Here is a 576,716-nt window from a genome sequence, read left to right as displayed (position 1 = left end):
AAGACATTGCAGGGCAGGTGTGGTTCAGCCAAGTAATACACAGTGTAACTTCTAGAAAGACTAAATGCAAGAGCATCCCGGAAGTGCCAGAACAAGGTCATCCTGTGGAAGGGCAAAGGGCTGGGGTCAGTACCCAAAACCAAAGTCACGAGTGGTTAAGTGAAGAGCTGGCACACGGGGCCAAGCGCCCAAAGATGGTCCCAAACTCGCAAATGTCTTTGGTCAAAGCTACATACTTGCTTTCCACTAAAGATCTGGACCCCAGTCTACCCAAAGGTCTACCTTAGGCAAGAAGAGGTGATCCCAGGGAGTTCAAGTACACCTGCAGATGAGGAGAAAGGAGACAACGCGGGAAGGCGATGTCGCTCGGCTGGAGACGTCGCGCGGGCGCAGACGTCGCCCATCCGGAGACACCGCGCGGCCAGAGACACCGCGCCAATGGAGACGCGAAGCCGCGCGGAAGGAGATGGCGCGAGAAAACCGCACGAGAAGAAGACCGCGCGAGAAGACGACCGCGCGAGAAGACCGCGCGAGAAGAAGACCACGCGAGAAAACGACCCCGCGAGAAAACGACCGCGCGAGAAGACGACCGCGCGAGCACGCGTAAGGAGACAGCGCAGGTGGAGACGGCGCAGAGCTGCGGGGTGCGAGACTGGCAGAGCCGGCTGAGAGGCTTGAGGTGCTGGGGACGAGAACCTGGGCGCCGAGGCAGGCACCGGGTGTTGGTTATCAGGCACAAGGCCGTAGTTAGAGAACCAGGGACAGAGCCAGACCAGGTCTTCTCAGAGCCTCCCGCCCACGAAAGGACTCCTTCAGAGCTGAAGGCCAAGGCGAAGCTGCAGCTTCCGCGTTCCGCGCCTTGGAGCTGAGCCAGGCGCCAGGCAGCGCCCCGCGTCCAGGTCAGGCCTGGCGTCTGCAGCTCGCGCGGTCTTCCCTGAACGGCTCTCTCTTATGCGCCAGCGTCTGCCCGTCGGATGAAGCAAAAGATGGGGCAAGGTGAGTAAACGAGGCCCCAAGGCCTGGGAGCCCTGGGATTTCGGCCAGAGCAGGTGAGGAGAGGGTGGGGAGGACTGGTGGAGAAAATCCAGGGAGCGTGCATGGGCCACCGCTGTCGGGGCGGCGGGCAGGCAGGTCTGTGTGGACCACACGACCTCAGGGCGGGCCGCTCCAGCCTTTCCAGGCCTCTCGCAGGGGTCTGGACTGGCCAGAAACACCTTGGCAGCCTGGTCAGACACAAAACATGATCAGAGGTGGCGGGGGAAGTGGATCAGCCCCGAGCTCGCCAGGCTTGATGGTAGTGGAGACCATAAAGCTCACTTAGGGGACTTGTTCTTGTTTTCCCCCCTAAAGCCGTCCACACCCGGCGAGAATGGTGCCAAATAATGTGTTTTCAGGTGCCCGTTCTTGGGGCAGATCGTAATAGCTGTGTGACCATTGCTGGCCCACACTTGGTCACTACGTGTTCGCCACCCGCCTCAGGGGGTGCACAGCTCAGTGCGCGGTTCTTACTTGACTCTTTATTCTTACCTGTTCTTGAATCAGTGATCATCTGCTGCTCGATTTTCCACCGAGATGGGTGATGGCCACTGTTTGTTCAGTTACCCCCATCTCCTGGGCTTTGACAGTACAAAACTTGCATCTAGCCTTTTAACTGAAGTTAGATTCAGCTTGTGTCTTGGCTCTTTTAAGATTTTGACAAGTTGGCCGCCCTTGCTTGAACTTCTATCTCGGCAAACACAAGGTCTATGGGAAGTCTGGAGTTGTCACTTTTTTCCCCTGGGCAATCAACTCTACAATCACAAGGAATGCTTCCTATTGCCATTACTGTAACTCTGGGGACACAGACACTATATAACTCTGCCAAGTAAAAAAAAAAGAAAAACTCATAAGTTAAGCTGCCAGGGTTTCAAGTGTGGCCTTCAGGAGCCCAGGACTGCTGAGCCACTAACATCTGAAATGCTTGGGTCTGAAAAGAGACGTAAGGTGTATTGGCATTATCAGCAAAAGCGCTTGAGCCAACTCTCTTTTCATATTCCTCAACCCAAATTCCTTTGAAAGTGAAAGTAAAAATAAAGCGATACTCCTCCTCATTTCCTCCAGACCTTGGAGTCTGGATTAAAGAAAATCTGCTGATTTTGCTGACCTCCACAAAGGTGCAGTTGGGTTGAGGAGAGGGAGTTGTTGCATCTGGGGCTGGTGTGGGTCCTAATAGCTGAGCTTAGCTTGTGCTTTAGATATTTCCTTTCAAACTTGCTTTTTGCTGTTGCAGCTGGGCTTGTCAGTTTTCAGTACTAATGGGTTGTGATGGTGTGTCAGGGGAAGTCAACAATCAATGCTTGGGAAAAAAATGGTAGGGGGAGTGTGGGCGGGGGGTATCACTGCTGACATGGCCAGGAACAGAAGTACAGTAGCATCTTTTGTAGAAAAATAGACAAGAAGTCCTGTGCTCTGTTTTGCTTTTAAGATTAGTATAGATTTTTGTCCTTTGATGACTGGGCTGTCTGCTTTTCCCCGCTTTAAACTTGCCTATCAAAAACATATATTCTGGTTTTTAAATAACCACTTTACAATATAGTTAAAATTTTAATTCATGTTGTGGGTTGTAGTTATTTCTTGCAGGGAGATAAAACAAGATAGGGGAATGTCTGTTGAAACAGAAGCATGAGAGAAATGGTGTGAAATGGCTGGGGCTACCTCGTGAAGGAGGCCTCTTTTAGGAAAAACTCATTTTGGCCCCAATGTTGTGTGACATGAGAATGCCATTACAGTAATACTCAGTGTGATGATGCTAATGTGAAAATATTGATGCCTCACTGCAGTTTGCATCCAGGGCCAGACATCTCATTGAAAGTGTTTTTTTTTTTTTTTTTACTAATAATTCAGTAGAACCCTATTATGACATTGGTGTCAGAATGCAAGAATAATATTTGCTTCATGGGTTGTTTTATTCAAGTCATACATCAGGGAGTATGTATGGGAAGTGATTTGATCAACAGTCAAGTGTAATATAATCTACGATAGCCAAGCACTTTCTAAACAAAGGTTTACTATAATTATTTATATGAATTATATTTATGCCAAGACTCCCAACGTGGTTACCAAGTGAAAATATTCCAAGTTGACCTTATATAACACATGAGTTCCTGCAAAGTTTCGTGTGATTCAGAGTAAAACCCAGAGTCACATCCTGATTTATTTACTTTGTAAATCCAATTCTACATGTCTCAGGTTTTCTTAAATTTCCTTTAAGTCCATCTATATTCATCTTTCTTTTTAAAATTGAAAAATTTAGTTACAGGGAAAAATGTGGACAGAAAGTGTCTAAAGTTGTACTGAAATGAAAAGAACTTTTGCTAGTCTCATATCCCTACCCTGTGCTATGTTTTCTTCCTTCACCGTCACAATCTTACACAGTCCAATTATTACTTTCAACTTCAGCCCTTCTGTATCATCAGGAATTTAATAAGCATATAGTATTTTAATAATCAGAGAAAAATAACACACCCAGTTTAATCTTTAAAAAATTATATTATCCACCAGGAAGGAGTAGATGTACTTTTCTTATTTCTCCTGCTAATTACAACTGAAAAGTCTGAACAGCAATATATATATATATATAACATTAGTAAATATATGTTTACTATTAATGTATTCATTATATATTATTTATTAACTTATGTAAATATTAAATTTACATATCATATATACATATATAAATCAAAATCAAAGACTCTGAAAAGGAGAGGGAAGGAGCCAGACTGACTAGGGACCTTGGGACATGAGGATCCAAACAGTGGTGAGTTCCCTGGGTTCTCCTTTTGTTTTATATATCACAGACCTGGAACTGGAGAAGCTGGCAACCCTGAAATGCCAACAGATGCTGACCAAAAAAGTCCCAACAAAAGCCTGCCCTCTCTAACCAAAGGACCAGGAAGGAGGCAGCTTGACAAGACAGAAAACATTTGGACAATGACCTCTTCACTCTAGCCAAACACCACAGATAAAAAACTGTAGCCCCATTTACACCAGCAGATGTTGAGTGGGAGCGTACACCTCTACCCTCATGAGGCTGTAAGGAGGAACCCAGCATTCCCATCAGGGAGCAATCAGAGAAAACCAAATAAGGAGCCAGGACATGAATCCCCATCAGCTGATAGTCAGACCCACCTGCCCCATCGCCCATGGAGTGGTGTCAGTGGAGATCATGTGGGGAGCCAGAACTCCCACCTCTGCCCAGCAGCATTGTGGCAGTGCCTCCACTTCCCTTGCCACAGCAGTGACAAAGCCAGCAAATGCAGAAGGTTTAAATGAGATCCAGAGTCTCATAGCATAATATGAATATGCCCAGCTTTCAATTGGAAATAACCCATCATCCCAAAACATCAGGATGATCTCAAACTAAATGAAGAAGGACAATCAGTAGATGCCAACAGCAAGATGATAAGAGATGTTGAATTATCTGACAACGATTTTAGACCAGCTGTGACAGAAGTGCTTCAACAAGCAATTATAATCATGCTTGAAACAAATGAAAAAATAGAAAACCTCAAAAAAGATAACAAAGGAATACAACTCTATATTCATAAACTTAAAAACTTAAGTGAAATGGACCACTTCCTCAAAATAAAAAAAACACACTATCAGAATTCACCCAAAATTAAGTGATAATTTGAATAGCTGTATAACTATTCAGAGAATTGAATTCATAATTATTTAATTCCCAAAAAAGATATCTCTAGGCCCAGATGGTTTCATTGGAGAATTGTACTAAACATTTAAATGATAACTAACACCAATTTTATATAATCTCTTCCAGAAAATAGAAGAGGAGGGAACACTTCTCAGTTTATCTTATGAAACTATTGTTACCCTAATACCAGAATGAGAAAAAGACAGTACAAATAAAGAGAAAACTACAGACCAGTATCCTTCATGAATAGAGATCTAAAAATCCTTAATAATATAATAGCAAATAGAATTCTGCAATATATTAAAAATTTTCATATACCATGACCAAGTGGGGTTTAACCTTGGAATGCAAGACTAGTTCATTGTTCAAAAATCAATCAGTGTAATCCACCATATTAAACTAAGAAAAGACACATGATCATATCAATCAATGCAGAAAAATCTTTTGAAAAAATTCCACACCCATTGATGATAAAATATCTTAGGGAAAAAAACATCCCACTCATTCTTCTATGACCCAAATAAACTCCTCCACTTACTGGTATAATCTTGGGCAAATTATTTACTCTTTCTAATTATTTAATCTCTCACCTAAAGAAAACTGGGAATAATGATGATATCTAACTCATGGGGTTGCTGTGTGAATTATTCTTATATATACTAATTATTAGTAATTAGACAGAAGCAAGCTTGGTGAACAATGTTCTGTGAAATGGCTTCTTTCCTGGTTTTGTACCCTCTGAGCATCAGAACTTAGCTTTCGAAGTTGGATAGACCCTCTGAGTTCAAGTGTCTACCTACTACAATACCTAAAAGTGCTCTTTAATTCAGAACATTACCAGCATAAGTTGGAGATATTACAGGTGCAGTTCCAGACTACAGCAATAAAGCAAATATCACAATAAAGCAATCACATGAATTTTTTGGTTTCCCGGTGTATATAATAATGTTTATACTACACTGTAGTCTATAAAGTGTGCAATACCATTATGTCCAAAAAAAAACCAATGTGCATACCTTAATTAAAAATACTTTATTGCTAAAAAAAAAAATGCTAACCGTCATCTAACAATGCAGGGTTGCCACAAACCTTCAATTTGTAAAAAACACAGTATCTGTGAAACACAGTAAAGCAAAACGTGACAAAACAGGGTATGCCTGTATACACAGCACAGAAATGTAAATGTGGGTAAAGTGAAAATAAAATGAGTATCATGCATATTTTACTATTCGGCTAATTTAGGCAACATTATATACAATAAAGTAGAAATGCTTTATAATGATGCTCTAGTATAAACTTCTAATCACTCCTCAATAAAGAATTGTTGAAAACTTTTAACCAATATAGGTAATATTAATAATAATAATAACAATGACAGTAATAAAAGGATCTCTCCTGGTCCACATTTCCCTTTTCCTCGTATTTTTTTCCAAATTCTGCTAATCCTCTGCTGTGTATCCAATGCAGTTCCTTTCCAAGTCAAGTTGTTCAGGGGTAGACTCTTCTTTTTCTCATTGCCCTTATTCCTATTTGCAGAAAATTCTTAGTCTTTGCAGGTTAGCTATTACACGTGTTTTTTTTTTAATTTATCTGTTTTATTTATTTATTATTTTTGGCTGTGTTGGTCTCTGTTGCTGCACGCAAGCTTTCTCTAGTTGCGGTGAGCAGGGGCTACTCTTCGTTGCAGTGCACGGGCTTCTCATTGCGGTGGCTTCTCTTGTTGCGGAGCACAGGCTCTAGGTGCACAGTCTTCAGTAGTTGTGGCGCATGGGCTTCAGTAGTTGTGGCGCACGGGCTTACTTGCTCCGCCGCATGTGGGATCTTCCCGGACCAGAGCTCGAACCTGTGTCCCCTGCATTCGCAGGTGGATTCTTAAACCACTGCGCCACCAGGGAAGCCCTACATGTGTATTTAAATACTGATTAACAATGCCGCCTCTCCACAGCCTGGGCTGTTCTTCAATACACATCACAAATGCCTGTCTGTTATTACTTAATGATGGAATATGGCTTCCCTCCTGTCCAGTTTGTGGTGCTCTGGGCCTGCTCTGAAACCTCAGTGCTCAGAATTCTGTTCTACCGTCTCTGTGCTCTAGCCCTAGCTGCTCCACAGCAGTGCAGCCTTAGGAGAAGCTGATTCTCCAGCCTTGGCAGAAAGAGAACCTTGTCATTTGGGGTCCAAGCTAAAAATGGAGTCCATTGCCCTAGCTGAACAGCAACATCTATATCTTGCATAATGTATATTATGATTAAATGCCTTCCCCTAGTTGCAGGAGTTCAGAAGATTTACTATTTAGTCATTTTGGGCTTATCATTGTGCAGACCGTGAATGCTCAAAAAATACTGAATGAATAAATAAATCTCTCTTGGCACCGCAGGCCAAGCTGACCTGAAAGAACACACACACACTCCAAACACATGAAAACGCTGGATAAACTATTTTTCTAATACATAGCCCAACTCAAAACCAAGAAAAGGAAATCCCCAGATGTCAGATATGAAGAACAACTCAAAGAAAAAGGAGTGAGTGGGAGCTGAAGCCAAACACGTGACAGGAATATGGTAAACAGATACAGCCTTGTAGGCTGGGGACTCCCATTTTAATGCCTGAATTGGGACAGGAGACAAAACCTTTGGCCCAGGCAAGGCAGAGAGGAGAAACTAAGCTCCTGTATAAAACTGCGGGTCATGAGGCTTTGCCTGAACTGTGACAGTGAATTTACAAACTCAGTGCATCGGTTTAGGGATTCAGCAAAGAAGATTGCCATCAGCTTAGGACAGTCACTGGGAAAAGGTACCCTTAGCAAGTTGGAATGAGGTACCTTCTATGCAAATCTGCACTGTTTTCGTGGTGAGAGAATCCCAACTGAGAAATTCATTCAATCACTAGTACAGCAATTCCATTTCTTGGTACTTACCCTAAAGAATTGTAAACAGGGTCTTGAAGAGATAATTGTATGCCCATGCTCATGGCAGCATTATCCACAATAGCCAAAATGTGGAAGCAATCCAAATGTCCATCAGCAGATGAACAGATAAACAAAATGTGGTATGTACATAAAAAGAATATTAGTCCACCTCAAAAAGGAAGGAAATTTTTCCATATGCTATAACAGAGATGAAACTGGAGGACATTATGCTAAGTGAAATAAGCCAATCACAAAAAGACATATACTGTATGATTCCACTTAACCTGAGGTACCTAGAGTAGTCAAATTCATAATGACAGAAAGTAGAAATGGGGGATGGAGGATGGGGGGAGAAGGATATGGGGAGTCATTGGTTAATGAGCATAGAATTTTAGTTTTGCAAGATGAAAAAGTTCTGGATATTATTTGCACAGTACTGTGAATATACCTAACATTACTGAACGATACACTTAAAAATGGTTAGGATGGTAAATTTTATGTTATGTGTATCTTACCACAATTTAAAAGTTTTTATGAAAACCTGGTACATAACCACTGAAACCCTTTGGGCCCCAGCAGGGCGGTGGATAACAAGACTGTCTAGATGAGAGCACAGTCAGGCACCTGTGTCACCCCAGAAATGAGCTCACACTCAAAGATGACAGACAACATGGGGAAACGAGTCACCATGGAATTGTGAGCAGAGGCAACAAATGGAAATTTTTTTTCTCCAAGAGATGTAGACTACAGAATCTGCGAGAATATAGAACAAATATTTCTACCAAAGATATAAAAAATTATAAGCCATAATGAAAGAACAGAAAAGGGGATTGTGGGAGAGGGGAAGGAAGAGGTAGCATTAAAAAATAAACTAAATAGGAATTCTGGAAATAAACAAGTATACTGTCATTATAATTTTCTTTAAAAAATCATTGGGTTGATTAAATACTGGTCTAATTGATACTGCTACTGAATCCAGAGCAAGGGAAAAAAGCAACATGTTTTATTCAGACCTGAACCTTTAACAAGCCAATTGCATGATTTAAGAGCCATGATCCAATACCTATTCTACATCCAGAACCAAACATCAGGCATCCCTCCTGTTCATTTTCAGGTAGTCAGACTTCAGGTCAGGCACTGTTCTAAGGCCTGGAGACACTATTATGAATAAGACAGACAAGGTTCTTCCTCTTCTGGTTCTTGCAGTCTCATAGTTTGCTGTCTGGAAGACAATAATTAGGCAGAAATATAATAATTTCAGATATTTTGATAAGTATAATGAAAAATTAGTACAGAACAATAACATAGGGGGTAATGGGGAGTGTCAGTGGGGCCACTTAAGATGGGGTGTTCAGAGAAGGCCTTTGTAAAGAGGTGGCATTTAACCTGAGCTTGGACAAGAAGGCACCAACCACACCAAGATCTGAGAAAAGAGTAATCTAAGGACAAAAAGGCTCTGAGACAAGGAAGAAGCAAAAGCCTCTGATGTCGTTTAGGATAGACCTAAGTAGAAAGAAAGGCCAGTGATGTTTCCTGTCAAACACAGTAAATAAGATACCATGGTAGACACACCTGGTCATTTGCACTGCCAGAGCACCACTGGTCCCCTTAAAGTTCAAATTGTAACTGAGTTCTAGGATACAGTCTGTTTGGGAGAATCAAAGTCAGGCCCTGAGCTTCAGCCAGAATTATACTGCCAGGGACAGACATAGAGATATATTCTCTCAGAAGTCCATCGATGTCTTTTATACTTCATATTGCCCCCGTCTAAGTGATCAAATGAATTGAGTGCATATTGTATGCTAAACATCTGGTACCCCTCAAGCTCCATCCATTTTCTAAAGCAAAGATGGCCACCTTTTTCTGTAAAGGGCCAGACTGTACATAGTTTAGGCTTTGAAAATCATACCATCTCTGTTGCAGCTGCACAACTCTGCCATTGCAGTACAAAAGCAGCCAAAGACAAGACATAGACGAACCAGGTAGCTGTGTTTAATAACACTGCATTTATAAAAACAGGCAGTATTTTGCTAACCACGGTTCTAAAACAATGATCCCCAAAGTGAACTGAATCCAAGATGAGCCGTAGGGTGTGGAAAAAAGTATCACAACTTTTGTTTTTTATCAAAAAAGCCAGTAAGAAATTAATCTATTAATATTTAATATCAGGTTGATATTGGTGCCCTCATTCAGCCCAGTATCAGAGCATAAGAGATCACATACAGAATGGAAGGAACTGCAGGGGAAGAAGGGGTGTCCCAAATGCAGCAGTGTTGGCAATGGGTCCTCACTCTTGCATTTGCCTTCAGTGTATTGTAATATATCACAGTTTGTATGTGACACCCACGATACAGGCAAGCAGCTTAAAAGAGTTCTACAAAGAAACCTCAAAATGAAAACATTACCTATAACCCAAACACAAATTAATAACATGAAAATGGCAGAACCAACGCTTCCCCATCTCCTAGTGTGAACATTTGCTAGTCACATACAAGACAAAAATAATGAAGAGTTAATCATATCTGGAAAGCAGTCTGGAAAAATATTCAAATCTGTATTAGTTATCCATTGCTGTGTAACAGATCACCCCAAAACTTAGTGACATGAGACAGTAATAAACATTTAACATTTCATACAGTTTCCTTTGTTCAGAAATTTGGGAGCAGTACCTGGGTGATTTTGGCTTAGGGTCTTACATGAGATGTTGGCCAGGGCTACAGTCATCTGAAGTCTTGACTGGCGCTGAGGACCTTCTTCCTCAATGGCTCACTCTTGGCTGGCTACTGAGTGCTGGCTGTTGGGAAGGTCTCACTTCCTCCCCATATGGACCTCTGTTATGTTTGAGTCTCCTCACAACTTAGCAGCTGACTCCCTGAACACTTGAGTGGTCTCAGAGAGCAAGGAAAAAGTGGCAAAATCTCTTATGGCATAGCGTCTGAAGTCACTCACCATCACTTGCACCATATTCTACTGGTCTCGTAAACCAACCCTAGTGTGCTGTAAGAGGGGACTGAACAGGTTTGAATACCAGGAGGCAGAGATCATTGGGGGCCACTTTGGAGGCTGGCTACTATAGTCCACCCTCTGACTCCTAATAATTGTTATCCCTCCTACATGCAAAATATGCTCACTCCCTCTTAAGTGCCCCCAAAGTCTCATCATATCACAGCCTGAACTCAAAATCTAGAATCTCACCATTTATATCAGGTCCAGGTGCAAATAAGACTCCTCAAGGCCAATGAACTTTACCCCAGTGATATTTTGAGATATTTTAATGAGAGCAAAAATGACATACCATTATGTTAAAATGTTAGACCAGGTTCTCCAGAGAAATAGAAGCAATACGAGATGTATATATAGGTATACATATGGAATTTGTTGTTTGCTTTATTATAAGGAATTTGCTAATGTAATTATAGAAGCTTAGAAGTCCCACGACCTGCCATCTGCAAGCTAGAGACCCAGGAAAACCAGTGTATAAGTTTCAGCCCAAGTCTAAAGACCTGAGAACCAGGAGAGTCACTGGTATAACTCCCAGTCTCAGGGCAGGAGAAGACCAATGTCCTAGCTCAATCAGTCAGGCAGAGAGAGCAAATTCTCCTTTACTTGGCCTTTTGCTCTATTCCAGCCTCAATAATTTTGATGCAGCCTACACATTCATCTTATAATTGAAAGTTGGTACCATTTAACCAACCTCTCCCTATTTCTTCCACCCAATTCAAATGTTTATCTCATCCAGAAACACCTTCACAGACACACCCAAAATAATGTTTAACCAGGTATCTGGGTATTCCATGTCTCAGTCAAGTTGATATACAAAATTAATCATCACAACCATTAAAATAAAATAAATTTATGTTTAAGTATTATTTAATATTTTTCATCCCATTTGGTTTGTATTTTTGCTTATGTTATTGATATGCATAATGTAATTACATACAAGTGTGTGTATATATATGTCTATATATCACATACATGTACATCATGTGCTCACAACATTCTTTTTAATAAACAGAGGCACAGAATCAAAAAAAGAGTTTGGAGACAAAGGGTCTAAAGAGCCTGAACCTGAAATAAAATTCTTGCCCATTGTTAGTTTCTATTTTCAGTAATCATTTGTCAGGGCATCTATCTGGTGGTTGGTAAATAGTATCAAAATATAGTTACCAGTTTGCCTTAAGAGAAGTGGCAAAAAAGGATGTGGTTTTGAGGGGAAGTAAATGTAAATATCACACTGGGCAAGATGAGGTGGTAGCTGTCTCAAACATTTGGCCTGTTCTTGAAGACAAACAGAATATTTAGAATCAAGGACAAATTTCAAATTTAAACGCCAATGAGTACCCGATCCATGTAAAGGTTAAAGCAATGAATACCTAAGAAAAGTACCTAGAGAAGATTTTAAGGGGGGGGGAAAGTTTATCCTTTGCTGTAAAAAAAAAAAAATTGTCTTATTTTTAAAAGGGAGAGGGAATGTAGAGATTTGGTAGGAAGAAGGAAGGGAGGGAGGGAGGGAGGGAGGGACATTATCAGCATCTACCCCCATGAGCTACCAGCTCCTTACCCAAAATATTTTACTGTCTTCTCCCTTTGCTGCTGCCTTTCATTGAAACTGTCTGTTTACAGAATCAAACACCACAAGAACAAATACACTGCAATCCTTTGTCAGTAGGACCCTCCACTGTGGGAGCTCAACCAACACCTAGATACAGTCATCATAGACCACCGAGAGCCCTGTTCTCATGAACCTGTTTATACCCAGTTAGCCACTGTGGACCAGTGCAGAATGTCCCAATCAAATGTTCCTCCAGAGGCCGTCTTACCATAGCCTGGACACCTTGACACACAGCTAAGAATATGTGTATGTATAGCGCACATTGTGCAGCTACATGTTAGCACCAAAATATCTGCATAACTGAAAGAGGTCTTAGTTAAGTCAGTATTACTAAGAATTACAGTCTAGGCCATAAATAACATTAATTAAGTCCTTGTTCTGAGCTAAACACTCTGCATAAATGATTTAATACATTATGTCATTTCATCCTCACAACAATCCTAGGAGGTAGATATTCCTACTATTCCTCATTTTACAGAAGAGGAAACCAAGGCTCAAGTAATTACCACAGGCCAAATAAATGACAGAGGCAAAGTTTGACTCCAGAGACTGCCCTCTCAAATACTATACCAGTAGTTCTCAAATGTTTATGTAAGAATCACATGAAATACTGCTTAAAGTGCAGATTCCTGGACCTCACCCCAAAGATTCTGACTCAGCAACCCTGATGTTTGCCCTGGGAATCTGCTTTTTTCCTAAAATACCCCAGGTGATGCTAATTTGAGAAGTTAGTGGCTTTCTGGGATACACATTGTATTATGTCTCTTAAATTGGTATTCTGCTATAACTAAATAAATTGAACTATATCTCAGAGGTTAGTGGTTCCTTTGTAAGTATCTTCTCTGATGTTATGAATTAAGGGAGAAGCATACACACACACACATATACATACCCACACACACACGCATACATATACACACATACATTCAAATTTACAAAACTGAAAAACCAGAGGTTACGGTTTGCATTACAAAATTAATTTTCAGTTTACAAAAAGATTATTTGCAGTGAGAAATTTCCAAATCAAGGTGCTACGTAGCACTGCCTATAAGTTGAACTGTTTGGCCACTAAAACTGAAAAAAAAATTAATGGCATAATTCCCAATGCATAGAAAAACACACTAGTGAATATAATTTTAACTTTTAATTTTGTCTACCCTATATTTTTCTTAAACATCTAATGTTTGTACTACTAGTCTGCTCTTGAGGGAGAGTTGACAACAAAGCAAATAAACATGTACCAAAAATCGTTAAAGAATCAGAAAGAGCTAATGTGTCACATTTGACAGCCTGCTCTTCTTTGAGGATTTTATGCTTGTGATTTTATATTGTACTTATATGGCATAGCCATACCTCCTGCTGGTAAAATTGTGCCTGGATCATATGATATTGCTCAATATGTCTCCTTATCATGGGTTTGTGCTGGAAAGAGTATCAAGACCTCCAGGTACACTGCCATCTGAATGAGGCTGTGAACAACTGGCCTAACTCCCTGTCAACATGATTCTGTTTATACCATTTCAGTTATATACTTTTCAGGATCACATTTATTATGTAATACAGTATGTGAAAGAAAGCCTTTTCTTATTGTTAAAATCGTCGTTCTCTTAGTTATTTTCCCATTGCAAAGCAGTAGTGATGCAACTCAGGAAGGCCACATCCCTAAGAGATGTGGAGAGGAGTCATGCAAGAGGACTCCTGCCCTGGGCTGCTGTGTGTCACCACCTCTGCTCTGCAGAGGAAGGACATCTCTCAGAAACAGAGGGCAGTTAGTGGGAGGAGCCCGGGCAGGTGGGGAGGGTGCTTGCTGGAAACAAAGCCAGACCTCTGCTCCTGGCTGTTGGCGGAGTGAATGGAATGTAAAGAGGATCCAGTGATGACTAAATGCAGCTTCTAGTTGGAAGTTAAGAAACGGAGCTTCACTTCTGTAGAGAGTCGACTTCAACCACCAATTGTGCATCAAGGACAATAGTCTAAGGAAATGGCTCAGGAGTGAAGAGTGGACCTTTAGTGAAAGGAGCAGACACCTCCAAGAGGTCAAAGGCAGCACATGGCAGGTGAATGCAGGGCTGGATAAAGCCCATCGTGATCTCCATCATGTGGATGGAGATGGGCTGTCCCTAGGAGCCATAGTGCCCACTCCTCTTCCACTCCCATGGAGCCCTGTGCATGTTAGGCTCTGCCTCCCCTCCCACATGGGTGGATTACAAATCTGTCCTCATCTTTCATTCTATGCATCCCAGACCATTATGTCCAGAAAGATGCTGGGTGGTTTGGATGGGCTTTGAGATGCCTTGACTTGATTAAGCCCATGGGTCCAAGCCCACATTCACCTGTAAGAACACCTGACAAAGCAGCCAGCCTACAAATGGAAATTGCCACAGGACAAACAGCACATGAAGCTGAGAGGATGCTAATAATGCAGGTTGGGTCAAAAGAGAAAGAAAGCTTTCCTAAGGAACATCAGCTTGAATTGACAAAAGATAAATGGACAAGTGTTTGGGGCAAGGTTCTGAAAGGAGAAGGGAGAGAGGCTGCCCCACTGTCATGCTTCCATGGATTTATACCCTCCCCTGATCAGTTAGGACAGCACTGCCAGGTCATGAGTAAACTATATTAGATTTGTGTTGGAGAAAATATTTGTCAGTCTTTAAAGTGTTCTATGCACATGTGCCAATTTCATCTCTGTTGCACCATTGTTGTGGTTATGACTGCTGTAATTCCTCACTTAGAATAAGGATGGCTCACATTTATTGAACACTTTCTATGTGCCACACACCATGCTAACATCACGTACATTATTTCATCTAATTCTCACATCAGCCAACAAGGGAGACACTGCGATCTCTCCTTTACAGATAAGGAAGCGAAAAGGTAAAGTAATTTGCACTAACTCAGAATGAGCAGTCCTGGGGAGCACAGTGGCCTGTAAGGGCCTTAGGGGCACCCTATTTTATAGCACAGCATAAGCGGTGCATATATAAATGCCCCCCAAATCACTGATATAAGCTTACATCGTGCTCGTGGAAGCTATTCACGAAAACAGGTGTTTAACACATTTTAGAAAGATTGCTATTCAAAATGATAAAAACAAACTAAGTTTGGGTGCTCAAAGAAGTGAAGTTCAGTCAGCTGGAAAATAGAGTGGGGAACAGCTCATCCCTGATGATGCTGGATAAATGAAGTGTTACCATATTAGTAATAGGAGGGAGAGCAGCACGAAGGCGATTAATAATATTAGTCAAGCCGCAATGGTTGGACGGACTGGGGCAGGAGAGAAAGGAGAATTAGGGGAACATGTGGGAAATTATCTGTCTATGAAATGGCCTCAGAGCTCCCACGCTTTCCCACCAGGCTGCTACTTGGTTCTATCCGGTGCTGGAAATGGACCCCAGCCACAGAGATTCATGCCAACTCAGATTCTTATCACTCACATTAAAGGCACCATATTTCTGCCTGTATTCCTGTCTTACCACTTGACTATATTAGACTTGTGGGTGTATGGTTGGACAGAAAAATAATAAGATGCTACAGGTCAATAACTGCTTTCAAACCAAAGTTATAACTAAGAAAGCACAGGTTTGATTTTCCTGCTCCTACATAAGTTATCTTTGGGATTGTGCAAAGTTGAGACTGATTGATGACACAGCACACCATGAATAAAGCTTTCAAAGTAGAAGTGTAGCCACAAGTGTTGTGTTCAATTCACATATATATTAATAGGTACTTAGCATACATGTGATTGTCCCTAAGGACTACATAGGATCTAGCATCTCAACATTCTTCATTCTATACGTCCCAGACACCTACTATGTTCCGGGTGCCGAGCATTCAAAGATGAATAATAAAAAAGAAAAAAAAAAACCTGCAACCAAAGGGGCAGTGCCACGCAGTAAGGATTCATGAACACCATTTTAAAAACTGTTTCCACACTGTTCTAAGTTTCAAACTGAAAACTATCCCTTTCTCCCTCTACCCATGAATCAGTCAAGAACAAAAGGAAATATTTCTGAATTTTTTTTCTTTCTTTCCAAGCACCTTGGGAAGAGCCAGGCATGGAGCCAAAAAGGAGGGAGATGTTACCAAGGAAAAAAAACCCACCCTGTTTGGCTTTGATGGGGGAAAAAAGGAAAGAAGCAACTGCATCATGTATGGAGGCTTGAATGATGTATATAGGAAAAGAGTATTTTTATGGATAACTGCCATGGGCAAAACAGCAGATCTAATCAAAAGCACTACACACGTGGATGTTCCCCGCCTCTGGCAGAAGGGAACTCTACAACAGCTTGGTTTCTAAGATTTTTTTCAATTCAGCACAGGGTAGACAGCCTTACAATGCATAAAATATTCCTCACAACCTCCCTGTCCTCCAGGAAAAAAAAAGAGGACTCATCACTAAGACAAACCATTAATTCCAAATTAATTCCGAACTAATAAAATTCTCTTATCTCCATCATACAGGTGAGCTGTGGTGTGAATACCCATGCGGTTCCATACATATGAGCAGCCACAAATTGTCACTGCTATCCTCTCTCCCGTCCGAGGAGCACAGGAACGGAGTATTGGCTTTGGGAAACAAAAATTCCAAGATAAATTATCCCCTCATCTTCTCTCTACCCTCGCCGCCATTCCCCCTTTTTGTTTTCCATCAGAGGCTGATTATGCCTGGATAAACCCACCCAAAGAATAAGCGGTAGCTAGGAGGCCCCCGCAGTTCTCGCCCTCTAGAGGGCGCTGTACACTCCAGACTCAGGAAGCCTAAGGAAGGTTACCTGCGCGGTGTCGTTCTTCATATCCAGTTTTTGGAAAGTCTAATAAGCAGTGAACAAGGCTGAACAGGCAGGAGTGGGAGAGGGAGCTGTGAGAGGAGGCAGGGCCTGGGCAGTGCGGAGGCCGAGGGAGGAGCGGTGCTCTCCTAGGGAGAGCTTCCGGTGGCAGAAGATGATTGTGCTAATTGGCTCCATGTTCTGCAGGGTACCTGGCATGCAGCAAGTGCACCATCACTATTAGCCATTGTTGTCAGATTATTTGGTCAAGGGAGAATTGGAAAATAGTTGAGTATGGATCTGTCTTAAAACATCCATTTGTGCGTCTAGTAAAGAGTTTCCTGGTGGATTTGGTATCTTTTATCTGACCTTCCAATACCCGTAATTCTTCTCAGGCAGGGCTGTGTTTAATCGTACAGATTCTCCCGCTTTCTGTTTTTGTCTTGGTTTCTTTTCTATTGTTTTCTGTCACATAGGGCAGAACTGCAGCAGCCTCCTAGCTACTGCTTATTTCTTGGTAGAAATAAGGTTTGTGTGAAAAGTTAGTGAACCCCGCTTGGAAAAATAAAATATAAGTTAAGGCTAGGAAATCAATTTCCAAAAATTGTGCTAAGACCCAACAGCCAGGATATTCCATAGATTTTTGCTCCAGTTTGAGCCCACTGCAGACTATGAGAACCAGCCCGGGCTGGTTCCACCTCCCCTTACAAAGGCGCTCTCAGCTTCCTGCTGCTTCATCTTCACCAATCCCTTAAGACTCCAGTCCTATCCCTCTGGTCTGAATCTAGTTCCCTCAGACTCATTTGCTCCCCACTTTACTGAGACGCTCAAGGCCCTCCTACATGACTCTCCTTCAGTTCTTCTCTCTTCATCTTGACAGTATGCTATATGTCCCCTCTTTGGGTGTTTTCCTTCTCTTTTAGCAAAAGATGTTATTCCTCCTTTCCAAAGCTAACATCTCCTGCCTACTCAAACACCTTGAATCAACAATTATCCCCCCTTGCACTTTCTTCTGTTCTACTCTGCTTACAAACCTGTGATATTCTCTCATCCTAATAAATGAAATAAATTATGAGTAAAAAAAAATTTTTTTGTTAGTTTCTGTTTTATAACAAAGTGAATCAGTTATACATATACATATGTTCCCATATCTCTTCCGTCTTGCGTCTCCCTCCCTCCCATCCTCCCTATCCCATCCCTCCCGGTGGTCCCAAAAACTGAGCTGATCTGATCTCCCTGTGCTATGCGGCTGCTTCCCACTAGCTATCTAACTTACGTGTGGTAGTGTATATATGTCCATGCCTCTCTCTCGCTTATGAGTAAAAAATTTTAACCCTTCCAGGGACTTCCCTGGTGGTGCAGTGGTTAAGAATTTGCCTGCCAATGCAAGGGACACGGGTTCCAGCCCTGGTACTGGAAGATCCCACATGCCGCGGAGCACCTAAGCCCGTGCACCACAACTACTGAAGCCCGCACGCGTAGAGCCCGTGCTACGCAACAAGAGAAGCCACTGCAGTGAGAAGCCCACGCACCACAAGGAAGAGTAGCTCCCGCTCGCTGCAACTAGAGAAAGACAGTGCGCAGCAGCGAAGACACAATGTAGCCAAAAATAGATATAAATAGATTTTTTTTTTAATCCTTTTACCCATGCACCTGTCTGTAACAAGGTTTACACAACTTGCAGCCAGAAGAGCCGCCTGGACCCTTGTTAATTATGCAGATTCCCAGGCACTTACCCCTAGATATCAACCCAGCAGGTCTGAGACAGACATGGGAAGCTGTGTGATTGGGCAGGTTTGGGAAACACCTTCTGGCTCTCCCTTCTGTGTCCGCAGGCACTGAAACGTGCGACTACAGCTGTTACCTGCTTCCTCACCTCCTGCTCACTCTTAAGCATATTGTAAAGCTCCCACCCTAACAGTAGCTTTCCTGTGGGAATTTTGTAATGTGACAACATAGCCAAGTTGAACCACAAGTCCCCAAATTTCCTAACCTTCATGGTGCCAGGTGACGGCCGCTCGGAGAGATCTGGATGAAATTTGTGAGTTGGGAGTGAAGCCACAGGCTGATGTGCTGATGGAGGTCTGCGGGGGCCCAGAGCCTGCTGGCTCAATGTGTTGGCACGAGGTGCGCTTGGGCCCAGAGCTTCTCCTCCTGTGGGATCCGCTTCAGCTTTTCTGAGTCCTGGGTGTACAGGTCCATGGCAAAGGACAGTAGTTTCTGCAGGTCACCTGTATCATTCTTCAGGGTTGGAGGTAGTAAGAGACAGATGCAGGTTGCAGTTTGTCCTTGTGGATTTAGTTTGTCCTCACTTCCCCCTGCTCATATCCAATTTTTCTTCTCAACTTCTGGCCCCCACCAATAATGGCCCTGTCGCCAGTGGCAAAAAGGAGTCTGGTAGCCTGTGATGTGCCATGGCAAAATAGTCACTAATTTTTCGCCTGTAACAATTGTCTAATCGGGTGTCTAGAAAATAAGACTGCGTGATCAAGTAGGTACTGCTATAATTTTGGTGCAAATAAAGAGTATAATGGAGTTGGTTGCTTTAAGACTACTGGAGAACTTAGCAAAAGAAAATGGTAAATTTGGGGACTCTAATTCCAAGTTTTAGGCCTGTGGAAGGGACGACAAAGCTTCTAGGACTGCCCGAAAGGAGCTCTTGTCTCCTGTAGCCAAGATTTCTGCAAAAAACAAACAAACAGAAAAACCCCGAAGTCCAGTCCTAAGAATTGCTGAATGATAAAGAAAATGGAATTCACAAAACTTGCAGGATCTCTTATGTGAAAATCATAAAATCTCTTAATTTTAATTATGTTAAATTTAAAGTTAATTATGTTAAATTTAAATTATGTGTGTGTTACCACAATAAAAATTTTTTGTAAAAAGAACTACTTAATCAAATGGGTCCCTCTTCAAACTGTGATTCTCAGACTTTTTGAATTGGAGGAACCTTTTTAACTTTATGAATTTCACCCCTCATTTTCCTGCCAGCACACACATAGAAACACATGATGGTGATTGTACTTTTAGTGTCTTTTGAAGGGGAAAATAAATAGGAAAGGTAATATAAAAAAGAAAAGAAAATACTATCAGGGCATTTATTGGGACCCTGAAAAGTTGAGACAGTTTCTGCCAAACCTTATTTGTCAGTGGAAGCAGCCCTTCCTTCTTGTCTGAGTTTTCTCTTTCTGAGCTCTTGCTGTGCCTGAGGAGCCTGCGATGGTCTCCACTGAGGCAGTGGCCTCACAGCGGATTGCTCATTCTCCCCAGGACCTACCCACATGCCTTTCATTGCTTCTTGACCAGACTCAAGTCCTGACCAGCCTCCACAGCTAAGTACCAAGTGTGACCCATTAGGAGGTGCCATACACACCAAAAGAACTGAAAGAGTTTGTAAACTTATATCAATATTCCTGGGAAATGTGTTTAGGAATGAATCCTACAGGTACTGGATCAGGGTAGAAGGAAACCACTGGATTGGGCCAAATCTGTTAATATGTGTGCACTGAGCAGAGATTCTGGATTCAGTGTGTTAATTCAAGCAGCTGGAAGTGGCTCTAAAAGTTTGTGTCATTGGTTTCCTGAAATGTAGAAACGAATGCCTGAATGGAGTTGAAATGCCTGAACTAGTAAACTTTAAAAGAAGACATCAGGAGACTGCAGGGGATCAGAATTGTAGAGGAGATGTATTTCGTAAGACCTGTTCTCCCACTCCCTAACTGTGCTTGCTGGGAAGGTTCTGGGCCCACCCTTCACCAAGGCTGTGAGAAATGAATTTCTGAGGAACGCCCAGGCAGCCTTGAAGAGCTCTGTGGTGGTCCTCTGCAGGCCAGGAATGACAATGGGAACTGCTGCCATCAAACTACCGAATTCATTGGGGTTAAGGGGTCCCAGGTGACAAAAGGGCCTTAATCACAGAGACAAGATTGGACAGGTTGCCATAATGGGCAAGAGAGCCAAAGCAGTAATCAGAATAGTTGAATCATCAAAATCTTTGGTGTTGACTAATTGATCTTGGTATCCCTGGAACTGAAGTAGATGTATGACCTACTGGATCTCATGACAAGTCTAACTTGTATCATCATTTGAGCAGGTTCACCAGCCCAGAGCCCCTTGAATGAGGGTCAGCTGGTTTCCCCTTGAGAAATATCCCAGCTACAGTAGCTAATGATTAACTGATACATCTCCCAAAAGTCTGCCGTGACTCCTAATTGTCAAAATTCTTGACTATGGACTACGGCCCTTAACACCATGGACCACCTACCCTTGAAACTTCCAATTCTTGATATCCCTGGCACCATACGTTTCTGCTCCTTCTGCTGAAACTCTATCCCAGGTTGTCCTTTCTAGTCTCTAAATATGAGCATCCCTATGTTTCTATCCTGGTCCCTCTTTTCATTTTCCTAAAACACTTACTTCATTAGTTCCAAATATTTGTATCTCCTCTACATAGAGACTCCAAACTTGCCTTTCTGGTCCCAATTTTTTCTTCTGTGCATCACCCCTGCTTTTCAGTTAGCTAAACACCAAACATCTGGATATACCATTGCCACCTCAAAATCATTCTGTATCTGCTATGGACTGAATGTTTTTGTCCCCCCAAAGTTCATGTGTTGAAGTCCTGACCCCCAATGTGGTGATTTTAGGAGGTAGGGCCTCGGGAGGTAATTAGCTCATTTGGGCAGAGCCTTCATGAATGGGATTAGTGCCCTTCTAACAAGGGCCCCAAAGAGCTCTGCTGCCTTCTTTCCACCATGTGAGGCTACAACAAGGAGCTGGCATTCAGCAATGGGGAAGGGGGCTTTCACCAGATCGTGACCACGCTGGCACCCTAATCTTGGACTTCCAGATTCCAGAACTATGAGAATTAAATCTCTGTTGTTTATAAACCACCTAGTCCATGGTATTTTGTTATAGCAGCCCAAAGTGACCAAGGCAATATCATTTTTCCTCCTGTTGCCCTATCAGTAATACCATGATCTTCCCAGTCAGTCAGACTTGGAACATTAGGCACCCTTGGTCCCACCTTCTTCTTCCCTTCCCACATCTAATCAGTGACAAAACACTAGAAATTTTATTTCAGTCTCAACTTTCTATTACTAGAAACACAACCCAAGCTCAAATCCATGTTATCACTGGAGAAAATATAACAGCCTTCCACTTCTATTCTCTCTCCCAACCATCCAGCCTACTCTTCTCAATGTATGTGCTGTTTCAGTGTGTGCAGTTTCACTGTTCGAACACCCCCCATGATTCCTACTTGCCTACAAAATAAAGTGCAAGCTTAAGAATTTAATATTTTTGCCTTTTATTAACAGGCCCTCAGCCTACATTTTTCACATGACATTTGCAGGGCTTCTACATAACCAATATTCCAACCAAACACTACCACTCCCTGAATAGGACCTGCACGTTCCCACCTGTACATCTTCATTCACAGCGTTCCCTCTGTCTGCCATGCCTGCCTCATCTCCACCTGTTCACTTATTCCACAGATATTGCTGAACATCTCTCATGTGTAAGGCCTTGTGCATATCAGGGCATTACACTTCCCTTGTGTTGCTTAGAATCTAGCCTGTTGAAATCCTGTGAATCCTACAAGCCTAGTCCATATTGCCACCACCTCCATCAACTCCTCCTTGGTCTCCTAGCCAGAGGTGACCACCCGACCATTGCACTGTTCACCTCACGCATGGTATTTATCAACGCCAGATGCTAACTATTCATTCCTTACGGCCTTTGTAATTGCTGTTCTTTCTTCCCCTTGTGCTCTTCCCAGACTCCTTATAGTCATATCCTGTACTTCCTTCAGTCTCTGCTCAAATTTCACACCCTCAGAAAGTGTTCTCTAGCCACCCTACCCAAAATATCCTCCCTACTTCAGTTTTCCTTCTTGAAATTATCAGTACTTTAAGAGATAGAGAGCATGTGTGTGTGTGTAATTTGTTTGTGTATTGTACATGTATGTCTCCCCCAGTGAGCTATACGTTCTATAAAAACAGGGATACTGTATCCTACAATTGTCTTTTCAAAACAGCGATTACCTTTCCCTAATCATCCCTCTTAACTTCACAAAGAACACACAACTACAGAATTGTAGTTTATATGTTCTTTGGGCTGGATCAAATTCTTAGATGAGACTTCCTTTCCCCAATAATTATATCCACAATCAGAAAGGGAGACATTCATGAATTTATTCTCTCCTGTCCAACTCATTACTTTTGGGTTTTTTCCTGGCTATATCTAAAACAACCACTGCCTTCTCCCTAAGCTTAGCAGAGTATAAAGTAAGAACTTGATAAACGTCTCTTGCATGAATCCCCCTCCCCAAGAAACAACCTCTTGTATATCTTCTCCACTGCTCAGTATCCTCCGGATGGTCTGAAATATTGATGGGGCTAACCACTGACCACAGTTCTGTCTTGGGGCAGCTGCCTTCAACGGGGACTCCCACAGTCCCTTCCCACAGCACAGCCAAGGGACCCGGGAGCTGCAAAAGCAGAGAACCCTAGAAGCAGGAACAAAGATGCTCAGCGCCACATCTGCCTGGCTTCAAGTCAGAGCCATCCCTTGGTGTCTCATTAGCTCTGGAAGGAAAAAACATTGGAAAGGGGCCTCTGCCACCTCCTTGGGTTCTCCAGGGCCTTTATCCTTTAATTTTGTGTGCCACTTGGAGTCAGTATTTTTTTAACCATCACTGACTGGGTAAGGGGTCTCTGTAGGAGCTTCAGTTGTCCTAGGGAGCAGTGATAGCTCTTCTTCCACGATGCATCTGTCAGAGAACAGTGGATTGATAACAAAGGTGTTTTGTCCATTCCTTTTCCCTGGTGTGATTGTGAGCACCAGCAGAAAGAGGAAGCCTTGACTTTTTAATGCAATGGTATGGCCCCTACTGAAAGACCAAACTCAGAAAAGCCCCGCATGCAGAGGAAGAAGCACCCCCAGCCTGACACTATTGGGACACCCAGAGCAGAGCATGTCAAGACAATGGGCTCTGCCACTCAGGCTTTCCACGAAACAGCAAAGACAGGACAGTTCCTTTCCGTGACCCTGCAACGTCAATCATTTTCAACCCCTTTATTCGTGGTTCAGCAGAAAGCCCTTTGTTACGTATTTGTGGTCTCCATGGAGTGTGGGTTTCCAAGGTACACACCTCTGTAGCCTTCATCACCAGTCTTCATCATCCAGATAAGTTCCCTCCACTTCTCTAAGATTTGGGTCATATCTATGACTTAATTACCTAACCTCAATTCATTTAATTCACTACAGAATCAGGCCAACTGAAAACTGTCAACCCAGAGAAATTTTCTGCAGCTCCTCTGATGAATTTCTAAAGGGAATAACAGCCTGTCACTTTTAGACAAGTTGCCTGATTTCCTTGGGCCTGTATTCCCTCATGAATAAAATGAGGCAGGTGACTCTGATGCTGGCTGCATATTAGAATCATCTGGGGAACTTGCAAACCAACCATGGGGCCTAGGCCTCTCCTTCCCAGACCAATTAAGTTAGAATCTGCAGGGAGGGATGGAGGCCTAAGCCCCAGTATTTTTAAAAAGCTCCCCAGGGGAGCTTTTAACATGCAGTCAACATTGGGGAACATGCAGTCAACATTGGGGAACAACCACCAGATTGGATGATCCCTCGGAATGCTTCAGCGCCAACCTCACTTCACTCTGCGAGGCCCCATGATGTGGCATGAGCAGCTGTTTGGGTGACTGGGTGTGAGAACCACGTCTAACAATGGCTCGCTCTGGAGTGAAAGGAAACCACAAGATTACTTACCCATACAGTGATGTCTGATAGTCCAAAGTAAAATGCTCAGTTATGATTGAAACAGCCACAGAAGCTTAACGTGTCCGTGGGGAAGAAGGGCCCTAAGTCTTTAGGATTTTCCCTGGACCTTCATCTTGCCAAGCAATGCCCAGAAGAGACAGTCATGGACCCACCATGTAAGGCAGCCCTGCCTCTCATAGGTCAGCTCACACCCTCACTGCAAAGCCACCCTAAGTCCCACCTCTCCTTATCTGCTCCCTCACTGGTCTGTCTTATTCACTCATCCAACAAATATCTACTCTGTGCCAACTCACAAATCAGGCACTGTTCTGGGCCCTAGGGATATATTCGTAAATAGAGCAGACAAGAAATAAAGGAGGGCTGGGTGAGGGTGAGGAGACGTGCCAGGGAAAGCAGGAGGGAGTTAGGGTGAAATAAAAGGTGGTCAGGCTAGGCGTCATTGACAAGGTGAAATCTGCGGAAAAATGTGAAAGATGTAAACTACCCAATCAAAAAATGGGCAGAAGACCTAAATAGACATTTCTCCAAAGAAGATACAGAGACGGCCAATAGGCACATGAAAAGATGCTCAATATTGCTAATTATTAGAGAAATGCAAATCAAACTACAATGAGGTATCACCGCACACCAGTTAGAATGACCATCATTAAAAAGTCTACAGATAACAAATGCTGAGAGGGTGTGGAGAAAAGAGAACCCTCCTACACTGTTGGTGGAAATGTAAACTGGTGCAGCCACTATGGAAAACAGTATGGATGTTCCTTAAACACTAAAAATAGAGTTGCTATATGATCCAGCAATCCCACTCCTGGGCATGTATCCAGAGAAAATTCTAATTCAAAAAGAAACATGCACCCCAGTGTTCATAGCAACACTATTTACAATAGCCAAAATGTGGAAGCAACCTCAATGTCCATCAACAGATAAACGGATAAAGAAGATATCATATATATATACACAATGGAATAATAGCCATAAAAAAAATGCCATTTTCAGCAACATGGATGGACCTAGAGATTATCATATTAAGTAAGTCAGAGAAAGATAAATCTAATATGATATCACTTATATGTGGAATTTTTTAAATGATACAAATGAACTTATTTACAGAACAGAAATAGAGTCACACATATAGAAAACAAACTTATGGTTACCAAAGGGGATAGTGGGGCATGGTGGGGGGAGAGATAAGTTAGTAGTTTGGGATTAACATAGACACAGTACTATATATAAAATAGATAAACAACAAGGACCTACTGTGTAGCACAGGGAACTCTATTCAATATCTTGTAATAACCTATGATGGAGAAAAATCTGAAAAAGAATATATATATATAAACTGAATCACTTTGCTGTATACCTGAAACTAGCACAACATTGTAAATTAATTATACTTCAATTTTTTTATTGGTTATACATAAAACTAAAAAAAAACTCAAAAGATGTCACCTTTCCTCTTGACTCTGTTCTACAGCTCTGTTCCACACAGAATTATATATGGCGTCATAATGTGGTTATTCCATATGTTAGTCGTTTCCTCCACTAAATTTTCTGTATTTTCCTTCTCAGGACAGACCATGTAGTAGGCACTGTGGAAAAAAGCAGAGATAAGGTAAAAGGAGTGTCTTCTCTTATTATCTGTAATACAGTCCACTTCTCTCTCATGCACACACCCTAAAGTTTCTCAGTTCCACTTTTAGGTCAAATGGGCTTAAGTGTATAAAATCATAGTATTTTAGAATAGAAAGAGCCCTTACAAATCATCCAATCCAAATCTCCTATTTTACAGGCAATAAGTCTGTGGCCTCAAAGTCAGGGGTTCTCCCAAGTGAGCGAGTAGCAAACATTCCCCCAAAGGTCACACTGCAGCTGAATGAGCTGTCACTGCCACTTAGGAGCACCAGGCAGGCCACCTGTGCCCCTTCAGTGACTACTTAAACACCTACCTACAGGGCCACTCGGATCCAGGGGCAACACAAATGGTCTCCCATACTCCCCTGTGCTCTCCACAGCACCACAGCTCCCTCCAATTCCCTTTGATTCCAGAAATTTGTCCAAATCAATTTATAGAGCAGAGTTTTTCAATGTGCTGTGTAATGAACCTCCCTGCCCCTTGGCTTCTCTCTCAAAGAAGACATGGAGTACCAGTCACCTTAAATGAGCAGTGAATTTATGATAAAACTGAAACCTGTCATAGTCTTTCCAACCTTCGTTAACCCATGCTCTCTCTGATAAGCACAAAGTCACATACTCCTTCAGTGGTCATTAAAGTTGCAAAATAAACCATGGCTAAACACAAAACAGTAATTTTGTAAATGAGTTTTTTATCTTGAAAGATGCTTTAACTTAAAAATCATGTAAATATTAATGACACTGACTCTGCTTGCCTACTTGTTCCCTAGCTTGTGTAGGAGGAAAAAGTCAGATTTTTTTTTCATTTTCCAAATATAAAATACCATAATATTGACAGTGCTTTTCCAAAACTACATAGAGTCGTCTTATTCTGTGTTAACAGGAGACGGCAAAGCTGTACTTTAAACTATGATGACCTAAGAGTTAAATGATGCCAGAAAACATATCGGTTTTTGGAATGAGCACACAGCTTGGAACCAGGCACCATGCTTTTTAATTCAGACAATAGGATTGCTCGGCAGGAACAGCTTTGCCAAATCTACCTGATTTGACTCTACAGTCACAAGCTCTGAAACCTCAACCTAATTCCCAAAATTAGCGAGATCTTAAGGTCTGTCCTCAGCATCATCTGTGACCTGAGTGGAATAAAGATGAATGGAAACTGAGGACCATGTGTGTAACCTCAAAAAAGAAAAGGTTTATGTGCCTGCACTCTGCCAGAGGCTTATAATAGAACCTCAAATAATAGCCAAGCAGGGAAATAGGCAGAGGCCTGCAGTTTCATCCCCTGGAGGAAGAAATCATAATATTGTCAAGTAGTGAGAAAAATAAAAAATTGAACATGTTAACCAACAAGAATGTTGTGCTGAACAGCAGACTGTATTACACTTGGTTGTCCTTTGTATTCAAAGATAATGTGCCTGACAGTGATTGTTCTCTGAGTCTTAGAATGTGGCTAAATACCAATGGGAAACTCAGGAGTCTTTTCCATGCTCCATAAATTTTTCCATGATTTGCTGCTGCCTTGTCACTGTTTGTTGCTTTGCCACTGTTTGTCCAAGGGGAAGGAGCTCTTGCCTTCCTGCCCACAGTAGGATGAGGGGCTCGTGGCTGTGGTTTAGTAGAAGTTGATGCTACAAAGACTAGCTTGGGGAGCAACTCTTGCTGTAGGAGGAACATAACTCCCCACCCCGCCCCCATAACCCAGGAAACAGTGGACTATGATAATGATGGTAAAACGGATTGAGTAGAAAGCATGGGCCAAGCATCCAGTCCCACAGCCCTGCCCAAATGAAATGCCTGTGCTTCAGAGAAGAGAGCCACCTCTAGCACAGCTGCCATTGTCAAGCACCTATACTAGATTTACATACTTTACCTGATTTAATTCTCACAACAACCATGTCACATGAGGATTATAATCTTCATTTACAAAGGAGACTGAGGTCCAGAACAATTAAGGTATTTGTCAAAGATCAAAAGTTAGTAAGGAAGAATTCCAGTTTCCAGTCCAGCAATATAAGTAACTTAAAGTCACCACTCTGTTCTGACAATTAAAAAGCTAAAATGAAAAATCAACACCTCTTCTAAGAAATGAGGTTACACAGCAAACTGTTGCCCCCCAACTTGGTGAGACAGACAAGCAAATACCAAGACTCACAACTTACAGCAGCAAACACCCGTGAGCAAAAACCTCCATGAAAACCAGAGCCAGGACAGGAAAATCTGAGCTGTAATTGAGGAAATGCTGGAAACTCAGTGTGGACAAATCTCAAAGTTAAAAACTCCAGTAGGACCCAGTCATAAGAGTGAACATTTCTGAGTTTTACTTCCAGGAGCTGAACTAGATCCTCGTGATGAATATCAAAGACAAATCCCCTTGTGCTTCCAGCAGCAAGAAGAGAAAGAACCATTTTGAAATACACCAGAGCATTCTATTCTTAACAAGACCTGCTCTCAGGAGACTCTATTTTACCAGCACCGAAACCACTTGGGGGAAGGGAAATAGCCAACTCCAGCCTCCTATAGACATCCTGTCCCACTTAAGGGGGAAGAAAAAAACCTGAGGTGTACTGGTGAAGTTCATGGACCAGGGACAAAGATTCACCAAAAAACTGAGACCTAATCATAGGACTATAGAATTCTTCTGTCCCCACCACATTACTAAGTGCCTATTTACCACAGTCCTTTATTCCAGTACATCATGTCCACCTTTCAACAAAAAACTACAAGGCACACTGAAAGGCAAAAGCACAGACTGAAGAGATTGAACAAGCATCAGACCCAGAGTCTGATATTATAAGAATGTTGGAATTATCAGACCAGGAGTTTTTTACAACTGTGATTAATATGCTAAGGGATTAAACATAAAATGTAGACAACATGAAAGGACAGATAGATAATGTAAGCAGAGAAATGGAAATTCTAAGAAAGAATCAAAAAGAAATGCTAGAGATCAAAAACAGTGTAACAGAAATGAAGAATGCCGTTGATGGGCTCATTACTGGACTGCACACAGCTGAGCTTGAGGGTATGACAAGAGAAACTGAAAAGCAAAGAGAAAGAAATGAATAAAAACAGAACAGAATATCGAAAAACCATGGGACAACTACAAAAGGTATAATATATGCATAATGGGAACATCAGAAGGAGAAAGAGAAAGAAACAGAAGCAATATTTGAAGCAATAATGACTGAAAATTTACCCAAACTAACGTCAGACACCAAAACACAGATCCAAGAATCTCAACGACACGTAGCAGAATAAATGGAAACACACACACACCCCAAAACAAAAAACCTACACCTAGGTATATCATATTCAAATTTGGGAAAAATCAAAGAAAAAGAAAAACTTAGAATGAAGCCCAAGGAAGAAAACACCAGAGGAGTAAAGATAAGAATTACATCTGACTTCTCAGAAACGAGGCAAGCAAGAAGGAAGTGAAGTGAAATATTTAAAGTGTTAAGAAAAAAATCCTACCACCTAGATTCTATTATCTGTGAATTTTTTCTTTAAAAGTGAAGGAGAAATACTTTCTCAAATAAAAATTGAGGAAATTTGTTGTCAGTAGACCCACCTTGTGAGAAATGTTTTTAAAAGTTTGTCAAAGAGAAGGAAAATGATGTAGGTCAGAAATTCAGATCTATATAAAGAAAGGAAGAGCACTGGAGAATGAATGAGTAAAGGTAAAACGAAAACTTTTCTTGTTATTATTTGTTCAAAATAACAGAAACAGTGTGCTAGATTACGTGTGCTTATGAATAAATGAAATGAGTGACAGCAATGATATAAGAGATGGGAGGGAGGATTTAGGAATATTTTGTTATTATGAGGTACTTGCACTACTCATGAAACAGTATAGTTAGTGTTATTTGAAAGTGACTTGGATTAGTGGTAACTGTAACAAGCTTTAGAGAAACCACTAAAAAAAGTTTTTTATAAAAGAACTATAATTGCTATGCTTAGGAAGAAGCAAAAATGGGACCATATAAAATGCTCAATTAAAACCACAGAAGACAAAAATTGTGGAAGTCAAATAAAGAAACAAAAGAACAAGGGGAAAAAATAGATGATAGTAACAAATATGGCAGATAAAAAACCAACTATATCAATAATCACTTTAAATGTCAATGGTATGTATACCAATTAAAAGACAGAGATTGTCAGAATGGGTCAAAAAACAAGACCCAAATATATCTTGTGTACAAAAAACCCACTTTAAATATAAAGACACATGTAGTATAAGAGTAAATGAATGGGGAAAGGTATACCATGCCAACACCAATAGAAAGAAAATAGAAGCTACATTAATTTCAAACAGAGCAGACTTCAGAGCAAGGAAAGTTATCAGGGATAAAGAAGAGCATCACATGCAAATCAAAACTACAATGAGGTATCACCTCACACCAGTCAAAATGGCCATCATCAAAAAGTCTACAAATAATAAATGCTGGAGAGGGTGTGGAGAAAAGGGAACCATCCTACACTGTTGGTGGGAATGTAAATTGGTGCAGCCACTATGGAAAACAGTATGGAGATTCCTTAAACACTAAAAATAGAGTTGCCATATGATCCAGCAATCCCACTCCTGGGGATATATCCAGAGAAAACTCTAATTCGAAAAGAAACATGCACCCCAAAGTTTATAGGAGCACTATTTGCAATAGCCAAGACATAGAAACAGCCTAAATGTCCATCGACAGATGAATAGATAAAGATGTGATGTATATATATACAATGGAATATTACTCGGCCATAAAAAATAATGAAACATTGACATTTGCAACAACATAGATGAACCTAGAGATGATCATACTAAGTGAAGTAAGTCAGGCAAAGAAAGACAAATATTATATCACTTACATGTGGAATCTAAAAAAAAAAAAAAAGTCAACGTATTTTCAAAACAGAAACAGACTCACAGATGTAGAAAACCAACTTATAGTTACCAAGGGGAACGGGGAGAAGGAGGGATAAATTAGAAGTATGGGAGTAATAGATACACACCACTATATATAACATAGGATTTACTGTAGAGCACATGGAACTATATTCAAAATCTTGTAATAACCTATAATGGAAAGGAATCTGAAGATGTACACATGAAACTAACACAATATTATAAATCAACTATAGTTAAATAAAGAAAAAGAAGAGCATCACATGATGATAAAGGAGTCAATTTTCCAAGAAGACATAACAATCCTTAATGTGTATGTATCTAACAACAGAGCATCAAAATACATGAGGCAGGACTTCCTTGGTGGTGCAGTGGTTAAGAACCTGCCTGCCAATTTAGGGGACACAGATTCCAGCTCTGGTCCGGGAAGATCCCACATGCTACGGAGCAACTAAGCCCATGCGCCACAACTACTGAGCCTGTGCTCTAGAGCCCACGAGCCACAAATACTGAGCCCGCGTGCCACACTACTGAAGCCTGCGTGCCTAGAGCCCATGCTCCACAACAAGAGAAGCCACCACAATGAGAAGCCCATGCACTGTAACGAAGAGTAGCCCCCACTCACCACAACTAGAGAAAGCCCACGCACGGCAACAAAGACCTAATGCAGCCAAAAATAAATAAAAAATAAAAATAACTTAAAAAAAATATGTGAGGCAAAAACTGATAGAATTGCAAAGAGAAATAGATGAATTCACTATTATATCTGGAGACATTACCACCTCTTTATCAGAAATACACCGATCCAGCAGGCAGAAAATAAGGACATAGTTGAACTCCACAGCACCTTCAATCAACTGGGTATAATTGACACTATAGACTACTTAATCATTCAACAGCAGATTGCATGTTCTGCTCAAGCTTACGTGTAACATTTACCAGATAGACCACATACTGGGCCATAAAACACACCCTAGCAAATTTAGAAGAAGAAAAACCATACAGTGTATGCTCTGAGACCACATGCAATTAAACTAGAAGTCAATTTTTTAAAAGATAGGTGGAAAAATCCAAAATGCATGAAGATTAATTAAGCAACATGACGAAACAACACATGCATCAAAAAATGTCAAGAGAAATTTTAAAATATTCTGAACTAAGTGAAAATGAAAATCTAACATCAAAATGTGTGGGATGCAGTGAAAGCAGAGCTTAGAGGGAAATTTATAGCACTGATTGAACTCATTAGACACTAAGATCTAAAATCAACAATCCGAGACTTCCCTGGTGGCGCAGTGCTTAAGAATCCACCTGCCAATGCAGGGGACACGGGTTTGAGCCCTGGTCCGGGAAGATCCCACATGCTGCGGAGCACCTATGTCCATGTGCCACAACTACTGAGCCTGCACGCTAGAGCCCATGAGCCACAACTGCTGAGCCCACATGCCACAACTACCGAAGCCCACATGCCTAGAGCCCATGCTCCGCAACAAGAGAAGCCACCACAGTGAGAAGCCTGCACACCACAACGAAGAGTAGCCCCCGCTTGCCACAACTAGAGAAAGCCTGTGCACAGCAATGAAGACCCAATGCAACCAAAAATTAATTAAAATCAATAATCTAAGCTTCACCCTTAGTAAACTAGAAAAAAAAAACTAAATCCGAAGTAAACAGGAGGAAAAAAAATAAGAATTAGAGCAGAAATCAATGAAACTGAAAACAGGAAATCAATAGAAAAAATCAACAAAGCAAAGGTCGTTCTTGGAAAAGATTAAAAAATTGATAATCTTCTAGCCAGGCTAACTAAGAAGAGAAACAGGAAACACAAATTACTAAATGAAAGGAAACATCACTACAGATTCCATGGACATTAAAAGGATAATGAAGGATTATTATGAACAACTCTATGCCCACAAGTTTGATAACCTAGATGAAATGACCAACTCCTTGAAAGACACAATCTGCGAAAATTCACATAAGAAGAAATAAACAATCTGTACAGACCTATATCTATTAAAGAAATTAAATCAATAATTAAGAACCTTCCAAAACAGAAAGCACCAGGCTGGAATGGGTTCATCAGTGAATTCTACCAAACATTGAATATACCAATTCTCAAAGTCTCAAAGCATAGATAATACATCCTAATTCGTCCTATGAATCCAGCATTACCCTAATACCAAAACCAGGCAAGGACATTACAAGAAAACTACAGACCAGTATCTTTCATAAACATAGATGCAAAAATCGTCAACAAAGTATTAGCAAATCTAATCTAACTGTATAAAAAGCACAACTGGGCTTCCCTGGTGGCACAGTGGTTGAGAGTCCGCCTGCCGGTGCAGGGGACACGGGTTCATGCCCCAGTCCGGGAAGATCCCACATGCCGTGGAGCGGCTGGGCCCGTGAGCCATAGGCGCTGAGCCTGCGCGTCCAGAGCCTGTGCTCCACAACGGAAGAGGCCACAACAGTGAGAGGCCCGCGTACCGCAAAAAAAAAAAAAGCACAACCAAGTGGAATTAATCCTAAGTATGCAGTCAATTGAAAATCAATTAATATAATTCACATCAACTGGCTAAAAAAGAAAAACCACATGATCATATTAATAAGTGTAGGAAAAGCACTTGACAAAATCCAACACCTATTTATGAAAAAAACTCTCCGTAAGCCAAGAATAGAGGGGAACTTCCTCACCTTGATAAAAATACCTACCAAAAAAATATATACAGCTAACATCATACTTAATGGTGAGAAAGTCAAAGATTTACAAGAAATACCAAAATAAGGTTAGGATGTCCCCTCTCACCACTGCTTATCAACATCATACTGGAAATACTAGCTAATGCAATGAGGCAAGGAAAGAAATAAAAGGTATACAAACAGAGAATGAAGAATTAAAGCCGACCTTGTTCATAGATGACATGATCATCTATGTAGAAAATCCTAAAGAATCAACAAAAAAATTCCTTGGACTAATAAGCGATTATAGCAATGTTGCAAAATATAAGGTCAGTACACAAAAACCAATCACTTTCGTATATACCAATAATGAACAAGTGAAATTTAAAATTAAAAACATAATATCACTTATATTAGCACCCCTCAAAACTGAAATACTTAGGTATAAGTCTAACAAAATATGTATAAGATTTATATGAGGAAAACTGCAAAAACTGATGAATTAAAGAGGAGCTAAATAAATGGAGAGATATTCATGTTCATGAGGAAGACCATATTGTCAAGACAGTTCTTCCCAACTTGATCTATAGATTCAAGGCAATCTAGAATCTGGCAGTTTATCTTGTGACAAATTCATTCTAAAATTTATATATAGAGGTAAAAGATCCAAAATAGCCAACAAAATATTGAAAGAGAAGAACAAAGTTAAAGGACTGACACTATCTGACTTCAATACTTACAGTAATCAAGACTGTGATATTGGCCAAAGAAGAGACAAATAGATTGATGGAACAGAAGGGAGAGTGCAGAAATTAACCAACATAAATATAGTCAACTGATCTTTGACAAAAAAGCAAAGACAATGCAACGGAGCAAAGATAGTTATTTCAACAAATGGTGCTGGAAAAACTCGGTATCCACATGCAAAAAAAAAAAAACGAATCTAGACACAAACTTTACACCCTTCACAAAAGTTAACTCAAAATGGAGCACAGATCTAAATGAAAAATTAGAAAACTATTAGAAGCCAACAGAAGAGAAGACCTTGGGCATGGCAATAATTTTTTGGATGTAACACCGAAGGCAGGATCCAGGAAAGAAATAATTGATAAGCTGAACTTCGTTAAATTAAAAATTTCCACTCTGTAACAGACAATGTCAAGAGAATGAAAAGACAGGCCAAAGTCTGGGAGAAAATGTTTGCAAAAGACACATATGATAGAAGGACTGATTCAAAATAAAGAACTCTTGAAATTCAACAAGAAGAAAATGAACAACCCAATTTAAAAATGGGCAAAAGACCTGAACAGATACCTCACCAAATAAGATATACAGATGCCAAGGAAGGATATGAAAGATGGTCCGCATCATGTGTCATCAGGAAAATGTAAATTAAATATGAGATACTGCTACACACCTATTAGAATGGCTAAAATCCAAAACACTGACAACACCAAATTCTGGCAAGAATGTAGAGCCCATGTTGGTGGGAATGCAAGATGGTACAGTCACTTTGGAAGACAGTTTGTCAGTTTCTAACAAAACTAAACATAGTCTTACCCTGTCTTCTAATAATAATCTAATAATAATGCTCCTTGCTGTTTACCCAAATGAACTGAACACTTATATTCTCACAAAAACCTACATACAGATAGTTATAGCAGCTTTATACACATTGCCAAAACTTGGAAATAACCAAGATGTCCTTTAGTAAGTGAATGGGTAAATAAACTGTGGTACATCTGACAATGGAATATTATTCAGCACTAAAAAGAAATAAGCCATCTAGCTATGAAAAGAAATGCACATTAATAAATTAAGAAACAATCTGAAGAATTTATATAACTGTGTGATTCCAACTATATAACATTCTGGAAAAACAAAACTGTGGAGAGAGTAAAAAGATTAGTGGTTGCCAGAGGAGTGGTAATGGGGAGGAAAAGTTGAACAGGTGGTATGGAACACAAAAGATTTTTAGGGCAGCGAAACTATATCATACTGGTGGATATGTATCATTATTCATTCGTCAAAACCCATAGAATGTAAAATACCAAGAGTGAACCCTAACGTAAACTATGGACTTGGAGTGATAATGATGTGTCAATATAGGTTCATTGATTGGGTCAAATGTACCACTGTGGTGTGAAGTGTGGATAGTAGGGGAAGCTGTGGATAGTGGGGACAAGGATATATGGGAAATCTCTGTACTTTCCACTCAGTTGTCTTGAAAACCTAAAATAAAGTTTATTAATTTATTTTTTAAAAAAACATCTTTATTGGAGTATAATTGCTTTACAATGGTACGTTAGTTTCTGCTTGTAACAAAGTGAATCAGCTATACATATACATATATCCCCATATCTCCTCCCTCTTGCGTCTCCCTCCCACCCTCCCTATCCCACCCCTCTAGGTGGTCACAAAGCACCGAGCTGATCTCCCTGTGCTATGCGGCTGCTTCCCACTAGCTATCTATTTTACATTTGGTAGTATATATTAGTCCATGCCACTCTCTCACTTCGTCCCAGCTTACCCTTCCCCCTCCCCATGTCCTCAAGCCCATTCTCTACATCTGCATCTTTATTCCTGTCCTGCCCCTAGGTTCTTCATAACCTTTTTTAAGATTCCATATATATGTGTTAGCATACAGTATTCGTTTTTCTCTTTCTGACCTACTTCACTCTGTATGACAGATTCTAGGTCCATCCACCTCACTACAAATAACTCAATTTCGTTTCTTTTTGTGGCTGAGTAATATTCCATTGTATATATGTGCCACATCTTCTTTATCCATTCATCTGTCAATGGACACTTAGATTGTTTCCATGTCCTGGCTATTGTAAATAGTGCTGCAGTGAACATTGTGGTACATGACACTTTTTGAATTATGGTTTTCTTAGGGTATATGCCCAGTAGTGGGATTGCTGGGTTCTATTTTTAGTTTTTTGAGGAACCTCCATACTGTTCTCCATAGTGGCTGTATCAATTTACATTCCCACCAATAGTGCAAGAGGGTTCCCTTTTCGCCACACCCTCTCCAGCATTTATTGTTTGTAGGGTTTTTGATGATGGCCGTTCTGACTGGTGTGAGGTAATACCTCATTGTAGTTTTGATTTGCATTTCTCTAATGATTAGTGATGTTGAGCATTCTTTCATGTGTTTGTTGGCAATCTGTATATCTTCTTTGGAGAAATGTCTAGTTAGGTCTTCTGCGCATTTTTGGGTTGGGTTGTTTGTTTTTTTTGGTATTGAGCTGCATGAGCTGCTTGTAAATTTTGGAGATTAATCCTTTGTCAGTTGCTTCATTTGCAAATATTTTCTCCCATTTTGAGGGTTGTCTTTTTGTCTTGTTTATGGTTTCCTTTGCTGTGCAAAAGCTTTTAAGTTTCATTACGTCCCGTTTTTTAATTTTTGCTTTTATTTCCATTTCTCTAGGAGGTGGGTCAAAAAGGATCTTGCTGTGATTTATGTCATAGAGTGTTCTTCCTATGTTTTCCTCTAAGAGTTTTATAGTGTCTGGCCTTACATTTAGGTCTTTAATCCATTTTGAGTTTATTTTTATGTATGGTGTTAAGGAGTGTTCTAATTTCATTGTTTTACATGTAGCTATCTAGTTTTTCCAGCACCACTTATTGAAGAAGCTGTCTTTTCTCCATTGTATATTCTTGCCTCTTTTATCAAAAATAAGGTGACAATATGTGTGTGGATTTATCTCTGGGCTTTCTATCCTGTTCCATTGATCTATATTTCTGTTTTTGTGCCAGTACCATACTGTCTTGATGACTGTAGCTTTGGAGTGTAGTCCAAAGTCAGGGAGCCTGATTCCTCCAGCTTTGTTTTTCTTTCTCAAGATTGCTTTGGCTATTCGGGGTCTTTTGTGTTTCCATACAAATTGTGCAATTTTTTGTTCTAGTTCTGTGAAAAATTTATTAATTTAAAAAATTAATAAGTGCTGGAGCTAGAATTTGATCTCAAGTAAATTTAACTGTAAATGCTTTGCTTAATTTGGCGATGTAACAGGTCTCTAAGATTAAAGTAGCAGTTCCCAAGCAGCTGAATTGGGCCCTGTAACACTCTGTATTTCTTTGGCCCTTTCTTCTTAAGTTTTCCCAGTTTTAACTTTAAACAGCCATGGGAATTTTACTGTCACCCAAGACATACAGTGAGTAGTATACTACTACTACAAGGAAATCCTTTAGTCACACCAATCAGTACTAAATTCTAATTTATCAGTTATATACTGCTATCCAACAAACCAACCCAAAGCCTAGTTGTTCAAAACAACAGTTTATTATTCTACATGATTCTGTGGGTTGGCCAGGCAGATCTTCTCCTGCTCCCCTTTATGCCAACTCATACAACCGTATTAGTTGATGGACCAGCTGTGCTCAGCCAAGATGGCTGAGATAGCTGAGCCTCTCTCATAGTCATTTATGCTGGGCTTATTCATAGCATGGTAGTCTCAGGATTACAAGAGAGCAAAAGTGGAGACTACAAAGCCTCTAGAAGCCTAGGCTCAGAAGGCACTCAGTGTAAATTCTGCCTTATTCTATTGGTCAAATCAAGTCATAAGGCAAGCCCAAAGTCGAAGGATGGAGAAATGTACTCCACGTCTTGATGGAAGGAGTAGCAAAAGGGCACAAATACAGGGAAGTGTAGTTCAGTAGGGGCTATTATTATAACAGTCTACCACATAATATATATTTTTATATATGGAAATATGTGAATATATGCACAAAATGATTTTTTTACATCTGAATTTGAAATCATGATATCTGCATTACTAGTTTATGTGTATAAATGTAGTTGAGTCATAATACTTTATGATAGTCAGCTAGTGAATGGCCTGTAGTATATTTGGCAAAAGTAATGAATTCTTAGTGATTTGAGATTTGCCTAGAGCTCCCGGCTATAAAATGTTTCCTGTGAAGTAAAATGATATTGCTGAGGAATTTTTGTGGAAATTATAGGGTTTATGGACTAGCAAAGTGAGAATTAATGAGGTTCCTCTGTCTTTACTGCAGCTTAAGAACTGGAATTCCTATAAAGAAATTAGTTCTAAGAGTAAAGGACTTTTTTAAATCATCCTGGCCAAGATGACATCATATTGAAAGCAAAAAGCTGTAAACGCTTAAATTTTGCTATTATAGAGATTATTTTTATTGCAATGTATAATTTTTATCAATTAAATTTTCATATGGATAACTTGGCAATAAGATTATTTATAACCTAAGAGTATGTCTCTAATCTTACTATGTAATATATTTTTTACAAAGGTTTGAGTTGATGTAAGCTATAGTTTCCTATCTTTATTTCTCAGAGTCAATTTTACTATTTAAATTGACATTTTTATACATTAGAATATAAAGTGTTATTTCTTAGATATTTGTGAGTGAAATAAAATGTTATTTTTACTCTATTCAGAAATGTGTAAAATAAGTGATTATAAAAATACATCATACTATCAGTCATCTTCTTTCATATATTAAGGGAGTTAATAACAAAGCTGTTCTGAGGAATAGTGAATAAGATTGTTTTAGCTGGAGGACACTTAATTTTACATACAGAAGCAATATCCAATCAAATTAGATGAGATACGATCTCATGACTTAATTTATAGTACTATCCTAATTGTTCAATAGTCTTTATCAGGCTAAAAGATTCGACCCCATGGATGGTGACATGAGACACAATGATATAGTCAGTTTCAGAATAAATTACACATACACAGAAAATTAAAAATCGTGTGCAGAACACTTAAATGTATTAAAAATTTCAGTAATTCATCTTGTAAAATCTTTCTCCATCATCATTTCAAGTCTGACAGCCATTCTGCCAAAAAGCTTAAAATGTAAAGTGATTATATGGGGTACCTAGAGTAGTCAAATTCACAGAGACGAAATAGTTTCCAGAGGAGGGAGGAAGGGGAGAAAAGGGAGTTACTGGAGATGGATGGTGTGATCATTGCCCAACCATGTGAATGTACTTAATGCCACTGAACTGTACACTTAAAAATGGTTAAAATGGTAAATTTTATGTTATATAGAGATTTCACCATAATAAAAAGAAAATGTAAAATGAAGTTAAAATACTATAACTACAAAATAAGTACAAACACCTCAGAATATCTGTAGGTACAAAAGTAAGCAACTAGAATTACAGAATATAATCAACATCAACAAGATATTAAGGTAAAATAATCATAAAAGTAAAAGAAAAAAATCACTTTTCAAAAATGGCAGCTACTACCACTATTTCAGATGAAACTCTTTAAAAGGGTCAGTCACATTCAAGAGAAGCCTTTGCTGAAAGATGTAAGGAAACGTGAGTTCACTTAGTCTGAAAAACAGCTCTCGTAGCTTGAAAGGTGAGTACGTGATAATGTTTTACATTTATCACTGTTTAAATTTTTTTTAATGTCAGGACTAGCTTAAACATTTCTGTGTCTAGGTGTCTTTACAGAGCTCAGCGCAAAATTAGTAACCTCCACCCAACATTTCAAAGACTTACAATTCCAATCTCCCTTCTTTTTTTAAATTCATTTTATTGAAGTATAGTTGGTTTACAATGTTATGTTCATTTTTGCTGTACAGCAAAGTGTCCAGTCTCCCTTCTTACTACATTTTCACATGCCCTGGCCTTCACCTGGCTGATCCCCAGACATTTTTCTAGGTCAGACTCTCTGAGGCTTCCCCCTTCCTTCTCCATTCCCTGACTACTGTTCTTGGAGTTTTCATAATCACTCCAGTCTCCCCATCAACATTTATCTGATTACCTGCAGGTCTTTCCAACAAACCTGGAAGCTGTCAAACGGCTCATCTCTGTATCCCCAGGCCCTAGACAGTGTGTGGCCCACAGATAATAGGCAGATAATACTTGTTTATTGAATGAATAAATGAGGAAGGAAGAATTGAAGAAGAAAGGAAGAATTGAAGAAGAAAGGAAGGATTGAAGGAAGAATTAAATGGATGGTACACCCTTTTCAAGCTTATGAAAAGGGCCCCATTTCAAGAGCCAGCCTCAGCCCCAAGAACACTCATCTTGGGACCCAACCATCTGATGAGAATGAAGCATGAAAAGCTACCATGGAGATGATGCAAACCAAGCCAGAGATAGCAGCAAGGGATGGGATGCAACTTTGGCCAGCACCTTATGAGATGATATTACACTTTCCAACTTTGCATTTCAGAAAGCAGTTTCCACTCCAGCAGGTTGTTGTTAACTCTTGCATTCAGAGTAAAACATCTGAAGGAACTGTGAAGAGCTGTGAAGAGTAGTGGCTGACCTGTTTGCTCCTGAAAAATGTTTTTCACCAGACTCATTATGTGTATGTATACATACGTATATCAGCCAGATCAAAAAAATTTTTTTTAATTTTTAATCTATTTAAACAGTTTATAGTAAGTTAAGAAAAAACACAGAAACATTATAAGTACAAATTAAGTTGTACTTTTCTGATTTGTGAGCCTGAATTGACTTCTTGCCCACACCTCTCCTTCCCTCATACCCTTCTTGGGTGGAATTAACTGTGATAGAAGAGAAGCGTCTGGTGACCACTGCAGCCCTGGGAAATGAAGCCCATGGTAGGTGTGGCAAGTTTCAGAGAAAAGGGGGCCATGCCCAAGCTCTATTCCTTCCACACGAAAGCCATTGCTTACTCAACCAACAGCCAAGGGCACTGACTGTATCACACATGGGAGGGTGTATATTCCCAAGTGAACATTCAGTATTATAAATACTAAAATAAAATAGGACCCCAGATCTGCTCATTTTGGTGCCTCCTAAATTGGAAAATATTTGTCCTCCTGAACTCTTAGCATTTTGAAAATCCCAGGAAAGGTAGAACTGCACCAGAAAGAAGCTGAAGGAAAAAAAAAAAAATCCCTACGAGCAAAGGCCAGCTCAGCTCAAACCCTAGATAGCTTCCCCCCTCCTAAATGCATGTTATAGAAAATAAACAATATTTTCATTTAACAACAGATGGTTCAACACTCATTGCTATGCCAGGACCTAGCACTGCATAAGTGGCTTCTCCTTCTTGGAAACAGCATCTTCTCTTCCCAATTGGACTCTAAGCCTCCAGAAAGGGCTTACAAAATTCTGTGTCTTTATGTTGCCAGTACCCAGCTTAATAGCCTTGAGGAATAAGGGCTAACATGATATTGTGGGTGGTGAAAAGTAACCCAGGGACAGAAGGAAGGGGGCAAGGAAGAGACTGTCAAGCTGCTAGCTTCTTTCATTTATGTTTATTATAACAACAGGCAGATTTAGTACCTACTATAAAATTAAGATATTAATAAAAACTATCATTTGCTCATTTTATACACTTATTTATTATCTCTCATGGTTCTGTGGGTGACTGGGCTCAGCTGGGTACTCTTTGCTTCAGGTCTTTCATGCAATTACAGTGAGAAAGCAGCTGGGGCTGAAGTCGTCAGAAGGTTCAGCAGGGCTGGACTTCCAAGATGGCTAACTCACTTGGCAGGCAGTTGATGTTACCTGTTGTCTGGGAACTCATTGCTGGGAGCAATTCCATGTTATCAAGCTGAGCACTACAGGTGACCTGGCCTCCACATACTTCTTGAATACAGCTGGGTTCTGAGAGAGTGTCCCAGGAAGGAGCATTCCAAGAGACCCAGGTATAGAAGCAGCAAGATTCTTATGATCTAGCCTTGGAAGTCATAGAGTGTCACTTCAGCTCAGAGACTACACAAGAGTTTGAATAAAGGAGGCATGGCTCCTGGGTGGGGGTATCTTTGGAGAAGGAAAACATTTATATAAATATGTATATAAATATCTCACAGCATGCTTTACATATATTATTTCATTCACAAAAGCCCTGATGGGTAGATACAAGCATCCCTCATCTTACAGATGAGGAACTGGAAGCTCAGAGAAGCTAAGTGACTTGTCTGGACTTAACCCAGCAATAATCTTCCTTTTTAATGGATTTCAGAGCGTGATCAGTGTGTGATCTGCTACTATTAAGTCTCACTCAGCTCTCTCTACTGGTTCCTAGGTGCGAGGTTTTTTCTCAGGGACACTGTTGGGAATATGAATGAGAAAGGAGATAAACCCTCTTCCTCAGACGATTTTATAATTTCGTGGAGCTAGAAATCATTGAGGTAAGAGGAGCTGTTGCTGAACAAAGAAGTCTCAATTTTGACAGATCCTGCTCTATCCAAACTGCTGCAATTAAATATTGGGAATACTCGAGGGAAATTGCCCTGAAAACCCTCCTTGCTCCTTTTTATGCTCTTTAGAGAGACTAAAAGAAAAGGTGAGAACAAGGAAGACAGGGGAAAGGGGCAAAGACTGGAATGCCCAGCCGGTTGAGGAGCCTTCAAGAGACCATGGAAAGGAAGGGTCCACTGCCAGCTAAATTCCCTCACAATAATGAAGGAACTTTGCGTGTTAAATGTGTCTACATTTAAACGCTATTGGTTCCTCTCCAAGACGCCATGCAGACAGGGTGTATACTTGTGTTTTTTGTGTTAAAGAGTGGGTTTAAAAGGCCTTTCTCCCTTTCCCAATGTAGTAGGTAAATAGCCATATAACCCTCAACCGTTTTTATCACATTGTTGATCACTTTCTCTACCTACAGGGCAATAATTTTCCACTCTGCAACCCAATCAATATGCTATCTACCACTGTTCACTCCCCACCCTACCCTTCTCTTCACATTCACAGATATCAGAAATTTTTTATATTACAACTTTTTTTTAAGTTTCAGACAATTTAAGTCCGTGGTAACTTCCAAAGCTATTTAGTTTCAGCTGAAGAAAGAAAAAAAAAAGTGTATATGCTCTAGCTCTCAACTGTTAAAAGCCCAAGAGTTTAGTTTTAAGAACTTGAGTCACAGCACACCTTATTTGTCCCCTTGTGTCTCGCTACTGCAGCCCTAGGTGTTTTGTATAATGCATGAGTGAACCCCGCTTAGAAATAGAAATGCATTTGCAGTAAGCATTTATTATGTTGTTCTGCGCATACAGCTTTAAATTTGCCTGCTGCAGCTTGAAGCATTACACAAACTGTTGGTCCGCTGACTGCCTCTCTGGCAGCAGCACACACAGAAAATAGATTGCTAAGGGTTTTTCCCCTCCTCCCCCTCTCCTCTCTCTCTCTCTTCCTCTTTCTCTCTTTTTTTAAACCAGTCGTGAACATTTTTTAATCTTGTGGCATTTTTAATCAACACGTATTTCCTTCCAGGACCTATGATCCTCTATTGATTCCCATTAAAATGCTTTTCTTTTCTGTGCCCCCTCTGCTGATCGAATTTCAGATCAGCCACAGGATATGCAACTAACCTTCCGGCACTACTGAACCCAACCAAGCGAGGGTGATCAAAAGGCTTGATGCATTCATTAAACATTCCCTTCGCCCGGGCTGGAGCTCTAATGGAAGCTATCTCTTTGCCTTGCAATTTTTTCTCCTTTTGTCTCTCCCCCCACCTCCAAAAAATGTTTTTTGCCTTTGATCGCAGGGGAGGGGGGAGAACATGAGAACAAAAGAGACCTATCTTTTTCCCCGGGGCTGACGTCAGTTCGATTTTACTGACAACTATTCGAGCGTGTGTAGCAGTTGGAAGCGGCCCCTTGCCCGCCCCTGCCCCCCACACCTTCCACTTTGGGGAGAAAACAAGACTTTCAGCGGCTCCGGAGACGCGCCCTGAAAATGGCCCGCTCGGGCCCAGCGCTCGATGCCCTCCCGCCCGCTCGGCAAAGGGCATTCGAGGCTTATTTGTGTGGCACGATCTTTACTGGGGCGGAAAACACGCGGCGGGGGAGGAGCGGGAACGGGCGCGGGCCGGGCGGGGAGAGCAGGAATGTTCCCTCCCAGCCGCGGCAGGAGGATTCGTGCGGGGAACTGCGTCCCCGCCGGCGCGGCCACGCGGGCTCAGGTTATCGGGCGGCTCCCGGCGGCTGCGGGTGGGGGGGCGGCCCGAGGGCCCCGGGCGTGCGGAGCCAGGGCGCAGGGACCCGCCACCCCCGCGTGCGCGCGTGCGCGGCGCTGCCCCCACGCCCGGGCCGCCGCGGCCTCGGCGGCGCCAGCTCCCCGCTCGGCTAGCGCGGCGGCGGCGGCCGCGGCGGCGGGCGGCCGGCAAGACCCGGGCCGGAGCCGGCGCGGACGGGATCGGGCGGCGCGGCCGCCGCTGAGGTGGGGGCGGCGCGGGGTGGCAGGAAGAGCCGGAGAAGAGGCGCCGGCTCCCAGGCGCGCGGCGCGAGGAGTCTCTTCTCCGGGATAGCGCACGTGGCCTGCGGGCCGAGGTGCGGGGCGAGCGGGGTCCCGGAGAAATTCCCGGTCGGATCTCGGAGCAAACACACCCAGCGAGGGCGCAGCCCGTCCTTACAGTTGCCAGGAGCCAAAGATCTATAACCGACCCAAACCATTTCTGGAAAAATCATATTTTCCAGGCTTTCGTGGAAGAGCCATTACTTCTATTCTAAATCCGGAGGGGAATGTGCGTTCATTTCAGGGAGAAAAAAAGATGTGAAAAGTACACTGATTCCGGGGAGTATGGGTAATGGGCTTGGACCTGCGCCCGGTGACCACCTACACTGGCCCCTTCGCCTGAGCACATCTGTGACACTGGTTCATTAAGGTCACGCACCTCAAGCTCTTACTATCAACAAATTTGGCCGGACCAAAGGCGAATTTGAAAATGGGTCCCTTTCCTCAGGATCTTGACTTTTATTAAGGCAGAACATGCAGCAAATAAAAGTCCACCAGTGCCGGCAGGGCCCTGTTATTCCCGTGGCGCCTCGCACCTACCCCTACTTTTGCATTCACCGCAAGGGGCTGAGACGATGTGTTTACCCATCCACCTCCCCAGGGGCGGAAGACTCCTAGAGTGGATGCCAAGGCTAGTTCTGTGTATCAGCCCCAGCACTCCAGAGCATACCACCGCCGCTGAGTAAATGTTTTCCTGAATAAGTGCATAGTGGAGGTAACGGTAAAGCGCTACGACGCACAGAGGAAAGAACAACTAATTTTGACTCAGGACAGGGGCCAGAGAAGGCTTCCTGAAAGAGAGGCGTTTGAGCTGGACTCTGAAGACCAACCACAGATGACAGTAGAGACCATTCCAGGACGAGAGAGCTCCACCAGCACAGGACGGCCGTGCAGTGGGTGGAGATGTGGTGGATCTGAACGGGGGAACTTGGAGGCATAGAAAAGGGAGCACCACGGCTAGAGCTGGAAAGCGTGGAATGCCTCACTGTAGAGGGAACAGCGGGCACAGACATTTTATTTAAGGGATCTAGACTAGGGACATGCAAATGTAAAATAAAATAAGGAGTATGGATATACAGGAAGGAAGGAGGGAGGGAGAGAGGGAGAAAAAGAAGGAAGGAGGGGGGAGGGTGGGAGGAAGATAGGGAAAGCAGTTTATGTGGGCATTTCAGAAAAATTATATGAAAACAAAAAGAAATGCCAAGGAAAACCCCTGGCTTGAGACTCTAGGGGGAAAAAAAATTTTTTTTTAAATAGCATTTGAGGGGAGTCCCTATGGAAGAGGGAGAGAAAAGTTTTGATTAATGGTCTTTGACCATTACAGTGTTTCTCATCGGTGAAGGCATGAATTGGTTAAGAAAAAATGGAAAAGCTATTAGACATCACTACTCAGAAAGAAATGGAACTGAAAACAAGATAAATGTTGTTTATCATTTGTATTGTAAATCATTAGGGAATTTTAACTAAATTGTGGTACAGTCAATAGAATATTATGCAGCCATTAAAAATGAAGTATATTTATTGGAAAGATGTTCGCAATACATTGTTATGTGAAGAAGCAAATTATAAGTCAGCACCTCTGGAAGGGCATATCTAAAATGTTAGCAGGGTTCCCTCTAATGATTGATTATTAGTCATTTTTCACTTTCTTCAAAACTGTAAGCATTGTCTGAATCTTAACAATGAGCAATTATTACCTTTTTAATTAGAAAATAAACACATGATTAACTAAAGTTTTAATCTTTTAAAAATGTATATGGCTTTTTTCTTGTGAAACTAAAGTGACATCCATGGTATTGGGAATCCTCATGGATGTCTTTGGAATCAGGCTGACCTGAATGCTGCACAAGGCGCCTTTTTTTCCCTGTGCCATCTGACTCAAGCTATTTCAAGACTTTTTTGGGCCTTGAACTATGAAGTGAAGCTAATATCTCCCTAATAGTGTTGTGGTGAGGACTGAAAATAATATCTGTAATGCCTGGCCCCCAGGAGGTGCTCAGTGAGTGGAAGCGTTCATGAAAGGGTAAAGGGCACAGGCTTAAGAAAATATTTTTCTTCACAGGTGCTCCCTCTGCCCACAAATATTCCTCCTTTCCCTCCCAGATGGTAAGACTGTACTTCCTCGTCTATTTGCAGTTAGGAGTGGCCATGTGACAGACTCTGGCCAACAAAGTGAACAGAAGGAACATGTGTCACCAATGAGCACTTTGCCATGTTCTCTTCTTCTATCTGCCATGATAACCAGCAACTCCCAAGGAGGGGCTTCTCTGTCTGCCCCGATTCCAGAGTGAGGAGAAGCAGAGCCCCTCCCGCCCCTCCGTAGACTTGGAGCATGAGTGAGGATAAACCTTTGTTGTTGTCAGCCACTAAGATTTGGGGGCTATTTGTCACAAAGCCTAGTTTATCTCATGCTGACTGACACAACCACTGACTTGTTTTGTGACCTTGGGAAAGTTAGTTAACCTCTCTAGGTTTCCATTTCTTCCTCTGTAAAATGTGGATGTTAATATTCCCACACCATAGGTTGATGGAGAGAACGAGTTAATGTGTAAAGCACTTGGCCCCTGTACCTGGCACCTGGGAAGTACACATGAAATGACAGGGGCTCTTGTAATCTCACCAGGAGGGCTTATCATCCCCATCTATGAAATGGGAGCAGGCGTCTATGCCGAGGGGATCAGTTGACGCTTGCATGTTGTCTTTCTACCATTGGATATGCTCTTACTGAAGCCATTCAAATAAAGATACGCATAACTAAGAGATAGAGCCGATGTAGGTAAGAAAACTCACTCAAATATTATTGATAATCTCCTTTCCACCCTTGGAAGAAATGCCAAATGGTAAGTCCTAGTAGAGTCAGCAGCCACATGGCCGCTAGGTCATGTCTCTCCCATGATAGCCAAGAGAGTCCTCTGGGGATTAAGAACATCGAAAGTTTCCAGTGACTCTGGGTCACAGATAGAGTCACTCATTTGAATGTGATTTAGAGAAATGACTATAAAGATAGTGACGAGCCCCCCACTCCCACCCCCCCAGTTTCTTATCTTCTCAGAGTCTTAAAAACACAATGGTCTCCAATGCAAGAGAGAAAAAGAGAAAGTTGTGTGTCTGGATTGTCCTGATGCCCTGCGTGCTTCCCAGCTTAGACCAGGGAGTGAGGAGAGCATGTGGCCATAAAAAATACTTGCTTTTCAGAGCATAGAAAAGCTTTGTTTCCATTGCTACACAATCAGGAAGCCTCACGATTCTGACAGAAAATGAACAGTCCTCTGAGGGTTTTTGGGCACGAGGCCAGACACCTCAGAGGATCCAGAAGGAATGTGAAGAGTGGCTCTTCTCCCTGGGGGAGCTCAGCAGGGGGTCTTGTAGCACCTTCCCAGTTTGGAAAGGGATGTAAGCCTAGTGAAATTCTCAGGCAACATACAATGGAGCTTTTATTACCTGGATTTCAGTTACTCAAGGCTAACGTTGAATGAGGCACTCAGAAAACCTCTTCACTTGCTCTAAGAAAGAGTAGTGTGCCACAGTAGAGTAATGAGTAATGAAGAGTCCTGTCTTTCCGTTTGCAGAGTGCTTTATATTAAACCAAGTGGTTCCCCATACATTTACTCATTCCATCCTTACAATGAAAGGATCAGCCCAACAATAGGGAAATGTTGCCCCTATTGTACCTCTACTTGACCAACTTGAAAAGCACGGTGTCTTTCTGGACTTTAAGTATTCCACCAACATAGAAGGCATGGCAGGAGTGGAGCCAAGGCAGGGAGTTAGTTCTGGGACTGGGCGGCCTACCTGAAAAGATCATCGAGCAGATGGCACAGGTTTAACTATAATACAGGCCTGTGATTTCTGTGTCCATCACAACCAGCAAACAGCCGCCTCTCCATTTCCAAAGCCGTTACACTGATCCACTCATTATTGACCACACCCTTGGATTGCTTCCTACCTCCTAGTTCTGCAGACATCCTCCCATCCTCCGTATTGATGCCCAACTAATCTTCCTAAGCATCACTTTCATCATGTCACTCGCTCACGCAAAAGTCTCCAGTGCCTAAGTACAAGCTCCTAGACCCATAAGTGCAGGTCCTCTGTAGGCCCACCCTACTGAGTCGTTAGTTTAGTCAGAAGTCCATTCCCAAGTTGCTTCCACTCTGGCTAGTATGCCTTCCTTCTCCTTGCCACAAACCAAAATCCTACACACAAGGCCAGCAGATGTCATAACCTCCATGAAAATGTCATCAGCACCTCCAGCTGACAAAAGTTTTTCCACATCCCTGAATTTCAGTAAGCTTTCTACAGTTCAGCACAGTCATCTTCAAAGTAGGTACCCTTACTCCTCTGGGGCTGAGTAAGGCTTTCCAAAGGAGCATGTGGACAAGAGTATTTTGAAGGAAAGCAACATACAGATCTTGAATTCAGTATCCGCTCTTTATTAAATATCCCTGCCCCCCTTTTGCAATGGCCCTCCCCTCACTTTACAAAAGAAAGGTGCCCCTCTCAGTCTTCCCAATCTTTGTAGGGTTCATTGCTCTGGAGTTTAACACAGCCCACCTGGCACCAAATAAAGGAAAAAATGAAAATGTTGGTGTTAGTGTAAGTGTGGGGGAGGTGAATGGCTCTAGGAACTGTGTACCAGTTTGTTAGCATTGCTGTAACTACCACAAACCGGTGGCATGAACCGCAGAAATGTATTGCCTCGCAGTTCTGGACACTAGAAGTCCAAAATCTAGGTGTGGGCAGGGTTCCTTCCTTCTGAGGGCTGTGAGGGAAGGTTCTGTTCCAGTTCTCTACTTGGCTGGTGGATGGCCGGCTTCTCCCGTGCCTTTACATCCTCCTGCCTCTGTGAGTGTCTGTCTCTCTGTCCAAATTTCCCCTTTTTATAAGGACACCAGTCATAGTAGATTAGGGTCCACTCTAATAACCTCTTCTTAACTAATTATATCTGCAACAACATTATTTCCAAACACGACCACATTTGGAGGTACCAGTGGTTAGGATTTCATATGAACTTTGGTGGGCACACAACTCGACCCATAAGAGACTGGATAACAAATCCCTTGCAAGTCAGTCAGTTTTGCTTTCAAAACTGAGGGAAAAAATGGTGAAGTCGTCAGGTCATTAGAACTATCATTTGATAATGGATTACCATGTGATTGGGGGCAGATAAGTCAGGAGTTTCAAAAATTGAAGGACACTTTTATAACAAAACTCCATTCCCATCTCTTTATTTTTAAGAACATGGGCTTCCCTGGTGGCGCAGTGGTTGAGAGTCCGCCTGCCGATGCAGGGGACACGGGTTCGTGCCCCGGTCCAGGAAGATCCACATGCCGCAGAGCGGCTGGGCCTGTGAGCCATGGCCGCTGAGCCTGCGCGTCCGGAGCCTGTGCTCCGCAACGGGAGAGGCCACAACAGTGAGAGGCCCGCGTACTGCAAAAAAAAAAAAAAAACAAGGACTCTTCATCTCTAAAAAATGAAAAATAGAATGGTTGCTAAACACTTTGTTATTCTAACAATAAGTAAAATTTATCCATACTACATAGAACGTTTGAAAAAAGGACAGCATCACCTATCTTATTAAGAAGTGCAAACTTCCAGTAAAACTTTTACTTTTCATGTTAGCATTTATCAGAATGTTCTATTCATTTAGGTTGTTTTGATCAATTGTTTAATACTAGTAATTGTAATCATAACTCAATCCAGAAATCACGTAGACCCTATGGTTACAGGAATTTTAAAGTGCATAAATTTTAACTTTTATACAAATGTTTGATAGATAAAAGTATGATAGGATACTCAGTAAAAGATGTTCAATCATAAACATATTACATTAGCATAAAATTTTGAAGGGGAAGTAGAATGGAAATAAAATTTCAAACATAGAAGGCATGGCAGAAGTGGAGGCAAGGCAGGGAGTTATATTTAATTTTTGCTTGCTAAAGACGAGCTTACTTGTGTATTTCTTAAATGGATGATGGTGGATAACAAACTATTACAGGATTTAGATTCCATTTGGATACATTTAAAACAATGATGTAACCATTTTATTCTAAAATGTCAATATTTATGATATGCTACAAATTATATTCTTTGCACCTGTTTAAATTTATAATAAAATTATAAATACCAATTTTTAAATATGTAAAGAAGAGCAAAGTTTTCTAAACCATTTTAGGGTCCTTGAGCAAAACCTTTAAAGATTAACTCTTATACAGTGCCAAATTTTGTATCGTTCTTTAGGTGTCTTAGGGGATATTCAGAATGTGGTCTGCTGTAGCTCAGTGTTAATCCAGGGAAATTAACTGAGTTTGAGTCTTAACCTAGTGTTGCCACCATTTCCACCCACAGATGGAATGGTGGGATTGGATGCATGCTGGCAATCTTGGATTCCTTTCTGAGAGACAGCATGATGGCATGCAAAGTGCATGGTCTTCAACCACAATGAGATACCACTTTACACCCATTAGGATGGCTATTATCAGAGAGAAAGAAAGAGAGGGAGGGAGGGAGGGAGGAAAAGGAAAGGGAAAGAAAGGAAAGAAAAAAACGAAAGGAAAGTGTTGACGAGGATGTGGAGAAATTAGAAGTCTTGCGCAGTGCTGTTGGGAGTGTAAAATGGTGCAATCGCTGTGGAAAACAGTATGACAATTCCTCAGAAAATTAAAAATAGGACTACCGTATGATCTAGCAATTCCACCTCTGGGTATATACCCAAAAGATTTGAAAGCAGGGATTCAAACAGATATTTGTATACAAATGTTCCTAGCATTCTTCACAATAGCCAGGAAGTGGAAGCAACACATATGCCTATCAACAGAAGAACAGATAGACAAAATGTAGTAGATACATAGAAAGGAGTGCTTTCAGACTGAAAGAAAAATAAGGAAATTCTGACACATTACAACATGGATGAACTTTGAAGTCATTATGCTATGTAAAATAAGCCAGCCACAAAATGACAAATATTGTGTGATTCCACTTATATGAAGTACTTAGAACAGTCAAATTCACAGAGACAGAAAGTAGAAGGATGGTTTCCAGGGGCTGGAGAGTGAGAAAAATGGGGAGTAATTGTTTAATATTAGTATTTTTATAGTATGTTATTGTTTAATGGGTACAGAGGTTCAGTTTTGCAAGATGGAAAGAGTTCTAGAGATGGATGGTGGTGATGGTTATATAATATTAATGTACTTAATGCCACTGAACTGTACACTTAAAAATGGCTAAAATGATCAGTTTTATGTCATGTATATTTTACCACATTTTTTTAAATTATGTTCTTTAGACTCAGAGGACCCTAAGTTCAAATCCAGCATCTTCTAGGTGTGTGACCTTGAACAAGTTTCTTAAACTCCCTGAGTCTCAGAAAGGATATAAAAATGCCTAAGTTGGAGGATTGTTATGACAATTAAAACATAAACAGATCTGTAGTGACCCTGAGGTGTGCCACCGAGATCCCCTCTTCAGGACTGAGGTGTCATTGCCCCAGATGCTGGGGTGGTAACTGCTGTGGCCCACAGATGCAAACGTCTTCAAGCATCACCCCCAAAGGGAGCTGCCTCACCCAAAGTTTGTAACCCTTCTCGGGAGACAGCAACTGATGCCCGCTTACAAGGTCTAGCCCTTCACCTCAATCTGGGAACACTCTGGAGGGTCATCCCAACCCCTCAGCTTCCAGCAGGATCCAGTGAGGTTTCTGCTGAGTGAACACACGTTCTGCCTCTACCCAGTCCTGCTTCTGTCACCTTCTTACAGTCGTGGGACAGTAAGTCTCCTGCCTGCAGAGCTCCATCTCAGAGTCTGTTTCCAGGTAGCACTCTTCTGCCCAAAATTTCCTGAGAGCTTCCCATGTCCTCAGAATGAAACCTGAAATATGTATCATTTGCCTGTCTCTCCTGCTGCTTCTCCCTCAGCCCATCCCAGCCACGCTGGGCCTCAAGTGTACATGCCACGCTCATCTCTCCCAGGCGCCTGTACACTTGCTGTTCTCTCTGCCTGGGACACCTGTCCTCCTGGCTGGCATAGCTCAGTCCACCCCTCCAGGTGATATCCTCAGAGAGGCCTGCCCTACAATATCCCCTGCATACACCTGAATCCTTCTCTGTTCCTTTACCCTGATTTGCTGTTCTTCATAGCATTTACCGTAATGTGAAATGATATTATATACTCACTTGCTTATAAGCACTAGAAAGTAGGTTCCCCAAAGGCAGAGCCCTCCTCCTCCTTCAGGCCTGAGGTGTTCCCAGCAACCAGAATGCCTGGCACATAACAGGCACTTTGTGGAAAGCATTCATGGATTAGAGATAATGTACACTGAACGTATCACTCGGCATAGCGCAAGTCAGGGGCTCAACAGATGGTGCCTATTATTTTATTATATTTCTTGTCTGTCCAACTCAGACAGTGAATGTCAGATAGGGTCCTTCTTTTTTTTTTTTTTTTTTTAAATATTATTTATTTATTTATTTTATTTTTGGCTGTGTTGGGTCTTTGTTTCTGTGCGAGGGCTTTCTCTAGTTGTGGCAAGCAGGGGCCACTCTTCATCGCGGTGCGCGGGCCTCTCACTATCACGGCCTCTCTTGTTGCGGAGCACAGGCTCCAGACGCGCAGGCTCAGTAGTTGTGGCTCACGGGCCTAGTTGCTCCGCGGCATGTGGGATCTTCCCAGACCAGGGCTCGAACCCGTGTCCCCTCCATTAGCAGGCAGATTCTCAACCACTGCGCCACCAGGGAAGCCCTAGGGTCCTTCTTTTGTACACCTTTTTATAGTGCTAGGCACAAAAATCACTCAATAAATAAATTCTTTTTAACGGGACTTGACTTGTTCTAAAGCCAATAGTGAGGGGGAACTGAGATGATTTTTGTCCAAGCTGGCTGGCTGGCTCTACTTCGTTTGAATGGCCAGGATTCTAGCACGTCATGTCAGGTCTTTATTAAAATTAATTATAATCAGACTCCATCCGTCTCTTCCAAGGGAGAGAAGAAAGCAGCTTCCCACAAAAGTCGTCCTGGCCACTCGGAGGCAGAGGGTTACTATGAGGCCCTATGTGACATCTCTTCACTCTAATCACCAAATGTCATAAATATCCAATAATCTTCTAGAAACTACCAAAAAATGAGGTAATAGATATGATCTCTGCCCCCAAATCACTTAAAATCTAAACTTGTCAGAGCAGAAGAGAGAGGCCCTGTTATTTTTCCCAGGTTCCCTATCCAGTCTCAGCAATGTCCCCTCCCCCCTGCTCTCCGCTTACCTCAAGGTCTGACAGGAACGTACTGCCTGGCATTCCTACCTGTTTGACATCCCATGTTCTTGGCCGCATAATGAGAGTGCATTTTATGGGTTATATGACACACAGTGTCTCCTGCTTTACCATATTCAGGGAGCAGCAAATACATATGTACAGTTTAAGTGCCCTGTTTCCTTACTATACAGTTATCATATATCTCTGTACAGTGAAACCAGCCTTCAGAATGCTGTGTAGAAGGTGGTGATAATTCTTGGCTCTTCTCCTTTTTGCAGATGCAAAAAAGTCTAAGAAAGGGAAGCCATTCCTCACCACCAGGAGTGCATGTAAAGGAGGGCTGCCTGCCAGCCACGGTATTCGGGAAATTCAATTCACTTGTAATTGAATCCCCAGCGCAACACTCCAAGGTAGGTGGTGTTATCCTCCATTTACAGATGAAGAAAGAGGCTAGACAGATTAAGTAATGTATATTAGGTCACCCAGATGTTTTTTTTTATTTTTTATTTTTTTAAACATCTTTATTGGAGTATAATTGCTTTACAATGGTATGTTAGTTTCAGATGTTAAGTAATAAACCAGGATTTGAACTAAGCTTTCTCTGATTCCAAAGTCTCTTCTAAGACTATGCTATGCACCCTTGGGCTGTTTACTTACTTCTTTGGGCCCAAGCTTGGTTATCCTCCTTAATAGCTCCCACTCTACCCTGGATACTATTTTTAAAAAACTATAAAAAGTTGCCCAACCGAATTAAAAATATTACAAAGCTACAACAATTATAAAGTTAAAACAGAATAGTAAGCAGAGAAACAGTAGAGTTCAGAAATAAACTTAGGTATATGATAAAGGAAACATTTCAAGTCATTTCAAATGGAAGAAAAATGGATTATTCTACAAATGGTATTGGGAAACCTGGTTAGCAAAACAATTAGTAGGTGCCCGATAAGTGACTGTAATTTGTACATGGTGCAACTATGATATAACATGTTGTCCAGCTCCCGCATGACTTCTGAGACAAGAGATTAGGGATAACTTTTTGAGTTCTGGACTTTTTAAGTCTCTGGTCTATACAGTACTCTGATCTTCTGAATGCCTCACACAATCTCCCACGACACTTTCAATTTACAGAGTGTTTTCACTACCCTATCAGTGCAGGGCAGGTGCTATTATTCCCACTTTCTATATAAAAGCACTGAGGCTCGGAGAGGTTAAGTTCACAGCTGGCATGGCATGTGAAACTTAAACACCCACTTACTGATTCTTTGTGTTACTGTCTTACTATCAGACTCAATACACAGGCTCTCCATCACATTCACACCCACACAATTTAAACAATGAAAAACAATGTCACTACATTAACACAATAACTATGTTAATTTCTCTGCATTCCTGATCAGTCTTTGTCCATAATACACATATTTAACATAAGTGCAATCATAGTTTAATTACAAGTTAGTGGCCCATTTTTCCACTTCACATTGTATCCTAATTCGCCAATACTGTTCACAGTTTTGCAGCAAATGACTGATGTACATCTTGTCTCTTACACGCTCCTCTTCTTTAAACCCATCTATGTAAATCTCCATTTCTTTTTTTAAATTTATTTATTTTTATTTATTTTTGGCTTCGTTGGGTCTTTGTTGCTGCGCGACAGCTTTCTCTAGTTGTGATGAGCAGGGGCTACTGTTCGTTGAGGTGCGCAGGCTTCTCATTGCTGTGACTTCTCTTGTTGCAGAGCACGGGCTCTAGGTGCACAGGCTCAGTAGTTGTGGTGCACGGGCTTAGGCACTCCACGGCATGTGGGATCTTCCCGGACCAGGGCTTGAACCTGAGTCCCCTGCCTTGGCAGGCAGATTCTTAACCACTGCGCCACCAGGGAAGCCCTAAATCTCCATTTCTAATCCAATTGCTCTTAAATGAATTTCTTTCACAGGAGTGAATGCATGCAGTTGTGTTCCTCAAACAGGCAGCCATTTATCTCCCTTCCCTCAAGGAGAAGTCCTGTGTCTTTTCCCAGTCCATGGGTAACTCTACATGTACAGTGTGTTTGGTTTCCTCTGCTTTCAGAGTTTCTCTCCAGGAACTCTTCTTCTGAAGATTCTTGCCTGGGTGTAAGCAGCGGAAGGGGGCGTCAGTTGCCTTCTCGGATTAAGGATTCCCTCCCCACTCCTTTTTTAACCTGTGGCTTCCCAATTTAGCTTCCTCAGGACAGTCATCACTAAAACCATGATTCACCCCCATGGTTTCCTCCCTGGCCAGGGAGAAATTTCAAACTGAACATTTTCATCACCATTATGTATACAGTGTGATTCATGGAGAACAGACTCTGCTTAGAGAATTAAATAAGTCATTGTTTTCAATCATCCACGGTGGTTGTTTAAAGAGAGACACATCTCCCATACTTACTGTTCTATTCTCCCTATTTCAGGAGATGAAAATGACCTCATGGAAACACACCCTGACCTGACTGGTCTCTGTTTAAAAACAAGTATATAAAGAGAGACATGGAAAAAGAAATATATTTTTTGGTCAGTGCCTGTCCTAAATATTCCATAAGGTCAAGTTCAGTCTACTTAAAATGAGGAGTTATGAGGTCTTAACAAGGCACTACTCAAATAGGCTGTCAACAAACACCTATGGAATGTCTGTGCATGAGTCTGTTAGATCTCAGAAGGACATACACAGTCTCTGCCCTCAAGAGGTTGATTCTCTACACCCAGTTGTCTGGCAGACACACACATTGACAAAATCTGCCAAAAAAGGGTGATAATAAGAGGGTTGTAATATTTCTGATAATAAGAGGGTTGTAATATTTCTGCAAAGGGTTGATTTAGATCAGGGTTATAACTATGAAGTGCTTTTACTTAATTAAAATGTAGATTATTAAGCTACAGAATAATAACAAGAATAATAACTGGGAAAGATGCTATTATGATTTGGTTTTGCTTTCAGACAGCTAATTGCAAAACATTTGTGCAAGAGGAAGAGTAAGATTTTTTTTTCCCCTAAGAATGTATGCTATCTATCAACAAAGGCAACTATTTTCTTTTTCACCATTAAGGAGCCTTTCCTGGGGAAAGAAGCTCTAATTCCATTCTGGGAGCAAAGAAAGAAAATTTATGATTTAGTACATTCCAGATTGATTGTAACTTTTCATGACTCAGCAAAGATGGGTTAGGAATGTCCAAACATATTTGAATGTTATGCCTTTGTGAGGCATGGGCATTGCCAGTAGTTGAAGGTTATGGTAGCTGTGATTCAACAGGGGAACAGCAACCTCTATCTGAGAAAAATATAATACTATAGTAACAAGCCAAATTGCTGGCATTGTCGGTAGCTGTGATTTCACTTTATTGATTGTCTCCTGTGAAACATGAGGCTCTTTATTTGAATCATTTGTATAGGTGTCATATCAGGTTAATTGCAAAGCAATTGGATTTAATAATAATATAACTGTGTATCCATGTCCATCGATTCCTAGAATCGTGAGATGTGAATTGCACTTGACTGTGAGGTCGTGCGATCCTATGCGATGGGATGAGCCAGTCCCAGGCTGATCATGTAAATTTAAGCTGCCCAGAGTGAGCTTTAACTTATATGCCAGTTTGGATTGTTACTGAAATATTTTATAGGTCTGGAACATGATTGGTTATAAATTGGATGCCCTTGAATTGTTTTAAAAAGCATAGCTTTATGTTGAGTTAACAGCATGACGTTAAGATTGGTACCAATGTAAATACAGAGGATGAAGGCTTTCTGTTCGCCACACTTTCTTGCAAATTTGCACAGTTGCTTAAATTATTTCACTCTTAGTTGGGCTGCTTTGTCTTTGTTAGTCCATTGAGTAAGGAATGTAAGGTGGTTCTCAACGTGGACAGAAGTCCCCTGAAAAGCAAGGACACATACCAGATAAATATATCAATGACCAAGTCCATCATTCCATAACAGCTAAAGAAACAACATCATTATATATTTGCATAATTTATATTTATGTTTAAAATTCGTGGATATTTTCCACTTTTTCAGTCAAAGGACATTTGTTTCCAAGAGGTTTGAAACAGGGGAAAAAACAAGTTTTGTGGGAAAATATCACATCCATATGGTGAAGAAAAACTAAAGAAAACATTCAAGACAAATCTAAGGAAAATTTAAGAGGTCTCAGAGACAGAAGGAAAAGGAGGAAGAGAAGAAAGAGGAGAATGAGGAAAGGAAAAGTTATAAAACGAGAAGATGGAGTAGCACAGTAAATACGGGCTGGCACGATAACAGCACTCAATAAAGGTTTTTGAATCAGTGACTCATTTAACCAAATTTTTAAAAAGTTGTGAAGAAAGTTAGTAATGAATCAAAATATATTGCCTAGATTGCTGTCTTTGATGAATCTAAAAAGGAGCAATGGACATTTTGTTTAGGCCAAATGTTGCTATGTGAATTTATACTAAAATATTGTCTTCACCAGTTATATTTATATCGTCTATCATTTTAACTAGCACAATTGCCATAACATTTTCTCCATATCATTTGGCTTCACGGTCATTTTGGAGAGATCACTGGGAGAATCACTGACTTCTACAATTCATCCAAACCCAGAATGTAAAATCATTCCCCTAAACCTAAATGCTTCTCATCTCCCTCTGCTTTGGTTAAGCTGGCTTTCTCACCAACTTAAAGACAACTTTTTTTTGGAGGGGGGTACCAAATCCAAAATAAAACTAAATACACTTAATAAGCATATTTATCTAGTAAGATATAAGCTATGTTTATTAGTGCCCCACAGGTTGATCTTTCTATGAGCACAAACCCTACAAGGTGGTTTTTAACCATTTTTTAGAAACATGTTTGAATGTGTTAATGGCTGAGATGCAGGCCCTGTCTAAATGCTAATGAATTATGTGACCATGTGTTCAGAGCTGCTCTGGCCCACAGTTGACAGCTGAGTCAACTGAAGGGAACAGCAGTGACAGGAGACAAGAAAAGAAGCTACTTTTATCTTTTACAGATCTTTATTTGGTATGAATATAGTGATAATATTTCAGACTTAGGAGGACTATAGGAACCTGGACAATTTTAAAGGGAGGTGTAAGTGAGATTACACACACTATCAAGAAGAAAACTTCATATTTATGAATAAAGTTAAGTGCATAGCGTTTTCTAGTGTGGTGAGGATAACAGGAATCAGTATCCTTCTGTTATGCCCCACAGTTCCATCTCTTTGGCCGTGTGATTTCACCATGTAGTCGCCAGACGCTGGATTTTCTTAATTAAAGCGAGACTCTTGTTAAGTGAAAACAGTAAAATGAAGAGATTCAAGTAAGAATCAACAGAAGAAAAATGACACTAAAACAATGAACCTTGCCTTACTATTCATATTTTTATGTAGCTCCTCATAAACACTCCTATTGTATAAAAAGTACAGCAATTTTCAACGATTAGGATGAATTTTGGACCCAAGACCGAAGAAAAGTTAAAAACGATAAAATGTTCTTCTCATTCTAAGGAGATGCTTCCTCTGAATGGATTCATGTTTTTATATTTCATGTATTTCATAGGCACCTTTCTCTTTGTTCATAAACATTTTATTCATAGCCTGGAAAGACAAAAAACAAAAAGCAACAAAACCCTGACAATTCAATTTGCTTTTAGTTCTACCTACTCTTGAGTCCTACCCTCCATTTTTCTACCTTATTTCTAGTGCCTTGTCATTATAATAGTGAAGGAAAACAAAAAGCCTACAGTGTTTGAGCAAAACCTCACCAAACTGCTTTGCCCTCCAAAACCTGTGTCCTGTGCCCCAGGGGCAGACACCAGCTGGAAAATGGGGCTGGGGAGGTGGCGCCGGGGAGAGGAGAATGGCAAAATGTGACCTGGCAGCACACTGCTGGGAAATGGTGCTCAGGGTCTCTCTTAGGCTACAGTTTCTATCTTATAAAAGATTTGAAATTTTTATACTGTCACAGAACAAATAAAACCAAGACCATTGCTTCACAATCTATGCAGCCAATTGCACGTACTGATTGCATGTTTCTTGTTCTATCACATTTCCAACAGTTGCAAATGTTTCTTCCCCTGGGACTGTCAGGATGTCATATTGGTTTACTAGGGGGGGTGGGGGATAGGGGAGGACCTTAGAGCATGGAGAGATAGCTGTCAGTTGGATGATGGAAGATGACACATACTTGCTGTTCCACCCACCCCCATTCCGTGCTCTGATCAGGCACTGATTCACTTGACTCATCGCTTAGGCATCCCCTATTTCATTTCCATGCACTTGTTCATGCCCACACTGACCATATTTCAAACCCCAAAGTGGGGCACCAGCTCTAGCAATTATGACCATACTTGCAGGACCATGGTCAGGTTTGAAATAAAAAACTGTCTCAGAAGATCTAGACCATGAGATGGTCATATCCACTGCATTTCTTCCAGTTCATCCATCTATAAAAATCTACCCCATTTATTAGGGACTCATTTAAGTGCTCCTCATTCAAAAACACTTTTTTTTTAACTATTCTAATGTAATGTGACTCCTTCTGAATTAATAGTTTGTAAAATGTTGCCTTATATTTATTACAATGGTGATTTACATCTATAGAATATATTATAACATTATAACTTCATCCATACTTTTTTAAAACATGTAATATAAGCCATGCATCTGTTATTCTGATAAAAATGTAAAAGAGGGGAGTTTTTTTTTAAAGTATGCTACATGTGGGCTTCCCTGGTGGCACAGTGGTTAAGAATCCACCTGCCAACACAGGGTACGCGGGCTTGAGCCCTGGTCCGGGAAGATCTCACACGCCACGGAGCAACTAAGCCCATGCACCACAACTACTGAGCCTGCGCTCTAGAGCCCACAAGCCACAACTACTGAGCCCGTGTGCCACAACTACTGAAGACCACGTACCTAGAGCCTGTGCTCCGCAGCAAGAGAAGTCACCACAATGAGAAGCCCGCACACTGCAAGGAAGAGTAGCCCCTGCTCACCACAACTAGAGAAAGCTCTTGCACAGCAACAAAGACCCAACGCAGCCAAAAATAAATAAATAATTTTTAAAAATAAAGTATGCTACATGTATGTTATATATATAATATCATTAGAAAAGGCAATTAACACATAGCTTTCATGTTATGTATAAATGTTAACCATTTTTTAAGCACTATTCAAGCATGGCATGCTATATAGTGTTGGAATTTTTTGTTTTCTAAGGCTGTTTCTGTTTATAAACTACTTTGCCTACTCCCTTGGCCCTCCAAAAGAGACACATTTATAATCAATTTATTTAAGCAATTATAGATGAAGGCATAGATTGGGGAGGACCTACCTAAAGATCCTCTGTGACAAGTCTTAGAAATCTCAAGCCAAGATAGGAACATTAGTACTGCACCTATTGCCTGTGCCACTCTAGAGGCACAGTTATATTAGCTTATAATTGATGCCTTGTATTTTATTTTCTTGCCTCCTTGTTTACTAACTCTATGTTTTCTAATAGAACTATGCAACTTTGGAGTTTGGGGATCAAATATCTGCCTGTCTTCCATTACCGCTGCTATCTAGATTGTTGACATTTTCTACATCTGGTCATCTGGTGTTTACTTGAATGAATACAATGAACATACCATTTCTAATACTGATACTCACTTTATCAGAAAGGTTATTCTTACAGTGAACTGAAATCTGATTCGTTGCCTTTCACTTCCTTTTTTTATTGAAGTATAGTTGATTTACAATGTTGTGTTAGTTTCAGATGTACAGCAAAGTGATTCAGAGTTTTTTCCATTATAAGTTATTATAAAATATTAACTATAGCTCCCTATGCTATATAGTGGGTCCTTGTTGTTTATCTCTTTTATATATAGTAGTGTGTATATGTTAATCCCAAACTCCTAATTTATCTCTCCCCCAAACCTGCCCCACTATCCCCTTTGGTAACCATAAGTTTGTTTTCTATGTCTATGACTCTATATCTGTTTTGTAAATGTGTCTCTTTTGGAGAAGGTTCAAAGAATGAAAGAATAATGTGGTTAAAGTACAGGCAATGAGGGGTAGGGAAGTAAGAGGTAAAGTTGGAGAGTTCAAACACCACCAGAAGCCTTGGAGGCCTGATAAGTTTTCTCCTCAAAACAATAGGAAGTCACTGAAGAGTGTGGTAAATTGCATTCTTGATCACCAAATATTCTGGCTTCACTTCCTCCAGTGTTTCTCCCTGTGAGAAGATCATGCATCCCTCCATACTGAACTCAGAAGAGACTCTGTGACCTGCTTTGGCCAATGAAGTAGGGGCAGCAATGACATGCGTCCCTTCCAGGCAGAAGCTTTAAGAGCCAGCATGCAGATCACACTTTCTCTTTGGTCATGGTTATTGCTACCGTGGCCGGCAATGTTCCACATAGAGGCTGCTCCATCAGCTTAAATCCCAAAGTGGAATTTCCATGGAGCAAAGCCACAGACATGCTATGAATGAGCAGTAAACTGTTGTTGTCGAAAACTAAAGAGATTTCTGGGGTTGTTTGTTACTACAGGTATTATCTAACTTATTCTGACACATACAAAGGATTTGATGAGTCCTGAAGGAACATGACCAAATTTGTGTTTGGAAAAGATAAGCAACTACTATTCAGAAAGTAGATAACTGAAAAGAAACCAAAGTAGGTTCTGGAAAACAAATTAGGCAGTTATTACATTAATCCAAGTAATTGCACAATGGTGAACACAGAGATACAAAGATGTAGATATAGCCAAAAGCTATTTAGGAGGTTAAATTTTCAGGGTTTTGGGATAGATTTGGATCCTTGGTGGAAGAGGGGAATGGAGAAATGGGGGTTTGGGGGAGGATGCCTAAGTTTCTGGCTATAGGCTTCAGATGAACACTGGTGACTTAAGATGAAATGGGTAAAACTAAAAGAGGACAATACTTGAGAGAAAAGATCACGAAGTTTAGAACATGCTGAATCTGAAGCGCCTTTGAGACAGCCAAAGATGTTGAGTGGGCAGTTGGCTATAGGTCTGGGACCCAAAGGAAAGGTCAGGTTAGAGAGAGAAATTTAGGAATCACTGGTATATAGATGGTAACATGGGTAGCAGTGAGTTTGCTAGGTAGAGAGTAAATAGTAAAAACCATAAGTGCAAGAGAACGAAAGAGAAAAAGATTTTAGGACTAAATGTTGAGAAGCTCCAAAACTTAACATCTGGGTGACAAACTTACGCTTATTAAGAAGGATTAACCAGAGAGGAGGGAAGAGAATCAGGAGGATATGGTGCCTCAGAAGCCAAAAGGAAAGAGTGTTTTTCAAAAAGGAGAGAGTGATTCAGTGTCAAGGCTGCTCAGAACTCAAGAAAGATGAGACCAAGAAATCTCCACCGGGTTGAGCAGCATGAAGGTCACCAGGGGCCTTTGCCACAGCCAGTTGTTACCAAAATGGTGAGATGCCACACAGTGTCCCTGCTGGCTGTCGCACAAGGACATGAGTGAGGCCAGCATCCCTACAGGAGGATCAGTCTCTATGTATCAGTCCTGCTGACAGGGTCTCACGAACATTCACTAACACGCCCCCTGTGCTACCCAGTAGTGTGTGCTGCCCCCTTTCTCCACCCTCTGCAGAGGTTAAGAAAAAAAGTATAGCTCCAAACCATGATAAAACCATTATTTAACATCATTTTGTGGGTATTTTGGAAAACAGGATTAACTACACATGCCATGATATTCAGTTACAAAATTAAACATACTCTTAAAAAGTTTATTCACATTAATTTAAGTAATTAAAAAAATACCAAAACCCACATGCAGTGTTAAAACAAAAAACTTTCTGCTGATTAAAAAATACATATGTTCTTTTGAATTAGAGTAGTTTTTCTTTTTTGGCAGGGGGAGGGTGTAGGAGGTGGGGATAAAGAAAGAATCCTCCCTTCTTATTTTCTTTTATTTAAATTTATTTTTTATTGAAGTATAGTTAATTTACAGTGTTGTGTTAGTTTCAGGTATGCAGCAAAGCGATTCAGTTATACATATATATCTATTCTTTGTCAGATTCTTTTCCATTATAGGTTATTACAAGGTATTACATACAGTTCCCTATGCTAATCAGTAGGACCTTGTTGATTATCTATTTTATATATATATAGTAGTGTATATCTGTTAATCCCAAACTCCTAATTTATCCTTCCCCCCAACCCTCTTCCCCTTTGGTAACCATTTCTTATTTTTCTTAATTTCTGGTCCAGATTGCTCCTACAAATATTGTGACTACATACTTCTAGCTTATTCATTTATACAATAATCTTATTTTTTTTGTCTTTTGAACTGTCCCTCAAGCCCGGCCTTTTCTTTTCTCTCCCATTTCTGCCACTTCTTGCTTCTGTCTTTGCCCCCCTCCCAATTCATTTTGCATAAGTGCCTACCTGTCAGAATCCTATTCTTAAAATCCCATTTTAATCATTTCTCTGCCATCAGAGAAATGTAAAGTCTCTGAAACTTTACATCACATGAAATGTAAAGTTCTCCACTTAGAACACAATCTGTCCTCATCTGACTACCCCCCCACCCCCACCCCAGGTACAAATTCTGCTCCGCTAAGGCTCATCAGAACCAGGCCTCACACTCCTATTTGCCTTTTCTCTGTACTTTGGGACCGACCTCCCCTTTGGCTGAAATGCCCTCTGCTCGTCCCTTCACATAACCAGATCTGACCCATCTTTCGAGGCCCTGTAGGAAAAATCTGCAAGTAGAAATTGCTTACCTTCTACAAGAAATTTGGTAGTAAAAAAATGAATTTGATGGAGATTTTACTATGCTCTTTACATGAATTATGTCATGGAGTACTCAGAATAGCCCCTTGAGATAGACAACATTTTGCATATGATGAAAGTAGGGATTAAGTTCATCCGTGGAAAAGCACTTAGCACAGTGTCTCCCCATGATAAGGATTCGGTAAATGCTGACTGTCATTATGCTTACTAGAGAGATTTAGTAATTCTTCCAGGTCACACAGCAGTAAGTGAAAGAGCTAGAACTCAAACTCTGGCTTCACAGCCCACTCTTACTTTGACAAGAGCAGCAATACTCTGCACTGCTGCTACCTTGCCAACCTTCTTCAACTGTTAGAGCCAACAGTGATTTCTGCTGCCTGAATTCCCTAGCAGTTGGAGTATCTGTACTAGGCTGGTTTGCACTTGATGGCTGTCTTACTTGGACTTTTACTTTTTCTTCAGTATATGTCTTATCTCAAGACATGAAGATGTGTCTTATGTTTACTAGAGTAAAGACTAGTGGTGTGCGGACAAATGTCTACCAATCAGCTCTCAAGGAGGGGAAGGAGCTGATTCATACTATTTGCTGATTTCAGTGGTATAAATACTGCTACAATGGTCAACTTAAAGATGCCAAAGTGAAGTTAACCAAGTCATAAATTTCTTGCAAGTTTAACAACTGGCTCCTGCAAATTGGTGAAAGCTGGCTATGGCATACCACTGGTACAAAGGATTAGATATTGTACTGTATTCTCTTGTTTTGCTTAGTGCCAAGCTTGGTGCTGAGCAAATAGGATGCATGACCGCATATTTGGAGCTTCTGGTTCAAGGCTGGAAATTGCATATAAACATTTACTCGGCCCACTTCCCAAAATCCCATTGAAATGATGATACACAAAAACTAATACTTCCATAATAGTGCTTAAACAAGAAAAGGTGCCAATAGTCAATTAGAAAATTTGACAAATTTATGAAAGACAAGAAAGCAGATGGATTCCTACTGATGGATAAGCCAAAGGAAACCACAGATTGAAACCAGCACCAGTGAGGCTGCTATGGAGGAACCATTCTTCCCAGGAGGACTCTAAGCTCAGCAGGTACGGATAGCTTAAGTAGACAGTGGAGCAAATAATCAGGGCAATTCATTTAAAGGCTAAGGAATACCTGAGTCAGTCTGCCCACTGCCTCTTGTACATATTGTGAGCATTTTGTCCCCAGCTACAGGTCTCAGAATTGCTTTTAAAACCAAGTACAACGTTTCTCTGGGAAGGACCCACCCCCCTCCCCGCCCCGCCACTCCACAATGTGGATATTTGAGGCTGAAGAAATAAGAGCAGAGCCTCTGAGATCTCTGACCTTCAGAAAGACTCAGAGGGAAAAACTGGGTATAATAAATAAAAATGTGTTTTAATGGCCAAGCTGTAGAGGAAGGGGAAGGAAATCTCCAAGTGGCACAAATGAAGAGAAACATCAAAGGCAAGGCGCTAAGTACAAGCTGTGCGGCCCGCCTCCCTTGCAGCTGGGGGTGACCATGTGATACAGATCCAGCCAACAAGATGTAAGCAGAACTGGGCTAGGGATTTCAGGGAAAGTTTGGTTTTCCTGATCTGGGAACCATTCCTTCCTCCTTGTTGCTTTCTTCTCCCTTCTCCTACCTGAACTGTGGTCATGAGGCCAGGAGTGGAATAGCCAGCTTGCCACCATAAAACAAGCAGAAGGATAAAAGCTACTCTTTAAGGATGGAGGGGCAGGAAGATACAAGGAGCTTGAGGAAAAGGACATGGATGACAGTATTGCTTCCCTGCTCTGCCTATTTCCAACCTTCTTATTATGTTAGAAAAATAAAGCCCTTCCGAGTTAGGCCGCTACAGTAAAGTTTGGTTGCATCCCTAAACGGTGTCTTGTATGTCTGGGATCTTGGATGGGAGAAAAACACCTTTGAGACATGGAAACCCCAGGCCTGAGCTATGTGTGTGCATGGGAGCTGAATTTATACTACTTGCTTGACTCAGGAATCCCAAATTGAGAAATTAAACTTAAAAATCAAGCCAGGACATCTGAAACCTCTAGAGCCCTAGCAGTAAAAATGTACATTCAGGGCTCCCCTGGTGGCGCAGTGGTTGAGAGTCCGCCTGCCGATGCAGGGGACATGGGTTCGCGCCCCGGTCCAGGAGGATCCCACATGCCACAGAGCGGCTGGGCCCGTGAGCCATGGTTGCTGAGCCTGCACGTCTGGAGCCTGTGTTCCGCAACGGGAGAGGCCACAGCAGTGAGAGGCCCGCGTACCGCAAAAAAAAAAAAAAAAAAAAAAAAAAAAAAATGTACATTCACTCCATGGGAACACTTTCACATCTCCTGGGAAGGAAAAAAAAATTAGATATAAGTTCACAGTCAAAAATTACAAGGTCTATGAAAGAATAAACTACCATGGGTGAGTCAACAAATATAGCAAAGGGAAGAATCAGCATTCAGAGAACTGCATCTAAAAGAACACTCTGAAAGAGACTATGAAATGCCTACAACATGACCAAAGATGTAAACAAAGGCACAGGAACCATAATGAGAAAAAGAAGACAACATGAAAACAGAATAAACAACTCTGAAAAAGAACCAAATTGAGTCTCTATAAATGAAAAACATAGTCACTACAATTAAAAACTCAATGAAAAGGGTAATGAATATTTGAGACAAAAATGAAGAAAGAATCCATAAACAAGAAGATAGATTTGAGGAAATTTCTCAGAATGTGGGACAGAAAAACTATGAAATTGTGGCTAAGAGCCGCGAGAAGTTTCAATGTATATCAAGTAGACATTCCAGACAGAAGAAAGAATAGAGAAAGGGGGGAAGAGATAATATTTAAGAAAATAACACCTGAGAATTTTCTGGAAAGAAACTAAAACATAAATGAGTCTTCAGATTTCAGAAGCATGCAAACATCCCAGCAGTATAATTTTTAAAATTCACAATTTGATATACAATACTATGGTGAAACTTCAGAATGTCAATGATGAGGAGAAAAATCTTAAAAGCAACCAAAGCAGATATCCTAAAAACAAAAAGCAAAAAAAAGTCCAATTAGACCTTCATCAAAGTTGTCATCAGTCATCATAGATGTCTATGGGAAATAAATGGCATCTTTATGCCGCTAAGAGAAGTAATCCTCATCCTAGAATTCTATACCCAGGTAAATTTTTATTTCAGACTGAGAGTGAAACAGACATTTCAAACCAACAAATATTGGGAGTTTACCACTCAATGACTCTTCCTAAAAGATCTACTGTGGGGTTTACTTCAGTAAGATAAACAGCTGAATCCAGAAGGAAGAAGTGGAGAGCAAAACATAAGGATGAATAAAGAATTTGGTAAACACATTGTCAAAATTAAGTAATGATTTACTGTAAATAATAAAACTGAGGGCTAATGTGAGAGGACTTTAAAAATAAGGTAATACTAAGATACCAGTCAACAATTACACAAGACATTGTAAAGGAAGATCTGAGTTAAATGGTCATAAAGCCCTGTATGCGTTTGAAGAAGAACAGACATATTGATTAACTTTATACTCGGTTAAGAATTTCTAAGAATAAACAGTAAAGAAATAGAAATACAACTTTTAAACCGAAGAGGACAAAGAAGGAAATTAAAAGAAAAAGAGAACTTGAGATATTGACAGTCCAATAAAAGGCAAGAAATGAAGGGGATGGGGAAAAAACCAGAAATACAAAATCTAAATGAATTCTAAATAGAAAATCTAAAAACATAATGCTGAGTGATACATACATTATATGAATATAAATGTATATTTTAAAACGTGAATCAATATAAAATATTGCTAACGGACAGATACATGAAGAAAAAATATAAAAACAAGGCTAGGAAAGACAGTCACCAATTTCAGAATAGTGGCTACCTTTGGAGGGGAAGGGAGGAAACTGGGACTGAAAATGGGTACAAAGGCTTAAATATATGTTCACATTTTTTCCCTATACTGTAAAGGAAGGAAGGAAGGAGGGAGGGAGGGAGTGGGGAGGAAAAATGATGAGCCATTCAATCCAAGGGTAATTCTACACAAATAAGCAACACATGAAAACTGACCCCTTAACAAATTAAAAAGTAGAACAGATATAGCATGAATAAATAGGAAATAAAACCTATGGAGGTTGATTGGATAACAGCTTGTCTTCGGTTACTGGTATTGGCATTAGTGTTCTATCTGCAAAGGTTTCTGGGAGAGAAAATGAATTTAATTTGCAAAAGAAAAGATTGATATTAGAGTGAAGGAAGGATTATGTGACTCTAAGACTGGTTCAACCTTTAATAGATGTTACTATATCCATTTTAGAAGAGTCTTGTTTCCTTAAAATATGTACAAGTAAGAATGATTTGACTTATAAAAATCTCTTTCTGAAGGCAAAATGTTACACTAGATAACTGTTCTCCAACGTGTTGATGTGCAAACATCTGGGTAAAAGAACTGCAAATGGTAAAAGACCTCCTTGGGATGCTTCCAATTCATAAAGTGTCAAACTAAGGAAGTTCCTGCACCCACTGCTGTTTGCCACAGTTCTGAAGAGGAGAAGAAGAGAGGGACAGGGAAGGGGAAGGGGAGGAGGGGGTGGGGAGATCAGAGGTAAAACTGCATAAACGACTCACCTACTTTTACCTACTTGTTCCCTGTTTCTCACTCAGGCAAAGGGTTAGATGCAAAGAGAACTGGAATAAACTCCGAATGTGATCACTTTCTACATTTCCTCTTCCTACAGTTTTCCAGACAGCTGGCCTCCCTTACCTCAGCCAGAGTAGAGAGAAAGTGGGGTCTAATTACATCTCTTCCAATTCAAGCTGGCCATGGGGACAGTATCAGTGGGAACATTTGTTCATGAGTTTTATTGTTAAGTTTATGGCAGCTAAAAATACAGGCCCTGCCCTTTTGTCTTTTCTCACAGTGATGGCAGAGATTTTCACCCAGACACCAAGACCACCAGACATGACATCCTGGGTCAGTCCTGCAGATCCTTCACTGCTTCTTGGAGGGTCCCATGAATACTCTGAGGACTACCAGGTGATATAATCTCTGCCACCCCAGCCAGAAGGATGACTCTGAAATGTCATTTCCCCAACAATTCTCTTTTTTTCATTGAGGTATAATTCATATATTATGAAATGCACGTATTTTAAATTAATTCTATTAATTCTGATAAAATTATGCTCCCATCCCAATCAAGGTACAGCATAAAATCACTTTTAAAGGAAAATTATTTTCTGGATGAAGCCAGTAGCAATGAAACACAATAGCTTCTATTTCCAAATCTTACATTTGCAATTTTAGAAATAGTACCCAAGACTTGAAGATAATGAGATACAGTGTAGTAAATAGTACATTTTACCCCATCTATAAGAATAGTTCGATTTTCCATAGTCATTTAGATAAGAAACAGAAAATGCTATAAATCACTGTAAAGTGATTTGTACTTTAAAGTACAAATCTTAACATTCATATGCTGAAAAATGATTAATCATACTTTATATTCTTTTCATATTTTATTATACTGCCACATGAATAAGCTGATATACCTTATCTTATTTCCTATTGGGAACAATCTGGATTAACAGTCTAGGCTGAATTCCATGCTAGAAACGAGGATACAGAGCTACAAATGGTTCTCTTTAAGTCAAAGGAAAATAAGAACAAGTACAGGAACACCTTACTCTGGAGTTTCTTTATTTGGGTTTAAACCTCTCTTCACAGGCTTTTTTCAAGTCTTTGAAGCATTATTAAATGATCCTACTATTGATTTTCCGTGCCTCAGTCCTGGTGAAAATGGAGTGACTTGGACCACTAATGACTGAAGTCCACTCATCATCTGAAGGACAATCACAAAGGCTGGAGCTCATTCCTGCAAGCATCCTCATAACTTAGATTTCAACGCCTGGAAATAGGACAGGTGGGAAATAGGACACAGAATTCAACTCATCTCTCTTACTTAAATATAGCACTGCTGCTATTTCTGTTACTTATCTTGGGAAATTTTATAAGTATTGGTATATTTTGCTATTCAGCATGAAGCTGTATGCCTCATTTCTACCTTTGAGATCCAAATTTCCAAGTAATCACTTTTAGGAAAGCATTCCTCTATTTCCAGCTTCATTCTCCATGGGCCATTTATTTGTGATGCTGAGCCACTGAGTAACTTGAACTTACAGTAAGAATTTGTGATGCCAGTTTCCATCGTAAAAAGAAAAGCTTTTCAGACAAACCAATTTTTTAAAAAATGCGTAAAAGAAATGAACAGGCATTTTCACATAAGAGAGGGGAAAATGAATGGTCTCATAAGTTCAACCTCATAAATAATCAGGAAAATGCAAATTAAAACCACAGTGAGACACCATTTCAACACCCCTTCAGAGCAGCAAAAATCTGTAGTCTGACAATACCAAGTGTTGATGAGGATGTAAAACTACATCCTAAGCACATTATATTTATATTATGTGGATGTTATATGACTGTATGTCATGTGACTGTATGTTAGATGATATTAAATAAGTGTTACTTTTCTTAGGTATGGTAATTCTGAAGTATTTGGGAGTGAAATGTCAAGATGTCTACAACTGTAAAATGGTTCAGCATAAAGGATGAGCAGAGAGAAAGCAAGTAGGGGGCAGGCTCTGGGGGCAGAGTCTGTAAGTCTGAATTGTGTCTTGCCCACTTACTGATTATAGTTTGGGTAATTAATCTCTCTCTACCTCAGCTTAATTATCTGTGAAATGGAAGTAATGGTGGTATATATTCAATAGAGATGTTGTGAGCATTAAATGAGGTAATTCACGTAAAGTACTTACAGCGGTCACTGCTTTGTCATAAGCCTTCAATAAATGTTATTACCTCTGTTGGCTCCATTTTGTAGTTGATGTAAGTTGAGACTCAGAAAGGTGATATAACTTGTTCAGTCACATAACTGGCTATTGGTGGTTGGAGCTAAAAGAGCTGGAGCTGTCAGGAAGCTCTCCTACTAGTAAACAGCAACACACACACAGCAGCCCTGTTTACAAGAGCATATATTTGAGACAATCCAAGTGCCCATCTACTGTAGAATGGATTGCTAAATTGTGTTACATTTCCCTACTAGAACCCTATACAGCCAGGGAAAGGAATAAGACAAATTAACATGAAGAGTATCAAAAAATTGAAATAAGTTAAAACCTTTTATTTTATCCTTAAAGATTTTAGCTGCTCTAGCAACAAAAGGACTGATTAACTCACTAAAACTACCATGAAGGGCTTCCCTGGTGGTGCAGTGGTTGAGAGTCCGCCTGCCGATGCAGGAGACACGGGTTCGTGCCCCGGTCCTGGAAGATCCCACATGCCGCGGAGCAGCTAGGCCCGTGAGCCATGGCCACTGAGCCTGCACGTCCGGAGCCTGTGCTCCACAACGGGAGAGGCCACAACAGTGAGAAGCCCACGTACCGCAAAAAAAAAAAAAAAAAAAAAAAAACCTACCATGAAGAAAATAAATCAAAAAATGCTTTGGTTTAGAAACACTTTGTACTTCATCACAGCATTTTCTGTAAGAGCAAGAAATTGTTATCTAAATGTTTAACAGGTGAGTAGTTATATAAACCAAAGAATTACTCCTACAATGAACTAATTTGCAGCCATTAAAGTTGTGTCTTTAAATGAATATTTAGTGATATGGTGGAATGCTCACTATATAATGTTGAATTAAAAAATATAGAATTGCAAAGGGCAGACAGCAAGAAGAACTACAATCCTGCAGCCTGTGGAACAAAAAACACAATCACAGAAAGACAGACAAGATGAAAAGGCAGAGGGCTATGTACCAGATGAAGGAACAAGATAAAACACCAGAAAAACAACTAAATAAAGTGGAGATAGAAAACCTTCCAGAAAAAGAATTCAGAAGAATGACAGTGAAGATGATCCAGGACCTCAGAAAAAGAATGGAAGCAAAGATCGAGAAGATGCAAGAAATGTTTAACAAAGACTTAGAAGAATTAAAGAACAAACACCTAGAAGAATTAAATAACAAACAGAGATGAACAATACAATAACTGAAATGAAAAATACACTAGAAGGAATCAATAGCAGAATAATTGAGGCAGAAAAACGGATAAGTGACCTGGAAGACAGAATGGTGGAATTCACTGCCGTGGAACAGAATAAAGAAAAAAGAATGAAAATAAATGAAGACAGCCTAAGAGACCTCTGGGACAACATTAAATGCAACAACATTCGCATTATAGGGGTCCCAGAAGGAGAAGAGAGAGAGAAAGGACCCGAGAAAATAATTGAAGAAATTATAGTCGAAAACTTCCCTAACATGGGAAACAAAATAGCCACCCAAGTCCAGGAAGCACAGAGAGTCCCAGGCAGGATAAACCCAAGGAGAAACATGCCAAGACACATAGTAATCAAATTGACAAAAATTAAAGACAAAGAAAAATTAATGAAAGCAACAAGGGAAAAACAACAAATAACATAAAAGGGAACTCCCATAACGTTAACAGCTGATTTCTCAGCAGAAACTCTACCAGCCAGAAGGGAGTGGCACGATATATTTAAAGTGATGAAAGGGAAGAACCTACAGCCAAGATTACTCCTGGCAAAAATCTCATTCAGATTCGATGGAGAAATCAAAAGCTTTACAGACAAGCAAAAGCTAAGAGAATTCAGCACCACCAAACCAGCTCTACAACAAATGCTAAAGTAACTTCTCTAAGTGGGAAACACAAGAGAAGAAAAGGACCTACAAAAACAAACCCAAAACAATTAAGAAAATGGTAATAGGAACATACATATTGATAATTACCTTAAATGTGAATGGATTAAATGCTCCAACCAAAAGACGCAGGTTTGCTGAATGGATACAAAAACAAGACCCATCTATATACTGTCTACAAGAGACCCACTTCAGACCTAGAGACACATACAGACTGAAAGTGAGGGAATGGAAAAAGATATTCCATGCAAATGGAAATCAAAAGAAAGCTGGAGTAGCAATACTCATATCAGATAAAATAGACTTTAAAATAAAGAATGTTACAAGAGACAAGGAAGGACATTACATAATGATCAAGGGATCAATCCAAGAAGAAGATATAACAATTATAAATACTATATGCACCCAACATAGGAGCACCTCAATACATAAGGCAACTGCTAACAGCTATCAAAGAGGAAATCGACAGTAACACAATAATAGTGGGGGACTTTAACACCTCACTTTCACCAATGGACAGATCATCCAAACAGAAAATTAATAAGGAAACACAAGCTTTAAATGACACAACAGACCAGATAGATTTAATTGATATTTATAGGACATTCCATCCAAAAACAGCAGATTACACTTTCTTCTCAACTGCACATGAAACATTCTCCAGGATAGATCACATCTTGGGTCACAAATCAAGCCTCAGTAAATTTAAGAAAACTGAAATCATATCAGGCATCTTTTCTGACCACAACGCTATGGGATTAGAAATCAATTAAAGGGAAAAAACCGTAAAAAACACAAACACATGGAGGCTAAACAATACGTTACTAAATAACCAAGAGATCACTGAAGAAATCAAAGAGGAAATCAAAAAACACCTAGAGAGAAATGACAATGAAAACAGGACGATCCCAAACCTATGGGATACAGCAAAAGCAGTTCTAAGAAGGAATTTTATAGCAATACAAGCCTACCTCAAGAAAAAAAAAAATCTCAAATAAACAATCTAACGTACACCTAAAGGAACTGGAGAAAGAACAACAAACAAACCCAAAGTTAGGAGAATCAAAGAAATCATAAAGATCAGAGCAGAAATAAATGAAATAGAAACAAAGAAAACAATAGCAATGATCAATAAAACTAATTGCTGGGTCTTTGAGAAGATAAACAAAATTGATAAACCAGACTCATCAAGAAAAAGAGGGAGAGGACTCAAATCAATAAAATTAGAAATGAAAAAGGAGATGTTACAACAGACAACGCAGAAATACAAAGCATCATAAGAGACTACTACAAGCAACTCTATGCCAATAAAATGGACAAACTGGAAGAAATGGACAAACTCTTAGACAGGTATAACCTTCCAAGACTGAACCAGGAAGAAATAGAAAATATAAACAGATCAATTACAAGTAATGAAATTGAAACTGTGATTTAAAATCTTCCAGCAAACAAAAGTCCAGAACCAGATGGCTTCACAGGTGAATTCTGTCAAACATTTAGAGAAGTACTAACACCCATCCTTCTCAAACTCTTCCAAAATATTGCAGAGGAAGGAACACTCGCAAACTCATTCTATGAGGCCACCATCACCCTGATACCAAAACCAGACAAAGATACTACAAAAAAAGGAAATTACAGACCAATATCACTGCTGAATATAGATGCAAAAATCCTCAGCCAAATAATACCAAACAGAATACAATAACACATTAAAAGGATCGTACACCGTGATCAAGTGGGATTTATCTCAGGGATGCAAGGATTCTTCAATATACGCAAATCGATCAATGTGATACACCATATTCACAAATTGAGGAATAAAAATCATATGATCATCTCAATAGATGCAGAAAAAGCTTTTGACAAAATTCAACACGCATTTATGATAAATACTCTCCAGAAAGTGGGCATAGAGGAAACCTACCTCAACATAATAAAGGCCATATACAACAAACCCAGAGCAACATCATTCTCAATGGTGAAAAACTGAAAGCATTTCCTCTAAGATCAGGAACACGACAAGGATGTCCACTCTCACCACTGTTGTTCAACATAGTTTTGGAACTCCTAGTCATGGCAATCAGAGTAGAAAAAGAAATAAAAGGAATATGAATTGGAGAAGAAGAAGTAAAACTGTCACTGTTTGCAGATGACATGATACTATACATAGAGAATCCTAAAGATGCCACCAGAAAACTACTAGAGCTAATCAATGAATTCGGTAAAGTTGCAGGATACAAAATTAATGCACAGAAATCTCTTGCATTCCTATACACTAATGATGAAAAATCTGAAAGAGAAATTAAGGAAACACTCCCATTTACCACTGCAACAAAAAGAATAAAATACCTAGGAATAAACCTAAGTAGGGAGACAAAAGACCTGTATGCAGAAGACTATAAGACACTGATGAAAGAAATTAAAGATGATACAAACAGATGGAGAGATATACCATGTTCTTGGATTAGGAGAATCAATATTGTGAAAATGACTACCCAAAGCAATCTACAGATTCAATGCAATCCCTATCAAATTACCAATGGCATTTTTTATGGAACTAGAACAAAAAAAACCTTAAAATTTGTATGGAGACAAAAAAGACCCCAAATAGTCAAAGCAGTCTTGAGGGAAAAAAACGGAGCTGGAGGAATCAGACTCCCTGACTTCAGACTACACTACAAGCTACAGTAATCAAGACAATGTGGTACTGGCACAAAAATAGAAATACAGAAAAATGGAACAGGATAGAAAGCCCAGAGATAAACTCATGCACCTATGGTCAACTAATCTATGACAAAAGAGGCAAGGATATACAATGGAGAAAAGACAAACTCTTCAATAAGTGGTGCTGGGGAAACTGGACAGCTACATGTAAAAGAATGAAATCAGAACACTCCCTAACACCATACACAAAAAGAAACTCAAAATGGATTAGAGACCTAAACGTAAGGCCAGACACTATAAAACTCTTAGAGGAAAACATAGGAAGAACACTCTTTGACATAAATCACAGCAAGATCTTTTTTGACACTTCCTAGAGTAATGGAAATAAAAACAAAAACAAATGGGACCTAATGAAACTTAAAACCTTTTGCAAAGCAAAGGAAACTACAAACAAGACGAAAAGACAACCCTCAGAATGGGATAAAATATTTGCAAATGAATCAACAGACAAAGGATTAATCTCCAAAGTATATAAACAGCTCATGCACCTCAATATTAAAAAAACAAACAACCCAATCAAGAAATGGGCAGAAGACCTAAATAGACATTTCTCCAAAGAAGACATACAAATGGCCAAGAAGCACATGAAAAGCTGCTCAACATCGCTAATTATTACAGAAATGCAAATCAAAGCTACAATGAGGTATCACCTCACACCAGTTAGAATGGGCATCATCAGAAAATCTACAAACAACAAATGCTGGAGAGTGTGTGGAGAAAAGGGAACCCTCTTGCACTGTTGGTGGGAATGTAAATTGATACAGCCACTATGGAGAACAGTATGGAGGTTCCTTAAAAAACTAAAAATAGAATTACCATATGACCCAGCAATCCCACTACTGGGCATATACCCAGAGAAAACCATAATTCAAAAAGACACATGCGGGGTTTCCCTGGTGACGCAGTGGTTGAGAGTCCGCCTGCCGATGCAGGGGACCTGGGTTCGTGCCCCGGTCCGGGAGGATCCCGCATGCCACAGAGCGGCTGGGCCCGTGAGCCATGGTTGCTGAGCCTGCACGTCCAGAGCCTGTGGTCCGCAGCAGGAGAGGCCACAGCAGTGAGAGGCCCATGTACCGCAAAAAAAAAAAAAAAAAAGACACATGCGCCCCAATGTTCATTGCAGCACTATTTACAATAGCCAGGTCATGGAAGCATGCTAAATGCCCATCGACAGACGAATGGATAAAGAAGATGTAGTACATATATACAATGGAATATTACTCAGCCATAAAAAGGAATGAAATTGGGTCATTTGTAGAGACGTGGATGGATCTAGAGACTGTCATACAGAGTGAAGTAAGTCAGAAAGAGAAAAACAAATATCGTATATTAACGCATATATGTGGAACCTAGAAAAATGGTAAAGATAACCAGTTTGCAGGGCACAAATTGAGGCACAGATGTAGAAAACAAACATATGGACACCAAGGGGGAAAGTGGAGGGGCTGGGGGGATAGGGGTGGTGTGATGAGCTGGGAGATTGGGATTGACATATATACACTAATATGTATAAAGTGGATAACTAATAACCTGCTGTATAAAAATAAAATGAAATAAAATTCATAAAAATAAAGTTACATTTCACGTGGGTCTTAAAAAAATATATATATGTAGAATCTCAAACATTAAATATAAATATACAGTTGACCCTTGAACAACTCTGGGGTTAGGGAGACGACCTGACCATCAACCCCCTGCAGTCAAAAATCCATATAACTTTATAGTTGGCCCTCTGTATCCTCAGTTCCACATCCATGGATTCCACCAACTACAGATTGCCTAGCACTGTAGTATTTATTGAAAAAAATCTGCATATAAGTGGACACATGCAGTTCAAACTCATATTATTCAAGGGTCAAATATATATACGTATATATTTGTATGTATATGTATATAATAGTGTATATGTATACCATATATTTATATATATTCACATATGACATATAAAAATACATGTATCTCACAGAAGAATAAACCTGGAGGTTTATGCACCAAAACAAAGTTTTTTAAGTTAAAAGTGGGTTTCTTTGGATGGAGAGATGGGAATGGTTTTCCTTTTTGTTCTCATCTGTAATCTTGATTTTCTTTTATTTCTACAGTGACAATATAAAAGTGGTGAGTCAAGAGAGTAATTAGGCAGCATCTAATAAAGTCATGGACTTTGTCCCTAGAATCCTGAAACATTTCCCCTCCCGGGTGAAATTCTTCACATGTGCACAAGGAGACATATATAAGAAGGTCCATAGCAACATTGTTTACGACAGAGAAAAAGTAGAAACAACGGACATCAATCAGCAGAAGCACAGGTATCTAGACGTGGATATCTAGGCAGCAGTTAAAAGGAAGGAAGCAGAGGTACTGTACTCAAGCTGGGTATATCACAAAAATACAATGTGGAGTGCTTATCTGCAAATTGCAGAAATGTAGGTGCAGTATGATACCGTGTATATAAAGATTAAGAACATGCAAGATCACACTATATAATGTCTTATTTATGTGTATATACCTTATGTGGCAAAAAAGATTTTTAATGCATGGTTATGATAAATAGTTTATATGAGGAATGTAAGGGTACTGAGATTAAGAAGGGGGACACGTGGTATGAGGGGGCTTCAATTACACCTGAAATGCTTTATCTCTTGGGCTGAGTAGTAGAATACAGATGTTTGTTATATAATTCTCTTTGGGTTTGTTGTATGCCTGAAGCGTATAATGAAGTAAAAATTTAAAGTCGAGTGTATCTCTAGAAACGAAATTAATTTCATTTCTGGAAGGTGCAATCATGGACTTTTGCACTAATTTCTTAAAATATTTTTACATCTGTATTTTTGGCAAAACCGACATTTCCAAACCAGAATATTTATTTTCCTGCTAAAATAGAAATGGCTTTTAATGAGCATATTTGATTATAATCATACCCAATTTTGTTCAAAACGCAAACTATCTTCACTGGGGTAAAAATTAAAACATACGACTCCCTCCCTTAAAAATACGTATTTAAAAGAGGGGGTTTAGAGACAGGCATTGAATCTGAAAAAAGTAGCAGTCCTTCGATTCTTTCTGCATATTCTAAAGTTAGGGGGAACTCTATGCTCAGAGTAGCCCCTCAGTGTCTAAGCCGGGCTTCCAGCCTTGGCATGGCCGGTGATCCCAATCCTGGCCAATTTTGTCAGGAGGCAGAATTACACATTTGCACATGGTTACACAGTTTTGTCAGCGAAACAGATTTAAACTAGCTTTAAGAGAAGGAAAAGAAAACATTCGGTGCATTCCACGTTTTCCCTTAAGTATACTGTACCTTCCAGTCATGCTGCATTTTGCATTCCTCAGAGCCCCAAAAAGCTATTTAAACTTTGCACATAAATCACTCCATCCCTTGTGAAATATAGCTGTCTCCTGCAAGAGAACTCCGGGGCGACCGGTCCCAAGTGGCTACACTCGGGGGGGCGGGGGGGGCGGGGGGGGAGGAGCCCAGCTCAAAGAGAATCAAAGGCAGGTGACTTGAAGGGACGCGCTGCCTGCCTGGAAGGCTGGAGAGCCTCGGGGAAGTTCTCATTTTTTCTGTTCCGCATCCACCACAGTCTTTGGATTAAAAGCTCATGTGTTTAAAGCTGGTAAATTCTACCTCCTGACGACACGCTCTCAGCAGTTCCAGCAGGTGGGAAATGGAGGGTTACAAGGGCGGAAAGGATCATCAAAAGAGAGGACGGAAGAAGCAGAGCCAATCTGGAAAAGGTGACGACCACCAAAAATTAACAGTGATATAAATGGGGGGAGGAGGGAGTATGCTCCCAGCAAAGAGGCTTTCCTTGTACCAAAGAATCCACCGCGCGGTGCCTCTAACTCACAGACGCGACTTGATTGACAACAGTTCTGTTTACACACCACACGGCCTCGGGAAGTCGTCGTCCAGCGTTCGCAAGCCGGTGCCTGCGTTCTGTTCTAGATGCTTCCTCTGGAAGGATCTAGAAGCGCTGGGAAGGCGGGGCTCTCCCCACCCGGTCCCCACTCGCTGCGGAGGAGGAAAACCGGTTCCCGCGCCAGCCTACCCAGGATCTGGCGGAGGAGGGCCGGGCGGTGCTCGGGACGAGTCTATGAAAACACCGGGCATCTGCCTGGCACGTCCCAGGGCCTCCCTCCCAGCGCACCGACTCATTCTGCACTGCTGATGAGGGCTTCTGAGAACAGAGGCAATCTCCGACCCAAACCCTGCCCAAAGCCCGGCTCGGGCGCGCGGACACACACACGTGCGTGCACACTCACACCCACGTACTCACCTGCGCAAGCGCACTCACACACGCACCCACTGCACAGGTAGGTATTGCCAATAGGGGCCCCTTCTTTCTATGAAAGGTGCTTCGTAGCCGAATTCAGCGGGAAGGAATCATCCCAAGGCAGCCCTTGCTCCAGGACCTCCCTAAAGAAGTGCGAGAAGTCGCCTCTAGAAAACCCTGGAAGCTTCCACTTCCCAGGGCGAGGGAGAAAAGTCCACTTCACCTTTAGCTGGCCAAAAATCGTTCCTTCCTTTTTGGGCCTGGCTTCTCCTGTAACTAAAAGGGCTACATCTAACGTGAACTATCACTCAGTTGCCTTGTTTTCTTGTGGAATAGTGGGATCTTAGGTTCAGAGTTAAATTCATCCCCTGTCGTGACATGGCACCACGCTAGGCACCTGCACGGAAGTCAACTCACCTTGTCCTTATGCAAGGGTATGGGGCTGCTATTAATATCTGTCTAGTAACATAAGGAAAAAGGGTTTAGTAGGTCGTGCGATTTGTATAGTCATACAGACTAGTTCAGACTTGCAGGCCTAGCTTTTTAAACTCCAAGTTTCAATACTACGTAACTTAGAAGTGACTTCATCCTTGACCTATTATTTTTCTCTACAACCATCTCTCACGAGCTATCTTTATTTCCTCCTTTCCTCCTTTTCTCATCCTTGTCTTTCTTCTCCCGTCCCCACCATGGTCACTTTTTTCTAGACTCTGGATGGCTGGCGAGGAGGAGGATTAAAGGGCTGTAAGCAGAGGAAATCCTATCCATCAGAAGAGGATGGAGGCAGAGCCGGGGACTTCTGCTCCTGCTGCCAAGTTAATATGGTACGAGAACCAGCTGGGTCGGGTCTGGACACGCTTTTCTGTTCTGCAGCTCACAGAATTTTTTTTTGTGACTTCAACTTCAGTGATCTTTGGTGCCCCTGAAGGCAAGTAGCACACCTGAATCATAAAGCTTCAGATGAGTTCAAAGTTTTATTTTCTCCTTTTAAAGCCCTCAATAAATTAGGGCAAAGGTAGTTTGGAATCCACCCTCCTGCCTTGGCGTTCCTCTGGGATTATTAAGGTTGGCTAAGCAATACGCTCTTGAGAAACCAGGTGTAACGAGACCTGGGCGGAGGGATCTGGGGGTTGTTTGTGGAACTTTCTCCTCTTCTGTGGCATATGCCAGAGTCTTTCCGGAGCGATCCTGCGAGCTGGCCGCCATCGCTACGTGGTGCAGTCGTGGCGGACACAAGAGAGAGGAAAGGGGTCACTGAATTCTGGGCTGCAGGCTCAGTACATCTCTTCACGCCCTCCACCCCCTTTACCTTCTCCCCCATCATCTTTAGAAGCCTAGTTTGCTAATATTCAAAGAGAAGTAATGCTTCAGAGCTCTGCCACCAACTTGACTCGAGTTCTGAGGGTTAAAATGATATAATACAGTCAAAATGAACATTCTGTACAAATCTAAGTTGATCCTAAAGGAAGCAATTAATTGTCACTGTTCTGTTTCCCTTATCTTTATGTGGAATCATATTTTGTCCTCGCTGTCTAATGTTTTTACATTTCCAGCAAAATAGTTGATTCTAAGGCTCTTTTAAAAATTATAGTGTCGGGATAGTCAGCAATTCCTGTTTCTTCTCTGAGCATGTGTACCTGCAAATCTCCTCCTGCTGCAGCGACTAACGTGCTTTTTGAATCCAAGCCTGCAGAGATGCCATTTGCTATAATTTTCCAGGTTGTGCTGTTTCCTCAGGGAAAACTCAGAGAGCCTGCGACATGTATGTATGTATGTTGAGACAGGATGGAAACTTAGAGCAGCAGAAGGAATGTGGCATAAGATGGCTCCATTCCAAGCCCCTAGGATGCCCCCTCAATCACGCCAAAACCCTGTTCTGGAAGATCTGCCCCGCTCAAATCCGGTTCCCAACAAAAACAACTGACAAAAGTAGGTGGGAGTGGGAACTGTGGGAGGATCAGCCCCCCATGGAATGAGCTTGCTGATCTTACAAACGCCTTCCTTTCGAATAGAGTGGAACTTAGAAAAACAGAGGCTCTCTTGCAGGAAGAAAACAAAAAGAGAAAATGAACTCCTTATCAAAGATAAAGGAAATCTTTTTCACTCTGCTTTGTACTGTGATCTAAACCTACTGGAAGTCAGACCCAAAAGAGCTACAACCCCAAATTGGCAAGAATATCATGCTGTCAGCTCCATGGGGTTTGAAAAAAGCTGAGAAGTGATTCCATTCCTCAGGGTCCTCCAGGACATTCTCCAGTGATCTTCACAGTGATACCAGCTGCTTCTCTACCTCTGGTTATTTACTAGAGGGTGTTCTGCATGGAGAAAAAGGACCCCTTTCTACTTTATTCCAATGTAGTGGTCATTTTTATAGCCCTTTATCTCCGTGGTCCCCAAAGTATTTTACAGAGGAATCTAAATCTATTATTATGGGGAAAATACAGACTTTTGAGGAACTGAAATGAGAAAACCCTTTGGCTAGAATAACTTTTCCTTTATTTCATACAGGCTCTCAGTAACATAGAACCTAACTATGCAGTAAATAGATTCAAAGTCATAGAGAAAATGACCCAAAGATTATTTTTTTGTTTTTACTCTTTTGTTATGTTCTTTGAATCAATTTAGAAAGTTAATGATTTTCAAAGTGGGGTAGTCTTTTACTTACACATTTACAAATCAACATTGACACATGTCCTTAAATAAAATTAAAAACCAACTACTAATCATTTAAATCATGGTGCAAAAAAGAGCTTGTTATAACCAGCAGACCAAAGGACCATTTATAGAGTAAAAGGTAGATGAATTAGACTGAAGGGGAAGTATGGAGGATTAACCTAAGTTACTGATTGTTCCTTTTCTCAAAATTCTTTTTGGCAAAGATTAAATTATACCAGGGCTTCCCTGGTGGTGCAGTGGTTGAGAGTCCGCCTGCAAAAAAAAAAAAAAAAAGTTAAATTATACCAAATATCAATCAGGTTTTTTTTTGTTTTTTGTTTTTTGTTTTTATGGCGGTACGCGGGCCTCTCACTGTTGTGGCCTCTCCCGTTGCGGAGCACAGGCTCCGGACGCGCAAGCTCAGCGGCCATGGCTCACGGGCCCAGCCGCTCCGTGGCTTGTGGGATCTTCCCGGACCGGGGCACGAACCCGTGTCCCTGCATCGGCAGGTGGGCTCTCAACCACTGCGCCACCAGGGAAGCCCATCAATCAGTTTTTTGATGGTAAGACTATCAAACTTGTTTCATTAAACACTTTGCCTTCTCTTACAACTGTCTAAACAGGCTTTGCCCATTTAGCTCCCTATCAATCCAGAGTTATGATTATGCTGTAACTTGGGAGATCCCTCATATCAAATATTAATATTTGTATAGTTATTAAAGTACTTGATGACTTGTACAGGGACTCTCAAATTAAATATAACATGTCATTTATAGTCTTTCCTTAGGAAATTATTTTCTAACCTTTGTCTCTGCTGGAACAACTTGTAGGATGATTTATACTTTAAGTAGTATATATAATAATGAAACACTTTTAAAAAGTACAGCATTTAAGCAAAATCTTTTACATTATGTAATGCAGTGGTTTTTCAGACTGCATTTACCCAAGGACTCTTTGAAAAAATATATATATATATGTATATATTAAATAGAAGCCAAATAAATAAAACAGATAAAAACAGAGTGTTGGGGGGCAGGCAGTGGAGAAACAGGTTTTAATAATTTTAACCTTTTCAAGGGCCATAGAAGCACCTTTGAGGAACACTGGAGCTCTAGGGAAGTGCGAACGCCAGTGCAATATAAGTAGACTTATAAAAAAGAAAAAAATAAAGGGCACTGTTGGAGATGACATACCTCTTCCTTGCAGCTGTATGTATGTGTGTCTGTGTCTGTATATGTGTTTGTGAAATCTCACTCAATTAATATCTGGCTCCTGTATTTATCATTCTTGCTCTCAGGCTGCAACTTTTGTGACATTTTATGATAGTGCAATTGGATTCTGTGTCTATGATTTTCAAATTCTTACTTTTTTTTTTTTATCCTAGCAGTACAGAAAAGGTCAGAGGATATGTTAGGGCAAAATATATATGACCTCCATGAAATTATTTAGATAAATATTTCTATTTTATAGAATAACAGTAACATCTCAAGAAATGATTGTCAAATTATGATTAGGACTTTAGAGACTATTTCACCCCAAGATTCTATTTTTTTTTTTTTTTCAGTTGAGAGGACTGAGGTCCTCGAAGTTGAGAGACCTCACCATGGTTACAAGGGTAAATTCCAGATCCAGACACGATCTTCTTGCCCTTGAGCCACATGGTTTTTTAACTACTCTATGAGCTGCATTATATAAATTAATGTGGAACTTTTACAATTTGAAAATATCAGAATTAACTGTTGACTGAAATCAGTTGAATATTTCTACATTTGTTTAGACTAATCCAGTCTGGTTCACATTCAGTCACAGTCAAGAAACACAGCTTGTGTTAGATCGAAGATTGTGGAAATATCCTTAAGCAACACACGTCTCCTGCAAAAGGATTTCAGGAGGTCGTACAGGGAGACAAAGCATACTAACATACACAAAGCATTCATGCCTTCCTTGGAAAGCAGAGGTTGCATAAGCATGTTACGGAGACAGATTAGCAAATCTGAGGCTGAGGGTGGAAGGCTGAAACATTGGTTTGGAAGAGTCTGGTCCTTTTCTGCCATTGAGAGCTCCTTTCACACCTAACTCCTTGAGCAGGAAGTGGGGAAAGATTGATCCAGAGGCTGACCTTCTCATAAACCCAGAGCATGAAATTTGGGGCTAGATGAGAAAGTCTGTGATTTTTGACCTGCCTTGTGTACGTACTATCAAAATAAGTGAGGTTCGTGTGGTTTTTAACTAGTCTAGGGGTATTTGTGCATATGCCACCTACATTTTCAAATTACATAATTGGACACTTTATTTAGAAGTCACATTTCTTTAAACATGCCATTCTCTGCTTCAGGCTAAGTTGGAATTGTTTAAGTTCCTTTTGAGCTTTCAAGAGAAATAGTAGAGACAGATTTGCTATGAACCAAATAAATACACTAGGTTCCATTCTTGTTTTTTGGCAGCTTTGTTTCTGCCAGTGAATATTAGCTGCTGTAATGTTAGCTATTGTGTGCCTAATTGTATATACAATTATATTACATGCATTTCGGTATTTATAAATGCAAATGCTTTAGAGTGAACAACTACCATAGGCTTCAGTGGGGCAGCCGGACAAGGGGTCAGGTCTGTAGGTGAGGTTGTTCAGCCAGGTCTATCGAAGGCGATCCATAATGAGTCTCCAGCTGGGGGCTTACTTGTTGTTTAGAATAGTTTGGTAAATGGAAGATTCTTGTCTTTTCAAAAGCATCTGGGGTACTTGAGGCAATGATAATGTGTGTTATCTAGTTTATTCAGATTACATTATCCAGGTCGGCCTTGATTTCTAAATCATATGCTCTATTCAGTATTTAAAGTTTCCTCAGAGCAAAGCTAAAAGGAAAAAGAAAAGTGCGTGTTGTCTATGATTCAATACTTACGCACCCTCCCTCACAGGATTAGTGTGAAAAGCAAATAAATTTGAAAACTGCAAGGGACGTTGCAAACTTTGAAGAATTATTCACATCTGTTGATATAGATACATATTTGAATTACATCTCAGCACTGAAGTAAAGATAAAAAGTTCAGATGACCACTTCGACCCACTCCTATAAAAACATATGACACTTACTGGGTTTTCCTTTAACAGCTTTACTGAAGTATAATTTACATACTGTAGAACCCACTCACTGTAAGTATACAGCTTACTGAATTTTAGTCAATGGATGCAGTTGTGCAGCCATCACTAGAACCCAGTTTTAGAACATTTCCATGACCCCAAAACGTTCCCTCCTGCCCATTAGCAGTTAATCCCTTTTCTAACTCCCAGCCCCAAGAAATCATTGGTGTGCTTACTGTCTCTGTAAATTTGCCTTTTCTGGATATTTTATATAAATAGAGTCATACAAATATAGTCTTTTCCAACTGGCTTCTTTCATTTAGCATATGTTTTTGAGATTCATCCATGTTGTAATATGTATCAGTACTTGGCTCCTTTTAATTGCTGAGTAGAATTCCATTGTATGGGTATACCACATTTTATTTATCCATTCATCAGCTGACAGACATTTGGGTTGTCTCAAGTTTGGGGCTATTATGGAAAATACCACTATGAACATTCACATATATACCTTTGGACATATGTTTTCATTTCTCCTGAGTGGATTTATACGAGTGAATTGTTGTATTTCCTGGTAAGTTTGTACTTAACTTGTTAGGAAAATGCCAATCTGTTATCCAAAGTGGCTATATCATTTTATTTTTCCATCAGCAATGTATGAGGGTTTCAGGTTCTCCACATCCTTGTCAGCACTTTATATTGTCTTCTTTTTTATTATAATCATCCTAGTGGGTGTGTAGTGATATCTCATTGCAGTTTGGATTTGCATTTCCCTAATTACTAATGATGTTGATCATCTTTCTGTGTGCTTATTAGACATTAGTACATCTTCCTTGTTGAAATGTCTATTCAGATCTTTTGCCCATTTTTAAAAACTAGGTTGATTGGCTTACTATTGAGTTGGATACCACTTGTTTTGTTACCATTAATTACCACCTCATCTTACACTCACTTGTGGCTCTTGTATTCTGCTGTCTTCCACTGTTACTAAACTTCTATACTGCTATTTAACTTTTCGTGTGAATGCATTTTTTTCTCCAAACTTGTTTATTTTTCAATTTTTCAAATTTTTTTTTTTTTTTTTTTTTTTGCGGTACGCGGGCCTCTCACTGCGTGGCCTCTCCCGTTGCAGAGCACAGGCTCCGGACGCGCGGGCTCAGCGGCCATGGCTCACGGGCCCAGCCGCTCCGCGGCATGTGGGATCCTCCCAGACCGGGGCACGAACCCGTGTCCCCCGCATTGGCAGGCGGACTCTCAACCACTGTGCCACCAGGGAAGCCCTTTCAATTTTTAAATTGAGGCGTAATTGACATGTAACATCATTTTAGTTTCAGATGTACAACATAATGATTCGATATTTGTATATATTGCAAAACGGTCACCACTGTAAGTCTAGTTAACACCTGTTGCCATACATAGTTAGAAAAATCTTTTTTCTTGTGATGAGAACTTTTAAGATTTACTCTTTTAGCAACTTTGAAATATGCACTACAGTATTATTAACTATAGCCTCCATACTGTACATTACATCCCCAGGACTTACTTATAAGTGAAAGTTTGTATTTTTTGACCTCCTTCATTTTACTGCCTCCCACCCCCAGCCTCTGGCAACCACCAACCTGTTGTTCATATGAATGAGCTTTTTTTTTTTTTTTTTTAGATTCCACATATAAGTGAGATCGTATGGTATTTGTCTTTCTCTGACTTATTTCACTTAGCATAATGCCCTCAAGGTCCATCCGTGTTGTCACAAATGGCAAGATTTCCTTTATATGGCTGAATAATATTCTTTTGTATGTATACATACACACTTTCTTTATCTATTCATCCATCAATGGACAGTTTCTCCAAACTTGATTTTTAAACTCTCTCAAGAAGATGAGCACTTTCACCTTCTGTACTTTTTTTTTTCCCCACAAACCAGGCCTAGCAAAATACTCTGAAAATAATATATCCTTAATAAGTATTTCTAACATATATGATAAAAAGCTCATCATCTTTATAGAAATAGCATCAGCATACCTGGTATCATAATTTAGTAGTAAGTCGAATTGAATTTTATTTCTTTATTACTTGTTTTGCACATCAGAGGTTTCAGTTTTAAAACCATTTTTGAAAGGAAGGAGTGCTTCAGAGTATAAACTTAGACAAACAAATTTAATTATCAGAGAAAAATTAAAAGGGATTCTGAGGAAACATTAAAATTTTACGGTAATTAGTATGTTTAAATAAAATAAACCCAAAATTTTAGGTATTTTTTTCTGCAAATGTCCCTAAGTACCTTAACAAAAGTAGCAAAAACATAATTAATCACAAATAGTCAATGCTCTCAAGTGTACCCACAAGTAAGTAGAAAGCCACCAAATACCTCAACTATTGCCAGTACTGTGGACCCAAAATAAAAGATTTCAAGTTATAAATATAAATTTACTTATGTGTAAGCCTGAATGTAAAACAAAAACAACTTCCCCTATAACTGGTAAATAACAGGGGAAAAAAAAAAAACTTTTGAGCCTTGCCTGGAAGGATGCCAAAGATATACACTTGAGAATATTTTAAGGTAATTAGCATTTTTGTCTCTGTGTCAGTAAAAATAGGCTTTTGCCTGCTACTAATTTTCTTTGGGTTAGTGAGACCATTGTATGAATGAAGGGCTGTTAAAGGCCATTTATATTGTGCAAACAGAGGCACAAATTAGAGAGGGCATGTTAATAAGGAAAGGGGGCTTATGAGTGCTCAATTATGAGCCCAGAACCTGTTTCTATTTTAGGGGGATAGAAAACACATCAATCTTGCTTTTAGAATATTTTCAATTAAAATGAACAGCACATGGCACACTAAGAAGCAGAAAAGGCTGTGGCCATGTGGATTTTGAATAATTCTTACGTACCATCTCAGTATCAAAACTGAATACATATAATGGGCTGAAATATAATTTGAGATCCCAGAAGACGGAAGTCCTTGAGCTGCATAAGAAATTCTAAAGGAAAAGAAGTATAAAACTGGACCATCTGTTTCACTTTTTAGCATGCAACCTTTAGAGTAGAATACTTGGAGGAAGATGCTGTTTAAAACCTGAATAGGGATGAAATATCGTGCGTACACTCGCAACATATCATTAACCTCTCTCCTAAGTATAATCAATAGCGTCTGCAAGCCTAGTTCTGCACATTAAAAGCAAAGTACAGTGTTAGCTGCACAGAGGTTCACTTCTCCCCACACCAAGACTATAGTGAGTAGGTTACTCTCCATCCCTACTCAGCACCTCCTGCCTAATTGGGGTGTGCAGAGGGAGACATCCACTCTGCACAGTCAAGTGTTTGGGGAACCTAATTACAGTTTGCGTATGCAACTATATGCATGAGGGGCGTATCAGTTTTGCCCCTGTTTTAGCCACTACTTCCGATTGCCCAATAACATGTTTTTTTATATGTATTTATGAAAACATTTCAAGATGCCCCTAAAGCTACCTTTTCCCCTATATAGAATACCTATTTTGGAATTACAGTTAACAGGTCACCAGGGTTCACATAGTGGTCATGGAGTGGAAAACACTAAATAACACAGCAAAGGGTGACAAGAATGAACGCCTTTGGTCTCAAAGTAGAGAAACCATTACCCCCCAAGGCTATTCAGTAAGTCCAATGCTGAACCTCTGCAAACCATGATTTTATTGGATTTTTGGCCTTTCTTTTTCAGGTGGCTCTAGTCCTGTCTCTTGAAACCTTTGTTAACTATTAAGGCTAAAGTGCCATTTAAAGAGAAAGAAAGGCAAAGAAATGAGCTAAACGAAGCCATGGTGAGTTGTTTGTCAATGTATCCTTTCTTGAGCTCATTGGGGAAGCAGACTTCACGGTGGCGGGATCATAGGCTTTATTTTGAATTTGTCTGTTATAACCTTAAAGCTTTCTTCAAGGGAGATACGTAGGGTTCATGCCTGATACACAATGTCTGTTGCTATGGAAAGGTTTGTACTTAATCATATTACAGTGTTCTGTTAGGAGCAGGGAAACTGGGATATCAGTTCATCTCTTTTTAAAAACCTTATGTTTTATGGGATAAAACAAAACAAAACAAAAACGTGCACAGCACATACTTCTGACATTAGAGAACAATTTTAAAGGCTTTCTTTACATTGTGTGTATCAAGAAGTTATTCTGCATCCTAAGATCCAGAGTAGCCTCTTGCTAAGGAAGTTAGTAATAAACAATGTTATACATGGCAATTGCTCACAGTATATTATCTAATCTCCTCTGATGTTTCCATCTCTAAATTCATTTCCTTGTGGCATTTCTCATTTCTACCTGAATATCTGCTGTTGGGTCCACAAGACAGCTCTCCTTTTGGCAGGTTATCTAGTGCTCCGTTCTTGGTGAACAGTTTCAACATGGTAAGATTGTACCATGAACACTCACTGTCCGTGAGTCTCCTGTTCAAAATGGAAAGGTGGAGGCTGCTCTAGTATTAAAATCTTGGCTTTTCTAGAAAAAAAGCAACATTGCTTAAGCAATACAAAAATGTTCAGCTTTCACATTTTTCTTTGTATCAAAGATTGCAAAGTATTGTTTCATGTTTTAAAAGTAATATATTGTATGATGCTAACTCCTACACTTGTAGGAAAACATGTTGGTTCCCAGTATGGATTCTAGAGCCAGACTGCTAGGGTGGGCATCCAGGTATGCCATTTGTAGCCTGTGTGATCTTGGGCAGGCTTCTGAACCTCTCTTTGCCTGTTTCCACATCTGTGTCACTGGGTTAATAATAGTGTCTATTTCATGGGGTTGAAGATAGTTCTGGTAAAGCACTTAAAATAGTGCCTGGCATGTAGTAAGTATGAAGTAAGTGTTCATTTATTATATTGGTGAATGTCTTCATCATCCTACAATTTTTAATCTCACCTTTTTCCATGAATATGCAACCACTTCCCTTAACTCAGAAGAATTTTAAATGGTAGAATCTGGAGCAGTGTGCCAGGATGTTTGAAAAATATGTGGGATTGGGGGACTTTCCTGGGTCCCAAAAATAATACTAAGAATATAATTGACAGCTTCCCCATACCCGTAAGGACAACTTTGCCTTTCAGTCTGCAATGACTATGATTCCCTCTTTGCCCATTGTCCTGGTGAAAGCTCCTTTTTGGTTCTAGATAATAAAAATTTAAAAACAGTTTCTCTAGAGGTATATGGGTTACATATATCCTTAAAATTTGTTCACATCACGGCTTTATTAACAATCTTTATATGTTATTAAATGTGGAAAGGGGTTTAAAATAACTTTGATAATTTAACCCAACGTATGCAAGGCTTTACCACTATTCCAAGTAGAATAAATGTAGACATATAGAAAAAGACAAAGAGCTCATTTTGTGCATATTCAAACTGATGCCTGAGGTTTCAGCCCAGACCTGGAATTCATTGTCAGTACTTGGCATTTATCCACAACCAGCGGAACCACTGTTAGTAGGCCTGTTTTCTTTACTCAGAACATAATTTGGTACTGTCAAGTCAGTCTAGCCACAAATGAATGGAATTTTTTATCTTTAAAGTTTTTTTTTTCACATTTCATTTATATACTATCTCTAGTGAGGTCAAATCCCCCTGTAAATATTATCTAATTTATTCTCATAACATGTCTAAGAGATCAGGTTCATTTGTCTTTATTGTTAGCATCTGGTTTTAAGAGATTCACATTTACTTTGTTGGGAATCACCAGGAATAAATCTTATGTAGACGCTAATGAAAAATATAATAGGAGATAAATACAGGTATGTCTGCAAACGAAGATATTTTCCCACCTTTGATATCTGTTGACTAAAAGGATAAAAAGTGGATCAACTTACGATGATTAAATAGTAATAAAAAGCAGCATTTAATCTAAATCTCTCCTTCCCATGATTACAGCATGCTAAATATTACTCAATACTAGAGAGTCTGCTGATGAGCTCTGTAAATGTTTTCCAATAAAATTAAATAGATTAGATTTGGAAAGCAAATGTTAATGTTTCTAAGCCTTTAAAAGTCTTCTTTTAAAACTTTCCTGAAAAATACAAGTTAAGACTATGTCACAGTGTCATCAGTCCGAGCAGGGTGAACATCATTGTTTCCACAAGGACAGACTAGGCAGAGGCAACCATCATGTTCAAGAAGTTCTTGTCATCTATGATCCTTTATTGTTAATTCTCTTCACGTATTTTGCCTGCTGCTTTGTTTTGCTTGTCAAAATTTGTTGCTGAGACAAGACTAAGATCATCCTACTCTGAGAGCCGCAGATTGAGTCAGCATGACGCACCATGAGGTAAGTCTAATTGCTGTTAATATTGGAAGGATGAATAATCCTATTAAAAAGAAAAACAGTTATAAAAAAATAAATAAGTGGAGGCAAGTCTAGATTACATGAAAGAAGGACAGCTTGATGAGGGGAAACCCATTAACCTGAAAGGAAACTGTTCTTTGCTTCCAATTTAGCAGTTGTGAACAAGACCACATTCATACTAAATCAAAATAAAAACAATTTTTCTGATTCATTCATAGACTTAAATGCTAGGTTTCCTTATATGTGGAAAAAGAGACCCTACTGTGATTCTGAATTGTTAATAGAATATCAAAATGCTACATTAGGTAGGTTTATGGGAAAACCTTCACCTTGTTCCTTAGTTACTAATGAGTTAGAAGAGTTAACTGTTAGGTGGAGAGCGCAGTACTCTAAACCATTGCTTCCCAGACACGAGTGTGCATTTGCATCATCTGGGATCTTGATAAAGTGCAGATTCTGATTCAGCAGCTCCGTGTCCAAGATGCTACATTGGAGAAGCTCCCAGGAGACTCCCATGGAGCGGAATCAGGACCACTCTTGCAGAAGTCAGGCTCCAGAAAACTATTTTAAAAAGAAGTACAGTTTAACTTGCTTTGTCATCATTTCAGGAAATTAAAGGCATTGAGATGACAAGCCCCAAACCACTTGCTTTGTAAATGGAAATGGAGAGAAAGGGCCAATGCAAAGCATCAAGGACTCTTTTAAGGACAATCTGAATTACTGGTAAAGTTGAAGCTATAATGGAACAGTCTGGAAAGGCAGAACGTCTCCTGGTTCCTACTGGAGCATCATTCGTTGCCTCCTTCAATCCCTCCTTTCCCATGGTCATAGTCATTAGACGGCTACAGGAAATGCAGAAGTATTCCCGCTAAGGTATAGACTTCACTGCTTGAATTCATGATGCCTTACTAAGAGAGAGCATTATGCATTTCTTCCTTTCATCCTCCTGCAAACCAAGGTGTTAAGAGAACACCACGAGGGTCTCACATCATGCACATTTCACCCCTGCAGTCTGTGCCGAGGATATGCAGTTTACTGCTGGTTACGTTCTGGTAAGATCATATGACACCCCCCAGCTCGAAGTCTAGTGTTGTAGGCTCTTGAATGCATTAATCTTAATCAAACCTCAGATAGCTGAATAAGAGGGAGAGCACAGAATTATTTTGAATAACTAAGAGTGCATTTGAGTCAGGAGAGCTTTAAATGGGGAAAATGAGTTTCAGAAACTTGACTAGCTGTTAAATACACTTAATTTTGGGTGATCACAAACTTTCATTTATTACTTATCTAGTAGGGACAGCACAAATCTAAAAAACAGATGGTAGGAAAGCAGATTACAGCTATCTGAACAGTGTGTGCATGTATTAGTCTGCTCAGGCTGTTATAAAAATATACCATAAACAACAGACATTTAGTCTAAGATCAAGGTGCTACCAACTCAGATCCTAGTATGCAGACAGCTACTAATCCCATCATGAGTACCCCACCCTCATGACTTCATCTAATCTCAATTATCTCCGGAAGGCCTCATCTCTAAATACCGTCACAATAGAATAGAGCTTCAACATATAAGTTTGGTCCACAGCAGTGCATGAAAGGCCAATGAAGATAGTCACTTGGCAATTATAATACAAGCACAAAGATGAAGACTTTTATTCTTGCTTTTCACCTTATAATTATATATATATTCTTTACAATTGTCTCAAAAACCTTAAGTTTATATGTATATCATACTGATATCAAGTGTGGAAATAAGGTTCCTGATGATAGTTTCATCACAGTATTGAAGCTTATTTGTTCTAAAATTAATTTATTCTCCTACCCGCATAGAACCTTTTAAAAATATAGTTGTGACAAATTTACTGACTACTAACTCACATAATCCTACCCTACAAGGACAAATTTGATACAACTCTATGAGGGCAAATATACTTCTAGCGTGTTAGAAAAAATATCTTATACTTTCTAGTATATGCAGTTAGAAAGTGAGCGTGGTGGACAAATGGGACACGGAAAGACTCCCTTCCTAGTACAGATTCATGGAAATGATGGATAGAATGAAGCAACAAAACTCCCCGGATGTCAGAAATAAACAAGAAACAAAAACCAAAGCAATAAGTACAAGCTGATGCTACAGGGACCTATGGGGATTTAGTCCTGGATAAAGACTCTTAGAGATGAGGATGGGACAGGAAATAAGGCCTTAGATTTACTGGGTTGGAAGGCTGAAGCCAGTGCCCTGCAGAAAGTCCAGAGCCTCAGAAAGAGAGCTAGCAAAACATACCACTTGGCCTGTAGAAGGAGCAAGGAAGTTTGCTGTTATTGATCCCTAGAGTGAGCACAGGTCAAGGAAGGGACATCTTTTGAAAGAAACTAACACCAGCCTGGGTCACATATTGAGAGGTCTGAATTTATACTATTTGCTTAGAATCCTAGCCCTAAGTCCATTATCTTGGAATGGACTCTCTAAGCCAGTAAATTAACATAAAAATAGGGCCAGAACCTTGAACACCTAGGAATCTGATAGAATCAAGTGCAAAAGCACTCTGTGAGGTTACATTCACAACCTAGAGTTCACAAACTGTCTTAGTCTGTTCAGGCTGCCGTAACAAAATACCACAGACTGGATGGTTTAAATAACAGAATATATATATATTTTTTCTCACAGTTCTGGAGGCTGGAAGTCCAAGATCAAGGTGTTGGCAGGTTTGGTTTTTCCTGAGGCCTTTCACCTTGGCTTGCAGACAGCTGCCTTCTTGCTGCATCTTCACATGGCCTTTACTCCGTGTATGACATCCTTGGTGTCTCTTCCAATTCCTATAAGGAAACTAGTCATATTGGATTAGGAACCCATCCTTATGACCTTATTTAATGTTAATTAGCTCTTTAAAGGTCCTATGTCCAAATATAGTCCCACTGGGGTTAGGGCTATAATGTATGCTTTTAAGGGTGGGTACAGAATTCATTTCATAACAGAAGCCTCTCTGAAAAACAACTGAACCCACTGGAGATGAATTCACAACAACAACAAAACGTTATAAAGTACACAAGGAATACTACTCTAAAGGAGAGCCATCAGAGGCAAAAATCAAGAGAAGCACCAAAACAACTACAGATGGCAGAACGAAATCAAAGACACTCTAAAATAAATAAAAGAGCAAAGAAATATTAAAAAAAGAATTGAAAACATCATGAAACAATAGGACACCGTGAAAATAAAGAATAGGCAAATTTGAAATGAAACAAACAGAATGTCTAGAAATGGAAATTATAGTCATTAAAATCTCACCAGATAAGTTAAACAGCATGTTAGACACATCCAAAGAGAAAATTAACCAAACTGGAAGATATATTTGAGGAAACCACTTAGAATGAAGTACAGAGAGAAAGAGATGAATGGTTCAGAGATGTGGAAGATAAAATGAGAAGGTCCAATGAAAATGTCTCATGAGACATAGGGAGAGAGTAAGAAATGGGAGACAGGTAACATTCAGAAAGAAAGACAATAAAATTTTCTATAATGGAATGCAAGGGTCTAAAAATGGAAGTACACTGATTCCCAAGGAGGAAAAACAAAAGCAAGTATATATCTAGTTGGAGAAAAATCCAACAATTCTGAAGTTTCCCATGAAGGAAATCTCAATAAATAACAAAAAATTGGTTTCATATAGAACATATTCTCTGATCATGATGCAGTAAAATTAGAAATTAGTAGCAAAATAATAGCTGCTAGGAAAATGAAAATGACCCTAGTATCAATAAAAAGGGTCTGGATAACACGAACTATATTAAAACATGAATCTTTTAAACGATTTATTACCTCAATACATAGAAGAAAACAAGTTTTTAAGGTATTTGGTATATACTTGTGCCTGATTATTTACAATTCTGGTTTCATGAGCAAGTAATTTTCCTTTGCCTCATGGCTATTCCTGAGACTATTTTGTTAGCCTCTGTTTGACCCTGATATTAGAGGACTATATTTTGTTGGAACTTTACAAAGTACTTTCACATACATCCTATCAGCATCTAATCTCTCCTTCTTGGTCATACAAGTCAGAGATGTATTTGCAACATCCTTAACTAGCATGCAAATCACTTACCAATATGCAAATGAACAAATACTACTGCAGTCAGAAATTTCTTGCCAAGTGATTTTACTTCCTTTCACAGCACATAGAGACCTCATGAAGTATGCCCAGTGAGTAGAGCTTTACAGAGGAAAATTACTGACATTAAGGACTGAGGAGCTTGAAGACAGTACTCTCCCACCAATAGTAAATATTAGATACAAGTTATAATAGGTTTGTTATTTAATTGATCTAATTCAAAATAGCCTTAAAATATTTTATAATGGAGCAGAGACAGTGTAAATAGAAAAACTTATTTTTCATTTAAAACCTGACTATGAAAATTAAATAGATCATTTTTGGAAAAAAAATTTTTGACTGACTTTTAAAACATGACCGCTTTGACTTTAGGCCCTTAAGACCTAAAATTCTGTTGAAGATTATGTTCATGTAATTTCTTTAATAAATCACCCATAGAGGCCTGCTTTGGGAGGTTCTTGTCTCTGAATGTGTTGCTAGTGAATTTTGATTGGTATTCCAGAGGGGCAGGGCACTGAGTCTTGAGCAACGTTGCATAGGCCCAGTAGCATTCAGAACCCCAGACACAACCAAATGGCAAAGCATTTGACGTAAAACTCTCTCGGTGCTTATTTATTTATTTTTGGTATATGTTACTAAGACCTCCTTTTCAGCTATGTTGTGCTGACCGTTCACTTTGACATGAACTCTTTCTATTCACTGGCTTCCACATGAAATCCTATCAGTCCAATAGTCTAAAAGATTTACTGAAGATTTGTGGTGGCATAGTGAGGAGTTACATCCCACACTGTGCTCACCTTCACCCCACAACCCCATGACCATGTCCTGCCCCATCCCTGACCCTGGGTCCCCAACCATCAGAAGTCCCGTTTCCTCACACACTCTCCAGCACAGCCTCCACTGGAGCCTCGCTCTTTCCTCCAGGATTTTCTCAATGTAAACTCATTTGCCACCTGCCCACCCCACCCCACCACTGCTGCCTAGTAAGCAGGGTAATTCAGTCATCAAGCCCAAGTCCCCTAGCTTATCCAGAACCTAGTAAACTGACAGCTACAAGAATTTATCCTCAGAGAGAAATGAGGGCTGCAACCAACAAGAATTCCGTTACGTATAAACGTAAATGCTTTATTAAACTAGCGGTACTGACATTTTTTCCCCAAAAACACGTTTGTCTTATGAATAAATTAAAATTCAATATAAAGTCATTTTTAAAGAAATGCAATCATCTAACAACAGGTTGGTTATATTTCCACATTATTACTAATATACCATAACTAAAATTTGAGTTTATTTTGGGGTAGACAGACACGTCTGGATTAAAACCACATGGACTCGGCTTTTACAAAGGCTTTTACAAAGTCTAGATAGCCCTTGACTCAGACTTCAAATGCTTTTAATTCAGTTCTCATCCAAATTAGTCTCAACAGGTGCTCAGTAAATATTGGTTTAATGAATGGAAGGGACTGTAAATACTACAACTTCCAGATTCCTTGGGTCAAAACTCTGCCTGTCTTCTGATATGTCTTCTCTTTTTTCCCTTACTGAATCAAAAACAAAAACAAAATACACTAGTCTCTCTTGCCCAAACCAAAAAAGAAACAAAAAAAGGAAAAATAAATATTAATAAATTAGAATAAAATAAATTAAATGTTATAACAAATATTCTTAAGATAGTAAATAAAATAATTTTTAAATAACCCTTACTTCATCCATATTTAAAAGTAAAAATGCTTACCTACCAACATATTTTAATTATATCAGATTTTAATTTAGTCACTTCATTACAATGCCTGCAATTTTATAGGCTCTTTAGTACAAGGGATAATTCATTTCTTAACATTAGTTGATTAAAAAATAAACCATTGAGCATCAAAAACAATCTGGAACCTGAAACAACGGTTTGCAAACATAGGTAAACAGTTACTTCCACATAAAATCCTAGAATCGTGAGTTCATAGAATTTTAGAGGTTAAACTGTAGAATAATATGATTCTCAGAGATTTAGAAATATTAAAGAATTTCATTTACCTAAACCTGCCTTTAGCATTTAGGTTACTTCATCTAGCATCGATGTTCTAATTTTCCAGCGATAACACTCTGAGGAGCATTAGTTAAATCAAGCAGGTTGAAACACTGCTACTGATAAACCATAAGCCCAGTGATCTGAGATTTAGACAGTGATCTTTCTATAAAACTGTGTATGGAATCTAACAGTGATTAACTTTTAGATCAATCCTATTTCCCTCAAAATATATAAAATTTCAGAAGATATGTGAGATAATTTGGGAAAGAGAGTACGGATAAAAAGAAGGAGTTTGAAATATGTTCCCCAAAGAGGGAATTGCAATAGAAATGATAAAGAAAAAATTTGGCAAAGTAATTAAGGAGAAAGTTCTGAGCCAGGCTTGAAATCCTCATGAATGTTCTGTGCTTTATATTCTTAATTTATTTTATTCTAAAGATTTTATGAAAATGAAGATGGTCATCATTATTCTTTGGCTTTTCATTGTTCTTTCCTAATGTGTTCCTTCTTTCTGAAACATAAATCTATCTTTGAGGTAATGATTATGTATTAAAGTTACATCAAACAACTATCTTAAGATTAAATCAAATAGAAGAATGCATTTTCTTTGGAAAATTGATTAAATCAAGGCTCCCTAGTGAGAGATATAAATAGAAATGATTTTAAATCAAATTCACTCTGTATAAGGCATCTACTGGTAAAATTAGGAATATCCTTTTAAAGCAGAATGTTTATTACACATTCTTGGAAAAACATTTTTAATACATATGACAATGTGTTAATTTCCTAAATATCCAAATATTCTTACATATTAATAAAAAGTAAACAAGTTAACTTTAAAACAATAGATAAACAGTTTGTTTGCAGGGAAAAAACTGATTGATAAACATATACAAAGTTCAAGTTCAGTTATAGTTGAAGAAATGAAAATTTCTAAAATTGAAAAATGAATTTTCTTTTTTCATATTGCCGGGAATGAAAATATTCGTTGTGAGTGTGGGAAACTGCAGTCTCAGATCCATCAGTAGGAGTGTAAATTGATACAAACTTTTTAGAGAGCAATTTGGCAGGATGTGTTAAATTTTAACACATGAGTTTTACTTTTAAATTTAAATAACACATCCTTTGATCTTACAATTCCATTTAGAAATTTACCCTATAGTTTTTTACACAGATGTACAACAATAATCATTGTCATGTTATTTGTAAATAGCCAAAAAAACCCAAAAAAACAAAAAGCTGAAGATCCATCAATAAGGATCTAGTTCTCTTAAAAATGATGGCACATCTGTGCTTGCATGCAGATGTTTAAAGGAAGGAAATAGAGCTATATATGCTACTAGAAAGAAGTCCAAGATAAATTGTTTCATGTAGGAAAAAAAAGGCAAGTTGGAGAACATATATTGTAATCCCATTTGTCTGAAGTAAATATATGTATATATTTTTTAATAAATTTATTTATTATTCATTTTCGGCTGCGTTGGGTCTTCGCTGCTGCGCGCAGGCTCTCTCCGGTTGCGACGAGCGGCGGCCCCTCCTCACTGCGGTGCGTGGGCTTCTCATTGCAGTGGCTTCTCCTGTTGTGGAGCACGGGCTCTAGGCGCACCGGCCTCAGCAGTTGCGTCACTGAGGCTCAGGAGTTGTGGCACATGGGCTTAGCTGTTCCGTGGCATGTGGGATCTTCCCAGACGAGGGCCCGAACCCGTGTCCCCTACATTGGCAGGCAGACTCCCAGCCACTGTGCCACCAGGGAAGTCCCTGAAGTAAATATTTTATGTATATGCTCTGGAAAAAACACTGGGAAGTAGGAGTGTGAAAAGTACTTTTTCTTTGTACGTTATTCTGTACTGTACCATGTCTTTTACTTTCTTTCTTTTTTGTTTTCTTGTTGTTCTATTTATTTGTTTGCTTGTTTGTTGCCATGAGCATGTACGATTTTTATAAAAACATATAGCTAATGGTGAAAGTCATTTTTACCTATATTAAATATTTTGTTTAATGTCCCTAAATTGGCTGGGAGCCACAATATCTGGATTTTTTCCAAGAACAGGAACAAGATTAAGAATGTTATCAGCCCCTTTTCCTCTTGTCTCCCTCATAGCATCCCTGGTGGAGAGACTCTTCTTTAATTGTTGACTACAGAGAAAAAGGTGCCTCTGAGGCCAGAAGATGCTTAGGACATGTGCACACCAGGTCGAAGGGGAAAGTGGGCTTTAAAAACAAGAGTTAAATGTGCTTTTGTAAAGAACCTATATTTATGTGTGGCCCTTCTTCACCTCCTCTCATACTGTATCACTTAGCAGCTATTAATTACAAGTAAGGGAAAGTGGAGAGGAATTAAAGGCACGAAATGAAGCAAATATTTTGAAGCTCTCTTTGGTAGGAGATATTCCAATTCCAAATAACTCTTCCAATTCTAAATAGCAGCACCAACAAGAACCAGGATTGCTTCACATCATGTAGACATCAGTTATGTGTGGAGAAAAAAAATAAAATATTCGTGCTACAGGAGAGTGACTTTTGCAGACTGAAAAGCAACTGTGATACACTTACAAATGCTTATTTCAGTGAGATTTTCTGCCATTGGACTCAATGCACTGGGGGAAAAAAAAATGGAAGGAGAGAAATAGGCTGTCCTAATAGCTGTTTTATTTATTTCTCTTATTTTCTCAAATTTTCTTGCAAACTCCTTTGCAGGTAGTTTATTTTAGTAGGCAGTACCTTGGTTGAAGCTGCTTTTCAAAGGAGGAGGATGGATGAATCTGTCCTCTTCCTAATTGCTTTGTGAAGCCTTCCCTTCTCCCTAACCTCACTGTATTTTCTCAAGAAATGAGGCACTTACATATCCCAAGGGGTTAAATGGAGATTTCTGCTGCAGAGGGTAAAGTAGGGAGTTTGCTGCATTAATCATTGAATAACATCAATCAAGCATCCGCTTGGGCAGTTAAATTTCTGTTGAACAAAGTACAGAAGTACCTGGGGAATGTCTTCCTCTTTGTAAATGGTATCATTAGACATCTGTCATGAAGGCCTTGTGAAAATAGATTTTGGTATGCAAACAAAGTCATTTCAATGCTGACACAATTATAGGCACATAATGAGTAATATTCTATAAAAATTATTGAATTAATAAATAAAATTGTAAAATAAATTATTGCACCAATTTCCTAAACAAACTATTAGTTACTTTCTTACTCCAAATTTGTGTGTTCATTGCAGCAAGAAGTATCTTCCTTAAGCGCCATTTTGATTTTTAAGACTCATTTTCAGAAACTATAACAGGTCCAAATTTTTGCTCTCATAAAATCCATTTTGCTGACCCATGTTGAAATGTTTTTAACAATTAGTTATCTTCTCCCTAATTTCCCTTTTTAAAAATTATTGTATATTTATATTATCTTTGCTAGCCTAGAACACACGTGAATCTGCCTCATAATTTGCTTTCTCCAGCCCAAATGCTACTTTTGTCATCTGCAATGCCTTTCACCCTCTCCTTTACCATTACAGATCAATTCTATTCTGCTCTTATTGCCATTTGTCATTGCAGCCAGATTTGCAGGGTATAAGTACAGAGCAGTGTATTTACAATAATAAAGTTATGGAGCATTTTATTTCTGTTTTATACAGCTTCGTGTCAACTCAATGCAGTCTTATTTATCTTTAGTGGAATATGAGCACATTGGAGGCAAAGTCCGCTTTCATGACTTTCTTACTCTTATCAAAATGTCTAACATATACGAGAGGCTTTATAGCCTAATGTGAAGCATCTGATAGCATCTCAGAAAAAGGTCATAGTGACTTCATTTGAAAATAAAAGGAAATATCATATTGATGAGTCAGTAGTAAAAAAAAAAGTGTCAAATATTTGCAAATCGATCTCAAACTATAATGAAATTCCAAACAAAGTCCCAGCTGTGGTAGATCTATGGATTTTTTGTTTTGTTTTGTTGGAATACATTTTTTAAAGCATTCTAAAATTCATCATGAGAAATTTTTAAAAATTTATTAGGGAGAATATACCACATCAGTTATTTGCAAATATTTAAAAGCTAGAATGATTAAAGCTATGGCACTGGTAGAGAAATAGATATATAGATCAATAGAACGTAACTGAGGGATCAAAATGATCCATGTACATAAGGGGAATTTAGTTTTCCCTGGAGATAATATTTTGTATCAGGGGATAAAGAATGACTTATTCAACAACTGTTGAAATATTTGGTTATCCTCTTGGAAAAGTAAAAGCTTAGATCTCTATCATATAGCAAAATAAGTACCAGATGGATTAACAGTTTCAAAGTAAGTTTAATAAAAACAAAATAACACATAAAAGTATTAGTGGATATTGTAGGCAAATATTTCTATAATATGTAAGAAGAGAGAATTTTCTGAAAAATGATACCAAAGAGAAAATAAAAAGAGAAATCCTGATAAAGTTTTAAAATCCTGCATAAAAATACCATAAACAATGTGTAACAGCAATGAACTGTCTGGAAAAAAATTAATGCTATGTAAGACAAAGGGTTAAATACTTTATATATAAAGAGTCTTTTAAAATCAATATGAAAAAGAATGCCTTAATAGAAAAATGATCAAGGAACTTCAAAAAGCAACATATAAAAGAATAAACACTTCCTACTGTATAGCATAGGAAACTATACTCAATATCCTGAGATAAACCATAATGGGAAAGAATATAAAAAAGAATTATATATATATACATATATATATATATATACATATATATATGTATGTGTATATATATATGTATATATATATACAACTGAATCACTATGCTGTATAGCAGAAATTAACACAACATTTTAAATCAACTATACTTCAATTAAAAAAAACACAAATAGCAAACAAATTTTTAAAAATGTTTAACCATCCCAGTAATCAAAAAATGCAATCATATTCTTAGCCTATCTGATTGTCAAAGATTGGCAAGAATGATACCTGCTGTTGGAATGGGTATGGGATAATGGAGCACTTTTATTCACTGCTGGTGGAAGAGTAAAGTTGTACAATCTTATGGAGTGAAATCTGGCAATACATCTCAAAAGCCTTTAAAAGGATATATCACATGACTTATACATTCCATTAGAAGTGGGGAAATGTATGCATAAAGGAATGCTTACTGCAGCCTATCATTGCAGCAAAATACTTGGGAAAACATGCGTTATTCAGGAAAATCCCAAATAATAATAGTTTAAAGAAGGTAGAAATTAGTTTTCCTGCCATGTAAATAAAGTCCTAAGATAAGCAATCTGCAAACAACAGTGACCCAGGTTCCTTCTATCTTGTGTCTACAATCTTTTCTCTATGAGCGTTCTACCTTGTGATCCAGGATAGTTATTTGATCTCCAAGCATCTCATCCATACACATCAGAAGTCATATATGAAGATACACAAGGAAGAAATGAGGGCAGAAAAGACACAGTTCTTCTCTTTAAGGATACTTCCTGGAAGTTGAACATGACACTTCCATTTGGTCACATGGCCACAACAAACTGGAAAGGAAACTGGGAAATAAGTTTTTATTCCAAACAACACCTTCCAGCTAAAAACTAGGAGTCTTGTTACTAAGGAAGAAGGGAAGAAGGGATATTAGGAGATAACCTGCAGTGTCTAACACATAACCAAAATGTTGACTCATAAATGGCTCAACAGCAAATAAAGTATGGTACATTGAGACAATGAATTATTTATCTACTTATCTCTTATTGATCTATCTAGTTGCCCTTTCATATATGTTTTCTATCTATGTTGAAGTACCTTTTAGTTTCTAAAATAATAGAATCTTTAAATTGTCTTGTTCGTTTTTTAACTTCTGACTACATTGCATTGTGATATGTAATGTGCTCTGTATGAAATGAATACTTTGGTATTTGTGTGACTGGATTGTGGTCACTCTCTGATAATTATCTGTTTTCTTTAATTATTGGGAGCAGGATTCTGTATATGTCCATTATACCAAGCTTATTGTGTTGTTCAAGACATTTTATACTTCCTAATTATTTGTGGGCTTTCTATATCAGTTTCTGAGAGATGTGTGTTAAAAATACCCACCATGGGGCTTCCCTGGTGGTGCAGTGGTTGAGAGTTTGCCTGCCGATGCAGGCGACACGGGTTCGTGCCCCGGTCCGGGAAGATCCCACATGCCGCGGAGCGGCTGGGCCCGTGAGCCATGGCCGCTGGGCCTGCGCGTCCGGACCCTGTGCTCCGCAACGGGAGAGGCCACAACAGTGAGAGGCCCGCGTACCGCAAAAAAAAAAAAAAAACCACCATGACTGGGGAATTTAACAATTATTTTAGTATATATCACTATGTGTCTTTACATATTTTGAGGCTAGGGTTTGGGGTGCATGCAAGTTCAGGATTATTATATTTTCTTGGTAATTTTTTTTATCATTAAATAACGGTCCTTTTTAGCTAATATTATTGCCTTAAATTCTGTTTCATCTAATATTGCTTTTCTACTTTTATTTTCGTATTTACGTGGACTATTTTTCCCATAATTTTACTTCAGATTTTGAGGTTCATTGTCTTTTATGCTTGCAAAGGGCATACATGTAGTATTTGTATTTCAATTCAGATGATTTCTGCTTTGTAACAGGTGAATTTAATATTTACATTTCTTAGGATTCCTGATAGTTGGATTTATTTATACATCTCATTTTGTGTTTTCTATTTACCATATCTTTCTTCACTATTTTGGGGTTTTTTCTTTCTATTGGACTGATTTGAGTTTGTTCCCTTTTTCCCCCTCCAGTGTTTTGGAAGATATATATTCTATTTCTTTCAGAGGTTATTACCCTTGAATTTTGAATATGTTGCACTTGACTTAAGAAAGACTGAAGTTCATCAATAGCTCTGATCTCTCTTCTCTGTTATCGTTGTCTAGTTTATTAGTTTCACCTGTTTTTAAAGATCTCTCCAAATTAGCATTTATTATTAGGGCCGTGGGGTATCCCACACATAGCACTTCTCTGGAATTCAGAACCAATATGGAGAAAGAAGGAAGGAGAGAGGCAGGAATAAGAGATTGAAAATCAAAATACAATATTAGCTTTATTTCAGATAAAGCTGATTGGAGAAAGTTATTTAAGATCTGTGGCCAGATGGGCTTGCTGATACTGTACTTCATTCCTGAATTAGATGGACTGAGGCCCCAATGGCACAGTGAAGCACCAGCAGGTTTCCCTAATAAGGCTGGTCATTCACCACCTGGACACAGGCAGGTTTCCTTCAGTGGGGCAGGCAATTCTGAAGGAGAGAGAACAGCAGGGGCTGAGCCAAGCATCTTGCTTGGGTCTTCCTCCTAAACTCTCCAAACCTCCTGCTTTTGGGGAGGAATGGTTAAGGGAGCAGAGAGAAGTTGAGAGTGTTCTTATACTACTCCTTATGAAGATTGGAGCAGAATTTCTTCTCTATGGATGTATGAGTGGGAAGTAATTGTTCTTGTCAATAGTGTTTTCTATAGTCCCTGCTTAAGGCTGATTTCCCATGAAGCTAATGGTTCCGCTTCAGGGCCCTTAACTTGATAGATGCTCCCGAGGCCCTGATCCCAGGAGATAGCAGCAGCTCCAAGAAAGTTGAAGAAATGAAGTCCTGCTAGCCTGGAGGTTATTCTACTTGCCCTGGTGGTGGTCTTGGAGCTGCAGGAGGGGGGCGGGCATTGGGCACCATTCCCGGTGACAACCTACACTCTGTGGACCCCATGCAGCATCAGCATCTTCCCCAAGGAGAAGAATCTGACTGAGACACTGTTCCACTCTCAGCCTGAGGGCCATGTGACTTGGCTTTGTGGTCACCTTGGCACACGCCACTGCTGAGAACTGCCCTGGCACAGTAGGGGGTGGGAGGGTTGATGGGCGTGGTGAAACCCAGCCGACCTTGGTCAGCCTGCTGTGACAGTGGGATCAAAGGACTGGACTTATCTGACGACTCTCCGACCACTACTAATGAATGTGAAGCTAAAATAAACTTTTCTAAACGATGACTGATTTTTTTTTTAAAGAACAAATTTTGACCAACTGTGTTAGAAGACTGGTTTATCTTTCTACTTCTTTGTATAGGTGATATTTAAAGGTAATTATCACATTAAGAGGTGAGCAAAGAGTATGCAGCCAAAAAACAGAAACCAAATTTCACTTCCACAGAGGAAATGAAATTATAATAAAAATAATTAAAATTATTTTTTGAGGTTTTGCAACATTTAGCTAAAATTTAAATTTTTTGTGTGATTTATATTTTTATTCGAAGGAAATACAAACCTTAGTACCTAATTTTCTATTAATACTTTTTTTTTTTTTTTTTTTTTTTGCGGTACGCGGGCCTCTCACTGTTGTGGCCTCTCCCGTTGCGGAGCACAGGGTCCGGACGCGCAGGCCCAGCGGCCATGGCTCACGGGCCCAGCCGCCCCGCGGCACGTGGGATCTTCCCGGACCGGGGCACGAACCCGTGTCCCCTGCATCGGCAGGCGGACTCTCAACCACTGCGCCACTAGGGAAGTCCTCTGTTAATACTTTGGTATTCTTTTCTTAAAAAAAGTGTTCCTTGAATTATGGAAACTTTAAGTCCCAGGAAACATGGATCCACCCCTGTTTTTTTTCAATTTTGCAAAAATGTTTGCCAATTTTTTTTCTCCTTGTTTCCCACATCTTTTTTTCTGGGTAATTTTCCTTCTTAACTAAGTACATCTTTTAGTAGTTCTTCTAGTGAAGGTCTGTTATGGCCAAACTTTTTGATAAAGTCATTATTTAGCCTTCAGTCATGAATTAAACTTAGCTGGGTAAAGAATTCTATTCAAGATTTTTTTCCCCTTTCAGTACTTAGAGTTGTTATTTCATTTCTGGAGTTTGTCATTGTTGCAGAGAAATGTACTTTTTCCTCTGAGAAAAGACAATCTGTCTTTTCTCCTTGAGTTTTCTTTCTGTCTTTTGTGCTCTTCAGTGTCACTCTCATCCATCATCTAGGTTTGAATTTGTTTTTATTTAACTTACAAGGGCTGGGGAGTACTGATGTCCTTTTTCAATCCTGGAAAAGTATGACTCTTTAGCATTCTATTTTTAAATTGTTTTTAACAAATACTGAGCAGATCCAAAATAATATCTTAAGATATGTGTAAAGTATAAAGAATATGGGAAAAATTTAAAAGAATAAGAGTACAACACTTAGGTGCACACCATCCAATGTGCGAAACGAACAAAAAGAGCATCACCATTATTCTTCAGTTCCCCTGTGCTCCCTCCCCCTGCCACACCACCTTTCCCCTCTCCCTTCAGAGGCTATTATCCTAAACTTAGTATTTATCATTTCTTTCTTTTCTTTGTAGTTCCACAATGAAAATATATTGTGATGCATGTTTTTAAACATTACATCAAGGGACTGATGCTATATATGTTATTCAATTTGTTTTTTCCACTCAAAATTGTGTTCCTGAGATTCTACTATGTCGTTGAGTATAACTGTAGTTTATTCCTAGTCATTACTCTATATCTCCCATGTTCTATCCATTCTACTGTTAATGGATATTGGCTTGTTTCTAGTTTTTTACTAGTAGGCATAATGCTACTTTAAGCATTTCATAAATGCCTCTTGGAAAAGGATAGTTTCTCTAGAGTTTACACCTAGGAGAGGAATTGCTAGGTCATAACGTATGGGCATCTTCATAAAGCAAAATTGCTTTCCAAAGTGATTGTACTAATTTACACTCCCATCAGTGCTATATAAGAGATTGCCTTGTTCCACATCCCTGCCAATGCATGATAGTTTCAGACTTTCATATTTGCCAATTTTGTGAATATGTAATGGTACTTCATGGTAGAATTAACTTGTATTTTCCTGACTGGTGATGAGACTGAGTGACACTTTATATGGTTATTGGCCATTTATGCTTTCTTTTCCAAAAAATGCTTGTGTAATTCTTTAGAGCCTTTAAAAGTTGCTTTGCCTTTTTCGTATTGATTTGTAATAACTCTTTACATATTCAGGATACTAATACCTTGACAGTTATATATTTAGCAACTATTTCCTCCCAGTCTGTGGCTGGTCACTTCATTCTCATTATGGTATCTTTTGATAAACTGATATTATTATTTTTAGTGTAGCTAATTTGTCAATTTTTCCTCTGTGGTTTTCATTTTTATTACTTGCTCAAGAAAATTAGATCATAAAAGTATTCTCCTATATTGAATTCTAAAATTTTTATAGTTTTATATTTCACATGTAGCTCATTAATTCACCTGGAGCTGATTTTTTTATATGATGTGATAAAGGGATGTAAATCCTAATTATCTTATGTATCTTATCAGTGTTTGTTTTTATTTGTATATGTTATTATCTCTCATCTCATTTGTTATGCAGAAGATACATTGTGGGATGCAGGAAAATGTTATTCTGAGAGAAATTCATAGGCTTAATACTTAAAGTTTAAAAATTAGGTATCTGGGCTTCCCTGGTGGCGCAGTGGTTGAGAGTCCGCCTGCCGATGCAGGGCACACGGGTTCATGCCCCGGTCTGGGAAGATCCCACATGCCGCGGAGCGGGTGGGCCTGAGAGCCATGGCTGCTGAGCCTGCGCATCCGGAGCCTGTGCTCTGCAACGGGAGAGGCCAAAACAGTGAGAGGCCCAGGTACCGCAAAAAAAAAAAAAATTAGGTATCTGTGCTTCCAAATTTGAAAGTCAAGAAAGTATAACAGAAAAAAACACAAAGGAAGTGGAATAAAAAACACTATAAAGAGCAGAAACAAATTAAATAACTATCATATAAACAATATCAATTAAACAGAAATCATATTAAGTAACAGAGAGGCGCAACAAAGCCAAAATATTGTTTTTTGAAAAGACTAACAAAATAAACTAAGGTGTGACTACTCAAAAAAAGAAAAGGCACAGATAAATCATTAGATTCTACAATGAGATATCACCTCACCTTATGCCTGTCAGAATGGTTATCATCAAAAAGATCACAAATAACAAATATCGGTGAGGTTGTGAAGAAAAGGGAATCCTAATGCACTGTTGGTGGGAATGTAAATGTGTGTAGCCGCTATGGAAAACAGTATGGAGGTTCCTCAAAAAAGCTAAAAATAGAACTACCGTATGATCCAGCAATTCCACTCCTGGGTACATATCCAAAGAAAAAGAAAACACTAATTTGAAAAGATACATGCACCCCAGTATTCATAGCAGCATTATTTACGATAGTAAAGAGTTATGGAAGCAACCTAAGTGTCCATCAATAGATGAATGGGTAAAGACGACACGATATATGTATACAATGGACTACTCAGTCATAAAAGAGAATAAAATTCTTCCATTTGCAACAATGTGGATGGACCTAGAGAGTATTATGCTTAGTGAAATAAGTCAGAGAAAGACAAATACTGTGTGTTATCACTTACATGTGAAATCTAAAAAATAAAATGAATGTATATAACAAAACAGAAACAGACTCACAGATATAGAGAACAAGCTAGTGGTTACCAGTGGAGAGAGGGATGGGAGGAGAGGCAAGTTAGGGGTATGACATCAAGAAGTACAAACTATTATGCAGAAAATAGATAAGCAACAAGGATATATCATACAGCACAGAGAAATATAGCCGTTATTTTGTAATTATTTTAAATGGAGTATAATCTATAAAAATATTGAATCTCTATATTGTACACCTGAAAATAATATATTTTAAATGAACTGTACTTCATTAAATTGATAACATCATAAATTCAGATGTAACAAATTTAAAAGATAAGGAAATGCTTTTAATTAACTTTATGCTAATAAAATTGAAAATTTAGAAGAAAACATGCAAATTTCCAGGAAAAAATGTATATTAATTTTGCATCTATCTTGCTAAACTCTCTTAGTAATTTTAATAATTTCTGTGTGGATAATTCTGGGTTTTTTACATAAAACAATCATACAACATGTAAATTGTAACAGTATTTTTCTTCTCCCACTATCTCTTTGAATGTCTCTACAACTTTTTCTCTGGAATGCCTCTTAGAAGTATATTGAAACTTCTCATTCTATCTTCCATGTCTCATAACCTCTCTTTATATTTCCATCTTGTTATCTCTGTGTTGCATTATGGGTGACTTATTCAGATCTATTTTTCAGTTGACTATTTTACATGATTATTCATTGAGTTTTTAATTTGAATGAACTAATCTTTTATTTCCAGGAGTCCAATTTTGTTCTGTTTCAAATCTGCTTATTCTCTGCTCATATTGTTCCTTTGTTTCATTATTTCAATTCCTTCTTTTACTTGTTTAATCATTTTAAACATAGCAATGTTTATAGTCCCTTTCAGAGTGTTCAATTTTCTGTGGTTCTTTGGGTACTAATTTTGTTAATTATTGAGACTTTTGATTGATCCTCATTTCCTCATATGGTTTATAATTTTATATTGTGAGCTCATCTTAAGCAGTGATGGTTCTTCTGTGTGAGTCCTACGTATCCCAAATTATGGATTTGCCCCCTGTAATGAGGATTTGCATTTGGTTCCTGGAGTTTTCGTGGACCAAATTTGTGGGGGTTTTCCCAACTTTTTCATTAATCAGCTGAGAATTTTCATGCTGTAAGACCAGAATAAAATTAGATCCTACACTCAGGCTTGGGGTTTTAATTTCTTAGATGTTTCTTTTTCATTCATACTCACACTTGAATAGTACAAGATTCCTTGCTCTTTTTCCTTGCTGGAGTTCTTTTTAGTGCCATTTTAATGGACTAAGCAACTTTGCAAGAGCCTGTCCTTAATTCAGACTTTTAATTCCAGATATTCATCTTAAGTGGACCCAAGGCCACGTCTCTTGTCTCCATGTGAGGTTTATACTCCAATTCCATTCTCTAGGTGCTGGTTCTATCAGTCCAACCTTACAGCTTGAGCTACTAGAGGATTTTCCTTTCTTCCTTCCTGGCCCAATTATCTACTTTTAGAAACACAATTTATTTGTTTATCAGTAATTTATTGTATTGATTATATTTACCCCAAATATCTATGTGTTTATTACAGGAGTGTGTCTGCATCAGTCCCTCAGGTTGCTGAACCAGAAGTAGAAAAAAAGGCTTGATTTACACCCAAATTTACATCATATTTAAATAAATAGTCTCTGTTGAATGGGATTACAGGTGATTTTGATCTTCTATTAAAGTCTTTTATTGTCTAGACTTTATACAATGACTATGCAATAGTTTTATTAGTTGAAAATATTATTAAATGATTTCAATTTTGAAAAGAAAGTTTAATGAAAGCTAGATTAGGGTATCATATTACTGTATAGTTCATAAATTATTTTGCTCTTTATGTGAAGCAGGGAGAGAAGTCACACAAAATTCTAAAATTATATTATGTTTGACTTCAGAATACATTACAAATGAAACATCACTATTTCAGGCTAAATGAGGAAAATGAATCTAAGTCTAAAGCCTGAATATTTTTAATGCTTTTTAAATTTATTCAAGTAAATGCAATAAATGGAACAAGAAATGGTGTTATTAGGAAAGGTTCTATGTTTTATGACAAACAAATATTACTTGTTTTATGCTTTTAAGTAGAAAAATATTTCCCATTCCCATCTCTACTCCTCAATCCTTGTATTTACTAGTTTCCATTAAAGTCATGTATCCTTGAGGTTGTTAGACTGATAACTTTTTAAATGCCTATAGTTTCAATTTCCTAATGATATTTTTGTATGTTTGTTTCTGGGTATATCTGGGGATGTGGGATGTGTCCCAGGGTGTGAGAGCATGTACATATGTTTGAGGGAGACTGTTGGGGGTGTCTGTGCCTGATGATTTTTTAGTTCCCTTACTCTTTCAATGAATACACTTACTTTTAACCTTGTCCCTATTCAAGTGATCTCTAATTCTAAGTTATTGAGGCTCAAATAATGTTTTTCTCTAAATTATTTTCCAATATGTATGTACAGAAATTGTCTTAATTCAAGGGTTTTTAAAAACCTAAATCCTAAAGGAGTGGAAAATATAAAATATCCTCCACAAATGGCTTATCACACAGTATAATATCTGAACATTTTGTTCACGGCCCCTGCTTCCTTCAGAAAGCCTTTACAAAGAATTTTATTAAAACAAATTCTGTATAGAACAAAAGATTGCCAGTATAACAAAATGTGTTAGACAGTTTCTCACAACAGACTTTCAATGGAATATAAACCTCTAGATGTTATAGCTTTCCTAAGACCTTAGAAAAATTTTTAAGTTTTCTTAGTGAAGGAAAGAAAAAAGAAGGAAGAGAGGAAGCAAGGAAGGAATGAAGAGGGGGGAGGAAGAGAACGATAAAAACCTAATAAAGTTTTACCAAATATAAATATATTTGTTTATAAATGTAGCATTTCCCATTCCAAATTATTGGTGGTCCTGAGCTAGAAGAAGTAAGGAAAATGGTTCCTCTGTTGCGGGTTAGGTGTGCATGGAAGGGCTAACTACGGGAGACTAGAACAGCTAGGCAATGTCTATTGTGACCCATCTGTCAAGTTGGATAGAAACTACAGAACCAAATTCAGCCCAGGAAACTGGGAGAGGTGCAGCAGTTCAGGCTTCCCCTAGGTCCGGAGAGCATGGCCACTGGCCATAGGACTTCCCTAACTAGCTAAACTAGCTGAAGACTCCTCCAGTTTAGCGTCAGACATACCTGTGTCCAATCCCAGATTCTCCCTTTACTGGTTTCATGAGTTTAAGCAAGTTATTTTACTTCACCTTTTTTTTCAGGATCCTTATCCATGTACCTACGTCCTAGGATCTTCATGAAGATCAAAGGAGATGATGCCTGTGGAGCCCTTTGTACCATGCCCTGTCACACAGCAAGCACTCATTGTCACTGTTTGTACAGTTACTCTAGTACTTCTGGTAAGCAGTAGGTGTCAGGGAGTGTTCAGTAAGAAGGAAGCTGATATTTCGCAATCCAGGCAGTCAGACAGCATCAGATACAGTTGTCGACGGATACCAAGCCCACAGCCATGAGCCAAGAGTGAAGGGATCAGACTTCAGTGCCAAGGGAGGATGGAAGGATAAAACTGCCATAGTGGTAGGAGCAAAGCAGAGCTCCCAGCTCAGGATAGAATAACAGGCAGGATTCAATGGCTGGGACCCAATCCCAGGAAACAAGACAAGGATGTGGTTAGCAAAACTGATGGACGAAATGAAGACTGATCTCAGCTACAAAGCACAGCACAGCCCTGGAGGACCAGGATTAAAGGGGAATGGATGTCCAGTCTAAAAGTTCTGTCCATAGCTTTTGAAACCTGCCATACCCATCACCCTGCCCCAATTAGCTAATGACTGGTCCTTGAGCCAGAGGGGGCTATACCTGCTGGAGAAGATTAATGGAATTTTTTCAGCTTTATTAATTATTTTTTATTGGCTTGCTTTTATTTGTTTTTATTGGAGTATAGCTGCTTTACAATGTTGTGTTTCTACTGTACAGCAAAGTGAATCAGCTATACATATACATATAATCCCCTCTTTTTTGGATTTCTTTCCCATTTAGGTCACCACATAGCACTTTTTCAGCTTTAGTTTTACTTATTTGTGAACATATATTTATGATTTGGAAGTCAAAACTGTATAGAAAGGTACACACAGGAAGTCTCACTTCCACTGTCTTCTCCATTCCATTCTCTTCCACCCCCTACAGATAACCACCCCCTACAGATAACCAACCCCTACAGATAGTTATCCTTTCAGTGTTTCTTTTTATAAATATAAACAAATATGTGTACATATTCTTACTCCCCTTGCCTGTTACACAAAAGGTAGCACACTGTATAACCTTGGGTTTTTTTTTGTTTTTTTGTTTTTTGTTTTTTGCAGTACGTGAGCCTCTCACTGCTGTGGCCTCTCCCATTGTGGAGCACAGGTTCCGGACCTGCAGGCTCAGCAGCCATTGCTCACGGGCCCAGCCGCTCCACGGCATGTGGAATCTTCCCGGACCTTGGCACGAACCCGCGACCCCTGCATCGGCAGGCGGACTCTCAACCACTGCGCCACCAGGGAAGCCCGACCTTGGGTTTTTTTACTTAACAAAATACCTTGTAGACTTCTCCACACTGGAAGATGGAAAACTTTGTTCTATTTTATGGCTGCATAGTACTCCACTGTGTGGATGCACCATAGTTATTTTGAACAAATTTCCTATCATTGCTGAGTACTTGGGTTGTTTCTAATCTTTTGCTGTTAGAAACAATGTCACAAGGCATGATCCTGGCTATATGTTATTTTGTACTTTTACAAGGTATCAATAGGATAGCTGCTTAGAAGTGCAGTGGCTGCTCAAAGGTAAGTTCATTGATAATTTTGCTCATTATTACCAAGTCTTTCCAAAAGAACTGTTCCATTTTTCACTAATACTGGCAATATATGAGAATTCCTGTTCCTCCACAGCCTCATCAACACATTATGTTGTCAAACTTTTAGACTGTTGCCAAGCTGGTGGGAAGATTGTAATTTTGGAGTCTAATGAAAGGTGAATTGTACTTTCATAAAAGCCACAGTAAGTAATGGTTTATTATTTGGAGTGGTCCTTCTTCCTTCCTTCTTCTCCTTTTTCCTTTAAATGCCATAGACCCAAATATTTTGTGTTTAGTTATGTGGGCTTAGTTATGTATTCCAAAACCTGAAGTGTTCTGTGTATGATGAATTAGACTGGCTGGCATAGGTGAGAAAGATGAAGAATTTAAAATCCTGACTGGGGAATTCCCTGGTGGTCCAGTGGTTGGGACTCTGTGCTTTCACTGCTGAGGGCATGGGTTCAATCCCTGCTCAGGGAACTAAGATCCTGAAAGCTGCACAGCACGGAAAAACAGAACAAAACTCCTGACTGACGTCTGGGTCCTGAACAGCGCGTGAACTTCTCCCTCCCCTTGGGTCATCCTAGCTCCTGGCCACCCTCCCGCCGCTGCACACCAATATGAGCTAGGTCCCCCCAACACTGGGCTGACCTCCCAGCCTTGGCGGAGTGCCATCTCTGCGTGCATTCTCTCACAGCCTGCAGCCCTCTGGCTACCGCCTCACACATACTAGTACCTGTGGCACGTAGGAGGCAGTGGGAAGAATCCTGGAAGCCTTGCATGCAGTACAATTAGCGGACTAAGAACAAGAATAACCTTGAGAGTTGTGACACAGAGGCCTCAGCCAGGGTGACAGGTTTGTGGAGAAGCACATGTTATTTCCAATACGTTTTATTTTCAGTGAGTGTGGGTCTGGAAAGATACATCTTTTTCTACCTTGTATTTTTCTAATTTGGACTCTAGGCATTAAAAATGGCTTTGAGTAAACTTCTGGAGCAGGCCTAAGGGATTTTATGGACAAAGGGGACACTCTTGGTGCCCAGGGCTGGAAGAACAGATGCCAACAGAGGGTCCTGGGTGTGCTGGCACACCTGCCTCTCCGTCCTGGAGGAGATGCTCCCGCTTCTGCAAGGCCCCTGCTGCCAAATGCGGGGCCACCTTCACTGGGCAATTTTCATACGGAGGCTACCAGAAGCCAAATTAACACTCTTCTGAGACTGCGAAACAGATCAATGTATTTCCCCCCAAACTCTGGAACGTAAAACTATTCAAAACAAAGAAATAAAATCAGATTCTGCCAGAATAATACAAGGCCAAGACTGCACATCATATCATAGCTAGCATCTTATACTGGGACGAAAAAAAATTAGAAGTTAAACCACAGTATCCGGAAAAAACATCTCCACTCAGCTATGATTAGCCTAGTTTTAGATCAGTCATGCTAATAATTTTATTTTTTGTAGTACAAAGAAATATCTAGTATCTGTATCTAATAATTGTAATAATCTTGAGCTCTTTGGAATTATACTGACAAAGATTTTGCAACAGTATATTTTAGTTATAGCACCTTTAAAAAAAATGCTACGTCTATAGGTGGCCAAAAAGTCTTTTTTCATGCTAGTTAGAAGTTATATGTATGGTCCTCTCCACGAAAATCTTTTTTCCCCCATGTTCTTCCAGATATCTCCTCCGATACTGCCGAATGAAAATTATTGAAACATCCATGATAGCTGTTCCTCAGTCTTTGACTCTTGTTACATGAAGTGGGGAATTTTTCTTTCATATTGTCCCAAGGCAAAACTCCCCATTTGTTAAGTAACTTCCCCATGCTGTGGGAAGTTCTCCAGCTCCAGGAGAGAATGCTGATGCTGTGTCTTGTTGCAGGAGGGAGGTTGTCTCACTTTCTCTTTCCTGCACCAACCACCATGAAGTGCATCTGGATGAGCAGAGTGGCTGGCACTTGTCTTGCCATAATATGGTTCTACTGGGTGATCTTCTGAAATTGCTGCCCATATCCTGACATGGGAAGGATTCTGCTTAATTTCCTTAGAATAATGAATTGATTACTAAGGATACATTCTCATGCGTAGGGACTTTGTGACTGTTCAGGAAGTGTCAGAGGAGCTCAGGTATATCAGTCACACTGGTACCATGCTGAGGGAGGAGGTGATGTTGCCCTCTTATCACACTGACAGGTTGCAGAGGTCATTCATTCATTCAACAAACACTAATGGAAGACCAGGTCCTACATTAGGCCCTGGATATTAAAAAAAACATATGGGGTGCCTTCCTGGAGTACTCAGTCTAGGGGTGGAGATGTAAAAATTCACAAAAATTTACAGTATAATATAATAAGGGCCAAAACAGTGATGTCCACAGCTGGTTTCATAGCTCACAGGTGACTATTCCACTAGGTGTGTGGGAACTGTGATCAGGAAGACTTCACAACGGGAGTGACATTTGGGCTGAACTTTGGAAGACCAAAGCTCTTGACCAAGCAATGGGAAAGAGAATAGAAAGTAGCAAATGTAAAGGCATAGAGGTGTGAGAGAGTCTGGTGGGGCAAGTGATTAGAAATGTAATCCATCAGGGACAACATCTCAGAGCAGGTGAGCAGTGAGCCAGACTCTGGAGGAAGTGGCTGGACATCCAGAGGAATTAAGTGCACAGAGAGAGGAATCAGCAAAAGTGTATCAGGGCAGACAGGGTGCCATCTTGGCCAGGGCAGGGCTGTCCCCGGGTCACCGTTCCCTGAGCTTCTCCCTTCCCTCTGGCTTTGATACCAGTGTTCTTCTGTAGTGGAGCTGGTTCACTGTGCTTCATTATCTCCTCCAAAGTAAAAGTGTTCCACATCACCCGCTGTCCTCTCTAGCCACAGAATCATGGAATGATCTTTGGCCTGGAAACACACCCCCATTCTGCCTCTCCCCATCAGTGCCCACCTTGATCTGCCAAAGGTCAACCGTAACACAGCAATGACAAATCCTGGGATTCCAGCCTTAGGAAATGCTTGACGATCCGCAAGCCTGAGCTCTTAGGACGGAAAGCAAAACTTCTTCAATATTTAGATATGCTTTCCTTTTCATACTTTCAGCCCATTAATATGTTACACTGTTTCTGAGGGTAACGGAATTCTCCAGTAAACAGAATTTGTCCCTCTGCCATTTCAGCCTCCCATTTGCCGCAGTCACTCTTCTTCCTCTCACCTTCTCTCTTGTACCCACATCCTGCTTCTCATCCCGTCTTCTGTATCAAAGCAGGCCTTCAGGCATAGATCCGGAGTATATTCACCATAAGGTGTAAATGACTGATAGATGCTTAAGGTATTCCTCGTTATAAGCATAGTTGTATTTTGACAGGGCTCAAAGCCTTTAGAGAAAGGAACAAATCCATAAAGATTTAATGGAGAAATTTTAATTAGGCAACAGGAGGAATGTTTGGGGTTGCGTGGAGTATACCTGGTTTTCCTGAAATCACATGCCAGACAACTATTCTATTTAGAAATTAAAATACATATACACACACATACCCTACTTACCTGTTTAATTCCAGGTAATATGTTAAATGCTTTACAAATACTCTCTCATTTAATTCTTGCACCCCAAATCCTGCAAAGAAGACATTTAGTGTTTCACATACATTCTGCTGCACAACAAGGTTAAGTAAATTGCCAAACATGCACAGCCCATAAATGAGGAACTGGGATGTGAATCCAGCTTCTTTCTACAGATCAGGAAGCCCCTCGAGGTAACACTCTTTTCATGTGGTGGGAAGCAGTCTTCCTGCTTGCCTCCTGGGGGTTGCTGAGTTAATGAACATATAGAGCTTTAAAAATCTTTTCCAATAAGTCATCTTAAAAAGCACCCTTAATCATCTTTGTTTTTCTCTGAACTCCCCAGACTTTGTGTATGTCATCCTCATAATGATGTGCCCCGAATAAAACATAGTGGCCTGTTCTATTTTCATTTTTCAGCCTGTGCAGGATATAAAAAATAAACAGCATATGGTGAAAAGTTCATGTGATTAAAAAAAAATAACTTCACTTAAAATAATCCACAGGCTTTTCTACATGGGTTCTTGGTTTGGTTTCAAAAACCACAGGAGTTTTACTATGCTTTAGAAAAGGGTGAATATTTGCATTGTTTCTATTGGGGTCAGTGGAAAACCAATCTCATAGAATCGGCACTAATAATCATGTTGTTTATAAACAAGTGCCATGCTAAACTAGTACAGACCAAGACTACTGTGATGTGCTCCAGCATTAAACACACTCAAAGCAACACTGTAACTCTCTCTCCAGTTATAAATCTCATGCCAACACAATGCTTCTTTAGCCAACAAGAATAATGAAGTCTTACCTAGAGAATAAGATGGGACATCAGACAAATAGGTAGACCTGACCTTTTAAGAAGAACTTCCTATACCTTGAGGCAAATAAAAAATGACTTTAAGAATCCTGTCTTTATTTTAAAAGTGTAACTACATAAAAAGTCATTGTTGCTTAAACTACATCAGTTCTCAGCACTGAAAGAAACAAGTAACTTGAAAATGCAGGTAAATAATTTTATTGGCACATTTGTGTTCAGCCACAAAGTTCTCTCAGCAATTAAGTGCAGAGCCCACTGTGGGTCCAGGATTGTCCTAAGCATTGTGGAAAATGGAAGAGATCCTGAAGAAAGGGACGTTATCCTTCAGGAATTGATGATCCAGCTACAGAGATGTTAGGTCCTTAATAAAATAGAGTATCAAACACTTCCCTTGTGCCAGGCACTGTGCTCAGAGATCTGCAGGGATTATTTCGTCTAATCCTCAGAAGCCCAGAGAAGTAGATACTGTTATTTTACACAGGAGGAAATCAAGGCTTAAGAGGTTAACTGAACTCTCAAAGAGTTGTAAGAATTATATGAGAAACCATAATGCACTATATCAGTTCGGTGTAGATTTTGTTTCCTACTGAAAAAAAAAAGAAAAGAAAAAAACCCCAAACAAAAGCAAAATAAATCAGTAGCTTAAACAGAGGTTTATTTTTCTCTCTCATAAACCAAGTCCAGAGGTAGACAGTAACTAAACCAGCACCACAGCTCTCCTTCAACACAGGGACACACCTACCTCCAAGGCATCTGGGAAATGTGCAGACATTTTTTTCTTACAAGTGGTCATGTGCCCTGTTAAAAAGTGGGGCTTCTCTTACTACAGGTGAGGAGAACAGTTATTAGGTTAGGCAACTTGCATCTCTGCCACATGTTTGCAGAGTGCTGGGCACAGGACAGACACAACAAAGGTTAAGTGATAATAATTATAAAACTCAAAGCAGCCCGGAAGTGGCTTGGTTTATTGATTAAGTACAACTGTGTCTGCCCGAGGTTTTCCCTTTTCCAGACTCCTGCCCTATCCCTAAATAGGCATGTGAGTGAGAGGAAGGGAGTACGTGCTGGGTGCTCCAAACGCTGCCTCCTGGGAGCACTGACTCCCAGGCCTGGCCTCTCCATTTCCTCCTCCAGACATTAGAGGTGGTTTGCCCCAACGTTTGCACCTGTGGAAAGGTGGCAGAAAGCCAGGTCATGACACAAAATAAGGACAATGCCCACGTCTGGGCATTTCCCAACCTGGGCTCCTGCTTTCTTCCCATGCCCACTTTCAGGGACTGCAAATGACAGCTCTGGCCTCTCGCAAATGCAGAAGGAGCAGGGCAGTCACACTGCATTAACTCCAGGGGACAAGCAGCCACACTGGACACAGATGTCCTTTAGATCAGTGACAACAAGCATGGCATTCCTTGGTGCTGTGCAAACAGGAGGCTCTGAGAAGGGGGCAAATTGTAACTTATGGGTTGAGTGTCAACTCATTTGGTTTATTGGTTTCAAAGAGTTTTCCATGGATCATCTCAATCTCACAGATTCCTAGGTTAGAGAGAAGGCTCTCACATCGCAAAATATTTGCACCGTGTGGATCTGAGGAGTTTCCCTCAGTCTCTTAAAACTTCTAAGTTGTTTTTAGGTTTAAGATTCTATGACGGACAGAGCTGGCTTATCATAACGGTTGGGGTGTGGTACAGAGAAAACTGGGTAGGATCGATGGATAGGGTGAAGTGGACAGGATGGTAGGGATAAAAGCTGGAGTTTCCAGCTGTTTCATCATTGGTTTGGACCAGGAAGGGGGGTATGGAAAAGGAAGTGAGAGGTAGGAACTTGATCCTTCTATTTGCTCACCCCCATATCCAATCTATTACCAAGTTCTATGTTATTTCCTTGCCCTCCCTGCCATGGAGGGCCACTGCAAGCATGCACGATGATTTGTGCAAATTAGAAAAAGACACCCCATCCTCCAGCAGACTCAATCCTGTGCCAGGACTCAATGGGCAGCAAGTAAGGCTCTGGCTGAACTGCAACCCCCATTCACATCCTTGGTTGGAAGCCCTTGCTCAGTGAAGAATCCGCAGATTCTTAAGTGGTGGACTCAAGTGGTGGACTCTTTAGTGGTGGAATCAGTTCACTTACCTCCATCCCCGTGGTCCCTCCTGCCTCCTTCCTGGCTCCATCATCTCTCATCTCTCACGTGGACGATGCTCTGTCATGACAGGTAACTGGGAGAGGGTGTACAGAGGGTCGCAAATTCAGGCTTGGTGTGGTTGCCAAGTAAGGTTATTCATACAAGGACTAAACGAAAAGGTGTTCATCCTATTACTTGTTTTTAGACTTGTGATCGATTTAACAGACCACCCAGCCTGTGGGGCACGGCACTGTAACTTAATCAAACATAAATGAATCTTAGTTATTCTGTGAAAAACACACTTGTATCACCTTCTATTTTTGAGGCCGAGTATGTTTTAAAGAAACCCGTGAACATTCAAATAGACTCATCTTACGATGCTTTTATTATCCCTTAGTATCGCAGAGTACCGGGAGGCTCCCCGCACAAGCGCGCCCGGCCGGGGCCGAGCCGCGGGAGCCTGAACTCCCGGGGCCGGCCCCACGCTCACGCCCAGCCGCCCTGGCCCCGCCTCTCTTCCCAGCAGCCCGTGGGTCCCGTGACCACCCAGGGCCCCGGCTCGGCCCCCGGCTCGGACGCTGCAGCTTCCTCGCGTGGCTCTCGAAGCGCGAGCCCAGCGCGGGGGACCCTCCTCCGCGGCCGCGGCGGCGCTCCTGCCCCTCTCCGCCCCCAGCCCCGCTGGCCTCCTGCTGTCTGCGACGCTCTTTTCCTTCCTTCCCGGGTTCATTTCTCCTCACTTTTCGGTTGTCAGTCCCAGCCACGTTTCCTCCGGGAAGGCTTCCCTCGGGCCCCAGTCTACGTCAGCTTCTTCGTTTATTTCCCTCATAGAACCCTGGCATCTTTCCTTCCGAGCACGTTATCTCTGTGCAATTTGACACTTATTAGTGGGATCATTTGATTAATGTCGAGCTGGTAGACGGTGCAGGAAGTTCCTTACACACACCCCCCGCCCCCCTCAGTGTAGTGCCGCAGAGCCTAGCACAGGGCTGGTGCAGAGTTAGGCAGGGCTCGGCAATGATTTGCTGGCTGGCTGGATGAATGAATGAATGAATGGGGTTGAGCCAAGAAGCTACCTTCTCAGCAGCTCCTTGTGGGTTATGCTTTGGGAGGGAAACCTATATCCCACATGGTCCCTGAGAAAGCAGGTCACAGCACCACAGAGAGATGTACAGCTTGAGAGGAGACGTCTGAGGGTCAGAGAAGGGGCCAGGTATAGGCCCCTGAATTTTAAGTCCTATAGTAACATACTACAATGTGGACATTTCCTTTAAGTAAGGGAGAGAAGAAAATATTTATGCTTAACCACTTGGGCATTTCTAGAGGAATGCATTGATAAGCAAATTCCCCAATGAAATTATATCATTTGGTATAACAGCAGCATATCACCAAGCCCTTTGGCCCTTAGAACAATCAGATGACTGTCAGTAATTTGCCCTTAAAGATGCTTACTGATTCCCTTAATGAATTAGGGATAAAGCAATCAAAGATAAGGAGGGTGAAATAAATATCTCGAATGCACTACATTAATGCACATGAGGTATTGTTTGGAATTTATTGTGCTTGATAAGTAGTTTTATTTTAGAAGGTTATATGTACTATGAAGCAATTAATCACATATGACAAAGACGCAGAAGGCCTTCAGCTAGGTCGCTAAAATCTTTCCATAAAATTGAGGTATTAACTCTCCGAATGATTTCCCTTATATTCTTGATTATTACAAAATTACCTCAAATATGTTTACTTCCCAAGTATTTATTTATGAGGAACTAGAGTGGTGTTATCAATAAAGTGCCTTTATGCAAGCAGCAGGTTATCAGTGACAGAAGCCATATAGATGAGTATATGTCACGATGTAATCATAGGTGCTCAATAAGTGATTCTGACGATGGCAAAATGAGGACAATCTTGGGAATAAAGTGAAAGAAATGCCATTGAACACACATTTGTCTAAAAGTTATAGAACATTTCTAAACTAGGCTGTAATAAAAAATTTTATTACACATCATTCAAAATGTGGACAGTCCAGTATAAGATACATAGTACAGTGTTCCAAAATGTATTAAGGAAATAAATGTAATTTATTTCACTGCTGTTACTATGTTTCTAGGGACTTTGGAAAGAAACTGTAGTAGCCTAATGGTAAACCTGACTTAGGGTTCTGGAAGTCTAGCTCCAACATTGGTGGGTTCCCAGCATCATGTCAAAGCCGTGCCAGACTGAGTATTAGGGTGAGGTGCCCGGCTGATGGCAGCCAACAGGGCAGACCTGCAGGGAAGGTTGTTAGGTGGGGAAGCCTGAACTTACTTCTTTCCTGGCCAGATCCTCCATGATGTTTCAGGGCAGCCCTAAGTATGTTTTAGGTAATAGTTTCTCTCTCCTGTTGAAGACAGGACGAAGGTAATATTTATCTTTTTATTCTCAGGGAATGTCACAAAGTAGATTCTAGATAAGTTTGTTGGAAAAAAAAAAAGTGTAGTTTATCCCTATCCCCATCGAGGTTTATTATCCCCACTATAATATTCTTAGTAAATATAGTAGCGCTATTGTTAGTCAGAGTCCCCAGATTTATTTAAATTTTTTCTTGCCTAGATTTTTTTCAAATCCTAATTGTTTTGTGTCCTAAACTTATGGGCCACTATTAAATTTGCATAGTTGTTTCAAGCCAAATGCTACATCCCGTATCTTGCGTTTACTTAGTTATTCACTGCCAACGTCTAAATCAGAGACGTGAAAAGGACAATTGTTTAGTGCTCTTTAAAGTCGCTGACCAAGATTAGTAGGGAAATCCCATTAGCTCCATTCATTGCATTTCTCATAAATCTAAAAGGAAAGCAAGTATCCAAAGCCTTATTCTTTAATAGTTCTTACTTGTAAAACCTTGACAGGGCTTTATTCTAAATTGCTTCCAAATGATGCAAAGAATACTGAGAAATATGATGGGTAGTGAATTGTGATAGTTTCAGTTGTCGAATAAATAACCAGAACACTAAAAGGGGACTAATCTTAAAGCAAACAGGATGATGGGCTACGATGAGGCAAAAAGAACAGAACCGTGGCATTCTTAAACTACCATCTGGCTCAATCCTCTTTAAGTGGGCAAGTTTGAAGAGCCTTTTATTCACTGCCCTAAAACTTATTCAAAGGAAATTGTATTTGAATATTAATTTTTCATATAGTTAAAAAAACCTCACCAAACCCAACCCCATTTTTGTAGCCAAAAAGTAATGTTTAACAAAGTAATGGGTGACCCTCTGGCTAAACATGAAGGCGTGGGGCAACCTTGGCTGCAGGCGTGGAGAGGCCACTCTGCAGCTTTTGGGCCTTCACTTCCTGGGCTCCTTCATGGCTGGAGTAACTTATTAAAGTTGTCACCATGGTTTGAAATTTAGGCAAGAGGTGTAAAAATAAAAAATTCGTTAGGAAAAGAGTACGCGGTGATTGCTAGTATTTTATTTTACATTAAAAAATACTGTAGAATTGCCATATAGGATAATTGAGGCAACTGACACAGTAGAAACCATAATTTATAGTTCAAGTTGTGCTTTTGTGAAATTGTGAACCTATTTCATCACTTTCTCACAGACCCCTGACAACTGATTTCATTTAAGTCCTGGATTTTTAAATGAAACTGTTAAGAGGCTTTTGTTTTCCCGAGAAGGTGTGTTTGAGAAGCCTAAGTTGAATAAATAGGAGCCCACTACTTATCTTCAGCAAGACGCTTTTAAAAAAGGTATTTTAGCATGCTCTGTGGTTTAAGAGACAAAACCAAGTCCTGCTGGCTTTGTGTGTTGTGCTTCTCTTACAGACTGCAGTGCCTTCTGTCTGCTTTAGGGTGTGGCATCTGCCATTGGGGAGGAGAAACTGGCATGTGTCGCCTTTTATAGCAGACTGATTTCATTGTGCTGGGGGCCTCTATTTCATAGCCTCTTGGCTCCAATCTTCTAGTTGACTTGCTGAAGCAAAAGGAATTAAAAGAGATTTCGACCTACATACCTAATTTTTTTTTAAGTTTCATGATTTTTCTATATGAAAAAAATTTTTTAAAAGGGCCAGAGGTGAACTTGGTGACTCATTTTCCCTTTTTAGGATTAGTTGTGAAAATAAGCCACAAAATACGGCTACACTTGTACAAACTGACTTTGATGTATTTTATCAGTTTGAAAAAATGCATTTTTATGATTATATGTATATATTTAGTTTGACTATAAATGTTTAAAAGCATACATATGTAATGGATTTTAGAATATATGTATAAACACATATACACAAAACAGACATATTTATATTTGCATATGAAAAACTTTAAAAATTCAACTTATGTGGTATAATCATATAATTAGTATGTATTTGAATATATAGAGGGAGAAAATCCAGGACAAAGTGTCAAAGAGGCACACTAACAAAGATGTAGTGTTCTCTTGGCAAAAACTGATGAATGATTTGGCATGAATTTACCTTACGGTTCTGTTATTCTCTCTTACACATGATGATATAACTCCTGTTTTCCAGTTGTTTGCAATTTGTTGAATGCAAATTTGTGGTTTCTACACTCTGTAATGACCCTTGGGTGTGCACCTGATTCCCCTTCCCCCAATCAGTCACCAGTTTTTCACATCTATCATTTTCTATTTAGTCACGTAACATATTTACACTCGGTCAAGCAAACAAAAATAACCACTGCAGTTGAAATAAACTAAAATAGCCTTTATGGAAAGCTAAAGAATGAGATGATTTTAGAAAGCTACATTCTACCAAAATCATATGTATCATTTCAGCTAGCAGGACTTCTTGAAAGCTCTGGTTTCAAGTGCTTTCTCTCCATGAAAACTGAGTCCACACTAGTACACTAGTACAACTGAGCTATTGTTCAGGTTAAGAAGTCCTGCTTTTGAAGATATTCAAGATGTTACCAGGTGACAAATTCACAATAATAAAAACATTTAAAGCATCAAAAAGTGATAGAATAATGGATAGTATTTTTTTTTTAAAAAAAAAACAAAGCGTGAAACGTTTTTGCTCTAGGATTAGATTTGACGGATTTATATCATTACTGATCTTATGTTTATTAAATATAACATGTATTTCTTTTAGTTTTGTTTCACATCACTTAGAAATGAACCCATATCAAGAGGGTTAATTGTGCACATAACCTCTGAAATAGGGGGAAAGGCATCATACAGATTTATGAAGACAAGAGATAAACCTTAGCTATTATGCTGCCAATAGTTAAATTTCCACGTGCAAGCTGTTGGGAGCATAAGGCACCACTCTACATATTTGAGGACGTTCCCTTCAGAGAGAAGACAGACAAGTGCATTGCAGGAAAAATGCTCCTTTGGGACTACTTCGTGTTTTCGTTGATAAGCCTACGTACACACATAAGATGCCTTAAAAAAAAGTTATATCAACGTTATCTTTGGGCAGGTGCAGTCAATAATAAGCATATATTGAGTACCTGCTGTGTACAGGGTACAGCGCTCAGGGAATGTGCTAACCTTCACTTAAACTCTTTCCTAATTTTGCAGTTTGAAGAAGTTGTGGGAAATACGCTGATGGCCCGAAATCAAGGGAGAGAGGCTAACATTCTGAAAAATTACATAACTCTTGGGAGAGGCAGTACTTTTGCACAGATTGCCCAAATATTTTCTTTCTCCGCCGGCTCGTCGTAACCTTTGGGGCCAGCGGACAACTTTGTTCCTCAGCCCTTCTCCCTCTTTTGTCTGCTCGTCAGACTCGTTTTCCACCTTTGTATCGGGCCTTTTAGACGTGAAAACAAACACGCGAACGCCCGGTTGGCAAGGAGACGGAGGCACGAGGGGAAAGTGCAGGCTCCAGTTGCCCCACGCCGCCGCCGCGCTCCGGGCGCCTGCGGCGCCTCCCGCGCCTCCCGAGCCCCCGGCCCGGGGCCGCCGGTGCCCGCGAGGGTGCGCCCGGGCGGGCGCAGGGCCCGGCGGGCGGGCGGCGGCGGCGGCGGCGGCGGCCGCGGCCCGGGCCGAGTCCAGTCCGCGTTTTGCGAGTGCGCGCGAGTAATCAGAGAGAAGTGGATAATAGTTGCTCGGGCTCGCTCGGCTCCCTCTCATGCCATGCTGGGCCCGATAGGCTCAGTCAGTCGTGTATTTACCCATATCCGGGTTAGAGAGGAAAAGAGAAAAGTTTCATTTAAACCTGAACTAAAAACTTTCACCATGAAATCACACAGCGAGAACAGGCCCAGACCGTAAGGCGTGACTCCCGGTTCGGCTCCGGTGGGGCCTGTGGAGGGGGAGGGGGCTCGCTCGATTCCCGTCGGGGCGTGCGGATGCGCACAGGAGGGGCTGCTGACTAAAAAGTGGGTTTTATTGTCTCCCCCCACGCCCCCCGCCCGGCCTCGCCACGCCGCGGCGATCATGGCCGCGCGGGCAGCAGCGGCGGCGGCGGCGCGGGCGCGGGCTGGCAGCGGCGAGCGGCGGGCGCCTCCCGGGCCGCGGCCGGCGCCCGGGGCCCGGGACCTAGAGGCGGGGGCGCGCGGCGCGGCGGCGGCGGCGGCGGCACCGGGACCCATGCCGGGGGGCGGCGGCGACGGCAGCGGCCTGAATAACGTGCACCACCACCCCCCGCACCCCCGTCACGAACTGAACATGGCCCATAACGCGAGCGCGGCGGCCGCCGCCGCCAGCGCTAACAGCGCCAAGAGCGGCGGCTCCGAGGCGGCTCTCAAGGAGGGTGGAAGCGCCGCCGCGCTGTCCTCCTCCTCCTCCTCCTCCGCGGCGGCGTCCTCCTCTTCCTCCTCGGCGGGCCCGGGCTCGGCCATGGAGACGGGGCTGCTCCCCAACCACAAACTGAAAACCGTTGGCGAAGCCCCCGCCGCACCGCCCCACCAGCAGCACCACCACCACCACCACCATGCCCACCACCTGCACCACCATGCCCACCACCTCCACCGCCACCACCACGCACTACAACAGCAGCTAAGCCAGTTCCAGCAGCAGCAGCAGCAGCGGCAGCAGCATCCCATTTCCAACAACAGTCTCAGCGGCGCGGGCAGTGGCACGGCTCAGCCCGGTCCCGACATGGAGCAGCCGCAACATGGAGGGGCCAAGGACAGTGCCGGGGGCAGCCAGGCCGAGCCCCCGGGCCAGCCTCTGCTGAGCAAGCCGGGCGACGAGGACGACGCGCCGCCCAAGATGGGGGAGCCGGCGGGCGGCCGCTACGAGCAGCCGGGCCTGGGCGCCCTGGGCGCGCAGCAGCAGCCGGTCGCCGTGCCCGGGGGCGGCGGCGGCGGCGGCGGCGGCGGCGTCGGCGGCGGCGGCCCGGCGGCCGTCTCGGAGTTTAATAATTACTATGGCAGCGCTGCCCCAGCTAGCGGCGGCCCCGGCGGCCGCGCTGGGCCTTGCTTTGATCAACATGGCGGACAACAAAGCCCCGGGATGGGGATGATGCACTCCGCCTCAGCTGCCGCCGGAGCCCCCAACAGCATGGACCCCCTGCAGAACTCCCACGAAGGGTACCCCAACAGCCAGTACAACCATTATCCGGGCTACAGCCGGCCCAGCGCGGGCGGCGGCGGCGGCGGCGGCGGAGGAGGAGGCAGCGGAGGAGGAGGAGGAGGAGGAGGAGGAGGAGGAGGAGCAGGAGCGGGAGCTGTGGCGGCGGCGGCCGCGGCGGCGGCGGCAGCAGCAGCAGGAGGCGGCGGCGGCGGCGGCGGCTATGGGGGCTCGTCCTCGGGGTACGGGGTGTTGAGCTCCCCCCGGCAGCAGGGCGGCGGCATGATGATGGGCCCCGGGGGCGGCGGGGCCGCAAGCCTCAGCAAGGCGGCCGCCGGCGCGGCGGCGGGGGGCTTCCAGCGCTTCGCCGGGCAGAACCAGCACCCGTCGGGGGCCACTCCGACCCTCAACCAGCTGCTCACCTCGCCCAGCCCCATGATGAGGAGCTACGGCGGCAGCTACCCGGACTACAGCAGCCCCAGCGCGCCGCCGCCGCCGCCGCCGTCGCAGCCCCAGTCCCAGGCGGCGGCGGCGGGGGCGGCGGCGGGCGGCCAGCAGGCGGCCGCGGGCATGGGCTTGGGCAAGGACATGGGCGCCCAGTACGCCGCTGCCAGCCCGGCCTGGGCGGCCGCGCAACAAAGGAGCCACCCGGCGATGAGCCCCGGCACCCCCGGCCCGACCATGGGCAGATCCCAGGTAACCCCCGCGCCGGCCGGGCCTGCTTCCGCCGCGGCGGCCTCACCGCGCGCCGCGAGCCCTAGTTTCTTTCTTTCCGCGTACTTTTTCTGCGTCTTCTGCCGGGGGAGGCGGGGGCGAGGCGCCCAAAGCCATTTTAACTCGCGGCTGCCTCCCTCCGAGGCCGGGCGGTGCACAGGGTCGGACTGCGCGTCGCGGGGGCCGGGGCCTGGGGAGGGGGTCTCTCCAAGGCCCGGGACGCGCGCCGCGATTGCCGGTCGCCGGGCACCCGCCTCGCCACCCCACCCCGGTCGCCGAGCCGCGCGTGCGGGAGTCGGGGCCCGCGCCGCGGGGAAGCCGCGTGGGCGCTGGGGACCGTTCGGGCAGCTCTTTCAACAAAATAGGCGCTCCCGGCCAGTAGGGTCTGGGGAGGAATATTGACTCCCTCGTCTCGGTTAGCGCCAACAATGAGCGAGAACTGGGAAAAGAATGAGGAACTTTGTCCTCCCTCCGGCCACATTGCGTTGCCTCTTAGCTCACAAGGTGAAGGCAGGAAAAATAGGTTAGCTTTGTGGCAGCCTGGTGTGTGTTTCGTAGTTGTGCCTAGCCATTCGGGGATATTCGATGCGGGCTTTGAGTTTAAGCGTTTAGTAGCAGCAGTCGTACCCACATTTACAACGATGTGGAGCTCAAAAAATCCAAAAATATATCGATCCATTCCTAAGAATAGCCGGGAAATCCATTATTTGGCTTGCAGGCTCCTTGAAAGGAGTCACCTTCAACAGATAGGCTGTGTTAAAGGAACACATTCCGGTTGAATTGAACTTATTTTGATCGTGGATTAGGCGTACATTTTATTCAGCGAACCCAGGGAAGTAGCAGACCAGTGCAAATTGATCTTTTTGGATCGGATTTATTTGGATTTTTAATTTCCTGTCACCCAAGTCTTGCAGCGTTGTTAGGAAGTGTCCTGCACTCTTGCTGTTTCTTGCTCGTAGGCTGAGCCTAAAGACTTGACTTGATCTCCTTTGCAAGGTTTGGAATTTGAATTGTGGAGGTAAACTGGCTGTAATAGTCTCCAGACAGCTGCCTCTGAGTTGACATCTAATCTGCCATCTGATTGGCTCCCCTCTCACCATTGGGCATTTAGCACTGCTGATGTAAATAGAAGTGCTGAGCAGTACAGTCACAAAAATTCTTGCCACAAATAATAACTGAGCTCTATTACAAGCAGATGTAAGGTTGAATATTATTTAAAGCTTAAATTATTCTACATCATAGTTACTAATAAGAGGATTAAATACATAGAAACATTATGCTGCTGTCCAGGATTGGGCATTTACAAAATTCAGCTCTTTGACAGTCTCAGCAGGGCCATTCACTTCAATTGTAGGGTGAGGATATGGCAATTGAAAAATAATTAAACCAAGAATTTTACTAATTTTTGGATTTGTAAAGCTTTTATAAAAGTACCCTTTATGGATTAAACCATGGAAAAAATTTGAATTATGTCATCACATGTGGTTTAATGTAAAATTAAAATTTATATCATTAAAAATGTCAAGATTCTGATATCCAACAATATCTTTTAGTCGTATTTAATTAGCTTTATAACAAGATTAAATCTATGTTTCTAGTAAGTTGTGTTTTAACAGTTCTGATTGTTTTAAGCTGTTGGTGGATGAGAAGTTTTAGTTAGAATTGACATTATGTTTAAGAAAACATGAAGTGAGGAAGCTATATAATAATTTTTGCAGACAACAGTTAGTTAAAAGGGAAGAAATGGATGTTCTTGCAAAATTTAAAAAATCATTTTACATTTGCTTCTGCTTTGGAAGCAAATGCCCCAGGAATCTTTTTTTTCCCCTTTGATTATTTTGCTAGGTTAGGTAATGTGAACCTTATTTGAACTGCTCACACAATGTTTTAGGGAAACTATATTACATGCAAGTTGTGCTGGGTATGTTTCTTCCAAATAATTTTACTTTCATGGACATTACAATTTTTTAAACTTTCAGAGCATTAAAATATGTTAGAAAGGAATAATGGCGGTTGTAATATATATTTTTACTCAGCTCATTTATTTTAGAAAGGTGTATTTTAATAATAACCATATCTTAGATGAGAGACCTGTCAGAGTGAATGCAGTACTGAATTTAACAGATAATCATGCGAATCCCAGGCTGAGGACGTTGGTGTCCACTCCTTTCTAATCTTTAGTTAGTGGAATTTTACTTTTAATAATAATGTGTTTTCCTATTCTTCATAGAAAACTTGGAATTTCAATTTTTATGATTTGTACAGGTAAAAACATAGAAAAACCTTGTGTAAATAAACCCATGTAATTTTAAAAAGATTTGCTTTGTCAACTTCCTTTTAAAGGGACAGTTTAGAATTCACATCTCTGTAAACTAGAAACCAGGATGATAGAGGCAGATGTAGGTCGGGGTTGCTTTACGCTATTTTTTCGTAATGGAACCAATTATTTTAAGTATTTTGTTTTCTTGGAATGAGAGTGAATTCATTATGTCCCCAGTATGACCCTTGGGAATAGCTTTTTTATTTTTGAGGGGGAAGAAAAATGATGGGCATGTGACCTAAATTCACAGATTTCTTTTAGGTACCACCGTTTAACATGTGGAATGTGTCTCTTTTTTATATTTTTTCTTTTTGGAAGGCTGGTATCATTTAATATTTGTTGTGACAGTTATCCTAAGAAACAGTCGTTTGTCCAGAATATTAAATTACTGCATAACTATAGGTCATGAAGTACTATTAAATTTTCTTGTGGCTTTTAACACATTTAGTTTCATTTTTGATTTTAGGAATGGTTTACATTGGGTGGCAAATGTTTTTGTAATTGAGAACAAAACATGTGCGTATATTGTAACGGGAGGGTCTTTTTAAAAAGTGAAATAAGGCATTTTACGATACAGTTTGTTAGTAGGTTTCTGTGAGATAAAGTATTCAGATAAAGCAATCTCAAAAGACATACTGAGGTCTGCTCACGTAACTAAGATTTTATGATGTCCACATTTGTGCTGAATTTCATTAATGCTATTTTAAATTTAGTTTTATATAATATAATACAATGTAATTTAAAAAAAGCTTTATCTACCATTAAAAGAAAAGTGATTAGCTGACTTACAAAGCAGGAAGTTACAGGCTGGTTCCTGATTACCTTAAAATTTGTATAAGGTACATTATAGCACTTCCCACTTTGCCCACTCAGTGCAGTGTTACCCTATGTGATATGTTAAATCTTGTAAACAAATATTTGTGGCCTAAATTGATATATTTGCCAAAGTATGACTGGCCAGCTGCTCCATCGTCAAGAAGAGGTGGAATTGACAACTGTGTTTCATAGAAAAGGTTTACCATTTAAAAAACAAAGAAAATATAACAAAAATGTCTATAGTTGTCTGATTTTCTGTATTACTTGGAATGAAATCATGCATAGCTTAAAATTGTTTTCATTGGTGATCTTGATTTCTGTGTACTTTTGGCAGTTTGTTGTTTTTTAATGGCAACTACTCTGTAAGACAGCTATCACTTAAATTTACGTTTATATTAACACAAAATTGATAAGTATGTTCCAGGGAGCAACATATTCTTACCTTGCATCTATGAAGAGAAACCCTATTCCCTCGTTTTTCTTTGGTTTTGTTTTTTATCTATATTTAGGAATGAATTTTTGGCAAAGCTTTTTAGACTTGTTCCATTTTTCCCATGCCATGTTGTATCAGAAGTATTAGAATTGTGTTGTGGATATGGAAATATTCCAAATCACACTTAGACACTTGTAGTAATGAACAAGTCTCTAAATATCGTTTTCTTTCATTAGAACTAAGAGAGTAACATCTTCACTCTGGTATAAAAACAGTATTAATTCTGGCTTGAGAACCGATTTAAAAAATGTAAGACAATGTAGAGGAAGTCTCTTAATATAAAACTCGGTAGTTTTATTAGACAGACACATTTTAAAGAAAACAGGTGTAACAGAATGTGGTTGAATTTTCAGTTCTATTTCTTATTAATGGACTTTATTACTTTATAATTTGGAGCAGGGTGTATCTAAAACAATGACTTCTGATGTAATAGGAACTTACTTATTTCCCTAGGATAAATACCAGTGTGACAGGCAAACCAAAAAGATGATCATTTCATTTATTTAACCCTGTCCTCTCCTAGGGAGAAAGTAGTTTCGTTTAAAGGTTTTGGGGGTTCTATGAAATTTTGCTACTTCTGTTGAAAACTGACTTGGAAATGTATATTTTGGATGTATTGGCATAGGAAAATATATTAGCTTTTTGCCTAGTGTCCTCAATTGAGAGGTTTTTCTTCCTACTCTCCGGGACACTGATACTGCTCAGTTAATGGATCTGTGTGCTTTGATCGTATTTGAGGAAAAGGAACTAGAATTTCACTTGTGTCACTTTCATTTTGGGCTGTGTGTAGATGTATAAATTTGAGTCTTATATTTGTGTTTGAAAGAACTCGTGTGTGTTACTTAAAACAACAGATTTATGGAGGCTCAAAACGAGTATTAAAAAAACTCAAGTTCCATGAATATTTTTGCAATATTTAGATTTTCAAAATGGATATTACAAAAATTTATGACATTTTACAATCTTCTTTATACTTAAGGACCACATCCACATCCTAGGCCTTGTTGGAATTGGGTAGATTTTGATCACATGCCTTTTCAGAGGTGTCCTTTCTTTATCAGGATATTGGTGCAGATTCTCTGTGGCTGTGTAAAGGAGAGTTGCACAGTTGCTGTGTATGCATGCTTGAGGCAGAGGAATCCCAGGTCCTAGTTCCCTGTAGTGTTGGGGAAAACTACCAGGCAAAACTGCTCATGCACCAAGGGTACATTTATGTAGATGTAGAACTATTACACAGTATTGCTTTTTCCAGTTTGGAGGCTGTTTATGTAAGACTTAAGTGGCCCTTTTTGGTTTAATTCAGTGGTTGAGTGAATTAATTTTGATCTAAAATCTTGGTATATGTTAGTGACTTTTTCTCTTAGAAATCTGATGAAAAGAAAATGACTTAGGTATAATTACCTAAGTATCATTTATTGTCCAGTTATTTTGCTTTATGCCATTGGAATGAATGGAATTGTTGATATATGTATATAATAGTTTTAACAATTCATGTTAATTGAATGACTGAGTGAGTTTATCAAAGTAAAATATGTGTTTCTACAGTAAATTTTCAACAAATATGTTCTATTTTCAAAGTCTTTAACTTGGAGTAATTCTAAGAAAACTGTTTCCTTAGATTTACTTAATTGAATAGGAAGGATCCAGTGGCTGGTTTTTTTTAAACCACTTCTGAATGGGTCAATGCCAAGGATATTAGAAGGCTACTGAGTTTGACAGGTGAACTAATGATGAAATTGATTTGTTTCTTGAGTGATAGTTATTGCTAGGAAAGAGACGAAAACCTTAAAATCTTAAGCATATCTGATTTACCCATAGACTCTTATTTTTGGTAGATGGCAGCAGAATCTGGAGTACATCTGTCACAGCAAGGCAGTCCTTTTGAATTGAACTAGATTTGGCCTCTTTAACTACATTCTGTAGGATGCACTTCTCAGTGTCTCCTTGGGCCTCGATGAAAGATGAAACTTGAGAATCAGACGAGAAGTCATTCCTTATTAGGTGACTCTGGAAGGGAAGCCATATTTGATGAAATCCAGGAGAAAATTCTAGGCCATGTTTTTTTTTTTCTTCTGTATGGGATGCTAAAAAAGTTATATATATGTGTATTTTTTTGATTGTGGCAAAATATACATAACATAAAATTTACCAGTTTAGGTGTAAAGTTCAGTGGCGTTAAATACATTCACATTGTTGTGCACCCCATCCTTTCCAGGACGTTTTCATCCTCCCAAATTGAAATAAAAAAGTTTTTCTTCCCTTTCTTCATGTCAGAATTTAAAATCGTTAGTTATTAACATGTAAGTAAAATAAGCTTATTTTTATAACCATTAATCTTGCCACTTCATAGTTTATGAGTAAATCCTTCCTCAGAGGAACACTAATGGTGTTTTTGGTTTGTTTGTTTTTAGTTCATTACTTCCAATTCTAACTTTAGGTTTGTCTTCCCAGGTTTTGTCAATTTGGAAATGTGCATTGTGTAGGTTAGTTGTTTCATTGTCAGTTATGTCATTAACAGCTGAAAAGCAGCTTTTTGAAGGCTTTCTGTTTAAAGGTTTGAGGTACTTTGTTGCGAGAAGTCTGGGACTTTGTTAAATAATAGGATATGGAAATGAACTGTTAGCATGATCATTTTCCCCTTATTTCTCATCGTTTGCATTTTTAGCCTCTTTAAAAACTTATTGGTTTTATCTTTCTACTATTAGCGGAAATCAATTGTAATGATAATTTTTTAAAAAAGGGTATTTTAAGTTTTGGGGCATCTCACCCTCCCAACCTAGAGCAAACAACCAATCCACGTGATGCTGTGTCCTTTTTCATAGTGTTCTGTGCCCCAAATTTATGCTTCCCCCCCCCTCATGTTTTTAATTTGTAGTCCTCCGCAAAACTGCAGAAATTCTTTGCAGGTGGAAAAATTCCTAAATTAAGATGATTGGTCTCTTAATTAAATTTTCGAGGCAGCTGCAAAGGGATACTTCTTGGAATCTGGTTAGTCTTTCCTGTGAACAGGCTTTTTGTGTGTAAAATATTGGGATCGCATTTTACTTACTATTGATGCTGATATGCAGTCACATCTTTATATGACCAGTTATGTACTTTAACACCAGATTCCATAGAGGGCACAGAGAAAATGAACTGTGATTAAAGAGCTTGTGCCGGGAAGCAACAATTACTTCTTAAGGTGTAAGCATTTACCATTTGTGTATGCCGTGAGGTGTATGTTAGGTAAATACCTACTACAGACTATCAATTGGCAAATATTTATTGAGCAGCCATTTTCTTACTCAGCCGTGTGCCAGACCCAGATGATAGCCAGGGTGTGGGGATCATTGCTGCTCCTGTGTGCAGTTCAGGCCAGAGACATCCTGCCAAAGCCTGCTCTCCCTGTACCTGGGCTTGGTATTTTTGGCATGGTCGTTGACTTAGAACTGGCTCATTTAAACAAAGTGCAAACAGCAACCATGTGGGTCAGCCGTCTTCTTGGGTAGGGGAGTAGATTTTGGCAAAACAAATAATTGTAGATTGTTGTGATACAGTTGAGGTGAGCTGATGACTCTTCTGTTGCTACCAATCAATTGCTGGCTTGGTGCCAGAGCACGATAGCGATCTACTACGGAAAATGATAACTAAAAGAAGGAAAATATGATGTCTTTGAAATTTATGTAGAGTGGTTCTTTTTCTTTTTCTCAGTTTTCTACATTATACAGGCTCTTGGGAAAAAAGTTAAAACAGTCTGCTCAGATTTAGGAAGATACTTAGATTGCTAGAGTATTTTTGGTAACTGTTTAAATAATGTATGCTGGCTGAGGAGTAAATTCAGCTACTGCTTCTGGGTCCTGAAATAAACCTTTCAGAAAGCAAGGCATTGGTGATTAGTGGAGGATGTTCCAGAATCCTTAGTATCTCCTGTTTCTTTTTGTGATGAGTATCTGAGAAATGAAACCACTCACCATACTTCATAGTCTAATTTTGAAATGCTTGGTAATTCTAGAATGTGTCTAGAATTTGGCATATAATTTCTGAAATTTTAAGAAGCAGATTTTAAGATTCAGTGATCATGTATTTATATATACAAGCTGTAAACCCATTTTACTATCCTTTAACGTATCTGCTACTTGTTTGTATTTTTAATAATAAGTTTACTTTACCCAATGAATTATAACTGACCTTGGAAACGGAAATGTAAAACATTGCTACTGCTGAGTAAGTATCTTTCTGAAGGAGCAGACAAATTCCTAAGGGAGCTGACATGCTTGTTGTGTATTAGTTTATTTCTGTGATTATGAGGATTTATGAGAGAATATGAATATATTGCCTGGTTTCCTGATGTAAGGGAAAGATTGTGGGCTTGGAGTTGGGCAGACCCTTTGATTGATTTGTAGGCTTCAGTGCTCATTTTCTCTGAGACCTGGCAGGGGCTCAGCTTTCTTATCTGGACTGTGGCCTGCTGGGCGGGGTTGTCACTGAGGTCATCTCTGCAAATCCTGTAGCATCCTTACGTGGCACCTCTTCTCTCCCCACCTGTCTGTCCACTGGTGTAGTGAGGCGGGCCTGGGTTCTTGTTCTCTGCCTGGCCCTGCTGCGCTTCAGGGTGTGGTTGAGGACAAGTCCCTGCCTCCATCAGATAGTGACCCCTGGTCCCTCCCAGCTGCAGAGTTCTGTGCAGCTTTGAATTTAAAAGAAAATATTACTGCCTAATCAGTTATGCACCACTGGATATCTTATTAAACTACACTAGATCCCAGACACGTTCAGAGAATATCAACTGAGACCTGTGCAGATGTATAGATTTTATGAATTCCACTGTAATTTCCCTCAGAAATGTAGTTATGTACTGATTGGGACTCTTGTAAACAGTTACATGAATTGGTTTTGGTTTACCAATAGAGCCTATGGGGGACTGATGCCATAGGAGCTAAGCCACTGACCCATTCAAGATTCCATGCTATGTATTAGTAAGTTCTGTTCTCGGGCCAAGAGTCATTCCTTTCTTCGGCCTCTTAGACCTTTCCACTTTCATGATCTGCAAAAACGACTGGCTTTTTAGGGGAAGTATTTTTTGCAAAGGAATGAAGTTTAAAAACTTTAAAAATAGGCTTCTTTGAGCTTCTGGGTGGTAGACTTTGGTCTCTGATTAGTTAAGTAACTTGCTTCTGTATCTGCTTCAACTTCACCGAATATATGGTTCAGATTTGGTCCATAGCAAGATTATAATTTACATATCATGGAAGTTTAGGTCTGCTCTCAAACCGGCAAAACAGGGAATGTAAAACCTGAGAATGCCAAGGGCTTGTCTCACATATGTAGAGAAGAACAGTTTTTCTTTTTTATGCTAAGATATTTAAAAGTATCAGGGACAAAATTTAATTCTGTTATGAACAAATACTTACTGAGCGCCACTTGGTGCTAAGATACAAAGAGTAAATATAACATATGATCCGTAATTTTCCCTGTTGAATTATCATAGACTCCTGGTGTTTTTACAAAGTGGAAATTAAAATGAATGGCTACATTATTTCTTCTGCAGTTCTATGCAGAAAGACTATATCCATCAAAGTGCATCATCTAACAACCTGAAGAGTAGATGATGATACCTTGCAGTTCTATGCAGAAAGACTGTATCCATCAAAGTGCATCATCTAACAATCTGAAGAGTAGATGATAATACCTGCAGTTCTATGCAGAAAGACTATATCCATCAAAGTGCATCATCTAACAATTTGAAGAGTAGATGATAACGTATGTAAACTGAAAATTTCCTGATGAGTGTTATTATACATTTCACTAATTTACGTGGAAGGTCAGTGTACTTGAAGGTTGTTCTTAGGTGCTGTGACATTGATGAGAAAATGATCTTAATTTGGATTTTATTTTGGGTATCATACAGTGATTTTTCTCCTAAAGAAATGACTTTATAATATCAGTATCATGAAGGATTTAAAATTCAGTTTATTTACCTTCACTGTATTGAACAGCCTTCGCAATGTCAGGGCTTTGGGACTGTAGGCTTATGTCAGTGTAGCGAGACCTGGGGCATCAGGCAGATGTTTGTGGAGAGCCTACTGTGTGCTTGGCCATTTGTTGGATGATGGATCCCTTGATGAGAAGTCCTGCCCTTTGACTAATTGACGGTGCAGAGACTAAGGACAGGGAGGCATGCTGCACAATACAGTGTAAACAGCTTAGGTGGGACAAGTTTAGATGTTAGAGGGACACCTCACAGAGACCAGGGTGGGGTAGGAGTAGGAAGACTGTGTAGTACAGCAGGTCGAATAAGCTAAGACCTGGCTGAGGAGCAGAAGTTGACCACGTGAAGAGGCTTGGGGATTAAAGCAAGGGCAAAGGCAAGAGCTGAAGGTGTGGAGGTTAGAGAACCTGAAGGCTGGGCATTTACTACCTGTGTGACCCTGGGCAAGTCGCTTCCCCTCTCCTACGTTTGTAGCTTCCTCATTTCAAAGGGATGGGAAAGAATACATAACTCATGGAATTCTTGTGAGAAGTAGATTTGATAAGTACTGGTATACTACCTGGCAAGGAAAGGGATGTGTGATAAGGAATTGAAACTAGTTAGGTGTGATTCTGTATTAGTTAATTTAACAAGTTAATTTAACAGCCTATTAGTCTTTCCTCTCAGAACAAATAGGTTAATATTCAAAGCTTATTTCGAATCCAGACAGTGTCAGTTTTTATTGCCCGGTATGTCTTTATCTTGCCAGGTGTTTAGGAAAAGTTATGGAGCAGTTTATCACATTTCTAAAATGTCTCCTGTGTTTTCCAATTTTTTTTTAACAGTCATGTTTTTTAACTGGTAAGGAAAAATAAATTCAGAAGATCGATAATTAGAACATTTAATTTCACCACCATCAACAAACATTTAGTGACCTTGGTGTGTAGTGACCTTGGTGTAGTGACCTACAGGGACACGGTATTAGATAAAAAGATATCCAGAGAATATTGGAAAATGGTTAAACATCGTGATGTTCATTGTTTAGCATAGAGGAATATTCTTAGATTGCTAAGTGAACATTGGCAATTAAAATAAATATAGACAGTTTGTGGTATATTTTTATTTTACTTACCGCTCCATTTAATTAGAAATATGGATTGAATAACTCTGACCTCATACGCAATCTAAAATTTGAGTTGAAGGAAATTGGTGGTAGGCAGACAGTTTGCAGGTTGATGAAATGGCTCTTTTGCTTCCCATTAATTTTTGCCGTATACTAAACAAGTAGTTTATTATTGTTAACTGCTGAAAGTTTTTAAAATTGTAGTAATGTTTGTAACGATGTTGCTGGGTCTGAAACCCACCCTTTTCCCCACTCTTGGTGCCAACTCCCTTTCACTTCATTTGTCTGGATAGAGACAACTCAGGAAACGCCGTGCCCCCAGCAGGCAGGGGCGTGCTTCATGAACGGCTTGGTTTCTCCCCTGGTATCCATTATGTGTGGCAAGACTGTCCTTTCTCCTCCATTGAGATGTTTGTCAGAAGTATGAGCACTTTAAAGCAGGAGTGTTTTACTTTTATTCAACCATTCATTAGTGAAAATAGGATGTGAAAAGCAGTTTAGTGTTTTGTCTTTTACAATGCATTAAGTTCCTGTAATTTTCCACATTGCTATATTATTAGTGAAGAGAGAGAGGAGAATGGAGGGAGAAGATGAATTTTATTTAAGGCAGTTAGATAACTTGAAGGAATGTGCTTTTTTTAGTGTAAATACCCTTTTCTTGGTGTTTCACGGTTCTTTGAAAAACTAATGCAAAAAACTTGTAATCAGCTATTAAGATATTTGAGGCAACTGGTTGTCAATATGTTGAAGTTTTATTCTCGGTGGATCTAGAAATTTCATATAAGCGCACTTTGTGAAGAGGGAGATGTGCCAGCCTGGCTAAACTGGTAAAGCTGAAATCTGAATTTGATTTGCATATGTGGTATTTTTTAGGGACTCGCAAAGTTTCGCACATGAAATAAACTAGGTAGTGTGTATGGCATCACATGATCAAAATATTTTTCCCCTTGCTGCTGCCAGAAGCTATCTATTGCTTTTCAACAATCTTACTTGTTGGGCATCATGCCAAGATGTTTAAGACAACCCCTTACGTGAGCTGTTCCATTCTTAACTTCTTTGACTGAAGAGCCGTGACCTTCACATATGTAGATTAGCCATGTGCTCTGTGAATTGAAACTTGCTGCCTCAGGAAGAAAGGGTTTTTCTTTTTATTCCACTGGGAATTTGACAGCCATTCATCCCTGACCTGGGCAGAGGTAATGCAAGGAAATTGGATTCAAATGGAACGTGGACAGATAACGCAGAGAGGCAGGCAAGCTTACCTCCTTGTCCAGGATGAAACTATCTGTGGTGTGGATAATGTGTTGTTGTGAAGGATCTGAGAAGCAATAGGTACACGGGGCGGGGGCGACGGGGTAGGGAGAGAGAAATCAGTGTAGGAGTTCCGGAGCAATGTCCTTTTAAAATGGGAAAGCGTCATTATGGGCATTTCTAATTAGTTTTGACTCCACTCTTTTCCTCCTAACCTAAATTTTTGAAATCTTTTTCAATTTTTGTTTATTCCTTAATACTACTCGAGAATTAAATAATTTTAATATTGTGGGCAATCATGGGCTTAAATACATTTAATTTAGACGAGTCTTTCAAAAGTAGAAGTCACGAAAAGGTTGGGGAGATGAATGTATATCACCCGTGTCTGGAGGAATCAGCGTGTTTGTCTTTGCGTTACAGAATCTTGAAATGAATTGATAGTCATGGACATAGCTTTACTCATGTGAGAGTCCTTACTCAGTTTTGTAATGATTAGTAAAAGTAATGAACAGTGAATTAGGGGATTTTTATGAGACAAAACTAGATTTAAAGAATGTTTACCTTTGCTCTGTTAGTAAACATTCTTGAAATTAAAGTAGAATTCAGTCTAAATAATAGTTGTGACACTTGATTAGGTTGCTGTGATAGAGCATTGAGAAGGAAAGTTCTTATAAGAATCCTGCAACTGAAGTGGCACTCCAGCCAGTTTCTTAGAAGGAGGGGATGATGAGGGCAGTCTGAAATTTATGAGCACTTTTGTGTGGCTTTCAGAGCCCAGCCTTTCCTGTGTACATTAGGGCTTGTGAAATATTATGGGTCAGAGCATCCGTTACGGGCTCTGTGGGAGGCCTTGTTGGTGCCCAGCTCTCTCTGTGGGGTGCAGAAGAGGACGTCTGTGTGGGGAACATGCTTAATGGATACAGTAGACTAAGGGAAGGAAAATTACCCTTAACTTGAGGAAGACTTGTTTCTTTACCATATGAGGATTAACAAAAAAATAGGAAAAAGTACCTGGTCATGATCATGCAGAACATGGGGCCTTTCCTGGATTTCTGGTTACGTAGCAGACGTTACGAGTGATGGTCCATAGGTGGCAGGACTGATGTCTGACCGACATCTTCACGTGCAGTTGGGAAGATGGAGCAGCAGGTGCACCCGCAAAATTACATTAATTCAAGGGCGGAGGTGAGGAGGAATGGCCCGCCCCCCGAAGACAGGGTCATTCTGCCATTGGAGGAGGAGCAGGGCAGGCACGTGACTGAGGTCAGAGCGGCCAAGTGTGAGCGGCCTTCCTGGGGAGCGGCCAGCTGGGTGCAGACGAGGCAGGAAAAACGGCAAGGTGGTAGTGAGTCGGCAACCAAATCTTGAGTGATTTTTTTCCTTTTTTTTTTTTTTTGCGGTACGCGGGCCTCTCACTGTTGTGGCCTCTCCCGTTGCGGAGCACAGGCTCCGGACGCGCAGGCTCAGCGGCCGTGGCTCACGGGCCCATACGCTCCGCGGCACGAACCCGCATCCGCCTCATCGGCAGGCGGACTCTCAATCGCTGCGCCACCAGGGAAGCCCGATTTCTCCATTTTTTAAAGGGCGTCCTGTGTAAGACTGTAGCGTGGCGACACATGAAGCTCTTACAAATAAACTGCTTTCCATTCTCCGCCTCCCGAGTAGAGAAGTGCAGATTCAGAGAAAAAATTTTAGAAGAGTCCTAAATAATAGTGAGCTACTAAGATCACTCCTTTTACTGAACACGGACTCCGTGTGCCAGGCCAGGCACACTGCACGGAGTAACTGCAGCCCTCGCAGCAGTCTTGCCAGACAAGTGTCCCTGTTTCCTAGACAAGTAAACTGGTAGAACTAAGAAAGTTCTTCAATACCCAGGTCTGTCTGATGCTAAAGCCTACATCCTCTCCGCTAAAGGAGTGGTTCTCAAACCTGGTTGCCTGTCAGATTCACCCAGGGAGGTGGGCAGGATCCCCAGGCCCCTCCCCCAGGATTCAGATGCTCAGGCTGTGGAATGGCCTGTATGCCCACCTTTCTGCCCCCCACAGAGGTCGTGGACAAGCCAGAGGTAAAGTTTAAATAAATAGACTTCGTGTAACCATTAAGACATGTAGAATTACGTTCTTGTAATTGAGCTTTGGTGTATTTTAGCCGCATAGTCATACCAGACAAAGGAGAGGAAAAATCTGCTCCAAGGGCATGAAGGTGGCTATTGGATTTTTCTGATAGTGTCACTGAGCATTAATTTACATCCGCCTGTTGGGGGAAACTGTCCCATGATCTGGGTCACTGCTTTAAGTTGAGTTGTCAGGGGAGGCTGTGAAACAGTCTGTTGACGTTTCAAGAGGAGCACAGGTTCTCTTCTGTTTGGGGTTATTATTTGCATGTGGCTGTAACTGAAGTTTCTGGGATGGGGAGGCGATGGACCAGCACGTAGAACAGTGTCTACTAATATGTGCTTAATAAATATTTTCGGATGAGAGAATAGATGAATGTACCGGACGGCATCTCAAGGTCACTTGGTGTTAGGAGTCCAGAAACCTGTAAGTCCAAGAACGTAGAGGAGAGGACAAGTGGCAGTCAGGGACCAGAAGATTGGAGAGAAGGGAGGATACGGGCAACTGGAAGAGAGAATTTCAGAGTGAAATATCAGCAAAATAAAAGTGAATGTCATTATGTGCCCAGAGCGAACTCCTGTGGTGGTAAAAGTTGTAAGACAACCCCCCGAATTAGCATATCTTAATCAGGGTGTTAATGTACAGTTAAAAGAACAAATGTAAGGCAGAAAAATCCTCCAGTTCTTTGGTGAGGTCATTTCATGACATTGTAGTCATGATTATTTCCTTTTTTGCTGTTGCCACATGGCCCTCCTGGAGTTGTCAATGGTGTTGGGAAGATGTGAAGAGCACTCCATCTCTGGAACTAGTCAAACTCCTCATTTTCATTTGCTGCCTACTCAGCTGAGGAACTTCTAGGCTGGCCGGGGCCAAAGGATGTCAGGATGGGTCCTGAGACCCCTTTAGTCTTTTCTCTTGCTAATTATGTCTAGTGGTAAGGTACAGTACTGGGAAGTTTCCCTTTTATGTCCCCACCTATTTTTCTCTTCTAAAATTTGTCAGTTAAACCAAATCTCACCGCTTTGAAAAAGAAATCAATTTGGCTCATAACCTTGTTTTAGACAAGTGATGCAAGTTAAATTCCACGTAACCAATGCTGCAGAAGTGTTTGAGCGTTAGGAAAGTTCACAGTACGGGCTCTGTTCATGTCTATTTCCTGGGTTTTGAGCTTGTGTTTTCCTCACCTCCTGCTTGATCCTAAATTTGAGGCTGAGAATATTTACAAATGACCTACCTCCACAGTGCTGTTTATAGCTTAGAATTAAATGAAGGCTTTCCTGTGTCTTGTTTCCTATTTTCTAATGATATTTGATTTCATTTTACTCTTTATAATAATATATCACTACCAGAGTAATCATGGATTTACAGTTTTTGAAGTTAATGCTGACTGTACCTAATCCATCTCAAGTAAATGAATCAACAGCCTATTTGTAGGAACCCACAGAAGGAAAAAAAACAAAGCAAAACCGGTAGCCTGTTGTTTAGGCCTGTTGCCATGTGTTACAGGCACGTCCTTTTCTCTAAGACCCGACCTTTAATTTTGTTTGGTTCTTCAAACTTCTGAAGGGATGGGTGCAGCCACATTTTAATGTTGTTTGTTATGATATAAGGTATGTCTTGCCTAGAAAGCTAACACCTGTCTACCTGTGCTAGTCCTTTCAGAGAATTTCTGCAGGAATGTTATCATTCACCTAGTGCTATGGTTTTCAACAGTGCAGCCTTAACATTCTGAAACAGCTGAGAAAGCCCTAAGAAAATACCTGTCAGAATGCTCATGAACTTAACTCTGTCAGAGAAGAATAAAGCCGTTGCCTCCTTTTTCAGGCTTAGATGATAGTTACTTTGTTCCCCATGGTAACTTTCCTTTTGGCCATATTATAAGTACAAAGTGGAGAAGTTAGTTGAGCAGCTCTGGGGAGCAGGTTCGAAGTGAGGCACCCGTGGAAGCAGACAGGTGAGATGCCATAAGTTCTGCCAAAACACAGGGAGGAAACAAGCTGTGCTGGCTGGTCCCTTGTGACCTTCTGAGGGCATCGGGGGAGAAGCAGGTCAAGCCTTACATGCCTTGCATCTTTGAGAGCCTCGGACACCTCCTGTCTGCAGGAGAGGCAGTGAGTCAGTGATATGGGGACATTTTGAGGGGTACTTTGTGTACCCCAGAAGACCCTGCGAAAAAAGAGTGGGAAGCCAGCGTTGGAGCAGGTGGAAGACCTGTTGATCGCCAGCTACTGTGCTACCTTATGTGCATACTTGACTCATTCTGCAAATAGCTATTGCTATCTATCTGGATACTGGTATCTGTTTAGCACCTACTGTGTGACAATAGTGTTAGGTGCTAGGGATAAAACAATGAATAAAACCCAGGCCCTGCTTTCATAGGGTCTACCTTCCAGTGAAATTTAATCCTAGAGATAGCGGAACCACGCATCTACAGGGCGGTGGTAGCTTTTATGGTAGGAAGACCAGCAGCACAGGGGAGTGCAGAAGAATCGAACATTTTCATAGGAATGAGGCTATATAAGAATATACATAAAAATCAGTTTGTAGAGGAGCCATCGTGGTTGCTTCTGTAGTCTCTTACAAACGCTTGGCACGCACCACTTGTGTCACAGGGCAGTGATCAGACGTAGCACTTTCACTGTCAGTGGTTGAAATGGCCCAGGGCAGCCCCAGTGCTGTCTTCATTCCCTCCAAGCTGGGAGGAAGAGGTGGTGCAAACCCAGAGTTCTGGATCTGACTCCACAGGGAGAAATCCCATGGGATGGTAACCTTTTGAAGGTGTTCAGTTGCTTTTGAATCATCCTGTATATTTAGTATCAGGCTGTGGTTTTGAACATGTTGGGTTTGAGATGTGTTCCAAACAGCTAAGTGGAGATGCCTGTAGGCAGATGGAAAGTAGGGATCTGGAGTAGAGGAGGGTGATCTGGGCCCAGAATATAAATGTGGGTTCTCAGCATGGGGTGTCAGTTGAGAGTGGGGTTCATGAGATTGCCCTTGGGAGCACGTGTGTGAAGAGAGGGGTGCTAAGGACTTTCAGGGGGCATCAGCATTGAAGGAGTGAAAGGAGCCAGCCAAAGAGTTGTAAAAGGAGGTGGAAAATGTGGGGCAAGCTCCACAGAAGCCACGGAGGACAGAGGTTTCTGGAAGAAAGACCTGCACAGCTGTGGTAAGCACTGAGGAATGGTTAGGTGAGAGTGGGAGTAGGCATCTGGGTCATTTGGTCATTGGTGGCCTTTGGAAGAGCAGTGAGGAAGGGGGCAAGCAGGGGGCTGAGGAATGAATAGGAAATGAGAGAGAGGCTTCGAGATGGTTGGGAGACGGCTGGGGTTGTTTTGTTTGTTTAAAAATTGGAAAACCAATTAACCGGAAGAGAGGTAGAGAAGTCGCATTTGCTGTGCTGCCTTCTTTGTGCCCAGGAGCTGTGCTGGGTGATCCCGAAATGTCAGTTGACCTTTTGCCTCTCCCAGTGGACCGGGCACTGCTCTGCTGGGGACAGGAGGGCTGTCCTCTTCCTTGTATCCCCAGTGCCCGACGCATCCCCACTGGCGGGACTCAGTGTTTGCTTATTGAGGGCCACACATGTTGCACAAGGCCTCGGATTTAATCCTTGCAACATGACTACGTGACAGGTTTTGCCATCCTCATTTTATAGATTCTAAGGAAACGGAGGATCAGAGGGGCACGTGTACTTTGACCAAGGGCATCAAGTGTTGGCCCTGGAGTTGAACCTGAGTCAGGTTCACGCAAAGCCCATGCTGCCCTGGTCTTTGTTAAGGGTGGAGGGTATTTCATTAGAGTTGTAGCTGAAGGGAAGGAGCCACATTTTTATAACGATTATTTACAGACATTTTCAGAAAATAAGTTTTGTGATATATTGAGCTGCCAGTGTATTTGGGGTGCTTTTGCTACCTTTGGTAAGCCGGACTGTGAACATGAAGTAGTGAGTCAGCTGGTGTGATGGAGACATCTTTGATGTGTGGAGAGACCTCTTAAAACAGAGGTGATTGCATTTGGGAAATTAGCTGTGGCTTTGGCAGTCATCTTAGGCTAAGGCAGTGGTCAGAAGGAGTATAAGTTGTTCATCGTTTTCTCGTTATTCCCTCTGAAAACTTGTGTTTGAGAGCTGGCATTCGGGATTGGCCACTAAAAATTCTGAAACAGTTTGCTCTGTGTGTGTAAGTTATTCTCTGATGTTAAAATTGTTACTGTAAGACAGGTATATGTTTTCTACCACCTACTTGTGACACCGTTCTTTAAATTACAACTTACATACACATCCCCTTTTTGAGTATTACAGATTATAGGTCAGAGTCCCACCTGGTGCCTAAAACCTCAAAGGGAACCTCATTTGTTTTTCCATTGTACTGAAATATTACGTATTGAATAATTAGTAACATATGCTTTGTTGAAGAGTTACTAGGTATCAAGCACTGTGCTAAGAACCATATATGCATTATCTATGAATTTGGTAGTATTATTGTATACATTTTACAAATGCGTAAACGAAGGCACAATCTAGATAAGCTTAAGGCACATATCCAGGAAGTGGCGGAGGCTCAGCGCGAACCCGTACATCTGTCTCTATTGCCTTCTCAGATACTGTGCTGTCTGTATTTGCGCTCAGCAGTTACTGGCATGCGTAGATTTAGGTGAGTGACCTGAATTTATATTTTGGAAGCTGTCATTATAGTAGCAATTTTTTTCTTGCTTTTTGCATTCACATCATTTGATATTCTATGAGGATATTGAAAAAGTTGATGAAGAAAGATACCTCCTTTCCATAGATGGATATTATTTTGTTAGAGAGATAGCGAAAATAGAATCTTCCAAGAAGCTGCACAGTAAGTGGTAGGAGTCCCAGCCACCGGGTAAGACAGGAGGAGTTGTGTCCTTGGTGTCCGAGACTGGGACTCTCCCTCCTTTCCCTGTGGCAGACATTTTTCTTATGCATGTCCCTTCTGCCCCATCAGTAAGGAAGCAGATTTGAACTCAAGTGTATTTCTTTTTTGATGAGAATGTGAAGGGGATCTTTATACTTGGTTTAGCTTTCATTACCATTCCCCCTTCCAAAAGAGAAAACTCAGCATCAGGATACATAACATGACTGAAGGATCTTTTTTCCCAGCAGACAGCCTGTTTAGCATTAAAAGTACTCTCTAGAACTGCTCTGTCCAGTTTTGTAGCCAGTAGCCACATGTGGCTATTAAAATTAGTTAAAATTAAATAAAATAAAAAATTTAGTTCCGCAGCTGGACTAGTCACAATTTAAGTGCTTAAAAGCAAATACAGCACAGAATAGAACATTGCAGAAAGTTTTATTGGCCACTGCTGCTCTAGAGCCTGGTTGCATCTTGTAATTTTTAAAACAATTTAAACATATGATCACTGTGCACTGCTCTTAGTAAGTACAAAACGTGAGCTATTTGAATTTTGGATGGCTATAAATGGGAAAGGGTCTGTATAATCATTTTCGAAACTCTTTGTCATCAACGGTACAGATGTATTGTGATGATCCAAAATTAGAAGGAATAATGAAAAATCCGATGAGACAATATTATAAGAAAGAATTTCTTTCTCTGTTTCGGAGTGTTCTGCCCAGGCTTCTACCAAGTTTCCTGAGGACCATAGACACAGGGAGGGCATCTGTGTCATCCACTGTTTTTAACAGGAGAGAAGATGTGGCTGCTGTTTGTACCCAAGCATGCGGGAGGCCTTTTAACTTGATTTTGTTTTATATCCACTGCAAATAAATGTAAGACTAGTTAGTGTTTTTTTCTTCTGCAACATTTGAAGGGAAGTACTTGATTTCTGTCTGTGTCGCAGTTTGAACTTTAACCAGTGGCCTGGTAGTTGGAATAGGTTATGCATTTTGCGGTGGAAAAAAATCAAATTGCTTTCTCAAGGTTGACTGAAATGTTTTAACTCTTCATAGCAAATGAGGCGTGAAACAAATTGTCAAAAGGATGGAGACGAAATTATCGCAGTACCGAGTGTTTAACTGGCTGGTGACGCTCCACTGAAGGTGTGAGCTGGGCAGATAAATGTGTAAACGGCACCTTTCTCTTTTTCTCCTACCCGATTTCTCGCAGCTTGTCTTCACTAAAGGACCTAAATCTGTGTCAGAAAAATCACAGCCCTTCTGGAAGTGTTAGATTAGTGTTGCTAGGAGGAATAATTAAGAAGTACTGTAGGCTGTGGATTAGAAGAAATACACTTCCTGTTTGCAAACATTTGACTTCACATCATCATTAGATGAAGCAAAAATAAGTTTTTAGTGTCTCTGAGAGCTTGATTATGTGTAGAGTGCGTCAGTGGCTCTCTATGGCCGCCTACCTCGCTCTTCATTTGCTGTGCACTGCTGTACTCAGAATAACACCCTTTCGAGGATTTAGGATTTTACGATTTAGTTGTTTGAATAATAATGCTTGAACGGAAAGATAATGAAGTGTTTAAATCGTGGACTTTTTACTTTTAGAATATCAAATGTTAATTTAAGGAATGGCTGGAGGTTTAGTTTACTAGGGGGCATTTTATAGTTTTGGCTGTGCTACTCCTTCACTTTTCATTTTGGAGCTCCTCTTTAGGTTCTTAGAATTTATTAAGAGATAGCAAATAGAAGGTTACAGCTCTCCTAGCCTGCTGGGGCTTTTCATTTTGAGCACAGATCATAGAATGGCTACAATAGATGTTTCATACAAAGTGAGGGGAGAAGTATTAAATTAAGAGAAAGGTCATGCATTGGCCTTGTTTTTCTGTGGCTAAGTATAAGTTATTTTTATATTTTTAAGTATTTTTAGCATCTTATAAGCAAAGGGGTACATGAACATGTGTACATATATGTTCATGAGTACGTGTCTTAGGTACATTTATGTATGTGTGTATGTATTTGATATTGGGTTGGCCCAAAAGTTCGTTCGGTTAAGGAATATGTTGTTCAATAAAGTTCTTGGTGAAAATGAAAAAGGTCTCTTATTTTTTACTTGAAACCGAATGAACTTTTTGGCCAACCCAGTATAACTACAAATACGGACAACAGTGAAAAGTATAATCCTCTCACACTGGCACAGCTGATGGTACTTTGGCATCTTTCCCTCTGCTTGTTCCTTCTGATGGATGTATATTTGAGTACGACCACTATTTTCATCCTCTTTTTTACTTACTGCCGTAGTAGTACGTATATGTAAGGGGTATGATCAATTGATTATGCAGCTTCCAAGCAACCGTGTTTCCTTTTTATCAGGCTAACTCCAATATGCAGAGATGATTGAGTTTTTTTGCATGTGATTTTGTCCGTTTATTAAAAGTCTTTCAGTGAAGATGTAAGAGCCAGCATTTTATGTATGGAATGTAGTCCACCTTTATAAATTTATGTAATAGAAATGCATGTATATTTCCTGTGGGTTTTCACATGTAAAGGAGTAGTAGGTCTTCAAAGATTGTAGTGGATGCAACTTACCTAAGAGGGAACCAAAATATTTTCCTTTCCCTTCCCTTTGATTGACTTTCATCTTTGAGCTAACTAGCCATCTGTCTGTCTGTCTGTCTACCTGTTTATCTATATCTACTGTCATCTGTCATCTTCATCCCTCTGTGTCATATCTGTCTCGTATTTACCTAGACTTATCTTTGCTTTTGTTTTTGCATTTCTTTATGACCTGTCCTCCTCCCACATCAAGTGAATTCTCCGGTTGCTTTCACAGCGTGCTCTTTCTTGCTTTCATTTTGTCTTTTTCTTTTTTTTTCCTTTTCCTTTTCTTGATCCAGTTCTTCCTGTCCCCTCCTCAGCTCCTCACGTTATAAGCTTCAAATTCCATATCCTGCCTTGAGTGGGCATTCATGTAAAATTTTTCCTGTGTCTGTTGTTACTTTTTGCCAATGCGTATTAAAAATCTGGCCCTTTTTATTTCTTAATGTCCCTGGTCTTTTTCCTCCTAAAACTGTAAATTTAAGATTAGGCAATATTACTAATTGCCAATATTTATAAAGAGGCATGCAGTTAGAACAAGAGTTTAACAAATGCAAACATCTTGCTGAAGTTCTCTACTCGCTGACCTTTTGACTGTTTAACCAATAATTGCATATTATGACTGTATTTGTTTGCTTTTGGAACCAACATCCCTCAACTTACCCTGAGTCTGGCTACGTCTTAGATGCTTTTTCTGGGGTGTGGTGTTGGCTCCTTGGATTTGAATCTGAAGGCAGATTTAGCATAAACACTTGACTCTCTCCTGTCTCTTGCTGGGCAGTATGCTTAGCGAGGAAGGGAGTGAATAGAATAGTCCAGCAAGTAAGGGATTCTGTTTGAGCTCTGCCGCATATTAGGTGATAAAGTACCTGAGTGCTGGGTGGTTAAATGAGGTAGTATACATAAAGCATGTAGAAAGTGTCCTTAAGTGTTCCTTATTACCGTTGCCATTATGGAGGAAGCAGGTCTACACTTAATCGAAGGTCGAGCGTTGATTTGCCTGTAGGAATACTCTCTGCTCTTAGGGCTCTTACCAGAAAACTTTTTATCTATCCAGTGGACACCTTTGCGTAGAAAAAGTTTTTTTCTATCCACAGGCCACCTTTGGTTTTATTTTCTTTCTTTTCCACACCTGGATGGAAGAATAAAGTAGGAAAAAGTTACATACATTTTGCTACTTTGAAACCTTGTGATGCGATTGTTTTCCAGTTGGAAAGCTTCATTCCTAATTTATATAATGGCTACTTGGCCTCTGTCACATTCACTAAATTAAGTTTGATGCTGCACCCCAAAGTCTTAACCATAAACCTTCTGTGTCCTTATCAGTAAAATGGGGATTATGTGAACTGCTGTGAGGTCCTTGGTAAATGATAAACGCATGTACAGTGTATCTAAATAAACCTTTAAAGTGTTTTTTTCTTGTTTAAAAGATTATGGTCTTCAAAAAGTGCTTTTAAGGGCTTCCCTGGTGGTGCAGTAGTTGAGAGTCCGCCTGCCGATGCAGGGGACACGGGTTCGTGCCCCGGTCCGGGAGGATCCCACATGCCGCGGAGCGGTGGGGCCCGTGAGCCATGGCCGCTGAGCTTGCGCGTCCGGAGCCTGTGCTCTGCAACGGCAGAGGCCACGGCAGTGAGAGGCCCGCGTACCACAAAAAAAATAAATAAGTAAATAAAAGTGCTTTTAGTTTCTCAAGTTGAGACACTGTGCCTTAGTATGCCACTCAGCTGATGAACGGGTCCCGTCTATGGCTTTCATGATTTCACCAGAGCTGGCTTAGAGGTGTTCCTGCTCTCCATTTGTCCTTTGTTCTAAAAACACATTTCCCATAAAAATATATTTCACAAGTTTTTCTGCATCACATTTTCAACCCAAGTTTAAATGTGGATTGCTTGATTTTACTTCGTAATAACAACTTTGCGGATCACTTAATTTCCAAAGTGCTTTTCTTAACCTAGTTCTCACAGTAATCTTGTGGGGTTTGGTTAATATCCCTCCCTGAAGCACAGTGACTTGGTTAAGGACGCACTTGGATCTCAGCTAGATTTTGTGCCCCACACCTAGCTTTGGCACTGCACACCCTCTCTGTGGTGTGTACAGTATCCGTTCGACTTATGGACACACTCAGCGTTTAGAGCAGGGGTGGGCAAACTTTTCCTGTAAAGCGCCAGGTAGTAGCTATTTTTGGCTCTATGGGCATGGCCTTTGACTTTCTGCTGAGGTCCCTCTAAAGTAGGCACAGACAGTCTGTGAATGAAGGGGGAGGTTGCGTGTCCATAACAGTATGGACACAGACATTTGAATTCACGTAATTTTACATGTTGTAAAATATACTTCTTTTGATTTTTTTTCCAACTGTTTAAAAATGTAAAAAGCATTCTTAGCACACTGGTCCTGCAAAAACAGGTGGTGGACCAGATTTGGCCCACGGGCTGTAGTTTGCCAACCTCCGGTTTAGATCATGATAAGGACAGGATACACTTTTCCATTTCAGATTCCATCCAGATCCGTCACCTTCCCCCCAGTTAGCCGTCTTTATTTACACAACTCTCTACTCCCTGGGATTTTGGCTCAGGCAGCAGCGCTTAGCTGGCATGGAGCTAGGAAGATTTTCTGTCTTTCAGATGAGACTGAGGTCTAGAGGGAGTAAAGAGATCACCCAGGGCTGGAAATCCCATTAGCAGTAGAGCCTGCGCATGTTAATCCAGGGTTCTTGATTCTCCATGCAGCGGTTTATTTTGTTTTATTTTTTACTGGCTGTGATTTAATTGTGTTTCTTCATGTTCTAGGCAGTCTGTCCATTCCTTAATTTTCCCCCCCAACATTTTGAGTTTTAGTCTGAAGTTTTTTTGTTAAATTACTGAAGTGTAGTGCATGAATACATTCTTACGTAGAAGATTCAGACACTGGCAACAAGTACATTGAATATTTAAATTTCCTTTTACTGCTTCTACTTCCCCAAAGTATACACTCGTAAGTTCAATGTATTTTTTCTGATCTATTTTTTCTTTAAAAATACTGCATATGACCATATACAATTAAATAAACATAAACATCCATGTATAAATCATACTATACATATTCTTGGACTGGCCTTTTGCCCCATTGAAGCCTCTTTCAGACACATCACAGCATGTCTGGGTAATTTTGTGTGTGTGTGTGTGTGTGTGTGTGTGTGTGTGTATGTGTGTGTAGAGGTTCTCTTATTATTGTCTAATGAGTCACTGAAAAAAACACAATATCGTTTCTCCTGTGGGCCACTGAGCCGTTTTGGACTGTCGCTGTCTGCTGAGGGAGTTGGCCAGGAGGATTTGCCTGGAAGGACCACGAAGGGTCTTTAGGCAGCAGCCCCGCGTCACTTTCTCTTCTGATACCCTCAGATGCTGTCCTAAGCCGCCTGTGTCGCTGTGTGCTGTCCATAACAAAAGTTTCGTACAAAGACTGTGTTATAAAAATGCAACTTCTTCATCGCTGTGTTAACCCTTGACGCTTTAACTCTATTGTATTCCAAAGCTGAGGCAGAGGGAGACATTTCAAAGTAATAGAATTTAGTAATTGAAATTTCAAAAGTAATTGAGAGAAGATGAGAGCATTTCCTATTTGGAAGGCATCAGCTGGATTTTTTTCCTTAAGTTATTTTCATTGTATCTAGTTAGCTTCAGAAATACGAGTGGGGAGAACAGAAAGCAGAACGTGGAGTGGTGTGTACCGTGGATCTCGGAATACCTCGAAGTTCTCATTCCTTTTCAGGTACAATACCAAATAGATATCCTACTCAGATGTAGGTCATAACTTTGTAATTAAAATCTCTAGAAAAAAAAGGGAGCCTTCATTGTGTGCTTGGCAGGCTATCACGTGGTGTTCTTGTGAGTGTGGGCTCTGGCCAAAATTGACTGTGACCCAGAGCAGCCCTGGTGCTGAAGTAAATACTTGTAATTCTCTGTAGTCCCCGTACCACAGATTGCCGTGGAGTCATACCTTTTCCCCTTTCATTCTCTTTCATACTTGATTTTTTTTCAGTTTAGCTGAAATTAAAAAATAACACTGAAGTACGCTGAATCTCCGTAGTTAATGAAAATTGAAAATAGAAACATCTGTGTTGTTTATTAATAAGGATTTATTCATTAGTTGTGCCAATTCTTTATTTGTTGATCTGGTTTTAAAATATAAATGAATATCCCTCTTGTTTTTGCTTGATAAAAGAAACTTGAAAAAAAAATTTAGAGCTACTAAAATCTCTGATTAAAAAAAGTGTGAATGATTTTAATTTCTTTGGACTTTGGGGAGACTATTTTAAAGTTTGTACACAGAAGTTTGTTTTATCTGTGTGACTCTAATTAAAGTTAATCAAAGTCACATGGCTGAGCAGATCTCTGCACTATTACTTTTTGGAGATTTTTATTCATTGTAGCTGATTTACTCAGTTGATTTGCTGTTATTCTGTTAAAAGTAGAACCCCAGTAACCTAATGTAAGAAAGCATTGGCCATCTTATTTTTGGGCTCCTTTACGTTGTTTATTCTGTGCACCAAGCTGGTGCATAAAGGCTCAGTGTGTTTTGGCTCTGGACTGCTGAATAGCGTCATGTCATGACTGACCTCCTGACTGTAGAGAAATCAGCACGAGACCCACAGTGAGTCTTTTGGTCTTTGCTTCATATGCTTTGTGAAAGATGTGGTCGTTTTGTACGCAAGATGTTATAATGGGGTATTGACATTTTATTGACCCAGAAACCTGGGTATAAATTCAGCTGCCTTTCTTTTTAAAAAGAAATTTTACAGTTGTAAAATTTTAGCCCTATTTTAATTTTGGAATCTAGATGAAACATAATCCTTGGAGTGCTCTTTCACTGTTGCAGTGTAATCTTTTCATATGATACCTGATTTAGTTGGAAACAAATTAGTAACTATGCATGCTTAAAGGAAGCAATTTAATAAACAGGATTTTAGGGAAACCTAATCAGAATTGTAAAATGATACTAGCGAATCAATTGCATTATACAGAATTACTGGGTTAGATGCAGCTTTTAGATAAGTGTGGGCAAATCTGAGGCTTCTGTACCACCATTGTCAAGAGCATTTAAAATTTTGCCTCTCACTTAAAAAAAGAGGGAGGAGGAGAACTTCCCTTTCCCCTAAATTTATTGGTTCATTCAAAAATGATTCACAAATAACCATCTCAGATCACTTGGGCTGAGGCCAACCAGACAATACATCTGGCTACAGCTGTGACACGGTCTCTAAAATTAAGTTCAGCGTGCTGGGCAAGGCTTGCCGTTTGGAGTTGGGCAGGGTGTATTATGTGGTAAGGTAACATGAAAAAGATAAAGGGATACAATCCTGAACCTGAGGATTTAAGTAATCAGCTGGGAAACCTCTATGGCTCAAAGCCAAGGAACCAGCTTTAGGAGTGAGGTGAAGGCTGGCAGGTGCCACAGGCTCTAACCCAGAGACATTTGGCTAACCTTACACATGAGGTATAGGCAATGAGGAGTAAACAACTCCCATTTTAGATCATTTACGTCCCTTGTCAGCATATATGTATATACTATTAATAGTTGCCATTAGTTTTAACCACTTATTTTTTTTTTTATTTTTTATTTTTTCTGTACGCAGGCCTCTCACTGCTGTGGCCTCTCCCGCTGCGGAGCACAGGCTCCGGACGCGCAGGCCCAGCGGCCATGGCTCACGGGCCCAGCTGCTCCGCGGCACGCGGGATCCTCCCAGATCGGTGCACGAACCCGTGTCCCTTGCATTGGCAGGCGGACTCACAACCACTGCGCCACCAGGGAAGCCCTAACAACTTATTTTTAATTCACAATTTTGTCCACATTTTCTTACATTGGTATCACTGCTAGTACTTGTTTTTTGAGTTAGACTTTACGTTGACCTTTCAATCATATTTTAATTGTCTCATTCAGTCTATAGACATGTATTGTGCTGGGCTCTGGGCATAAAAATTTAGTACCTACTTGCAAACTATTCTGTTTTATAGATGAGGAAATTGAGGCCTAGAGAAATTGAGTGACTTGCCTCATTTCAGGTCCTCTCGCTGGTGAACGAGAATTGGATTCCTGTTCCAGTTCTGTCTAGATTACAATGTGAGGGGCGTTTTCTTTTATCTTTGTAAACTCAAAGTTCTCTTAGACTACAGAAGAGACTAGGGCTTCCCTGGTGGCGCCGTTGGTTGAGAGTCTGCCTGCCAGTGCAGGGGACGCGGGTTCGAGCCCTGGTCTGGGAAGATCCCACATGCCGCGGAGCAACTGGGCCCGTGAGTCACACCTGCTGAGCCTGCGCGTCTGGAGCCTGTGCTCCGCAACAAGGGAGGCCGCGGCAGTGAGAGGCCCGTGCACCGCGATGAAGAGTGGCCCCCGCTCGCCGTGACTAGAGAAAGCCCTCGCACAGAAACGAAGACCCAACACAGCCAATCAATCAATCAATAGAAATGCTGTAGAATTATAAAAAAAAAAAAAAAAAGGAGAGACTTTTAATTGTTTCTGATGATTTCATAACAAACTCGATGGGGAAGTTGATCCTTGAATCCAGGTTTGAAGGATGAGTAGGAGTTTGCCCAGAAATCGGGAAAGTAAAGAGCCCCCAATAACTTCTGGGACTGTATGTTTTAGGGCTTCCTGTCAGTGAAATCATAGAGCGCCAACACAAATATTTTGAGCAGTAGCAGGTCCTGCCTGGGCGTAGGTTAGGAGCAGCAGTCTGCTTGAACATGGAAGTGAGGAGGAGATATGTGGAAAACATTCTTTTCCCTAAGCTGTGGATTAGTTTTCTTTTTCTGCATAACAAATTGAATGGCTTAAAACAACACATTGATTATCTCAGAGTTTCTGTGGGTAGGGAGTCCAGGCATGACTTAGCTGTGTCCTCTATTCAGGGTCTCCGGTAGTCAGCTGGGCTGCATTCTCATCTGGAGGCTTGGCTGGGGAAGGCTCCTTCAGACTGTTGGCAGAATTCATTTCCTCGTGGCTGTGGGATTCAGAGCAGCTTGCCTCCCAGTGCCACCACAGAGAGAGTCTCTGCTCCTGGGAGTCTCTCACTTCTGGGGAGGCCTGGACCTTCTTTTAAAGGGCCCATATGATCATCACGTCAGGCCCATGGGGATATTCTCAATTTTGATTAACTCAAAGTCAACTGATTAGGGATTTTAATTACCTCTGCAAAATCCCTTCACCTTTGCTATAATCTCTGGCCTAGATGCAGGTCACAGGTCTTGCCCGTACTCCAGAGGAGGGGATTGCACAGGAGTATGGATATTGGGGGGGGGGCAGGAATCCCAGGGAGCCCTCTCAGAATTCAGGTTGTATGCTAAAAATCAATAAAAGTAGCAGTGGTGCGTCTTAGTCTGCGGTACTAAACTACTGTAGGGTGAGTGGCTTAAACAACAGAAACTTACTTCTCACGGTTCTGGAGTTGTGATGTCTAAGATCAAGGTGCCAGCAACATAGGTTCCATTCTGAGGTGTCTCCTCTTTGCTTGTACACCTTGCTGTGTGCTCTCACGACCTCTTTGTGTGTGCCTGGGGACAGAGACAGAATGCCCTGGGCTTTCATCTTGTTACGAGGACACCAATTCTGTGAGATTGGGACCTACCCATATGACCTCATTTAACCTTTGTTACCTGCTTAAAGGCCCCATCTCCAGATAGTTACACTAGGGGGTTAGAGCTTCAGCATAATTTGGGGGGACACAATTCAGGTTAAAAGAGTTTTCTATTCACAGTTCTTTCATATCAAGAAATATTAATCGGAGTAGCTTGGAGGGGAATCTAATGGCTGTTCTAGTCTTCTTCCCCAAAGAGCACCGGTCAGACCTGGGGAAATCCTGGCTTCATCATTATTGTAGGGTGATCTTGGGCAAGTTCCCTAATCTAGGAGTTGGTTTCCTTCAACTAAAATTGGTTTGTAGTATTAACTACTTTGCAGGATTTTCGTTAGGATTGGTCATGTCGTTTGTAAAGCACCTAGCACAGTGCTCAGCTCATAGTAGGCACTCATTAAATGGTGGCTGTTATTATCACATTTGTGCCTTGATATTTCTGTATATCTTCTTCATCTTTTATTATCTACCTTAAATGATAAATTTCCCATGAATCCTTCCATTTCTTGCAACTGGAGGTTAGAACCCTCAGCTGAACTCCCATAGGACTTTCTTTTTCTCTGTCTTGTGGCATTTACAAGTGTATTTATACCTTGTATTATTTATATACATCTCTTATCTCTATTCTGATGTATGTTTCTTAAAGTCAAGGACTATCTTACACATCTACTTATCTTTTATGGTGCCTTACACATTAGTGTTCTTTCAGTTTAAATAATGTTAAATGAATGAGTGGCTATGGTCTCTGACTAACTTCTTGCCTCTTTTATCTAAATCTTTGTTTCTTAACCGTTTCTAACTCATGCCTCCTTTTGATAAGCATAAATTTCCTGACACCTCTTCCAGCATTCAGATATATCCTCTCAAAAGACCAAGTCCCTACTCCCTACCTCCCTTGGAAAGACAGCTAGATTTTTCCTGCAAATCTTCAACGATTAATTTTTTTAAAAATTAAATAATTTATTTTTGGCTGCGTTGGGTCTTCGTTTCTGTGCGAGGGCTTTCTCTAGTTGTGGCAAGTGGGGGCCACTCTTCATTGCGGTGCATGGGCCTCTCACTGTCGCGGCCTCTCTTGTTGTGGAGCACAGGCTCCAGACGCGCAGGCTCAGTAGTTGTGGCTCACGGGCCCAGTTGCTCCACGGCATGTGGGATCTTCCCAGACGAGGGCTCGAACCCGTGTCCCCTGCATTGGCAGGCAGATTCTCAACCACTGCGCCACCAGGGAAGCCCCAACGATTAATAATATTATTTTTATCAACCTTTACTTTTGCATAGTATGTTATATAGGTAATACTTCCCTCCCTTTCCAAATGGAACATTATAATCCTGAATATACATTTTCAACTGCACCTTCCTGTCAGCTTCATTCTTGTTTATATAGCATTCATCCATTTTCACTTCTGTGAGTTACTGCTCTAAACCGTTTCTGACATACTGTAGAATCCTGTCATAGGTAGTAGTGATGCTAGCATTAAATGTTTAGGTGAAGTCTCCACCCTCCTTGCACAGGCTTAAGAGATTCTCTGTGTCGTCCCCCATCTCCCACCCCATTCAGTTCTTTTGTAATGAAGGGTGTTGAACTGATATGTATTTGAATTTGTGAATTGTATTTTCCAGAACAGTTACATTGTGTGCAGCTTAAGGAGTGATCCTAGGCATGCATTATGCTTTCACAATGCCTTTCTTTCCAGAATTAAAGCACATTGTAGACATGACCTGGGCAACACTTAGGGCGTCCCTAAGAGCTAAGTAAAAATTAGAGACCGTTGCTCTTATTCTGCCAGGGAGTAAAATGTGGCCGAGAGGTCAAGGAGGGGCCTGCCCTTCTAAGGCCCCCTGCCCCTCCCCTGGTATGTGTGCTGGAAAGACTTTGCCTTTACGTTCTCCAACCATGAATTTGTTCTTTCAGCCGGCAGTGGGGGAGCGGGTACAGTGTGCCAATTAGCTCTCTTTACCAAGCCAGCAAATAAAACACGTCGGTCACAAGATAATAGAGCAAATTTATGAGGTGATCTTCCTTTTGAAAGGAAATCTGTGGCTGTACATAGGAATCAAAATTCACTGTACTGAAAGGAAAGTAAATTACCTCTGGTCTCCTGAGGAGGCCTCCTTTAAATTCAAAGTGACCCTTTTAAAGAGGCCTTATTTGGAATTGGATTGCATTGAATGGGGATTGTTTTAAATGAGTCCCCATCTATACTATGGAAATTATTTTATGCCTTTGAAAACAACTTGGTGCCACGCGGTCCACCTTGCTTTTATGGAATGTTGAGGATGTGGGAGACGTACCTGTGAGCTTGGAGGGTGCACTACTTAGGGTGCTTTTGCAGAATTGAGCATTCTTTCTGAAGAGGAAAGTTAGTGGTAAAGAAAAATAGAATCTTTGGCAGGTTTCATGCTCACATGGGTTCGTTTGAAAATATGACAAAGGTAATGTGGTCTCACTTTTAATGATACTCAGTAACTTAAAAATTCCCTCTTTCCTCCCTTGTTCTGTACTTGTCTTTTCCTTTTCTTTTACAGGGGAAGTATTTTTTAGCCTAATTTTTATTAATTAATTGTGATGACAGGTTTTTAGGTGAAGACCCATCAATTACCAATAGACTACTAAATATTAAATAGTGAGCAAGAAATTAAATGTAAAAAGTGTGTAACAATACTAGATACTGTTTTTGAAAGACCGATGAATGTATGCTTTTGTGTGTTTTGCATATGCTTAAAATATATTTTGGTATTAGTCATAAACTCCTAAAATTTCTGGTCATGCCTTTTTTGTTTTGTTTTGTTTTGTTTTTTGGTTTTTCTTTTTCTTTTTTTTTTTTTTGCAGTACGCGGGCCTCTCACTGCTGTGGCCTCTCCCATTGTGGAGCGCAGGCTCAGTGGCCATGGCTCACGGGCCCAGCCGCTCCGCGGCACGTGGGGTCTTCCCGGACCGGGGCACGAACCCGTGTCCCCTGCATCAGCAGGCGGACTCTCAACCACTGCGCCACCAGGGAAGCACCCTGGTCATGCCTTTTTTTATTAGAAAGTGTGAGAAAGGCAGAGTATGGGAAATTGAAATGGTGAGCAGTAGACCAGTAGTCTGCCAGACTAATTAGTGCTGCCCTTTATCTGTCTATCTATATCAAGATACATATTTTATAACATAGGTTACAATTTAACTCTAGTGGTGAATCTGTGCTTTTACATTCTAGTTATTATTTTAAGATAGTAAAAATCCTTCATGCCCTGAACCCTAGATTTGTATGTTAATTAATTTAGCGGAAGGGTATTGATATAGTGTAATTAGCATGAAAATCACTTTCAACTTTCTTTCAGGCTGAAGGGGGTAATGTAACTTCTTTGGTTTTCCTCTTTTATCCCTTTTTCCCCTCACCCATTTTTAAAATAGCAGTGCTTTTCATACTGTCAGAATTTCATGTTGTGACACCCTACTCAGGAGTTATGACAGCAGGGTAATGGCAGCAACTGCCTCCTGAGGATCAATCAGGCAATTAATTTTGTAAATGAAATGCTGATTATACAAAGCTTCACACGAGAGGCCCAGTGATTAAAATCAATTTAACAAATTGTTTCAGGTGGGGCTTGATTAATAATTTGCCGTAAATGCTAAGGATATATGACCAGCATACCTTGTTGTTACTCTTACTATCCAGCTATATATAAAAATATCTTGTAGTTGCTCTGACTGCCCGACTGTATATAAATATCTACAGGTAAGCTAAGCACTGTGTTGTCCTCTCACACTTCCTAGGATGGAAGGCTTGCATGCACACACACGCTCACGCACGCTCTTTGGTTGTCTACCTACATAGACCCAGCTAACAACGAAAATGGAATGCATTCTTACATTTTTTATATCATGCTAGTTTATGTTTTCCTGTGTTCTACTTAACAAAACGAAACAAAACAAAACAGAAAACTTGCCCAGACAGCTTTGGGTACGACCAAATTAAATAGGTTTTTTTCTGTGTAGGATGCTTTAGACTTTTCTTATGCTGACATATATTATGTATCTTAAAGAGTGGTATGTACTTTATAGACATCTTTCACTCTTAGTTACAGTAACAGCTATAAACATAGTTTGGGAAATGATGTTCTAGGGATGTTAAGAATGGTGACAGTGTAGCCTGGAAATAAAAATGCCTGTTGGGAGCATTATAATCTGAATCCAGGAGAAGTCGCACTTGGAATAGGAGATACAGTTGGATGTCTTTCTCACATGCGTGTACCAAACATTTATTAAGTGCCTGTTACAAGCCAGACTCGGGATCGGGTTTCATAGGTTTTTTTTTTTATTTTTTGCGGTCCGTGGGCCTCTCACCGTTGTGGCCTCTCCCGCTGCGGAGCACAGGTTCCGGACGTGCAGGCTCAGCGGCCATGGCTCACGGGCCCAGCCGCTCCGCGGCATGTGGGATCTTCCCGGACCGGGGCACAAACCCGTGTCCCCTGCATCGGCAGGTGGACTCTCAACCACTGCGCCACCAGGGAAGCCCGGGTTTCATGGTTTTTATTACTTGTCATTGACACATCTAGGAAGGCAGTACAATATTATTTAGGAGAGGATAGCTCGGAGAGGTAAGGGTTAAGGTGCACTTGAATTCTTTTATTTTGGTTTTTTATTAATAAAATAACAGCAGCAGTAATTGTTCACCGTGTATAAGTTGGGTCTATGAGGAGAATTAGGATGAGGAAGACACCATTTCTGCCCTTAAGGAGTCTGTTGAGGAGGGAGACTGACATAAGCAAAGAGTTGCCGTTGGTTGTAATAAATGTGGACCGTCTGTTAAGTAGGCGAGTCTCAATAGATGGCCGGAGCCCTGAGGAGGCAGAATGCTTTATCTGATGGCACTTTGCGGAGTCGGAAGAGTTTCTCCAGTTCACAGGTGGCCACGGCACGTGCGGCGCAAGGGCTTTCCACATGGGGGTGTTCCTTAGTGCACGGGCCCGGAGGTGTGCAAGAGGGCTGTCCAGGTTTAGTGTGGTGAAGACTTGACAGGTGGCAGGCGTGTCACCTTAAGGCGAGTGTTGGTTGCTTGGATGTTGAACTTCTGGGGTTTGAATTCTTTAGAGCCCTTTTATAGCCCTCTCTCTTTGACCTTCAGGGCAGTTTATTGATAAGATTTCTGGTCAAAGAATGAGACAGAAAGGAGAAGTATCCCTAACGGTTCACATCCCTTTTGACATTTTACCATGACATTGGACATTCTGGTGGATGATTCTAGAATTAGAGCATGCTAGTACGGGAAGAGACTTACGGTAAGAGTTCATTTCTCAATCCCTCACTTTACATGTGAGGAGTCATGAGGCTCAGAGGAGTGAAGTTATCCAGTAGTAATCATCTCTGACGTTATAATTGAGCACTTACTATGTGCCAGCCACTGTTCTGTGTGTTTTGTATCTACTATGTTATTTAAGACCTAACAACCATGCTCTGAGGTGGGTACTCCTATTATCCCAACTTTTCAGAGGAGGAAGCTGAAGTTCAGAGAATTTATGAGATCTGCCTAAGGTCACACAGTAAGTGGTGAGCCAGGCGGCCTTAACTCCAGAGTCTGTGTACTTGACCTCGCTCCACTATACCAAAGCTTCTTAAGGTCCTAAGGCTGGACAGTTGGAGAGTTAGGCTCCCTCTGCAGAGTGAGCACTTAAACTGTTCATTAGTTGGCAGTCTCTGAACCCTGTTTCCTGCAACTGAAACCTTTGTCAACCACAGTTTTGGGATGTTTCTCTTTTTTATTTATACTAAGATTTAAAAATCCCAGATATGTTTTCATTTGGGTAGTTGCTTCCCTTATTTTAAACCTGAGAACTTGACGGAGGCGCTGCTAGGGGAGCTGGTCTGCTTATACCCTTTGTAGAGAAGAGGCAGGAGCAGGTCACATGTGAAAAGTGGTGGTTATAAAAGCACTTTTTGAAACTTACAAAAACAAACAAGGAAGGGTTCTGGGTTAAAAGGTGGCACATCTCGCATCTTTCAGGGTTGGGTTGAGCTCTTTGAAAAAGCCTTGTAAGAAACCTGAGGGGGCAGAAGCCTCATTACATCTTGAGGATTGAGGCTGATGACCTGCAAAGGCGATTTGTGAGAAAGGGTCTCTACCAGAGCAGGGTTTTAACCTGGGGGATCCTTTTTTTTTTTCTTTAGATTAAGTTTTTGTGGAACGGAAGCTTCCTAAGAATTTTTAGAAAAAAGTATTTCAAAGTTTGCATTCATTATGTGTTTTGCCAACTTGAGTACTTTTAGGAATAGTGCAGCAACCTCTACCCCTTCCCAGCGCCACCTTATCACGCCCACTTCTTTCTTCCATCCGTCGTGCTCTCTCTCCTAGTTTTTTGACGTTTCCTTTGCCCTGTAGTCCTCCCCACACCGCCTGCCCCTCAGCCTGCCAGAGACCCCTGACATTGCGCATTCATTGGTGTCTCTTGGTTCTGAGCAGCTGCAGACCTCCTTGCAGACCCCTTGTGAAGGGCAGTGATTATTTTGTTTGGTTTTCAGTTATCCTTTCCTTTTTGCCCCCTCTCCTGTTTTAGCTTTTATTTTGAAGGAATTTCAAATTTATAGGAAAGTTACAAGAATAGTACAGAGAAATCCCATATACCTTTTATACATCAAATTTCAACATTTTGCTATTTATTTTATCTGTTAATCCACCCACCTCCCTATCTGCAGTGTCTTTTCCCAGAATCATTTGAGAGTAGGTTGCATACATAGTGCCCCTTTACTCCTCAGTGTCTCTGCGCCCTGTGTATTTCCTAGGAACAAGGTTTTTCTTTTATATACCCCAGTGCAATCATCACCGTCCAGATGCTTAACTTTGAAGCAGTGCTTTAACCTACAGTCCATATTTTAATTTTGTCTCCTCTCCTGATAGCATCTGTATAGTAATCTTCTTTCCGTTGTTATAGTACCCTGTCTAGGCCTTATATGTTGTGTTTAGCTGCCTTGTCTTTTTCAGTATATAAGATTTGACTATATATGAGTCATGTTACCTTTCTTCCTTTGAATAATCACATTACAGTAAGAGTCAGTATATGCTTTCACTTCATTATGGTTCTGATAAAGTAGATCTTAAATAGGGCCACGTCTCTGAAAAGCACATTTACACCAGGGGGCTGTAGCCTGTGTATCTGCACAGCAGGCATTCTTTGTCCAGCGGTAGGTAAGTCAATTGCTAACATTCATCATATTTTAATGCATTTTCTTTAATGCCAGTTTAAAGTTGTTACTTTACAAAAATTAATAAAATACTTTGAAAGAGGCATTATGGCAACCACGGAGATTGCTGGAGAAATCAGTACCTTGTCTGTCTGTCTTTAGGTTCGGCTCTGACATGTCTGGAATTGTTTACCCATGCAAACCACACATCAGATAGCTTTAGAATGATTGTCTTTTTCAGGGCAGTATTATCTTCACTTGATTGGGCACTGGCTAATTCACCCAGCATATTTCATGGCCAGTCAGAAGCCAGAGAGGGATATGAATTCAGGTCTACCCAATGTCAGACTTTATGTATTTCCATTGTACTGCAGAGAGCAAATTGGATTCTGATTGCAAAATCTGATAATCCGTAGTGGCTGCATGCCACTCCACAGGGTGAAAGATGCTGAGGCTTACTGGACTTTGGGAAAATGAATGCTAGGATTGATAAGCAGTGCCTGTCTTATGCACATTAGTGGAGGAGTAGAGGGTATCCATGCCTCATAGTGACTATTCTGGAGTTATACCTCCATATAATGATGATGATGATAAAATCTATCCCTATTAAAAGGTTGTCGTATCGAAACTTGACTATTATCTCTAATTCTCTAACAACTCTATAGTGATAGTGGTAGTATTCTTGGTATGTAGCTGAGTTAACTGAGATGCAGAGAAGTTAAGAGGTGAATTTTTTTTTTTTTTTTTTTTTTATGGTATGCGGGCCTCTCACTGCTGTGGCCTCTCCCGTTGCGGAGCACAGGCTCCGGACGCGCAGGCTCAGCGGCCATGGCTCACGGGCCCAGCCTCTCCGCGGCATGTGGAATCTTCCCAGACCGGGGCACGAACCTGTGTCCCCTGCATTGGCCGGCGGACTCTCAACCACTGTGCCACCAGGGAAGCCCTAAGAGGTGAATTTTTTTAGCATCACACAGCTTTAAAAGTGGTAGGGTTGAAATTTGACTTATTCTCACAAAAGCTTCCTTTGCTGATTTAAATCTGTATTTATATGGGAAATATACCATATTATTTCCATTTCTTAAATAAGAGCCTGCTACTAGGTTGTCAGTAGTGATACATGGATATGAACAATATTGCGTACTTAGAGATATAAATTTTAGAAATTGTCAACACCATGATAATAGTTTTACAGTTGTTTTGGATGGTGAGAATAACAAATCTGAGGAAAACAAATATATTCAATTACTATTTTGATATTCCTTTTAGATCTAATTTACTCTTGAAACAAAAAAAATACATATACACTTTGATTTGTTCATAAAATTACTATGTTTGCTAAATTACATTTAAAAGTATAGTTTAGGGCTTCCCTGGTGGCACAGTGGTTGAGAGTTGCCTGCCAATGCAGGGGACACGGGTTCGAGCCCTGGTCCGGGAAGATTCCACATGCCGCAGAGCAACTAAGTCTGTGCGCCACAACTACTGAGCCTGCACGCTAGAGCCCGCGAGCCACAACTACTGAGCCTGTGAGCCACAACTACTCAAGCCCATGCGCCTAGAGCCCATGCTCCGCAACAAGAGAAGCCACCGCAATGAGAAGCCCGCACACCTCAACGAAGAGTAGCCCTCGCTCACCGCAACTAGAGAAAGCCTGCGTGCAGCAACGAAGAACCAACAGCCCCCCCCCCCCGCCAAAAAAAAAGTGTAGTTTAGTCAGACAGTAATTTACTCATTGAATTGACTTACAAGTTGCTGAGCTTGGGGGATTAGGCAAATAATAGGTTTTGCCAATTTATAAAAATCAGGTAAAAACCAGGAAACCAAAACAGCCTTATATTCTGTTGTACCTAGACGATAGCTACAAATGGGTTTAATATTTGTCTTCTTCACTTCCTGTTCCTTTTCCTGCGGGACAATCTAGTTGGGGATATTTATCAAGTAGTCACAAATATTCTTACAGACTCTGATGACTGCTATGAAGGAAAAGCACAGTGGTTTTGGAGAGGATCCTGCCTCAGTCTGGAGCTCATGGAGGGTTTCTCTGAGGACAGGGCTGTAGCGCTGAGTTCTGCAGGAGAGCAGAGCTCCTTCTTTGTGGCGGGAACAGTGTCGTTGAAGGCCCAGTGGTGGGAAAGTGTGTGGATTTTCTAGAGGCCCACAGAGGCCAGTATGGTTGGAGGGGGAGATTTCCTGTTGGCCTCAATGACGTGTCCAGCTGACCAGACTTGGTGAGTGGTTGGCTGTGGTGGAGAGGAGAGAGGGGAGTCCGGAGCACCCCTGGACCCTGTTTTGTACATCTGGATGGGGGTGTCTTTCACTGAGATCACAAACAGAAGGGGAGGATCCTGGGTATCCAGGCAGGAATGTTGGGTGGCAGTTGGAAATAGAACTCTGAAGCTGAGAGAAACCAGCCAAGGGTGACCCCTTTGGGGGGCACAGACATGAGGAGGTAATGGAAGCTGTGGCTTACGTGAACTTGGGAAAAGTGAAGCTTTGTCTCCAGTGATGCATGGTTCTTTGCCTCTTGTACCCCTTGGCCATCAGAGGCCTCCAGTCTGATAGAGCCCTGCTGTTTAACCAGCATTGCGGTGTTGAGGAAGTCATTGCTCTTTCTGTTCAGCAAATGTTAATCATGCCAGGCATTCTGCTGAGTGCTAGGTGTGCAAAGATGAATAAGGCAAAATGTCCACCTTTAATTAACAGTATGCGGGTGAGACAAGAAAGTAAATGGATTAAATTATTGAGTGATTGTTTGCCCTGACTTCAACTTGCTGATTTGTTGAGAGGAAAAGAAAAAAGATTTAGGAACCTCCCACTGTGTGATAAATCCTGTGGTACCTCATTTCATCAGTCCCCCAGCAACACCAGAGGTGAGCACAACTGTGCTGTATTCAATGTGAGCCGCATTTTACGTAGCTAATAAGTAGTATAGGCAGGATTCACACCCAGGCTTGTCTGAGTCTAAGCCACCTCCCTTTCCATTGTACCTTTTTGTCTCAAGTTCTAAGTGTTTTCCTAAACTTTGGACTATCTATTTTGTATATTAGGAAAGATGGAGGAATTTGAAGTGGGCAGGAGGTTGTCATCCAAAGGTAGGTACGGACTTGGGCGTGCGTCATGAGCGTAATGAGTGAATCGGAAGAGTGCTGTGGGTGAGTGGAGTGGAGAGGATTTTCCTAAGGTTTCTGATGAAGACCTTCCTCCAAGAGCTCTGATGCCTGGATTTATGTCAGGCCTTATGAATGGCACTAGTAGTTAGCCAAGGCTCTGTCCTCTCCCTTGACCTCTTCAGTATTTTTATCAGTGCCGTGGAGGGAGGTATGAATGAAATGGCATGCTGATTTAATTGGTGGTTGACGTCAAGATAGGAAATGCAGTTAGTATGTTAGATGTCAGGCCAGAATAGTGACCAGAAACAAGCAAAATGAAAATAAGCAGAGATAAAAATTTTTGCCACTTGAGTCAGCTAACCAGCTGTATAATAGGAGATGGGGGAGGTAGGGTTCCGTCACAGCTGATGGGACGGATCAAGGGCGTGATGAGTCTGTCAGATAATACAGGTACCTGAGGCCAGATTTGTACTAATGTAGGATTTGTACTAATGTAGGAGGAGAAGCAAAGTCCTCCCCATGATATGTTTTGTGTTAAGAGGACTAAGAACTGGCATATTTTGCTCAGAAAAGGGAAATAGATATAGCTATCTTCAAATATTCTACGAAAGGATCAAAGTAACAAAACCAATGGGTGTAAATTACAAGGAACAGATTTTCGTTATATAGAAGGAAGAAATTCATAACATTCATGGTTGCAGACACTTTTAGGGGATTCATACGTACATCATGTATGGACCAATGTGGTTCTTTTCAGTTCTCAGATTCTGTGTTTCATTGATAAATCCTTTATCAGGGTGCCTTAAGAATTGTGTGATCAAATGGTAATGTATTAAAGTGCTTTGGAAATGCATGGTAGATGTTGGTCATTATATGATTATGCAGGTCAGGAGGGTCTTTGGATCGGTTTCTAGAGGATATTATACGAACCTCCGACACTATCTGCTAAATTTGAGATGTATATACATCCTGGATGTATTTTTTTTTAAAAAAGAGTGTCCCTAAGAGTTAAGAATCACAGCTTCTGATTGTTACTTTTTATGGGTAGTTGATGGGAGTTAGTTTATATACATAGGTAACAACCTATTAATATTTTATTTCTAATCTTAATAATTCTGAAAAGTAAAAATCCAGTGATATTTTAGATTTTTAGATTAGAGATAAAATTTAAAATGTGGTTAGGAAAAAATACTGTGCCTTCTACTCCTGTTTTGTTTCATGATATATATATGTTTTGTTTCATGATATATATGTGAAAAACAAACTTCTTTATTTAAAACTGTAAATCAAAACATGTTTATTTCAGAGAAAAACTGCTCAAATAAAAGTTGTCTATAATCCCACCTTCACAAAGAAAATTTTTATCATCCCCTTGCCCCCTTCCTTCAGATTTCATTTTGTGGCTCCACAAGTATGTATGTTCCCTGTAACTTGCCTTAAGGAAACCAAACGAAAAACAAAAATATTGACAATGGTCCTCTTTCCAAGTCAGTATATGAGTATTTCGGTTCCTCCCTGCCCCTCCTCTCACGTTGTGAATGGCATCATGGTTAGGGGGCATCAGTAATTTGATGGCTCTTAGAGCCAAGAACAAAACAGCCTTTCCTGCCTTGTCTGATGTCTTAGAATTCCAGTTCTTGATCCTTCCTGTACCGTTGTAGAATGTGGCAAATATTCCTGACTGACCAGAGGAGAACCTACAGTGTATTGATAACCAAAGTTGAAGTTTCAGTGTTTTAGTTCGAGTCTTAATTAAACAGGCACTATTTTGCCATTAATAGAAGTAAAAAAAAAAAAAGTGGTTTTAGATGCTGGGTTGCATTTTTTTTCTACCTGATTCTCATGATTGTACACAGAGGTGTGATACAGCAGAAGGAAATGTGGACCTGAGTCAGGAGACCTGCACTAGTACTGCAGCCCTGGACCAGTCCCCGCAGCTCCAAGCCTCCATTACGTCATCTTCGGTAATTGGATTCTGTGGTAGTAGTGACAGTGGTAACTGAGAATCTTGGTATTTTCTGGCTTGAAGGGAATATGAATGAAGTGAGGGGAGAATATTTAGTGCCCCGTGCCTGTTTTTGACTTAAACTGATTTTTTTTTTTTTTTTTTTTTTTTGCGGTACGCGGGCCTCTCACTGTTGTGGTCTCTCCCGTTGCGGAGCACAGGCTCCGGACGCGCAGGCTCAGCGGCCATGGCTCACGGGCGCAGCCGCTCCGCGGCATGTGGGATCTTCCCGGACCGGGGCACGAACCCGTGTCGCCTCCATCGTCAGGCGGACTCTCAACCACTGCGCCACCAGGGAAGCCCACTTAAACTGATTTTAATGCCATTAGGAGAAGAATTTGACTTCTAATGTTGCATTATATATTATCATTGACTTTACGTGCATCTTCTGCATGTGTGTACAGAAATTGCTTAGTGAGTTTTACTTTTTATTTTCGAGAACACTTTATGTGATCAGTCCTCATTCCCAGGCAGTTATGAGGCACCATGATCCTCCTAAGTCATTTGTGCTGTATGCTGAGTGAGACATAAAAAAGTACAAAGCATGGACATTGCCATTTTAGTCTTCTTGGGAGTTCAGAAGTAACACATAAAAATGAAAAAAACGGTACATGAGTTAAATATCAATAGAAGGCAACCCAGAAGTCGGTTACAGCCTGCATAGGAGAGATTCTAGCAGGTCCCACAGATAGTGTTACTGGGGTGTGGTCCTTGATCCGGGGCTTGAGTGAGCTTGGGTTTAGACAGGCAAAGAGCAGAGCAGCAGCATCCTCCTGCTTGTGTGTGCTGTGAGTGAGGGTGTAGGTGCGGGGACGGAGGCGGCCGAATGTGGGGCAGCTGTGTCCCGCCCACCCCCATCCCCCAGCAAGCCATGGTAGTGTTCGCAGGATGCCTGGGAAAAAACAGGCATTTTATAGTTATATTTAGACATCATCACAGAAAAGTCAACATAGATTGCCTCACGATATGACAGCCGCTACTTACAGGTCACTCTGGCTGGCCCTGATCGTTATCAACTGAGTTTTCACACAGCTGTAATTCATGGACATCACTCTTAAACATTTGACATTGTTTTAGATGTACTTTTCCATGTCCCTGTCCATTCCACTATGCTGATATATTATGGCTCATTCTCATATTCTATAATCGTTGAATAGTTGGGTTGTTTCAGTTTTCTTCTTTGAACAACTAGTCGCTCTGAGATCCTTTTAGTTCTCACTAATTCAATTTTCATTATAATTATGAGGCAGGTATTTCTCGCATTTAGTGAGTGAGAAAACTAAGAAATAGGCACCAATATTCAGAGTCACACAGTGGTATTAAGTGTTGGGATAAGGGTGTGGACCCTCTCTGAGTCCAAAGTCCATGCTTTCCCCACAGGACAGACCATGCTTTCTCCCTTCAGTATTAGAAATCATGTAGCTGCAGACAAATTTGGATAAACAGCACCCCTGCCCCATTCGAGAGGGTATTATAGTTGGAACAAGATAATAATTTTTGAAGCTTTTGTTTAAAGCTTCTTGTCATAATGGGCTTCCCTGGCGGCGCAGTGGTTAAGAATCCGCCCGCCAATGCAGGGGACACGGGTTCAATCCCTAGTCTGGGAAGATCCCACGTGCCACGGAGCAACTAAGCCCGTGTGCCACAACTACTGAGCCTGTGCTCTAGAACCTGTGAGCCACAGCCACTGAGCCCACGTGTCACAACTGCTGAAGCCCACGCGCCTAGAGCCCGTGCTCTGCAACAAGAGAAGCCACCGCAATGAGAAGCCTGCACACCGCAACGAAGAGTAGCCCCCGCTCGCCACAACTAGAGAAAGCCCGCGTGCAGCAATGAAGACCCAACAGAGCCAAAAAATAAATAAATAAAATAATAATAATAAAAAAAGCTTCTTGTCATATTATCCTTCAGAAAGAGTTTACCACTGCTTTATACGTACTAGTTCAAATACTCGTTTACTCACATTGGGTTTTATTATTTTTGTCATTTCATACGTAATGGAATATTACTTCAAAAGTTTTCTTTGGTTGCTGGTAAGACAGAACATTTTCCCAAATAATGATTCAAAAGGGGGAGAGTTTTTCTTTCCTTGAGCTCTTGTTTAATCCAGGTATATAGATATGATTATAGATCAAGAAGATGTGATAGTTCTTCTTTCTGTGGGTTTTTCAATGCCTTTCTTCAATTTGTGGTTTAAGGAATTTGGCTGAAAAAATTGTGAAATATTATATTCATAAAGAAACTACTAATAAGATATCCCCTTAACTTGATATTTAGGAGTGAATACGGTTACGTAGATATCTTTATTATAAATACTTGTGTACGTATACTCTGAAAGAGGGATAATGAGGGAATATCTAAGTATAAAAAGCATCTGAAGGATGCTATAATATCTGAATATATATCTAAAGGATGCTAAAAATATATAGGGACTTGTTCTTTAACTTGGATAATCTTTAAAGGGTAGGTGGATTTCCAGGCCAGCCTCTGAAACCCTATTTAACCTATAATACAGCCTAACTGTGCTACCTAATATGTCTAGAATCTATATTCAAATATATATTTAAAAAATATACTTCGTACTCCTTCTTATTTAGTAGTCCCAGGGATGGGAAACCTTCTGAGACTTTGGAGGATGTAGGCAGCGGTGGCAGCTTGCCAGAAGGAGATCCAGGAAACGGGGTGTGTGTGTGTGTGAGAGAGAGAGAGAGAGAGAGAGAGAGAGAGAGAGAGGGAGAGAGAGAGAGAGGGAGGGAGGGAGAGGGGGAGGGAGAGGGGGGGGAGAGAGAGTTATAACTCATACATACATAACTACATTTTTTTTTTTTTTTTTTTTTTTGCGGTACGCGGCCCTCACACTGTTGTGGCCTCTCCTGTTGCGGAGCACAGGCTCCGGACGCGCAGGCTCAGTGGCCATGGCTCACAGGCCCAGCCGCTCCGCGGCATGTGGTATCTTCCTGGACCGGGGCACGAACCCGTGTCCCCTGCATCGGCAGGCGGACTCTCAACCACTGTGCCACCAGGGAACCCCCATAACTACATACTTAAATACATACATATCTAAAAACTTACTTGAATAAGGAAGAGTTACAAGAAAGTCTTATCAAGTAATAAAATTCATTAGAAGCTGAGTAACTAAACATAGACTAGTTATGTTAAGACTTCTTTGAAAATGGGCTGGACACACTGTGACTCTAAAAGCTCTTGTCTTATTTTATGGAATTGAAGTCCAAATTGCAGCAGTTGTGGAATGGTAACTAGAAAGGAAAAATGTGCTTGGAATAACATATTTAGAGAAATATTTGAGGACTATTCTTAATGTGGTGGTCTCTGATATAACATAAATTATATGTGAGAATTGAAAATGGTGATACTGTAGAATCAGTAGAAGGGTAGATGATAAAAATACAAAGTTGTTTTGGGTTAGATGTGACTATGAGAAGTGAATTGATTTTTGGGAAAGTCTTAGATTTGATCTGGGTTTTGTTTTCTTTAAGGAGAGAGTTGTAAAAAGCAGGGGTTGAGATCCTGCAGTGGTACATATTTAGTGTTAAAAATAGCAAGAGTACACAGTGGGATGAATTTGGATTGTGGTTGATTATTTAATAATAGGCCATAAGGAGAGAAGGTTAAAATTAAATAATTTGCACTGTGTAAGTATCTTGTTTTCATATCTGAATCTCACTGAAAGGCATTTGATGCATTTTGAGAGGTAGAGATAATCTGTGTATTTCATGCTTTCGATTTTCAGAAATCTCAGGGTTAAGCTAACATTTTGACATGGGTGCAAATTAACTGAATTTTAAGTAGGGCTGTGAGAGTTTATGGCAGTGATGAGAAAGATATTACAAAACAGTTTCAGTCACTGATAAGGTGAATTTGCTGCACTGTTATCTATAGCATTAAAATATAGACATTCCAATCATTCTCCCATTTTAAATTTCTGCTTTAATTAAGCCAGTTTGGGTCGTGCACTATTTAAAGTCAAGTAAGCAGACCTTTCCTATGCCCCAGCTAATTCAGATTGAATGTGAAGATAGGGCTGCCTCAGGCCCCATATTGGAAATTTAGCCTGAAATCTGATTTACTCTCTGTGGGCCATTCATTCACTCTGCGGATTCTAGCATCACCAGCTCAGCCTTGATTTTCACACTTTCATAGAAAGTTTTATTTTATCTTTTGAAAGAAAGTGTGGAAAATCATTACATTTTGCTTTTCTTAGGCATAAATTCTAATTTAAATCATTCTGAGAAAACTTAATTCTTAGTTTTCAATTCTAGTTTCATTACATGAGGTCACCATGTATGTTTGTATGTTGATTGTGAAGTCAGCACAGTTTGTGTAACATCAGTATATTGTTTGAGCAATTTCTGTCACAGTAAGTAAACATTTTTCTTGGCTGGTGAAGGTGGCACAGTTGAAATTCCATGAAATTGTGAATTTTGAGCAGAGCTGTTTGGCCTACACATATCTTCATTCAGGTGAGATCAGTTCCTGGCAAATTCCTATGAACCCCTCAGGACTAAGCTCAGGTATTTCTATAGGTGGGCTTTGTGAGAACTCAGACCCACTGGCGTGCTCTCTCCTCACGGCCCCTTCAGGATGTCTGCTGGGCTGCACTGTCATCTTTGTTCAGCCTGTTCACCTCTCCAGGACAGCCACCGACACTTGTCCACTTTTTGCTTCCAGTGTCCTGCGTAGTGCACATGGTAGATGCTTAGTAAATGTGTGATGAGTGGGTTACTCAAGTCATTGAAATGAGCACCAGGGTACCCCTAAGAAGGAGGGAGGGCAGAGACTGTGGGCAGCCTTGGGGGATGTGTAGGACTGGGGCTTCTTTTTTTTTTTTTTTACATCTTTATTGGAGTATAATTGCTTGATTGGGGCTTCTTGTAGCTTTCCCGCCTTGGGTTTGGGGTCTACACTCCTGGCTCCCCCTCACCTCCTATTCATGCCCAGCTCCCGGTCTTCCAGGAGCTGCCCTCACCTCTGCAACGAGACTGCCCTCGCCCAGCTCAGCAGTGACCTCCCAGTCACGAGGCGTAGCCAGAGCTTCAGCCCTCACCTGTCGGACTCCTGGGCTGCAGTTGGCATGTTGCGACACCTGCTCCCTTCTCCTCCATAGCACCGTGCTCTCCACAACCTCTAACTACATTTTCTGACCATTCTTTTGCCTCCTTTTCCCTTCTACCTACTGTTCTCTTTTCATATATTCTTCCTGGGTAGAGTCCTTGGGTTTTATGTTCTTCATATTAATGAATTCATCCAGTATTTACTGAGGAGTTACTGTGTGCCAGGTGCACTGTTTGACTTGTGTCCTGGAGATATAATGTGAGTGAGTAAAACAGGAGTCGCCGCCCTCCAGGAGCATGTATTCTCTGTATGCTGACTTCCCTATTTATGATTCTGGGTCAGACCTTCCTCCCCAAGTTGGAAACTCATGGTGGCTCTTCCTTCTGGATATTTTCACCTGGATTTCCTTACAGGAACCTCAGTTTTAATATGCAGAATACTAAAGGCTCCCGCCCTCTGGGGAGGGTTGATCTGCTTCTGCTACTGCATGCTGTCTCACCTGGCGTCTTATCATCTGTTAAGCCACCCTTGACACCTGTCCTCCGTCACTCACAAGTCGTGCTGTGTTGCCGTTCTCTTACTTGAGTCTGGGCTTGCTTTTGCCCAGCGCTGCTGCCAGCCCAGGACCTCAGCTCCCCTGCCTCTGTGGCAGCCCACCCTGGCTCCGGGCAGCTGCCAAGAGAGTGGTCCTTGCGGAAGGCGGATCTGACTCTATAGTTCTCTGTTAAAAGCACCCGGTGGTTTATCCCCAAGGTACAATCTGAAGCCTTTAAAATGGCACGTAAGGCTCACCCATCTACTGGCTTCTGCCTGCTCCAGCTGCCGCTTGGCTTCTTGGATCGAAACTGCTTATGTTTCCTCACACACGCCAGGCAGCTCAGCTCCCTTGAGCCTGTGCTTTATGCCGTTTCTTCTGCTCCGTGGTACTCTGTGCCCTGGCCCTCCCCACCTTGAACGTGGCTTCTTCCATTTACCCTGCTAATCTTCAAGCCTTCCTGAGAGTCCCCGTGTACTCAGTGTGAACATAGAGTCTGGCACACAGTAGGCATCAGTATATGGTTTGGGAAGGAAGGAAGGAGGGATCTGTAGGCCTTTGTAGCACCGCGGTGAGGGACTTCCGCCACCACCGCCTTGCTCCTTTGAAGCACCCAGGGCATGAAAGCGCAGACTGAGGCTCCAGTTCGGCTCTCCTGAATGGCCTTGGCCCTGAGGCCCATGGGCTGACTCACCAAGCCAAAAATAAAACTCAAAGTCTAGTTTTGAACTGGTTATGTTTGGTAAGACGCTTACTTGCATGGAGAAGGTGGCTTGTGACTCACAGTCTGGGCGCTTATTCATGTGCACTAGTGATCTTTGAAAATTTTTACCCTAGACATTCTGTGTTATCTGAAATCTATCCTTTCACTTTCTAATGAGCACTCAGATGCATTAATGTTTGATCAGGACTTGCAGACTCAGGTCTAAAATAAAGTAATTGTTCTAAGACTACTTTGAAGTCAGAAAGGGTTCCTAACCACTCGCTGTGCTTTGCCTTTGTTACTAGTAAGCTAAAAGGAGCTGGGTGAGATTAACTCATGCCCGTTTCCCGTATGCATAGTAGAATTTTAGATGAACGCGAAATCTTTCCTTATATTGTTTGCTCCAGATCCCTCTTAATTATTAAAGCCTTACTAAAAGTAAAAAATTAAATGTCTTATATCCACCTAGGTTTTTTTCTTAATGTTTTTCTGGGTTTTATTTGTCAGGTCATCGTTTTTAATATTTTCAAAAGAAAGGATAGTTGCGTTTATAATGTATACGTTAGCATAGCAAACTTTCTGCCTTTGTAATACTGACGTAATAAGCCTACTTCTTCGTGTATTTCTTCACAGGGCAGCCCAATGGATCCCATGGTGATGAAGAGACCTCAGCTGTATGGGATGGGCAGTAACCCTCATTCTCAGCCACAGCAGAGCAGCCCTTACCCGGCAGGTTCCTACGGCCCCCCAGGCCCACAGCGGTATCCGATTGGCATTCAAGGTCGGACCCCAGGGGCCATGGGAGGAATGCAGTACCCACAGCAGCAGGTTTGTGCTAGTTTTTACTCCACTTCCCCGCACAGTTGGTCCTAGTTTTGTCTTTGTCTTTTACTGTCTACCGAAGATTAGTTTTGAGAGTATTGGGGGGGCATTTCATTGATTTTTCTCTACTTTTTAAAAGATTTCATAGTTTCTTGAAATAATCACAGGTACAATGTTTCCCACCCTCTCTTTTAAAGAAAGAAAAGTGACCTTCTTAGAGCAAAGTGGACAGAATTCCTGTTTGGTAGAAAGCCTGTGTTACCAGCTATATTTGAAAGATTGACTGTGTCCTCATTTTGCAGCAAATTATATAGATCTAAGCCCCAAAATGAACTTGGCTTTCTAATATTTCTGATGTCAGACAGTGTCAAATTTTGAGCTGTGAATAAACTTCTTAGGGTGAAGTTTTAAGTTATTCAAAGGTCTTTCTCATAAAGATGGCATCAGCTTAAAATTTTTTTTAGTCTCCCCAGAAGTTATTTTGCTTTTATTTCTTGACGTATTTCTTCTGTATATTTTGAAAAAAGATTTCTGTATTTCTTTTGAGAGAATTTGATGTGTATCAGTTTTCGTAGGTTTGATGGGTTTTGTGTTTTTACATAAACAAAAAAGAGTTTTTCTTCTTTTAAAAAAAAATATTCTTCTCCTTTTTCTCTAGAATCAAATAGTTGGAGTTACCTTAAATGACCATCTACCTTCTGGCAGTAGTAAGCCTCCAGTCTCTTGGATACTGGAGAGTATATCCTTGTAATGTTGCCATGAGGAGAGTCAGACTTGTTTTAGGGTATTTCGTTTCTAGGAGCACCAGAAAGGCTGATTTATAAATTCCCGCACCATGCCTTTAACCTGGTGGTGCATCGGGTTGATGCCCTACTTGTTTTCCTGCCTCCAGATAGGTTATTCCACAGTGTTGCCAAGCAACCCGTTCCAGAGTTTCACAGTACTTCCTCTCAGGAAATTCTTCCCCATGTTTGACCAAAAATCACTGTGGAAAAAAGGTTGGATAGAACTTTTGTTCTCTCTGAAGTGAATGTGGAGAATGATACACTTTATATGCTCCATAGCTGTGTCCTAAAAGTTCACAGATAAATGACACTTCAGCCCTGTCTTTTTAGAGACTGAAAATTGTCTTTCCTCTTTATCTTAGTTTGTCCTTTGGCGATATTTTTATGTTAAGGCAGTTGTAAGGAAAGATAGAAGCAGCTCAGCCTTTGAATCCCAGCTATTGATTCTTTAAATGGCCTTCGTTATTGTCAGAAGTTCTCACCCCTTGTTTATTAAAGATTGGCCACTCAGAATTTTAGCAGTCAGTTGCATTTAATTGTATTGTAATTTGATTCAACATTACTCCTTTCTTCCAGTAATACTTTGCTGCCTAGAGTAAAATTCTTTAGTTGAGGCTGCTAGTTATGAGAGGGAGTTAATTTGTAAATGATTGAAAAGTAAGATGAGAGTTGTGATTTTTTTTTTTCCTCTCTCTTTCTCTCTTCCTTTTATTTTATTTTTTTTTTTTACATTTTAAAGCTAATTTTCCCTTAGTTGAGGGGAAGAAGGCCCAGGCAGCCAGCCGAATAGAGTCCTGATTCTGCTCTACAGCTGATTTCTTTTGGGCTCTGACAGTTCTGTATGATACTCTGGCCACAGGAAGAGAGTAGAGACAGAAGGGCAGTGAGAAATAGCAGGACGGGTGGAGGGAAGTAGATGCCGCCACTCCCTGTTCCTGCACCTTCCTCTCCACCATGTTTTCCTGAAGGGAAATTCGAGAGTCATTTCAAAAGGAGCTGTTCATGGCAAGCTACTGGATGACCCTTTACCTTTTTCTCTGAATGAGTTGAAGTCTTATTCGAAGTTTAAGACGTTGGTTTATTTTGCAGTCCCAAAGTGGGAATCTAACAAATGGAGAGGTGTGAAGAATGATCACCTAGGAATATTTTTTTCATTATTTTCTTCCCACATATGTAAGGCTAAAAGTAGAGGACATACACAGTTACATAGAATAACCTTAGTTTTCTTAGCTTTTCTGTTTTATTTCATCCTGGTGGATTTACATACTTTCAAAATCCAGTAACTCTCAGATTTATTTGAAGGGACAAATTGATAAAGGTTACCCACCAAGTATTTTAGCAAATTTTTAATTAAGATTTTAGATTAGGTATTTTACTACTAACCCCCCAAAATGCCTAATTCTGATTAAGCACAGATCTTTCTGATAATGAAAGAAAAGTAGGGTATCTGGTAAGAAATGGAATGCCCTGGCTGTCACACTTCCATATTGAGTTAATCATAATCGGACGTTCTAAATAATCTTTATTGCTTTTTTACTTTTTCATTTAGTTATAATACGACCTTGAAGTATTGTTTTTTTGTTTTGAAACCTAAAAGGCTAAAAAAAACTGCTAATGCATTTTTGAATGTGTGTAACATTTTAAAGGGGACACACAGCATAGTACCAAGTTCATGTGATCAGTTAGGTGTAGGCTAATTAATAGCTTTGGAAAGGAAAAGAAATAATGTGGGTTTTGGTAAAGGTTATTAGAACACATTTATTTTTTTAGCTTTAGTCTGTGTCCTTTGGTGAGGAATTTTCGGTGAGTTGCTTTATTTGCGAATTTTGGATAATTATAAACCTGGTCCACAAACAAGGTCCTGGCACAGTGATTGGCTGCCAGTCCTATCCATCTTCTCTTAGTGCTGATGTAATTGGCTATGCATTGTTGTGGTCACGGCTGGTAATGTTCTTCAGGGAAAAAACTGGAAGATAATGATGACATTGAGTTTTTATTGAGTGGACATCACCACCTAGGCATGACTTTACTTTGGACGGCCTCCAAAGCTTTCTGTGCTTGGTTTGTGAACCTCTAATGAGCTGAATCCAGTTCATTTAATATTGCTCATATATTTCTGCAAAGGATTAAAATGTAGGAATTCAAGTTTGTATGTTGAGTTGCCCACTTACTAGCTGAGTGGTAAGTTGTCTTTGGCTCAGGGGTCACAGTTTGATTCCTGGCTGGCGTTCTACTCCTGTGACAGGAATTTTAAATGAGTATTCTGTTAGAAAGAACCACAGTGCTTATATGAAATTTAACATGAATAGTATCACTGCTTACTTTTTGTCTCGGAGAGTTAGGGGGAACTGGCCACTGAGTGTTGGATTTTAGTATTAACCTGGGGATTCTTGATTTGTATGGTGATAATTTTATTTTTGAACTATACTCATGACGGGGTCTTCGAAGCATGATGTGATAATAGTACATCGTTTTGGTATTTATTAACTGGAACTAGACTTGTGGTCTTTCACTTGCTGATTGTCTCACATCATCAGACAAATACATGGTAAACAGATTAGTTTTGCACCGTGTCCTAAAAACTAGTCTCCTTGGGTTTTTATTGAGCTGAGAGGGGAAATGAATTTTCTGTGCCTCTGTGGAGAATGTTCTGCCTCTAGGCTCCTGGAATTCAAATCTGGGGATGGTTAACAGAAGTACACTGGTTGATTTCATCTAATACGGAGCTACACAGAGGATGTATAATCTTTAAGGTTACTAGAATCTGACTCTGAGTTTTTTAGATTTTGTTTTTTTAAACTTAGACACCAATGTATCCTTTGCTTGATCGGGGATGTGGGTGAGCAAATGTTTTATTTCATTTTTCTTGTCCTTTGTGATCATAAATGTATACATAGGCCTATGCTGACTTGCTTTAAAAAAGATTTGTCATATAAAAGAAATAACACCGAGAAGAAATAGGTTACAGAAGCGAAGTTATATTTATTTGTGTCAAGCTGATTTCAATTATGTGGTCTGAGATTTTTCTCGAGTTATCAAGTGTTATTGGACTGGTATTTTAACTCTCCATATCTTTTTTTTTTTTTTTTTTTTTTGCGGTATGCGGGCCTCTCACTGTCGTGGCCTCTCCCGTTGCGGAGCACAGGCTCCAGACGGGCAGGTTCAGCGGCCACGGCTCACGGGCCTAGCCGCTCCATGGCATATGGGATCTTTCCAGACCGGGGCACGAACCCATGTCCCCTGCATCAGCAGGCGGACTCTCAACCACTGCGCCACCAGGGAAGCCCTAACTCTCCATATCTTGTTGCAGATGTTTGTATAACCTGATACCTGTTGGAATTATAAAACCAGGGAAGGAGAAAAAGGGCAAAGTGAGAGATGTATAAGTTCATGAGTGCTTCTGCAATGGGAAAACATGACTTTTTAGTTTTTAAACACATCTGTATTGCGAAGACCTTTACAACAACAAGAATATGGAATATAATTATTGCTTTGAAAGATATCGTGGCAAAATTAAATAGAACTTGTTATTTTTGTTAAGGTGACCCATCTGAACTTATCACTTTCAATCTGAATAACAACTGAATTAAACACCAAGGTTGTTTTGAAAAAGGCTTTAAAAATGAATAGGTGTTTTAATTTGTGCCTTTATCCTCTACACCCTTTGGATGTGTCTATTTTGCTGTGTGTTTTTTGAGTAGAATATTTATTTCAGAACATAAGCATTTTCTTTGGTACCATCTTAACAGCCAAAACACTTCTTCCAACGCACATATTTATTTTGGCAGCAGATGTTTCTAAAAGGAGACAAACATTACAATTGTTTGGCTAAAATAAATGTTTTTCTTGGGGTTATTAAGGAGCCAGGTGAATTCTAGGATTCCCACCTGTGTTACTTTATATTGTTAATCTATTCTGGAAAAAAAATTGCTTTTTAAAATACAGTTAAAATTATGTTTCGATATAGTTTTAACAATGTTTCTGAAAAGTAAGGAAGAATGGAGTGAGAAGGACTGGTTAAAAGAGTTTTTTTTTTTTTTTTTTGCGGTACGCGGGCCTCTCACTGTTGTGGCCCCTCCCGTTGCGGAGCACAGGCTCCGGACGCGCAGGCTCAGCAGCCATGGCTCACGGGCCCAGCCGCTCCGCGGCATGTGGGATCTTCCCAGACCGGGGCACGAACCCGTGTCGCCTCCATCGGCGGGCGGACTCTCAACCACTGCGCCACCAGGGAAGCCCTAAAAGAGTTTTTTGACATGAAATGTTTATTTAGACTTACTCTCTGAATCCTAAGTGTGAATTCAATAGTCAGGGCTTAATTTTAGTTTTCTCTAAAACAGAGCTGAGACTTCCTATTTAAGGAGCATAATAGGGTGTGATAGGATGAGAAAGGAAGGCTTGACGTAGTGAAATAAAGGAAGGCTTGACGTAGTGAAATAAAGGAAGGCTTAACATAATGGAGAGGAATGGGTGCCTAGTGTCTGTTTTACCTTCAGAGTCTTAATTTTTTGATAGTTTGTATTCACTCAGAGACATCTACCTGTACTAAATAATATATTAAACATGTATTTTACATGTATATAGATATATACACATATAAACAAACAAATCAATAAGATGAAGGTAAACTTTTTGGCCAGTAAAATAGTGAATGCTTTGAGATTTCTTCTGCTGTGTTATTCACAGCATTTTTATATACGCATGTTCTGTTCTAAGAGAGTTGGAGCCAAGCTGCTTTGCTTGTATACCTGAAATGTTTGGAGTTTTTTTTAGCGGGTTGCAGATTGTATAAATAATGGCCTTTTGTTGGCCACATTTTGTCTTGATTTCCTCACTTGTTCTTCATCAGTGAATATGAAGGTATATAAGCTTTACACCTCACATTTCTGCTTCCAAGTAGATAGCAGATGCTACTGTCTTTGATGCCAAAGTTCCCTGTAGATGGAGTTTTGTACCAAGAAAATATTTTTGAAAAGATCTCTAGATATGGTAATTTTTAGTTGTGCTTTAAAATTTAAATTTCTGGACTATTTAACTGGTTTTATTTACTTCTTATATTGTAGTTGAATTTCAACATATTTTGAAGCATTCAGTGTGACATTCTTAACAGAGGTGTGTTAGAAGAGGTTAAAGTTTAGGTTAAATACAAAGTTTTAAATCTTTAGCCTTTTTTCTTAAAAATGAGGGAAGACCAGGTTTTATACTTGAAAGTTGAATGAGAAAATGTGAAATGATTTCTCTTGTAGTTTGGAAAACTACTTTTTTAAAATAATTAATTAATTTAATTTTTGGCTGCATTGGGTCTTTGTTGCTGAGTGCGGGCTTTCTCTAGTTGTGGCAAGCGGGGGCTACTCTTTGTTGTGGTGTGCGGGCTTCTCATTGCAGTGGCTTCTCTTGTTGCGGAGCATGGGCTCTAGGCATGTGGGCTTCAGTAGTTGTGGCACACGGGCTTCAGTAGCTGTGGCACGTGGGCTCTAGAGCGCAGGCTCAGTAATTGAGGCGCAGGGACTTACTTGCTCCGCGGCATGTGGGACCTTCCCAGACCAGGGCTCGAACCCGCATCCCCTGCATTGGCAGGCAGATTCTTAACCACTGCGCCACCAGGGAAGTCCTGGAAAGCTACTTTTATATTAGGAAGTTTATACTGATGTGTGTGTGTGTATATTTTTTATTATTATTTTTTAACCTGGACATTTACATTGTCCTAGAAATTTTAAAGGTTACATACAGTGTACAGTGCCTATTCTCTGCTGGTAGCTTATTCTGTTTTTTCATTTACATATGAGTTCTGTGTATTTTACATATCTAGACATTCAACCTAAAATATCTGTTAAGCTTTTCTATTATATTTTTATTTTTGAAATGTAAAACTCAAGTATACGTTTTAGGCAGCGTTATAATCACCTGGATATTTAAATACATTTGGTTTATTTGCTTTCATCAAAGAAACATTTAGTGTGATATTTATGTTAAAATTCAGTTAAAGCTAACAGTTGATAACAGTAAAATCAACCAACCACATTCCTTCACAGCTCCCTGAAAAGCAAACGGTAAAAACAAAAATACCAGAAGATAAATCGAAAGTTAAACTAAGTGGCTTAGCTTAGGCCAGTGGTTCTCCAACTTTGCCGAAGGTTAGACTCTCCTACAGAGCTTTGATACCTCCCAGATGGATGCCCATATCAATGGCATCTGAATGTAAAAGCTTCCCTCTTTCTAAGCCCCACAGGTGACTCCTGTGCAGCTAGGGTTAACAAGCAGGTGTCAGAGAGAGACACAGAAGCAGCTTCCTGACCTGCAGGTGTACGCCCTGGGTGCTTGCTCTCCAGCCCTCCTCCAGTGAGTCAGAAACGCACCACTGCTTAAAGGGAAGAAATGTGGCCAGAACCAGGAGTTGGGACAGTTCAGTCCTTGTCGGTTAATGCTTAATCTATGTGCAATACTGGAAAAATCTGTATCTCACTCTGCTCATCTGCTAAATGAGTTTGACTGTAAGATCTCCCAGCTTGGATTTTCCCTTTAAGATAATAGTAAGTTAATGTCTTTTTATTTTAGTTTTAGAGTTTAGAGTCTTGTCATTTCAAATACAGTCTGGTGAAATTTAAGGGTTAACGCTTGACAAGTTGTATTAGTACAGCTACTAACCCAAATTCTTTAAAATTCTTTCTAAAGGGGAAAGAGATTAGCTCAAAGATTTAGCAAATTGTTGTAATCAGTACAATAAATTATCTTCTAACTTTTTTTTTCAATACATTCATTTATTTATTTTTGGCTGCGTTGGGTCTTCGTTGCTGAGCATGGGTTTTCTCTAGTTGCGGCAAGTGGGGGCTACTCTTCATGGTGGTGTGCGGGCTTCTCATTGTGGTGGCTTCTCTTGTTGCAGAGCACGGGCTCTAGGTGCGCGGGCTCAGTAGTTGTGGCACGTGGCTCAGTAGTTGTGGCTCATGGGCTCTAGAGCACAGGCTCAGTAGTTGTGGTGCACGGGCTTAGTTGCTCTGCGTCATGTGGGATCTTCCTGGCCCAGGGCTCGAACCTGTGTCCCCTGCGTTGGCAGGCGATTCTTAACCACTGGGCCACCAGGGAAGTCCCCTAATTTATTATTTTTAAAGTGAAAATTTTCTCAGAGAAACTCTTCCTTCTGAATACCTGGTGTGTATTAGATATGTAGAATGTTATTTTTTTTAATATGTAGAAAATCTTAAGTTTGAGGTGCTAACTTTACTTGGAGTCACAAAAAGAATCAAAGAGAGCCAGTAATTACTTACACATTTTACACACTATTACTTTCTAAGTAGTTCTGAAAATAGTGTATACTGTACAACATTGGGATAAACTGTGTACAGTGAATTCTTAATGGAAATAATAAGTTTTAAAAGATTTGTCCTGTGCCGTTACTTCAACTCCTCTTTCACCTCCACAAAGAAGAGCTGGATGGCTTTGTTTTTGTATTTTAAAACAGGTTTTTTCCTAAGGGTAAAGGAAGTCTCTTCTTTTATATTAGTGGAAGAAAGTTAAATTCTTTCTGGTAAAATGTTGTTTATGGCAGTTTGATTATTTTTATATGCAACAAATCTATTAAGGCCATTTGCCCTTACAGTTTTGAAAATAGCTATAAAAGTTAAAACTATAGTTGTGAATGGAATTAGAAGAACACTTTAGTAGAGAGGGAGAAGAGAAAGAAGGTGGGTGGAAGCATGAAGGGAAGAGGGGATTACAAGGAGAAAAAGCAGGAAGCCACAGCAGCCTTGCTTTTCTCAGTGGGACTGTGTGGACGCCTCACTAGCACTGGGGACCTTGCTCAGTCCAGGTTTCTCTGACCTCAAGAGGAACTCCCTACGTGGAGCCAGGTGTTAGAAAGTTCCTGGAAATGCTGGAGCTGAGACTTGAGTGTGGTTAGTGTGTGTATATAACATGAACATCCCTTGCCTACTAACAAAGTCCGAAACCCAAGATTGGTAACTGTCTACAGCAGCAGGCATTACGCAGCTTCCCATTTCCTACAAAAAAGTGTGTTTAATCTAGAAAACAGATTGTTCCAAAGATTTAAGCAAATTGGTCTCCCTTTATTGGTATTAAATCATTAAGAGTATACGCTTTTTTTTTAATTAACTACCAAACAGACCAATGGAATTGGCTCTTCAGGGTTAGTCAAAGGCACTGCCTTTGTTCTAGACAACATCAAACATTCAGAAACAAAAAGTAAGATGAATAGCAAAAAAAAAAAAAAAACCCAAAAAACAAACCCAGAAAGTACTGGAATAAAAATGCAAAAAAATCTATCATTGCTGAGGTAATTAAGTTTTACTTAATGGTCCTGAGACTGAAAAAATCGAGTTCTACCTGGATGGTTGTAGGAGCTGGTCCCAAGGAGGGCTGGAGAGATGTCTGCTGGGAAGGGAACACCAATTTGAGATGTTTCCACAGAAAAGACAGCCAAGCAGGGACGGTTTCCCAACACTAAAAGTAAAAAGTTCCTTTTTAATCAATATCATCATCATCATTGCTGCCAGAGAGAACTGCGGAAGAGCTGAGGGTCAGAATAATTGTTGGTCTGTGGGCTTCAGGATATTCCTTAAAACAGTCAGCCATGGGGCTTCCCTGGTGGCGCAGTGGTTGGGAGTCTGCCTGCCGATGCAGGGGACACGGGTTCGTGCCCCGGTCCGGGAAGATCCCACATGCCGCGGAGCGGCTGGGCCCGTGAGCCATGGCCACTGAGCCTGCGCGTCCGGAGCCTGTGCTCCGCAACGGGAGAGGCCACAACAGTGAGAGGCCCGCGTACCGCAAAACAGTCAGCCAGAAAAGAGACTTCCCTTTCCTTTAGTTACTATGTTACCTTGAAATTTCCAATAAGATTTTGAGATAGCCCAGTAATCTAGGTATCTAGATTATCTAGATATCTGAGTATCTACGCCTAGGTATGTAGGCGTTTCACATCTTTGGAGGGTCTCCTCAGTGTTGTGGGCTTCATACAGAAATACGACTTTCCTTCTGTACTTCCTACCTGTATGTCCCTTGCCACTTGTCAGGGTCTCAGAGATGAGAGGATCTTATTCCCCGGTAGTTGGCCAAATTCTCATAGTTGGAGAGAAGAGGAGAGACCAGAGTTCCCTTCCAAGTGCACTGGGCTGCCGGAGGGAGAGCTCTCTCCCTTGTCCACTGTTGTCCCCCATTCTTCTTCCTCGTTGGCTTAAAAAATAAAGGGTGGAAGGAGTGATAACGTATGACATCACTGGCCCTGTCTTCACGACATCAGGTGTATCACAGCACATGTAGAGAACGTCCCAGAATGACAGTTAAAGGACATTTTACTCCACACATGCAGCAGGTCACAAGAGTAATAAAGTACAGAGTGCACAGTGAAGCAGAGGGATACGGGGGGATTCCAGTTCTGACCACAGCTGCTAAAAGCTGCAGAAATGGGGCAACGAGCAACATGCAGCGTGTGTAGTTCCAAGTCAGATTCGGCTATGGTCAGTCTAACTGGAAGAATTTAAGTCATCTGCATGCATCCTAGCTGCAAGGGAGGCTATGAATTTGAGTTCTGAATTCATAACTGGCGTGGGGCAGGGCGGGGCGGGGTGCTTTTGGTTACTAAATCTTTGTAGAGAACATTTGATGGTTCCCAAGTTTCTCCTGTGTAAAAAGCACCTGCTCCATTTCCTCCTACAGTTTTCCTCACTCCATAAATGGCAGCTTTGTGCTTCTGCTTTGCTTGCCCAGGCCCAAACCTCACAGTCATCCTCTCTTTCTCAGCCTTTCAATCTGTTAAATAATCCCATTGCCCCTTTTTTCAAGATAGATCCCGAAACTGAGTACTTCTCGCCACCTTGACAGCTGCCACCCTGTGGCCAAGCCCCCATCTCCCATGTGGATTATCACAGCGGACTCCAGAATGGTCCTTTTAGAGGGCGTCCGTCGGGCCCTGGCCTTGCCTCTGGGAGTCCCCCCTTCACTCAGGGTCCCCGAGCCTCCACCACTGACCCTCACCCCTCAGAATACCGTCTTTCTTCCTCTGTGCCTTCGTGTTTGTCCTTCCTGTGCCTCTGAGGCTTTGGCCGGGTCTTTGTGAGTCTTGCTGTCTTATTACTTCTAGCTTTCTCTTCGAAGGAATGTTAACTTGAGGTGCCGTCTGCGACTCGCTGGAGTAGAAGCGCACACTCCTCCCGCCCGGGCATTCGTGCTTCCTCCGCCGCGCTTACCACCTGCGTGTGCTTTGCTCCTGTTCGGGCAGAAGCTCTGGGCAGCAGGCACTTGGTTTTGACCCGCTGTAGCCCATCCTCTAGAGCAGTACGTGACACTTCACGAACATTTTCAAACAAGCGAAGGAAAGAATTTGCAGAATTGTAGCCTCTGGCCAATGAGATCCGCGGACCCCGGTGCAGAGAGGTCTGAGTGTGGTAGCGGCACGTCTGGCACCTGTGCTCAGCTGCGGGCAGGCTCTTTCCCCGTTGCCTCCTTAGATTCCAGTTGAACTCAGTGACCATCTCCTTTGCTGACCTGTAGGAAGCCTGCTGACGTCTCTGAGCTGTACTTTTAACCCTGTTTTTAGACCCCTGAGGAGTTTCTGATGCCTGAGCTAGTTATAGCAGCTGGTTTTCTGTCGTCGCTTATTTCAGTGTGTGCAGTGCAGGACCCTGTATTCCTTCTGGCTGGGACTAACCCCATTGACTGGGCTGGAGACAGCTGCTCCATGACTGCCTGGCCGGTGATGTTCCTCTGCGTTTGCCTGTGTTTAGTGTAGCGCTCTCAGGAGGGAGAGGAGCTAAGATTCTAGCTCAGAGCTGACTCAGATTTGGTGCCGGTGCGCTGCGAGCTCAGCTCTTCGTCCGAACACCGGCCATCTGACGTTGCTTGCTGTGGACCACCCCTGCCCTCCACCCCCAAACAGTTAGGAGGCCGTTTATAGAAAGACAGTTTTCTGGTGGGGATTTACTGCCGGAGGGTAGAGAATTCCTTCCCAGTGGAGGCAGAGCTCTGTCCTGTGTGGTGGAAGTATGGGGGCTGTGAAATGATGGGGGAACATTTTACATCCATGCTCATACTGGAATTGTGTAAAAGTCAGTGTTTATTTATGGAGAAAACCGTGAAGTTTGACATTTTAGTTCTCCGTAAGTGGAATTGATAAGTTGAGCTCACTATTCTGAGTAGACATGCTTTATGGGGCCAGAGCACTTCGCAGACGCTTAGCTTTTAGAAAGGGTATATTGCGGACAGAGATTTGGAGCTGTAGCCTTTACACCCACACTGCACTGTAGCTTGTTTCCGGAAGTGGAGGTTGCGGCTACACCTAGGAGTAGAGAAAGGTGATTTAGCCTGAATCTTTAAAAATTACTGCCATGTGGTTTATTCCCGTTGAGGATGTATGGTAGGTAAGTAATTCTCACTTTCCAGGAAGGACAGGAATTACCGGCCCCCTCCTCCCCCCACAGTGTCCTTGTCTTCTTCCTGGGCCCGTTTTCCTAGTACTCTTGAGAGGCGGTCACTAGATGACAAAGTACAGTCGTGGTGCCAGGAATTATACTAATAAGTACTTTTACATTACACTCATTTAATTCTTGCCACGTGATTTATCTCCATTTTAAATTATTATTAATAATAATAGCTAGCGTTTGTTAGGGCTTATTCTCTGTCAGGCACTGTTTTTCTTGCTTTACGTCAATTAACTCAGTCCTCACGATGGCCTTCTGGGGTAGGTGTTAGGATCCTCAGTTTACAGATGAGGAAAGTGAGGCGAGAGAGGTTGATCAGGTTGTTCCAATTTACATGCTTACTAAGTGGCGGAGCAAGGACTTCAGATTCCTGGCACTTTAAGTCTGGGCCCGTGCTAGCGCTACATTTTATGATTCTGGTAAAACTGGAACGCTTCTCATCACTGAGACTAGGATTCATTTGAGTTCTTAAATAATAAGACTGATTGTAATTAAGGTAGCCTCATTTTGACATTGCATATTAGTTTCATGGAAAGTCCTTTGTGACTTTCACCAAGTTGAAAACCAAATGTTACCGTGTCTATCACACTTAGGGTTTTTTTTTAATTGAGGTGAAATTCACATAACGTAAAATTAACCACTTTAAAGTGTACAATTCAGTGACATTTAGTACATTCACAGTATTGCATAACTATCACCTCTGTCTAGTTCCAAAATGTTTTTGTCACCACCAAATGAGACCCCTGTGTCCATTAAGCACTCACTTCCTGGTTCCTCCTCTCCCTAGGTCCCCTCCCCCTGGCAACCACTCATCCGCTTTCTGTCTCTATAGATTTGCCTATTCTGGACACTTCGTATAAATGGAATCATATAATATGGGACCTTTTGTGTCTGGCTGCTTTCAGGGTTCACCTCTGTGGTAGCATGTATCAGTGCTTCATTCCTTCTTGTGTTTGAACATTATTCCATTATGTGGATAATACCACATTTTATTTATCCATTCATCTGTTGATGGACGTTGGGTCATTTCCACTTTTTAGCTATTGTGATATGGAAATACATAAAGAAGCTAAGTTTTGAATAAAAACGTAAACATTGTTCATTTCCCCCTTAAACGAGTTTACTAGTTGACTTTTATGTTCATCTCTGACCTCTGCTTTTATAAATAGGAATGTAAAAAACTGCACCTCTCATCACTTTTTCTGATTATTGCCAGTTTTACCTGTTATTATTGCCCCTGATAACATATTTTAGGGCATCTTTTCTTGGTTTTTTTTTTTATTAGTATTCATTACATTGTTTTTAATATTATGACAAGATGTAAGCCTGGCATTATATGATTATTAAACATTAGTTACATGGAAATCCAGAGCCACACACGAATTAAGTCAAATGATTTCTTTTCAAGGTAAAGATGTAAGGGATGACTTATCTTGTTTTAAGTTGATTACCTTATTCTTATAATTCGAATATGAGTAAGGAAGGTCGCAAATCCTTCGTTACTAGTGGCTCATTTGGAAACCTGCATTTGAACTTACGTTTTGATTGCTTTGCCGAATATGCACACTTGAATCATTCCTACAGATAACATATGGTTGCAATATCCAGCAAGTTAATTATAAAGATTAGGTTAAAAAGGACGCCAGTGTCAGTGTCAGTATTCGCAGATTTTCCCTTGTTGCCATTACTGTTACACTTGGCTTAGTTTGCTTCTGGCGCATGGACCACAGGGTCAGTCTGATTGGCTGGGCAATGCAGCTGAGCCCAACAGTCTCTTCTTTTTTTTTTTTTTTTTTTTGCGGTACGCGGGCCTCTCACTGTTGTGGCCTCTCCCATTGCAGAGCACAGGCTCCGGACGCGCAGGCTCAGCGGCCATGGCTCACAGGCCCAGCCGCTCCACGGCATGTGGGATCTTCCCGGACCGGGGCACGAACCCGCGTCCCCTGCATCGGCAGGCGGACTCTCAACCACTGCGCCACCGGGGAAGCCCCACAACAGTCTCTTCTTAATGAATTATCATATTCATTCTGAGGGATCTTTCCTATTTGTATTTGAAAAAGAGAGCGTACCTTAAAAAATATCACAGCTGTTTAATGTTGGTTGGACATCTGGCTACAGATGACCAGTGTTAAAGAGGGTCTGCGGTATGCTCCTCACTCGGTAGAAAGGACTTGCCATCGAGAGGCTCACAGTCTAGTGGAGGAGACATGTAAATTGAAAAGTTAAAAAAGAGTTTCCTCAGTGTGTGTACGCAGTTTAAAAAATAGTATTACAAGGCTTCTTGAGAAAAATACCAATTCCTACTCCATCTTTCCCTGCCCGTGAGTTCCATTTCCTGGAGGCAGCCATTTTCAACTCATAATAATTTATTCTGGTACTTAAATCCATTTCTAAATGACATGATTATGTTGCTATTTTTTTTTTTTCAAATTTAGATTTTATCTATTCTACTATGTAAAAGTTAACTCTTTTTACACTGTCCTGCCTTACAGTTCCTTTTCCCTTTCTCATCCCATTAAGGCTAAATCAACATTCAGTGTTTACATTAATAGGGCTGTATAAAGTAACTGTCTTTAGTTGAGACATGAACTATGAATATATTTCTTTAATATACAACTTTCTGTTACCTTGGTGTTGGTAATTGCCTCACTGTTTCACTTTTGAAAAATGTAAATATCACCGATTCATCTTCATCCTCTGATAGAACTGTACAGGGCCTTTCAGTAAGGTGGGACCCATCAATTAATCAGCTGTATTCAATGCTTTTCATGTTCTTGGATGCCCACCCTCTGATGAATAGCTGTTTGGAGAAATGCCCACATTTAAGAGCTCTGCCTCTACAGTTCAGAACTCAAATTCATAGGCTCCCTTGCAGCTAGGATGCATTCAGATGACTTAAATTCTTTCAGTTAGACTGATCACAGCAGATTTTGATCTGGAATGAAGCGTGTTGCGTGTTTCCAGATTTCTGTGGCTTTCAGCAGTCAGTGGTTGAGTCCCCAGTCAGAACTGGAATCCCTCTTCCTCTTTTTCTGCATTCTGAACTCCGTTCCTCTCATGTCTTGCTGCATATGTGTAGTAAAATTTCCCTTAACCATCATTCTTAGAATTACTTTGGCTTCAAACTCAATTTTCTGAACCCATGTCTTCATGTATTCCCTCATTTTAGTGGGGTATATTCTCCAGTAGCTCCTTAAGAAGGGTGCGGGAGAGGAAAGTTTCCCTGCATGTCAGAAAGATGTCATTTCTACCATCACACTTGATTAGTTGTTTGGTTGAGTATAGAATTCTAGATTGGAAATAATTTTCCTTCAGAAGTTACTGTTCGATTGTTCTCTAAGCTTCTGTTGAGAAATCCAGTGCCTCATCTTTTTTATGCCACCTATTTTTTCCCTCTCTGGTGACTTTAGAAGCTTTTTATTTCTCTGATTCTAAAATATTGATGAACCTTGCAGGTGGTATTTTTATGTTCATTTTGCTGGGCCAATCCAGTGTGAAACTCTTCAATTCAGGGAATTTTTTGGAAGGGAGGGCTGTCATTTCTTTGATAATTTCCTCACCTTGATTTTTCTCCTCTCTTACTACCTGGAACTATTATTAGTCAGATGTTAGAAATTCTGGACTTGTTTATTGTTTATTTATTTATTTTTGCGGTACGTGGGCCTCTCACTGTTGCGGCCTCTCCCGTTGCGGAGCACAGGCTCCGGATGCGCAGGCTCAGCGGCCATGGCTCACGGGCCCAGCCGCTCCGTGGCACGTGGGATCTTCCCGGACGGGGGCACGAACCTGTGTCCCCTGCATCGTCAGGCGGACTCTCAACCACTGCGCCACCAGGGAAGCCCTAATTCTTTATTTTTTAAACCTTTTGTTCTATCTTTTTTTCATCCCTTTGTCTTTTTTATTCTGTTTCCTGGTAGATAGTCTTAGTTTGTTTTCCAGCTCTTCTGGTGAATTTTTGGTTTCTGCTTTCATAGTTTCACTTTCCATGAACTTGTTTTTGTCTAAATTGCCTTTTTAAAAATGCCATCTTACTCTTTTTCTGATGGATGCAGTAGTTTATCTCGCCGATGATCATCTTAGGATCTTTGTTTTTGGAGATTTGCTCCACAGTGTTCTCTTGAAGTCTTTCTTGAAACGTCTGTTGTAACAGTTTGGTGCACATGGACAGAAAGCTAAACACTGATAGAAAGCTCTGTGTACTCCGAGAGGCATGCCCACTGCTGGGCCTGGTTAATGGGGAGGGGATCAGACCATCTTGTCTGAGACCCCTCAGATGTTATCTGTGTTCTCCCTTCCCCACAGTTACTCATCCAGAGAGGAAGTCAGGGCATCTGGAAGCTGAATATGTATGTGTACGTGTATGTGCATATGTGTGTGTGCGTGTGTGTGTGTGTGTTTCCATTTAATGCTCTCTTTTCCAGCCCCTCTCTACTGCCAACCCCTCCAGATGGGAATCCTCTTGACTTCTGACAGGACTGGGGTGGGGATTAGGGAGGGGGGCTCTGAATAACTACTAACACATTTCACCCAGCCCCCTGCCACCCTCTGATTCCTGAGTCTTTGGGGTTCTGCGCTTTAATTAGTTTGCTTCTTATCCTCTCACCTAGAACAAATTAAAACTTTAATTATCACTTGTCTGTCTGCTTTACTCCTTCCAAAAATTTTTGACCTCTCTTATCTGCTGTCATCTCATCTTCGGTTTTCTTTGTCCTTGTGGGTTTATAGTTTAAAACAGTTCCTTTACTTTTATTTTAATGGGGTTCTATGAGGGAGTAGAGATAAACATGATTATTTAATCTGACATGTTTACTGGAAATCTCTACAAAGACATCTTTAATAAAGCAGTTTTTTTTTTTTTCTTACCAATCTGTTGGGAACTCAAGAGGTTTGCACAGTGTGCTACCTGGTAATACCCTAGACTTTCCAGTGGCTCAAGGAATTTGAAGACCCAGAGTCAGCCTATGAATAAATGAACTGAACAGCACAACTGGAGTGTCCTCTGGTTGGCAGGGCGCCTGGCCTGAGGAGGCTGTGTGAGGCGGGGGTGGCCTTTGTTTAGAGTAGCCAGGAAAAGCCTCCTGGAATTCAGGAAGTGGTGCTCAGGGGAAAATGACCTCCCCAGCTGTGTTTAGGAAGGAGCCAAGGGGAGGTCGGAAGTAGGAAGGCCAGTAAGGCTCTCCTACCAGCCAGAGGAGAGATCAGTGCCGTCAGGATAAAAGTTCCCCACTGAAGGGGAACCGGGAGGCAGAGTCTAGTTGAGAGAGGTGATACAACGGGGAAAAAAAAAGCTGGAGGTTAATGGCATATGAGAGCAGACATTTTAATGACATTTAGGTCGAAGATGATCCTAGTGTTTTCAGTTTTAAGGAAACACTGAATGTGGCTACATTCTGTGATAAAATTATTTAATGCAAATCTACAAGTAGATAACATTTTTCTGGTTGCCTTTTGCTTTTAAGAGGAAAAAAAAAGGGCAGGTTACATAAAATTTTGTAAGCTTACCTTTAAATAGAAAGGAGTTCCTGACTATAGCTCTGGGCCTGCTGTCCCCCACCTGCACGCACCCTGGGAGCCTCTGGAGGACCCAGTCCATCCAGCAGTCAGAGAGCAGCGGCTGTGCTTCCGGCCACACTTACCCGCCTCCGCCTCGTCCTGTCACCGCACACCTCTGCTTTCAAGGTTGAGAGTAAGAATCATGACAGAGACGTCTGAAAACCTTCAGTTCTCCAAGAAAGAGGAAATGATATTCATTCACGGCAGAAAATTTTTACTAATGTCGATGTTCACATGGAATTTTTAACAATAAAGGCTGAAACTAAAAGAAAGTTCTGATTAATACTTATTTATCCAGAAAATTACGTTAACCATAGTAGCGTATTCCTCTAGGCCTTCAGCACTCAGCTTTGTGTGATCTTGCCGCGTTGGCATTCTGTCTGAGGGGGCAGCTTCATGGTATCTGTATGTGTGGCCCAGTGCCAAGACCAGTGGGAAACTAAGAACAACGACAGCAAACTGTTAGAGTAATTACAACAAAAGTCAAGATTGTAGTCTTACGTGTCAGGAATAAAAAATAAGAGTCCAATTTATTTGGCCAGTGTTTGATGTTCACATTGCCGTTTACGTAACTGTACATATGGTCTTTCAAAGTGATTGTGCTTTTTCACAATGAAGTATCTGCCCACTTTTATCAGCTTTCACAAATGTTATCTTTTTATGTCTCCATCACCATTAAAACACTGATTGGTAATCAGAATACTTCAGGAAGAAAATCTGATGTATCGACCACCGTCCTGGCTGGAGGTGGTGGTTATTCTTCCCTGAACATTTTGGTGCACTGGTGTTGGCCTCATCCTCAGGCCCCCTTAAGTTAAAAATACCTGGTGTGTGGTCTTGCCAGCTGGCCAGGGGCCAGGCTTTTTATAGCCTTGTCTGGCCTGGGAATGGAACTTAGCACTCAGGGGAGGCGCAAGAGTGGCCCTGTGGGTAGTGTCTTCTCTGGCCTGGGGGGCCCTGCTGCCACCCTGTCCTAACTCTGTCATCCTAAATAAAATACAAGAGTAATCTGATGCCAATCCCCACTCCCCCATAGCTTTTGGTAAGATGTTTGTGAAACTAACCAAGGAGACAACTTGAAGTAAGTTTTCCCCTTATTTTTGAAGCCTGTTGTACCATCTGCTAGGGAGAAACTTTGCTGCCTAAGTACATATACTTGTACTAATTAATTGAGCACCAGGTTCCTAGCGAAACATGTTTATTAAATGTCAACAACTTGGGGACATTTAGTCTTCATTTTTGGTCTTCTGTGTCCACAAGCGTTTTTCCTGAATTACGTCCAGAATTTCCTTGGGATTATGCATGCTGCTTTTTATTCCAAATTGTTGCTTTGTTTTTTTTTGAAGTTTTCATTGGTTTCCGTGGTTCTTCCCCTTCCTCCCAACAATACCTAGAAAATTATTTTTATCTTCTTTTCCCCCTCCCATCTTTCCTGGGTCCTGTTTCATACACGAAAACCATAGGATTAAAGTAAAAAAATGCCATTCACACTGTTTTGTTACTAAATTTGGTGAAGTGAGGTGTGACGATACAGAATTTTCATTAGAAATAATTTTCAAGCCATGCACTTCAGTCAGGCATTACCTGTGACCCACTGCTAAGACTTCAGTTAACATTCTGCTATTTCAAATTTTTAATTCATAGAACCTTCTGCATTTACATAGTTCGGAAGAGTCAAATTTAAACTCCTCTTTGCGTAAACTCTTACTTTCTTTGTATGCTCTTCTGTCCTGAAGAGCGGACAGTCACATTGATTCTCTCCCTCCTCTCTTACCACTTGATGGAAGGGGGAAAAGAAGAAGACAAATATTTGTGTGGGTGTGGGGAGGGACGAGGTTTTTTGTCTTTTTTTTTTTTTTAAGCTCTTAAGGAGCGTGATTGGTAAGCCAATTGTAACAGTTTGTGTGGACCCCGAGGAAGGGAAACCGTGTCATTGGCCCTGACGCTGATGATTGAAGGACAGTTGTTCACTTTCTCTTGCGGATTAAAAATGCATTAGAGTACTTTTTGACGCTGAGTTTGCTAAAATATCACTGCTGTCTTTTTTTTTTTTTTTTTTTTTTTTGCGGTACGCGGGCCTCTCACTGTTGTGGCCTCTCCTGTTGCGGAGCACAGGCTCCGGACGCGCAGGCTCAGCGGCCATGGCTCACGGGCCCAGCCGCTCCGCGACATGTGGGATCTTCCCGGACCAGGGCACGAACCCGTGTCCCCTGTATCGGCAGGCGGACTCTCAACCACTGCGCCACCAGGGAAGCCCACTGCTGTCTTTTTTGTAATACTCCTGTGGATGTTTTTGTACGAAGTGGCGTCTGTCAGAACTTGAAGTATCCTTGCAGAGCTGTTTTTGAACAGGTAGCACAGAACAGGTTTTATTTTAGCACTTACCTAGTTCCTCGACACAGGGCTGCCTATGACTGGGAGAGAATTCTTGCTTGCATGTCTCTGAGTTGAGGGACAGAGAACTCTGCCAGTTTACATACTCACTGTACGTAACTGCCACGTTCCCATTTCGAATCATTTCTTTTTTTGAAAATAGAAAAACATGGGACACAGTGGTGGAAAACCTTCAGAATGCTGGAACGATTTATGATTAGATTGGAGAGGCTTGTTTTTGCTGGTCAATATGAACTTAGGTATTTTGATTGTGACAGTTTTGGTGATTTTGAACTCCAACATTCTTATTCAGGATTGAATTTTCACCACAAGACACTGCATAAATATTTTTCTTTTGGAGGAACTGTTTCTAAAGTACAAGTGGCTTTTGTAAATTCATATCGTGAATTCTTAATTTTGTAGGATGGGAGATCCATAAAAGCAATCCTATTTTAATGCCCTTTATATTCATAATTTCAAGAGGTTTAGTAGGCTGAATGAATTAAGACCATTTCCAGTCTTGTTGCTGCATGTGGTATTAGTTTTCAGTAAATGAAGTACATATAGCTGCAAATGGATATGTTTTATTTCCGGGGAAACGACGGACTTCAAATTTGGGGTGAATGGGGCACTAGTTTTAATTTCCTGACTACAAATTACTTTTGTAGAAGATTAAAACAGTTTTTGAAATGCTTACTGCAGAAAATAAATGGCTAAAAATCCTCTGAAATCTCACTTCTCGGAGATCAGTCTGGTATATGTACTTCTATTTTTTTTTTTTTTAATTTTTTAGTTTATTTATTTTTGGCTGCGTTGAGTCTTCGTTGCTGCGCAAGGGCTTTTCTCTAGTTGCAGCGAGCGGGGGGCTATTCTTCATTGAGGTGCACGGACTTCTCACTGTGGTGGCTCCTCTTGTTGTGAAGCATGGGCTCTAGGCGCGCGGGCTCAGTAGCTGTGGCGCGCGGGCTCTAGAGCGCAGGCTCAGTCATTCTGGCACATGGGCTTAGTTGCTCCGCGCCACGTGGGATGTTCCCGGACCAGGGCTCGAACCCGTGTTCCCTGCATTGGCAGGTAGATTCTTAACCACTGCACCACCAGGGAAGTCCCTGGTATATGTACTTCTAAATAAAGTTTTAAAATGGTAGAATATTATACATATTCTTCTACCGCTTGCTTGCCTTGCTTAATATATCTTAGACATTTTTCTACCTGTTTCTGTTATCCATATTTAGATAATGCTGCACCGTATTCCTTAGAATAGATATATCTTTATTTATTTAACCAAATTTCTGATTGAGGAATATTTGGGTTGATTCCGATATTTAGCCATGACAAATGATGTTGCAAAGAATGCTATCTTACAGTTGTACGCTTGTGAGGTTATTTCTTTAAGATAAATTTCTAGAAGTAAAATTGGAGGGTCAGAGAGTCAGGGTTACTTTTCTTGTAATAGGATAACAGTCAAAACACAATAATTCAACTTTGGCTGGCCGTCTGCTTTTTAAAAAAGTATTCTTTTACTATATCATCAAAAATTAGGACTCTAGGTAAACTGCATTTTGAAGGGGAAAATCTCTCAGGATTAATTTTTGTTTGGAAATGGAATTTTTGTTATTTAACTTTCTCAGATAGTTTTTGATCTGCAATTCAACAGCCTTTCTTTACAGGAAATGAGTTTTAGAATATTTAAATTTTGCTTGCATTTTATAACAGATGATTCGTAAAATGATACGTATAGTCTGTTTGGTGTGAACATTGTTTCCTCCTGTTTTATGATCTGCACCAAATACTGTAATGTTAGGAAACTTCTTTGAGCTTATTTGTTGCCTTTGAGTTCTTTTTTTGATTTTGTAGTCAAAATGATAGCTAAAGTCTAGAAAGTGGGTAATGTTTATTGGTCAGTAATTTATTGAACACTGTTCTGTGCAAAGTGTTCAACCAAGTGTGAGAAAGTTTCTGTCCTCAGGCAGGTGGGGATTTGATTGGAGTTACAAGACATAAAAGCCTAAAAGGATGAAAAGTAATGTGAGGCAGAATAGGCTAGATGGAAACACTATAATAAACCCTTAGACTAAGCGTATAGCATTTTTAATAATCACAAAGTGGCTCCCCATTCTAATTAGTATAATTCCACAGATAAATACTTAACATACAAGAAGTTTAAGTGATATTTTTTCTCTCTGAAAATTAAAGTTAGACCTAGTATTTCACAATTCTTCTGTGTAGAAAGAATTGTGTAGTTCAATTACCCCTTAAGGCACATGACAGATAAGTAGTTTTGCTGGTCGTTGCAACTGTTCTTCCTTTTTTTTTTTTTTCAAATGATCTGGGGCTGAATAGACATGTTTGAAAGCCACTGACCTGGTTGAAGATGTTAAACTTGCTTATCATCCCTTCTTTGAAGCCATACTGAATTAAAAATTAAAAAAGGAAAATGGTTATTTATTTTTTTTCTGACAGGAGAAATGATAGGTGTCTTCTGTAATATGTCCAGGTAATGTGAAAAATATAAAGACATAACAATTCTGCAGTAATCCTTCCACCCACAGATAATGGGTTAACAAGGCGTTGTATGAATCTCTACAGCTTTGCATATTTGTTTAACAAATATTTATTAACAGCAGTGGGCACTATTTTGTACACATTCTGTGTGGTCATATAGTTTATTAGCATGTTGGAGTTGGAATGGACAGGCCCTGGTGTTTGAGTTCTCCTGTTACACACGGAAAGAGTCAGTTGCTTTGGGCTCTGTGTTTGCTAGAGCCCAGCAGGTAGGGGCTGTTCCCAGGTCTTCAGAACCTGGAATGGGGATACAGAACTTTTGCCTCTGAGGAGGAGGAGTTGTCCCCTCTTTGTTAATAAGGGTTCAGCTTGTTCTTTTGTTATTTTGCAGCTTCTGTTTTCTGGTTTGCTTTTGGCACTCCCATATTTCAATAGTATATATAAGAAATAACAATAAAGAGTCTATTTTTTAAAGAAGAATATATTTTGGAAGGGATTTTTCTTCTTCTTCTTCTTCTTTTTTTTTTTTTGCAGTACGTGGGCCTCTCACTGTTGCGGCCTCTCCCGTTGCGGGGCGCAGGCTCAGCGGCCATGGCTCACGGGCCCAGCCGCTCCGCGGCATGTGGGATCTTCCCAGACTGGGGCACGAACCCACGCCCCCTGCATCGGCAGGCGGAACCCCCAACCACTGCGCCACCAGGGAAGCCCCTGGATTTTTCTTCTTTTGACAGTGAATTAGACTCCCTCTGAGGCTCTGGATCTAGGTTATTGCAGGGTTTGCCTTCTCTAAGCTAGAACTGTCCAACTGTTAGGCTGTTTCAGACCTGGCCCATCTCTCACTTTCAAGCTCCAGAGATAATTTATAGCTGTAGGGTGTCAGGAGTGCATTTGAATTGGGCCTGCACAGTGTAACATGAAATTTTGCAAAGATTGCTAAAAATTACTATTTCAGCATTCAAATGACCAGGTACAGTAAACTTCTTACACAGTTAATTTATTTGAATATTTATTGATTGAGTGCTTCATGTAGAATACTAAAATAATGAAAATATCCCCAGCACATGTTCAGCGCTGATCTGGCTTTTTAAAAAAGTCTGGGCTTGAATATAGCATCTAAATGATCTTTAGCAAAATTGTCAGTACACGGATCCCTGCGGTCTGGGATCAGCTGCTTATTCTTTAAGGGTATTACAGAGGTATTGTTATCTTTTAGTATTAGGTCGGTCTAGAAAAGGGACATTTTCAGTTGTACAGATACTTGTGATTTACGTATTTCCTTTCTAATTGGGGAAAGTTGTATTTCTGCTCTTTATCTCTGGAATAAGCATATAGGGACTTTGAATCAGAATATTTTGTTTGTTCAGTCCGTAGTAGCTTTCATAAGTTTGTTTCTGTGTTTGTCTCTTTTAACTTAAAAAAAAAAAATTGAGAGCCAGTAATTGGACTTCGTTAATATAATGTTTTCATAAAAATTAGTCTCCTAAGACTGTGACTCTTTTCCACCCAGAAGGATGTAATTTTTCCCTCTCAGAACCAAAAATTTTACCATTAGCAGATGTTTTTCCAAAACTGACCACAAGGAAACTTGTCAAGACTAACTCAGGATTATACAGAAGATTACACTATGATTTAATTACAACAATTGACTCTCTGGCTCTATTAATAGTTAATGACTTATATTTTCCTGTGCCTGTGAGCTATGCTTTACTGTGTTATAGAGCTTTCGGATACAGTCATTAGTGTACCCAGAGACAAGACTTCCCAGAGATGAGATTCTTCCTTTTCATTTATGATTTAGTTTTTATACTTAATGTTTCTTCCTCCCCATTTAATTGGGGAGCAGAGGAAGAGAAGTTTGCCAAACAGAGTTAGGCTTGAAAACCCAAACCTCCTTATGCCGTTGTGAGCTTGCTGTAAAATGCAGGGGATCCTGTTACAATGCTGATAGGAGGGATAGTGTCCAGAAACTTTTAGTGTTACCTTGAGGAATGTACCATGCACATCATTTGCACGTAGGCAATCTGTTTGACAGGTGGACTTACCAGGACCATGGTATAGAGTGGTACTTTATAATCTTATAGAGTTTAAGGACTGGATTAGGAATTAAGAACTTCAGAATTCCAGGCTTAGCTCTGTGCTTTTAAGTCCTAATTAACCCACTGGAATTATAGTCCTTAAATCAGCCTGTGTTGTAATGGTGTTGTGAGACCAGATGAAAGTCTATGTGAAAGTGATGTGAAATACTTTGCTATATTCTTTAAGACAGTCTTGTCATTTTAAAATTCAGAGTCCTGAGAGTGTCTAAGGATGACCTTTATTTCTGCCCTGAGCATAATAATGGGCCCTGATGGTAGATCCCTAAGCTGGTCAATCTGGGGCCCAAGCTTCCTTTCCAGGGAGGCCTTGGTTTACCTCCAGGTCACCCTGTGGGTTGAGGTAGGACACAGCTGGAGCCTGTTGGAAGCCTGCTTCTTTCTTCTTCCACCTGGGCATTTTGTGGTGGAAGGAATGTCTGACTTCTTGTTACTTCTGATTTGCCAGCACAGTTGTGCTTGTTTTATATTGTGTCACTTTTGTGACACATGGACTTCTTCCTGTCTGCTTTTGAGCTCTCAAGCTCACCCTTAACCTCTGGGAGATGGTTTCTGCATTTGTAAAATGGGTCTGATAATATTAATCTGCCTCCATAGGTTTTTACGGTTAAACGAGGTGATAACTTGTGAAGAATTTACCAGTAGAGCTCACTGAAAAACATTTTTTTTCTTTTTTTGGTGAAAAACGCTGTTATGAATGTTTTCACAAAACATATGGTTCTTCATTGAGTTTTGAATTGTGACGTTAACAGTTTTCTTTTATGAACTAAAGCCAGCTTATAACTAGTACCCTATTCTCCCTCTTTCTTCTTTTCTTTCTTTTTTTTTCCGGCTAAGGATTGAACACGATTGCCATAATGAGCTAAAATGAACTTGAAATGGCTGTTTTCTTTGGGTTTGAGTAATTACTGATTTTTATTTGGGGATTTTCCATGGAATTCAGAAAATTAAGAATCCTTACCACCCATACCTGAGGCAGTTTAAGGACCCTTTGAGAGGGTAGGAGGCAGGGGTCGGGGGTGATGGAGCAGCAGAGAGCGCTGAAGATTTGAGTGTCTGGTTCATTTGTCCAGGCTTATTAAATAGCCGCTTCAGACCCAAGGCAGGTGTTGGGAGAGATGTCAGAATTGACCAAATTGTCTCAGGATTGAGAAACTCTAGGCTACGCTGTTCCCCGTGCTTTAGATCTTACAGATGTAAATGACTGAGGAGTTCCCCCCCCCACCCCCGCCCCCACCCCGCCCTCGATCTGGTTAATGTGGAGTGCTTTCAGACTCTGGAAATCAGCTAATGTAATGCAGTGCAGTCTGGTTGTTGTGTTGAGTGTGTTGGGCATGGATGAAATATTGAAAGATTTGGGAAGGTTTTATTATATTGAGAGTTCATTTCTTTTGTGAAAATGTTACAACACACTAACTGCTATAATTACCATAAATAATTAAAACAAAAACAGGATCACTAGAATAAATGAACAAAATGTGTTAGGTGGTAACATGGGCTTCTGTTTCTTACATTGCTTTGTCCTGTTAACTTCCAGTTAACCGCTAGGCAGTTTTTGTCCATTTGGGCCACTGTGATAAGGCTTTTGTGATAAACCACTAGCTCAGGGCGGGAGGGGGTTAGGTGGATGCTTCTCATATCGAATGGAATTATGTGTTAAAGTTGAAATCCATGCTGTAGGGGCTTCCCTGGTGGCGCAGTGGTTAGGAGTCTGCCTGCCAATGCAGGGGACACGGGTTCGAGCCCTGGTCCTGGACGATCCCACATGCTGCAGAGCAGCTAAGCCCGTGCGCCACAACTACTAAGTCAGCGCTCTAGAGCCTGCAAGCCATAACTGCTGAGCCCACGTGCCACAACTACTGAAGCCCGTGTGCCTAGAGCCCGTGCTCTGCAACAAGAGAAGCCACCGCAGTGAGAAGCCCGCGCACTGCAGCGAAGAGTAGCCCCCGCTTGCCACAACTAGAGAAAGCTGCGCACAGCAACAAAGACCCAGTGCAGCCAGAAATAATAATAAATAAATAAATAAATTTATATGAAAAAAATCCATGCTGTAATAACACTACCAGTGTCAGCTTAATTTAACACGAATGGATGAATGAATATAGGTCAGAGAGACTGGGAATAATGTTCAATTTTGGAAGAACAAGTTTATAATATTATCTAAGTTATATTAAGAATTAGCAGTAAGTTTTCAAGTGGAGTGCCTGACACTTTAAAAGCAAGTTAATGAGGAAATTGCTCTTTGATTTTCAAAAGCTGGGGATTCAACAGAATTTACACTGAGAGTGAACTTTAGCTACAAAAACATTAATGTATACAAATGCATCCAAGTTTACCTTCTGCAGAATATAGGCTATTTCTTTTCTTTTTTTTTTTTTTTGCGGTACGCGGGCCTCTCACTGTTGTGGTCTCTCCCATTGCGGAGCACAGGCTCCAGACGTGCAGGCTCAGCGACCATGGCTCACGGGCCCCGCCGCTCCGCGGTATGTGGGATCTTCCCGGACCGGGACACAAACCCGCGTCCCCTGCATCGGCAGGCGGACTCTCAACCACTGCGCCACCAGGGAAGCCCTAGGCTATTTCTTTTGTGGAAGTGTATGTTAAAATAGAAGCATGAGATTGTAGCACGCAAAGTATAGCAGACCTGTATCTTCACTTCTGTGTTTCATTTGTCCTGGTTTAACTGGTATTTATTTCACAAATGAATAATCATTTGATCGAGCTACGAGTTTACGTTTACTTTTAGTTTCTCTGTTTTGACAGATATCACATATTTTAGGCAGTGTTTCTGATAAAAGTTGTAAAATAATCTTTTATAATTCTATTAAGATGAAGTATTAATAATCAAGCCAAGCAATAAGTTAGCTATATGAAAACTGATGAAAACAATGAAGCTTTAAGTTCATCAAAACAGTTCATTGTTTTGAATGGAGCCCTAAATCTGGGGTGTGTGTGTGTGTGTGTGTTTGCGTTTGTGTATTGTTTAAAATACCACAGAGATGGGAGTATGTAATCCACTGATTTATATCAGAGAAATTAAAATTGACTCTATAATATAGGAAGTAGCTGACTGCTCTCTTATTCATGGGATCCTTAGAGATGCCGTAGTACTCTTATGAAAAAGAGTTGTTGAAAATACCAGTATGAAAGTAAAGACTATAGTGGTTTGTTCTCTGTTATCAAATACATAAGGAAAAATTTTGGTTATGTAACCTGCTGTTTTCATGTACTGTGATTATAACTGTGTTCATGTAAACTGGTGGCCAGTAGTGGATAAGATAGTGGGTTCAGGAGTCATTCTGCACCTCAGTTTCCTTGTAGGGTTGTTATGAGGATTAAACATGTTCATATATTATTGAGTTCTTAGAACAGTGCTCGGCATAGGGTAAACACTCAGTATGTGTTAACCTAATGTTAACCCAAATGAACTTTCTGTAGATACCATATGGAAAGATGTGTGTATGCTTAAACAAATCCATTCAAATTCAGTTGACCCTTGAACAATACGGTTTTGAAATCCCAGGTCCACGTACATTCAGACTTTTTTCACTAAATATGTACTGTGGTGCTGCGCGCTTCACGGCTGGTTGAACCCTTGATGCAGAGCTGCGGATCCAGAGGGCTGACTGTAAGTTACACATGGAGTTTTGATACGCCAACCCTCGTGTTGCTCAAAGGTCACCTGTATCTGAACGCATAGAACCATATATACATGTGTATATGATGATCTTATAACCTACGCTTTTCAGGACACATTGAATGATGTTAATATAAACACTTAACATCCCCCAGTATATGCCATATGCTGTTTCTATCATTTTATCAATACATAACTCATTAAACTTCACAGCAGTTCTATGAGGTATATACTATCTCATTTTACAGATGACGAAACTAAGGCACGGAGAGATTAATAAGTAACTTTCCCCGTACTTGTAGTGAAGAAGCTGGAATTCATTCCGGTCAGCGCTACTCTAGACTCTTAACCACTAAGCCATGCTGCCCCCTCAGCATCACACACTGGGTTTTGGGTGTAGATTGGATTCTTATATTTGGCTCACTCTCTTATAGCCATAGGTGTGTGTGTGTATGTGTGTGTGTGTGTACACACACACATCATAGCCCATATGTACATATATATGCACACACACATATCTATATCATAGCTCATTTGTTGCGTTGTGTATATATATATATGTGTGTGTGTGTGTTTCTATGTGTGTGTGTGTATTCTCACACACGAAAAGAAATGTCAGCTCTTCAAAATGCTTAGCTCTAGTAAACCCCACTGCTTAAAAATACACTGCTTTGCTTAAATGTAGAATGTATCAATCGTTTTGTGGAAACTATGGTATAAAATGTAAAGGGAAGACGCTTGGGGGAAAAGCTAGAAAAATGATTGATGCAGTATCTAAACTGAGCAGTTGAGAGACTGAAGTACTGGTGATGTAAGGTTAGGATGGCGTCTGTGACTTCACTAATTCATTCCAAGGTTGTAATGACCCAGAAAGGCCTATGGTTGAATTTACGGGTATCCTGTGGTGACAGCTGTGATTGAGGGAAACTTATATTTCCCACTATGGAAAAGTATTACAACAACTAGAACATCAACTTAGTAAGGTTTGTACAGCTTGTTAAGTGCTTTTAAACCAGTAATCTCACTTGAACCTCATAATAGCCTTGTTAAGTAGTACCTGGAGTATTACTATTCTCCAGATGAGGAAATGGAGGTTTAGGTTAAGTAACATTCCTAAGGTTATACAGTTTTGAAGTGTCAAAAGGTGAACTTAGGGGGCTTCCCTGGTGGCGCAGTGGTTGGGAGTCCGCCTGCTGATGCAGGGGTCGTGGGTTCGTGCCCCGGTCTGGGAAGATCCCACATGCCGTGGAGCGGCTGGGCCCGTGAGCCATGGCCGCTGGGCCTGCGCGTCCGGGGCCTGTGCTCAGCAACGGGAGAGGCCACAACAGTGAGAGGCCCGCGTACCGCAAAAAAAAAAAAAAAAAAAAGTGAACCTAGGTTTTCTGAAGACAAAAGTATGTTGTTTTCCTGCCACCCACATTTTGGAGAATGTCAGAACCCTGTCCTCCCCATGTAGAGGCAGTTTGTAGGCCCTCTGAAGCTTAAGTACCAGGCATAAGCCACTTGAAATTAAAGGACAGGTGGCCCAGTGGATAGAAGGAGAGGCCCTGGTGTGGCCATGGCCTGGGTCCAGATTTCTGGTGTAGGGCTCCGCCAGGCTCTCCTGCTCGCGAGCGCTGTTACTTATTTGCGTCTCTGGGCTTAGTGTTAGGGAGGGCTTTTTTCTGAAATTTCTGTTTAACTGGAAATTGAAGGTGGAGCTGGAGATGAGTGAGGGGCTAGAGAGCCATGACCAAGGTGCTGGTCGCCTGTTCTGGGACTGCTTTCATTTTCAGTTTTTTTAATTTGGCTTGAAGAGGAAAAGAGGCAAATAGCTTTCTAATCCTTAATCATTACTGTAGTCAGTTTTGCATTTGAAATATAAATGAATCAACAATGTCTAATTTATTCCTTCTCTGTTATCCTTTAAACTTTTGGCCGTAAACCTGATGTGATGATGTGCTGGAGATCAGTACTGCTATTGATGCCATTGGCATTGCCACCCATTGCCTGATTTATTTTGGCCGTAATGGGATTCAGAGCAGGGAAGCGCTCTCCTTCCCTTAAGAGTTAGTATTCTTTGGTGACTTAAATAATATTTAGATTTTAGTTTTTCGGTTGTTTTTTCTTAAACATTCCAGTGTTTAACTGGCATGTTGTAGTACAAATGTGAAAAGGAAACTGTTGAAAATGTATTTTATAATTTATACACCAGCGTTTTATATGGAGCCATGCGTATGGCAGCTTTTCTGTTTGTGTTAACTGGGACTAAAGCTTTTCTAGATTAAAAACTGTAGGTTGCAAAACATGTGGTTTTTTCCATGTGCAGTTATTTCTTTATCGCTGAGTCGTCCTTCCAAGCCTGGTCTAAATGTACTTGAAAATTACCATCTGCTCCCTGCAGTTTGGAGAGGGCACAGAAAGACTAAGGTGGAAAGCTGTCACTTCTAATATTTTCATTCAAACTTTCGCACCCTTCTTGTCTAGTTGTGTAATTGCATGCAGCAGGAGTTGTTGTTTCAACCGTTTGGTGCTATTCTACCTTTTAACGGGTGTGTGTGGGGGGCACAGGGAAAGACTGTGCTTTTAACACAGTACTGATGCAGATTTGAGAATCTGATAAGCCGTAAAAGGACTGAGAATTTAACCTCTCTGCTCATCGAGTTAGTGGCTAAGTGCATTGCATAAGTGAGGTGAATGTGAATAAAAACACTTATACTTATGGATACATTTTCTTATGCAGAATTTGCTTTCTTACCAATTTTTAATGCTATATTCTCAAATTTCATTTTCTAAAGTTGGTATAGCATAGATTTAATGACCTAATAGTTCTTTATAATCTTATTTAATGCTCAGAGTTTATTGTAGATAATATTGGAAGGATTTTAGATTGCTTGCATAATTTATTTTTTAATGTCCCTTTTCTTAATCTTCAAAATTGATCGATTTTGGTTTTGATTGGGATGAACAGCCGCAGTAGGATTTGGAAGTGAAACATGACGGAAGCCTGTTAGTGTAAACTGCCAATAATTTCTAATAGTCAGGAACCAGAAGACCATTAAAAAAATGGGATTTATGCCAATAAAAAGGTAGTAAGATAAAATGATAGTATTACTGTAGTCCAGAGCTGTAAATTTTGCTCTTCCTGCAAGTTAATTATCTAACATCTATACCAAGATGAAGACAATAGTTTTACCCATTCATTTTCTTGGGAATTATTGTAAGGGAAAAAAAGAATTTCAGTTGGCAAAATGATAGTTTTAACTTCCATTTAATGGAGTCTTCAGTCACTCCCACAAAACATATTTAGTTAAGATGTCAATAACTGATTTTTGAGGAACAGCATTCTGTATTTCTCATAATTAGAATAGAGAATTTAAAACAGAAATCCTCTTTTTTTCCCCTGCTATTTTGTTTCTAGACTGTGACAGTCTGAGTCTCTTTAGAAAAAAGCCTTGGTTCTATTAAAGCACCCCCTTCATGCCAAGGTAATTTGCCTTTTGTGCAACCAACATTTTATAATTTCTCTAATGTAACAAAAACTTGGTTTTGAAAAAGATATACATTCTAGGCCCTTCGAGAACACTTGAAGAGCCATAGAGCAGGTATGTCAACAACCTCATATAGTGTGGTAATTAGTATCATAGAGGTTTATAAAAAGAGCTATGGGAATCAGAGGTGAGGGAGATATTGATTCTGTGAAAGCTAGAGTGGGAAGGCTTTACAAGAAAGGAAGGTAACATTTGAAGCAGGTTTAATGAGAATAACAGGAGTGTGTGTGTGTATGTGTTTCATATTCTTGACAGTGGAAGTGTTTTATAATCCTAAACTTGATTGGTATGTTGATGAAGAGTAATCTGATTCTCACAGGGCTAAAGATGTTGGAGAATGTGACAGAAGTTTGGATTGGGAAAGCAGATTAGAGAAAGGCTGTGAATATGAGTGGTATTATACACCATTCCAAGGAATTTGAACTTTACCATGTCTAAGTAGGAGAGCTTTCTCTTTTTGTAGGAATTTTTACCTGGGGAGTAACTATAAATCTGTGTCTAGATAGGTGATTGCTGGTGGTGTGGAGGGTAGACTGAACAGGGAGCCTGGAAGAAGGGTGAATGATAAGGAAGTTACCCTACTTAGGGCTTGAGGGGTCGGGGCTGCCTAAGATGTATTTAATAGGTCGAACACATGGATCTTAGTAACTGAGTATCAGGTAAGGCAAGGGAAAGGTTCCCCAGTGTGTAGCTTGGGCGCCCATGTAGGTGTCAGTTTAGAGATAAAGGAATCCAGGAGGAGGAGCAGATCTGAGGGAAGATATCAACTTTGGTTTTATGAAAGGAGTGTGCAGGAAACAGAAGTGTTCAGTGGGCATTTGGAAATATGGGTCAGGGGGTTGTGGATGTTGAAGAAATTTGAGGTTCCATTCTAAAGTTAATGTGTGGCTCAGTGCTTCTGAGCCCTGGCATTCCTTTAGAATCAAGTGGGGAATTTTAACAAGTGTCCATGGTGAATACTTCCCCAGAGAGTTTATTTTACTTGATCTGGAGTGGGTCCTAGACCCTGTGTAACCTGGGTTGGGAATTGCAATGGTAGGTCCATTGTAGAAACCATAAGAAAGGAGGTGCATTGCCAAAGGAATAGAAGAAGGAAGGGGACTGAGGACAAACCAAGGGGAAAACAAGCACTTCAGAGGTGAGTGGCAAAAGAGGAGACCGAAGGTACAGTACAGAAGACAAAGTGGTGAGAGGAGTATCAGTGTTATGAAAGAGATGGGTATCTGTTACAGAGTAGTGCAGAGTGGCCAGCAATACCACATGCTGCGGAAGGGTCAAGAAGAAACAAGGATTATGAAGTGGCTAGGGATTTTTTTCCTGTGATTTAGTAAAAGCTAAATTGCGGTGGTTTGAGGAGTGAATGAAGAAAGGGGCAGTGAGTGTAGACTGTTCTTTGAGTTGGCATCTTTTGTTTTGTAACATTGATGAGTGCTTCTGCATTATTGCAGGCCCACTCTGTGTCTGCCTGGGTGCTGGACCCTGGCAGGGTGAAGTTGTGACTAAATTACTTCCCAACCTTGATGAGCTTGTAGTCTTGTAAGGTGATGGTTTTAATCAGATCATCAGCCAAGTTTTATAAGATGAATAAGAGTCATTAAAAAAAAAGAAAGGCGGGACTTGTGTCTCAGGCAGAAAGAATAGCATACGGGTGGGTGGGAAGTGGTGTGTGGTGCCAGCCGGTCTCGCTTGCTATAGGGACCTTTGCTTAGTTGCTTGTGGGTAGCTTGCTTGGGATGATACTGGAGGGGTGCTGGGTCATGGAGAACTCGTAATGCCAAGTTGGGAAGCTTGACTTGATCCTGTAAAGCAATATGGAGACTTTCTAGTTCCAAGGAGGAGGAGGGGGTGGCCCTTCGAAGTTAGCGTTTTAGGTAGGCCATTTTCTGCCTGCTGCTTGGTAGGGAAGAAGGATTTAAAGGAAAAAACCCTGGAGACAGGGAATGATCTGTTCTGAGTTTTGCCACACAAAGACCAAAATAAAGTAGGGTCCCAGTGGATTAGTATAGTGGTGGTAAGGATAAAAAGGAAAGGCGTGGGACTGAGTGTTTTTGTCTCCCCATAATTCATATGTTGAAACCACTGTGATGTTATTAGGAGGTGGGACCTTTGGGAGGTGATTAGGTCATGAGGGCAGAGCCCTCACGAATGGGGTTAGTGCCCTTATAAAAAAAGACCCCAGAAGGCCAGAGTCAAGATGGCCATGTGGGAAGACACCGAGTTAGCGTCTCCCCACAACTAGGGTACCTGCCAGCCACTGGTAGGAGACACTGACGCCCAAGGAGGTGGGAGGAACCCCCAAGTGAACCGCCACCCCACGCAGCTTGTGGGATCTTGGTTCACGAGCTGGGGATCGGGCCGAAGCTCCTGTGGTGGGAGCTCCAAGTCTGAACCACTGGACTAAGAGAGAACCTCAGACGCCAGGGAACATTCATCGGAGTGAGGTCTCACAGAGGTCCTCATCTCTACCCAACAGCCTACAAACTCCAGCGTTGGAAGCCTGAGGCCAAACAACCAGTAAGACAGAAACACAATCCCACTCATAAAAAGAAAAAAAAAAAATTTGAGACAGCAAAAAATTATGTCACAGATGAAGGAGAAAGGTAAAAGCCTATAAGACCAAATAAATGAAGAGGAAATAGGCAATCTACCTGAAAAAGAATTCGGAGTAATGATAGTAAAGATGATCCAGAATCTTGGGAATAGAATGGAGGCACGGAGTGAGAAAATACAAGAAATGTTTAACAAAGATCTGGAAGAACTAAAGAACAAACAAAGAGAGATGAACAACACAATAACTGAAATGAAAAATACACTAGAAGGAATCAATAACAGAATAACTGAGGCAGAAGAACGAATAAGTGAGCCAGAAGACAAAATGGTGAAAATAACTGCTGAGGAGGAGATAAAGAAAAAAGAATGAAAACAATTGAAGACAATCTCAGAGACCTCTGGGACAACACTAAACGCACCAACATTCGAATTATAGGGGTCCCGGAAGGAAAAGAGAAAAAGAAAGGGTCTGAGAAAATATTTGATGAGATTATAGTCAAAAACTTGCCTAATATGGGAAAGGAAATAGTCACCCAAGTCAAGGAAGCACAGAGAGTCGCATACAGGATAAACCCTAGGAAAAACACACCAAGACACATATTAATCAAATTAACAAAAAAGAAATTCAAAGAAAAAATATTAAAAGCAGCAAGGGAAAAACAAAAAATAGCATACAAGGGAATCCCCATAAGGTTAACAGCTGATTTTTCAACAGAAACTCTGCAGGCCAGAAGGGAGTGGCAGGATATACTTGAAGTGATGAAAGAGAAAAACCTACAACCAAGATTACTCTTCCCAGCAAGGATCTCCTTCATATTTGATGGAGAAATCAAAAGCTTTTCAGACAGGCAAAAGCTAAGAGAATTCAGTACCACCAAACCAGCTTTACAACAAATGCTAAAGAAACTTCTCTAGGCGGGAAGCACAACAAAAGAAAAAGACCCACAAAAACAAACCCCCAAACCATTAAGAAAATGGTAATAGGAACATACATATTGATAATAACCTTGAATGTAAATGGATTAAATGCCCCAACCAAAAGACACAGACTGGATGAATGGATAAAAAAACAAGACCCATATATATGCTGTCTACAAGAGACCCACGTCAGACCTAGGGACACATACAGACTGAAAGTGAAGGGGTGGAAAAAGATACTCCTTGCAAATAGAAATCAAAAGAAAGCTGGAGTAGCAATACTTGTATCGGATAAAATAGACTTTGAAATAAAGACTGTTGCAAGAGATAAGGAGGGACACTACATAACGATCAAAGGATCAATCCAAGAAGAAGATATAACAATTATAAATGTTTATGCACCCAACATAGGATCACCTCAATACATAAGGCAAATACTAACAACCATGAAAGGAGAAATCAACAGTAACACAATAATAGTAGGGGACTTTAATACCCCACTTACACCAATGGACAGATCATCCAAACAGAAAATAAATAAGGAAACACAAGCTTTAAATGACACAATAGACCCAATAGATAGATTTAATTCATATTTGTAGAACATTCCACCCAAAAGTGGTAGAATATACTTCTCAAGTACACATGGAACATCCTCCAGGATAGATCACATCTTGGGTCACAAATCAAGCCTCAGTAAATTTAAGAAAGTTGAAATCATATCAAGCATCTCTTCTGACCACAGCGCTATGAGATTGGAAATCAGTTACAGGAAAAGAATGTAAAAAAACACAAGTATATGGAGGCTAAACAGTGCGCTACTAAATAACCAAGAGATCACTGAAGAAATCAAAGTAGAAATAAAAAAATACATAGAAACAACTGAAGTGAAAACACGAAGACCGAAAACCTATGGGATGCAGCAAAAGCAGTTCTGAGAGGGAAGTTTATAGCAATTCAGTCTCACCTCAAGAAACAAGAAAAATCTCAAATAAACTATCTAACACTACACTTAAAACAACTAGAGAAAGAAGAACAAAGAAAACCCAAAGTCAGTAGAAGGAAAGAAATCATAAAGATCAGAGCAGAAATAAATGAAATAGAAACGAAGAAAACAATAGCAAAGGTCAATAAAACTAAAAGCTGGTTCTTTGAGAAGATAAACAAAATAGATAAACCCTTCACCAGACTCATCAAGAAAAAAAGGGAGAGGTCACAAATCAATAAAATTAGAAATGAAAAAGGAGAAATCACAACTGACATTGCAGAAATACAAAGGATTATAAGAGAGTACTACAAACAACTATATGCCAATAAAATGGACAACCACGAAGAAATGGACAAATTCTTGGAAAAGTACAATTTCCCAAGACTGAACCAGGAAGAATTAGAAAATATAAACAGACCTATCACAAGTAATGAAATTGAAGCCGTAATTAAAAATCTTCCAACAAACAAAAGTCCAGGACCAGATGGCTTCACAGGTGAATTCTATCAAACATTTAGAGAAGAGCTAACACCGATCCTTCTCAAACTCTTCCAAAAAATTGCAGAGGGAGAAACACTCCCAAATTCATTCTACGAAGCCACTATCACCCTGATACCAAAACCAGAAAAAGATATCACAAAAAAAGAAAATTATGGACCTATATCACTGATGAACATAGATGCAAAAATCCTGAACAAAATACTAGCAAACAGCATCCAAAAGCACATTAAAAGGATCATACACCATGATCAAGTGGTATTTATCCCAGGGATGTAAGGATTCTTCAGTATATGCAAATCAATCATTGTGATACACCACATTAACAAATTAAGGAATAAGAACCATATGATCATCTCAATAGATGCAGAAAAAGCTTTGGACAAAATTCAACACCCATTTATCATAAAAACACTCCAGATAAGGGTCATAGAGGGAACCTACCTCAACATAATAAATGCCATATATGACAAACCCACAGCAAGCATCATGCTCAGTGGTGAAAAACTGAAAGCATTTCCACTAAGATCAGGAACAAGACAAGGAGGTCCACTTTCACCACTACTATTCATCATAGTTTTGGAAGTCCTAGCCATGGCAATCAGAGAAGAAAAAGAAATAAAAGTAGTACAAGTTGGAAAAGAAGTAAAACTGTCACTGTTTGCAGATGACATGGTACTATACATAGAAAATCCTAATGTGCCACCAGAAAACTACTAGAGCTAATTAAGAAATTTGGTAGGGTTGCAGGATACAAAATTAATGCACAGAAATATCTTGCATTCCTATACACTAATGATGAAAAATCTGAAAGAGAAATTAAGGAAACAGTCCCATTTACCATTGCAAAAAAAGAATAAAAATACCTAGGAATAAACCTGCCTAAGGAGGCGAAAGACTTGTACTCAGAAAACTATAAAACACTGATGAAAGAAATCAAAGATGACATAAACAGATGGAGAAATATACCATGTTCTTGGATTGGAAGAATCAATATTGTGAAAATAACTATACCACCCAAAGCAATCTACAGATTCAATGCAATCCCTATCAAACTACCAATGGCATTCTTCACAGCATTAGAACAAAAATTTTACAATTCGTATGAAAACGCAAAAGACCCCGAATAGCCAAAGCAATCTTGAGAAAGAAAAATGGAGCTGGAGGAATCAGGCTACCCGACTTCAAACTATACCACAAAGCTACAGTAGTCAGGACAGTATAGTACTGGCGCAAAAACAGAAATATAGACCAGTGGAACAGGATAGAAGGCCCAGAGATAAACTCACACACATATGGTCACCTAATTTACCACAAAGGAGGCAAGAGCATACAGTGGAGAAAAGACAGCGTCTTCAATAAGTGGTGCTGGGAAAACTGGACAGCTGCATTTAAAAGAATGAAATTAGAACACTCTCTAACACCATATGCAAAAATAAACTCCAAATGGATTAAAGACCTAAATGTAAGACCAGACACTATAAAACTCTTAGAGCAAAACATAGGAGAAACACTCTTTGACATAAACTACAGCAAGATCTTTTTGACCCACCTCCTAGGGTAACGGAAATAAAAGCCAAAATAAACAGATGGGACCAGCAAAGGAAACCATAAACCAGACAAAAAGACAACCCTCAGAATGGGAGAAAACATTTGCAAATTAAACAAGACAAAGGATTAATCTCCAAAATATACAAATAGCTTATGCAGCTTAATATCAAAAAAAACAAACAATCCAGTTAAAAAATGGGCAGAAGACCAAAATAGACATTTCACCAGGGAAGACATACAGATGGCCAAGAGGCACATGAAAAGATGCTCAACATCACTAATCATTAGAGAAATGCAAATCAAAACTACAGTGAGGTACCACCTCACACCAGTCAGAATGGCCACTGTCAAAAAATCTAGAAACAATAAATGCTGGCAAGGGTGTGGTGAAAAGGGAAGCCTCCAGCACTGTTGGTGGGAATGTAAATTGATACAGCCACTATGGAGAACAGTATGGAGGTTCCTTAAAAAACTACAAATAGAACTCCCATATGACCCAGCATATGCCACTACTGGGCATATACCCTGAGAAAACCATAATTCAAAAAGAGTCATGTACCACAATGTTCATTGCAGCACTATTTGCAATACCCAGGACATGGAACCAAATTAAATGTCCATCGACATATGAATGGATAAAGAAGATGTGGCACATATATACAATGGAATATTACTCAGCCATAAAAAGCAACGAAATTGAGTTATTTGTAGTGAGGTGGATGGACCTAGAGTCTGTCATACAGACTGAAGTAAGTCAGAAAGAAAAACAAATACCGTATGGCAACACATACACATGGAATAAAAAAAAAAAGTTCTGAAAAACCTAGGGGCAGGACAGGAATAAAGATGCAGACATAGAGAATGGAGTTGACACGGGGATGGGGAAGGGTAAGCTGGGACGAAGTGAGAGAGTGGCATGGACATATATACACTACCAAATGTAAAATAGCTAGTGGGAAGCAGCCACATAGCACAGGGAGATCAGCTCGGTGCTTTGCGATGACCTAGAGGGGTGGGATAGGGAGGGTGGGAGGGAGGCTCAAGAGGGAAGGGATATGGGGACATGTGTATGCATATGGCTGATTCAGTTTGTTGTACAACAGAAACGAACACAGTATTGTGAAGCAATTATACTCCAATAAAGATCTAGTTAAAAAAAAAAAAAAAAAAAAAAGACCCCAGAGAGCTCCTTTTTCCTTTTTACCACGCGAGAACACAGCGAAAATATGGTTGTCTATGAACCAGGAAGTGGGCTCTCACCAGATATCAACTCTACCGGTGCTTTGGCTTGACTGTGAGAAATAACTTACTGTTGTTTATAAGCCACCTGGTTTATGGTATTTCTGTTGTAGCTTGAAGAGGTTAAGACAAAATCTATACGGAAGGGAAACTAGGTAGGGCATGGAGATTGATTACATTGAGGTACAAAGGTGTAGGATGGGAGAGGAGGAGTGTTAGATGATCCAGATTCCCTGGTTTGAGTGGAAGAGAAGATTTTGGGGCCATTAACCCAGAGCCTGAATACAGAAGGAGAGTCAAGTTTTGAGAAGGTGGATGATGAGTCTGATTTTGGATATATTGAGTTTGGGGTGATTGTATTCATTGTATATAGTGAGGATAGTAGAGAGATTATATTGGATTTCTTTTTTCCTTTAAGAATCTTAAATGTATTCATTCCACTTTCATAAACTTTCCTCTGAAATATATTTTACAGATGGGAAAGTTGAAGCAATTAAAATATTAAGTGACTTAACCAAAAGTATAAAATAGGAAGTGGAACCTAGGTTTATGAATACCCCAGTTTTGTGATATAATTACATATAGTAATTACCAAAAATGTGTTTTAAATTGTTAATGGATAAGTGAATCATTTTGACCTCGTGATTCTGCACACAGCCCCGGAGCGTTTTGGTTGGTCACTGAACCTCTCTGAGCCCTGGGCTCCTCATCTGCAGAACTGGATGCATATGGGGCGTGAAGACGGGAGAAGAGATTCTGTGACCTCTTAGATCCTTTCAAGCTCAAACATTCTGTGTTTCTAGACTTTCATTGCCATCATCTTGAATTTTTCTTTGAAGTAACTAAAAAAATAGTGTTCCACCACAACAGACGATTTATTTTCTATCCTCTTTTTCTTCAAGTAGAGAGTGGAAAAATTATGTCTGTAGAACACAGTAGTCTAGAAATGTCTTGTGAGAACTAGTTCCATATTTTCTTAAAATTAACCTTTTCCCTCATAGCAAAGCCTCATGTACTTTAAAGTAATTGAAAGGGCTGCAGGGTATACTGGGAATTGTAGTTTTCCACTTCTTTGTGTTCTGAAGATTAATAATCTTGCAGCCCTCTGAGGGAGATAAGGAGAGGACGCTCTCTGACAAATTGTTATCTTGTCTTTCAGAAGTGTGCTCTGAGCAGTGAGTATACCCTCAACGCCTCCCCTGGGCTTTTAGCTTAATTCTAAGTAACGGTGATATAGAAAGGATGGCTTTTAAATTTGTTTGGCGTATGATACTGTACATCTTTTCCACTGGTGTCTTTAATCTTTTAGCCTAGTTTTTGAAAAGTTTTTATTTGTATCAGGGTTGCAGATGTAAATGGTTTACAAAGTCAGTGGTTCTACAATATTTACCATCAAAAGCAGTAGTAGCTGCCCTCCTTCCCGCATTCCCCTTCCCCAGAGGCAGCTACTTTGAGCTCTGCTAGCTGATTCTTCCAGGATGCCTCCATAGTTTTGAGTAATGTACTTGAATTACTACTTTCAGTTTTAAGCTTTATCTGTTGATTTCTCCTGCAAGATGACCATTTAATTCCCTTTTCTTACCATGTCCTCACCACAAGCATGAATCCTTCATATCAGCTCATCCTGCCAGTATGGATGTGTTATGATTTTGATTTGATCACTGTTCTGTTTACGTTATTGAGACTGGGGAAACTGTTCAGAAGTGAGCTGTATAGTAAACTACTATTTTCCTTTTCTACACAGTTCTTTGTTTTTCTTCGAGTTAATAATCGATTTTTCTTTAATTTTCTACATGTACTTATCACTCCATTTAAAAGTTTTTTATCAGTTACAATTGTCCATTTTTGTTGTAAGATGTTCAGCTCCAACAGGTATATTATCAGTTTTATCTTCTAGAGATACCTCTGCTAGAACCTCTACCTTATACCAATCTCTCAGGGTACCCTCTGTGTCTAATGCACACTTGTTGTCCAGGGTCTCCCTTTACTGTCATCGTGGAGTTTCCCTCCACCTCTTTGGATCTTTGGCTTCCTAGAGTCTGCGTCTTTCTCGTTTTGGAGAAGCCCATCCTCCAGCAGCTTTCTCGAGATGTTTCAGGGAAGTAGAATTTGCGATCTTGCATTCTGAAGACGTCTTCCTTTTACCCTTACATGGCCTAAAGATTGACTGAGAACAGAATTCTGGGAATCACTTTCCTTCAGAATTTTGAAACAGTTGCTCACCTGTCGTTTAGCCCCCAGTGCTGTGGTTCTGAAGTCCGAAGCCATTCCTTTCGCTTCCTGATTCTCTGTAGCTACTCTCTTCACTCCCTAATGTCTGTGGGGCCTTCTTTTCCCGCAGTGTCCTTAAGCTTCATCTGGGTCCCTTTTTATCCACTGCCCTGTGCATTCCTTTCAGTCATGGAAAATTGAATTACTTCTTTGATCTCCCTTCCCCTCCTTTACTCTTCTCCCTTTCTAGAACTTTTTTCATCTGATACTGGACTTATTGGACTTCTTACTTTCTTATCTTTCCTACTTTTTTCTATATCATTTTCTTTTTGTTACCATTTCTGGAAGAGTTCTTCATTCCTTTATATTTTTAATTTCCAAGGCTCTTTCTAGTCCTCTCAGAATGCCTCCCTTCCTCCCTCCCTTTTTCCTCCTGTTTCCTATTTCTTCCTTTTCATTTCCTAATTCTTTTTTGTTTTGTTTTAATAGAATCCTGTTCTTGTTTCATGGTGTTTTCTTTTATCTCTTTGAGATACTAATGATTGTACTCTGTATTGCAGCATTTCATTGTCTTCTAGTTCATCTTTGTTTTTGCTTGTTTTGGTGTCTAGTTCGTGTTGAAGGTTTTCCTCAGCTATCAGTGATCCTTGGTCGTCTGAATGCCTTGGCAGGGCTTGTTGACCATCAGTTCTACTGTGGGGTACCTGGGTAGGCTGTTGAGGGGAATTGGGGACACCCCTTCTCCTACCCCAGTACATAGTTAGATCTTCCCTATTGGTCTGGCCTCAGATTTACCAAGGGAAGGGTACTGTTTGGCAGGGTTGTATGAGGGTATCTCAACGTTCAGTAGATATTGCTGTAGTGCTGCTCCAACAATGGTTCTGGAACCACTCTTTGTCCTCTTCTGGGAGTACTCTGGGCTTCTGTTAGGTTGAGGGAAGTGCTGTGCTTATTGGGAGAGGTGCTGCTTCTTAGTCAACTTTTAACTATTCCTCCTTGTTTTAGGCACCGGCTCACTCCCCCTCTTGCCCTGCCCCCGTCCCCCCCTAGCACACCACCCCTTTGCTCTCAGAGGTATCTGGTACCACCAGTTTCTGAGCCTTTTGAAGATTCTGCCTTGTCAACTGTGTTGGCTAAGTTAGTTACTACTTGTCCATCTGTTTTTGCATTCACAATTTTGTTGCTGTTCCTATTCTTGTGAGTTTGTGTTATAAAAACAAACGAACAAAAAAACAAATGAAAAGCAAACTGTACTGTTGATTTTGTTTTTAGGAGAGGATGACACTAGATGTTAGCATTGAATCTGCCATGTTTATCCAGAATCTCTCTGTAGGTTATAAATATGTACATTTAATTTGTAGGTCTGACCCAAGTGTGCTACTTTATAAATATCTTTGTAATTTATGTGAATATGTACATAACTGTGGGTTACAGTCTGTCCAATACATAAACAGAATTGTCATAGACATTAAAATGTAATTAACAGCTACAAGAACTGTCTACACTCTGTGATCTCTTGTGAGTGGTTTATACTATTTGCAAGTTAAATGCAGTTGATTTTGCAAGCATCATGGAAGTCACTTCATTTAAATGTGGTTTCGTGCATTTTATTTTCTGTACAGACATCTGAAAATGACGTGTGACCATGGTCTTCCCCTGTACGTGAATAGCCCATTCAGTGTGGCCTGGCACAGTGCTCGCTTGCTATAATGATATTTGTTTCTGATGTACCTGGGTGCTACCATTGTATCATTACAACATTAGGATAAATATTTAGGATCTAAACATAATATGATGAAGAATTGACTTTAGAAAGCAGAAATGCTGCAAAGCTTTAAGACAAAACAAAGCGAAATAATAAATATTCACACACCAAACCATTCAGTACTGTAAATGATGTCTCTTTAGAAATAGAATCTAGAGAAAACTTTTCATTTCACTTTTTAAATATGGTATTTTCTGTTTTATCAGTGTGAAATTGAAAGGTTTTTGAAGAGGAATTCAGCAAAATCATTATAAAAGAGATGACAGACTGGTGAAGACCAGTGATTATTGGAATATCAAATTTTACTCAGGGTGTCTAATTTTAACTGGTTGAGGGAGAGACGTATGATGGTTTATAAAACTTTTCTGATTTAAACAATAAATTTAGCCTTTTCTCCTTGATGCATTAAATTATCTGTTATCAATTGATATTTTTAATTTCATTTTAATTGATGTACTTTGTATATACTGTGTATGTATTTTTTTCAAGAAGAATTTGAAGATTTGGAAATCCATATTCAAATTTGTTTCAGAGTGGCCAAATTCTCAGATTGAATAATTTTAGCTTTTTTTCTGAATGATAATTCTTAAAAAGACAAGAGACTAAAAAAAAATCTTTGCGTTTTTCTTATAGGTCATCTTCTTTCTTTGGTATAATTCATTCATCTTCCATTGCTTCAGCATCTGGCTATAAAAAGTGAATAATAGTATTTATTTGAAATTTGTACTACATTTTTGGACGAAAAATCTCTATTATTAGAAGATAAACATTGAGGAGCACAACTGTCCTATAAATATTAATGAAATTTTATACTCAAATTAATTTTTAAGCTGTTACTCTGCACGAATTTGATTTATCTGAAAATAGAAAATTAAAGAAGGAAAGTGATGTATATTAACTACTCCAAGGGGTTGGGGCACATAAAGACCTAATTTTATGCTATTTTTCCTTGCATTAATTTAGTAGGCTTGCAGGCATGCCAAGAGTCAGATAATATGTGAAGAGATGGATTTGTCTAGAGTGAACTATACAGTGAATTTCTTTGTATTAAATTTTATGTGCCCATTGAAATTCTTTAAAAAAAAAAAAAGTGATGCATTCCTATGGGGGAAAATTGGTTCTGAGAACTAGTAGTAAACTCTTACTTAAGAACTTTAGACATCTGTTAAAAATGCATATTTAAATATCTTTTCCAATATTCATTGTACAAGATAGAGCAGTTGATAATTATAGATATTACTGATTTCCCTGGTGAATGTTCCCTACACAGCAGGGACCAAGGGGAGTGGGACAGCGGCGGAGGGCAGCCAGCCTGGTTGTTGTCTGCTTTTTCGTCATCTTGCTGGTCCGGTTGGGTCAGGACTCTGCTTCTCCTGTCATTCCTACTTGCTTTCTTCATTCCAGACAGTTCTAGCTCTGAAACATCCTGGATTACAGTGTCTGAAGAAGTTGAAAAGCCAGCGGCTGAAATGCCTACTCGTGGCCTTGCCTTGTAAATGGAGATGACCATCCTGCATTCTGTTGGGTGATAATGGGAGAGGCTGGAGAGGGCTGTCGGTTTCACTGGGAATTTCAGTAAATCTCCCTTCTTTCTCCCAACTACATGCATTTATCATATGATAGCAAGTCCCCGTTCTGAGCCCCACTCCTGGCTTGCGTTAAGAGACAGGACTATGGCAGGGAGTTCCAGCTGGCATTCTGATGGTTGTTTATAGCTAGACACTGCCTGACCCTGAACGCAGTGCATCCAGCCTGGTGCCAGAGGCCAAGGACACCTGGAAACGTCCTAACTTCAGGGCTTAGGCTAGCATGGAGTAAATATATTTGCCATTAAACAAATTATCTAGGTTAAATTTCATTCATTGTCTTTTCTATATCGGTAGTTTAAAAGGTTTCTTGTGCTTTAGTGGCTACGTATTGAAGAGCTAGCTTTGAACTAAATCCTGTCAAAGACTGTGTGGTAACTTATGATGGGAAAAGTGTGGATTCTGTGTTTTGCCGGGAAAAATAGAAGTACTTTTCAAGCAGTACTTAAAAATGGTAGCGTATATCTTCATAAACTGGGAAAAGAGCTGCTAAGGATATTATATTTGAACACTTTACATATGTTTAAATATTTTAAAAAATTGTGTCACATTGGACTCTAGACCCAGAGTTAGAATATTTTACTAAACCTCACTTTCTTGTGACAATATTTAGTGATGATTCTCTATTCAAAAATTCCCTAATAACATCTCACAAACAACCGTAATAAGTCTGAACCTGTTTTATATTTGTGATTTTCATTCTTGTTTTGTGGTACCTAGGACCTTTGGGTTTCCTAGCATTATATCTGAAAGGGCTTTAGTGCTTATCTCATTAAGTTTTGTAACTCTAATTTAAGTGGTTTTTTCACTTGTCATTAATCTGGAAAAAAGAAAGACACCCCTTGATGAAGAGGTATAAGCAGATTTGCAACGAAGCCCGCTTTCATAGTTTCTTCTGTATTGTGCAGTCTTTGTTTCTTATAGTCTGTGGTGTAGAAAAGTGAAACTTCTGGAGAGCAGGGCTTAGTCATCTCCTGTGTTTATCAGCACCTAGCTGGTATAGTGCCCGACATGTAGGAGATGATAAATGTTTGTTAAGTGAAGCTGTAACAGAATGTCGAGGGAACCCCACTGAATGGTCTTGCTTACTTACGTAATGGACAGTATAAAAAATGGTCCTCGATAGACTAGAAATCAAATTTCTTGCATAATCCTCTTGAACACTGTATAGCGTGTAGTGGAGAAGGCCTGATAGAGATGGGGAACTAAGATTTTCTTAGAGTGGGTAAGTTGCTCAAGGTCACCTGATTACGGGACAGAGCCACCGTTAGAGTCCTGCTCTGACTGACTCCAACCACACTGTTGTCCGTAACTACTTTATCCTACTTTTGTGAATTTGTAAGTGCTGTGTGGAAGGACGTGTTCTGGTTTGAGAGTATCTTTTTCTTCTTACGTGCTCTCTCTCTAGGGAGAGCCAGCATGTCTGCAGTCTTCCCTCTGTGGCGTGAGGTTATGGGAGCCTCACCTCGGGGGTGTAGTGTCCTGTGTATGACGATGCCAGTACCTTCCAGGGCCACTTGAGACTGACTGGACTCAGTAGGGGTTACAGGAGCAGTCACTTCTTTTTTCCACTCTTGAGGAATCACTGTGTGCTTTTTTTCTGATGGCTTCTTGGTGTTTGAATGGTTTATGTATTCTTGAAGGCTTAAGTTTTTCTTTCTGTTTTTATTCATGTTTTTAGATTTGAAAAAATAACGAATGAATAAATGCTTATATAATATGGTATCAAGACATATATGATCCCAGAGTGCTGTATTAGGGGGAGGGTGGAGTGGAGTCTGTGGAATAAAATAAACCTGGATTTAAGCAACAGGTGCGTGATCTAGAGCAAGCTGCTTAAATAGTCAATGCCCTCCTTATTAAAAGAGAGTTGTAATTACTAAATGAGATTTTGTGTGAAAAAGCCGGTAGTCTCGGACCCAGCACTAAGGGCCTAAGAAACGTTCCTTCCTCCATTTCATCCTTTCTTGGAGTCATAGCTGATCTGATTAACCCATCAGTTCTTAGTCTGTCTTGTTTCATGGCTTGATAAACACTCCTTGATCATTTTCATTCAGCAAGATAGAGCCTTCTCAGAGACTGGTAAGGGGAAATAGGTATTTAGGAAATAACAAGACCACTGAATGCTTCCTCCCTAACAGTGACGGTCTCACTGTTGATGTTCCATGAACCTGCTGCTGTGGTTGTCCTTACACATTCTCTTGTTTCTCGGCTCTTTTTCTACATGCTGTTTCTTTTTTTTTTTTTTTTTTTTTTTGCGGTACGCGGGCCTCTCACTGTTGTGGTCTCTCCCGTTGCGGAGCACAGGCTCCGGACGCACAGGCTCAGCGGCCATGGCTCACGGGCCCAGCCGCTCCGCGGCATGTGGGATCCTCCCGGAGCGGGGCTCGAACCTGCGTCCCCTGCATCGGCAGGCGGACTCTCAACCACTGCGCCGCCAGGGAAGCCCTACATGCTGTGTCTTGACTGGAGCTCCCACCCATCTACCCAGTTATACTGTGTGATGGGTGGTTCCTCCTGCTCCAAGACTTCTCTGCTCAGTGAAGCCTTTACTTTCCCTTCTTCTGCCACTCTTTCCATGACCGCAGCCTGAGCTCCAGCGTGACCATGTTCATACTTGGCAGTTAGTGTTTCTTTTTTTTCCTCCTCCCTCTGTGGTACTTTATTTCCCACCCCCAACTTTATTGAGGAATAATTGACACATAGAATTGTATTTATCTAAAGTGTTCAGTATGATGGTTTGGTATACATATACGTTGTGGAATAATTACCAAGATCAAAATAATTAACACATTCATCACCCTCACATAGTTAAATTTTTTTTTCCGTGAGGACATTTAAGATCTATTCTCAGCAGCTTTCAACTCTGCAAAACCATATTATTAACTGTAGTCACCATACTGAACAGTAGCTCCTCAGAATTCTTCCTTATAACTGAAAGTGTGTACACTTTGTATATTTCCTCATTTCTCCCTACCCTAACCCCTGGCAATCACCGTTCTCTTCTGTTTCTGTGAAGTTGGCTTTTTTTGTTTTTTCTTTTTTTTAAGGTTCCACATAAGTGATATCATATAGTATTTGTCTTTGTCTTCCAGGTTCATCCATGTTGTCACAAATGGCAGGATTTCCTTCTTTTTAATGGCTGAATAATATTACTCTGTGTGTATGTGATTTTCTTTATCCATTCATTCATCAAAGGACATTTAGGCTGTTTCCGTATCTCGGCTGTTGTGAATAAAGCTTCAGTGGACGTGGGGGTGCAGATCCTCTTCAAGATCCTGATTTCATTTTCTTCAGATGTGTACCCAGCAGAGGAATTGCTGGATTATATGGTAGTTCTCTTTTTAACTTTTTGAGGAAAACTCCATACCGTTTTCCATAATGGCTGTACTAATTTACATTCCTGCCAGCAGTTACCAGGGTTCCCTTTTCTCAATATCCTTGCCAACATTTGATATCTTTTTTTTTTCTTCAACTAATAGCCATCCTAACAATTGTGAGGTGATATTGTGGTTTTGATTTGCATTTCCCTGATGATTGGGGATGTTGAGCACCTTTTCACCTACTTATTGGCCATTTGTATGTCTTCTTTGGGAAAATGCCTATTCAGGTCCTTTGCACCTTTTAAAAATTGGATTATTTGCTTTTTTGCTGTTGAGTTGAATGAGGCCTTTACATATTTTGGATATTAACCCCTTATCAAATATATGGTTTGCAAATGTTTTCTCTCATTTTGTAGGTTGCCTTTCCAATTTATTGTTTTGTTTTGCTTTTTTGCTCTGCAGAAGCCCTTTAGTTTGATGGAGTCTCACTTATTTATTTTTGACTTTGTTGCCTTTGCTTTTGGTGTCTTAGACAAGAAATCATTGTCAAAACCAGTGTCAAGAAGTTTTTCCCCCTTTGTTTTTCTTCAAGGAGTTTCATGGTATCAGGTTTTACATTTAAGTCTTTAATCCATTTTGAGTTAATTTTTGTGTTTGTTATAAGGTATGGGTCCACTTTCATCTTTTGCACATGGATATCCAGTTTGGCCAACACCATTTACTGAAGAAACTATCCTTTACCCATTGTGTGTTCTTGACATTCTTGTCAAAAATTAATTGACTGTATATGCATGGGTTTACTTCTGGGCTCTATATTCTATTCCGCTGGTCTATGTGCCTGTTTTTATGGCAATACCATGCTGTTTTGATTACTACAGCTTTGCAGCATAGTTTGAAATCAGGAAATATGATGCTTCCAGCTTCGTTTTTCTTTCTCAAGATTGCTTTGGCTGTTTGACGTGTTCTGTGGTTGCATACAAAGTTTAGGTATTTTTTTCTATTTCTGTGGAAAATGACATTGAAATTTTGTTTCCGTCTAACTGCATCAGAAGCCAGGGTGCATGGCTTTTCTTGTTTTTGTTCCTGACACCTCACACAATGCCTTACAAATAGGAGGGCTTCAGGGAAAGTGTTTGAATAAATGGGGCCAGGGCACAAATTTTGGTATTCGTGTAAAATTAACTTGTAGATTAATGATTAGAAAATTCTGGGTTAGGCCACTTGTATAAAATTTTATGTCACTATAATTGTATAATGGTTCAACTCACGATACTGATATATAAGTTCAAGGTAAGTAGTTTCTTTTCTCTTAGAAAACATCCTTCTTGTGAAGAAATTATACTTTGCGGGGAAGGTAACTAATACTAGTCTATTTGTACTGCTTTAAACGTAAATTTAGGCATGTATATTTTTGTGACCTTTGGTGTAAAATTTAGAGACTGATTTTTGAAAGGGGGAAACAGTATTTCCCAGGGTAGGTGAAAATATGAATATATGTCATTGAAGATCCAGAACCATTTATTTGAAATCTATAAACCATCTGCTTTGGTAGAGTCTGTGTCTTTACAGTTGGTTCGTGGATTAGAGCTATAATATACAATGCAAATTATTTAGCAGATGAAGTGGAATCTTGTACAGTGCTTTTACGGTAATACTTCAAGCACTTTGAGGATTTTTCTTTCTTTTCTTTTTTTAAAAATAAATTTATTTATTTAATTTATTTTGGCTCTGTTGGGTCTTCGTTGCTGCACGAGGGTTTTCTCTAGTTGCCGCAAGTGGGGGCTACTCTTTGTTGCGGTGCGCGGGCTTCTCATTGCAGTGGCTTCTCTTGTTGCGGAGCACGGGCTCTAGGCGCGTGGGCTTCAGTAGTTGTGGCTTGTGGGCTCTAGAGCCCAGGCTCAGTAGTTGTGGCTCACGGGCTTAGTTGCTCCCTGGCATGTGGGATCTTCCCGGCCCAGGGCTTGAACCCCAGTCCCCTGCATTGGCAGGCGGATTCTTAACCACCGCGCCACCAGGGAAGCCCGAGGATTTTTCTTAATTTAGATGTGTTTGCCTGATTGTATCCTGAAGGATAAGACTGGTTTTCCATCCTCTTGTCTCTGTACAGCCCCTTTGTTGATAGTCTTAGGCCTCAGTTAGCTTCAGCTATCCCCATGAGGCCATGACTCCTAGCTCTCACCTACTCCCATCTCCAGGCTTGCCTTTTCAACTGCCTGCTAAGAAGTTGTCCAAGTCTCCTCAGAAACAGCTATTCCTCCCCCTGTTTATCTATTTCTCTAACAAAACCATGGTATTCTCAGTCCCATGGGGGCGATACCAAAGAGTCATATTTCATTTTGCCCTGGATTCCTATATTGGTTAACTTCTCAAGTTGAGTTCACTTTAATGTATTACAGTAGGGGCCCTGGCCCCAGGTATTCTAGATTTCTTGTCTGGCTTATTTATTTATTAGGTGTGTGATGTTCAAATCACTCACCTGGGTAGCCTTGGTCTCCTTATCTATAAAGTAAGGATGATGCCCTCTACCTCATCAGGTTGTTGAGAGAGTGAAGCGACATGGCCCAGGGCCTAGCATATAGGTCCAGTGACCAGCATATAGTAGACCTTCAGATTGGAATTCCATCTCCCACTCCTGTCACTTGTTAGATAATTCTTTGAGAGTTATTCCACGCACAGGAACTCTCTGTGCTAGCCCATCCCTTCATCTTCCTCCATCCTGTCTCTCATTCCCCTTCTTACACACACCCTGCCTTCTTGAATATGCCCCACACTTTATTTATTATTTATTTATTTGGCTGCACTGGGTCTTAGTTGTGGCCCGTGGGATGTTTAGTTGCAGCATGCAGGATCTAGTTTCCTGACCAGGGATTGTACCTCGGCCCCCTGCATTGGGAGCCTTAACCACTGGACCAACAGGGAAGTCCCTGCCCCATACCTTTTATTGTGCCATTAGTATTATTTTTTAATTTCTTTATTTATTTTTTACACAGCAGGTTCTTATTAGTGTATACATGTCAATCCCAATCTCCCAGTTCATCCCACGTCCCACCCACCCCATTTTCCCCCCTTGGTGTCCATACGTTTGTTCTCTACATCTGTGTCTCCATTTCTGCCTTGCAGACCGGTTCATCTGTACCATTTTTCTAGATTCCACATATATATATAGGATATTTGTTTTTCTCTTTCTGACTTACTTCACTCTGTATGACAGTCTCTAGGTCCATCCACATCTCTACAAATGACCCAGTTTCGTTCCTTTTTATGGCTGAGTAATATTCCATTGTGTATATGTACCACATCTTTTTTATCCATTCATCTGTCGATGGGCATTTAGGTTGCTTCCATAACCTGGCTATTGTAAATAGAGCTGCAGTGAACATTGGGGTGCATGTGTCTTTCTGAATTATGGTTTTCTCAGGGTATATGCCCAGTAGTGGGATTGTTGGGTCCTATGGTAATTCTGTTCTTAGTTTTTTAAGGAACCTCCATACTGTTCTCCATAGTGGCTGTATCAGTTTACATTCCTACCAGCAGTGCAAGAGGGTTCCCTTTTCTCCACACCCTCTCCAGCATTTGTTGTTTGTAGATTTTCTGAGGAAGTTCATTTTAACCGGTGTGAGGTGATACCTCATTGTAGTTTTGATTTGCATTTCTGTAATAATTAGTGATGTTGAGCAGCTTTTCATGTGCCCCTTGGCCATCTGTATGTCTTCTTTGGAGAAATGTCTGTTTAGGTCTTCTGCCCATTTCTTGCTTGGGTTGTTTGTTTTTGTAATATTGAGCTGCATGAGCTATTTATATATTTTGGAGATTAATCCTTTGTGTGTTGATTCGTTTGTGTATATTTTCTCCCATTCTGAGGGTTGTCTTTTTGTCTTGCTTATAGTTTCCTTTGCTGTGCAAAAGCTTTTGAGTTTCATTAAGTCCCATTTGTTTATTTTTGTTTTTCTTTCCATTACTCTAGGAGGTGGGTCAAAAAAGATCTTGCTGTGATTTATGTCAGAGTGTTCGTCCTATGTTTTCCTCTAAGAGTTTTGTAGTGTCTGGCCTTAATTTAGGTCTTTAATCCATTTTGAGTTTATTTTTGTGTATGGTGTTAGGGAGTGTTCTAATTTCATTCTTTTAAATGTAACTGTCCGGTTTTCCCAGCACCACTTATTGAAGAGGTTGTCTTTTCTCCATTGTATATCCTTGCCTCTTTTGTTATAGATTAGTTGACCATAGGTGCATGAGTTTATCTCTGGGCTTTCTATCCTGTTCCATTTTTCTGTATTTCTGTTTTGGTGCCAGTACCATATTGTCTGTAGCTTTGTAGTGTAGTCTGAAGTCAGGGAGCCTGATTCCTCCAACTCCGTTTCTCTTTCTCAAGATTGCTGTAGCTATTCAGGGTCTTTTGTGTCTCCATACACATTTAAAAATTTTTTGGTTCTAGTTCTGTAAAAAATGCCATTGGTAATTTGATAGGGATTGCATTGAATCTGTAGATTGTTTTGGGTAGTATGGTCATTTGCACAATATTGATTCTTCCAATCCAAGAACATGGGATATCCCTCCATCTGTTTGTGTCATCTTTGATTTCTTTCATCAGTGTCTTATCGTTTTCTGAGTACAGGTCTTTTGCCTCCTTAGGTAGGTTTATTCCTAGGTATTTTATTCTTTGTGTTGCATTGCTGAATGGGATTGTTTCCTTAATTTCTCTTTCTGATCTTTCGTTGTCAGTGTATAGGAATGCAAGAGATTTCTGTGCATTAATTTTGTATCCTGCAACTTAACCAAATTCATCGATTAACTCTAGTAGTTTTCTGGTGGCATCTTTAGGATTCTCTGTATAATATCATGCTATCAGCAAACAGTGACAGTTTTACTTCTTCTTTTCCAATTTGTATTCCTCTTATTTCTTCTCTGATTGCCGTGGCTAGGACTTCCAAAACTATGTTGAATAATAGTGGTGAGAGTGGACATCCTTGTCTTGTTCTTGATCTTAGAGGAGATGCTTTCAGTTTTTCACCATTGAGAATGATGTTTGCTGTGGGTTTGTCGTATATGGCCTTTATTATGTTGAGGTAGGTTCCCTCTGTGCCTACTTTCTGGAGAGTTTTTTATCATAAATGGGTGTTGAATTTTGTCAAAAGCTTTTCTGCATCTATTGAGATGATCATATGGTTTTTATTCTTCAGTTTGTTAATATGGTGTATCACATTGATTGATTTGCGTGTATTGAAGAATCCTTGCATCCCTGGGATAAATCCCACTTGATCATGGTGTATGATCCTTTTGTTTGCTAGTATTTTGTTGAGGATTATTGCATCTATATTCATCAGTGATATTGGTCTGTAATTTTCTTTTTTTGTAGTACGTTTGTCTGGTTTTGGTATCAGGGTGATGGTGGCCTCATAGAATGAGTTTGCGAGTGTTCTTTCCTCTGCAGTTTCTTGGAAGAGTTTGAGCAGGATGGGTGTTAGCTTTTGTCTAAATGTTTGATAGAATTCACCTGTGAAGCCATCTGGTCCTGGACTTTTGCTTTTTGGAAGATTTTTAATCGGAGTTTCAATTTCATTACTTGTGAGTGGTCTGTTCATATTTTCTACTACTTCCCGGTTCAGTCTTAGAAAGTTATACCTTTCTAAGAATTTGTCCATTTCTTCCAGGTTGTCCATTTTATTGGCATATAGTTGCTTGTAGTAGTCTCTTATGCTTTGTATTCCTGCAGTGTCTGTTGTAACTTCTCCTTTTTCATTTCTAATTTTATTGATTTGAGTCCTCTCCCTCTTTTTCTTGATGAGTCTGGCTAAAGGTTTATCAATTTTGTTTATGTTCTCAAAGAGCCAGCTTTTAGTTTTATTGATGTTTGCTGTTGTTTCCTTTGTTTCTATTTCATTTACTTCTGCTCTGATCTTTATTTCTTTCCTTCTACTAACTTTGGGGTATTTTTGCTCTTCTTTCTCTAGTTCCTTTACATGTAAGGTTAGATTGATTATTTGAGATTTTTCTTGTGTCTTGAGGTAGGATTGAATTGCTGTAAACGTCCCTCTTAGAACTGCTTTTGCTGCATCTCATAGGTTTTGGATCATCAAGTTTTCGTTGTCTGTGCCATTATTTTTGATTTGGAAGTCCTGATTTCTTTACCTCTTTATCTCTGTCTGCTGAACCTTGGGCCATTCCTCAAAGTTCAGTTCCATTCTCCTTTGTGGAGCATGTCTTTGTTTCCAGAATATGCCATAAGTGTGCTTCATCATGGTCATAGATACTGAATCTTGACGTACAGTACTTTGAGTACTGGTCCTTTCTCCTTTGGTTCCTTAAGAGCAGGAGCCACATCTTGACTTAATTGCTGTGGCATAAGGTAAAATAGCCTGCGTGTAGTAACTGGTCAATTAAATATTTGAATTTAATTGACATATAATATTTTATTTTACCTGCTAAAATTGACCATGTACTTTGAAAGACCATCTTTAAATTACCTATTTGAGTGTATAAGCATTTATTCATTGTTATTGTTCCCTCATTCCATCATTGCGTTGACATTAAGTACCATTGCGCTTCAGTATGTCATGTAGCAGAAATGATTGTGAGTATGTATGTACTGCATGATCCGATTTCAGAACTTTAGAAATTGTTAATTGAGTGCCATAAACTTTCTTCATATCTGCGTCCATCTTTCAGTCTAGTGACATCTATACTTTATTCCCTAGGAAAGTATAGAACCATTTGCCATTTCTTCAAAATTAATTGTGTTTATAATTCTCCATGATAAAAGCTGAGCAAAGTGTTAAAGAGATATATGACCATTCAGAACTATATTCTGGATTAATGTTTTTGTTATTTCTGTTTCATACCCTGCATTTTAGTGTGAGAATAATGGAACCTTTAAAATTATTATAGTTTTTCTCCTGCCAACTTCTCCTCACAAAGTAGAGATACCAGACTTTGCCCAAATTTTAACAGTATCATGCTTTTGCCAGGAAGCTATTGTTTAAAATGATTTCCTTAGGGGGAAAAAAATCACAAAGAATGCTGTACTTATTGAGAATGTTTTCTCTTTCTTAGTAGAAGGATGGCTTACTGCCACGTTTTGTTGTTGTTTAATATTATAGAGGTTTTACTGCAGCTCTGTTGGTGATTACAAGAGTGCTACATTTTGGCTAACAAATAGAGTAAATGTGATGAAAATCCCCTATTTTGTGTGTTTCTCCGAATAACATGTTTATATAACATGCTAAATACTTCTGTTGAAAAAATTGCTTTTCTGAAAGGAGGCTGCAAATTCCTTTTTTAGAGTTTTGGTGTTACTGAAGTGTATCATTGACTATTCCGAATTGTATGGATATTTTAAAAACATCCTGAAAATTTTTATTTGCATACACTATCCTTTTTGAAGTCACGGCTCTGAAAAAAATGAGAATTGTTATCTCTGCATAATAATGTTGATTTTCTTATTGTACCTACGGGCCACTGAATGGAGTTATTTAAAGGTTTTATATTTTTTTGGAGTAGATAGCACTCATGTGACCATGCAGACAGATCACATGCACAAACTGGTACATTTGTGTTTCTGTTTATAGAATGACATTGTGGTGGCGGTCTGACTCTGAACCGAGGCCCTCCTAGCCTCACGCTTCTGTGGACTTCATGCTGCGTCCTAGGAGCCTTCCCTTTGTGGTCTCTGGCCTGCCTCGTATCCTCCAGACCCAGCCACACCTAGCTGTTTCATGTAGCTTCTGGTGTTCCATGTTGGTCCAATGACTCTACCCTGGACTATAGGCTCCTCAGTTTGAGGCTCTGATTTCTGATTGCCAGGTGGGCATCTCCACCTGGATGTATCCCTGGAAACTCCGTGCTGAGTATCCCATTGGCTTGTCTTCTCCTGAGTCCATTTGTCCCATAAAATCATGGTACAGCTCATTCAATTAAGTCATCCCTCTAGAAGTCATGCTTGGTGTTCCTCCCTCACACCCCACATCCAGCTGATCACTAATTCCTGCAAATTACGTCGGACCTTTTCTGTTCTCTCTGTTCGTGGCCTTCTTCACAGTAATCTCTGAAGTTGAGTTCTTTACCATCACCGGCGTGGGCAGTTGCTCTTGCCTGTCACCCAGCGTCTTTGCCAGTTGTCTCTCTCCTGCTTCTAGGTCATTCTCACTTTGAGGTCCCGGGACCCCTGAGTGTTCACAGATGGACTTCAGAAGGCTGTGGGTTCTTTGAAATTCAATATTAAGATTTCTGTGTATGTGTGTAGGTGCAGTTTCTGGTCATCATATTCTCAAAGGATCTATGAATCCGGAATGGTTAAGAACAGTTTTTGTGTAGTTAGTTCTTCATGTGGCATCTTCACAGTCATCTCGCTCATATGAAATGTAAATCTGATAAGTTGCTCTCCTGCTTACGGTTCTTTAGTGAAATCCTGTTTTATGTAAAATCCAAACTTGTTAGCCTAATGGCATGGCCCTTCTGAACTTTCCCACCTTACCTTCTACCAGCCCTTCCTCCTGTGTCTGTGCGTCGGTCTACTGAAGTATTTTCAGTTTGAGTATATACCATGCTTTGTTTCCCACTATTCCTTCTGTCCGAGACTACCCATTCCACCTTGCCCCTTCCCTGTTTGCTTTATGTGTCACTTTCTCTGTGAGTGAAGTCTTCCTTGCTCACTGACCCCCAACGACATTTAGGCAACTTCTGTTTCAATTAAAACTTCTTTCTGTATATTAAAATTATTGGTTTATATTGAACATGTCCACTACTGAACTTGTGATCTCCATGTAGTACATTAGAACTTCCTGCCGCTGAAATCTCATTACGTGTGACTTGTGAACCTTCTCACATAACCATATTTATTTTTGACTTTTGATTAGTTAGCTAAGATCTTATGAAGGACTTAGTTCTTTTCTTGTTCTTGACTTAAGCGACTGCCCTTCATCATGTGTATCATGACAGCTGTGTATCATGTTGTGTCTCCTCTTTTTGCTCTGCTGTGCTACACACTCTGAAGTTCTCCTTTACCTTCTCTACCTATCTTTTCTACCATTTCCAAAACTGCTTCTATCAGCCAGAATTCTTGGTTGTTAGCAGTGAAAACCAAGTTTGGCATATCCACGCAGAAAAGGAAGTATCGACAGGCTAGTGGGAAGCTGCAGAATTGCCAGGAAGGATGAAGAACTGGGCCAGCAAGAAGGGAAAGCACATGGGCCACCACGCTGTGAGGACGATGCCAAGGCCAGGTCATGAGGACAGAGAAGACACCCACAGTCACTTAGTAGGCGGCACCACAGCGTGTCCTCCACCGTCACCCCCATTGGTATCTTGGAAACATGCACCTGTGACACACACCTGAAATTGAGTATTGCTGTCCTTCTTTGTTTGTGTTCCTGGCTATTGAGTCAAAGAGCAGAGCATGTGCATCTGATTGGCTGATCCTGGGTTACATGCCAATACCCTAGTTGCCAGTGAGTTTGGTAAAGCAAGTGTGGCGTTTTCAGCCTATTAGGAGGCAGAGTCTATCTCTACAATCCTGACTAATTACAGCGTCTGTTGTTTTCCCACACCACTAAGCAATTCTCAGATACCAGTTGGGTGTCGTACAGTTTAACTCAATTCTGACGCTGTCTACCTGGAAATAGCATTAGATCCCACAGATTAAGGGCTCAGTCCTACAGTACAGCCCCCGATCCCCACTTCCGATGGCAGTCACAAATCCAGGTCGTCATCTGTGCTTTAATTGGCTGGCTGTAGATCCAGAAGTTCCACCAGCCCTTTCCTCGGGTTCCATTAATTCGCTAGCGCAGCTCACAGAACTCAGAGAAGCGTTTCACGTACCAGATTACTGGTTTGTTATAAAAAGATGTAACTCAGGAATAGCCGGATGGAAGAGATGAGTAGGGCGAGGGCGGGAGCTTCCCTGCTCTCTGAGTGCACCACTCTCCCAGCACTTCCGTGTGTTCAGCCACCTGGAAGCTCTCTGCACCTGCCCTTTTGAGTTGTAGGGAGGCTTCACATAAGCACGATTGATTAAGTCTTTGCCCCCTGGCGATTGATTCAACCTCCAAACACGGTCCCCTCCCCAGAAATCAAGGGCTAGGACTGAAAGGTTCGACCCTCTAATCACTTGGTTGGTCCTCCTGGCAACCAGCCCCCATCCTTAGGTGAGTTTTGAAAGTGTCATTAACATAACAAAAGACACCTTTTAGGCTCTCAACATTTAGGAAATTCCAAGCGATTTTGGAGCTCAGTGCCACAAATGGGGACAAAGACCAAATATGTATTTCTCACTCTAAATCACCACATCACAGCCTCCTATCACACTCAGTGAGGAATTATCCAAATACCAGAAGTGTTCGTAGCCTGGGCAACCAAACGGACAGACAGATGTTTACCACTCGGGCTAGATGTACTTCGGGGAGTTTTTATTGGTGAGATACGTGTTACTATCTTGTGACTGTTTACAGAGTGGCTGACCATTTAGGAAGCTTTCACGTCAGCATCTCATTCAGTGAGGTGGGGGGAGTGTTGTAGTACTATCTCATAAGGAACCTGGTGGGCAAAGAAGTAATGCAGTCTGACAAAGGATACGTAGCGGTTCAGGGCAGAACTGGAGCTTGACCTTGTGCTTCTGACTTCAGAGTCCGCGCAGCCTGTTCCCACTGCACCAGCCTGCAAGACACAGTGCCCTGGTGCAGTGCCGAGAGGGGCTCAGGAAGGTGTGTTCACACATGCACGCTCACACGGAGCCTCTTCCGAGGACAGCAATGCGCGCTTATCTGGTTCTGCGAGGGCCAGTTTAGCATTTTGTATCCTCGTTCTGTCTACTTGTGTTGTTCAGTGTTGTAACATCTCTCTGGTTGACTGAAGCCATATGTCATCCAAATGGAACCTGGACTGTGGCATTGGCCTGGCAAACCCTTGGCTGTGGAGTACAGCAGTAGAAATTATGAACACTGTATCTGTTCATCAGGCCAGTGGAATTCACAGGCACTTCTGTGGCTGTGCCCCACACCTGTGCACCCTGGCAGATGAGAGTACAGCAGGTTAAGCCTTCACACTCTTTTTCCTCTCTGTGAATCGTGTATTTGCTCCCCTTTTGTGGATTGCTGTAGAAGCCAGGTGGATGAGCACTTTAAAGGATTATAACATTGGCAAATATATTTGGGGAATGACTACCTCAAAACAAGTAGTATGAGAAGTGTTCAAGTTGATTTTTTTTCATATCATATTAAATACTTCTGCTTACATCATATTAAACACTTCTTAAATTCTTAAGAATTTTAAGAATATCAGGTAATTTTTCTGTTATAGGGACAGAGGGTTTGTATTTTACTGTTTCGTATAAAGTAGGACATCGATTCTTGCTGTGAGTTAAGATATTAACTTGACACACGCATGTATACGCATGCGAGGTGGAGGGTATATATGTTAAGCTTAACGTTCCTGTGTTTTAGACTAGGGAATCTCTCATATCTTGCGGGAAAAGCTGAGTCAACTCTTTCACAATGATGGGAGGAAAACAAAGCAAAAACAGCAATAACAAAAATCCCAAACCCTCTCTGCATCAGGAGATGGCAAAGTATCACCAGAGTGGAAGAACCCTTCCAACGTTGGAAGGCCCCCCTTGGTGTATTTGAGGCGTGAGGTGGGGGCCAGGTGGTAAGAGAGTGCAGGTTATTGTCGCCAAGGGGAGAGGAGGCTGCGACGGCAAGTCTGGGAATTAGAAGAAGTATATTTTCTGGGGAGGGGGACATCATAAAGTGAAGAATAACCCTGTCATTAGTCAGGAGAGTCAGAGGGAAAGAGGGATGTGATTGGAGAGAGAAGGGAGGGGGTAGAAACTGGACTGCTGGTAATGAAGGATAATGGGAGAAAACCAGGGAGAATGTCATATGATTGTGTTAGAAGCTTACTCCAGAGCCTTTGCAGGGGAGTTGATAAGTTGGTGTAGTGTTTAAGTTGTCAAACATAATGCTTTATATAGAATAAGAAAATTTTGTAATTATTTAATAAATATCTTGTGTAAAATTTGCATAAGAAAAAATACTGATGGCTTTTGGCGGATGGTAGTTACTAAGCTTTTATAATTTTATTTATTATTTTACTAAGCTTTTATTATTTTAGAAGATACTTGTAAATTTTGTTCAGGAAACAGATTTTACTTTGACAACAGTTTGTGTGGTGGTTTTCTCATATTTCTAATGTAGAGAAAAAGGCCAAAGAGAAGAATTTGGAAGCTTGATAGATAGAGGAGGTCTTGTTGGCTTGGTAGAGGTTAGAAGGGATTTAAAATGCAGGAGCCCGTGTGTCTGTGCAGCTGCACTGTTGCAGTGTGTTGCCCTGGGCCTGCCGGACTTTCCACAGCTCTACCAGGTGACTAACTTGTAACTGGGCCCAAGTGAGCCACCCCTAACGCCCAACTGCTCCCCTCTAGCCTCCCTCCCAACCCTCACCTTGGCTGTGAGGTCTGGAACAGCCTCTCTGTGGGCCCTCCTGTGACCGCCGCAGGCCGATTTCAGTTATTTAGTACCAGGGTAACCCTACAGTTGTTTACCTGGACCCAGATTGAGGTCTGATATATGGTATTTGAAAATTTGGATGTATCGGATTTGAAATTCATGATATGCCAAAAGAAATTGGAAGAAATTAGGTAATTTTTAGTAGTTTTATTTTTCAAATAAACAAATATGTATGTATATAGGTAGCGTCACCTATACCGTCTTCAGGTGCTTTCTCTACTGTGTGCACATGTGATATATTGTCTTCAGCTCTGCATCACTCACTTTTCAGGGAGTCTGAGGATTGCATGGGTTTGTGGACCTCAGTATTTGACTACTTTCATCACCCATTATTGGAATTTTAGTCTAAGTAGTACCCATTGGGGCATGCTCAGTGTTTGTTCATGTTGATTAAAGGGGAACAATTACAGCAATAATTTCCAAATGGTAGGTATTCTTTAAAAATTATTGCATGGTTTTGGAATGCAATATTTGATTTCAGAGAGCAGAAAGTTTACCTCCTTACCAATGGCTTATTTGGGTTGCCATGAAAAAGATGTGTTCTTAGCCAGTAATGTAAGGAGGCGTCCTAAAGGTGTCTGTGTCAAGGCGGAAAGCCTTAATGGGCTTAAAATTTTTCCAAGGACAATTCGCAATTGATATTTGAGAGTTAACTGTAAGTCATTATCTTGGGTGGTAACTCATAAGTTTATGTTTTAAAATGAAATGTACTAATTTATTACAGAGTCAACCATTCATACAGCCAGTGTTGGGTTTTTTTGTTTTTTTTTTTTTGGTTTGTTTGTTTCTTTGTTTAAGCATCTGCAGTGTGCATAATGTGGCCTGGGCATTAATCAAAATTCTTCTCTATCATTACCTCACACTGCACTGAACTGTTTATTCCTCATACCCTTAATGTGTTCCTGTCTTCCCCACCTGGGTTTCTGTTACTCAACAGGGATTCCTCTTTTTTCTCTTCTCTGCCACTTGAGAGTCAAGTCTTCCCTCCAGGCCTAGGGCCAGTACTTCTGGTCTGAGCAGCATTTCCTAACGCTCTAGGACTCGTTTCCGCAACTCTTCAAGTGGAATTTACCTGCTTCCTTCTCTCCTGTCCTTCTGTTACTGCTCAAAATCTTCCTGTTTATTCTGAACTGTAAACATGTATTACCTCTCTTTTCTGCTTGTAAGCTGCTGTGTGCAGGGATTTAGTCTTATTCGTATTTCTGTCTTCTATAGAGACTAGGATGATTCTTTTGGTACTTTATTGCTTATTAAAATGTTGAATCAGTACATGTGATATAATGGAATGTATAGAGAAGTTCAAAATCCATCTGTGAAAACAAAGCACAGATAACGACTTTAAGGGAGCCGTGTCATATCTTTCTCTTTCAACACTGCAGTCTGTTTGAATCAGGAGACCAGCCATCTATCACTGATTCTGTCACCAATTGGCCACATACTCTTAGAACCTTCACAGAGAAGGTTCTCTGTGAAAGGAGACTAACTCTGCCCTTTTTCATAGAATTATCACAGAGTTAAATGAGATCATCTGTGTGAAAGAAGTTTAAAAGCGCTTTGTACATATGAAGTATCGATATTGTCATGAATTGGGGGGGTGGTTAGCTGATAGCAATGAACAATTTTTATGATGACATCTTTCTGGTAGTTACTGTAGTCAGTTGTTTGGAGAAAGGAATCAGAGCTGATTAGTCTTACACTCTAATTTGTGGTATAGGGGATTTCATATTGAGGTCTCGGGGTAGAGAACAAAGTAAGGTTATGATAAAAGAGTACAAGGGAAACGTGACAAGAGGGAGAGTTCCATAGCTTGATTTCTGTATTTTCTAAAGGTGCAAACTCAATGGATACAACTGCCTTCAGTTTCTTCTGTTTTCCAGTGTTGGTTGTCCAGGGAGCATTTGTGAGACACCTTCAGGCTCCCTGTTCTTGTAGCGTCTTACCCAGTGCCTCTCTACCTATAATAGTCTTTCTTGTGAACATTCACTTTTTCGATTATATGTTAACTACCCTTATTCTTCTTAGGAGCATCACTGCAAATTTCAGGTGGTCATAGTCATAATTTTTTTAAAATTTATTTTATTTTTAATTAATTTATTTTTGTCTGTGTTGGGTCTTCATTGCTGTGCTCAGGCTTTCTCTGGTTGGCGGCGAGCAGGGGCTACTCTTCGTTGCAGTGCACGGGCTTCTCATTGCGGTGGCTTCTCTTGTTGCGGAGCAGGGGCTCTAGGCGTGTGGGCTTCAGTAGTTGTGGCTCGTGGGCTCAGTAGTTGTGGCACTCGGGCTCTAGAGTGCAGGCTCAGTAGTTGTGGCTCGTGGGCTGTAGAGCGCAGACTCAGTAGTTGTGGCTGTCGGGCTTAGTTGCTCCATGGCATGTGGGATCTTCCCAGACCAGGGCTCGAACCTGTGTCCCCTGCACTGGCAGGCGGATTCTTAACCACTGCGCCACCAGGGAAGTCCCCTGGTTACAATTTTTTTCCAGGTATTTCTCCCAGAGAGATTATTTGCCTGAATATTCATGTAAACCTGACAAAACACTTATTGCTAGGGAGCCTCAATTGCCCCAGGGACGCAGTGGTCAGGATTTCCACAGTTAAGGTCCTCCCTGCCCTCCCCACCCGTAGACAAATATATTGCCTTGTCCCTATGAGGTTTTACGTTTCTTCTTTTGGGATCTATGTGGAAAATCAAAAGAAGTCATAGCCCTTTCTCTTTACTCTTTATATTTAAAAATTTACTCATTTTCCTTTCTTCGCCTCCTCTGGAATTCAGTCCATTCCATGCTTTTAATCTCATTTCTTTCCTCCAGCGGTAATACGTTTGATATGTACCATCTCTGGCACTGGCCTGTTGTTCAACATGGCACGCCCTCATTCTCCAGATTCTCTGCTCAGCCTCCTGTCTCTCCTTCGCCCGTTCTTGCTGTGACTCCTGATTCCTTCCAGGAGCTGCTGTCTCCTCCTCTCTGAGCAGTAGGCGCCATGGGTGGCTTGTTACCCTGCGCTGTTGGAGTTTGCCTTCTCTCTCTTTGCTGGTTGTCTCCTGTTGAACTGCTCCAGCTGTTCAGCCTACTCAGATCAAATCAGCAGTGGTTTTGTTCTCTGGCAGTGGCGTCGAGTATCGATGGCAGCTGCAGGTCAGGGGAAAGGAACTTTAGGAACCAGTATCCATGGACCCTGATTGATTCTGATACAATATCACTTGGAACAGCTTTCCCTGAGATGCTCTGAAAGAAATCATCCTTGAGTGCAGTGTTTTTTAAACTATTCATTGTAATCTGTTAGTGGGAGCATGAAAGCAGTGTATTAAGCTGCAACCGGAAATTTTTAAAAAGGGAATTTGAATATAAACAAAATATGAATGCATCACATGTAGTAAGGATGTCATGTGTGTTCAAGGTTGTGATAGAAAACGTAATTCTTCTTTTGATTTGGAATCAAAACATTTGAAAGCCGTTGCTCTGCTTACCCTTCAGTATTTTTAGTACCTTTGATTCCTCACCCCTTTTCTTTCTAATGGAAGTTTAAGATTTTTTTTTTATAGTTGAGATAAAGTAGAATTAGAATATGGCCTATTTGCAGGACAACTTGATGGAAAATTGAAAGCACAGTTACTTGATTTACTGGTTGCAGGGCAGGTCACTTACCCTCCACATCAGCTCCACGTCAGGGCGTGGCCAGCTAAGCAGCCTGTGTCCCAGCAGAAGCCCCCTGAAGAAGCCTGCAGTGAAGGCGCCCCAGCTGGAGGCTGTCCTGCAGATGGAGAGTTTCATTCAGGAGCATTAGGACCTGTTCAGGATGGCACGCCCAGACCCTAACAGTTGATTCGTCTGGGACGTGTGGGGTAATCATAGTCTGCTAAGGGGGTGGCGGGGATTCCTAGATTCATTAGGCTCCCACCAGTCTGGGGAGTGGAGGATATTGGAAAGAGATTTTAGGAAACACCAAATGGCTAGATACTAGGGTTGTTACTTCTTTTCTCTGGCAGTAAGAAATAGCTATAGGTTTTAAGTGATTGTGATGATTATTGAATGTAATATCTCTGGTTAGAAAATGACCATTCTTCACTAATTCCTCATACCTGGTCTTGATTCGGGGAGACTTCGTGACCTCAGTGTTAACCTTGCTACTCTGATGGACTTCCACTGGTCTTGTAAGCAACGTTCTTGAAAGGAAACTAAATATGTCAGATGAATAGTTGGAAATCATCCCCCTCCCCCAATCATATGTATAATGCATCTTTTAAATTTAAAGGATTTATTAAAATGAAAATTATTTTGGTATACTGTTTGAAGTCTGGCTTTTTCCTTCTAAAGGTAATGAAGAAATTGGTTTTTTGTAGTTAAAGTAGGATTAGAATATGGTCTAATGAGAAACATTTTGACCCTGTTATCTTTATTTGCCATTGGATTGGAGGACTGTATCTTAGGACAATTATTTTGTACCCCTTCATGTTTTAGGAAAATAGTTAAATGACTTTTGTATTATCCCAAAGTCTACTGACTTCCCTGCAGAGGTGCTTAGAATGGACAGTCTGAGAACACATCTGTGTTCAAGTATAGTTTTGTGAGGGATAATTATAATTTTGATTATTTGTTGTGTTTCAAAATGAATGGGTTATAGAATGTCTAATTTTAATGATTTAAAATAAATTATTAAATATAAATAGAAGAGACGGTAGAGAAAGAAGTGAAACATTTAATTTGTTGATAATTCTACATTAGGTAAAGCTTCCTCTGTCCACCCCCAAGTGTCTTTCTGTTAATGATTTTAAAATATCAACATCCTATATTTTTTTCCTGACCAGTCTTTTGGGACTGTTTGGCACGTGTGTTCCATCTGATGAAATAAAAAAAAATTGCAGATCTCAAGGGAAATAATTAAATGATTTTCTCTTCTTATATAAACATTTGCTTTGAAATATATTTATACTTCAAGGGCTTTGATATTTTTATCTAAAGCATCATTTCCTCATACTGTCTCAACCTCAAAATGAAACTCCTCTTTAAACTATTACCCAATATCACAAGTTTATCATATAGGTTAAATTTATGTGCCAAATGACTAAAAATGAAGGGCCTCCCCGCCTCCTCTCTTTTGCCTTGAGTATATGATATCTGTGTTGGTAGAAATTTTATATCTTAATCCTTTCTAATTTCAGTGTTTAAAACTTAAAAAAATGTGTGTACATTTCTCATTTGTAGCCATTGTGTTTTTACTCACCGAGCTCCCTTTTTTCAACCCCTTCCCACTCCAGCTGCTTCCCTTAGGTTCTTTGAGCTCCCCAATACTCTTGTCTGTTCTTAGACTGCTCTCTGCTAGAACAGAGCAGGGTGTCCAGAGTGTCCTTTGCTCTTCCTTTCCCAGCCTGAGTGTCTTCCATGCTTAGCTTAACATGCTACTCCCCAGTCCTTCCATTCAATGACTGAGCACCCTGGGAGAGTGGAATGAGCCCTGGGTGGGGAGGGGGTGTGCGCAGAGAATTGAATTCCGATTGAGACTCCAGCTGGGTGAAATTGTGCAGGTTTCCTAACCCTTGACCCTACCTTCTTGATCTTAATAAGGACAGGGTTGAACCAGTGATCTCTGAAATCTCTACCAGTTCTAATAGCGCATGATAAAATAATTTACAATAAAGTGTAATTAGGCTTAGCCTTCTGAGGATGGGGGAATGAGTGTGAGTTTAAAACAATAGCTTATTGATCCAAATATGTGATTGTGTGTGTTGCATGTATTTTTGAGCATTCCCACCCGGCCCCCCAACTCAGACTATGATCCAGGGAATAAAATGCAAGGAGTCAGTTTTTCAGCCACTAATGTGCATGTATATTTCCTTTAGTCTTACCTTTGCAGGTGGGGTTCAGGAGAGATATCACTGATTTGTGAGAGAGGGTGGGTTAGTGGTGGTAGGAACACCTCCCAGTGCAAAAGGACTCCTTTATTTTCACTCCTCATTATTTGTTATGAGTTCATTCTGAAAGGGCAAAAAATAAAATGACCAGCTAATTATGGTAATTTGAAGGCTGTTGTGTCCCTGGGTAGCACAGGACAAAGCCTGCAGCTGTCTCCCCACCCTCCGAGCCAGTGTCAGTGCCTCTACTCAGGGGGGATGCCGGTAAAGGTCCCCATACTGGTTCGTCCCCCGGGACTGTCTATTCTTAGATTCTTCCGTCTACTGAATTCTCAAAGTCTCAGAGGAAGCCAGGTCTGGGTTTTGGCCGTGTTACATGGAGAAGTCTGACCCTTTTGCATTACCATCGCTATTACTTTTCTTCATTCATACAGTTTTCACCATATACATTATTTACGTTTAGGGGTGGATAGATAAATGAGTACAAGTTTCTCCTTGAAAAGGTATCTTATAGAATACTTAGACTGTATATTTTTAAAGGATCACATTTTAACACAATATAGTTTTTGAAATATCCATTTTTGAGGGGCTTGGTGGTTTCTTTACTCACATTTTTATAAACTCAGTTACTAAAATCATTCCCTCCCTCCCTCCCTCTCTCTTTTTTTTTGTGAGCAGGAGAGAGAGGATATAGAAGCAACTAGCCCCCTTACCCTCCATGGATGAACTTTACTCTTGGAAAAGTGTAATCACATAGTTCTCCACTTTGACTTTTTAATTAAAAAAAGAAAAAAGAAACAACTTCAAAACTGCATTAACAAATCTCACACACACACTTGCGCGCGTGCGCGCGCACACACACGGAGTTTAAATGCATGGTATAAAATCCCCAAGGTAGAAAGATCCTGCTGTGAACGGTCTCTCTCCTCATGTCCCCCCACCATCAAGTTCCCCTTCATAGAAGATACCAGTTGCTTGTCTCTCCATTGGCTGGTTTAAAATTCTAGTCTGATTCTGGTAAATCCCTGTTTTCTCTGTTTTCCCCCACTCCATAGTTATCTGCAGTAGAACAGTCTTTTCAGTCTAGCATTCACTGCACATGTTCCAGTCATGCGGTTACAGAGTTGACCCTGCAGCCTCAGCAAAGGTTATCTCTTCAAAATTCTCTGAAACGCCCTTTCGGCACGTCCATTTTGGCAGCGGGGTTTATGTGGGAGAGTTGGCAAAGCTCTTGGCCTCCTTTCTGTGCTTTATGAAATCTGGCCAGAAGGGCAGCTAGGCAAGAAGTTCCCATCAGTTGCACTGCTGAGTATTTTCCATTTTTTACCTGTAGTAAACAACAGTGTTCTTACCACGTGTGAGTAGACCAAGTGGGTGGTTTTTAAAAACATGAACGTACTGTAGCCTCACACTTAAAGTCCTGTTAGAAAACTGCTGTTCTAATATGTGTATGAGGTACTGTTGTACTGTTTTGACTTTTGATTTTGTAATCTTTTTATATATATTTTTAAAAATTGAAACAACTCAAAGATTATATTCACCAGTTACAACTACCTGTTGCAGTTTGGCCAGTAATATAACAAGAAAGATGGAAACTCCAAGTTGCTTTTCAGTGAGATGTATTCATTACATACAACATCACGTGCCTGGTTTCTTGGTAAAGTGCTTTCTTGAATGGAGACAACTGAGTCCCTGTGAGGCAGCTCAGGCCTTTTCTTCCTCCCTCCCTCCCTCCCTCCCTCCCTCCCTCCCTCTTTCCTTCCTTCCTTTTTAAAAAAAATGTTTTTATTTTTAAGTCACTTTTTCTAAGAAAATGTTGCTTCTGTAGCAGAGTTGACCTATTTATTTCTATAGATGGCCATCAGAGCCCTTCTTTTCTTTCTGTACATACCGTGAGCTCCACAGAAGTAGGGCTTCATGCAAACCATGTTGATGCCTTTCCATAGTTATGATTCTCTAATTGAAAAATGACTGCGTGTGTTTGGTATGGAAAATACTTATTTTTCATTTTGTTTTAAATGTAAATACTAGTAACCTAGATGTCAAAGCTTCTGCGTTAGAAATGAGCAAGGCTCCTTTTACTATTAAGTTTTTTTCCTGCTTGTATTATTATATTAGTAAGGCTCGCAGACTCATAGGTGAATTTTTCTCCCCATGTTGATTTATGAAAGATTTTAGACCACTTGGCTTTGGTATGCTGGTTCTGGTTGCTTCAAGAACAGGTAGTAAGAATTCATCTTTTACTCTTAGGTAGTAGACCCCTCACCCATTCATACACATTGGAAATATGCTCTTTTTCTAGCTAAAATTTTTAGAATGAGATTTATCATCATGTACGTTGCATGCATACTTTCTTTCCGAAGCTGCAGGTTTTTTTCTTGTTATGCTGCTCTTTTGTCAAAGAAGTGCACTGTAGACCTCATAGATCTGTGATACCAAATGCCTTCGATGGATCCTTGGGAAGAAAGTGTTTTAAAGTGCATAATTAGGGCACTTGAGCATAAAACTACAATTATACACTTGTGTGTTAATTTTGTGTACAGTAAGACTTTCGTTCAACACTGGTTGTAAATGAGAGGAAGCATTTTACTGCCAGTGAATGCCTGCATTTTATGAATACTTAAAATCTCCTCTAATTGGCTGACCTGGAAAAAAAGGTGAAAACATCTGTAGTTAAGAGGTAGAGGAGAATACGAAATGTGTACTAGAGGTTTCTTTTTAAAAGTAAGTAGAAAAGTGATTTTACTTTTGTGAACAGCCACGGTTGCTGTGCCTTTGGAATCACTTATGCAATTTTAGCTGCTATTCCACAATAAAGACTAACAGTGAAAGCAGTTTAGATAAGGCAGTGAAAATAATCAAGGGACTGAGGGGGGCAGAAAGCAGTTGACAAGGAATCTCTGATCTGGTACAATAAAGGCTTTTGCTGGCATTGATTGACCATGCATTTTTTAATCAAGTTCTATGTACTAGCATTAGGGGGCACTCCTTGAAATTTGGAGTTAATTTTATGGAAACTAAAGGATGTACCACTTTACAAAATGGATAGTAATGTTCCAGAACTTGTTACCCTCAAGAGACTAGAAATATAAATTAATTTAAGAAGGGTATAAATAAATTTGTGGGTAATAGAATGACAGTGATTATGAAGAGGAAATAAACGCTGTTCAGGACATATTGCTGACTTTTGGAAATTGAGGTCATGAAAGGCACTACCATTTAGTTCCCACAGCCATGTAGCGTATTCACTGTGCAGAACATTGGTCTGACATAGTATTCGCTTAAGCTGTGATTTGCTAAATATAGAGCAGTTGGACTTAGAATAAGCAGTGAAATTTTGTAGGCAATTAATAATTATAAAGAAATCCAAGAGAGATTATATATATATTATTTTCACATTATTTTTTATGATCTTATAAACGTAAAGTATGTACCTGATAAGGAAGTTTTAGAAAGCAAAATTTGTCATGAGAAAAAATTTATTGCTGATGACAAATGAGAACTTTTTAATTTAGTTTCACAAATCAAAAGTAAAGCTATTTTCTGCTATGAATTAAAAAAAAATTTAAGCTAAGGGAGTGGGCTGAAGTAGCCCAGATATGTTGTTTTTTCTTCACTCTGTTAACCAACAGCAGTGTTTATGGCCCGGAAGTTATCTGTTAGGTACAAGGGCATAGACAAAAATGGAAGCGGGCTCCGTAGCAACGAGAGCTGAGTAACTAGCTTGTTTGCGTGGTTGGTCATCAAGCCTGTTCTGGAGTTTAGACACTGCTTGACCCTTGACTTCTTTGCTGACTCCTCCAAGCCCACGGTGTCTTTTTTCTGTTACTCAAGGGAAGCTGGACAAAATTTGAAGGAACTTATGGCTTTACTGTACAGTGCATACAGTAAGCACTCAGTATACATTCGTTGATTGTTTCTCAGTTTTCAAGCATGAAGGAGTAATTTCAGGAAGTTACGGAGTATTTTTCCCCCCTTAGACAAGCTTAAGGACAAGATTTATTTCTCTTTTTAAAATAAGAAAGTGAATTTAAAAAGCACCTAAATTGTTTAAAAGTCTCAGTTGGGAACTTAGCTTAAGGGACTATAGATTGTGGAGCATTTGTAGGATTTTGACCTTGTAAACTTTATTACCTTCTAACACATTATTTTTGACTGGACATGTTGACTTAATAAAATTTCCTCCTGCAGTTGGTTCAGCCACACATAGACTTAGCATCTGAATTCCTTGCTGTGGGGAATTTTCAGTCTGTCTCTTATGCGTGAAAAATAGCATTTACTCTTTCTGTAAAATCAGAAGCCAGCAGAATATGCCACAGTAGTGACTAAAATGTAGCTGTTGTGAACTCATTTTTCCTATGCTTTTTGCCTTCCCTTTTTTGTAGAATTTATCTGGAAGGACTCACATTTATGATGGAAAACAAACAAATAAAAATTAGGAAGCTTTCTGCTGTGAAATATAAATTGTTATAATATACTTTTTGATAATTCTTAGAAAGACAGCAATAATTAATCCAAAATAAATTGCATTTAGTTTTAGATTCATGAAAAACTCAGAGTTGGTTTAAGAAATGATACATAACATTTGATGTATATTCTTCTGGGCTATTAATTCTTTACTCACCACACATATACAGATTTTCATATTAAAAAAATATATATATGGTTTTGTAACCTGCTACCCCTTAAGTCCCACCTCAAAAATCCAGGGACAGACTTTCTTGCTATTCAATACATATTATCTACAATTAGAATCATTCATTTTAATGACTCTGTGATATTTTATTGAATAGAATATCATTACCCTCCCCTTTTAAACCAGTCTCTGTGGAGGCACATTTAACCATTTAGGCTGCTTCCCTGTTTTTGAGTGGGGGTGGTATCAGGGGCGTGCAGTGACCTCCTTGCTACACATATCTTCGCACACTTGTTTTATATTTTTCCTTAAGGTAAATTCCCAAAAGCAGAATTCTGGGTTGAAGGGATATTGTTCCTATACATATTGTGACTTGCGTTAAATATTTGAATTTACATACTCATTATGACTGTTTCAGTATTAATTGCTGTGTAATATTTTGGAATTATGTAAATTGAAATTATGAAAACTCCCTGTTAAGCTCCTAGAAACAGTTACTATTTTATTATCAAATAGGAAACTTACATCTAGGTTTAAGTAAGGCCGGAATGGTTTGACATAAATACATTAGAAAAAACGTGAGGTCAAAAGTTTAGATACCTTCTTCGTTATTAAGTGTATATACATACTTTTAAAGTTATAATATACATACAATGAAATGCTCAGACCTTAAGTGTACAGTTCGATGAGTTTTGACAAATAAGGTACACCTATGAACCAACCATCCCAGTTAAGATACAGAATATTTTCATCACCCCAGAAGTTTCCTCACCCCTCTTTCTCACCAGCCCCCATATCCCACAAGCACTGTTTTGATTACTATCACTATAAATCAGTTTTGCTATAGATTTTGTTTTTGAACTTCATATAAACAGATTATACAGTTCGTTGAATGTGTGTTGTATTCGTTTAATATAGTTCTAGAGGGAAGTGTAGATACCAAACCAAACTGTTCTTAGAACAAAAGGATCTGAAGCTGATACGAAAATTATATACTAGAGTAAGAACAACAGGTCTTTCAAAAGAAGGAAGTTGGACCCTTACCTTACACTATGTGCAAAAATTAACTCAAAATGGGTCAAACCTAAAAACATGAGAGCTAAAGCTCTAAAGCTCTTAGAAGAAAACCTAGGGGAAAGCTTGATGACTTTAAATTTGGCGGTGATTTATTGGACATGGAAACCAAATGCGCAGACAGCAAAAGAAAAGATAGATAAATTGGAGTATATCAACATTTAAAACTTTTGTGCATCAAAGGACACTATCACGAGAACAAAAAGGCCACCCACAAAAGAGGAGAAAATATTTGCAAATCATATAAGGGATTAATACACAGAATATATAAAGCATTCCTACAACTCAACAACAAAAACCTAACAACCCAATCAAAAAATGGGCAAAAGACTTTAATACATTTTTCCAAGTAAGATAAACAAATGACTGATAAGCATGCAAAAGCTGCTCAAATCACTAATCATTAGGGAAATGAAAATCAAACCCATAATGAGTGTGACACCACTTCACACCCATTAGGATGGCTATTACAAAAACAAACAGAAAATAGCAGGTGTTGTCAAGGATGTGGAGAAATTAGAACCCTTGTGCACAGCTGGCAGGAATTAAAAAATAGTATTGCTGCTGTGAAAAACAGTATGGCGGTTTCTCAAAAAATTAAACATAGAACTACTGTATGATCCAGCAGTTCCACTTATGGGCTGGGTATATGTCCAAAAGAAGTGAAAGAAAAGGCTTGAGCAGGTATTTGTATGCCTGTTTTCGTAGCAGTATTATTCACAATAACCAAAAGGTAGAAACAACCCACCCATTGCCCACGATGGGACAAAATATTGTATATACTTAAAATGGAAATATTTTTAGCCTTAGAAAGGAATGAAATTCTGATTCATGCTGGAACATGGATGAACCTTGAAGGCATTAGGCTAAGTGAAATAAGCCCGACTCAAAAGGAATAACCAAATTCATGGGGACAGAAAGCAGAATAGTCGTTCCCAGGGACTGGGGTGGGGGATAGGAATGGGGAGTTACTGTTTAATGGAAATGGAATTTCATTTGGGGATGGTGAGGTTCTGAAGGTGGATAGATGTGATGGTCGCACAGCAACGTGACTCTACTTAATGCCACTAAACTGTACCCTTTATGGTTAGAATTCCACGTATGACTCTAGCAAAATCTATTTTTCCCACTTACTTACTGTGTTGGAATTAGATTGCTTCCTCTTTCTGGCTCTTGTAAATAGTGTTGGATGGAATATCCTTCCTGGGACACATGTGAGTGTTTCATGGGTCGTAGGCAGTGCACCTTGAAACTGAGTGGAGAAACTGCTTTCTCAAACTACTTTAGATAGGAAAAGGATGAGAATATAAACCTGATCATTTCTTCAGTGTTGAAGTATGAGCAAAGAGTTCAAGGTAAAGTAAAATGAAAAATGGGGCCTGGAATTCTGCACATTTAACATGACACAGAGATTTGAAAGTTAATACTCATGTCCTTTATCAGAGTAGTTTCATAAAATAAATACTTAAAGTGAATGAATCATTTTTAGCTATACTTTCCCTTTCCGGTAATGTTTGAAAGCATTCACATTTCTTTGAAAATTGGAATAAAACATTTTGTGACTGTGTGTGTGCATGTTCCACTTGAAGATCCTCTTTATTTAGAAATGAGAGAAATTTTTGTTTTTCTTATTTTTACATAACAAATAGAAAATCCCTGATCTTAGGCATTTTCTGGAGATTTCCATTTGGTTTAGTTTAGTGATAAATGTCTAGCGCGTTGGCTGGGCAGTAATGACCTCGAGGGTTAGCCGGTAATAGCCGAGGGTCCTCTGCTGCTGTCAACGTGAGGTTTGGGGTTTTTGTCTATTGGATGAAGCTGAATCAAAGACTTGGATGGTATAAGTCATTTCAGTTTTATAATGTGTTCCATCATTAAAGTTTTATATAATATATGTGCTGCCGAAGCGAGCACTAGAGTTTTATATAATAATAACTTGATTTAATAATCCATTGAACAACATTCATTCTTCATCCGACAAACATTTCAGTGGCAGGCCCCCTTCCAGGAGGCATACCACGGGTGTAGGAGTGTGTAGTCTAGTGATGAGGACAAACGGTAAACACATGAACACATGATTAAAGGGGTAACTGACGAAATCTAATAATCTCCCCTGTGGTAAAATCAAATCAGAAGTGGCACGAAAATGATGGTGGGTTAGGCCGGTTAGGGGACGCGTGGTATCTGAGACAGAAGGGCTTTGTTTCCTCAATTCTCAGCACTTGGTTCCTGAAACTCAGTAACTCTTGGTTAAATTTCAACAGTTTGGTAACTGTTGAACAGTTGAATTCAACAGTTCGGTAATCTTATTTACCCTGTATATGGCTAAGAACTAAGAGATAAGCAAAAAGACTCTTAGTAGCCAAAATTGATTTCACAAAACTTGAGACAATAAAAGCTCATATGCTTCCCTCATGGCTTAGTCCTTTGGGTCTTCATAACAGTGTAGTGGGTTTCTCAGTCCTCAGCAGATGCTGTGAAAGATGGAGGTCTGAGCGAGGAGCGGTGTGGCTGAAGGCCTTGATGCCGTGTGAGAAGCCGGCAGTGCGAGACCACAGTTTCTCTGGGGTTTGTGCAGACAACTTGCGGCAGTAGGCTCTGGGGCAGTCCATGTATTATGGCTCCGCCCTTCCATTTATGTTTCTTAATAATGATTGTTTGGTTTAAGATGTCAGAAAATCATATAATAGAACTTTGAAAGCCCTACATCTAAACTGATGAAAGCAAAAACATTATTGACCATTAAAGAATTGACATTAGTTCCTGACAGCTGAGGTGTATTATATTTAGAAATTGCTTTTTAAAGATAACACTTAGTTAACAATTAATGTTGTAGAGGTAGCACTACAACTTAGTTTAATAAGTAATAATTATTGTGTAGCATTCCAGATAGGATTATAATATTGCTGGTTATAATATTAATAGGAAATAGTAGAGGAGGTAACCCCGTTTTGCAGATGGAGATGTAAGGCATATCATTATGTGATCGATCATATTCACACAACTGAGGTACAGGAGGGCTTGGATTCAGATTTCATATGTTTCTAGTACAGAGATTCTTTAGGTAGACTAGAACTTAGTCATCTCTGTTTTGTCATGGCTCCCACGTAAGGACAGTAAACCAAATGTAGTTGATTGGCTCTAGGCCCTGTCAGTTATCCCAGGGTCTCAGAAGGTTAGTTAGCCAGTTAGTTAGTACCAAATAATTAGACGATGTATTTAAAAGGATAGCAGGTAGGTTTTTAATTGTGGAAGACAGTGATGGAATCTCCCAAGCAGATGCTTTGGGTGGTTCCCCCTCTGACGTTTGCCCTGTTCTGCAGCTTGTCGCTACGGATCCATTGAAGATTTGCTTACACTCCCACCCAGCCTACCTGCCTCCCCTGCATCCGGCTTGCTTCCCCACTTTTCGGAGTTGGAATAGATAGTAAAAGAATCTAGTAAGTTCATGGCTTCTCTAGTGTGAGGAGACTCCTGCAATATGTCCTCTTGTTGTCTTGCTTAGAAAATAGAACCCCCCCCCCCACACACACTTCCATATTGTGTGTAAGGGTTTCTGTAAACCAGAAAGTCAACATATTAAAGTGCAATTCACAGGGGAGTTGCTGGCTGTGTTGACTGAGCTTTACAGTCATTTTAACACTGGCAAAGTGTTACCCTAACTGCTTCAAATCAAACTGCAAAGATGCTTGTGTGAAATGCAGTATTAGATATCAAATCAAACATATGGGTGTTGAACGGAAGGGTATGTGTTGTGGTAGTATATGGTATTCTAGCATGTGGAGTTGTATTTTATGGAAATTCTTTGGCTTGGCTTATGTCAGGGACATACATTCATTATGAGATATCAAGCTGTAAAATAAATAAAAGCAAAGAATTCAACTGTGCTGTTGCATGGTTTTCAATACAAACTTGTCTGTTCTACTAACTTGGGGTCTGCGAAATGAGAGGCATTTGTAAGCCATTGTGGCCAAATGTTTTGTCAGCGTTGCTAGCAGCTTGAAAATAATCTAGATCGGGTCAAAAGGAATATGAACTTTAGCTTTCTGCATTTTTTCCCTTTTACTTCATTGAATATGTTGCCAATTACTGTGCTAATTGGTCTTAGAGGCAGAGTGTTTAATATTTTCCTCCTCACTCTCCTCTTTTCCTCATTCAGTATTCTGTAGTCAATTTGTTTTTTAAGTGTATATCTGGGACTGATGACTGAGTTCTTAAGTATGTGTGCTTATGGGGATCATGTTCTTGCAGTTCTCAAATGGACCCTATTGTGGTGTTCACAGTGACTTCACCATTCTCATTCCAGGAGTGCTTTTTGCCGTCCTGATATCTTGTTTTTCTTTTCCTCTCCTGTTCTTTCTCTCAATTAGGGGGAAAAAAATGTCAATAGATTTCTCATTTGAAAGAACATCAGAAAATATCAGTGGTGTATTTACTGAATGAGGAAGGACTTTTGTTTGAACAATGATTTCAAGATTTTTTAGGCTCATGTAAATTAGAAATGGAGAAGACTGATTTTAGGTCATTCTGTCTGTAACTCGGGTATTTGCAGCACAGTACGCTTTGCTTTATATCAGTAACCGTTTTATCAACTAGGAAAATACTACCCTTGTATAGCTATGAATATCTTTCCATCAAGAACTCATATTGATAGTTATATTGTTTGATATACATAGTATTGTTTTCTAAATGGGTTTCATTTTATTATAAAGCAGTGTTGTTCCTTTTTAGCCAAAATAGTATCGGGTAATGGAATTGCTGCTGTAACTGGTATCTGCTAAAATGTAATTGAGGCATTCTGACCTTAGTTGAAACAAACATGTCCCCAAACCACAAACATCCTACAAAGTATTAGTGAGCTTGGACTGGAGTTCATTTTCATCTGAGTGTTCCATGAGAATGGATTAGCATAATGCTGCTTTGACTTTCTAGCGGAAACATTTTTTTTTTTTTTTTTTTTTTAGCGTTACGCGGGCCTCTCACTGTTGTGGCCTCTCCCATTGAGGAGCGCAGGCTCCAGATGCGCAGGCTCAGCGGCCATGGCTCACAGGCCCAGCCGCTCCGCGGCATGTGGGATCTTCCCGGACCGGGGCACGAACCCGTGTCTCCTGCGTCGGCAGGCGGACTCTCAACCACTGCGCCACCAGGGAAGCCCTAGCAGAAACAATTTTTTGACGTCAGTATTAGGAACTCCCCCCGACCCTGCCACTGGATTTTTGTGAAATTATCAATTTTTGATGTCTGCTAATTTAACTCTGCTTCAAAAAATACTTTGTCTTTTGTCTTCATTGATAGTATGTGAGTAGAAAGCAGTATGCCAATTTATCTAATGGGGAGAATATTAAAAATATCGAATTCAATTGCTTAGCAAAGAACCCACTTCCTGTTGCTGAATTGAAACCATATTTGATTTCGCTGAATGGCACGTCTTGACTTTCTCACTTGCCCCGCTTGACTCCGTAACAGGTGCCGCCTCAGTATGGCCAGCCAGGTGTGAGCGGTTACTGCCAGCAGGGCCAGCAGCCTTACTACAGCCAGCAGCCGCAGGCGCAGTATCTGCCGTCCCAGCCCCAGCAGAGGTACCAGCCGCAGCAGGTGAGCACAGTCCTGGTCCCCAGGCCTCTGTTCTGAGATGTCTTCCCAGCCCATTGAAAACATTTCTGTTCTCAGTGGGAAAAATAGAAGTTTTGAGAAAATGCAGAACTATAACCTAAACTCTTTGTTTACGAATGGATGTTTGAGATTGAAGGGTGGGAAGAATGACTAGTTTAATAGCTTCTTACATTACTGGTTAGTGACAGCAGAAAATGTCAGTCATTTCTTTGTCATTTGTGTTCTGAATCTTTCCAGAAAGTACTCCGTCACTCCGTTGAGGCTCATTCAGGAAAATGGTTTTATTGATCATTTAATCTTTCTAGCTGGCACATACACGGTGTTTTTATGTCGAGCCTTCTTTTGGTTTGTTTTTGTTTTAATGGTAAATGCTACTGGGACAAGACATTGTTGCCTTTGGCAGTGTTATTCTTCCTAAACTAGCTTATAGACAGATAATCACTTCAATTACAATATATTAAAATACTAAAGGGAATCATGTACTTTTAAGTATGTTAAACACTTTCTAGTTTAAATTAGCCTCATTAAATACTCTTTTAGGTTATTGGGCTATGTATTTCAGCTTACATGATTTGTAGAAAAATAGTACATATGCATTTGGTACAGTGATTCAGTTTCATCTTGTTTTAGGGATTGTCACTGAGTGATATTAAAAGGTATCATGAGCTCAGGACCTGTACTCTGAATTCAGATAGAGCTTTCATGGCACTTTCAGTCATAAGCATCAAAATGTAACTTTGCATTTTATATTTTCCTCTCTTCTTTCATTTTTGTGGGTTGGGGGTGGTGAAGAGAGGGGAAGACAGTGACATTGACTATTCAGTTTTTAAAGTGCTACTTACACAGCTTGGAGAGACTGTTGATGCTAAGCAACATATATAAATATATGAAGCTTAATTTTAATAAATTCAGCCGATTTCTTAAGTATTTTCTTGGGTTCTTTGGAGTCTTTTCCCATGTGACTTTTATTTGAGTTCCAAAAAGAGTTTATGACTTCAAAGAAAACATGTTAAAACAACAGCTGAGATTGAAGATCTGTAGAATCTTGTTTTTTGCATATATGTTTTCAAAATTTTGGTTTTATATAAAGCAATTTATAGAGGTAGGAATGTACATTATTTCAAAGTTATTCAGTCTGGTCTTTTATTAAAATGTGGGAAAATTAAATAACCTTTCAATACCGTTTCTTTTTAAGTGAGAGAGACTGGTGTCTGGGTTTATGATATATAAAGTTACAGGCTTTTCCTGGGCTTTCAGAGCCTTATTGAGCTTCTCTGTAGACAGAATGTTTTGTCATGTCATCAGAGTTTAAGGAGGACTCAATAGAGAGATTATATTACTCATTTTCCTTCAGTGAGCTAAAATGAATCTCTGATTGTAAAACCAATTTGATTAAGGATTCTGAGTGCCTGTCATTTCCTTCAAGACCAAGTTCAAAATTTACTTCCTTTATGAAGCATTCACTGATGACTTCTTCCACATGGCAATTAGTTATTTAATATCCTTCATATTTAAATATTTAAAGCATACTACAGGTCAAATCTTATTTTAATGAATACTATTTTAATGTGCTTAGTTTAGGCCTCTTTTATGCTTTGAACGATACTGCTGTTATTTTATTGACTTGAATACAATAAATTATATGTCAGGAAATACTATATAAAAATGATTCCTTAATGTAAATACTGTCATTGTTTTTTGTATATTCTGAGGAAAAACAAATATTTCTCAAAGTATATTGGAAATTTTTTCTTGTTTTCATACTCCCTAACTATAGAATGTCTAAATATTTTTTAAGTTTAAGTTTCAGTAAACTCTTCTGGGACAAAGAAATGGAAATCAGAGAGATTTAGGTAGCCTGAGACATTTAGGTAGCCTAATCAGAGGGTCTGGTTTGACAGGAACAGTTTTACTTTTTAGGGAATTTGATGTTCAGATAGATTTGGAAAGTTTATCTAGGAAATGAGATCTAGCATTTTAGATATAGTTAGCACCTCCAAAACCAGAATAATCCCCCCAAATCTATCCCAAAACAAAGTAAAAATAACCACTAGAATATTTTCAAAATCAAGCCAAATTTTAATAAGAATTTAGAATGCTGAATTCACAAGCATTTAAAAAACAAAGGAGCTCAACTGTATTTAATGTAAGAAGCCAGTGTTTCGTAACAGACAGAACATTCCTTCCTGTAGACTTTCCTTTTGTTCCCAGATATAGCATACACAGTCTGTTGATTTTTGTATTAGGAGATAATCAGCAGGTATGACTGTGTCTTTTGTTAATGTGGTTGATACAAAAGGTAATTTTAGGGTTCCATTAAGATACCTCACTTTGTGTCTTTAACATTTTTGAATGTGTAATGTTTTAGATAATCAATACATTCATATGGTTCAAAAATTAACAAGTACAAGGAAAGGGTACAGATTCCAGTCTCCACCATAGTTCCTCTTGTCTAGCTCACCACCCTCCTCACCCTTTGCTAGATAACCACTTCATTAGTTTATTGTATGTTTCTTTATATAAAGAAGCAAAATACCATATTTTAATTGTTAGCTCTGTTTTTACACAAATGTTGGTACACTGTAACATACTGTAAACATTCTTCTGTTCTTTGTCATTCCCCCTTCCCTACCCACTTAAATAGATTTTCTGTGGTTCTTTCCAGAGGAGTACCTAAAGCAATCCTCCATTCTTTTATAGCTTCATTCCATTTTATGGACATATCATAATGTACTTAACCAGCTCTCTTTTGATGGGCGTTTAGATTATTTTTAGTTATTTGCAATTCAGACAATACTGCCATGATGCTCTGTGTATGTATCATTTCACAAACGTCCGAGTGTATCTGTAGGATAAATTCCTGGCTGTATCAGTGGGTATGTGCAGTTGCAGTTCTGGTAAATATTGCTAGATGGTTCCTCTTAGGGGTTGTGCCAGTTTATACTCCCGCCATCGATGTGTGAGAGTACCTACCATGTGCCAGTAGCATGGTTTTAAGAAGCTTCTGGATTTTTACCAATCTGATAATGTAGTTTTAATTTACATTTTTCTTGTTACGAGTGATTTTGAACATCTTATGTATGTAAAAATGTTTACATTTCCTTTTTTCCTGGACTGTCAGTTCATATCTTTTTATCTTGAATTTTTCTATTCAGTTGTTTGTCTCTTAAAAATTGATTTATATAATAAAAACTAGGTATATTAGGGAGACTAGACCTCTGTCCGTGATATGAATTACTCACTTCCGCATCTTATCATTTGTCTTTTGACATTAATTGTGGTCCATTTTTTTTGTTATGCAGAAGGGTTTTTTGAATTTAAAAAAATGTTTATGTAGTCAGAATTAGCAGTGTTTTCTTTTATGATATCTGGATTTTATTTTATTTTATTTATTTATTTATTTTTTGCGGTACATGGGCCTCTCACCGTTGTGGTCTCCTCCCCGTTGCGGAGCACAGGCTCCGGACGCGCAGGCTCAGCGGCCATGGCTCACGGGCCCAGCCGCTCCGCGGCACGTGGGATCCTCCCGGACCGGGGCACGAACCTGCGTCCCCTGCATCGGCAGGCAGACTCCCAACCACTGCACCACCAGGGAAGCCCTGGATTTTATTTTTAGTGAGATTATGAACCTTCCATACTCTGAAGTTACAAAGGAACTGTCCCCTGTTATTTTGTAGTATTTTCATAGAGTAATTTCTACATTTCACTTATCCTAATCTATGGAGAGAGGTGTGATCCAACGTAATTTTTTTTTTCTCTAGATGACCACTTGGTTAAGTAACTTTTCTTGCATTAGGTCTCACCAGAGAACTAGCCTATTGGTTAGGATGAAGATATTTTATTTTAAGGAATTGACTCAGACAGTTATGGAAGCTGGAAAGTCCAAAATCTAGCGTGGACCAGCAGGCTGAGACCCAGGAGAGCTGATGGTGAAGATGAAGCCTGAAGGCAGTCTGCTGGAGAACTCCCTCTTGCTTGGGGGCCTGGTCTTTTTGTTCTATTTAGGCCTTCAACTGATTGGATGAGGCCCACCCACATTATGGAGGGTAATCTACTTTACTCAAGGTCACTGATTTAAATGCTAATTTCATCCCCAAATACTCTCCAACTTGACACATAAAATTAACCATTACTGTTATCTTTCCTTTTAAACTTCTAAAATTTTCCTTTATGTACAGTGTTTGAGGTTATTCTGGGACTTTTATTCTTTTCCATTGGTCCTTCTGTTAGTGCGCCAGTATTGTAGTGTTTTTATCATGTTTTAATGTCTGGTAGGGTTAGTACATCTTCATTACTCTTTTCAGAGCTCTCTTGGCAATTTGTGTTTGCTTATTTTTCATATAAACTTTTCATTTTTTTACCGTGCTTTTTCCTAAGAATTTTGTCTTTTTTGTTGTTATTATAATGGGATTTTTTTTTCATTGTACCTTTTTTGTTTTATGTGAAATAGGTGATACTTATAAAATAATAAGAGTTAAAAAAAAAGTACCTCATTTGAACAATTAGCAACACACGTAATAGAACGAGCTGGGTTTACCTGGCTTGGGTTACTAGGGGCCAGGGAGGACACGCCCCTGCGGAGCCTCACGGAAGGTGTGGGGTTGGGACGTTTATAGGGTAGGGGTTGGGGTGTGTGCTGGATGGTTCTAAGAGGTATCAGGGGAGTGAGGGTCAGTCTGGACTGGCTACTTCAAAGCAGCTGTGAGCATTTGGTGGTTAGGTGTCTTAATTTTGAGCCATGAGGCAGAACTTAAGTGTGTCCGGGCTTTGTCATTGGTAAAGAAGCACCAGTCACTTAGAGAAGGACAATGTTAGTAAGAAGAGGCAGATGTTTAGTCATTTTTGTTGTCAAAAAGCGGCCTTGTCCAAATCTGCTTTCAGCACTGCTTATGTGCTATGGGTGGTGCTCCGGTCTGCTTGTTCTCAGGGCTGATTTTCCTTTTCTTCTCACATTCCTACCCCACTGTCCCTCCTCTTCCTGAATGACTTCTCTCTCCATTTCTTCATTTGTTTAGATAGTTTTAAATTTCTTTTATAATATTCTTCAAAAAGAACTGTTGTACTTTTTGGTTAGAATTATTCCTATATACGTTTTATTTTTCTTGGTATTGTAAACATAGATTTTATATTTTTATTATATTACATTTTCTCATTGTTTCAGGTATATACAAATATAATGAACTTGGTATATTAAATTTTATTGTACATTGACCCTTTTAAGTTCTTGTGAATTCTACTAACTCTAATCATTTATAGATTCTCTTATGTTTTCCAAATTTTATTTTTTTAATTGCTTAAAAAAAAAAACACTCCCATCTCCCCTTCTTTTGTCCTTCCTCAGACAGCTTCTTCAGTGCATTATTTGAAAGGACTGTCTGTTTTTGTATTATCTCTGATTTAAAAGAAGGCTTTCAGCATTTCATCATTAAATATAATGTTTACTCTCTTTTTCTTTTCTTTTCTTTGTAGCTGCCCATTGTAGCTGCCCATAAGGAAGTTCCCTTCTTTTTCTAGGTTGCTAAGAATTTATCATGAATGGATGCTGAATTTTATCTTATGTTTTTTTTTTGTGTGTGTCTTTTGGGATGATCACTTTGTTTTCCCTCTTATAATCTGTTATTGGGGTATATTACATTTTTTTAAGTATTATGCCAAACACGCATTCTAGAATAAACCTAGCCTCATGACATATTTTTTGCACATCACTGAATTCAGTCTGCTGACATTTATTTAGGTTTCTTGAATCACTGTTCATAAAAGGGATTGGACTGTAATTATCCTCGTGCGGTTTTGTTATCTGTATTATGAAGTTTTGCAGAATGAGTTAGACACTAGTCTCGCCCCCTCTCCCCGCCCCCACCACAGACTTTTTTTAATTTTTGGCCACACTGCTGCGTGACTTGCGGGATCTCAGTTTCCCTACCAGGGATTGAACCCAGACCATGGCAATGAAAGCCCAGAATCCTAACCACTAGGCCACCAGGGAACTCCCAAACTAGTCCCTTTATTTTATTTATTTTTTTTTTTGCGGTACGCGGGCCTCTCACTGTTGTGGCCTCTCCCGTTATGGAGCACAGGCTCCGGACGCGCAGGCTCAGCGGCCATGGCTCACGGGCCCAGCTGCTCCGCGGCATGTGGGATCTTCCCGGACCAGGGCACGAACCCGTGTCCCCTGCATCGGCAGGCGGACTCTCAACCACTGCGCCACCAGGGAAGGCCCCTTTTTAAACTTACTGGAAGACTTTAAAGTCTGGAATTACCTGCTTTTGGAGTTTGGTAGAAGCATCTGTAAAGTCATAAAGGATTGTGTAGCCCTTGATGTTTTAACTTTCGTCCCATTCCTGATTTTTGATCTTATTTCTTTTGTGAATATAGGCATATCAAGTTATCGAATTCTTCTTGAGTCAGCTTTTTACTTATATATATTCCTATATACGTATCCATTTCATCAAGGTTTTCAAGTTTATTAACCTGAAGTTCATAATAGTCTTTATTTCTTTAATTTTTATAACATCCAGAGTTAAGCATTTTAATTAATAATGTTATTCCTTCTTTTATTAATCTTGATTAATCTTGCCAGTGGTTTGTCTTTCCAAAACAAGTTTGGTCACTGTCCTCGTTATTACATGTTCTTTTTTATAAGTTTAATTAAATTCTGTTCTTACTTTGATTATATCTTGCTTTTTGTCTGATAAAGCCAAATAAATATGACTAAAAAATTTCCTCCTAAGTACTACTTTGGCTAAATCTCTCAAATTTTTTTTTTTTTTTTTTTTTTCGGTATGCGAGCCTCTCACTGTTGTGGCCTCTCCTGCTGCGGAGCACAGGCTCCGGACGCGCAGGCTCAGCGGCCATGGCCCACGGGCCCAGCCGCGGTGTGGGATCCTCCCGGACCAGGGCACGAACCCGTGTCCTCTGCATCGGCTGGTGGACTCTCAACCACTGCGCCACCAGGGAAGCCCAAATCTCTCAAATTTTGATGTGCATTATTTTTGTTCTCTTTTAGTTCTAAGAATTTTCTTACTTCCCTTCATTCATTTTTTTAAATAGTTTTATTGAGGCTTGGGTTTGTGTCCTGTTCCCTCAGAAGGATTGTTGTATGCTTTTGCCAGTTGCTTGTGGGCACTAGTCATCAGGAATCAGATTTCATATTTTAGTTTGTAAAGTTTTATTGCTTAGAAAGTTCTTAATAGGCTGACAAACAGGATGATAGAATGAGCCTTCACATGCCACCGTAAGTTCTTTTCATTTACTAACCTAGCCATATTCGGATATCCCCAGTTGTCATCAGAATGCCTTATTTATAGTTAATTTGTTTCAAGCAGAATTCATACAAGGTTACTACATTGATTTGGTCCTTAAGTCTTTTTATCTGGAACAGTTCTCTTTTACCCCACCCCCATTCATGCCTTTGGCATGTTGAAAAAACTGAGTCAGTTGTCCTAGGAAATGGCTTTGTCTGATTGTTTTCCCTTGATGTGGCTTAATTTGTTCATCTAGTCCCTCTGTTTCCTGTAAATTGCAAGTTAGATCCAAAGGCTTGAAGTTAAACATTTTCGTTTGTGATTGTGGTTAGGTCACTGCTTCTGTTTAGTGGGGGGGGTCTGTGACCCTCCCTTTGAGTGAAGAAGCCTCCAAATGGTTCCAGCCCCAGGCCGTCTGGTGGCTATCAGCCGTCTTCCAGCTGAGGCTGTAGAGACATTGTGATGAGGATAGGCTTCCCCTTCTGTACTCTGTCCGAATTCCTCACCCACAGAATCTGTGAGCAGAATACTTGCTGGTGGCTGTAGGCCACTAAGTTTGGGGTGGCTTGTTACACATCCTTACTGACTGACATGGTTTGTATGCTTCCTAGGTGATGCAGTGAGGGTGTTACATCAGGATGTTAACATCCTAATATTTCGTTGTCCTGCCACAACTGGTATTAAGATTGATCAGTGGGTTCAGGTCATATGGCCTCTGGGACCATTTTAAATGCAATTCTCTTCTTGAGGTTTTACAGAGCACACCATTAAGTGTTAATTTTGACCAGAAACTCTGGTGATGGTTAGCCTGTGGTTGCTAATTCTCAAAGGAGTCATTTCTTAATTCCTCCTACCTCTCAGTATGAAGTTCAAGACAGGTATTTTTCCTTTCTCTTCAGTGAGTTTTCATGCTCTTAGATGATGGATGTAGCCCTTCTTAGTCCCTAAGTTATTTGAGAGGTATTGTCTCATATTTTACTCCCTTTTGAGGGGCCCTAGATTCTTCCTTTCCCCTGTTCCCTGTATCATCATCAAATGGAAAGTTAAAACCCATAACAGAAGTCAGTTTCTATTGCTCTCTTACTTTCCATGTTCTTGGTTTACTTTCTGTGTTCTTCGTTTCAGTCACATTCATGCCAAGTTTGTGATCCATTTAAAAAGGCATGTTATCAAGTATTTTAGATATTTCAATTATAGGCACTTAGAGTATCCAATCTGCCGTACTCCTGGAACTGGTACTGTCTTCTGTTTTCTAGTTGTTTATTTGATATCTTGTATACAGTTTAAAACTATATAAACATGTAATATACTAATTTAGAACATACAGACAGTACATTCCTATTTCATAATGAAACTTTTTAAATAAATTTATTTGTTTATATTTTTGGCTGTGCTGGGTCTTCATTGCTGCGTGCGGGCTTTCTCTCGTCGCGGCGAGAGGGGGCTACTCTTCGTTGCAGTGTGTGGGCTTCTCATTGCAGTGGCTTCTCTTTGTTGTGGAGCACGGGCTCTAGGCATGCAGGCTTCAGTAGCTGTGGCACGCGGGCTCAGTAGTTGTGGCTCATGGTCTCTATAACACAGGCTGAGTAGTTGTGGTGCATTGGCTTAGTTGCTGTGCGGCATGTGGGCTCTTCCCGGACCAGGACTCAAACCTGTGTCTCCTGCATTGGCAGGCTGATTCTTAACCACTGCGCCACCAGGGAAGTCCCTATAATGAAACTTTTCTACTGCCTCCTTTATTCTTTTGAAATAAATTCATAGATAATATGTTACCTACACAAAATTCATAGATACTGTATGTTACTACACAAAATTTTAAACAGTTCTCAATAATGCACTAACTGTACATGGAAAAGTGAAAAGAAAGTGGTGTATAATAAAACATTGTATATTTAACTAAATAAATGCTCGGGCATGACTACATTGAAGGTTTGTGAAATGAAAGCTTGCGTGTATATGTGGGATCAGTGTGGGCCTGACAACTACACAATGAGGCTGATGCAGGAGTGTGGTATCAGCCTCTCAGATGTCTTAGGCAGGGTTGTCAGTGGAGATGTCATCTTTTAAGATGATGAGCAGCTCTTGGTCAGAGTCCGACCAAAACAAAATATAATCTTCCCTCAGTATATATGGTAGTTTTATTCCTAGAAAATTCAGTATATCAATAAAGTTGTTTTAACAATAGTTTGTTCTTATATGCAGAATGGAGTTGGGTTCTAGGCTTAGACAAATAGTTAGCTTTTTGTTTGTTTTTAAATCTAAATGAATGCTGGGTCTTGTGAAATGAATGTGTGATGTGGTATGATGATCTGTTGGATCAATCTCTTATACATCATAGGACAATCTAGCATTCCTACCTTACACCCTGAAATTTCATTGCATTTCCTTATCCTTGTGACAACTAACCGCACCCTTGAAATCTTATCAGTATGAATAACTTAGGCTTCCTTATTTTTTTCTGAAATAAAGTTCATACATAATGAGTTACCTATATACAAAGTTTCAAACATCAGTATAATGCCATAAATGTAATGGAAAGGACAGAAAGTTTATAATAAAATATTGCTCAGATGTGTCTACCTTAGAAGACTTGTGAAATAGTCTGGGGCTTGCATCTATGTGTGTAATAACAATGAACTCCACTGGTACAAATGAGAATGATAGAGTTATATTGTATGAACAGCTCAAAATTGTGAACAGGGTTTGAATCCATGCGATTTATTACCATATAACAGCAATTATATACAATGAAAATATTGAACATTTTAAATAACATGCTCACAGAATTGTTTAACAGAAAAAGTAAGGTACCCCAAAGTGTGGAGATATCCTAAGTTCGCAAATAAAGTGTACACACACACACATACACACACACACACAGTAAAAATCAGTAAGTAACAGTAGGCCTGGTTTATTCTTCCTATTGTAGTCCAAGAGATGAACCAATACAACCGGGACATGAACTGTCCAGTCACCAAACATTTTATTTACTCAGCATGCTGACATTTCCTGCTTTTAAAAGGTGTTAATTTTAAAATTCTTTTAAAATTTAGTTCTTGTTTTAAAAAAAAAAGCTATTTGAAGAGGTTGCTTCCACTTGGAAGCATTTTTGTATCCTAGCTTACCTGCTCAAACTCCTTCACCTGAGATTTAATAATTCGGTACAGTAGAGAAAACCTCCCTTAATGCCGTAAGTTTTCATGGTTTTATTTTTTGTTTCAAAGTTTCCATTTTGTCATTCTTGGGTCATAAAGTATTATAGGTAGGTTTGTTTCCTGGTTCACTGTAGCGAGAGCAAACTCTCGTTACCTTCCTCTCTCCCCCTTGTACCTATAGACTCGTCGTCTTTTTCCTTTTGCCTCTCAACTCCTGTCCTACTTCAGTTCCACTCTCGTGAGATGCTGGAGAAGAGATCATGTTTCTCTTGTGGCACACGTTTCTCCCAGACCTTCTACCCACTGCTCCTAACGGAAGCAGCTGCTAGGTGTCAAGGGCAGTGTTCCAAGAATCGAGTAACCTGAAGGGAGTTGCCTGGTATGGAAACCAGACTGTCTGTCAATACCCTTTCCTTTGACATTGGTCTTGTGCTGATTCAGCTTCCTTTCCAGGACTGTGACAGTTGGCAGCCTTGCAGAACACTGTTTTCATGGCTTTAAACTACACTGTTGTTTCCATAGCTAGAAAAAAATCTTTCTTTCCTTAGAGAAAATTTGTAGGAGGTAACTCCATTCAAGTAAGTCTCAGTTTAAAGAGGATATATCAGGATCTTAAAACAGCAACAGCAATAACGAAACTCTAGTTTAAAGCAGTGAGAGTATTTCAAACTTTGCCTTTTTAGGTATAGTTTTTTTCCAACCGATAGAATTATCTCAGATTCTTGAGAGAAATATTGGGTATTATGAATGTGTATACTTCTCAAGGTACAACTTTTATCTTTTTAATATATTTTTTTAACCTCAGGCTTATTGGAAAAGTTGCAGAAGACAGGAAAAGCAAAACATAAACTGTTTATTGACTCCCTTTGTGCTTGGGAATGTTCTCTATGCTGGGAATCCAGTGATTAATAAGACATTGTATCTGAAGTGAAAGAATTCCCAGCTGAATAGAAGGGTCAACATGGGCAGATGACAGTACAGTAGGAGAGGTGTGTTTTCGAGCTGTGTCTAGATACTAGTAAAAGTGTCCCAGAGGAGGTCTTGAAGAATGAGTAAGAGTTTGCTGGTGAGAGAAAAAATGATCTTGGGGTAGGACTCACTCTTTGTTAGTGAGAACAGAGGTAATGCCCAACCCTGAATGATACTGAACTAGACTCTAAGTTTGGTTCAGTAGTCAAGGTCATTTAGAAGGAACATATTAATTATGCTTGGAACTGGTGAATTTCATTGCTTTTCCTCAATGATTAAGAATGAAGTAAAAGGTTATTTTTCAATAATTTTTTTAAAGCAGAAAATAGTTCTAGCTCAGCAGTTCACTTGTAACAGTGGATCATCGCTCAGTAGTTAAGCCAGTTGGAAGTCTAAGTCTGCTTACATGTGCGTCGGTAGAAACGAGTGTTTAAATTATATTTTCTCAAATACCACTTTATTTGGACATCTTTGTGGACAGAATTTTTCAGAAGGAGATGCAGTAAACAAAGTATTTGGAAAATGGGCATCATTTTGAAAAGAAGGTGATAGCATTGGAAATGAGGGTAAAATACTTCAGAATTAATAACTTGCCACTGAAGTCTCTGAAGGAGTTCAGATGTTACATTAAGTGTATTGACGGTGATGCATTGTGGCACAGACCTTTATTGTTAATTATTTATTCTAATCTTTGTTTCTTATTATTTATATAACAGGATGTTAATTTATAAGCCACTTGTATTCTGCAGCTTCTGGAGGAAATTAGGCATAGAAGGCCTGTGTTACATTACCGAAGCGCTCATATCGTTTGCTTTATAAGATTTTGTTGTAAGAGCAAAGACAAGGACATTTATAGTTTGCTGCCATTAATTGCCCAGCATTTAGATGTTAACACAGGAGTCTGTTAATTAACTTGATAATAAAAACTTGTGGGATGTCAGTTGATAAAGGTATTATTTGTTTTAAAGGAGATTGCTAGTGAAGCCTGGGGTTTCCTTTGCATTTGACTCTTTCCTTCTTGCTGACCAGGCTCGCAGTTGTCCTAGGCTTTGAACCAGGGCTGGGGATTTCCTTTTATGTTTAAAGCGCTTGTGAGCATCTGAGGAGAAAACTTTTGAGTTGCTTTCAGGTCGGAGCAAGGCCCGCTCCTAGACTGATTTCTGCTTGTTCGCTTGGGTAACCAACCGCATAACTGCTTCTAGACTCAGGTTGGAGACGTTCCTGGGAGCTCACGTGGTGCTCAGGGCCTGCTTGGCAAGGCTCTTGGCTGGGGGGGAGGGTAGGGGTCAGAGGTTAGGAGGACAGGAATGAGAAAGTGGCAACTTTTCCCCTCTCTCCTACTTTTTTGTCCCGTGGGAGACAGAGCAGTATATTAAAAATGTAGCACTAATTTTGAATATACTATAGATGTAACTTGCTGCCATAAAAGTTTCAGTTTATATAGAATGGTCAGTTCCCTGTGTATATTCGTGTGTGTGTTTTGTTTTGGTTCTTGTTATTCCTGAAAGCTTCTTAAATAAGCAAATAGAAAAAACTACTGGAGAATGAAGAAAAACTTTCTGATAATGTTAAAATTTGCTATGAATGTTTTGGTTTTAATTGCTATAAAAATCAGGGTGGTCCTATGCAACTATGCCTGCCTGGGTCTTTGCTTTTATTTTATTAAAAGTGGAGAAAAGGAAGAGAGAATTCTCACATCTTGCACAGATTGTTTCCAGTAATAAAGCATTTTTGGCTCTCTGATGGAAAACTTTCAATAGTTATTCTTTTTATGTTTCGGATTGTACCTGGGACTCTAACTGCATTGGACTATAATTTGATAATGCTATTCATATTCATGTTCAGAATATTTTTAAAATAATTTTCTTCCTTTCAAGTACCAGAATTAAAGGAAAACAGAGCCAAGAAGTGAGGAATTATAGAGCAGTAACCATATTTTCAGTACTTAATTTACTTCTGGAAAGGTGATGGAAGCTCCCTCCTGAGAAGAGGAAAGCCCCAGGCGGGCCTGGGATGTGTGTGCAGCCTGGCCCCGGGTTAGGCTGTGCTCCGACCTGTCCCGCAGGCTGCTCATCAGAGCGTCGGGCTTCCTTAGAAATGTGCAGAAGATCAAATCAGCTGGCTGTGACTGTCTGCTGTGGTGATAGAAGAGGAAAACCTTACATTGTTTAAGATACGTTTTATGAAAAGCTGAAGAAAAATCTCAAACACGAGAGCAGGATTTGGTCTAAAAATCATTTAAGCTCCACACCATTCCCTGTTTCTAACGTAGCTGTAGTAGTGAGTGAGCTTTTTAAAGTTCTTTTCCTCACTTTTTTCTTTCCCCTCTCCCCCATCTCCATCTCCGTCTCCAATAGAGATGGAGCCATGGGATTGAACTGGATGCCCGGACACTTGGGTACACTCGGGACTTGTTCTCTAGCTCTTTATCCTATTTGCCCAGACTCGGCGAGCAGGTGGGGGAGAAAGCCCCTCCTCTGCAGAGGGGGATATCGCGAGGAACTGGCACTCACACCTGATGTGGTTCTCTTCATACCCCTTCAACTTTCTCTCTCCTCTGACGCCCCATTGGGACTGAGGGATGAAGTTGAAGATAGACTAGATTATGCAGTTAGAAGCATCATCGAGTCTCATTATATTTGTTCATACAATTCTCTTTGTTTGAGATTTAAATTCTGACACTCGGGAGATTGGAGAATTTTTATTTTTCCTGGATTGTTTTTTTGCTACTCTCAGCTGTCTTCATTTGTCTTTAAATGCTCATTTCAATTTGTTGAAGTAGAGAAAATAAAGTAAAACATAACTTACATATATAACAGTAAAATTTTCCTTCATCAATTTCTTTGATTTTTAAAAGTTCTTAGGGTAACAAACTCTATGTATATGTATTCCAGAAGATGATTATCTGCAGATGTTTGAAACATAGGGTTACTTTTAGAACTGCATTGCTAGTGTGGGCAGTGACCACCTCTTTTCCTGGAAGGATAGCAGAGCCAGCTCCAGTCCACTGACTGATTTTCCTTAGAGTGCTAGACTTTGGGGAGAGGAGTGGATGCACATCTCTTTGCATTATTTAGCCTTGGGAGGTGAAGGAAAGATAGAGCTCGAAGTAGGGTCAGGTGGAGCCATTGGATACGTGTACACCTGTGGTTTCCTAAAAAGAGAGAAAGGGACTGTCTGCATCACAGTCACCTGGAGTGTTTGCTCAAGTAAGTTCTCTTGCTCCAAAACTGTTTGGGGGGGTGGGGAGTAGCTGGGGATCTGCATTTAACTCCAGCGGGCAATTCTGATGCCTTCCAAAGTTTGAGAGCCATGGAGAGCAGAAGTACTAACCAGAGCTTTCCAATCTTGTACTCTAGCATGGCAGATGGATGTTACCTCCTATATTATGTTAACAATGACCCTCAGAGGTCCTATAGCAAGTTATGCCTGAATGTGGTGGGGCTTGGTTTTGATCCCAACTCTGTTTTATTTTATTTTATTTTTTTTGAAGTATAGTTGAATTACAGTGTGTTAATTACTGCTGTACAGCAAAGTGACTCAGTTATACAAATATATACATTCTTTTTCATATTCTTTTCCATTATGGCTTATCACAGGAGGTTGAATATAGTTCCCTAGGGTTTACTGTCTTCTTTATTGTTGTTTACAGTAGAGATGCATTTTGTTTCAGAGATAGGTTGAAATTCAGGTCTTAAGGCCACTGTTACGGGCCTTTGCAATTGTTCACCCAGGGTTTTTCCAATTTTAGTGAGCACTAGAATCTCCTGGAAGGCCTGTTAAAACACACATTGTTGAACTGTACACCCAGAGTTTCTGCCTCTGTAGTTTGGACTTTGGGCGAGTTTCTCAACCTCTGTGCCTCAGTTTCTTCATCTGAAAATAGTACTTATTTCGTGGAGTTGATGTCGAGACCATAAGCATTTATTCAGTGAGTAAAGTACTCTCAAGAGTGCCTGGTGAAGAGTAAACGTTACATAATTGTTAGCTGCTGCTGTCAGCAGCATCGTGGTCACAGGATGAAGTTCCAGTGGTTCAGTGAAAATTTTGATTCTTATTCTTAAATGTGGTTTTAGACAAGGTAAATAACAATAGCTGACAGTTATTGAACATTTAAATGTGTCAAGCACAGTGCTCACTGCTTAGTCCCTCCTTTAATCATTAATAGAACTTTTGGAGATAAGTTCCTGTTATCTTGTTTTTATGGATGAGGAAACTCTTTAAGTGATAAGTTACAGAGCTGGGTTTTCTTTTTGCTCTGTGTATTATTATTAATTACATACACTATTTTTCCCTATAAAAAGTACAGCTGAACATTTACCGTGGCTCATTTGCTTTGTGAGTTTAATAAAATTAATTAATCTATTAAAAATTTTAATTACTTTAGTCCTTAGCTCTTGAGTATCTTCATATTTCTCTTTAGTATTTTAGGAGAAGTGAAATTTAGGTAACCACGTGGCTTCCCTTCTCACTCTGGACCCCTTGTTAGTTTAGGAAGAAGTTCTTGCAAAAACCAAAATAAAATAAAGGATTTTCTTAAGTCTTGAATGCCAGAGTAGTGGCCTCCAGGGTCCTAACTTGATTAACGTAAGAGAGGCAGCTGCTCTTGCTGGCTCCTCTCTCTAATCTCCAGTCCTCTCATGGTTTCTCTTTACTGCAGGCGTAGGGGCAGCTGCAGCCTCAGGTATACTGGTAAGTCCTGTGTCATAGTGACATTCTTGTTGATGGCAGGCTACAGTGGTAGCGAGGGATCTATTATCAATATTAATGAGACTCATCAGAAAGAAAATAACAAAGTAGTTTGGATAAGCCTGTTCTTTTTCTAGAATGGTTCTTTTTTAATGGAAATAATTATTCCTTTCAGTTAATAGAAAATTAACAATATTCTGAATGTAGCCTTTGGACTCATCAGTATATCTAGTGTATTACAGATAATAAGGTTTTAATATAAGCTTAGCGTCTGCCTGTGGAATCAGTAGCAGTAAAAAAAAACCATATGAGCTTTGGTCCTGTGATTTTTTTTAATCTGATGTAAAAGATTTTTGGAGCAAGGGTGAGGGAAGATGCAGGGGAAAGTATTGATATGGACTTAGAATTAAAGTGACTTACCATTATCCTAAAAGATAGCGGTCGTGATATATAAGAAACCCCATTCAGCCCCTGTTCTTGAAGTACCATGTGCCTAAGCTGCAGAGGCACTGGGAGGGAAGGAGGTACTGTACCCTGAGCCTTCTCAGCGCCGCTCAATCTGATACAGTTTCCAGAGCAGGAAACAACTCAGGAAAATTTGTTCAGGGTTGCACAGCTAGTGAATAGTCCAGAAGTTGGAATTTGAGCTTGGGTTGGTTTGACTCAAGTGTTTGTGGTCTCTGGCGAGATCTGTGGCTGGAAAAGGCATTTTGGAGTCAGTGAAATTGGACACTGGGCCTTTAAGAGGCTGAGCCAAAGTAAGTGTAAGAGTGTCAGATTTAGGCAAGGAGGGCATCTTGATCAGGAGATGAGGTCCAGAAAGGGTCAGAGTCAATATAAGGAGGTTTTACCTGGGGATCTAGGGGAAAATGAAACTGGGAAGGTTAATTTGGTTAAGATTATGGAGGGATTTTTTTTAATGCTTTTAAGGATTTATTTTTATTTATTTATTAATTTTTTAAAATTTTATTTATTTTTGGCTGTGTTGGGTCTTCATTGCTGCACGCGGGCTTTCTCTAGTTGCGGCGAGCGGGGGCTACTCTTCGTTGCGGTGCATGGTCTTCTCATTGTGGTGGCTTCTCTTGTTGCAGAGCATGGGCTCTAGGCACGCGGGCTTCAGGAGTTGTGGTACATGGGCTCAGTAGTTGTGGCTCGCGGGCTCTAGAGCGCAGGCTCGGTAGTTGTAACGCACGGGCTTAGTTGCTCTGCAGCACATGGGATCTTCCCAGACCAGGGCTCGAGCCCGTGTCCCCTGCATTGGCAGGCCGATTCTTAACCACTGCGCCACCAGCGAAGTCCGATTTTTTTTTTTTTTAAGACAGTTAAGTGTTAGGATTAAATAGTACAGCAAACATGTTAAAGATAAAATGGGGAGAGGTTAAGAAACTGTGAAAGAGTAAATGGTCAACGCATAGTGGGCTTTCTTGGGAGATTGAGGATTGCAGGCAAGGGACCAATTCAGAAGTTTTATGGTCTTGCAGGTGTAAGCTGGAGTCAGTACCATAGCCTCAGTCCCAGTTCTGGATTCCTGAATTCGTCTTTCATACCATTAACTCCATTTTACTTTAAATGGACATTTTCAAACAATGAACAGAAGTAGGCAAAAATATAACGAGCCCCACACACCCGTCGCTCAGCCTTCAACGATTATATGGCCAGTGTTGTTGTGTGTACATTTGCTCTTCCTTCACCCTCCCAGTCCCCTCCCTCAATATTATTTTGAAGTAAATCCCAGCTATTGTATCATGAATCTGTCAATATTTCAGTATATAGCTCTAAAAAATAAAGGGCTTAAAAAAAGAAACACAAACATAATACAGTTATCACATTTAAAGAATATTTTTTCATACCAATTATCCAGTGTTCAAATTTCCAGTAGTTTCATAAATGGATTAAATGTTTCTGTTTAATTTACATTGTGGGGTTTGAGTCAAGGTCCAAATAAAATCCACTCTCATAATTGGTTGATACCTTTTCATCTCTATAGTTTTCCTCTTTCTTCATCTCTTCATCTCTCCCTCTCTTGCTCTCTCCTTTCCTTTTTGCTGTTACAACTTAACTTGTTGAAGAAACTAGGTCATTTTTCTAGTAGAGGTTCCCACAGTTTGAGATTTGCTGATTGATTTGCTATGGTTTAGTGTATTCCTCAGCCCTTTTTAATTTCCTATAAATTGGTAGTTAGATATACAGGCTTTATCAAACTCATTATCAGATTTTTTTTTCCCGCAAGAACATCTCATTGCTGTTCTGGTCATTAGGAGGTAAAGGATGTCTTGATTTTTCTCGTTTTTGATGACACCACTGATGATCACGATAGTCTTTTCCCTGCCTCTTAATTTCCAGTTTTTTTTGCTTGTTTTTTTTTTTACTACATTCTTTTATAGTCATCTTTTTGCCGTAAGACTGCCAGTAACAAACAGCAAAATGTGTTTTGTAGCATATTGCTACCAGGCAGTGTAGCTGTTAACATGATAAATATTCTTGGACATGAGCCCAAGGTTTGTTCAGTTTTATGTTTGTCCTCATACATTTATTTTGTATTGCTGTGTCTAATTCTAAGTGTAAAGCTCTTGGAAGGCATTCAGTCAGTAATTCACCAGGCTTTTGAGTACCTGTCGGTGCTCAGCGCTGGGAACCCAAGAGGAAGTAAGAGTCCAGTTCAGGAGATACACAAACAAATAGTTTAAGAATTTATAATGCTGTATTTTAAGAATACATCTGAAGTTGTGAGGTAGTTGTTTGGGGGAATGGAGGAGTTAATTTCTAGCAGGATCTTGAAGGCAGCGATGCTTCACAGACACAGAAGGAAGGGCACCCACCTGGACTGAGAGAGTTGCACGTGCAGGCAGGTGGCCCTGTGGAAGCCTGTGAGCAGTCAAGTGCGTGAAGCTGAGGACTTGCAGTGGGCCCGGGGGAAGGCCAAGATGAAGCTGGGGTGGCAGCTGGAGGTTGTTTGATGAGCTTTTCTGTGCCGGAGCGAGGACTGTGGGCCTCATTCTGTAGGCACCACGGAGGAGGCCTTACCAGGCAGTAGCGCACCATGGCCATTGGTGTTTTAGCAAGTCTGCTCTGGTGGCGTGGCGGGCAAGAGGCTGTAGCGTAAAGGAGCTGACAGCTGCAGGGAAGATGAAGGGCGTGGACTTGACAGTGATTTTAGGTCTGGTCATGTGTCAGGTCTATATGGATGGTGAGAGAGGTAAGGGGTGTGGAAGGGCTCTGAGAAGTCCATGTGGATGGGGATGCCCTTGACCAGGTGGCCCTTGAAGGAAGGGGATCAGATTTGAGGAGGACAGTTAAGAGAGTCATTTCTTGACATACAAGGGACTCCGAGTACAAGGGACTCCTTCATAATGCACTTAAGATATATGGGACTTGAAGTAGAGAGATTCGGGAATCATCACCATCCAGGAGTCTGCGTGGAGTCCTTGGAGGGAAAGCGAGGAACCAGCAGAGGATCCTTAAGCGAACATAATCTGAGGAGGCAAGATGGGTCTTAAACGACTATTTGATGATAACGAGTAGTAGGTAGAGTGGCCTTGTATTCAGATTTGTGGGAGTTTGAATACTTTTTAATTCATAATATTATAATTGAATGTTTTGGAAGTATCCCACATACAAAATACTTAAGATTCATAATTTTTGAAAAGGGAATTTAGGAGAATAGGTGGAAGCTAGGATAATACGTTAAAAAGTTAAAATTACATCAAATCCTTATGATAGTGCTTAAAGCTTACAGTTGTCTGTAGAGTACAGTTAGGGTGGAAATGAAGATTTGTCCATCACGTAGAGATGCTAACAATGTGCTCAGACACTAGCTATGCACATTGCTTAAGATTCTGTTTCCTCGTGGTAAAAAACAAGGTGATAGATAATAGGGACCGTCTCCTGGGGTTATTATAAAGGTGGAGTGTGCACAGCACCTGTCACGGAGCCCTGCCTGCAGTGTCAGCTGTCCTAGATCGTACTCTTTCCGTTAGGGCGTTCCTGAGGAGGCAGGGGGGTAATTTGGTCCGTTCTCGAAGTGGATACTTTATAGGTTTATATTGTTTTCTTTTTGGAAAGGATATTTTAAATTTATGTATCTACAAACTAAAATAGGTCAGTAGCACGGGAAGTTTCATGGGCAGAGTGATGAGTTCATGTGACTGGCAGCCCTGTGTGGCCAGCAGGCATTTTCTCTGTGGAGTTGATTGCACTCTCCTCTCCACTACAGTGTCTTACGTGCCAGGACCCTATCTGTTTCCCATTAGTATTTGGGATTGATGATAGGAGTTTCCAAAGCAGGAAGAGAAAAGGAGCGAGAAGTTATTCTGACCTAGATATTGTGAGATGCTATGAGGCTACTCAGATCCTCGTCACCCCACTTTAGCTTATTGCAGTAGTAATAAGTACCGTCATCATTCTCTTTCTGGTACATCTGTACTTCATGTGATTATTGGAAAAACCTTTCTTAAATAACGTGAGAATCATCACATTCTAGATCTAGAAGCCACAGTGGCTCCCTGTTGCCCTTGTTTCAGATCTGAAGCTCTCTCTGCAGGACTCTAAAGACAGCCAGTGTTTGCTAGCTTCTTGACTTAGCCTCCCCAGCCTCTTAGTACCACAACTGTTGGTTTGTCTAAATTGTTTTCTTCTGTTACTATCTACCAGTCCTCCCACCTCGCCCCTGGTCTGAGTTTGCTGCCTTTTGTACTGTGGTTGGGCATACCCTGATGCTAAGGTAAACATCTTTAGCCAGGTGATAGACTGTGAGTGTTAATTGACACTCCTTTTGCTGAGAGCACTTTGCCAGCCTCCATCAAAATTTTAAATGTACCAACCCTTTGGCAGAAGTTCCCCTTGTGGAGAGTAACGCTACAGAAGTATTTCAGCTGAAGATGTATGCACAAGGATGTGTATTATAGTGCTGTATGAAGTAGGGAGAGACTGGGAACAACCTGAATGTCCATCAGTGGGGGACTGGTTAAATAAGTCACAGAACTGACTAATACAATACTGCATAGCAAAAAAAAGAGAATAACGTAGATGTTTAGGTGCAGATATAGAAGGAGATATATAATGTATTGTTAAGGGACCACAGAATAGACTGTGTACAGCAAATACGCTCAGTTGTTTTTAAAGGAAAAAGGATTTAAATTCACATTTATACTTGGTTGTGCATTGAATGATTGTGGAAAGATAAATAACCTATTAGCAGTAAGCTTTGTGGAGGGGATCCTGGGAAGTAGGAGACAGTCTTTCTTTTCATTGTTTATCTCTTTGTATCCTTTGAACTCATACCATGGGAATATTTTTCCTTTTCAATTTTTTTTTTTTTTTGCGGTACGCGGGCCTCTCACTGCTGTGGCCTCTCCCGTTGCAGAGCACAGGCTCCGGACGCTCAGGCTCAGCGGCCAGGGCTCACGGGCCCAGCCGCTCCACAGCAGGTGGGATCTTCCCAGACCGGGGCATGAACCCGTGTCCCCTGCATCGGCAGGCGGACTCTCAAACCACTGCGCCACCAGGGAAGCCCCTCAAATATTTTATAAGTGTCCTTGACGTTACTTACTTACTTATTTATTTATTTTGGCTGGGTTGGGTCTTTGTTGCTGCGCGTGGGCTTTCTCTAGTTGAGGCGAGCGGGGGCTACTCTTTGTTGCGGTGCGCGGGTTTCTCATTGCAGTGGCTTCTCTTGTTGCGGAGCACGGGCTCTAGAGCGCAGGCTCAGTAGTTGTGGCGCATGGGCTTAGTTGTTCTGCCACATGTGGCATCTTCCTGGACCAGGGCTCGAACCCGTGTCCCCTGCATTGGCAGGCAGAGTCTTAACCACTGTGCCACCAGGGAAGCCCTGTCCTTGACATTTTATTCTACATTTTCTTCATAGTCCCATGTTGCCATTAGTACTTAATTCATTTCATTATAAAAGAAAGCAGAAGTACTCCTGTTCTTGGCCTCTACACTAGAGCCAGGACATAGTTTTGATCTTATCCTTCCTCACAATAGCACAGTATAACTAGTGTTTCCTTCCTGGTCATCCTTCACACCGTAAGATGTTAAGCACCCAGTGAAGGGACTGGTCCATACAAGGTATTCAATAAATGTTTAGACATATTTTAAAATAAATTGATTTATTTATATTTATTTTTGGCTGCGTTGGGTCTTCGTTGCTGTGTGCAGGCTTTCTCTAGTTGCCGCGAGCGGGGGCTACTCTTTGTTGTGGTGTGCGGGCTTCTCATTGCGGTGGCTTCTCTTGTTGCAGAGCACGGGCTCTAGGCACGCGGGCTTCAGTAGTTGTGGCACACGGGCTCAGTAGTTGTGGCTCATGGGCTCAGTAGTTGTGACTCGCAGGCTCTAGAGTGCAGGCTCAGTACATGTGGCTCACGGACTCAGTAGTTGTGGCACGCGGGCTTAGTTGCTCCGTGGCATGTGCGATCTTCCTGGACCAGGAATCAAACCGGTGTGCCCTGCATTGGCAGGCGGATTCTTAACCACTGTGCCACCAGGGAAGTCCCTAGACATTTGTTAAAAGTAACATCTAAGTGAAAACTTCTGAAACAAATGTGTATATGCCCCTATCTCAAGCTCTTTTCACACTTTTTTTGTTTTGTGAGTCAGTCTCTGTTTTACCTTTGATCTACAACATAAAGATGGTTAAAACCAGAATCAATCAGTGGTGAAAAGCTTGTGAGTGAGATGAAGAAAAATAATACTGATAAAGGACCCTGAAAGGATAAACCACACTTCCCTTGTGTGGCTCCTTTGCGTTGTAGCATTATTACAGTGTGATGCTCTCTTAAATAGTCACAGCTGTGTATTTGTCACAGTGACAATCTGTGTGTGTGAACTAGTGTGCAAACTAGTGCGCACTGGTTTAAACCTTTGAATATCAGAGACTGCTGTGATGTGTTAAACATGAAGGCTGTGCTTAGTTGTTGTTTATAAAATATGGTGCTGAACGTATTTCTTATTTTCTAATAGACATTGGCCCCTTCTTGTCTGTTAAATTACTTATTCCTACTTACTTTTCCTGAGATGAAAATAAGTATCTACCAGAAAATAAGTATAGCTCTGAAGGGGAAAAACCTCAGGTTTGTTATGCTATATAACTTTTATATCTTTATTACAGCTGCCAAATGTAGCCTTTATAGTCCCAGTGTAAGTTATGTAGATGATGGTTGTTTTAGGTTAAAACCTGGTACCTTTTCTGGATGTTCTCTCGGTTAAATTAATCCTTATGTTCAAACATAAATTGAAGCAGAACAAGTTCCATTTTCAGTGATTCTCACTAAATTTTGTTTTGGTTTTATTTCCAGCTGTATTTAATAACGGAAAGCCTCTTGTGGTTAAGAATAGTGTTTGAGATTTTGGTGGGATCTAATTATTTAAAAATTTTAAGCCTTAAAAAATGAAATGTAAAGTCATAGTAAAATTTCATGATGGCTTTCATAGTCTGTTAGTTCAGTGTTGCTTATTTTAGAGGGGACAGTATCCACATTAAAATGTGTATTTACTGTAGTTGTAACGGTCTTTTTCAGCTCGTTTAAAAATCAGTTCATTTAGCCACAAAGAGAAAACAAAAGGAAATGTAAAAGGCTTATAAGCATAGGGCATGTGAGCCTGTTCCTGTTTCTTAACAGTTTACTAAAACAAGTGTCTAAGCACTGCCCGTAAACCTTGTGTGCACATGTGTGTGTTTGAGGCACAGGTGGGGATCTGCTAGTTTGTTTGCCCATTGCGTGGCCGTTCTGCTCCTTCGTGGGGTTTTTTTTGTAACAGGGTGAAGGTCCCTGAACTGTGGCCTTGTTCCTGGCTTGATTTTGAAGTCCTCGCTGTTAATCTAAAGGAACCTGCAGGACTTGCAGCTGGAAGTCTGTGTGACAAGTGAAAGTCTGGGATCCAGAGCAAGTAGTGTGTGTGTGTGTGTGTGTGTGTGTGTGTGAGAGAGAGAGAGAGAGAGAGAGAGATTTTGCCGCCACCCCCCCCCCCCCCAGTCTAATTGTTAACCTCTGCCAGCAGCCAGACTGAGGAGCTACCCTTTTAAATATCCTTGGGCTGCCTGTGCTCGGAGACCTCACCTAAATGTTATCAGATAAAAACCTGGACAACTGAGTGTAGTTCTCTTACTACAGTATAGTACAGACTGGGCATTCTGCGCTGCTGTTAGAGGCTAGATATCTTGCTTGGTTGTTTGGGGGTTTATGTAAAAGGATGAAGAGTTGCTTGGGAAATGCTGGATTGCTGGCGTGCTCTTTGCTTCAGAGCCTGTTTAAAGGCAGGTTGCACCAGCACTTGGCTAGTGAAGTCTAGTTGGTACAGCTTGTGTACTTTCAGTACCAGCTATTGGTCCAAAGTTTCTTGGCTTAAGAAGCTGTGTCATTTTAAGTGTATACTGTATGAGAGAGGGGTGGGGCAGCAGGAGCTTTTTATAGGGTTTCAACTCATTAATTTTTAAAGTAATATTTTCAGAATTTAACAGGGGAAGTAGAATTTGTATATTGTGTTTCTTTAATTCTAACACATACTTAAACTGACAGGGAAGAAGGAGAGAATTTTATTTTTAAGTGATATTTTCCATTCTTTTTTTTTCTTCCCAATCAGAAACTGGTTCTTCAACTTTCAGTGCCAATTAAGACATGCTATAATAAGCATTTTACACTCTGTCCTGCTGTTTGACTTCGGGTGTAAATGGGGGTAGAATGTTTAGTAACTGAGCATGCATAGTTAAACAGCTAGAGATCTGACATACAGTAAGTTTGGTGTGGTATTTGGTTTATATTTCAGCATAATACTGAAACCATGCAGAATTCCTCCTGGAAAAGTGTTCAGCAGGATGCCAGAAAGGCCATGTTACTGATAAGTTTCTCTACTTCAGTAGGTTTTTTAGTGCGTTTTGTTCCCACTGCTGTTTTATTCTTTATTGTGGTTCTTTGGTAACTGTGCCACGTGAACATGAAATTCTATACGTGAGTGTTTATTGGTTTTGTAGAAACCCCAGGATACTGTCAGCTTAATAACTGTGTTGTTTTGTGGGTTGCTGAGAGGGCATATTAAAAGTCAGTTGATAATAAAGTTTTCATTAATTATTTTACATTTTCAAGGTAATATTAAAGACGGTTCAACCAAAATCAGAATTAAACAATAACATGAGCTTTTGGTTTGCTATGGTTTAAGAGAGTTTGGTTATAGCTGGTTTTCTTTCCCTTCTATTACTGACTGTCACCTTCCTGCAGAACTCAAATATGGTCTTTAGGTTGTATGGTTGCATAATAAATTTAATCGTTAATTATATGTATTTTTGCTCTTGATGATTCACTGTCTTTTTGTATTTTATTTTTGCTTTTGAGAAAGTGTTACAGAAATGATAATTATAACATAGATGTCTGCTTAAATGTAAGATGAATTGATACTTTGTGATAAGCCTTTGCTTCATCTTGATTACCAAAGAAGCTTGTAACTCACTGAGATATTTCTTTATATTTGTGTTTGTTTAGGATATGTCTCAGGAAGGCTATGGAACTAGGTCTCAACCTCCTCTGGCTCCTGGAAAATCCAACCATGAAGACTTGAACTTAATACAACAAGAAAGACCATCAAGTTTACCAGTAAGACTATTAATGTACTGATTTGGAAATTCAGTGAGTTACAGATTTCTAAAAAGAGCATTGGTTTTTGTTTATTCTACTTTATATTGAGACTTGGGGGAGAAGCTTATGGATTTCAGGTATATTTGTGATTTATTAATTTTTATTTTACAGTTTCCTTCTCAAAGGAGCTGTGTAGTCTTTGTAGGTGTCTCCGAGTCCAGTGTTGTAGGTATCTCTAAGTCCAATTGGAAGCTTATATTTGGCTGATAGGTTTTGTGGCAGAAAGGTGTTTCTTTTGTACAGTTGTGCTTTGCATAGCCTGTTGCTTTCTGGTAGTGATTCAGAACAGGGGTATCTATATAGGAGTTATATGTAAAGGAAATTCCCATTTGGCAAAGAATGAGATAAGGCATCCAGTGGTAGTTTGAATTTCTTCTGGAACTTCATGTAACGAGAAGTCACCCAATCTTTTTTCACCCAAAAGAAAGTATTTTAGTTTAAAATTGGAAAATACAGCTTATAAGTATTTCCATTAGCAAATTATTGGGTATATATTGACTAGAGTAGTAGCTAAATTATAGGTTACATGTTAATGCCCTTAAATAGTTCACCTGTGCTTAATTTTCTTTTTTTATCCCCCCATGGGCAACCTCATTTAAATGAGATATTCCTTAAAAATTCAAAGAATATACTTGTGCAAACAAATTTTTATATATATTTTCTTGTTAAAATATTTTGATGTGAAGACATTGTTATTGCTTAATCTCTATTAAGAAGTCATATTTAAGACAGGAACTCAGACTAGCCGTGATTTTAATTTGAATCTTAAACATGTTTACATTAAGTAAGGTTTATTATGTTACTTCTAAACATTTGAGAGCCAGCATTTGTAAAGGATGTTATACATGACATTTGGCACATATCATACCCATTTTTAAGTTATATGTAGCCGTAGAGTAGAAGGTAAGTGATGGCTACAGGATGTGTAATATCTTTGAATCTGATGCACATGTATTTGAAACCCTAATTTTTACAGCTTTTATTTCTATGGTGGGAAGTGGGTGAAATTTACTGTGGTCATTTTTTAGTCACATTGGAATATTTATTATCTAGTTATTTGGTTTTTGAAGGAATGAAAAAGGTAATGGACTCTTGTGTTCTAAGCTGTAAGCATTTTTATTCAGCAGATAATTCAGAGCTTGGTGAGCATGGGGGGTGTGTGTGTGCGTGTGCGTGTGTGCGCGCGCACCTGCATCCGCAAATGCACGTGAATGCTGTTGATAAATGCAACATTTGCTGCACATTTGGAAATTGGCTTGTGGTTTTAGGAAATTTAAATTGACTCGTGGGAAGGTGAGCAGTGGTGGACAGTGAATTCTACTTTTTTACCACAGGATTTTTCGTGTTTTAGATAAGCCCAACTTTTTAGGTTTGTCATTGGCTGGTGATGTGTACTGTTTTACAGGTTGGAGAATTTGTTAAAGATTGATGCCGGTTTTCTACAGAGCTATAAGAATAGTTTGCAGCGTACTGCTTTCTTCATATCCATTTGAACTTCTGTGTCACCTACTAGGCTATGCTTCTTTTCATTGCTCTGCTTTGGAATCAATGGTTGACTTTCAGCTAACTGTACAGCATAATTGGGGGAGAATGAAGTGTGGTAGTCCCAGAAAAGTGAAGAGTTCTGCTTTGGGATGGTGCAAAGTTGATTACTGGAAAAGGAGCTCAGAGTATTTTAGGAAGTGAACCAATATATTCTTCAACAGTTTAAGTCTTTTGGATGGTTCTATTTGTATACATATAATGGCTAACTTTATTCTTTAATGTTTATCTTACTTCCTTCCCTAGGGGATTTAAGGTTGCTCATAATATAAATTTTCTTAGGAAGCTATTAAAAAAAGAAACGCCCTAATTGGTGGTTTCTTTTTGTAACTCACAGATAAATAGCATGCTGATTTTAATTTTGATTTTAATTTGAATTTCAAACATGTTTACATTAAGTAAGATTTATTATGTTACTTCTAAACATTTGAGAACCGGCATTTGTAAAGAATGTTGTACATGACATTTGGCGCATACCACACCCATATACTCAATAATATTTCAATAATCTTTTTTTAGAGAGGAAAGTTTCCAAGTTTTATGCTGAGTACATAGAAGCATCAGTTACTGAATAAAGGACAAATTGTAGATTGGTTGGTTGTACCTAACTAAACCTCCTGCCCCCAATCTGTTAAGATGAAAATTGGCTTTATTTAAATGAATTTTGGTGTACCACCTTTCTTTCAACAGGTTTTGTTTGTGTAGAAAGTTTTTCTATATAGAGTTTAGAAATATATTTTTATTGATATAGACACTGCATCAATATGTTATATAAAACAAAGGTAATTACAGTTTTGGGGAGAGATTTGTTGGTATTCTATATGGCTCTAATATGTATTTTTACTCTAACTTGGATAAATTGATTCTATAAGTACCATGAAACTGTATGTGTTATCACGTCTGAATTTATTAGGTCTTTTGTAGATTCCTGCTGTGTTTTTTCCTTTTCAAGTGTTAGTGATGCAAATTTTGTCTTTTTACTTAAGGTTAAAGGCCGTCCATCATATTTGTAATCTCTCGTTTTGTAATTTTGAACCAAGGAAATCGTGGGTCTTATCTGTATGTTTAAAAATATGTGGTAAAAATGATTCTAATGTATAATCAAATCTCTATCCATTATGTATGTGACTATAAGAAGCAAGCTTCTTAAGTAGTTGTTTCTTAAATTTTTGCTTAAGTTGAGTTAGATTGATAGAGTTTGTAATGTTTTTCTGCATGTGGGGTATTTTCTGTAGTGTGTTTTTGTTATACAGTTAACTTTCCATTACAAGAAATCAAGGCATTTTCTTACGCTAGATCTAGAATTTGCTTCTCTCAGCAAGTTGTCCTCTCACCATTGTTTAAATTGGTATTTGTCTGTATTTGCATTTCATTAAGTTCTGGGTGATCTTCAGTAGCTAATGCAGTTGTGTTTTCTATCTGACCGAGTTCTTCAGCTCATCCACATGAAGCCAATGACTGATAACTTAATATTTGTCGTCTTGTTGTCTTGGTGCCGTGACCAGTAATATTTGCTTTTCACTTAATGCACTCAGACCTAAGCTCCGAACAAATCTTCGTTAATAATGTCTACTGCTTTCTATACCTCTTAATCATATAGCCTTCTCCCTGTTGAGGTTCATTAGCTTACATATCATTGGTGTTACCATTACTAACAAATTTTAACATATAGCATGTGACAGAAAAATTAGCTTGAAGAACTGACTCTATCTCCTTGGAATATTATCACTTAAAATTTGAGCACATTCTATAGTTTTTTTCTACCTCTAATATTGATACGAAGTGAAGCCATCATTAAGTAAAATATACAGCGGAAGGTCTAAACAAATGCTATAGCTTATCAACTCCTTTATTTTATAAACATTGAGTATATCTCAATTTACACTCTGACCCCCAAACTATGATTTAATACATTTTTTGTTGAGTCTTTTTTTCACTTTTTCATCTCTTATGGCATTTACTAGTCATCCTTTTATTGCAGTTCCTTTTTTTTTTTTTTTTTTTTTTGCGGTATGCGCGCCTCTCACTGTTGTGGGCTCTCCCCTTGTGGAGCGCAGGCTCAGCGGCCACGGCTCACGGGCCCAGCCGCTCCACAGCATGTGGGATCTTCCCGGACCGGGGCACAAACCCGTGTCCCCTGCATCGGCAGGCGGACTCTCAACCACTGCGCCACCAGGGAAGCCCTATTGCAGTTACTTTTATAATTGTCTTGCCTCTCCCTCTCACCCTCAACAGACTAGAATCTTTTCACAGTATTTATTATGTTTTATTCAGTAAGTATTTTCCTAATAGAATTTGTGTAAGAATTTTTCAGTACATTCTTCCCCTAGTTGCAGAATTTTCTTTTAATTGCTTACAGGATCTTTTCCAAGGTATTGAATTGACATCAGGAGAGCCTATGTTCTCCATATGCTACTGATACTAAAGGATTATATGAATGTGGTGTCTGTATTGGCAGGGTGGTTTTATTCTTAAAACTATTTTCTTTTATTATAAAATGACATTTGAGTTTTACTTTGGTAACCTTAACCTTCAAGAGAAGAAAAAGTGGGCACTTTCGTATAATTAATCTAAAAGTAGTGTGAAACATTCTTTTCTTAGTAATGTATATTTTTTAAGAAAAATATTTATTTATTTAGGCTGCGCTGGGTCTTAGTTATGGCACGCAGGCTCTTCGCTATGGCATGCGGGATCTTTTAGTTGCAGCATGCGTGCTCATAGTTGTGGTATGCGTGCGGGATCTAGTTTCGCAACCAGGGGTCGAACCTGGGCCCCCTGTATTGGGAGCACAGAGTCTTATGTGCTGGAACACCATAATGTATATTTTTAATTGTAAAAGTGAATAAATTGACAAACAGTAATCATGAATTCAGTGAATACAGTAAATACATGTTTATACTATTATTATAAAGTATCTGCAGACACAGTTAACCATTTGCATAACTTTGAAACTGAAGGTGCAGACACACTTTGATAACTTGGAGAAGTGTTAAATGAAGCGTACAACATTCCGTTTCTTTCCTAGGATTTACCATAATTTCCTTGTTCTAAGCAAATAGTGCTTTCTCCTCCAGGGATCTGAAGAGTTGCTGATACTCCTCAGTTTAGAAATAACTTATTTGTTTTTTTCTTCAGAGAGACCTGCCACCGGTTTGTATTTCAGATAGCAGGTCCATTATTCTGTTTACCTAAGATACAGAGTATGATCAGTCATATTCTAAAGGCCTTTGCGAAGGCCCATCAGGTCATTGAAAACCTCTTTCTGACCCTTTCTTTCTTAAATAGGAAGCATTTAAAGAGGTTGACATGAAAAGGGTTTGATCTGTCCAAGTTTAGTAAAAACCCTAAATGTCCTGTGGAACCGTGCTTATGGCTCTTTTGTTGAGCTTGCAATTAGAAGGAAGTATTGAGGTTTAGATAAAACGTATTCTTTTTCCCCTTTGTGAAAGGAAGGAGGTGGTATATGCTGGTTGTTCTTTGAAATAGAGGGTGTTAAACAGGATATTGGAAGCCTGAAAGAGAATGGTTGAAAAACTGTTATTACCAAGAATATTCTTTGGGAGTTAGGTATTAGCAACAGAGCATGCAATGATTTCCCTTTATTGAAAAAGAATACTTCTGTGTGTGTGTTTGTTTTATTAATCTTTAATGGCACATGTTGGGTTAGGGGTAAATGGTCATGTACTTTGGAAGCATGTATGAAAAATGATATGTTAATAGGGACATTTTAAGTGTGTGGATTTGATAATATAGTTCCTGTGAACAATTAGCAACTATTGGAAAAGCTAGGCGGAGCAGTTTTTAACTGGGTTTTGCCTTTACCAAGTTCTCAATCCATCTAAGAATACAAATTGTTAAGATGATCTTAACCTGTTAGTTGTCAGGTTTTTGCAAAAGTTAAAATCTACCAGGTAAGAATTAGATGTTTGGCTGCTGAATGAACTTTTTCCAAACTTTTTAAAATTTGTATCTTGAGCTTGAATTAAGTGGTTGTCATTAAAAGGTTAAGAGTGTAACTGTCTTCTGTTGATTGATCGTTCTCAAATCGTCCTGAACATTTAAAAAATTCTAAGTTAATAAAAAGAGAAATTTAAACTGTTGTCCCCCTTCTCTCAGTGTTCAAGCAGTGATAATCCCTGTGTGCAGCTGAAGACATCAGCTGTCTGTTATCAGTGTTTCCTAAATGTTATCAGGGTATGTTGGGTCTTGAAGTCATGGAAGTCTTAAAAAGTGGGCACCTGGTGAATGGAGCAGGAGGTTCTGTGAAGGGTGTGTCTTGTCAGCGAGAGCATCTGCAGACACAGTTAACCATTATGCATAACTTTGAAACTGAAGGTACAGACACATTTTGATATCTTGGAGAAGTGTTAAATGGAGCGTACAACATTCCGTTTCTTACCTAGGATTTACCATAATTTGCAAATGTAATTTTAGTCTCTGGTCTATTCTATATGGAGACGACAGTTCTTTTTGGATTCAGTTTGAGAGAAATATGAAAAGACCTTACTTGAAAGTCCTAATTTAGGAAAAGTGATAGTGACTCTGACAGATGTTTATTTTCCCACATGGATTATTTCTTTAAGATGTGATATTCTGTAATTTTATCCCCCAGAGTATTTTTGTGATATTTTGAAAATAGGGGAAATACTCGAACCTTGAGCAAGGTAAGAAGTCGTAGGAAGTGGGAAGGTATGTTTCTCTCTCTTTCAAAACAATCTTCCACTTAAATATTTGTTCTGTCAATGAATGTTCAATAAAACCGTACCAGTTTGGATTTCTTCCAGGTTACAGCAGGCTAAATATATGGAAATCTTGAATAAATTAATATTTAAAAAGAACTATAGTTTGTTTTTAAATAACTCGAATGTTTGTGTGCAAAGTGTTTCTAATTTGAGATCTTTCAGTCCTTTTGAAATAGATGGATAATTCTAAATTCATTAGAGCTGAGGTATTTGCTTAGTGGGGATGCATTATTTTCAGAAATTCATTTAATTTTTAAAAACACATTTGAACTAAGCATACCTCCTGTAGACCTTTTTACATAATATTCTGAAGCTTTCCATTTAAAATATGGGGGAAATGAATTTTAACCCATTTTATGGGACTGTCAATTCCAAAAAAAAAATAATGAAGGAGTACTGTAAAAAATAGACACTAGACCAAATTGGAGATGAAGAGAGGCTGAAACATAACTGATTTTCAGGATATTGGTTTTGATAATAGAAGGATAACTATGATCTGTAGTTGATAAATGAGGCTCATTAAGTAAGCGATGATAAATGCAGATATTCCTGGCTAATAGGAAAGTCAGCATACAAATTTTGCTGTAACAAATGGGAGACTGGAAGGTTTTGACCAGCCTTTCGGCTCTTCAGATGACCTGTGAGAGGCCATGGAGCCTCCTCTGTGGCCTCACAGGCTGGGGTGCACGTAACTGTCAGGTCTGAATGCAAATAGCCGCAGAACCATACCTGGACATAAGCCTCTTTTACCAGAGGGCTGTCTCTGAGCACAAGGGGGTGAGCAGCAGTGTTGGGCTTTAGTACAAACCACAAAGAGCCGTGTGTGTGAGGGATTCTCACATGTGGGCATGGGGGCTCCAGTAGGACAGTTACCAGCAGCGTAGCTCCTTCGAGTTTTAATTTTAATTTTTTATGCTAGAACGAAAAAACGAGTGATGTTCAAGAGGTACCTTTTCTTATTTTAACCTGCCGTTTCAGTTTCCACAGATGGCAGTTCTTGGCATGTTGAGCCAGAAAGCCGCCTCCTTTTCTTCCTGGTGCTTCCCCTGTTCACTGGCCTCTAGAAGGGGTAGCGGGCTTCCTCCAGATTATACAGGCATGGCCACTGTAAGATGTTGAGTTGAATGCATTTTACTTTACATTATCCAAGTTAGCTAGGAAGTAAATTTTAGTTTGCAGATTTCCACTTTGTTTGTAACTGAAGGCACACATCTGTAGTATGTAACAAGAGATACATAACCAACAGGAGCTCAGAGTAGCATTTGTGGACTGGTTAATTGCTTTTATTTTCCTTTTGAACGGGAAGGAACTGTTTTGAATATTAACTGTCAGTTTAGGAGAGGAAATAAATACATGTAGAGAAGGTTCTTACCTGAGAGCAAAAATTTCTATTTTTCCTTCACAATGTAAAATTTTAGAGGTGTCTCTCTCTTTCTCATCTTTTTTTCTTTGCCTTTGCTAAATTGTAAAATAACTGAATGGTCTCGTTTTCCTTTGTTTGGGTCAAGAAATTTTAGCTGAAAATTGTTACTGTGTGAAAGAAGATTATTGACTCAACAAGCCTTCAATTTTCCGTGAATAACACTCCCACCCCCTAGCTTCAGGAACATGCCGTGCATGCATTCTATTTTAAAATACAGACTGTAATTTAAAACAGGCGGTTTGATGCCCCACTGAACTTTGTTTAAGCCTGGAATAAAAGAGGGGAAAAAAGCTTTAAGCCACAAAAAAGTGACTAAGCTTTCTCAACCACTTTTCTTCATAATGCATTCTATTCAATAAAAAAAAGTTTCCAGGTACTATTGTTGTCTCTTCCCATACGACCTGCATTTTTATCCAATGTTAGATTGTGGTGTGTGCGTTTTTTCCCTTTATTTCATTACCAGGCTGTCATTGACTTTTTAAAGTGTTCAGAGTAGTGTTCGTTTGCAGTGGGATCTGCGTGCTGTGTGCCTCTGTGCATGTTGTCCACATTCAGCGTGTGTGAGAACATTAATTCTAAAATTAAACCCATAGTTTTTAGTATTCATTTATTGATAGCTAATTTTCTAGAGTTCTCTTGTTTTAAACAGTACCTGATTGTTAGACTGGACTGATATAGTTAACTATAACATTTTTTACTATCAGATCATTATAAAAATGATTCATTAGGAGCATTTTATATCACTTGCCTTTTTTTCCCCCTTCTCACAGAAATGAAAGTGAACGGCTTATAATGACTTGTATGGAAGGAATGATGACTTTGTTTTGATAAAATGATATGTATTGACCTGGAGACCTGTTGTAATGATGATGCTGTATGGCAGAGGCAGGATTAAGTCTCAGACAGGGTTCTGGTCTTGAGCAGTTCATGTCACTTCTCAGGACGTGTGTGTCCTTGTCTGAAAAATGAATGTTAGAGCATGTTCCAACTCCTAGATTTTACGTTAAAGGCTTTGTTTGTTAGTATATAAGAAAAGCACTGACAAAATGAACTCTTTGCTTTCAGGGAGAAGTTGAATGAGAGAAGTGCAGCCATCTTGAAATCTTCAGTAACAGCTTGTGTATGCCCTTGGTGGCCCCTCTCCCATATTCTTAGGAGCCATTTGCCTTTGAACATATTTAAGGATTTGGGGTTGCCTAGTTGAGCGCCTAGCCTTATTCTTTAGGTCATGCGGGAGCCCTGGGCCTTCTTGTGGACTCCGTCTCCAACATCTCAGGGATTGCAGAGGTTCCCCTCTCTCCCCATGGGATCAGTTTGGGAGTCTGATGTATATGAGTCGGGGAAGCCTGGGGAGAAGAAAAGTCCATGTGAGAAGTTGAAAAGTACATATTCCAGGTAACTTTATGGCCTCCTGCTAAAGTGGGGGGTAGAAAAGACAAATAAGGAAGCTGCAGGACAATGAAATCTTGTCTTTGTAATGCACAGTCTAATGCCTTTTCCTACTGCACCGGTGGGAATCCAGCAGGGACAGTTTTCTGAACCAAGATGATCAGGTGTGAGTGGATTTTAATTTTATGCTGGTGGAAGGAAGGTCCTGATGGCCTACACCTGAGGTCTCTATTTACTTCTGACACGCCAGGTTTACATTTGTATATTGTAAAGTAATTGCATAATAACTCTTTGCTTTTTAAACTGAAATATGCCACCAGTGGAAATATTAGCAACCCAGGGACATAGAAACCACCATTTCTTTTCAATGAACCCAAACCAGTTTTAATGCCCCCTGCATTTCTATAGTTTGTTTCTGTGTGCCTTTTAAGTCTTTGGAGCTCGCTGTCTTGATTTGGGTAGAATGCTATGTGACAAGTCTTACTTTTACTTGTCATTTTACTTCTCTTTCTTTTTTTTTTTTTAATATTTATTTGGCTGCACTGGATCTTAGTTTCGGCACTCGGGATCTTCATTGTGGTGTGCGGGATTCTTAGTTGCGGCATGTGCAATCCAGCTCCCTGACCAGGGATCGAGCCCAGGCCCCCTGCGTTGGGAGTGGGGAGTCTCAACCACTGGACCGCTAGGGAAGTCCCTACTTCTCTTTCTATCAAAGCACAAAATGGTGTTCATTGAGGCGGTGGCATAGACTATACCTGATCCACAGGTAAAGGTTCTTACCTGAGGTTCTTACTTATCTCAAAGTAGACTAGAAAGGTTCTTACTTCTCTCAAAGTAGACTAGAATGAGTGAACCTGGAGGCCACTGAGTGACAGGACAGTACAGCATTATCCTGCCCCCATCTGAAACCTGCCCTGATACCGATACTCTTTCTTCTTTTTCAAAATTTTCTAATGTAAGTAGGGATCTTCATTAGTCTTTATTTTTCCCCTGGGTTTGGGTGGTTGAGTGCAGTGAGCCACTTAGTACCTTCTGACACTAAAAATATGTGGTTGGTCTTTTGTAAGTATCTGCATCTGGAGAAATTTGGCTTCAAAATAATAATATATTTATTATATATATAATAATTTATTTGGTACCATTATAAAATGTCGTGTTTTATATAAATAAAATTTTCAGTTGTTACTAGAAACTGCTAGTAAAAGAAGAATAAATATGCCCAGAGTACGATTTTTAGTGAATATCCTGGGTAAAGCACATGAACTTTAAAGACAGGACTTCCTGACATCTGTTTTGCCTGCTCAAAGCCACATCCCACCCCATTCTTCTATTTTTGAACGTCTGGGACTTTTAGGTTACCAAGACAAGTGAATTGTACCATGCCTTTTAGTTATGAAAAGCGTTCATTTTTCAAAATGCCTTCATTACTGCTGGAGACAGGGAGACAAGTTTAGAGCTATTGTATTATCTCAATAATGAGGTTGAGTCAGATTATTAAAAAGTGATAGCAGTGAGAACACAGAGGGAGAAAGTTGTGGAAATAAAGGGAGGGATGAATGGTAGTTGCTTTTAAGTTTTTAAACTAAATGACCAGGAGGTATGGTGGTGTTGGTGACAAACACAGGGAAATGGTGGTGGGGAGTTGGTTTGCAGAGAAAAGAATACCCAGAGATTTTATGAGATTAAAAGGCAAGTCCTGAATAACTGTGCTGGAATTCTAAAACTCCTAAAAGGGAGCAATTCATCTTTGCTACCAAAGCCTTATTTTTTGTATAGTTCTTTACATGGGTTAAAATATTGTCATAAATAGGAATTGATGTTAAAAGAATGATGGCATTGGCTATAACTTTACATTTCATTTAAATTCTTGGAGATGATTTGAAGAATATCATAGCAGAGTTTGTATAAACAACTCAGCAGATCATTCCAGAGAGTTTCTAACTCTAATTGGAATAAGACAAGAGTACAGGCTCAAGAAATAGAAGAAACTTTATTATTATTTTTTTTTCAATTGGCATTCGTGGCTGGTCTCATCATCTTTGCTTTTAAGGTAGTGCAGTAAGTTTATATCCTAAAATGTTCCTTTCCTTGGGTAGGGACGGGTTACTTTATATTGTGTTGTTTGGTTTACTTTTGAATGATTTAGACTTTGTTCTTGTTGTACCAATTCGTTTTGGAGGAACATTCCTTAGTTATCTCATAATCTCTTCTTTTCTGAAACTTATTTTGAGTATATGGGTTTGTGAGCCTAGTATACAAATTTATGTCTTGTGTGTGTGTGTGTGTTGTTTTTTTTTTCTTCCTTCTTTTAGGGTGACTGTGGGAGGGGGCAGGGAACCTAGTTTTAACATGCTGTTTCTGAAAGATGTTCTATTTTAGAAATGGTTTACCCCTTTAAGCACCATGAATTTCTGTGATACATTTGAATCCCAGCAGAGGAAATGGGACCTCAGGGAGATAACTGTGCACTCTGAAGGGATACTCTCTTGTTTGTTTGTTTGTTTTTAAATCAAGCCCCTCCCCACTTTTTTCTTCCATTTTTAAAGCGTAGTCATTTCACTTCCTACATGCAGAGCAAAAGTTTAATATAAATGAGTTCTTAAAATGTGTGTATTTTGGGGCTTCCCTGGTGGCGCAGTGGTTGAGAGTCCGCCTGCCGATGCAGGGGACGCGGGTTCGTGCCCCGGTCCGGGAGGATCCCACATGCCGTGGAGCGGCTGGGCCTGTGAGCCATGGCCGCTGAGCCTGCGCGTCCGGAGCCTGTGCTCCGCAGCGGGAGAGGCCACAACAGTGAGGGCCCGCGTACCACAAAAAAAAAAAAAAAAAAAGTGTATTTTTACGTATTTAATTTGATTCCGATTTTTAAAAATTCTGTTTCCCAGATGTGAAAATAGAGACTCAAAAATGGCAGGAAACTTGCCTCAGAGTTCGACAGCAGTGGAGTTACAGTGAGTCTGTAGCTCATTCCATTATAGCAGCTGTCTGCATATACCTGTTCCTGCGTACACCTCAGTGTCCTTGTAAACTTTGGTTGTTAAACCTAAAGTCCTTCTTTTTTTAAAAAATAAAACCGTTCTACCAATTTTGATTAAAATCATGAGTGTCCTTGAATAAACATGAATGTGTGCAAATTTCCCCAAGTGTTCTTACTTTTCATAGTTACTACATTTAGGCTTTTCTGAGCTAGCATGCCTAAATGTTGATATCCACTATAAAGGCACAAGATTTCACTTTATACAGAAAATTTCAATTACATTTAACAATCACTTATTGATTACCTCCTTTGTTTAATGTTGATATCCACTATAAAGGCACAAGATTTCACTTTATACAGAAAATTTCAATTACATTTAACAATCACTTATTGATTACCTCCTTTGTTTAAAATTTTATATTAGCTGTAATGAAATAAAAATAAAATTTTAATTATTTCACTAGCTTATTAGTGTTTGTTCTTTCCTATAACAATTCAGCAATAAGAGATCAACAAGAAAACAGGTCTGTGTTCAGGATGCCTGTTATTTAAAATATTTTAACATATTATCTCATTTTACCTTCAGAGAACCATCTATAGAATCTGCAGAATTCATACATTCAGTATGTGTTATTTCAAGGAAATGATTTGTCATTTTCTGGAAGTCTTAAATATTTGAAAGTGTAAGAGCAGTGATGGCTATATCAAAATTATATTCACCTTTTATACAAGACATTCAAGTGGCTTTTAATCACATATTATCAGCGCTAGTGGTTTTAGAAAAAGGAGAACACTGTTTGCCAGCACTTTTGTGATCACTTGGCTTGATAGAGTAACGATCACGCTGGCTTTCTTGAGTGGCTTCATAAGGAATTTTATTATTTTTACTACTTTTTTCCTGACTTAATTTGCACTTTCTATTTTTATAGGGATGAAGACAAAATAATAAAGTTCTAGTCATCTTTGACTAGACTTTGGCCCTGTTTTGAGATATCAGATTTTGAAAAGTGTACCTAATTATGCATGTTATGGTTGACACAGCATGTTCACACTTGCCATCAATTCAATGTGACTGCCTGGTACTTCCCTTGATCCCTCTGCATCACCAGAGATATAACACATATAAAACCTCTTGTGTAGTACTTGTGACCTGTGTAGGTGCTCAATAAATGTCAATTTCTTAGCCTTTGTTTGCCCTCCTTCTGCTTTGAAATTGCATTTCGCACATCTTTAGTGCATGACTGCGGGTAATTTTTGGTTTAAGTACTGCAGACTGAATTATTGGGGGAGGGCTAGGATGGGGATGAAGAGGCAAAATCCTCTAGGGTTCATCTCATGGCTAGCTACTAAGGAAAAATTACAGATGAATAGTTTAGACAATTGAAATATATTGATAATTCAAAAATATAATGGTGGTCACTGGTTTTATATGGGTTTTTTTTAGTTAACTATAACAATGTAGTTAACTAAACAGTTGCAGTGATTGGAGTTTACTTTTTCCTTGCTCCTTCCAGCTTGTGTACTATCAGTGAGAAATAAAATCACCTAAAAGAAGAGAGAGAAAAGAAAAAGAAGGCATAAGCAAAGGCATGGGTAGAAATCTACTTTGCTAGCAGTGAAGTCTGCTTTTTAGAACTCCTTAGATTTCACAAAGGATTTTCAGATTTCTGAGAGAACTGTGTGAACCCTAGTAGTCATCCAGGAAAAACCAGGTGTGACTGATGACACATCTTTAGTGCGTGACTGCAGGTAAAATAACAAGATATCCTTTTAAGTCAAATACATACACACACCCTATCTATCTATCTATCTATCTATCTAGACATGCCTAAATAATTATATCGATGTAGGAAATAATACCTTTTTTAATTCTGCCTTTTTTCATCTCAACTGATTTCAGTGATGTTAAATAAATATATGTTGTTGTGAGTCAGGTGGTATTTTGTAGGGGAGAAACACCCGGTTTTTTAGTGTTGCTCTTTTAGACAGTTGTATTAATTGATGTTTAAAGTATATATCCTAAATAGGGCACTTCTGCAAATGGTTAATTCATAAGTCAACTATATTTAGTCAGCAATGGAAGCTAGTGAAAAGGTACCTGGACAAATCATAGAGGAAATGAATATGACTTTACAGTTGTAAATAGATTCGATATTTTCCTTTTTCCAACATTTTATTGACTATCTTGTCATATCCTTTGTGTATTATACTGACCATCGCCAGTTTTACTTCTGACTTTACCTATAAACATTACAAACATAGTTTCTTATTAAAATATATAAAGTTTAATGTAATTAATACATTTTTTGGCCTTGGACTGAATGTTTTTATACTGTGGCATTCCGATATAAAATATGACCCAGATACTGTGTAACTTAATGGCCAAATTTAAGAATATGGATTTTTTTCATCTACAAAAGTGTTTAAAAAAAGAGCTTGGATGTCTTTCAACATGTGTCCCTATGAATTATAAATAAATTTGTTTACTTTTAAATATACCAATGGCCACTTTTAACTCAAAGAGTCCTGTTGTGACAGAAGGTTTTCATTTCCTATGATATTTTTATATAGAATTTATAACCTGGCTGCTTCTAAAAAGGGTTTGAGCTGACCTACAGTAAAACATTTGTATAAACTGAGACTACTCAAAGCAGAATACAAAGTTTTAAAAAATGTTTTTAAAAGGTAGACACAAGCAAACCATGATAATGCAGTACCAGAAATAATAATTAAATTTAAGGCTGCATTCCTTACTATCAAGATTGGAGGGAGAAATGAGGTTATGTAATTATTAAATAATGCAAAAAAACATTTATTAAAGAAGGAATATCACTTTTCCCCTATTATTTTGTAAAAGGAAATATTCTATAAAGGAACATATACTCCTGAGAAAATAATGAATAATGATGCCAAAATATGGGTTTTCTGGGTTTTTATAATGTTAAGTTTTTTCATGTTACTTGGGATGATTATCCAGGGCCTAAATTAGGCATCCTGTTACACAAATGAATGATTGGCTATTTTTTTCTATAACTTGCTCAAATGTCACAATTATAAATTCAGCAATTTTGTCCAAATGAGTAGCTTATTGAACCATTTTCATTTCGCAGTAATTTTTAAAAGTAATTATTTTGTAAGCATATTATATATTGTAGGATGAAAGCCATTTAGTAAAGCAAATAGTTCAGTTGTAAAGAGAGTATATTTTATCAATTTATTATTTTTTTTTTGTTTTGAGGAATAAATGACATTTTGTTTTGTAATTTGGCGTTTTCCTGTTGTTGGTTTTTATGGGAGAAGATTGCTAATCTTTGGGTCATGAGATTTGGACTTAAGGTTAATTGGTGAGATTGATGATGGCTTAAATTTTACAGTACAAACATTACAATAAATGACTTAATAATTATAGCCACTCCAATTTATCTCTTGTGGCAAAATTTATACAATTTGTTTTTCTTGTACCTCTTGGCTTGAGTACATTATCAAATTGGAGATGTGTTTTTCAGGAGAAAAAGGATAAATCCATAATCTGTCTGGTTCCTTCAGAGTGTTAGTGGGGAGGAACGCTAAAGCTGGCGTGATATATCTATATATCCCACCCCGAGCTCTCAGGACTAGCCATGGAAAAAACTTAGACTTAAGCTATATTTTGGTGGTTGTACCTTACGCTTTAGAGAGAGTGGGTGTGGGCCTGTGACCCAATAGCAGGTAAGGATCTTGACACCAGCCCTGATTTGAGTCCACAGTTATCTTTCCCTTTTGGCCATCCATCAACCTTTTCAGGGAAGGGGAACAGGGTGTGTCCTTCAGATCTGTTGAAAAGGGGCAGCTGTGTTGTGCTTCTGTTGTTGGTAGGGAATGGGGCTTTTCTGAGCCCTAAACCATACAACGGAATTTAACAAAAAGAAAATTTAACATATATTTATTCTTATAAAACAACAATAGCATTATAATATAACTACCTCTGTTCATCTGTTGGCCAGTCTAGTCATTTACAACTTCCTTCAAGTAAAAGCAAGTCCTAGTAGTTTGGTAGTTCCTCCTTGTAGAGAATCTTCAAAAAGACTTTTAACTCCAGCGTTTGGTATTTCATTACCTGTAGGAAAATTACTCGCTCAGGATTTTGTGGCTCTCTCAACTGTAAGGGCTTGTGCTTTTAAAAACCGTTGGGCTGCAAAATCATGAAACAACACTGTATGTCAGCTTTATTTATGGTATTTTTCTTTTTACGACACAAAAACCTGTAAATTGGCAAATTGTTTTTCAGGATTTTCCCTTCAGAGGGCTTAAAAAAATACCTTGAGTATGCTGGGATTAGATTGGGTGGCTGGAAAACAGCTCCAAGAGTTAGGGTAGCTGTTCTCCAGTAGCTGAAGTGCACAAATCAGTTTTGCTCCCTTAGCTGGCTGCTTGTGCTTAAAACAATTTTTGACAAATGCTGGAGTTTCACAAACGTAGGAGTAGCAGTTATGGAGGTGGTTTTGCAAGTCCCTTGGAACAGCCATGCACATCTTCAGTCACTCTTAATTTGAATGAGAAAGGGGATGGTAGAAGCTATTTTTATTTTCTCATGGGAGCAAGAGAAAAGGAAGGCAGAAGTCTGTACCATGTAATTTTAAAAAAGAAAAAAACCAAATTCCATTGAGATTCTTCCTTGTTTACTTTCTGTTTTACTCTTGCTATCTCCCAGTGTGTTTGACTAATGTAAGTCTTCCCCCGGGAATGTGAGAATATATGGTACAGTCCGCCTCATAACCTTCCTGGATATTTTTATAATTTATCATCAGCTGACACCGCCTGGGTAGAATATTCTTACCACTCCCTCTGGCTGCTGGAAGTCTGAAATTACATCTTTGTCTTTGAAGTCAGGCATACTGTTAGCGTTGCTATGGCGACAGGGTGGGTAATGGCGTCCACAGACAGGAGATTGGTATTTAGCGTTTAAATGCTGCTGTACACAAGGCCTTGATTTTTAGAGTGGTTACTGAACTATCCCCTTTTAGTAAATGTTTAAAAATTACATTTTTACATGGTCTTACTAGATTAATAGTCATGGTTTATTTCATTTTAACTGCAAGGATAAAAGCATTATTCCATTAAATGGGTAGCTTTTTTTCTCTTTTGGTTTATGCATTATTAACACAGGCTTTCCTGTTTTGCTTGTAACATTTTATAGGCTTTTTCAAACATGCAGTCAGATTTGCTCTGTTGCTTCTTTATTTTTTGGACTTAACCCATTGTGGGACTGACCTTGCAAGATTTCAGAGGAGACAAAGTTCTAAGAAGGAACTAAGCTTTTAAAATATTAAAAATGAATGACATATTTTTTAAACTCTGAATATGACAGTGATAATTGGTCAGTCTTTTCCTGTGAATTGCAGCAGTAACTTTATTTTTAAATGTTTCTTTTGTTTCAGGTTTCTGTTTAGTCCCTCTCTTATACTATACCCTCACATAGGGATATTAAAGGAGAGACTCTTCACAGTTGTGGGGAACTGTAGGACATTTTGTAAAGGTTTTAGTGAATGTAACTTTTGAAGTTTTAATAAGTAATATTCTGTCGCTTATTTAATGTGTTTGGTGGGAAGCCAGCTACTTATAGTTACATATGATTTGTTGATTCTTGATTATTTTGTCTTTAGAATAATGGTGAATCTTAAAAGTTCACATAATATATATATATGTCCCTCCCTATCTGATATATGAATTGCTTCTAAAATATAATTTTGAATGCCTTTTTCAGTGGAACTTACCACTTCATAAAGTATTTTATTTGTGGTAATTTAAATTGTTAGGAAATTCTTCCTTATATTAACTTGAAATGTTTTCTTGGATTTGTATTCTACTTCTGCATTCTTAAGTCTAAGTCTGTCTTCTATATCATGGTTATTCAAATATTTGAAGATAGTTTTTACTTTACCTGAGTTTTCACGAGACTAACTAGTTGCTTTAAGTATTTCACCAATTATGTGGTTTCAGGTCCCTCTACTACCATGTTCTTAACACCTTGATAAATTTCATTTTTGTGGAAGTACCTTCAAATACGAATCCACAGCTAAACTGAATACTCCAAAGTTATGGCCGGTATAGCCCCAGCCTGCCACCCACTTTATTCTGGGCCAGGTTTTATAACAGCTGCATCCCATTCTGGCACTCTGATGTGCACGACCTCTAAGGCATATGTCTCATCTATCCTGTACCTGAACCCAAGTACAGTTTTCACATTTACCCTTTCTGAATGTGGTCTTGTTTGGGTCCATTGTTCAAGCCTGCTAATGTGTGTTTGGACCCTGTTATCATCCATTGTATTTAGTGTAATTCCTACTTTTTTTGTCACCTGTAAATTTTATCTCATGACAGCTCGTAATATAAAAAGTTAAATAGACCAAATGCAGAACTTTCTGACATTCTGGTTTTGCCATTCATCCAAGTATAATAAATCTGGAGCTGCTATATGTTCTAGGTCATACTCTACATGTTAACCACAATACTATCCTAAGAGACTTGGTCAGTGGCTACGTGGGTATCCAGAACAATTAGGACTCTACTCCTATTATGTATGCTCTAGGACTATTTTTCAAAATTATTGTGGATTATACATGACTTTTACAATGAAATAAGACATATAAAAGCTTTATAATATTGAAAGTTATACATAATTTGCTATTAAGATAATTTTATTTTCATCAAACCTAAGTTTTCTGTATGAGAGAAGAAAATCTATCTATACTTCGTAAACCAGTTAATATTGCTGCATCCGATTATATGCATTGGCTTCTTCTCTATATCCAGGAGGAATATTCAAGATAAACATGAAGAAAAGGTAGAACAACCTGTGTTCATCCCCAGAAGGGCCTAGAAACAGAGCCCTGAATGTCATGCGTCCAAGGCAGAAGATAGTCCCCCCTGGTCTTGGGATCTTAGAAATGAAGCCGTCCCATTTGAGGGGCCTAAGATTTCAGGTAATGAGACACAGAAGCCATGGCCTATCCCGTCGGGATGGTAACTGGAAAGAGCAGGTAGCGGATGCAAGGACCTCCTCTACTTCTTCATATTTCTTCATATTCAACTGTGTATCTGACGCATGCCTCATGCTTTACGTTTCATCAACAGCTGTCCAGGACCGAGGAGGTTCTGGGTACTCGGGAAGTTAAAACTGGTGTAGTCTTTTCCAAGCATCCAAAACCTTGGGGAAGACATGCACTGAGAGCCTGGTATTGGGGAAGAGACCAGGGCACCCACTTCTGTGGTACAGGGGGCTTTGCCTCCTTGCTCACCACTGCCTGTGCAAGGGGAGAGGGAAGGGTGAGCCTAGTGGGTGATTAACAAAAAAGACGTTTTTTGAATGTGTCCCAGGCCCTTTCATGTACTCGTGGAGGCTAGGTACACAGTTTCTGCGTAGACTTGTAATAAGCCATCTGCTCCCTCCCCAACTCACACCCACACCTTCTGTCTCTGCCGAAGCCAGTGCTCAGATTCTGGAGATAGGCACCTGGGAGGCAGAACGCTTACAAATGAAAAGTCTGACAGTAAGCTTCATAGGCTGGAAAATACAAGTTACTCCAGACCAGTGCTGGTTCACTGGTGGGAAGTGATCCTCTGGAGGTGGTCTCTAGGGACAGCATCTGTCCTTCATCGTTCAGTAGGCACTACGTGACTGGTGACCATTTAAGCTTCTCTAACTGACCGGCAGTTTTGGCTTGAATCTGGGGTGAGGGATGGGCAGATTGTCACTCCACTGAACCTCTTGATGAGATTTTCATTAAATGAATCGCCCCCAAAAGGAAAAGTATGAGTGAGTTTTAGGTCTGAATATTGCCCTCTTTACAGCATTTGTAGCAGAAAGTTATAAGAACTTTTAGGTATTCTAGATCAGCACTGTCCAGTAGAACTTTCTGCAGTGTTGGAAGTATTCCGTATCTCTGCTGTCCAGTAGGTTAGCCACTAGGCATATGTTGCTATGCAGCACTTGAAATACGGCTAGTGTGAGTAATTGAATTTTAAATTTTAATTACATTGAAATAAGCACACGTGGCTAATAGCTGCCATATTAGGCAGGGCAGTTTCAGATTAGGGCTGCTGTGTGGTCATGTTTTTACTACAAAGTGGATTTTGATGAAAATAACAATGTGCTTATTTACATTAAGCCTTTCACGTTCTTGGCGTATAAATCATTGATGTGCAGTGCATTCCGAACTAGCATGTAAACTTAACTCATCCATACGTGTGTATAGGAGATCACAGGTACAAATATATTTTAGATGTACAGTTTATCTGTTGCATGGTTTTGGCATATAGGTTGAAAATCAAGATTTCAGGAGTAAGGACAATCGTGCATTAGTGAATGAATGCTGTGCACTTGAGTACTGTTTTAGAAGTTAGAAAGCTGAGGTGCCTGCCTGTCTTTCGACTTGCCTGTTTCTCTGAGTTTCCAATTATCTATATTTACTGGAAATAGTTATTACAGAGGTGGTTACATTAAGGATGTTTTCTGGGTACCCCCTCCTCCCTCCCACATACACACCAGTATCAATGTTAGCTTCGGCTGTGAGGAGTCTGGGGCCCTGGGCACAGACTTCAGGTCGAGCAGTGGTGTGACCCACGGGGAGCAGAGCATATCACGTGCAGTTCCAGGATTCTGGGTGCCCGCACGCACCATTGTGCAGGTCTAAGCTGGGATGTGGAGTGTAAAATATCTTACGGCCTATCACTTGGCATCTTTCTCATAACTTGGATGTCACGTGTGACAAATAGGTTAGGGTTGAGCCTGTGGTGGTGTACATAATTTCCCTTGAATGTGTACAGATAGCATCTACTGATTCTTAGGATTGTCTACCTTCTGTTTAATTGTAAAGGGCAATGAGGTGTTTTCTTCCATGAGTCTCGGATGATTTTATATATTTAGAGCATGAGAGTAGGTGGCAACTTCAGGGCAGGATAGGAAATTTTCAGACTCTTGACTTTTTAAATCTGATTTCCTCATTTGCCAGGTGATGATGGAGATGATGATGCCAGTGAAACCGGGATGTTGAGCCCATATCGCAGCCACTTCCAAGTCCCCCAAACAACTGGATTTTTTTATTCTGTTAGAGAATTTGTGTGTAACAATGCCTTCGCCTTAGATTTAAAAGCAGCTACTTCCTTCACTTTTTAAGTGGTCTGCATGTTGAGAACTTTCATAAGGACTGTATTTCACATTCAAAATAATGTAGTTGAGTAGTTTGAATAATATGTTCCAGGATTTCCAATTTACTTGTCACCGCCTTCAGAATTCAACTTTTGCTTGTTGTCTACATTCATTTCACTAAACATTGCATTTTAACGGTCATGGCACTGTCAATGTGGTGTGTCTTTTTCCTGATATCAAAGGGTTAAATATCGACTTGTTTTTTTTTTTCATTTCATTTTTTTTCATCATCACCCTGTTATCTGACACCTGGGAGCATCTTTTTATTTTTAAACTGTTTACCTCCCCCCACCCTCCACCAAGAGGAGGAAAACACTAGGAATGAATCATAATAATTTCTCAATATTTGTTTGATTCTGTGGCGTACTGTACACTTCAGCATCAGAAGTCAATGGATGGATTATTATTGCTAGTTGTTCTTATTCATTCAGTCTATAAACCTAATTTGTTTTATTTATGATGGGAGAAGGGGAATTTATGAATTCATTTTACTAAGCAATTCTTGAGTCTTTGTAGTATGCCGTTATGATGGATACATTACTGTTTTGAAGAAAAATGAAGAAATACAGAGTCCCTGAGATTATGAAGCACCTTCGGCAAGCATGTTTTGTTGTGATATACGTGCATTTACCCATCTTGTTGTGGGGTATTTAAATGTTCTCCAGATGTCTTCAGTATTTCTTTGGAATAATCAGTATTTTTTTTATTACAGTTTGGATTTCTCTTTCCTGTTTTGACAAATAATAGTTCTCTCTCCCCCCACTCCCCGCCTTTTGGAAAAGTCAGTAATCTGGGTAATTTCTATTAAGGAAGCTCTGTTAAAACCAAGGAGTGATTGCAGTCCAGTTAATGAAGCAAAGCACGAAAGAAGATGAGGACAGGAGCGATAGGGAGTTAGTTCACTAATGAAGCAAAGTACTTTGAAGGGTAAGGAAATATAAAGAAGCCCCCTTGCCTTTCTTCCAGCCTGGTTGTTATCTGGAATTTTTACTTAGATAAAATCATAAACTACTTATATGTGCCTCAAACTAAACACAAAACCCCAAACACAGTTTAATTATCAAATTTTTGTTAATAAGATTATGGGAAGGTTATTAAACAAGTCTGTGAGACTTGCATAGGAAAGATGCTCTGCAAAAATGGAATTCTTTCTTCTATTAATAAGAATTCTTGGCTTGTATTCTTTTTTCTTTTTTTTTGTGGTACGCGGGCCTCTCACTGTCGTGGCCTCTCCCGTAGCGGAGCACAGGCTCCGGATGCGCAGGCTCAGCGGCCATGGCTCACGGGCGCAGCCGCTCCGCGGCATGTGGGATCTTCCCAGACCGGGGCACGAACCCGTGTCCCCTGCATCGGCAGGCGGACTCTCAACCACTGCGCCACCAGGGAAGCCCGGCTTGTGTTCTTTTTTAATGGTTGAGTGTAATATTCTGCTTTTTTAGTCTAGTCTGTGAAGGGTGAAAGCAAGAAAGTGACCATTACTTCACTCTGCTGGAAAGGTCTTACCTAATTTGAGTTGTTTGTTGTTACAGTGTGTAGGGTTTCATTCTTAAAACCTCTTGAAAGGGTGGATGTATATTGTCTTATTATCAAGACATTTTCACTAAAATTTTAGCAATTTACTGAAATTTTACAAGAAGTCTTTCAAAAGAAACTGTAACAGTTGTAGAGTTGTTGACTACATTGAGTCAGTCCTTTTAAATATATCGTCAGTTTTAAAAATACGGATCCTTCCTCACATTCCCCCAGTAAATAAATAATACTTAAAGCTTTAGATTTCTCCTGCTGTAGTTTTCTTTGTATATAGTTTAGTTGGGTGAAATCTGTAAGAGCACTGCTCAAAGTGAGAAGTGATTCAGCGGGTATCTGTGAGGCCTTTGGCTATTGAGGTTTTGTTTCTGCTGAGGAAGCATCAAGGTATGAGTTTAGAATGGGGTGGGGAGAGTGTGAATAATGCTCTCTGCTTGTGATGGCTCTTTGTTGATCTAAAGGGCATTTAAAGAGAGCTAGGCCACTCTAGTTGGTAGAAGAGCATTTTGTTTTCTCAAATCAGGATGGAAACAGTCTACCTTTTGAATGAGTTGGAACTGCATTGACTTCCTTGCCCCCACCCGGGTCCTCCTTTAATCCGTTACTGGCACGTGAGAAGTCTGCACACCATGCCTCTTTCTCTGGTTTGCTCTGTGGCTGCCCATGTTTCCCGGTTAAATTTTCATTCAGAATTGTCTTTGAAGATCATCGACTTCTTGATTTAACGGAGAACATTATGTTCGTCTTAAACTACCGTTGAGATTTTTTTAAAAGCAGTGTTTCATTTAACTTTACAATTCCTAAATTTCTTTGCTTAAAAATAAAACAGTAATTTTTTGTTTTCTGATGAGGAGTTGGGCCTTCTACATGTGTGATATGGCATCTGTTTGTATGACAGATGTCCGTTATTGACTCGCTGTAAGTTCCCTTGTGCATTGATATAATGGAATTATTGTTCTTAAAATAATTTATCCTAATTTATAGTAAACAAAAATTTTCATTTGGTAATTATATTCAGTCAGCAAGAAATAATATGCATAAACCTTGTTTTATTGACAAAATGTTGCCCTTAAAAGTACTATTTTTGTTTATGAGCAATTGTGTTTAGTTTGTGTGGGTTTGGTGTACATTCCTTTGAGTCGGTGCCCATAGGGTAGCTATTGACTAAAGCCTTAAAAATTAGAGCAACAATTTCACTTCTAGTCTTTGCATTTATTTTTATGTACTTCCAGGGCAGAGAACCCCAAATTACTCTCGGGGGAAAAAAAAAAAAAAAGCCTGGTAAACTAGGATAGCATTTGGATTTAGCAAAGTTACAGGGTTTTAGAATTATAGGCACACAACACTTTCCTGTATTTTTTAAGGCTTGAATTTAGAGAGGTGATTCTGTTCAGTGAAAAAGCAGAATTATTCCCTGAGCATTTTATGAAAAAGCACCAGGAAGTCTAGAGAGCACACCTCACTGTGTTTTCTTGTATGTAGTATGGGGTGCCACTCTGAAAAACCATTGCAAAATGGGCCACCTTTTTACTTTGTTAAAGAGGAACAAAGAGTTGTAAAATGGAACATTGATTTCTAAATTTGAAGTTTTCTGTGTTCTCACAGGAAAGGTAAGAAATCGCCCTCCTAGAAGTCACAGAAAGAAGCCCCAAGCCCCTCAGCTCTTGCAGAGGTGGTGTCTTGGTCTCTAAGAGAGAACAGAGCCCAGCGCAGGAGGCGTGTGGACCTGTGCATGCTCCGTGGCTGGGCACCCCCTGCCCTGGGGCGGCTTCATCGAAACCAAGAACTTTTTACGTTCAGTCAACTTTCTTTCACTGTCAGATTTCAAGCCAAACCACATTTTGAAAACGTGATGCTATTCCATACAACTGAGGTGTGTATTTTGGAGAGTGAAATGGAAGAAGTGACCAGTAAGGACCTTTGGGAGGTGGTGAACGCTGACTTAGAAAACTGTGACTTTGGCTCTTCCATGTGGAGCTGAGGTGACTTCTTCGCGCGGCATCAGGCCCAGCCCTTCAGCTGCTTGCTGGCTGTTGCCAGGTGGCAAGTACTGCACCTCCGAGCCTGTGTCCTCATCTAGGGTAACGGGTTTGGAGCCGTTCCAGGAGCACATGTGCCGGGCCCTTCGCCTGCCGCTGCTCCCTATCTCAGGGTCACCATTGGAGCGGCCTCTTGATAGAAGCCTGGTGATCAGCAGTGTTACTGGGAATACTTGAAATTAGGCGTGAAGGGCAAGGTCACTGTATGCATAGCTCTTATCTCCCGTTGAATGTGAAATCCATACACAGGTAATATTCGCTGGTTGTTTGTTGAACTAGAAATAAATGGGCACACGAGGCTAAAGAACAGCTCCCTGTCTGATCTTACGTGGCTGAGGTTTTGTTTACTGAGGAATACATTTTTGAAAAGAAAATTTATTTTATTTCTATATATTCCAAAGTGAAGTAAGAAACATCATGTGGGGGGAGGCAGCCTGCCAGTTTTTTTCCTTATAAAAAATAAGTCAACTGTTTTTACTGAAGGAATGGATATACTGATTTGTTTCCTAGAGTAATTTTATACACACACACACACACACACACACACACACACACACACACACACACACATATATACTCTTTTCAAAATACTACAAAAGGGTAAATGACAATTCAGCAGTAGATGCAAATTTCCTTTCCCCCACTTAATTAAACAGTTCTTTCTAACATTTCAAAATAAAACCAGGGTAAAATGCACCTCATTGTTTCTTAATTTTGTTTTTATTTTTTAGTTTTAGAAGGTAGTGTTTCAGAAATCTGTGCTTGTGTCAGTTTCTTTAGTTTATAGTTGGCATAACTTATTTTGATAGGTTCTGTTTGTCTTAGTGTGTTTAAAAATCACTCTTTGTTTTACTTACAGTTTATTTAACTGTGTTAAATTCTTGCATGAAAAAAGGAATGTAGAGTTAGATTAGAAAATAAGATAGAAGCCTACAGCTCAGTGATGAAAGTTTTCTTTGTTTAAAAATAGCTTTACTCGTTATTTTAATGATGTAGGTGATATATATATTCATTATAAAGTTGAGATTACTGTTTTCTATATCTTAGACTTGTTTTCTCTGTGTACATTCATGGTAATTCATTTCTTTTAGAAAAACAGGGTCCTATCATCTATGTACTGTCTTATAACCTGCTTAGAAAACTTAACATAATTTCTTGTCAAATATAGTTGTGTACCATCATTTTAAATGATTGCATAGCATCCATATGGAATGATGAATGAGCACATTTAAGAAAATATGAAGCCTAATTCCCATACACTAATGATGAAAAATCTGAAAGTGAAATTAAGAAAACACTCCCATTTACCATTGCAACAAAAAGAATAAAATATCTAGGAATAAACCTACCTAAGGAGACAAAAGACATGTATGCAGAAAATTATAAGACACTGATGAAAGAAATTAAAGATGATACAAATAGATGGAGAGATATGCCATGTTCTTGGATTGGAAGAATCGACATTGTGAAAATGACTCTACTACCCAAAGCAATCTACAGATTCAGTGCAATCCCTATCAAACTACCACTGTCATTTTTCACAGAACTAGAACAAAAAACTTCACAATTTGTAAGGAAACACAAAAGACCCCGAATAGCCAAAGCAATCTTGAGAAAGAAAAACAGAGCTGGAGGAATCAGGCTCCTGGATTTCAGACTATACCACAAAGCTACAGTCATCAAGACAGTATGGTACTGGCACAAAAACAGAAATATAGATCAGTGGAACAGGATGGGAAGCCCAGAGATAAACCCACGCACATATGGTCACCTTATCTTTGATAAAGGAGGCAAGAATATACAGTGGAGAAAAGACAACCTCTTCAATAAGTGGTGCTGGGAAAACTGGACAGCTATATGTAAAAGAATGAAATTAGAACACTCCCAAACACCATACACAAAAATAAATTCAAAATGGATTAAAGACCTAAATGTAAGGCCAGGCATTATCAAACTCTTAGAGAAAAACATAGGCAGAACACTCTATGACATAAATCACAGCAAGATCCTTTTTGACCCACCTCCTAGAGAAATGGAAATAAAAACAAAAATAAACAAATGGGACCTAATGAAACTGAAAAGCTTTTGCACAGCAAAAGAGACCATAAACAAGACGAAAAGACAACCCTCAGAATGGGAGAAAATACTTGCAAACGAAGCAACTGACAAAGGATTAATCTCCAGAATATACAAGCAGCTCATGCAGCTCAATATCAAAAAACAAACAACCCAATCCAAAAATGGGCAGAAGACCTAAATAAACATTTCTCCAAAGAAGATATACAGATTGCCAACAAACACATGAAAGAATGCTCAACATCATTAATCATTAGAGAGATGCAAATCAAAACTACAATGATATATCAACTCACACCGGTCACAATGGCCATCATCAAAAAATCTACAAACAATAAATGCTGGAGAGGGTGTGGAGAAAAGGGAACCTCTTGCACTGTTGGTGGGAAAGTAAATTGATACAGCCACTATGGAGAACAGTATGGAGAGTCCTTAAAAAACTAAAAATAGAACTACCGTATGACCCAGCAATCCCACTGCTGGGCATATACCCTGAGAAAACCATAATTCAAAAAGAGTCATGTACCACAATGTCCATTGCAGATCTATTTACAATAGCCAGGACATGGAAGCAACCTAAGTGTCCATCGACAGATGAATGGGTAAAGAAGATGTGGCACGTATATACAATGGAATATTACTCAACCATAAAAAGAAACGAAATTGAGTTATTTGTAGTGAGGTGGCTGGACCTAGAGTCTGTCATACAGAGTGAAGTAAGTCAGAAAGAGAAAAACAAATACCATATGCTAACACATATATATGGAATCAAAATTTTAAAAAGTCATGAAGAACCTAGGGGCAAGACGGGAATAAAGACACAGACCTACTAGAGAATGGACTTGAGAATACGAGGAGGGGGAAGGGTAAGCTGGGACAAAGCGAGAGAGTAACATGGACATATATGCACTACCAAACGTAAAATAGATAGCTAGTGGGAAGCAGCCACATAGCACAGGGAGATAGATCAGCTCGGTGCTTTGTGACCACCTAGAGGGGTGGGATAGGGAGGGTGGGAGGGAGGGAGGCGCAAGAGGGAAGACATATGGGGACATATGTATATGTATAACTGATTCACTTTGTTATAAAGCAGAAACTAACACACTATTGTAAAGCAATTATACTCCAATAAAGATGTTTAAAAAAATATGAAGCCTAAATATACTGTATAATTAAGCATTGCATATTGGAGTTGTCTTCCTTGTTATATTGATCTTTAGTGTTTAAAATGATACTTAGACTTTTTAAAAAATGCAGGGCTTCCCCGGTGGCGCAGTGGTTGAGAGTCCGCCTGCCGATGCAGGGGACATGGGTTCGTGACCCGGTCCGGGAAGACCCCACATGCCGCGGAGCGGCTGGGCCCGTGAGCCGTGGCCGCTGAGCCTGCGCGTCCGGAGCCTGTGCCCTGCAACGGGAGAGGCCACAACAGTGAGAGGCCCGCGTACCGCACAAAAGTGCTGAGCGGGGCTTCCCTGGTTGCGCAGAGGTTGAGAATCTGCCTGCCAATGCAGGGGACGCGGGTTCGAGCCCTGGTCTGGGAAGATCCCACATGCCGCGGAGCAACTGGGCCCGTGAGCCACAATTACTGAGCCTGCGCGTCTGGAGCCTGTGCTCCGCAACAAGAGAGGCCACCATAGTGAGAAGCCCTTGCACCACGATGAAGAGTGGCCCCCGCTTGCCACAACTAGAGAAAGCCCTCGCACAGAAACGAAGACCCAACACAGCCATAAATAAATAAATAAAGCAAACTGTCAACAAGTAAAAATAAAGAAACACTTAAAAAAAAACATTCTGGGGGCTTCCCTGGTGGCGCAGTGGTTGAGAGTCCGCCTGCCGATGCAGGGGACGCGGGTTCATGCCCCGGTCCGGGAAGATCCCATATGCCGCGGAGCGGCTGGGCCCGTGAGCCATGGCCACTGAGTCTGCGCGTCCGGAGCCTGTGCTCCGCAACGCGAGAGGCCACAACACTGAGAGGCCCGCGTACCGCAAAAAAAAAAAAACACAAAAAACAAACATTCTGAGCGGTATTTACTAACAATGATCAGATGCTACTTTAAATTACATCAAGACCATGGAAGAGTTTGTTGTATAAACAAACAGAATTCCTCGAAACAGACTTTTCCTTTCGACATATTTATTTGAGATTCTCCTTGTTTACAGGAATTGTATCATGTTTATTTTGAAAAGAGAGAAATTTAATGTGCTTATGAGTGTAACAGTCTGAGAGGGATGACAGATAATCTATAGCATGAACTACGCGTGACGTAAGTCTGGGATCTGAGACAGTTTTCTGTTCCCTCTGTCTTCAGAATAAACCGGTGCTTGCCAAGTGGGGAAAGAAGCTCTCGTTGATAACACTTGAATGAGAACTTCTTGCATACCACGGTTTTGTTGCCATTTCAGAATCTCTTCTGTCTTGGGGAGAAGTCATAGCGATTCTGCATTCTGGCTTACTGTTGTGGGAGCCCTGTGTCCCATTGTCTCCCTCCACGCCTGGCCTTGCCTTGGGCCCAGCTGCGTGCCTTGTTACCGCATCGTGTACCCTTTGGCCCCTCAGGGCTAGGAGCTGTCAGGGCTCCCTGTGACATCAGTAGTATGCGACTTGCAGGGATGTACTGCATATGCTGAATCGGCTGTTTTTTTTTTTTTGGTCCCTTCCCAATGAGAAAAGCAGGCGCTAAGTCTCATTTTGAGAATTTATTTCTATCTGTTGGGGACACTTTAGAGACCACTCTGCTTATTTGACTAATAACCAAATGGAAGCTAATAGTCTGTTTTGACCATTGAAGCTTAAAATCCTACTAATTTCTTTCCCTGACAAAAAAAATCTCTTCATGCTTTTATGCTGAGACTGCAGACTGGCTCATTTGATACTTTGTGTAGGGAAAATTAGGATAGGATTATTTGTGTGATTTATGGTTTTAAATTCTTTTTTGATAGCGTAATCATATATGTATACTCAGGTCATAGGAGGTTGTGTGTATGTGTTTGTGTGTTTCTGTGCTTGTAAAAACTGTAAATTTGGAGTTAATGATTTTGCAGGAAAGAAGATATGTTTTTAAACAGCTTAACTTCAGTTGAAGTATGATTCTCTTATTTGAAAAGGTTTATTTTTCATGTTTTAGGAAAACTTACTGAGGTTTATGTGGTCTGTAAATGTTTTGTTTCAGATATTTGGAATCATTCTTTAATTCTTTTTTATTTTAGCTTGTAAGAATTGAAAAATATACGAACAATCAAAATATTAACATGGATGAGGTGCTAAATAGTAATAAGCACCAGAGGACATAAGAATGTATTAATCTCAAAGCTGCATGATGATTTTTGTGTTGTGAAAGGTTAGCTTTTAAATTGCAATACTTAATTACTTTTCAAATGAATATTTCATTACAGTTATTTTGTCATTGAATATACATCTACATATGTATTCTATTCCCCATGTGGTAGACATTGGTTAGCAGCAGTTTGAAATTCAGTTATCCACCACCCCCCGCCTTATTTTTTTCCATGGAGCAGCTGTGATTGAGTTTCTTATTTAAAAAAAAAAAATTATGGTTCAAAGTAATAAAATTCAGCAGTGCTTTCACACGTTGAATGTGACTGTGTGGTTTATTTTCTAAATTTTATCTAGGCTTGTCCCTGTTAAGAATATGACACCCACCGGTGTTTTCCACCTTCACACAGGCACTCCCGTTCATCTCGATGAGGCTATCTTTCTTACTCAGTCTCACTTCTACTTTATCTTAGCCGTGTGGAAAGTGTTTGTCATTTAAGAAAAATTACTGTTGATTATTCCCTGTCTGTTTTTCTAGGAATAAGCTCAATTTGCACTTCTATTCGTGAATATATATTAATAGTTGTAGAAAGCTTAGAATACTTACATTAAGTTTAAAAACTTAGTGGTTTCAATGTAGGCAAAAAGCTTTGTTATATAAATATGGATAACTTTATAGCTTGCTAATTATCTTTGGGGGGAATTTGTGAACAGTAAAAAAAAATTTTTTGTTGTTAGCTTGATTATCCAGAAGTCATATTTAAATGTACATTTGGGGTTTATTGCAGATTATGCAAAAATTCAGTAATCTTTACTAAGGTCTGAGAATTTTCAGATTAGACTTATTTAATTTTGTCTTTAAGATGTAGGTGGTATATAGCTTTTGTGTTTTAATTACTGAGATGTATTCTTTGTATATTTACAAGCTTTGTTTTTATTTTATTTACTGCTTGCTGATGCAGTACTAGCAGAACTAGATGGTACCTCTGATTGGCCTCAGCAGAGAGACCACAACTGCTCATAGTATCTGAGATATTTAGGGTATGCTGCCCATTTTCTGTCCAGTAAAGGGAATGAGTCTCCATTTGTATATACTGTTAATATTCAACAAGGTAGACCTACAGCCAAGCAAATTGTAGTTAACCATTTCTTGCTTAACTGGAAATTCATGTTAAGACTTTAGAGTGGGCAAATAATATTTTGTTATTTATTGGTATTTTGCTGTCCACAATACACCAAGACTCTAAAATCGTGTTAGTCTTCTTATTTTGATAGTGTAAATGCTTAGAAGGAGTAGTTTCAACTTGTGGAAAAAGTTATTAGAGCACAAATATAGGTAACTTTTAATAGCCTCTTTTTCTAGCTCTTTTAATAACTTAGTCCATTTCCTTTTTCTCTGTATTTGCTCTTTGTTAATGGTGATGATGTTGTCCTGCTACTTTTAAATTGCCTTGATTAGAGATTTTATCTCAACCATCATTAGAGATAGATAAACCTATTATTTTGCGGGACTTTGAAAGGGTCATAGTATTCTTCTTTTTTTTTAATTAATTAATTAATTTTTGGCTGCATTAGGTCTTCGATGCTGTGTGCGGGCTTTCTCTAGTTGCGGCAAGCAGGGGCTGCTCTCCGTTGAGGTGCACGGGCTCTAGGCGCGCAGGCTTCAGTAATTGTGACACATGGGCTTAGTAGTTGTGGCTCGCTGGCTCTAGAGCCACAGGCTCAGTAGTTGTGGAGCACGGACTTAGTTGCTCTGTGGCATGTGGGATCTTCCCGGACCAGGGCTCGAACCCGTGTCCCCTGCATTGGCAGGCGGATTCTTAACCACTGCGCCACCAGGGAAGCCCAGGGTCATAGTATTCTTGCTGTTTTTCAAAATATATCTTACATTTGAACATTTGAAGATAAGCATTACTGAATACAAATTAGTTTCGTACATACATATGTACATGTATATACGCATACACTTTTTAGATAAAAACAGTCACAGTATTAAGACAAGAGTCACCATAGGAAATATCATTAAATAGGTATGAAAAAGTCATGAAGATAAGTCAGCTGTCATCAGTGAGGTTAATGATTAATTTGGAAAAATGGGATTTTTCTTTTTCTTCCTCTTGACGCTTCCCTCTTTTGATTGGTTTTCACTGCTCTCTGAATGATGAATAAGAAAAAGAAAGAGAGAGGAGGAGAGAAAGAATGTGTATATTTGTGCAGTTGGTGCATACAATTTATTTTAATGCTTTAAAATATAGTAATATTAATTTACCTTATGTATTCCATTTGAAGTAAAAAGTTCTAATCTGCCAGTATGGGTTAAAGCATATGTTGTATTTGTTATTATTATCATAGTGAAAATCTAAATTTTAGACTTTTCTGAATGTATTTTAATATGATTTGAATTGATCAGTGAGTTGAAATTATCTTTTCTTATAACATCAACTTACAATTGTATCTGAAACATAAATAGTGTATGAACCTCGTTTTGGGGAACTTGCGGTTATTTTGACAATGATGGAGGTAAGATTCAAAAAGAACTTTGATTCATTTAATAGGGAGCTCAGTTACAAAATTTATTTTTCAGTTAAGTAAATCTTTGCAGTAGATACATGCAGACTTCAGATGCGTGTAGATTTTTGCACACTGAATTTGTTTCCTCTTCATTATGTCCTAGGAAAGGATTGTCCTTTCTTTCACCTTAGGTCACCAGTGACCTTTCCCAGTCCCTGTCTGTTCATGCTCTTTGCCCGCTGGGTCAGAGTGCGGGACTGCCCGTGTGCCACAGAGCCCTCTTTCCCGTGTTGTTAGCTAGACACCCTTAAACACCGCATCTGGATGTTGTCCATAACCTGGAAATGATTCTGTTAAACTGTTGATATTGGTAATGCTGCTTGGTAGCCAGTATTTTAATTTTAGTTATTGTGTATTATAAGTTGAAACAAATATTTGAATATTTTGCTCATTTTGCCCTTACAGTACAAACATTTTACAAAAATGAGGGTAAAATGGGAAATTGAGAATGATAATATTAGTGATGAGAAATGTGTCTGAAAAATATAATACAAAGATGTGAAACATTTGGAGAGGATAAATGTAGAGAATATTTTGTCCTAACTGATTATTCATTGCCCCTTAGCAAAAAAGTAAATCCTCCTTGGAGATTATTTTTAGAAGGAAAAGTATAAATTAATCATCTCTTCTCTTCTCCCACGTCATTGTCATGCTTATCCTCATCTTCATCACCATAACTCTGTCTGGTGTAGAAGCCCCACTGGGATTACCTTTGCTCTTGGGTTTTGTACATGTTTTTAGAAATCTCCTGTGTGAGTGTAGGATTACCTCTAATCTCAAAATTCTTGTCACCTCCAGTGGTTATAAGAATAGAGTCTGCTGCGGTTAGTTGGATCTGCATTTGAATCTCACTACCACCACTTCTGGCCCTGTGATCCGAGCAATTTCTTTGACTCTTCACCTGTTTGTTTTGCTGAAAATGGGAATAAAAGTTCTTTTTCACAAGGTTATTGTCAGGATTACTTAAGATCATGTAAGTACAGCACCTCAGTAAATGGTGGCTCATTTTTGTTGTTAATGGTTAATTCTGGCTTGAGGTTCTTTGCTGCCTGCTTGGAGTGAAGGAATGGGAACAGATCTCTTAAAACTTGTGAGTAGAACCCAGACACACAGAGCAGGGCTCTCAGCCTGCAGCCAGCTGACTTTTGCTCCAGAGGGAAGCACTGTTGTAAAGAATGGTTAGCTTCTGGTAACACTGGTTCTGTTTGTGAGTTGAAATTTTTCTTGGGCTGAGAAATTTAACTTCAGTTTAGTGTGCTTCTGGAATGCATTCCAGGTTCCAAACAGCTTGACTTAGAGATGAACTTTAGTGTAACTTATTTGTAAATTATTTCAATAACGGCCACCAAGTAAAAACATACCCTGCTATTAATATCTCAGTTGATTTTATTTGTGTTTGTGTGTGCGTGTGTCAACAAAATTATCCAGAAAATATTCAAGATGAATGTAAATCTCTATTCAAAATAAGTTTGTTGGTCTAGGCTAAAACTGTATCCCCTTCCAGCCCAAGGGTGGGTGGTGGTTAGATTTGTACTGTTTATGTCTTGCTCAAGCTGCCTGCCTGTCATATGTTGGACCTGGTTCTCTCTCAGCCCTGTGTTGACCATCCTACCTATTCCTGGATCTCTAGCGGAGAAAGATAATTTTGCCCCAGTGTGTGTCTTGTGTGGAAGTGTAGATGGTTGATTTTCTCTGGGTGCTGACTTTTCTCTCTGCTGCTGGTTTCCTTAGCTGGGGAAGCTCTGATGCTAGTCATACATACAAACGACAGACTGCTGTGTCCTCATTCATCCTCATGTATCCTAAAATTCACTGTGGATGACATTTGTAGAAATTTATTTCTATTTAAGAATTATCACAGAGTAAAAACAGAAATTTGGGGGGGATTTTTGGGCTTAGGATTCAAATAGTTTGAATTCAGACATTCCTGTTTTTGCTTCTACTTGCCTGTGATCTTGAAAAAATTATGACTTCTCTGAAATTGCAGTGTCTTCGGTAAAATGAGCCTCCTATCCTTATTGATAGTAGATTACATGAGCTGCCTAATGTAAAGAGCTAACAAATTCCTTCCTACATACAGTAGGACTTAGTTTATTCCCATGTCATTTAGCCTCAAGCTCCTTATCTTTATTTTTTTTATTTATTTAAAAATTTTTTTAACATCTTTATTGGAGTATAATTGCTTTACAATGGTGTGTTAGTTTCTGCTTTATAACAAAATGAATCAGTTATACATATACATATGTTCCCATATCTCTTCCCTCTTGCATCTCCCTCCCTCCCACCCTCCCTATCCCACCCCTCTAGGTGGTCACAAAGCACCGAGCTGATCTATCTCCCTGTGCTATGCGGCTGCTTCCCACTAGCTATCTACTTTACGTTTGGTAGTGTATATATGTCCATGCCACTCTCTCACTTTGTCCCAGCTTACCCTTCCCCCTCCTCACATCCTCAAGTCCATTCTCTAGTAAGTCTGTGTCTTTATTCCCGTCTTACCCCTAGGTTCTTCATGACCTTTTTTTTTTTTCTTAGATTCCATATATATATGTGTTAGTATACGGTATTTGTTTTTCTCTTTCTGACTTACTTCACTCTGTATGACAGACTCTAGGTCCATCCACCTCACTACAAATAACTCAATTTCGTTTCTTTTTATGGCTGAGTAATATTCCATTGTATATATATATGCCACATCTTCTTTATCCATTCATCTGTCGATGGACACTTAGGTTGCTTCCATGTCCTGGCTATTGTAAATAGAGAGCTGCAGTGAACATTGTGGTACATGTCTGTTTTTGAATTATGGTTTTCTCAGGGTATATGCCCAGTAGCGGGATTGCTGGGTCATATGGTAGTTCTATTTTTAGTTTTTTAAGGAACCTCCATACTGTTCTCCATAGTGGTTGTATCAATTTACTTTCCCACCAACAGTGCAAGAGGTTCCCTTTTCTCCACACCCTCTCCAGCATTTATTGTTTGTTTTTTTTTTCGGTACGCGGGCCTCTCACTGTTGTGGCCTCTCCCGTTGCGGAGCACAGGCTCCGGACGCGCAGGCTCAGCGGCCATGGCTCACGGGCCCAGCCGCTCCGCGGCATGTGGGATCTTCCCGGACCGGGGCACCAACCCGTGTCCCCTGCGTCGGCAGGCGGACTCTCAACCACTGCGCCACCAGGGAAGCCCTCTAGATTTTTTGATGATGGCCATTCTGACCGGTGTGAGATTATATCTCATTGTGGTTTTGATTTGCATTTCTCTCATGATTAATGATGTTGAGCATTCTTTCATGTGTTTGTTGGAAGCTCCTTATCTTTAAAACGGGAATAATAACATGTAGCACAATTTAACACAGAGTTAATTGAGGAAAGGGGGTGTGTATTCATAGAAAATTTCTGGATGAGATAATGTCAGTCAGTAAACAGTGGAAGAGCTTGGGAATGTGTTAGTTTCCTATTACCATGTAATAAATTACCGCTAATTTAGAGGCCTAAAACAATGTCTTTTGTTACGTCATGGTCTCCATGGGTTGGCAATCTGGGCACCGTGTAGCCAAGTCCTCTGCTCAGGGTGTCAGTTGGGGCCAGGGTATCATCTGAGAGGTGTGGGGTTCTCTTCCAGGCTCATGTGGTTGTTGGCAGAATGTATTTCCTGCAGCTGTAGAACTTAGGGCAGCTTGCTTCTTCAAGGCCAGCTGGAGGGAGTCGCTGACCCTATTAAAGGGGCTCTCCTGATTAGGTCAGGCCCACCCAAGATAATCTCCCTTTTGATTAACCCGAAGTCAGTCAGTTAGTGACCTTAATTTCATCTGCAAAGTCCCTGACCTTTGCCATATAATGTAAGTTAATCATGGGTTTAACATCCCAACATATTCAGAGGCCCTTGCTGTGCTCATGGGTAGAGGATTATACAGGCTATGTACATCAGGGGCCAGGCATCTTGGGAGCCATCTGAGAATCCTGCCTACCACAGAGTGGGAATGGATTGGGAAAGATTTACATTCCTTAGTTCGTAGGGCTCTGAACTTTAAAAATTTTAAAATAGTAACAATTCAAAAGCCCAAGACAATCTTTTAGAGTTCACTTGACAGGAGAGTGCCTCCAGAACTTCTAAGTAAAAATTACGAAATTGAAAGTCTAGAAGGAGTTTTAGCTCATATCTATGAAGTCAACAATAGCAGGTCTCAAATTTTATTGAGCGCTTAACAGTCTCTGAGGGACTGACCACCAGAAATAAGAAGTTAATGGTCCAGGGGAGCCCGGTGGTTTGCTCAGTGTCACAGCACCAGTGAGTGAGGGCTGGCAGTGAGCTGCCCGTTTCACCTGGTGCCTCACCTTTGTCTCTCTGCGTATAAAATTATACAAATCTACATTATTAAGAATTTTTCCTTAGTAACCAGTGGAAGATGAACATTTAGTAAGCAGGTGAACCTAAACTTGAGTACTGTAGTTTGAAATCAGTCCCCTAAGCGGAGAGGCTTACCCACTGTTTGTTAAAATAGGAGGCTGTCTCTGCCACATCTTTTCAGGTAGACCCTTGCTCTCTCCTTAGTAATCCTTTAGGACTCAGGTGAGCAGTTGAATTATAGCAGTCTCTTCATGTTCAACTGGATCTACCCAGAGGAACCTATAGAAATCAGACATGGAATTGGCTGCGGTTCAGAGATACTTCTCTTTAAAGCAATCTTCTATCAAAGCACCCACCAAAGAGGTTATCCTAGGAATTCTGGTAAAAATAATTCTGTTTAAAAGACACTTCAAACTTACAGGAGTTTTCCGGTATTTTGATTCTTTTGAAGGAAATAAATAGAAAAATCATGGAAATAAGTCATAGTTTATGTGGTTGGCATCTCTTCGTATTGCATTGTTGTAGCCTCACATCGTATTATATAAGTGAGAAGCGCCAGTCTGAGGTGTGCTGTGCAGCACAGTAGCCTTTGGGTACATGTGGTTGTTGAGCACTTGAAGTGCGGCTGGTACAATTGAGGAGCTGAATTTGGAATTTTATTTAATTTTAATGAATTTAAAGTTAAATAGATGCATGTGGTTAGTGGTTGTCATAATGACAGCACAGAATATAGAACGTTTCTCTTGTCATAGCAAGTTCATTTGAGCAGCGCTGGTGTAAGTGAATGTAGTTTATAAGTTCATGTAATAAAGAGCCAACTAAACGAGTTTTAATATCCATTCTGGTTCTCAGATTCTGTGCTTTATTGTTTCCTATAAATTACTTTAAAATGCATTTTATTAGGATATGTAGGTTTATTTTATTAGTGAGTGTCTAAGTTGCTCATCTTCCTGCATATATATTTTTACTTTTATGCAGTGAAACCAATTTTTATGTTGTTTTAAAAGGAACTTAGTTTTTTTAAGCATCACAGAATCCCCACTATTAAATAAAGAAGCTAGAGGCACATGAAATTCATAAAGAATATTCCATTTAGTTTATATTTTTAACTGTCCAAAACCATGCGTTGAATGAGCCTGCCCCCTGCCCCCATGAACACATTTATTTTTGATTCAGTTTGATTTACTGACTTATCTCAATAGCCATAACATCAGATTTATTTAAAAATTCCTTCATAACCATTTAGTGACAATTCTTTACTCTGATTATGAATAGAAAACAGGAAAATACTGAGATGTGTATTTGTGGTTATAATGAAAACATGTGTTGTGGTCTGTGTCTTTTTGTTTTATTTCCAATTCCCGAACTTCTTCGCCATTCTGGTTATTTTTTACGTGGCTTAAACAGAGGTTTTCTGTGTATCTCAAAAGTTTTCCTTATGGAACATTTTTCTACAACATTTTGCTCGATTAATTTAGATGTGATTTCCCAAAGGGCACCTAACTTAAAAAAATTACTTCATTCATTCAGGGATTGACAATGCCCAGGTTTTAGGAGAACAAAAAAACCCCAGAGAGTGTGGGGAGGAGTGAAGTAAAACCTGTAGTTTTGAATTTTGAGTTTTCACTGTGGGTATATTTCAAAGCTATCTATGTACATTTTACTTTTAATACTCTGGATAAAGATGTGCAATCTAAACAAGTTCAGATTGACTACAGTTCAGGGTTTTAAAGCATGTAAACTCTTTGGGGAGCTTTAGTTTTATAAACCTTGTAATAACAAAGTCATATGAGTCCTGCAATCATTATTCATACTTCTTAGTTTCTCACAAGGGAAGCATTATTGACTCTTCTTTCTGCAGAGCATACCTCATTTTAAAACACAGTGAATTATGGTTATCAAATAGTGTTGTATAGTAAATACTCTTGTTTGGTTAATGGACATGAAAGGCTAATTGTGTGGAGATAGAGAGCAAAGTGTTGCAATTTTGCCTAAGATTGGAGAGGGTAAAGGTTAAATTGTTCCTTGAAAACGTAAAAACGCAGAACAGAAAACAACCCTGGTACTGTTCTCTGCCATCTTCACACAAGACATATTATGTCAATGAAATTCAGATAACTAAAAAGCCAAGAGAAAGCAAGTATAAAAATCTCCTATCTTTTAGTTTACCTTTTGTTAGATATTGGCAGGTTTGTTACAACTCAGTGGGTAGCATCACCCGGAACGTAGAACGTATTGGCTGTGTTTTGTTGTGTTGTTTTATCTGTAGCGTGAGCATTTCAAATATACATTTTTACTTATCACAGCCTATCTTCAATGTTTATTATACCGCTTCACGGGTAGTGTAAGAACCTTACAGCAATGTACTGTTTTCTCCCCTTGGGCCTTTTTGCTATTATTATGACAGGTTTAATTAACCACTTATACATTTTATTTACCCACCTTTTGATGGATATTTGGGTTGTTTCACTTTTTGGTTATTATGAATACTTCTGCCAGGAACAGTCATGTGTTGAGTCTTTCTGTAGACGTCGTAATGTTTTCATTTCTCTTGAGTAGTTACCTACTAGTGGAATTTTGCTAGGACATGTGGTAAATTTCTGTTTAACAATTTAAGAAAGTGCTAAGCTGCTTTCCACAGTGTCTGTACCATTTTACATTCCTGCCAGCGATGTGCCTCCCCACATCCTCACCAATCCTCATCCTTTCACCTTCTTTCTCTTCTTTGTTAGCCATTCTTGTGGATGTGACTGGGGTTTTAATTTGCATTTCCATAATAGCTAGTGATACTGAACATCTCTTCATGTGGCATTCACCATTTGTATACCTTCTTTAGGGGAAATGTCTATTCAAATCTTTTGTCCCTTTTTTTTTTTTTTTTTTTTTTTGGGCGGTACGCGGGCCTCTCACTGTTGTGGCCTCTCCCGTTGCGGAGCACAGGCTCCGGACGCGCAGGCTCAGCGGCCATGACTCACGGGCCCAGCCGCTCCGCGGCATGTGGGATCTTCCCGGACCGGGGCACGAACCTGTGTCCCCTGCATCGGCAGGCGGACTCTCAACCACTGCGCCACCAGGGAAGCCCCTTTTGTCCATTTTTAAATTGAATTATTTTCTCTTCTTCTTATTGAGTTTTTAAGGGTTCTTTATATATCCTGGCTACAACTTCTTTATCAGATATAATTGACAGATATTTTCTCACAGTCTGTGGCTTATCTTTTCACTTTCTCAAAGGTATCTTTTGAAGGCTCACTCCCCCAAGCCTTTACTGAAGTTCAGTTTATCATTTCTAAAACCACATCCGATTTTTCTGTGAAGTGTATGATTGCTTCATTTTTGAAAGATATTTTCACTGAATATAGAATTTTAGTTTGACCGTATTTTTCTTTCAGTACTTTAAACATATTGCTCCGTTGTCTTCTGGTTTTCTGTTTCTGACAAGAAGTTTGTCTTCTTGTCCTTTGCGCAGTGTGTTATGTGCACCCACCCCCCTTAAAATTATCACTGGTTTTAGGCAGTTTGATCATTATATGCCTGTAGTCATATGTATACCTGTGTGGCTGTAGTTTTCTTTGTCTTTTCCTTGGAGCTCATTGAGTGTTTTGGATCTGTGTATTTACAGATCATCAAATTTGGAAAATTTTCAGCCATTTTTTCCTTCAAAACTGATATTGAGAGAATATTATTTCTTCCATAAATTTTGTTATTGCCTTTGAGTTTTACTGTGTAAACATGTGCTAGACATCATTTTAGTGTTGTTTTGAAAGAAACATGGAAGTCCCAGTATATGGTACAGAATCCATTTCTTCACCATGAAAAATCTTCGTTCTTCTGCAATACAAATGATTAAAGACTGTCGTGTGTCATTACGTAAAAAGTTATTTTCACTGTGCTACTTTATTAGATGGATCTTTACTTAAAAACCTATTTAGTTCCATGGTAGGAGTGTCTTCATTAATATAATCCAAAAAAGAATTTAATTTGAGAGTTTTGTTAGTTTAAAAAAGAACTATTTCCTTTGGAGAATCATAAGTTCTACCTTGCAGTAGGATATATTTAAATGTGATAATATTACTTTTTCCAGCTACATATCTTTTTCCAGACTTCCTTATTATAGCAGAATCAAACTGTTATTCTGTTTGTTCCAAATCTCTTTCCATTTTTTATCCAGATGGCAGCTGACTCAAGTGTACATGATAGTACATTTACATTTTTGAGTTAAAAGTAATAAACCTGTTTTTTTGTTTGTTTTTTGTTTTGTTTTGTTTTGTTGGTGTTTTTTGGTTTGGTTTTGTTTTTAGCTGTTGAATTGCTTGATGAATGAAAGAAGATTTAAATGTCTTCGGTGCTTATGTCTCAGTTTGTAAAATGAATAATCCTGAAAGTACTAGTAGTGTTGATAATGCTACCTGATTGTGATTTAAGAATTTTACTTTCTGTCATTAGTTTGCATATTTTTCTGCTTACAGTATCATTGAAAATTCTCAATTTACAGAGATCCCACCTTTGCGAAGATAAGTATATAGTATATCATGTTATAATAAAGTACCTATCTAAAGTAACTGCTGAAATGCCTAGTTGGAAACTTTTACCCTTTCTAGGTCAAGTTCCCGTGTTTCCCTTATACAGAATAAGGCAAACGGACTCCGCTGTAAACTCTCCATATCCTGCCATGGGGAGAAATTACCCACCCCAGTGACAGGTATGGGAGGCTGGGAGGACAGGACGCTGCTGCTCGTTTTCTTTGCTGCTGAGGGTATTAGAAATTACTACTTGCTCTACCTGAATTTGCACTTGGTAATGGTCCAGGAACATTAGAGATTTGCATGAAATACACACATGAATTATTTTTAGTCAGTTCGTTCTTCCTTTTAAATGCTGAATGCACTGTGGCTTTTCTTTCTTTCTTTCTTTTTTTAAAACCACCCAATTTAAAAGACTCTAAAGAAAGTATCTTTAAAAGTTTAGTATTTCTCATTAAACAATCATCAAAATTTCTAATAAGGCTTAGATCCATAATTATAGTGTTATAATTTGATTAGTATATCTGGAAAAGAATTGAGCTCCTTTCTGTGTGCCAGGCAGTGTGCCGACTACTGGGGATACGGAGTTGAAATTCATGGTGGCTTCCCCTGAGGGGGGTGTGTGGTCGAGTGGCAGAGGCACTCCCTGAAGCGGTGGCATGGAATGAACTCTGTGTTGTCAGCTGAGGCCCTGTAGGAGACCCAGTGAGGGTAACTCTGCAGCTGAGGGAAGACCTTTCAGACTGTGGAGAGGGTCTGTCCTGTGCAGCAGTGTGGAGACTGTACATTGCAGAGGGGGCAGTCGTTTTCCATGTGCCAGGAGCTGAGATTTTAGCTTGAAGCATCGAAGAGCCTTCGACATACAAAGTAGTGCACAGATCTTGGTGGATGTTTTTGGAGATAACCCCTTTCAATCATTTTCATTCACTGCAAGAAACAATTTCATGATAAATCTACTCAGTATTTATTTTGATACTTACATTTTGGTATAGATCTCTGTCATCCTGGCAGTTGTGTGAAACCACTGTTCTTTTTTTTTTTAATACATTTATTTATTTGTTTGTTTTTATTTTTGGCTGCACTGGGTCTTCGTTGCTGCGTGTGGGCTTTCTCTAGTTGCGGTGCACGGGCTACTATTCGTTGCGGTGCGCGGGCTTCTCATTGCGGTGGTTTTTCTTGTTGTGGAGCACGGGCTCTAGGTGCGTGGGCTTCAGTAGTTGTGGCTCGCGGGCTCTAGGTGCGTGGGCTTCAGTAGTTGTGGCACACGGGCTTAGTTGCTCCGCGGCATGTGGGATCTTCCCAGACCAGGGCTCGAACCTGTGAACCCTGCATTAGCAGGCGGATTCTTAACCACTGTGCCACCAGGGAAGCCCCACTGTTCTTGTTTAATTCATGACTTGGCTAGAAAAACAAAAGGTGTCTAATTTCTTGAGACTTCTAGCAAGCATCCTCCCTTATCTACTTCTGTGTGTGATGCCAGAGCTGTCCCGACTGTGAGAAGGCACCGCGAGTCTCTTTTCTCTAAGACTGCCCACACACTCACATTAGCTGTGGATGCGCAGGGCAGATGAGGTTTGGTTTGGTTTTATTGAGGGGTGGTAGTAAAGCAGGGAATGGGAGGTAATTAATGGCCTACTTAACTGAAATTGGGAAATGGAGAGTGTCTGCCTTTCTTCATGTCTAGTGTATAGAATCAAACGTGGGAAAACAAAAATGGCTTAAAGGCACATATGTCCCTTTTTAAGTTTTCAAAACTAGATAAAATTTAGAAAAGTGTAATTCATCGGTGATACAAAAAAATCAAACGAAACTGTCTTTTTTATATAAAATATTGATATGTCTATATATCCTTAAATGCGCATTCATACAATCGTTAATATATGTTATTTTTTAAATTCGGTATTTTTTGATGACTTTTGCGTAGATGAGGATTATAGCTTGCTTTCCACCCTCTCTTTCCCACTCTTCCCCATCCTCCCAATGTAATTACATCTCAACTTTTGGTTAAGCCTGTATTACTTTTTTCATTATTGTATCATTTAAAGTATTGTTCATACTAATGTAAGTAGTATACAGTACTATAATTACACTTCCTTTCTTGGGTAACTTTTAGCTTTGTCTAGAGTTAAAATTTGCCTCGTTTTTTTCTCATGGTTGGTTTTCTTTGAACATCCAGCTAGCTCTTCCCACACCCTTCACCAGCTCATCAATAAGACAGTTTTTCATCCTGTCGTTACCTATCAGATACTTGTTTTCAACGCTATTTTTTTCCTCTTAAGAGACATACTTTCTGAATTTCCAGAGTCTCCTATCCCAATTTGGAGTGGTTGTTATTTTTAGGTGTATACAGCTGTATCCTGGGGTGTCCCTTCATTATTTTTCTGACTCTTAGCCTCTTATTTATGGATCTTCTGTTTCCTAAATCACTTATTTGATTGTGCACAATCTTCAGTAGCTTCATGGGAAAGTGTGCTTGGGAGATAAATTTTTTGACCTTGTATTTTTAAGATACCTTCAGTATACGCTCACATTTAAATAGCTTGGCTAGGCTAGACAGAATAATCTATGATGGAAATAATTTTCTCTAAGAATTAAAAAAATAAAACCTTCTAACTTCTGACATTCTTGCCTTCAAACATCTCGTGTCGCTGTTGAGAAATTAGATGCCGTTTTGCTGAGTGGTCCTTTCTTAGTATGTGACCTACTCCCCCATCCCTTCTAGGAGCTGTTAGGATTTTTCACCCATGTTCTAAAATAATGAAGTGGGTTTCTTTGGATTTTTGTTGTTGTTGTTGTTCTTCAGCAACACAGTTGTTGAATTGTGTGCTGGGCGCTAAGTTTATACTAGTCTTCATTTCTGGGCAATTACGAGATTTATTTGATAATTTCTCTCTCTCCCTTTATCTACTCTAATTCTGAAACTCCTGTTGGTTGGATTTGGAAACTGGATTGATCTTTTCTTTCCCCTACTAATTTTTCCATTCCTTTATTATTTTCTAAGAGATAATGTTGACTTTATCTTACAACCTGATTATTATTTTATTTTTCTTTTTATTTCAAAGTGTTTATACTCTGTTGCTTTTTAATAGCATCCTTTATTTGTTTCTTGCAATAAATGCAATATCTTTTTTTCCCTTTGAAACAGAATGTTATTTTAAAAAAATGTTTCTTCTATTTCTTGCATCGTCTCTGTTTCTTCTGAGTTATTCTTTTTACTTTTTATAATCTCTCTTATGCCAGAGGCTTTGCTCAAGAGTGTTCTTACACGAGTGTGAAGTACTGAACTACTGTTGGGAAGCTCTCCACGTGAACTGGACTTGTGGACTGGCAGGCGTTTCTTTAGGGCCATCATGTTATCAGCCAGCTTTCTCACTGGGGACTTCGTCAGGTTGATGTCTGAAAATCTTTTTCTCTGGAGTTCATCGTTTATTTTTTTCCGGAGGAGGTACCTGTAGTCTTCTGCTTGGAGAGATGGTGAGTGATGTCTACGCTTGGCTGCTGACATCCTGGAGCTGGATTAGGGAAGGGGGTTTCAGGTCTCAGTGCTCAGTACTTATCTCATTACAGCCTGTTGCCATCTCCTGGGCTGTCTCCTCCCTGGGAGCCCTGAACATTTCTGGTTCCATGTCTACAGAGAATCCCCCTTATCTAATAGGGATGGTAGTGGTCTGATGCTTTGGATTTGCAGACTTTCATTTAATTCCCTTGATTTTAGTCTGGAGATCCCCAGCTCTTGAGTTTTCCAGGTTATGCAGGCTATCTTGGTTTGTTCCTTATTGATACCCTATGTCTTGTGCCCCTCAGACATTTAGGATTGGCCTTCCTTCTCTCTGAGTTGTTTCTCATCCTTCCATTTCCTTTTACATCTGCATATATTGTTAGTAATTGTTTCGGTTAACAGATAACCTCAAAACCTCATTTTATGAGAGCAATCATTTGATGATCTCTCCCTGTTTCTTTGGGTCAGGAATTCAGGAAAGGTGAGGTTTTGGCCAGCCATCTCTCACATGGTTGCAGACAAGACATTGGCTGGAGTTGGGAGGAGGGCACAGAGCAGCTCGCAATTGGCTGGTCATCGCTTCATGATGTATCAGAGCAAAAGCTTAGAGACAGAAAACAGTGTAGCACGGTTGTGCTGCAGCGGTAGTGCGGCCTAGCTCCAGAAATAGGAGTAAGCCATGGGAGATGGACCCATTAGCTGAATAATCATTGGAACTAATTCTCTTTTCAGCTTTCCCTTGGGTCTTTTCAAATTTCTACTTAAATCTTTTCTCAAAATACAATTTTCAGATCCTTATTTTTGTCCCACGGGGCTCTTATTCTGCTGTTTTAAAGGAACCTGAACATGACTGTGGAAGAAAAGGACATTCTGGATACATGAGAAATGCGCCAAAGCAGTTATTTTCCAAATTGGGATTTGGATCTCCTTGGACCTGTTTGGTGTCTGCTGGCATTTTAGGAATTTTCGAGGGGTGTGTCATAATGATGTGATGTTACTGGATAGTAAAGTGAGGAAAAGCAGCTCTCTCTGAATGCTTTGGAGAAGGTTCCAGGGAGGGAAGCCGTGGGTGGTGCAGGTGCTAGGTGGAAGCTGCTGTGTGGCTGCATCTCCAGCACAGATCTGGAAAGAAATGAGAAGATTTCGCTCAGCTAAACAGAGTGTATTTCAGAAACTGTTTTTGCGAGTAAAGACCTTCATTTCCAGATAAACACGGTAGATTATTGTTAAACACTGCTTTATTTTTTAAAAAGTTCTTATGGAAAGAAAGCTTCGGTGTATTTTAAACATTTTGAGATGCTTTCAGGTTGTGGCTCTTAAGGGCAGCCCATGACATATTTTATTGGTAGCAGACTTTGAAAGAAAAAAGAGTAAAGAGTAGTGAGAATATTGTGTTCTGTAAAAATTACTAAAATAATTTTAAATCGATAGTAGTCTTTGGATTGTCCCTTTCTAAAATCAATGTAATAATATCCCCAGCTTTGAGAAACTTAGCTGGCAAAGTCTTATTCAGTGTTTGTGTATAGAGCGTAAAGAAAGGTTTTTAATTCAGAGTAAATGTTCACGTTCAAAAGACAGTACATGAATCTGGAAGAAGGAAATCTTTGAATTGTAAGGCTGTCTGCTCATATTTAATTGGCCCATGTTTAAACATGGGTTGCAACGGATCATTTGCTATTTAACGGGCATTAACGACCTCAGCTAACTCCTGTTTTTATATTACATTGGCTGTTTATTTTTTGTTAATTTACTTTAGTATTCAGCTTCCTATAGACAAAGTTTTTCTTTTTATAAGTATAAAAAACTACTGTGTCTTGAATCTTTCTCTTTTTATTAAAACTTTTATACAGATACTGGGTTTAATTGCATATGCGTTTTATATAGTCCGAGAACCATATTGATAATAAAGCTTGAACATCTGCACATTGTTGCAAAACTTAATTCTGCAAGAAAACTCACACCGAAGTGTCATGATACCATCCAGATCATCTTTAGAAAGTCGATTGTGCCCTGCCTTTCACCTTGCATCAGCCTGCAGGAACTGATAGGCTCACTGCAGCAAAGCCAAAACAGAACCTTTACAACTTTCATTTTGAGAGGAGATGTTCCATTGTACGAGGTAATTTTCACTAGTATTCTTACCTCCTGCTATTTTTCTGTCAATTTTTTATCAATTTCTACCAAATTTCCTTTGCTTGGAAGGCTTTTGTCTTTTTTAAAATTAATTAATTAATTAACTTATTTTTAGCTTCATTGGGTCTTCATTGCTGCACGCGGGCTTTCTCTAGTTGAGGCGAGCGGGGGCAACTCTTCGTTGCGATGCGCGGGCTTCTCGTGGCGGTGGCTTCTCTTGTTGCAGACCACGGGCTCCAGTAGTTGTGGTACCTTGCGGGCTCCAGTAGTTGTGGCTCGCGGGCTCTAGAGCGCAGGCTCAGTAGTTGTGGTGCACGGCCTTAGCTGCTCCATGTTGTGTGGGATCTTCCCGGACCAGAGCTCGAACCTGTGTCCCCTGCATTGGCAGGTGAACTCCCAACCACTGTGCCACCAGGGAAGCCCGGAAGGCTTTTGTCTTTGATCTGTCAAGATTCACACTAGTGAGGGAGGAGAGCAGGGAGGCTCTCAGCCCTTCATTTCAGAGTTACTTAATTCCCGTTTGAATTACTCGTCTACCCTCAGGTGTCATGATTTCAGGGTGGATTTTTTTTGTTAGCCACCCTCACCTTCCTCTCATCCCCTTAACTAGTTAAGTGAGCAGCACCTCTCAAACAAGTTCATGACTAATGTTTATTAAAGAGAGAATTTTGTTTCAATTCTAATTTCTGTTTAGTAAAAAGATTTTAAGTTTCCAAGTTTGGTTGACTAATGACTTCTAAGCATTATTCAAAGTATAAACCTTCTGCCGACTAAGCGTTACAGACCAGTTAGCCAGGACTGACGCTTAGACTCTTCGGTTTGAATCTGGCTCTGCCACTCACTTGTGCAAATTGTCTGATTTCTTTATGCTTTAGTTTCCTTGCCTGTCAAATGGGACAATAATACGTTCGTCTTAGCCTAAGATTAACATGTAATGCAATTAGAACACTGCCTGGCACATAGCAATTACTCAGTAATTAACTAGCTGTTGCTATTACTACTATTATTAAAGACCCATAGATCCTTTTACACAGACTACAGTCAACTTTTTTTAAAAGCTAGTGCTACCATTTTTTAAGGAAACAACTCTTAGCATAACAGTAGTAAAAGTGATTAAACAGGGCTTCCCTGGTGGCGCAGTGGTTGGGGGTCCACCTGCCCATGCGGGGGACGCGGGTTCGTGCCCCAGTCCGGGAGGATTCCACATGCCGCGGAGCGGCTGGGCTCATGAGCCATGGCCGCTGAGCCTGCGCATCCGGGGCCTGTGCTCTGCAACGGGAGAGGCCATGGCAGTGAGAGGCCCGCGTACCACAAAAAAAAAAAAAAAAAAAAAAAGTGATTAAACAAGATTAAAACACAAGACTCCTCGCTTTCACTGCTGCGGGCCCAGGTTCAATCCCTGGTCAGGGTACAAAGATCCCACAAGCAGCATGGTCCAGCCAACCCCCCCCCAAAACAAAATATAAAGCAAAACAAAATAAAACCCCACAAACTGTCTACTCATTATAAGTAATTTATAAAACACTAGAAAATATAAAAGCGGTAGTGGATACTTGGCTTTCTTCCATTCCAGAGAGAGAGTTAATTACAGCTAATGTTTTTATCTATTTCCTGAATGTTAATCTTCAGTGACTACAAGTTGTTGGAAGCTCTCATAGCTGTACTACACAAAGCCAGTGCATAAATTGAAGAAATTCTAAATTTTCACTGCTAGTGGATTGTCATTTAGTAAGGACTGTTGGGTCACACACATTTGGGTTTTAATCCCAGTTGGCCCACTTGATGGCTGTGTGACTATGGCCAATTTACTTCACATCTGTCTCTAAACATCTCTAAACCTACGTTACCTTGCCTGTAAAATGGAGATGGTGACCCATTCACAGGGCTGCTGTGAGGAGTTGGTGAGATCATGTTTGCCATTCACTTATTAGTGTGCACACAGATAAGACGCCCAGTCAGGGAGGTGGTGGTCATAGCTGCAGACGTAATAGTATTTCTTGTTATTTCGCATATGTTGAGAACCTTCTCTGCTGCTGCCATGTGGGGTGGTGATAAGAAATAGTGATCTAATATTTAATCAGAGACATCTAAGCTTGTAGTTTATCCCTTTAGTGTAATTCTTGCCAATTAATTTCGTTTTTAACTTTACAGTGAGTAATGTAAAATTTCTTACACAAATAGCATTTACTTAACTTTGATTCAGTGAGCACTTAAGGAGCATGTGCTGTATTGCCAGGCACTGGGCTTACCGTCCTGGGAGTGCAAATGTGAACAGGATGTGGCTTTGGTCCTTCAAGAACTTAAGAGTCTGGTGAATCGTAGAGTCAGTGAACTGGATAGAGAGCCAAGGAGGATTTCCATAACTTTTTGTTTTATTTTATGTTTTTGCTGTATTGTGCTTAATAATTAGGTGTCATAAATGGCTTTTCGTGGCTAATAATAGTCAAGATGATTAATAATTACAACTGTAGTGGTAACAATAAGTAACATTGATTGAGGGTTAGCTTGTGAGCCGGGCACTTTTGCAAGCGTTTTACAAGTATTAACTAATTTAATTTTCACAGCACTCCTACGAGGACTCTTATTTGTCCTGTTTTATCTTCATGCTCTGAGGAGCAGTAACTTGGCCATGATTGCACAGCTGACATAAATGGCAGGGTTAGAATTGGAACCCTGACGGTGAGGCCCCACAGACCCTACTGTGCTGGCCTGTAGTGATATTCATTAGAAAATGGGGGTCCATCTATATATTAATCGAGGATTGCTGACAATATTGCACCAATTTAGAATTGGAAATCTATATTTCTTGTATCTATCTTGAATTTCAGAAATTTAAAGGCATTTTCATGAATACAGTGTCAGGATATTGACTTTCAATTTACTTTAATTAAGAATAATTGGAACTTAATGTGTTCATAAACATAAAAAGTAATTACTCTAAATGTCCTGATTCCCACTCCCACAAACATTTTTGGTACTTCAAAACTTCTATTGAAATTGGATGCAGTAATTGAATTTTTTTGGTAAAAAGTTCAATTGGATGCAAACTAATTTGCATCCAATTGAAATTGGATGCAAAAACTTGTAAAAATTGCTCTTTATTTTTACCTTAATTTGCTCCTCATGTATATGTTTGTTCAAGTATATAGGTTTTTAAATTCTTAATATTGAAAATTGTCCAAACACGGGTAACAAAATTGTAATCCTAACAAAACAATATCTTAAGAATAGTCAACAAAGTTACAAAGATACATCTCTTGTTCTGAACAATAACCAAAACATAGTTGCTTAATTTTAATTTTTTTCACAACAGAAATATTTCATATGTAGTGTTTAGTATGGGATGTAATATTTTAACATATAATAATAACTATACAACATAACATATAAATGTTAATTGCACTAAGCTTACATTTTAGCTTTGGGTTTATGATTTTCAGAGGTAAATAGTTACAGATATAGACACAAGTGTGCTTGTGTGTGTTTGTGCAGGACTTCATTTGGGAAAGCCATTTGGTTGCCCCTTTCTAGGTTTGCAGGTTCAAGGGAAAAAAATCTGACTAAACAAAAATGTTATCTATTAACATCTCATCATGTTTTAAATGCTCCTTCCAACTTGTTCAAAATCTTTAAAAGATCATAATTATAAAAAATGAAAATCCAATGACTTTCGTTTCATTTTCACAGCCGTAGAATATAGAATATGGTTAGTTTGTTTTCAGCGATTCTCCAGCTATGTTCTAAATACGTTTTCCATTTTGGTGTGTGCCTCTTTGTGCTTCCTCTGTTTGTTTTCCGTATCAGAAAACGAGCCCAGTGAACAGAAGGACAGAAGGCCAGCACCAGGGCCTTGCCTTCTGGAGCGGGAGGTTTTCAGCGTGGGCTCCCATCTGTTGGGCCTGTTCACTGATAAAGCTTGCAGGAGCTGTCCTGGCTCCCCAGACGTGTCCTGTTCTGCTCACAGGCCACTGGGCCTTGGAGAGTCGGCTCAGCTGTAGAGAAGTCCCATTAGGCTTCTAGGCACCACACTGATGCAGTGGCACGAAGGTTGGCAAGCAGGTATGGGATTTGAGTGAGCCACCAGCTACAGAAAGGATTGTGGGAGCAGTGATGCAGTGTCTTTCTTCTGGGGGCCAAGTTTATGTTTTGGATTTAAAAAGAAAACTAACCATGATTAAGAAAACAGTATTCAGTGAACTAAAAGACACACCTTATTAATAGGTCTAAAATTCAAATGCCTCCTGTAGAGGATTGAGATTTACTCAGTGGTGGGTATTCTAACTGTTACAAGGGATAAGGGAAATTTCTTTTTATCAGATTTTTAGCAGAAGTATTCTGTTAGACACACAGTGTAGTGACTCTAGCACACAAACACTTCCTATTTTGTGAGATGTTTGTGTTACTCCATTTTATATTAGTTTGTAGATAGGCATGTTGCTTGGATATAAAATATTTTAGACCTTTAAGGTCTTAATATTATATTTTTAAAAATTCTCTAAAATAATTTTTCTTCCAAGTGGCCATCAGGAAGTTGTATATCTAATGACAATACCAAGGCTGCTTTTGTACAACTGTCTTAACTTTCAAAATTTTCTGAGTGCGGTAGAAATAATACTTGTTCTGTTGACAAGCACTGATTGGAACCATTGGTGTTTCATAAAGGGTAGAAACAAAAAGTGTTGTTTTTTTTTTGAAACAGTCTAGTGACTTGTGATGATTAACTTTTGAATTTCTGTTGATAAACATATGGACAATACATTCTAAAATTAATAAAAATCAAATGCAAATTTTGAAAGTTATCTCTTTGTTAAATACTTCCTGTACCAAATCGTTACTGAATAGCTAATGTTATTATTGAATGACACTTATTCAAATTATAAAATCAATATTTATTGAATGTCCCAGGCTGACAAAAGGCCACTGTACCATGATAACAAAGATAACGAAGGAACGTGAAGTTTGTTTTGTAGAAAAAGAGATACACATTTCCACTTTGGGGAAATTTTTGTTCATGGATTTCTGTGTTTGCTTTATCCAGAAGTATTATTTGATAATATTTGACACAGTGACAGTGGAAGTAGTGACTTATTTTTTTCCTTTATGAGTCATTCAACTTAAGGGATTGAACGGCTTCGTGTGTTTAAAGTAACATCAATACCGGCATTCTGCTCATCATGTATGTTGGTCCACGTTCTCTTTTTTTTTTTTTTTTTTTTTTTTTGTGGTACGCGGGCCTCTCACCGCTGCGGCCTCTCCCGTTGCGGAGCACAAGCTCCGGACGCGCAGGCTCAGCGGCCATGGCTCACGGGCCCAGCCGCTCCGCGGCATGTGGGATCTTCCCAGACCGGGGCACGAACCCGTGTCCCCTGCATCGGCAGGCGGACTCTCAACCACTGCGCCACCAGGGAAGCCCCATGTTCTCTTTTATAGCTATTTATTTATGGATGCGTTGGGTCTTCCTTGCTGCACGCGGGCTTTCTCTAGTTGCGGCGAGCGGGCTTCTCATTGCAGTGGCTTCTCTTGTATCGGAGCATGGGCTCTAGGCACGCAGGCTTCAGTAGTTGTGGCACACGGGCTCAGTAGTTGTGGCTCACGGGCTCTAGAGTGCAGGCTCAGTAGTTGTGGCGCACGGGCTTAGTTGCTCTGCGGCATGTGGGATCTTCCTGGACCAGGGCTCGAACCCACGTACCCTGCATTGGCAGCTGGATTCTTAACCATGTTCTCTTTTAATAACAGATCTGACTTACACATAAGTAATAGGTGGGCTTAATGCAGAATGCTCCAGTGGCTTTTATACCTGTGATAATAGCAGTTTGACTCCAAAGAATGCCATTTGATTGCGAGGTACATTTATTGATTTACTCCCTCCAAAGGAGGAAATGATATTTAAACAAACACACAAACAAAAATATATTAATAAAATGCTTTTCCCAAGTAAAAACTCACACTCATACTTGGATAATCAGAAACAGCTTTTGTTGTTGTTGTCCTTTAAAATTGTTCAGAGTCATTAAGTAAAGGTAGCTACACGCCTGTTATTTCTAACAACTACTGTCACTGTTAGCTATTCGGGGTCACCTTACGTGCTCTATCTCTAATCCTCAGACCAGTCCCTCACACTTCAGTGAAGTTTAGTGACCTGACCAAGACCATACAGCTGTTGAGAGACAGAAAATTGCTTCCAGGATTTGTCCTCCACTGTTTCCTCTTGTTACAAGACATTGCTACCCTCTCCTCTCTGTGCCCTGGATTTCTCTCTCCCTGTCTCTGTCTCTGTGTCTCCTTGGCAGGGTTCTTTACCCTGAGCACCAAGCCCCCACCTGGCCAGCCATGTGTGGGTGAACCAAGTGGCAGAGAAGTCAGGGCACACAGACTTTTCAGTGAGTGCTCTCTGAGGCACCCCTCTGCTGCGCAGGATTGTGAACAGGAGGTCGCTGAACTTCTCAGTTGAGTCGCTCTCCAAAGAGAGCCCAGGAAGCACCAGAGGCGGTGGCTGTACCCTGTTCTTCTGGGCTTGGGGCTTCTACGAGCACCCGTTGTCTACTGAGGTAGTAGGAAGCCGGTGCCTCCCAGGATGGGCTGGGATGTTTTTGTTTTTGTTTTTGTGGTACACGGACCTCTCACTGTTGTGGTCTCTCCCGTTGCGGAGCACAGGCTCCGGACACGCAGGCTCAGCGGCCATGGCTCACGGGCCCAGCCACTCTGTGGCATGTGGGATCTTCCTGGACCGGGACACGAACCCGCGTCCCCTGCATCGGCAGGCGGACTCTCAACCACTGTGCCGCCAGGGAAGCCCTGGGCTGAGATGTTTTACAAAAAAGTTCCTGAAAAATTAATTTCATTTTCCTTTCTCCTTTGATTTTTTCTTACCACAAAGAACTCTGGGTGCACCTAAGGTGCAAAAAGGGCCAAGAAAAAGGAAGAGATTGTAAATAGCTAACCTAAACCCTATTCTACCGATGGATTTAGGAACCAGCTGCTGAGGTGCTTTACGGACAGAGATTGTCTTAAATTAAGCAGCAGAGTTTTGGTAACTCTTCACACAGGCTGCATTACAAGGGTTAAGTATTTGTTGCTAAGTAATATATGGTCCTGTAGTGTGGTGCGTCTGCCTGGTGCTGAGCCTAGGGCACTGTACTAGGAACTGAACAGCTTGGGAGTCCCCTTTATAACCTTTCTGAGCCTCAGTTTTCACTTTTGTGGCTAGGGCATAGTTCTTGTGAAAATGTGCTCAGTGACAGAGTGCTGGAGGATGAAATCATAGTTAATGCTGCACTAGCTACTATTAAGCTGTCGCCAGATTAGCTGGACAACCTGCTTGCGATCTAGTAATGTGCTACCGTGTCGTGGATGTGTAAGTAGAGTTGCCAGGTAAAACACAGGACAAATTTGAATTTCAGATAAGCAATGAATAATTTTTTAGCGTAAGTAGGTACTATATATTGCGTGGGACACATTACACAGAACATACTATTAAGTCTGGCAATCCCGTACGGAAGAAGAATTCACTCTGGCAATGAGAAGAGGCCTCTCGATGAGTTCAGCTGCTGAAAACCTCTGGACCACACATCAGTTGGCATTCTTCATTTTAAGCTCCCCTGCATCTTTAAGCTTTTCAGAAGTCAGGACTAAATCCTTTAACCCTGCATCAAACTCAAGTATTGAGTGAATAGGAATACCTTCTATCCACAGAAATCTTAATTTACATTAATTTTGTCCAGAAGCTTGGTTGATGATGAGTAGTCTAACCAGAATCTGGATGCCATGACTGTTCTCTGCTAGTGGTCCAAAACCCATGAGGAACATCTGCACGGCCGAACCGTAACCCAGGTACAGATTTCCTTTTCCTGCAGTGAGAAGTGTCCTGATGAGATTCTGGGACAACCAGAAGGGGCTGAGTGTTCTAAGAATTCCCCAAAGCCTCAGAAAGGTGATCTTACAAACCCATCCCCAACAACCCACCACCTTCATGGTACCTGGTTAGAGACAGGATGATGAAATGAAAGAATGCTGAACTTTAGGAGCCAACGCCCAAGCCTTCACCGTCAGAGCTGGACTTAATTTTTTATTTCTCTGGCCCTCAGTTTGTTCACTATAAAATGGGGTAGTATCTGCCCTCCAAGGATTGTTTGGGGAGTCAAAGTAAATGATAAATCAAAATAAAGTATTGAAAGTGTTTTATAAGTTGTAGTGTGTTTTACAGATAGAGGGTATTAAGGCTATGAGTTTTTTAGCAACTGTGAATTTTAAGCCTTAGCAGTGCTTCATATTGAATTAGTTTTTTTCCTGTTAATAAATTTTGTGAATTGGAATTGTGGCTTCACAGTGGCTTCCTGGTATGTGTGTGTGTGTGTGTGTGTGTGTTTTAATCCACACTTTTACTTGAAGTGGCCATGTTAGTATATAACCCTGATAATTTATTATAATGACTTAAAAATCACAGTGAAAATATGGTGGCATGTGATGCTGGGGGCAGAAAGCAACGTGTCCTTAATAGAGAGCATGCAACATGGTAACGTTGGCCCAGCAGACATGGTCATTAGCATTACTTAAGGGAGATCAATTTTCAATAATCTCAGTCTCCAGGGAATTTTTAAAAATTAATTAATTAATTTATGGCTGAGTTGGGTCTTTGTTGCTGCGCGCAGGCTTTCTCTAGTTGCGGCGAGCGGGGGCTACTCTTTGTTGTGGTGCGCGGGCTTCTCATTGCGGTGGCTTCTCTTGTTGTGGAGCACGGGCTCTAGGCGTGCAGGCTTCAGTAGTTGTGGTATGCGGGCTTAGTAGTTGTGGCTGCGGGCTCTAGAGCGCAGGCTCAGTAGTTGTGGTGCACAGGCTTAGCTGCTCCGTGGCATGTGGGATCTTCCCGGACCAGGGCTCAAACCCGTGTCCCCTGCCTTGGCAGGAGGACTCTAAACCACTGCGCCACCAGGGAAGCCCCCAGGGAATTATTTTTAATCTGTTGTTTTCACAAGCACATGTGAATTGTTGTGTGCTGTGGGAAACATGAAAATAGGTGTAAAATTGATGTTCTTAAGAGATGTGATTTACTATGTATATTATACCAGTCATTTATATAAACATGATTTTTTTCCCTTTTTGACAAAATTTAGGGGTTGAATTTGACATACACCTCAAAATCGTAGAGGTTTATGTTTGTATTACAGCTTCCTCTAATGTTCTGTGTTAAGAATCCTACAATCTGTCTTACAGCACTTTAATCTTTTTCCTGTTCTGTATACGTCTGGGGATTGTAATGATACATTTGGCATGCCTTTTACTTTATTATGAAGATACAGTTCTTTATTGTTGTCATTGTCACTAACTCTTACCTTTGTATAGCCCTTTGTATAGCATTTAGAAGTTTTGCCTTGTTATCTGATTAAATATTCACAATTACCAAGAGGTAAATATGGCAAGCATTTTTATCCTTATTCTATGTAAGAGGTAACGGATGTAGAAAATATTTTATTACAAAGTTCGGGTGGTAACTGGAAGAGCTGAGATTTAAACACATGTATTTTAACTTCTTTTTTTACTGTTATTTTCAATGTACCAACTACTCCCACAAGAACCTCTCCCCCATCATTTCTAGAAATTTACATTTAAGTTTACATTAGCGTAAAGGAATGCATTTTAATATCTAAAGATTCTCTTATTGAAAATTAATATGAAGTTATTTGATTCTAAATATATTATTTCTGAAAGATTTAGAAGACTGAAATTATACAAAATAAACTGTAAGCCTAAAAACATCATTATCCCAGGAAATCATTTATCTGAAAATGAATAAATTTTCAGATTTATTCATTTTATTTATTTAAATGAGTAAAGTCACCATAATTTTAGTATAATGGGTGTGAGTAAATTCATATATGGGAAAACATTTGGGGGTATATTCCTACTTTTTTAGTCTAATGCTTAAAGCAGCCATGTCATCTTGGAAGTTGTTACTTTGGTAATCCTGTTGGTCTCAAAACAGAGAGAGTGTGGATTATAGGTCCATTGTAGTGTAATTGTTACAACTCTTCTTCTCGCTGTGGACAGAAAGCTCTGAATGTGCTTGTGATGTGAGCGTGTAGTTTACTGGACGTAGCTTTTCTCTTTTGACTCCCTCTCCCTGTTTTTTTCTCTTTCGAAAGAAGGTAGGAAAAGTTCAGAGAGGTTGAGGGAGTTTGGAATGATAGGGGTGCAGAGCTGTCCAGCCCCAGAGTCAGTACTTATACCCAGTTTCCCCTCATCCTGAGCATAGTGGGTTGCTTTCCCGTTCTCAGTTGTTGAGTCAGAAAACATGGTAGAAGCAACACTGCATGTGAAAATTTGGTCTGTGTAACACTAAGGTAAAAAAGTAACCACTGCGTTTTCTCTGGTTCTGTGATAAAATGGTTAACTCCAAGCCATATTTAGTCTGCTTGGAAAAGAGAAAAAAGACATTCTTTTCCTTCAACTGTGATTGTCTGTGGCTCTTCAAAGATTTCTGTGCGCTTTCAGCAGGCTTTGAGTGTTGTGAGAATATGTTCTAAGTTATTCAGCAGAGCTGTCGGAAGAAATTTGGAGTGGGAGAAGGAAAAATGTTTATATGTCCGGCCTTCGGTGATGCCCTCAACCTCGTGTGGCACATCCACAATGTTCCTGGGCCAGTAACTTCCAACCCAGGAGGCCCCAGAGGTAGCACAGAGGCCCCAAAGTATGCAGTTGTGTGGAGACCAAATGCATAGTGAACTCTGTGTTTACATGTACCGTGTGCTGTTCGGATGTAGGAAGCCGCTGTCTTCATCAGTGCATTAGGGTTGCCATAAGGAGCTTCATTTTATCCGTTTACCCTTGGGACATGTAATCAGGTAAAGCCCAGCCATGCAGCCAACTAGCTGTGTGACCTTGGAGAGGACTTTTGATTTCTCTAAGTTATAATTTCCTCATCTATAAAGTAAAAGTAACCATACCTGTCTGATAGTGCTTTTGTATCAGAGGAGCCCATGTCTGAGCCTGGCCACCAAGAGCCCAGTAGTTTTTGTTACACTGTGATTCTCATCACTGTCATCACCATCATTCTTGGCTCAGTCATGAATACTACAGACAGTTGCTCCCTTGTGGAGGTGCAGAACGCTGTTACTCTGTCTTTTGTTTCTGCCACTGGTTTCACACGCTGATGCTGGAAAGCAAAACGCCGGAGGAAGCGCACAGGCACCAGGACATCTGGTGGTGATGTTCGTGTGTTGGGTGCTGTGTTGTCTGAGGTTGTGAGCGTACAGGTGCCCCTGAGCCACATCAGAGGCCTGTCTTTTCAGCAAATGTTTATGACCTGCTTTTCAATGCGGTGCTAGGAACAGAGTCAGGCAAAGACCAGCACAGTTGCTGCTCTCAGGGAGCCTGTTTTAGTGGAAGATGGTGATCAGTAAACAAATAGATGTACAGAAAATGGCAGAGAGTGATGACTACTGTGCATAGAATTAGATGTGACCATGTGAAAGTGAATGAGCAGGTGGCTAATTTATGTTGTATGGTCAGGGAAGACCTCTCAGAGGAAATAAGCCTTTAAGCTAAAAATCCAAAGGACAAGGAGCTAGCCGTGCAAAGATCTGAAATGACAGCCTTCCAGGAAGAGGGAGTAAGTAGCTAAGGAGAAGGCTGTGACACTGGAATGGGTGGGACATAACTGGAGACAAGTCATAGGGGAACGGAGGGAGAGGCAGAGCCAGAATCATGTGCTTTAACTAGTTCTTACAGAGTCGGAGTTTGAGATTTTCTATATTATGTTGCTGAATAGGACTCCAGAAAAGTCACTGTGAACCAGAATGTTCGGCTGCTTTGCCCCTGAAAACTTTTCTTAGTTATCACATGGAGATATGTTTGTGTCTCTTTGTGATGGGGATATGAGTATATTAAAGTGCATGAAAACTGTCCTATGTACTGTGAACCAAATACACATTGAAAGTAGAGTGCAACGTCATACTTTAGAGTAGTAAAATAATTTCAGAATTTTTGTCCCAATTTTGCTTTTGTGTATGATTATTTTCTTGGTATTTAGCACTCTATATAGATACGGAATGATGGTCTTAAGTTTTCCCACCATTGTAAACATATTGGGGAGAAGGGTGATTTCTCCAGTAATTATGTTGGATTTGCACTCTTTCCAAACACCTATGTTTAGTAAGGCATGCCCAGGCTAGGGATGAGTGTTACGGCACCATTCCTTGGCATTTTAAATTAGCAAGAACACGTTTTTATAGCCCTCTTTATAGTCCTTCAGAACTTAGTACACATTTAATTTCTAAGGGTATTTTCTTAATGCCATATAATAAGGAAGCAGAGTGTAGGGGTTAAAAACTTGGCTGAGCACCTACTATATTCTAGGTTATTTTAAAAAGATCTCATTGCAGCAGCCTAGCAAAGCAGGTTGAAATTACCTCCTTTTTCAGGTGAAGAAACTGCTGCTCAGAGGCTTAGGGCCCTGTTCATACATCTCACAGTAGCAGAGCCAGGATTTGAAATCAGAGTTCAGGGTCCCTCCCAGTCTACATGGATAAATGATAGGTGCTCCAGGTTTCATGTGAACCATGTTTTAACCAGCTGCAGATGGCTATGAGGTTCTGGATTATTGTGCACATTAAAAAAATTTTTTTTTTTGTAAAGCACTTATACTCCAATAAAGATGGTAAAAAAAATTTTTTTTTTTTAAATTTTGCACATTTTATCTGAGGTTGCTTATGCTTCTCTAGAAAGAACAGGTCTTCTTTCTGGTGTCGAGTAGCCTAAGAGACTGACCATGAGAACCAGCTACCTTATGATCCCTGTTTTAAGTGTTTGAAGGTTATTGAAATTTGTATTCTTGAGTATTTAACAATTCAATAATCTTGAGTATTAAAGCCAGGAAGCCTTGTTTGATATTTTATGCAGTACTACATCTAAAGTATATTTGGATTTTTATTTAGATTGACAAACAAACAGGGAAGGTGGAAGTATTTGTATTTCTGGGTTTATGAGCACCTAAATGCTAGCTGTGAACAGGACTCTGCTACTGTCCTTGGCCGGTTGACTCATCATTACGTTAGCACCTCTATTCTAAGAAGGTGGATCCTGCAAAAGGTAGGGACAATTGGGTGAGATGACCATGGCTCCCGGGGTCCCTCTTGAATTCCTCCTGAAGGGAGAGGAGGTTTGGCGCCAGGTAGCAGTACACCTTACCAACAGAGACCTGTCTCCTGGAGTGTTTGAGGATAGGAAGGGTGTCTCTAAGTATTTACGGGGTGTTCACATGAATGAAACTGTGTCCATAGAATTCCTGCTCTGCTGTATATCAGCTGTGATGGTACAGCAGAAATGTTAGCTTTTATTTATAGCTAGAACTTAGAAAAGCTCCATTTTAGTTTCCTGACTGCCAAGTCAGAATGAGAAATAGATTTCATAACTGTGATACACTTAATACCTTGGGGCAAATGTTTAACTTTGAAAAGTTAGATGTGTAACTTTTTGAAATTTTAGTATTTTATGTTCCTTTTGAAGATCTCTGTACTTCTATTTTTGAAGGAAACTTCAGCCAAAGGCATCTTTACATTTTTTATTCCTTCTACTTACAAAAATTGTTCAGAGGCTTCTCCTTTAAGCTTAGATTCTGAAACCTCCTAATCTCTAGGAGGGCTAAAAAATTCCATACGTTAAGTTTATTATACAAAGTTGGCACTTGTAATGAACAAATCTTTGCATTTATAAGAAGGATACAGATGTACTCTATTAATCCACCATATTGCTGTCTAACCAGAAGCATTTGCTGGCTCCTGAGGTCTCCTCATTCTTGATACTTTTTTTTTTTTTTTTTTTTTTTTGTGGTACGCGGGCCTCTCACTGTTGTGGCCTCTCCCGTTGCGGAGCACAGGCTCCGGACGCGCAGGCTCAGCGGCCGTGGCTCACGGGCCCAGCCGCTCCGCGGCATGTGGGATCTTCCCGGACCGGGGCACAAACCAGTGTCCCCTGCATCGGCAGGTGGACTCTCAACCACTGCACCACCAGGGAAGCCCTTGATACTTTCTATGGTTGTGTTAAATTTGTCTTTTGGAAATACTTTGAAAAATATTAAACTCATTTGTTAGAATTGTGAAATAGTTGTTGGAATATTTTAATTTGGTCTGCGTGAAAATGTTCATTTGATCGTTCATCTAGTCCACCTGCTACAAGTAGAGAAAACAGTAATGAACAGGAAACAAGTCTGTTACTGTATAATTTAGTGGGGCAGAACAATTTGCAGGTAAAATGCAAATTGATAAAATGTTGCATTAGGAAGAAACATGGGATTACCTAGAAACAGGGTGTTAATCTTTTATTAAATCAGAGAAGGCATGTATGTAAACGAAGAACTGAAGGACGAGTAGCCAAGCACCAGAATGAAAAGAGGATTCTAGCAAGAGGGAGCAGGTGAGACCAGGTACGTGGGAGTTTGGGATGATCTAGGAATTCCAAGTAGTACAGTGTCCACTGGGGAAAGAAGCTAGGAAGTGGAAGCCTAGTACTAAATGTCAAGGCTGGGGAGATAAACTAGGACAACCCCACAAGGGGCTTTTAAATTCATGTTAGTTTAGCCTTGATCCAGAGAGCAATGGGAAACTGTTGACAAGGGATTTTATCTTAATCTGGGACATAACCTGAGTACACTTGAATTTCTGACCGCAGTGTAGAGCATGGATTAGAGGGACTGTCTGTGTATGGCCATCATGGCCTTGCAGGTTACGCAGCATTGAATTTTAGGGAGCGTAATGTTGCGGTCCCGTCCTCTGTTTTTAGTGCACAACCCAGGTGATGTTACACAACAGCTCTGGAGAAGTTGTAGACACTCGGAATGGAGACTCTGGTGGTCTGGGTTTAGGCAGTGACCTTGGAGTTGAAGAAAAACAGAATTAGGGGTTCTTGAGGAAGAAGAGCCACAGGTCTTAGAATGGATTGGCTGTAAAGGCGAAGGAGGGGGACAAGCTAGGAAGGTACCTAGTCTTCAGACTTGGCTTATTTGAGTGGATAAGGGAAGGAGCACATCCATTTATTGTTTCTACCCCTTTTCACAAAGGAATCGACCATCCTGCAGTAAAGGGATAAGGGCAGCTTCTTTGGCTCTGCCTTTTATAGTCCAAATTCATCTAAGGGCTGTCGATCAACATTAGGGCACGTCCCATGATGGTCTTCATTGAAATGTCTCAAGCTTGGAAAATTAAATATATACCACCCCTCCAAAAAGAGCTTAAAGTGCTATATTGTTCTGTCAACTATATGTTTGCTAAGTGTTTATTAGGTGTGATCATTTTACAGCTCCTAGAATGTTAAGTGAAGCCATTTTGTTTCTCTTGTGAGCAAATATTAGAAACAGAGATCTAAGTGATAAAATACCACAATTTTGCTTGACTTCATGAAATGTAATTTCTTGACATAAAGGCTCAAAGGAACACTGAGACCAAGTAAGGATTTTGTAATTTTAAAACATAAGTTGTAATTTAAAAGTTAAAAATTGTTTCTTTTATAAACCGACAGATGATAGTTACCTTAAATTTAGAAATGTATTCAGAATAGTTGTAAAGATGAATTTGGCTTTGTTGGCTTTGTGCACTAAGCACCTTTGTATTAATGTTAGAATAATTCTGTGTGGTTGAGTTAGGAGCAGTCTTTGAGAAGACACACACTTTTGTACTATATTGCATACTAATTTTGTTAATCTTCATCAGTGGATACTAAAAAGAAACTAATTGTTTCTCAGAATAGGAAAGAAATATCTTTAGAACAGTAACATTTCTCCTTACCTATTTTTCCTGTATATTTTTAAAATTCAGGGTCATTTTTGACATGATTCATTTTCACCAAAAATGGCATTTGAAAAGTCTTGATTCTCAAGGAAGTCCACTTTACCAGCTTCCAAGAAGAATCAATAATTAGTTAATTTAACCATAAAGATGAAATCCCAACACCCTACGTTTTATGAGCAGATGACTTTAACATAATGTATTTTGAGTTCATAGACTAACAAAATAATTTCAAATATTTTAAATTGCTTTTTAAAAGTGTGGCCAGCATTTCAACCTTTTCCCCAATTCTCTCTCCTGTGCTACTTCCTAACTCTGAGAATTGAGCTCTGGGCTTGTTTTTACGTCGCTAGCTTTGTTTCTTATGCCATGGATCTAAGTGTCATAGCTACACTGCTACTTTAGGAGGCTTACTTACTGAGGTTTCCCCTCTCTGGTCCTCTTGTCTCCCCTTCCTTTTCCTTCTTCTATTCTCCCTTCCCCTTGTGCCCTCCCCCACCACCCCTGCCCCACCCCCAAAAGATCCAAACAAAAGAGAGTCCTTTGCCCTTGGTATTCTATAGAAAGTTCACGGATATATTGTGTTACTATTATAGAAATTCATAGCACATATTAGCTCAAAAAAGGTTCTTACTTCAAAGACCTGATTTGAAGACCATTTGGAACCATCTCTGCGCTCTACCATTGATATGCATTTTTACACCATCACTTCATTAATGTTATGTCAGAAACTCAGTGTATTGCAAGCCATTTTATTAAAACAAATGCTGGTGGGGAGAGTGGCTCCATGTAATGTGGCTGATGTGGAATATTGTCTAACAGTCTCTTCTCCACCCATACCCCACCTCCACCCCTTGGCATTAAAGTTGTCATTCTGAACAGAAAAAAATATATTTAAGGAATTGTAGCATAAGGTCAAATTTATGTTATTTTATAAAAATACTACTGTAGTATAGAGGTAGTATGTCATTGGAAAGAGTACCAGTTTCAGTTCTGATTAAGCAGTCCTTTGGATATGACTAGGAGAGCATTCTTAGAAACTAAGCTCGTTACCAACAAATACACAGTTTTTATTTATTTCAGTTATTAATTGTTAAGAAATGTCTTCAAGTTTTTTTTTTTTTTTTTTTAACGTTGGAAAGATATCAACCAGAAGTATGTAATCAGGGCTTCCCTGGTGGCGCAGTGGTTGAGAGTCTGCCTGCCGATGCAGGGGACACGGGTTTGTGCCCCGGTCCGGGAAGATCCCACATGCCGCGGAGCAGCTGGGCCCGTGAGCCATGGCCGCTGAGCCTGCGCGTCCGGAGCCTGTGCTCCGCGACGGGAGAGGCCAGAACAGTGAGAGGCCCGCGTACCGCAAAAAAAAAAAAAAAAAAAAAAAAAAAGTGCGTAATCAGAATGAAAAATATTTTAATTTGTTCAAAATTCTCAGAGCAGCTATAATGTTTTTAATAGACTAAAGAGGGGCCTGTGCTGTTATCTCTTCCATGAAGAGCCCTTAAAGCACGCAGCCGCAGTTTCTAGATGGAATGTTTTTATTTCAGAAAATGGAAAAGAGATGTTAATATGCGTGTTATCAAAGAATTTGTGTTTTATTACAAGTGAATTTAAATGCATCAGTACCAAAAAGTTTATTGTCTTTCTCTATTGCCCTGTCTTGATCGATAGCTCTGTTGCGTATTTCAAAGGGTATTGTTATTCCTCAAAATTTATGAAAATAAGGAATCCACAGATCCAGGAAGCACAGTGTATTTCCAAGTTTAAATAAGAAATATATGCCTGTCTGAACTGTAGAACACCAAAGACATAGAGAATGCCTTACAAGCAGCTGGAGAAAAGAACAGGTCACCTATAAAGAAATAGAATGGTAGCAAATTTCTGTAGTTCTGTGGAATCCAGAAGAAGTAGGAAAGTGTCTACAAACTGAATTTAGCTAAATTATTTTAAGTACTATTCAAGAATTGCGATAAAAACGAAAATATTTAGAGATAGACAACAACTGAGGGAGTTTATCACTGAACTGAGGGAGTTTCTTACAGTTCCTCTAAGGAACTTCTATAGGATGTAATTCAAAAGAAAGAAAAATTGTCCCAGAAGGAATGCCTGAGGCGCAAGATGGAATAATAAACAGATAGAAGGCACAAATATAGAGCCAAATAATAATTGTCTAATTTATGGAATTAAAAGTAAAAGAACTGAAATGTTGTTCAACAAGAGAATGTAAGCTGGAAAGAGGGAGATGGCAGCTACAGTCCTTTTACTCTCCAGAACATAAAGAGATTTTGTGTAGTTAAATACGTGGTAAAATGTTGAGGGAAACCACTGAAAGAATAAAGAGAGTGAAAAATATTACAAAACAGTGCACTGGGGTGGGGGTGGGGAAGATGGGGTCCTACTAGCCTGATAGTAATCTTACAAAAACAAAATAAACCATTTTCAACTAGAGCGACTCAGGGCTTTTAAAAAGATCATTAGCCTTATTCCTGATTATGCAAATCTATAAACAATGCAGTCTTTTTTTAATCTTAAATTTGTTTACAGTATTGATCAGTTTAGGAAACCCATCCAAGCTCATTCCAGATTAAGAGACTGAAGTTACTGAGGCTTTACTCTTTTATATGATGAGATGTAATTCTGAGTCCTAAAGGGATTGCTGACATTCATGGGATTGCTAGGTGCTTAGCTTATGAAATGAGTATTGTAGATGAAAATAGGCATGCAGGTAGCTTATACGTTATGTCAGTGTTCAGTAATTGTGACTGCAGACGCCACTTATGTCTTTCTGTTTATTCTCTCTGTCTCCTACTTTGAAAATCTAATAATTGCTCTCATTTATTGAGCACCATTTTGGTCTGGGCATCTTGCTACTTGTTTTACTTATTTATCATTTGTAGTCCTTATGGTAGCTCTGCAAAGACAGGTATTATTTTATCCATTTCAGACATTAGAGACTAGATGTTGCAAGCAGTTACCCTGACCAGGGCTCCACAGCTGACCAGCGGCAGAGGCAGAATCCAAACCCAAGTTGGCTTCACTTTAAAGTCTTGATACTCTTTATACAACAGGTCCCCCTAACTCTTCATGTGTTTTTCAATAAATGAAGAGCAGTAATGCTTTCAGCTTGTTGTTTTTGTTAACCTGTGGATTGTCTCTCTTTCTGAGAGGCAGTTGTTTTGTTAAAAAGAACAATAGGGGAAGACTGTACGGAGAGATGTTTTGAGTGCCCTCGTGTATGCTGTGGTAGAGCCAGATTCCTAGATCTTGCATTTTATGGCAGAACAACCAAAGAGCTTTGCCCCAGAGACTTAGAAGCCCTGGCTAGCAGAACTCATAGGAGTTATATTTCCCTGCCATGGAGAAATGTGACCCTAGAATTTGGGGTGAAGGGAAGGTAGTGGCATCTGAAACATCAAAAATTCCGGTAATCCGAACCTACGAAATCTGAGGACACTGTCGTGTAAGGTCCCCACAGCCTTATTAGACCCGTGGTTGCCCTTGGAGCCACAGCCTCACACCCAGAATGAACTGCTTTCTGTGCCCACTTGTTTCTCTTCACTGCTTTGCGTACAAGTGCAAAGGTTTAATTTTGTAAAAGCTCCCAGTAATCATAGGTCTGGTGATACCACATTGGTGTGAAAAAAAGAATACAAGATATCTCATAAATACATGGGCTTCCCTGGTGGCGCAGTGGTTGAGAGTCCGCCTGCAGATGCAGGGGACATGGGTTCATGCCCCGGTCCGAGAAGATCCCACATGCCACGGAGCGGCTGGGCCCGTGAGCCATGGCCGCTGAGCCTGCGCATCCGGAGCCTGTGCTCCACAACGGGTGAGGCCACAGCAGTGAGAGGCCCGCGTACTGCAAAAAAAACAAAAAGACAAATAAATATCTTTATCTTTGGCAGTGATTCTCAAACCTTAGTTGAAAATTAAAATGACCTGGAAGCTTTAAGAACTCATCAAACCCAGGTCACCCTCCAGTCAGTTAACAGTGGAATCTCTGGAAATGAGATCCAGACATCAGTAAAGTATATCGTGTAACTTTTAAAGGTTCCTATAAATCCATGGCTCCTAAAAATCCGATTTTTAACACTTTTAGTTAAATTCATTAATTGAACAGCCCTTGCTGTTTTTCTCATTTTTAACTTATGCTCATTGTGTTACAATTTATCTTTATTTCTTCTTGTTTGTGTGTTCTATGGAGTAAGAAATAATACATTAATATATTTGAAAGAGACAAAGTATTTAATTCTAAGAAGTGAAAGCTGTGAGAGATGCAGGGTTTCAAGTTATTCTGTAGAAAGCAGGTTCTAGGGGAAAGGGTCGTAAGCTAAGGTGGGCTGGAAAGAGGCTAGTTAATTTAGTTTCGAGTTGGCCTCCAGAAAAATGCGTCCAGAAGTAAACTTTTCAAGAAGTAAGCGTTCAAGAATGTGGGGCATTCCACGTTGGGTAGTGGTGTGTACCAGCACCACCTGACAGAGGTTTTCCTGTCAGCAGCTCACGGTCATTTCTTGATTCCCAGAGGGAGTTGGTCCAGGTTGAAAAACTCTAGACAGGCAGTTATGGGAATACGGGAGTGGCATAATAAAGTAGATTAGAAGGGCTCCACTTTCAGCAGACAAGTGGAATAGAAACCAGGAACAAAGTCACTTACATAGAGAATACATGCTAGGGATGCCACCTACATTTTGGTAGATAGAAAGGTATTTGGGAGGCTAAGGGCAACCTGTATGGACAAGCTGCTGACACACAACTGGCCTTGGTGGTCATTGGTTGACTCTAACCTAAAGATTCTTCAGTTTGTAGCTGGCTCTCACCAAATATCGAGGCATTATTGGAATGGCATAGTATAGTATAGTACAAAGAGCGCTGACAGGGTCAAGAGACCTGAGTTTTAGTCTGATTTTCTCAAACGACTATGTTTGTGGCCTTAGACAAGTCATTTAACCTGTTGGGCTTCCACTTTGCCTCATCTATGAAATAAGAAATACTTGCTTAGTATCCAGTATTTCTTTCAGATCTGCGAATATCCCTGCAAAATACCAACGAACGCAATGAATGTGCTCAGATGATATGTACGGTAGAAAGATTGTGTTTTCAAATAGGGTGTGAAGTTTTTGAGCTAGTCATCTCATGGGCCTGACATTGCCTACAGCACACTATACCTTGTAGAGGTAGTCAGTGCCTCCAAAGCTTGATCTCAGCTTAAGTTACTTGTCTTCTGAGATGATCCCAGGCACTAGCAACTCTAGTCCCTAATATTTAGATTCCATACTTTCTGCAGTATATTGACTCAGCATTATTCATTTCGTAGGAATGATGGCAGAAAAAGAATTCAATATCAGAACTATTGCACCCTGAATTGGGGTCTCAGTTGAGCCTAATGATAGAAAATAAATGCTAGGAGTACTATTACTGCTTTATATATGCTTCATATATATGGGCAAAAGGTATTTACCGGATTATGTAACTAACACTGAAGACAGGATCCGTCATGAGCCAAGAACTGCAGTGTGTGTTTTGCTCAAAGTGAGCCTGGTGTCCAACACTCACATTAAATACCATGTGAAGTTTTTAGGTTAGAGTGAATCGAAGGTTGAGGGGCACTTGCATACAATCTCATGAACTTATTTTCTGTGATTCCTGGGAACTGATTGCACCGTAGCAAAATTAGATGTCAGCACAAAGGCAACTCAGAGGCATACCTGAACAGAGTAGAAGTGACAGGCGAAAATCAGTTAAAGGAGCCAGCTACATGGGTATATGGCCAGCACTGTAGGAATCTTATACTCAACACCTTGCTTGAGAGCAGTGCTTTGACCTTGTGCATTGCTGACACACGTACAGAAAACCTATGGGCATCATGATATTTTTGATGATACTGAATATTTGCTGGGTGTTTTGGTTTGTTTTTGAAGGCTACTTTCTTTTGGGGTCATTCCTCCAAGGATGAGACTTAGTAAAAAACAACTTTGTTTTTTTTCACTACTGAATCCAAAGGAGACCAGATCTTACAAGCTGTTGAGAGAACGTGTGACTAAGCCTTGGCCAGTCATAAGCTCCTGCTTGATTAAACGACACAGAAGTTGAGAGTCCAGCAATATTGGAAGCGTTGTGTGTCCATTATTGTAAATGCTGGTGGTGGCGTTCTGGGAAGATAATTTCTGTTGACCTATCTCCCTCGTTTCTTACCTCTTTTCCAATCCTGGTCCTCCACAGTCAATTCTGTTAACTATCCTAATATTATTTCGTGAAATTCCCTCCTGGGATAAATGAGATAAACTCAGTTTCATTTCTTTTTAAGAAGTTTGATTAGTAAGTAAACTAGCTACTGTATAAGTTTTAAACTAAGGGGGGGTATGCTATGAATCACTGGTAACTTGGGTCCTGCTAGATTAAGTGATAAGTGGTGGTCTTTCTATACTTACATGGATTAAAATTTACTTGTAATTGCATTGTTACGGAGTATAAGCTTTTTTTTTCTGTCTTACCAGTTACAGCTACTGGGCTTTGTAGATGCAAAACTTCATATGAGAGCTTCTAGATTTCTAACAATACAGTGTGGGATGATGTTATCAACTCCATTGAAATAAACAGCTTTTTGATAGAAGGGTGATCATCTAGGTTTTAGTTAAATATGAACCTTTAGGTGGTATCACAAGTGTAACTGTTAAGTCTCCTTTGTAAACTAAAGGGTGATAAACCAAATGTTTATTTCATTTATTTTTATTCATTAGAATTTATCAGTTACCTTCTGTATACTAAATACTGTGCTGTTTCCGTATTATTCCAGGAATAAAAAGATGAATAGCAAAGTATGTTATTCTGTATCTTCTAGGGACTTTCTCAGGCTTTAGCCTGCGCAGAAAACAAATAATCAGATACAAACAAATAATTTGTAGAAAACAAATAATCAGATCGTTGTAATTCAGTATTTTGAGAAGGAGTTGGCTAACCTGACTGAGATATAGGACTGGGAAAGAAGAGGTGACATTTGATATCAAGTACCTCTTATATATCCAGCATATTTCACACAGTGCTTGCTACATACATGGGAGGCACTTAGAAAATGTTTGTTGAATTAAGTTTGAACTGTGCCCTGAAGAATAAAGAGCTGGTGAGAGCCTGGATTAAAGAGAAAGATGACAGTATGATTTCCGATTGGAACAGTCTCAGGAGACACGGATGAATTCCAAAGTTTTGAGCTCAGGCAAAGTGGTAGTCATTTGTCATTGAACAAAGAAAATACAGAAGTTGGTTTGAGATCAGTGGTATGATAAGAGAAAATTAGTTTAGCTTTTGACTGGCTAAATTCAAGGTTTTTGAGTGACATTCTCACAAGACTGTTCCGTGTGCAGTTGGAGAGGTCTGGTCAGTCCTGGAGCTCAAGTAGAAAAAATGAAGATTTAGGATTCATCACAATGTTTGATATTGGAAGCCATCGGAGTGAGTGAGATTGCTCAGGGAAAGTGATAAGAATGTCTGTGATAGATGCATGAGGAAGAGGGTATTTTCAAATTGACATTTCTGGAGCTGATTAGATGTATTTTAAAAGGGACCCACCCTTGATGGAACCAAGCACCTCAACAGCCTCTTTCTAATGGAAGCATTTGGTTCTCTGGATTTAGAATTTAGCAAGTGCTGACTATCTAACGCTGCATTTGCTGTCATTCTGTCTTCCCTTCACTCCTTTCATCCCTGGCATGATAGTAAAATTGTAGGAAATGCCCTACTGTCCTTATTGTGCCAGTCACAGCATTACTCCCATCCTACCACTACATACGTCCCACCCCTCAGAAAGAAAGGCAGATTACGACAGGATTCCTGCATCTTCATTGCCCTTAAACACAGCAAAAATGATCTCAGACTGATCCAAGCCCTTGATAGAGCTGTAAGAGACATTCACTGGAGACTTCTCACATTTGGAAACACTTTTGCAGTTTGGTATAGGGAAGGGTCACTAGAAATGGTTTCTTCATTTCTGTCTCTCAGAAGACATTTGACTAATTTATATACTTGAGCACTTGGCTGCTGTTTTTACATTATTAGAAACATTTCAGTGTTAATCTTTATAGATCCTCCTTGAATGTTTTGTCCTATGTTTCCATATCAGTAAAGGAATCACTGATACGCTTTATGCAGTGATGTCTTTAGCTTAAAAAAAGAAGTCCACCTCAGTATAAATTTAAACTACATCATCCAATCCCAAATAGTTTTGTTGTTATTTTTCCAAGATGATTAGACCTATCCAGTATGGCTGTTGAGCCCTTGAACTGGGGCTAGTCCAAAATGATATGTGCCGCAACTGTCAATTATGCATCAGGTTTTGAAGACAATATAAAAAAGGTAAAATATCTCACGTATTTTTATATTGAGCATATGTTGAAATGATAATATTTTGGATTTATTGAGTCAGACAAAATATATTATTAAATTACTTTCACCATTTTTCTCTTCTTAATGTGGCTCCTCAGAAACTTTAAATTACGTATGTGGTTGCGTTATATTTCTACTGGACAGTGTGACTCTAGACTAATCTACACCAAATACAACCTCCACCCCACCCCACCCCTGCGCATACCCCAAAGGAATTGCTCCGGCTTGTGGATTTGTTAGTGATTGATTGCTCTTGTTTCTACTGTCACTGCCCAGTGTGGAAGCCTATGGTAGTCTAACAACAGTTCTGGTGATTTTTAAAACCATGTTTGTTGATTACAGAGAATTTTGCAAAGGGCAAATTGGGGAAATAATTTACATTTATTGAGCCACTGAAAAATAATACTTGCAACCAGAAAAACCGTCTATTGGGGACCACAGGAAGTTGTTTTTTGTTTGTTTGGGCTGTAATTTCTATAACTATTGGATTTTATAAAGTATGTTTTTACTTTCTTTTTTGTTCCAAAAGGGATTTAGTCAATTTTATAAAGTAAGTAATTGGTTAGCACCATTTTAGGAATCCATCAGTAGAAAGATGGTATTTATTTTAGGAATTTCTCATGCTAGCCAAAACTCCAGTAAAATAAAAATTTCCTCTAGGTGATTGCTTCTTACTCCTTTTTTGGTCTCTCTCCTGAAACCAGACCTCATTCATCTGGAAACAAAGCTCTATCAATCTGACAGAGGATGATCCATAGGTAAAGAGCACCTCACCTTCTCAGATTATGCTTTGAAACTGTAGTAAACTGAAAGTAAACATAGCCCCAGCTCCTTCTGTGTGGTGCAAATGTCTATAGCCTAAACTTGTAAAATGGAAACTTCCTTTTTTTTAGTAGGGAAAAAATGGTCAAAAATAAGCTGTAAATTTTAAAAATGACCCCTTTTTATGATGGTAAAGAAAACTGTCTACTTCCTGGACATACTTACCCCAATACAGTTATTTAATGATTGCCTGTCTGCATATGAGAAAGAGAACCTTCAGGTCTCAACCTTACTCCTGTTTACTAATCTGAGGATTTGTATAGCTAGAGTATGAGAACGTCTGATTTCTAGCTTTTATCCCTCTTTTTAAGTTTTTGCTTAATTTAGTTACCTAAATGTGTGTAGCACACTTCCTAGGAGTTTTACGGGTAGCACACTTTCTAGGGGTTTTATGGGTAGTAGAACATAGGTACACAATGGATGGACCTTGCCTTCAGAGATCTAGAGGAAAATAGACTTGTATGATTACGTATAAAATTATACAAATCCAATCCAGTACTGTACAAAGTGCAGTAATTGTAATGAAGGGGATCAATAAGGTCTTATTGGAAGAAAGCATGGCGATTTCAAAAGGGCAAAATTATAGGGAAGGTAAAGGGCTCAGTATGAATACAGGCCTGGAAAAAAAAATATATGGTAGGTTCAGCACGCAAGTTACCAAAGGTGATTAAAGGAATGAGTACAGGGAGATGAAACTGAATGGCAGATAAGAAACAGACTACCCAGGGCCCTTATCCCAAGGTAAGGAGTCTAGACCCAATTCTCTTGATATTCTGAAGGGTTTTGAGCAGAGTGACATAATTCAAATCTATGTTTGCTGAAGACAACACTGGGGCACTGTGCAAGGTGATGGGTGGGAAAGAGCCTGGTGTCAAGGAAACCAGTTTCACAGTATTCTAGGTTTTAAAGGGAGAGATGAGGCACTCAACTAAGGCAGTGGTAACAGGAATAGAGGCTAGGATGGATTTGAAAATCCGGATGTGGGGAGTGATTGGATGATGATCAAAGCGAACTTTTAGTCAGGTGCTATTTAATTCTCATAGCAACTATCTGCTGTCATTATTATACTCACTTTACACAGGAGGAAGCTGAGGCACAGAGATGCTGAGAAACATGCCTAAAGATACAAAGCCAGTGCTTGGAGGAATTAAAATCAGTCCCGGGTAGTCTTGCCTGAGTCCAAACTCTTAATTTCTATTTCTCCCTGGTTGTGGAGGAAAAAGCAACTCTGAAATCCTAACATTTCTACCCTATGGCTGTTATACTTCCATCAGCGGAGGGAGGAACTTGTCTTTTACATGTCGATGCCCGTGAAGGTTCTGTTTAGGCTGCTCTGTTCTCATCTTATTCTGCATGCTTTTCTATATATAATAAGCTCAGTCATCTGCTCCCATGAACTCAGCTATCATCTAATTGCCCATGACTTCAAGTTCTTTAGTCTTCAGTGCAGGTACCCTGACCTGTACTTCCTGCTGCCAGCTGGCTGGCTCTCTCCTCCCGGGGTGTACCACAAGCATGTGAAAATAAACAGCGCCAAACCAGACTCATTAGTCGCTAGTTAATGACATAGCCTTGCTATCATTCAGCCCAGCAAGTTGAAAACTGGGGTGTCATGTTGACTACCGTCACACATAACCATCATATCTCATTAGAACTCTCTGAAAATCTCATTATGTCCCTTTAAGCATTTTTTTTCCTGCCTTTTTCTTCTGATGTGCGTGCAGGCAAGCAGAAATACGTATATACATAAATACCTTCCTACCTACCAACCAACTGACATAATTTGGAAAACTAAAAAGCAGCCAAAGACCAAAAAGCAGCTGTGAAAGGGGGGACAGGAGGAGAGAGAAATTTCAGGAAGAAGGGAATAGTGCATGTATAACTAAGGAAGTGTCAACTATTTATGGTTTTTAAAAACCTTGAAATAAAATTGAAAACCATTTAGCAAAGTATGTTTTAGGAAAGTGAATAATATTCAGAAAATAAATGGAATGAATATAAATGTTTTGAACATTTCCTCTTTGATGAGAAATTTACCTAAAATGGGTTTGAATAGTTCTCTGTATTCTTGTCTTTTATCCTTGTAGATAGCAGTGTTTTATATGTTACTCTTTTACACCCTGCTAAAAGTTCAGCACTTCATAAGGGATATAATTTAAAGTTAAAAAATAAAACGTTCATGGGCACATCTTTTTTATTGGTAAAATGTTGTTATAACCATGTAATTGTAAATTGAGACCTAAAAAATACGGAATCCAAAATAAATTTAATGAGCATCATCTTTTTTTTATTACCCCAAACTTTAAAATTTCAATAAGGGCTTATAAGTGCTTTAAGTCTTAGCTATGTGCCACCATGCGTGTTTTTCTGTTACTGTTTCTAGGTAGGGTTAAATGAGAAATGGTTTCATATAAACAACAATGAAATCTAATTTTAGCCATTTCTCTTACTCAAATTGAAATTCATAATCCTACACAGTAGGGATTTAAAACTCTATTTAAACAGTTTCCTCAAAAGTAATCTTGTTCCTCTAATTTTGTTTTCTTTTTTCCTCAAACCATTGTTACCTCCCGCCACATAACTCTTGTTTATAGCTCAAGACTTTCCTTCCCACTAATGGTATGTGAGTTTATGCTGTATATATTTTCCTTTAATGATCTACGTGATTCCTTTATTTTCTTCCAAAAAGAAATAATACGGCATTTGTGGCTATAAATTATACATAACCTTAATGAGTGACAGAATGCTGCTTACTTGCAGAATTTGATAATTAAATCACATATACATTCGGAAAACTAAAACTTTAAACATTGGCCCTCAAAGGCAAGGATGTTACGGCTGATGTTTCAGACGCGGCGACCACTGGCAACCGCTGAGCGGGAGCCGCTTCCTGCGGGAGCCGCTTCCTGCGCGGCCCTTGCTCCAGCCCGCTCCCTCCGCGGCGCTCCCGGCTCCGGCCCTAGTGTGCCTCCGCCTGCTGCTCCTCCTGCCTTGCCTGTTGGCTTCAGAGTTCATCATTCACCACTCTAATAATCTACCTCTTTTTATTCATTGCCAGAGACTGGCTTTGGAGAGTATCAGATACTTGAAGCAGCGAGAACCCCTTTCTAGCCGCTAGCCCCAGTATTACTGTTTTCATTTTTCTATGCGTTAAAAATTAACAACTCTGCGTTTGTTTCTTTCGCTTTCATAACCAAGATACGTTGAATAGTTGACACATCTAGAGGTTTGCTTCGGCCATCAATTAGGGGAAAAAAAACCAAAACCAGACAAACGTTTAGGAAGAAAGTAAAAAGGAATCCGAAAGGGTGGCGAGGTGGGGGCGGGGGAGATGAGTGATTTAAGCCAGTTCAGAAATTCCCTTGGTGCCTGGAGCCCCAGGAACCCCGAGTCTCCGCTCCGAGGCGCTGCGGCGGAGCCGGTGAGGGAGCGGGCAGGGCGGCTGGGGCGATGGGGCGAGGTTGTGCAACAAAGCTCTCGGAGGCGAGCTCCCAGCAGGCACCGCGCCCCGCCCACCACTCCAGGTTTCCCGGCAGGCAGCCTTCGCCCCGCCCTCCCCGCCACCCCTCCCCCGCACGTAGCCTGTGAGCCTGTGTGTTGGGCGGGGGCGGGGGCGGGGGCGGAGTGGGGGGTGTCTTCCAGCTTGACTAGCCAGGGCCCCTGCCTCTGTGGCCATGTTGCCCAGGACTGCACGGCCCCGGGTCCTTTCTTGGGGGGCGCTGGGAGGGGGAGCCCGTGGCGCCTCCTGTGGAGCTTTCTGCAAGCCGGAAAATTGGCACCTAGGCAGGAGGTGCCTAGTGCCCTGTCCAACGTAGTTCTGTAAAGTTTCTGCTGACACAGCTTAACATTTAAACGAAACGCACCGGCCGGACTGATGCAGGCAGAAGAGCGTTTTTTCTGTGTCAGTTCTAGCCACAGTTCCACACGAAATTGCTTCCTTTTCTCCCTAACCTCCTCTTCCTCCTCCAGTTCGGCTTGCCAAAATCGGTGTGCTTTAATTTTTCCCCTACTTTGGCGCGTCTCTCTTCACTCTTCCCTCCCCCGCCCCAAAAGGAACACCACCACCCAACTTCCAGGACTGGATGAGTTGCAGCTCGTTTTGCATGATTAAAACGAGTGTCTGATGGTGGAAAAGCACTGAAGGCGCTGAGGAGGAAGGTCCGAGCACTGCCCAGGCCTCTAAACGCAGGGTGGGGCCGGTGTTCAAAACCCACTTGACAAAAACAGGGCGGGGCTGGCAGGCGAGGGGCGGGGTCAGAGCTCGGAGCCCAGGCTGCCGAACGTTGGGCGGGGCCCGTGCCAGAGGACAGCCGCGGGGTGGAGCCTGAAGCCCAGGCCTATGAGAACTCAGCTGGGCCGGCGGGTGAGGGGCGGGGCGGCCGCCGCCGTTGGCCGCTCCGCTGCTGCCCGGAGTCAGGCTGACCCAGGCTGGGGCTGCTTAGACTGCGCTTGGTTTCCATTTGTGTAATAACGGCTATTTGGGGCCAAGTACATGCTCGTCCACCTTTGGCGGGAAAACCAACTCAGCATTTATTTAAAAGCCGGGAGAGGGGTGGGGGAGGGATGGACTGGGAGTTTGGGGTTAGTGGATGCAGCCTATTATGTATAGAATGGATAAGCAACAAGGTCCTGCTGTAGAGCGCAAGGAGCTATATTCAATATTCTGAGATAAACCATAATGGAAAACGATATAAAAAAGAATGTATATATGTGTGTAACTGAGTCACTTTGCTGTATAGCAGAAATTAACACAACTTTGTAAATCAAATATACGTCAATAAAATAAAATTTTTTTAAAGCTGAGGAGACTCTTGACATATATATACTAACATGTATAGAATAGATAATAAAAACCTGTTGTATAAAAAATAAATAAAATCAAATTCAAAACAGAAAAGAAAAAGCTGAGAAGACTCTAAGCTTGTAAAGTTTTATCTCCTGCCTGTGTTTTCCCGCTCATAGGCTTTTTGGAATATTCCCTTTCTGCTGTTTAGCCTTTCTCTGTTGTGAAGACTTAGGGATCATTCAGTGTTCTCATTGGTCACCTTCTCTAGGAGTCTTAAGTAGAATGTTGCAATTTAGACATCTTTGACGTTTTCAAGTAAGCTAAACGACACATAAAACTATAGTACAATAGATTATTTAAGATATGCATTTAATCCAACTAGTAGTAATCAACTGTGGCCAATTGGTTTTAAATTTTTTTATTCTACTCCATGGACTATGTAATTTCTAAAGTTTATTTACTTTGATACTGTTTACATAAATAGCTTACTATGTGTGGTAGGTTTCTTCTATCATATTCAAGTCAGCTTAATCTTGGAATTCTGGAAACTTGATGATCTATTATGGGAATGTCGTTTTGAGTTAGTTTATCAATACTGATGTAGAGGCAGAATCTAGGAAGTGTGTCGTGAAGAATATAAGAGAAATGGCCTTGAATAGGAGTTCTGAATATTAACGTTCTTCTATTTGCTTTTATGGGTTATAATGTTATTATGTTTATTGTGGCAGATGAATATGCACAATATTTTCACTTGTGATGTGTATACAAACAAGAGATTTTGTAGAAAATAATAGATTCTAGCAGGGATGTTCCTAACCTTGATCATAGTTGCTTGCGTAGGACACTTGCCAGTTCCCTTTTAAATTAAATCAAATCAAATATTATTTGAGTGTTTTGTTAAAAGGGGAGGGTCATGTACCAGTTTATGGTATTGTACACCTCTTCACATTTTAGTGAGTATGAAGAGCAAATGCAGTGTTAGCATAAGCCTTCATTGGTGATCATCAGTGGGCCAAGATAGCAGCTCTTTTTAGATTTTGAGCTACCGTCTTGTGTAATAGTGGTTAAGTTGGTTCTGGTAAGTGAGTTTTGGGTTGACAAGCTTTTTAACTCTCTAGTTTTCTGAGTACTGAATTAATGGAAAGGCTTAATTTTCTGTGTATCTCAGAAATGATATATAATTGCAAAAGAAAACAAACTTTTCACAGAAGTTGATGGAATTTGAGAAAAGTAGAACATAAATTGAATAAAAAACAATTTCACTTCTTTCACATCCTCCCAGCACCATATTCCATGGTTACATGAATACCCCCTAATCCCATTGGTGAAAAGACATCTGAAATTATAGGTACATCAAACTTTATTTAGGAGTCAGTATTCTCTGGTTGATCATAAAGTCTTAGATTCAGAAACCCTAACCCAAATAAGTGTCAGCACAAAAGACATACCTATTTTGAATAGTCATTTATGCCATTTATGCCCACTGTCTCCAGGAGCCGTTTCTGTTTGCTCCAAGCATTTGCCTGGTTTACAGCAAATTGTGAAATTATACTTTGCCTACCTAATAGTCCTAGTGACTATGCGATTCCTACACTCCCCCAGGTTTTTCAGAGGGAGTCTTGAAGTCAATAATAGATTTCAGTGAGATTTCAATCAAATGTCTGATTTGGGGCTTCCCTGGTGGCGCAGTGGTTGAGAGTCCGCCTGCCAATGCGGGGGACGCGGGTTCGTGCCCCGGTCCGGGAGGATCCCACATGCCGTGCGGAGCGGCTGGGCCCGTGAGCCATGGCCGCTGAGCCTGCGCGTCCGGAGCCTGTGCTCCGCAATGGGAGAGGCCACAGCAGTGAGAGGCCCGCGTACCGCAAAAAAAAAAAAATAAAAAAATAAAAAAAAAAGTCTGATTTGACTAATCTTGCAATTAGGTAATAGATAAGGCTAAGATATACACATATGAACATGCATACACCTGCATCTATATATGTTAACAGGCTTTAGCTATCTCAGGTTATTTTTACTTTTGGCTTTTACCCATTCCCCCGTTTTGTAAAATAAGTGAATTTGTGTTAATTATAATTGGTAACAACTCTCCCTTTTAAAAAATAAAATAAAATATGGCATTGAGCTCACATTTTGTATGAGTAGGTTTATCTCCCTGTGCAGAGTTGTCACTGAGCTTGAGAGCTTCTTTCTGGAAGAAAAATTTGTCTTACAGCATTTTACTTCAACAGTACTAAACCACTGCTTTGTGGAACTTTGGTTCTGTAGCCCTTCCACCATGAACATGATGATAATGCAGTGTAACTGTTTCAGCACCTGAGGCAGCTTTCATTCCAAACACTGTTTTTCTTCCTGTTAATAAAATCAAGATTTGAATCAAGACTTTTCTTCCTGTGCTTAATATCAGTAGCTGGGATTTCCCATGTCTAGACCAGAGTTTCTAACCTTGGTACATTGACAGTTTGGGGCCTGATAAGTCATTGTTGTAAAAAGGCTACTCTGTGCTTTGTAGTACCCACAAGATACCAGGAGCAAACCCCAGCCTAACCCCCAACTGGGATGACTAAAAATGTCACTAGACATTGTCATATATCCCCTGACTTATTGGAGGGGGGAGGGGCACAAAAATTTGTCCTGGTTGAGAATCACTGGTCTAGACAAAAATTAAATCCATTGGAGATCCTTGGCCAGAATTGTTTATAAACTCTTGGTGAAACATGACATGAATGTTACTGCCAAGTAACTAGTTTTTTTAAATTTTATTTTAAGTTTGGTTGTACATTTTTAATTTCAGAAAACTCATTTTTGCTTAAAAAGCTGTAAAGAGGGACTTCCCTGGTGGCGCAGTGGTTAAGAATCCGCCTGCCAATGCAGGGGACGCGGGTTCGATTCCTGGTCCGGGGAGATCCCACATGCCACGGAGCAACTAAGCCCGTGCGCCACAACTACTGAGCCTGCGCTCTAGAGCCCGCAAGCCACAACTACTGAGCCCGCACGCCTAGAGCCCATGCTCCGCAACAAGGGAAGCCACCGCAATGAGAAGCCCGCTCACCTCAACAAAGAATAGCCCCCGCTCGCTGCAACTAGAGAAAGCCCATGGGCAGCAACGAAGACCCAATGTAGCCAAAAATAAATTAAAAAAAAAAAAAAGCTGTAAAGACTTTGTATGAGTCTACTTAATATAACAGTGTTGAAAGGGCCTACTGAGAGTAAATATTTCATACATTAAAAACCAAGTTTTTCAACCTTGAGACTGTATTTCAAGCTTTTTGCTACTTTACATGTAGAAAATAGTTTCACGGTATAAGCTCAGTAACTCTGAATTTTCTCATACGTCTCTTAGAGTTATTACGGCTGGATTACCAAATAAATGTAAATATGTGGTCCTTTAACAGGTTTTTTTTTTTAAGATTTGAATTTTAAAAACTGAACTTCAAAATTTCTGAGCTATAGCTTATGAAGAGGTAAGTGTCATACTTCATATCTGAAGGTTGTATTGTATTTTCTTGTCTGAACTTGTACATACTACTTTAACGTTAGTGTTGGCTGTAGTTTTGATTTTTAAGTTGATTTTGCTGGTTTTCATGTTGAAATTCAATTTTATGTGTATTAAATATCAAAGATTTTCATTAGACACGATCCCTTTTTAGTTTCAAAAAAGACCCTAAAGTTGTTTTCTACCTTACCAAAAAATTTCAGAAACCTCAAATCCCCCCTCCCAGAAGAAAAATCTAGCAATTCCCAAATCATTCAGAAATCTCTAGAAACTATCGTCTGAAAATTTCAGTCCTATGATCTAGAACACGTTATCAAAAAAGAAAAAAGGCGCACTCTACAATAAAAATCAAAGGCGTTTTGAGGATGACAAACTGGAATATTATTTTACTTTAGTTCTTGTCTGTGTATTTGGAAATGGTAATATTCGCTGAGTACCGTGGATTACTGTTTTGTGAAATGCAAAACCCAATGATATGCGAAGAATAGTATTCCAGTAGAACCTTAGAACCTTTTTAATAGAACTTTCCCATCACCCCGTTTCCTTTGCCCCTTTGTAGTCAGCTCCTCCCTCCACAACCAGCTCCTAGCAACCACTGATAATGTTGTCTTTCCTGACAGTTTTGCCTTTTCTGGAATGTCTTAGAAATGGAATCATACAGTCAGTAGCCTTTTGAGTCTGGCTTTAGCTTCTTTTACTTAGCACAATACATTTGAGATGCATTCGTGTTGTTGCTTATATCAGTAATCAATTCCTTTTTTATTGGTGAGTAGTTTTCTGCTGTATGGATGTAGTCCATTGTTTTGTGTCTCCGTTCACCAATTGATAGACATTTGGATTGTTTGCAGTTTTTGACAATTTTGAGTAAAGCCTCTATAAACATTTTCATACAGGTTTTCAGGTGAACATGTTTTCATTTCTCTTGAGTAAGTACATAGAAGTGAGATGTCTGGATCATGTGGTAAGGCGAGTTTTATTTTATTATCTTGTCACAGTAGATTACTTGAAAAAAATCAGTTCTCGTGTTCGAATCCCATGTTTTTAAACAAATTACTCATATTTTCTTTTGCCATATGGTACTGCTGTCTGTGGTGGAACCAGAGGGTTCCTCCTTGATAATTTACTCTTCAGGGGAGCGCTGTAATCATCCATCAGCACTGTTTCAGAAAGTGACTCTATTATTTCAGGTCAAGGTGTGCCCCTTGACATGAAGTAGCGACGTGAGTGTCACTAACAAGTGTGGTGCCTTCCTTCTCCTTTGGGTCAGTCTTTGTTCCGAAGAGGTGCCTTTTCAGGTTTCTGTTAGTTGTTTCCAGTCTGACCTGAGCCTCATGTGTCCCCAGGCATCCAGCTCTTCAGTGAGCAGATGAAGGTTTGTAATTACCTCCCTGACATTTTTCTGTACTGAAATGCCCATGTCCTGAATTACCAGTATTTTTCGAGCATTCACACCTAGAGATTCTTTAGAGACAAGGCCTGTATGGCCCTTTATTATAGAAGATTAATATTGAACAATTTTGAACTCAAAAAGGTATTAAAATAAACTCAGTAGCAAAGCTTTTTCACACAACTAATACCCATTTTTGAAGGCTTCCTCTTTTTCTTGTACGGTTTTTTTTAGACAACATGCTTATTTTGGAGAGAGGAAGACTGGGCAGACTGGAATAGTGGTGTGCTATCAGTTAGTTGCCTTGAAAACTTTAATATATTTACATTAGGTGGAGCATGTTTTAAAATCTTGTTTGATCTACAGCTGTGTCAAATTGTGGTTTATAAACATGTATTCATATTTTCATTGTGTTACAGTCCTCAGCACATTCATTCATACCTACTCATTGATTTGTTCAACAATTATTTATTGGGCTCCTACTCCATGTCAGGCACTTTTCTAGGTAAGAAACACACAACAGTGAATGACACTTGCAAGGTCCCTACTCTTGTGAAGTTTACATTTTAGTAAAGGGATAAATAAGCAAATTTCAGGTGGTAATACCAGCAAGGTAGAGGGGCTCTTTGCGGAGGCGACCCTTAAACTGAGGTGTGAGTGATTTGAAGGGACCAGTAAATAGAAAGATCTGGTAGCAGAGTGTTCCAGGAGGAGAGGACAGCAAGTGCAAAGGCTATGAGGTAAGAGAGGGCCATGTGATGCTTCATTTTGACAGTCTGGCCTGGGTATTTTTCCTGGTTTCTGCCAGGCTCATTCTCCCGTCTTCAGTTAGCTATGCTGATCTGCTAAATGGCTCCGCTTCTTGAAGTTGACGGGCTCTTGGCTAGGATGATGTGGTAACGGAACCATACGTCTCTTATCCTCCAGCAAACTAGTATGGCCTCGTTCACATGGTGGCTGGTTGACTTTCAAGAGTATGGTTAAAAGGGTGCATTGCCTCTTGAGTCTTAGACTTGGAGGTGGTACACTATGCTTCCTCTTGCTGCATTCCGTTGATCCAGGCAAATCATATGTCCAGCCCAGATTAAAGGGTTAGAGAAACAGACTCCACTTGCAGAGTGGGGCTATTTTTGCATACTGTTCTATACTCAAGGTCTGTCTTCTCTGAGCCATATCATGAGTTTGTGATTGCTTTGTGAATCTTAAGTGAAGGTATCCTCACCCAGTGAGAGAACATAATTAGAAAGAGGAGTGTGACCACAATGCTCACAACCTTCGTTTTAAATTTAACAGCCCAGGTTATGAAGATATAGCTAACATTCTAGTATAGAAGATGATGTGAGCATAACACTTGCAGTGAAAAGTGTAATTATAACATATCCATTGTTTGTCTTGAAATTGTATTACACTATATTAAGTATAACAGAAATGGTGTTTGGTGTATAGATAATAATACTTATTAATATTTATCCGTTCCCTATATAGGTACAAGTTTTTAGTTAATTTTAAATACATTCAGAGAATGGATGTTCTACTTAGAGCACTTAATAGTAGAAGGCATCACTGTGTGTTCTATTACCAGCTAACCAAACACCTAGCAGTTTCTGCAAGCTGTGTCCTTGAGCTGTCATGTGGCCCATACATGCTGAGAAGAAGAATGAGGAGAATAATAAGTAGGAGAAGAATGCTGCCAGGGTTTTACATGGTTTTTTTTAAGTGTTTGTTTTTTAAATGGATTACAAAAAAGTAAATAATAATGATAGTAGTGGTAATAATAAACAATAGTAATATTAAAAAGATGAAACAAGTTCCTTGCTTGCTAAAATTAAAACTTTGCAACCCAAGGTGAGCTGTCTGTGTGCTTATGTGAGAGGGAGAGGGAGAGGAAGAGAGGTGGGGGTTGGAGAGCTTTTCTTCCTACAGTCTACATTTCATAAATCCTGTGACATGGTTTTGGAGAACAATTTATTTATTAACGTCTGCTTCTCCTTAATGTATAATAGGTAAAAGTATGCATAATCGTTGTAGTTGGTGTATTGGTCTTTTCGGACCAACCAAAAAAGAGACACAGCAATCTTTGTAAGTAGAATAGTATCTTTATCCCTTGAACATCAATCTAGGCAAAAATCATTTTTTCTAAAAGCGTTGAATTCTTAGTAATTTACTTGTGGACAAATATTGTGATTGCAGATTCCATCAGATTCTTCTCCTCCTCTCACTCCCATCTGCCTTTGGGTTGAACACCTCACAGATAATTTTGCTTTTCCCATCCCTACCTGGAATTGGAGGCAAACTTGATATCATTTTAATGTTTTATTATGGTGAAGGTATGGTATGTATGATCACTGGAGAAAATAATGGATCATTCTGCATCACAGTTATTCAAATGGAAAATTAAAACTGCGTGTCCTCCTCCCCTTGTTATTTCAAAATAAATTATAGATGGATCAAATATTTAAATGTAAAAAATAAAAAGTGAAATGTACTAAAAGAAAACAAGAATGAATATTATAAAATCCAGGAGTGGGCAAGACAATTTCCAGCGTGGCACATATGCTAGAAGGCATGGAGGGAACAAATGGATAGATTTGATTATTTATAATGTCAACTTTCTGTTTTTAATCCAACTTTAAAATTTTAACATGTCAAAAGCATTTCCCTAATTTATAAAATATTTCTTGAAAAGTTGAGTTTTTCATGGTTATGCAATGGTCAATCATATATAATACTTTGTTTAACCAGTCCCTATTTTTATACTTTTTTCTAATTTGTCATCATTTCAAATAATGATGTAGTATTCACACTTAATGTATAAACACTTGATCACAAATCAGATCACAAAGATTTCTCTAGCAAATAGATTGCTGGGTAAATGGGTATGAATATGTTTGAGGCTATTGATGTATAATGCAAAACTGTTTTCTGGGAGGGCTGTTCTTATTTACATACCCATCACAAGTGTTGAAGGGTCTGGTTGTACACACAAGCGCTGACTACTATACTTTTAAGCTTTGCCAACTTGAAAGATAAGACTTTTACTTACATTTCTATGATAATTATTGACATTGAACAATTTATAATGTTATCATTGGCTTATTTTGTTAACTAATTACTTTTAATTGAACAAGAAAAACACATGCATTGGTGAAAAAATTCTTACATTGTGAGACAAAATACAATGAAAAATAAGTCTCTCCCTTGAGGCAATCACTGACGTATTTCTTACATATCTTTACAAAACAGTCTAAGTGTATCAATCATATTAATCGACTCCCACTTTTATTTTTAACACAGATGTTAGCTTACTATGTACACTATTCTGATTCTTTTCACTTCATGTGATATCGTAGAAATTTTTCCTTATCTACACAGATAGACACAGCTCCTTTTTAACAGTATTATAATATTCTACTGCTTAGCTGTATGAGAACTTATTAAACACCCCCTTGTTGATGGACATTTGGTTGGTGGTGGTTTTCAGCTTTTTAGTGTTGCAAACAACTCTAGTAAACAGCTTTGTAAATCTTTATTTTTGCACTTGAATATCAGTGGAATTGTTGGGTTTACACCTAATCGCATGCGTATACATTTTGGTGGACACTGCCAAATTGCATTTTATTCCAATATATGTTCTTATCAGTGCAAGACCATGATTTGAGTGATTTCCCACATCTTTGTCGATATTATAATTATCTAAGTTTTTAATCTTTGGTAATCCATGGTGATAAAAATAGAATAATGTTGGAAGTTTTGACTTGCATTCTTTTAATTATGAGTAAGAATCTGTGCACATAATTATAAATCATCATTATTTGTCACTTTATTTCTTTTTGTGACAGTGTGATCCCGATTTTAGAATCTTTATTAAAATGGGACATAGTTTTGTCAATTTTTTTTTACATATATGTTTTTATTCTTTTTCAAATTCTTTTCCCATTTAGGTTATTACAGAATACTGAGCAGAGTTCCCTGTGCTATATAGTAGGTCCTTGTTGGTTATCTGTTTTAAATATAGCAGTGTGTACATGAAAATGCTGCTGAATATTTGTGTTTTCTGCTTTAGAGATGAAAGTAAAAAAGGCTTTGAAAGTGATTCAAGAAAGGGGAAGGTACAACCACTGTTACTTCCAAATTCATGAATTCACATTTTCCCAATTTTCTTAATAGAATGATTGGAAATTAAAGTGTTTTATTTTAATTTTGGCAGAGGGAGGGCTTGTTAGGGTAATTGGGAGAGAGAGAAGCCAATTGAAGGTTTGTTGCTTGATTAGAATGAAAGAACTGTGAATGGTGTAGCTGCTTCTGAACTTGGCGGATTGAATTTCCACAGTGGTTTTAGAAATTCTCTACAAATGGAATCCTTTTAGGCATGTGAAGTGTTGATTGTAGCATCATTTGAAAGAAGCATGGTTTAACGGTAAGGGCAGGACTTATCCTGGACTTAGGAAGTCTCTGCTTTGTTAGCCCACACAAATCCCTTCACACCTTATACCTCAGGAGCCCTTGACAGGTTCTCTCTCCCAGTGATGTCAGGTATGCTTCTCATCAGTATATTCAGAGTCATCTTTGGCATTTGTTACAGCATCTGTGTGGAGAAGGAGAACATTGGGTATCGTGTCCTAATTTTAATTTAGATAAACCTGTGACCTTTTTTCTGGATGATTTTATAATATTGCTAGTTTTAAATCTCCCTAAACTGAAGATTAAAAAGAAAAATGACACCATGAGTAATCTCGTCTATTCATTTCTGGATTGAATTTATTTTTTAAATGAATGTTTAAATACATTGTACCCAATTAATAATAATTTAGTGAAACTCACCACTTTTTATCTCATACAGTCCTGAGCACATGTCTTACATGTAGTAAATATCCAGGAAGTCTTTGTTAATGAGTCAAGTAGATGCAGACTGTCAGCACTGTATCCTCCCACTACATCATTAAATCTTTACACTTAGAATGTACTGATTTTTTCCGGTTGTAAATTCTTGTTTTAACTTAAAATTGAGACTACATCATAGTAGTCTCAATTTGCTGATGATGGTTGTCTAATAACTAAAATCCCATCAGATAAGCACAAATCTACTTCTAGCTTATTTATAGGAATTATAGATGTTGGGCTTATGAAATAGAAAATACTTATCCTCCTTCTGTTTTCAAAAGATTCAAATTTATGATAAAAGAACAAAAAAGCTTAGCTGGCTTCTGTTGCTAGTTAAGTTTAATGACTACCACCTGAAAATCATGTGTGACAGTTGAAATACTCCCTTACTCCCACTAGAGGGGGATTCCTTCCAACTTAGGTAAAAATGCTATTAGATACAACATGAAAACTTCTGTGTGACATTGATCTTTCTTTTTTATTAAATTGAAGTTAATCTCACGTTTTAAAAATCAGCTGTCCTTCTGTAGGTATTGCAATTAAAATCTTACAGGAATAGAAATTATAAAGGATACTGAACTAGAGTGCACATGTATTTAAACCATAGTGCTTTTGAACAAACCGTAAATTTTTAAAAGTTGCTTTAATTAAACTGGTTAATACTTGGGAATTTCAAAACATCACTTTGAGCCCTCCTGGAGATAAAATCTAGGGTAGAAGATGAGGCTGACCTTTTGAGATCCACCTCCTTACTCCAGTCCCCAAAGTCTGTCTTCGTCTCTGTCTGCTGACATACCACATGGAGAGTTCCTAAATTTCACTTGAAAGTTTTGGTTTGCTATCATCTCAAGTTGTCCAATATATTAAAGCCATATCTTTAAATAGATTTCTATTTGCCATTGAATTTTCTTACTACTTTGACTTTTCGTACTGTGTTAAGCAAATGCAGAACTCACTCTGGAGATGATCTTTGCAGATTTAAACATACAGTATGTTCTAAAAACAATTCTATACATATTAAAATATCATATCAAGGGTGAATGTACCTAACTGAGGTATGCAGATATGAAGTATGTGAGAGTAAATGTCATATTGTGTTTATAGTAGCTGAGATTTGGTGAATGTGTTGCTTGTGCTTTTCCTTAACTAAAGTTTCCAATGTCGATTAGAAGTTTTAATGTAAAAATATTTGAGGCTAGTAACCTAGTGTTGTGAAAGGCAGGACTTAGGAAATTCAAACATACATAAATTGCAAATAACTGAGTTCTTTTTTTTTCCTTAAAGACTATAAGAAGATCTTGTTTCTAAGTCTAACAATTAGCTTTGGAAATCTAAGTGTAAACACAAATGCTGTCAGTGAATCTTATAATGATCTTGTGCTGTAGTTATCCAACATTTCAGTCTTTAGCCTAAAATCACATTTGGTATCAGCAGCATATGGTTTTCATCAGAACTAGGCTGCTCGTCTTCTCAATATCATTCATGCGTTTCTCTTGCTTTGTGTACCAACCTCTGTCAGGTACCAGGTGGTGGGTGAGCGTCACTTTCAGTAGAGCAGTTGGAGAGTGCAATTTGTTTCCTCATTTCTTCTGTGACCCCTTTACTTTCATACTGGATGACAGTCTTATTGCAGTGATCTTCCTTTCTGTATTTTCTCCCCCGCAAGGGAAAAATCCAGTGTTTTTTTATAGCAAGATACATTGGATAACCTGTATGTTTTCTGCTTAAGTGTCTACCACAAATGCCTGATTTTAAGGTGTTTAAAACTAACGGTGAGAGAATTCCCTGGTGGTCCAGTGATTGGGACTTTGCCTTCCAATGCAGGGGGTGCAGGTTCGATCCCTGGTCAGGGAGCTGGGTTCCCGCATGCCTAGAAGCCAAGAAGCCAAGATGTGGAGCAGAGGCAATATTGTAACAAATTCAATAGAGACTTAGAAAATGGTCCACATTAAAAAAAAAACAAAAACAAAAAGCCCCACTAACAGTGAAGCCAGGTAGTCTGATATTACTGCCCCACCTCCACTGTCTTCCCCAGACACTTAAAAAAATATTCCTATTTGTTCTGTTGCTTTCTTTCCTTGCTCTTTTCCATCATATACTGGTACTTTGTAGTAGTCAAACTTAAACGCTTTATACACCAGACTGAATAATTAGGTTTAAAAAACAGTAATTATCAATACACGTCTTGTTCCACACAGCTTTTAAAATTCATGTTAATGAGCTCTGTCTTCTAATGCATAAGACTGACAGGCAATTTTGAAGTTTTGCCATCATTTCACAACTTGTTGCTTAGACTCTGCCTGCCTCTTCCTGAGTATTGCTTTCAGGAAGTCTTGCTCTGCAGCATTCCCGAGATTCAGGACTACCCACTCTGATGTGAACGAGACAAGAAATTACTAGCAGCTTTACAAGCATGATGAAATTGCTTTATGGAGCATAACTTTCCCCTCACTGACAGTAAAAGTTCAAAAAGTATACGCGACATCTTGTGATCTAAGTGAGAAGCATGATTCTCCTAACTTCCCAGATCATTTTGAGGAACTTCTACCACCACTTCAACATGATAGCAAATATATTAATTTGATAGGTGCTCACCCTGTTATAAAACTGGAAGCCAGGGCAGTGACCTGGATTTATACCCACTCATGAAGAGACTCACAGATCTCTCTTTCTTGACACCTGACATACGTTGAACACCAGCTTTCTCAAAATTCTCAGTTCTGGGCCATGCCTGTGCTCTGGTGTCTGCGGTTAGACTCAAAGAAGGCTTTTGATAGTACCTGAATTATTTTTTTCCTTATGATTTCAGGTTGAAGTCTTGACCTCGGAGGATACTGCCTTTGGACTCAAGGTGTGTAGTCTGATGTAGCTTGTTGTGTAGGTTTCATCAGCTCCCCTAAGTGGATTGGAAGGCTCAACAGAGAGGACTTGTGTTTTTTTAATCAAATGGAGAGGTCCTAAAATCTTCCAGAGTTTCAGATTTCCCTGTTATTGGGATTAAGATCAGATTATGGTAGTATTTTCTTTTCCTTCTTTCTTTGTCGTGGAGAATATGAGAAATAGCATAGGAGACCAAGAGTTGTATTTAGTAGTAAATGACTTTTAAATTTGAATTAGCCATGGAATAGAATTTACTGAAATTCCCACGCCCCCAGGTTGGGGGCTGTGAAATTCAACCACTGAATGGTATCAGAATGCCGTGTTTAGTTCATAATTCTAACTTCATTCATTCATTTATTTCTTATCCCTGCTTCAAATATTTATTGGACCCTTATGTTCCAATCACAACTAGATTAAATCTCAGCTCCTGCCCTTGAGCTACTCAGTCAGTTTGTAGGTACAGGCCTATAGACAGGTAAATTATCCTGTGGTGTGGTTGTCCCCATGCTGAGTTATGCCAAGGATGTGGAGTGTGGTGGAGCTGAGTGGGAAGGCGTTCTCGGAGGTTGATCCCTGGGCAGAGCTTGAGGGCTTGGCTTGTATTTAGGCAAGAGAGGACAGGAGAGATGAGAGCTGTTTTCAGGTCAGAGGAGATCCATGAAAAAACTCAGAGGGAACGAAAAGTAGTTAAATTCTGCCTCTGTGGCAAGCTCTAGGGTTGAAAAGGTTAAAGATTTGAATTTTATCCTACAGAAAATGCGTAGCTATTACAAGATTTAAAGTCAAGTAGTGGTTAGATCTGCAACCTAGGTAGATGATTTGGGCCACTTTGTGGAGGATGGGTTTGCCAGAGACCAGTGAAGGGGTTGACTAGGTCAGGTGAAAAGATGATGTGGGCCAGAGCTGGCATAGTGGAAGAGGAAAGAGATCCTTAAGAAGTAAGTCTGCAGGACCTGAAGATCACAGATACGCAGGGTAAGGAAGGCAGAGGAGCTGAGGGTGAGATCAAGGAATAGATTGGCTGCCCTGAAATACAGAGCACAGACGGAGGAGTCACAGATTTTTAGAATCGTGGTCTTCCAGACCTGTAGTTCTTTTTATTAGATTTACTTGCCTTTTGTACATATTTGCTAGTAATTCTTAAGCCACGTAACTAAACTGGTGAGAAGTACTTACTAGGGGAGCCTGACTTTCCTCTCATGTAGCTGCATAGAAGGACAGCCTAGGCACCATCAATTACTTTGAAAATCACATCTCGGAGGGTAGTTGGTGAAAACTTGAGAGCGTAAGGTACGGGTGCTCTTACCTGACTCCTACTTTTCCTTCTAGATGCGTGGCATTTTGTTAGTACAGTCAAACTAGCTGTGCTGCAAGTACAGGTGGAATGACGTTGTAATACTACCAAAATTAAAACTGTTTAGAGGTTATAAGCTTAGCAAGGTATTACGTTATAAATAAATATAAATTAAAAATAAAAAGATATTAACACTTTATAAATATTTAAATATTTGGTAAACTAACTCAAGTTTTGTATCCTTAGTGTGTTTTTTTTGCCTCTATATCTACCAAAAATTACTAAAAGAAAACTAATTATAAATAGAGCTAATTCGGTATTTGCAGTATTTAACATATGGTCGTCTTCTGCATTTTTCATTGTTTATTAAATACCCAGCATGCATGCAGAATATTCACTGCATATTTAATAAGCCTGTAGGGTCAGTTCTTGTGAACTCATCTCCACAATCCTTCATGCTTATACTGAGTATGCAGCAGGACTGTGGAAGATTATTGTGCCAGCAGCTCTCATGGCTTGCCCCACTGTGTAAAGGCTTTGCATTTGTTTTATGGCTAAACTAGCAGATTGCTTCTGTAGCCTTAAATTCAACTTGTGGGAACACGATTTGAAATTTTTTTCCCATGATTGAATGATTTTTAAAGAATTAGATGCTTTTCACTTTTGCATATCTACTCAAAAGTGTTCATACAGGTAACTATTATCTGTAAGTCAGCAAATATATTTTTATCTTGTTTCTTAAAAGGTCTAGGTATTCAGTATTGGTCAGGTATTTGAACACTTATTTGCAATTGATCTTTTTTCCTGTTTCTATATACACTGGGAAAAACTGAAATCTGACTCACTGGTAACACATTAATGGCATCGTCTTGGTGGATGTGGCGTGTGTGTCTATATCCCATATACGTCTCTGATCCTTTTAGTGATCTTTAATGTGCCTTTGATCTTTCTTTACTTTTTCTTTTGGACACTACCTAATTACTCGTTTCTTGTATGCTTCGTTTTCTCCCAAGTCGAACTAAAATCTACAAACTTAATATTTACTTAATGTCTATGAGCATGAATTAGTCAGTCTCAGTGGAAAATGACTTAACTGTGTTGGGACCCAGAGGTGCAAACGACCTATTTCTGTTTATGAGTGTGGTGAAACTATAACCCAGGAATACGATTTTGCAGTCATTCAGAACTGTCATGCCTATTGTGGCTGTTTTAACATTAATTTTTTAAAGCTAATCTAATAGGAAGGAAGTATCTGCGCTCTTTCTTCTCCTCCACAAAACCTTAATTTCGCACAAATCCTGACTCATTGTTTTATTAGGCTTATCTCAGTCAAAGGTAACTTAGAATTTGAACATTTCAACTGATTTCTAGTGGTTCTGAGTTTTGTAACTTTGGCGGTTGTTTCTATACAGGTCTAGTAAGATGCTTAATTAATTTAAAATTATGTATACTTCTCACAAACAAGAATTTCAGTGAATAGAAGAGGTGTTTGAAAATTAAAAAATGAGCAAAGATATTTGGAAAGGAAAGTTCTGCAAACTATAAACTGCTGATCTTGACGTCAGCTGTGATCAGGACTTGAATATATTAAAAGTTTATAATTCTATAGAATAATAAATCAGGAATCTCCGAGGCAGCCAACATGGGTTGGTTCTTTTTACAAGAGAAGTACGCCTTCTATGTCATTAATATACTAGGTAAAGCTGGTAGTGATAATGAGACGATAAATCAGCTAATCAAATATATATATAATTATATTGTTAAACATAGAAAAAGGCTAAAAATTTGACTTTGTTGCCTATGAGTTCTACAAAGAAATTTATAGTAGGGAAGTAAAAGAGAGATGAATGAAATATCTCTGGGTTGTTAAAAAAGAAAAACTATGTAAACATAACTTTTCCATAAATTTCTTAAGAGATCTTAATCAGAATCTAAATAAATCACTTAAAAATTTCATGACCACAAATCTTTTGCCCTCTCATTTGTTGTATATAGCTAAGTCAACAGTTATAAAGAAGCAAGATTTATTTCACTATTAACTTAAATATCTTTGCTAATCTTAGTTCTGCAGTTACACTCATTGAATTCATTCGGTCATTCTAATGCATTTCATTTAAACAAATACCTGTGGAATAAACATACATGTTTATTTATGTGCTGGGAATGCAGTAGTAAGAATAATAAACCCTGGCTTCTGTGGACCTTACATCCTTTTTTTAATTTACTTATTTATTTTTGGGGGGGGCAGCGTTGGGTCTTCATTGCTGCGCATAAGCTTTCTCTAGTTGCGGCGAGTGGGGACTACTCTTCGTTGAGTTGTGTGGGCTTCTCATTGCGGTGTCTTCTCTTGTTGCCAAGCACAGGCTCCAAGCGCACGGTCAGGCTTCAGTAGTTGTGGCTTGGGGCTCTAGAGCACAAGCTCAGTAGTTGTGGCACACGGGCTCAGTAGTTGTGGCTCGCGGGCTCTAGAGCACAAATTCAGTAGTTGTAGCACGTGGGCTCAGTAGTCGTGTCTCGCGGGCTCTAGAGCACAGGCTCAGTAGTTGTGGCGCACGGGCTTAGTTTGCTCCGCAGCATTTGGGATCTTCCCCGGACCAGGGCTCGAACCCATGTCCCCTGCATTGGCAGCAGGCGGATTCTTAACCACTGTGCCACCAGGGAAGTCCCAGACCTTATATTCTTGACACAACTTTTGGAATGATCTTATTCCAGGCAGAAATTCTAGAAGAGATGCAAATTTATATTCTCCACTTGTATATAATTTTTTGCTACTCTATGGTATAAATTGCTTTAATTGAATCTATTTGTTGTATTCTACAAAATGGAATAGAATTCCAGTTTGACTTATAAAACTTATAAATGACAAAAGGATTAGTCATCTGTAAACAAAATTTCAAAATAAAAGTGAAATTTATTTTGTCTTTTTAAAAATAAGGTACTTTTAATTGTAGACAACTGTCTAGGTGGAGGATCATATTTGGCAGTGACTTCAGTTACCTTTGGACTTATTCCTTTATTTTGACATCTGGCCATTATGAAAATCATCTGTATTTTCCTCCTTCATATATAAGTAAAAGTTATGTTGCAGTCTAACTTCTTGTCATAACTGCTTGTCATAAGGTCTAAGAGGCAAATAGAACACAAAATTGGTAGCGCATCTCTGAATGGGCTCCCTTTACTAAACAACCAAAAAAGTGACCTTGGGGAAAAGTGGGAGGAGGCTCACTTGCTGTTTTTCTTTTCTGATCAGTTCATCTTACAGGAGTCAGGCCTTATCAGTTCTCACTGCATATTCTGGTCATCTAGAACTGTGCTAATAATGGTAGTTACTACCATGTGTGGCTATTTAAATTTACATTAATTCAAATTAAATTTAAAATTTATTTATTCAATTGCGCTAGCTAGCTACATTTCAATAGCTACATGTTGTTAGCAGCTACCATATTGGCATAGAGCATGTACTTGAAGTGCATTTCCAACTTGAAAGAAAGTTCTGTTGGCCAGAGCTGGTCTAGAAAATAAAAGTTCCAGGTGTTCGTAAGACACAGATATTGTAACATAATACATTTCACAATTAGAATAGAAATTTTTTTAATTGATAAAAAATCCTGAGGATTAGAGCAGATTAGTAGAGAACAGAAGGAATTTGCTCTTTTGGTAAAGTAGCATAAAGCAGAGGGGATGTTCTGTTCAGTAAAAATATATATAAAAATATAATAAAGTTGGCATTTCCCATTGGATTTTGAGAGTAGAAAGGTTTTAAACTGGGTCATGAAGTTAGGCATCCTTCTGGTTCTGACTGTTGTAATGCGTCATTAATTCATTGATTTACCTGGGGTTATGCCTGGGGGCTAGGAGTATAGTATTTCAGATTTAGAATGTTTAGCTTCACGTAATAAGAGATTCTACCTGTTCAAATATCCTTTCTTTATTAATGTAACCACATGAAAGCATACATTAATATGTTTGTGTTTTTTTTTTTCTTCTTGTGAAGCCATGTTAACTTCAGTTCTTCTAAACTCTTTCCATCTTCTTACCAGGATATGTTTTCTAGTGAATTTACTTGGCTAACTCTCTAAGAGGAGTGTGAATATAAGTTAGGTGTAAAAGTATATTTAGGGTAACAATGTTGTTGAAATGAAACCAGCAAACATTTTCTTTTTGAAGTTCATAATAATATCAACTCATATTGCTTTTCATAATATAAAGGATTTATTTTTGCATTTACAATTTTTTATTTAATGAAAATCTACTGGAAATCCTTAGAGGAATAAAGGACCAAGCTTATTCTTTACTGTTTCAGCCACTGAATGTAAGTTAAAATGAGAATATATATATATTGGTAAAGCAAAAGAATTTTCTGTTTCTCCGTAGAAGAAAGACTGGAGGAGGAAAAACAAAATCCATAGCAATTCTCAAGTCTGGATTTGGGAACCCATGTTGAGTCCTTCCCTTCTTTTGTTAGAGAATTTCCCAGCCTCTCAGTCTGCCACCTGCTGGTGGTTCAAACACTTACACGTTTGATTTTTAAATAAATCTGCTTTTTTCTTCTTTAGGAAAGATTTGGGGGAAATGTTCCATTTATACTCACCTGAAATATTTTGGTGCAGTTTTACTTGTCATGTTTAATTATATTTTTAAAAGCTATTTTAGCTTCTTTTTCAGCTCTGTCTTTAGAGGATTATGTAAATATAAAATTTAGAAAAGACAGAACATTATGAAGGCCAAAGCATATACCACTAAGAGATAAAGACAGACTTATAAAGGTCTTGAGGTCTTGAGTGCCATGAAAGGGGTTACTTGACAGTTGTTGTGGGGGGCAGGAGGGTCTTCCCTAATTTCTGAATTTGGATGGAATACGGAACAGCAGCCCTTCTCTGCTCTTTTGTAATTAAGACTACTTAAGTGGAAGTGAGCAGACCTAGAGTTTACTTTAAGTCATAGTATAAGATTGGAAAATTGATTCCTTGCTCTCACTAAGGTTCTTTTCAGCCCTAAAATGCCACAGGTCTTCTGTATTCATTAGGTCAAACCTTCAATTCTGTGCTCATTTATTCTTCTTCTGATTCCTCCCTGCGAGTGCTTACTAGTTTAAGCTATTCTCATTGTGTTGGGGGAAATATAAATATTTTTTGTCCATAAACAAACATTCCCAATGAAATAAAGCCAGGCAGAGATTTTAAAAAGAGAAACAAAGTAGAGGAATTTTATTTTCTGCCATCTTTATCTCCTGTCCTAACTTCTTTGGAGCCTCCTTGACTAATTCTAGAGCCTTAGATTCATGGGTCAGTTATTTGTTCATCATTTTCTCAAAGAGGAAAAGTACTCCAAAATATTCATCTCAATTTACTTTCACAATGACTAAGGCTGAGGGAGGTAACAGGACTGATTTTAAGCCCTATTTAATGACAAAGTAGGAAAAAAAATTCAAGTTTCTGCCTCCCAGGCCAGTGCCCTTTATACAGAATTACAGCAATGCTTATTTTTAGTCTTCCCAGTACTGGAGCTGTAGATTAGATTGAATCTTACAGTATTGACATTTTTACAGCTTAAATTGCCAACAGTGTTGGCAATTTCATATGACTCAATCCAGTGTATTAGGGCTCTCCTATATCATTTTAGATCCGCACTCAGTAGTGAAAACACTGTTGTTCTTTAAAAGCTGTTTACCCCAATTGCAGTGTATATGTGCATACTAGTTGAAATATCAGGTGATCACAGATGTTTGTGGAATTTAATTGGCATGAAAGGACTCTAAGCCACATAGTCCAATGAAGAATGTGTGATGTTTCCAGAATAGGCTCTGACAGTATATAAAAAATCAGAAATATTCATCATGACCACGTGGGTTCTTAGTGTGGTAGGAGCTCCATTTCTTCTAGACCCAATGCTCTGTCAGGTGATGGTAGAGGGCAGACTCTTCGGATGGACTTCCTGACTGTGTGGCGTGGGTCGCTAGATCTCCTAAGTATATTTGTACACAAATGTTTGCCCTGATGGTGGTGAATAAAGGAATGTGAGTGGAGGCTAGCAGAATTCATGCCTGCTTTTGTCAGACTTACATTAGTTTTTAAGAAAAGATGGTAGGAATTAAGCACGGCCTCAGGTGCTGCGGATCTCAGAAGTGATCTTTTTAAGGGAGGGAAGAGTTATGCTTGAATGAAAGCTTATTTACTTGCATATCCTGGCATTTGATTGACTCTGTTTTTCTGCTGGGACATTATTTTGGCACTCTTATCTGAGGACTTAATTTCTAGCAATAATCAAAATGTGCATATATTCTCCTTATCCCCACCCTGAAACACCTGTTCATTGGGATGTGTACAAATAATTAGAGACATGTCTCTGGGCTTGCCTAGAAAATTCCTTAGCATAGAGTTACTGTGACCATATTAATAATCATCAAGCTGCTTAAGATTTTGTTGGGAAGAAGCAAAGCAGTTATTCTAGGGGAGATGGGGGATGATTTTGATTGCATGTGTTTTAAGTTCTCTCCTATGCCAAATTTTAAAGCCAGTTTTGTTTCTTCAGATGGTGAAAACCCTCCTCCTCCCTTAAATCTGGCTTTTACCCAAGCCATGTCAATTTTTGCAAGTCAGTTGAGAATGTCAAAGTGACTGGTGTTGAAAGAGCCAATATGTTGGAAGATGTTTAAAGCCAAGTAGAACATTTATATGAATTAAAGAATATATTAGGATATGATTTTTAAAAATCAGATTTGAAAAAAAAAACCTGTTGAATTAATACTTGCATACCAGATGTATCACTGATACATACTTGTAACAGATATTCCCCAATAAGCAATAAAATTACCATTTTACAACTGAAGTAATCTATCCTGTGGGTCCATTTGCAAAGATATGCCAACGAAAATACATGCAGAGTTCTTGAAGTAATAATGCAAATAAAACATTTCATATTGTAATTTTAAAACAACAGGATTAGGAAACAAAAAGTCTGGGAGACTATTTGTTGTGTCTAAATTCTCCTTTTACTCTGGTCTTTTGACAGTTGGCTTTTTGATATTGTGTAATTGCCTTAGTGTCTTTGTGTGTACTGAAGGACTGAATTATCTGACAGAGTTGTGGTTGAAAATCGTACAAATTCTAAATAATAAAAGTAATAAGTATATCTTGTTTGCTTCATTGCAATAATTGCCTATTTTCATACTTTCCTGAATTCTGCTGGTGTCGTGGCTACCATTGGATCACAAAGTAGAGGGTTTTGCCATGTATAATTTATTCATTTGTGCACAGCCAAAGCATCCGTGCAGTGTGCAGTGATTGTGTGGCCCTGTGTACCAGGTCACCGAGACTTGCTGCTGGGATTCGCTGCCCACTTTGCCCAGCGAGTGGGCACTGGCCTCCAGATGAGCGGGGAAAGCCTTCTCTCCAGGCCAGAGCATACCTCAGGTGTGGATTTCCTTTGGTCTTAGATGGAAATGTGAAAAGGAGTGATGAAGGTGAGGAAGGGAAAAGTACAAGAAATAGTAGGTCTCATGCTCTATGTGATCGAGATAGAGTAAATTAAATCCTACAGAAAATTTCATTTACTTCTAGCTACACGTTGCAATTTAAGGCGCTCAATTGGCTGCTTCCTAAGAAGCTACGTACATTTTTATAAGAAATTCCACTTAACTTCCCTCCACTCTTCCCAAATTAAATTTTCATTTCAGGATGACTTTTTTGTGTCTCACTGAAGGGGGGGAGAGGAGGTGAAGAATGGAGTAGCAAATGAATACATATTATTTAAAATGAGAATTCAGGACTTCCCTGGTGGCAGAGTGGATAAGAATCCGCCTGCCAATGCAGGGGACACAGGGTCGAGCCCTGGTCCGCGAAGATCCCACATGCCACGGAACAACTAAGCCCATGTGCCACGACTACTGAGCCTGTGTGCCTAGAGCCTGTGCTCCGCAACAAGAGAAGCCACCGCGGTGAGAAGCCCACGCACCGCGATGAAGAGTAGTCCCCGATCGCCGCAACTTGAGAAAGCTCGCGCACAGCAACGAAGACCCAACGCAGCCAATAAGTAAATAAATAAAGTAAAATGAGAATTGGGTATAGGCCTAGATTGGATATTACACATTAAATATCATGGTAAAATCAATAAGCTTATAAAAAGTATTCAAACAAATTTCCTGAACATTTGTCAGAATTTTAAAATATGTGTGTTTATTTATTGTGTCTTAAATTTGTGATTATGTTCTTTAAAGTTTCTCACATTATATTCCTATTTTTGTCTCATATAATTTTTAGTCCCCTTCTCAAGATGTAAGCATAGTTTCTTTATTCGTGGTAATGTGTTAACCTGTATTTAATATTGTCATAGTTTTAAAAAAGTTATTACATACAATTGCAGTATAAGAATAACAACAGATATTCAATTAAAAAGTATTTCCTGTGACAAATGAGTATTTTGGAAAGAAGCTGGGAAATCCTGATTTTTAGGATGAAGAAGATAATCTTCACCATGTAGACATTTGAAGGGCTTCAATTTTGAAAGTAAATAAAAAATTTATAAAAAATTTAATATTTTGTTTTACCTTATATGAGTCATGAAGTAGAACTAATGACATCATTCATGAAATGGCTGTTTTTTGATTGACAGTGGAATTTTTCATTTTGTGCTATTTAATAGTATGTGCAAACATCTGGAATCACAAGTATTATAAAGACATGCAGGTGCTTGTTGTAAATAGTTCCCGCTTGTGCACATGTATGTGTACATTCTTTTCTTTTACATAGAATGTATGGAGAAGTTGACCTCCCTAAAGGATAAGTTTGAAAAGGAAGGAAATGGAGATCTGCCAGGCTTGTTGGCTAGAGTCATGGACAAGAGCAAGGCCTGTCTGAACTGCCACTCAGTTTTTATTCTGCGAGTTTGCAGGGTTGGTGATTAGAGTGGCTTTCGCCCAATTATGCTGTGATTATTCTGCTGCACTGTAATTGACTGGGGAGATATGCTAATACCTGTCATTTGGGATGATAAAAGATGAGCGGGGGACGCAATGCATTATTTAGCTGGCTGTGTGATAGATGAGGGATGCGCAGAGTGCTTTAATTGCTGAGAAGAGAGGTTAAGCTGAACGAACGGATGAATTAGAAATGAGTTTTTTTATGGCTTGTGGAAAAGTGAAATAAAGGAAAATGTGCCTTGAACTAAAGCAGCAGATAGAAGTGAGCACAACGAAACTAGATCCAGGCAGCTTGCTTTATCAATTTAAATATTAACGAAAAATGTTTAGAGTTCAGTAAATAATAATTGGAAGGAGAATATACAATAGATTCTCATATTAAGCAAAAAAAAATTGTTAAAGGAATTGTTTTTATTTGTGATTTGTAACCTCTTAAATTCATACTGTATGTTAGATTATACTGAAATGTAATATGCAGCTATTCTGAATTGCATGCTTTGTGTCTTTTGAATGTTAGCTTAGAGGTATCTAGATTTCTTGTGCCTGTGTATCCTTCAGTAAATGCAGGCAGAGGAAGGCAAGAAAGAAAAAAAAAAGAAGAATGTTTATATATATATCAGGAAAATGTGATGATATAATTGGTGAGAGAGAGTGTATAGTTAATTCTTCAGTGACAGGATTGAAGGCAGCCAGTGGTACAGTTTTTACATGCTGCACACTTAGGTATTGGTATTATGGCAAATAAATTCATGAAAGTGTGGTATTTTCCCTTTCATATTGTTTCCTTTTGTCACACCCATGTCTAATCTTGTATCTGTATTTCACAAAAGTATTTTAAAATACTCCATTGTAATCTGCATGGTCATTTATACGATTTGATGTTAGTGTTTTGCGTTATTTTATTTTTGTGCATTTAATAAGTAGGTAATTATTTTAAGAATGCAGTCAGGCTAGCAGTTTGTGGAAACGGACTGTTAGAAGCTGAAGGCTGAGGCCTTGCCCACATTGTCGGCTTTCAGGCACATTCTACTGTACCAGATAATGATGTAGGAGAGTGTTGTTGTCCCCAGTTGTCCTATTTTGTCTTGTAGATGAAGCAATGAGAATACAGGTTGAATCGCAGAAGTTGTGTTTTTTGTAAAATGAAGAAAATGACCCTTATGTATTGTTGAATTATCTCCAGACCGTCCAGCTTCTCAGAGCCCGTGTGACTCGGCTAATAGAGCAGAATTTATCAGGGAATAGCTTTCAACCAGGTTATTGAATGGTAATGGATCTGTCTAGAACAAAGCATGCCTATTGGAATGGATGTCAGCTGTAGAGAGATGCTACACTCTGCTACTCCAGTAACTTTTGTTGGAGCTGATGGCTTTCCCCCAGTGTAATTGACACCTCTTTTGCACATTCCTTCTGAAACTCAGTGAAGTTTCCTTATGGATGTTTTTAATCAGTGTCCTTGGAATTCCCAAGTAGACTCTTGTAACTACCTAACTCTTTCAGACAGATATAATATTTAAGGGCTGCTTCTATAGAACATCTTGTAAGGCTAAGTGGAAGTTATAAAGGAAAAGATGCAGTTAGCATCAAAGAACTTAAAATTAAATGGACAAAGGTAGGACAAACACAGCAACTTATGAACAAACAACAGCAGCGAAGGACAGTTTTTACAAGCTTTAGTTACACTAATTTAAAATTTCATGTTTTAGTTAATATCACCTTTAGCTGACTCCGTAATGAAGGATGACAGCAGCACTTTGGAGATGTGGTGTCTTGGGTTTTTTTCTTGTCAATAGTATAAAAAGTAGTATACAAACCTATTTAATTTTGTACATCTTTTAAAAACATTACTAGCAGTTTAGTATTTTTCCTTCCTGGTAGGCAATTATTCAATCCTGAGACATTGTGCCTGAATCTTGACTATAATTATCATCACTTGAATGTGAAAATGATTCTTTCAAGGTCCTCAGTTTGAAAGGTTTTGCTTTGTTTAATGTGGTCAGAAAAAAACAAATCATGCTTCTGGCTTTCGTTGTTGCTGTTTACTTGATGTAAAGTGTCTCACTGTAAATTTGTTGATAGCACGAAATTGTCCTTTTTTACACAATTGGATGTCTGGGAACTGTGATGTCACCATTCTTTACCTTAGATTTAAGTTCTTCCCCTTGGAAATGCTCTATCTTGAAACAGAATTGTAACATGAGACAACATAAAGCTTTCTTAAATTTCCTTAGCATCCTTTAATACACTTACTGCCCAATAGAAGGTTTTTGTTTTTGTTTTTTTTGCAGTACACGGGCCTCTCACTGCTGCGGCCTCTCCCGCTGCGGAGCACAGGCTCCGCACGCGCAGGCTCAGCGGCCATGGCTCACGGGCCCAGCCGCTCCGCGGCACGTGGGATCTTCCCACGTGCCGAACCCGTGTCCCCTGCATCGGCAGGCGGACTCTCAACCACTGCGCCACCAGGGAAGCCCGTTTTTGATTTTTTTTTTTAATGGTGATGAGTTATAATTTTTTTTAACTAATGTGGTTATATTATTTTATAAAATTTAAAATATGATTATAAAATTATTGCCACGGGGACATTATTATATAGTTCATTTCTCTCATGTTATAAAGGTAGCAAGAGAAGCTCATGCAAGAATAACAGACCCACTAGACCTAGTATCTCCTTGCTCCTAATCTGGGGCTTTTTCTTTTGTACCTGTGGAATTGGTTCCTGCCTAATGAGCAAGATATGTGGAAAATAGTTGTACACACCGAGCTGTGCAAGGGAAAAGAACCACCACATAAGCCTACTTACTAGACGTTACCAGTTCAGGTATGGGTGCTCAAGTTGGTCAAAACAAATCATTGAAAAATGATACATACGTTATACATTTTATTTTAACACAAAGTGTATTTATATGTACCTCCCTCTCCATCCATCTTACATCTTACAGTTGTCTCAGCCATGCCTAATTCTACAGCGATTTTTTAGCAGTTTGTTCAGCTTTAGCAGAGTAGGATTTTCCCATCTCCCTTCTTTTCACATTCATCCATTACTTGATTACATTTTTCATTAAGTTTCACAACTAGAGGAACGTGTAGCATAAGTATGCTTATAGGAGGAAGCACAGGTAACTGCTGGGAAGCAGGCCCCTCCGCTGCCATGAGAAGGGAAGCAGGAGGGCCTTCTAGAGAGTAGCGTCCTCCTCTCTGACATGGAGCAGACGTCAGGAGGCAGTGAAGGCTTTGTTAGTGTACCCAGCGAGTATGTCAGGTTTCCGCTGTGTGAACCTGCAGGCCGTACACTGCTTCCCCTTTGCTGTCTTTTTTACAACTCCTAGTTCATTTCCTTAAGAAGTAACAAGTCATTACTTTTCCTTCTGCATCCAGCCAGGTCCTCAATAATGTGCCACTAGAAAAGATAGAGGTCATTAATCAATTTACTAGAGAATAGTCGTGAGTTTACCTGTCTTATTTTATGGTTTTGATTTTTTTCTTGCCAGTAAGGTAGTGTTTTTTTGTTTCTGTCTTTGTCGTGTAAATTCACCTGCAGAACTTGTGCAAAGTACCCTTGAGAATAAATGTTCAAAATTTTTGCTTTAAAAAGAAAATATAAATGTGAATAATTACCTTCAAGCCTTTAGTGCTCAATGTAATATCTCCTTGCAATGTTTTGTCTTCCTTAGATTTATTATACTACTCTTGATGAGGATGGAAAACTAACCTTTAAAAAAGGCAAAATTTAAAAGTTCTTACACGTGCCCTCTGGTTAGATTGGAAAGGAAAGGAAAATTGCTAACGTATTCCTTTTCTACTGCTGAGTAACAAATTACCACAGATTTAGCAGTTTAAGACAACCACACCCATTAACTTATCTCACAGTTTTCATGGGTCAGCAGTCCAGTTCTGGGGCCCTCCGCTCGGGGTCTCACAAGGTGGAGGTTGAGGTATTGTTGGGGCTGAGGTCTCATCTGAGGTACAGGTCCTCCTCCAGGCCCACTGGTTGTTGACAGAATTCACTTCCTTGTGGCTCTAGTTCTGAGGTCCCCGGTTTCTTGCTGGACATCAGTCATGAACCATTTCCCCATCACATGGCCCTCTCCGCAACATTTTACTGGCAGGAGAGTTGCTTCAAATCTCTCCCACCTCTCTTAAGGTAAGGGGTCACCTGATTAAGTCAGGCCCACTGAGGGTCATCTTCTTTAGTAATTCAGAGTCAACTGCTTAGGGACCTTAGTTACGTCTGCAAAATCCCTTCCTCCGTATAAAGTAACATAGTCACTGGAGTGTTACTTTTCACATTCACAGCCTCACTTGCACTCCACGGGAGGAAATTATTGCAGAGTACGTACACTAGGAGCTAGGAATCTTGGGGGCCATCCTAGAATTCTGCCTGCCACAGGTACTGATTCACATGCGCTGTCAGATTTTAGGGGTGAAAAGGTTTTGTCTGCATGTACTCAAAGTATCCTTACCTTGAATTTCAAAAAATGCAGTTCTGAGGAAGTGAAAGTGGGGTATAATAGAACATATTTGACTGACAACATTGGAAATAAATGATAAGCACCTTTAACAGAGTGATCCATCATAACAGCAGTTTTATTTCTCGTATTGTTAGCTCCTGGGGCTTTGCTCTACAGCCAGAGAAGTCGTTTCTTACTCTGGACTCTTACTCTGTTCAGTTGGTGTACTTCTGGGGCAGGTGGAGAATGCTCTGCATTGCTGTTTCCAGTGCTTCTGTTGCAAGGTTTTGATTATTTCAGTTTCTTCTTCCAGTGAACATGTTTGGTTCTGATCTTCGGGATCTTCACAGGTGTGCCAGTTACAGAAAACCAAGGCTGGTGATTCCGGTTAGTTTTATAGACTGCAATGCTAAGAAAAAAATTCTCTTGCTATGAAAAAAAACATTTTGGGAGCTTCCCTGGTGGCGCAGTGGTTGAGAGTCCGCCTGCCCATGCAGGGGACACGGGTTCGTGCCCCGGTCCGGGAGGATCCCACATACCGCGGAGTGGCTGGGCCCGTGAGCCATGGCCGCTGGGCCTGCGCGTCCGGAGCCTGTGCTCCGCAACGGGAGAGGCCACAACAGTGAGAGGCCCGCGTACCGCAAAAAACAAAACAAAACAAAACATTTTGACATTCAAATTTGACTAATCATTTTTGGAGTATATAAGGAGAAACTTGGCTTATGAAAATCAAGTTTTAATTTTTAAAGAATTATTGTATTTTTTCCTACAAATTCTGTGGATTAGGCCCAGATATAATGTATAAAAAAATACAAACTACCTTTTTTCTTTTTAAAAAAATTCCATCTTACTTATCCTCTTAAAATTATATACCCACATAAAGATGTTTTGAATTTATCTTTGGCCATACGTGCCTCCTTTCAGAATTACTTTAGAGAAAAGTAGTATATTTTAAATAGGAATTCTTTTCATTTGATTAGAGTCCTTTTGATAGTGGAATTTCCTTGAGCCAAAAATTTAAACTGGCAGATGTGAAGCAAATCTAATGATGTTTCAACGTTACTTTAAAGTTACTTTGAAAATGTAACAAATACTTTAGTTTTAAAAAGTAACAAATATTTACTGCACTTAGTTCTAGAATCAAATAAAAGTTTAGAAGGATTCATTTTAGATGGGGTTGATGATGCCAACAACATACTCCATACCTAGAATAGGATTATTTTCTAATATTACAGAGGAATTACTAACGTTGGCGTAAAAATTACTAATTTTGCTTCTTTTACAGAACTTTTTGAATTTTAGTGAAGTATTTTATGGATTCATACCTTTCTGGGAATATGCGTGGCCACAAGATGAGTTATACAGCACTTAAGAAAAGCAGTGGCGTAGCGTGACAAGACAGGTACTACTTAAAGATAAGCTGAAGGGCTTCCCTGGTGGCGCAGTGGTTGAGAGTCCGCCTGCCGATGCAGGGGATGCGGGTTCGTGCCCCGGTCCAGGAAGATCCCACATGCCGCGGAGCAGCTAGGCCCGTGAGTCATGGCCGCTAAGCCTGCGTGTCCGGAGCCTGTGCTCCGCAACGGGAGAGGCCACAACAGTGAGAGGCCCGCGTACCGCAAAAAAAAAAGATAAGCTGAAGTGGCGAAACCATTGTTCCATGTATTCCCAGGGATCCCTGTACACCAGCCCCTTTACATCCCCTCCAGTAGGGTTAGGGAGTTAAGATAACACTTGATGCCTCCCTGAATGACACCAAGCTTTTCTCTAAAGTTTTGTCAACAACTGTTCCTTGAACTACTTTATGCTGATCCCTGTGCTAGGCTGTTCATTTCCCACCACTCTGAAGGCCATCCATTCTGATGGCATGATATGTAATAGGAGCAGGCCTTGTGATCAGAGAGGAGAAGCTGTGGCACGTGGATTCTTGTCTCATTCCCTCTTGGTGGGGCATCCAGGATGTGAGAGTTGGTTCCAGCCTTCATTGACTCTCCCGAGCAGTGGGAGAAATGGGGTGGTAAAGCACATGACAAGTGCTAACTGGTTTTGACACAACAGGGCTCCGTGAGTGGGAAAGTACAGTGTGATTGAGGATGCTATGCCCTTGAAGGACAGTTGACTTGGTGCCATTGGGGAAGCACCACAGACAGGCAGGAATGAATAGACAGATTTGGCTGGGGCTAATGACTTTTGTAGGAGAGAAGTTGGAGGGCTTTGAGTATCTTGCCTAGATGTTTCACCATGTTTCAGCATAATGAGATAACCAAAGGCGCTACAGCTTGGAAATGGGGTTTTGGGTTTTTAAAAAAAAAAAGAGAGAGAGAGAGAGGTTCATTTGTCAACAGTATCTCTTGGTATAAGAAAGACTGGATTTGGAGAAGATGTATGGATTAATTTTATATCTTTAGCTTTTCAGAATCCAATAAGAAAATATGAAAGTGCTTGGAAAATAGTAAATTGCTGTATAAATGAAAGTTTTACATTATCATTTATAGCAGCTTGTTATATAATACATTTACGTGGTGTCAGGAATAAAAGAAACTAGTAAAATGACTCCATTAGCTAGAAAATGGTTTGGATAGAATAATCAGCCCAGCTAAGTCATTGCTTTTTAAAGAAATAGTTTGAGATACATATTTGTTCTTTGCTTTACTTCCTAAAACCTTCATCACATAGTGAATCTGTTTGCAAATGTTCAGTCGTGTACTATAAAATGTGAGATTTGTTGAAGATAGAGTCTGATTAAAGTAATGGAAATTAGTCAATTGGTAAGTGAAAGAAATCTTTATTCTTGAATTTTACAAAAAGTTTTACGTGATTAGAGTGTTGGCAGGCTCTGAGGCTCATTTACTCAACGTTGATGAATTGCTTTCAGTGGACCGGGCCCTGTGGAGAGCCTGGGGTATACTGAAGAGCAAGATACAAGTGACTGTTGGTTTCCTCCCACCCCAACTGCTGCCTGACTGGAAGTGGTGGCCTTGAAATCTGCTTCCTATCTTGGAAAGATTTTATGAGAGAGAGCAACCTCTTTCGAGTATTAGTGATTCTGAATTTGACTACTTATTTCCAAATTCACACAATGCTTTGTAGGAGTTTAAATGAGATATAATGCATTTGGTTTTAGGGAGAACAGTGAGGGGAGAAATTTATTTCAGTGCTTGTTGCTTAATCAACATCTACACTGCCACTTCACATCAGCGTCTGTCCTTTCCAAGTGAATTAGGTCTTGTGGGCAGCACGTCAAGAGGATGTGTATTATTCCTGGCAGGGCACTTGAATTTCTAATTACCAGATTCCTGACTTAATTGCAATTACCTGGACACCCAGGCAGGGTGAACTTTTGGAAAAGAATGTAATTAGTGAAACAGGAACTTTGCTGCCAACTCCTTGTCTAGATACTAACACTAAACAGAACACTGATAAGTTCACATCTGTAAAGACAACCCATCAGTTGATGAAAACAGTTCTTAAAGTAACTTATGTATAGTGCATCTCAGCTTTGGCTTCAGAAACAAATGTGATGTTAAAGCAGAGAATATTCAATTTTTGCTTTATATTAGTGTAGAGTATGCATATGTATGTGTATCTTTTAAGATTGGGTAAGTAAGCATCTGGAGGAAAAGAATTATTTACCGAATGCTCTATTCTATAAGAACACAGGCGTTACATACTTTGATTAATAAATGTAAAACCCCAAGGTCTGAGGTCATTGGAAGAAAAAAACCGTTTTCCAATATTTAGTGGCTTCAATAGTAATTTTTCTTAATACTTTTCATTAAAAACAAATTTGCACACACAAAAGTTTCAACCTGGTTACAAACACAGATTTAAATTTATTTTAAAAGCACTTTATTATCTTTAAAGCAAAATCTGAAATATTTATTTCTTCCATTTCTCTCATTTTCTCATCACTTTCAGTGGCCCCAACATGCTGTCTTAGCACAGATTCACAATCTTGAGTTGGTAATAAATATCTACTGACTGCTTATTGTACGCATTTTTGATTCAGTCCTTAACCCCCTGCTAATTTGCTCTTCTCGGCTTCTCTGAGCTATGTCCTTCCTTTCCATCTCAACAAATCCCTTGTCCACACCAAGGTTAATTTTGTCCATCTATGGTTAGTTAACTCATAAATGATCTTTCACAGCTTCTTCCCCATGGAGCTGCTGGTCTTTTTCATTCTTAGCCTTCTTGAACAATGTTACAGGGGGGAGCACCCCTGCCCCAGTGCTGTGGCAGCCTCTGGACAGCAGAGGGGTGGGGGCCGCGTCTCTCCTCCCATGGCTCTTTACTCAGGCTGTTCCCCAGCTGAGATCATCGTATTTATTTTTACCATAGTTTAATTCCTTCTAATTATTTAACAATATTAAGAACATCTATTTTGTATCTTTTTGCATACATTTTATCATTTTTATTTTTGCAGCAGTAAATTAAGAGCACAGACTCCGGAGCCTGGCTGCACTTGAATTTACATTGCTAGCTCTTTGAATAATAAGAATATATAATAGTAAAATGTTAAATGGGAATTATAATAGCAAATACCTCAAAAGATTGAGTGAATTAGTCACGAAAGGCACTTGCAGTACTGCCTGGCACATATAAGCGCTGTGTGTCTGCTGCTGCTATTATTTGAGTCTCACATCAACCCTGCAAGGCAGCTGTGGCAGGTTTCCGTTTCGTAGTGAATAACAGGACAGCGCTAGGGGGTTAAGTCACCTGCTTAACATCACGCAGCTGGTGGTGGACCTGGGCACTGGGCTCATGTATTTTATCTCCTAGTTATTATGACTTTTTCCATCCATCTGTTGAGGGTTTCCAGATTTAAAAAAAAAAAAATACAGATCTCCCAGTTAAATGGATAAAATTTTAGTATAAGTATGTCCCAAATATTGCAGGGTACATACTTAATACTAACAAATTATTTGTTGTTTATCTGAAATACAAATTTAACTTGGTTTCTGTATCTTATCTGGTGATCCTAATTCATCCAGAGTGTCAACTCTGTGCCAGTCCTTAAATGATAGTCTAGAAATTTAAAGGTTAGTTGATTAAACCCTTTCTGTACTTTTTCATAACATATAAAATTTGTATTTGGTTTTCACGCAGTCCAGTTAAGGACAATTAAATTGAAGTGTCTATGCTGTAGTCTTCCCAAGCCAGCATCATGTTGTAGGTGGGAAAATATTTTTATGAGAGAGACACCATAGTGAATGTCTCCAGCAGCTAATAAACACTGAGTTTGCAGTGGGGAGAGAAAGACAGTAAATATGAAAGGAGCTAAAGATAGTCCCTGTTTACTGTCATTTTCTGGAGATATCCAAAGGTTTGACAAAGCAGTCGTGATAAGCTGAATCTCCTTTTCCGAATACATCACTACAGCATTAGACGGTTGCTTTTGCTTTCCATTGCTATTGTGCTTAACCTCCATTTCTGTTTTCCCTTCTGCTAATTGTTGTGAATTACTGTAGACATGCATTTGGTTTTAAAGCTTTTAAAACTTCTCATAAAAAGTATGTGGAGTGAGGGTACCGTAAGAAATTGGTAACGGTGGTCTGGTCAGGACTCTCTCATCCTGTTCCTTCTGTGATGTTTGTGGTTTTATACAAAGCATCTGTTAATCTGATAATGTTTTAAAGTACATTTTGAAGAATTAAGTCTCATTTCAGAAGGAGAATGGATGGGACCAACCAGACCATTGTTGCTCTAGGGTTTGAAGGATATAGAGAATTTTCCGTATGGCGGCTCTTCCTTTTTTCAGTCTTAACAGATTACACTCAAACGCTCCAGGACAGAATATCTACCATTTACTGAACAACAAGTAAATACGAGATACTCTGAAAAGTACTTTACATGTACTTCTTCTTTTAATACAGTACCTTAAGAGGCAGGTGGTATAATGCCACTTTTACAAATGAAGAAATAGGCTCAGAGGTTAGGTGGCTGATACCAGCGGACATGTAATAAAAAGCCAGTACTTTTTCCATGCCACCAAGATGCTTATCTTCAGGGCCGTTTTGTTCTCTGTCGGAGATTTTTTTAGATGATTGGTCTATACAAACTGGATCTAATTCTGTATTACTACTGTGAGAGTTGAGTCTGTGAAAGAACAATATATTAACTTATCAGATGTTAGTGAGTTAAAATAAAATGTGTAAAAAATGTAAAACCTTCATTAAATGTACTTCTAATAAGTCAGATTTCCTAATTTATAATGGTTGTTTATGTATGGAATTAATGCTAGTGGGTAGGCCTAACAATCTATTCCTTGTAGAACTTTCAAATGACCAGGGTTTTAACCAGAGAATTGTAGTTCTTCATGATTCATCACAGGGTGACATTACTTTAGCAAATGTGCTTAAGTCCAGGTCTGATTCTCTATTCTGCAAGGCTCAGAAAGCAGTTTTATCAGGAGGATACCAAGAGATGGTTGAACTGTCTCTCTGGAGAAGACACTGTCCACCCTAGTTGGCAAGGCAGTGGTCTACCTGGTGGCAGATCTACACAGAAAGATGTCACTTTGTGAGTATGGCATCAGAATGTGGGATGGTTAAATAATTTGAAGGTTTTGTAGTATCAGACTAGGTTAGCCAGATACATCCATTTCCACAATAGGCATTCCATGCTGTTTTCCATGCTTCATTATTACATAATAATCTTCGTTATCTGTTGGTCTGGATTCCTTCTCCCATTGTCAGCTTTTTCTTGTAGAACCTCTGTGATTTTCCTTTTTCTATGCTTCTACTGCTTGTCAGCCTCTCATTTGATCAGTAAAGTTTCTTTTGAGTTAGATCAGTTTAACTTGTCTGATTAAAGGAAGGTATCTCTAAGCCTAGACGTTTACCTTTCTCTTTAAGGTAACTTTATATATATATATATGCTCAACAGTATTAACTGTTCTTCTTGTATTTATAACACTGTGAATCTAAAGCCCTTTTCTTAAGAAAGCTTGTTTAGCAGTGTCCATTTGTAATACTAAAGAGCAAAATAAAACATTTAGAGTCTGTATTGTTTTTCTAATGATGTGGAAATGTTCTTTGTAGCATTTCTTCTGTGTTTTGAATATATTGTTGTTCACAGTGGAGACTTTTGTCTTAATTTTTACTCTTCCAGACCTCTCATTGGTGAGTCCTTGTAACCCAATCCAAAGTTAGTCAAGTGGAAAATGTTCAGTGCTGGCTGGAATCATAGCAGAGTCTTCCAGATGCTTCCTTAGCTACTGTTGGCCTGAAGAGTGTCATGCTCCACTGTCCCTACATCCTCACCTGACTAGTCCCAATGAAACGTACTTGAGAGAGATGACCCTGGCATAATCCAGCCTCTGAGGTCAAGTCTCTGCCTTTTGAGTGCAATCCCCGATCTTTCTTTAGAACCTTGTCTTTCCCTTCTTCCCTCTCCTATTCTTCCTCTTTTATCTTGAGGTCTCACTCTCCTTCTCTCTCCCACCCCCCCGCCGCTTTTTTGGTGTCTTCTCCCTTTCCTTCCTGTTCTGTACAAATAAACATTAGAAGGAATTACATGTCTTGTTTGTTTTTTTTTTTTTTTTTGAGAACTGAATTCAATCCTGAATAAGTACTGTATCATCAAGTCCAACTACAGCTTTTGCACCAACTTTAACATATTCTCTACTGACTGAGGAAGTTTGTTTAAACTAACAAAGAAATTATTATTTGCAAGTAGTTCTGTTACATATGTGAAAAGTATAAAGTAGTGTTTAAGCAGGAAGATTATTGAAGCAGGATTTTGTCGTATTTGGGGAAATTTACGTCTCTGAGTCACTATCTAATCCATTGTAACCATGCTAGTTAAAGTCATGAGGAGTATAAGTTAAAAGAAGTTCAAATTAATTAAAACTTAAAGGAAAATCTCAGACAAGTGGACAGTGCTCTCAAATATACTACTACTAAAGGCAATAAAGATAAAACAGTTCTTTTAAGGTAGAACTGCTTTGCCTTTGGGTGTTACTGATTCTGTACCTTAATTGGGATGTATCCTTCCATACCTGTATACCTGTGAATTGGTTAATGTAAATTGTGGTGATTTTGGGTTTATACTTTCATTTAAATTCAAAAACCGTCTTTAATTGATGAAATGTGTCTTTATGGTGCAGTTATTTCCAAATACTTCGAGCGCTGCTTGTGTCAATCCTTGACTTGTGGGCATGTTGGTCTTTGACCCAGAACTGGTAAATGAACCCTGCAGGGAAGTCATTAGAGATGTGGAACAATTGTGGTGATGGGGTCAGGGGTCAAACCATTACCTACCCATCGGAACTTCCATTTAAATTGGACTCTTGCTTTCCTGATAGCAGATCATATATTCAGGGAGAATACTGAAAAAAGAGCTCAGCACATGTCAGTGCTGACCTATCAGGATGAGACAGGACTCCAGAGGTGGGTGGTTTGGGTTTGCTTTGGTCTGTTGCTTTTTTCTCCTGTGTCATGACAAATGACTGTGTGGTTGTTGTCTAGAAGTCAGTTTTTTCGATGTAAATATAAGTACAAGGAAGTACAAAATTACAAGTGTGCAGATTGATGTATTTCCTAAGTGAACGCACGCGTACAATCGATACCCCGTGCAAAAAAACCCGCCAGAACCCTGGAAATGCTCTTCCATCCCTCAGCCCCCCCCACCGTCTGAATGAAAGTCGGTGATATCTCAGAGTCCGTGGCGCTAATGGTAATCCATTCTTTACTTAGTTTCGCTACAGAAAATGATCTTATTTCTCCGCTTTAAAATGTTAAAAGTTTTGTGTGAAGAAAACACAAACCTTATTCAAGGAGTTTATATCAACATCAGTTTTTACTTTTTCATATGACTGTTAAAGGAAATTTTAGAAATGATGGGTGTCATGGAAGAGAGTATTCTTTCCTTTGCACTGAAAAATCAGTAGTTCAACAGTTACCCTGTAAGAATGTCAGAGAAAAGGGAAATTATAGTTCAACTCGTTTCAGTTTTGTTTTTACTATTCTTCCTTATATATTTTCTTGTATATATACATTTTCTGAGGACTGTAGATAATCTCAGAATTTTAAATTGTCCCGACAAATAATGCATATTAGTTTTAAAATAGCTTCTATTAAATATCTAAATGAAGAAAGTCTTAATTCTAACGACATTTTTAGGCAAGAAGACCGTCCTGTTTGCATGATGTTATTATGGTCTTTAACAGGGAGCTTATGTCTGGATTCAGGGTCATCTTTTATTCCAAAAAATGAATCACACTTAGTCCACTTGTTAGAACACTGGCGGTGGTGTTTTGCCACTCCCTTAGTCCAGTAGAGGGTCCGGGAGCTAATTGCAGCGGGGAAGATTTTCATTTTCCGTCAAAGCAAAACTAAGAGGTTTTTGCTGGGAGAGGGAGAAGATGCACTTGGATTGTTAAAGGATTTTCATCCTAGAAACACTGATAAGAGTACGTTTATTCTTCTAGTCTGGCTTTTTTCTTTTCCTTTGTTTGACATCGTAATAGGAATAACCAGGAGGAGGAACGAGGAGAGAAACATGGAAACGTGGGCATACCTTGGGCTTTGAAGTCAGAGAGCTGGGCTAGACTCATGGCCCAGGCAGCTCACCCTCGGAGCCTGTTTCCTCGTGTGTAAAATGCAGTTGGTTGTCCCCGCCTAATTTGACTGCTGTCAGGATTAAATGACAAAAGGGTTTGGATAAAAATATATGATAAAAATAGCTGTAGTTTATCATATTCCCACTATATGCCAAGCACTATTCTGTGTGCTTTCTTTTGTATCATAACCATAAATTTAACACTTCTACCAGTTTATCAGCGAAGAAATTGAGGCCTCAGTTTGAGAGTCTAAGTAATATGCGTAAGGCTGAATGACTAGTAATTAGAAATAAGAAGAGAACCAGGGTCAGACCACAAGTCCCAAGCTCCTAACTGCTGGTTCTTCCCAGCTCGTCTTTTACCAGATAAGTCGTGGCCGTCTGTGGTACCAGCAGGGTCGCCATGGTGGTGCACCTAGCACTCACTTCTGGAGGGAAATAACTGGGTTGAAATCGGGCTGATGCACTTTGCCAAGACAGAGTCTCCCTGCTCCCCTGAGCCCTGAGAAAGGGCTACAGTTTTCTTCCACTAAGGCACCATGGTTCCGTGGGGCTGCATCTGCCCAGAAGGCTACTTTTTTTTTTTTCTTTTTGCTTCTCACAAAGGTGCTTCGTGTCCAAATGTATGTGTAGAGTTTGCCCCGCTGTTTAGCCTACCGATTTAAGGTGAAAATCTTAAGCAGTATTTATTATTAACCGGGTCTGCCCAAAGCTTTCTCTACTTCGTTTGCTTTATTTTGCACATGTAGTCATCGTTCTATTCATTCGCTCATCCAGGAACTACTTCAACACTTACTATGCATATTATACTGTGCTTTATATTCTCCTGCCCTTTGTTACTTCCTCCCATTTTCTTTTGGTCTCTCCTTCGCCCTTTTCTTCCTGTCCTTCTGTTCTGCTAGATGTAATCGTGTATCACATGTGGCCAGCTTTTCCAAAAGTTCAGTTGATTCCGCTGTTCTCAGGAATTTAAATTCCGTTTGCACTGTACCCCACACGTTTAAGACCTAAAACAATTATAGATACTTCAGAACTCTATAAAATATTTACCCTATCAGATTGCAGTAGGGAGCCATTGCAGGTTGAGAACTGTGCTAGCTCACAGATGGCATACTTCATGGATTATGATTTCACAAAACAGTCTGTCTTCACAGTTTGCTTCTCTTCTGTTTCACTCTTGTGAATCCTGTGGGTGTAGTCGCCAGACAGAATGAAAAAATCGGATGCTTTATCAGTTTCAGTGATTAAAATACATTTACCTTCTTACTGTTTGGATCCCCTCTGAATGTAGTCATGAGTTCCTTTGCTGTGTTGGAGGCGGGCCTCCTGCCCAGGTCAGGTCGCAAGGTAAGAGGATGTGTATATTCTGTCTTTCTGTGGCCATGGGAGGCTCTTGCCCTCTGAGGTGCCACTTTATCGCCTCTTGGTTTATGGGCCTGTGTGTGTCAGCTAGTGTGATTCACCCACAAGGAGATGGAGTGAACAAGAAATCAGAGAACGAGAGAAAACATTCTGTGAGGCTCACCAAAGGGTACAAATTAGAAAATGAAAGATTTGTTTTAAATCACCAAAGGATCTATTAAACTGTCCTACTGTTGTACATCCTGGGACATCTCTGCTACATGGTTTTGCATGTTGTTCTTCCTTTTATCACTGACAAAGTCATATCCTTATCACTAAGTGAAACGAGATTTTGAGATAGAGGCAGGTACCTAGATACGTAGTGTGAAATAATAACTTAGAAAATACGCTTAAGTAGATATACGCGCGCTCTTATGAGCAGTAACGCGTGCGTGCATGCACACTCTGTCCTTTGAAATCTTGAGTGAGGTTAACAATGTCAGCAGTAATGTTTTAACGAAGATACCTAGAAACCTGCATTCTAATGTAGTCTGTGTCTATAGAACCTGTGCATAGTTTTGAAATAAATAATTTAGCGTCTCTGGACCTCAGTTTCACATTTTAAAAACGCAGGGTAGGAGTGAATGTTTACTATGGCTTTGTTTAGTTTTGAAAATTCTGTGCAGCTCATAACAATCCATCTTAAGTGTTTCTCTTCCAAGGGAGTCAAACTTCGCTCTCCCCACGTTTTATTATTTATCTAATAACACATTTGTACCTGAAATACTGGATATGAGCCCTAACAACTCTTAAGAATTGGTGAAGTCTAGTTTGGTTAATACTAGCATGAGTTAGCTGTTGAAGTCTAAAAATAGGTCCTTTTTTTTTTTATATACTATTCATGTCCTAAGTGTGTCAGATTTGGGACCCTTGTTTTTACTATTTATTACTGTTGACAGAATATTCAGTAGTAAGTTCCTGAGAACTCTTTATGGCCTAATATTGTCAACCATGGGCTACGTGGTTATAAAGCTACTAATCGAAAAATGTAATATGACGTTTGCAGTCCACTGCAAGTTTAACACCACAGATTTCTTATACAGGCTACAGTTAATGTAGTAACTTAGCCGCTTCAGAAATATTCTCTAGAAAAGCCCACCTTTCCCCACCAATGTAAAGTAAGGCCTGTTTTAGTTTCTTACCACTGTTGGACATTTAAACTACTCTTTTCAGCATTTATTCATGTTCCTTGTACCAGTGATGTTATGCTAGTCAAGGGCAATCCTCTGTGAATGCTGAGAACATAGACCAATTGCCAGTATCTAAAGCAAACATGGAGAATTTTCTCTGTGAAGAATTCAACATCAGCTTGACACTAATAATCATGAGTGGTAGGTGATGAGAGGCCGCAAGCCAGTGAAAAGTAATTCTGCAAACATACCTTTCTTTATAACACACCCGCACTTAATAGCCGAGTTTCTATAACTGACTACGTAACTGCACAAATTGGTATTCCAGCATCCTAGCCTCTGAGAACAACTTTCTACTCTTGGAAACTTTCATTATTCTCTTAAAGGGGGTGATGTGGGACACTTAGAATTTTTAAAATTTACAATTACATAAAAACTTCACAAATTATAAAACTGAAAATCAGCTGGGGAAAAATGTTCATTTTTTTTTTATAGAGGATGACAGGTCAGTTGGTGCCTTATTTATTTTTGTATACACATTGTGCTTAGAGATATGCTATTTTGGGGCTTCCTTGGTGGCACAGTGGTTAAGAATCCGCCTGCCAATGCAGGGGACACGTGTTCGAGCCCTGGTCCGGGAAGATCCCACCTGCCGTGGAGCAGTTAAGCCCGTGCGCCACAAGTACTGAGCCTGCTGTCTAGAGCCCGCGAGCCACAACTACTGAGCCCAAGTGCTGCAACTACTGAAGCCCGCACGCCTAGAGCCCGTGCTCCATAACAAGGGAAGCCACCGCAATGAGAAGCCCGCGCACTGCAATGAAGAGTAGCCCCCACTCGCCGCAACCAGAGAAAGCTCTCGTGCAGCAACAAAGCCCCAACGCAGCTAAAAATAAACAAATTTTAAAAAAGGATAAAAAGATATGCTGTTTTGCTCTTCTTAAGAAAAAAGACTAGAAGGAAATATGGCAAAATATTAGAATTTGGTTAGCTCTAAATAGTGGCACTACTGAGGATTTTTATTTTCTATTTAGTTTTCTGATATATTTTTCCTTTGTTTATATTACTTAAAGATACTTATTTTATTTTTCCTTTTAAAGAAAATAAATGACACCATGAAATATGTTGTTGTTGCTGAAGAAAAATATGTCTTCGTTTTGACTTAGTAAATGGAATCAAGTTTATCAGGTTTTTTTCTCTGTTGGATTATTATGTGTATTGGGATAATTGGAAGTTTGTTCTCAGCCCTTCTTAGAATACAAGGACTTAAAATTAAGAAAGAATTGAGGTTTGCATCTCACTTTTTAAATATTACAAAACTAAATCTTCTGTTCTATTAAGAGGCATTGATAAGAGCTCTTAAGATGTAGATTTGCCTTATGCAAAAGGTAATGTTTATCTTTAGAGACCCAATAATACATTCCTATTTTTTAATTGCTAAAAATCAACATCTCTGTCATTAGTAGATTTGTACCTCCTTTTTTTGTTACTAGTTAAAAATCCTCAGTAAAATAAAGTTAACACTAAATGTCACTTCATAATTGCAGTAATGATCACACAGCTGTGCTTCCCTCAGTTGATAACACATGTCAGCATCAGTTTAGGAGCTCAGCTTCACTTCCTGCCCAGATAGAATTCTGCAGACTGTTATTGTGGTGAGAAAGCAGAGCATCCTGTTGGTCACTGCTGGGCTGCGAAGGCCAGGACTGAAGGTGCTCCAGCTTTCGGAAACGCCAGGCTAAGCTCTGCCGTTGGCCGTGCTTCTGTCCTTTCTGTATTTATTTACTTGCTTACTTATTTTCTTACTTTTCAAGTATTTTTCTTTGCTGGATTAAGAACCATTTTATTTATGAGTATCTGAGTTTTCAAGGAGGAACTCTTACACTTAAATGAACCTGTAAGAAGCCCACAGGAAAGCAAGTACCTGCAGCGCTAATAATGAGAACTGACAAGGCAATCCTGCTGGGTTTATTTATGACCTTCTGCCTTTGTTAGCTCTCGTGAGAAATTCCTTTCTAACCATAACAATATTGTTGGAGTTTGGCACTGTACAGAGAAATCCTACCGAGCCCCGAGGCCCACAAACTGGCACTCATTCAGCTCATAACAGATTGCTATGCTTGTTGTAGTTTTACATTTTTCCTTCACTCCTCTTTTATTTAATTCATAAGTAGTTTTCACCAATCTTTATATACATGCTTTAAAAATATATTGCTTTTATTCTCAGAGCCAAAATCCATCTTTTCCTTAATACGATGTCTTATCTACTTAGCAGTGTTGAGGAAAATTCAGAAGTGAACAGCATACAGAAAGGCAAGAAGAGACAGGTATATTCAACACTAGGACAAATCATAGAAAGTCATATCACATTCTACAAACTGGTGGACCATTGTGGCACTCCTAAACAGTCACATGTGGTTACTCATTCTAGAAGTTAAAGTGAGCTCAGTAGAACAAATTTACCTCCGGTTATAATTTTATACTTCGCTTATTATTTAAACTCCATTTTGATACTTTTAAGTGTTTAGCTTGCTTGCTTTCTTTTACAATTTCCAAATGAAATAGATTTAAAAGCATCAATTCACAAAGAGAATTGTGTTTACAATTGTAGTTTTCTTTGGAAGTAAAAGGAAATCAATAATTTTGAACATGTAACTCTTACAGCGAGACCTTTGACGGCAGTGTTCTGTATGGAGTTATTTAGACCATAGAAGACAGAGAAACCTGAAGCAGTGATATTCAGTGTTTCCTATTAACTGGTCCTACTTTTTCAGTGTTGCCAACAATGACAGATTTACAGTTGTATTAGATTCTGTCTAAAATATTGATAGACATGTGACTTCTGTTTCTTCTGAGACTCCTTGGGTTCAAGATGCCACCTTCTGTGGGGAACCAGCTCTGTGGAACCCATTTAACTAAAAGTGCCTGTGTCTGTGTATGTTGAGCGTTCATCACTTTTAGCGGTTGCGTTGTCAGGCTGGGGCCTGCTGTATCATAAGGCCATACTATTAAAATCAATATATTTTTGCTGTATTCCGTTTGCCTAAAATTTGATTTTTAAAGTTTTCCTCCGCCATCTTACTCAAGTATGTACATTAAGTATGTACATGCATGTACATGTACATGCTAATGGAGACCATGAGGAAAATTTTATTAAAATACCTTAGCCTGAAAGAATGTGAAAAGTATGCATGTGAGCATAATTTGTATTTGTCCAGCTTTGTCTCGTTATTTCATTACCATATACTTTTGCATTAAGTTTTAACATCTATTCTGAAAATACTAATATGATTTAATGCTACTACTATGCAGCTATTTCCCATCTTTTAAATGGACTTTTGTTAAAGACTGTTGAAATCTGTAGGTTTGCCTTTTGTTTTATTTTTTTCACAAAAAACTTCAACATTTATTAAAATAACTGCTCAAGTACAAGGAAGAAAGAGAAAATCCTCCCAGATCCAATCACATAAAATAACCACTGTTAAAATTTTGTTGAGCATCAAGGGTTAAAAAGATATATGCACACACACATATTTTACACGTATACATAAATGTATATGTTCGTGAAATATTTTCTACTATTTTACATAAATTAGATACTAGTAGTTGTTTTTCTGCTGTTACTACTGATTTTCACTCAATAAAAATTACATTATTTAAAATATATATTTCTAATAATTAGTATGTAGTTTTAGATAGCCCACTAGTAAATTTATATTTAAGTGGTTTCTAGTTTTTTGCCATTTTAACATGTAGTTTTCTAGATGTGAACGAGAAATATTGTTTTAAATTTATCTGGATACTATGTGACGTAATAAAAATCAAACTCATGATGGCTAATATTTATTAAATGGATTCTTGATTAAACTCATTTAGTTCTTGCCGCCTCTTTGAGTCAGATCCATTTTATAGGTGAAGAAACTGAGGCTTTGGAATATTAATTCACTTGCCGAATTCACACCACTAAGAACTGATGGCGCAGATTTGAACCAAGACTTCACAACCTGGGCTGATTACCTTTTCCAATCAGTGCCCTCCTTCTTGTGCAGTGTTTATAATTGGTGACACTACATCTTATAGAAATGCCAAAGGCTGTTTTACTTAGTTATGTTAACAATTAATATTATACTATTTTCCTAACGCACATTATATTATCTGTTAAGTATTTGTTAAAGAACAGAAGGATACCTTCATGCCACTGCTGTTTACTCATCCATCTTATTATAAGTGAGATATTTTTCTAGAAGTCATTTGTAAATTCTTTATTCAAAATGCGTTTTACATTATAAACAGGGCTTTTTAAAAAACATACATATTTGAAATGTGTGTATGGTTATATGTGTATGTATGCATTTATATACATAACAACTATTTATTGAACATTTACTACATGCTTAATACTTATTTTTCATAATTATATTTAATCCTCACCATGGCATTATTAATATTTCCCTCCTATTTTAGATGGTGAATCTGAGGCTCAGTGAAGTTAAGTAGCTTACCCAGGATTAGGTGAAGAAACGATGGAGCCGGGACTTGATTTCAAACTGCTCTTACTCCAGAATTTATGCTTTTAACCGCTACACTATTACTGTGTACCTACATTACAGTAAATATTTAATGAGCACTTATCTGGCGCCAGGCAGCATGCTTAGTGCTTTATGCAGAGCATTTACCTCATTTAACCCCACCCAGCACTGTGAGGTCATTACTTCTGTTGTCCCTGTACTGCGTGCGGATGAGAGGTGGCAGCTGATGGGACTCAGTCGCTTGCCTGAGTCCTCTGAGTCAGTGAGAGAGCAGCTAGCGTTGGGGGCAGCTTTGTGGTTCCAGAGCCCGATTCCTTGCAAGCTCCCACCCCCAATACAATACAAATAATCAAGAGAAAACTAACATCTAATAAACGCATTTTAAAAGTAAGTCATTAGAGGAGGGGAGTAAGATGTAGAGATTCAGAAGGAGGCTTCATAGCACTTTCCAGGGATTTTTAGGTTGATGAAGAGTTTAAGTCCAATTTTATTTCAAAACGTATGATTTACTGGGATAAAGAGCAATCCAGCAATGTGATGGGCTTGCGAGTCAGGTTATTTGGGTGTCTCCCTTGTTCAAAGGTTTTAGAAGGCTAAGGAAATGTGAATTTTACCCTTCTGCCTTTCAGAATCCTGTGTCTTAATTTGTTTATGCCGTCTTTGAGACCGCTTAAAGTGGTCATCAGAGAAAACTCTATTCTTCTTGTTGGCCTGGGAACACGCTCCAAGCAACAGGATAATTAACCTGTACGTGTGAGGTACAGTACCTCATACCCTTGCCTAGCATACAGATGGCTCTGTTGGGAGGTAGTGTGGTTGAGTGTGAAACATGCTGGACTTCAAGACCTAACTCAGGCCCTTCTTTACTGATACTATGATCCTCATCATCGTTGTTATTATTGGTATTAGAAGTTTCTGTCTGAAACCCTGAATAGGTTTATAACCAGCGCCTTTCAAGAAGTAGTTTTGAAGTAATATATTATAAAATGGTTATATGCTCTTAGGAAGATTTGTTATGTAAAACTGTCCTTTAGTGCTAGCACTTGAGGTGTTGAGTGACCGGCTGCCCCTGTACAAGGTTGAAAACAACCTCTCATCTGAGTGAGTCTGTAAATCATAACTGAAAATGAGAAAAATGCATGTTTTTAAGTTTGACTTTGGGGGGAGTGTTGCATGTATTGCATTTCACTTTAAAATATAAAAATAGCCTTTACACAGCATTTCCATCTGTAATCCAGTCAGGCTAATCATGTAAAAAAAATTCTGGATTCTCTACTTTTTTCTAAAAAATTCAGGCATCTTAAAAATGATTCCAATGGAAATATAAAAACACTTTCTGTTATTGAAGCTATTAGACTCTTTCCGTGTTTAACAAGATAATTTTTTTTTTTTTTTTTTTTTTTGCGGTACGCGGGCCTCTCACTGCTGCGGCCTCTCCCGCTGCAGAGCACAGGCTCCGGATGCGCCGGCTCAGCGGCCATGGCTCACGGGCCCAGCCGCTCCGCGGCACGTGGGATCTTCCTGTACCGGGGCACGAACCCGTGTCCCCTGCATCGGCAGGCGGACTCTCAACCACTGTGCCACCAGGGGAGCCCCTAACAAGATAATTTAAAACTTCCTTCAAATTTTTAACACTGAAGAAATGAAACAACTCTTGTTTTTACGTTTTTTGGCATTAATACAAAGGGTGATATGAATTTAAGGAAGGAGATTGTGATTTGAATTGATATGGCCTAAGTATTTATTTCATTATTATTATATTTCTGACTTATTCTTTAAAACAAGTGATTTGAATCTTGTATCTAATATATAAATAAGCCTCAGGAAATAATATCTTATGTTTTGGTTTTTCTTTTGCGGTACGCGGGCCTCTCACTGTTGTGGCCTCTCCCATTGCAGAGCACAGGCTCCGGACGCGCAGGCTCAGCGGCCACGGCTCACGGGCCCAGCCGCTCCGCGGCATGTGGGATCTTCCCGGACCGGGGCACGAACCCGCGTCCCCTGCATCGGCAGGTGGACTCTCAACCACTGCACTACCAGGGAAGCCCCATCTTATGTTTTAAAAGTGATATTCTTCACAATTTCCATATCATTTGCTTTATTCATTATATTGAGTGATTGAGATAATAAACATTATAATCCCCATTTTACAACTGAATAAAAGTTTAGATTGTCTTGTTCATAGCTGATCAGTGGTGGCACCGAGCTTTAAACTCCTCTTACAGCCGGCACTCTTTCTTCTACAGCATAATGGTCTCTCTGTGGTAATACTTTTGCATTTGTGATTCTTAAATAGTGAGTCATGATGGGTGTTTTTCTTAACCACTTTCCAGTACTCAAATATTTGTTATAACTTCATTGATAGGATTATTGTTGAAAACCTGTGTTCATAAACAGTGCAGGCCGTCTTTGTCTTACTCATTAAAGAGCTTATGAATGATGGAGCGGACACCTGGAAAACAAAAACTAAACAAAAAAACCTACCTCTTCTACACATAATTCCCCTTCTCTATGGTTGCTACTGTCTGGGTTTCCATTTTTTTTAACTGGATTCCTAACTCTTGCTCGACTTGGTTCCCCTAGGGCCTGCAGAGCCTTCACCGGTACCCCCTGGGACCAGGAAACATGGGGAGGGCACATTTCCCTGCCTCTTCTTCACTCTTCAGCCACTTCCTTCCGGTAACACTGTTGTCTTGCACTGTATCCCCAGTGACACACGGTTCGGGCTCTCTAACCCACTGCCTCTCCCTTATGGTTAATAATGATGATAGCTTACACTTAACGGAGATCCTACTGGGCTAATTCTTCTACGTATAACTTCTCATTTAATTCTCACAACAATTCTTTTTGACAGATACTAGTATTTCCCCCATTTTATAGATGAGGAGAGTGAGGCACAGAAAGATTAAGTATGTTGCCCACGGTCAGGGTCAGTGTCAAAGCCGAAGTTTGAATGTAAGTGGTCCTACTCCAGAGTTTGCATTGTAGCAGATGCTAACAATTCATTAAAACTCAACACGGGAAGTTCTGTAGTTGATAAATACGATGTGGGATCATAGAGGAAGGAGCTGTGTAGCTCATTCTGGTGCTGTAGATGTCGGGGGAGACTGTACCAGGATAGTAACGGACGGGTCTTGGAAGGAAGTGGGGCTTAATTGAGTGGACAGTGCAGAGGTTCGTTTCGTTCTCCCCTCTAATCCGTAGACAATGCTACTCCCACTCTCGTTACCTCTTCTGAGCTTTGCTTAACTGCTGCTGCTCTAGACTTTGAATTTCCACTACAAGGTTAACAGTCCACTACTTTCTTTTTGTTCCATCTCTTCTGTATTAGTTCAGTATTGCTGCGTTGAGATTTTTGGTCAGTTTTCTATCAGTATTGTTTGTGAGCTTCCTATTAACATTTTTGTTTGTTTGTTTTTGCGGTACGCGAGCCCCTAACTGTTGTGGCCTCTCCCATTGCGGAGCACAGGCTCCGGACACGCAGGCTCAGCCATGGCTCACGGGCCCAGCCGCTCTGCGGATGTGGGATCTTCCCGGACCGGGGCACGAATCATGTCCCCTGCATCAGCAGGCGGACTCTCAACCACCGCGCCACCAGGGAAGCCCCCTATTAACGTTTTTAGTTCTAGCTCATTCAGTTTCATTGCTGTATGGTATCCCATTTTCTGAATATATCTCTTGATTTTATATTGCTGGAAAATCAGATTGTCTCCATTTTTTTTTTTTACTATTACAGTACTGAAACAATGCTACTGTGCTTGTATATATATGCATGTGCCAGTGTATAAACCTAAGAGTGGACATTCTGGGTCATAAGATATATGCGTCTTTAGCTTTACAAGATGCTTACGAATTGTTGTCCGAAGTGATTATACTAAGTTATATGCTTCTAGCTGTGTCTGGAAAAGCAAAGAGTGCATATTTTTCTCTCTCCCATATTTTACGATCATGAAATCTCGATTGGAGGTACTACTACCATTTAGTGTTGATAAGAGTATCACCTAATCATCATAGAGGAACTTAAGTTGCACCCAAAAAATGTATAAGACGATTGTCTTGACCATGTAAAAATGAATGGAGACAGGACATCTCCTCCTACATAAGAATTCCAGATAATAAATGTAAAAGGAATGAAGGAAATAGAAAATCAACACTATTAGAACACTAGAGTAGTGCTGCAGGCAAGATCGACTGATAATTACTAAAATTAGGCAAAACTTGAAGGTGAAACAGATACATGCATAGTTGCAAATATATCCCCGCAAATATGTACTAATTACTGTGTGGCTTTAACATACATGCACTAATTCTTTGATAAGCCTCCTCCAAGAGGTGGAGCTTAATTGCCCTCCCTTGGGTGTGGCTGGGTTCAGTGACTCCCTCCTCATGAACAGAGTGTGGAAAGGGCAAAAGAGCAACTTGACAGTGGAGGGACCTGGCACACAGCACCTTAACCAGGTGATCCAAGTCAACATCACCTGTACTAAGTCGTGTTGATATCATACCCCTATATGTTGCTTTGCGAAGGAGGTTTCACTTCTGTGGTATTCTTCCCCAAAATCTATAACCCCAGCCTAACCATGAGAAAGCATTAAACAGACGCAAATTGAAGGACATTCTACAAAATACCTCAGGAGTGCCCTTCAAATGTGTCGTGGTTGTGAAAAACAAGGAAAGATTTGAGAAATTGTCACAGACTAGAGGAGACTAAGGAGACAAGGTGAATAAATGTGACATGTACCCTGGATTGGGTCCTGGAACAGAAGACGGACATTCCTGGCAAGGCTGGTAAAATGCAAATTAAGTCTGTGTTTCATTAATAGTACTGTACCGAGGCCAAGTTCGTAGTTCTGATAAACATGCCATGGTTACTGTGTAAAATGTTAACGTTAAGGGAAACTGAGTGAAAGAACAGTGAGTACTGTCTCTGCCACTTTGGGGTAAGTCTAAAGTCACTTCAAAACAAAAGGTTTTAAAAATCCAGTGAAGGATGTAGAACAAGTATGTATGTTCATAGGGCCCAACGTGACTGCAGAAAATGTCAAGAAACGAAGTTTTAGGGCTTCCCTGGTGGTGCAGTGGTTGAGAGTCCGCCTGCCGATGCAGGGGACACGGGTTCGTGCCCCACTCCGGGAAGATCCCACATGCCGCGGAGCGGCTGGGCCCGTGAGCCATGGCCGCTGAGCCTGCGCGCCCGAAGCCTGTGCTCCGCAACGGGAGAGGCCACGGCAGTGAGACGCCCGCGTACCGCAAAAAAGAAAACAAAAAAAAAAAACCCGAAGTTTTAGTATTATTCTATGACAGAACTTCCCTTTATTCCATGTAGACTCGGTACAATTTGTGAGGTTTTTTTGGTTTGTTTTTGTTTTTTTAAGTTGCTAATTTATTTGCAGTTCCTATACGTCTTACTATTTTAAAGTATTTCATTGCTATATACTGAAGAAATAGATGTCTCCTGAGGGTTCATGCCTTTTTGTTTTTAAGTTTTATTTTCAGAATTTCTGTGTGCTAAGCATTGTACTTCTAGGTAAACAATAGTCGGGGTTTTTTTGTTTTTTACCATGAGAGATGCAAAAACGTTGGTGTTGATTGCTTTTCTGCCGTAAAAATTTATGATGTACTTTCAGCAATAAGACCTCATATCAGTAGACAAACTCTAAATCTTACATATTTACGGATCTTGTTAGTTTGTCCATTTGCTTTCAAAGCACGTGGGTCATTCATACTTATAGTTTCATACCTGGCATTGATATTTGTAAAGCACCAACCCATAAACCCACATCCCTGCCCCTACATGTCATGAGCGGATTTTCCTCCTTTGTAACTAAATGTCTTCAGAGTCACCGATTTGGAATAGAATATATAGTTAAAGAACATAATCTGTTAAATTGTGTTACTCATAATTAGTTTTTAGACACTGTTGTGCTGTTTTAAGGGTAAAGGCTATTACCCTTCAATTCATTTTATCCGTTAATTCTTACATATAAATGAAAGGCATAGGATGCCTGTAGCCTCGTGAAATTATTGCAGTTAGAAAGCACGCTAATATTTAACCTGGACTGTAGTTATTGAGGCACTTTTTGTTTTTGTTCATTTACTTGTTAAATGTTATATAGTGCTAAAAATATATAGATTTTTTTTAAGTTTTACAAATTTATTTTTGAATGGTACCTGTCATTTTAATCACATTTAAAGCATTCTTTGTTCATAAACATTTGAAAACAAGGATGGTTTTTTTTTGGCTTAAAACGTTTATCAATTCTCATTTGGCACCCACTGTATTTTTTTGTCTGTTTGTTTGATAATATTAAAACTCACCTTTCAGACCTCTGTTGGCCCCCTAGTTCCTAAAACTGTAAGCCCGTATTCCTTGGCGTGGGCATATGAAGTCATTCACAACTGCCTCTTCAGCCTCATCCTCTCTCGCTCTGCTTTTCCAGCCTCTCTGATCTTCTCACCCTTCCCAAGGGGCATGGCCTCCCTTAGTGTTTTTTGCCTTCACACATTGTTCTCTCTGCCCTCCATTTGTCCACAGGGCACACCTTCACTCCTAGTCTGGACCTGTGTCAGACAGCAGCCCCTGGGCAGATGTGCGCTGGCTGAAGACGTACCATTCTTTATTCCACACTTGTTAGTTCGCTTTTTCTTAGAATTTCTGTTTAGCTGTTTGTCTCTTTTCATTGAGACTCCATGAAAGGAAGACATTTAAGTGTACAAGATCAACCTATACAGGCCAACTTCAACATAAAATGTCATCCACATGTAAAAACTGTCTTCCACCTTTTTTTCCCCTACTGCCTCCCACCTACCCACCCTGCAGCTCCGTCTGCTAACCTTAGAGAGGGCATGCCTGCCTAAGGGTAAGACTCAGTACAAATATCTCTCCCCAAATTATTCAGTATTCTCACTTTATTATATAGTTTTATTTTCCCCCAGTAGTCTGTCATTTGTATTAATTAGTATATTCTTTAAGATGCCATTGCCCTTAGAAATAACAAAGGGCCAGCACTTATTCATATGTGAGTCTTTTTTAGTGTTTTCAGCACTGATTTGGGCCTTGACTTGAGGTCGGGAAGGGTCCTGGCTATTTTGGACAATGAAATCAGTTAAAAAACATTTTGCCTGGTAGGAACAATGGACTGGAGCTCACAAGGCGCTGTAGTCTCCTCATGAGAGAAAATGTACATAATATCTCTGCTATGGAGCATGGTAGTCACAGTTGTTATCGCTAAACATCAAATCATCGTGATCATGAACGTCATCATCATCACCTGAAAGGGTAGCCTAGGATGGCAACCAAGAGGACAGTGTTAATCCCAAATTCCGTGCAACCGAAAGATAACTGTAAAATAAATTTTCTTACCAAATTATTTTTAAGTTTAAGACTGCCCATACTGTGGTTACGGGTCTATGTGCTGTTACTCCTGGTCTACATAATGTCTGCTGTTAATAGTGGAAGAGCAGAGACTCTTCCTGGGCAGAGTTCAAAAACAGAATAATTTAGGATCCCCCTGAGGCCTGTGCAATGGAGAAAAATTCCCTTACATGATGCATATTTCATACTTACATTGTTCACCACTTCTAAATTTAGAATGGCAGCACATTTCCTATCAGGGGTTTCTAACCCAAGGACCTTTGAGGATAGCTTTTATTTTAGGTGTGAATTTTTTTAAAATCAAAGGAAATATAACCATTATAAAAATTTTTGCTTATGGTAGTATGCTTAACTCTGAGGCCTGCTTTTGTAAAGTATCAGATTAGCTGATTATCCTTATATATGTCCCTTTAAAATGAGAGTTACCCGTAATGGAATCTTTGCTTGAGAAAGAATACAAATGAATCAGGTGAAAGTAATTTCCCCCCAAAATGGTTCCTGGCTACCTCCCTTAAAATGAATTCTGACTCATTAATTTTCCTTGTGTTATCCCTGGCTTTGGATATGAATTTGTCATTTGTTGAGCTTGTGACTATTTTTAAATTAAGAGCAAATATTTTTTTTCCAGTTGACCTTCTACATATTAAGGCTAAGGATTGTATATATTGTCACATATAACAAAGAGATAAATATTTGTTATTGGACATGTTTAAGAAGAAAGGAAGATATATATAACTTTGTAAGAAGATGCTTTGCAGGCCTAAAAATTAGTGCTTGGAAGGATTTTCTTTGTGGATTCTGCCTTTCTGTGCCTTTGCATTTTTTAATTCATTTAGACAGGAAGTCTAAGCTTTTAACTCATTTGCTGTCTAGACAAATGAAAGCAGCAGGGACTTTGGTGGGCGTCTTTGAAATGCACTGTTACACGGGTTTGTGCTGAAAAGAAGCCTACAAACATCATGGAAATTAAACAGTCACTGTGAGGTTTTTCCTTTTGTGTATATATGTCAGTCAAATTATTGGCTCAATTCTAATATCAACTTCAAGGTGTATTTGTATCCCACGTCTGAAATGATAGTTCTAAAATAAGGTTGGAGGGTATGAAGTGATTTTACAGTGTGTTTCCAAAGAGCTAAGCATCTAACGAGGCTAGATGCTTGGCCTCCAGGATGCTAATTGGAAACAGAGGGCCGAGAATTCAGTGTTAAATTTTAATAGCGATCTCAGTCGTTTTCACTAGAGCATTTATGGTAAATATTCAGAAATGTGTGCACATGCTGGCTTACTTTGTACAGTATTTGCAGCTGTATTTTACTGTAGAGCTTATAAATTCAGTGACACTGACCAGTGACCAGTCAAATGCTCCTCTCTAACACCAGACCTGGCACGAGGAGTCACTGCCCTTAAGAAAGTTAGGGTCTAGTTGGAGAGAGAAAAAGAAAAACCGCATGCCAGGATTTGATATTCAATATTCTGAAAAGGAGAAGAGACACTATTTCTGCGTTTGAAGATCATGAGAGACTTTTTGAAAGACCATCGAGCTGCCATTTTAACCTGTGCTTCAAGCCCATGGGAAGTCACAATGAGAAATCATTAACTGTATCGTATAAAAATCCTTAAACAGGAGACCTGAACTCATCTCATTGATTGAAATATCTTCTCTGTTTCTAATTCAGTGTTTATCCTCATCCTCTCTTGGGGCACTTCTGAGCAAGAGATGCCCAGTGTGTGTGACGCTTTGCAGTTTTCTACCAATGGCTGATATAATACCGTCAACTAATTGTATTGAGAACCATAGCTGAGAGTATTTTGGAGTTGATTTGCTTTTTTAAAAAACCCACTTATTTAATTAAACAAGGGAGTAAAATTTTCTAGCTTATTCCCAGTTCAAGACAGTAAGACATCACCAGCATTGACTGAATTTATCCTTTAGTAAACTAACTTATCAGATAAATTGATTACCATCAAAACCAAAGATGTCTCTAGAGGTAGTAAGTCATAATATATGAACATCAAGTATTTTTAGGGAGGATCATATATAGTATGCAGACATATTTATACTTAATGTTGTATGTCTATTTTATATATTTGCAGATCTCTAAAAATTCCTCCTCCTGTGCTCCTTCCTGGCATGTTCTTATTTATATACGTTCCTCTGTCACTGCCCTCCCCCACCCTATCCCATCATGTCAATCAGGAACATATTTGTGCTCTATGTTAATTCATAAGTGTTTCTCTTGTCGGAGTCTGATAGGATTGTTATTGCTCCCCGGTGGCATTTCGTTCTAAGCACAGTGAAATCTCTTGTACTTGTCACTTGGGTTAGAATGAAAATTTTACATGGGCGGAGGGTGGAAGGATGATGGTTACAGAGGGGAAAGTCTTTGCAGGGAACTTGCATTTAAATTAAATTTTAAAGTAAAACAAGCTTTTCCAAAAAGCGGCATTGCTTTTCTAAATATAAACTAACCGCTGATAGTAGGGGTTGTATTATTTTGGGTGTGCTGGAAAGTATTCGGCATTCTGAGTGATGTCAGATATTGAAAACCGAACTTGATTGCAAGATTTTGCCAAATCAAATTGTCATGGCAAAATATTGAATTTACTATGCATGAGCCCATGAAGTCATTGCCTTAGCAGTCATTCCATCAATAAAGAGGAAGGATGTAAGGAATGCTGTGGGGCAGGGGGACTCCAGCCCCTTAAAAGAGTCCTCCCTGCAATTACCTTACCTGCCAGCTTTCCAGCAAGATAAATGGAAGCACTGTAGCTTGAAGGTGGCTTGGTTAGAATGAGATGCAGTAAGGTCTCTCTGTTCTTCACAGGCATCATAGATCTGATAGTACTTATAAAAGAAGAATAGAGTTGGTGCCCTGCTGACTAAATTGTCCTCTAGAGGGGTATTCGTTACAGAGCTTCTTTGTTAACTAGGCTGAATGTTTAAACCACTGTTGAACTTCTTTTATTAACGTTTTAAGATAGCTATACATATGGATACCCTAAGTATCTGCAGGGCGGGAATATTTCTCTATAATTTACATATAAAAGATACGTGTGTGTATAACAGTAATATAGAAATTATATCTTTTTATTACTCTTCTGTTACACTGAGGTGTAGTCAGCACTGAAATTCTGATGACTTGTGAACACTAAGAAAGCCACCATTTTTATATTTTTCTCTTGATATTTCTTCGATCAGCTTGTTGAACAACAGAAATGTTTTTCATGCCTTTGCAGCTTGAATGAAGCTCTCTTAACACCCATCCGTGTCACTTTTTCAACCATGACATGGAATTTTAAGGGAGGACAGGGAAGGAATTTGTAGGTACTGTAGAGAATTTTAAAATTTTCAAAGTAACAGTTTGTTTTTTTATGAAGAGAGATTTGCATAAAATTATTTAACTTCAAATAGTGATGTCTTTAAAAACTGAATCTATGTTGTCTTTTCTGTTGAATTCTGTATTGTAGTATAATAGAAGATAAAGATATTATATCTAGTTATGCACCAATTTTTTTTCTTTAAAGAAATCATGAAAAGCATATTTCCTCCCAACTGATTCTTATGTGATAGACCCTTATTTATGCATGATATACATTTGTTAGGTATTAGAGAGTATATCTGTACACGGAGCCCACCACCCATTCTTAACCAGGGGCTGATACCGTTAAAGAGGAAAATTCTATGTGGCTCCCACTCAGGTTTTCCAGGCGGGTATAGATGTGGAGTCGGTCCCTGTTCTTGGTGAAGCTTGTATAATTCCTGACACACAGGTCAGCATGCATTTCAGCTGAGACCTGTCCTTCTTTTGTTTCCCCCAAGGAAGAGGCAAAGGCATTAGAGGCTATACTAGATACCGCAGGTCGGCACACTTTTTCTGTAAGGGCCGGATAGTGAATCGTTTTAGGCTTTGAGGGCTACCATCTCTGTCAAGGTCTCCGCTGTGGCCCAAAGGGAGCCATAGACAATACATAAAAGGAATGGCTGTGACTGTGTTCCGGTAAGATGTTGTATACACCGAAATTTGAATTTCAAATATTTTTAATATATCACAAAATATTACTCTTTTTTATTTATTTATTTGTTTGTTTGTTTGTTTGTTTGTTTTGTGGTACGCGGGCCTCTCACCGTTGTGACCTCTCCCATTGCGGAGCACAGGCTCCGGACGCGCAGGCTCAGTGGCCATGGCTCACGGGCCCAGCCGCTCCGCGGCATGTGGGATCCTCCCGGACTGGGGCACGAACCTGTGTCCCCTGCATCGGCAGGCGGACTCTCAACCACTGCGCCACCAGGGAAGCCCCACAAAATATTACTCTTGATTTTTTTTCAGTCATTTAAAAATGTTTGGCTTACAGGTGGAGCCGGAATAGGTAGGGTCTGCTTTTAGCCCTCAGGCCATAGCTTGCCTTGTCCTGGAGCCCACAGGTGTGTCCCTTCGCACTTCTGTGAATTGGTTATATCAGGTTAGGAAGGGACTGCTTTAGGGGCAGGTACTTTAAGAATTACCCAGGACCCAGCCACTCTTCTAGACCCCCCCCCCCCCCCCGCCCTCCCTGGCTCTGAGACGGTGGGGGTGGGGTGGGGGTCAGATGTCAGGCAACTCAGCATTCAGCCTGGCGTGGGAGGAATGGGTGGAATCCTGTCCTGTTGTCCCTTTCAGCATTCAGCAGCTCTGCATGTGTACATGTGCACACATCTATTAGCTTAAGTTTTGTTTCCAGGAACTCAGATAATTGCCTTGATTGCTGAAGTGTGAATCCTTTCTACATTGGATGTAGCATATTACTTGCTTAATAATCTTCCTCTGTTTCTACCTGGCTTCACAAAAAATTCTGAAAGTCTGAATCGAACTATTGTTGAACCCAGTAATCAAGCTGAATACAATGTTTTACCAGCTGAACATGTGCAAAATCATGCATCTCATGTGCCCTAAGTAGAGATGTTTATATATTTTTTCTCTGAATTCTGAAAATGTGGTTCAGTTTGCCCCATTTTGTTTTGGAGATGATACTTTTTCTAGGAGGTGATATTTTCAATCACCTGCTACTATTAATGTTTCTTACTTATAAGCTCAGTTATATGACATTGAAGATTACTCTATTTTACTTAAATGTTATTCTTCTTAGCATAAGAAATTTTTGTTTTTCTGTAACATTCATTTTTTTGTGAGATTTTCATCAGCTCTTCTTTAGAACGTGTTTTTTAATCATTGGCAATTTTGCTGTTAATAAAAGAGAAGTTAATTATATAACAGATGGTTAACAGATAAACTTTCCAGGAGCCTAGGATCCTGATTCTGAGTTTGCTTTGTGACATTTTGGGGTACCCTGAAGAGCTCTAGCCAGCTCTGCTTTACCTGGCCCCCTTTGTACTTCCTGGTCTAGATTCATTCTTCCAATCCGAAGCATCTTCCTCCACCAGTTTCCAAAGCCCTAGTTTCAGCAGTCCCAGTAGTAAGCAGTGAGGTAAAATTAAACATTAATAAAATTGCATGAGTGGAAGATGTCAATTAGTGTTGAATATGCTTTGCAGACAGTAGCATAACCTGGTATTTCTGATCCCATTCTGCAGTATTTAGTCCTAGATTATCAAGACAAATATCTTTTATCCTGCCTCTCAGTCTTTAGGGCTCATTCAGCACCTAGCTCCGGGTCTCACCTGGGTTTGCAGACTTAGTGATCTGGGAGCCCAGCCATTGCGGCAGGCCTGCACTGATGTACTGACTCCTGCTGGTGGGGGCCGTGGCACATGCCCTAGAGCCACAGCCATGAGGAAGACAGAGTAAAGGCTCTGTCCTCTCACTCTGATGAGGGTGTGGAAGACAGTTTCCTCCTTCCTCTTCTCTCAACCTCCCTTCATAATCTTTAGCAGATGTCGCCTGTCCTCAGTGGTGTAACTAGTAACAGTAACCTTGACTCTCTGATCTTTGGTTTCTGTGTCTGTCAAATGAGGATTTTAATAACTGCCTAGAGGTTGTTACGATAAAATTACAGGACCTTAAAGATTGTTTGTTTAGCTTAAAACTGTATAAAAAGTAAGTTATAACATTAGGACTCATTTCTGCCAGCATAACTTCAAAGGGATTTATTGTCACAGTATGAGATAAAAATACACATCACTCTTTTACTATAAGAGCACTTTTGCAATTACCTAAAATGTAAGAATTTCTCACCACAAGGTTTGGTTACAGTTTTGACTATTACGTTAGAAGATCATAGTTTGAAATTCAGACAGTCCTCCAATGTTGATTTCTAAACAGGAGGATCCAAAGCCTATAGTTTGCAGCTTACTGAAGTAATCATTTACGAATCAGGCATTCCATTCGGATGGTACATCACTGCATAAAGTGCTTTTCCTGTGACTCTTTGACAGGTTTGTTGGACTAGATGCTGACAGCTTACAGGAAAGCTATAGGATAGTTTAATGAAAGGGAGCTACAACTTTTCTCACTTTTTAGCGATAGATCAGATCCTATGGGTTCTTACAAGAGACCTCATTAAAGTCTTCTAATAACAAGTGGCCGTGCTCTGAATTTTGGGCGTTATCTAGAAAAACTTTGAAGGGGGCGTTGTTATGATTTTCAAATAGTGTTCTGAACAGGTATTGGTCCAAATATGTGTTATTCTATAAATGCATGCTATTTCTTTCTTTCTTAGGACCTGTCTGGCTCCATTGATGACCTCCCCACGGGAACGGAAGCAACTTTGAGCTCAGCAGTCAGTGCATCCGGGTCCACGAGCAGCCAAGGGGATCAGAGCAACCCAGCTCAGTCGCCTTTCTCTCCACACGCATCTCCCCATCTCTCCAGCATCCCTGGGGGCCCATCGCCTTCTCCTGTCGGCTCTCCTGTAGGAAGCAACCAGTCACGATCTGGCCCAATTTCTCCTGCAAGTATTCCAGGTACTCACTTCTTAATGATTATTATTTTACTCTGTAGTAAATACAGACCTAGTGTTCATCAATAACAGCATGCATACCATTATTTCTTCTACTATTTAAAAACCTAATGATGGGACCACATATTAGGAGCATAGCTGTGAATTATCACCAAAGTATACAAGCATCCCAGTTCCTAAATATACTTGACTAATGACTGTAAACACCTAATTAATAAAATCAGCAATTACTTTGATATTTTCAGTTCGCACATTTACCTCAGCTTATGCCAGAAAATTATTTATTCTCTTAGCATATGTTTTGTGATGATTCTGTTAACTAAGCTCCTGTGTTGATAAGTGCCACGGAAGTGAGATCATGGGTAGCACTAGCCTTAGTTTTTAGGCTTCTATTTAATTTATACCATGGCAGTTATTTTCTAAAATATCTTTAGTGTTTATACTTCTTGTCTTAATTTGCCAGCACACATTCAAGGCCTTGTTATTTATACAAATTCTTGCCTTCTAATTTTTATATAAGAAGTGCATGTTCCAATTAACCTCTTGCATTCAGCTATTTCAGTAGTCATACTACTTCTGTATCTTTTGCTTCCTTTATTATGTGCGTGGGGTTATGTATTTGTTTACTTATTTGTCAGTTGCCTCATCCTATCCCAGCTGTCTTTCTCATATCAAACATCATTCACTCAAACCCACCAAGCAACTAGCTTTCCTTTATCTGCAGAGTAGGTGTAATTTTTTTTTCTGTGTAAATTTTGCTAGCGTGATGCAGGTGGCTGGCTGCCAGAAAAGTACTTTTTACTAATCTATCAGAATTGATATTGAATTGCTGATAAATGTCCTGATAGGTTGTTCTATTATCTTAAAAACATGGGTGGCAGTTTTAACCCTTTTTACTATTTTGCTCCTTTTATATTTTAAATACATGTTGTATGTGTATAAACATATGTATGAACGTATGAAAAATGCTAATTATGAAACGTAACTCAAATGAGTACTCATGACTCACGATCCAATTCAAGAATTGGAGTATTGCCAGTGTTGTTTCTACCTGTGTGTTCCTTCCTTTTCTTCAGCCCTATAACTCTCCCCAGCCTCAGATATTCTCTGAATGTATTTTAAATCATTCTTTTTGGATTATTTGGAGTTTTTAAAGAATTTTATTACGAACATTCATAGAGTACGTATTGTTAGTTTTATTTAGTTTTGAGCTTTATAGAAATGTATCATATTAAAGTGACTATATAATTTATCAACCAAGCTGAGACACCTTTGAGCTTTTAAGGGTTGCTATTAATAATTGAAGTAGAACAGGTATAAACCAGGAAGATTCTGGGCAAATCATGAAGTATGGTCACCCCAGTAATACAATATGTGGCCTTCTCCACTTAGCTTTTTTGACTAAATGTTATGTGCCTAGGATCCGTATTTTAAACTACCTATAATTTTGATACACTTCATTGACGGCATCTTGATGTTTACCTTTCTTTCAAAAATATTTGTCCTCATAATGATTGTAATAAAACCTGGATTTACCTGCTTTTAATATTTTTAAAGCTATGACTACTATGTATTTCAGTATTCCTGAGGCAATTTTTGGTATTGAGATGGTTTTTGAGGTATCGCCTACCTAAACACTGGGAAGTTATAATGTAAAATACTAAGTTTGTCAAAGAACCCACTCCATTTTTCTGAATTGCATCCAAAGGACTTTTCTTAATAACTTAAATGAAAACTTTTCTGAGGCATCAAGATATTTTAGTTTTCCATTTAAAATTCCTAGCATGGGTAGTTCACCATCTGATGATTTTCATGCATATACTTATCATTCCAGATGGGGATTCTGACACTTCTATTTCACTGTTTGGATTTTGGTACTGTATAGAACACACAAAACCCAACAAAAGAGCTCAATTAGGGTACGTGATATCACATTAGAGGTAGATGTAATTGGTCTAAGAGTCTGGTACTTAGTTGTGTTTTGCACAGGGTAAGGTTGGTCAGTGAATTACGATTCTGATGACCTCTATTAGCCCTGTCACAAATGAGGCCTGTCCTTCACAGTACCTTCAGGGGAGGACCTGAATGTGATTTTTCTCTGCTGACTTCCTGGGGAAGTGAGTTTTTAATAAAAAGCTTTCAGCTTTCTTGGAAATGATGTTTAAGGCTAACAGTTTGTTTTGTAAACTTGTGTCAGAAATTCTGACTGCCCAGGGCCAGGGCCTACGTTTCATTTCATCATATTGCAGCCTATATTACTCTACACGATGCTTGATAAAACTATTCAGTGAAATTTAGTACAGGGATAAAATTACATAGTAAAAGTTCCACTTGTGTTCAGAGGCACGCTATTCAGATAAATCCAGAATTATCTTTGCTGAGTGCAAAGCTGTAGAGTAATAGAGTTATATAAAATGTGGCAAATAGAACATTTCTTTAATGTCAGTGTTATTCCAAGGGGAATAAACTCTTAGAAAATCTGGTGAGCAGTTTTGGCATTTATTCACCTTTCTCCCAGGTGTGGAATGACCAATAACATTTGAGCTGGATGGACTTTCCTAACCATCTGATCCCACCTCCTCGTTTTATTGCCACTTACCAGCTGTGTAACCTTGGACAAGCCTCTAAGCCTCCTTATGCCTCAGTTTCTGCATCTGTAAAGATAATAACCACATCTCATAGGATTACTGTAAAGATTAAATGTGTTAATACATATAAAGCAGGCACATGGTAAGCATTCAGTGCACGGTAATGATTGTTGTGATTACGGTTATTGTTATTCACACTGAGATGTAGAGACTTGTCCATGATCATTACTGTCCGGAACACCACAAGTGGTTTTGGCTACAAGTCTTCTGATTCTTAATCCAGTAGTGTTCTTGTACCATTCAGAAGACACGTATATAAAGTTTCCAGCGATGATTTGCTGTGTGTACTGAGGTTGTTCGATAGGACCGCTAGAACTAGCCATGGAAGCGCGATGTATTTTCACAAAGTTGAAACCATCTTTCTCCTGACCTGAAAAAACAGGTAGGTCAGCGGTCGCTCTTCTGGGAGGCTGGGTCTGAGAAGGTTAAGAAGGGACAGAAGACAAGCGTTGAAACCCCTGCCTCGCTCAGATCGTAGGCAGGTAGACTTCTGCGTGAGGTGATAGGCAGGCAGTGGAGCATAAAATTTACCAATAGCTGCAGTTCAGAATCCTGGGTTACTTCTCACACTTTCTGCATGTATTGAGACAACGTGAGTCCCACCCGCTCCGTGTTCCCAGCCGGGGCTGCCCCATGCACTTGAGCAGATTGCTCACTGGACCAGGGACATGGGCCGGGGCAGCAAATGGCAGTGAAGCGCCGGCTGCTGTCCTGGGGGAGGGGCACCCTTTGTAATTCATACAGCGGAGCCGCAGAGCTATCAGCACTCTTGTCCTGGACCTCTTGGTAGTCATCCTCGTGGCTTGAGTACAGATACCACCTGTTTCTCTACTCTTTTCCCCAGCTAAGCTCAGGGACACTCAAACATACATTTTTGGTAGGCGCTCATCAAACATTTTATTTATGTGGTGTTGTTTTACGGGGATTTGTTAAAAATCATGCAGGTTTTATTGAAAAACATTTTGGTCTTCTCTTTCCCTCCGTTTAGCCTATATGCCCTTCTTTTAAAAAGTTCTTTTAAATACATTTTTGTGAACTTCGTCATAAATAATAAAACCACACTTTAGAGACGATCGTAACGTTGATTATTTGGGGGGCTGTTATTTAACTAAATGCAGACACCCTTCCTTAGAGAATAAATGAGCCCCTAGGCTGATTGAGTAGTCTCACCTCCTCCTTTTCCCATCTCTAGCCCTTATGTTAAATTTCGTTGGTCTGTACCTTAGAGTCTGAGATCATTTCCGATCTACCTACATTTGCTTCTGAGTCTGAACCAATGAAATGCAAATGTCCGGTAAAGATTACATGGTTTCTCACCCAGGGCATGATACTCAGACTGCTTTTTTTGGGGAACATCTGTTTGGAATTTCCCTTTATTTTTCTGTCTGTAGCCTTTTGCTTTCTTTTCTCCCCCTTCCTTCCTCTCATTCCCAGCACTGACTTGTTTTTCCTGCCCTTACTTCTCTCCCATTAACTCCTGTTATATCTTGCTAGTGCCTCTCCATGCGTCACACAGATTGGCTCGTTCACTCATTGTCTCTCCAGCAAGGCACTGTTAAAATGAGCAGCTGTTGTGTAGCTGACAGCTGGGGTGAGGCAAAGCCAAAATGTTGTGCGGCCTCTTCCTGGTGTTGCTTTCCCAGGGTTTTTTGAAAAAGTGCAACCGTCTTTCTCCATCTCTACTCTGGTAAATAAAATTGACAGCTAATGAGAAGTATCCCAGAGGTAGATGAACAAAAGCCCACTAAAGCATCCCGAATGGCTGAATCTGTTTCTTGCCTGTTAAACCTTTTCTCCACCCACTGCAAATTTGCCCTCCTATCATGCTGCCTCACAAACATTGTGAGTGTCATGGGAACAACTACTGTGATACACCGGCACATCAGCCCTGGTACATCCCTCCCTAACTCAGTGGGGCTTTTCCTTCCTGCGTTCTTTTGAAAAGCAGGATGGAGATTTTCTGTGGTAAGTAGCCACATGGATTCTCTCCCTTTGTTTGCACATTACTGGGCTCCAGCATTGCAGCTGTCTATGGTTAGAAGGGAGAGGATTCAGCCTGGTTGTTTAATCTAAACAAGCATTTGAGAACAGAAATGTATACGTTGTACGTTCAGTGCCATTGTACATTTTCCGGGTTTTTACTTAATGTTTCATTTCTCTCTCCTCTTGATATATTTATATTTAGAAACAGAAATGGAATATCCCCATCTTTCTAATTGTTAGTGTGCATGTATGTACACATTTAAATAAAGCAAATCTAACGTAGGGCGCAGTTGATTCCGAAATGTATGATATTAAACATTTTGTTTCCCTTCTAATAAATGATCCCATTGCATTGCTTCCTGGGTTACAGCCGAGAGTTATTGACCTTGATTTAAGGAGAATAAACTATTGGGTCTTGAATGTATTGTGTAGGTCTTAACACTGGGCCTGATTCGTCCTAACACATAGTGGAGGCTGACACAGCACAACGGCAGAATGCATTGCTGTTGCCAAAAGATTTAGTGGATGTTAATTTCACTTGTCTTGCCTCCAGAACCAACCACTGCAGTTTACTAACAAAGCAAAAATGTAAATAAGCTGAACGGTTTTTATTTTTATTTTATTGGCCGAAGGCTTTTGTCAGCTTTTTCCTCCACGTGCTCTATGCAGCAACAGTGTTTAAATATTCAGAAAGGTGAACATCTGGTGGGGGCTGCTGATAGGCAGGCGGATATGAACTGTTCGTAGCCTAATAAACAGTTTTGTTTATTAAAAACTTTAAATGTTCAGACTGTTGAGGTTAGTTCATCGGTTTTATTATCAAAGATCTAAGCAAGGATAGAACCTGTAAATTCCTGAATAGATTTTTCCCCACTCTGTTTTTTAGCATTTGGCATTTGTGCCAAGTCCAGTTTTAGGTGGAGCTAAGTCACTTTCATCTGACAGCCGAAGGGCTATTGATTATTGTAGAGTAGGACCCCAGATGGAAAATTAGGTATTCACAGTAGTGTCGTGATGAGGAGACATTTCTTTCCAACCATTCTTTTTCTGGCATAGTATTAGGTGTTTATTATGAGAAGACCAATCAAAGTCAACATTTTCCTAGCTGTCAGGGACAGAAATAAAATAAAGTTTCATCAAGTACGAGAGTAAAACTCCCTCCTTTTAAGTTTTATGTGCTTTGCTGTTGGAGGTGTCTCACCTCCCGACTTGCCCCTCCCCAGATTGACTGCTGGCCAAAGGAGAGCACGAGGCCGTGGGTCAGGGTGTTCTAAGAGCTGAGAGATGTAAAGGAAGAAGAAGGGCAAGGGGAGAGTGGTCTTTCATCAGTCTTTTAAGAGCTGCCCTCCTTGCTCCAGTCATTTTCCATTCATGCCTCCCACCCCCAGAAGCTCTCCTTTCCCTCCCTCTCCAGCCAGCTGGAGCCTCCCCCATGAGCATCTCTGCCCATGTGCCTCCCCAGGTGGAGCTGCTCTGTCCCTCTTTACTTACATAGACTCATACCTGGCAAATAAGTTGCTGTCCTTTGAAAAGGACCACAGGTTTTAAGAGCCTGCAGAAATGGCTTTGCCAGAGATAGCCCTTCCACTTTCATAAAGCACCAGTTACTTTATGGTTAAGCCTGATTCTCTGAAGCTTTATCATGTCAGTTCCCAGATGGTGAGCGATGCATCCAGCGTACCAACTAACCATAATGAATTTGTGCCCCTCAGGAAAATCTTAGACACTAAAAGAATGAATTCCAAAAAAGGTAGCACGTATTAGATTAAATATGGAAAATAACTCTTCGGACAGCGTTGTGGTTTATTTAGAGTTCTTCTGTATAAGTGCTCACCTGGTTTACCCTCTGCTTTGAAAGTGAGAGCTAAGTAGATTTCTGTAGGAGCTGATATAGCTGCAGATACAAACAAGAAGATATTCTGGTCAAAAAAGCTAATTTTCTTGCTTAATTTGACATTCAGACAAGCAAATTCTGGAAGGATGCTATAATGGGAAAGAGAAAAATGAATTGCAGTTAGGAGTTAGTCATAGGCTGGAGTGAACAGGAAGGATTTTAGTGAGAGGAAATGATAGTTCCTGGTCTAATTTGTCAAGATTAGTACCTAAAAAATGAACACCAGAGGGTGTAAATCAGTGTCTCTCTCTTTTTTAATCCATTCCCCTGGGATTTTTAGAACTCTTAGGGCTCAAGCGCAACCCATCCTAAATAAGTAAAATTTTCACTTTTTAATTTATCCTTGCTTAATAAAACTCAGGGTCAAATTATGAGCTAATTTCTATATGTAAGGGGTTCTAAACCAGTTTCCTTTCATGATAACAGTGGGATCTCTAAAATTTTTTATTGAAAGTCTGCACAGTCACCCTACCTGGTAATCTGATTTTGAAACATCTATCAAGTGTTCTTTTTTGGCTTCACTCGCAGTAGAAATCCTGCAACAGCTTGTTGCAAGGAACATGCATGCTGCTTATTGGCAAGCTGTGCAGGAAAAAAAAAATTCTTAAACACAAAATGCCATTGATATATTCGTGTTTTTAATCCGTGGCAGCCCAGAAAACATTGATTCAGCACTTCTACAAACCAAAGAGAACTTCAGCCAGTATTTTTTTTTCCCTTACAAAGTAAAATATTTGTGTGTTACACAAAGCAGTAATTTCAGATCCTTTCCAAATGACGCTTAGCAATACTTTAAAAAAGCAACAATATATTTTGTCTTTTAGAGAGATGCCATTGCAGCTCTCTGTGGCTTGGTTACTGGTTATTAGAGCCTCCCCCTTTAAGATACTAATTTAAAATTCAGCCAGGATCCTGGCTGTACCTTGGTCTCCTGCTGTTTCTAAAGGGCAGGTTCCCCACTGCTGACCTGCAGCCAGACCCTTGCATTTGCAGCAGTTGCTCCAGGATTCTTAGCTACCCTGCCCTTTAGAGGTCCCTCCTGACCCAAGGCAGGTATCCTGATAAACTGGGGAATGAGTATGGCTCCTTCTTTTCCAAAAGTAGAAATCGTTCCAGTTCTTCCATCCCAACAAATTTCAAAGTAAGCCTTTTATCCTCCTCTCACGTTCAGAAATGAGAGCATGGGGATTTTCTCAAAATACACAGTCCCACTTGGTTTTGCTCCCCCTCTTAGTTAAAATTAAGTCAGGCAGTTCAGTTTAAACTCTCCTCTCATTTTCCATTCCCTTTCTTGGATCTTCTGCATATGAAAATGTAGGAAAGCCTGTGTCATCAAGGTCATATTTTGTGCCTCCTCCTGCTCTGTAAGATCCGCAGTAACGAATGTGCTGACGTGCTGGATCCAGCAGTCCACTCCCACTTCTCCACGATTTCTTTTTTTACGTTATTCACTGAAGAAGCACTTCAGACACCTTGTTCACTGTTTGTTTTCATTTCTTGAGCTAAATGGACTGTCACTGTTCTCGACTTGTGCTTCACTGAGTATTGTTGCTTCTTTTTTTTTTTTTTTTTTGCGATACACGGGCCTCTCACTGCTGTGGCCTCTCGCGTTGCGGAGCACAGGCTCCGGACGCGCAGGCTCAGCGGCCATGGCTCACGGGCCCAGCCGCTCCGCGGCATGTGGGATCTTCCCGGACCGGGGCACAAACCCGTGTCCCCCGCATCGGCAGGCGGACTCTCAACCACTGCGCCACCAGGGAAGCCCTGTTGCTTCTTGAAGCAGCATTGCGCTGCCGCTGTTGGAACGCTATTGGCATCGAACTGCTGTATTTTCTGTCTTCACTGGGAATGAGGAATCGGAAGGAAGGGGCACAAAAGCTTTTAGGGACTAATTTTAGCCTAGAAGTAAAAGTTTCAAAAGTCATTTAGCTACATTTTGGAAAACGGTGATAAAGCAAATAGTTATTACAGTCAAGATGTTCCTAAAGTTGATTCCACAAACTTTAGATGTGTTACTCTATTTTCTAAAGGGAAGAAAGAGTAGTTGTGAAAGGAACAAAACCATTTTACAAGGAGTGTCATGCTTATTTACTATTTTCTGATAATCCTGGAGCCAGGATTATTATGATGTGTTGATTGATTATAGCCGTTATGTCTCCTACTAATCAGTTTCATCACTTATTCTCAGTTCACACACTTGCACCTTTGATTTCCCTTCCATAACAGGGTGATACGGGTTGTTATTGACTAATGAAGAACAGAATTGGTTTCGGCAAGAGACAAACAGAATGCTGACACCAATCCTAAAGTGCATTAATCTTTAATAATCCACATCTGCTTGTTCATAAATGATATAGCCAGGGATTGTTAATGTTGATACTCTCCCTTCCAAACAGAAAGCGACATAGGAGTTTGTACTTGGAAACTACGGTAAATGTATACATAGCTGAGTGCCAAGAATGTGGCCGTGCTGAGGACGCCAAATGCATTAATTCTTTGAATTTTTTTTTTTTTTTTTTAAGTAGCATGTTGCACTTTCACTATTGGGTAATCAGGTGATATCCTGAGGAAAGCCCATTAGCCCAACTGCTCATTTTCTTCTCATTCATTAATTCAGCAAAGTGCTGAATGCATCCTATGCTGTGGGCATGTTTCTAGAACTGGAGAAAAATACACTGAATATAAATGACAAAGAGACCTGTCCTCATGAAACTTAAGTTCTAATGAGAAAGACAGGAAATACACAAACAGTATTGGGTTGGCCAAAAGGTTCGTTCGTTTTTTTCTGTACGATGGCTGTAGTAGCACTCAATTGTCTTTAACTTCGTTCGAAACACTTTTGTTAGATTGTATGTGACAGCTGTCATATCAGCGTGAATTTAAAAAAAGACTTATCAAAATTGATGAATTTTTGTGTAGCCATTTTAATATTGAAGTTGGAAGAAAAAAGCAGCATTTTGGGCATATTATGCTTTATTATTTCAAGAAAGGTAAAAATGCAACTGAAACGCAAAAAAAGATTTGTGCAGTTTATGGAGAAGATGCTGTGACTGATCAAACATGTCAAAAGTGGTTTGCAAAGTTTCATGCTGGAGATTTCTCGCTGGACGATGCTCCACTGTCGGGTAGACCAGTTGAAGTTGATAGCGATCAAATTGAGACATTAATTGAGAACAATCAACGCTATACCATGCAGGAGATAGCCGACATACTCAAAATACACAAATGAAGCGTTGAAAACCATTTGCGCTAGCTTGGTTATGTTCATTGCTTTGATGTTTGGGTTAAGTGTAAATTAAGCAAAAACAGAACCTCTTGACTATATTTCAGCATGCGATTCTCTACTTAGATGTAATGAAAACGTTCTTTTTTTTTTTTTTTTTTGACTTGAAACATCACCCGTTTATCTCACAGATCTGTAGGTTGTAAGTCTGGCACTGTGTGGTTGGATTCTCCGCTGAGGGTCTTACAACATCAAAGTGTTGACAGGGCTGTGTAGCTTTCCAGAAGCCCTGGGGAAGAATCTGCTTCTAAGTTCACTAAGGTTGTCAGAATTCAGTTTCTTGTGGTTGTAGGACTGCGGTCCCTGTTTCCTTGACACATGGCCCCAGCCATCTTCTGGCCAGCAACATTAAATCGTTCTCGCTCTTCAGATTTCTCTGATTTTCCCTCTGCCTTGCTCTTCAGCTTTTAAGGGCTCAGGTGACTACACTTTGTCTATGCAGAAATTCAGGATAATCTGCCTATTTTAAGATCTGTTGATTGTTAACCTAATTTAGGAACTGCAGAGTTCCCTTTGTCATGTAAGGTAGGTATTCACAATCATCCTGGGGATTTAGGCATGGGATTTTTTGTTGGAGGTTGGGACATAATTCTCTCCAGCATAGTGTCTTACAAAGGGCAAAGAATATCGTAATGAAAACGTTCCGTTTTTAAAACAAATTGTGACAGGCGATGAAAAGTGGATACTGTACAATAATGTGGAACAGAAGAGATCGTGGGGCAGGTGACGTGAACCACCACCAACCACGCCAAAGGCCAGTCTTCATCCAGAGAAGTTGATGTTGTGTATATGGTGGGATTGGAAGGGAGTCCTCTATTATGAGCTCCTTCCGGAAAACCAAACGTTTAATTCCAACAAGTACTGCTCCCAGTTAGACCAACTGAAAGCAGCACGTGATGAAAAGCGTCCAGAATTAGTCAACAGAAAACGCATAATCTTCCATCAGGATATTGCAAGACCGCATGTTTCTCTGATGACCAGACAACAACTGTTACAGCTTGGCTGGGAAGTTCTGATTCCTCCGCCATATTCACCAGACATTGTACCTACAGATTTCCATTTATTTCGGTCTTTACAAAATTCTCTTAATAGAAAAAATTTCCATGCCCTGGAAGACTGTAAAAGGCACCTGGAAGAGTTCTTTGCTCAAAAAGATAAAGAGTTTGGGGAAGATGGAATTGTGAAGTTGCCTGAAAAGTGGCAGAAGGTAGTGGAACGAAACTGAATACTTTGTTCAGTACAGTTCTTGGTGAAAAGGAAAAATGTGTCCTTTATTTTTACTTAAACACCGAAGGCACTTTTTGGCCAATCCAATAGGTAGCTTATTGTTAGGGGGAAAAATCAGATTGCTTCTTTAGATGACAATAATTAGGGAATGTATCTCTAAGAAATTAATATTCGAGGGCTTCCCTGGTGGTGCAGTGGTTAAGAATCCACCTGCCAATGCAAGGGACATGTTTTCAAGCCCTGATCCAGGAAGATCCCACATGCCACGGAGCACCTAAGCCCGTGTGCCACAACTACTGAGCCTGCACTCTAGAGCCTGTGAGCCACAACTACTGAAGCCCTTGTGCCTGGAGCCTGTGCTCCACAACAAGAGAAGCCACCACAATGAGAAGCCCGCGCACCGCAATGAAGAGTAGCCCCTGCTCCCGCAACTAGAGAAAGCCCGTGCGCAGCACTGGAGATCCACGGCAGCCAAAAATAAATAAATAAATTTTGAAAAAAAGAAATTAATATTCGAACAAGAGGTTCAGTGAATGAAGGTGAGAAGCAAGCCATGTGAATATCTGGGAGTGAGGTATCCAGGCAGAGCAAAGAGCAAGTACAAAGGCCCTGAGGCAGTAATGTGTTTGGTGTGCTGGGCAGGGGACACAGAAAGGTAGGCAGTTAGATTAGAGAGTGACCCAGGACCAGCTTATATCGGGCTTTGTAGGTTATGATTGGAATTTAGGAATTTAAGTGTGATGGTAGAGACGGCAGAGAGGATGGCGTGATCCATTGCAGGCTGTAAAAGGATCATTGTGGCTGCTGAGTGACCTGTAGAGGGGACGGCTAGAAGCCACGAGACTGGTTAGGAGGCCACTGCAGTAGCCTAGGGGAAGCTTGGTCATGGCTGGATGTGTGGGTAGCAGTAGCGGGGGCAGAAGGTTTTTGGCCCAAGAGATTGGTAAAATGGTGGTTCTGTATGGTGGAAGACAAAGGAAGGAACAGGTGTTTGTAGGGGGAATCTAGAGTTTGATTTTGAAGATGTTACATTTGACACGCCTGTTAGGCATCCGAAGGGAGATTTTGAATAGGCAGCTGGTTATACGAAGACTCTGGATTCAGAGTAGAGATCTAGGCTGGAGAAAACAGTTTGTGAGTCATTAGAATTCTAGGTGAGATCACCTAGGACACCTGGCCTACATCACAGTCACCTGGAGGGCTTGTGTAAGCACAGATGACCGGACCCCACACCGAGTTTCTGAGTCAGTAGGTTTGGGGTGGAGCTGGAGAATTGGCGTTTCCGACACGTTCCTAACTGAAGCTGAAGTTGCGGCCTGGGAACTGCTGACCTGGGGAATGAGTAAAGGTCAGTGGTTCTCAACTCTGGCTATACAGGACATCCTGGGAGGGGCTGGTGGTAGGACAGACCCCAGAGATGCCAACTTAATTGTTCTAACGGGAATACTCCATGTACTTTTTTTAAAGCTCTCCAGGTGATTATTACGTGCAGCCAAGGTTTGAGAAATACTGAGAGAAGAATTCTGAGGACTGAATCCTAGGACACTCCAAAATGTAGAGACCATGAATAGGAGAAGGAACAGCCAGTGGCAGAACTGGAAAATAGGGAGAGTGTGGTGCTCTAGAAGCAATGCAAAGAAAGAGTTTCTGGGATGTGGAAGAGACCAACTGTGCCCATTACAGCCTAACACTTCCCTTGAAGTGTTCCAAAGGCATGTTTTAAAAGGAAGCTAGTATTCCCAGTTATGATTATGTATGTATTGCTCATAGAAAAGCTTAGGGATAAATAGCTCATTTTTTGAGGGATGCGTATTGCTTTTTTTTTCTTTCTTTCTATAACTAGGGTCTGATTCAGTTGAAATTGCAATGTCATGGGAAAAAAATTATTGTGATAAAATAATTGTTATATTCTCAGGCCTAATTCAGTTAGTAATAGAATCCCTTATTTTCACAGTTGTTCCCCTAATTCTGTTTCACACAAAATCCAAGAATCATGTCATTTAAATTCTACTTGAAAAAAAAGGCAAGGGCTTCCCTGGTGGCACAGTGGTTGAGAGTCCGCCTGCCAATGCAGGGGACATGGGTTCGTGCCCTGGTCCGGGAAGATCCCACATGCCGCGTAGCGGCTAGGCCCCGTGAGCCACAGCCGCTGAGCCTGCGCGTCCAGAGCCTGTGCTCCACAACGGGAGCGGCCACAACAGTGAGAGGCCCGCGTATTGTTAAAAAAAAAAAAAAAAAAGGCAAAACATGTATTTTAGAGAGCTGAACCCTAGTGCATACTTTTTTTATGTTGCATCATTGCTTTGTACTAGAAGTGCACAGAGGGAACTAGGTTAGTATATTCCCTGTTTCAATTCTACTAAGAGTGATTTTGTGTCAGATCTTTGTTCCTAGAGTTGAATTCCTTTTGCCTGGAATATCCATCCTGCCCCTTACCAGCTGGCAAACTCCTGCTTATCCTTCAAGACCCAACTTCATTGTCTTTCCCTTTGCAAAGTCATACCTATCCCTCCATGCCAAAGAGAGTCCTACTGTCCGTCCTACTGTCTAGGGTCCTCCAAATAGCCCCGGAGCCTCTTCAGGGCAGTGATCATTGCTTCCTTTTTATCCTCCGTGCCAAGAACAGTGCCTGACAAGTAAGAGGCGCTCCAAAAATGTTGGCCAAATCAAAGAGCTCACAGTTGTCTTGGAATAAACAGGAATTCAAGAAAAGAAAGTACTAAAATTTATAACTTATATAACCTTTCCTCCTATAGGCTGGGAATCATCTTTCTGCATCTGTGTTTCACCGTTTATGGGATCATTCTATTTCCCTCCCTCTGGAAAGAGGTTCCACTATGATAAGATTATTCTACTTTCTTTCCCCTCAAAAACAGAACATGAATTAGGGGGATGGTTCAGGCGGTAATGCGAGTGGGGCCCCCTCCCTGCAGGGCGTAAGGACACTCCTCTGTGGGTCTCTATGGTAGCTGCACAACAGCTCCACGCTGGTGAGCATCCGTGTGTGGTACTTTCCACAGCTACTTATGTTTACACTTGAGAGGTGTCCTGACTTGTTGGGACCCAGGATGAGAAATTTGTGACAAGAGGGGATGGAGGCGAGTGAAACTGTTATTTAAGGAAAGAACGTGCCTTGGCTTTAGAAAGGCCTGTCTCTATCAGGCAGTGTAGAGCAGCGATCAAGTAGGAGAAGAGGGAGCAGGCAGGCGCCTCATCTAATCTTTCTCCTGGGGGCCCAGGTGGACAAATTGGCAGCCCCGTTCACAGCTTTTTTTCCCTCTCCCCTTTGTACCGTAAGAACTGCTAATCGGATCCATGCTGCTGCAACTGTGGTTAGTTATTAACGAAATAAAAGCAGATTTCTTCAAAAGAACGGGTGGGGGAAACGACTATACAAAATTGCCAGGTTGTTAGAATCTTAAATGCACAGCAGTCGATTTTTTTCCCTTATTCTGAATTATACGATGAATACAAGTCTTTCATCCGTCACTATACCCATTTCTTCAGAAGGCAGCCAAAGAGTAAGCTTCTCAAACAGAAAAGGAGTCTTAGAAAGAGGAAAAATATTGAGGAGGCATAAGAATGGGTCAGAGCAGGGGGAAATTCAGTTTGGTTTTTATTAATTTGTCCTCATGGAATAGAAACGGCCTGCTCTATGGTTTCCCCTCCCCCGCCTCTTACCTGACGTCAAAGCACGGATTAGAACAGATGCGGCTGGTAGCTCTCCTGCATTTTATGTCTGGTGCTCCGCATGATTCAGAAGCTGCCTGTTTCTTATAGACGACAGAGTGCTATGGAGCTAGACTTCCTGGTGGAGGACAGACCAGCTATGTTATATCTGAACACAAATCTACTTCTCCTTCCTCAAAGATTTTTCTGTACCCGGAGACTTTTGGACTGTGTACCTTAGCTTTAACGGTGTTGCGGAGGATGTATATTTATGAGGCTGGAACGCAGACGCTGAGCAGATTTTCAGTATGGGCGTTTATGTATTTTCGTGCATTTCTGACGTTCATAAGGGATACCTCCTGAGAGCCTCGAGTTTCCCAAAGATGGAAGTGGCTCCCGCTTTCAACCAAATCACATCTTTGGTCATATTACCTATTTCCTGTGCATGTCTTCACACTGAAAGTTAACTAAAGTTGATAAACTTTCTCTAAGGTTTTGTCTTTCATTTGGTGGCTTTTTTTCTTGTCTCGCAAAGGAACGGCTATTGACTCACGTCACCAGAGCTGGTCGGGGAGTAAAGAAGGTCTGAACTGAACAGCACTGGGAACGGGGGCCAGCCAGATTAAGCCACATTGCTCGGGCCCTCGCCAGCTGTAGGACAGGACTGAGAGTCACACCGCCGTAAAATCAGGCACCACACCTCTCCCACCCCTTCTAGGTCTCTTAGGAGCAGTCCAAACTAAGAATGGTATATTTTAAGGCTGCAAATCTCCTCCTGTAGCTAAGTGTTTTAGGGCTCTGGTTTATCTTGAATCAAAGATTTTAGAGATCCAAAGAGTAGAGTTTAGAAGTCTGTTCTGCCCTGTATTCCCTGACTTGTCGTGCACCTTGTGAGAGAGTGAGTTTCTTGCCTCAAGTTCTCTGTAGAAAAGTGTCTACCCAAAAGGACTTTAATGAGTGTCAGGTAATGAGGCTATCCGACTGGCTTCCGTGTGAAAAGACGTTAGGTAACTTTAGTACTTAATAACAGAGGGCAAATGGGAAAATTCTGGTTTGAATCCAGTCGGCTAGGTGAGATAATAATGTCTTATAACAAGTTTACAAAATAAAAACAAGCAAACAAACAAAATCCCCAAAGAGTTTGTAGTACAGCCCTGTGAAGGCATAATTCTTACGTAGAATGCATCATATTTGCTTTGTTTTTCACTTGTCAGCTACTCTAAGTTGGACTTCAGCGGTAAGGTTAACAGGAAGACTCATAACCCTCAGACTACAGTGGGGGAAATAGTTGGAAACGTAATCCAGCTGGTGTTTGTTTGCTTAGAGTGAAGATACGTGGCTCTCGTAAGGGTTCTGTCATGTTCGGGGCATCTTGGGAATTTCCTCATTACCTTAATGCCTTAGATGTATACAAGTTGAGTATGTCTTTGCAGTACTAATTTATATTTTTAGGACCCAGTGACACATCAACAGTTTGCAGTATCTTGGGTAAGGACTGATGAAAATCTAACCCTTTTGAATGAACTTTTGAGCCATAAGACATAGAAAGGTTTGTCATTCAAGGTTCATGCTAACTCTTTAAAGTTGGGGGACCAGGTTGCTGTGGTTCTCCGCTTCCATTTGGAGGGTACAGGTAGGTGAAAACGTTACTTTCTGGTTTATACTGCTCTAATCTGAGATTGAGTTGGTTCACAGTAAAGAATTGTGTTGACAGCCTGTTCACAGCTGCCTTCCCACCTTCCGTACCCTGATACAGCACCTCCTGATAAGAGTGAGATCCTATTTAAAACACACCAAACAGTAGTAAGTGCTGTGAGTCCACAGTCAAGCCCTTCAGTAAACTCTTCACTCTAAGCTGCACCCTGAGCAGATTCCATATTTTTTTTTCATTTGTTTTTTTTTGTGGTACGCGGGCCTCTCACTGCTGTGGCCTCTCCTGTTGCGGAGCACAGGCTCCGGACCGCCGGCTCAGCGGCCATGGCTCACGGGCCCAGCCGCTCCGCGGCATGTGGGATCCTCCTGGACCGGGGCACGAACCCGTGTCCCCTGCATCGGCAGGCGGACTCTCAACCACTGCGCCACCAGAGAAGCCCCAGATTCCATATTTTTAATGTCTGCTTTGGAGCACACTGGAGTTGATGGCAGTCAGCTGGCTTTGTGAATCTGAGTAAGAAAGATTTTTTTCCCTTTATTGAAGCAAGTGAAATAGAAGACACTGGCAGAGCGATGCTATACTCAAAATAATTTGTGGATTTTCTAACTTTTCTAAATAAATGCCTAAGACTAGGACATTCGATGAATTTATGGATTATTGAAAACTCATTTTTCACCCACACCATTGCTCTTAGGCATTATGCAGGTATTTAAGTTTACTAAAGAAATGACCAGTGAAATCCTTGCTGCTTGCATTGCAGAGCTGCACTATCTAATCACACTCTGGTTTGGATACTATCTTAGATAAGATGTTCAGTGATTTCCATAGATATGGAGCCCACCATGCAATCCACCATTGCCATCTCTTAACAAAATCATGTTTGTCTTTTACCATGGCAGAAGAGAAGATCCTAACCAGTACTTTGTGTTTTAGAAATGAAAGGAATAGCTTCTACTGTGGAAAGAAGTTACAGTGTTCTTACCAGGGACTGGCAGAATATAAGAAATATATCATCCAGGGCTTCTCTGGTGGTGCAGTGGTTAAGAATCTGCCTGCCAACGCAGGGGACACGAGTTCAAGCCCTGGTCCGGGAAGATCCCACATGCCGCGGAGCAACAAAGCCCATGTGCCACAACTACTGAGCCCGTGCACCACAACTACTGAGCCCGCATGCCACAACTACTGAAGCCCACATGCCTAGAGCCCGTGCTCGGCAACAGGAGAAGCCACCGCAATGAGAAGCCCATGCACCACAACGAAGGGTAGCCCTTGCTCGCCGCAACTAGAGAAAGCCCGCACACAGCATCGAAGACCCAATGCAGCAGAAAATAAAAATAAATAAGAATTAGAAAAAAGAAATATATCATACAGAATAATCTGTAAAGTCAGACTGTGGGAGAGAGTCTCATGTTCTGCTTGAGAGAGAGCTGACTTCCATAACATGAAGAAAGTATGAGGATATATTAGAAAAAAGCAACCCAGTGTCTTAGTTTGGGATGCGCAGAACTGAGTAATAGAGGGAAGTGCAAAATGGAAGTTGGTCAGGGCTGTGATGTGTTGGTGACTGGTAGCAGTAGTTTCTACAATGTGTTGTTTTTTATTTTTAAGCTCCTCACTAAAGTTAGTGACACCACCAAGAATTCTTGAAGAGCAGAAGAATAATTCAGTTGCTAATTGCTAAAAACTATGTAATATATATTGATTTCTGTAGCAGCATTCCAGGGAAAGAACTTAGTCATAGTAGAATTGTTCGCAAAGTGACTGGAAACAGTCCTCGTTTCTTCTCAATATTCGACAATGGCCACAGCTGCCCTACATATTCTAACAAGCCTGTCTTACCCTTGTTAATTTCAAGAAATTTATGAATAGGATCCAAGACTTTGTCCCTGAACACCTCATGATCCCCACATACCCTAAAGACCCTTACTGAGGAGGATTGGCCAACAAAATCCTTCAGGTTTCTATGATTCAATGTGTCGTTTCATGTTAATTTTAAGACGCCAATCCTCTTGAACTACTAATGGAGGAATATCATTTAGGACATTGCCTTATATATGGGAAGTACAGAGTGGTTTTTTATGTCATTTTTTACATTCAAGTAAAACCATCTCCAATTTATATAAGAACTTGATAAGACAGATAAATATGCATTCCAGATGTCGCTCTGTCTTTATCCACTTTTGCCCAATGTCAGCTAATGTAGTAAAATTGGAGGGGGAGAATGGATTCCTGGGAGTAAATTTGAGATCAACTAGTGCCTGTCATTAAAACTCCAGATTTGCCATGTTGATTAGTTATATCACTATTCCATCTTGGATAACTAAATCCATCTTAGGTTGGTTGATTTTTTTTTTTTTTTTTTTTTTTTTTTTTAGCTACAACAGTGAGAAGGGAAGAAATGCTTTTTCTCCGGCCAGTACAACTTTTGAAAAATAGGATTTCTGGGTATTTCTTTGTCTGTTAGTATTATTTAGAGATAGCACAATGTTACTTTTAAAAGGGTGAATGATTTGTTTGCTAGAGGCTGTTGTAGTTCAGAGTTAGTGTGTTTGTTCTTATTGAGTTTCTATAGTTGTAGTAATTTAGAAAGGAATTAACCAAGGGAAATTTTAGTGTAAGTACATGATAAATGTAGAAATCCTACTCATCTCATGTTTATTCTCTGCTACCCCAACACAACAGTGGTGGAGTATAACTTAAACATGATTACATCTGATCAATAGTTCTGATTTGTTTATTGGTTTTGGTCTGGCCAAAAAAAGTTGGAAGAATAAAACTACAAGCAACCACTTCTCTAAAAATATATCTGCTAAATGTACTTGCCATTTAAGTCTTAGACCTGCATTTGCATTAAGTGCTGGGGAATCCAGTGCATCCTATACTAGATCTAATTTGAAGAGGACATAAATCAAATTCTGTTACTGACATTTATTTATGGAGGCCTCTTTACTAAGTACGGAGAGTGTACCAGCTTTTTAAGTCATTGCTGTTGTTAATAAATACCATTCGATGTTTACTGACTTTTTGAGCAGGTGTTCCTGAATGTTTTTTTAATGATATTACTGTTTAGAATAGGGGTCAGCAACTACCACCTTTGGGCCAAATCCAGCTCGCCACCTGTTTTTGTATGTAAAGATTTATTTATGCTCCTCTGTTTATATGTTGTCTCTGGCTGCTTTTGTACTACAACAGCTGAGTTGCATAGTTGAGACAGAGAACATATAGCCTGCAAAACCTAGAATTTGTACTATCTGGCAATCTACAGGAAAAAGTTTGCGTATTCCTGATCTAGAATAATAAGATAAAACTACATGATTACTGATAGCTTATAAAGATCTAATTAACTGTTAGTCTGCACTTGGTTTCTGGAGTAATCAACCACACATTTATTTATTCAACAAATATTTATTGTTTTTGTTTTTGCGGTACGCGGGCCTCTCACTGTCGCGGCCTCTCCCGTTGTGGAGCACAGGCTGTGGAGCACAGGCTCCGGACGCGCAGGCTCAGCGGCCATGGCTCACGGGCCCAGCCGCTCCGCGGCCTGTGGGATCCTCCCGGACCGGGGCACGAACCCGTGTCCCCTGCATTGGCAGGCGGACTCTCAACCACTGCGCCACCAGGGAAGCCCAACAAATATTTATTGAATGCTTACTGTATGTCTGGTTCAGGGGATATAGTAGGGAAAAAATAGAATTCTCCATACTCGTGGAATTTACATTCTGGTGAGATGAGACAAACAATACAGAGAAGTAAAATAAGAACTATGGGGATTGTCAAGACTGTGTTGCCTGTAAGAAACAGAACTTAGCACTTGTGAGTACTGACTGCCCCACCATCTTGGTCTATGAAGTATATGAACCTGTAATATATTCATGTCTCATTCCATCCACTGTAAGTTACACATTACTAGATGTGTGCTAATTTCCCAAAATTATACATATTAGCCTGTTCTCCCAGTTTGTTACATACTAAAATGGTAATGTTTTGTTCATAAAATTGTTTAATTGATGATTATCTTGATTCAGTTCTTAAAAGCTATTTTTAATTAGAATAATTTCCCTCAAACCCTATCCTAGTGTTAAAATTCTAAGGAAAATATTAGCAAAGAAAATACAGTAGTACATTAGGAAAATAATGCCCCATGACTAAATGAGATTTATTCCAGGAATGCAAGATTGGTTCAATATTAACAACTCCATTAATATGATATGCCATATAAACAAATATAAAGAAAAATATTATTTCCTTTAATAAAATTCAATACCCAATCATGATAAAAAACACTCAAGGAAATAGCAATTGAAGGACACTTTCTCAACATGGTAAAATGCACATGCCTTAGTTGTAAAGCCAATATCTTATGTAGTGAGGGGAATCATTAGAGACATTTCCACTAAGACAGAGACAAGGCAACGATGACCACTGTCTCCACAGCTATTCAACAGTGTTCTAGAGACATTAGCCAGTGCAGTTAGACAAGAGAACTCAAAGGCATAAGAATGAGCATAGAAGAAGTAAAACTGTCCTCTATACAGATGATACAATAGTAAATCTAGAAAACCCCAGAGAATCAATGATAAATTAACTCAAACTATTAAAGAATTCAGTGCAGTAGCAGGATATAAAGTTAACATACAAAAAGCAGTAGCCTATACACAAGCAATAAACAGAAGACCTACTGGTAGGAAAAAGAAATCCTATTTGTAATAGCAACAAAGAAGGTGAAATGCACAGGAATACATTTAACATAAAATGTGCTGCAAAACTTCTTTGTACCTGAAAGAAACTAAAGAAGACTTGAACAAATGAAAGCCATCTCCTGTTGTTGAATACGATGAACCCAACAGTCATCAGTTCTCCTTCTGTTAATTTATAATATTGGTGTAATCCCAGTAAACATATCAACAAGTTATTTTATATAGTTAGATAGGTTGATACTAAACTTCAGATAGAAAAAACAAACATGCTAAAAAAACATTGAAAAAGGAAAAGCAGGGATGGGAGTTGGGGGAGGACCAGCCTCACTAGACATTAAAACATGCTGTAAGAGTAGACTTTAAAAGGTTCTCATCACAAAAGATAAAATTAGATCCATATCTCTTACCACACAAACAAAAAAGTTCCCAGTATATTAAGATGAAAACACATGTGTACGTGAAAAAAACTGAGTTCCTCTTTAACTTTGGCGCAGAGAAAAGCTTTCTCACTATGACTTAGAACCCAAAGACAATAAAAATAAAAATGGATGAGGCACTTCCCTCGTGGCGCAACGGTTAAGAATCCACCTGCCAATGCAGGGGACACGGGTTCGAGCCCTGGTCCGGGAAGATCCCACATGCCGTGGAGTAACTAAGCCCGTGAGTTACAACTGCTGAGCCCACGTGCCTAGAGCCCGTGCTCCACAACAAGAGAAGCCGCCGCAGTGAGAAGCCCGTGCCCTGCAACGAAGAGTAGCCCCTGCTTGCCGCAACTAGCGAAAGCCCACATGCAGCAACGAAGACCCAGTGCAGCCAAAGATAAATTAATTAATTTTTTAAAAAAAGAGGAGGGACATAAATTATTTTTTTTAAAAAAAAGGATGACTTTGATTACCTTTTTAAAAATCCCATTATAAAATATACCATAAACAAAAGACAGCTGACAGACTCGGAGACAATATTCACAACTTATACCACAGACAAAGGGCTAACATCTCTGATATATAAAGAACTATTAAAAATTTCAGGACAAAGGACTAAAAACCCAGGTAGAAAAATGGGGGGACGACAGGAACAACAGATTCACAAAATTTAAAAATAGCCCCCAAACATGAAAAAGTGGTCAGACTCAGAATTAGAGAAATGCAGATTCAAAAATCTCAGATACCATTTCTCACATAAAGACTGGCAAACATTTTTTAAATGACAGCATATTGTTAGCGAAGTTATGGAGAGACAGGCCCTTCAGACATTGCTGGTGAGAATGTAAGTCTTTTTGTCCATAAGTACATATGTCTTTTTATATAACTGACTCTTCGAACCAGAGAAATATTTCGCAGACCAACAAATAGCAAAACAATTAAAGCGTCATGGAGGGAAGTTTGAAAATACAGAACCTCTTGACCCAGCGACCCCTCTACAAGGAATTTACCCTAAAGATAGGCCTCCAACAGTACAGAAATGCGTATGCAAAAGATTGGAAACAACCTAAATGCCTATACATAGGAAAGTGGTTGAGTAAACTATGGAACACTCACAAAAAGGAGAGAGCTATGTACCTATTTTTTAAATAAGGAAAATGATATAAATTGATAGGAAGTACTCTCGGGACATGCTGTTAAGTGAAAAAGCAAAGCTTGAAAGATAACCTAGGATATGCAACTTTTCACATAAGGAAGAAGATACTATAAGGGAATATACAGCTATCTTCTCATTTATGCAAAAAAAAATATGTGAAAGATAAAGATAAACCAAAAACTAAAGGGGCCGGTTATTTATAGAGGGCAGATGGGAAAAGGGGTGGGAAGAAGGTAGCAGGGACGAGGAGGGAGTGACTCCTGGGCATATGTCTTTTTGTGTAGCTCTGACTCTTAGAACCATAAAAGTATTTCACATACCCCCTAAATTTGAAAACAGTTAAAACCAATCAGTATGCGAAGGGAACTCAAAATGAAATACAAGCCCTAACAGATGACTCGGTGTTTTTCATAAGGATATAGTCCAGTAATTCTGAAATTACTTTGTGTATAGAACAGAACTGAACAATATGTAAATTGATTTAGATAATGAGAACTGCTTTTCTTAATGTTGGAGAAAGAACTTATAAATAAGGACAGGGAGAAGGGTAAAATGTACCCTCTAGTTTTGGATTGGAGTTAGAGGTATTTGCATAAACTCATGATTACATACACACATAAATGCTAAGATACAGAGTATATATGTATGCATTAGTGTACATACACATTTCCTACCTCTGTTCACTGAGAGGGCCTAGAAGCAGTAAGTCCCCAGGAATAATGCGCAGACCCAATGCCCAGATCTTAGTCTCTGAACACCATCTTCCAATAAAAGAGATGAGCCTGGAAAATCTTGTGATTCCAAAAATAAGGATTTGAAAAAAATAAAATAAGAATTTGGAACAATTTGAGCAACAAAATAATGGCAAGTTTGGATTTTAATCCACAAGTGTGTGAGTTTTCTGTTCTGTATGACGAATTATCACAAATTTTGCAGCTTAAAACAGCACACATTTATTATCTCACATTTTCTCTAGCCAGGAGTCCAGTCACAGCCTCACTGGGTCCTCTTCTCAGGGTCACAAGGCTGTAGTCAGAGTGTTGGATGGTCTCGTTTTCATCTGGAGGCTCAACTAGGGAATAGTCTGCTTCCAATCTCATTCAGATTGTTAGAAGAATTCATTTCCAGTGGTTGTAGAAGTGAGGCCCTCAGGTTCCAGAGGCTGCCTGTCCTTGCCGTGTGGCCCAGTTCACATCACAGAAGCTTACTTCTTCAAGGCCATCAGGAGCCTCCTTCAGCTCAGAGAAGCCCTAAGTCCTCTTTTAACATCAGGCCTACACAGGGCTATCTCCCTTTTGATTTTTTCAAAGTCAACCGGTTAGGGACTTTAATTACATCTGTAAAATCGCTTTCACTTTGCCATATAAAATAATTTTAGGAATGATAGCCCATCGCTTTTGTTATATTCTTTGGCTAGAAACCAAGTCACAGGTTCTGCCCTCAGTGAAGAGGTGGAGATTACAGAAGAGTGTGACTCATTGGAAGTCATTCTGTAGTGTGTCTACCACACTGAGTCTGGATACAAACAGTCTAATAAATACATAAACAAGTAGAGAAGAAGAGAGAGTTCTTCCTTGTAATAGATTCCCATTAACAAATGTGGAAGGAAAGAGGGAAATAAAGAATCGCTGTTAGCAAACACCACCGTAATAAATGTTGCAGACAAGATTCTCTAATGGATGCTAAAATTAGTGGATGCAGGTTTGAGGAGACACAGGATTTGCATAGTCTCAAATACCTCCTAAGATACTTATCAATTACCAAGGGCAGAATAGTAACTTTTTATTGGAGCTTGGTGGACAACAGCTTTGCCTAGTAATCAAGGTAAAGGTTACCACAATGAAACATCAATGTCATGAACCCCTTGGTAGAATGAACTGGGAAGGGTGTGACACTTCCGTGGTACCAAAGTGCGCTACCTAGTTTCAATCATGACACAATAACAGACTAAGCCAAATTGAAGAACATTCTACGAAATGACTGGTCAGTACTCTTCAAAAGCATCAAGGTCATAAAATATAAGGAAAGACTGAGTAGACTGAAGGAGACTAGGGAGAAATAACAACTAAATGCGATGAGACCCTAGAATGGAAAAAGACGTTAAGTGGAAAAATTGGTGAAATTCAGATATCTTTAATTAATAATCTTGTACCATCTTGTTCCTCTTGATAATTATATAAAGGTTCTGTAAGATATGTATAGCTTTATAACTTTTCTCTGAGTCTAAAATTCATTAAACATAGAGCTTTTTTGTAAAAAAATTATAGTATAGACTTGTGCTTACAGTATTAAGTCAGCAAAAGTAGAAATTCAGGTGACTTATTGATGTTTCATTTCTTAGTTTGTTGCACCAAAATTTAGGACAATATTGTGTACATAGTCACTGAAGAATGAATACATCAGTGTGAAGTGGTGGAACTTATTCTATCTCCCAGGATAGTTGTTTTCCAGTTTTTTTCCCCCCATTGTGCTTACATCGTTATAGACACAGACTAAGGGGAAAATGGGGCTTTCTTTATTTTTTTATTTTTTGCTGTACGCGGGCCTCTCACTGCTGTGGCCTCTCCCGTTGCGGAGCACAGGCTCCGGACGCACAGGCTCAGCAGCCGTGGCTCACGGGCCCAGCCGCTCCGCGGCATGTGGGATCTTCCCAGACCGGGGCACAAACCCCTGTCCCCTGCATTGGCAGGTGGACTCTCAACCACTGCGCCACCAGGGAAGCCCGGGGCTTTCTTTAAAAACTCAGTTTTAATGTTAAAGGCTTCTTGTGAATTTGGTTTATTTACTATATATGGCAACATTCTCTTTTAAAATAATTAACAAGAGGTTTTACTTACGTCAAACATGTATCATAAAAATCCATGGTTTTGGAGGTGTTCAGTCAATTCGGTTGGTTCAAAGGGCTCTAAATTTTCTTCTTTATATGGACAGTGGACAGAAATGAGTATTCTATATTATGTTTCTCAGACATGCTTTCTGATTCATCATCTGCTGTGATGGTGCTTATACCTGTGCTAATGGTGGATGAAGTTATTTCTTAGTAACTATGCAGCTACTGATGGAAAGATAGGAGTTGGAAGCAAATGGAGAATTTTAAACAGTTTGGGCAAGTCTGGCTTTACCATGAAAAGGCTCTTGTTTGTTTCTTTAAAGGGTGGATTTAGTAAATGAGTAGATAGCTCATTGCTTTAGAGATATCTCTCTTAGAATTGCACCAGACAACCAGTAGTGCTGCTTGGATATGGAAGTATTTTATGAATTCATGAGAGTTCTTACAGCCTTTTTTATTTTTACTTGAAATATTGTATATAAGAGCAGTGCCTGGGGCGTGCATAGTGTAAGTAGTGGTGTCCAGTATTAACGTAGAATTACTGTTTGTTTTTACTGTCATGAGTCTATTAATCCAGTCTGTCATGCAGAAACAATCATTATAATGTAAGCGCTTACTGTCTTACTGCAGCTGATTCCCCAGTGACATTTTAGAAAGTCAGTATTTGGCTGCAGAGTGCTCTAAGTTTCTAAATGGACTGGAGCTTGGGGGCCTTAGGGTATTTCATAGGAACCACATGACCCTGAGTGGACACATAGCAACTTTTGTGTATCTGTAGCCAAACTGATGGCAGTGTTTACCCTTGAAGTTGCTTTCACCCAAAATGTAAGTGTTTTTTACTTTATATTTAATTATTTGGTACTAATACTAATTTATTACAGATGTCTAAGAGTAAATGATGAATGGGTAAACAAATTCTTTGCTGTTTGTCTAGGTCTTTTATCATCTAGTTGTGGCTCTAACTCCTACTGGTTTCACAGCACATTTTTCAGTGTCTATAAATTCAGCTCTTGATTTTCACTTTATCTGAGAATGAAAGTGGCAGTTGTACCCAGCAGCATTCAAGTACATTCATAAGTTTTATATTCTTTTCTAAAAGTGAGAAACTAAACTCCCAAAAACAGTTTGAGAATTTTTTATAGTTGTATTTTAACAACTCTTTATACCTATTATCTAGATAGAAAATCATCTTCCTGCCTCTCTGGCTGTCACAGATACAGCTGTTATTAGAGTCAGTTAATGAGGGGTGGTCCTCAGAGACCATTCTCTTCCTGGTCTGTACTCAGGCTGCCTGGCCTAATAGATACGCCATCAGGTAAAAACACAAGAAGGGGTTGGTTTTTGTGTAAAACACCAGGCTCTGCATCACGACCTTTGCTGAGGTGAATTGGTGGTAATCTTCAGTACATTAATTTCCCTCTCTACTCAATAACTGTGATTCCTCTTAGCAATATACAGAACTATGCAAGAAGTGGGTCCTGTGGTGTCAGAGCAGTTCACCTGATCTAGCATGATCACAGACTACCATACCAGAGGGCTATGTAGGGATATATATATGTGCAGGTGTATATGGATATGTATGTATATGTGTGTGTGTGTGTCTGTGTGTGTGTGTATTTCTGTCTTTCCAATCTATTTTAGCCAAGGGGGAGGTTAGAAGATAAAAAATAGCATGGTCCTCATATGCTTTGTGTATCTGTAGCCATGTTGATGGCAGTGTTTACCCTTCAAACTGTCACCCAGAATGTAGGTGTTTTTTACTTTATAGTTATTTATTTGGTACTAATACTAATTTACTACAGGTGTCCAAGAGTAAATGAATGGTTAAACAGTGCTTTGAGGATTATGCTAAATTCAACCGCCGTTTTTATTCTATAATACTTTTAGTCTCAGAAATGTATCTAAACTTCTGAGGCAGAAGGTGAGTTGAGATTGTCAGGTGGCTCTGATGATTCTTAAATTTCAAAATCCTGTCTCTAGCCATCACATGATTCACTGTCTCTCTTTAATTAATAAAATAGTAAATATCTTTTGCTTTAATTCATATTCTCAGATTAAGGACCATTCAATAACAAAGATTTATTAAATATTTGTTATGCTAATGGAGGGATTAAAGGAGTAAAAGACATGATTCCTGGCTCGAGGAGCTTACATTATAATTTGAAAAGAGAAACAGCAAAAATTAAATAAATGGAAATCAAATAGATGGTAAATATTGCTTTATTAGCAATAAAGATCAAAAGAGATACAGAATAATATTTCTTCTTTAGTGATAATGTACACTATATTTTATAGTAGTGTGTTTTTTAATTGAGATTTTCCTCTAAGTTTTTGTTAAATCTCTGACTTATAAAGATTTTTTAGAAGTCGCTTGATATTACTATATTGAATAAATATTACCAATGAAAAATTGTTGGCCACTATTCATGCCTTCCCACTTAGAGACCAGTCTAAACTCAGGAGGATGAGTTTAATTCATCAATCTTGGATTTTGTTAAATGCATTGTCGAAGTGTGTGTCAGGAGATTTCAGCTACAGATTGATTTGTCTGTGAATCTGGGGACTCATACAGTAAGAAACTGAACTTTTCAGGAGGTAATTCGATAAATATGTTTATGCCTGTTTCCTCATTGTTTTACCAAAAATGTGTAAAAATATCACTCTTCGAGCTATATAATTTTCTTTGTGAAGCCATACTTTTGTGAACATGAAGATTAAATTTAACTGTGTCTTGGTTTTGCACAATTGCAACGTTAATGCAGAGGGTTCTCTATCCCCACTTCCCCTCCTGTGTTTTACAGGCAGTCAGATGCCTCCTCAGCCACCTGGGAGCCAGTCAGAATCCAGTTCTCATCCTGCCTTGAGCCAGTCACCAATGCCACAGGAAAGAGGTTGGTCTTCAATTCATATCTTACATACCTTTGTGTTTTGAGTATATAAGGCTTATGTGAATTTGCTTACCTATGCACCTCCTTATAAATAATTTTTCAAAGGCTATTATGTTTCCTTATCAGATGAAAGTAATAAATAAGAACCTACATGTAACAATAAATACTGAAAAGAAGGATGCTTTCTTGCAGATTGGGTGGTTTTACCAAAGTGCAGTTCAAGACCCAAAGAATATATATGTCCACATAGAACCATGAAGTATGCTTCATACATGACTATAGTCTGATATTTGATCTAGCTGTGCAAAAATGACTGTTAATGATTCAGTTTGGATATTGGTCCTAAAGAGGTAAAAAAGTATTGTTGAGTATGTGTGTCTGTTTAGCGGGTTGGATCAGTTACTTGTCCCCTGATACTTAACAGTAAAATTTTAAACACAGAGTAAGACCTTGTACTGTAGAATTATAGGATCTTAGAACTGGAGCTGACCTGAAAGATTATAGAGTCTGTTCACCTCAATTTATGAAGAAAGAATATGAGGACCGCAGAGGTTCTGTGTGACCTTCCCATCCATAGAAGCAGGTTAGTGCCAGAGCCAGAGAAAAGAATGTGAGCTATTCCTGAAGCCCTTGGACAATCAGGTTGTCCCACATCTGCAAACTCTCTGACCTTTCGCTCAGTTCTGCATGCTGACCCCCGTGTTATTGCCTTGATTGAAGCCTTAGGCCTCCCTTTGTTTGCTTCTGTCTTCTCTCTCCCCTTCAGAAGTAAAGCTACTTTTGTTGATGGTGGAGGTGGTGATTTTAATCCAGATTAGCATAGACTGGGCCTTATAAGCCTGCTGCACCGTCTAGTGCTTTGTCAAATCGCTTCCCACTGCCTGCGGGTCAAGGCTCATCTGCCCCACCCCATGGAGACGCCACTTTCCTTCACTCCCCTTCCTCTTTCACACCCGCCCAGAAGACAGAAACTGCTGGCTTGGTCGCCGATACTTAAAGGCTCCTGACCCCCAATGTTTATAATTATTACTGTATGGGTTGTAAAGATGATGATTTGTTTCTAATTAGAATTATAAGTATAAAGTTTCAGTTTTACATATTAAAAATGTGTAAAAATATACATATTTTACATATTAAAAACTCAGCAATGTGTTATTTAGAAAGTAATACCAGTGAAAAGATGAATTAGCCTTATCTATCTTTCACTCACGTTAAAATGAATGTTTAGTAAGAATAAAATGAAATTTTAATTTCTAATACCTTTACATATTTAACTTTTTTATTATAATTTAATGTATAATTAATACTTTAATTCCCTTATCAAAATACTACAATATGTCTTAATAATGGAATAGTGCATGGTTTTTAAACTTTCGGGTGCACAAGAATCATCTGGAGAACTTGTCACACTAGATTGCTAGGCCACACCCACAGGTGTCTGATTCAGTAGGTCTGAGGTGTGGAGCGCTCACAGTCTGCACTCCTGACAAGTTCCCAGGTGTTGCTGAGGACCGCACTTGGGCAGCCCCTGCCTTACAACGATGCTATAATATGTTTTCATAGTTGTGTGATGTGTGTATTTGTTTCTCTAAACTTTCCACTGTGGCCTCCTGTAAGTCAGTCTTGCATCTCACATCCTCTCTATCAATTGCTCGTTCTGTGTTAACTCCTCATATGGCTCTGGTTGTCTAGAAGACATTACAGACGTTCATGGAGAGAGCACTAACGCCAAGCCAGGGGGAATTCTCCCAAACTCCTTTTCTTGGCCGTGGGTTGTACCTACCTTGTGTGGCTCGGTCAAGGAAGTGAAGAAAAAAGGATAAAAGAAATTATCCTACACTGAAAGCCCACTCAGGCCAGACCCAGAGCTAAAATGAAGATTTTTGTTATTTAATCTTCACCATATCCCTGAAACATCATTCCTACTGCGAGAATTCTGCTAATTTTGCAAGGATCAAAAGATAAGAGATACCTTATTTGGAAGCCCTACAGTTCTAACCTTTACTGCTAAGAACTAAAAAAGAGAACTCCCCCCCTCCACATCCTCCAGTGTCTTTCCAACCCCTTCCTCCTGATAAATGTTTAAGGAATTTTAAAATGTAGAAAACCAAATATGAAGGACGAGATGACAAGAAATGTAGTTAAATCAAACTTTTAACTTCATACATTTGCAAGGCAAAACTGAGGATGTTCCTCTGGTGTCACTGTATGGAAACCACTATGTTGATATGTTTGGGTTTTTCTCCCCCCCTCTTATGTATAGTGCGGTTTTGGTAACTAGTAGTGGATACATTACAATCTGGCTAATATAATGACCATTTCCTTCAAATAGCAAAAATGAGTTTTATGATTTGCTAAATCTGAATTGGTTTTTATGAACGTATTCCTCAAACTTCCCCTGAGACTGTGCTGCCTGCACCATGTGCATCCCTTGTGCACCTTTTGTTGGTTGGACAACCCCTGAGAAGGAAAACTTATTTAAAAATGACTGTTGGATGATACTTTGCCACGCGTGAGTTAAATTTCCTCTAAAATTGGGTAGCAAGTACTTTTTTAAAAAATGGCTTTGTTATTTGTTAAAATCTAGGAAGAAACGTTAGTTCCTGCCTAATGACACTTGATCAGATATTTTAATGGCAAATGACACATTTTAATGATTTGATACGATAATGAAAACCTTTTCCTTGTTTTACCATCATTTGGTATGTACCAACAGTATATATAGTGCAAAATAAATCTAAGAAAACCGTTGCTAGAAAATTCCCCAGTGTTGATTCCCATGTATTGAAAAGTAATTTAACTTCATTTATACCTTTACAGTTTGTATATCTGCCCCCTCCCCTTATTTAAGGAAGTAATGAAAGAAGCAGAGAGGAAAAAAAATACATTGGTGAGTTAGCATCTTATTTTAAAAAATGTATTCTTTCTCAGAAACCGTGGACCTTGATAGACAAGATAAGAACATAGCTTCTGTACTGCTGAGTGCTAAAATAACCAAGTTAAACACTTCCTTTTACACTTACTTTGTTTTAACAAGTAAGATTATAAGAGAGTAAGATTCCACAATTATACACATTTTCTTTAATGTACCCACAGGAGATAGATTTTCTTTAATGGCAGAGAATCTAGAAACACACTTGCCCAGAGACAGCTGCACAGAACAGGAGATGCAGCCTACTTTCCTTTGGAGGTGCAGTTTTCTGGGTCGTCTCCAAAGTCCTCGTGGGGGACAGCAGTGCTGACAAACTGCCCTGGAGCTAGGTTCCTGCAGGCCCAGGAAGCTGATCTCCTGCTCTGCTGTCATTCCTTTGTGTTTGGTCTTTGTATCCCCATTCAGGAAGAACATTTATTAATAAACTACATACCCTGTTTAGGAGAAGTTTGCGAATCGGAGGCTGTCCTGGGGTCTGAAGAGCACTGACAACAGCAAGGCCATGCCGTCTCCCCGAAGTTGAGCGCAGAGTCCGTGCCCTGTCCAGATCCCAGGCCCTGCAGTGCCCACCCCCCTCTTCAGCTCAATACCCTCTTCACCTGGTGGTTCTGGTGTCGAGTGTGTCAAAGGACATCAGTCACAAATTCATTTCCCCACATTGTACGTAGGTGAAAATAACTGAATTCCTGTAGTTTTCTCTTCTCCATCTATGAAGGTATATGTGGATATGCCCTTCATAAGTTACAAAAGGGAGGGAGACACTTGGGATGTTTACTGGCCGCTTTCTTCTTCTGTAGTATTGTCACTACATTTCATGTACTTTCCACTATAAAACTTGATTTAGTGCTCTCCTGTTTGCATGTTATGTGGTGCTTCTTACTAACTGAATAAAGAAATTAGTTCAGATTCTTTGGTTTTAACTTCTTCATTACTGATACAAGTTTTGGGTTGCTTTTTTTTTTAAACGTCAGTTTAGTATTCTGTAACACATTTGCCATTGGTTTTTATTTTAAACCACATCTTTTCTCTGTAGACCTCATATAACAACATACAGAATTGCTATTAAAGCATCTCACGCAGAAAATCAAATACAGTACTGTGAATTATATGAACTAAGGCAATGGAGGAACAGTTAGGATAACCCTAAAATACTGAAATACGTTATACAAGAAAATTGTAGCTAACATGTTTAGATTAGCTTTATCCTTCTTATTCTTCAGCATATATATCTTAAAATTTGAAAAGAGCAATAGGAAGTGGCTTATTAGTGGGTTGTCCTGTTTTCCAAGAGGACTTGGAGGGAGTGTGGAATGATTATCTGAGTAGATAAATAAGCATAATTATTATTAACATCAAAATGATCACATTTTTAACCCCTGTAAAATGTTAAGCTTCATGAAACTAGCAAATGCCCTTCTAGTTTATTGGATTAGCAATTAGGTGAAAATGTTTCAAGAAGGCTTATTTATTTGGACAGATGTAGAGAGGTTCAGAATTAATGTTTTGAAAAGCTTTTAATTGAATTCCCTTTTAATTTTCACAGTGGTGTCTAGTTAAATATTCATTTTAATGCTAGTGGTTTTCTGAAGGTCTGAACTAGATCTGGATTCTCAAAATCAACATAGGTTATTTAACCCTTTTCATCTAGTGCGCCAGCAGGGACTTCCTTAGTGTAATCCCATAGTATTTGAATAATTAGAAGGTAGTAATGAGGATTTAATTAGTCCTTGAGATACGCTGAAAGCAGAACCGCTAAGAACTTTCCCTTTTGGACATGGATTGCAAGCAGAACTGATGCTGCTACCGGACCGTGATGTGCTAGAAAATGTATTCTATCACTGGAGGTACTTCTTTGGCACCATTCCGTGACCGTCAGATCTGTACGGAGGGCATCCTGGGTGAAATCTTCCAGAATTACTGAGTTCCCCAACCCCCAACCTTTATTCTTGTCCAGCCACATGACAACCTTTTCTTCCTCTCAACTGTTTAAACAGAGTAGCAGTCAAAGTATACAGGCTTCCTGTAGCTAATTGAGAATCAACTGTTACTGTATCAGTGGTGCCCAAATTAGACAAGCTAGACAAGTTGTGTATATACTCTATAGTTGCAGGACAAGGAAAAAAATAACAAAATTTTGCCGTTTCACATATCTCAAGTATTTAATCCAGCCAGACTTAGTCCTTGACAGCTGTACGTCAAGTGAATCACAAAATCCTCATCTTTGGAATCTGATATTCACAGTGATATTTATCAGTAGCTCCAGTTTGATAAATACAAACAGTGCCATTATCCAGAAAAAGTGTGTAGCAGATGGGGTGAGCTCAGGCATTTAGATGTTCTTTTTGTGTGCTACCATGAGAAGGTGAATCAGAATCTGTGTACTTCAAAAGTATAAGGTTTCAAACTTACATATTCTATGTAGATTGATTGAATAGAATATGTCTTCATTATTCTTATATATTTTTATTCCATTATTAATCCCAAATGTTAACTGCCTTGGCATAATTTTGTTCCCTCTTTAATGAGGTATGTTAGCTTCTTTCAGCATCTGAATAGAATATTCCTTATTAAATTTCTAGGTACATTCTATTTGCTGAGGGCAAGTCTCTCTCTTACTTTTTAATGCCAAGGGCAAGAAAGAGATCTCTTAAAATAAATCCAGTGTCTTACTGTAGCTTAGACTGAACTCTTGAGGGCCAGAACTGAATCTCGTTTATGTTCTGCATCCCTGTGTCTACAGCAGCACCTCCTATGTAATAGATGTTCAGCAAAGATTGAGCTGGACAACAGAAAGTAATTCAGCCTTCACAGCCATTCAGAAGTGTCAAATCCTTTCAGAGCACAGAACAACCAAAGAACAAAATATTTCTCGTTCTGAAATGAAGAAAGCTTACCATATTGATATGTCTCCTTTCAGTTTTCCCATTATAGGTCATTTGCTGTAGCGTAGAGTGTTTCTCTCTCTTGCACCAGATTAAAGCTACCACTTCTGTCTTCCATTCTTCCCAGGCATATTACTACAACCATACAGACCCGATGTCAGTCTGAGCTGGGGTGCTCGCACCTGGAGCCTTGCACTAAGTGAATTGTCCAGGGGCCAGCCGTGCTCTTTATAACCCAGGAATATTTAGATGGAAATAAGTAAAACTTTGGGAAAAAATGTTAATGCTGCTAGCTTATTTCCTAGTGATATCTACACCAAAAACCAGTTTTGAAATTTTAAAAATTATTTTTGATCATCTTAATTGACCTAACTCAGTTGTTGAGAACAGATTAGCCAGTAAGTATAGAAATGAAGGAGACCACCGAGATAATTGTTCAGGACTTGGAAGTAGGATTTTTTTTTTTCTGTTTCTGCAAACTACAGAAATTATTTTGTTGCTCTTTCTATGAGATTCTCAGTTTTAAGTATGACAGTCAGTCTGCAGATGCTGAGATGTTTCACAGGGTAGGTATACTGGTTGTCCGAAAACGATCTCCTAATCTACCTTTCTAATTGTTCTTGCATATAAAAGTGTTCTTATCATTTATATCATGAGCATACTAAATATAAAAAGATGCTGCCTTTCAGGACAAGGGTATTGTCAAAGAGAAAACAGATGTCTTTCCTCAAGCATTGTCGAGTAAACATAGTAGATCAACGTGTTAAGGCATTAATGATAGTCTGCCCCCACCCCCAGATGCAATTAATTTAGCCTCTGCTCTTAATTGAGGATCCTTTTTTATAATCAGTGACAGATGAAAATAAACTCAAATGGGAGGTACTATACAAGAGAGAATATCTACAAAGCTGTTTCTAATTTCTTCAGCCCCAGAACTCTACCTCTGGGCTGGATTGTGGACCAAGCCGAACTAGTCGGTAATGAAGGGAATAACAGTCTAGGAATTGTATTAGGGTTAGTGTTGAATTCCTATTAAGTCTACTATCCAGAGATCTGTTCACCAAAGAGCTCAGAAAACAAGTATCACATACAATAAAAGTCGATTTATATTCATTGAAGAATCATCAGTCTCAATTTTAGAATATTTTAAAAGAAGCAAAGTTTTGTTACTTTTGTATGTGCAGTAATTTTTTTTAATTGCCAGTTAAAGCTTGCTTTTAATAGTTAACACTCATTTGTAATTGGCTCATTGTTCTTCAGTGAAAGTATTTGAGAATATCTGGATCTTAGGTAAATTCGGCATTGCGTGCACTTATTTCTAAAAACGTGTTTTCTCCTGTGCTTTTTGGGTCTGTGACCTCAGTGAGAGACTGCTGTCTGCCTCGTTTCTCAAGCCAGAAAGCTAGAAGGCATCCTTGATGTCTTTTTCTCTCCCATCTGCCCTACGCTAGTCATCCCATTCTGTGACCTCCACCCCTGGGTTGTTTCTCACAGGTCCCCCTTTCTTGGCTTTCACGGTCACGACCCCTGCCCAGGCCACCGAGGCATCATCAGCACCTCCCAACCACTCTTCCTGTCTCAGCTTTGCTCCCGTCCATTCCACTTCCATGCTGCATCCAGAATGATCTTTCCAGAAGACTGGTGAGATCATGTCATTCCCTTCATAAAAGCCTTGAAGAGCTTGCCGTTGCCTTCGGAGAAAGGCTTTACTGATGCACTTGGTTACTAGGCCCCTTCTCATCCCTTTCAGCCTCCCTTTCTGGTCTCGCTCCCATCACACCACTGCCTCACAGTCTCTGGCTACACTGAGTCCCTTCTGGGATCTTCATGTAAGCTCCTCTCCGACCCTTTTGCCACCCACCCACTCCTCAACCCCCACCCCACCCCATCCCTTGCCCATCTTTACTCACCCTTCATGTCCTCCGAACAGCCTGGCACCTGTTAGGTCCCTGAGTCCAGTCCGCGTTTACTGAGAGAACAAAGAACAAAGGCCTGCCCCACAGGCCGGGCACCGTCCCACCCAGGCAGGCGGTACTCAGGACCCCTTGCTGGGGGTACCAGTGGAGTTCTCTCCCAGCGAGAGCTCTGTGAGTACCGTGTGGCCTTGTTCAGTGTCAGAGCTCCAGTGCCTCTTACAGTACATCCTTTTCCTCATCTTAATCTTTAGGCAGTTTGGAACCAAAAAATTTGCGTTTAGGTGCAGACTTATCACTAACTGGTTTTGTGACCTTGGACGGTTAATTAAATCTCTGCTTCCTCATTTGTAAAATGGGGATCAGAGCGTCCTGTGGATATGTTGTATGGATCAAATGCAACCTTGTATCCAGAAGTGATGTATTGCAAAGCACTGTGCAAATATCGATAATAAGCGTGAGCATCCGGCACAGATGGCTCAGGTGAGACCTGGGTCGAAAGCCTTAAAAGGTGGTTTCTCTGCTTCTTCCAGCACATAGTGACACACACAGTTGGCTTTGCCCTCAGCACTGAAGCGGACTTTTGCAGCTAAAACTCCAAAGAATTGTACAAGGGAAGGCCGGGTATTTTGCCCCCATCTACCATCTGGGTAATTAGTCTGGTCCCTCCCCTGACTCTCATTTTCCTGATGATGGATGATGTCAGCAGCCGAGCGGGCTTTGTGGGCGTGGATGGGGAGAACTTAGATGCTGTCGTCCGTGCCTCCGAATATAGGGCGCTGTGGTGGCAGGGCAGGAAGAGGGAGCGGTTCTGCCAGTTAACCTGAGAGCACAGCTGGGAGAACACTGGGGGGCCAGGGTTACAGCCTTGAATGGGTCATTAGTTTCTGTCTTCCTCAGAGCAGTTCATGTTGCGAAGAGAAGCAGGCAGGCAAATAAACACCGAAGATATTAAAATGTAACAAGAATATTCTTTAAAATCTATTTTTCTCTCCAAATGGGAATCTGACACCTATTTGTGATGAGAAATCACTCTGTGTTTATAGTCGGAGGCTCCCTGCTAAGGTGGTACAGCGTGTGACCATTATTTCACACATGTGGAGAAACATCTTTTATTGAACTGCCTTGAAGAAACAAGGCAGTTATTCTGTGAATTTTTAACAGATACCAACATGACAATAAATTGTCCACGTGCCAAAGGCAAAACGCGCCTGGCTTTTTGGTGGCTTATGGAACCCTGGGTGTTTTGTGGGTGTCCTGACGGTGCTGGAGCTCTGCCAGCCGAAGAGGCACCTCTGACGAAGGAATCACGTTTGTGTGTAGTTGGTACTGCGCCCGATTGCTCTCCTGCAGTAGCCTGAGCACGGTGGCTCTTCCTGTGCTGTGCTCTCTTTCATGGGTGGCATGAACCATGATTTGGGCCTTGTGCTTGACGTTGCTTTTTCTAACAGGATTCAAGGTCTCCAGTGATGACGTTGCAGAGTTTGTTGTCTTGCACCAAGAGGGAAAGGATATACAGCTGGAGGCTCAGGTCCATGTTAAAATGCCTTCCAGTTTAATTTTCTGAAACTCCCTGTGTTTGCTCCATTATTTATTTGACTTTCTTTCTAAATCAGTTTTGTAACAGCCTTCAACTTAGGGATGCATGTTCATTGGATGGTCCTTTAACCCGTCAGTGATCCTTGTGGAGTTGTGATAACCTGTCATTGCTTATTTGGATTCATGGTGCTTTCCTCTGTATTTTTCTATGTAGCATCTCCTCCAGATAGGCCTTACGGCCTGAGTATAATTTCATTCTATTTTTGAGAATTTTTAAAGTACTTCTAAAGATAAGCTGTATCTCTGTCTTTGCAGTGAAGAGTTCTTCTTCATTCATACTGCGTAAAAGCATTCTGTATTCATTTCATCCCTTATATGGAAAATGTGATTTGTTTATAAGGACTACATAAATCAGTTGCTTGAAAAAATTTTTTTGATCTGCTAAGGTTTAAATAGTCACAGTGGATTTTTCTTTTCTCTAAGAATTTTCTTTTTTTTCAAATAAGAGAATCGTATAGCATTTTTTAAAATATTAAGTGGAAAACTACCCACTTAATAAACCACAAATAGCATGGTGTTGAAGAAAATATTTAAAAGGTCTTGAAAACTCACTTATCTGATAATAACGTAGATAGACATTTTAGAAATGCCAATTCTCTGTTAGGCCAGTTTTCTAAGATTTCAAGATAGCAATGTGTTCTCTTAAAAACACATTAAGAAAAAGAAAAGCATCTTTGGCTTAATTAGTCTTTAATACTGGCCTCTGTATAAAGATTGAAGTAGCATTTTCCCTAGACTTAACATGACTTATACTGCCGTGCAATATTTAAAATAGATTGTTTGTCTAGGAATTTTCCATTGATTAATAATATAAATATTTGTAGGGGAATGACCCTAATGAAAACCATTCTCAACCTGCAGACTGAATAACTCCAGATGAGGTCCTGCCTTCAGCTATTGGATACATGGAAAACGGCATTCAGAAAATTATCAAACCGTGGGGACTTCCCTGGTGGTCCAGTGGTTAAGACTCTGTGCTTCCAGTGTAGGGAGCGCGGGTTTGATCCTTGGTCAGGGAACTAGGATCCCACATGCTGTGTGGCACAGCCAGAAAGTTAAAAAAAAAATTATCAAGTTGTAATTAAATATCTAAGTGAACCCATGTGCCTTTGCAATAAACTTTAGGACAAGTTGTAAATCTCTTACTAGGTGGTGGAAACGAGCCTGGCCAAGATGGGGCCTGTCTCACATGAGCTCCAGGGCCCCTTGGCAAGCCCCCAGCAGAAGAGCAGTACACCCTGATGCTTGGGCGAGGTCTCGGGGGTTTTCCTTTATAACCAGAAAGAGAGAAGTCTTATTTCAGACTCTGGTCTCCCTTCAAACCCCACAAAAAACCCTAATGGATTGATTCATCCTTGCATAAATGTTTATCAAGCTAGTGATTATCATACGTGCTCGTGATCCAGTAACAAACAGAAATCAAGATCCTTGCTCTTTATATCGAGTCTATTCAGGCACTTGATAGGACTCATATCTATTTCTGTGTATCTGTCTACCTTCTCTTCCTTCTCCCCGCTCCTTCTGCTCCCCAGTCCCACTCTCCCTCTCTTAATAGGCAAACTCCGGGGACTCTGCAGGATTGGGAAGGATGTACACTGAGTCTTCCGCCCCTCAGAGCTAAGCAGTACTAGAGTTGTTGGTTAAGTGGCCTGAAACAGACAAGCTTCTGTCCTCTGAGCCGAGTAACATGGGCAGCCAGTTATTCCTGGAACTAGCTGTCAGGGAAAGGACACTGGTTTCTGGATAGTCCGCTGAGTGGGGAACGCTACCCATCAGCTGTAACTGGCTCTGGTGGAGGAGGTGCAGAGCTGGCAGGCCAGCACAGTGACACAGAGCTGTGTGCTACCTGGGGAAAGGCAGCAAGCCATTTGCCAGGAGGCCACAGGGTGCGGCATTTATCACTCGGTGAATTCAGCACGGTCCAGGGATGTGCGGCACTTCCTGACTTAGCCGCAGTGAATGGCTTGAAGGGGAGCCTGGCAAGGGAGGCTAGTTTGAAAATTTGGAGTCATTCAGCTGGGAAATAAATGGTGGATTGTATTAAAAATAATATGAATAATAACACCTGTCACTTATTGAGCTTCTGCTCTGTGTGCAGGCACTGAGCTGTACGCTTTACATAACGTTTTCTCATTTACTCTTATGAGGTTGGCTCCGTTGTCATCCACCTTTCTCAGAGAAGGAAACTGAGGCTTCGCTGTTAACTAACTTGCCTGAAGTCACCTAACCATAAGTGGTGAAGCTAAAATTTGAATTTGCAGTGACCGTGGAGACGGGCAGAGCGAATGCACACGGCAGGTATTTAGGTGATAGAAATAACGGTGCTTCTGGGCCATTAGCTGTCAGTGGTTCTTTTTTTGAGGGAAGGGGGATCTCTCCCCTTATTTTCTTTTTATTTTTTTAATTTATTTATTTTATTTATTTACTTTTGGCTGCATTGGGTCTTCATTGCTGCCCGCAGGCTTTGTCTAGTTGCGGCGAGCGGGGGCTACTGTTCATTGTGGTACGCGGGCTTCTCATTGCGGTGGCTTCTCTTGTGGAGCACGGGCTCTAGGCACGCGGGCTCAGCAGTCGTGGCTCACAGGCTTAGTTGCTCCGCGGCATGTGGGATCTTCCCGAACCAGGGCTCGAATCCGTGTCCCCGGCATTGGCAGGTGGATTCTTAACCACTGCGCCACCAGGGAAGCCCTCAGTTGTTCTTTTTTTGAATAGCTGTCCTCCTTTCCCCAGAAATGATTACTTGAATATACTCACTCTGAAACAAGGAGCCAGACCATCGCAGTTATTAAGCTGTTTTCCCAAAGTAACAGTAAATGGGTTCTGAATGAAGATGTTTTCTTATTCATTAAAAACCTGTGCTATTTGGTTCCAGTTCTCTGCCAGTCACTTTGCGTGTCCCGAGGAGTCAGATACGAAGAGAGTGTGTTGTTTAAATCCTCAGTGCTCACAATCTGGGGGGAGATAGTCACCCCAGCAAATGATGGCAGTGTGACAACTTCTCTGTCTCAGCTAACATACAGCATATGAAAGTGTCTGCTTTTCTGGAAGGCCAAGGAATGCCATGGAAGCCGCAGGAGACAGAGCCAGGAAGGATAGGAGCACGTCAGTGTCGTGGAGGCAGACGGCCCTCTGGGCACACTGTGAACCAGTGTTCGGTAGAGGACACAATCTAGCATTCTGTTCCCAAACTGCGCCGCCCAGTCGTGCGTTTTTTCAGTGAAAAAAATATATAAAATATCAGAGAACATTGCACATAATCAGGGTAGAAATTGTTTTGTGAAGAGTACAGTGTGTGTGAATACTGAATGTGAATATATAAACACGTGCATACTCACATATACATATTGAATCATGGTATACGATATATTTCTTTACTATGGATTGTGGTTAAAAAAAAAAGTTTGAAAGTGGTTTCAGCGAATTAACCTCTGTGAGCCTCAATGTCTTCATAGTTGTTTTGAAGTTTAAAAGGACAAGTAATGAACAAAGCCATTAGCACATAATATCTGCTCATTAAATGTCAACTGTTGTTATTAGATCAGTGAATAGCCCATTACCAGGAACATGAGAGGTAGTCAATAAATAATGGTTAAGTGAGTGAATGTGTGAATGTTTACAGGTCGAAAGCAACCTGGTGCCTGCAGGGAGGTAAAAGTGGGAGTGATCGAATCGGAGCGGGCGCCATGATGACCGTGTAGCCATGATGGGGAAATAGGTCAGGTCACATTTTGAAGAGACTTGATTGCTGGGCTGATGAGTTTGGCTTCATTCTGTTAAGCAGTCAAGAGCCATTGACTAGTTTTGTTGAACAGACACTGTTGAACATCCCTGGAGAGATGAGAAGGGTCGGAATTCAGAGCATCAAGTGGAGGCCCTGCCTTGGATGCAAGGACGAGGTTTCCTTTTGAAAGTAGGAAAGTCCATAAAGATGGGACATGGATGTCAGTGTCCGTAGGTGAGAGGGCAGGCCGTTGTAGAGGGGTGATGCTGCCTTTTCCTGTGGTTTCTTTACATTTAGCAGCAGAATTAGGGGAAGCCTTCAAGAAAGGGATTGTAAATGCTAAACCAACCATTCACAAGACCTAACCAAACAAAAGGGTGCCCAGTGACCACTAGGATTCAGCTGAAGGCAGGAACTTTGGCTTCCAAGAATATACGTTGTGGCATCCACTTCACCGGTCAGACATAGTCTTAGTCTTATTCGGATCTAGTTTGATTTACCTGCATCCTAACTTCAGCTAAGGTCTCAGCTTAAATAGGACTTCTTTGGGGAAATTTCACTGTCCCTAGTCTAAGTTGGGTCCTCCTCTTATACCCTCGGAGTTCCTGTACTTCTGTTTTCTTATACTCATACTTAACTTTTAGTTGTTTATTAGATGGCCGTCTCTGCCACTAGGATGTGAGGTCCACGAGGGCAGACACTGTTTTGCTCATGGTTTACATCCTCAGCACCGAGGATGCTGCCTGGAATCTCGTTCGGTTGCTCTGTGACTTTAGTTTATCATTTTTCCCTGTTGATAGGTTTTCTTTTCTTTCTTTCTTTGTTTTTTTTTCAAGATTTTTGTTTTTTGATGTGGACCATTTTTTTAAGTCTATATTGAATTTGTTACAATATTGCTTCTGTTTTATATTTTGGTTTTTTGGCCACGAGGCATGTGGGATCTTAGCTTCTCAACCAGGGATCGAACCTGCACCCCTTGCATTAGAAGGCGAAGTCTTAACCACTGGACTACCAGGGAAGTCCCCAGGTTTTATTTTCTACTCAACTAAATGGTAATTCTTCAAGGACAAGGATCATATCTTTTACTTTTTTTTTTTTTAATGCTCTCTTATTCTTACCACAGCTCCATGAATGCCAGAGTAAAATTAGGGCATGCTGATAGAAGATTTGTGTATCATTATTGTGGATTGAGTTACCAGTATGATAGCTTAGATCAGAACTCACACAGTGAATGAAGAGCTTGTAGCATCACCAAAAAGGCAATAGTAATGCCTTTGTATAGCATTTTCATGGTGTGTTTCAGTTTAGAAAAGCACAGTCACATACGTTTTTCTTATTTGACTCTCAGAATGATCTTGGAAGCCAGGACAGGAAGTGCATTCACTGTTTCATACAAGAGAACCCGTGAGTCCACACAGTGGATGGTGGAGGCAGCCTCTAACCCACATGTGATTTCAAACAGATGGTGTGTGCGTGTGTGTGTGTGTGTGTGTGTGTGTGTGTGTGTGTGTGTGTGTGTGTGTGTGTGTCCTATTACTACATTACCTTCTCTCTCAGAATAGAGCCTGCGCCTCTTCATCTGGAGTTTGGTTGTACAAGTGTTCGTGATTGCATACACATGTAATGAAGGACTCAAAAATAGTAAATCCATTTATATAAGCCTTCTATGCATGTATTTTATGGATGAAGTGTACAAATCATTTTCATATAGTTTCTAAGATTTTTATTTCAGTAAGTTCTTTTATATAATGTAAATAATAATTATCTAAATTAGTACTTTTTTCCAAAGTTTGAATTTTCCATGTAAGATTATTTACCTAGGGCATATAATTCCATAATACATCTAGAAATTCAACATACTTTTATAATATATGGGAAATTCACTTTATACTTTCTAAATTTTCCTTACTAGATAGTCAGGTTTTCTAAACTCAGATGGTTTATAACTAGAAAAATTTCACAACTTTAAAAAAAAGAAAAAAACAGCTTCATTCTCTCAGCTGTCAGTTTTTCTGTTCATAAACTGTGTTACAAGCTGCCATTTTATAACTTTCTAAAGGAAGCAAAATACAATCAAATATGTCACCATAAATAGAAAATTATTGTTTGAACTTTGATATTTGGAAACATTTTAGTATTTATTTCATTCAAAATTAAGGTTAAAATAAAACAAAATGAAGAATATCCCACAAATAAATATACATGCAAATTTTAGACCTGAATTAGATTTTTCACACAAAAAAAGTTTAAGCCAGAATCATAGAGAACTAGAGATAGAAGTGCCGTTACAAATATCGTATGTCTTCCCTCTCACCATTTAACAGGTGAGGAAACTGAGGGCCAAGAGGCTTGGTTAATTGCTGCATTCTGCACAGCGAATGTGGAAGGCCCTCGACTGACATCCTGGTCAGTTCCCTTGCTGTCACAGCATGCTGCCTCTCTTGCTTTCCTTTTTTGAATATATAATGATAGTAATAGCTAGTGATTAGTGAAAGTTCACTGTGTGCCAGGCACTACTATAAATTTTTTTACGTGTATCATCTCATTTAATCCCCGCAGCAACCCTATGAGGTAGATACAGTTGTCCCTATTATATAGATGAGGAAACAAAGAATGCACATGCAGGTCTCTATCTTTAGGATGAAAAGTAGAAATACTTCTTTTTTCATTAACTTCTGTCTTCTAATTTTTCATTAGTTTGTTTAGATTATGATGATATTCAATAACCTCTTAAAAATATGGTTATATCCATAACGGAAGCCTTTTTAGTAGGGTTATTGCTGGCATTTCATTGTGACTATATATTATGGATCACTTTACCTACCTCCTAACCGGTCTCCTAACTTTTAGCCTTACTCTCCTTCAGTTCTTTCTTCTTGCTGCATATTATGGCAGAATTAGCTTTTGAGAATGCAGGTCAGATCATATTGCTTTCCTGCTAAGACTGCGTATGGCCTTTGCCAGTGTTAATCACACTGAAGGACCAGATTTTCATAGGATTGCAGGTGCAAGAGTTTTGGTGAACTGTACAGCTATTTGGTAATAACAGCTGAATCTGCAAGATGAAATGCTCCCCTAGTCAAGACGTAGAGGGGCCAACAGAAAAATGGGCAAATGATATAAATAGTTGTAGAAAAGGAGTCAAAACTGCTATAAAACAAAATGTTCAGCCTTACTCATGATAAAAGGAATACACAATCTAACACAATCCAATTATAAAATATCCCTGGAAGGATACATTAAAAAACCATTTGTCTTTGACCAGGGGAACTCAGTGGTAGGCGATGGGGTGTATTCTTTTTAAGCTTTTGGAATTTGTAGACAGTTACACAAGTACTGGAGTACTGTGGATCCCACATATTTAAATAAAAAAACAAATGTAGAAATAAAAACCAGCTTGTTCATGCTAGTTGGAAACTACACCTGAATACGTGGGGTATTCAGGAGTTAAAAGATACTCGTGGCAGTTTATAAACCAGAAAGTTATCATCATACTGTCTTCCTTTTGTGTATACATTTCAGATTATAGAACATCTTCATGTGCTGTCTCAGTTGTTCTTGCAGCAACCTCATCTGCATTTTAAGGTGAGGAAACTGAGCCTCAGATAAATTATGATTCACCTAAGGTCACAGAGCTAGTTTTGATCAGTTCACACACTGCAGTATATTTATTTACATATCTGTCTACTCTACCAGATTCTGAGCTAGCGACACAAACAAAGCTATAATGTAGGCCTTCTATTCCCAGTTGACTGCCTTTCGATGCTTGTAGTTCAGAAAAGAGTCAGTGAAATTATGTCACCTCCTTTCATTGTCTTGGGGAATACATGAAAGGGATGCGTCTCACCAAAAATATAAAACAAGGTTTCAGAAACCTCTTGTAAGTGGTGCCGTTGCAAAAGCGTACAGAGAACAAAACAGCTTTTCCAATTTTAATTTCTGTGGAAGGAGGTGGGCTCCATACTCCACAGAACCTTGTTGTTGGAATTTGATGTTGCTACACATTCCATTTGGATTAGCTTAACATTCTACCTCTTTATGAGCCTTTTGACAAACTTGATTTTCTGCAAAATTCCAGTGATGAGTGAGACAGTTCAAGTGGATCATGGCATATATATACATATTTTTAAGGACTGAGTAAAGAGTCAGAAATAAATAACTTGCCCAGATAAGAATTCTTCTTAGAAGTCATTTGAGCAAACCCTAAGCTTATAGTAAGTGTTCAAGAGGCAGCAGTAACTTAAGGATGTGCTGTGTTACCAGCAGTTCTAAATCCTTCAGCGTGGACACTTTCTTGGTTGAAGTGAAATTTAATGCTAAAAAACGGACATGTATTATTTTCCTTAACTATTGAAGAAGAAAGCAGCCATTCTCGAAAGAAAGAAAGGAAGAAAAACGTATACAATCTGTATGGAATTTAAACACTTTTTTTATTAAACAGGACTCTATATGAAACTCTTGAGAATTTTATAGTCAGGCTTAGATAAATATTTCATGTTACATCTTAAGATGCAATCATTTATAGTAATTTTAGCACTCTGATTTCTGTTTGTTTTCAGATTTGAAAAAGCAAACATTTTCTATGATGATTTGTATCTGGGAGCCGCCAATTGAGCCCAATTTCACATGACTTTATCTTTATAAATAAATGAAATAGGATAATAAGGAAGAGCTCTACGTACTTGTATTTTATGTCTATCTCTTTAGACAGAAGCAGTGTTAGAAGATCTCTTCTTTTTCTTACTGAAATGTAAACCATGGCCTTTGTAAATGCCCTACTCTGTTTAACCCCCTAAGTTTAAGCTGACCTTGGATGCAGGCATCATCTTCCCCTCCGGCTGCCTCAGGAGACTCTCTTTCTCAAGCCACTGTTCTCAGTTCTCCTCTGGAGTAGGTGGAAACCTGCCCCCTCTCTGCACTCACCCTGTACTAAAGCCTTCAGCTGACACCTGTGAACTCTCAGCAACTCTGACTCCTGGGTTCTGGGAGGTTCTTTTTCAAACTGCCCTTCGTTAGTTTTCTGGTTGGATGATTTATCTTTTTCTTAGCTACCTGTCTTGATTTGGGCTATTCTTTGTCTGAATGCGTCTTCACAGTTCATTCTATGTACTTGCTTACGTTTGGCTGAACTACTGATGATGGTGACGTACCTTGACTTTATGAAAAGTCCTGCACAACTGAAAGGTGTATTTTCTTTATCCATTTGTCCAACTACCTGCTAAGCACCCACTGTGCTGTGCTCAGCACTCTGAGTACGGGAGGCGTTTAATACTCATTCTTTCAGCACATAGTTTTTGATACCTACTACGTGCCAGACGCCCTGCTGGGCGCTGAGAATGCAGCAGAGCGCACACACGTGATCCTTGCCTTCGTGGGGCTTATGTTTTAGTGGGGAAGAGAGAGCTTAAGTGAGTCAGAAATAAAGTAAGATGATTACATGTTACGAAAAGCACGTGAGGAGAAAGGGTGGCGCCACCAGGGCAGTCAGGGAAGGTGGACCTGGAGGACAGGAAGGAACCGGCAGTAGGACGCTCTCGGAAGAGGCAACGGGAGAGAGTAGGCTCTATCAAGGGAAAGAGCTTGATGTTATCTTCTAGGAAGCATGAGAAGGCCAGTGGACTTCAGGGTAGTGAGAAGGAGAGAAAACGATAGGAAGTGGGCTTAAAGTGAGAAAGGCAACCCCAGACCACAGAAGAGCCCACAGACCGTAGTCAGATGGGGGCATTTTATTCCAGGTCTAATGAGAAGCCTGGTGGCAGGATGGTTATACAGAGAAGATACGCTCTGATTTCCTTTTTTATTCCTGAAAAGTCATTCTGGCGGCTTTGTGAAAGTGAACCAAAAGGCACAAAAACGGGGCAGGGCTGAGAGGGGTGAGCCAGACCATGACCATGTCTGGTCGTGGGAGAGAAGATGGTAGCTGGGCAGCTTGGCTTTTGTAGATGAGGAAATGGAGAAGAGGAGTGACCCAAGATACATTTCGGAAGTAGAGGCAACAGACGTGCCAATGGATCCATCACACCGTAGGACATCGGGGTGGGAGGAAGGAATCGTGGGTGGCACACTGGAAGGAAGTCAGGGTCTGTTTGGAAAGCAGAGGACACTTCAGACCCTCCACTTGTGTGCAGTTCCCCCCGAGGGGTAGTATGAATCAGGTGGTAAGTCGGCAGGACTATAGGAGTCACGGTGAACAATTGTGGCCCCAGGAGACCAGAGGGGAGAAAAACGGTTATGTGCAGGGGAGAGCTGGGTGCTGGCCTGGGCTTGAGAGAGCGGTGGGATGTTTGAGTGAGCGGGGACACGTGGCCCAGAGATCGGAGAGTGAGCCGAGGCTCTGAGGGGCGTGCACATGTCCCGCCAGGCAAGAATGGAGGTTAGGAGAGGTCAGGGTTATTGGCCTGTTCACCCTCTTCTCCTCTTCCCTAGTTCATGTCCACAGTCCATTGGGTTCCCAGGAACTCTAGTGAGAGCTCAGAGTGAGGACTAGGGTAGCCCCCTGGGCCCTCTCACGTCCTCCACACTGGGTTTGAGATGCCTTTAGATGTTCTTTAGGGGAATCCCACAGCACCAGTCTTCTCCCATCTACCTTTGACACAATTCCATGTTCACTTTTGTCACCTGCATTTATATATTTCCATTTATTTCTCACTTAGGTTTTATGGCAGGCACACAAAGAAACCCTCAGATGTCTCAATATGGACCTCAACAGACAGGACCATCCATGTCGCCTCATCCTTCTCCTGGAGGCCAGATGCATCCTGGAATCAGTAGCTTTCAGCAGAGTAACTCAAGTGGGACTTACGGTCCACAGATGAGCCAGTATGGACCACAAGGTAAAAAAGTTTCTCCAAAATGCCCTGCAGTAGGTTGTAGAAATTTTGTTAATATGTTAGTCCTTCAAGACCTTAACATTATAAACATCTTTTAAGATCCAGTTATTTGTTACCTGACAGATTTGTGAGGTTAATGCAAACCCACAGTCCTTCAGTTGCCCGTAGTGATGGGAAGAATAATTATAGCAACTATTCATTAAGCATTCATGCATCAGATACTGCGGTAAGTGCCCTTCATACGTGTGCTGTTAATAATGAAGGAGTAAAGCCTGTTTCTGCAACGTAGCTCTAAATGCTTGTCCTGAAAAAGTTTCTGATTTAAAACCTAGATTTCATTATGTTGTATTCTAACTTTGTCCCCTCCCTCTCTGTAATTATGTTTGTAACAATATTCTCACTACTCAGAAGGATTTCATGTGTCTCCAGATGAAATCTCTCATCTCTCTTCATCTAATCTGTCTCCAAAGTGCTCTATCAGGTAAATAATGGTTCCGATTTTCACAGTCATTACCAGTTTTACTCTTAGAAGGCAGGACAAAGCCTGAAATGGACATGTCTTTCAAAAAGGAAAGAGTAGAAAAATAAGTGGAACTTGCCCCAAATACACCATTTTCATTCTGCCTTCCTGGACATTGACGTCTGTTTTGTCTTACACATGCAGAATCCTTTTATCAGGGTTTTTAACCTGATATATATATATATATTTTTTTTTTCTAAGTCACTTTTGGCAGTAAGGCATTTGAAATTAGCACCTTCTTTATATTTTGTTTCTTTAAATTAGACGTTAATGGATAATTTAGAGAGAATGAGCTAACCTGGCACAATTCCCAGAGCTTCCTCATTTCTGAAAATACCAGAATATTCTGAGTGAAGACAATGCCCGGTAGGAAACTGTAGTAAAATGTTCGCTACCTCCACAACAAAGTCGGCTCCCCTGACTTAATAAAGCCTTAATATTTCTGAGAGCTTTTCTGTCCATCTGGAAAACGTGCTGCGTTGAGGACCTTTGAGCTTCTCCGGCCATCAAATAAGTGCCTGGCAGGCGGACGATTCTTTGAGGAGGCCAGGCACCTTCTCGGCTTTTTACCAGGTGTTTCTCAGAAGAGCTTTCCTTGCTTCACGGTTTGAAAATTGTCTTATTTTCTGAAGATCTCTTTCGGGAGGATTTTAAGCACCTTCAATGCTATCAGTGTAGCACCATCGCCTTGCCTTATGCTGCTCTGTCATTTTACATTCCAGCTATTTCTGTTGTCGGGAAAACGATATTAAAACACCCAAAACAAAATTTTTCCATGGCCCCTTCCTGCCTCTGTCCATGTGCACGTAGTCAGGGTGGATACAGACGTGGGTTTTGCTTGATTCCCTTCGCACCGTATCATAAATGGAGTTCCGTGTTGTGAATTCCAGTAAGCTCTAGGAGTTTAAGGTCCCAGTTGACAGTGTCTTCCCAGTTCCCCATCAGCCCCAGGTAGTTGTGACATGTGGTAGTTTGTTGCTGAGCTAAGGCAGGACGTGTCACTAGCTGGGAAAGCGCCTGCTTGCCCGCTGCACCCACTCAGTGGCTATCTTCAAAACTGGGGGGCTTCGGCTATCAGGAAAGGAAGAAAACTTTAGTGAAGGTTGGAAAGGCAGTTTATAAGTTGTGATACGCACAGAAGAATATGGACTTCTGTTCAGAATGTAACTGGAGAATCCTGGAGGTCAGGACCTTATTCTCAGAATTAGGGGTGGCTGGAAGCCTGGGATTTAACCACTGCCACTCACTAGGGCTTCCTGTAATCTTCAAAACTGGTTTCTCTACTCTTAATAATTCACTCTTGAAGTCTCGTCCTCTGCTGCTCTCAAATAAGGGGAAGTGGAGCCTTGGACTATCTGATGAGTCTTTTGTGAACGGCTGTGAAAACACTTAATGCTTTAGGAGTTAGGTAATAACACAAAAGGTAATTTCTATAGAGTGGATTTATTTTCTGAAAAAAAACCCTCAGTTTTTTGGAATCGTTGAATGTTAAGATTCTTTTTTTTTAATTTATTGGGCTGCATTGGGTCTTAGTTGCAGCACACAGGATCTGCGTTGTGGCACGCACGGGCTCTTCGTTGCACTGCGCAGGCTTCTCTCTACTTGTGGCGTGTGGGCTCTAGAGCACAGGCTCAGTAGTTGCAGCGTGCTGGCTTAGTTGCCCTGCGACACGTGGGATCTTAGTTCCCCAACCAGGGATCGAACCCACCGCCCCTGCTTTAGGGAGGTGGATTCTTAACCAGAGGACCACCAGGGAAGTCCCAAGATTCCTGATTTAGGAACACTGCACCTGTGAGGGTTCTCACCCAAACTTGTGTGCCCTTGCAAAGTTGCTTACTCTCTGGGATTTACTTTTCCTATAGAAAATGGGAAAATTAGACGGTGTTACCTTGGAAGTTGCTTCTACTTCTCATATTCTGAGTCTAAATTTTGCTTCAACTCCAGGGCCTTTTATGTTAACGCGGCCCACTGGATCCACTGCGTAACATTTTGGTTATGTAGACAAGAAGGTTTTTGTTTGGGGTTTTTTTTTTAAGGCATAAATGCTGAGTTTAGGTTGACATTAGAGACAATTGAAAATAAGGCTGATAATTTCCATACACAGCACTTTCTAACTTTGAAAAAAAGTGCCTGCACATCTGTGCTCTCGGCAATGTTCTCCTTCCAAGAGGCATCTCTAGCACATTCTAGCACATTCCACCATGATGCGTGTCCCCTCCTGGGTTCCTCGACTGGCTCCCAGTGCTGTGGGCTGCCAGTCAGTGTCCCAGTGCTCTGTGTGCAAATCAGAATTGTTTGCGTTCCTCCTTGCATTATCCTCTCCTCGGCAAACACTGAATGACAGGAAATTACGCTTGTGACCTGCGTCACTCAGTTCAGTAAATGTTCTTACCTTTACATTTCTCCTGGTTGATCATTTTAAATAGAGACCCGAATGCAGTATTTTTTTCTCTCTCTCTTAATTAACTACTCAAATTATTAGTAAAATATTCAACTTACATCTTCGCGTTACACGTTTTGATGTCTGGAAAGAATGGCTTGTGCAGCGACCCACAGGGTCATCAGTCCACATCTTCTATGTCTGGTACTAACTAGATGGCTTTCTTCTGGGCTGGTTTCGTTTTTAAGAGATCTCAGGGGAAAATATTTTACAGTCTCTTTTTGCTATAACCTTTTTGCTGTCAGGAGCAGCTCCTTCAAAATTATTAGTAACAACCAGCAACGTTTATTAAACACTACTGGGTCCTGGTCTCGGTGTTCTTCATATATTAACTCATTTAATCCTCACAACATGCTGTGTTATAGGTACTGTTATTACTCCACTTGACAGAGCAAGAGACTGAGGCGTGCACCACATACACACCTTTGCCCCGGGCACACGGTGGGACGCCAGGATTCAACTTCAGACATACTTTCCCATTTTTATTAATTAACAGGAAGCCCTTGACGTTATCTCATTTTGCAAAGGAGCAGGTTAAGTAATTTACGCACAGTCGCACAGCTGTTAAGGGCAGAGCCAGGGTTCACACGGAGGGAGACTTCAGACGCCGCTCACAGAGCCACTGGTGCGTCGCTTCCCAGGCCTGAGATGTACCCCTTCCCTGCCGTTCCTTCAGTGAGCGGAGACAGAAGGAAGCAAAAGGCAAACCACTGGCCTTCAAGGAGCAAAGGAACATTTGGGGAATGCAGGCGTGGAAATACATCAGAAATACTAGAGATTAAGGAAAAACATAACTATTAAGAAGAAAGTTTTAGAAGTGTGTATGATACTGTAAAATCTGAATTATTAAACGTACTAACGGGGCTTCCCCCGTTGGCTCGCGTTTCTCTCTGCGCCGCATTTTCTCGACGCTGCTATTTTGAGCTCCTCCGCAGGGCTGGGTGACAAAGGCGCCGCCGCCGGCATTTTCTACCCGCGGCTCGGCCACCCGGCCGGCCCTCTCTCTGCACCCACGGAATCCCCGAGGCCCCAAAGCACCTCCGGAAAGGATGCGCCGAAGAGCGGTGGCTTTCCTCGCCCCGAAGTGCGTTGGCTCCTCCACGGTCTCCCAGCAGCTGCTAGGCCATCATCGAGGCCGCGATGCCCCCTCCCATACAAAAGGCGACCTTGAGCGCCGGTAACAGGAAACACCCAGTCAGTTTTGGACAAATATCAAAATACCCTAATGGGGGGCTTCCCTGGTGGCGCAGTGGTTGGGAGTCCGCCTGCCGATGCAGGGTACACGGGTTTGTGCCCCGGTCCGGGAGGATCCCACGTGCCGCGGAGCGGCTGGGCCCGTGAGCCATGGCTGCTGAGCCTGCGCGTCCGGAGTCTGTGCTCCACAGCCTGTGCTCCACAACGGGAGAGGCCACAACAGCGAGAGGCCCGCGTACCGCAAAAAATAAAAAAATAATAAAAAAAATAAAATACCCTAATGGGATGAAGCCAATCTAAATGTGTAAAAGTGTTTAATTGCAGTATACTTGATGAAATAGTACTTTCCTACCTTCAAGCAGGCACGTGTAAAATAACTACCCTTACAAACGGTTTGCGGTAGGAAGGGCCATAGAGACTTGCTCTAATAAATAGAAAGCAATCATGTAATTGACATGTTAATTATTAGTAAATGCCTTTGTATGGGAAAAAGGGAGCGGAAATCAATTTCATCTTCACAGCCTTTCTATTTCCTAAGGACAGACACTGTCTTGTTTGTGTGTTCTCTAGAACAGTGTCTGTCACAGACTGTCCACAAGTATTTTTGGCATGTTTGTCACTAATTGCAAGAAGTGAGGGTCTAGCCTTAGTTTTGCAAGGAATTAGGAGTATTACCTTGGGCAACTAACAGGGATTCTGAGCCTAGATTCCCCTCCACTTATCACTCCCTTGTATGTTAGTGTCTGGGCCACCCCTTACAGCTACACACGTTGTACACTGGCTCAGCCTTGGTTTTATGCCTTAATTTGTATAGTGTGTCTTAGGAAGCAGGGAACTTCTGAGTAGGTGAGTCTGAAGAACGTTTTATTCCTAAATTACTTGGTCAAAGAGGCTTTTCAGAAGGGTTTAACGTGTTTTTCTCTAAAATAAATAAGATGCCATCAGAACTCTTCCTTCTCCTTCTTTCATTAAAATGTTTCTCACAGATTCAGCAAAGGCAAACTTCAAACGATACCTAGTTGAAATGAATGCAGTTCCAAAATAGTGAATTGCACATTAATAATCTTACAGCTGTTCCAGTTCAGAGGAACAACATATAAATGTTACCAGTTGGCAGCCCACTGGCTACTTGAAGAATGCCTTACAGGCCCATGGCAACCTTGGTGTCACCGTGACCCAAGATTTCAGTCTCTGCTCTTACTCTCAAATTAAACTAGATTCAGCCTCTCTTCTACAGAAGTGAGATGTGTCTGCCACATGGATTCATGTTTTCTCCCTGGACAGTGCTGCAAATTGGAGATCTTCTTCTTTGGCTTTTTCCAAAGGCTGGTTTCTGTGCAGATCACTCCCCCTTCGGTTTCACTCATTTTTTGTTTTTTAAAACAGTTTGTAATATACTTGATATGTTCACTGCTTCCTGTTACCTTTATTTTATGGTTAAATGGACATTGCTAGGCAAAAGTATTAATTCCATATTCTATACGGCTTTGTTAAAAAATTCTAAATCTTTATCTTGCCCACAGTAGCAAAAACAGATTGTAGTAGATCATTTTACAGCAAAAGGTGGTTAATGCCATGTTCTTTTGATGCTCAAATTTAGCCTTCAAGTTAAAAGGTTTAAGCATGAATTTTTCTTAGCAGACTTATAATCATCGTGATTTTATCAAGACCTGGGAATTAGGGAAGAAGTAAGGAAAACAAAGTACCAATCAACTTTAAGAAAGAAAAAGGAAAAACATAAAGCAACACTGATTTTGACTAGTGTGAAGCTAATTATTTTACGTTTGCTTATTGAAATCAACAGCACACAGAGTGCCAGCATCCCCTCCCCTCACTGAATGACTAAGCACCTCGCGGGGCGTGGTCATCCGGTGGACTTGTACCACAGGCCTGGATCATGACAATTGTGGATGGCAGTGTAGAAACGCAAGATGTGGACGTGCAGCTTTACTTTACATCTTAGCAAGGTGCCTTTTCCTGAGGCTCACAGCTCTGCCATGTTTTTCAAATGTTTGTTTGAAAAGAAATGACCGGTTTTCAAATCTTTAAGAGTTGGTACCACGGGTCCTTTCAGAAGGCTTCCTGCACCTGCCGTCAGGTGAAGCAGATCAGAGCTCTCCCTCCAGGGGCCGCCGTTCCCATGCAGTCTGTGGGTGTGCACAGGGCACAGCGGCTCTGAGCCTAGGGAGGACGCAGGTGCTCAGGCACCTGTGACGACAGTGACTGAGAATCCTTCGTTCCTTACCGTAGGGATTTTACTGTTTTATGCCACATTTGGCTATTGAATTAAGATAATACAATTTTACATTTTTTAGGTGAGTACTTACTTTTTCTTATACTTTGTTTGAGAAATAAATTTAATATCTGTGCATCTTGAAAGTAAAATTAGGCATATGATGCAACATATAATAAAAAGAATTTCACTGATTGAAAAGTTATCTTACATTAATATTGGAACAGTTTCTTTCTATTCCTTGACAAATTCTAACCATTGTCAGTGTCCAACAATAGTTACTGTTAATATTTTTTTCCTCACAGCAATCACACGAGATAGAGAATCTCGTATCACGCCCTTTTTGCAGAAGGGGAAACTGAGCATTGTGTGTGAAATGTCTGCGTGTGTGTGGCCTTTCTGAAGGCCACACACACGCAGACATTTATGCCCCTGCTCCTTGAGGGCCTGTTCTCTCAAGACTCACTGCTCTGAAGTTAGATACTGGCATCGGACTTACCATATGTCCCCCAAGCCTGTGTGTGACGTCAGCCTTGGCGGCGGTGGTTTCTCCAAAGATGCGCTTCTACACAGAGGCAGCCAGCACGCACACAGCTCCCTTCTCCGCGTGGCTCTCCTCTGTCACTGGCTCAGGGACCTGCCCTCTCCACTCTGTGTAAGTTCTCCCTGCTTTGTTCTCCTTCAGAGCGCTTGACACCACACGACGTGCTCTAGATTTGTTTATTAGCCTGTCTCCTGCCACCAGAATGTAAGCTCTTTGCCTTTGCTCATTGCTGAATCCCCATCTGTTAGCACAGAGCTGGCATATTAGAGGCTCTTAAGAGCTGTTTCCTAAATGGATGAAGACAGAGTGTTCCAGAGACACTGGTGTACCTTCTTGACCCTGCGTTGATGCTTGATGGGTATTGGGTTGACTACTCAATGCTTAAGAATTATCTTTGGGAGATGGCACTAAGGATCATGGTTGTCTGGTTTTGTTTGTTTGTTTGTTTTGCGGTATGCGGTCCTCTCACTGTTGTGGCCTCTCCCATTGTGGAGCACAGGCTCCGGACGCGCAGGCTCAGCGGCCATGGCTCACGGGCCCAGCTGCTCCGTAGCATGTGGGATCTTCCCGGACCGGGGCACGAACCCGTGTCCCCTGCATCGGCAGGCGGACTCTCAACCACTGCGCCACCAGGGAAGCCCATGGTTGTCTGTTTTTCTCTGTGCTTTTATATTTTCTATATTGCGCTTGCATCACTGTATAATTAAATTTTTAAAGGAGTTAAACTTCGTAACATATATGGGAATAAACACCAAAAGTAACATATGTGGGAAGAAAACTACCAAAACTACCAAAAAAACTACCCAAACTACTGAAGTCGTACTGTAAGGTAATAGGTCTTTTCTCCTCTTTTACAAGCTTTATGTAATATTATTTTTACATTTTGAAGACTTTTTAAAATGCATGTTGACCTAGGAAAAATATGGTGTCATATATCAGTTCAAAAGATAAATTATCGCTATTCCCACAAATAGTAGGATTTAATGCAACTTGGGGTAAGTTCACTTTCATTTTGAATCTGCATTTGTGGTCTTCTTTACTCAGTCAGTTTCTCTCCTGAAGCAGTGGCTGAAAGTACAGCATTGTGAGATCAGTCTGAGAGAAAGGTAGCGTGGGAAGAAGGTTTTTTAAATGTAACTTTTTTTTTGCACAGCAAGGATCTTACATCCATGAAAAATACTCTCAAAATCATTTGTCATTAGAGAAATGAAAAGTAAAGCCACAACAGTATCCGCTACACACCTACTGGAATGGCTCATATTTTCTAAAAATTGGCAATATCCAGGATGTACAGTAGAGCAGTTAGAACTCTCATAGGTATTGCAGTGGAGTTTCTTACAAAGTTAAAAATGCACTTATCATACAACCTAGCACTCTCATCCCTGGAGTTTACCAAGAGAGATGAAACATATATCCACTCAGAGACCTGTGTGCAAACGTCAACAGCTTTATTCGTGATTGCCAGAAACTGGAAACAGCCCGAACGTTCACAGAATAGAGTACTCCTCAGCAACAAAGGGGAACAAACTACTGATAACGCACAACATTATGGATGAATTTGGAAAGCACGGTGCTGAGTGAAAGGAGCCAGACACGGCACACTGTGACTCTATTTATGTGACACCCTGGGGAAGGCAAAACTGTAGGAAGAGAAATCAGATCAGCGGTTGCCAGGGGTGGGGATGAGATTGACCACAAAATGGCAACTTTTTGTCACGATAGAAATATCCCACGTCTCAACTGTGCTGGTGGTTATAGGGCATATATGGTTGCTGATGCATATAAATTCTACCTCAATAAACATGACTTAAAATTGTGTAGTAGATGGCTGTGTGAAGGGATGATTACTGGCCAAATTTAGCCCTAAGTCACAAGCATGTTTTTCATCGTATGTAGCTAATTACCCATTTATTTTTTTCCCACTCAGGGTCAGCTGTCTATTCTGTGATTTGTGCACCATTTTACCCTCCACAGCAAAGGGGAAAATAATACAGGACTTTGCGTGTAGTAGTTGTTCATAAGTAACTGTTGTGTGGTTGAAACTGAGAAGTAAAATAAACGGAAGCATTTAATGATGCAATAAAAGCAGTAAGCTTGGAATATTAATTGTAACTAGCAAATTTGAAAATTTAGAGTCAGGTACAGAATTATCTGTGATCCTCTAAACTAATGATGGTGACTTGAATAGAGTCTAGCTCCGGCTTCCTCTGTCTGGTGCTTGAATACAACTCCTGGTGGGTTGAAATCTGAATTCATTTGGTGACCAATTTTCCAAAGCTGGTGTGCCAAGATGAACCCACTTGAAAACTGTGGGCTCTCGTACTTGGCTGCAAGACCCGTCCAGCTGAGGTGGGCTGGCCCAGCATCTGCAGCCTTCATTGTGCTTAATGCTGGAACCATCTGTTTTCTGTCAGAGCTAGTGCCAACAAATTACTAATCTATTAGAGAAACATGGAAATAAGATTGCGCTTCTCATTCCTGGCTTTTCCTCTCATATTTTGCTTGGCTTACATATTTGGTTTTTGTTTATTTTGGGGAGAAAGATATGTTATCGAGTAGGCAAAGTACGGGGGTGTGTGTGAATCATTTTTCACTCCTTCCACACATTTTCAAAAGATGGAGAAAAAATCATATTCGTGCTTATTGATAATAATAGTATTATTGTTGGTGACCATGGTGATAGCTATCATTTTTTAGGTAGTCCTATGCTTGGCACTGAGCTAGTCACTTTCTACCTGTTCCCCATTATTATTGTTACTTTACCTGGCAAAACTGGTGTTCCGAGAGGTTAAGTAGCTTGTCCAAGGTCATGCCCCTAGGAAGTGTCAGACCAGTATTCAAACCCAGTTTCTAGAGCCTCTGCTTTATCCGTTGCTGCCTCTTAAGCCATTTAAAGCCTTTAGAAACCATTTTTATCCAGGCATGTGAGTTTAATGAGGGAAGTCTTGAAAGTTTCAAGGAGAAGAAAAGGGGACTTTGTATTTCTTCTACCAAATAGAGGCCTCTATAATTAGAACATATTCCCTTGACATGTGCTTTTGAGTGCCAGTTCGTGAAATCAGCCTAACTGATTGAGGAAAAATAAGATTGGGGGCCCAGCACTCAATGGGCCTTTCTAAGGACAAGTGCACGCGTGCGTGTATGGGTGTGCATGGTGGTTGTGCTCTGACGCATACTCCACTCGATTACAGAATGCTTCCTGCTGTGCAACGAAGACCAGCTGCTGAATTGAGCAAAGTGATTGAAACCCAGCTCTTGTCTTCTTAGTACATAAAATGAATGAAAAAGCTAGAAGTCAAGTAGAGGGTGACTGAACATCTCAGTTGTTTCTTTGTGTTCATTAAAATACAGCCCCTGACTGCCAGTTAAACCCAAGGTGCAGGAACCCAGAGTGACAGTATTTCTCTGTTCCAAGTATGAACGGCATTCTACTTCAATTCTAAGCAGAATTCCACAAAACCAGGGACCTTACTCTCATATAAAACTGCATTGTAGGCATAATCTGCAACAACCAGGTAAATGCTTGTTTTGTAAAACAAGGTTAAAGTGTCATTTCATTTCCTTCAAAAGCAAAGGGTACGTATGTTTTCACTGAATAAAGTTTCGTACCAAATGAGTCGCTTATCAGGTGTTGAGGGGGGTGGAAACTAGCTGCAGAGCAATAGCAAGAATATGTGAATTGATATCATTTGTGTTCAAAGTGTAAATGAGTTTGCTTCTTTTTAATAAAAGCAAGAGCCAGAAAGGCACCGCTGGATCTCACTGATGTTATCAGATAATCTGGAAGTGAAGGGCTGTGAGATCAGTGGGGTGGGGTGGGGGGAGTCTCCAACCTGCTGCAGAGAAGAGTTCCGAGGACTGTGCTCTGAGAAGGCGTGGGAAGAGGCAGGACACAGCATCCTGCCCATTGTTCTGCATCCCTCCCAACCAGGATGAGCATAAGGGGCCCTTTCCGCGGAGACAGTGTGATGGGAAAACCGACGGGGACCTTCTGTGTGGTCCCGTGGGACGGGAGATTCAGAGCAACCTCAGAACTTTTTATAAAGAACTTTGATAAACAGTGAATGTTCACCTTTTACTTGAAAACGGTATCAGTTTGATTACGTCTGCAAAGGCAGAGTGTCTTCATGAAAAGGCAGTTTAAATTTGAGGTGCTGGCGTAAAAGACTAACTCACAGTGCAATTCGGAGGCCCCTGAGGTGATGTATGTTGAACCTCTCCGGTCCCTTCCTTCCCTTCCCTTTTGTTTTCCTGTCCATTCCACCTCCTCGGGCGGCCAGTGCCTCGCTCGGTTGTTCCTCTCCAGCCTTTCTTTGGCTTCCAGGGATATTCAGAGGAAAGTAGCTGCTGGCTGTAACAAGTCCCTTTCTGTGTTGCTGGAGCATTTTCTTAAGAAGCTTGTCCCAAGACCGGTCTGTGGCGGGGCTCAGCAGATTAGGGCCACTCTGGCCGGCCGTCGTGTTCGTAACGCAGGGGCTCCCGTTTGTGTGTGTGTTGCTTCCAGCCATGTCAGGGCTGCAGTGGCAGTTTAGCTTTTGGTTGGTTGGTTGGTTTTTTGCGGTATGTGGGCCTCTCACTGCTGCGGCCTCTCCCGTTGCGGAGCACAGGCTCTGGACGCACAGGCTCAGCGGCCATGGCTCACAGGCCCAGCCGCTCCGCGGCATGTGCGATCTTCCCGGACCGGGGCACGAACCCGTGTCCCCTGCATCGGCAGGCGGACTCTCAACCACTGTGCCACCAGGGAAGCCCGGCAGTTTAGTTTTGACAGACACCATCTAGCCCACAAAGCCTAAAGTATTTAGTCTCCAGCCCTTTACAGAAAGTGTGCCCGGCCCGTGGTCTGTGTGAACAGTGACCTTCACACCGCCTCCAGTGAGTAATACACTTCATAGACAGCCACGTAAGAGAGCTCACGTGAGGCACCTAACAGAGCAAATACCAGTCAGTGCTGAATAGTCTGGGCTTCCTGCAGATTTGTAGGTGGTCTGCACTTGAGAAGACCTGCTTTCACGACTGTGATGATAATGTGATGTAAGTGTGGTTTTCCTTAAGTATTTGAGAGGCCAGTCAGGGCTGTGGCTAGTGGGGTGCAGACTGTGGCTCTGAGGCATTTTAGCCACGTGACCTTGGGACAGGCCACTCAACATCCCGCACCTCAGGCTCCTCCCTAAAGTGAGGGTGGTAATGACCGGGACCTCTTAGGCTTGATGTAAGCATTAAAGGAGGTGATGCAAAGAACTCGAAACTGAGCTTAGCACACAGTAAATATCAATTGCTGGCTTTTGTTGTTGTTACTAATCCAACCCAATTTCTGCTAGAAAACCTGGAGAAGCTCCTTCTCACCTTCAGAATAGGTCCCGGGCTTGGAAGCCTGGTATATGGGGGCCTCTTCCCTCTGTCCCCTTCTCGCGGCCCCATGAAGCTCAGCAGTGACTTGCTCTTGAGTTTGCCCCTTCACTGTCTGTGCCGTCGTCCACGGCCTCTTCCATAGGCGCTCCCTGCCCTCTTCTGCCTTAATCACCATCCGACAGTAACCCCCTAGCATTTTTGCACTCAATGTTTGAGATACTTTACATGTTACGTCATTTAATCCTAACAGCAACTCCTCAAGTAGACAGTATGGAAGAGGCTTATCTCTGTTTTACAGAGAAGAGAAGGAAACAAAGAAAGATTAAAACGACTTAGCTCTAAGGTCACATGGTCAGTATGTATAGGGAGTCTTCCCTCAGCCCCAGTTCTCCCAGATCCCAAAGCCTGCCCCACACGGACGCCTGGGTCGCGACCCAAGGTGGTTTTTCAAAACCTTTCACTCAACGCCCGACCATGGACAACCCCCCGTATCCCCACCCGACACAGACTTATTCTTCTTTCTCTTATGCTTTTCACAGTGCGTTATTTTTTGTTTTTTTCTCATCTTACCCCTGCTACTCCACCTTATACACACAAACACACACACACACATACACACTTAGGTCGTGAGCTCCTTGAGTACAGGAATTGCATTGTATTTAATTTTACATTCCCTGTGCCTAGAACAGATATGTTATATAGATGAGGAGATTCTTCCAGAAAGTAGTAAGGACAGGTGGAGGAACACTAATCCATATTCTACAGACACTTATCTTTTTGCATATATTTCATTTCAACAGTCACTTATTGGGAGGCAGCATATTTTATTGGTTAATTACATGGGTTCCATAATCATTTTGCTTGAGCTTGAATCCTAACCTACTAGCTGTTGACTTTCTTCATTTGTAAGTGGAGTCATGGTCGTACCTACATTTCATATAATTATTGGAGAAAAGAATGAAATCATTGATGCAAAGCACTTAGCCCAATGTCTCACACATAGTATGGTTCAGGAATTATTATTATTGAAGTGGCATTATATATGCCTTCAATTTACTTGAATGTAGTTTATGTGCACTCGATCAAAAGAAAAGGTGTGAAGGAGAGAGAAAACACAACTGCTGCACTAGTCCAGGCCATTCTACTCCGTGAGCACGTGCCCCGTGTGAGCAGAGATGGGAGGTGAGACTGTGGACGCTTATCTCAGTCTGGGACCCTGCCTGCTTCCCATAGTGCCACCATCTCGCTGGGCTGAGCGCCATGCCAGTGCTTGAAACTTATTTCATAAGACGTGGCCTCAAGTGCAAACCAGCCACTTTATCTGGTGCTCAAACAAAAAACGTCTTCCAGACACCAGAGAAAAGCCAACTGTGCTGGATTAATGTCACATTTCCACATGACACCTCCTGTGGGGTTTTGAAGGGTAATTTTGACCACGTGTGCATGTTTTCTTACACCTTCTGAACCCTTTATCGTAACTGTCCAGTGTGGTAGTGGTGTAGTGGTGCAGTCTCAGATTGGTGGTCACCTGCGGACTGGGGGCTGAAATACTTATTTCAGTTAAATTTTGGTAAGAGTACGAGGTGCTGGATGAGCTAAAGCACCACTCAGCACTAGCATCCCGTGTCCATTCACAGATGGTTTCGGTGATCAGCCTGGGTCTCCCTCCGTGTTACAGTGGTCCTGTGTGGCTCTTTGCCTTTGGAATGTGCAGAGAGAGCGTATTTTGACTGCCAACCTCATCAGCGCCAATAGGGGAAAGGGTTAATGAGGAAAATGACTAATGTTCTGTGTTGATGACACTGTTGGACACAAAGTGTTTCCAGTGAATGTTTTCACAAGTTCAAAGATTAAGTAAAAGGCTTTAATTTGTGTTTGATTTTTGTTTAGGTAACTACTCCAGACCCCCAACATATAGTGGGGTGCCCAGTGCAAGCTACAGCGGCCCAGGGCCCGGCATGGGCATCAATGCCAACAGCCAGATGCATGGACAAGGGCCAAGCCAGCCGTGTGGTGCTATGCCCCTGGGACGAATGCCATCAGCTGGGATGCAGAACAGACCCTTTCCTGGAAATATGAGCAGCATGACCCCTAGTTCTCCTGGCATGTCTCAGCAGGGAGGGCCAGGAATGGGGCCACCAATGCCAACCGTGAACCGTAAGGCACAGGAGGCAGCTGCCGCAGTGATGCAGGCCGCTGCGAACTCGGCACAAAGCAGGTATGCCGTCGGGCGGGCGGTCTGTGTGTGGATGTGTGCGCACATGCGGAGCCCAGAGCTGCATCATCCCCGGCTCACACGGGGATGGAGAGCAGCAGAGGGTCCCTTGGCTTGGCCATTCCTTTCGTGTTAAATATATTCTGTACCATAAAGGTCAGAGAAGTAAATAACAGATCATGTTGTATGAGACATGGAAGAAGGAATCACTGGTGGGCAAGTCAGCTGTGGGAGGTTATTTGAAACAGCTGTGAACAGTCACTGCACCAAGCAACCTAGAGCCAGTGGCATCGCGAGTGTCTTTGTGGTTCCACTTAACACAGTGAGGTTTAGGCGGGAAAGTCTAGAGCCTAAAAACTGGCTAAAATCTAAAACATTCAAAAAGAACTTCTCCCTTTTTTTTTTTTTACCTCACCATAAAAATCTTTATTAAAATAGAAACTTTGTATGTGTACATATGTGTACTGTGTGTGTTTGTCTAAGTGTATATGTGTGAGATTTATTACTTCACGTTCTTATGTTGTATTTTATTTTTCTGGGCATAGCTCTCTCTCTGTCCAAACCAAAAGGTGGTTAATAAAACAAGGATTATATTTCTGAAACTTTAAGTTGATAGAGCAAAGGCTCTAGCCTCAACTACTTACTTGTTTTTAATCCTGAATTTTAAAATTAATTCTTGAAGTAAATACTTGACCTGTCTAAAAATAACTGAATTAAAAATTTAGGAGGCAAAATGAATATGTTTTAAAAGACTCACATGTAAAAATGTTTGAATTATGTTTAACATGTGTCAAGGTATGTTTTAAAACAAAGGACACTGACAGATATGTATGAACATACGGTATCTTCAGAAGAAAAGAGAGAAGATTCTGAGTTTGTCAAAGGGAAATAAGAGCTTTTGTGTGTGTGTGTGTGTGTGTGTGTGTGTGTGTGTGTGTGTGTGTGTTTTTAAATGTATCCCTTTGTTGCTTCTCCTCTGAAGTTGCTATTCGGGAATGTTAGGGACCCTTCCAGTCTCACTGTTTGCTCCACATAATAAAATGAAAGTCAGTCATATTCTCTCTCCCCCTCTCTCCCTCTCCCTCCGCCCCACCCCCCCACCCTCTCCTCCGCGTTACAATTACTTAGGATCTTCTGAACCCCAGCGCTATACCTCTGAACTGAACCTATGCAGGCTGTAGAGAGAATGTTTTAATAAACCTGTCCGTGAGGACTGGTTTGGCTGGTCCAGTTGAAGTTCTAATTTAGGTTTAAATGAATTGTCCATTGTCACAACTCAAAAAGCACAAGTTATTTCCTTTTTAAGGAGTAAGTACTTGATTGCATTTGACATGAAGCCTTGGGTAGTGATCTGGGAAGAAGATAGCTGTAGAGATTAAGGCATAATTGTTTGATTAAAAAGCCTTGCTGTGCTCCCTTTCTGAATCAGTTTATATATAATTTTATATAAGTTACTGTATAAGTATACATCCATGCATTTTCGTTTATTTCTAATCGGTAGACCATTCCAAAGCCTCACCTTCACATTCCACCCATCAGAGCTCTCCAGGAGTTTGAATGGAGACTTTATTTTTTGGCTTTTACCAAAGTCAAAGCTATGCTTCAGAACTGTAAAACTGAAATTGGATCTGAGAATCTTACTTCTCTCTCTCCTTTGGCCCGTCCCCCACCCCTTTTTTGAAGGATTGTTCTCCAGTTCCGCTGCCAGGTAGCTGCATGGTACAGAGTATTTTATGCCACATTCTGTAACCTCCACACCTGTGTGTGGAAATAACATAATGGACAGGGGGATTCCTACTTGTCTACGGAACAAATCCAAAGAAGTTGTTCTTCTGTTCTACTTTAGGCCACCATACATTAGGTCGCCTGCTTATCCCAGCCAGTCTGGGGCTGGCGGACGCCCCATGTTTTCTTCCCAGCACCCCAACTATGGCAACTCTCAGGCTCCCATGATGAACCAGCCTGACCAGTACGGGTAGGTAGCAACATGCCCTGACTTGCTGCGGGTCCTGGGCATTTTTTTAAACTGTTAATGAACATGCCATCTGGCTGCGAAAGGAACACCCAAAGTAAGAGAGTGAAAGACCTAATAGGAAATCCATCTCAGAGGGGGCTGTCTTTTGTTTATTTTTGTTTGTTTTGGGTTTTTTGTTTGTTTTGTTCTGTTTCGTTTTTCATCCTCACCAGCAGTACTGTGGTAGTTTGGTGGAGACCTGCATGCCGTCCCCCAGATCCTGTCTTTGCATGGCTTCGGCATGGCTTCTTTCCTTCGTGCCTGAGAGGGAAACAAAAACTTTTATCTACGTAAAAGTAATGAAGTCACCTACTCCGGCGTCATGTCCCCCACTGTTGTCGTTGTGTCGTCTAGGACTTGTGTAGCACTGTTATCATGACTGTGTTATTGTCATTCCTGCCACTACAGGGACCTGCTTCCACACTCGCCCTGAATTCAGAGTGCGGTGGCCCCATGGAGCCCCACTGCAGGAGGCAGGGCTTAGGTTCTTAATAGGACTTGCGAGGGGCCTCGTGCCATCATCACTGAGCAGACATCTGCGCCAACGATTTCTATTATTTCCTTCTCCCAAGGAGGTTTAGAATATTAAAGTCACCAGGAGAATACAACCAAATAATGCAACACAGAATTTTTTTTTCTAAACACAGTGTTGCCATATTATTATCAATTTCGACACAGGAATTACATACAGCAACAAAAAGTATCTCTCTTCTTTCCTACTACAAAACTGTAATATCAGGCTGTCACTGTCTTTAGGTTAGTAAATACTCTTAAAGTATATTATTATTTTTACCGATATCATTTAGCATATAGTAATAATAAGATTATCTCATGTAGATTGAAGAGTGTTAAGGGGTTAGTTTCAGCAGAAAGATACAACAATTTTGTAAAATAAAACCGGAAACAACCAACTAGCTTTGTTTAAAGACTAAACTTACAGAACTGTGTTTTCACTACTTGTTATGAATGCATGACACAGAGAGCTTTTTTATAGCTTTATATTCAATATACATTTATTTAGGCAACAAGAGCAAATGATAATTTTGCAATTGAGAGTTCTAAATCCTGTAAACATGGCCCTAAATGTGGACCAACAAATAAAGAATTCTGTAAACATAATCCTAAAAGTGAACTAAGCATAGAATGAGGTAAACAGACTTATTTTGGAGAAATCGTCTTTCCTCTCTTTTCCTTTCTTGTGCTACTCTCAAGGTCACTTCATGAGTTAGTAGGAAGATAACAGTGGGGGGAGAAGAGCATTTATCATCAGCTGCTAATCCATAGGATCTGTCCTTCACCAACTCAGGAGTCCTATTTAGACCCGCAAAGCTAGTTTGGCTGTGCCTTGCCAAGCCACATTAAGCAGCTGTGTAAAATGAATTTAAATGGCATGCATCAGAGTAAAATGTCTTTCACTGGGGCAGAAAATCAATGTTAGCTAACCAGCACGGGAAGATCAAATCTGCATTTCAGCCAGCAGCAGCCAGAGAGCTTCCTTAGAATACAACACCTCCTCCTTAATTAAAACTAAGAAAAAGGAAGATGTTGGAGGGATTCTTTGTAAATCATACAAAGCACAGTTGGCAAAGGCTCATCTTTGCAGCCCCATCTGTGTTAGCTCTGAATTTTGCCGTTTGCGTTTACACTATCCTTTCTAAAAAAGAAAGAAAAAGTTTTATTTCTATTTTAAATCTTCCTTCCTTTGCACTTTGCAATATACATAACCTGTTGTGCCCCCCCCTTTTTTTTTAAAGTAGAAGCTTGAATGTGAGAAAACATGTAGAGTACATGTTTCAGTGCTCTGGGTTAGGAAATTTGATTTTCAACATGTTTTTGCTTTATACTTAGCAGCTCACTGCAGCAGACTTGTGTTTTTGCTTTTGTTCTTGTTTTCTTTCCCCACTGATAGCTCTGTCAGGGTAAAGTTAGGCTGGCAACTTGGAAAGCCAGTCCGCTAAATGGCAGACTGTCAGGAAGAAGTGGCCCAAGCCTTTCAGAAACACAATATTCACAGAGTTGGTTATAATGACTTCTTTCTCAAGTCAGAATCCCAAAGGGCCTAGAGCCTAAGAAAGAATCTGAAAAAGACAAATTAGTGATGAAGGGAGTGAGTGTGTGTGTGTGTGCACGCGCGTGCATGTGCGCACGCGCAATTAGAGACAGAAAGCTAACTGCAGAAATGAAGGATTATGGCAATTATGCTTCAGGCTTTTTCAGCTAGTTGGATGTAAAATAATATAGAGGAAAAAACACACAGATTAAACTTGTTAGAAGCTGTTTCACTAATTCCTTTTTTAAGAGTGACATTGTGAGAGCAGAGCTGCTGCAGTGCATAAGTTAAGGAACATGTGGATGAATTGTTTTTTCTTTGTCACCTTTTGAGCAAAGGACTCCCTCATTTTGATTTTCAGACAATTTACAATAGAATGTGATGAATCGTACTGTTCCGGTACTAGATTAGCTGAGTAATACTATACAATAATTTGAAGTTAGCAATTTATATGTAATATCTGTCCAGGACCTCCCCCCATACACATTTGATATACTTTTTTACTCAGAAGATACCTTTCTGTGTTCAGTTTTAAAGCATTTCCAGATCATGTTCTAGTCTTTTGAAGTAACGAGAAACAGAGAGTGGGAAATACTAGTTGTCTTACTAAAAGCCTAGTCGGGGCTGGCGGATGACGTTCATCGTCAGTCCAGTTCTGGAGCGTCATGTCGGAGGGACTCTGAGACACTGTCAAAGTACAGACGAGCCAAGGTTGGCCAGAAGTTTAGGAAGGACTTTGGCCTACTGCTTCTAAAGAAGCATTTCCATGAATCCCAGGCTATAACATAATCCTTCATATTTTTTGAATGATTGACCTCTGTGCTTAACACACACACGCGTAAAATAAATTTCCCTCGGTCATTTAGTGTGTTTTGCATTCATTCTTTCATTCTAGGCGGCACCCACCTGGTACCATCCGACAGTTGACATCTCTGCCCAGTATAGCTGATCTGTGGCTTTGGATATTTCAGCGTTATCCAGATTTTTTTTTTTTCTTGGAAATGAGCTCCCAGGGTGATGCATGACTTCAGTGAACTTACAGAAGGCCTGGCAAGCCCTAGACCTTTAAGCCATGGTAGATTTTGATTCCTTGAAGTCAGCCATCCCCAGCACCTCCTATATCTCAACTTTAATCAAGTCTTCGGTGACTTGAGATGGTTTGTGTCAAAGTCCTGGCACAGATCTTTAGGATAATATTTTCACCAGGGTAGGTTCCAAGAGGATATAGAATTTCAGTTGTACAATAATAGAATTTTAGAGCTGGAAAGATTTTAGATGGCATCCAGTCTGTACCCCTCAATTCTATGATGAAGGAAACCAAGATCTACAAAGTTACCTGCCATGGGTTACTTAGTTAGTTACAGGCGGGGCACAGTCGACCCCAGGGCCCTGTCTCCTAGGCCTGTGGCTCTTCCTTCTACTTAGTGCTGTCTCTGTAGATTTTCTTTTTTAAAAAAATCTCTTAATTTTACTTCTCCCTCATGTCTAAAGGCAAATCTGTTGATAACTAGTAGGAAGCAAACATTAATCAGTGTCTTATTGGAGATCCTATTTCTTGCATCGAAGTCTGAATTGTTTTTCTTTAGCTCAGCCTTTGTTGTATCTGAAAGGAAGGGAGCGCGTTGCTGTTTCCACTCAGACTTGCCTGCACACCGTGAGTCGTTTGTTTCTGGAAGCACACACCTTATGAAGTGAAGTGACAGTTTACTTGATGACACACAGTTGGGTTTGAATTTCTGTCCTTTTCACCCTTCGATTGCCCACCAATGGCACTTTAACATCTTGCATTCTTGAGACTGGAGTGTAGCTGTTAAAATAAGGATTCTGGGTCGTGCAAGAGTAGAAACAGAAGTCGGCATTTTTACCCAGATAAATGCATACACCTACGTGATGCTGATACAAGCAATATGTGTCATCCTCTTCTGTCCCTTTAAAGACTCCCCATTGAACCAACTTAATATCAGACAGAGGAAGACTCTCAGACTTCTTAGGTTTTTAAAAAAAAAAAAAAAAAAAAAAGAAAGAGCAAAAACGAGTCAATTTGAAAAGTCTCATTTCTCCTGCCGAGGAGGGAATTTTTATACTGAATGTCACAACCCTGAGTCTGGAGACTTACATCTTAATTCTTAAGTCATACCAAAAGCTAGGATAACTGAAAATAGCTTTTAAATATTTTTGTTTTCCTAGTAAAGTAGGAGATTAGGGATTTTAATTAATATTATTTTCCAATCTTAGCCACTCTTTAACAGGGTGAATAAATTTCATGAAGTCTTAACCATAAGGTAGCTTGATCAGTAGCGTCTAACAATTGATGTTGACGTGGCTGAATGTTTTGTGAGAGTCTGAGCAGTGGTTCCTCTGCTTGGGAACAGCTAGCTGCACGTACAGACCCTGGTGGATTGGGCCTACGTAGACGCTTATACCTGTGTCTTATATGCACCATCGTCCCCCCGCCCCCGCCCCAGCTTCCAGCAACTCTTCTTTAGTGGGGGGGAGGGGGCGGTGTTTATAATTCATTTCGCCTGTTGCTATTTGCCAGCAAGGTACTTTTTTTCTATTTTTTTCCTCTGAAGCCAGTATGACTCAGTCTGCTGATGGGCTAGGAGGCACTGATGTGGAAGCAAAGTAATGGAGATAGTGCATTAACACATCAAAGAGAAGGGGCAGAAACGCATGTGTGTGCAACCTCAGTTATAGTGGGTCCATGGGCTTAAAGAGCTGTGAGTGGTCTGTGTTAACTAAGAATTTAGCCCTTTGGATTTTGGACAATTAGGTATTAAAATAATAGCTGTGATTTGAGAAGTCATGTTATTGAAAGACAAAGCGAAAAGATTTCAAAGGCTTAAATAGAGTTTTAATTTTTACAATTAAATGTTAGCCTTCGTTTTAACATCTAAACACTATGCTTTAATTTTTAGCTCCTTTTTTGCCTTCAACATTTAGAATTGGAATGCATATTGCTGTGTTGGTATTTTAAGATTATGATTTCAATCAAATCTTTCAGAGTTCCAGAATTATTATAGCAGCCATAAAGTACATTTATTAGTCTTCAAATCAAAAAGTAGTAAAACACTAATTTTTTAAATACCAAGAGCGATTTTTTTTTTTTTAAGTTTCATGAGATCCAAGGAATCGAAGTATGAAATGTACAGCAAACCTTTAATGGACTCGAGTCTGTGAAGTTCCTTAAACCACTGGTTGTTATCTAGAGAGATTTTTAAATATACACACACACCCTCACCCCAGCCGCACGCCAGGTGAGGCTCGTGAGCCTGTAATTTTTATAAACCTGCTGGGTGATCCTGGTGTAGAAGACCAGCACAGATCTGGGGATTGCATTAGGGGTTCCTGCCGCTGAGGCGCACTAGTGGAAAACACAGAGAGGAGAGGCAGGAAAGCCCAAGCTCGGAGAGCCCGTGCTTTGTACCTGATAGACGCTGACTGAAGAAAATACTGGACCAGAGCTGGGGACACTGGACAGAATTAGAAGGAACTGATGTTTAAACAGACCTGACACCGTGACTCAGGCTTTGGCGATCTTTTGTCTCACTTTCTGCCTCTGAGCATCCTCTCAGATATCAGTATCTTCCTGATACTCTGAGATATTCCAAGTTCCCCTCCATTCCTAGAACTGCCTTCTTAATTCAGAATGTCTTCTATCCACGTCCCAGTCTGCACCTCTCACAGCTGGGTGCTGTCCTTACGTCTAAGGGAGCTCTCTATGTGTGTATCGGGTTGGGGCTCTGATTAACCGGGCCAGTCCTCCATCAGTGGAGTGTGTGCCCAGGTTTACTCATCCAGGCCACTTGTCTTCCTTTCTAACCTCATGGGCCCACTAACATCTCTTCCCCCACATACCACATGCTCACACCGGACAAACTGGGAATATCACATCTAGAATCAGCATTACAGTCCACCCGTCACTGGAAAAAAATCAGCAACACAGCCCAGCCAATCCCAGCTGTTCGGAGTTGTTAAAGGTAGGAGTGCTGAGATCACATTTGTCTCAGGTAGTACCATTGGCCTCAGCACCAACCTGCAAGGCTTTCAGGTTGAAACCAGGAAGTGTCAAGTTGTTCTCAGTCTGAAATCTCATAACCTCAGCAGGGTTTGGGGCCGAAGGCAACAAGAAGAGTTTGTAAGCAATGAAGAGGCTGTGATCCGGGTCTTGGTCTATCCCAGTCTGGGGTTGGGGAGGTGTCATGGGTGACCGAGTGAAGATCATAGGTGGGGGGCTGCATTGTCCGACTGCCCAGAGGGCCTCTTAGCTGGTAGCGTTAAGCCTGTGGCAGCAACTCCCTGAGGCTCTTCTAATCTTGACCTTCATTCTTATTTTGAACTCCATTTCCATCACGTAGATTAAAAAACAAAACCAAACCACAAGGTTTCGTCCCTTGCTTTAAAAGTTAACTCTTACTGGATTGCCTTTGATTGTTAAATACCTACCGGTACGAACTTGCCGGGTCCTGCCCCTCCAGCTTCTCGGGCCAGAGCACCTGGCGTGGACGTAAAGAACTATAGTTCTCTCAGCTATCAGGCCTTTCTTGCAACATTTTGTCCCCTAATTTTGAACGGTGTTTTGCTGAAATAAATTAAGTACCTTTGTGGCCCAAGGCCACCTTTAGCTCAGAAAATCTGTAAGAATTTTAGGAGGATTTTTTTCGTAAGTTGGAAATAACCATATTGATATAGTTCCTGGCACTGCGGCCCTGGACAAGTGCATTCCTTGTTAGAGGGTCTGACAGAATGTTGCTGTGGTAAAGTGTATGAGATGCGGATCTCAGGACCCAAATTCCATGTTATTTTTTTAGCCGACAGCCTGGTCCATTAAGGTACAAGAAGTCTGAATGCATGTGAGACCTGTGCCCTCTCAGTTGTCCCCTCCTAAAGCAGCACTGGGGTCAGCTCGTTGCTACCTGCTACCTGGCTCCTCGGTAGCTGCCACGCCCATTTGCTGCCTGCGTCCCAGGTGTCCAGACCTCCAAGGAGACCCACCCCCGTGTCAGTTTGCTCTCCCTTAACGGCTTGTACCCAGGAAGGGAGTGTCCTGGTGCAAAGGTGGGAACTTCTATCGCAGAGAAGGAATAGCCTTCTTTGTAAATCATTCGAGGTCTTAATGGCATTATGATCTCAAGATAAACTTTCTTAAAGATCTTTAATGTAATGCAGTTAGAAAGAGGCACTTTTTTCTTTCTAAGGGGGACATCAGAGGCAACTAGTTTCTCTTTCACAAGGTTCAACAGATCTCATTTTTACCAGACAAGGGAACTGTGCCAGTTGCGTCTTGTTAGAGGCCAGTCGGAAGCCACGGGTGCCAGCACCCACCCACCAAAGTGCCGGACTCACCTCTTGCAGGGAAAAGACAGGTTTGGGGCCCGGTGTTGGCCCTGTGGCTTTCCTAACGCCCTGCCCTTGAAGGAAGTGCTGATGTCAAAACCTCTGAATGTAGCATCTTCAAAAGGGAGTTTTTTAGTTCATTTTCGTAGGATTGCCATAAACAGTTCATAAGAACAGAACAATGGGTTTAACAAACCAAAATCAACTTTGAGCTGAAGAGAACATCCTTAGTTAGCAATTACCAAAATCCAAGGAGCCAGATAGTTTTTGCACTTCCTTCACACTCCGACAAGGAAGTGTCTCGCTTCAGAAGCCTAGAGCTCTATTTGTTCTCCTGGCTGCTTTGAGAGAGAAGGTGAAGATCAGTCAGCTGCTTTAGGAACAACTAAAACGGGTTACCTGCACTGAAGCGAAAAGGAAGTACTGAATCTTGAAATTGCACGACAGGTGCCATTTTAGAGTGAGTGCCAGGAGCAGAGCTGGGAGCAGGTTGGAGCCCTTTGAGGAGTCTGCAGGAAATAGTTAACAGAAAGGGAAACAAGGTTTCTGATGTTACAGGGTTTCAGGAAATTCAGCGTGGAATATGCAGGATTCCTCCGTGCTTGGTGGAAACAGCTTCACTGAGATGCAGGGGTGAAAATACAGCTCTCTGGAGAAAGGTGGAGACAACCAGAGTGCTTTAGGCGCAGAGAGGCCCAGTGGGCAGCGCCACGTTATATAGGCCCATGGCAGAGACACGTGTGGGAGAAGCTATGCTCTGAAGAGTCATCTGCAAATATACACTCACTAAAGACGGTTCTGGAGGATTTGCTAAGAAAGTCATTACTCCCCTCTATTGAAAGGGTCTTTTTCATAGAGACGTTGAATGTTATTACATTCCTCTTTGTCCATGCTTAAAGGAAGAAAAAAAAAAAAAAAACTTAAACGTATCAATTACCAAAGGGTTTGGGGAGTTATTAATTTATAGCTGGGAAGTGACTGATAATTGTTGCTCTAGCTAATTTGTTGCTGTCATCATACCCACTTCAGCTCTCCTTAAGGGAACAGGCTGCCTTGAAAAGAGGTGATGTTCACACAGGGAAGATCTTAGAAAACAGACCAAGAAGTATTATAAAGGGCGTTCCTGCCTAGGGAGGAAGGCTGACGGAAAGGACTCGCCCTCCGCTTCCCAGACTTGGTCTCCAGCCGCCTCCGCGACGTGGCCTCCTGGCCGCTCAGACCCCACGTGTCCAGAGCGCAGCTCACGTCTCTTGCGGGTCTTTCCGCGGAGCAGCGGCCCCTTACCTGCCCCTTGTGCAGCCAGGCAGCCAGGGGACGTCGGGCCACCTTTTCTTACCCCACAGTGTCTGACTCATCACCGAGTGCTGCCGGTCTACCTCTGAGGGAGCGCTCAGCTCCCCGTCACTCCCACCCCGGTTCCGCGCGCCACCTTCTCTCATCTGGACTCGCGTGACAGCCACACACCTGTTGCCCTGCGTTCGTCCTTCCTGCCTTTGCTGTGTCCTCCCCGCCGCCCCCCAGCCAGAGGACCATGCCTTTGAAATACACATCCTTTTCTGCCATTTCTCCTGCTTAAACCCCTAGTCCCTGCCAGCTCCTCTTAGGGGACAGGCGAAACCCCGGGGAACCGTAAGCCTCATGTGACCTGGCCCCCGCCCTCTCCCTCTCATCTCTTAATCTCTCCTCTCCTCTTCTCTCCTCCTCACCTGATTGAGTCCCTTTCCATCCCTCAGATCTCACCTGAGGAGGGGGTTCAGAGGGGCCAGCATCCCTTCCTCAGGGAACGTGCTCTGACCTCCTCATTATAAGCACCCCCAGTGTGTGCACCTCTCCTTTATCCGCACGGCGTGGTTGCAGTTGGACACTCCCTGCTCTGGTTACTTGACTCGTGTTTGCTTTTGTCTGGGCCTGCCAGTGGGCGCCTTGCTCCCCTTCCCCTCCCACACCCATCATGAACACATGTCTGTAACTGTCAGCTACACAGAAGGTATTTCTGACTAATTTTGTTATTATAGCACGCCTTCCCGAGTGAAAGGGGTGCAACAGTTTTTTAAAAAGTAGTGTGTGGGCTGTGCATCTTTCTAGGAATTTTAAGTCATTGGCACTTGGATTTGTTCTTTGTCTTTGGTTTAATGATATAAGTGCCACTTTACCTTCACAGGGTTGATTTCTAGCCAAAGCAACTGGCTTGTTGAGATTATAACGTTATTTCCCCACTAGAACTGCAGTTGCATTTGCTGTCACAGGTGTACTGATGGATTAGCCACACTGAAAATGGGCTGCAGTTCAGACAGCTTTCACTTCTGTTTTGATTGTGTTGTTTTGGGGGCAAAGCTAGTGATTTTCATTCTTCAGATATTAGATTTTAAATAATCTTGACTGAATGTCCCTGTTGGTACTGCTTTGGAAGAGCTGCTGTGTAACTTAGGTTGAAAGTCTGTTTCACCAGTGATCTGGACACGTACGTGCAAATTATTTGTTTATAAAGCCGATTATTTGTGTTTATTAAAATAGAGCATCCTGTGTAATGTTATGTATACGATTGGAGCTCTCCGAGGTTGAACTGCTGGAATCGGGCTTTTTAAAGTTTCAAGTTCCTGATAACTACTGGGCTGAAGTGGGAAAGTACCCCAAGTTTTAGTGTTAGTCTCATTTATTTTGTCAGTAACCAGTCTTTTCTGGCTTCATAACTTAAACTACATCCATAGTGACAGTCCGTATAGAGAAAGATACATACGTTTGGCAGTCATGCCGTTGTCCGATAAAGCATGCACTGCTTTATCTTCCTTTTGAGCATAATTCAATAATGATATTTTCAGTGCTAGGATTCTTCAGAGTGGAGCTTCTCTCCGTGTGTCTTTGCCACTAGACTTTATATAAAGTGGCTTCACTCACCTGGTGTCTATTTCCAGAGCGTTTCTTCTGTCTGTCCCTACCCTCCTCCAAAGAGCTGTATCAGAAATCCATTCATTTTCAAAATAAACACTTCACACTTTCCAGTCTATCCCTATTGAGAAAAAGTAGTGGTGATTGCTAAAACAATACGGCCTCAATATTCTTTTAAAGCACGAAAATCATACACAGACTTTATTTTACTTTAAATTTTATCGTAGTTGACTTAAAAACACGGTATTTAGAAATGTGTGGTTCCTCTGTATTGGATTTCATACTGACATTTTTGCTTGCTAAATTCAAACTGTGGTGGGAAGCTGTATTCTCCTCTCTGTTTTCACGGTGAACCATTGGAAATGGTCACTTTAAAATTGGTATTTGCTTCTGGGTTTTTTCCCCCAAAGCCAGCCCTTTATTGGCAGATTAATGTGTAATGTTTGGGAAATCTCCAAAGTGAATAGAAGGACGAGCTATGAGAAACCACTTGCTTGTGTGTAGACCGAGGAGTGCTAGAGGGAAGCGCGCCTGCCAGCTCCTCTTCTGAATCATTCTCCTTGGAATAACCTGCTTTTTGTCATGGAATGACAGATCTTAAACACTTAGGTCTAGTCCCAACTGAAGACCAATTCAAGTGCCTCTGGTTACTCTGCAAGTCCGCACGTTTACATAGCAACCGCCTACGTCACACCTCGGCACTCCTGAGCTGGGGGAGTCCTGCCGGGCTGTGCCCCGGCCCCCTGGCCCCCGGCCAGCACAGGGCCGCGTGGTAGTAAGCGCCTTGTGATTTGTGGCACCGCCCAACACGGTCGGTTCCACAGGGCACAGTCCAGTAGCTGCCTCAGCAGCATAACAGCAACAAAACGTTATTTTCCAATGTTTATCACCCCTACCCCCAGACATTATTGGGCATTCATTGCCACAGCCACTGCGGGTTAGGAATCCATGCCGTCAGGAGAGCGGTCATTCGTAACAAAAACCATCTGAGCCCATAGACCCGCTAGAAACAACATCCCAGCAGTTCACAGACCCAAAGATCAAGGTAGGGCACTTTGCTCTTCCAGGTACAACTTACGTTGTACGTCTTGGTAGGGTTTTACGTTGAAAATCTTTCCCTCATGTCAGTTTGTATTTTTGCCTGTTTCTGTTTTGTCGCTCTTGTTTCCTTTTGAAAACAGGAAACTGGTGACTTGTTTCTTTGCTCTCCTAATTCCATCTGGAGCATTCCAAATGTTGCTGTGGTCAGAAAGGGAGCTGGTAGTCGGTGAGCACTGCCTCTGGAAAGGGACCAGCATCCTCTGAGGCGGCTGTGGTCCTGGTAATGGTAGAGTCGCCCCAACCAAATCAGCTTTGTGTTGTGAGCCCTGGAAGTGCTCTTCTGTCAGCGACACCACAGTGAGCTGGAGCGCTCGGCCTAGTCAGAGAGGCAACCATCTGATGTGTCCTTCCAAAAAACAAATTGTCTCGATTTCCAAAATTCAACAGAGGGCATTGAAAGCTCTTTTTTAGTATCAAGCCCATTTTGCTTGTTCAAAATTACCAATAGTCTTGGCAGTCATTTCCAAAGCAGTAATGAATAGGATTTCTTCTGTGATGATGACAGACTGGCTCTCTCCCCCATTTAGACAGGTGGCCAAGTGCTATGCTCGTGGCCGCACGTGCCCTGCTCTCCTGGGAAGGCCCGTTTCCCTCTCAGCTCCTTCCTTGCTTGGATACTACCCAAGAGGCCCGTAGTACCCAGGATAAACTCCCTCCTCAAGGCCAGTGTCCAGGGGGCTGGTCTGTCCACTTCCACTACCTCTCACTGTGTGAGCCCTCCAGGAAACCCAGAGGAAAGCACCGCTGTGATTTGTCACTTTCTACACCAAAAGAGGAGTATGGTAGACAACAGGAAGGAGCACAACAGGCTGCTTTATGTCATCGAGAGTTAGCGTTGTTACAGGGCCCTTAGAGAGGAAGTATATAGCATACTGGGCTGAAAGCAGGCTTGGGGACTTCTCTTCCTGCCACTTACTGTGTGTCTTCAGGCAAGTTATTTAGTCTCTCTGATCCTTATTTTCTTTCTCTGTCTGTGAACATAGTGCCACCTCCCTTCCTCCAGGAACTTAAAAAATTAAATGTGTAAAGTACCTAGAAATCATGCCACGCATATTTGTAAGTACTGGATAAGTTATTGATGTTATTATCATTATCAGTTCCTCCATGTTCAGATGTAAAAACTGAGGCTAAGAGAGCCAAAGTGATTTTCCCCCTGGATCCCAGTGCCAGTGGAAGGTGTCACTAGTGACAGAGTCAAGAGCCCTGGCTTTCCAACCAGACTCTTGAAACTATAGGCATAGTTTAATTGAGGACCGTTGTAACCAGCAACTGACATCCACCACATGGACCTTTAAATCTTTAACTTTTTGTTATTTTAAGTATATTTTTTAAAACCTCTGTTATGTGCACTTTCATCATCTTACGGTGATTGAAGATGAACTGTGCAGACTTGGGGGAGAAATAATAGATTAGAGTTGGGCCTTTGAGGTTACTTAATGGAACCATCTGCCTGATGGATTTTATACGCTGATTCTCTTTTTCCCCCTCAGTTATAAACAAGTGTGCTTAAGGAACTGTTAGTTTCATACACACGTTAGTTTCACCACGTGTGAAACTGAATTTGGTGGAAGTTTGAAAAGGGGGCCATCTTTCAAAATGCCTATTCACAATGATAATGTTCTCTATCAATTCATTCATTTAACAAAGACTTTTTAGTAGCTGTGATGTGCTCATTTGTACTTCTCAGGAGGCATATACACCTATAAGAGCCAAAACATGAACATAAATTATTGTAATATACAAAGGAAAATGCAGAAGCTATAAAGCTATAAAAAGCTATATAGGCACAGAGTCTGGAGAAGGCAGAGCTTCCAGGTCGGAGAATAAGGGCGGCCTTCATGGAGGAGGCTGCCCCTAAAACTGGATCTTGAAGGACAGGTCAGAGCAGTCACTGACTTGGAAGTAGTCTCCACAAAACACAGCCTGTTCCTAAGTTAAGGATGCTCTTCATGTGATTCATCAGCTAAAGAAACTAAGAGGACAGTCCCAACAGGTGCTACTTGTTCTCCTTTGAAACAGTGACACGAATGCTAAATTGTCTTTTTGAATGAAACTCCTCAGAAGTGAACCTAAGATAGTGAAGTCAATGCCAACAGTCTACATTGCTGATGTTTAAGACCCTAACCGTATAGGGGTATGTTCATAGCTGCTGGGCAGCGTATTATAAGTATTTGATACCTAGGGGTTAATCGGAAGGCATTGGGTGATCTTGGGCTCACCCTAATGAACTGCCGTCTAGTCCCACCAGCGTTAGTTATTCGAAGTGGGGGTAGGTGAGCTGCGGTTCAGGGCAGAAGTAAGACTCCCCCCCTCCCAGAGCTTCACTCACAACAGTGGCCTTTCAGACTTCTGGAACATTCTTTCCAAACCATCATAAGTGTTCGTTTGTACAGAACTTCTCTGAATGGTTGGTAAAATATTTAAAAGAAAGAAAAGACCACTTAAATCTTCGGTACTTTGAATTTTCAGATAGACCATGTTGGAACTTGTTCTACCAAGCAGAAAGTTAAATCCACTGAAAATAGCTACACAAAAAGAATAGTATTTTTTTAATGACTTACGTTAATTTCTTAAAGAATCTCTTAAATTTTTTTTTTTACTATTATGCATTAAGAGCCACCAAATGACAGTTTAATGGAGGTGGAGGGGTTGTAAGTGCAGTTAGTTTGGAACAGATAAACAACGTGTCTGGGGATTTTTACCTCTCCTATCAGCTCTACTCCTAAGAGTAAACGTTAGTCACCAAAAGTTTGATAAGTTTTTAAATGTATACTATTTACATAAGAAAAGCTTGACGACAACAGTGGAGTCTTTTCAGGATTTTGCTACATTGCCATCATCTTTCTTTTTGCATTGTAATCTTCCTGGGACAATTAAACCTCTTCTCCCCACCTTTCCCTGTCTCATTCCAGCTGTTAGAGACATGACATTATGTGACAGTTGTCTCCTTCAGATCAAAGAATACCCTTTTCCTCTTTGCAAGAGTGAAGAGAAGTTTGTCTTTCCCAGAGCAGAGCGTAGGCACAAAACTAACAAAACTAAGTCACCAGAAAAATGAGTCTGCACAGCAGTGGGGGAGGGCTGCCTGGGAGCCTACTGGGACACGCACAGCCAGTCTAAAAGCTCCCCTTCCCTTCTGTCACAGGAGACGTCCTGCAAAAGAAGTGGAAGTCTGATGTTTACTGTGTAATTTTAATACAGGGAAATTGATGTGTTTTTAACAGTACCTAATCGCAGAATGTTGAAGGGAGCTTTGGAAATGCTTTCTCCAGGATTCATTATATCAGAAAAGTTAGGTCAAAGAAAAAAGTTTTTAAACAACATTTTCACACTGCCCATTCGTTTTTTGTTTCTCGACTTTTGGTTTTCGATGCGAGGATATTAAGTAGTGTTAACGAAGAGTCAGATCTTTTTAAATGTTAGAAATTTATTTTGCTTGCTTTTGTAATTCCTGTTCTTATTTCAAGTTCCCCCTTTCCTGCTTATAGTCCTCTATATAAATTATAACCTGGAACACCAGACATGATTATCTGTGGAACTTACATTGTTTGGAATTTTTACATAGTATATTAAATAATTACTTAGCAGTAGAGTTCAGCCTCTTGGTCCAGGAAATAAATTACTTTAAAGGAGCAACCCCTTGCATAAATGACTGCCATTATGAGAAATGACTGCCGGGGTAAACTGCTGCTACTGTGCGTGGTCAGGATACGTATGCGTGTGCTTTCTCTTCATATAGGCAAGGCGGCTTTCCCGGCGTGAATCAGAGCGGACTCATGGCTTCCAGCTCTCCCTACAGCCAGCCCATGAGCAACAGCTCTGGGCTGATGAACACCCAGGCGCCCCCCTACAGCATGACGCCCAATATGGTGAACAGCTCAACAGGTAACCTTGGCGGCTCTGTGCTTCTGAGGGCTGTCCTCCCCCTTCCCTCTCCTCCTCTTAGGCTGGTACCACTGAGCGTGTAGAAGCAACTCGAGCAGTCGGATCATTTGGTGAAAAGGGGGAAATGCTGCTTCTCTGCTGCCTGGGTACTCGCTCCATCTGTTAAGACTCGAGGATTACATTGCATTTCATGTAAATTGTTTTTATTCATTCTGTGTTTGTGTACTACGTGGACATATTTCAAGTGTCATTGGAGATTGCTTGCAAAGTATATACACGAAGCTCTTTTTGTCTCTGGGCATTATTAGGAGTATTGGAAGATTCCGTGGCAAAGTCTATCTCCATTTGATAGTGGTAGAGATAAACATTTAAAATTCGTATTTCAGAGGAAATGACTGAAGGGCAGGACAAGGGGGTGTTCGAAATCGTTTTTTTTTTTCATTTAGGAAAACTCACCTTTAAATTTACACATGAAAGTAGTTGTGTACTGTCGCTGTTGAGAAATTACACATTTTTAAATGAATTGTTTTAGATTCTTCACGATGTTTAACTTTTTCAGCACACTTTATGATCTCAACAATTGCATTTTTACCGAATCCCATCTGATTAGTGGAGTAAGAGTATGCTGTCAGTTTGTGGAAATAACAAAAATGTCTAAGACTGGGCAAGTGCTCCACGTTCTTAGGCCCCCAAGGTCCCGAACCACCCTTTACAAGCACCCTATCTAGTGATGCTGGGCACTGCTCTTCAAATGAGAAAACGATGCCGTATCTCACCTGACCTGTTAACTTTTTCTGGCACCGACGTTTTGGGTAGGATTCCCTCCTTTAGTCACTACAGAGCTTTGCATAGCCAGCTGTGCGTCCAGCAGTGCTTTATGATGTGTTAGAAAAACACTGTGGAGTCAGAGGCTAGGCTCCCTCTTACTACGTTTTTTCATTTCCTCTGCCTTTCGCCGCCTTTCTGACCTCTCCATCTTTGAAAGACGCCCCAGGAGCTGTTGTTTCTTTGTCAGGAACGACAGTCAGCTAGAGGCTGGGCTTGCATCCCATCTGAGCTTCTAGGGTTGTTGGTTTCTAGGGTCTAATTTAATAGTGCCATTCCCTGATTACTTCTCTTTAAAAGTTTATGGAAGAGGGAAAAATAGATACTACTGGTGAAAATGAAGCTTTTTAAATAAATAAATCCAACAGCCCTGCCTGATGTTAAACAGGCGTTCATCCCAGCAGGTGGATGTTTTCGTTTTTGTTGTTTTAAATTTGTTTATTTTTGGCTGCATTGGGTCTTTGTTGCTGCGGGCAGGCTTCTCCAGCTGCGACGAGCAGGGGCCACTCCCAGCTGCGGTGCGCGGGCTTCTCACTGCAGCGTCCCCCCCATCCCAACCCTGTCGCGGAGCATGGGCTCCAGGCACGCGGGCCTCAGCAGTTGTGGCACACGGGCCCAGCAGTTGTAGCTCACGGGCTCAGCAGTTGTAGCTCGCGGGCTCTAGAATGCAGGCTCAGCAGCTGGGGCGCATGGGCTTAGTTGCTCTGCAGCACGTGGGATCCTCCCAGACCAGGGCTCGAACCGGCGTCCCCTGCATTGGCAGATGGACTCCCAACCATTGCGCCACCAGGGAAGCCCCGAGGTGGATGTTTTTACATTTGAAATGAAAGATAAAAAGCTTGAACTATTAGCTAGAAGCTTCCCCTTCCCTTCCCAGCACTGTCCAAGGTAATGGTGTATTGGGGTTATGACATGATGTGTTTTGTCTGACTTGCTGAAATAAAATTACTTCAGAGCATTGAAACTACACAATAAATTTTCACCCACTATTAGCAATACTCATTTTTCCCTTTTTTCCTTTGGACCCCAGAACCACAAAAAATAACCAACAACAAATAGATACCCTGCCTAAGAAGATGTATGTATTCCTGAGGAATAACCAGTTTAATGGACATTCACAGAGAGGGTTTCTTTTTATTATTATTATTCAGATAATTCAGCTATTTGTTATTTCATACAGAGGAAATGTTCAGTGAAAGGCCGTCTATCCTCACAGTCTTTTGTATGGGCTACTAGTAGTATATATATATTTTTATTGCATTGTGCGTTTTGAAGTATTGAATTTTTAATAATTTACCAAATTTTCCTCTACCCATTTATGTGATTTGATTCCAGCTTTATTAAGTCAAACGCTACCTGATAGAAAGTAATCATCCAGCATCTCCAAGGAATATTGAGGATTTAGCATTTACTGTGTCTCTGTTGATAGATCCATGTGAATCTGCTATAACTGTGTTACAATCTCTGAGGGAAACAGGAATGACAAAGGAACGCAGACTGTTACAGTGTGGCTCCTGATAGGAGTTTTGGTCTGAAGGCATACGCTTGACTTTTCTAGAGATGGGCCAGAAATGGCTTGGATCATCACCACCTCAGATTACTTGGTTTGGGCTCATGGAGATAAATTCCCAGTGACAACAGCAAAGCGTTTTCTCCAACAAAGGACACTTTTGGAGAAAGTGCAGATAATACAAATGATGGCCAGTGGGGTTTTATGAACCTCAGTTAGCAGCTTTGTGCAGCCGGCATTCCAGCATCCCCTTTGCTGAGTTCAGACGGTTGTGCTGTAGGCAGTGTGCAGGGCCAAAAACAGTCCTCCTGTGTAGTGACAAATTGTTACAAGCCTCAGTGAGCAAGTAATTATTTAAATGGAGTCAGTGTGACTGTGAAGGTGGCGCCTCTTTCTTCACTTCAGATGTGGGGAGAAGTGGGATGGTGAGCAGGGGGGATTGTTTCCCTCTAAAGAAGCTTTTTAAAAATATGTAGTTAGACTAAAAGATGAGAATTATGTATTACTGTGGGAAAAATTATAAATTATGTATAACCTTGTTAAAGATACCCTTATATAATACTTGTGTTGTTACATTGTACTTAGTTATGTTTCATTTTATAATATCCATTAGTCGTATAATTATCTGCATGTAAACTGTCGCCTTCAAGAAGAAATCTAAATGCTAGAAAACATATCTACTGTCTGTGATTCTAAGTTTGCCTCACCAGAAGTCACTGTACAAAGTATAGGGCATTTCCATCTGAATAACTTACAAATAGTAAATGAGCAGCCGCATGGCACTGTGGCCACGCACTGTCCCCTTGGAGGTAGGTCAGCAGAGGGAAATTTCAAGGCCTTGCTGATCCAGCCAGAGACAAGTGTTTCTCCTGAGCTTTTCTCATACCCTTTGTATGTGTTAAGAGTATTCTTTATATATTTGCCACATATAAAAATAGTCGTGACTATCTACAAATGTATACACGTAGATAGACCCTTTGTGTTTTCAAAAACAAGGAATAAGATATTTTACGGAGTATGGTATGTTATTTACCATGAACAGAAAAGATCTGTTTGTGTGTTTCCGGTCCTGTTTTACCATCTTCTGGGAATGATTTTGCAGCCTTGCAGGGAGACTAAGTAAAGGAAGCTGGGAGAGTAGGAATGGATGTTTAAGGCCCGTTTTACTTGCACCATATGTTCTTTATGTTCTTTTTGAATATATTAAATCCAGGTGGAATAACTGCCTTAGGACCTTGACCCGCACTTACTCCAAGAAGTCATTCTAGCTCTTAAATTCCAATGGTAAAGCCAGAGGCTACTAGTTGAAATGTATTTGCAGTACTCACACAGCACTTTCTGCAGTCAGAAAGTTCTCTACTGCCCCTTCTTGTGTCTGAACTTTACATGCTGGATTACTGATGTCAAGAGGAGGAAGAACACTGACTTGATTTAACAAATTTAACAAATCCTTATAATATTGGTGGTCTTTCTCTTCTGGGAGAGAAGAAAAAAATAGTGCCCCTGGAGTAACAGTGCCCTGGAAAGCATATGGCTCTTTGCAGTATTCATTGAGAATTCTGGTAAGAAGTCAAAAATAAGCATTTTAACAAAAGGAATAGTAAAAGCCACAGTAAGGAAAGACCTTATGATCCATTTAGTAAAATAAAACTTACATCGTAAGTAAAGCTATTACCCTATATTCTATACTTACTTATCTCTCAAAATAATATAGCATTGTAATTTTTAAATTTTATTTGTTTGTTTATTTTTGGCTGTGTTGGGTCTTCATTGCTGCGCGCGGGCTTTCTCTAGTCGCAGCAAGCAGGGGCTACTCTTCATCGCGGTGCGCGGGCTTCTTGTTGCGGAGCACGAGCCCGGGCTCTAGGCGCGCGGGCTTCAGTAGTTGTGGTGCACAGGCTCATAGTTGTGGTGCACGGGCTCTAGAGCGCAGGCTCAGTAGCTGTGGTGCACGGGCTCTAGAGCACAGGCTCAGTAGCTGTGGTGCACGGGCTTAGTTGCTCCGCAGCATGTGGGATCTTCCCGGACCAGGGCTCGAACCCGTGTCCCCTCCTTTGGCAGGCGGATTCTTAACCACTGCGCCACCAGGGAAATCCCAGCAATGTAATTTTTGAAATATGTTTGCATCCCCCGATGCCCATTTTAAAATATATAATAGGAAATGAAGAAGTTTGGGGAATTTCAAACCAATATACATGCTTATATTCATCTAAGTGTGATTTTTAAATCACTGTAAATTGTCATTAATTATCATAATACAATATTGGCCTAGTTCTTTATGCTAAAAAACCCGCCTTTTATGTACATTAACACATTTCATGCATGAAGAAGGAATTAGAAAGAAATTACTATTTTTCAAAAATAATATTCAGGCGTAATCTATTATAAATGCTACCAAACTGTCTGTTACAACCTTAGGAGGAGCAGGACTTAAGCCGTGTGTCCATGGCTTTGCCAGTTTCTCTGAAATTGTGTGGCTGTCGTCCCTTTGAACCCACTCTGGGAATACCTAGCAAGGACATGTGGGCTTTCATAAAGAAGCCCCTCTTTCCATACTCATCCTGCTTTCTTTCCCCATCTCTTCTTCTACAAAGGGGGTTTCTTAATGTATAGATTTACTGGTTCCTATCTCGCTAGACGCAAGGGGTAAAACTGCACGAAAGCAATCCGCTACTTTGCACGAGGCTGTCTTCTTGGTGTAATATCTCTCAGCTGCTTTTTTGAGGTTTCACACGTTCACAAAAATAACAGCATTTTTAGCTGATCCCAATAGATTTTTCTCTGCAGCTGCATCACTTGAAAAAGCTTTTTGTTCCAGTTCTTAAAGTCTAAGTATTGAAAGTAATTTGGAAAAAAAAAAGAAAAAGAAAAACATCCCAATTATGATTTGTGTGTGTGGTGATGACTTCAAGGGCTGACTGAGCTGCAAATGGGCTTTGAAAAACAAGCCAATGTGCCCATGGAAAATACAGGCATTTCAGAGCGCATCATTGAGTGTGCTGATGTAAACTCACAGGCACGTGCCTGGGTAGGCTTTTTTGGCAGGACCTCTGGTCTCAACCTGCAGTGATGCTAACGATATTAGCAAATTAGCACCACAAAGCTTGCCAGCTAATTCGCCAGAGCCCTGCTCACTCTCTCACTGCTGTAATTAAAACTAATTATTTTCTAAAACATAGTAATACATGAATATGTGCAATAATCATTTTGTAGTGGGCAATCTGTGGAGCCTTTTTTTAAAGCTTTTTTTTTTTTTTTTTTTTTTTTTTTTTTGCACATTATGCTGCATGTGCACTGCCATGGTTAGGCCAGCACGTTGATTTGCAGAATGTAAAATGGGTCCTGTTCATAAAACCTCAAGGTTTATTTTATTTTGAAATGGGAATGTTTTCGGTTTTTCACTCATTTCCAAGGCTCGTGATTCTCTCCCCTCTCCCTTTTCTCCTTCCACCTCTCCTCACTCTGCCTCCTCACACAGCTGTGTGGTGTGACACTCACAGCCCAGTGCTGTGCAGATGGTTTGCACAGTGGGGTTCTGTAGAAATTCAGCTGTTATTCCCCGGATATCTGCACTGATTCCCTACTGTAGCCTTGTTCTTCCTTTAAAAGGAAATCTACATCCATATTTTTGACTTGAAAATATCCAGTAGTGTTTGCAATAAATGCGTGTAAATCCGTTGTTCTTTGGTGAACCTTTCACTCTAAAGCCTAAATGAACTTGATTGAATTTCTGAGCCAGGAGCTGGGAAATGAGTTTTGCCTGGGACCGTAGGGTTGACTCGAGCTGGTGTGGGTGTCTAACCTGGGCATTTGAGCTGAGGCTGAGGACTGATCCATGTGTGCACTGCACCAGAATGAAAGGAAACCAGCCCCGTTGCAAAATAATTAGAAATCCTCTCCTTCAAAAATTACTTTTGATTATTGTTTTTGAAGTCATCTGTTACAACCACCTTCCGTTATTGTAGCCTATGCCATATGTAATAGATGCGATTCTCAAATGAAACAATATAAAGTGGTAAATGATTTTACAAACTATGGATTATGTGAATTTAGGAAGTTAAGAAAGCAGTAAATCCTCTAGTCAACCCGTGAAAATAGACGTACCCAGCATTTGAATCCCCCATGAGCAGTTTAGACATTGGGCAGATTTCTGCTTGCACCTACTCTATTAAAGCTGTAATAATTTTGAAAAAATAATATTGATAAAAGTTGACTTTCAGTGGCTTAGGTCTTGAGTAAATGATTGCTTTTTTTCCCCCTAAGATAAAAAAGGATTGCCAGAATGTCATGCTACTTAGATTTCAGAAATGAGTATTCTCTGAGTTACAGTTGCTTTTTCCTTTTTTCTTTCCTTCCTTGGAGGGAAATTCGGGTGCCCCATCACTCAGTAGCTTGTGTTAGCGGGAGCGCAGCCTGACACATCATGTATAATCCCAAACTCTTTTCTCCTGTTTTCGATTAGCATCTATGGGTCTTGCAGATATGATGTCTCCTGGTGAATCCAAACTGCCCCTGCCTCTCAAAGCAGATGGTAAAGAAGAAGGCACCGCACAGCCGGAGAGCAAGTCGAAGGTATTCCTCTCTCCTCTGCACGCAGTGTGGGGTCTGCTCGCTGCAGCTGCCGTGTGGCTCTCTCCTCACTTTTTTTCGTTTGGTCTCTTCTCTTCCGCATGCCTCCATCTTGTGCGAAACGTTTGCCGTCTTCTCTCCCCGCCCCCCTCATGGTGTGGATCTGAAAGTTACTAGTTCTTACGGCATTTAACTCGTGGCTGGGGGAGAGGGGTGGAGGGACAGGACCCACCCAGAGAAATGCTTCGGGGGTGGGGAGAAGGAAGGGATCTTGCCTGGTTGGTACTTGAAGCCATCTTCTCTGCCTTCAGTTTGTAGCTTCCTGTTTTGGCCGCCTTAGCAACAACAACATACTTAATATTTTGCTTTCCTACCTTATTTGATAAATAAGGTGAACAGCTTTTTTTTTTTTTTTCCTTTCTTTCTCTCATAAGGGGTAACCCATGCTTAGCATTCCATGTAAGCTTGAAGTAAGCATGGTGGCTCAGTGGTCCTATCCAGCATCCAGCAAACTTACCAAGTTATACTAATTAAGAATGTTGTTTTAATACTTTTATATGTGTGTGGTTTTGTGTGTTTGTTTGTACATGTCTTTATATATATATATATATATATAATATATAAAAATTAGTCTGTTAAACTGGATGTGCTTTTTGTTATTTTAAATAAAGTTTGCCCTACCTTTGTCTTTTTTTTTTTTTTTTTTATTCCTCTACCACAGGATAGCTACAGCTCTCAGGGTATTTCTCAGCCCCCAACCCCCGGCAACCTGCCAGTCCCTTCCCCAATGTCCCCCAGCTCTGCTAGCATCTCCTCATTTCATGGAGATGAAAGTGATAGCATTAGCAGCCCAGGCTGGCCAAAGACTCCATCAAGCCCTGTAAGTGGCTCTGGTTTTTTGTTTTTTTTTGTTTTTTTGGGGTTTTTTGATAATTAATTCTATTTTAATGCTTGCTTATTTATTTGTTTTATAAGACTTTTTCTTCATAATTTATCCATGAAAGGGTTTTCTTTGTAGTAGTAACAAAATGAGTAAAGTTTATATGCATCATACATAAGTTGATTGCTGGTAATGAAACCACTGATGTAAAGAAGCGTCTCTATACGAAGCATGTGATTGTGTTACTGGGTCCAAACTCCTTCACGCAATGACTTTGTTTAAATGTCTAATCCGTTGTGCGCTTATAGAAGATCTTTAAAATGAGTTAACTGTCCATTTACATGGGAACTAATAGCAGCCATGGAGTATATGATAAGTTTGGCCTTTGGCCTAAATCTTTCATCGGCTATTGTGTCTGAAACATCTTATTTCGAAACTGCCTGTCTTGAAAATATAAATATTACACTCTGGGCACAGTTTAGCATATCATCAGCCAGGCCTTGTTTCAATCTGCTTGTCAGAAATTAACAGAAAAGTTGTAGAAATGTTAGTGCCTGTGAATATTTGGAACGCTACTCTCAGATTAATGTGTGCCTACATTAGAATCAGTTGAGATAGAAAAATTATATCCTGCACAAGCCTGCTCATAATCTTGATATTAAGTGTTGATTTCATACGATATTTTAAAAAACAAAAATGGAAATGTGCATATAAGGGAATTTTTTTAGCCTTAATATTCTTCTGTCTGTAGAGCTAGGCCTTTATTTTCCTACTAAAGAAATTAATTCTGTGCCATTAAAAAAGAAGAAGAATGGCACTGTCGTAACCTTTATTTTACATTCATATAAGGAATCAAAAGATCTTTAAAAAAAAAAAAATCTTAACATGCAATTACTTGCCAAGCAGGCTTAATTAATGCGCTAATTTTTGCAAGACAATGTATTGAAGAGCACAGCTCAGGAAAAGCAAGTTGGAGGGAAGAAGACCCTGACTGCAGAGTCTGGCAATCTAGTCAGAACCCCAAAAGGAGGCTGCTATTAATTATCCATTCGCTGGTTTAAGCAGATAGAGCTGAAGGTTTGAAGACTTGGTAGTTCCAGTAAATGTTTGTAAAATTCATGTGGAGCTCCAGTATAACCAGCATTTTCCTTTTCAGAGGAAGAAAGGGCAATATTCGCTGTTACCTCCTTTGTAGACATATGTTTCGCTTTTTCAACAACCGAGATGAAATGAAAAATGCTTCTAACATGGATTAAGCAGAACTAATGGAAGAGAGGGTGCAGCGCCTTAATTCTGATATCTTTGTGTTATTTGCTTTGAGTCTCAGAAGGCAGCCAACATTGGGGGGTGGGGGGGCGGTCCCATGATCTACTCTGGTGTTTTGTTTTAATCATAGAAAAAGTGTTTTGAATCAGTGATACTCTCAAGTTAACAGGTAGAACCCCAGCTATAACTTTTCAAAAACATTTGTTTATTGACTCAGAGGGGAAGATTTCAGAGGTTGAAAATATCTTTAAAACCTTAAGATAATAATTAAGAATAATAACTTATTAAAGACTACTAATAGACCATATTATAGGTTTAAAATTTCCATCTTGCTGATTTCTGAATTATAAAGAATGCTTGAGATCTTTATTTTAAGTTACTAGTCACATTATCTCTATCCAATAAGTCCTGTAGGAAACTATTATCAAAACCCTCCTTTCTACTTAAATATGAGAAAAAGGAAAACTGAATTGTTGATTTCATTAATATTTCTACATACATTATCTCTCCCTGTACCATAGCCATTTTTTTGTTTAAGAATTTACAAGCAAACTTCTGGCTCCAGTCTTAGAACAAGGGAACAGCAGAAGATGTGGTTTGAGGTAGTGGGAGGTGTTAGAGATTGCTCTGTGTTGAAAAAACAGCACCACCCTCTAATGAGATGTTCATTCAAGAAAGGAACTAAAGGAGATTGTTATGCAGGACCTAAACTTATCTCTGCTGTCAAATCACTGCAGATATATATTGAAGAGTATTTAACTTCTCTTTCTGAGATACAACTTTAATTTGTACTTAAAATTGCTCCTAACAGTGTTTCTAATAAAGCCTATCTAATAGCAGGCCTGAAATGGACTAAATAACAGAGATGTTCTATGCTTTGACAGTGTGCCATGGACCAGCGCTGTTTTGTTACAAAACATTCTAAAATAAAAATAAACATTTGCACATACACATGCATATACACATATTACCAGGCATATGGTAAAGACTGCTGAAATGTAAATCTGCTTCAAAGACTTGAGGAAAAGTGTACTTATAGACTTAATTAAGTTATATGCAAGGAAAACATTTGTGGCACCATAATAATGTCTTGCTGTAATTTTTCAGCTATCTCCATTTCTTTTTCTTGCCTCCACGACTGTTTCATGCAGTAGGGTACAATTTTTACAACACCAGAGCAATACGAGGTGGTGCCAGTGGCCTGGAAAAGTTAACCAGCTTTCTTCGGGGCTCGTTTTCTTGCCCGTTGTTCGATGGGTAGAGTGTAAATGACGTTTATTCAAAGGTCACATCATAATTAAGGTCTCTGAACAAAAAAAGTATGTTTTGAGCCTGATCAGGGATAAAGTGTATAGGCTTTATTTCCTAGGGCTTTTGTTTCCCTTAATGTCCTTTTTCTCGGTTTGGGCGCCCAAATACTAACTTTGGGAGTGGGCCAGCGTGCAGCCCAGGACGCTGGGGATGGAGATGTTACTTGCCCACCAATCCCTTCTCAGCTTTCAGTCTCACTCGATTGTGTCCACATTCACTCAGCACTTCACTCACCGAAAACCTGTTTACAGAATATTTTAACCAGCTGTTAATTCTTACTTGGATGGTGCTAGGCTTTTCAGACCTTTCTTGTTCACGTGAGTATTCACTCAGAGCAAATAATGTGCTGAGTACCTTCAGTGTGCTGTCACTGTTGGTGATTCAAGATCAACCCGGTTCCTGCCTCGTGGAACTTAAAGTCTAGTCAGGAGAGTGGAGGGCAGACAGCTAAGCCCACGCGAAACATAGGCCTCTGTGCACTGTGAGGCCAGGTACCACCAAGGACAAATAAAGCTTTTGCGATGATGATTCAGACCAGGGAGCCGGCACCAGGGGAGGCCTCTTCTAGGACCCGACATAAAACTGAGGCTTGACCACTTTCTTTTCACACGGATGCATTTGTTTACATTATGGCACCGTAGAATGCATTTTTGAAGATCCAAAAACTATGAAAAGTAAAACAGTTCTATTAACAACTGTTATCTTCATTAAGGTTTTCTAATTTTATGAGAACAAATTGAGATATGTAGAAGTTAATTAAACTTAAGTTCCCTTAACAAAGAAAGGTAAGAAAAGTTAAAATACGGATAGTCAAAAACTAAGTAAATCATTACTTTAGGCCGGTTTCAGGTTACCAGAATCCCCTCCTTTCATAGATAGGAGCAAACACTTCACAGTCTCATTGCTTCATTGCTTGGGCCACGAGTAACTTTCTCCTGGAGCCCTTCCACGGTTTGGGTTTAGAGAGGACCTGGCCGGGAACAGCAGCTGGATCTTTTTACTCGGGATGTTGGCGGAGCACCTAGAGTGACTGTAAACTGAAACGACTGATTTTATATCTCTTATTTTTGAATGGAATCTCAGACTTTTCCTCTGAGTTCTTCACAGATGAAATGCAAGGGGGAGGTTCATGGTGGTGGTTTTCATTGATTTTAGGTGATAATGGTTTTTTCCTCTGGTTCTTCTTTCAAATTTTTATTTTTTTTAAAAAAAAGATTGGGTCCATTGTTTTCAGTGTACCTCCCAATAAAGACAAGGTTTCAAAACTATGATTTGGAAACCTCCTGTTCATAACTACCTCATTAATGATGACGAAGTTTCTGAAACGTTCCCAGTATGAGAACGCGGTGTAAAATGTGTTAGAACAGTTTCTTTTCCGAGTCAGATGTTCCCTGGGTGTGAGAATATGGTAAATAAATTTTAAAAGCTTATTTGGTTATGGAGTATGTTCCATGATCTGGTATGTACGTGAGTTTATAGACATATATAGGAACATGTAGACATACTTAAGTTCTTATCTAAAGTAACTTTCTTTAGCTTCAGCTTCAAATTCTAAAAGATCACATTTTTTTTATCCTACCGCTCTACTCTCTTTATTTACATCAACTGTATTACCCAGTTTTATATATTTTATGTAAAGATTTTATGCTTCAATAATTCTAAAGCTGAAGGCTTAAAATTTTAGCCAGAACAGCTTGGGAAAATTACATGTTAATTGGAGGGACCTCTGCCACTCACCAGCTTGATTAGTTTCATTCTCAAGCATCCTTTCTCAGGCCCTACCACCACCACTGCCCCCATTTCAGCAGTAGGCTTAAAATTATCTTGAGCTAAATATAGTGAAAAAGAGTCAAGAAAAACTCCATCTAAAATAAGAGCTATACACTCACTGCAAATGACAACCTAGTAAATAAACATGACTAAATGAAGTATATTATTATTCCAAGGAAATCTTTATCGAGACTTTACAAGTGGTTTTGCACAATGATCCCGGAGTTGCAGATATTACAAGTGCACAAATATTGTTACAAATACAGAGACATAAAAGAAAGGAAAAATATACAGTTGGGCTCTTTATGAAACAGCAACTTTTGACATTTTAGAATCAAATACATAGTTAGAAAAATAAAAGACCAAGAATTAGAGCATCAGTATAAACCAAATGGGCACATTTTGTGTATTTATCCATAGATATGCTGGGAGTATGAAGTAGCACATGTCTTTGTGATTAACACGTGGCTGCTTAAGAAATGTATTAAACTATCTAAACAGCCCCTTAACCTTGGCAGAGAAGTTCAAGGAATCTTAAGTCAGCAAAGCAGGTCGTCACGAGCGAACGCCAGAGCTTCCGCTGGTCATTGGTTTACAAAGAGCCCACACACCACTGGGTCCTGTGACATGTGACCTACCTTATATTTTTCAGCAAGTACCACGTGTTTGCTCTTCCTCCATATGGTTTAGTTTTAATGAAGACACACATCGGCCATCCACCTTTTGACAAGGAAATGTAGGAGACCATGTAGTCTTTTAGGGCTCTAGAACATTACGTGTGAAATTTTAAATTCACGGTGATCATTCAATGAGCTAGCACCCTTTTGTTTTTAAAACTGACGCGAGGTGTCATTGGAATCTTGCCTTCTGGGATTCAACGCTTATATCGATAAAGTAAAAGAAAGTTTTTGTTCCTTTCTTTTTGTTTTTCAAGTATATAAAAGGGGGAGTTTGGGCCCTTTATTTAAAGTCAAAGTAAATTCTTAATTAAGGCAATGTATACTTTGTGCCTGAACTAGTAGCCTTCATTCCTAATTGTTGTGTGATAGCAGTAGTTTTAAAATTTCTTCTCTTCTTGTATTTGGTAGCTCATTACTTTTTTCTCACCTTCTTCCCTTTCCCTCTGCCCACCCATGCCCCATCTCCAAATGCTCCTTCTGGGCTCTAGAAGTCCAGCTCATCCACCACCACTGGCGAAAAGATCACAAAGGTGTATGAATTGGGGAATGAGCCAGAGAGAAAGCTGTGGGTAGACCGATACCTCACCTTCATGGAGGAGAGAGGCTCCCCGGTCTCAAGTCTGCCTGCGGTGGGCAAGAAGCCGTTGGACCTGTTCCGACTCTATGTCTGCGTTAAAGAGATTGGAGGTTTGGCACAGGTGAGAATGAATGAATGAATGAGGAGATGCTATAGATAAGCTCTTACAGCAGCTTTCTTTGAATATACAGACTCGAATTTTTTTCTCACAAAGAAAAAGCGAAGCCCCTGGGAAGGTCACCTTTACTGGGATCCACGTTCATGTGCTGCAGGGGGAGAGTGCTGGGGCCAGGGACCCGGATCCGCTGCCCACTCGCAGAGTGACCTCAGTCATTTATATGGGTCTCAGTCCTCATCTGTAAGATGAGACATTTGGGCTAGATTTTGCTTTCGGGTCCCTGACAGCTCCAGAATTCTACTGAATCTGTCAGAATTTCATAGTAAATAAAAATGTTTTGCAAATGACTAAGTTGTCTAGATTAGATATAAATCAAAAATTCACTGTTTCCCTCTATCCAGAGCAATTTAGCAAGAAAACTAAGTCATCCTTCTAAGACCACGTCCACCATACCTGGGCGACGAGAAGAGCAGTGCTGTCCCTTTTTCACAGGGCTGGGACTGGCATGGGCAGAAGTGGCACCCGGAGTGCAGAATTCCAGGAGGCACTCGTTTTGGGGCTGTGCAGATGCCTCCCCTGCAATTCCCCTTTCAATTTTGTACCCTAGAGGCCACACTTTCCTCACCAGTCTCAGCCCAGTTTTTAGCATTGGGTCTGGTTTGTATATCCATGTCCCGAAGTCGAATGGGGGAAAGTGTCCTAAGGGGTGAGTGCCCACTGCGTCCTGGGCACTGTGCTTTTTCTTGTCACTTTTTTTCTCAATACCCGTGAAATGCAAGGTCATCAGCCCTGAAGAAGAGATATAACAAGATGAAGTACAGTTGTCCCTTGGGATCCATGGGGGATTGGTTCCAGGACCCCGACGAATACCAAAATCCTCAGAGCTCGAGTCCCTTATTTATATAACCTACACACAACCTCCCGTATACTTTAAATCATCTCTAGATTACTTACAATATCCAATAAAATGTAATGCTGCCTAAATATTTGCTGGTACAAATGCAAGTTTTGATTTTTGGAATTTTTTTTTTTTTTTGATACTTTGAATTTGAAGTTGGCTGAATTCACAAATGCATCACCCAGAGACACGGAAGGCCGACTGTACAATGTTGTGGCCCAGGGATTCTCAGGCTAGGTGGTGAGGCCAGGTCTGTCTGATTGCAAAACGCAAGCCCTTATTTCTGCCCGTAGTTCTCAGACCTAGCTGTTCATTAGCATCACCTGGGAGAATTTAAAACCTGTCAATACCTGGGCTCCCACCCCCAGATCAATGAAAGTAGCTGCTCGGGCCTCAGGTGGTGCGGGGCCTCGCTATCCAAAGGCAGGTCGTGTAATCCACAGGTATCACCGAGGGCCCACCCTGGTCTCGGTGCCACACAGCTCTTGGGGATGCAGGAGAGGCCTTTGTTCTCAGCCCTCCCTGAGGTGTCTCCTCCCACCCGAGACCTGAGGCCTACAACTGAAGCAATCAGAGCTTGACCCCAGACTGCCTGATCAGATGGTAAATCATAGGATGCAGACCAGGTGTGAGTGGTGGTCAGCGAAGGGAGAGGTCAGGATACACACCTCTCTTGCACTTAAACCCTCTGACCTTTCCCCTCTGTACCTGGACACCCCTGACCTTTCCCCTCTGAGCATAGACCCCCCCCCCGACCTTTCCTCTCTAGACACCCCTGACATTTCTCCTATGGGCATAGACTCCCCTGACCGTTCTTTCTGTACACCTAGACCCCGTGACAGATTTTTTTAGAATCCCCAGGACGCTAAACAATTGGGTGTCACCCATCGCAGCAGCTTAGGGATCGTCTAGACACCTCACTCTGTCAGTAGTGTGCATTCCCATGTTGGGTCTGTGAGCAGGACTCTGCTGGCTTAGCTAATGAAGCTGCTTGAACGTAGCAGTGATTCACAGCGGCGATGAGCTCCTGGGCAGCACTGTTGCTCACACCCTGTCTGGCGCTCTACCTGGTGGCCATCAGATGTGGTTGGAATAGGTGCTGCAGCCACAGATAGATCAGCTCATTCACGGTATATCAGGCAGCGCTCTGCTTACTGTTTGGGAAGCAGTTGCAGGCCTGCTTGTTGCAGCCTGGCGTTAAGTAACAAAAATGGCGTTAAGCATTCCCAGGAGTATTCCATGGTTTATCATGCACCATTTAGTACTAAGTAAATGGACAGAAAGAGCTTTGTGAGAAAGTTTGAATCCAAAAATTGAACATTTCATTAAAACTCACTGTCCCCTTAACCTATGCTACTTAACACAGGAAACGTCTAAAGGCAAAATATTCCCCAAGTATTTGCAGGCCTTCACGTGTCCTTCGTGTTTCAGTGTCATGTAACTGTGTTCCCATGTGGGAATCAAAAGGTTAAAGTAATTCCTCAAATCCTTTTATAACATTTGAGGATTTCCTTTCTTTTTTCTCTTCTCTTTTTGCAGTTGTGTTCCCTCCATCCGAAGTGTGACTGGGAACACTGGGTAGTCCTGTGCACCCCTTCCCAAGCCCACAGGTGCTGCCATGTCAGCGACCTGCTGCCTCCACAGCTCAGACAGGGCTGATGGCTTCGGCCGGGCTTTTAAGTTGGGGTCATTTGGCTGGGGCCTTATTCACCCAACACCACAAGAAAGCCTCGTGAGAGGCTGGGCACGGACCAAAATTATAGGCTCATCTTTCCGGAAGCTTGTGGCTGTTGGAAGAAGATACTGTTTTTCATATTAAGGCCCAAACACTTAACTTGCCAAATAGTTCTGTTATTGCTTCTTATGTTAGTTTTTTAGACACCCTTCTTTTTTTTTTTTTTTAAAGATAAGAAGTGGTATGGGGGATGAGTGTGAGTGAGAGCGTACATTTGCTCAGAGATAAATTGCTGGGCCCGGACAGCACCAGCTCTGGAAGAGTGTGAGGCATTAGAAGATGCACCAGGCAGAAGAATCTCCACGAGCAATGCTTTCTGTGTAGCTATCAGCAGGTTCCTTAATGGTTTTATAACTGTAAATGCTGTCTATGCACTACTGAGTGGGAATAATGAGCATTAGTTAAAAGAGGCAAGTGAAGAAAAAAAAAAGTAAAACAGGACATTAAGTGCTTTTCTTTTGTCTCCTGGCTTTAAACAAGCCACTTTGCTGCAAACCAATGATCCTGCCTTTTTTTTTTTTTTTTTTTTTTTTTGCCAGGTTAATAAAAACAAGAAGTGGCGCGAGCTGGCAACCAACCTAAATGTCGGCACTTCAAGCAGTGCAGCGAGCTCCCTGAAAAAGCAGTATATTCAGTACCTGTTTGCCTTTGAGTGCAAGACTGAGCGAGGGGAGGAGCCCCCGCCGGAAGTCTTCAGCACGGGAGACACCAAGAAGCAGCCCAAGCTCCAGCCGCCCTCTCCTGGTAAGTGGTGGTGCTGCAGCTGTAGCGGCGGGCGAGCCGGGGACCCCGCCCCCATGGAGTCCCTCCCAGGCTCTAAGAAGGCCGCTCAGAGTAAAGCGAGCAGAGCAAACTGGGATCTTAGAGAGCCAGGGGTGTTCTCTTCTGCCTTGTCTATTTAATTAGACCCCGTTGGCAGTGCTTAAGGGAAGAAAGAATAAAATTGGGGGTATTGTTATTTCTGGTCAGCACTTTGAAGGCACGGTTCTTTTGCTTTACCTTTTTTAGCCAAAGTAGACTTTGGAATTCTGAGTTTTATACCTTTATTCCTTATACAATTATTTTAAAATATTCCATCTAACCGTCAGAATAAGTCTCCCCAGTAACCTGTGCTGATGCCGGAAACGCCACTCTGCGGATTTAACGGCCAGCTCCTACCAGCTCTGCCTCGGTCAGAGACACTCCGATTTGTACGTTAACAAGACGGAATTCGGACTTAGTTTTTAATATCCCCTGCCAAGCAAGTTTCTGCTTGTAGGGAATTCAGCAAACTGTCAAGATAAAGGTCTATATAGCCCTATTTCTGAGAAAGAGTAGTCCAGTTAACTTTGACCCCAGGGTCAGGAATCTTAAAATACCGCTTAGGAATAATGGTGATTCACTTAAATTCTCGTAAGCAAAATCATATTGATGATACCTGCCTTCTCTCCTATCTCTTCACTCAGCTGTTGGAGACCCTGCCATTCTTTCAGCTCTCCCGCTAGCTTTTGTTCTGCCTGTTAGTGTTTCAAATTTGATATTACTGGATCATTATATTCTGATAAATACGATATTAGAGATGGGAAGAAACTTGCATCATCCTTAGTTCTGGGTGGTGACCTCACTCAAGTTAAATTTGATCATTCTGTTGTCTGTTTCTGGCCGTGTCCAAGCCCTGGGGTGGTCCACGCTTAGTCACACTGTCCTGCATACAAGATGGGGCTGATTATACCTGCCACTTCCCCCAGCAGAGGCTTGCTCTGCGGTCAAATGATCATAGCTCATTGCCCGTATTTCTTGAGCACTGACAGTGTGCCAGACGCTCTTCTAAGTGCTTTAATCATTTAATCTTCATGTTAGCCCTGTGATAAAGATACTGTTCTAAAATCCCTGAGAAAACTGAGGCACATAAAATCTAAACAGACTGATGTACACTAATTTGTAGGAAATAGATAACTAATAAGAACTTGCTGTATAAATAAATAAATAAAATAAAATTCAAAAATTCGATAAATAAATAATCTAAGCAGACTGGCCCATTGTCGCTAGTGAGTGGAAAAACCGGGCCTTGATCTCAGGCATCTGGCTCTGGCATTAGAGAGGTAGATGGACCTACTACACCTGTGTTTAAAGTAGCGCTGTGATCGGTAAACTGTTTACACATAGGTCGTGGTATCTGTGAGCCAAAGAAAGGAGTTGTTTCTCCTTTAATTATTCCCTCTAGCTGATATCTGGATGGCGATGCCAATATCTAAGGCCACTTAGAGATCTCAAATAAATACATTTTAGGCCCAAGGTGCACTTGTAATGAGCATACCTAGATATAGATCTGTTGGTTCTAAATACAAATAGAGAAGTTCTCCTCTCTGACCCCACCCTTAAAGATTCACAGCCTTTGCCAGTTATGGTGTACTTTAAAAACGGTGAAGTCTAATTTCGAAAATCTCACCACATTAACAAGCTGCCTATGAACAGCTCTGAAACTATTTTTCCAAAATAAAAACCCGGTGGGGTATAGGGACCAAAGTGGCAATGTCTGCACAGATCTAAAAGTATATTTTATTTGCCAGGAAAGAACTCATGTCACTGAATGGTCTGCACTTCTGTATGGAGAATAGCTCTCCCAGTGTGCATCAGCTTCAGTACAAGAAATCCTGCTGAGGTATAGATAGTTCAGAAAGTACAGGGCCTGTTCTCTTAACAGTCAGCTCTTTCCTTTCCCCCCTTTTTTTTTTAAACTACCGTTTTTATGGCAACATTATCGCTTTAACTGCACAAAAGAGCTTGGATTGCAGATGCACTTCTGATAATACATTCTTCTTAGTGGTCCAAATGGAGCCCAAGTCCTGTGAAACAGGAAGCAGGGGAGGAAAGCTTCCTGAGTCTAGCCATTCAGCCAGTGCAAGGCCTGGAAGGCATCGTGCAGGGTGCACGGGGCCAGTCTGCTTGCCTCATGTGCTCTGCACACCGCTCAGCAAGAGAGACGGACACACGGACTGGGCAGTAGGGCAGTGAGTCACATCAGCCTCTCAACCAAAGACCAGGCATCTCCTCCAGCATCTGTGCATTGTGACCTCTTTGATTCCAGACCTATCATTAAGGAAAATGCCTCTGAAACATTTTTATTGTCAGAGAAGGGAAACAACTTATTCCCAGGTATTTGCCACGTCAGGGCATCATATACTACAAAATTTTTTTTAACTAATTTTCAACCAATGTTTGTGTTCTTTGAAGTCGGTTTTTCCCATAAGAACATAACTGTAGTTTATTCCTTACGAGTACATCCAGGCAAACAACTAAAAGATTCCTAAGAAACATTCTAGGCGGTTTTTTCAAATGGTCATTCTGAACCAACTTAAATCCTAAGCGCTAATGACTTAGCATTCTAAGTCATCCCTCTGTATTCTAGTTTTGATTTGATGCAGCTGATACTGATCTGAAATTCAATCCTGTCAGCCCCTGAGAGGTATCACCCCTTAGCCCTGGGGGCTGCACCAGGATCTTCATTGTTGGGTGGCTGTGTGGTTTCTCATGCCAGAGATCCAGGGTGTGTCTTCCGGGGACTAGAGTAAGTCAGCCAAAGGAAGGCTCCTGAATGAAGCCTGAGCAAGGACTGGGGGTGTGGTTGCATCTCTGAGGTGCCGGCGGGCTCTTGTTATGACAGACTGTAAAAGTTTGTGGAGATCTAATGAACGGCCACAGGAATCGCCTCCCCAGGTGGCCTGGGCCCGCCTATAAGCTAGAGTCGGGGAGGGGCGGGGAGGGGACCCGCCTGGGAGGAGTGCGGGGAGGTGGCAGGAAGCTCCCCTTTCAGTTAGTAAGTCTGTAACCAAAAACCCATCCATCTTTGCTGGCAGGTGGCTGACTGCATTTCTATTATTAGCTGACGGGTGATGTCACAGAACTTGTCATGGATTGTCATGGATCCAACTAGGGAATCCTCAGTGGGAAGATAAATGAGAAAGGGGCTCGGGTTATAAACAGAGGTGCCCTCTGGGTGACCTCTGGTCGCTGTAGACCTGAGACATATCAGCTATTGCTCTTCTCCCCACCCTACTTCCCGTAACCCCAGCCAGAGCTGGGGCACCGGGTTCGTGCTGTGTAAATTATCTTCCCAGCTAGGAGTCTGGCTGTACAGTCTCAAGTGTGTGGATGCACTTAACCTTCAGTAACCTTTGCATTGTTTACTTTCGAGTATACATCTGTAACTTCTGGCACAAGGTGGGGATATCCTGGAGAGCCAGCCTCCTGACTGCCTTCTTTTTTTTTTTTTTTTTTTTTTTTTTTCCTAAAAGGAAAGGAAAACACACCGGCAAGAGGGGAGAATTTTTCCTGTTTTTTTTTTTCCTTCTTAGCTGTAAATGTGAATACTTGTAAATAAGGGTCACTCTGAGATCACAGCCTTGTGAGCCATGTTCCACAGAAGATGTACAGACTGCTGTACAATCTGCTTCTTGATTTAAGAAACCAGTTATTCCTCCTGCCAGCTCTACGGTGCAGTCATATGTGTAGGGTTATCCTTATACGTTTGTAAAAGACTCTACTTTTTTCTTTTATTATATCTCCTTTTTAAATATGCATTTCCAGGGTTTTACCAAAATTTGGTTTGTAAGCATGAGTTGGTAAGTTTTTATTTTAAGGTATCTACATCTAAGAAGATACCCACTTTTGAAGTTAGTCTTCCTGGCACCTGTGAGAACGTCCCTGAGTCACTCTAGCCCTGGGCACCCAGGGGAGATATTACGGAACAAGCTCCCCGTTGGCTAGCGTAGTCGTCAGTGTTCATTCTCGACACGGCCAGGACCCAGGACCGGGCAGACCTGGCCTCGCTAGCAAAGTCTGGGCTCAGCTGAGGCTTTCTGAGGAGAAGCAACAGGCTCATTGCTGTTTCTTACGCCTTTGCAGCACACTCCGTAGTCTCCAGTGATTTGTTCAACTCCGTTTCCTCTAAAGCGTGGGTGGTGGTAGCTGTGGTGAGCCTTTGGAACTCCATAGGAGAGGAGCTATGGATAGTAATATACGCAATATTATTGTTTACAAGCAGCCATTAGTTCTGTGTGTTAGGGTTACCGTTCTGAAAGTAGTCATTGTAAACTGTATGGGGGCAGGAATTCTTGTCTTTTTCCGTCTTTGGTGCATCCAGCTGTAGAAAACAGCCTACAATATAGCAAGCACTTTATGCATTCAATTAGTAGTTGTTTAATTAATAAGTGAAACCAGTATCTATTGAACATCTAACATGCTAAAGACTGTGATCAATGATAAAGCAAGAGCCCTTAAAATATTATGTTTTCAGGTGGGGTTAATTATTTGCAAGAATCCCACTTAAGTTTTTAAAAGATCTGCTCAGTTCTGAGCTCTGTTATTACAATGTAATTGTAGTTAAAGCCAAGTCTTGTAACTCTGATACTGACATTAAAGAACCCCAAACCAATATGACTTGTGTTCTGTAAATAACAAATATGATTTCATAGCTCTAAAGATGACTGTTAATGACAGCATAGACATATCCAGACATTGAGAAGGCATTGAAATGAAATAAAGCTCTGTATTACTTTGTATCATTGCTTTACAACGTAAACACTTCTCATTGCCTAAGACCCAGATAATTTTCCTAATAGTCCATCAAATTGATATACCAAACTTTTCATCCCATTTTTCCTTATTCTCAGATATTCAGATTATCTCCATTATAAACAACACTGAAATAAACATTTTTCTGCCGAAAGCCTTCTTTATATTAGATTATTTTCTTGGGATTAAGCAATTACCCAGTCAAAAGGTATAAATATATTTTATGGCTCACATCTGAAGTGTGTTGCCAAATAGTTTACAAAAAAAAAGCTTTTACTGATTTTCACTGTAAACAATGTAAGAGCAATTAATTTTACTACATTGTTACCAGCAATGGATATTGTTACTACTTCTACATAAGATGATGTCTTATTTTGTTTCCTTTTTTTTTTTTTCAATAACTATCAAGGATGAGCTTACTTGATAACCTCTAGATTTTCCCCCATTTTCTCTTGGTGCTACTACTATCAGCTAACTCAGGATCCTTGCAAGGTCCACAGACTCCCCAATCAACTGGCAGTAATTCCATGGCAGAGGTTCCAGGTGACCTGAAGCCACCTACTCCGGCCTCCACCCCTCATGGACAGATTACCCCAATGCAAGGTGGAAGGTATGTTGAAACATCTCGGGGAGCCATACAAAATCAGATTTGTCTATTTTCATTTTTCTGGAGCAAAGTTTTTATAGAGAGAGGCAATGGTGTTCTCTAGTGAGTTTTGTAAATATTAACTACCACTAGTTTTATTCATATGCTTTACTTTGGATGGTTTTTGCAGGTACAGATTTCAAGGTTGGCTTATTTTCTCAGTAAGTGTTTGGAGGTGACTAATGCTCTGTCGTTAAGCTTTCATGTCTCTCATCTTATCAGAAGCAGTACAGTCAGTGTGCACGACCCATTCTCAGACGCAAGTGATTCATCATTCCCAAAACGCAACTCCATGACTCCGAGCGCCCCGTACCAGCAGGGCATGAGCATGCCAGAAGTGATGGGCAGGATGCCCTACGAGCCCAACAAGGACCCCTTTGGAGGAATGAGAAAAGGTAAATGCCGAGGGGCCTCTGCAGAGTTGGTCCAGAGGGTGTTCTTCTGTCTGCCATCCCATGACTGATTCACTGATCCATTCGAGACATATTTGAGTCCCAGCTCCCCAGCCTACTAAATTTCTGGCCTTGGGCACAGTACTTAGCATCTCTGTACGTCTGTTTCCTCATCTAGAAATGGGGATAATAATGGGCCACAAGGATTAATTGAGTTAATGCACGTAAACACAGCCCTTAGAAGAGTGACTGGTATGTATTGTAAGCAAACGTGCTCCCAGTGCAGCCTGGAGTTGGTGTCATGGTCGTCATGGCATGACCTGGGCATGGGGCTGAGTGCCAGGTAGAATACTGGTAAACCAGACGGTCTACAAACAAGAAACAAAAAGTAAGTTAAACTACAGATATATGATTAAGGATGGTGGTTGATGGAAGGAAGGAAACAAACAGGCAAGAAAGGACACAAAGAGCAATGACGTTGGGTGGAGGTCATGGAAGGAGGGGCATCTCCTAAGGAGGGTGGCGGGGAGGAGAGGGCTCAGAGGAGCTATCAGTTATCTGCTGAGACGTGGGGAGCGGGAGTAAGTTGGGGAGGAGCCAGGAGTTGGGGAGGCCGAGGCAGGAGCGGGGCTGGTGTGTTTGAGGAGGTGCAAGGCTCCTGGGCACAGAGAGCAGGGGGCAAGCTGAGCACGTCGAGGCCGACGGGGCAGAGCCTTTGTGCCTTCCTGGGCATGTTGATGAGTTTGGGGTCTTATGCAGGAAGTGAGGTGACTGGGTTTTTTGTTAAAAATAAATAAGTAAATAACTGGATATTTATGGAGAACATAGTGGAGAGAGGTGAGAGGGTGGAGATGGGGAGACCACTGTCATAATCCAGGGAGAGGTGATGGGTTGGAGTCGGACCCCAGCAGGGAGCTTGAGAAGTGGAACCACCCGGTATATACGTTGGGGGGTAGAAACAACAGGATGTGCTGATGGACTGAATGTGGGGAGAAGAACCAGGTGATGGTGACTGAGAGGGTGAAGATGTTACCACCTGAGTGTGGGCAGTTGGGAAAGAGAGGGAAATAAGGTTGGCTGTTACTACCTGTGGTGTGGACATCTGGGAAATGAACAAGCTAGAGAAGGAAATCCCGAGTTGACTTGTGGATAAGTCAGGGCGGTAAGTTGTGGAGTGTATGTCTGGAGCTGGGCAGAGCGTTGGAATTAGGTATAATCTTGGAGAACGAAGCAGAGAAGTGGTATCGACAGCTGTAGGATGGACGAGGTCACCGAGAGTTCTCACTAACATTAGCGAACACCCAGGGTGGGTTTCTCCTTCGTGGGTATCAGCCCCCAGCACTCCTGTAGCCCTGAGACTGTAGCCATCTAAGCCCGTTTTAGCTCCTCCAGTGGCATCCACGTGCCAAATGTTGTTGGCACACTTCCAGATGCAGTTGAGTCCTGTGACATTGAGGCATGATATGAATATTTTTTGAAAAGCGTACAGAAAAATGGTGAATAATATTTTTATGGAAGTACTTATTCTGGGATCCCTTAAATAATAGTACTTTTGCTGTATTTAGATGTTTGGGGTACATGAATTTCTTGATACTGTCTTGAGTAGAGAGAAACATAAAGCCCGAAGCCTTGGCTTTCACAGGTATTACAGAGCAATGCAAAATAAAAATGAATAATCTCAAATTTTTAGATGTTGGGCATATTACCATTTAATTAACAAATGAGATTGTATTTCATATGTATTTCAGATATCTGTTATACAAAGCAAGATGATCTATAATTTTTCCTTTCAAAAGGTTTACGAGCTGCTTATTCCAAGTAAAGATTTTGCAGAACATGCAGTAAATCCATAAGCTCAGAAATTCGAAAGCTCTGTGAGTGTTGGCGTTAGCTGTCTTCCTTAGTGGTATGAGACGCTAGAAGGAACATGTTGTTAGTGCTGTTGGTGGATGTATAACATTTTTAGACTCTGAAAATATGACAATAACATGGAAAAAATAATTAAGTTTTGGAATCTGGTTTCAAAAGTTATTGTGAAGTATTCCAGTATCCTACCCATATGCTGTGTTAGACAGCGAGAGTTCTATTTCTTTTGTTTCCGTACGCCGCTACTTGTTTTATAATGAAAATAAGCATGGGAGTGGGGGGTGACTGGATCACCTGGCTAGATACTAGGTAGCTCTACAATGTGTTTTCATCAACCGTGTGAATGGTACAGTGGTTCAGCGGGCAGCTCTCCCTCGCATTTCCCCAGTCTATTTCAGCTCACCTGCTACCTTACGGTACTGGTATATTTAGTATCAAATTAAAGCAGATAAGCAGAAAACCCACAGGAAACATACTTTCTTACAGCCCTACCCCCTGTATAATGAAGTTTTCCATTCCTCGGTTCACCATACCGTGGCGGTGAGCTTGGTGGCGCTCTGATTTTTTGTTGAACGACCAACATCAGTGGCTATCACTTCCTGTTGTTGGTGTCGGTATTGTCGCTCCTGCTGCCGACCTGTAGTGTGGTGGTGGAGTAGATGAAAGAGCCCAGTCTAAGACTCAGCAGCCCTGAGTAGCCTCGGCCCCGCCTGTCCACCTGCCTGCCTTCCCCACCTACTCACTTAATTCATCACTGATTGAGGGATTGATTGATTAACTGCTTGTAAGTGAACAATAAGTGAATATTTATATATTGTTTAACTTAACCGTGTTTTTATTTTTATTTGGCTACGTTGGGTCTTCGTTGCTGCACGCGGGCTTTCTCTAGTTGCGGAGAGAGGCCAGCGGGGGCTGCTCTTCATTGTGGTGCGCGGGCTTCTCACTGCGGTGGCTTCTTTTGTTGCAGAGCATGGGCTATAGGTGCGTGGGCTTCAGTAGTTGTGGCTCGCGGGCTCAGTAGTTTTGGCTCGTGGGCTCAGTAGTTGTGGCTCGTGGGCTATAGAGCACAGGCTCAGTAGTTGTGGCTCGTGGGCTCTAGAGCACAGGCTCAGTAGTTGTGGCTCGTGGGCTCTGGAGCACAGGCTCAGTAGTTGTGGCTCGTGGGCTCTGGAGCACAGGCTCAGTAGTTGTGGCGCATGGGCTTAGTCGCTCCGCGGCATGTGGGATCTTCCCCGACCAGGGCTCGAACCCGTACCCCCTGCCTTGACAGGCAGATTCTTAACCACTGCGCCACCAGGGAAGCCCAAACAGCGTATGTTGAATATTTATTAGCATCTACACATACAGTCCTACTTATTCTTTTTAATGCTCTAGCAATGGATGGTTTGTTTCATAATATTTTGCTATTATAAATAATGATGCAGTGATTATTGAAGTATGGCTGTTTTTTCACACTTGTAAGAGTGTTTCTGTGAATAGATTCCTAGAAGGAGAATAACCGCATCAAAGGATAAGAATTCTTTTTTCATTTACTGAATATCTTCTACTATTGTAACAAACTATCCCCAAACTTAGTAGCTTTAGCAACAACACTTGATTCTGTCTCCCAGCCTGTGATGGGCGGGGTGGCCCTGGGCTCCACACGTGCTCAGCTGGGGCTCTGAGGGGCCGCTGTCCACTGAAGCCTGACGGAGAGCTCTGCTGAGCTGGGGTGTCATTTGAATGGCTGTGTCACCTGGAGGCTCTGCTGGGAGCTCCTGGAGCTGTTGGTGGGGGCCTGCTCCGTGGGGCCTTTCCACAGGGCCTCTCCGTGGAGGTCCTTGGGCGCCTCGCGACATGGTAGACGGGTGCCAGAAGGAGCACTCCAAGAGTGCAGCCTCACTTGCAGCCGCTCACAACTCTCTGCTGCGTCTCATTTGCTGGTGCCCAGCCTCCTAGTGGGTGGGACTCCACAAGCTATGAACGGAACACCCAGAGGTGTGCTTCTTTGGGGGGGGTCACCAAAATATAGCCTATCATAGCAGGTATTGGCAAGTTATACCAATTTAATACTCTTAACATGAGCATGTGGGTCCTCCCATGCTAAGAATGATTATTATCAGTGGTTTTAATATTTGCCAATCAGATTGGGAGAGGGGGAAAGCCTCACAGTTGTTTTAACTTGGATTTCCTTAATTATAAATGAGATCATACAGCTTTTCATATACTGAGCGGCCATTTATTTGTCTCTTCCTGTGAATGTCCATCGACGTGTTCACCCATTTTTTAATTTGATTGTCTTTTTCCTTATTAATTTTTAAGAACTCTTTATGTTAGGGAATTAAGTTATTTAGCTTTAGTTATCTCCCTTATTTCTGTCTGTCTGTTTTTACATCTGTAAAATGGAAAGTAACCTCAAAACTGGTTCTACTGCAGGTTGATGTAAGATCTTGTAAGATATAAAGTACGTGAAAGCACCGTACAAAGCAAAACACATTCTACCAGTGTCAGGCTTCACTATTTGCACCTCTCTACCAGCCAAACATATTTTATCAGCTCACAAAATTTTAGTCGGCTTTTATCCCATGGAACATAAAAGTAACCTTCAGGTGGTGGTAGTACTGTATATCAATTAAGATTTGCATTAAAATGTTTAATTTGCCTACAGGCTAGTTTCTGGGCCTGACCCAATTCAATTTCCTTCAGGCTCTGAGCTAATGCTAATTTGCATATTTGACCTAATTGACACTCTACCCCTTGTTAGAAATAGTTGTATCTCATCCCTTCTTGAGCTGTTCTTAGCTCCCTAGTGATTTTCTTCATCCTGATTTTAGAGTGAGTCAGCGTATGGGTGGTTATGTTAAGGTTTTCACTTTTTTTTTTTTTTTCCTAAAAGGGAAGGGAGGTAACTCTCTATATATTTCATCTCTTCCTTACAACCAGAGATGATATTCCCAACCACATTTTATAGACAAGGAATTAAACTTAGAAGTTCGGCAGCTTACCCAAATAAGTATGGATCTGGGCCTGTGTTCGCTTCCTGTATTACTGCGTAACACAAACTTGTGGCTTAAAACAACATACACGTATGCCCTCGCAGTTTCTATGGGTTCTCAGCTCACAGCAGAAATCAAGCTGTCAGCCGGGACTCCATTTCTTCTGAGCTTGTTCAGGTGTTGATGGAATTTGTTTCCTCGCAGTTGTCGGACTGAGGTCCCGTTTTCTTACTGACCGTCATCTGGGGCCTTCTCTGCTCCTGGAGGCTTCCGTCGTTCCTAACACATGGGCCTCTCAGGCCAGCGGGGGAGAGTGTCTCCGACTTGCTCGTCTCTCACCTCTAGATGCTGATTTAAAGGGCCCACGTAGGTGCTCTCCCTTTTGGTTAGTTCAGCCAGCTGATTAGTGACTTTAATTACATCTGTGAAATCCCTTTTGCCCTGTGATGTAGCATAATCCTGGGAGTGACATCCTATCCCATTCGTAGGTTCTACCCACACTCAGAGCGAGAGACTCATACAAGGTGTGTACGGGGGTGGGGAAGGGGGACCTCAGGGTCCATCTTAGAATCCTGCCCCAACAGGGCCCATCTTGACTCCAGACCTTATGCTCTTTCATCGGTATTGTTGTCTGTCATATTAAGGATAACAGCAATGACTAGAAAGGGAGGTTTGGGCCCTTTGGCTTTTGAAAGTGCTTAATTTTTCGTCTGTTCCCTGAAAATATTGCAGTGCCTGGAAGTAGTGAGCCGTTTATGACGCAAGGACAGATGGCCGCCAGCAGCATGCAGGACATGTACAACCAGAGTCCGTCTGGAGCGATATCCAGTCTAGGCATGGGGCAGCGGCAGCCGTTTCCCTATGGAGCCAGTTACGATCGAAGGTGAGTGTTTCCTAAGAGGAAGATGAGGTGACTCACTAGAAACTGCCCTCCTCACACACACACTTCTGAGCCCGGGGAGCCGATGGAGTTTCAAAGGATTGTGCGCGTCAGATGGCTGCCTTCAGTCGACGACTGTAACAGGACTGGGGAGAAGGACCTTGTCCCCAGGCCACCAAGTACAGCTGTATTTTTATTAGCGAGTGCCCCAAAGCACAAATGAGAAGTATGCTGGGGCTGGGCTGGCCAGGGCAAGCGTCTCCTCTCTCAGGATGCAAGAGCCAGGGCTGTCACCACACCGAGACCGCCGCCTCGAGCCTCCACACCTGGCTCCTCCTGTGACCTCAGTGCCAGCCTGTCTCCCAGAGGCCGAGGTCTGGGCAGTGGTACCACACTGGGCTGCCAGCAGGCTCAGTGGTAGTGGTTCTTGGTAAGGTCTTCCAGGTGTTGTTTTTTCAGTTGTTTCCACTGTGAACATTTTAAACAGGGAGGGAATACTTTGTTCCTTAATATACATCTCTGAGAAAAGCCAGGGCAGCTTTTTTTTTGTTTTTTTTTTTTCAGGACAGCATCTTGATATTAAAATGGCAAGTAAGGTTGCACTACTGGCCCAGATTATTTTAATAAGATAGAAGGAAAGTCATTGAAACGTCTCTCAGAGGAAGCTCCCTCCTAAACTAGTGGCTTAGGGTGGACTTCTTTGTGTGAAGTAAGGCTCCTGACCTTGGTCCTTAACCACGGAAGCCCCTTCCCTTGGTTGGCATGTTCGTTACCTCCCTAACGGAGAAGTGCTCAGAAACAAAGGCTTCGATTTAACATTTTTAAAGAAAACCAGTGGAGGTGCAGTAGAAGGCTCCTTTTCTAACTGTCGCTGCGCGGGCAGTTCTCAGGACAGGCAATGGTTTCCATCGTTTCCTTGGAATCCCATGTGGCGAGGCCTCCGTCCACACTGCTCCCCTTTCCTCAGTACACATGCTGTAGGTTAGGTAGTGAGGTGTCCCTGGTTTAACACAAAGGAAGAAAGGTTTGAAAAATCACTGTTTTACCGAATAAGGTTTCTTTCTAGCATCCTCTGTGAGCCTGGTTCTTGGGTTACACAGCCTCACATGCTCAAAGCCATGTGGTACCTTCTAATAGTGACTCAGGAATCTCGACTTCTCATTCTGACCTCCTGGTGAAGGTTTATTTGTGAAATCTGCCTCAGTCAGTTACCATTGTGTGATGTCTCGTGTACTGGATCAGGGTTTTACTAAGGTTTGGTTTGTTTTTGAGGGTCCAGGAAAAGCTTTTGGTGAGGGTAGGGGGTGAGGGGTAGGCTGATGGGATTAAACGGAGAACAGTCATCCTGGGACATATATTCTTAAAGGAACCCAAGCAAAGATGCTTTTCTGTTTCTTCTAGAACGCTTTCTGGAATAGTGCGTGGCCTGGGTTTAATAGTCATTTGGGCTCTACCACATAAGGATTTACCTCATTAAGTTTTCTCTTCTGAAAAGTGTTACTTGTTCAGCTGAAATTTTATCCATGTCAATTATATTTTTTTCCTCCTAACCGTAAGCTACCTTCTAGATATCCACGTCATTAGCAAAAACTTCCCATGTATCTGTTTTACATGTGATATTCTAAAAATTCATTTATTTTCCTTCTTATTCTCACTCCTTGACCAGTTTAGGAGTATATTCAGTCCAAGTATTCTCTTTCTTACAAGATTCAATATACTAACTACACCAGCTTAGTTTTTAAGTTTTCCATTCATTGCTCTTTTAAACATGCTATTTTTATGGTATTTATAATTTCTCAATATGAAATAAATGTATTGCTCATTCCCATTTTAAGGTTTAATAGAAGTACGTAAATCATCCCTGTTATTCTTTTTTGTAGCCTTTTAAGGTCATAGGACTTTGAAATTTTGAGTAGTTTTGTCTATACTTAGTATCATTTGGATTGGTTTTGAAGTATCCCTTTAAAAACTTGCACATTTTATATTCATGATGAGAAAGTAAGACATATAAACATTTTCCACCATTATATGCCAATGTTCTGGTACTCCTAGAAATACTGCTTTGATTCTTTGGTTCTCCTGCTATTTCTTTTTTTTTTTTTTTTTAAGATTTATTTATTTATTTATTTTTGGCTGTGTTGGGTCTTCGTTTCTGTGCGAGGGCTTTCTCTAGTTGCGGCGAGCGGGGTCCACTCTTCATCGCGGTGCGCGGGCCTCTCACTGTCGCGGCCTCTATTGTTGCGGAGCACAGGCTCCAGACGCGCAGGCTCAGCAGATGTGGCTCACAGGCCTAGTTGCTCCGCGGCATGTGGAGGGCTCGAACCCGTGTCCCCTGCATTGGCAGGCGGAATCTCAACCACTGCACCACCAGGGAAGCCCCTCCTGTTATTTCTTGCCCTCGTTAATACCTCACATCAGCCTGTGCCGTGCCCTCCCCGTCCCTCAGTGGATGGGCGGGGCCTCTCTTCAGAGGCGGAGGGTGGCTCCGTCCAGCGGGGCTCCTCCCATCCACCAGCCAGGGATCGGCAGCGTCCCCAGAGTGGGTGCTACCACCCCTTCTGCTGGGAGCTGAACTGCTGCTGCAGCTCCCAGCGCCTGTCTGGAGGGTGCAGTGGGGTTTCCAGAAATGGACTCTTCCTTCCTCCCTTGGCCTGAGGTCCATGGTAAGTGAAGTTCTCTTTGAATGCCTCATTCTAGGCATGAACCTTACGGGCAACAGTACCCAGGCCAAGGCCCTCCCTCAGGACAGCCAGCATATGGAGGACACCAGCCGGGCCTGTATCCACAGCAGACGGTGAGTTGGCGAGCGGCATGCATCTCTGTGCTTTCTGTTTAAAATTCAAACTCGTACTACTTCTGGACAGTTTTAGGAAGTATAACAAAAATGACATATAACAATCAGGTTATGTTTGTTTTTGCTAAAAAGTATTCCTAGGATTTTGAAATCAGAAAATTAGAAATAGCTCTTGAAAATATAACATGTCGTAGGAAGTTAAGGACATTTCATCCTTGTAAATAATAAGCCCAAGTTCAGGTATGGTTTAGACATATGTGTGTTCATTTTAGCACAGAAATTTGTCGATATGTTTTAAAGAGGATATGTAGGGAAACAACTTAAAATATTACATACTAATAGTGAAAGTTGATTTGTTTTTAAGAGTAAGATATTAATGACCGCCTATTTTCACTTTATAGGATAGGTGTTAGGTTCATGCTGTTTACACAGCGCTGCAGCTCAGAGATGGTGAAGTATGTGAGGTAACCTTGCAGTTATCAAGACCAATGCAGAGGATTGCACAATATGCTATGGCTTTTCAGACACAGGAATTTACTGTTTCTAAACAACTTTTCAGGTCTAAGACCTCTTGTAAAATAGAAGGGATTTTAAACATTTATTTAATTTTATTGGAGCATGTTTCTACAGTGAATTGTATTATCAAACCAACTGATCTTAAACCGTTCTCAAGTAAAGTGAAAGAACGCTAATTAGCATATGAGCATCTCCCTCCCTCCCTCTCATCAGAAGCTTCCCACCCTGATCAAGTGCGGGAACCCCCGGCGTCCCTGGGGAGGAGAGTTAGGAGCAGGGCTGCACCAGCCCTGTCCTCAGAGGCTTTCATGGAGAATGTGACCCACACAAGCTGGAAGTCGGGACGGGGCCATGGAATGTCAGGTGTCAGGGGGCACAGGTCCAGTCTGAAGAGCCAGGTTCTGTGTGGAAGTTTTTCTGTAAAGTTAGGCCCAAGGAATCTGTTTAACCCAGGACCCCTTTGGGCTGGCCCTCAAAGGGCTCAGTCCCTTCCGATGAGGTCTCTCTCTACCTACGGAAGTCACCCTAGTGCATCCCCAAGGCCTTGTTCGGCACTGCCTCTGTGGTGGTCACCAAAACCATACACTCCCCAAATTGCAGCCCTGGAAAATAACCAGGCGAGAAGGCTTCCCTCCCCGCCCCCCCGCAGAAAATTTGAAGCACATGAAAACGAACCGCGGAAGCTCCTTCAGAGTACGTGACCTGGTTTATGCAATACTGAATATAGTGCGTAAATTGTTAGTCCGTAGATGTTGTGGGAGCTTCCCATATTCATTTGGAAATGCACATTCCACCAGGTAATAACTGTTCTGCATAATTCAAGTGTGTGATTATACCTGGAAAAGCACATCAGTGTGATCTGTCTTTGTGTGAATTTTCAGAATTACAAGCGCCATATGGATGGCGTGTATGGGCCTCCAGCCAAACGCCACGAGGGAGACATGTACAACATGCAGTACGGCAACCAGCAGCAAGAGATGTATAACCAGTACGGAAGTTCCTACTCTGGACCCGACAGGAGGCCCATCCAGGGACAGTACCCGTACCCCTACACCAGGGAGAGGATGCAAGGCCCGGGGCAGATACAGGCGCACGGGATCCCACCCCAGATGATGGGCGGCCCAATGCAGTCGTCTTCCAGCGAAGGGCCTCAGCAGAGTATGTGGGCGACACGCAACGATATGCCTTATCCCTACCAGAGCAGGCAAGGCCCCGGCGGCCCTGCACAGACACCTCCTTACCCAGGCATGAACCGCACGGACGACATGATGGTACCTGATCAAAGGATAAACCACGAGAGCCAGTGGCCTTCTCACGTCAGCCAGCGTCAGCCTTACATGTCCTCTTCAGCCTCCATGCAGCCCATCACGCGCCCGCCTCAGTCATCCTACCAGACGCCACCGTCGCTGCCAAATCATATCTCCAGGGCGCCCAGCCCCGCCTCCTTCCAGCGCTCCCTGGAGAGCCGCATGTCTCCCAGCAAGTCCCCCTTCCTCCCCTCCATGAAGATGCAGAAGGTCATGCCCACCGTCCCCACGGCCCAGGTCACGGGGCCGGCCCCCCAGCCGCCCCCAGTCAGAAGGGAGATCACCTTTCCTCCTGGCTCTGTGGAAGCGTCACAGCCCGTCTTGAAACAAAGGCGGAAGATTACCTCAAAAGATATTGGTAAGTACTCCCAAGGCTCTGCTCCTGAAATGAATTCCTGTTGTGATCTAGAACTTTAACTTTAGGTTGGATGTAGTTGCTTAATCTCAAAGGGATGCCATTCTGTGACTACAGACCATCAGGACGTGTTTTTGTGCAGGAGGTACAGTTGGAAGCCGCTCATATGAGTTAAGCAGTAGTGCCAGAGAAGAGCGAGAGTTAAAATGGCATTTTTACGTGTGAGTGTTATTTGTGTGAGAGGGTAGAGCTCCATGTGAGAGACCAGGGATTCCTCAGTGACTGTGGACTGTGTTTTGGGCTTAAAGATTCGATCTTAACCAAACACTTAATCTCTGCCATGTGTGCCTAATAGAACAGCTGCCAGGCTGATGAAACACTAGGGCGGCCTGCGAAGATTTGACGGCAGGTCACTCTGTAATTTTGGCAACAACATACAGTGAGTTTCCCCAGGAGCTAAACAGAAAACTGACTGTGCTATGTAGATAGATGCGTGATGTGCAGTATGGAACTTCATATGACAGGATACATAGAATTGTTGTAATCCGGGCAGCACTGCTGATAGCGGCCGAGGAACTCTTTCCGTTGAACGCTGATGTCACTTATTCATCCTATTCGGAGCGTTCTGAATACTAAATAGAGATTCGGAGTATTTGGGAGTACCCAGAGGTTTTCTGCATTATTTTTGAAGTACTTTTTAACACAGCAAAGGAAATAATAGGGTTCAGTTGTATAAAAATTTTTTTCCAAAAAATCTCAGAATCACTTGGCTTGAAATCAGTTGCAGTGATTAGAAAATTAAAGCTATTAAGGATGTTTTCAATCACTGGACATTAAGGATGTATATGGGGGGTGGGGAGTAAGGAGTTCTACATAGAAAGGGTACTGGAGGCGAGAGAGAGATAGACCCTGAGCACCGTGTTACGTATGGAAATATATATGTAAAAATATACGCATGTATTTGTGTGTTTATGTGTGTGTGTATAGATGTTCAAATAAATATATATATATTTAAATTTTAAAAAAATTTCTTAGTCCATGTTATACCAACCTAGGGAAACTTATGTTCCTTATTTTAAAATGAAAGCTTGCCTTTTCTACTGCAAAAGTATTATGTGCCTATCTTAGAAAATTTGAAAACTAGATGGAATTAAAATAAAGGTGGAAACCCACGACCCCCACACGGAAGCTTGCTGTTGGCGTCTGGGCTGCCTGCTGCTGTGGGGAGTTCCGACTGCCGGAACCACGTGCTGCCGCCGGTTTCCTGAGATGGCTTCCCTTGAAATTTCAGGCACATGATGGGCCTCTCCTCCCAGCCCCATCTTTTGACAGATCTTACAGATCTTTTCCTCTTATCGCTCTGGCTCAAGCCAACCTCCTGAAAAACCTGAACCGTCAAAGTGCTAATACTTAGCAGCACGTTGTGTGGGCAGGAGCTCAGACAGAAGACAGCACGGGAGAATGAAGGCTTTGTATCTGAGAAGGTGCTGCTTGGGAATTAAATTCTGCTTATATTCTGCGTATGCACCAGCCTTCGGAAGACGCCACCTTGAGACATTTGTGAATGGAGCAAAAGAAGACATACGGAAAGGCTCATTCATGCTTACTCACTCCCACCTCTGTTTAACCTGCGAAGCAAAAAGCTCTTCAACCACAGAAGTTTCTTAGTGCAGCTGTCACCTCCACCTAAGAATCTGTAATGACCACGTTTAACTGTGCCTCAGAACATTTGTTTAAAATCAGTATTTAACTTAACACTCTGCTTCTTTTTCTTTTGTTATTTTCTATTCTTTCATGCGTAGAGTTAGTATTAATCACATCCTTGTTTTTTCCCCCGTTTTTAGTTACTCCTGAGGCCTGGCGTGTGATGATGTCCCTTAAGTCAGGTCTTCTGGCTGAAAGTACTTGGGCTTTGGACACTATTAATATTCTTCTGTATGATGACAGCACTGTCGCTACTTTCAATCTCTCCCAGGTAAGCCAGCACCAATCCAACTGAGGACCAAATTAGAATAAGAAAGTGAAGTACTGCCTAATTCTTAAGCTAATGCCTCAGGTAATTAGCACTCACCAGCTAACATTTTTTTATCATTGCAGCTGTTATAAACCAACATCAATCAATGTGTAGTTGTCTGAGAATTTTGTCTGCAATAATAATTTATTTCAGTCTTTAGTATAAATACACACATACCTATATTTCTCATAAGAAAATAGTGACCTTGTGTGCACATGTGTGTATGTATATGGAATAGACAATAGTGGTAAAATTAAATTGTTGTTTAGAGTGAATATTAGCAGGCCAATGGGAATTAATCCAAATGTAACACAAAGTTATGGCTGTAGTCAGTGTTGGATGAGACATTACCATACAGTAGATAGCAGTGAGACATTACCCTATTTTCCAGGGGGACCTAACATCTTTCTTTTATTAAAAAGAAATGTAAAATTTAAAAAGAATTTTTATATTACAGAAAATGTATAGTATTGGGTTGGCCAAAAAGTTCGTTTGGGTTTTGTCTGGTATGGAAACCCAAACGAACTTTTTGGCCAAACCAATATTACAGAGAAGTCGAGAAAACAGTTTAAGAAACCCCCTTGTACCCATCATTCTGCTGCAATAGTAATGAGGTCATGGCCAAACTTGTTTCTTGGTCCATTCCCTCCCTTCTCTGCCTCCCTCAAGGCTATTTTGAAGGAGTCATTTACAAGCCTACTACTTTAAAAAAAAACAAAAAAACCCCCTCCTTTGTTCTGTTCTAGTCTTCAAGTAGCTTCCAGCATAATAGCTAGAAGAGAGCAAGGGAGCAGAGGATTAGGAAAAAGGCCCAAGAGTCAGCTGGACTACAGACTTTTTAAGAAATATTTAGAAACAAAAATCAGAAAAGGTTATTTTCCCTTCTGTGTATGAACACCTCTGCTTTTGCCGAAAAAAGCCAAAACATCTAATTGCATTGCTTCTCCTGAACTAGGATCAGAATCTTCCACTTCCTCTTTCTTCTCTCATTTAAGTCCTCATTAGAGCCCTGAAAGGCAATTCTTCAGTTGATAGCAAGTATATTAATAAGGTTATAAACATTGCATGAAATCCATTTTAACAGAAAATAAGTATTAAAAGAATATATACTACCTTTGCTAGAGGAATAATTTTTCATCCTTACGCTAGGTGAACTAACTGCTCTTGAGCACACTTTTTCATAACCAGAATTGCGTCAGCAATTTTCCCTCTTCCCTTGCCCTGGGAAGAAACTAAGCTTTAAGTTGGGGGCGGAGTGGGAAGGGGGCGACATCCAAACCTCCACCTGAAAAATTGTGCCTTCATCCCCTAAAGGCAAGTACTGTCTGGTTGGTCCTTGGGTTTCCTCTTACTTCTTTTTTTTTTTTTTTTTTTTTTTGCGGTATGCGGGCCTCTCACTGTTGTGGCCTCCCCGTTGCGGAGCACAGGCTCCGGACACGCAGGCTCACTGGCCATGGCTCACAGGCCCAGCCACTCCGCGGCATGTGGGATCTTCCCGGACCGGGGCACGAACCCACGTCCCCTGCATCAGCAGGCGGACTCTCAACCACTGCGCCACCAGGGAAGCCCTCTTACTTCTTAAAAATTGTTTCAAACCCACTTTCAGGAAACTTACAGCAGGATATGAAATTATGGTTGATTTCCATAACATCTGTCATTAAGAAATCCTTGTTCACTTACTTACCCTTTATCATCCCTAAATGTAGCAGCATGGGATTGAGGGAGGGGATCAGGCCAGTTGCTAACCATGGAGTATGTTGGTTTTCTTGACATAAACATTTGCTTAAAGGAAACAAAGATGGTTCTCATAGTGGCTTTTGTCTTTCAGCTGGAGTCGTGAATAGCTAAAATACAAAAGTGCATTCTGTGAAACATTCTCATTCATTTATCAGGGACTGAATTGATTTGTGTTTATGAGCTACTACATTGCTGAAATTATCTTCTCCCCCAAATATATGGAGAATGTAAATTAGAATAACCTATGGCACCTAAGACAAAAATAACCATAAAATCCTAGAATAATAACCATAAAAATCCAGGCAAGCAAAGTTTTAGATAAATAAGAGGACAGACTCAGTTTGGGTAAATGAGTCTAGAAAATCCACGTTCCCACTCTTCTAGTCATGATTGCATTGTGTCTAAATCAGAAACAAAGGTACAGAACAGCAGAGCACTCCCTCACTGACAATATCAGAAATGTGAAAATAACAAGTAAGTTTTCATGTTGATACTGTAGGAAGGTAAACAGCAAATAAGAAAGATGGTAAATGTTGGTTTGATCAATAATGAAAAATTCAGGAAGATAGTTCTACCTGACATATGGTTTCTCTTTCCTGGCCTAGCCAAAAAGGAATCAAAGCATGAAAATAATCATAGCAAATGCATTGCTAGCTCTCAGGATTTTCACCCACTCAGTCGCACCTGAGGTTATGACATGGTACCTCTTCTCTTTCTCGTCTCTCTAGTTGTCCGGATTTCTCGAACTTTTAGTAGAGTACTTTAGGAAATGCCTGATTGACATTTTTGGGATTCTTATGGAATATGAAGTGGGAGACCCCAGCCAAAAAGCACTTGATCACAATGTGGTAAAGAGAGATGACAGCCAGTCCTTGGCCGACGATTCTGGGAAAGAGGAAGAAGATGCCGAATGTATTGATGAGGAGGAAGATGAGGAGGAAGACGAGGAGGAAGACGGTGGGAAGGCGGAGACTGAGGACAGGAGCAGCATGGCCTTGGCCTCCCCCGATGCCACCGCGGATCCAAAGGAGAAGCCCAGGCAAGCCAGTAAGTTCGACAAGCTGCCAATAAAGATAGTCAAAAAGAACAACCTGTTTGTCGTCGACCGGTCTGACAAGCTGGGTCGTGTTCAGGAGTTCAGCAGTGGACTTCTGCACTGGCAGCTCGGTGGTGGGGACACCACCGAGCACATCCAGACTCACTTTGAGAGCAAGATGGAAATTCCTCCTCGCAGGCGTCCACCTCCCCCTTTAAGCGCCACAGGTAGAAAGAAAGAGCAAGAAGGCAAAGGGGATCCTGAAGAGCAGCAAGAGAAGAGCATCATTGCAACCATTGATGACGTCCTGTCTGCTCGGCCAGGGGCTCTTCCTGAAGACGCAAACCCTGGTACCCAAACCGAAAGCAGTAAGTTTCCCTTTGGAATCCATCAAGCCAAAAGTCACCGCAATATCAAGCTGCTGGAGGACGAGCCGCGGAGCCGGGACGAGGCTCCGCTCTGCACCGTTGCGCACTGGCAGGACTCGCTGGCTAAGCGCTGCATCTGCGTGTCGAATATTGTCCGGAGCTTGTCTTTTGTGCCTGGGAATGACGCTGAAATGTCCAAACATCCAGGCTTGGTGCTGATCCTGGGGAAGCTGATTCTTCTTCACCACGAGCATCCCGAGAGAAAACGAGCGCCGCAGACCTACGAGAAGGAGGAAGACGAGGACAAAGGGGTGGCCTGCAGCAAAGATGAGTGGTGGTGGGACTGCCTCGAGGTCTTAAGGGATAACACGTTGGTCACCTTGGCCAACATTTCTGGGCAGCTAGACTTGTCTGCTTACACGGAAAGCATCTGCTTGCCAATATTGGATGGCTTGCTGCACTGGATGGTGTGCCCGTCAGCAGAGGCACAAGACCCCTTTCCCACTGTGGGACCCAACTCTGTCCTGTCGCCTCAGAGACTTGTGCTGGAGACGCTCTGTAAACTCAGCATCCAGGACAACAATGTGGACCTGATCTTGGCTACGCCTCCATTTAGTCGTCAGGAGAAATTCTATGCCACGTTAGTTAGGTACGTTGGGGATCGCAAAAACCCAGTCTGTCGAGAAATGTCCATGGCGCTTTTATCGAACCTTGCCCAAGGGGACGCGCTGGCTGCAAGGGCAATAGCTGTGCAGAAAGGAAGCATCGGGAACTTGATAAGCTTCCTAGAGGATGGGGTCACGATGGCCCAGTATCAGCAGAGCCAGCATAACCTCATGCACATGCAGCCCCCGCCTCTAGAGCCCCCTAGCGTGGACATGATGTGCAGGGCGGCCAAGGCTCTGCTGGCCATGGCCAGAGTGGACGAGAACCGCTCAGAGTTCCTTCTGCACGAGGGTCGATTGCTGGATATCTCGATATCAGCCGTCCTGAACTCTCTGGTTGCGTCTGTCATCTGTGATGTACTGTTTCAGATTGGGCAGTTATGACATCAGTGAGAAGGCAGCATGTGTGAGTGAAGACTAGAGGCTCCCGTATAACTGGCTGTTTTCTGTTCTTGTTTCTCCAGTGTAGGAAGATGGAAAGAAAATCTTTGCTCCTCTGCCCCATCCACTATTTACCAATTGGGAATTAAAGAGATAATTAATTCGAACAGTTATGAAATTAATATTTGCCATCTGTGTGTATAAGTACATCCTTTTGGGTTTTTTTTTTATTTTGTTGGTTTTTTTTTTTAACCAAAGTTGCTGTCTAGTGCATTCAAAGGTCACTTTTTGTTTTTCACCGGTTTTCTTTTTAATGTGCTTTTCCATGTCTTACTGCATTTTTTGGGAAGCGAATTGACTTTAAAGAAAAAAGTTAGGGTAAAAGATGCTAAGATGGGAAAATTTCACCACACTGAGGCAAAAAGGTGAAAAATTATCAATTTCCTAGCTGTGTTATTCTTCAAATAATGAAAAAATAAAAACTGCATCCCATCGCCCAAAGCTCTGTGCAATAGAAACTTCTAGAGATGTAGGTATAGGGGCTCACGGAGGTGTGTCAGTCAGCAGTCAAAGTATGAAATGATACTGGTTTCTCCACAGGAAAATGGTTACATTAGGCTAGGAGCAAAAACGACGTTTCTTTAAGTTAAGATTGAAAACACATACCTGACAACGATCAACAGAAATTGCTTCCTCACCACTACCGTCATGTCTGCTGTCTGTTGTTTGACCTTCCACATGACAGTTCTTCACAATTCCTTTAATCATTTTTTAAATATTTTTTTTACTGCCTATGGGCTGTGATGTATATAGAAGTTGTACATTAAACATACCCTCATTTTTTCTTTTCTTTTTCTTTTCCCTTTTTTTTTTTTTTTTTTTAGTACAGAGTTTTTAGTTTCTTTTTCATGATGTGGTAACTACGAAGTGATGGTAGATTTAAATAATTTTTTATTTTTATTTTATATATTTTTTCATTAGGGCCATATCTCCAAAAAAAAAGAAAAAATACAAAAACAAACAAAAAAAACAAAAAAAAAGAGGGTAATGTACAAGTTTCTGTATGTATAAAGTCATGCTCTATTTCGGGAGAGCAGCTGATCACAATTTGCTTCATGAATCAAGGTGTGGAAATGGTTGCATATGGATTGATTTAGACAATGGTTACCAGTACAGACAAAAAGAAAAAAATACAACTAAAAGGAAGAAACACAACTTCAAAGATTTTTCAGTGAAGAGAATCCACATTTGTATTTCAAGATAATGTAGTTTAAAAAAAAAGAAAAAAACTTGATGTAAATTCCTCCTTTTCCTCTGGCTTAATGAATATCATTTATTCAGTATAAAATCTTTATATGTTCCACATGTTAAGAATAAATGTACATTAAATCTTGTTAAGCACTGTGATGGGTGTTCTTGAATACTGTTCTAGTTTCCTTAAAGTGGTTTCATAGTAACCAAGTAACAAATAGGGGGAAAACAGCCGTGTACTAACATAGCCCCTCATTAAGAAACCCTGAGGTTGGGAGGGACCTTTAAGGGTTACCTACTTGAGAGTGGGGAGCAACAGTTTGATTTTCTCAAAGTATTTAGCTAATTAGTCTTTGTTTGAAGCGATCAACTCTAACAACATTGAGGTATGAGAATTTTCAGTGTGCATGGGAGGTGGCTGCCGGCCCTTGAGGTGAGATCCCAGGAGCTCACTGGCCTGCCAGGTTAACACCCTGCCTTTTTCTATCCCCATCTTAATTTCGATCAGAGTTCAATCTATTCCATGGTTCTCTTGTGTGCCTCAAAGTTATTTTGCATTAGTTTACTCCACCGTGTATAATATTTATATTGTGCAATGTTAAAAAGAATATGTTATATTGTATGTGGTGTACATAGTGCAAAGTGATTATTTCTATTTCAGGGCATATTAATATCCTCATATTCCTTCCTACCCGGTGCACAGCAGCTTTTTAATACTTGTCACTTCTAATTTAAACTTTTTCTTCCTGGGTCGTTGACTGCTATTATGTAACAATCAGTTTCTTTGAAACGGCTGCAGAGTTCAGCTGTTAGTGGACACCCTTCTGACTCTACCTCTTCGCACCACCTTACAATCTCAGCAGACTCAGAAATTCCAAGTCCATTCGCCAGACCTGTTACCCGGGCGCACATTACTCACGATAATACACGGAAGAGTTAGACGAGAGCGCTCAGTTATCATCAGAGTGTGAAACAGGACTCCAGTGTTACAAGAAAACATTTTTTCTGCAAGCGTTCTCATCATCTGGCAACTCCCACATTACTCAGTCTTCTTATATAATAAGGCAGCCAAATATATGTTGAATTTAAAACCCATTTATAATTCTACTTTAAATACATTTGCTTGCTAAGAACAGATTCTAGTGCTCCAACCTTCAAATATGGAGACTTGTAAGAGGGAATTCAATATTATTCTAATTTCTCTCTTACAGAGTATGAATAAAAGGTATACACAAACTTGGAAGTTTGTCAATCAAAAGAGTAAAATCATTACAAAAGACTGTTGTTGTCATGGTTGTTATCGATACCTAGAGTCTGAGCAACAAGATTTTACATACGATACACAGCATAATCTCTATAATAATCCAGGAAGATTTTAGCATCCTTTCTACATTTTCACCCCAGAATGAAGACTACAGAAGCCCATGAAGAACTTACAACCTGCCTGAGATCATCTTGCCTACAAACTGAGTTATTGCTTTGTCCTAAAAATGAGTTGGTTTTTTTTTCCTATGAGGCTTTTCAGAAATTTACAGGATGCCCATACTTTAAATGTGTACAAAAAAAAAAAAAAAAAATTAAAATAAAGGTGCAAAGAAAGTTTAGTATTTTGGAATGGTGCTATAAAGTTGAATCTGTTGGTATTTGAGTGAATTCTTTAATGTCACATAAGATATTACTGGGTGGCATGTGTGCAGAAATAACTATTCAAATGTTTTGTTTGAGATTGGGAATGATATAGAATCAGTTTTTATTGGTGAATGTGGCCTATTCAAAAACTAGTTAGGCAGTTTTTGTAAAGTTATAATGGAGAACGATTCTTTTAAGGGGGTATGAGCAGTTTGGTGATAAAGAATGTAAGCTATTAACTACCTCTTTTACGAAAAGAAACTGGCTTTAGCCCTGAAATCATCCATTTAAAACCTGCTGGAAATATTTCATTTTTTATCAAACACGATGTACAGATTCCCATATCTGTTCACCTGCAAGGAAGCAAAGAAAGTATTATAAATGAGCCAAAGTGACAATTCGAACAGCCCATTTTCTTGCTGAGTTTTGTTTCACTTCTTTATCTGGGGAGCTGAGCGCAGCTGCCTGATATGCCCGCACTCTGCCATCCCGTCAGCTCTCTTGGAGAACCTCAGAGTCAAATGAGCTTTTAAAAATGCCAATACATGGTGATAGTATATAACCTGCTAAGATGTCACGTTATTCATTAATTCCGCAGAAATGCACTGACCACATGCTGCGTGCCAAGCTCTGTTGTTCTAGGTGCTGAAGGGTCATTCATGAGCCAAGACCCTGATTCAGTTATGTTCTGGTCGTTCTTGTCAGACAATTACAGAAATAAACTCATCTTCCAAATACAGCTTTTATGCATTGAGAACACTGAGTACATTTTGTTGACTAAGAAGTGAAGTGAGGATCTAGCTGTGGGAATTGGGGTCTGGTATAAGAAGAGTTCTGGACTAAAATCAGAACTCAGTCAACTCTCAGCTGGGGCCTGACCCACATGCTTGTGCGCTCTAGAAAACGCAGTGGGACAGCTGGTCTCTGAGGCCCCTTCCAGCCCTACAGTGTGACTCTAAAGCGTCTGGTTCCCTTCCTGATTCTCTGCACACGAGGGTGCTTGTACGTTCCCAAGTGGAGGGGGAAAAGCCAGAGTCGATAGCCTGGCACCCAGTGATCCCAGCTTACGTGATCAGCCCTTGGAAGTTCAGGAATTGACTAAAACTGTACAAGACGACCTTATTTAAGGGCTTTTTTGTTCTTAAGGTCCACAAACCGCCACACGCACCCACGCGCATCTCCAGTCACTGTGTTTCATCTTCTATCGGCTGATTTCCAGTTGTACGTTTGTTTTAATGATGATCCAAGTCGTGCAATCCCCTCAAATGCCAAAGTCAAGTTAATTCACTTGGGATTTAAATATATGAAACCCTGAGGGGAAGGTGGGGGAAGAACATCCAATATGTCCCAAAGTATGAGACTCATTTTTCTTCCTGAATCTGATTTCAAGGACTTTTTCAAGTTTTACCCCAGCTTTTTCTAAAGTATATTCTAACAAGCAGAGGAGATCTAAAAAAAAAAAAAAAACACTCCTCACATGTTCCCCTCTTGGGCATCTATAATCCATAGTATCACATTAAAGACTGAGAAATCCTACAAAAAAGAAATCTGTTTACCCCAAGTACTGAATATTTCCTGACTTAACCAACCTTGGACATTTTTTTTTTTTAATCCATATACACGTGCTGCAGAGCTCTGGGAAATCACTGCATCAGCCGAGGATCATGCTTGACTTCTAAACATCCATGTTCCTTGCTTATCCTCAGTGTATTCTTATTTCTGAAACTGAGATGTCCTCACTGAAGGAGACGTCACGGAATCTTCTCTTGCTTCTCCGTGACCTTCAGCAAGGTACTTAGATTCTTTGAAACTCACTTCCTCACCTGTAATGTGGGTGTAACCCCTACCTCAAGATTGGTGAGGATTAAATTAGATAATTATATAAAGGTCTTGTAACCTAAGCGATTACCGTATATGAATCCCAGACATACATAAACACTTTCCGTTTGGTGAGTGCCCGAAAGCGTATTTCACATAATTTAAAAATCTGGTCTAAGAATCTTTCCATTTTCATAGTCGCACAGTTTGTGTGACTTGTTGGTTTGGTTTTGGTTTTCTAGTAAAAGCCATAAAAGCTTAGCCTATTGATTGGCTGTGTTTAGTGCCAAGGGGGATTCTGCATAATTTCTCTACTGAATGTCAGTTTTGGCTGTCAGATATCCAGAGGTGGTAGGAGACCTCACCTTTCATTCTGCAGGCCTGGGGGAAGAAGCACATCTCTGGAATACAGTGCAGTCATGCAGTAAACTTGTCCTGTCCTGTCCTTCTAAAAAAAAAAAGAAAAGTGGCTCATAACATATTTCAGGGGTCAAATATCACAGGTGGCCGATCACAGTGTTTTCTTTGCTATTCCTTTTCGTCTGATGTGCACAGCAGAGAGCTTCCCTAGAGGAAAAGGACTGCAGTCTTCACACTTAGCTGGAGATGGGCCATATATCTGTGGGATATAGAAGTGGAATTAAGGGTGTTCTTCATTTCCATGTAAGCTTAAGGTCAGGTAAATAAATGAAGCCTGAGCTTTGATCTTCTGCATAAATTTGGTATTTAGCTGGCCCTGGATCTGTATGTTCAACAAACTAGATTTTCCCAAAGACTTATGGAACCTAAACTTGGATTCAGCTCCTTGAAGATATCCTTGTCCAAACAAAAGCGATTCCTTCAGGCAAGAACCAGCAGCATTTATAACACTGCTTACTGGTAAGTGGTAATTACTTCACATTTGGATGTTTTTTGCACTTGAAAGAATTTCATAGCTATTAGTTGTTCTTTATAGAAGCCTTAGTATAGAACATTATAACATCCGTTCTCGCAGAACAGAATCAGAGGCTGACACACAAAGTAGTTGGAACAAAACCGTTCCAAGAATGTATATTTGCCTCAAGAATGTTTTCAGCTTTATGCCACATCCAGAGGAGACACGGACTTTTAAAACAGAAGCCATGAAGTATGTTAGCCACAGATTGAAGCAGGGGGATGGGGGTGTCTTTTGTAAAGTCTCATGACCAAGACACAATGTCATATGCTCACTTTACATCTGTACCTCTGTTCAAGGGAACACAGTCTAAATTCAAACCCAGATCAGCAACTTCTGGGCAACACTCTGTCCTTGTATGACAGGTCCTTTCAACAGCCTCTCTCTGCTGTCATCTTCATAGTCCTCAAGAGCTTCATCTGTATGTTTTGTGTTGAGATACAAACATAATTATCACCCACTCCCTGGTGTAAGCTACCCCTGTTACAGGTCTCAGTCCTCCAAGCCTGCCTTGGGCCTCCCTTCTCACCTCCAAGGTTGTGTGAACTCCTGTTAGAAACTCAGGATTACGTCCCTACTGGACACAAGATACTCTGCCAAGGACAGATTCCCAAGACATGTCAGATTTTCAAATACATCATAACACTTGGAATGTAAATTTCCTCAAAAGTACTGTTGGGCCCATGGGCTTTTCATAGATGATACTTTATGGGAAATTAAAATGAACCAAACCCCAGGTGGCTTTAAATCGAAATCCACAGTCATCCAGGGAATGGGCCTGTCCAGTAGGAACTGGCACAACATTCAGCTTTGTGGTTTCTTAGGTTGGCTGGGGGGCTGTAGGCGTTTTCTACCAATCAGTGACCTTTTTGGAGCCCCTGCCAGACAAGATTGAGGGTTTTAATTTCATAATATTTTTTTCTTTCCTGTCTCACTTTTCAGTTACCCGTTGTGACTCAAAAGAGGACACCTGAGGAATGAAAAGTGACAAGGGACATATGGGGAGGACACCAGTTGCTTATGTTTGGATCATAGCTTTAAAAATGCTGGTCTAATACAAGCAGTTATTTGTTCCCAAGGGGAGGAAAAATGACATGACATCTTCTGCACATTTAAGATGAATACACTTTTAGCATGATAAAAAATTTACCCATAAGTGCAATGCTTGTTTTGTTGGTTCAGTGTATTTTTCACCAAATGGTGTGAACATATGGCCAGTACTTCTCTTGGCCATAAGATCTGAAGGGAGAAGACTCCTGATGGCGAGGAGCCATGGTGATTTATCGAGATGAGTTTCAATTCCAAAGGGGAGCTTGGAGTGAAGGCCTCTCTCAGCCAACTCTTGATGTGCAATCCCCTCTGCCCACATTTAACATTTGATGTCTGCTTTGGTGGGTAACAGATCGGAATGCATCTGGAGAAAGAAGGGTTTTGTTAATTAGTGGAATTGCATCTTGGTGGGCCCTGTTTTTGGAAATTAAATTCGATATTAGTTTGGGGGCTCAGAGTACTGAGCAATCAAATCTTGATACAGACCGGCATCTGCCACGCACCCAGACTCTGTCTTTAAGGGCCGATGTTAAATAGTGAGATTCCTAAGTGCCTGTAGATCGTTTTCGGGTTCTCGCGCTTGTCCAGGGAATTGAACTTTCGTTTTTGGAGAACACTCTCAAAGCCTCCTGCCTGGCGTCCTTTATGGAGGTGGAGGTGAGAAGTCTGTTTACTCTGTTCTCAAAAGCATATAGGAAACCGAGCTTTGGCGCAGCCCTGCCAGGGGATTTCACAGGGCTCCCATCATCCTCGGCCTTCCCAGCTCGGCTGCTGACGAGCTCCCCACGCCCTCCAGCCCTCCTCACCTCCAGGACGGAGGGCTTCTGACCCTCCCACCCTGCAAGGGCACGGGGGTGGACACGACCCAGCCCAGTACTTGCCAGGGGGGAGACAGAGCCAGCCATGTGCTGCCTCAGGCCCGGCGGGTCTTCCCAACGAGCAGGGTTCCTTGTGTTCTGCCGCAGCCCGGTCTGAATTTGCCTACCTCCATGCCTCTGCCATTCCCTTCAGCATAACGTAGTGGGCAAAGCCTGAGCCTGCCATCTAGCACATATTAGGCATTTAATAATCATAGCGCTTTCTCATTGCATCACGTGCCTAAAGGGGGCCACAAGTTAGCAAGTAAGAACCATTCAGTGTGATGTGTGTTGCAGAGTCATGGGCAGAGGATACAGCGGAAGAACCCAGCCGGGCTTGGAGCCAGCAACCTGAGGCGGCTTCCTGTAGGAAACTGCCTGAGTTGGAGCAGGGCTAAGAAAAGGTGTTCTTTTCCAGGCAGAGGGCTCATCATATAGGAAAGAGTCATGAAAGATCCCTGGGCATTCTGGGACCTAAAAGAAATCCAATATTGTTCAACTGCAGGTTTTGAAGAGACCTGAGGGAGAGGAGGGGTGGGAGTGCCGAGGATGAGACTGGAGAGGCAAGCGAGTACAGGACCACGAGAGCCCTGCATCCCCCTGAGAAAGCTGGCCTTAATGGGCTGCGGAAAGACTTAAAACTCGGGAACAGTGTAATGAGAGCCTCAGCTTAGAATCTGAGACCGGTGGGTGAAAACCATGAGGGGTTTTGCAGTATTCCAGCAAGGAGTGCTGAGGGCTGGGTGAGAGCAGCTCCAGGAAACTAATGCAGGGGCTTCTTGAGTTTGTGGTGCTTATGGAACATGCTAGGGTGGCTAGTTAGTGGGCAGTTGCACATGAGGTCTGGAAGCCAGCGCCTGAGTAGAGGCTGGAGTGAAGGTGTGTGGGTGTCATCTGCATAGAAGGGGAGAGTGTGCTGACTGGGAAGACGTGAGGGCCGGGCTCAGGATTCAGAACGAGAGCGTTGAAGGGAGAAACTGGGGAGGAAGAGGAGAAGCCCAGGAGAAGCAGAATCCCGAAGTGGAGGACATCAGGAGGGCGGTGTGAGAGCCAAGGGCAGAGTCCCGGCTGCAGACCACCCGCCAATAGGAGATGCTCTGTGTCCACGCGCTCCGGCGAGGGGAAGGTCACGGGCATGGGGAGGGTGTTTCGCCGTCCGGCAGGGGGATGTGCTGCACCCCTTCAGACCTCCCCCAGCCTCCCAAGGCTGGGCCCGGGCCCCCGTTTAAGATGCTCCTCAGAAGACTGGTGAGGGCACAGCTCGTCACTGTCGACCAGGGAAGTCCTGCCTGACCAGCAGTCGGGCCTCGTGGCGAGCAGGCAGAAATAATAATTCTCCGCTCTGCGCAAATGCTCAGATCAAGGAAACCAACTGGCCAATCAGCAGTGTTCTCGCCGTGGGAGGTGGCCTCTGACGTCTGCGTCCCGCGTAGTGGAGCCCACGTGGGGGCCGCACGCGCTCCGGAGCGTCGCCCGCTCCGCACGGTCTCCGGCCCAGCGGCGGTGAAAACCGGACCCCGCAGGCTCTGGCACATCGGTCTTGAGTCAGGGGATAAATCTAGAAGCTGGGCCACTTAAGCCGGATCCACAGTGGCCTGCGTCCTGGGGTCCAGGAGTGCCCTCAGGCTGCCGCGACGACGGCCGGGGTCCGAGGCAAGCGAGGAGGCGCCACACGGCGCTCCCCCGCCACGGCCCGCCTTCTCCCGCCGGCCCTGGTCCTCGCCAAGTCCCCAGCCCCGGCCACCAGCGCCTCAGGACCAGCCTTTCGAAGTCACCGGAACATTCCGAGGTGAGCGCCTAGGCTTACAGCCCCTGCTTCCTCCGCGTGCGGCGCAGCCACCTGGGGAGGGCGCCCCAGAACGGCCTGCGGACGCTGCTCGGCGGGCCCGGCCCGGTGCGCTGCCTGGCGTCCCCCGCCAGGGCCCCGGGAGAGCCCCGCGCCGCCGGCCCGGCCCAGCGAGCGTTCACTTCCGGGCCGGAAGCCCCGCGAAGGCAGGAGATGGGGCCGCCCTTCGCGTCTCTCCCCGCGGGTCTCCTCCCAGCCCGCGAGGGCCTCCCCTTACCCGGGCTGCTCGCCTCCTGCCCCTCCTGGCCTCGGGACCTGCAGCCCCCGCCACTGCCTTACCGCGTGGGCGCCATCCTGCCCTCCTTCCCGGGCTGCTCGCTCCGCTGTGAATCTCAGCTTCTCGTCCCTTCTTCCCTCTGGGTTGTTTTGTTATTTTCCTACCTTTTCGTTGGAATATTTGCCTTTATTTCTGTTTGATTTTGTAGGACACATTCAAGTTATCCATTTTCTCGCGGGAATATTCCTTCAGCCCTGACGGCTGCGTGGTGAGGATTGTTTGTTTTCCTCCCTCCGCCGCGGATGCTCTGGGGCGAGGGGAGCTCTCTTTTCGGTTGAAAGTGGTTTCATTTTTACCCCCCTGTTCTTCTCTTTGCTAGTGATCTTTCGTTTTCTTGCATTACTGTCGGGGACTATGGCTTATGTAAATTTCTATATCGGAGCATTTTTCTTCTATTATTTCTTCTTCTCTACTCCGTTATTTCCTTCTGGAAAACCTGTTGTGCGATCTCCCCAACAGATACTCTGTGATCTTCCTTTTTATCTTCCTTGTTATTCGTCGTTTTCACCTCTTTATATTTTCTTCTAAGGGCTCAGAGAATTTCTCGAGGTATTAGTTTGGCTTTCTGTAACATCCAGTACACTGTTCACTGCTTCTGTGGAGCTAAGAAACAATGAGTAATGTTTTACTTCTAGAAACAGTATTTTAAACATTTCAGATGGTTCTCTTTTCATAGATGAAATTTCCTCCCTAGTCTCTTTTTTTCTTTTTTTTTTTTTTTTTTTTTTTTTTGTGCGCTACGCGGGCCTCTCACTGTTGTGGCCTCTCCCTTTGCGGAGCACAGGCTCCGGACGTGCCCAGCCGCTCCACGGCATGTGGGATCTTCCCGGACCGGGGCACGATCCCACGTCCCCCTGCCTGCATCGGCAGGCGGACTCTCAACCACTGCGCCACCAGGGAAAACCCCTCCCTAGTGTCTTTGAGAATATAAAGTTTTCTTCTTTCTGGGAGAAGACCAATTTCACAGGAAAATGCTTGTTCACTTAAGCCCCCTTATTGTAGGTTTCTGAATCTTTTTATAAGTTCAACTATTTTTCTCCATAATTTATTGGATTTGAGGTGGATTTTGTTAGAAACTGTATTAAAAGATTTCAGTCTCACACAAAGGAGTAAAGAGGAAACTTTATGTTTTCTGTAATTGAATTTTGTTTCACTGGAGGCTCCGTGAGCCACAAAGGAGAGGGTTGAAGCCATGTTGGAAAGAACACAGCCATAAAAGTCTGCTGTGCTCTGAAGTGCGGCACTCAGGGTGCTTCTGGAGGCCGTTCGCGGACATTGGCCTTTTGCCAGTAAATTCAGGGCTTGTCCTGCCACCCTACACTAGGGTGAGGGGTAGGGGGTACAGCCATAGAGGTGGCTGGGCAGTGTGGTAATGTGTGTCTGGGTGCCTGGGTGTGTCTGCACGTGTGTCTGTGTGTATTGGCCGGGGTGCTGCAACCTTTCTCTAACTGCTGCCGCCACCTCCATGAGAGGCCCTTATAGAAATATCCCCGTTTTACTAATCATAGTGTCCCTTGCAGATTGGCCCTGGGGATGGATGCCAACTCGGGACTCTCCACCAGCGTTTCCTAGAGCCTTTCCATCTGCCCCCATGCCCAGCCCTGGCCAGTTCCTGGGAAACTAGTGGTTCCACTCCAACAGCCTCAGGTAGAAAATTATGTCCCGGCTCTTATTTTTCCCTTTTGGAATTTGTGGGAGCTAACTTCTGTGACCTGACATGGCCAGGTTTTATTAAAAGTTTTATCCCATATCTTTTTAAATGACTTTCTGTTTCTCAGTAATTACAGATTTACAGGAAGTTGCACAAACAGTACAGAGAGGTCCCCTGTACCCTTCACCAGTTTCCCCAGTGGTTACATCTTAGATAACCATATTCAGTATCAAAACCAGGAACTTGACGTTGGTACAATGTGTGTGTATATGCCATACTTTTAAATATTCAAAGGTAATGAAAATATCCGTTTCACCCCCAGGTGCCTCTCCCTTAGTCAGTCCGCAGCGCCCTGAGTCACTGCGGGCACTGGGCCTCTGAACCCTCCCCGGGCTCGAGGTTGCCTCCTGTGTCACTAGCTGGTGAGCCTGAAAGCCGGCCCGGCTTTCTGTCCTCACGGCTCTTGACCTTCGCTTCACCACACATGCTCACACTCCAGGGCCAGGCTTGGTGTTTGGAGCCCCCAGCCAGCGCAGGGCACCAGCCCTCACTCCTCCCTCACAGTGGCCCCCCAACGGTCCTCCCTCACAAATGACCTCGGTCCATTAGAGGTGTTTAGTAATAGGAAACCTAAGCGGTCCTGGCTTTCCTCCAGCTCGTCCAGGCCTCTCCTGAGCCCCTGGGGCCCCGCTTTCTCATCCTCCCCTCAGTGAACGCTGGATCCTGAGTGTGCCCACGGCCGCCCAGCACCACACTGGCACCTGTCTCCAGACCTGAGTCCCAGGGGCGGGAGCTGAGAGTCATTCCACACAAGGCCTGGTCCCTGGGGATCAACGGTAAGCTCTCAGAGGAAACAGGAAGGTCCTCCGAGGAAATCCTGCAAAAGGAGTATAGTTAAGAGAGTGGGATGACCCCAGTTCATAGCTGTATGTTTTCTCATGAGCTTATTGTTCGTTTATTGAGTTTACTGTTACAGAGGAAAAAAAGCAACATTTCCTCTTTCTTAAAAGGTGTCCTGTGGCCATTGGTAAGCTGGGGTTTCCCTGGCTTTCCCCAGAACAAAGAGCCCTCCTTCCAGTGCCTGGAAGTGAGGAGGATCTGTCTTCTCGAGAAGGACCAATCTCTGGGCCCAGCCCGAGGATGTGGTGGCCACTATGGCCAGGCTCTGCTCAGAGACGGGAGGGCACAAATGCAGACGTGTCACCAGGGGAGGACATCGTGGAGGGCATTGATGATGCAATGAGGTTTCTTTTGAGAGGGATGGTCTGAGTGACCACAGGTAGTGAACAGCTCCAAGCCTTCCCAAGGAGACCCCTCTGAATAGCACTCACTGCTACGTGGAGGGAGGTGATGGGTGCAACTCTGTGCAGTAAACGGAGTCTCATCAGCATTCCATGACTCGTGAGTCTGCAGTAACCCAAAGGAACCAGAAATGTTAATAATACCAGTAGCAGGAAAACCTCAGTAATGAACCTGGAACTGGAAAGTCTGCCCCAACACTGGAGAGGGTAGAGATGGGACACCTAACCCTTGGGTACTCTTGCCACCGTTCCGTGCTTCCCCCACCAGGCCATCGATGCTTCCAGCAGCCCTGGGAGGGAGCTGTGGGCCCAGCCAGGGCCCTTGGTGGCCAGTGGCAGAAACCGACATGGGCTAATTCAAGCAGAGATGCGATTTATTAGAAGGATATCAAGTGGCTCACAGAATCAACAGAAAGAAAACCAGGCTCAGCAAAAGGGCAGAGACCACAGGAGGGTGGCAGCTGAGAACACACCAGCCATGCCCCTGGACCAGTGCCCACTCAGACCTTCCTGCCAGAATCGTGCCAAGGCAGTGGAGGGACACTGGCAAGGGGATGGGCTGCGTTGTGGCAGAGTGGACTGTGAAAGCTGTGTGCCCCTCCGTGTGGCTCTCTGCCCACGGGGCTCTCGCGGTTCGGCGGATGGGGAAGGACACACTGTGCTCCAGGTGAAGTGTGGCCAGAAGGAATTCTTTCTCTGCCGACGCGTCAGGCAGCTCCTCGGGTTAACAAGGCTTCTGTGGGCGCGGGTGCTTCACTGGGAGGGCGGCGTGGGTGGTAATGGGGGCTCTCGGGCACTCCTGGATGGGGCTCAGGACTCGAAGTGGGTGCAGGGTGCGTGGATGACAGAACAAATGGGGCCCCCTAATAAGGGGGAGAAAGCAAGTTATTTGGGGAAGACTCAGAGAATCCTAGAGTAGAATTCTGACAGCGGGTGAAGACGTGGTCCAGAGGACTCGTGGGGACAGACAGGTGTCGAGTGTCGTGCGGATGAGGGTGTTCTTGACAAGGTGAAGCAAGCAGGCAGTCGTTAGAGCGCGGCGACGGGCCGTCACTCGCGTTCCCTGGCAGCTTTGACGGCTTCTAATCATCCTGCCCCTGCAGTTACCCTCGGGAGCAAGCTGGTCCTCCAGCCGAGCCTTCCCAGCCCGCAGACTAAGTGAGGAAATGAGAGCCAGGATGTTCAACGTGCCTCTAAGACTCATCAGAGCAATTAGAAGTTTCCAGAATTGCCTGGAGAAGAGAAGGCCAGCCAGGTGAGGACGGGGACGGAGGTGCCGAGGGTGCAGTCTGTGGTGGCTGTGAGGGACGAGGAAGCAAGGGCAGCGATCCCAGCCGCAAGGGTGGGGGAGGCGGGCAAAGGCCCTCCCACGGGCGTCCCGGGAGGGGGTCCGCTGCTCAGCGGCCACCCGGGGGGTTGGCTATTCAAGTTAAAGGCCAAAGCAGCGTCCAATCGGGGCCTGCAGCTGCCTGAGTCTGGGGAGGCCTTGGGATTTCCAGGCCCCATCACAGCGTTCGCAAGGCCTCTCACCTGCACCGCCCAAGGGGAGCAGCCCTTTTGGGGGGCGGGGGCCTCCGTGGGAGCTGGGCTGGGTGAGTGAGGGGGCGGGTGGCGCTGGCCTTCAGCCCTTGTGCCGTCGAAGGGTTAGGACTCGTGCACTTCCTCCCACTGCAGAACAGGGACTGATAAAGTCTCATGTATGAAATCAAAGCAAACAGGAACCTGTTTTTAAAAGACGCGGAAAAGAGAGAGCCCAGAGGAGAGGCCAGAGCCCTGCGCACTGGGACATACGGCACTTGTCAATCAAACGCAGAGCGACCTTCAGAGAGCCGGTGGAAGGCAGCCCCGTGCCGGCCGCCCTGTGTGCGCTGCCGGCGCCTCTGTCCCACAGGCCCCACAGACGCTCCCATCCGGGGACGAATCAGCCTTCCAGAGGGCAGTCAAGGGCCCTCTGCTGGAACTTGGTTAGCAACTGAGCCCTTAGGTGGCTTCACGTGGACGCCGCTAGACGTGGGCAAAAGCCGGGGAGGCGGTTGCTCCCCTCGGGGGCGGACAGGCTGCCTCTTTCTCCCAGGCGGCTGTCCTCCCCTTCCCGCTGCCCTTTCTCTCTGACAGCACCCCTCAGGCTTCGCCACGTAGTCCAGGTGTGCGTTTGTGTCAGTGACTGTATCCGGAAGGGGGGCCAGGGCGGGGACAGTTCCCTCACTGTGAACTTCAGGGCCTGGCGGCGCCTGGCAGGGAGCGCGTGCAGCTCCAGCGGGCGGTGGCACAGGTTTTGTCCCCGCTGGACTAACCGGGAGGAGTTCCTTTGAGGAACATGCTTCTCATAGGGCAGACGGGTTTCTCGCCTCCTGTTTTTAACGTGGTTTACATTTAGGAAGAATTTGGTCCCTGAATGCTCCTTCTCTAAGTCTTCTCAGTGTGGTCTTCCTCCACCTGCCGGGGGGTCCGCACCACTTGGAGTCATGTGGAAGCGCCAACCCCTGCCGCTTCTTTACCTCAAACGCGCCTGGTCTGCGCCTGTCCTCGGACCGGTGCCACCTGCCCTACTGCTCGGAGAGAGGTGGCCCCGGTTGGCCTGGGGCTGTGTAACGCCATCGCAGGGCTCCCGGGTCCTCTGTGCTGCCGCCTTTGCCCCATGTCCCCATCCAGTGCCCCATGAGCCCATCCTCCGCCCTTGCTCCCGGCTCAGGGCTCCTGCCCGGTTTTTCCACCTAGACTCGTGGGGAGGCCCTGGGAACTGGGAGCTGGCCCTTCGGTGTCAGGAAGGGAGGGCGAGTCTTACCCAGCAGGGGGAGGAGGAAACCAAGTGGAAAGTACTTCCCACCCGGTTCTCCCTCGTCTGAATCTGGGGCAGGGAATTGGGATGTTGGAAAAGTGAAACTCTAGATAGTCCGAGGAACAAGAAGGTGTGGAAACAAGGCAGAGGCACCAGGTACCAGAAACCACCCGAATGAACGAAAATCCATTTAGGGTCTATTCATTACTTGAACCAGGTACAAACAGGCCTTCAGGCTGCCCTTGACCTTGAACACCATTGTCTTATTCTGCAGTGTGCTGACAGGCTGAACTCCTGGGTGCAGGACCCAGAGCCACTGTGTGGGTGCTGGGCACGGTGGGGCTCCGGGCGTGAAGGACAGCCTTTACTGAGCCCCTGACCCCGCAGCTACTGGTAATGGGGCGCAGCAGCGTTAGCACATAACCTCACAAATACTGATTTCCGTCACTCCCTGCAGCCTCCCTTCCACAATCCAGTCTTCCTTCCGTGCCCTTTTCTTAAAATAAGAGGTTAAAGAATGTGTCCATTGTAGAAAATTTGAAAAGTATGGGAGCATAGAGATAAAAATTTTAAATAAAAATTACCTCTAATTCTGGCACTCAGAAATATCTACTTGAATAAAGTGTTGAATTTTATAAGCAAATTTTAATATTTATTATATCATGAGCCTTTTCATGTCAGTAATTTTTCTAAAATTTGAATCTTAGTGGCTGCCTAGGGCTCCATTTATTTCACCAGTCCCCTGTTGTTGGACATTTATGTCTTTTTCCAAATTTTCACCACCATAAAAAATGCTGCAATGAACATCCTAGAAGATAAATCTTTTTGACTATCTCTAATTAATTAAGATAAATTCCTGTAAAAACAATGTATCAAGTGGGATAATGCTATTTAAAGCTATTTGGACACATCACCAAGGTACGCTCCGGGGAAATCACATCTTTGAAAATCCCAATGGACGTGTACAAAGGGTCCAGTTCCTTGAACCCAGCCAGCACTATCTTTTTCCCCCCAAAATTTGATAGACAAAAAAGACCTTTTATTGTTTTGTTTTCATTTCTTTGTCAACAAGATTGAATATTTTAAAATATGTTCTTAACTCACTTATATTTTGTCTTTTGGAAAATTTCTATTTGTATCCTTTGTCAATTTCTCCACAAGATTATTAATCTTTTATAAAATTGTTTCTGACTTCAGTCTCCTTATCTGCAAAAAGGATCACTTGGACCAAATGACCTCTTAACCCCAAGGTTATTTCAAAGAGCTCAAATCTTCCTCTCTGCCGTCACCCTCCCCTCATCAGCAGCCTGCCCAGGTCTCTCAACCTATTAGCATAGCTCCAGGAAAACTTGAATTTCAAATGTCTGCCTGGGTTGAGTTTCACACTTGAATAATCAAGTCAGGTGGCTAATCAGACCCACAGGTGTGAGTGGGAGCCAGTCCCTCCCTGAGGAAAGGACCAGGCTGAGGTCTCTGCCTTTCACACCAGCTGGGTGTGGGCAGTTCTAACTTGTGCAGAAATGCCTAATGGGGGCCAACCTCCCCCACTTACTGGTTGAGGAAATGATGATATATCCATGCAAGGGACTTTAGATGTAGATGTAAATTTTGTGACATGGAAGAATTTATTTTTAAATAAGAAAAGTAGATTCCAGAAGAATGAAAGCCCTTTCATACGTGCTCACGTGCACACTCAGAGAACGTGATCTGGAAGCATATTCTGCAGTATATTAACAATTTCCATCACTAGGAGGTGGGGCTACCAGTTTTGTTTTGTTTTGTTTTGCGGTACGAGGGCCTCTCACTGCCGTGGCCTCTCCCGTTGCGGAGCACAGGCTCCGGATGCGCAGGCCCAGCGGCCATGGCCCACGGGCCCAGCTGCTCCGCGGCATGTGGGATCCTCCCAGACCGGGGCACGAACCCGCGTCCCCTGCATCGGCAGGCGGACTCCCAACCACTGCGCCACCAGGGAAGCCCCGGGGCTACCAGTTTTTACTTGGTTCTTTTAATTTGTACTTTTCGACACAAATGTGAATATCGCTCAGGGAGCAAGGCCACTCCTCTCTCTCTCTTTTCCTTTCACATGTTGCCTGAAGTGGACACTGAGGCAGCTGCCCACTGAAGTCACGTCCCCAGGGCCAGTGTGTCATCAGCTTCAGGCGGCTCTGGGTGGAACCTCATTACACTGTCTGCCAGGTCCTGTCAGGCCTTGTCGGGCCCGGAAACCTGGCCCACAGAGGCCCCACTCCCATACATGGACTGGGCTTTCTTCAGGAAGAATGTTCTCCCACTGGCCTTTTGTGGCTCTCTGGGCCTGGAGCCACAGCCCTCTGAAGTAGGGGGTCCCCGGGGGCATGGGAGCAGAATTGAGTGCCCTGCTCTTCAGCCTGCACTCCCGGGCCAGCAGGAAAACATGGTCCGGGAATTTACCACTGACCTGCCTGGCACACTCTCCCCGCCCCCTCACACACGCGTGTGCACATGCATGCTTCTCTAGGCAAGACTCAGGCAACCTCTCGGGCCTGGGGTCTCTCGCTGGCTCTCCCAGCCTGGTTTCCCAAGGACCTAAAACAGCTGTTTTGTTGTGACAGGTGAAGTCAAGACTGCAGCTGGGTCGAGGAGGGAGCGCTGCTGGTGAAAGAGAAAAATCTAGGTAGTCCTGCAATGCCGTCCATCCTCCTGCATGCCCAGAAGTGGAGTGGACTGGCAGACATCCATTAGCTTTAGGCTGCCTTCAGCGGAAGACGTGGGGATCGAGCACCTTTGTAAGTATGCGAGTCAGGGCTCACAAGTGCAAGTCTGCTCAGGGCTGGCCGCCGCTGGCTGGTGGCCACTGCCCTGCGGCCTCGGTTCCCAGACAAGCCTCCTTAATGCAGGACCTGGGGTGGGATGCCTCAGCTCAGGCTCAGGGTCATAGCAGACAAAATGCCCCTTCCAGACACCAAGAGGCAGCTCCCCAAATTCAGAGTGTGGGAAGAGAGCTGCAGGCCGGGGCTGGGGGAGCAGGGAGAGCTCGGGCCTCCAGGGAAGAGAGTGACGGGTACTTTTACAAACACATATCACTGTCAAGGTTCAGAACTGTTAACACCTGGGATTCTTGTGATGGCTCAGAGAAAGCCCCCCCCCTTTTTTAAGCCCTTTTAAATAATTCTTTAAATTTAAGAAAACCCAGTTTTCCAGTTCCACGTGGATAAATTGCAGGGGGCGGGTGTTGGAGTCAGAAAGACCTTGAGCAAATTAAACTTCCAGTGTTTAAACACACCTCCAGTGTGCTTGTTTGTGAATGGGAACTCTCATATGGGTCTCAGATTAAATGGGGTGATGTTTGTGGGTTCTTTGCTCAGTGCCTGGAATGGCAAGAGCTCAGTAAACAGTCACTCTCTCCTCCTGTTGCCTGGGAATCAGAACCAGGAAAAACCCAGGGGAGCCCAGTGTCGAGGTCAGGTGGACAGGGCAGGACTGTGCACCTGCCAGGGCAGCCCTGGGCGGTGACAGAGAGTGGAGATCAGCTCCTGGTCTAGCGGGAGTGTGTTCAATGAGAAATAGGGCAGTTAGTCAAATAATGATAATCATGACAAAATTAGAGACTAACAGGCAAAGTGATCTGGGAGTCCAAGGAAGGAGAGTCAGTCATTTATTATTTATGCATTTATGATATATGTATTATATATTGCATATTACATACATATATGCCTGGAATACGATAGATGATAGACAGACAGACAGATGAAAGATGTCTGTTGTGAACCAGGAGCTGTGTTCATAGTGTGAACAAAGCAACTTAGATACTCTGCCCTCAGGGCTGCTCAGCAAATTGGGGGAGACAATGAACAGGGAGGTAAGTGAAAAAACAATTACACATGGGAGCCCATACTGTAAAGGGAAAATACTGAGGTGACACAACAGAGGATAAACAGGAGGTTCCCATGTCGGTGTATCAGAGAGGGCTTCTCTGAGGAGGTGACATAGTCAAGCCCAGAGGGCACCGTGGGACAAGTGGGGAGCAGCCCCAAGCGTGTGGGAAGCAGTTCACCAGTCAGAGACCACAGGGCAAGAGCTGGCCAGGGGCCAGGAGCGAGGCTGGAGAGGCCGTGGGCCTGGGAAGAGCATCATCCCCCTCAGGAAGCTGCAAGCTTTGGGGGGTCCAGACGAAAGTCTTAGGGCAAATGGGTCAGAGGTCTGCACCAGGGAATGCTCACTCGTTCGCTGTTTTTATCTGTAGCTGCTTTTTCATCCAGGGCCACTGCAAGAGCAGTTACATGGTACCGCGTTTGCCCCACGTCACCACCAGGAGGGTGCTGCCGCCATGCCCTTCAGAGCTGGAGCCCCCCAGGCCGCTGGGCCAGGAGATGCCACCGTCCGGAAGATGTCGCTCAGACGCCACCCGACAAGGATCTCCTCCTTGTCCTCCTTCCCTTAACTCCGCCTACCCTTCGGCTTCACAGCTGCTGGCCTCCTGGTATGCAACCCCCTCCTTCCCCCATGCGCCTCTGCTTTGGGTACGTGGCCAGTTATCTGCAGCCCCTGAGTCTTCGTTCGGGAACTTTACACATATTCAACTCTCTGGCTCTCGTTGAAAATCCATCCCTACAACCCTTTTTTCCTGCCTCCCTGGGCCTACTGCCCATTTGTCTGGTCTCCACGGGGAAGGGCACCTCTAATGGATGCGCAGTTCCTATGAGGTCAGACCCGGGCCTCTTGTCACCTCCCTGCCTGCACACACCCCCCATCTCACTGGCAGCCGCCTCTTCCCCCAAATCACCCACATACATCGATGGTCTAGTTTCATCTTCTAAAATTCCTTTGTCTCCTATTCTCTTGTTTTCTGCCCAGTTTTAAGTATCCCTAAGATGGTTTACTAGAACCTTTCCTGATCTGCTCTGGACCCTGGTCTCTTGACAGTGGGGATTGGGGATTAAGGATGGCCAGGGGTGTGGCTACGCTGTGCAGGGGATGCGGGTGTGATGACCTGACTGGAGGGCGAGGCTGCTCTGTGCACCATCAGGAAGGGCATGGGCTGCGGTGGCGGCTTAGTCGGATTGGAATCCCCAAGCAGCCGCTTGTTAGGTGTGTTCAGTAAACAATTCCGAAGCACCTACTGTGATCCAGGTCCTGGGAGTACGTTCTTGGATCATATAGTCTCTGTCTTCTTGTAGCCTTTGGGCTGGTGGGAATAGGGTCACCACATTTAGCAATAAATATACAAAATGGCCAGTTAGATTTGAGTTTCAGACAAATGATGAATTTCTCTTTAGTGTAAAATTCAATATTTGTTGCTTATCTGAAATTCAAATTTAACTGGACATCCCATATTTTATCTGACAACCCTGAGTGAGATGGAAAGAAAACAAATAAGTAAATACAGAAATAACGTAATTCCAGGATTCTGGTGGATAACTGGGAAGAAAAAGCCAGTGTTCTGTGAGAGCATCCCAAGGGGCCAACTGGATGGTGAGAGATGGGCTCCAGGAGTCTGGCAGCCTGGGAAGGAGCCTCTATTTGCAAAGCCCAGGGGTGAGCATTCCAGGCAGATGGAATAGCAAATGCAAAGGCCCTGAGGTGGGAAAGAGTTTGACATGACCCTCTGTCAACAGGCCCGTGTGACTGGATGGAGGGGCTGGTAGGCAGGTGTGTACGACTTGATGACATGATCGACCGGGCCACATTGAGTAAGGTACTCAACAAATTATATCATGAGTTATTAATAATTACGATTTTTAAAGTCAGTCAAATATGAATTCCAAACGTTGTGTGGAATACTCTTTCAGTCACCTAACTGCCATACTTAACTTTCTATAAAGAGACCATTTTAGTGCATATGGTACTGAATACCATCCAGCCAGGCATAATATATTTGCCTTACCTTTAAAAGTTCTCTTAAAAAATTAAGCTGCAGAATATTGTCTGAAATCCCTTTTTCCATCATAAGACATTAAAAAGTCAACCAGGACACTCCCCCGCCCCCGCCACCAGTGACACTAGGGAAGTTGTAAATCACAGGTGTCAGTCAGCAGAGACATGGGGCTTCTGCTGGCCCCTTTGTACTCCCCTGACAGCCCACATGTGGTGTGTGACTTGGGGCTTGTCACTTGACCTCTCCGAGAACTGCTCATCTGTAAAACAGGAATAAGGATAACACCTTGATGCAGAGGGTCATCGTGAGGCTCCAGGAAATAATGTCAGTCAGTTTGTAAGGCATTGAAGGTCACAGGAGAAGCGTGGCCTGACTGCTGTTTATACCATAGTCATCCCAATTATCACCTCCCTCACCTAAAAGAGAAGGAAAGGCAGTCAGAGTTAAATCACATGCCCAAGGATTCCAAGCAGTCCAGAAAAGTCATCTTCCTGCTTCATTTTTCTGTGCAGGTTACTTCCAGCCTGCTGAGGCGGGGAGAGATGATTGAACAAACTGCTTGTGAGCACTGAGGTAAGATTTAGTGCAGGGACGCGTGTCTAGAATGTAGCTTAACCTCTGAAGGTTCAATGTCAGTGGACAGTGCTGACCCTCCTTGCATGCAACCATGATTGAAGGCCACAGCAGAAGCCTTCTTCTTCAGCTGCTAAGCCAGGTTTAGGTCACAAAATCCCACCAACAGTAGGGACTGGAGTCTCTGTCTCAGGCAGAACCTGCTCTCGGTGGGACACGGTGGTCAGGGGCCCCGGGGCTGGCCCCAGATCTTAACTTCCTGACCCATTGGCCCTGTGAGGCTCGGTTTTCTCCTCTGCCACTTGGGGCTGGGGCGGTGCCGTCTACGTCACAGGGAGGTGGCGTGGGTTCAACGCGATGGCATGTGGCTAACATGCTTAGCACAGCGCCTGGAACCTGGAAAGATTCAGCAAAAGCCAAGGGCAAAGCCAGCGCCACCTTCAAGGTCGCCCAGGTTGTTGGGGGAGGCGTCATGCACAATATCACCATTGCTGAGCGTGAGTGTGTGCTCGTGTGTGCAGATGGCCTGAGCCACAATCAGGGCAGGTCCCAGAGGTCCCCAAATCCTTTCCTGCCCCGTTGCTGACGCCTGGAAGGCAGCATCAGCTGCCCATCCCCTCTGTTTGGGCTCTGACCCTGCACTGAATTCTGTCTTCAGCCCTGTGAATCTTGGTGTGAACTTCAGGTGCCTGAATATGGGCTGGGCCTCCAGAGGGGGTGAGGGCTGGGGGCACTGCTGGCTTCTGGTTGCCAGTCGAGGTGCAGCCACTTCCTAGGGAAGTGAGCCACACGGGAGGAGAGCGCAACCTTTTATTTTTGCTGCACCTCAAAAGAAAACTTTACATTTGAAATTAACAGCATGTCCGCTGCCAGTATTTGTGGTTACTACCTATAACATAAATCTCTTTTAGAGATGTGTGAGAACAGCATACATAATGAAATATCAACATGAAGCTTGATTTAAAGTGGCTTTTCATTAATATAACAAATGAAGTGTACCAAAGTTTGAAAGTATATTCCTTTGGGCCTAATTAAAACACTGAACAGAATACATGTATATGTATGTTTCAAACGAAGACATTCAGCGGCCAGAATCCGCTACAAAAATTAATTCATATCGAAAAGTGCACTGTGCTTGCGTGGTCGTTACTAACCTAGCCCATCCTCTTCCCTGAGATGTCTCCGATTTAACACCTGCATGAGGTGTCAGGGGAGTTTTGCTTTAAAAATATCACCCCCTGCACAGCGGCGCGCCTCACGGGGCTGCCTTTTGGTCAGAGAGTTTTCTGTGCACCTTGGAAGGCTTCCGAGAACTGGATGTCCTCTGAGTGAGGAGAATGCCCTTGGCCTTCGGTCTGTGGCCTCTGCCTGGGAGGGCGGGGCTGGAGCTGGGAAGCAGCGGGCTCCCTCTAAACGGAGAGGAGCGCTGACTAGAGGGGCCTGGACCACCCACGGTGGTGTCCAGGTGTAGGAACCTGGGGGCGGCTAGGGGATGGTGGGGAGACGGGGGTGAGGAGAGTGGCCGTGTGGCTGAGCACGGTGGTCCCACCCCTGGATTGAGGGCGGGGAGTAGATGCGGCATCTGCCGTGACCCTCACCTCCACCCTTTGAGGGCAGTGAACTCAGGGGTGCCCTGGAAACCCAGCGGAGGCCCCAAGAGTCTGTACTCCGAGGCCGGGGTGAGAAAGGGGGCGTGGGGAGGGCAGTGACTCCCTGGTGACGATTTTGTTCAGGGGCAAAAGATGCCTCAGAGGCCAGGCTGCCTGACCGACCGAGAGACCTCTCATCCATCCACGTGTGCCCTCAGCCATCTGGGACCAGGTCTTGCTACCAGGCCGTGGAGCCGGACTTCTTAACACGACCCTCTGGAACAGGATGGGCCTCTATACTTGCAGGGAAATACCTCCCGGCCCAGTGAGGCCTCGAGGGGCGACAGGGCCCAAGTGGCGAGTGAAGTGTTGTGTGTGTGTGTGTGTGTGTGTGTGTGTGTGTGTGGACACACGTGCTGTGTGTAGTGTGAGGATGCAGCCTTGGAAAGATGGACTCTCTGCAAACAGTGACCATGTCTGTCACCTAGAGCTCCCATGAGGGGCAGGTGGTTAACCCCTCTGTTCCTTACCTGTACGTGGAGACACCAGTAGTACTCTCCCCACAGGATCTGTGTGAGGGTTGAATTCAGTACTTCACGTGAAGTGTTGTTCCTCAGAGCAGTAAGCATTTCATGATGGTTCATTATTCTTATTATTCTGTAAGTTACGGGCTCCTAGTTCAGTCCCTGGGGACTGTTAGGAAGTGAAGGACCACACTAATGACTCAGATTTGTGTAGCGCTTTATAATTTACACATGACTTTCACAGACCTTATCTCCTCTAAACGTGTGATGATGTAGGCAAGGTGCTGGGTTGTTATTCCTCCCTTCTCGGAGGAAACAGGCTCAAAGGGTCTGGACTTGCCCTGCATCACACAGCCTCTAAAGGGTGGGACGCAAGTTCTGGTCTGAGTTTCAGCCTTTGAACCATTTGGCCCTCCACCCTGGGGCTGGGAGAGGAGCTCCCATGGGGAACCTCAGAAAGCTCTACAGAACTTGCAGAACTTCACAGGCTGGAGAAGAAGAAAGTGAGCCAGGTGGGGCGGGCACTGATGGCAGAGTGAGCCCAGCCAGGACCGTCCCCTCCAAACACTTGGACCAGGTCAAGAACAGGTTCTACTTCCATGCAGCGGTGACTGCATATCTCCCTGGTGATGGGAGGACCCAAGGCCCCAGGTCAAACCTCTCCCTTTCTGGGTGATTTATCAGAAGGCTGGTGGCTGCTACCAAAATCTCTGTATTTAACTGGAAGCGTATTAACAGGCACGTGGTAAAGAGTTCTGGACCATGGGAATCCTTAGATCTCAAGTTGTCATACGAGGCCTTTTGCGTTGGAAGATGCTGTCACTTCCCACAAACACAAGCCTAGGGGAAAGTACAGTGCCGACCAGACCTTTTTCCCAGGCTGGCTCTAGGAAGAGGCCTTGCCGTGTGTAGTGGGCAGTGTTTATGTACCGGGTGGGGCTGTTGCTGGCCGTGACGCTAACACAAATGGTCTCCACAAACAGGCGAGCGAGCTCCCCTCTCTGCCGGCGATCATCCCGCCTTTGGTTCAGCAACAGTGAGTAACACCCTGTTGCTCCATGAGCACAATCTCCGAGGAATCAAGGTTCAGAGATGGGGGTCACACGGGGCTGGTGGTGGAGGGGTTGGGAAACCTGCCCGTTTGAGGAGATGTTGAGAAGAGGTCAAGGCGGAAAAGGTTGGTTGGGCCTCTTCTGTTGTGAGAAGCAGCGGCCTGCTCCCAGCCTTCAAAGGCTAAGGGGACACGGGCATGTGTGGCGCGAGAGGAGCTAGAGTTTGCTCTGGTGTGTGCGCAGGAAGTCCTCCTCAGCCCTGGGGAGGACACTTCAGAAGCTCTTCGCTCCTCGAGAAATGGTGGAGACAGGAAATGGAACTGGACGCCAAGGGCTCTTGGGCAGACTTAAGAACCGAGAAGAGAGGAGGTTTTTGAAGGGCAGGGGACTAAAAAGAATGTGCTGGCTTCCAAAGCACTGAGACAAAGGTCAGGTGGCCTGGTGAGCCGTCCAGCAGGGAACTCCAGACCGCTGGCCGGCTCCCAGCCTGGGGTGCGCTTGCTGCCCCTTGCCTTCACATCTGCTGTTCCCTTGTCTGGAACACCCCTCCTCTCACTCCTGGCCTTTGAGACTCAGCCTTCATTGAACATCATGTGGACGTGAGTGACACTTCAAGGAGAGAATTGGCAGGGTTTGAATCAGACTGGATTTGTGTTGAAAAGAGCAAGGGAGGGGAAGGTGTCAACCTGGGTCACATGTATTTGATGCTGGAGTAATTGGGGGTTGAGGCTATTGGAAGTAGTGGGGAAACTGGAGGGGGGGGGCGTCTGTGAAGGCAGAGAGGCTCTCCTTCCTTTCGGATAGGAGAAGTTCCCCTGTGAGTGAGACAGTCATGGAAGACCACCTGGAGCCCCCCTGAGAGGGCTCTGTGAGGACTCAGGCCTGGGTGTGGTGACCTGGAAGTAACTCAGGTTGCTGGTGGCCAGGCCTGGGACGGAGGGGGAAACACACAGGATGGGGAAATCAGGTTGAGGGTGGGTGTGGGACGCAAAAGCAGGCCAGGTGGGCAGGGATCAGGCCCCTCTCGCCTGGCAATTTTAACCTGGTCACATCAACCTTGGCTTTCTTCACTGCTCTGGAAGGGAACCCAAAGGCCCAGCATTTAAAATCTTAAGCCGCCGCTCAAATAGAACAATTAAAAAGAAAAAAGCATTCCTGGGCACTTGGAATTTGCTAGCTGATGGTTTGGGGTGGAGTCCAGGAGCAGAGCTGGGATGCACAGAACCAAGCCAGACAGGCAGCTTCGGGGAGGGTGCTGCGCCGCCCGCGCCTTCAGTTACCAGAAGCAAATAGGATTCTGCCGAGGACTGAGGCCAAAGACGGTTATGTGTCCCTGGGCTGCTGCCCTCCTCTGCCTTCGGCCCAGTCCACACTGCGGGCCGCACGGCTTCCTCAGATCGTCTCTAACCTGGAGTCCTGGCTTCCCTGGGGTGTGGGTGGGGGGTTACAGGCCGGTCCTGAGCAGGACAGAAGGTGGGAGAGAAGTAAAACGCCCCTGTTTAGAGGTACAATAAGCACTGGGAAGCGAAGGGGGCTTCCCAGGGCCAGAGAGGAGGGGGAGGCGGAAGGCGGAGCGTCGGGAGCGCGGAGGCCCTTGGGAGGCACTGGTGCCTCCTCCCACTGTGGCGGAATGGGGGTGAGGGTGGGGGGCCTCGGCGGCGTGCGGGGTCCAGAGGGGAGAGGGCAGGGGGGCGGGATGCGGGCGGGGGTCCCTGAGGGGGCTGGGCACATCCTCGGAGCGCATTTACCCTGCCCCTGCGGTCGGCGGGGTTGGAACGACAGATGCACGTCGCGGCCCCATCCAAGTGCCCCCTTGCAGGCCTGGGGCCGGTCCATCGCCGCAGGGCGGCAGCGGCCCGCGGTCCAGGGCGCGCCTCCGAGTCGCCTGCGGGCAAGGCGGCGGCGCAGGGAGAAACACACCACGGGCCCACGGGCTCGGGCCCGCGAGGTCGCCTCCCCTGGGGCCCACCCACGACTCAGACGGCTGCCCCCAAACTGAAGCGTGGGATGGTTCCACCGCCCTAAATCACGCAAACTTAGCGGTGCAGGGCCTGCTTCCCCGCAGCCGCGCCTCCGGAGCGCGGGGCGGACCGCGGGCACCTCCCGCCAAGGTCAACAACGGGTGCCTCCGCGCCCGCCCTTCCTCCTCCCGAGCGGTCAGCTCTGTAGGGACCCGGTCGGGGCGGCAGCGGAAGGCGGGCACGGAGCCTGGTGGGAGCCGAGGCACCACCTGTGCCGGAGTCAGGGCGGGGTGGGGGGGGGCGCCGCTGCCCACGCGCAGATTCCAGGCCGCCCGGGCCAACCTTTCGGCGTCTCAGGGCGAGCGACCCAGGAAACCGCGTTATAAACCAGCCTCGGGCGTGAAATTCGGCGGCCGCTGTTCCGCACACTCGTGCACTCTCCCGGGCGCTTTGGTGGCGTTAGAAAACGCGCCCCCTGCGAGGCGCGCCCCCCGCCCCCCCGGGGTGGCCTGCGTCCGCGCATGCGGGGTTCGTCGAGCCCTGGGCGTCGCCTCCGCGCGCTGTCGGCGGAGTAAAGACGAGGGGGTCCCGAGGGGGCGCTTGGCAGGCCGGTGCGGAGGGGCGCGCAAAGGTGTGAGCGGTCCTTGTCGGGGGCGTGCGGTCCTAGTTGGAAGTGGATGTTAAAGATGAGAAATTCGGTTTTGTAAAGTGAAATGTCACGGACTTAGAGTTTTGAACCCACCCCTAGCCTTTGGTATTTGACTGTCTCTATCCTTGGCAGTGTGTGAGTCCCATATTTCAAAGAAAGAACTTTAAAGTTTCATAAAGCTCGAAAGATTTCAAATAGCTTTATTGAAAGCACTTTGATGGTTTAAATGCAAACACATGAATTACGTATCTCTTAAATTACACAGGGTTTTAAATCTAAGGGAACATGTCTTTGGCAAGATGGATTGGGGTTTTGTCTTGTGTGGGTATTTCTTTTTTTTTAAGCGTGTGTAACGTGTGTTCAGGTTGTTGGTGGGAAGAGAAGAGAAAGGAGGCATCAGGTGAAGGATGCTGAGACTTCCTGCCTTCCTGCCACCTGGCCCCCCAGTGGCTCTCAGAGCAGAGAAGTGACACACCCACTGGGCCCTTTGTGTTCCTCCTAGGCAAGGGCAGTGACGTGGCCATATGAGGCTCCTGAAGGGCCACAGGTGAGCTCCTCCAGGGAAAGCCTTGACCTCATCATGCCTTCTCCACCCAGATCAGTGGTGAATGAATGAATGAATGATACAAAGAACACATGTCCACTCTTGCTACACCTGCAGCTTGCCCATGACCTAAACTGATTCATCTTTTCAATTTCCCCAGGTCAGACCTTCAGGACACCAGCATCAACCAGATGCTCTAACCTGGGAAGGGAGACAGTTTGATATGGGGCGACTCAGGCTTTGGAGTCAGGCCACATGGGCTTGAATTGCTTCTCTGACACTTATTATTTGGCTGACCTCTTTAATCTTCAGTGCCCTCATCTAGAAAAATGGGGTCATAGTGGTCCCTGAGTCGCTGGGTTGTTGTGAGGATTAATCTAGATATATGTAAAGCCCTTAGCAAAGGCCTGGCCCACAGGCACCTTTAAGAATAAATGGTGGGAATTCCTTGGCGGTCCAGTGGTTAGGACTTGGCACTTTCACTGCCAAGGGTGCGGGTTTGCTCCCTGGTTGGGGAACTACAACCCCACAAGCCACACAGCACGGCCAAAAAAAAAAAAGAATAAATGGTGATAGTGGTGATGTTGGTGATAGTGGTTGGTGGTGCTGCTGGTGATGGTACTGATGGAATATATGGGGATAATGATGGTACTGATGGTGGTGATGGCAGACGTCCCTCAAGCTCTCTTTTAGCAGTTGGGTCTCAGTGTTATCACCCAGCTCTTCTGGTGACTGTGCCTGTTGTCTGTGCCATGAGCTTCGGTGCATAGCCCGTCTCATCTCATCATCCTATATTGTTGGTCGATCCCCAGGGCAGGCATCCTGTTCCTCACTCGTGGTCAGCCCAATGGGCAGGAGCCAACCCTCAACCAGCCAGCTATGGCAGCTGGTAGTCTTGCAGGGTAGTGGAATAAACACCATCCCCCCCAACCCCAAGAGCATCCCTTCTAGGGGCCTAAGAGGTTCACCTGCTGATGAAGTGGATATGCAGAGAGGCAGGCTCTCCCACCCTGCTTGGGCACAGTGGACTTTGCTGGAGAGTTTCTAGAGCTGCCCAGGAGTCCCTGAACAGCCTTGGCCTTGGACATGAGCAAGAGATGGAAGAAAAGATAAATAAAAAGATAAACTATTTCTCAGAACAATAAACGTGGGAATGAGATTTCTCTAGAAGAGAGGGGTTTTGGAAGACAGATTAAGGGGTCATGGTTCTTCCGGAGAGGCAGAAAATACTGGTGGGCAGGCTCTGGGGTTGGGCCAGGTCCACCCAGACAACTTCCAACGACCAGTGCTTCCCTGGAGCCCTTTGCACAGAAAGAAAAGTCCCACTGAGCACACTTCACCCCCTGCCCCAGGAGTTCTCAGTGCGTCTCACCCACCCCTGACTTGACAAGATGCTGGTCCCTCAGCTACTTGCTTTGGGAACTTGCTCCGTATTTGCTCATTCATCTGGTTCCTGTGCCCCAGTTCAGCTGGGGTCGTAAGGCTCTGGAGGGCAGGATGCTGGACTTGCTTCCTCAAATGTCTCACAACGCCCTTAGTAGACAGCAGAGGGGGCCCCCATATTTGGCATCACCCATGAATCTAGCACCATGCTTTGCTCATCCTGGGTGTTGGTTAATATCTACTGAAAGACAGGCGTTGACAGAGGTGAGGGTGCATGTCATCTTCTCCAGGCAGGCACCATCCTTGTCCTTCCCAACGCAGATGGCTCCAAATGCCATGTGCTCAGGGCCATAGTCACGTCCAGCTGGGGCCACTGGCAGCTAAGCTACTACATGAGGTGCCTGTGGAGGTGAGTCACCTGGCCACTCCCAACGCGCACCTCACACTTTAAACCCAGCCTGAGAGCTCCTGGGGGACTTGCCTCCCCGCGCTCACTAGGAAACACTTGGTGATGTTAGATGTTAAACCATCAGTATTATCAGATTTTTAAAAAACGAATTCCTCATGCGGTCAGTTTTCATTCCAAATGCAGAAATGCTTCAAATCTCAAAACCCTCCGCATCAGGCTGTCCCGTGAAAAGTGCTAACTCTGGATTTTACCCTGTGTTTCATCGTGACTTGAGGGCTCTGGGGGTGGGGATCGAGCCAGCAATCCCAACACAGCTCGACCATCGCCCTAATCTCTCTCTATTATGAAAATGGATGGCAGGATGGGGATTACTGCGCCCATAAATCAGCGTTGTGTTCTGGATAATCTAATACATTTTTCAAGTGTTGTTCTCGCTGTCTGGCATGCACGGAACTGCTCAGTTGGCACAAAGTTTGCAATCAATCTTTCCTGCCTGCTCCCCACCCGGCCTCGCCACCTCCTCCGAACCTTCCTGATATTTTATACATAAACCAGTTTGGATTCACGGGGCATTCCAGCTAGTAAATGCTCTGAAGATTCATCTTTATGGACTAGCAGCCCAGCCTTGTAGTGTCCCAGCTTCTCAAGATGAAAAGGAATTTTATTTGGTGTGTTCATGCTACGCGGGGAGTGGATGCTGGCGGCTTGCTAGGTTCTGTTATTACCGCGCGTGCTCTTCTCCAGGGAGGACAGACAAGGCCAGAGAGCTGGCCTCATGGGTGGGGCCCTCAGAAAAATGAGCCTCCCCCGTTCCCCCTCTTGTTCCAAGGCCCTCCCAGCAGTGTGAGCCCTTCAAGGCTCTCCAAGACACAAGGGAGTGGGGATGGGGAGTTTACAGCGACCAAGCTCAGGTCTCAGCGGGTCACATTGCATCCCTGTGCTGCGGGAAGAGGGACCAGGGATCAAATAGATTAAGACAGCTTTTGGGGGAGGGGCACAGCCCCACCAAAGGAAATGAAAATAGTTGCAGTTTCATTTGCTTTAAAGCACAGCCCTCGTAATAAACGTGCACGGCAAATGTGCTGAGCAAACACCTCGGCCGTCATCAATATGCGGGGGCTGTTTATTGCCTCATAAACTTGGAAGCAAGTGATATTGTCTCTTAAATCAATGGCTGTGCGGACAGCCTTGGTGCTCCAGGAGAACAGGACATCCAGGCTGCGCCGGCACTTAAATTAATGGCTGGAACTGTGACTGAAAGGTGCTTAGTCACTGCCTGAGGAATTAGGAGCTGGTGCAGAGGGTGAGGAGCCTCCTTAGTGCGCATCTATGTCAGGACGACGGGCGAGGGCACCTGGGATGCTGCGGGGCCTCCTGTGGCTGAGGGCCACCTGTGAGCTGAGCTACCCGGGACCCGCCGGGGTGTGGAAGGAGGAGGGGGGGTCTGTCTACAGACTCTGGGTCCTTGAGGGTGCTCTGGGTCCCTCTGCTTCGGATCCCCAGCACCTGGCATCAGGCCCATTCAGGGTAAAAGCTGGAGGAAAAGGGCAGGAGGGAAGGAGGCCAGGCGGCCAGGTTTCAAAAGGTGGTCATGCAGGTGTTTATGGGGGTGCATTCTGCAGTGGAGGGAATTCCACATACCAGGGTGGGATGGGGATAAAGACACCTGCCGTTGAGAAGGCTGCAGTGTTCGTGCAGTATCAGCCCAGTCGAGAGACATCCATCAGGCCAATCATTAATGCAGGGCCGGGGCAGGAGGGCGCTTGGAAGCTAGCCCAGGCTGCTCCCCAGGCTCCTGTAGTGTGCTGAGTGGTGGATCCCAAAAGATATGTCCATGCCCTGATCTCTGGAACCTGTGAATATGACATTATTTGGAAAAAGGGTCTTTGCAGATGCACTTAAGGATCTTGAAATGAGATCATTCTGAATTATCTGGGTGGGCCCTAATTCCCAACAAGTGTCCTTATAAGAGAGAGGCAGAGGGAGATTTGAGACAGAAGAAGGAGGGCACAGAGGAGAGGAGGAGGCCCTGTGACCACAGAGGCAGAGAGTGGCCTGATGTGGCTACAAGCCAAGCAACACCTAGGGTTGCCAGCAGCCTCCAGAGTGAGGAGACAGGCATGGAACAGATTCCGCCCCGCCCCACCGGCGGCCCCCAACCTTGACTCCATCCAGACTCTGGCCTCCAAACCAGAAGAGAATACATTTCTGTTGTCTTAAGCCACCAGGGTTGTGGTAATTAGTAACAGCAACCACAGAGACTAATATGCTTCTCTTCCCCAAACTTGGGCTCAGAAAAGTAGGTGCTCACCATTGGGCCTTCTAGCAACTGCTCCTACATTCTGGAGATAACTGATTCTGGCCGGAAGTGCTCAGACTGGTGGGGACAACCCAGCCTGGCAGAACACTGGAAGAACTCAGCATCCCTGCTTTCCTTCTCTTGGCCTCAGCAAGTGCCCTTATAATAGAACCCTTCGAAGCGCAGGTGGCTTTGTACACCTCAATTTGTTAACCTGCTCATGCGCTCCACGACTCCTGCCGGGTAAAAGTATCAATTAAAGCAGCAGTTGCCACTGGAATTTCACTGAGGTCACATTCGGGCTTGGGGACGTGTAACAGGAACCTACGATACGGGTGTGTGGTTTCCATCCGGCAGCTTACGTCGTCCTTCCTGGACTGCAGCCACCTCAAGCTCAATGCTGATTCTCGGCTGCCCGCCCAGGTAGTGTGTCTTGATGTTTCTCTCGTTTCCTGCAAGCGCCCACCACCGCTGACCCCCCCGTCCCCTGAAGAGTGGGCAGCACCCAAGCCTGTGTAGTCGTGATTCAGTCGTCCTGCACGTCAGTGAGTTCGCTGCCCAGCCGACACAGCGGAAGTTCATGTGGAGGCAGATTCCCTCCGATAAATTAGAGAAGGTGCCACGGGGGAAAACCTGGTCTTCTTTCCAGAGCCTCATATGACCTTGATAATTCTGAGTGTGGTTCAAGGTCAAGCTCACTGCCTTAAAGAATCAGAGACCCCAGATGGTTCACACCCAGAGTCCTTCCTCTCAAAACGGGCTCACAGGAGACAAGGGCTCCAGAGTGACAGTTTATTAAACTACAGTGAGAAATAGTTAGGCTCAACTGTGTGAAATTACCAATATTCGAATGCTTTCTACCTAGAAGAGTGGCAATTACATGTGATTTAACAGTAACATTACTGCACGGATCCGGAATACTCAGGTCCATGTGGCCACAGTTGTCCCCTGCAGGTCCCATATGTGGGAAACCCAATTATAATCAAAGGGGTGCTTGGTGAGCGATGAACTGGAGCAAGGATTCTGGGGCTGGATGGTGAGAAGCAAACACGCGGGCCCTGGCAGCTGTCAGCTGGGAGCTGGCCTGGCCCTCGCAGCTCGGCCATGGTGTTCTTTTGTTGAACAAACACAATTTCACTGAACACCAACATCGAACAAGGTCACTCTGTGACCAGGATGGAGAGAAAACAAGGCCACTCCATATTCATGTTTGAACACAGACAAAAAGATAAGCACACTGTTTAAACCGCCAGCGGCATGTTCCTCCCTCCCACCTGGCATGTGACGGCCATTTCTCTACCAATTACAGTCTTATGTAAAACGGGATGCCCAGTCATACCCAGTCTCAACGTTCTGGTTTCCAATCCAGAGCGACTGCCCCGAACATCATCTAACACAAGCCCAAATCCTAACGTAGATTCCCCCCCAACCCCCCTCACTCAGATTCTCCGAGGTTCTCCATGGTAAGCCGTCTCCCTTATGGCAACAAGTACCAAGAAACCCAGCCTTGTTCAACTACCCACATGTTCCTGGTGTGTTTTGCCAGTGGGCAGTGCTGACAGCATCAGGCTCTGCCAGCCCATCCTGGCATCTCCGCGTTGAGGCAGGCTCACTGCTCTACCGTCACCATCATCACCCCGACCATCACCCCACCGTGGTAATCAAGTCCACCATCACCTCAACAGTACCCACCACCCCTCTGCTAAGTGACTTAGATACATTTACTGTTTTATCCTTCAACGCAGTGGGAAAAGTACAGTTATCTACATTTTCCCAAATAGAGCTACGACGGTTCAGAGAGGTTAAGTCACTGGCTCAAGATTACATAGCTAGTAAATGGCAAAGAAGGGGTTTGAAACCCCAGTCGCCATGTACGCTCTACTGCTTCCTACCTAGCAGAATGCCCCAGGGCTTGGCCCAGAGGTACCCTGCCGCCTCCCCCTCCAGTCTTCCCTTTGCTTGAACGTGAGCTGCCGCAGCTGCTTCTGTGACTGTCCCGTGCAACCCTGGCTGACCCGCATCCGGCTTGTAAACTGTTGTGTGTCTTGAAGGTGGCTTTGCACATGTTTGCTCTGGTCTTATGTGTGGATTTCATAATTTAACTTTTACAGGAAGATTTTATTTCCTTCATATCCAAGTTCTTGAGTCTCTCTCCCTGTTATCTCCATGTGCCAAATGCAGTGAACACGTAGTCTTTCCGGAGCCAAGAATAGAAACTAAGGTTTATGAGTTTCAATCTATTACTGTAAGCAGCAGGATCACTAACTCCCCGTATCTTTTATTTCATGACCATATTTTTCTCCATAAATGGCATCTTTTTAAAGATGCTTAGCTATTGGGCTAAGAGGCCCAATTCAAAGTTTTAAATTCAGATGATTCAGGCTATCTGAAAACATACTAAGCATCTGAACTACGGCTGGAAAATACCCTTTTTACATGCTTGAATAAGTCCGAAACAGCTTAAAGGATTTTCTTCAATTTAAAAAAAATAATTCACTTCTGGACTGATGAAAAAAATATGATAAATTTCTACACAAAAGCAATGCCCTAAGAGAGAATAGCATATGTGGCTGTGAAAACCAAAGGCTTTGAAGCATACGCAGCCCAGCCTACAAGCAAAGCTTCTTCGGGCTTGTAATGTATACGTCAAGGGTATTTTCCAGGGAACCTGGCTCAGGTGGGTTTAGGGGTGTTCAAAGTCTGAGATTTCTTCTTCAGATGTGTGTGTGTGTGTTAAACAACCACCTGGTACAAAGATTAGAAACTGTAATTGGGCTGGCCATAAAATTTTTTGAATTATTTTTGATGTTATCAAATGTGAAAGGGGGACTTCTTCAGTGAGGAAGAGTGGAATGGCCACTTGACACCATTCACGGGAACTGCAGCGACCCCCCCAGATGCTACAGAGACTTTCTCCTCTTCTTTCCTGTAAGGCTGTACTGTGATCTAGAAGCAGCTTCCAAAAGTCCTCAGAAGACACATCTCGTGTAGTGGTGGCTACTCCCTCACTGGGCTCCTGGGTGCCTAGCACTTGGAGCTGTGAGCACGGAGGTCTGGCATTTTCCGACTGTAGCCCTCGGCCAGGATCTTCCCTCTGCTGTTCCCAGCTCTGGGGCCAGGCACCTGAGAGTGGGCCTCACAAGGCTCCCAGACCTGCTTTCCAGGCCCGGGTCCCCTCCAGGCTCACACACGGGAGGGATCACTCTGCCTACCTTAACCGGACACCAAGAGAGGCCATGCCATTTTCTGTCTGCCTTCCTTCCTTTCTGTGTTCTTTGTTGCTTCTCGCGGGCTTTCTCTAGTTGCGGTGAGCAGGGGCTACTCTTTGTTGTGGTGTGCAGGTTTCTCATAGCGGTGGCTTCTCTTGTTGCGGAACATGGGCTCTAGGCGCACGGGCTTCAGTAGTTGTGGCTTGCAGGCTCTAGAGCGCAGGCTCAGTAGTTGTGGCGCACGGGCTTAGTTGCTCCGCGGCACGTGGGATCTTCCCGGACCAGGGCTCGAACCCGTGTCCCCTGCGTTGGCAGGCGGATTCTTAACCACTGTACCACCAGGGAAGTCCGCCATTGTCTTTCTTGAGTAAAACCTTCAAACTAGGTCAAGGGTCCCCTCATGGCGTGAGTACTCGACTACTTTTCTCTTTCCTCAATGCATCATTTTGAAGGGAAAACAAAATTTAACGCTCCGTAGAACCCTTGTCTCATCTGCTTTGCTTATAGACAGTCACCCTCCCCAGCAAAAACAGAAACACAGAAACAAACGGGAAACAACGAACAGTGCCATCTTCCCAGAGACCTTGGGCAGCTGCCAGCTGGGAGAAGAGATGCGCTTTTCACCCACGCCCAGGAGGTTGTTTTAGTTTTAATATCTCACAACGGTGATTCCAGCCAGTAACCCAAGCACTGAAAGGCTCCTGTCTCGTCACCTCCTGCTCAGCCCTGTCGTGTGTGGGGGATGCTTGCCACCCCTGATTCAAAGTGGCAGATCCTCGGCAGGGTCTGTTCTGTCCATGAAACAGCAGACCCTCCAAGCAGAGAGTGTGGGCTGGCCGCTCCACGCAGCCCCTTGGTCCCCGCGCCCTGCACCCACCTGCACTCATCCGTACCCCCCCAAGCCCATCTGATCCGGTAGGGGGAGCCCACGCAGAATCTGCTCCCCAGGCCCGCACAGCCCGCGGGGCGCCTCTCCGCAGGCACAGGCACGTCGCGGGGCCGGGACGGATCAGTGCATCTGCAGCCACGTCAGAAACACATTGGTTTTTGTTACAGCAACAAGGCCCATCCAATTAAAAATCATCACCCGCGTGTTCCAAGTCTTCATTCTTGCCAAGTGTATTTGCCGCTGGCAGAAAACAATGCTGTTTGTTAAACGTGGCCTCACTTCCACCACTGATCAGAGTTTTGAAGCAACCCCCAATGCTGGAAGGCGTGAGGTTTCCTGACGTGATAGTAATAAACACTTGAGCCTTGAGGGGGCTGGGGCCAGGGCCCCTTTCCTTGTCTGGAGCTGGAGTTGTCATTGTGTTTTAAGTTTCTGTCTAGGGTTAGTGACACTGGCCAACCTGCTGAGGAGGGTGGGAGGCGAGAGGATGATTCTGCGCTTGTAATTCCTGCCTGGGAAGTAGTATTTATGAACTGTCAGCTGGATGGGGAGTGGGGGGAAGACAAGGCAGCCATGTGAAATTACAGAGCAAACCGTACACACGTACTTCTTAGCGTCACATAAACAGAACGCATGAAAGACAAATAGGACAGAGGCAGGACACATACCTGCCCAAGGAGGCCTGTGTATATATATGTCAAGAGGTCAGTCCCTTGGTGGAAGCAGTAATAGATTGGAATAGACAGGCACTGATATCAGACAAAGCTGGGTTTCAATCCTGGCTCTGCCTCTTTCCAGCTGTGTGACTTTAGGCAAGTTACTTAATCTCTCTGAAGGCCATCATTTCTATGGTCTGGCGAATAATACCTTCCTTTAGAGAGTGAATAAAATTGTCACACGTAAAACTTCTATAAGAGTACCTGGCAAATAGCAATCGATGGACAAAATTTTAATTATACTTTGTAGTTCTCAGCAACTTTCAACGATCTTCCTAATGTCTATTTGCACAAGTCTGGAAGTGTCTCAAGAGTCTATATTTAACTTTTTCCTTTTCTGGTTCAGGGTAGCAAAGAAAGAAGTTGAATTATGCACAGACAAAGATTCACTGACAAATCCCACTTTTCTTCCTAGAGATACTCCTTCTGTTTCCAAACTTCCCAAGGTTTCCTTTTTAACCCAAATTTCTGTACAGTGACCCAGTGAGATGCCGGTTGTCCGTGGAGTGTCTTCCTCTCCATTCTTGCTGTTGTGGCGTTTCTTTTTGTGTGGTCTTTATGGCATTGCTACTAAGTGAGTGGGAGCTGGGGTGATGCAGGGGTTAAGCCGTGGGCTGGGGAATTGACCCGTCTGCCTGGAACCTTTTACATTAACTCACTTTTTAAAAAAGATTTATTTATTTTATATATTTTTGGCCACGTCGGGTCTTAGTTGCAGCACGCGGGATCTTTGTTGAGGCATGTGGGATCTTTCTCTGCGGCGTGCGGGCTTCTCTCTAGTTGCAGCACGCGGGTTTTCTCTTCTCTAGTTGTGGCGTGCAGGCTCCAGGGTGTGTGGGCTCTGTAGTTGTGGCTCACGGGGTCCAGAGCACGTGGACTCCATAGTTTGTGGAACGTGGGCTCTCTTGTTGAGGCCTGTGAGCTCAGTAGTTATGGTGTGCGGGCTTAGTTGCCCCGCAGCATGTGGGATCTTAGTTCCCTGACCAGGGATCAAACCCATGTCCCCTGCGTTGTAAGGCAGATTCTTCACCACTGGACCACCAGAGAAGTCACAACACTAACTCATTTTGTGATCCAGGTTCTCCAGGTCTCAGTACACTTGTCTGTTAAATGGAGATTAGAAGAATGGTCCCTTCCTCCTGGGACTGTTGACCCAGGACACTGAGCTTTAGGTTCCTGATATCAAATTAACCATTATTTTGCAATTTTGCACTCTTCTGAAATAACTTTTTCTAGAAAGTAACCAAATTATTTCTGACTCAGATTTGATATCTCATTGCTGTCTGCATCCTTGCCAGAATGTGGTATGGTCAGTCTTTCTAATATAACCATTCTAATAGGGCTGTAGTGGTATCTCACAGTGGTTTTAATTTGCATTTCCCTGGTAATGAAGTTTTTGAGTATCTTTCATGTGAGGATTTGCCATTTGTATGTCTTCTTTGGCATTATCTGACAATTTGGCAAATTATCTGTTCACATCTTCTATCTAGTTTTTAGTTGTGTTGTTTCTTTTCTTTTTTTATTGAGCTTTGAGAGTTTTCAGAATTCTTTTCTCGGTACAAAGGCCTTTATCAAGTAGGTGTTTTGCAAATATTTTCTCCCAGTCTATGTCTTTTCACTCTCTTAGCATCATCTGTTGAAGAGATGAAATTTTTAATCTTGATAAAGTCTATATTGTAAATCAACTATGTTCCAATAAAAATTAAAATAATAATAAATAAAATTCAGCCATGACCTAAAAAAAAATCTTTATAAAGTCCAATTTATCACCTTTTTTCTCTTATAAGTTATGTGTTTGGTGTTGTAGCTAAGAAATCTTTGCCTAAACCTAGGTCACAAAAATTTTTCCTATGTTGTCTTCCGGAAGTGTTATAGCTTTAGGCTTTAAATTGAGGTCCATGATCCATTTTGAATTAATTTTTGTATGTGGTGTGCGATTTGGTTAGAGGTTCATTTTTTTGACTATGAATGTCTGCTTGTTCCAGCATAATCAGTGAAAAGATTATCCTTTCCCCATTAAATTGCCTTTGCACCTTTGCTGAAAATTAATTGGCCATCTATGTATGCATCTATTCTGGAGAGAGTCTTGATTTTCATCGTATAATCCTGTACTGAAATTCTCTGCTTCCGGCTTTCAGCCCCTGAAACTCTTCCCCATGATACCCAGACAGGCCCCTCTCCCTCCCCATGGACACCGCTGGCTGTTGGGTCCCCAGCACAACCAGCATGGACTGCTTTTCTACATTCCTGAAGCTCCTTAAGCCTTGTCCTAGTGGGGCTTGGCTACAGATGAATCCACAGATCTCCCAGAGGTGGCTGGTCCCCAAACCATGTTTTCCAAGAAGCCTATTATACAAAAGCACACTCCCAA

At 41.1% G+C, this 576,716-nt stretch overlaps 1 protein-coding gene and 1 long non-coding RNA gene across 5 annotated transcripts; one reads left to right on the top strand and one right to left on the bottom strand.

Annotated features, from left to right (window-relative positions):
* Positions 1-128,691: 128,691 nt before the first annotated feature.
* Positions 128,692-539,169, top strand: ARID1B (AT-rich interaction domain 1B). 4 transcript variants are annotated; one of them, XM_082855805.1, is made up of 21 exons: positions 128,692-130,077; positions 178,446-178,640; positions 256,680-256,808; positions 282,354-282,464; positions 372,068-372,109; positions 417,442-417,685; positions 445,946-446,035; positions 465,733-465,912; positions 480,080-480,407; positions 497,532-497,677; positions 504,475-504,584; positions 505,303-505,461; positions 510,977-511,186; positions 514,356-514,560; positions 519,841-519,979; positions 520,238-520,410; positions 525,981-526,131; positions 528,826-528,922; positions 530,320-531,103; positions 532,945-533,075; positions 535,580-539,169. In XM_082855805.1, exons 1-21 carry the CDS (start codon positions 128,707-128,709, stop codon positions 537,302-537,304), a joined length of 6,720 nt encoding a protein of 2,239 aa, XP_082711931.1. In that variant the 5' UTR covers positions 128,692-128,706; the 3' UTR covers positions 537,305-539,169. The 4 variants fall into 4 exon arrangements, with proteins under 4 accessions (XP_082711931.1, XP_082711928.1, XP_082711929.1 ...); XM_082855802.1 differs by lacking the exon at positions 372,068-372,109; XM_082855804.1 differs by lacking the exons at positions 128,692-130,077; positions 372,068-372,109 and adding an exon at positions 130,507-130,599.
* On the bottom strand, positions 287,655-292,716 carry LOC309972223. Its single transcript, XR_014326792.1, has 2 exons — positions 292,427-292,716; positions 287,655-292,377 (listed from the first exon to the last, which is right to left on the bottom strand). It is a non-coding gene; the product is annotated as an uncharacterized lncRNA (long non-coding RNA).
* Positions 539,170-576,716: the final 37,547 nt, after the last annotated feature.

The sequence above is a fragment of the Leucopleurus acutus genome (genome assembly GCF_964270905.1).
Source record: "Leucopleurus acutus genome assembly, chromosome: 15".
Lineage (NCBI taxonomy): Eukaryota > Metazoa > Chordata > Mammalia > Artiodactyla > Delphinidae > Leucopleurus > Leucopleurus acutus.
Note: the sequence above shows the minus strand (reverse complement) of the source record. Positions and strands in the feature narration are given on the sequence as shown.

What these genes read in the sequence shown, in the direction of transcription:
- ARID1B (XM_082855805.1), top strand. Translation starts at nt 128,707, where the DNA reads ATGGAGACGGGGCTGCTCCCCAACCACAAACTGAAAACCGTTGGCGAA. An exon ending in CGACCATGGGCAGATCCCAG is followed by an intron (nt 130,078 to 178,445) that starts GTAACCCCCGCG and finishes ATTTCTTCACAG; the next exon opens with GGCAGCCCAATGGATCCCAT. An exon ending in GCGAACTCGGCACAAAGCAG is followed by an intron (nt 480,408 to 497,531) that starts GTATGCCGTCGG and finishes CTCTTCATATAG; the next exon opens with GCAAGGCGGCTTTCCCGGCG.